Genomic DNA, 576,716 nt, shown 5'->3' with positions numbered 1-576,716 from the left:
TATTCATACCTGGTGACTTCGTTGAAGTAGGAAGAAGTCTCCCCACTTTGATATTGTCTGTGTTGATTGCTTCCGCTGCCCCTCCTTCCATTTTTTGCCTATGTTGCTAGCACCACCCTCTCTCCTCCTTCTGTTGTGTCCTGTGTTGCTTTCCCCACCCGCCTACATCTTCCATTGTTGCCCATGTTGCTTGCCACCCCCTCCTTCTGGTGTTGTCCAATTCAACCTGCTCCCCTCCTTCCAATGTTGCCCGTTTTGCTTGCCCCACATTGTTGTCCATGTTGCTTTCCCCCCACCCGTCTGCCCTCCCTCTGTGGTCCATGTTGCTTCCTCCATTCATCATAACATAAAACAAGCATTGGAAATGCAATAGGGCTCGCATTAGGAAAGTTTGAGCTATTGGTGTTATAAATGAATTATTTTTATTTATGTGTTGTTTTTTTAAAATAGCTAAATTAATAGCTTTGTCATTTACAATGCCAATAGTTATAACTTTCGCAAATGTGACACCTATAGCATTTGCAATGCAACATGTTTTGTATTTACATGACTTAGATGTATTGATATTACAAATAACAATGGCTTTTAATTTTTTTAAATAATTAATACTTAAATATTTATTTAATTTGTAATGGCAATAGCTGAAACTTTTGTAAATAACATTTGTGAAGATTATGTTCAGTGTTTTTTATTGTGACGAAAATCCAGGAACAGAAGTGTAATATTAACATCTTTTTGTGATTTGTAATAAAGCGTGAAAGCTTGAAAAATTGAAAGAACATATTTGAACCAGTGATGCTGTGGTTGCGCTGAGTGGTGTGCACATCGGTGTAGCTGTTTGGTGGGTGCATTGGTGGAGCTTAGTTGGAGCATCGGTGGAGCTGTGTGGTGGGTGCCACAGCGGAGCTGTGTGGTGGGTGCTACGGCGGAGCTGTGTGGTGGGTGCATCGGTGAAGCTTAGTGGATGCATTGGTGGAGCTGTGTGGTGGGTGCATTGGCGGAGCTGTGTGGTGGGTGCCTCGGCGGAGCTGTGTGGGGGTGCCTCGGCGGAGCTGTGTGGTGGGTGCCTTGGCGGAGCTGTGTGGTGGGTGCCTCGGCGGAGCTGTGTGGTGGGTGCCTCGGCGGAGCTGTGTGGTGGGTGCCTCGGCGGAGCTGTGTGGTGGGTGCATCGACGGAGCTGTGTGGTGGGTGCATCGGTGGAGCTGTGTGGTGGGTGCATCGGTGAAGCTGCATCGCTGGAGCTGTGTGATGGGTGCATCGCTGGAGCTGTGTAGGTGGAGCTGTGTGGTGGGTGTAGGAGAGTGGGGTCTGCAATCCTATGGTCACCCCCGATTTTTGCTTTTTGCTTCACTGGTTTACGACTTTCCCTGGCTGTGGGCCTGCTAATCAGACCCGCAGCCTAGCTGTTCTCTCTCTAAATTGACACGTGTTCCTTAGGTGCATTTACCAATTGGTACTGGGCCACCTTATTAATCCCTGTTTCCAGGGCATAGGTGTACCCAGGGCCTACCAGGGGCTGCAGCATGTATTATGCCACCCCTGGCTGGCCACCCAAATCTGACACAACTGGCTGCATGACAGATGGGGCAAGGTGGTGTAATCACCCTTTGCTTTAGATATAGTATTCCTATATCTAACCCTAAAATGGACACATGTATTCCTATCAGTCACTCCTATGGCAGGCCTAAACAATCCTGAAGGCAGAGTGCTTGGAATTATGTGAGATGGTGCTCTGCCATGAGCTGAGCCCGTTTGCAGCTTGCGGAACCAAGTCCTAATAGCTGTTCCATGATAACGCGTACCATATACTCTTAAGTACATTATAATCCTCGCGCTTATTTGCTATCTTTGGTATCGCTTTATCAAAACATGTCGAGTAAGGTGTCATACGAATTGGAATACTAACCCCTCGCCAATTCTGGCGACGTGGTTAGCATTCCACCCTTCTAAAGGGACACAACATGTATGTAACTGTGAACCCCGGTTAAAGTTAACTCGAGCCTCAGCATCACAAAATGGATGCTGCCACCACAGACACAAGTCTGACCTCCTGCTGCTGGGAGTCCTTCCAGCGAGGAGAGCTTGGACAAAGGGTTTCCTGTCAGGGGAGGTGCTAGCACCATCCCAGACAGGTTTTTGTGTATCCCAGGTAGGCAGGGCTGAGAGGAAGGTGACTGCAAGTGGCACCCCAGTGCTCACTGTGCATATGCCGACTCAAACCAGTTCCAGGGGCACACCAGCCCCTGATCTGGGGAAAGTCCGGACAAGGGAGAGGGGTGTAACCACCCCCCTCCTGGTCCCACCCATGGGCAGGACCTAGTCGCGTGCCAGCCCCTTTTTTTAGAATAAAGGTAGGAGCGGGCCCCCTTCCCAAATTAGATAATTCTGAATTTTGAACTACTTTCCACGAAAGGAACTCTTGACTTTTTCTGAAGACTCTCCCTTGTGGCTAAGGAGTAGCCACCCTGCACCCGCAGGCACCATCTAAGCATCGCAGTTAGCTGCACGTCCATCCTCCGGATCAAGACTGCCCAGCTCAAGGAGACCCGGATTCCCTGGCATCTCTGACCTCTACCTGCATCATCAGCCCAGCTGAGATTCGTGGGTGTGACGAGACCTGAGGGACCGGCCATCTTCTGAAACTGCACAACGCTTAACCAGCACGACCGCCGAGGGATCCTCGAGTAAGTGCACTGGGGTTTGAGAAGCCCTAACCCTGAGCAGCTCCAGCACCGAAGTCCAGCCCCCCAGCATCCACGAGATCTGCGTGGGGTCCTTCTGCTCTTTGCTGCTCACCGCGTTGTCCGGCCACTTGCCTGCTGGCTAGTGGCCCTCTTGACGACGTACCACGATGATTTCATCGCTGGTCTGGTTGCTCCAGACTGGCCCTTGCTCCCCTCCAAAAGAGGAGCACCCCGGATCTTCCTGGTCCACTCCAGACGCCATCTTGACTCCACCGAATGGGCTTGCCTTTGCCAAGGCTTGTTGCTCCAATCCTGGTTCCAACATCGCCATCAGCAGAGACCTTCGTGGGACAGCTCGCACCTCCAGCCTGGTCACCGACAACGCCTCCTAGCCCGTGTGACTGCAGAGTCCAGCGTCGCCCACTCACCTGGTCGAGGTGACTTCATCCGGTGCCATCCTGGTGCCCACACAATCACTGGCTAGTGATTAAGAACTGAGTCCCCTCTGCTTTCAGGTCATCTCCATCACCGATCCAGGCTTGGATCACTCCGAAGATCTTCACTGGTCGCCTGCCAGCAACTTCTTCTTTCAGGCTCCATAGACTACAACGAGATTTCCCGACGTCTTTTGAACCCTATGCAGCCGCAGCCCCTGGGCTAGGTAACCCGAGCAATTCGGTGCTCCAATGCAGGTTCACTATCCAAGTGTCCAGATCCTTTTTCGTTTTAAGTCTAGCTAGTCGGATTCGTCCGAAAACAGTGACTTTAGAAATACTAGCCTCCATAGACTTTGTCCCGCATCCCGCGTGAGAGTGCACACTCTGCACCCGATCTCCCTAGGCCTCCTGCTCCTATCCTTAGGGTTCAGTAGTGTAGTCCTAGCGATCCTGAAGCCTCTGGATCTTGTTACTTACCTGCTAGTATTTTGCATTCCACTTTTAGTGTATATGGTTTTTCGTGCCCCTCGGGCATTTGTGTAGATTGTGCAACTTGAAGTATTTTCTTAAGAGTTTTCTATTGTGCTTAGCTCTCTGACTCATAATGAGTTCAGGGTAGACTTGTTATGAATAAATATACTTTATATTTCATAACAACTTGTGTGGTGTCCTTTCACTTGGTGTTCAAGGGGTATATGTGACGGTAAAACAGCTGGCTTAACAGGCCCTCTAGAGTTTAGCCTAAAGACTGCTTTTGTCCACGCTACTAGGATAGCTGGTCTATAAGGCTGACTTCCAACCAATCATCAATAAGGGTCGTTTGGTATGATACACAGTGATCACTAGAATAGTGAGCACTATATATCTTGCCAACTTCTCACATTGGTGGCAGCGGTGGGATTTGAGCTTGCTGTTGTTTTACCTTGCACGTATCCTAAGAATATCATTTGAAAGATCACATAAGTACCCAGGTACATATAACTTAGCTTAGAATACTCTGAGTTCTACTGAACCAGCTGTTGTAGTTTAACAGGGCTTAACAACTCTTAGCAAGGGATCAGTAGGCAAACAAATAGTGTAGGTAAGTGCACCACTTATACCTCACTAGAAAGCATGTCTGACCAAGGAGAATCTTCACAGACTCCCCTAGTGGTCATTGACCCTCCACTGGTCATGTCAAGATATGCAGCTCTTAGCTTCCAGGAGCTGAGACAACTGTGTACCTCCAGGAAGCTAAAACAGGGTTCTAACCCTACCATCCCATTTCTGATAGGCCTCTTAGAGACTTATGATGCAAGAAGGGCTTCTAACACTGGCCCTCCTAATCCAGATGGGAGCATGCCCCCCTTAGAGGGAACCCTTGGGGACCCTGACCTCAACCTCAATGGAACAGGAAGCGAAGGAGAGGAAGAGGACCAGGAGTTGTCAGGGGATGAGGCAGACAAAGGTCAGGTAGTAGTCAGTAGGCTCACCAGGACCAACTTAAGTATGCATGAAAATGGACTTGGGGGACCCCCAGGCCCACTCTCAGGCAGGCTTAACATTGGGAGTAGACGAGTTAGGTCTCATTCCAGAGGCTCTAACAGATCTATTCGTACCAATGGCTCTCAAGCATCTTCTCACAGAGGGATGACATCCCCTCAGAGAAGAGAGCATGAAGCTAAGATGAGGGAAGTCAATCTGAGGATTGAAAGGGAAGAACTTGCCCTTGCCAAGGAGAGACTTGCCTTTGCTAGAGAGCAGAAATTGAGTGGGGCAGACCCCACTGGTGGCAGCATTATCCCTAGAGATAAGGACAGAAGTTTTGATACTAGACACCTGAGTAAAATAGTGCCCCCCTTTAAACAAGGGGATGACATCCACAAATGGGGGACTGCTCTGGACAGGGCCTGCACTCTCCAGTGCAACCCCCAGAGTCAGTGGGCAGCTATCTTGTGGCTCTCCTTTGAAGGCAAAGGTAGAGATAAGCTCCTCACTACTAGAGCTGAGGATGCTAACAATTACCAAGTCCTGAAGAATACACTGATTGATGGGTTTGGCCTAACAACTGAGCAGTACAGGTTGCTGTTCAGAGACACCCAGAAAATTCAGTCTCAGGATTGGGCCGACTTTGTTGATTGTGCCACTAAGGCTTTTGAAGGCTGGTTACTGGGAAGTAAAGTTACTGAGTATACAGGATTGTACAACCTAATTATGGGAGAACAAATCTTAAGTAATTGTCAAAATCAGTTGTTGCATCAGCACCTTATTGACTCAGATCTGACCTCTCCCCAAGAATTGGGAAAGAAGGCAGACAGATGGGTCAGGACAAGGGTCAAGCAGCAGAACCAGAACCAGGGTGGTGGCCAGAAGAAAGCAGACCAGAAGGGTAACGAGAGTAAACAAAATGACCAGAAGTCTTCAACAGGGCCCCAACAATCCAAGGAGGGTGGGTCCCAGAACTCCCAGAAAAAGAAGAACAATGGTCTGAAGAAACCATGGTGCCAGTACTGTAAAAGTAATACTCACTGGTTTAGTGATTGCACCAAGAAAGGCCCAGCTCCTACCACTACAGCCCCTAAGGCACCTGCAACCCCTAGTTCAGTTAGTAGTGGTAGTGTTCCCCCTAAGACTTTAGTGGGTTTGACACTGGTATCTGAGGCAGGCTCTGACCTAGTCAGAGTACCTACCCAGGCTGTTCTTGTTTGTACTGGGGACATGGATTTGACCCCTACAATAAGTCCCAGTACCCTGGGCAAGTACAGGCAGACGCCTTTAATCAATGGAAAATTGGCTCAGGCCTACAGGGACACTTGTGCCAGTGTCACTATGGTGACACCAAACTTTGTGGACCCTGATTAGGTAATACTAGGTTTAGACTACCTAGTGACCAACGCTAGCAATGTCACTACCACCCATAGTATGGCACTTGTTAATTTCTCCTGGGGAGGGGTAAATGGCCTCAAAAGGGTTGTTGTTAGTTCAGACCTCCCAGTGGACTGTCTTTTGGGCAATGATTTGGAATCCTCCCAATGGTCAGATGTGGAGTATAGGACTCATGTGGAGATGTTAGGTTTGTCAGCACATGTCCTTGCTGTGACTAGGTCACAGGCCAGGAAATGCCCAGCTGAACTAGTGCTGGATCCTGGAACAATGGACCAGACACTCACCAAGAGAAAGAACAGTAGGGTTAAGGCAGTGCCTTCCCCCTTGCCTCAAGGAGAGGATAAGCTCTCACAGGAGACTGACCCAAAGACCCCAGAAGGAACTGTCCTAGAAGAACTTGAGCCTGAACAGGTTGAGTTTCTTGGGACAGGGGGACCTTCCAGGGCAGACTTGAGACAGGCTCAGTTAGACTGTTCATCTCTGGAAACCCTCAGACAGCAAGCTGCTGCTGAGGCTGCAGGGAATGCCACAGGTGCCCATAAAGTGTATTGGGAAGATGGACTCCTTTTACTCTGAGGCAAGAGACCCCAAGCCTGGTGCTACCAGGAGGCTGGTCATCCAATTGTCTCTGAGAGGTTTCCTTCTCACCTTGGCCCATGAAATTCCCTTGCAGGTCACTTAGGCCAGAACAAGACTTGGGACAGGCTTACCCCACACTTTCACTGGCCTCATATGTCTGAAGACACTAAAGAGTTTTGTCGCTCATGTGTCACCTGTCAAGCCAGTGGCAAATCAGGTGGCACTACAAAGTCCCCCCTTATACCACTACCTGTGGTGGGGGTACCCTTTGAAAGAGTGGGGATTGACATTGTTGGACCAATGGACCCCCCAACAGCATCTGGGCACAGGTTTATACTGGTGGTAGTGGATCATGCCACCAGGTATCCAGAAGCTATTCCCCTTAGGACCACCTATGTCTTGTGAAGGAAGGATGGGAGTTACCTCTCAAAAAGCCTAAACAGGACATAGTGGACTATGTACTTGGTCTCCGCTCCAGGATGGCAGAGTACATGGAGAAGGCATCTAAAAACCTTGAGGCCAGCCAAGAACTCCAAAAAGCTTGGCATGACCAAAAGGCTGTCCTGACTGTGTATCATCCAGGACAGAAGGTGTGGGTGTTGGAGCCAGTGGCCCCAGCAGCTCTCCAAGACAAGTGGTCTGGACCCCATACCATTATTGAGCAAAAGGGAGAGGTCACCTACCTGGTGGACCTTGGAACTCCCAGGAGCCCTCACAGAGTACTTCATGTGAACAGGCTCAAGGCATTTGTCAACAGGGAAGACATGGGCTTGCTCATGGCTACAGATGAGGGACAGGAGGAAGAGAGTGACCCTCTCCCAGACCTGCTCACTCAGAACCCTGATGATGGGTCAGTAGATGGTGTAGTCTTTTCTGACAGCCTCTCTGAGCATCAGCAAGAGGATTATAAACAAGTTCTTTAATCCTTCAGACAAATGTTCTCTCTGGCACCCAGTCAGATAAACTGGTGCACCCATGAGGTGGACACTGGTGACAGTCGGCCTATAAAGAGTAAAATCTACAGGCAACCTGACCACGTCAGGGACTGTATCAAACGAGAAGTACAGAAAATGTTGGAATTGGGAGTCATTGAACCCTCAGAGAGCCCTTGGGCTAGTCCTGTAGTTCTAGTGCCTAAATCTCACACCCAAGATGGTAAGAGAGAGATGAGGTTTTGCGTAGACTACAGGGGTCTCAATGCTGTCACTAAGACAGATGCCCATCCAATACCAAGAGCAGATGAACTCATTGACAAATTGGCTTCTGCCAAGTTCTTGAGTACATTTGACCTGACAGCTGGCTATTGGCAAATCAGGTTAGCTGAGGATGCCAAGGCCAAGACAGCATTTTCTACCCGAGGAGGTCATTACCCGTTTGTGGTGATGCCCTTTGGTTTGAAGAATGCACCTGCCACTTTTCAAAGGTTGGTGAACCAAGTTCTCTCTTAGCTGGATGACTTCTGTGCAGCATATCTAGATGATATTGCTGTCTTTAGCTCCACCTGGGAGGATCACCTGATCCACCTGAGGAAAGTTTTGGAGGCCCTGCAGAAGGCAGGCCTCACTATCAAGGCTACCAAGTGCCAGATAGGGCAGAGTCAAGTTGTATACTTGGGCCACCTTGTAGGTGGAGGCCAAGTGCAACCTTTGGAAAGCAAGATACAGGCCATAAAGGACTGAGCTCCTCCAACCACCCAGACACAGGTCAGAGCTTTCTTGGGCCTGTCTGGTTACTATAGAAAATTTGTCAGAAATTATGGAACCATTGTGACTCCACTTAATGACCTGACAAGTAAGAAAATGCCAAAGAAAGTTCAGTGGACAGTTAGCTGTCAGAAGGCATTCGATGACCTAAAGCAGGCCATGTGCACTGCACCTATTCTCAAGAGTCCAGACTACTCCAAGCCATTCATTGTCCAGATGCTTCTGAATTGGGTGTGGGAGCTGTTCTTTCTCAACTGAATATTGATGGTCATGACCAGCCCATTGCTTTTATAAGTAGAAGGCTGACCCCTTGAGAGAAACGTTGGTCAGCTATAGAGAGGGAGGCCTTAGCTGTGGTTTGGGCCCTGAAGAAGCTGAGGTCATACTTGTTTGGCACTCACTTCAAGATTCAGACCGACCATAAGCCCCTCTTATGGCTAAATCAGATGAAGGGTGAAAACCCCAAACTTCTTAGGTGGTCCATTTTCCTACAGGGGATGGACTTTACAGTGGAGCACCGCCCAGGGACTGACCATGGTAATGCAGATGGTCTCTCCCGGTACTTCCACTTAGAACAAGAAGACTCACCTGGTCAAGCTTAGTTTAATGTCCCTAAGTTTGGGGGGGGGGGGGTTATGTAGGAGAGTGGTGTCTGCAATCCTATGGTCACCCCCGATTTTTGCTTTTTGCTTCACTGGTTTACGACTTTCCCTGGCTGTGGGCCTGCTAATCAGACCCACAGCCTAGCTGTTCTCTCTCTAAATTGACACGTGTACCTTAGGTGCATTTACCAATTGGTACTGGGCCACCTTATCAGTCCCTGTATCCAGGGCATAGGTGTACCCAGGGCCTACCAGGGGCTGCAGCATGTATTATGCCACCCCTGGCTGGCCACCCAAATCTGACACAACTGGCTGCACGACAGCTGGGGCAAGGTGGTGTGATCACCCTTTGCTTTAGATATAGTATTCCTATATCTAACCCTAAAATGGACACATGTATTCCTATCAGTCACTCCTATGGCAGGCCTTAACAATTCTGAAGGCAGAGTGCTTGGAATTATGTGAGATGGTGCTCTGGCATGAGCTGAGCCGTTTGCAGCTTGCGGAACCAAGTCCTAATAGCTGTTCCATGATAACGCGTACCATATACACTTAAGTGCATTATAATCCTCGCGGTTATTTGCTATCTTTGGTATCGCTTTATCAAAACATGTCGAGTAAGGTGTCATACGAATTGGAATACTAACCCCTCGCCAATTCTGGTGACGGGGTTAGCATTCCACCCTTCTAGAGGGACACGACATGTATGTAACTGTGAACCCCGGTTAAAGTTAACTCGAGCCTCAGCATCACAAAATGGATGCTGCCACCACAGACACAAGTCTGACCTCCTGCTGCTGGGAGTCCTTCCAGCGAGGAGAGCTTGGACAAAAGGTTTCCTGTCAGGGGAGGTGCTAGCACCATCCCAGACAGGGTTTTGTGTATCCCAGGTAGGCAGGGCTGAGAGGAAGGTGACTGCAAGTGGCACCCCGGTGCTCGCTGTGCATATGCCGGCTCAAACCAGTTCCAGGGGCACACCAGCCCCTGAGCTGGGGAAAGTCCGGACAAGGGAGAGGGGTGTAACCTTCCCCCTCCTGGTCCCACCCATGGGCAGGACCTAGTCGCGTGCCAGCCCCTTTTTTTAGAATAAAGGTAGGAGCGGGCCCCCTACCCAAATTAGATAATTCTGAATCTTGAACTACTTTCCACGAAAGGAACTCTTGACTTTTTCTGAAGACTCTTCCTTGTGGCTAAGGAGTAGCCACCCTGCACCCGCAAGCACCATCTAAGCATCGCAGTTAGCTGCACGTCCATCCTCCGGATCAAGACTGCCCAGCTCGAGGAGACCCGGATTTCCTGGCATCTCTGACCTCTACCTGCATCATCAGCCCAGCTGAGATTCTTGGGTGTGACGAGACCTGAGGGACCGGCCATCTTCTGAAACTGCACGACGCTTAACCAGCACGACCGCCGAGGGATCCTCGAGTGAGTGCACTGGGGTTTGAGAAGCCCTCACCCTGAGCAGCTCCAGCACCGAAGTCCAGCCCCCCAGCATCCACGAGATCTGCGTGGGGCCCTTCTGCTCGGTGGAGCTGTGTGGTGGGTGCATCGGTGGAGCTGTGTGGTGGGTGCATCGGTGGAGCTTTGTGGTGGGTGCATCGGTGGAGCTGTGTGGAGGGGGCATCTGTGGAGCTGTGTGGTGGGGGCATGTGTGGTGGGTGCATCGGTGGAGGTGTGTGGTGGGAGCATCGGGTGCATCGGTGGAGCTGGGTGGTGGGTGCATCGGTGGAGCTGTGTGGTGGGTGCATCGGTGGAGCTGTGTGGTGGGTGCATCGGTGGAGATGTGTGGTGGGTGCATTGGTGGAGCTGTGTGGTGGCTGCATCGGTGGAGCTGTGTGGTGGCTGCACCGGTGGAGCTGTGTGGTGGCTGCATCGGTGGAGCTGTGTGGTGGCTGCATCAGTGGAGCTGTGTGGTGGTTGCATCAGTGGAGCTGTGTGGTGGGTGCATCGGTGGAGCTGTGTGGTGGGTGCATTGGTGGAGCTGTGTAGGTGGAGTTGGGTGGTGGGTGCATTGGTGGAGCTGTGTCGGTGGAGCTGTGTGGTGGGTTCATCTGTGGAGCTGTGTGGTAGGTGCATCGGTGGAGCTGTGTCGGTGGAGCTGTCTGGTGGGTGCATCAGTGGAGCTGTGTGGTGGGTGCCTCGGTGGAGCTGTGTGGTGGGTGCCTCGGTGGAGCTGTGTAGGTGAAGCTGTGTGGTGGGTGCATCGGTGGAGCTGTGTCGGTGGAGCTGTGTGGTGGGTGCATCGGTGGAGTTGGGTGGTGGGTGCATCAGTGGAGCTGTGTCGGAGGAGCTGTGTGGTGGCTGCATCGGTGGAGCTGTGTGGTGGCTGCATCGGTGGAGCTGTGTGGTGGCTGCATCGGTGGAGCTGTGTGGTGGGTGCATCGGTGGAGCTGTGTCGGTGGAGCTGTGTGGTGGCTGCATCGCTGGAGCTGTGTGATGGGTGCATCGCTGGAGCTGTGTAGGTGGAGCTGTGTGGTGGTTGCATCGGTGGAGCTGTGTGGTGGTTGCATCGGTGGAGCCGTGTAGGTGGAGCTGTGTGGTGGGTGCATCGGTGGAGCTGTGTGGTGGGTGCATCGGTGGAGCTGTGTAGGTGGAGCTGTGGGGTGGGTGCATCGGTGGAGCTGTGCGGTGGGTGCATCGGTGGAGCTGTATGGTGGGTGCATCGGTGGAGCTGTGTGGTGGGTGCATCGGTGGAGCTGTGTGGTGGGTGCATCGGTGGAGCTTTGTAGTGGGTGCATCGGTGGAGCTGTGTGGAGGGGGCATCTGTGGAGCTGTGTGGTGGGGGCATGTGTGGTGGTAGCATCGGTGGAGGTGTGTGGTGGGTGCATCGGTGGAGCTGTCTGGTGGGTGGATCGGTGGAGCTGTGTGGTGGGTGCATCGGTGGAGCTGTGTGGTGGGTGCATCTGTGGAGCTGTGTGGTGGGTGCATCGGTGGAGCTGTGTGGTGGGTGCATCGGTGGAGCTGTGTGGTGGGTGCATCGGTGGAGCTGTGTGGTGGGGGCATCTGTGGAGCTGTGTGGTGGGGGCATCTGTGGAGCTGTGTGATGGGTGCATCACTGGAGCTGTGTAGGTGGAGCTGTGTGGTGGGTGCATCGGTGGAGCTGTGTGGTGGGTGCATCGGTGGAGCTGTGTCGGCGGAGCTGTGTGGTGGGTGCCTCGGCGGAGCTGTGTGGTGGGTGCCTCGGCGGAGCTGTGTGGTGGGTGACTCAGCGGAGCTTGTTGGTGGGTGCCTCGGCGGAGCTGTGTGGTGGGTGCCTCGGCGGAGCTGTGTGGTGGGTGCCTCGGCGGAGCTGTGTGGTGGGTGCCTCGGCGGAGCTGTGTGGTGGGTGCCTCGGCAGAGCTGTGTGGTGGGTGCATCGGTGGAGCTGTGTGGTGGATGCCTCGGCGGAGCTGTGTGGTGGGTGCATCGGTGGAGCTGTGTGGTGGGTGCATCGGTGGAGCTGTGTAGGTGGAGCTGTGTGGTGGGTGCATCGGTGGAGCTGTGTGGTGGGTGCATCGGTGGAGCTGTGTGGTGGGGGCATTGGTGGAGCTGTGTGGTGGGGGCATCTGTGGAGCTGTGTGGTGGGGGCATCTGTGGAGGTGTGTGGTTGGTGCATCGGTGGAGGTGTGTGGTGGGTGCATCGGTGGAGGTGTGTGGTGGGTGCATCGGTGGAGCTGTGTGGTGGGTGCATCGGTGGAGCTGTGTGGTGGGTGCATCGGTGGAGCTGTGTCAGTGGAGCTGTGTGGTGGGTGCATCGGTGGAGCTGGGTGGGGTGTGCCTCGGTGGAGCTGGGTGGGGGGTGCCTCGGTGGAGCTGTGTGGTGGGTGCATCGGTGGAGCAGTGTGGTGGGTGCATCGGTGGAGCTGTGTGGTGGGTACATCGATGGAGGTGGGTGCATCAGTGGAGCTGTGTGGTGGGTGCATCGGTGGAGCCGTGCGGTGGGTGCCTCTGTGGAGCCGTGTGGTGGGTGCCTCTGTGGAGCTGTGTGGTGGGTGCCTCTGTGGAGCTGTGTGGTGGGTGCCTTTGTGGAGCTGTGTGGTGGATGCATCGGTGGAGCTGTGTAGGTGGAGCTGTGTGGTGGGTGGCACTTTTTATAAATCATTAGTAAAAGATCAATGAAATTCAAGTAAACCCCATATATAGCAGAAGAGGAGAAAGCTCTAGTAACGGGATTCAGGATGAATGTATTCCTTTGAAGCAAATCGCCAGAATGTGAAAGGTGTAAAATAGCAATCAGCATAAAATGAAAATGCCAGCAAAAGACTTTATAAAATTCTGTGTGGCCCTGATAAAATAATTAGAGCGTTTAATTATATCATAACCAACAACGGTTATTGTTTCAGGAGCAGCGTGGGAGATGGTTAGGCTGCAATATAAACAATCCCTCGGCATTGCTGTGGTGGGAAGGGGGGGGGGGCGAGGAGAGGCAAGAAGGGAAGAATAGCGGCCGGGAGTAGCAGCCTTTGATGTGCCGGCCGGCCGGCCTTGCAGTGAATAATTAGGGGAGGAGAAATGCCGGCTGGGGGAAGCTTAAGATGCCTAAAGAGGCTGGTGGCTTTGATGTGCACGCGCTTCGGGCACTGCAACAAATCGCCGAGTTAGGTAAACTCTGTTTAAGCTGCAATATAGCTCGCCAGCTATGAGCAAGCGCATCAGCAGGCGAGCCTAAAAACCAATGTGATGTGGACACCACTTGCCACGTAGGTGCACTTTCTTCCCCCACCCGCCTTCTATGTTGCCTCCTCCCTCCCTCCATGTTGCTTCCTGCTCCACTCTCCTTCATGCCCAATTTTAAAAAAAAAGAGTGCAATATCTCGACAAGCACTGGCCATGTCACAGCACTTTTCTTTTAATGTTTTTACTTTCAGTGTTTTTGTCCAGCAGCTGTGCTATTGCACAACAGGCTAAAACGTTGACAAAGCCAGTACCTCACAAAAAACATACTTACTACCTTTAGATAGCAGCTTATTTACTTTATATGACTTTTAAGTTTTTAGTGCCTGTTACATATGTTTGGAAAATAATTAGAAATGCAGAGGCTTACCAAGGACCTATTGGCTTTGCAATTGCTTGTTATGTATTGTTGGTCCCACGTGCTGTGACGTGATCAGTGTGGGACCCAGCCTCGCGACCTTCATGCGGAAGCAGGCGCGTGGGCTTTACACCTCTCTCCTTGGCTCACCTCTGATCACCTTTGCTTCTTTCTATAACAGCATTCCTTTCCCCATCGATGGTTAGTTGCTCCACACTTGACTGTTTAAAGATAATTCTAACCTGTTCATAATGTATTGATCAATATCATAGATTGTAAGAAAAGTCAGCCAATGTACTGTGATTGTCTTAATTAGTTATGCATTGCTCTGTCTATAACTCGCACTCACTGTTTATTTATACATGGATAATGTCAATATTTATGTTCATTCTCTCGTGGAGAAGTGTGGCTCACCGGTTAGAGGAGGCAGATCCAGAAGCAGAGGTCAGACCCGGGACCAGGGTTCAATTCCCGACGCAGCAGGGTTTGGAGCCCAAATGTCCACGGACCTGATAATTCTCGCTTCGGTGCCTACTTGAATCAGGGGTTCACGCTCTGCAACTCTGGGCAATAGCTTGCTCAATCTCCACTACGGCCCCGCGGCGGGATGCCTGGCCTTCACCTTGGGGGTGCCCAGCTGGGCTATCCCACAGGGAAAAACCAGGACGGGTTCCCAAAGCAAGCGCCGAGATACCCTTTGTGGTGATACGTGTGCGCTATATAAGAAACTACATTACCATTACATTACCATTTAGATCCTTATGGTTCAGCTATTTTGGGATCCCAGTAAACTTGACTTACCTTATTTATGACTGGGATAATTGATGTCATTGTACCTTTATCATGAATGCTCGGAAATATGTTTCTTTATGTCTACTCTTGAAATGAGCTACAGAGTTCCGATTTCATACAGAAAATAATGTCTTTGCATAAACAAAATACAAATGAATCGTTAGCGTCCACCCACGCCTCTCTTCTGGTATGGTATATACGTCTTTATTTATATAGCGCTCCAAACCTCAGGCTACCAAGCGCTCTGTGCAGGAGCAATAACAGAAGGATCTGAATCTCTAGAAAAAAATCTATGTTTACATGAGGTAAGCAGGGGCGGCTCCTTCGCTAAGGGAAAGGAGCGCCGCCCCACTGCTCGCCAAGCAGTTAAAAATATAACGCAGCGTTATTAGCATTTTGTTTTTCCTTCTGGGTGTCTCAGTTCGTTTAGTGTGGGCGGGGCTGGGCTCCGTGACACCAGAGTACTGCAGGGGGAAGAGTGGTGGCACTCTCCAAGTGCACATGATGGTATGGCTGGTCCTCTTGGGCTGGCCGAAGAGTCATGCGCGCTTTGCATGTATTGTACAGCCTGGGTGGAGAACATGCCTAGCCTTCCAGTCCCCATCTGAACGCCGAACCATGGCACTGCAATGCAGGAGAGAGGGGAGCGGAGTTGGCCTAATGGATAGGGCAGTCGACCTCGAATCTGGGGAATTGGGTTTGAGTCCCGGCAATGATACTGTACATACCGTGATTCTGGGCAAATCACTTCATCTCCCTGTGCTTAATAAAAATTAATGTGTCCTCATGTAACACAACTGGTACTATGTAAAGTGCTCTGATACCCGATACCGGGCCAAGTGCGTGCTATATAATTTTTTGTCTTTTTCACATTGGAGGGGGCAGCAAGGAGCAGGAAAGCGTCCCGGACAGTTGTTGATGTGGCGTGAAGAGCAGGCATGGCATTGTGGATGGTCATCACTGTCCCGCAAAGATCCTATAGTCACCGTGAACGGTAGGGCCGTAGCTGAGCAGTGAAGCTCCGTGCGACCAGTTGATGCTGTAGCAGGAAGAGTGGGGTTGACGGAACTTCACGTCGGTGGGCAATGCGGGCAACAAGGTTTTGGCACCAACAGGCCCAAGTATGATCATGAAGAGCCCAAAAACTTCAATTCAGCCCACTGAGGCCACCCTAAGGGTCCAGGGCCTGAGCGACACCACTTGGGGTCAGGGGTTTACTCCAGCTGGATCTGGTGTTGGTTCTGGTGGTTTGGAGAATGTTATGTCAATTGGCTCTGAACAGGAGGCCGTCAGGCTAGCCCTTGGTGTCACTGGGAGTCCTGGATTCAGGGGCAGGTCTAATCCCTCTGACTGAAGGAAAGAGAACAGTAGAACATCAATCCAGCAAGGAATAGTCCAGGAAGGCAGTATTTCAGCAGGGCAGTAGTTCAGCAGATTGTATTGAATAATTATATAAAACAATTTATATAGCGCAAGCTGTCACCCTACGGGTATCCTGGCGCTGTGACTTAAAATAGATTTATATACAGATCAACAAGAGAGAGAGGACTAGATAAGCTAGCCTGTATCCCCAGTTTATATATATCAATCAATAAAGGCTAGCTAGTTTAAGGGAGGTATTTTGGAGACTCAGGTACGTCAGCAGTGACAATATGTGGAAAAAACACTGTTTTCCTTTGAAAGCCCTCACCCACCGACCTAGTCGGTGGCATGCTTCATCATCGGGCCCACCACAGTGGCACCGAATGTGCCCCGGGTGTGCTACAACGCCAGGTGACTGCGGAGCTGGTATTTTGCTGAGTGTGCAGTGAAGGGATGTGAAGGTGAGTAATTAAAATGCTATCCAGGAGGTCCCAGCACCCGAGGGTTTAGCAATATTTAATAAACTGGGCCTCTGTTAGCAGGTTAAAAAGGCAATAGGACGTTTTAAGGGAGAGTTACAATGACCTCCAGCGTCCAGTGTGGTCTACATGTTTCAGCCAGTGCCTTTTGTTGTAAGCTGGCTTTCCTCAGGACCAAAGAGAAGAGTGAAAAGTGCAAAATTATAATAAACTATATTTTAAGTGAGTGTTTGTTATTTTCTCTATGTGTCGCGCACGCTAAGGCGCTGTAACTGTTAGAGGGGGATTCCCTCAAGCTTTTTCTGTTATTTCTATGTAAAAAGCCTCATGGGTCGCCTGGCAGAGAAAGAGACCGAGTAGTTCGGCCTGGTTCCTCCTGGGGCCTATTCGTCCATCCGCGGCGCCCGAAATGCCGGGCGCCGCGGATGGACGAATAGGTCCCAGGAGGAACCAGGCCGAACTACTCGGTCTCTTTCTCTGCCAGGCGACCCATGAGGCTTTTTACATAGAAATAACAGAAAAAGCTTGAGGGAATCCCCCTCTAACAGTTACAGCGCCTTAGCGTGCGCGACACATAGAGAAAATAACAAACACTCACTTAAAATATAGTTTATTATCACTTTTCACTCTTCTCTTTGGTCCTGAGGAAAGCCAGCTTACAACAAAAGGCACTGGCTGAAACATGTAGACCACACTGGACGCTGGAGGTCATTGTAACTCTCCCTTAAAACGTCCTATTGCCTTTTTAACCTGCTAACAGAGGCCCAGTTTATTAAATATTGCTAAACCCTCGGGTGCTGGGACCTCCTGGATAGCATTTTAATTACTCACCTTCACATCCCTTCACTGCACACTCAGCAAAATACCAGCTCCGCAGTCACCTGGCGTTGTAGCACACCCGGGGCACATTCGGTGCCACTGTGGTGGGCCCGATGATGAAGCATGCCACCGACTAGGTCGGTGGGTGAGGGCTTTCAAAGGAAAACAGTGTTTTTTCCACATATTGTCACTGCTGACGTACCTGAGTCTCCAAAATACCTCCCTTAAACTAGCTAGCCTTTATTGATTGATATACTTAAAATAGATTGGCAGTTCTTTCTGCAACACAGCAGTCCTTCCTGGTGGAGTTTTCACAGAAATGTACTGAAGAGCTGGTGTCTGAGGTTTAATATTTATACCAGGTGCCTCCTTTGAAATGAGAAAAGCTTCTAGAGGTTTCCCTTTGAAGCGCACAGGTTCCCTGCCTCCCATGCCCTGGCTCCAGACTAACTACAGAGGGTATGCAGCATATTCAAGTGTAAGTAGGGCTGTGCGCAGCTCTAACCTCTCATCCTGCCAGTGATTGCCCATCCAGGTACACCTAAGCCCTATATTGTGTGTTGTTGTCAACAAGGAATGCATAAAGCTCAACTGACAACTACACCCTGTCATGTGGCTGAGTGACAGGCTGCAGGCACTAAATGGCTACGGTAAGAAAATGCCTACTTACTAAAAGTGACGTTTTCGAGATTGTAATTTAAAATCCGACTTTACCATAAGAGAGAATTTTTCATTACAATTCTAAAGACACTAAACATGAACTGGTACCTGTTCCCATTTGGACGTTACAGGATATTCAATGTAATAAGGTAATCTTGTTGGATTCATCAGATCCTGAGCACAAGACCACCATTTTAATTACAGATTTAAAATTGACATCATTTTACATTGTGACTTTGAACCTGCCTTGCTCATACACAATGGCATACTTGGAAATAGTTCTGCAGACAGCACCTTTCTCCATAGGCACATTATCAAGTTGTCTAGCACACTCCGTCCAAGGTTAGGAACATTGAGCACAAAACTTTTGTTTTTAGTTGTTCGGCTGGAGAAAGCTTCTAGTCGCAAAGACAAACATATCAGCGTTGCACTTCGGACACAGTGCAATTGCAACAATGGTGTTATTATATAAACCACCTCGGAGCTTTAGGCACTAGAGGAGCAACTTCCATGTATTATCCTGGATGCTGTGACTGAGACGCAGCCCTGCCGATTCCAGTCCTGCTGATGGGGGTTTTGGCTATCCTAAGTGATCTGGCAGATGGTACTCTCACTGTGCTTTGATAGAATAGGTAGAATTAGGGGAGGAGTATTCATGTATTTCATACATTCATATATGTATTATCGTATAATCATATGATCACAGAATAGTGTAATTATGGTTGAATTGCTCATCTTCTTCACCATTCTTGGAATGCTGGTAACAATGCTTTGTTTCGTCCTGCTATTAATTGCAGCTCATGTTTTTTACACAAGGATACATTTGCTTTAATACATGTTTGAAAAGCTAATTTGTACATTTCTTGTGTTTCCCTTAGGCATGCCTAAGTAACCAATAAAAGAGTAGATCTGTTTCCACCATTTACTTGGGGAATCAGAGTGGTTATGTTCTGAGGTTGCAGATACCATCTGATACCCTGTCATGGTTGGGGGTGTGGATGGTATCAAAAACAAGCGAGGGTCCCTGAATACAATAATGCTAGGAAGAGGAAGTAGGGAATAAATACCAACAAGAACAGAAAAACTTCTCCTAGAAAACAATTAATCTATAGATACTATACCCATTAATTTCTATATATAAACATTGTCCCACGCAAGAATATTTATTTGAAAAACATACAACTTTTTTATTTTTTATCCATAAACAATTACTTTTTCATAAAAATGTACCGTACAATTCAGTAAATTAGACATATATCACAGCCCCCAAACAACCTCAAGCAACCAAGCATTCTCACAGGCAACCACACAACCATATACAGTTACACAGCACTACACGGGTATAACATATCACAATACAGAAGTACAAAGAAAAAAGACAAAAATGTACAAGCAAAAAGAGCCGGCGCGCGTTTCGGAAAGGACAACTATCCACACCTCCTTGGTCAGGGCGCAAGGAAAAATATATACAATTTCTTCAGAAGCATTGAATTCTTCAATTTTCAAATAGTCAATCCAAAATGCAGTTGAAAACCAAACAACCGTGGCTATCTCTTGAAAATGGTTAATGCAAATATGTGTTATCTCCGGAGGTCCAAAAGGAGGCAATGCTTCTGGGCCACGCCCACAGTTCGTCAGGCGGTAGCCTACCACACTTCCCGGAGTTAAAACACCCTCACAAAATATAACCCAAGGACGCGATGAACATTCGGAAAATTGCTAAGGTTCGTGTCAAAGAGAACTAAAGGTAAGTATAATTTGATGTCAAACGGTCCGCAGTTTTAAAGTCGGTAAATCCCGGGGGGCCAGAATTAGCGCACTCCCTCTGATGCAACGGGGACTGAGATCAAGCACCCACGTCGTCAGGCGATAGACTGTCTTACAACAATTCGCCAATGAAGTGGGGGTGTGGATGGGGCACTGTAAGCTGGACAGAAATCAGGGTAACATACTCTAATGATATGGATGGGCTCAGGCCACTGATTCTGATGCTTATGTTGTCCAGACTCACGGTCCTACTTAATTTGTAACTCCAATATTATCCTACTAGAGAGGTAGGCCTTGCAATAGTGAAACATTAATTTAAGATTTTTTTGTTACTAGGGCATTTAAAACTTAAAAGTACACGTCAACTTTTTAAATGCACTGCACCCTGCCCTTTGGGATGTCCAGGGCCTACTCTGGGGGGTGGCTTATGTATATTAAAAAGGGCCTGGCAAAAGGTTTACCTGGTAAACGGTTGAAATGGCAGTTTAACACTGCACACACAGGCTGCAACGATAGACCTGAGACATGTTTAAAGAGCGACTTAAGTGGGTGGCACAATCAGGGTTGCAGGCCCTCAAGTAGCATTTAATTTACAGGACTTGGGCATTTAATTTACAGTAAAACCCGGGTGTCTAACACGAAACTAAATGTGTTTCAAAAGACCATATACTGTATGCGGTATACATGAGTGAGACGAAAGAACAGAATGATCTATATATAAGGTTTGACAATCTAACGCATGTAACCACCAGCAAGCGTAGGTGAGACCCAAGATCCAGAGATGGATTACCATCAAAATCTTGTTGGTGATCTGATTTTTCTCATCTGGTCATCCACAGGGCCGGGCTGGTGTGTCTCTAGATCAGTGAGACTACTTCCAGGACCGCCTGGTTGGACTGGGGTCAAGCCCACAAATGCTTGTTTGACCATGCGTGGGATCACCAAATGGAACAAAAATGCAGTGCAACGAGTGAAAGTGTAAAAAAAGGGGTGAAGTTAAAAAGGAATAGAGGACTCACAGGACGGAAACTTTAATTACTATGGGCCTCTTTCTATTTAAAAACCAGAACAGCGCAAAACAACAGTATAAACAAATGACTGTTTTAGGGGCCAACATGTTTCTGCCAAACGGGGAGAACTCCCATGGCTTTCATCAGGGCCTCTGTTCTTAAGGACTTTTGCTACTGCAAGTGCAAAACACACTACCAAAAATAAAGAGCACAAAAAACAGTGACAGCTTTAAAGGATATATCTTCTTATTCCTCCATGTCAGCTGGTGTATATATCACCTACAAGTAATAAAGGTGGTATAAATGCATAGGATATAAAACCAAATAAGTCAGTGTAAAAAGGAGTATAGTAGTTCCTTACTCACCCTTCTTGACAGGGGAAATTACCTCACCTCACCTGGACCAAACTCAGAGCAAGGGAGGCCACGCTCTAGGGATAAGAAAAGGCAGTCTAAATCAAGATAAAGTGGAAAAAGGAAAGACTTATCTACTTGTTCAGACTCCCTACCATTACCTTACCCCAAGCTTAAATATTCTAACAGCCAATGTCTAGCCGAGCTCACCCACAGGTGCTTAAACTGCCTAATCTTAGTGAATAAAGGTCTTTTCTTGATCTGGACTAGGGCTCTCTGGTTGTTATCGCCCTGTATCACACTGAATGAACTCACCTCTCCGTCGTTGCCCCGTCCCGAAGTCTGAGGTTGGGGGAGGCAACGAGAGGGAGGGATGAGGCTTCATTAATAGGCACATTACTTTCCATGTGCTCCTATCATAGTGCACTAGTAGGGACCCTATCGGTGTATTCCTATTAGCGCGCACAACAAAGGACCCGCCTATGTCAGGAGGAGCGCGCCAAAAAAGTAGACCGATTAATGGTCTCATTATGGTAAATACTCACAGGCTGCTTCGTTGTACAGACGCGGCCGCCGCCCGGAGACTTGTTTACATTCCGCGGTGTGTCAGTGCTCGTTGTCGCGTATTCGCGCGAGACCTGTCCCGAACTACAAATTTGGGAGTTGTAGTTCAGGCCCAGAACGCCCGCGACTGCAGGACAGAGAACTACAAATAGTTGGAAATTGTAGTTCTGAACGAAGTGCAAGCGAGGACATGAAAGTATAGTCCTACAGCTATTTCGAAAGAAGAGCGAAGATAACAATGCCCCGAGTTAGATTAATACGAGTCAGAGAAAACACCATATTACATAGTGTTAACTATCAAGGTATCAGTCTGTTTATATATTTAACATTTATCAACACCCAATTAAAATACAAAACGAACAATGTTTCAAGTTAACATCAAATTAAACCATAAAGAAATATAGTTAGAGTATCCAGGGTTTCAGATGAATAGATTGAAAATCACGTCAGAATGATCACTCATAGTTCGAACTTGTGCCACTTATTGTAAAGGTGTAGGTATTAAACAGATGTCTCTTATACTGCGATGTAGTATAGTTTTAGTGTTTGTTAGGTAAGTGTACCAGGGATAATTTGAGATATTGGTAAAGAGGAAAACAAACCTGCAGGATGTTCTTGTTATTAGTCCTTACTGATAGAAAAGCCCCCAGTTCCATAGCTTGAATGAGAACACTATGGTATTATATTCATACATCTACCAGTATGACTTATTGGGTGCAGTTATGGGAGACAGTGGATGTGATATATAGACATTAGTCATAGTGTGGTCCATGGAATTTCATCATTTAAACCCTGGGAATCAGTAGATAATTGGAATATCCATTTTTGTTCTTTTCTGAACAGATATCTGGCTATATCTCCTATGTGTGATGGTATAAACGGCTTCTCCAGGACAGTCCAGGAGAAGTCGGTTTCTCTGTGGTTTAAGTCAATAAAGTGTTTGGTCAGTTTGGAAACGCTCTTTTTACAGCGGAAAGCACTTTTGTGCTCCAGCATTCTCGTACGCACCTTCCTCATGGTCATGCCCACATATCGTTCTTGACAAGGGCACGTGAGTAGGTAAATGAGATGTGAACTATTACAATTAGTAAAATTTTTGAGAATCCAGGGGTGATCTGTGCCTATCTCAATTTGATTAATTTTCAAGGTTTGGGGGCACATCGAGCAGTTACCACATGGATGATGGCCGGTAACTGCTACGGTATTCCAAAGTGTCCCTACTGACCTTAAGGGAGGATCTCTAGGGCGGGTGTGTATCAACCGGTCCCTCAGATTTGTAGACCTTTTGAAAGCAAATAAGGGAAATTCCACTTTCTCATTCCCAAAATTGAGGATTTTCCAATTGTTTCTTATAATGCGTTGGAATTGATTTGACTTAGTATTGTAAGTAGTCACAAGGGTTAAACGGTCCAGGGGTGGTTTCTCAACTGGGACCTCTAGTAATGCGTCGCGATGATTATTGGCCGCTCTTTTCCAAGAGCGTGTAATCAATTTTTTGGGGTAATGTCGTGCTTGAAGTTGTCTTGACAAACCTTCGGCATGCTTTTGGAAAGTAGTGGGTGTTGAGCAATTCCGCCGAACTCGCAGAAATTGCCCATAGGGCAAATTATCCCTAAGGGATTTGGGATATTGGCTCTCATATAAGAGCAACGAGTTTCTGGCTAGAGGCTTTTTGTAGAGCTCAGTTTCAAGGCCGCTAGGACTCACAAAAATAGATAGATCAAGGAAGGAGATCCTTTCTTTGCTTATTTCAACTGTAAATCTCAAAATTTATTGTTCTCCCAGCTTTTTTCTTTTTGAGTTCCCCGCCTCTGGTCCTTGAACTGCAATCTTTGGTCAATCACTATGGCTGAACTCCAAGGGCTAACATTTGACGACACAGTCTTCCATTCTATTTTAGATAACATGCCCAGTATACAGTATACTTGAGTCTTTACCAGGTCCATCGTCAGTTCCACCAGACGATTGGCCCAAAGTATTAACATTGAAAAAATCCTATTCACGTACAGCTGTGCATGGAATCATCATGGCAGAATATTTAAGAGCAAGTTGTGCTCCACCAGGTCTCATTGTCAGGAACGCCCCGAGACTTTTCCTGACAGACAAAGCTTTCCTCAAGGACTGGTCTCTAATAGCTTGGCGCTGCACCAGAGACTGGTTAATTCTTATCATCAGCACCGCCAAGAGAGTAGCCGACGCTATTCTAATAGAAATCCAGGTCCTTGAAGGACAGATAAAAACAACAATAGCCCCGGCTCTTTTCAAAAAGCAATCGGAGGAATGTAACAAAAACAATAAAGAATTTAACGATTCTATTCTACAGACAAAGGTAGAGAAGTTCAAGAAAGACTTAGAAAAATTCAAAATGGAAGTAGTATATCCCTATACTAGTGATTCCTACAAAGCACCTGAATTCAAGAGAAATGGTAGATTCTATGGTTCAAACTATTCAGGATCCAGCAATGATTCCGGCAGTGATTCTGACACCGCTGGCCCCTCTTCCCATTCAGGTAGGGGACAAGGCCGTCCTACACGTTTTCAATATCACAGAGGACAACAACATCAACAACCATGGTGGCCACCCAATCCATGGGGTCCTCCAGGTCCTTTTCCATATCCCATGCAACCCCCGGTTGTACCGTTTCCAGGCTATCAGAATTTTAATAGCCCCCCTTTTTTAGGGTTTGGCTAGCGCCGAACGGGAGGCAAAAGAAGAAACAACACACAACCACAAGTACAATGGGAGGATCAATCAGGACCTCACACAGGGACACGGAGCCAGACGAGAGGGACCTCTCGTCCTTGACTCACTGTGACCAACCAAGCTTAGTGATTAATCTTAGCTCCAAAACACTTTCCACCTTAGAAGAAGTGGTCTTGAACAAAGGCCTAGGATATGTCATCACTGACAAAGGGGACCCTTTCAAACTCCAAATTGAGTTGGCCAACTTTTTTCGTAAACTACGTTTACATTACTTCTTCAGGGACAAGGATACTACTGATAGAGAGACAAAAGAGAGTAACACTGGACTTAGGCCTAAGTCGAGTTTTTTACCTCCTATCCACTCTATACCCCCTCAAGTGGCTACCTTTGAAAAGGCTGTGAAAGAAGACATACAGAAACTGTGGCAAATACCAACTAACAGTTTCAAAAATTTGTCAAATCTAGAAGAACGAGCATTGCAATCTCTAGCACAAGACCCCCTTATCATTATAAAACCTGCGGACAAGGGGGGATCTATAGTAGTACAAGATACTTCCACTTATCGTGCAGAGTGTTTACGCCAATTGAACAATACAAACTCATATGTTCCTTTAAGTGTTGATCCCACTGAGAGACTCACTAATGAAATCAAGATCCTAGTTGAGGAGGCTCTTAATGAGGGTTGGATCACGGCACATGAGGCCCAGTTTTTACAAACCAATAGTCCAACGATGCCCTACTTCTATACTTTGCCGAAAGTGCACAAGGCTCAAAGACCACCTCCAGGTAGACCGATAATATCAGGTCAGGGGTCTCTTTTAGAGCCCCTTTCTGCCTTTGTGGACTTCTTTTTAAGGCCCTTGGTGCAGACCATGCCAACTTATTTGAAAGACACAAAGGACATCTTACGAGCAATTCCCGACATCACATTTAACGTACAAACTGACTTCTTGATTACGCTAGATGTAGAGTCTCTCTACACTTCCATCCCTCAAGATGAGACTCTTGAAACAATTAGACGTATTCTCGATGAGGCAAATCTTGATTCTATAACACCAGTTCCCTTCATCATGGCACTAGCCAGGATTGCCATGAAGGAGAACTTCTTCAAGTACGAAAATATCATATACTTACAGGTGTCGGGTACCAGCATGGGGAGTATTTTTGCTCTCAGCTTGGCGAACCTGTACGTCCACGCATTTGAGCAGGAATGCGTCTTGACCCCGAACAATCCTTTCAGGTCAAATATCCACTGGTGGAAACGATACATAGATGATATCCTCGTCATTTGGCGAGGTGAAGAACAATCCATCACATCGTTCCACCAGTGGCTCAATATCCAAAACCGTTTTTTGAGATTTACAGTTGAAATAAGCAAAGAAAGGATCTCCTTACTTGATCTATCTATTTTTGTGAGTCCTAGCGGCCTTGAAACTGAGCTCTACAAAAAGCCTCTAGCCAGAAACTCGTTGCTCTTATATGAGAGCCAACATCCCAAATCCCTTAGGGATAATTTGCCCTATGGGCAATTTCTGCGAGTTCGGCGGAATTGCTCAACACCCACTACTTTCCAAAAGCATGCCGAAGGTTTGTCAAGACAACTTCAAGCACGACATTACCCCAAAAAATTGATTACACGCTCTTGGAAAAGAGCGGCCAATAATCATCGCGACGCATTACTAGAGGTCCCAGTTGAGAAACCACCCCTGGACCGTTTAACCCTTGTGACTACTTACAATACTAAGTCAAATCAATTCCAACGCATTATAAGAAACAATTGGAAAATCCTCAATTTTGGGAATGAGAAAGTGGAATTTCCCTTATTTGCTTTCAAAAGGTCTACAAATCTGAGGGACCGGTTGATACACACCCGCCCTAGAGATCCTCCCTTAAGGTCAGTAGGGACACTTTGGAATACCGTAGCAGTTACCGGCCATCATCCATGTGGTAACTGCTCGATGTGCCCCCAAACCTTGAAAATTAATCAAATTGAGATAGGCACAGATCGCCCCTGGATTCTCAAAAATTTTACTAATTGTAATAGTTCACATCTCATTTACCTACTCACGTGCCCTTGTCAAGAACGATATGTGGGCATGACCACGAGGAAGGTGCGTACGAGAATGCTGGAGCACAAAAGTGCTTTCCGCTGTAAAAAGTGCATTTCCAAACTGACCAAACACTTTATTGACTTAAACCACAGAGAAACCGACTTCTCCTGGACTGTCCTGGAGAAGCCGTTTATACCATCACACATAGGAGATATAGCCAGATATCTGTTCAGAAAAGAACAAAAATGGATATTCCAATTATCTACTGATTCCCAGGGTTTAAATTATGAAATTCCATGGACCACACTATGACTAATGTCTATATATCACATCCACTGTCTCCCATAACTGCACCCAATAAGTCATACTGGTAGATGTATGAATATAATACCATAGTGTTCTCATTCAAGCTATGGAACTGGGGGCTTTTCTATCAGTAAGGACTAATAACAAGAACATCCTGCAGGTTTGTTTTCCTCTTTACCAATATCTCAAATTATCCCTGGTACACTTACCTAACAAACACTAAAACTATACTACATCGCAGTATAAGAGACATCTGTTTAATACCTACACCTTTACAATAAGTGGCACAAGTTCGAACTATGAGTGATCATTCTGACGTGATTTTCAATCTATTCATCTGAAACCCTGGATACTCTAACTATATTTCTTTATGGTTTAATTTGATAAGTTAACTTGAAACATTGTTCGTTTTGTATTTGAATTGGGTGTTGATAAATGTTAAATATATAAACAGACTGATACCTTGATAGTTAACACTATGCAATATGGTGTTTTCTCTGACTCGTATTAATCTAACTCGGGGCATTGTTATCTTCGCTCTTCTTTTGAAATAGCATCTGAAAGAGACACGTTAGTGATAGATTCCTTACCTTAGAATATCCCCAGGCGTCAGACTGGATCCGGAAACTTTTGCGTAGCAATACCCCTGCGCGCTGGTAGGCGTCGTCTGCGGCTCCGCGTCCGTCGTCGGCGTCGTGAGCGCCGGGATGACGTCGTCGGAGTACTTAGACGGCGCCCATGCGCGCTCGCTGACGTCAGTTCTTCTTTTTTTCGCGCCAGCTAGCGCAGATCCGGAAGAAGCTCTACCCCCAGTCACTTTTTGACTGAATAGTTTTTTTGATCCTTTTGATCTTCTCTTAGTCGACTGTCTCGACTATCGGTGCCAGGGATGCCCGGGTTCAAGCCTTGTTCGAAGTGCGGCCGACTCATGTCGGTCACGGACCCCCATCGCCGGTGCCTGAAGTGCTTAGGCCTCGACCACGACGATCGAACCTGCGTCGACTGCCGGGCTCTGACGTCGAAGGCTAGGCGGGAGCGGTCCCGCAAGCGTCTCGAGCTGAGGCACTCGGCCCCCCGCCGCTCCAGGTCCCGGTCCCGGTCCCACGGGAGGTCGAGGGACAGGTCGCGAGGTCGGAGTCATCGACGTTCCGGAAGTGGACACCGATCGTCTGGTTCCAAGTCCTCAGGTAAGAGGCATGAGAGGTCGGAACGACACCATCGGTCCTCCGACCCGCCCCGACGCTCGCTCGATGCGGCCGGGGACTCGGGCGACACCGCCCACGCGGCTCCGCGGGAGTCGCAAGCGTCGCCACCTGCCCCACACCTTCGGGTCCCTGGGCACGGCGCGTCGCAGGAGGAGGTCGAGAGGTACCTCATGGCCATGAGGGCCCTCCCTCCTCAGTCGGTTCCCGTGGCGCCTTCGGGCCGATCGGCTCCGTCTGGAGGTCCTTCCGGGTCGGGCGCTTCGGCCCCGACGACGTCGGGTACTTCGGGCCCGGCGCCGCTGGCGACTTCGGTCCCGGCGCCGCGCGACCTCGCTGGATCCGGGACCTCGCCGGTCAACCTTACGACCTCGCCGGCGCCGTCCCTTCAGGTGTTGTCCCCGGCAGCCGATGTGGTTGCCGACCCCAATGTTTCCTACGGTCCTCCTCAGGAGTCAGAAGGGCGCCGCTGGGCGCCGATTCCGTCGGCCTTTGGAGACTTCTATCTCCACGAGGAGGCCCTGGCTGTTAATCCTGGTCTCCAGGAGCCAGGTGACGAGGAGCAATGGGAGGGGTCCGAGGACCCTCTGGCACGTGATTGCCAGTCGCATCAGGACTGGACATATGAGCTTGGGGAGGCCAGTGGTATTGACACCTCGCCAGACACTGGATTTACGTCGCCCCCGACTGTGGCTTCGGAGGCGGGTTCTGCTTACAGCGTAGTGTTGACGAAGGCAGCTAAGGCCTTAAACCTTCAGCTCCCCGTCGCGGCCGTGAGGACTAATCTCCTCACTGCGGTCCTCAAACAGCAGTCCGGCTCCGCGGAGCCCCTCCTGCCGTTCAATGAGGCCTTGTGTGACGTTCTGCTGGGCACTTGGTCCAAGCCCGCCACAGGCCCCCCTGTGGACAGGAACGTGGCCAGCCGCTACCGCCCGGCACCGGGCGACCCATGCTTTTTGTCCACCCATCCCACCCCCGAGAGCCTGGTCATCCAGGCCTCTAAATCCCAAACCGCATTCCCGTCGGCCCCGCCCGACAGGGAATCCAAGAGATATGAGCAGTTCGGGAAGAAGGTCTTCTCGTCTGTGAGCCTAGGGCTACGGTCTGTGAACACCAACTGTCTCTTGGGCCGCTACACCCACACTCTGTGGGACACGGTTGCGGAGGTGCTGCCACAATGCCCTGAGGAGGTCAGGGCTAAACTCGGCCAAACCCTTGCGGACGGCCGAGATGCGGCACGTTTTTCTATCCGGTGTGGGCTGGATACCACGGACTCACTGGGCAGGGCGATGGCAACGACGGTGGCGGTTCGACGCCACGCCTGGTTGAGGTCCGCCAACTTCTCGGCCGATGTCCAGGCCACCCTCCTGGACATGCCGTTTGATGGCCGTCGCCTCTTCGGCGACAAGGCAGACCATGCGCTGGAACGTTTCAAGGACTCCAGGGCCACGGCCAAGTCCTTGGGCCTTACGGCCCCACGCCAGCAATCGGGTGCCTTTCGCTCCTTTCGTGGCCACGGAAGGGGCGCCCCACCACGGACCGTCAGCCACGCGCCGCAGAATGTTCAGCAACGCGGTGGCGGACGTGGGAACCGCCGTGGCGGTGGTCGGGGCCAGCGGCGAGGCCAGTCCACACCTCCCTCAGCAGCCCCCGCCTCAAAACCTTCCTAGTCCGAGTTTTCAGGCCCATGTGACGCCTGTGGGAGGCAGGGTTCGCCATCACCTCTCCCACTGGCATACAGTCTCTTCGGACAGGTGGGTGCTGCAAATTGTCCGAAGGGGTTTCTCCCTCCCCTTCGAGTCTTCCCCTCCATCCATGCCACCTCAATACCACCGTGTGTCGGGGGATCACTTGCAACTTCTGCAAGAGGAGGTTTCGGCCCTCTTGGCCAAGAGGGCCATCGAGCGCGTTCCTGGGCCAGAAGTAGGACGTGGTTGTTACTCCCACTACTTTCTGGTACCCAAGAAGGGCAAAGGGGGCCTACGCCCTATCTTGGATCTGCGGAACGTCAACGGCTTCCTCCGGACGGAGAAGTTCAAGATGCTCACTTTGGCTCAGGTCCTGGCTGCCCTGGACCCGGGAGACTGGATGGTAGCGTTGGACTTGCAGGACGCCTATTTCCACATCCCCGTCCTGCCGGCCCACCGGCGTTACCTACGGTTCATGGTAGGCCAAGAGCACTTTCAGTTTACCGTGCTCCCCTTCGGCCTTGCCAGCGCCCCGCGGGTGTTCACGAAGGTGATGGCGGTGGTCGCAGCCCATCTGCGCAGGCAGGGGATATCAGTCTTCCCCTACCTCGACGACTGGTTGTTGAAGGCGGGCTCGCCCCAGTCAGTCGTCAGCCACCTCCAGACTACGGCCGACCTCCTGCACTTGCTGGGGTTCTCCATCAATGTGCCGAAGTCACACCTGTGTCCCTCTCAAAAGCTCCTCTTCATCGGAGCGGTTCTCGACTCGGCGCAGTTTCGGGTTTACCCACCCGAACAGAGGGTTTGGGATATTCAGGCTCTGATTCCTGTATTCAGGCCGTTATCCCGGGTCTCGGTCAGGTTGACGCTGCGGCTTCTGGGGCTGATGGCCTCCTGCATCCTTCTGGTGCGTCACGCCAGGTGGCGGATGCGGGCTCTGCAGTGGGACCTGAAGTTTCAGTGGGCCCAGCATCAGGGCAACCTGTCCGATCATGTCCTGATCTCGGAGGGCACTGCGAAGCAACTGCAGTGGTGGCTCACGGACCGCGACTGGGTCAGTGGCAGACCCCTCTCCCTACCCCAGCCGGAGCACGTAGTTGTGACGGACGCGTCCCTCCAGGGCTGGGGAGGCCACATGGGAGAGGCGGAGATCAGAGGCCTCTGGTCTCCGGCGGAGTCCCGGCTCCACATCAACTTTCTGGAGCTGCGGGCGATCCGTCTTGCACTGAAGGCATTCCTCCCCTCTGTCAAGGGGAGCGTAGTGCAAGTGTTCACCGACAACACCACCGCCATGTGGTACTGCAACAAACAGGGCGGTGTGGGGTCGTGGACCCTCTGCCAGGAGGCTCTGCGCCTCTGGAAAGTGGCTGGAAAATCAGGGCGTGACCCTGGTGGTTCAACACCTGGCAGGCTCTCTGAATGCCAGGGCGGACGAACTCAGCCGCCGGTGCATGATGGATCACGAATGGCGTCTGAACTCGGACGTGGCGCAAGGTCTCTTTCAACAGTGGGGAGAGCCTTGGTTAGATCTATTCGCCACAGAAGAGAACGCGCAATGTCAGCAGTTCTGCGCGTTGGAGTTTCCAAGGCGGCACTCGCTCGGAGACGCTTTTCGTCGCGAGTGGAGCTGCGGTCTGTTGTACGCCTTTCCGCCTATACCACTTCTGCCCAGAGTGCTGAAGAAGATCAGGCGCGACCGGGCCCAGGTCGTCCTTGTGGCTCCGGACTGGGCACGAAGATACTGGTATCCCGAGCTACTCAGCATGTCAGTCGATCCCCCGATTCGTCTGCCTCTTCGGGAGGACCTTCTGTCGCAGCAGCAGGGGACGGTCCTGCACCCGAACCTGTCCAGTCTCCACCTACAAGCTTGGAGATTGAGCGGCGGCAGTTGAGGCCATTTGACTTGCCTCCCGAAGTCTGTGATATCATTCTGGCAGCCAGGCGTCCCTCCACAAAGTCGGTATACGCCTGCCGGTGGAACAGATTTGTGGCATGGTGCACAGCAAAGGCTGTGGATCCTCTCTCTGCACCCCTTTCGGAAGTGCTGCTCTTTCTTCTTTCCCTTGCCCAGCAGGGCTCTGCTCTGGGCACTCTTAAAGGGTACCTTTCTGCTCTATCAGCCTTCTTAAGGCTACCTGATCAGCCTTCTTTATTCAAGTCCCCTATTGTAAGTAGATTTCTGAAGGGCATCACGCACATGTTCCCTCCTGTTCCCTTCGTGATGCCCCAGTGGGACTTGAATCTGGTTCTCACCTATCTGATGTGTGCTCCCTTTGAGCCACTTCATAACTGCCCTCTTCGTCTCCTTACTCTTAAGACGGCATTCCTGGTTGCCATCACCTCTGCCAGGAGGGTGAGTGAGCTCCAGGCTCTTTCTTCTTCTCCACCTTTCCTGTCTGTTCATCCTGATAAGGTGGTGTTACGTACACGGCCTTCCTTTCTGCCCAAGGTTGTCACGGCCTTCCACATCGGGCAGACCATCACTTTGCCCACCTTCTTTCCGCCTCCGCATCCCTCGAAAGAGGAGGAGAGGCTCCACCGTCTGGATCCAAAACGTGCGCTCTCCTACTACCTAGATCGCACACGCCAATTCCGGGTGGATGACCAACTCTTCGTTGGTTACGTGGGCGCGAAGAAGGGAAAGGCTGTGCACAAGAGGACCATCTCTAGGTGGATCATCCTGTGTATCCAAGCATGTTACTCCATGGCGAGGAAGGAGCCCCCAGCTGGATTGCGGGCTCACTCCACTCGGGCCACGGCGACGACAACCGCCCTGGGCCGCGGTGTCCCCCTGCAGGACATTTGCCAGGCAGCTACGTGGGCCTCGCTGCACACGTTCGCAAGACACTACTGCCTGGACGGTCAAGTCCGGAGGGATGGCTTCTTTGGCCGTTCCGTCCTCCAGGACTTTCTGGTGTGATATTGGTTCGCAGACCCACCACCGGGGTTGGTATTGCTGGGGTATCTATTCTAAGGTAAGGAATCTATCACTAACGTGTCTCTTTCAGATGCACAAGTTACTACTTGTGTAACGATATATCTGTAAGAGACATTAGTTAGTGATAGATTCCTTACCGACCCACCCATCCTCCCCGTTCTGCGAACCGATATCTAGGGTTAAGGTCATCCCCTTTCAGGGCCCTAGTTTCATGGCACCAGTGTTAGTTCTATCATGGCTCTGCGTATCTGGCGCGGAAAAGCTGTGTTATCAGAACTGACGTCAGCGCGCATGGGCGCCGTCTAAGTACTCCGACGACGTCATCCCGGCGCTCACGACGCCGACGACGGACGCGGAGCCGCAGACGACGCCTACCAGCGCGCAGGGGTATTGCTACGCAAAAGTTTCCGGATCCAGTCTGACGCCTGGGGATATTCTAAGGTAAGGAATCTATCACTAACTAATGTCTCTTACAGATATATCGTTACACAAGTAGTAACTTGTGCTATAGGACTATACTTTCATGTCCTCGCTTGCACTTCGTTCAGAACTACAATTCCCAACTATTTGTAGTTCTCTGTCCTGCAGTCGCGGGCGTTCTGGGCCTGAACTACAACTCCCAAATTTGTAGTTCGGGACAGGTCTCGCGCGAATACGCGACAACGAGCACTGACACACCGCGGAATGTAAACAAGTCTCCGGGCGGCGGCCGCGTCTGTACAACGAAGCAGCCTGTGAGTATTTACCATAATGAGACCATTAATCGGTCTACTTTTTTGGCGTGCTCCTCCTGACATAGGCGGGGCATTTGTTGTGCACGCTAATAGGAATACACCGATAGGGTCCCTACTAGTGCACTATGATAGGAGCACATGGAAAGTAATGTGCCTATTAATGAAGCCTCATCCCTCCCTCTCGTTGCCTCCCCCAACCTCAGACTTCGGCACGTGGCAACGACGGAGAGGTGAGTTCATTCAGTGTGATACAGGGCGATAACAACCAGAGAGCCCTAGTCCAGATCAAGAAAAGACCTTTATTCACTAAGATTAGGCAGTTTAAGCACCTGTGGGTGAGCTCGGCTAGACATTGGCTGTTAGAATATTTAAGCTTGGGGTAAGGTAATGGTAGGGAGTCTGAACAAGTAGATAAGTCTTTCCTTTTTCCACTTTATCTTGATTTAGACTGCCTTTTCTTATCCCTAGAGCGTGGCCTCCCTTGCTCTGAGTTTGGTCCAGGTGAGGTGAGGTAATTTCCCCTGTCAAGAAGGGTGAGTAAGGAACTACTATACTCCTTTTTACACTGACTTATTTGGTTTTATATCCTATGCATTTATACCACCTTTATTACTTGTAGGTGATATATACACCAGCTGACATGGAGGAATAAGAAGATATATCCTTTAAAGCTGTCACTGTTTTTTGTGCTCTTTATTTTTGGTAGTGTGTTTTGCACTTGCAGTAGCAAAAGTCCTTAAGAACAGAGGCCCTGATGAAAGCCATGGGAGTTCTCCCCGTTTGGCAGAAACATGTTGGCCCCTAAAACAGTCATTTGTTTATACTGTTGTTTTGCGCTGTTCTGGTTTTTAAATAGAAAGAGGCCCATAGTAATTAAAGTTTCCGTCCTGTGAGTCCTCTATTCCTTTTTAACTTCACCCCTTTTTTTACACTTTCACTCGTTGCACTGCATTTTTGTTCCATTTGGTGATCCCACGCATGGTCAAACAAGCATTTGTGGGCTTGACCCCAGTCCAACCAGGCGGTCCTGGAAGTAGTCTCACTGATCTAGAGACACACCAGCCCGGCCCTGTGGATGACCAGATGAGAAAAATCAGATCACCAACAAGATTTTGATGGTAATCCATCTCTGGATCTTGGGTCTCACCTACGCTTGCTGGTGGTTACATGCGTTAGATTGTCAAACCTTTTATATAGATCATTCTGTTCTTTAGTCTCACTCATGTATACCGCATACAGTATATGGTCTTTTGAAACACATTTAGTTTCGTGTTAGACACCCGGGTTTTTGTGTATTTAAAGTTTGTATATTAGGGGATTTAAACCTGGGTAGGTCTTTAAACTTCCCTTAGACCCTCCAAATCCCGTTTATATTGTCTCTGATTTAATTTACAGTGCCACTTTAGTCAGGACTTACAAGTAAATTAATTATGCCTATTGGGTATAAGCAAAATCCGCCATGTTTAACAAGAGAGCACAAGCACTTTAGCAGTGGTAAAGCGCACAGAGTCTTAAGGCCAGTAAAATCAAAGTCAGCAAAACAGGAGGGTTGAAGGGAAAACGTTAGGGGGGCCCCCACGCCAAGGATGTTAGGTTTAACATGTGTCCCTCTCTTGTTATGTTCCTTAACCTAAGCCTAAGTAGCAAAGCAACCTTTTACCTACATTTGTCCTACCTTGCTTTGCATAACGGTTCTAGCACAGTTATGTGCTGAATGTCAATTGGTTTCCTTGAAACTAGCCTCATTTACTATGCATAAGATTTTTTTAGCATCATATCTTAATCCCCTGCACATGATGTACATAACAGGATTAACATACTCTGTACAATAGCCATCGTTATCTTCATCCTAGTGCACCAGGGTTACTTTGCATAATTACAATTATTGATGTAGGTTCATCTACATAATCGTACTCACAACATATTGATTTTGGTAGAACCCCCGAGGCTACCATTTTGCTATAAAAGAACCGCACCTTCACTAGGTAACTTGAGGAGACATCAACATACAGCGGTCTGACATCCCCTGCGGGGTGTCCAACTCGTGACCAGGACAGGGTCCTTCATGTTCTCCCATCAGGTAATGGGGTTGGCTCTTTCCTAGGGGATTCTTGGCTTCACATCCACATACATGCTAGGTACATTAAGGTACACTTAGATGAGGTACACAAAGTAGGAGTATGCTAAGATTACTGGTTTTATATATGCCTGTATGTATTCATTGCTTACCACCATGGTAGAAATATATCTACTGTTAACACTTTTGGTGCTTGTAATCTTTTACATTTGCTTCTGTCTATTGATTGTTCCAGCAAACATGGTTTATACTAGAATGATGCTGGTTCAATAAATACTTATTGAAAACGTCCCCAATGTTTATTCTTTGTATGAATCACTGACATAATATCGATAGACACAATATCGACATACACATATAATGACACAAAAATATTGGAAGCAATAATATCGACTTCCTACACATAACTAAAAACTTACAAAAATATCGGATATAAAATATCGACCTACAAAAACCCCGATCTCACTATTATCGACAACATACATATCAAAATATTTAAATATTGAGTACTAAATAATGTACACATTAAGTTAAAAATATCGAGAGTAACATTATCGACAACAATAATATCGTTAATTTAGAAATATCGAAAATAATTATTATTATACAATTACACTTTTAATCATTTAAAACTACAATTAACACAAAAATATACAACTCTCGTAACAAACTATCAAATAAAATTACATTTCACAATTTAAATATATTAAATTCTATAGCAATTTGACTAAAAATATTTAAATAAATTATATAAAATTATCTAACCATAAAATTAATTAGCATTTCCCTTATATGTAAAATAAATACACTAACATATTTTCAAAAAAACTAAGTAACCAATAAAAAAACTACAAATACAAATTGACCAATAGCAAACTAATTACTAACTCCAAACCACTATATAAACAATTAAGCACTAAACACAAACCACCTGGAAAAAAAACGACAGAAGAAAATACTGTGAAATAATTCGATGACACCTACAAGAACATCAAGATTCAACCTACAATTCAGAGGATAAAAAGTAAGTAACTTAAAAAAACTAAATTAACCTAACTGCTAAAATGTTAAATAAAAATACATGATCCAATAACTAAAACATATCTATTTGTTATTTTCTCCTACTACTACAGAATACACTACAGACAAAGAACATAGAACAGAACTCAGAAAACCAAAATACAACTAACAAAGTAAGTATGTCCAAAGCTTTTTATAACAACATAAAATAAATTTAAACTGAAACGAATAGGAAAAAATGTAACAGCAACCTAAAACATTATTTCCAAACAGTTAACAAAAATACATGCATTATTTTAACAGATAAACAAAATACAGAAAATAAAGGGAACAACTAAACATTGGATACATTCGACTACACCTACAAGAACATCAAAACCCAACCTACAAATCAGTGATTACAAAGTAAGTAAATAAAATGAAGTAAATGAAACGAAGTGCTAAATTATTAAAAATAACAAACATGATCAATTTACTAATGCAAATCTACTTTTTATTTTCTAGCACCAGAACAGAATATTCTACTAACAAACAACATAAAACAGAACTCTGAAAACCAAGATACAACTAACATAGTAAGTATGTCCAAATACTTTTATTAAAACATACATTAAGTGTAAGCTAAAACTTATAGCAAAAACTGTAACTGCAACTTAATAAATGTATCAGAACAATTAATGCAAATAAATGCTTTTATTTTTCAGGTAAAGAATACACAGAAAATGCAGACCACAACTAAACAATAAACAACATCAAAATCAAAGACTGAATTTCCAAAAAGGTAAGCATGCACAATAGAAATGTTAATAATTTTAAGTTAATATTCATATATCTTTATTTTAAATAACTGTAAAATATATTTCTTATAGATTAACAAACAACAAAATGACAGAAGGAGCTGAATTTGTTACTAGCCAGAAAGGAAAACTTTTACTCAGCTACATGGGTTACACTTATACCCAAGAGAAACAATTCGGGAGGAAAGTTAATTGGAAATGTTGCAACTCCAACAAATGTTATGGAAGGGCAACAACTAGTGTAGCAACAGTCCTTTATACCAGGGAACACAACCACCCACCAAACATAACCGAAATAGAAGTTAGAACAGCATTAGAAAACATTAAAGAAGCAAGTACAGGTTCCCAAAAACTAACGAGCGTAACCTTAAAAGAACATTTATAAGCAATATATTCCGAGCAGTTGCAATCCGCGTTAGGAAAAGCAATAAAGAAGAAAAAGTCTTTCAGTATCAATCTTCTTCTTTTAATGTTCTCAAAATGATATTTCTTCAGATCTTTAGCCTTTAGCCAACACGTGTTTCGTCTACAGCAGTTTATGCTGATAGACTTCGTCAGGGCTAGAACATACAATGAAATGTAATTACTAATCCACGTATAATTCATATCACACACTTAAAACCAAGTGATTAACATTTACAAATCACCTCAACTTTTCTCTCACGTTGAGTGTTTACAAAAATTATTTAGGATTTTTATCGGGTCTCATTGAAAGGTATCGATGAACTTGACAAATCATTTTGTGACACACGAAGCTAATATCTGGGAAGTTGGTAACTTTTAGTAATTTCATTCTTATTCTGTTTTCTCTCTTTTTCCCTTTTTTGAATTTCAGTAATTGTCCGGTTTATTCACGAAAATCCGTTATAATAATGAAAAAATTTTAAGAAGTATACCTACAATTTTAGTAAATAACGTGAATTGTTTTATAAACACTTTTTAGTGATATAAAATTAAAAGTTTCCCGTAAAATTTGTAAATACAAGATAGCGCGTTAAATAAGCGCCATCTTGGATCAGGAATACAACTGATTAACGTTTGGTCCTTTCTCTATCTTTGAGACCATGCATAAATGGACATTCAAAGATGGCGCTGGTGCTAAACGCCGCGCCCGGAATACTCGTGAGATACAGATTCAACTGCACACAGGTAAGACCACGAGGAGTGTGCTGTATTTACGTTCAGTTTTTGCACCATCAGTTTGTGCAATATCCTTAGCGCTATGATGAATGTTTGGCGTTATAAAGTTAAATATGCGAGGGTTTAGTATTACACGCGCTACTAAATTTCGAGTTACCCTACAAATATGAGGTTTTATATTTTAAATTCTGATGAACTGCTATGAATTACGACTTTAATAATCATATGGTTAGTCTATGACGGACTCACATGATTTGAATTCAGTATAAATCTCGATAAAAATAAAAATAGAAACTTACCCACTTGCAGAATATTCTATAAAATATGAGATACCCTGAATAGGCTAAATTAAGGTTTGCATTATTATGTTTCCCTCTATTTAGTTGTGGGATTTGACCAACCCAGACGTGGGTTTGCGATTCAAGAACATTAATTTCTTTCTGCTACTTCATTGGACTGGATAGTCCTTTTAAGATTTTAGTGAGTATTTTATATTTTGGCTTTTTTTCGTTTAGACTATTAGATACCCTATATTACAATATAGTGCTATTGGTAATTTTTATTTCTCTGCTACAGCGAGTGACATTGAAATTGTCTATGGGAGAAATCTAATCATAAATACAGATCTAGCTCTAACAAACAGACAGGTGAGCAGTCAGATTAATCATCCCATGATTCACCGCAAACTACGCCAATTGAGGCCTAGAGTTTTGACATTAAAATTCCTTTTACTAGTCTGGCTCTACTGCGATCTGCCTTTGTACGTTGTTTCACGGGTGTTCTTTTATAATGAGTACTCTACAACAGTATACTTTTACGTTATAAGTAGAAAGAGGGTCTTTTGGATCTTACTTTGCACTTCTCTTTACGGTTTTTATTCTTTCTTTGCACTTTAGGTGAACTTTTGTTTTCACTTCTGGTTGCACGGTTTTGGTGGTATATACAAATGTAGATAGTGGTATTATACTTGAAATTGACTCTTGCCATTTTTTGTAAACACTCAACGTGAGAGAAAAGTTGAGGTGATTTGTAAATGTTAATCACTTGGTTTTAAGTGTGTGATATGAATTATACGTGGATTAGTAATTACATTTCATTGTATGTTCTAGCCCTGACGAAGTCTATCAGCATAAACTGCTGTAGACGAAACACGTGTTGGCTAAAGGCTAAAGATCTGAAGAAATATCATTTTGAGAACATTAAAAGAAGAAGATTGATACTGAAAGACTTTTTCTTCTTTATTGGTTTTCCTAACGCGGATTGCAACTGCTCGGGATATATTGCTTATAAATGTTTCATATGTAGTTTACTACATTGTTTATGACGCTGGATAGACGTCACTATTGTCCCTAGTAGCAACATTGAGATTTGTTTTTACTTAAATATTAGACATTTGTGCGCAATTTGAAGAACCTTCTATCTTGTCCTTTTTCAAAAAAATCTTAAAAGAACAGATACCCCAAATACCTAAAACAGCCACTACCCAAATGCCAAATATAGTTTCCCTCAAAAGAACAATATCACATACCAAAAGAACAACTACCACTACCACTCTACCTCCTAGAACATATAGCGATATAAATTTAAATCCTGACCAAACTATAACTTTAAACAAAAGACCTTTTGTCATTTACAACGAAAACAATGAAAAAAGACTAATAATGTTTGGCACAGCTATTAACCTCTTAAAACTCCAACAAAGCTAATATTGGATGATGGATGGGACTTTTAACATCTGTCCCAAACCTTTTTACCAATTATACAGGATACATGGCCTATATCAAAACTGCAATATACCTCTACTTTATGCTCTGCTACCAAATAAAACTAATTCAACATATATGGAATTATTAAACACTATCAAACAGAAAACTAAGGACTATTCCCCAGAAAAAAGAATACTTGATTTTGAACAAGCAATGCTTTCAAGTATTTTAAAAATTTATTTATTTTATTTATTTATTTAGCGACTTGTAAAGCGCCTGGTGACCCGAGGGCATCCCCGCGCTATGAGAGATTTGTATCCTGCTGAGAGGGAGAGGGGCAGAGGGCTTACTTGGGAAATAGAAGGGTTTTAAGCTTTTTTCTGAAGATCAGATAGCTGGGCTCCAGTCTGAGGGAGCGAGGGAGGGAGTTCCATCCAGTGGACGCTTTTACAGAAAAGCGTCGGCCTCCTGTACGTGTCTTCTTAAATTTGGGGATGTTGGCGAGATGCTCGTTCTCGGACCGTAGAGCTCTAGGTGCTTTGTAGGGAGTAACCAGGCCGCTGAGAATCGCTGGTCCCGAGCCGTTGATTAGTTTATAGGCCGTGCACATGGCTTTAAATTCCACCCTTTGGCGAACTGGGAGCCAGTGCAGGGCTTTAATAGCAGGCTTGGCAGACACTCTAGAGGGGGTGTTCATGAGTAGACGGGCTGCTGCATTCTGGGTTCGTTGCAGTCTCGCCAGGGTGGTCTCCCCCCCATACCTGTATACAAGGCTGCTACTATCACTTTGATCAGTGTCTATGGAGACATTTACAAAAGACAAACTTAAGCATAGAATATGCAACCAATTAATCTTTTGCATGTCAAATAAAAAAACTAACAGCACTGGCTTACGTTCCAGAAACAGATGTGGCCGAACACTACAACATTTTAATTGATAGCACATTTTACAAACAAAATGAAGCTAAATTAAGTGCACTCTTAGACTACTTTGAGGACACATGGGTAGGTAGGCTCCATAGATCTGGCCACAGAAGAAATCCAAAATTCTTTATAACCTGGTGGAACGTTTACCGAAGCACCTTAAATGGGGAATCTAAAACAAACAACACTGTTGAAGGCTGGCACAATGCCTTCCTCCAATCAACAGGCAGAACTAAACCAACTTTAGAAAAATGTATTAAATGCCTCCAAAAAGAGCAAAGTTATCAAGAATTCAGAATGGAACAATCCATTACTGAACTAACCCCAAAAACATCTAAACAAACAAAACAAATGCACAAATACCTAGAACAACAAGTAAAGCTGTACCCTAGCACAAAAGGCATTGAATACCTCAACATATTAGCCAAAACACTACTCTAAATTACTGTAACCAAAAAAACAGTCCTAAATAAAATACAAACAATACAATGTCAATCACAAGCATATATTGTATCAGGAAAATTAATTAATGTGTGCAATATGTATTATAATTTTTTTAATATATATATACACACATTAATAATATTTGAAAGAAATAAAACATAGCAATAATCATAATAACATTACCCACCCACAATAAATACAATGTAAAACACTTACCAAACATTCCCAAAGGTTGTAGAATCCTTTTAGACCAAAACAATCCAGTTTAGAAAAATTGTACCCAAAAAAAAATGAAAAAATACAACTGTTCCAAAACAGAATAGTCCATTCCGCGAAGGTATTTCGGAAAACCATAAAAATCCAGAAAAATGATAAAAAATAGAATAAACGCTCCAGGAAAACCTAAAAAATGTAAAGAAGTGTTAAAAATCCATTCGTTAATAAAACTAACAAACACTTCTTTAAAAAAAAAAACGACTCCTTCCGACATAAAGAACTCCTGCAAGAAAAATACATAAAACATACATTCCCACCCACACAAAACAACACACAAACTCCTACTAACAGTAATAGTAACATTAGATTTCACTTAATAAACTTTAAACATCGAAACACTCTACAAACAAGCCTATACAATGCTAAAAATTACGTACATCTACCATACGTAAATACAACATATCAAAACGCCTAATACAACTAACTTACTTCTAACCACACTAAATAGTACTGTTAGAGCCTAGAAACTAAAATTCTTTATAAATGATGGCTCAATCCACTATCACACTTACTAATCAATACCAGGCCCATAAACATAGTGAATGAGGTGAATGGATACTATATGTTGTATAACTTTTAGCAATAAACTATCTACAATAAACAAGACCAGCTTGTCATTTTTAAAAGTTTATTAAAACATATTTAAGAAAACTTAGGTTCGGAACTTTATTAAGCAAGCATTAGAAAAAGTCATATAAGTTTTATTCAGCATTTTATAAAGAGAGCTTATTTCAAGAAAACATTATTAATTAGCAGAAATAAGTGAAAAGGAAGAGCATTTCCAAAACCTAACTATCTCTCAGTCGCTACCCTCATCGCCTGAAAACAAAGTCTTAAAGTTACATTTCTTACGTGTAATCATCGGACAGCAGAACACGTCCTTCTGGAATCAAGAGCGTAAGCCAAAAGTTTGCAGCTAAAGCCTATTCTTATACCCTAATTTAAGCTGAGCTAACTATTTTTCACATTCCAACAGCTGAATTCTGGCTCTCCATTGGCTGAATCACCTCACGCCACAGTAAACTGTGACATCGTCCACCACGAGACCAGGCTTTACACAAAGTCATTGTTCATGCACAGAATCCTGGCAACAGTTCCATAGTCCGCTACAATTTGTAGCAAAAATGTTCAAGCAGTATGAAATCTTGTCACGTCTCTTCCTTTTAGCCTTGAGCCAGACCGTTCTGAGCTTTGTGGCACATCCAAACCCACTCCACAGAGTTGACTTTAGCAGTTCATTTTCTAGTGTTTTCAAAATAGAAGTTTATCAACCACTTCAAAATATGGGTTTCTCATGTGGCTTTCAACAACAGCAGGAGGCCTTTTCTGCGCCACTTCTGATTGCATCACTGTGCCACTTTCAGCTTGCAATAGTATTAGAACAGAGCCACCCAATAATCCCACCGGGACTGGGTAATGTAATCGTATAAGCTAAATGTCCAGGTAGGAATCATTTACAGTATCAATTTAACATTAAACAGTGCCATAGCTATGATCACTGAATTGAGTGACCGTAGGGTTTCAGTAACAGCCAACATTGATTAGTATCAAAAATATATATTTATTCTTTTTTAGTTTTCAGATATAAACTTTTTTATATATTGCAACTTGATCCAAAAATCAGAAGTCCGGCAACATTAAACCACCAAAAACATATCTCACAAATCATATGGTGGCATATGAACACCTTTACCACATAGTGTGGACACAATGAGGGACCACATGCACGTTATTAAATATGCAGCCTAATTCACAAATTATTATTTTACGTGAATTATACAATGTAATTGTGTAAAAGGTGTTAGGCGTCGACGTTTCGGTCCATGTAGGCCAGAAAGATCCGGAGGACCATCTTCAGGACAAAAAGGTTGCACAGGGGTATCTAATACAAACATAACAACATCAAAAATAAATAATCAGAGAAACCCTAGGGTACACGGAGATTATTTTTCAGCTCAAAATAAAGAACAAAGTGAAAGTGCTCTACTGACAATACATTAAACTCAGTGTGGCATACACCATTGAACAGCCACCAAGTGTACATATAACTCATACAAAGGTGCCTAAGAAAAACCAAAAAACAAGACCAATTGACCAGTGCCTAAAAAGACCTTTTTATCAGGGCACACCCAGGTCTCTTATACGTGTTTCGTCTGTTTTTCAGAATTGTGGGCGGCTGCCAGATGTAAGTGACAGCTCATGCATGCGCATTTCTATAGCGTTTATTTCTATAGCGTTCTGTTCACCAACATAGCGCCCCTGACCTAGTTATTCATTGGTTTACAGAACGACCTGTGAGGCGTTTCTGGTTGTTGAAAACACTATACAGTACACAGGTATATGTTGTATATACTCATGGTGGTTGATGCTTTGTACCTCTCGGGCTTGATAAAAAGGTCTTTTTAGGCACTGGTCAATTGGTCTCCGTGTACCCTAGGGTTTCTCTGATTATTTATTTTTGATGTTGTTATGTTTGTATTAGATACCCCTGTGCAACCTTTTTGTCCTGAAGATGGTCCTCTGGATCTTTCTGGCCTACATGGACCGAAACGTCGACGCCTAACACCTTTTACACAATTACATTGTATAATTCACGTAAAATAATAATTTGTGAATTAGGCTGCATATTTAATAACGTGCATGTGGTCCCTCATTGTGTCCACACTATGTGGTAAAGGTGTTCATATGCCACCATATGATTTGTGAGATATGTTTTTGGTGGTTTAATGTTGCCGGACTTCTGATTTTTGGATCAAGTTGCAATATATAAAAAAGTTTATATCTGAAAACTAAAAAAGAATAAATATATATTTTTGATACTAATCAATGTTGGCTGTTACTGAAACCCTACGGTCACTCAATTCAGTGATCATAGCTATGGCACTGTTTAATGTTAAATTGATACTGTAAATGATTCCTACCTGGACATTTAGCTTATACGACTTTCAGCTTGCATCACTTTTTCCGAAAACTATTATTTAAACAAACACAAAAGAATAATTAATTCAGGTAAAACAAACCCTTCTGTACCACCCAGTCCCTTATTAGTTATTAATTAACCCACTAATAAAAACATTTAGCAAAAGCAAACATTTAAAGCAACACATATAATAACTACCATTCTTCATGTAATCCAGCTTTATGTTTCTGAAAGAGTAAAAAGATGATTAAATAATACACAGACAGACAAACACAACATAGGACATACATGTAAGCACATATAAAAGCACATGCCATGAATGATCAGCTGCATATTAATAGTGACAAAGACAATAGGACAGACATAACAAACAGGACAATATTAATAATGTGTTACAAAAACAGACTTGCAATTGCAACAAGAGCACATTTAATTAGTTTCCCGCGTGTTCATGTGTGGTGCAAACTTAATCTAGGTTGGTTTAATCAAACAAATCATGCAAACACTCATTAATATTTTTATTCAAATTATGAGGGTATGACATCACAAGCTAGAATAAAATATTTTCTAAAGCTCGCTCTATCAACTCCCTCATCTGGTGATTTCAAAATCACCAAACAACACCCAAAAAATTTTAATTAAAATTTTTATCTATTGAACATGTTTCAGGCTTACTCTGGATTAGTATTTAAGCTCTAATTTCATCTATCTCATAATTAGTATTAAGCCTTACATATTACTAATTCTGTATCCTTTACCCTTTCTTTATTCAGCTAAGTTGAATCTTTTCTACCTTTGAATCCCCAACCCCCAATGAATTTAGGGAACTAAGTTTTAAATTGCATAACTACATTTTGAATTGCACCAACAAAACAAATATCAATCTAAGTATTATAAAATAAAACAAAAAACAAAAAGTAAATTTTTGAAAATTTTTGAAAAATTAGTACATAGTATATATACCCCCTCTTTTTTTTTTTTTTTTTTTTTCAAACTAAAACATGTTTTCTTCGACCTAGTGTCTTACATAGAAGTGTTTCCAGCTAACACAATTTCTTCGGCCTAGTGTCACCCTAACACAATTTCTTCAGCCTTATGCCAAAAATAAACCTCAACTTAAAGAAAACTAACACAATTTCTTCAGCCTTATGCCAAAAATAAACCTTAACTTAAAGAAAACTAAACTTAGTCATTGTCACCATTTTGACTGCTACTGCACTCCCCAACTATTGGAGTGATAGTTATTTAGGCCCATTCTGGAGACTTATATTTTACATTTGGTCTCAATGGTCTTTTGCTTTTCCTGGCAATCATTTCAATTTTCTCTTCAACTTGCTCTTTTTTGTCTGAATCACTCTTCTGACTTGACGCTTCATATTTGAACTTTAAATCTTTAGGCCAGACATCACCTTTTCTCAAGAATTTCTTCTTAGGCTTGCTTTCTTTACATTCAGCTTTCCAAGCCCTTTTTCCGAATTTTCTTATCTCAGACTCTTCACTCCCATCTGTAACATTTTCTGAGACTTTAAATCTGTACCAAGGAACTTCTTTACTCTGCAGCTTCACTCCGATAGGAACATCATCCTTACAGCTGGTACTTGGTAATTCTTCCTCTTCTTCAGGGATCACCTTTAGCTTCCTAGTTTCAGGATTCTTGTTCCCGCATTCAGAGCTACTCTTCTGCTTTTCAATACTCTCCTGGACTAGATTATCTCCTTGCTCAGAATTTTCTGCTTCTGAATCTTCTTCTTTTTCTTGAGATTCTTTTTCTAGCAGATTTTCATCATTTTCTGAATCTAGAATCACAATCTCTAGATCTTCTTCATTCAATGTTTCATTCACATTGACATCATCATCCAGATGTCGACCATCTTGTCGATCTTCAATATCTGGATCTTTGACATCATCATCCAGATGTCGACCACCTTGTCGATCTTCAAGATCTGGATTTTCTTCAGGAATTTCTTTTTCAAAGTCTGAATCAGTTGTAGTGTCTTCACTGTCTTCATCAGTGTTATCAGGTTCAGGTACACAAATGATATTACTGATATGCATCCATCCAGTATCTGTTGTCACCTGACTTGCTTTCTGCCACCTGGGTACTAGACAGTTTCTCCTCCTTTGAGCCTTTGTTCTGACTAAGTCTCTTGGCAATAGATCATGAGCCTGCTCATTTTCCACATCTGTTCCCAACTGATGGAATACAGAAACTGTATCATTCTTTCTTGTTGGAAAAGCTTCCACCCATTTTGTAAATGAATAAATGATGACTAGGACATATCTCAGTTTGTTTTGTTGAGGCATTTCAAAGAAATCTATTTGAATTTTTGCAAATGAACCACCCTCCCGGCCTATGGTTCCCAAATTCTCAAATGTCTTTTGATCTGGAATGTTTTCTTGGCATGTCAGACATATTTCCCTGAACAGTTGAATCATTGTGTCTCTTGCTAAATGACTTGGACTATGGTACATCTGTGCCATGTCAGCAATCATGCAATTGGGCATAATAGGTCCGCCATCTTTGTAAACCCTTTCATCTTCCTCTCGCTGCCTCCAACCTTCTTTGAGCCATGTGTTTTTCTCCTCAACATGTGCCTCATCTTGTAATTGTTTTAATTCTTGCCATGTCTGAATTGCAAATATTAGTATGAGGATGCTTGAAACGTGTTCATTGAATTTTTCCCCTTTGATTGCAACCCTCTCCTGAGCACAAAATTTAACAATGGTACCTGCGTTCTCATTGCCTTTTGAGACATAAAATTTTTCCTCTCCATTTGCAGCACATTTTATCACTGCTATTTTATCAAAAAGCTCAGATTCTTTGTTGAAGTCTGGCATGCCCTGAACAGGAACTTCACTCAAACTCTTTTTAAATTGCTCAATGACTTTTATTTCTGTCAGGACAATTGGGTCTTTTATATCTGCTTTTGTCAGTCTCCGCAATAGTTTCGCAAACACTGAGAAAGCACTAATCCATTGGCAACAGTATCCAACCATGCCTAGGAACATTCTTACCTGTGGGCATTCCATTACCTGAATCATTTTATTTCTCTCAATAGTTACCTGACTGGGAATCCTCTCTTGGAACCTGAAAGCAAAAATTATTTGACTCTCTGGGTGCATTGGGACCCAATACCACTCAGTATCATGTGGTATCTGACAAAGGATCTCTACTTGTTTGGGCACAATAGGACAACAAGGAATAACTATCTCATTAACATTTCTCAGGGCCTGTACTATTTTGTACATTTCATTTGGCTTTCTAATTCCCATATCTGGTGAATTACAAAGACTGTTCTCAATCTCTTTTAGGACACCCTGCTTAATGAATGTTTCAATAACAGGAATTGTTTCTGGCTTCATCTTGTACTGTGGAACAATAGGAAATGAGTTTCCCTGCTTGTTTGCAATTTTAACTGGATCAAGTCTGTTTTCCTGAACTCCACTGAATCCTGTATCTGTATTGTATTTCTGCTCATTAACATAATTTAGAAATGGCGGCGAAGTTATCCCATTCTGCTGAATCACCACCTGTCGCTGAATTTGTAGCTGTTCATTCAGCAACTGTTGCTGCTGATTTATCTCATCCTGCATCTGTGGATTTTTACACTCTCCTACAAAAGCTAAAGTCACTTTTTCCTTCTCTTTTTTCTTTGTCCATTTTGTTTTCCATTTATTCAGACTACCCCTTTTTCTCAAAGCCCAAATTAAATCTTTTATATGGGCAGAGGCAAACCTACCTGTATTGTTCAATCCTTCAATGTCCTCATCATCCTGTAATCTTTTTAATCTGTCTGTACTGATTGTATTATCCAGTAATTTATACTCACCATGCTGTGTCAGGTCAACGTCAGTGTTTTCACTAGGTAAAGCTAGAGTCATCACCCTCTCTTGCTGAGTTGGAATCATTATTAACTTATTTTCAGGTACATTAGAATAATGCTGAATTGGGACCGTTAAAGCTGTGGGACTAGTTTCATCTTTTCCAAGTACTTGGGGAACACGTTCAATTGTCACAGGAACTGTCACTGCTTCCATGTCTGACGTTAACTGCTCCAATAAATCATTTGTAGAACTTACATGATCTGGAATATTAATTTCAGAGGTACTAGGCATCTCATCATACCTACCTGTTGTGACACCTTGAGAAAAGGTCTGGACTGGGACTCCATTAATCTGGACTGGGACTCTTGGCTTTACATTAATCTGCTCTGGGCAATTTCTTGAATTTCTATCCTGATCTGTATTCACAACATCATTTTTACAATGATCAATTAATTCTTCTCTGTCACGTTCATTATTTACATTTGCTAATTCAGGAAATGGATTTTCATTAAAAATTATTTCTTTTGGGGTAGCACTGTATTTTTATTATGCTTACTAGTTACTTCATTACTCACCTGTGTATTCATTAATTTGCTCTCACATGTAGCAACAACCTTTTTAACCTTCTAAAATACATTTTTCATTTTCTGATGGCAGAAAAACGTTTTCTTCTTCTTTGAATAATTTTGATCCATGTTTTAATATACTTACCTTTATTAAAATTAATTAAAATAATTACAATAAGTAATTACGTTCACTTAATTAGCCTAATAGCGTTTGCTGATCAATTAATTAATTAATTTATCAAGGTCAGGTGAAATAAAATTTTATGCCCTGCTCAATTTAATATAACTCCTAATTTACCTGCATCGCTAATTTTAATAAACCTGAAAAGGAAAACATAAATTTGCAAAAACAATAGCAACGCAAAATATTTATTTATTTACAACAATAAAAACCATATAATCATATGTGTTTTAAATGTACTTATGTATTTCACTTACACACCTTCTGGAACATAAACCTGTAAAAAAAATAATCCTAAACACTTTTTCTAATGATGCTGTTTAATACTATAATTTTATTTGTATTTTTATCTAATTTATATTAATTAAATAATTAATATCCTTATTTTAATCACCTTTGCTACTAATATCCTAATCAGGGTCTTTATTATTGTATTATTTACTAATTATCATCAATGATAAATATCAAATTAATTTTTAAATTTAAAAGAATTAAAGCTTTAAGCATTAACAGCGTGGGAAAATCACTTCTGGGAAATGTAAACAATGTGTTTGTGTATCTTGACCAATCACCATGTGGCTACACAGCACTCAGCCAATGAGAGTGCCTATTGTCTCTTCCAATCTAATCACGGCCTTTCTATGACACTGTAGTGTCATCAACCACTCAGGACAAAGCTAGCCCTTCACCCTCCAATCAGGACACAACATGTGACTACACACGTCACTACCAATTCCTTCATGACACTGCACTGCAGTGGCTCGCCTCACAAAGCCCCTCAAAACCTCCTCCGCCGTCCCTTTTATAAACCCAAAGCGTGTCACCACACACGCTCGCTCCACCAACTAAATCTTGTCAATTTTTAATCACTCGCGCTCACGCAGCGCGATTACAGCACCTCGCCAGAGCCTAATTGATTAGCTTCAAACACGAAGCCTCGCCCAATGGGAGCGCGGCCCTGGTTGTGAAGCGACGCGCCAGCATCCAATGAGAGCGCGGCACCGGCGTCCAATGGGAGCGCGACTTTCTAGTGACACGGCGCACCAGCGTTCAGCTTTTGATATGCCTTTAATCAATGTCAGCGCAACAGCTGACGCGCTGCTAACTTCATCAAAAGGACAAGAATATTGACTAAATTAAATAGTACTAAAGCCTCTCCTAATGAGAGAGCGGCTCCTCCTAGCCTTGCACAACACACGGAGCTTCGCCCTATCAGAGCGCGGCTCCGTGTGTGACGCGACGGCGTTTTTAACCAATGGCAGCGCGGCGGCTGACGTAGGCAGCCGCTGCAGCTGTCAGCTCTCCTGCTCACTCGCTCCTAGCGGCCCCCACCTCTTTCACGATACGGCAAACAAATCCCCCAGCAGCAAACGAGCAATTTATAAGTTAGGCTCAAGAAAAGGCTTGTAGTTAGGCGGGTTGCCAAATAAAGGAGCGGCTCACAGGAATGGGGTCAAACAATAGCGCAATGAATTTAATAAGGTATTTACAATACTAATACCATTTCAAACATTTAGATCGCGCTTCAACCAATGAAAGCGCTTGCTCTGTCAGTCCAGGGATATTAAACCAATCAGAGTGCGGCAGGCTCTGACGTATGCAGCAGGCTGCAGCTGCAAAGTCTCCTCACACGCTTTCACTCCTCCAAACAGCCCCTCCCTTACAATTTTCGATCGAGACAGTTTTTTAAGCATTTAAATAACGCAAAATGCTTTTAGAAAGTTTTAAATAACGCACAATACCTAAAATAGCATATTCTTCACCATAAAGGCTTAGAAACACTTTAAATCATTTTTTATAAAACGCAATTAATAACAACATAAAAACAAACCATTTATCTGCTTCTCTAACAAAGAGATAGTTTTACACATTCATACAAGTATTCTCAGAGTGGAATAGACGACGCTATTCTCACAGAATAGTTTCTATTGCTAATAGAGTAATTCTTACCCTACCCTTCAGTTTTACAAGCCTTTCACACACTTTCAAACAAAGAAAACCCTGTTCATACACACACGAATTCTTGGCAGGACTTGAACCAACCACAGAAAACGTCAGGCGTTGATAAGAATAGACGACGCTTATTTCCTTCCTCAGGACTCTAACCTTGGAAGAGAAATCAACGCTTATTTTTCCTCCTAGGACTCTAACCTTGGAAGAGAAAACAACCCTTACCCTTCACACAAGCTTGGATATATCTACTACTCTCTTCACAGAAAGTTTTAAAACAGGCTCACCAGGTCCCTCTGCTTAATGCTACAATTTCATAGGCAATCCTCACTATACATTCAACCATTCAATCTAAGGTCCCTAAACTTGTGTTGTACGCCCACAACACGTGATATATGCTATACCACAATTTTGAAACAGAACAAATGCACTGTGTAACTCTTCTAGCTACACTACCTTGCCGGCAATTAACCAGGAATCTTTCACACTGCTGGAAAAATTCCTTAAGACTACATATAACAACCTAACAAAATCAAAAACTTAACATATGTTAAACATCAATCCTATGTCTATACCAACATATATGTAACATGCATGTCAAAAACAACATATAAACCGTCTGATGCTACCAAATTGATGGAGCCTAGAAACTAAAATTCTTTATAAATGATAGCTCAATCCACTATCACACTTACTAATCAATACCAGGCCCATAAACATAGTGAATGAGGTGAATGGATACTATATGTTGTATAACTTTTAGCAATAAACTATCTACAATAAACAAGACCAGCTTGTCATTTTTAAAAGTTTATTAAAACATATTTAAGAAAACTTAGGTTTGGAACTTTATTAAGCAAGCATTAGAAAAAGTCATATAAGTTTTATTCAGCATTTTATAAAGAGAGCTTATTTCAAGAAAACATTATTAATTAGCAGAAATAAGTGAAAAGGAAGAGCATTTCCAAAACCTAACTATCTCTCAGTCGCTACCCTCATCGCCTGAAAACAAAGTCTTAAAGTTACATTTCTTACGTGTAATCATCGGACAGCAGAACACGTCCTTCTGGAATCAAGAGCGTAAGCCAAAAGTTTGCAGCTAAAGCCTATTCTTATACCCTAATTTAAGCTGAGCTAACTATTTTTCACATTCCAACAGCTGAATTCTGGCTCTCCATTGGCTGAATCACCTCACGCCACAGTAAACTGTGACATCGTCCACCACGAGACCAGGCTTTACACAAAGTCATTGTTCATGCACAGAATCCTGGCAACAGTTCCATAGTCCGCTACAATTTGTAGCAAAAATGTTCAAGCAGTATGAAATCTTGTCACGTCTCTTCCTTTTAGCCTGGAGCCAGACCGTTCTGAGCTTTGTGGCACATCCAAACCCACTCCACAGAGTTGACTTTAGCAGTTCATTTTCTAGTGTTTTCAAAATAGAAGTTTATCAACCACTTCAAAATATGGGTTTCTCATGTGGCTTTCAACAACAGCAGGAGGCCTTTTCTGCGCCACTTCTGATTGCATCACTGTGCCACTTTCAGCTTGCATCACTTTTTCCGAAAACTATTATTTAAACAAACACAAAAGAATAATTAATTCAGGTAAAACAAACCCTTCTGTACCACCCAGTCCCTTATTAATTATTAATTAACCCACTAATAAAAACATTTAGCAAAAGCAAACATTTAAAGCAACCATTATAATAACTACCATTCTTCATGTAATCCAGCTTTATGTTTCTGAAAGAGTAAAAAGATGATTAAATAATACACAGACAGACAAACACAACATAGGACATACATGTAAGCACATATAAAAGCACATGCCATGAATGATCAGCTGCATATTAATAGTGACAAAGACAATAGGACAGACATAACAAACAGGACAATATTAATAATGTGTTACAAAAACAGACTTGCAATTGCAACAAGAGCACATTTAATTAGTTTCCCGCATGTTCATGTGTGGTGCAAACTTAATCTAGGTTGGTTTAATCAAACAAATCATGCAAACACTCATTAATATATTAATTCAAATTATGAGGGTATGACATCACAAGCTAGAATAAAATATTTTCTAAAGCTCGCTCTATCAGTACCAAACTACTATCAAAAATAATTTAAAACACACTTAAAACATATAAAACAAACCTTACCTTCAGCAACGTGAAGTATCTCCCAACCGCGAGCTAGTCTTCATCCAAATGACACAAAACGACCCAAAGCGGTTACAAAATACAAGACCCAAAACTAAATAAAAAGATTAATATAAAAATATATTATTTAATGTTTAAAATATTCCTTTACAGAGTAAAAAATGAATACTATGTATGATTTTTTTTATTTTTTACTTGTATGAAAATACTTAATATCTACATATTTTGTGAAATTATAAAAATAAATATTATAAAATACATAATATTTATTATTATAATTATTAAAAACAGGAAAAATTGTAAAAAATTATTTCAAAATGTTTTTGGAAATTTATATAAATAAAGCTGTGTTAAAATAGGTTTTTTATTTAAATATATTGTTACTAAAATTAATATGAATATTTTCTTTAATATTAATATAAAAATATGTACAACCAACATATATGACAATATAAAAATTATATATAATTTGTGAAAATATTTACCTTTTTTAAATTTCAAACCATACTTACAAGTACATAAAATATGTTTTTTCAATAAAATGTACTATTTCAATAAGAATGTGAAATTAAAAATTAACTATAAAATGTTATAACAAATATATGACTAAATATATTTGTATTAAGCATAAATATAATAGTAATGTGTTTTGTTTATTTTTTGTCATGTTAATAAAAAAATAAAAAAATCCAACTATACACAATTAGTATGAAATATATTTATTCTCAAAAATTATGTACTATTCCCACTCCAGTCTACATTGATTTGGGGTAGGTGCGGGACACTAAGTACATATAATTTACTATTCGCACTCCAGTCTACATTAAATTGGGGTAGGTGCTGGACACTACTTAAATCTAATTTACTATTCCCACTCCAGTCTACATTAATTTGAGGTAGGTGCTGGACACTAATTAAATATAATTTACTATTCCCACTCCAGCCCACATTAACTTTGGGTAGGTGCTGGTCACTAATTAAATATAATTTAAAATACCCACTCCAATCTACATTAAATTGGAGTAGGTGCTGGACACTAATTACATATAATTTACTATTCCCACTCCAGTCTACATTAATTTGGGGTAGGTGTTTGACACTAATTACATATAATTTACTATTCCCACTCCAGTCTACATTAATTTGGGGTAGATACTGGACACTAATTAAATATAATTTACTATTCCCACTCCAGTCTACATTAATTTAGGTTAGGTGCTGGATACTAATTACATATAATTTACTATTCCCACTCCAATCAACATTAATTTGAGGTAGGTGCTGGACACTAATTAAATATAATTTACTATTCCCACTCCAGTCTACATTAATTTGAGGTAGGTGCTGGACACTAAATACATATAATTTACTTTTCCCACTCCAGTCCACATTAATTTGGGGTAGGTGCTGGACACTAATGAAATATAATTTACTATTCCCACTCCAATCTACATTAAATTGGAGTAGGTGCTGGACACTAATTACATATAATTTACTATTCCCACTCCAGTCTACATTAATTTGGGGTAGATGCTGGACACTAATTAAATATAATTTACTATTCCCACTCCAGTCTACATTAATTTGGGGTAGGTGTTGGACAATAATTAAATATAATTTACTATTCCCACTTCAATCTACATTAAATTGAAGTTGGTGCTGGACACTAATTACATATAATTTACTATCCCCACTCCAGTCTACATTAATTTGGGGTAGATGCTGGGCACTAATTAAATATAATTTACCAGTCTACATTAATTTGTGGTAGGTGCTGAACACCAATTAAATATAAATTACTATCCCAGGTGGGGCGTGGCTAGCCGAGCAGCGATATGGCCGCTCTTTGAGTGAGCTCCGCCGGCTACTCCGATTGATCCTTGAATAATCCTGTTCCTGGGAGCTGCGGACCCCCAGACCTCCCGAGTTCTGCTGCCTATGCCCAGGGGATCCTCCGATCCGAGTTTGGAGCGTGGGGACGGTTCCCCTTCAAAGCGGAGACGGACTTCTTTTTTGCCGGCTGGCGGGCTGGTCCTGCCCGCGCCGGAAGTGCCGCTTGCTGGGAGCCGCGAGCCACTGTGGGCCGCGGCTGTGGGGGCCCCAGCTGCTTGGGCGGTACTTGCCGAGGACACCCCGCTGGTACACCCCCGCTACTGCCGACGGAGAGCTACCGTGGCGGAAGGCTGCGGGGAGACAGCGGAGACCGGCGCGGATTGACAGAACAGCCGCGCCGTGGTGCAGAGATCCTGTGGCCGCCGGAGGAGGCGCTGGCCGGTGTCGAGCCTGGTGGGGATCGGAGCGGTTGAGCCTGCGCCAGCTGTGTCACGGCGGAGACCGGAGAGGAGGTGAGAAGGCGCTAAGGAGGGTCGAGGTGCCCTGTCGATTCTGCCGTCCCACAGCAGCGCCGAGGCCTCCCGCTGTCATTCAGCTCGGCGGGGCGCACCATTACACACACGAAGAAGCGCCTTGCAGCCCAGAACCCCCTGAACCCCTGTGCTGCGATTTTCTAGTGCTGAGAGCAGATCCCTATTTGCACTGTGGGAGCCCGCCATTTTGACTCCGGGGAAGGCCCTAGTTACACGTTGAAGTTTGCTGAGCTCTCTAAGCACCTAAAGAGGGCACTAACGCGGCGGGCGCACACGGGCACCACCTGGACAGTCGCGCTCATACGAGACATTTGCTAGCGGTGGCGCAGAGAGGTGCTGCCCCATTGTGTAGCCGGTGAATATCCCTAGCCTGCTAAGATGGGGAAAAATGACGCCAAACAACCTAAGCTGACTTTTGACAGTAGGAAGCCGCCAAAGAACGCGATGATGGAGTCGGATGTTGGTGCTTCGTCATCGCAGGGTGCTGCCCCGGACATAGACTTTGGGGCCCTCATCATGGAGGTGAGGACTAGCCTGAAGAGCATAGATGCAAAACTTGATAACATGGCGGCGCAACTCGAAACCGTGAAGACTAAGGTGGATACACACGAGAAGAGACTTGACTGTCTCGAAAATAGGCAGACTGAATGTTGCGAATTCCAGCAACAGGCTAAGCGGCACATCACGACGCTGGAGCGGGAACTCGACAATCTGCGCGCCAAGTCGGACGATTTGGAAGCGCGCTCCAGAAGATCCAACATCCGCATTACGGGCATTCCAGAGACTACAAACACAGGGAAGATGGAATCGTTTGTGTCAAACCTCCTACATGAACTGTTCGACCCAGATTTGTCCCCTGTGTTCACGGTGGAGAGGGCATACAGGTCCCTAGGGAAAAAACCCCCGGTGGGAGCCCCACCTCGTCCGATCCTGGCCAAACTACTTAACTACCAAGATAGAGACGTCATTCTACGCTTGGCGAGGGAGAAGGGTAAGATCACGCATCAGGGTAATCAAATCTCCTTCTATCCAGATTTCACACCCCTGGTGCAGGCGGCCCGGAAGGAATTCTTACCAGCGAAGAAAGTTCTACTACAAGCCGGCGTGCCCTACTCCCTCCTATACCCGGCGAAGCTGAAGGTCCACCACGAAAACACCTCTCATTTCTTTACTGACGCCAAATCAGCCCTCAAGTTCGCTAAACACATTTGTGCTGGGGCCAGAAGGAAATCGCCAAGACTTGAGGAGGCTTCGGAACACCTGAGTGACAATGACTGAGGTCTCTACCATGCTCACCCTGCAAGGCTGCAAATTTACCCTGTGTGTCGAAGTTGGGAGCCGGATTGATCTCTCACACAGGTTTGCTCCTCCCGAACTGATTGCGTGGGGGTAAGTTACTGGGACACTATTGTGCACCGGCTTGTGCTGCCGCCTCCGCGCTCCCACTGGGACACTTGTTGGCTGCAGGCTCTGAGGACCACGGGATGGGGGACTCTGTCAGTACCCAGGAACACTAAAGTTTGATTGTAGCCACCCCGCGTATACGGGGGTGTTTGCCGAGCGCACCACGCCTCATGGGGTGCCTCCCTTTGTTGTTGATGTTGGGGTATTTTCACGCATTGCGTACATGTTACTGGGATATGTCACGACCTGATTGGGGGGTTGCTGAGGGAGGGGGGTGGAGGGGGGGTTTACATATGTTGCGAGTTTTGGTTCGTATTGGGTGCAATGTACTACTACACATGCCTATATTTCTATGGGCTGGGTCTGCAATTATAGCGTCGAGGTGTCAGGATGACTTCCGGGGGCGGGGATACGGGATGGGGGTCGGGTGCTGTCAAATGCTTTAATGGGAGGTATCAAACTCTGGACTTGGAACATTAGAGGCCTTGGGGACTTCAAAAAAGCCCGTTTGTTGCATGGCGTGTTGTCAAGACACAATGTAGATATTTGCTTCTTACAAGAAACACATCTGAATGCCACACCCTCGGCTAGATTGAAGAATTCAAGATGGGCGCACGTTTATTCTTCCATTTACTCAAATTACGCGAGGGGCGTGGCTATACTCATTCGCAGAGGGTTGGATTGGCGGGAGTACTCCCATGTGAGGGATGCGGAGGGAAGGTATGTCCTGCTCCATGGTTCTTTACAGGGGCGACCCATTGTCCTAGCTGCAATCTATGGCCCAAATGTGGATGATCCTGACTTTTTTAGGAATGTTTGGGCGAAAATTGTGATGCTGGATTGCCAGACGGTTGTGTTGGGGGGGGACTTCAACATAGTGTTAAATGATGACATGGATCGCAGGGGTGTGAGCAGACCGCAGCACACTAGAGCGCGTCAAGCGATCTCTGAAATCATGAGTGAGGGTCTACTTTCAGATGTGTGGCGAGTTAGAAATCCGGGGGCAAAAGTAGGGACCTGCTACACCCACCATAAGGCGGCTTGGTCGCGCTTAGACTTCTGGTTGGTATCTCCCGAGGTTGCGACATGGGTATCGAATGTTGATATCATGGCTAGATCACTATCAGACCATGCTCCATGTATGTTGATATTGCATCCCCCTGAAACTACACATAGAGCGTTCCAATGGCGCCTCCCCCCACACGCGCTCACTGACCCTGTGTTTGTAGAGGAGATAAGAGAAGACATCACTAACTATTTTGGTGAGAATGCTGGATCTGCCACATCTGAAGCCATTGTGTGGGATGCATTTAAAGCTGTCATCAGGGGTCAATGTATTGCACGAAAAGCGGGGGTCCTACGCACCATAAGAGACGCGCTGGCTAAGCTTGAGGGGGAACTACGGGACCTAGATGTTGCTTTTAGCTCCGACCCATCTGCGGCGACTGCTGGAGCTCTGAAAGCTAAACTGTTAGCATTTAATGAGGAGGCGGAGCGAGAGGTGCGGTTTCTAGGGAAGCAGGCGGAGGCGCGCAGGTATGGGGAGGGAGATAGGCCTAGCAGGACTCTTGCCAGACTGATTGCTCCTCGCACACAATCGACCTATGTACAAACTATTTATGACAACACCGGCAATCTAGTGATAGGCCAAGAGGCGGTGTTGGGCGCTTTCGCAGACTTCTATGCTACCTTGTACACCTCAAGACAACCCACTACACCGGCGTCACTGCGAGACTTCCTTGACTCCATAGCACTCGTGTGGTTCAACAACAACCACAGACAATACATGGACCTCACCGTCACAGTACAAGATATCGCCCAGGTGATTAAAAGCATGCCGGCAAATAAAGCGCCTGGCCCAGATGGCCTGACCACCTCCTTTTATAAAACCTACGTTGCTGAACTAGCGCCGAGACTACACTCTGTTTTTGTCGAGGCTCTCGAGTTGAATTCCCTCCCTGACTCCATGCGAGAGGCTCTCATTGTCACGCTCCTCAAGCCAGATAAAGATGAACAGCAGCTGGACTCCTACAGGCCCCTGTCCCTTATCAACGTAGATGCCAAGATATACGCAAAAGTAATTGCCGATAGATTACAACCGATGTTGCCGATGATAGCGCTCCCAGATCAATCAGGATTCATTCCTGGCCGAGCAACGTCACATAATCTCAGAACGATCTTTTCGGTCCTTCACTACCTACACCCGTCAGTACAGGCAGCGGTGGTGTTTCTGGATGCCACCAAAGCCTTTGACTCCTTAGAATGGCCCTACCTCTTCGGTGTACTGAGGCGGATGGGATTCAGCCAGAACTTCATGACCCTGATCAAGCTCCTCTACACGAACCCCAGAGCCCGAGTGAGCGTTAACGGTCTCGTCTCCAAACCATTCGATATCTCAAGGGGTACTAGGCAGGGCTGCCCTCTGTCCCCGCTCCTCTTTGCGATTGCGATGGAGCCTCTTGCAGCTCGAATTCGGCAACACCACACTGCTAGGGGCATAGGATTTAGTGCCAGAAGCTTGCTGATATCGCTGTACGCGGACGATGTCACCCTGTACGTCCTGAACCCTAAAGACAACCTGAGCCCACTACTTCGGGAATTTGTGCGATTTGAGGGATTGGCGGGAATATCCATTAATTGGTCGAAGTCAGTGGCCTTCCCCCTGACGGAGAGCACTGATCGACCTGCCCCTGACTACCCCCTCAGGTGGGAGACGGAAGCTGTCAAGTATTTGGGCATCTGGATCAGCCGAGATGTGCAGGAGTTGTGGTCGCTGAATTTTGGTAGGGCGGTGGACTGGTTGGAAGGAAAGGTCGAAGTCTGGAATAGGCTACCTCTATCCCTGGTCGCTAGAATTGCACTGGCCAAAATGGTGGTCCTTCCCAAATTCTTATACTTGTTCGTCAATGTACCACTACCTATGACAACACACTTCCACACCCGGGTCCGCTCACTGCTGCTAAAACTGGTGTGGGCTGGCGGTCAAGCCAGAGTCTCCTGGGACCTACTCACACTTCCGCTCCGACAGGGAGGCCTGGGGGCCCCGGACTTAAAGCTCTATTCACTCTGTGCGCAAGCTCAGTTCCTGCACTTCTGGGCATACCCCACCCCCTACCAGCCACATGTGGCGGTGGAGCTGGCAGTGATCGCCCCCTTGCCATTACGAGTGGCACTATATGGTAAGGTTACGTGCCCGTCGCGTGAGGTAGACACAGTGGAAATGATCCGCTGGGCATGGCGAGAACTACAGAAACGAGCTGGTCTCTCCCTGCTCTATGCGCCGGCGGTCCCTTTGAGGGGCAACCCGTTGTTGCCTTGTTTGACAGCAAGGGGGGACGTCCTCACTATCCGTGGGAATCGACTTCTCACCTTTGCTGACATATATCCAGATGGCTCATTTTTCGAGATGCCTGCTGATGGGGATGACCGGCCCTGCACATTTACTGACAAATTACTATATCATTCCCTTAGGGAATCTTGCAAGAAGATAGGACCGCGCTTTCCGGAAGAACCTTGCACGCTAGCTGCCCTCCAAAACTTGCTCTCACGGCCTTCCCCTAAGAAGCTGGTGTCCAGATTATATAACTGCATGCAGGAACAAGCCCCGGTGACAGTGGCCACGGCTAGGGCCGCCTGGGCTGAGGACCTGGGGGACCAGCTGCCAGAGGACGCATGGGAGTATTGCTGCGCGCAACTCACAGCTCTATCCCCAAGTTATCGATTGCGGCTCATCCACTTCAAATTCCTACACAGATACTACCGCACTCCGGCACTACTACGCCGAATGGGTATCCGTGAGGATGCCTCTTGCTGGAAATGTGGAGGTGAAGATGCAACCTTTATTCATGTGGCTTGGAGCTGCCCCAAGCTGAGGGCATACTGGTCAGAGATCTTCAATGCCATCAATCGAATCACACACAGGAGTGACTCACCGACCCCACTGCTGGGTCTGCTCGGGTACGTTAAGAACACTGAGCCCTGCGACAGGAAACTGCATGCATTACTCCTTTTATATGCCAAACGACAGATCGCTCTGCACTGGGGCAGGCCGGCCCTCCCCAAACTCGAAAGCTGGATCAGGGACGTGACTTACGGCCACACACAACTGACGCACTACTGGGAGACCATGCCCACCGCTTCCAGACCCACTGACATATGGGGCCCGTTTGTACAATGGACTACAGAACGCGCGAGCTCTGACTCCCCGGGTGCCTCACGTGCGACGAGTATTTCAGACGACATGGGCTAAGGATGCGTGCTACGTAGGTTATTGGTTGTGACCCCGCAGTCCCGCGCTCACACTGACAGAAAATGCCCAGACGCAAGTTCTGCGTATGCTGCTTCCACTGACCCGGAGGGTGTCCCCTGCCCCCCCCCCCCGACCTGCCGGTCCTGCTGTGGTCAATTCACTACACCTCCCCGCCTCCCCCCCACCCCGCATGCCCTTCGCTAACTCGTGCACAGCCGAGATACCTTTCCGCACCCGCCCTGACCATGGCTGGCCCCTTATCTAAACAACCTGTGGCAGGCCCACGCGACCCTTTTGTGTACTGGAGTGTTGTATGGATGCTGTTTTCACGTACTTGCACCTAGGTTTGAAGTTCCTGGTTTAGCTTGTTGGGGGGTCCTGTTGGGAGAAAAATGGTGCTGGCAGACACATCCTTTTTATAGGCTGCTGCAGCGGGTGGTCGAATGCTGCTTACTCAAGGGCGGCCTCATTGTTTTCTCGCTATTTTCAATTGTCAGCAGCACTGTGAGAAAAGTAAGTCCATTTACTTGCTGAAGATGCACTGCAAACACTGAGGATTTTATTGAATCTTAAGTTTACCTCTAAATGTTACACCCGGCCGGTTGATGGCCTCTGAGCTATTTCTATGTATGCTTTGTATAATCCTGCCTGATAGCGGCCTGCCTCCGGGTTGTTGGCGTGACGCAGTGTGCATCTCCTTTTGCATTTGTTCATAATAAATGTCTTACAAAAAAAAAAAAAAAAAAAATATATATATAAATTACTATCCCCACACCATTGTACAATAATGTGGAGTTAATGCTGTACAAAAATGATAGATTACTAATAAAACAAAATCCTAATTATAAAATATTAAAAAAATATAATAAAATAAAATTATCCTTGTTTTTATAAACATTTTTTATTTGTAAATTTAAATTATTCACTTTTTTTAAAAATAAATGTAACATTTTTTCCTATAATATTAACTTTTTAATTACAAACACAAACCTTAACCACTATAAACACTACAACTCAATCCTAAATTTAACATTTTAATTTCGAAATTAAAATTTTTTAAATATTTTTATTGTATTTATACATTTCAAAATATTAAAAATATTCCTATATTATGTATTTTTTACAAACACAACCCTTATACACTATAAACACTACAACTAAATCCTAAATTTTAAAAATGTATATCAAATTTAGAAATTCAATTTTAATTTTTTTTATTTGAAATTTAAAATTGTTCCTATAGTATGTACTTTCTACCAACAAACACAAGCCTTATACACTTTATACATGACAACTCAATCTAAAATTGAAGAAAAAAATTATCAAATAAAAATTTTTGAAAATTATTTTTTTTACATTTTATCCTAAATATTTTACTTTTACCGAAAAACCCTAACATTATCCATTATAAACACTACAACTCAGTCATATTTCATTTACATTTTTAATTTTTTTTATTACATTTTTTAAAAATGTTATAAAATTTAAAAATGTCAAATATAATTACCCTTATCCCCTATAAACCCAACATCCCGCTCCTAAACTTATATAAAAATATCTAGTAAATTAAAACATAAAAAATATTGATTTTTTAGAAAAATGTATATATTATTTATTTATTTTTTAAATCAAATTTTTATTATACATTTTTAAAACACTCCCCACCCCTATCTCCTATAAACCCAACATCCCGCTCCTAAACTTATATATAATTTTTTAAAAATAACATTTTTATTATACTTTTTTAAAACACTCCCCACCCTTATCCCCGATAAACCCAACATCCCGCTCCTAAACTTATATATGTTTTTTAAAAAACATAAAATTATTACAATTTAACACATTAAAAGTACTAATTTAAAATACAAACTAAATTTTAGAACATAAATATACACATATTACTACAAACTACACAATCTCGATATTTTTACACAACGATATTTTATCATTCGATATTTTTACTTTCAATATTAAAACACACAAACTACTAACGATATTTTTGTAATCGATAATAAATAGTTCGATATATATTACCATTGATATTAAAACATCGAAATTGTCATATCGATATTTTAATTTTGTATCTCTCTGGGAGTAAGTGAGCATGATTTACTGAGCGAAAAGTACTGTACTGTTTCCGCAATCGCTGAAGGTTCAAGGTTGTCATGTTCAATGCTTGCCAGAAACTATTCGCTCCTTGGTAGGGTTGGCTTATAGTGGCACTGTAAAATAGCTGGTCTATAGGCCGACATATCCTTTGGGGATGTCTGGAATCAGTCTAGACACCAATCCCTTAGTTTATGTTGTCCATCACATGCGCAGATCCTAAGTATTTTTAGGAACTCTACGACACTCCCTGCTGAAAGTGGGGAGAACTACCCAACCCCCTGGGTGTTCTCATCACTAAGGCAGAAAAACCTAGATAGACTGTCAGCATTTGTGTGCTCTGTTCCAGGGTGGTGTTCTACTATAAATTCCATTCTCTGTAGGGAGATAGATCACCTCAACAGTTTGGGATTCTCAGCCCACATTTTCATGAGCCATCTGAGGGTCCTGTGGACTGCTTAACCTGGAAGTGAGTGCTAAAAGGTATGGTCTAAGCTTCTTCAGTGCCAGGCTACACCAAATGTTCCCCATTCAACAGCACTTCACCTCTGTTCCCAGGAAGGTAGCATCCTGCTAATGAAGGCTACAAGGTGATCCAGGTCTTCTTTGTTCAGGTGTGAGAACAAGGCCTCTATGCCATGCTCTGAGGCGTCTGTCTGCACACTGAATTCTCTATAGAAGCCCAGGCCCTTGAGCATGGGTGTTGTGCACATGATCTTCTTCAGGGTGTCAAAAGTGTTCTGGCACGCCTCCAACCAAATCACCTGTCTGGGCTACTTCTCAGAAGTCAGCACTGTCAAGGAAGCAACAATGGTGCCATCCCTTTGATGAATCTCCTGTAGTATCCAGGGAGGCCTAGTAAGGCTCTCACCTCAGTCTGGATCTTGTGGGTTCCCATGCTAGAACTGTCCGGATTTTCACCTGGTGGCCCTGCACCATGCCTCCTCCCACTTGGTGTCCCACGTAGAGCAAAGAACCCTGCCCTATCTGGCACTCTCTGGCCTTGATAGTCAGGCCTGCCCTCTACAGAGCCTGAAGCACTTCTCTGAGGTGGTACAAATGGTCCTCCTAGCTGGAGCTGAAGACGGCAAAGTCCTCTAGGTAGGAGCACTAAGGTTCTCCAACCTAGCCCTGACCTGGTTGACCAACCTCTGGGACGGGGCAGGAGTTTTCTTCAACCTGTAGGGCATTATCCGGAACTGGAAGTGCCCCTCTGGGGTAGAGAACGCGGACCTCTCTTTGGCCCCTCGGTTAAGGAAATCTGCCAGTACCCAGACGTTAAATCAAACACGCTGAGGAACTTGGCAGCTCCCAACCCCCTCTATGAGCTCATCAGCTCAGGGGATGGGGTATGTGTTAGTCTTGGTGACGGTATTGAGCCCCCAGTAATCCACACAGAAGCTAAATTCTGGGGTGGTACTTTGAAGGGCAGCCTTGGGGAACAACACCACTGGATTGGACCAAGGACTGTTTGAGGGCTCAATGACCCCTAACTCCAGCATTTTGGAGACCTCCCCTTTACGCTGGCTCTCACCTTATCAAATGGCCTGTAGATCTTACTCTTCACAGGCATACTGTCCCCTTTATCAATATCATGGATGCACCATGTAGTGAGTCTTGGGGCAAGGGAGAAAAGAGAGGCAAACTGTCCCAACAACTGGCGGCAGTCCCTCTGTTGCTTTAGGGTCAGGAAAGAAGAGAGGCTGACACCCTCCACTGACCTATCCTGCTCCTTGAAAGAAAGAATGTTGGGGAGGGTTTCACTCTCCTCTTTCTCTACTCCATTGTCCATGGCCAGGAGCATGGTTACCTCGGACCTCTTAAAGTGGAGTTTGAGGCAATAGACATACACATCCCCTAAAGAGCTCCTTGGAGTTTTTCGGTACACCAGGTAGGTGACCTCAGTCTTGCACTCTTTCACCTCATAGGGCCCAGACTTTTTGCCAGGCTGAAACTAGACCAGATTGCCCTTCTGTTCATACCATTTCATAGCCTCCTGACTGGCTTCTAGATTCTACTTAGCCTTCTCCCGTTAGCGCTTCTTCTGGGTATGGAGTGCCAGGATGTAGCTGACCATATCCTTGGGGATTTCTTGGGAGCTTGCTTCCACCCCTCCTTCACGAAGCTGAAACCTTCTAACAGGGTACCTGCACAGAAGTTCAAAGGTACTGAATCCAACCCCTTACTGTGGTACTTCCCTGTATGTAAATAACAGGCATGAAAGGAGAACGTCCCACTTTTGCTTCTAGGGTTTTGATAGGCTCATGATCATGCCCTTTATGGTTTTTTGAACCTCTCAACAAGCCATTAGATTGGGAATGGTAGTGCGTGGAAAACTGTTACCCCACACTCTTTGCACTTGGAATGCATGTATGCAGACATGAAGTTGGTATCACGGTCAGATACTATCTCCTTGGGGAACCCCACATGGATAAATATCCTCATCAGTGTCCTAGTAACCGCAGGAGCAGTCACTGTCCTCAGAGGTATAGCCTCCGGGTACAGAGTGGCATCAGCCACCAAGACCAGGATCAACCTGTTGCTCAGGGCTGTCTTGGGAGACAGAGGACCAACAATGTCAATGCCCACCTTCGAAGGGAGTGCCAGGAACAGGAAATGGCTAAAAGGGAGCTTTGCGTTTCCCTCCTGACCTGCCACTGGCCTGGTCGATGAGACATGAGCTGCAGAACGCATCTGAGACAATCCTCATCTGGGGCCAATAAATGTGGGTGACAAGCCTTTCAAAGGTCTCGTCTTGCCCTACAAGGAAACATCATGAACCAGCTCCCATAGGAAGGCCCTGCAGCACTGGGGGACCACCAACACACATGTTGCATTAGGCTCCAGAAACTAAGGCTCTCTATACAGGAGACCATTTTCCCAGTAGATCAGGTGCTCGCCAGAGGTATTGCGGGCTGCCTGTGCCTTGGCCTGCCACTGTAGACCCTCCAGAGTAGGGCACTTCATCTGCACTTTACTGAACATCTCCATGGGGAGAACTTTTCCTTCTGCCAGTTGGTTAGTTCAGGTAGGTTTCCCAGGATGGCAGTGTTCTCCTCTGTAGGTTCCAGAGTGTTGCCCTCAGGCTCATCCTCCTCCCTGACCAAGGAAGTTTCAGGAACGGGTTTCCCGTGCCCCTCCTCTGTTTGGCAGGCACCTGGACCATTCTTCCAGGCTCCAAAATCTGACTTTACCACAGGATTTTTCATTACAATACCAAAGAAACCAAACTCAACCTTATACCTGTTCCATTTGGAAGTTACAGCTTATTAAATGTAATAAAGTAACTCCAATGTTATCCTATTGGAGAGGTAGGTCTGAAGTAGTGAAAAATTAATTTAAAGGTTTTTCACTGCCAAGACATGTCAAACTTAAACGTACATGTCCAACTTTTTAAATACGCTGCACCTGGCCATCTGGGATGTCCAAGGCCTACCCTGGTTGGTGACATATGTATTAAAAAAAAGTTGGAGCCTGGCAAAAGATTTACTTTGACTGTGCCCAGGGGTGATCCCTTTTTCACGTCCTGTGCCAAGGGACTTACAAATCAAAAGTTCATAAAAATATATATAGTATATAGAAGTGCCACACGTAAGCGGCCACCATGAGCCAGTTGGCTGTTACTCACCAACTAGCTCACTGTATCATCATCAGCCGCTTTCCTATATTGACAGTAGAAACCAACACCATGTCAAAAGCTAATGGTGCTCACTGTGCCTACCTTTTCTATAAACAAAAAATATTAACCTCCTGATGGCCTTCATTCAGGAAGAAACGACAACGCTGTCTTCCTCAGAGAAAACACACGTAAAAACTAGTCATGTATGGCTTCTCTAATGCACCTTCATTCTATGCCTATGCTCAAGAATACAAACAAAATTGTATGTTTAGACCATTTTGTTTTGAATGGCCGACATGTTTCATTGCAACACAAAAACGAACCTGCAAATTCATCATGGCATGAGAACCAATATTCACCCAATTGTGTATTAAAAGTAGAAGAAGTGGACAGAAAACATCCATCCACTAGTGCATACATTAATCTTAAACAAATCATACACAGGTTTTGAAGTTCACTAAAGCCCCAGATCATAGCTTCATGCATGATGTATTAAATGCGTGTTTGGAAGATGCAGCATTTGGATGCGTTTGAGGTACCAGGATGAAGATGGAGCTAATTCTACATGGCACTTGAGCTCATCTGTCCAGGCAGTTAATATCACTGGAACTTCCTGAACTCTTCCAGCAAGATCTTCCTATCCATCTGAAGGGTCAATTTGTGGGAGCTCTAGTCTGAGGGGTGTCCTTGTGCACACAGGTATCTATCGACACAAGGGTATCCTTGGACACACCGGATAACACCATTGTCAAATATGTTAGGTTGTACCTGGCATGACTCTGAAGAGTGTTATTATAATATCCCCTAAACCTAGAGCCATTCAGAGTGGAGTCAGGGCCCAGTTGAAATTAGACTATTGTGACACTGTTTGTGGTATTTCAAACTGACCTGACTTTCCAAAATACAGACATCCCAAAATGCTGCTTTGGCCTCTCTCTGGATACTCCACTGTCCAGCACAAACATTCCCAACTCTCTCCATCATGGTGGACGCAGAGTACGTGATACTCCACCCATGATGGCCACAGAGTATATGATACTCCACCCAGGGTGGACACAGCGTATGCGATACTCACCTGCCCAGCCAATCATTTCTATTGCTCACTGTGGTTGACACAGAGGGGTCTATTAGGATGGCGGATGGATGGCCACCGCCGGGCCGGAAGAGGCCATCCGTCTGCGATCGAAACCCTGAAATCCGCTGGTCACATTAGCATGGCAGTGATGACCGCAGCAGTGAGAAATTCTCCCCGCCACTTTTCCGCCGGTAGCAGTCTGGGCAGCGGGCAGAGCTGGAGTGCTAAAATTGTCCCGGTACAGGGCCAGGCTCCGCCGGCATGATTATGATGCCGGCGGTGGCCAGCCTTTCCGCTGCAGTGGAACTGCCATGGAAAGGCATGCAGAGAATGTCTCCGGGGCCCATTGCGGGCCCCCAATGTGTTGGGGGGGGGGTGTGGGTGCACTGGAGGGTGGGGTATCCATGGTATCCAGTCTAACTTGGATTGGTGGTATGGGTAATAGGATATAGGCGCCGATAGGTAATTTCACTAAGTATTTGTAAGGTAAAGTTCTGAGTGGTGACGGTGCTGAAGGGTTTGAGAGAACCACCTGCCTCCCAAAGTTTTGTGGCCTAAGAAACAAGACAACATAATCAGCATACCCCAGCACATGTGAATTCAAAATGACAGTTTCAGATGTTATTCACATATAACACAACAAATCAATCAGTTGATTCTTTCTTCTTTTAATTTCTCTTCAGGTTCTTAGTGAGTGAACTGTTCCCAAGCCAACATGTGTTTCGTCGCCTCAGTAAGGTTGTACATGCGACATGTTCACGGCTGAACTGATTCACTATATTGCAGTTTCGAATGTGGCCATAATTCACATTATATGTGAATAAGATCCGAAACTGTCATTTTGAATTCAAGTATGTTGGGGTATGCGGATTACCCATGGTATGCCCCTACTTGTCCCTGTACCATGTGGCAGCCACTGTGCAGTGCCTGCCACACAGTGCAGGGATATGCAGAACATGCTCCTTTTGACATCCCGGCAGTGCTGCTGGCAGCAGCAACAGCCGCAATGTTAAAGCCCACAATCGTACTGCCACTGTCGGATTTCGACTGCGAAGCATAGTAATTGGATCAGCGGTTAGGCCGCGGTCCGGGCTGACAGTCTTTTTCCGCTACCATGGCGGTCGGGGTGATTTCCCGACCGCCATCCTAATAGTCCCCAGAATATGTGATACTCCACCCATGGTGGATACAGAGTATGTGATATTCCACCCATGGTAGACACATAGTATGTGATATTCCACCCATGGTGGATACAGAGTATGTGATATTCCACCCATGGTAGACACATAGTATGTGATATTCCACCCATGGTGGACACAGAGTATGTGAAATTCCACCCATGGTAGACACAGATTATGTGATATTCCATCCATGGTGGACAGAGTATGTGATATTCCACCCATGGTGGACACAGTGTACGTGATATTCCACCCATGGTGGACACAAAGTATGTGATACTCCACCAATGGTGGACACAAAGTACGTGATACTTCACTGCCCAACATATCCAGCAATGCTTCCCACTTGCTCTCAGTGCCAGATCCTGCGTGCTCCTGCTTGTGCATCTAATGTTCCATGACCAACAGCGAGCACAGTCTGTGGTACCACTGTGTAATTGAGGGGGGGGTTCCTTTTTCTTCCATTGTAAAGCAAGAGATAGTTGTGCAGCTCCCAAACATTGCAAAGCTGAGAAACATCCCCTCTACCCATACACTGACGTTCTGGAGGTTTTAGGTCTAAAATCAATACTGCGGCGTCAGCGTTTTCAGGTAGGGGACACCTGAGCCTGGACAGTCCCACTATATATATGGAGAGCAGTACCCTGAGTCCCCCCCGACATTCCCTATTGACATTTGAGTCAAGCGTATTAGGATGTAGAAAATCACTGACAAAATATCTAAGGTCAGAATATCGACCTACAGAAATATCGCAGCAAAAATATCGAAATCAAGAAAATCGACATCCTACCTACATTATGGCAAGCACAAAAATATCCGGAAAAAATATTGATGTAAAAAATATTGTTTTTAAAAATATCGTTTTTTTAATAAAAAAATAATGTAAAATAAAGTAAATAATACATATAATTAAAATAAGCATAGTTAAAAATATGTTAGTGTTTAAAAATTATAAGTAATATATATATATATATATATAATTTAAAAATACATGAAACTAATACATATAATATATATAATATATATACTTACTTATTAATGTTTTAATAATTCTTTTAATAACAAATTGTTTTAAAAATCTTATAATTATAAATGCATGTATACACATAAAACCATAATATAAATACAAATTAAATAAATATATGTAACAAATTAAAAAGATTAAAATTCTTTTTAATCTTTTTAAAATTCATTATATGTTACATTAGCTAAAATAATACAAAAAATATTAGATAGCGGAGGGAATAAAAGTACTATCCCAACTCCACACTGTGCAACAGTAGTGAAAATGTTGTATAGCGTAGGGCAGTGGTTCCCAAACTTTTGACTCCTGAGGACCCCCATTGAGTCACCACTGGAAGCCGGGGACCCCCAAGCAATTTGTATGAGTTAAATTTCAAAATAAAAACAGTAATTCGAAAAAAATACACATGTGTGCATACAAAACAAATACTCAAAGTACTAAGGATTTTGGGGCCAAATGTACGACCATTTAATTTAGCGCCTCGCAATTGGCGATTCGCTAAATGAAGTGTACAACAGTGTGTTTAACACTGTTTGGGATTCCCACTGTGGTCGCAAATTGCGAGGTTCATTAATATTAATGAGCCTCTCGCAATTTTCAAGCCATTGGGAATGCCAGCCCTCCCAGGGATGGCGGCCTGCTGGGCTCTGCAGGCCACCATGCCTTGGACTGCTTTTAAATAAAGCAGTTTTAAAAAAAAAATGCAGCCTGTTTACCATGCATTAAAAAAAAAAAAAAAAGAAAATGAAAGTTTTCGTTTCATTTTCTAAGGGCAGGCAGAGGTCCCTGGGACCACTTCCCGCCCTTAAAAAATTATTTTGCATGCATTTGCAAAGGGGAAGGGGTCCCCTGGGGACCCCTTCGAGAATGCATTACCATCTACTTGAAGTAGGTGGTAATTGCGACTGGTTTGCGACCGCAAAACATTTGTACATGGTTTTGAGACTCCCTATTTGGAAGGGAAACAAATTACGACTCGCGAAATAGGCTATGTACATGGCTCAATAGGTTTTTGCATGCATAAGCGGGTTCGCGAACCCGTTCGCGCATATAAAAACAGATCGTACATCTGGCGCTTAGTATTTTATATTGAAGTAATAGCCCCTCTGTCACATGTATTCTATTTGTTTTATAGCATCTCTCATACCATTGTAGGATGTCAGAGCACTTTACATCACACACATATAGAGACATTGAATCAATTATGTAAATCAGTGTGTATATAAAATGTTTAAAGAGTGCCCGGTCTGGAAAAGCACAAACTCAGGATTCAGAACATAACACAGTGGCTAGCACTGACTTTAACATTAAAAATGTATTTCCACCCAAATAAATCTTTTTAGCAGCATCAGGATAATGAATACCTGGGAAAAAATATAAGTTACTAACTGGTACCATGCAGGTTGCAAGCAGCTCTTTGATGACAGTTTATGGGCCCCTCTGCTAGATTATGATTGTCACTTGTGAAGTGCACAGTAACAAAAGAATCTCTGTGACAAAAGCAGTAACCACGAACCTAGGCACATAAAATACTGCTTTTTAAGATGCATGATACATGTTCTTTGCAGTAGGCACATTAACCCTCTGTGCTACATTAGTTCAATCAAAGCTGCAACTGAACAAAACTCTCCTCAGCTCCAGCAGGTACATTAATCACTGATATTCTCTTGACACTTTTATTGTTGCTGGAAAGCTGCTAATTATACAAGAAATGTTTCTGTGCTTTTAAAACTGTTGCCTACGGACTCCCTGGGAATGGGACCACAGTTTGGGAAACACTGGCGTAGGGATTAAAATTACTATTCCCACTCCTGGAAGTGCAACAGTAGGGACAGTTTTGGATAGCGTAAGGGTTAAAATGACTATTCCCACTCCAGAGAGTGCAAATGTAGGGAAAGTGTGGGATAGCGTAGGGGTTAAATTAACATACTTATCAATTAAATAATTTTTGTAAAATAAATAACATATTAATAATTAATTAACAGAAAACTATTTATAAATATCAATAAAATGTTATCATTTACTTAAACAACATTAAATTACTTCCCACACTATTCCCCCATTAACACACAACACGCTACACATAATAAAAACACAAATAATGTAATTATCAATTAATCAATTAATCAAAAATATTTAGCAATAAAAAATTCATTAACAATAAATCAATATTCAATAACAATACAAATTAATAATATATTAATGTGATCATTAATATACATATAAATTACCCAGTTAATACAAATTAATTACCAAATAATACGTAATTAACAATACATTAATAATCAATAACAATAAATATAAACATATTAATTAATTATTTAATTTAATTACTTCCCACTCTATTCCCCTATAAACCCACAACCCACTACACATAAAAAAACACATCATTAACTCGTGAAGCTGTTGTTTGTTTGTTGTGGGGGCAAGTTCCAGCGCTTCAAACACCCTGGTGGGAATATCGTCCCAGGGTGTAGCACTTGTTATTAACGCTGCCCCTGGCTAGTGGCCATCACCCAGATCGAGCCGCGCTGACCCTGGTGGGACTCCAAGTCCCAGGGTGCCCAGCGATTCCTTCCAGTGAGCACAGGTGCGGGGGAGGAGCCATCACGTGCTTAAAAGCGCTGCAGCTTTTTCCACGGCGCGGGACCCGTGAAGGTGGTGTTCATTTTTTGTGGGGCAAGTTCCTGCGCTTCAAACACCCTGGTGGGAACATCGTCCCAGGGTGTAGCACCTGTTATCAACGCTGCCCGTGGCTAGTGGCCATTACCTGGATCCAGCCGCGCTGACCCTGGTGGGACTCCAAGTCCCAGGGTGCCCAGCGATTCCTTCTAGTGGCCACAAGTGCGGGGGAGGAGCCATCACCCTCTCAAAAGCGCTGTACCCTTTTCCGCGGCGCGGGATGCACGCGGGCCGGACCAAGGGCAGGCCCGTCCTTGCCCGTCACAGACAGGAAGAGAGAGGGCAGGGCCACCCCCCTTGAATTTTTTTCAACATCAGCTTTGCCTTAAGAGCAGAGCCCTCGAGGACGCCATTGAACCTTATTCTAAGTCCTTCTCACGGCAAGCAGACTGGTCACCTTTTGGTGTTCTCCCCACTGCTATTAACTGTAAATGCTGCATGCTTATGTTTGATTGACATTATTCACGTGATCCTTACGGCGAAACGCCCAACGGGTTCCCTCGCTTATGAGTACAACAAATTCCTCTTGTACCCCTTTTTGAGTCTATCCCCATAAGTCCTGTGTGTCTGCTTATTGCCATTTGGTTCGCTGGTTTCTATAAAGGGTTGTATTAAAACGGAGTGCTCTTGCACATCCTAATATGGGGAAACACACTTGTATCACCAAAAAACCCCGGGCCCAAGCTAGTTCTTCTCCCCCCCGACATCAATTGATAAGATACTCCAAAGGGCCGTTGGTACTGTTTCATCAGAAATTGAACGCACTGAAAGGCGATTGTCAATTACTCCTGACCTTTTTTTGACAACAGTGGATTTCCCAGTCCCAATACTCCTTCTGTAGCGTTGTCATTAATTGGAGATGTTCCCCCGCCCTCCCCACCCCAAGTGATTGCCATGACTGCTACAACAAGAACGGGAGAGCAGGGTGTAGGCACCCATAAGAATGGGAAACGCAAGCAAATAGGTGGAAGGGCAAACATTAGTGAGAAGGCAAGAAGAGGGAATGATTCTTCCTAATCGAAACCCAAACATAGAACCCATACCAGCCTTTAATATAGACCCTAAGTACCCAGTCTGGGCCCAGTCGCTACTGGCAGATTTACTGACACGACTCAGTGACATGATCAAGCAAGCGGTTGCCCCCCTAGTCGATCAATTAAATTCCCTAACATCTATGGTGAGCTCGAGGCAAATGCAAGCCAGTTCCAGCGTAACACAATTTCCATCGAGGGAGGGAGACTAAATTTCTGACCTTGATCCTAAATCGAGGGATCCTTCAGGCAAACGGGTGATTCCCAGCACCCAAGCTTCTAATACCCAGCAGCTTACTAGCCGAGATCACAGCTCTACCCCCCAGCACCCTGCCGCACAGCGAGAGCAAGGGCATACTACAAATACAACACTGAGGACAGCCCGCAGTGTGGATGAGAGTATCCCCTTAATGGTTACTATGCAGAACAGCCACCAATCCATCAGCAATGCAGCAGGGCCAAGTATAAATAGAGAAGAGCCGAGGAGGAAGGCAGACGCTGTCCTGCCAATTATAAACCTTCCTCCAGAATCATCACCCTATGTAATTATTCTGACAGGGGTCCCACCTCTGAATTATACCCAGAGGGAGACACAGTTAGAACTTAGGAATAAGTGGCCACCCTGCCTATAATACTCTCAAGAGCCTTCTTCCGAAATGTAACGAAACTTATGATTCACTTGGCCTGGGGAGGTAGACAGCCGCGTGTGCAATGGAGCACTCTCACACTATCGTGCGAGCTGGGAGGGCTCGGTGCGCCGGACCTAGAGAGATACTATAGGGTGGCCCAGGCCACACACCTACACACGTGGATTCATGGAGACAGAAACATCCCGCACGTACGCATGGAGCGGCTCTTCGCGGAACCTCTTCCGCTCCCGGCCACGGTTTGCACTCCTGTAGACCGCCGGGTAGGCGTACTGGACTCGATAACGGCTACAAAGCATGCCTGGAACGCATTATTGATAGCTAGGGAGGAAGTGCTGTTATACTCCCCCGCGATGGCGGTGGAATGGCTACAGTGGCTGGCCCCCATCGGGGACAAGAATGTCATCCGAGCGCTGTACGGACTGGGGATTGAGACTGCGGGTGAATTGTTTGCGGATGGTAAGGTCAAAACGTGGGACCAGGTGGCCCAAACGGTTGAGCACCCGACACTGTTGCAGCGGTTCCAGTTCCACAGGCTTCGGGGTGCCTTGAGGGACGTCCTGGGCCCGGATATGACAGAGCCACCGGACATCCCGGAACTCGCCTACGTCATAGCTACTGCTTCCCCACGGCACTTGATGACACATTTGTACAAGAGCATTATCTCCTACAGGGTGCAGGAACCTTCCAAGGCCCGATTGGCATGGCAGAGGGATCTGGAGGTGGAGATAGATGACTCAATGTGGACATACTGCTGTGCCAACACCAGAAAAGTGTCTCTGAATGGACGGCACAGGTTGATACACTTTAAATTCTTACAGAGAGTATATTACACTCCCGAACGCTTACACTGATACGGCCTCCGACAGTCTCCGGAGTGTGAGCGCTGTCACGCGCCTGTGGGGGACTTCCTGCACATGGCGTGGAGCTGCCGCAAGATTCATGAGTTCTGGGTGGCGTTCATTTCGGAATTAAGTGATATACTGGATCATGAACTTCCGATCGATCCGGCTTTGGTGCTGTTGGGCTACTCGAAACCTCTGCCGGTGGCGTATAGGCGGTTGACGGATATGGGACTACTGTTGGCGAGACGTACGGTGGCGCAGTGTTGGATGAGAGGGCCGACCCCGACCAAAAAACGATGGGCCAGGGACATGGTATACTGTTGCACACAAGCTGAACACTACAGCGAGCTCCTCCCTCCCACTAGTAGGCCGAAAACTTCTGGGGCTTATATAACACCTTCAGATATGCTAGGGAGGACGCAGTGGACACGCAGGGGGATGAGAGGGAGGATATACAATAGCTGACACTTGCACAATACACTCCTGAGGTCTCAGTTCCGGACGAGACGACAGCGACTGGGGAGCCATGGAGATGGCTGGGTGGAGTATTGAAACCTGGCTGTCCCGGGGCGAAGGACGGGTGGTAAGGTACAAGAGATGGGGCGAGGGGTGAGGCCGGGACACACTCGGGCAACTCCGGTGGAGTTACATTTGAGGAGAGAGAGATGGGCACCGAAACGAGCTTCGACTTGGCATAGTCCGTAATGGGTGGATCAGCGAATGGGTTGGACAGTGGGAGGGAGGGGGGGTTCGGGAGGTTTTCTGGGTGTTTTCTTTCCTGTTTGAATGAGGGAAGGAGAGGGGAGCCTCCTGCAGGGAGGTGGGGGGGAGGATACATAACACAAAATACACCTACATTTCTGACTTTACAGCAATCGACCTACATGTCCCATCTTCTGTGAAAGTTGGGGACATTAACGGGTACACCGTCACAGCACCAGCGATAACTCATTGCTTGCTTGCTTGTTGTACAGTGATATTACGCCGCCGTACCCCAGGGTTGACGGCATCAGGCTGTGTACTTCGGATTACCTGGTTCTCGACTATATTCATCATTGTCGCATCGCCGGCCCGAGAGGGTTGTAGGCGGGAAGCTGTGTATGATTTGGACTATGTTAATAAAGGTGTTTAAAAAAAAAAAAAAAAAAAGAACTTAGGAATAAGTGCTTATTTTGGTTAGCAACACATAGGCAGCTCCCCTGTGAGAGGGCTGGGGAAATTCTATTGTTGTAGAGAGTAGATTGGGTGGGACCTAGGAAAAAACCCAATCTAGGTGATTGTGTGGTTGTCAGTTAAAAAAAAAAACAGATTGTACGCATGCTATTAAATTACAAAACCACCCCATGAGAGAGCCCCACACAGAGGTGAGAGCACTTCCACTTGAATATTTCTATTCTCAATGTTTCAACCCCGGTAGGGCAAGTATTCCCTTCGGGCATGCAAGGCAATTGGAGGAGAAACAGAATCTTGGCCACAGACATCCTCTTAGCAGACCTTTGTTTTTCAATATGCCTGTAAACAATCGATATGGGGCCCTGGAAGATGTGGATTGACCACTAAGTATAAGGGGCGTGGGTTATCCCAAGAGTATCCTGAAACCCCAGAGAGGGCATGTGCAGCTAGATCAGGGAGCTCAAAGAGGTCACCCTTAGAGGAGATAGGCATTGAAATGGGGGCCTGTGTTCAGCCCACCCTGGGGAGCAGGGCCCAGGTGAGACCATCCTACCCACCGGGGCCTATACCCATTAATCTTTCTACCCCTTCTAATAATACCGTAAAGGGGCTAAACCATCTAAGCACAATCAATTCATCCACCAAACTCTTGGGAGGAGTCTCATGCTCAGGCCGTGAGTTGAAGAGCCTCTCCTGGAACGTAGCTGGCATCAAGGGTAAACTTTCTTGCCCTGAATGGGGACTTTTTGTGGACCAGTTCGATGTTTGTTTGTTCCAGTAGACTTGGGCAAGAGACAACTGCGCAAGGGTGGGTTTCGTAACATTTAATATCCCAGCTATCATTAGAGAGAGGGGTAGACCGTCCGGGGGACTATCTATTTGGGTTGCCTCCCATGTGGGCTGCTCACCTACTCCCCTGACTACCTCCTCTAATGACATTCAATGTGTAATGCCCAGTTTTCCCTCTAAACTGAAGTTTGCTATTATTAATGTCTACTCCCGGCCTGTAAGCCTGAGCCAGGAATCAAAAACACTAGATGACCTAAACTCTTATCCCCACGGTGCCGCCCAATTCGAAGCTGATAGTTGGGGGCGATCTAAATTGCCATTTTGAACCCCTTTCTGGCATTTATGATATGATCATCAATGTGGAGGAATCGCAGTGGGCTATTCCAGACCCACAAGTTCATCCGGTTAAGACATGGTCCCTTTTGGTACTCCAAATAAATGCCATTTTTTTAAATCACTCGCTGAGAGCTTGCAATGGCTGCACACTTTCTGACAGGCTGGGTAAATTGACATTTAATAGAATCAGCCAAACTTCCCTTTTAGATTATATTTTAGTGGAGTGCAGACCATGGCACAGGGTTCTCGCTTTTGCTGTCTTACCATGATATGACACTGATCATAACGCCCTGGCACTGACGTTCAAGGCTCCGGATTCAGGTATTCTTCCCGCCAGTAATCCCCCCTGGAGAATAGGCCATTCCTCACCAACAACAGGAGAAGAATCAAGTGGGGGGTAATAAAACAAAAACCCGAAAAGCTGGGAGCTCTCTATGAATTAGTAATACCAGCTTTGCAAGAACTTAGCAGCATTCCCGCTGATTAGGATAACCCAGCCCATATCAAACAGGTGGAAGCACTCCATAAGAGTCTGACAATTAAACTAGCCGATATTTTTTACCCGGTAGTACGCCCTAAAAAAGCAAAACCGGTAACCCACGCGAAGTTTAATGATAACTGCTGTAAGGCTAAACGGGCGTGGATAGCGGCTATTAAAGCAAAAAACAAGCCTTTAACTAAAACTAGGAGGGTTCTATACAAAGAAGCTGTTTGTCAAGCAAAGCAGTCCTGGGAAGAGAATAAAGGGGAGGACATCAAAACCGCCCTACTGAACCGGGATATGAAAGAATTTTGGGCCATAGTCAGAATAGGTAGTAGGGAGGGCAACCCAGCAATTGAACCGAATATTCCAGCAGAAATGTGGGCTGATCATTTTCGGGCATTGTACACAGTAGAAATTGATACTGATCCACATTCCAGTAACCATAGCGCTCCTCAAGGGGACTTGGGTGCAGACATCGGTCGGGAAGTGGACTCACTTGCTACTGTGCCTAGGCACACTGACGAGGTGGCTGTTGGGATAACCCTCCTTGAGGTCACTAAGGCAATTTAGAAACTTCCAGCAGGCAAAGCACCTGGTTTAGACAGGCTACAGGGGATTTGTTCCGGGAAGAACAATCCATCTGGGGTCCATATTTGTGTGCACTATTTAGAGCCATTATGAATGGCATGCCGATCCCTGCTACTTGGGCTGGGGCAGAAATTGTCTCAGTCTTCAAAAAGGGCTCTCCCCTACTTCCTGCAAACTACAGACCGATCAGTTTGATCGATGTCACCCAAAAACTGTTTGCACAAGTACTCTTAGATCGAATTCAGGGCTGGATGCAAGAGAATTATGTCATAAGCCCCTACCAAGCCGGATTCAGGAAGAACAATTCTACCGTGGACCAAATATATAGACTCCAACTTATTGTTTGGAAAACGGTATCAATGGAGGGTGGCAGCCTCTATTTGATTTTTGTGGACCTGAAAACGGCTTTTGATTTGGTGCCCAGAATCAAACTATGGGGGGTACTAAGAGTACTGGAGATTCCCACTTACTTGCTTAGCATGCTTATTGAGCTGCATGACGCTACCTACGCTCAAGTAAGATGTGGAAAAGGGGGAGAATTAACCAACAGACTCCTAGTTGGCAGAGGAGTGAGGCAGGGTTGTAATGTAATGTAATGGGGTTTTTGTAAAGCGCAGGCTGCACTCCAAGGAGCATCTTTGCTCTGTAAGAAGAGATTCAAGATACGCCTGGTAAGTAAGGGGGGGAAGGGGGAGTATCTAGACTAGGTTTTTACATTGTTCTTCGGAAAGAGTGAAGATCCAAGTTTTGAGGGCCTTTCTAAAAATCGCTTCTGTGGGGATTTGACGGAGATGAAGGGGGAGAGAGTTCCAGGCTTTGCAGCCTAGTACCGCCAGGGATTTTCCTCCTTTAGTCTTGAGTCTGAATTTGGGAATGGTGAGAAGATTGGACCCTTGAGATCTGAGGCATCGTGTGGGGCTGTAGTGTTTGAACATTTTTAGTATGTAGTGGAGTCCCTTTCCATTGAAAGCCCTGAAAGTGATCAGTAGGATTTTAAAGAGCAACCTTTTGTAGATGGGCAGCCAGTGTAGGATGTTCATTGCTGCTGTGGCCGAGGTTCTCTTTTTCCATCCTAACACTAATCTGGCTGCAGAATGCTGTACCATCTGGTTGTGTGCTTGCACCAACCCTGTTTAGCCACTTTGTCAACGCACTCATTGCCCAACTTACTGAGGTTGAGGACAACGATGCCCCCAAGTTAGCAAACTCAAAGGTACCACCATTGATGTTTGCTGATGACACTCTCTTGCTGTCCAAGTCGCCGATGGGCATCCAGAGGATACTGGACAGGTTTGTAATTTTTTGTAACAATAGCGGCTTGGAGATTAACACTATGAAAACCAAGTTCATGGTAGTCAATCCACCCAAGGAAACACGCTCAAATCCCCAACTAAATGGCATTGCACTGGATAGGGATTCTGTTTTTGACTATTTTGGTGTTACCCTTACTGAAAACATGGATTGTGGGCCCCAATTAGCCAAAGCCAAGCTAAAATTAGCCCAGACTTCCGGGGGGATAGCTAAAGTGTTAAGAGAATCGATTATTAAACCTATTGGCCCTGCCATTGAGATTTATAGGGCGCAAGCAAGGGGAGCCACGCTGTATGGGGCTGAACTCTGGGGCCACTGTTCTTCTGCCCCCTTAAGCAAAGTTGAGAACAGTTTCCTTTGATAAAGTTTGGGCCTCCCGCTTAGCACCCCATTAGCCCCCTTGCGGTTAGACTTAGTTATAGGCCCGATTGAAGATGAGGTTGCCCTACGACCCCTAACCTTTTGGCGTAGGCTGTGGGTGACCCCAGAATTGGTAGAGTACCAAGTAGAAACCAAAGAGCTATTAGACTACTCAGGGGTATTAAACAAATTCCTTGGTTTGCGCATATAGGGGATGAATGTGTAAGGATAGGCAAACCAACCCTCTGGAGTAATCCTGCAGAAACTAGCTCCATAGTCTCCTGAGCTGAACTGGTGAGAACCTACCGAACCCAAAATTTGAAGGCCATTCACGTTAATCCGAATTTAGGTGATCTAACTATACAATTCCTTACTGTAAAAGAGGAGTATAAACTAGAACCCTTCCTGGATGACGACCTACCATTCTCAGCAAGGAAACTATATATCCAGTTCAGATACAGTACCCTACCCCTCCGGGCCTTCACTTCCAAATGGGCTGGATCCACCCAACGTGGGTGTCCAGCATGTAATTACCAGGAGGCGTCTGAGCTGCATGTTTTATTCTTTTGTCCCGGATACAAAGCAGCAAGACGGTGCTGGCTTATTCAACTGTGTCGGAATTTGGGGTTTGTGCAATGTAAGGCGGCATTTAGAGTTCTGAAGAACGACACCTCCAAGGCTATTGTTTTTTCTGTCTCTCGATTTCTAAATGCAATGTGGTGGAGGAGATGGGCATTTTTAGAAAACGAAAAACAAATAAAAATCAACAGGCAGATAACAGTATCAACACAAGCGTCCAGTGCGTAGACTATGTTACTGCGTAATAACGGGAAACCGTTTTTAATACTTTTTATCTGGAATGTAGTTTTTAACTGATTCTTGTAGTTTTAATTATTTATTGTATTAATTGTTGTCATGTTGAATGCATTGGTTGAATTACACTAAATGAACTGATTTGCCAGCTGGTATTTTTGCCCATGTACTGTTCTTTTTGTCTTGTATGTCACTATAGCAATGTTACTGCTATCAATGGAAATTTCAAGTTGTTGTGTGCAGTCAATTTGCCTCTGATGGAATAAGTGGCTTTTTTTTACTGTTTGGTATGTTTTACATTTATAATGCTATGTTTTTTATGTCTGTATACTTTTATGGTCTTTGCGACCGAAATAAAGGTTTTTGAACTGAACTGAACTGATAAAAATTAATTAACAATTAATAATTAATTAATAACAAAGTAATGAACAAGAACAATAAAAAAAAGAAAAAAAAGTATTATAATTAATATATTTATAAATTAACCAATTAACAAAAATGTATTACCAATTAATAATTAATTCGCAATAAATGAATAATCAATAAAAACATATTAAGGAATTAATTATAATTAAAGTACTTCCGACCCTATTCCCCTATAAACCCACAACCCACTCTGATACTAAAACGCAAAATCTACTTGAAAAAAATTATACACATAAAATACATACTAAAATACATAACACTCATTTTTTTCCGATATTATTGACAACAATATTTTTGCTACAATATTACTTACTTCGATATTAAAAACAAACAATATAACTTACCTTAAGGTCGATATTCTGGTCAACGATATTCTTGACTTCGAAATTCTGTCCCTACGATATTGAAAACTCGATATTAAGGTAGGTCGATAATTTAGAATAAATATTTTGACTTGTGCATCAATGCAGTACCATCCATACATGACGTAATCTATTTCTTTTTTCTACTTATTGAGCATTTATGTATGTCACAGCGGAGAATCTCCCGTTGTTTTGACGTAATTTCTTTATTACATGCCTGTTCCCAGGGCATCACATGAGCCCATTTTGGTTCTTGAGTTGCTACCAGTAAGGATTTATGCAATCAGGAAATCCCCCCTTACTGACCCGCTATTTTGGGGAACATATTTTCGTAAACTGGGATCGTTCTCTAATTCATGACTTTTTATTTCGGGCTTTAGGTACCAATGCCGCATTTGGGCATATCCTAACCTCTCTTTTTTTCCCTAAACCAAATTCCTCTTTAAATTGCAGAAAATATTTGATTTTCCCGTGAATAAACATATCAGATGTCATGCAGCATCCCGCTGCCTTCCATTGGCGAAACTCCCTCACTGATTGCTGGAGTGAAGGATGAATCAAAATGAACTGGACAGGACGGGGCAGTTGTGAACTCATTTTGCTTCACCGCTCTACCTCTAGCTTTAACGCTGTAGCTACTGGTGGACTCAACTCCACGTACAGTGGTCTGTCCCTGCCAAATAATGTCCCTTAGCGGCTTGCCTGTGACTGCATGCTTCATGAGCACCCATGGGGTTCTCAGTTTTGACTGAGTGTCTGTGTCCCTCTTGAGGTGTAAGCCGGGAGGTCTTGTTGCTCTGTTGTGCCTGTGTTTTTAAACTCACTCGCTAAAATTGCTTAAACTGTGTTTTTAAACTCACGCGTTAAAATTGCTTTAAACTGCTTGATTAAATAAGCTTTTTATTGTTCACACCTTCCCTCTCCTCTTCGCTGTCCAGGGCCACTCTCAGCCGAGTATTGACGCTCTGGAGTTGGTCCCGGGTATAGATTTACGGCGACCATATTGAGTGTGTAAGCGACTCCTCGCGCTCTAGTTGCACATAAAAGGGGGTTTTCTCGACCCTGCGCTCGTTTTGACTGAGTGTCTGTGTCCCTCTTGAGGCGGAAGCCGGGACGTCTTGTTGCTCTGTTGTGCCTGTGTTTTTAAACTCACTCGCTAAAATTGCTTAAACTGTGTTTTTAAACTCACTCGTTAAAATTGCTTTAAACTGCTTGATTAAATAAGCTTTTTATTGTTCACACCTTCCCCCTCCTCTTCGCTGCCCAGGGCCACTCTCAGCCGAGTATTGACGCTGTGGAGTTGGTCCCAGGTATAGATTTACGGCGACCATATTGAGTGTGTAAGCGACTCCTTGCGCTCTAGTTGCACATAAAAGGGGCTTTTCTCGACCCTGCGCTCGTTTTGACTGAGTGTCTGTGTCCCTCTTGAGGCGGAAGCCGGGAAGTCTTGTTGCTCTGTTGTGCCTGTGTTTTTAAACTCACTCGCTAAAATTGCTTAAACTGTGTTTTTAAACTCACTCGTTAAAATTGCTTTAAACTGCTTGATTAAATAAGCTTTTTATTGTTCACACCTTCCCCCTCCTCTTCGCTGCCCAGGGCCACTCTCAGCCGAGTATTGACGCTGTGGAGTTGGTCCCAGGTATAGATTTACGGCGACCATATTGAGTGTGTAAGCGACTCCTTGCGCTCTAGTTGCACATAAAAGGGGCTTTTCTCGACCCTGCGCTCGTTTTGACTGAGTGTCTGTGTCCCTCTTGAGGCGGAAGCCGGGAGGTCTTGTTGCTCTGTTGTGCCTGTGTTTTTAAACTCACTCGCTAAAATTGCTTAAACTGTGTTTTTAAACTCACGCGTTAAAATTGCTTTAAACTGCTTGATTAAATAAGCTTTTTATTGTTCACACCTTCCCCCTCCTCTTCGCTGCCCAGGGCCACTCTCAGCCGCGTATTGACGCTCTGGAGTTGGTCCCGGGTATAGATTTACGGCGACCATATTGAGTGTGTAAGCGACTCCTCGCGCTCTAGTTGCACATAAAAGGGGCTTTTCTCGACCCTGCGCTCGTTTTGACTGAGTGTCTGTGTCCCTCTTGAGGCGGAAGCCGGGACGTCTTGTTGCTCTGTTGTGCCTGTGTTTTTAAACTCACTCGCTAAAATTGCTTAAACTGTGTTTTTAAACTCACTCGTTAAAATTGCTTTAAACTGCTTGATTAAATAAGCTTTTTATTTTTCACACCTTCCCCCTCCTCTTCGCTGCCCAGGGCCACTCTCAGCCGAGTATTGACGATGTGGAGTTGGTCCCGGGTATAGATTTACGGCGGCCATATTGAGTGTGTAAGCGACTCCTCGCGCTCAAGTTGCACATAAAAGGGGTTTTTCTCAACCCTGCGCTCGTTTTGACTGCGTGTCTGTGTCCCTCTTGAGACGGAAGCCGGGAGGTCTTGTTGCTCTGTTGTGCCTGTGTTTTTAAACTCACTCGCTAAAATTGCTTAAACTGTGTTTTTAAACTCACTCGTTAAAATTGCTTTAAACTGCTTGATTAAATAAGCTTTTTATTGTTCACACCTTCCCCCTCCTCTTCGCTGCCCAGGGCCACTCTCAGCCGAGTATTGACGATGTAGAGTTGGTCCCGGGTATAGATTTACGGTGGCCATATTGAGTGTGTAAGCGACTCCTCGCGCTCTAGTTGCACATAAAAGGGGCTTTTCTCAACCCTGCGCTCGTTTTGACTGCATGTCTGTGTCCCTCTTGAGGCGGAAGCCGGGAGGTCTTGTTGCTCTGTTGTGCCTGTGTTTTTAAACTCACTCGCTAAAATTGCTTAAACTGTGTTTTTAAACTCACTCATTAAAATTGCTTTAAACTGCTTGATTAAATAAGCTTTTTATTGTTCACACCTTCCCCCTCCTCTTCGCTGCCCAGGGCCACTCTCAGCCGCGTATTGACGCTGTGGAGTTGGTCCCGGGTATAGATTTATGGCGGCCATATTGAGTGTGTAAGCGACTCCTCGCGCTCTAGTTGCACATAAAAAAGGATGGATATGTCTCCGCGCAGCGGACGCGATCAGCGGACGTGCCGGACCTGTGCCGGAGTGGTGCCAGAGTCGTGCCCGTCAGCGCTAAGGAGGCGCCAGGGGCCATAAACGCTGACCCGGTGGTCTCTCCGCTTGCTGTAAGCCCTCTGTACTCCCTACGCACTTTGAAAGCTCTTAGGCCATCCTGGCATTCATGTCACCACAGGTTCTCGCCTGAGAGAATTCGGGACGGTCCTGATTGCCTGTGTTTCAGGGACACGATAAGCACTCCCCCTCCTACACCCCTTCATGCCCCCACGGTGCCTAAGGAGCAGAATCCGCCCCTCATCTCTAGGGAAATGGCTTTCTAATCAATGCCCGTTCCCTTGTCAAAAACAATATTGCTTTCCGAGACTTCGTCTCGGCGAGGAAGCCATCATGGGCATTTATCACCGAAACTTGGGGTTCCGAATCTTCTGGACCTGACCTGGTCGATGCCATCCCTTAGGGGTATGCTTTAGTGAGACTGGACAGAGAGGGACGTAAAAGGGGGGGGGATTGGCATTCTACATAAAACCTCAGTCAACTGCCGCATTGAGAGTCTTCCATCCCCTCAGAATTCCTTCCAGGCCTTGCACTTCACTCTCAGCCCCTCTCCTACGGTATCCTTTGCAGGCATCCTCATTTACAGACCCCCCGGACCTAGGTCCGCCTTCACCGCCATGCTCCTTGAAATACTGGAACCCTATATTGCTAAACCATTTGGAAAACTCCTTCTCGGCTGATACGACATTCCTGGTAGACTCGCTGGCCTCCTGCGGGCTCCTACAAATAGTGGGAAGCCCTACCCATTCTGCCGGCCACACTTTGGATGGAGTCTTCACCAATGACACCAGGTTGAAAGCTGACCTTCCCCTTCCCCTCTCCTGGTCTGATCATATGGCAGTCCCTTTAGTCTTAACTTTACGTCCACCCCTTATATCCTCTATGGATAAGAACAACTGGGCACTGAAAAGAAACTTTAGAGGCTTGAATAATGAGACCCTAGGCCCCCTATCTCTAACTTCAAGCCCTCCCTCAACTCTGATACTCATGCTGCTACCTCTGAGTTTGCCACTACTATCTCGGTGGCTGTCAACATCTTAGCCCTGGCAAAGCCCCACTACTGCGCCAGGAAACGACCGTCGGCCCCCTGGTACTCAGACTCCCTCAAACTGCTTAGGCAGGGGTATCGAAGGCAAGAAAGGGTCTGGAGGACCCATCTTGATCCTGACAAAAGGACTAAACAAAAAGACCTTATCAAAGAATATAAGACCTCAGTCTTGGCCGAAAAACTGGCATACTTTACTAGTCTTACTACCTCCCTCTCCTCTCCCAGTGAACTATTCAAAATTGTAGATTCTTTATCCTCTGCCCTAAACCCCGATCTCATTTCTCCATCTCAAGAGCTCTGCGATCAGATTTCCACATTTTTTTCATTCCAAAATCGTGCACATCCATTCCTCCCTAGAAGCTCTTAATCGTACCTCTGCCCCATCCCCCTGGCAGAGTCCACCCTCTGGCCCTTGCGGGAACCTATCCAATTTTCCCTCCCTTACCGTCGATGCCCTCAACAACCTCCTTGATAGACTTAAATCTGGATCCCCCTGGACCCCTGTCCTCTAAAAACTCTGAAGAACTGTAGAGAGGTCTTGCTCCCCCCGCTTCTTGAAATAATGAATCTCCAATGGTACCTTCCCCACACCCTGGAAAAGGGCCTCCTGAAAAAGCCCACCTTGGACCCTAGGATACTAAAAAACTTCTGTCCTATTTCCCTTCTTCCTGCACCCGCTAAGCTGCTCGAGGCCCATCTTAATCATCATCTGAGTGCCTTCCTTGATAACTCCTGCCTGCTAGATCCTTCTCAGCATGGTTTCCGGAAGGCACACAGCACAGAATCAGCGCTTACAGTGGCAGTCAATAACATCCGCGCCAAGGTCGACAGTGGTCAGACGACTATTCTGATCCTGCTCGACCTTACAGCCGCCTTTGACACCCTGTCTCCCACAATTCTGACCACCCGTCTCAGTGAGATGGGAGTGGATGGACCCGCCCTGAGCCTTTTAACATCTTTTCTTAGTCAGCGTGAACAAAGGGTTAAACTGGGCAACTTCCTCTCCTCAGTCAAGCATTTGCAATGTGGGGTCCCTCAGGGCTCATCTTTGAGCCCTACCCTCTTCAATATATGTGTGGCCCCACTTGCTAGGCTTGTAAAATCTTTTGGTTTGGAAGTCCTGTAGTACGCTGACGACACTCAGATTATGGTCTCCCTCTCGCAATCTGTGGAGAACACGGCTTCAAATTTCAGGAACTGTATGGAAGCAGTGGCAGGTTGGATGACCTCTAACTTACTCAAATTAAATGGGGAAAAGACTGAGGTCCTCCTTTTTGGAGGCAAACAAGAGGTCTGGTCGGCCGACTGGTGGCCTAGTGCCCTTGGAACATGCCCCAAGCCTTCTCTAGCTGTTCGTAATCTGGGTGTTATCCTTAACCCCACACTCTCCTTTGACAAGCAAGTCAATTGGACTGTCTCCACTTGCTGTGGTGTCTTAAGGATTTTGAGGAAACTTACACACTTTCTCTCCCCGGAAGCACGTAAACAAGTCTTGGTGGCACTTATTTCTTCTCGTCTGGACTATTGTAATGCCCTATACCTGGACATTAGCAAAAGACTGGTCCACCGCTTGCAAGTCGTCCAGAATACAGCAGCAAGGTTTGTTGTTGATGCACCGAGACGGTCCTCTGGATCCCTTATCAGAAAGAACCTTCATTGGCGTCCTGTGCAGGCCAGGATTAACTTTAAGGTGTTGGTTCTCGCCTTCCGTGCTCTCCACGGATCTGGTGCAGAGGACATCAGGTCTTTTGTGTCTCTGTACACCCCGGGCAGGGCCCTACGTTCCGCCAGTAAAAATCTTTTGTCTGTCCCTCGAATCGCCAGGGCCAGATGGGGAGGGAAGGCTTTTTCCTCCCTGGCCCCAAAACTCTGGAACCTGCTCCTTGCAGAGCTCAAGGGCCTGGCGTCCCTAGACCTATTCCGCAAAGGTCTAAAAACCTGGGTCTTTGCAGAGGCCTACCTGTAACCTTTCGTTTGTGTTCACTTATTCACTCAGCTGTTTTGCCATCTTTTGCGCCTTTATGCCTTCTGGTAAAGTTGTGAAATACAAATTCTTATTCATTCATTCATTCATTCATTCATGGGATATCTGTCATGACAGTATATAGGTTACACTAACCTTATCATCCGGGTACAGCGGGAGCGATGAATAATGCTCGATTTCTCCTGCCCTTGTATGCAATCACCTGCGAGTATAGAACCTCAGCAGGCTACACCATAACCGGGGAAGGGGAAAAAAGGGACAAACGAAACAATAAAGATGCAGCAGCTTGGGAAATCGAAGAAGTCTTGGCGCGGAGTATGTAGACCTCACTCCTATTGTAGCCCGTACTTCCTGTACATGAGACACAATACAACACTCATAAATTCCCAAACAGCTTCTGGGTTACTATCAATGTGATTATGTGAAGTTACACTTACATTTCAAACTGCTGCTAACATGCCACTGAAAAAGACTCAAAAATAGAAAAAAGGAAGAAAAGAAAACAAACTCATATCTTCATATCACTAAACTCCAGAGATAAATACACTCTTTAGCACAGAGATCGATATATCCAGGAGTCAGATAATATAGTACTTATCCGTGACTACGTAGTTTTCCGATCCTTATGTCTGCGTATTTCTTTATTTCAAAAGAAAGTATCTTTGTTCTCCACTGGTAATCGAAGATCACTCTGGTTAGTCTCCTCATAGAAATCCGAGCCTTTCAAGCGGCTCCTAACTGTAGTAGACGAATAACAAAGTTAATATCTTCCCAAGTGCGGACACACGGAGACTGAAGCCTTGTTTCCTTTTCAGGCAAAAAGTGTATTGATGCCACCATAGCGCTGCGGAGCGCTTTCACTCTGCCGAGATGGGTATTCAAGGAAGCCTCGTCGGATCTTGTTGGCTCGTGATTCGCTCTCAGAGCGCAAATGAATTAATACAAAATAACACCTCTAAGAGCACTGGCAGTAATCGCGGCTGCGAAGGAAAGCGGGGTTGAAACTAGCGCAGAAATGCGCTCCAGGAACACCCTTCAATTATCCCAGATGACGCCGCGCCTGGAGAATATCGAGTCGAGTTTGAGCGCTAGATAACCCTGCTTCCAGCGCGGCAAAAGCGCTACGGGGGATGGCTTCTGATGAAAGGTCAGCAGGCTGGAGACAGCGTCTCCGACTTCAGTTCAAAGCCGGGAGCTGCAAGCAGGAATACTACGATCTGGCAACAGGAACTTCCGACATCAGGTGACAAGCACCTGACAATATTCAGGGAGGAGTTTATGTAGGAAAAGGAAGAAGGAAATACTACTCCTTAGCATTATGGGGGATGCAGCCTGCTGCATACACTCTCATTCACACTATATGTGCATACCTCGCCCTGGGTGAGATGTAACAATATCTTAGTAGCCTGCCTGTGACTCCACGCTTCATGAGCACCCATGGGATATCTTAGTGGCCTGCCTGTGACTGCACCCTTCTTAAGCACCCACGTGATGTCTTAGTGGCCTGCCTGTGACTCCACGCTTCATGAGCACCCATGAGATATCTTAGTGGGCTGCCTGTGACTGCACGCTTCATGAGCACCCACTGGATGTCCCTTAGTGGCCTGCCTTTGACTCCACGCTTCATGAGCACCCATGAGATATCTTAGTGGGCTGCCTGTGACTGCACGCTTCATGAGCACCCACTGGATGTCCCTTAGTGGCCTGCCTTTGACTGCACGCTCCATGAGCACCCACGGGATATCTTAGTAGCCTGACTGTGAGTGCACGCTTCATGAGCACCCATGGGATATCTTAGTGGCCTGCCTGTGACTGCACGCCGTAAGAGCACCCATGGGATATCTTAGTGGCCTGCCTGTGACTGCACGCTTCATGAGCACCCATGGGATATCTTAGTAGCCTGCCTGTGACTGCACGCTTCATGAGCACCCATGTGATGTCTTAGTGGCCTGCCTGTGACTGCACCCTTCATAAGCACCCACGTGATGTCTTAGTTGCCTGCCTGTGACCGCACGCTTCATGAGCACCCATGGGATGTCTTAGTGGCCTGACTGTGACTGCACGCTTCATGAGCACCCACGGGATATCTTAGTGGCCTGCCTGTGACTGCACGCCGTAAGAGCACCCATGGAATATCTTAGTAGCCTGACTGTGAGTGCACGCTTCATGAGCACCCACGGGATATCTTAGTGGCCTGCCTGTGACTGCACGCTTCACGAGCACCCATGGGATATCTTAGTGGCCTGCCTGTGACTGCACCCTTCTTAAGCACCCACGTGATGTCTTAGTGGCCTGCCTGTGACTCCACGCTTCATGAGCACCCATGAGATATCTTAGTGGGCTGCCTGTGACTGCACGCTTCATGAGCACCCACTGGATGTCCCTTAGTGGCCTGCCTTTGACTCCACGCTTCATGAGCACCCATGAGATATCTTAGTGGGCTGCCTGTGACTGCACGCTTCATGAGCACCCACTGGATGTCCCTTAGTGGCCTGCCTTTGACTGCACGCTCCATGAGCACCCACGGGATATCTTAGTAGCCTGACTGTGAGTGCACGCTTCATGAGCACCCATGGGATATCTTAGTGGCCTGCCTGTGACTGCACGCCGTAAGAGCACCCATGGGATATCTTAGTGGCCTGCCTGTGACTGCACGCTTCATGAGCACCCATGGGATATCTTAGTAGCCTGCCTGTGACTGCACGCTTCATGAGCACCCATGTGATGTCTTAGTGGCCTGCCTGTGACTGCACCCTTCATAAGCACCCACGTGATGTCTTAGTTGCCTGCCTGTGACCGCACGCTTCATGAGCACCCATGGGATGTCTTAGTGGCCTGACTGTGACTGCACGCTTCATGAGCACCCACGGGATATCTTAGTGGCCTGCCTGTGACTGCACGCCGTAAGAGCACCCATGGGATATCTTAGTAGCCTGACTGTGAGTGCACGCTTCATGAGCACCCACGGGATATCTTAGTGGCCTGCCTGTGACTGCACGCTTCACGAGCACCCATGGGATATCTTAGTGGCCTGCCTGTGACTGCACCCTTCTTAAGCACCCACGTGATGTCTTAGTGGCCTGCCTGTGACTCCACGCTTCATGAGCACCCATGAGATATCTTAGTGGGCTGCCTGTGACTGCACGCTTCATGAGCACCCACTGGATGTCCCTTAGTGGCCTGCCTTTGACTCCACGCTTCATGAGCACCCATGAGATATCTTAGTGGGCTGCCTGTGACTGCACGCTTCATGAGCACCCACTGGATGTCCCTTAGTGGCCTGCCTTTGACTGCACGCTCCATGAGCACCCACGGGATATCTTAGTAGCCTGACTGTGAGTGCACGCTTCATGAGCACCCATGGGATATCTTAGTGGCCTGCCTGTGACTGCACGCCGTAAGAGCACCCATGGGATATCTTAGTGGCCTGCCTGTGACTGCACGCTTCATGAGCACCCATGGGATATCTTAGTAGCCTGCCTGTGACTGCACGCTTCATGAGCACCCATGTGATGTCTTAGTGGCCTGCCTGTGACTGCACCCTTCATAAGCACCCACGTGATGTCTTAGTTGCCTGCCTGTGACCGCACGCTTCATGAGCACCCATGGGATGTCTTAGTGGCCTGACTGTGACTGCACGCTTCATGAGCACCCACGGGATATCTTAGTGGCCTGCCTGTGACTGCACGCCGTAAGAGCACCCATGGGATATCTTAGTAGCCTGACTGTGAGTGCACGCTTCATGAGCACCCACGGGATATCTTAGTGGCCTGCCTGTGACTGCACGCTTCACGAGCACCCATGGGATATCTTAGTGGCCTGCCTGTGACTGCACCCTTCTTAAGCACCCACGTGATGTCTTAGTGGCCTGCCTGTGACTCCACGCTTCATGAGCACCCATGAGATATCTTAGTGGGCTGCCTGTGACTGCACGCTTCATGAGCACCCACTGGATGTCCCTTAGTGGCCTGCCTTTGACTCCACGCTTCATGAGCACCCATGAGATATCTTAGTGGGCTGCCTGTGACTGCACGCTTCATGAGCACCCACTGGATGTCCCTTAGTGGCCTGCCTTTGACTGCACGCTCCATGAGCACCCACGGGATATCTTAGTAGCCTGACTGTGAGTGCACGCTTCATGAGCACCCATGGGATATCTTAGTGGCCTGCCTGTGACTGCACGCCGTAAGAGCACCCATGGGATATCTTAGTGGCCTGCCTGTGACTGCACCCTTCTTAAGCACCCACGTGATGTCTTAGTGGCCTGCCTGTGACTCCACGCTTCATGAGCACCCATGAGATATCTTAGTGGGCTGCCTGTGACTGCACGCTTCATGAGCACCCACTGGATGTCCCTTAGTGGCCTGCCTTTGACTCCACGCTTCATGAGCACCCATGAGATATCTTAGTGGGCTGCCTGTGACTGCACGCTTCATGAGCACCCACTGGATGTCCCTTAGTGGCCTGCCTTTGACTGCACGCTCCATGAGCACCCACGGGATATCTTAGTAGCCTGACTGTGAGTGCACGCTTCATGAGCACCCATGGGATATCTTAGTGGCCTGCCTGTGACTGCACGCCGTAAGAGCACCCATGGGATATCTTAGTGGCCTGCCTGTGACTGCACGCTTCATGAGCACCCATGGGATATCTTAGTGGCCTGCCTGTGACTGCACCCTTCTTAAGCACCCACGTGATGTCTTAGTGGCCTGCCTGTGACTCCACGCTTCATGAGCACCCATGAGATATCTTAGTGGGCTGCCTGTGACTGCACGCTTCATGAGCACCCACTGGATGTCCCTTAGTGGCCTGCCTTTGACTCCACGCTTCATGAGCACCCATGAGATATCTTAGTGGGCTGCCTGTGACTGCACGCTTCATGAGCACCCACTGGATGTCCCTTAGTGGCCTGCCTTTGACTGCACGCTCCATGAGCACCCACGGGATATCTTAGTAGCCTGACTGTGAGTGCACGCTTCATGAGCACCCATGGGATATCTTAGTGGCCTGCCTGTGACTGCACGCCGTAAGAGCACCCATGGGATATCTTAGTGGCCTGCCTGTGACTGCACGCTTCATGAGCACCCATGGGATATCTTAGTAGCCTGCCTGTGACTGCACGCTTCATGAGCACCCATGTGATGTCTTAGTGGCCTGCCTGTGACTGCACCCTTCATAAGCACCCACGTGATGTCTTAGTTGCCTGCCTGTGACCGCACGCTTCATGAGCACCCATGGGATGTCTTAGTGGCCTGACTGTGACTGCACGCTTCATGAGCACCCATGGGATATCTTAGTGGCCTGCCTGTGACTGCACGCCGTAAGAGCACCCATGGGATATCTTAGTAGCCTGACTGTGAGTGCACGCTTCATGAGCACCCACGGGATATCTTAGTGGCCTGCCTGTGACTGCACGCTTCACGAGCACCCATGGGATATCTTAGTGGCCTGCCTGTGACTGCACGCCGTAAGAGCACCCATGGGATATCTTAGTGGCCTGCCTGTGACTGCACGCTTCATGAGCACCCATGGGATATCTTAGTAGCCTGCCTGTGACTGCACGCTTCATGAGCACCCACGTGATGTCTTAGTGGCCTGCCTGTGACTGCACCCTTCATAAGCACCCACGTGATGTCTTAGTTGCCTGCCTGTGACCGCACGCTTCATGAGCACCCATGGGATGTCTTAGTGGCCTGCCTGTGACTGCACGCTTCATGAGCACCCATGGGATATCTTAGTGGCCTGCCTGTGACTGCACGCTTCATGAGCACCCATGGGATGTCTTAGTGGCCTGCCTGTGACTCCACGCTTCATGAGCACCCATGGTATGTCTTAGTGGTTTGCCTGTGAATGCACGCTTCAAGAGCACCCAAGAGATGTCTTAGTGGCCTGCCTGTGACTGCACACTTCATGAGCACCCACAAGATGTCTTAGTGGCCTTCCTCTGACTGCATGCTCCATGAGCACCCAAGGGATATCTTAGTGGCCTGCCTGTGACTGCACACTTCATGAGCACCCACATGATGTCTTAGTGGCCTGCCAGTGACTGCACGCTTCATGAGTACCCATGGGATGTCTTAATAGCCTGCCTGTGACCGCACGCTTTATGAGCACCCATGGGATGTCTTAGTGGCCTGCCTGTGACTGCACGCTTCATGAGCACCCATGGGATATCTTAGTAGCCTGCCTGTGACTGCACGCTTCAAGAGCACCCAAGAGATGTCTTAGTGGCCTACCTGTGACTGCACGCTTCATGAGCACCCACATGATGTCTTAGTGGTGTGCCTGTGACTGCAAGCTCCATGAGCACCCATGGGATATCTTAGTAGCCTGCCTGTGACTGCACACTTCAAGAGCACCCACGTGATGTCTTAGTGGCCTGCCTGTAACTGCACGCTTCATGAGCACCCATGGGATATCTTGGTGGCCTCCCTGTGACTGCACGCTTCATGAGCACCCACGTGATGTCTTAGTGGCCTGCCTGTGACTGCACGCTCCATGAGCACCCATGGGATATCTTAGTAGCCTGACTGTGAGTGCACGCTTCATGAGCACCCATGGGATATCTTAGTGGCCTCCTTGTGACTGCACGCTTCATGAGCACCCACATGATATCTTAGTGGCCTGCCTGTGACTGCACGCTTCATGAGCACAGATGGGATGTTCCTTAATGATCTGCCTGTGACTGCTCGCTTCATGAGCACCCATGGGATGTCTTAGTGGCCTGCCTGTGACTGCACGCTTCATGAGCACCCATGGGATATCTTAGTAGCCTGCCTGTGACTGCATGCTTCAAAAGTCCCCAAGAGATGTCTTAGTGGCCTGCCTGTGACTGCACGCTTCATGAGCACCCATGGGATGTCTTAGTGGCCTGCCTGTGACTCCACGCTTCATGAGCACCCATGGGATGTCTTAGTGGCCTGCCTGTTACTGCACACTTCATGAGCACCCATGGGATATCTTAGTAGCCTGCCTGTGAATGGACGCTTCATGAGCACCCAAGAGATGTGTTAGTGGCCTGCCTGTGACTGCACCCTTCATAAGCACCCACGTGATGTCTTAGTGGCCTGCCTGTGACCGCACGCTTCATGAGCACCCATGGGATGTCTTAGTGGCCTGCCAGTGACTGCACGCTTCATGAGTACCCATGGGATGTCTTAATAGCCTGCCTGTGACCGCACGCTTTATGAGCACCCATGGGATGTCTTAGTGGCCTGCCTGTGACTGCACGCTTCATGAGCACCCATGGGATATCTTAGTAGCCTGCCTGTGACTGCACGCTTCAAGAGCACCCAAGAGATGTCTTAGTGGCCTACCTGTGACTGCACGCTTCATGAGCACCCACATGATGTCTTAGTGGTGTGCCTGTGACTGCAAGCTCCATGAGCACCCATGGGATATCTTAGTAGCCTGCCTGTGACTGCACACTTCAAGAGCACCCACGTGATGTCTTAGTGGCCTGCCTGTAACTGCACGCTTCATGAGCACCCATGGGATATCTTGGTGGCCTCCCTGTGACTGCACGCTTCATGAGCACCCACGTGATGTCTTAGTGGCCTGCCTGTGACTGCACGCTCCATGAGCACCCATGGGATATCTTAGTAGCCTGACTGTGAGTGCACGCTTCATGAGCACCCATGGGATATCTTAGTGGCCTCCTTGTGACTGCACGCTTCATGAGCACCCACATGATATCTTAGTGGCCTGCCTGTGACTGCACGCTTCATGAGCACAGATGGGATGTTCCTTAATGATCTGCCTGTGACTGCTCGCTTCATGAGCACCCATGGGATGTCTTAGTGGCCTGCCTGTGACTGCACGCTTCATGAGCACCCATGGGATATCTTAGTAGCCTGCCTGTGACTGCATGCTTCAAAAGTCCCCAAGAGATGTCTTAGTGGCCTGCCTGTGACTGCACGCTTCATGAGCACCCATGGGATGTCTTAGTGGCCTGCCTGTGACTCCACGCTTCATGAGCACCCATGGGATGTCTTAGTGGCCTGCCTGTTACTGCACACTTCATGAGCACCCATGGGATATCTTAGTAGCCTGCCTGTGAATGGACGCTTCATGAGCACCCAAGAGATGTGTTAGTGGCCTGCCTGTGACTGCACCCTTCATAAGCACCCACGTGATGTCTTAGTGGCCTGCCTGTGACCGCACGCTTCATGAGCACCCATGGGATGTCTTAGTGGCCTGCCTGTGACTGAACGCTTCATGAGCACCCATGAGATATCTTAGTGGCCTGCCTGTGACTGCACGCTTCATGAGCACCCATGGGATATCTTAGTGGCTTCCCTGTGACTGTACGCTTTATGAGCACCCTTGGGATGTCTTAGTGGCCTGCCTGTGACTGCACACTTCATGAGCACCCACATGATGTCTTAGTGACCTGCCTGTGACTGCACGCTCCATGAGCACCCATGGGATATCTTAGTGGCCTTCCTGTGACTGCAAACTTCATGAGCACCCATGGGATATCTTAGTGGCCTGCCTGTGACTGCACGCTTCATGAGCACCAATGGGATATCTTAGTGGCCTGCCTGTGACTGCACGCTCCATGAGCACCCACATGATGTCTTAGTGGCCTCCCTGTGACTGCATGCTCCATGAGCACCCAAGGGATATCTTAGTGGCCTGCCTGTGACTGCACACTTAATGAGCACCCACATGATGTCTTAGTGGCCTGCCTGTGACTGCACGCTCCATGAGCACCCATGGGATATCTTAGTAGCCTGACTGTGAGTGCACGCTTCATGAGCACCCATGGGATATCTTATTGGCCTGCCTGTGAATGCACGCTTCATGAGCACCCATGGGATGTCTTAGTGGCCTGCCTGTGACTGCACGCTCCATGAGCACCCATGGGATATCTTAGTAGCCTGACTATGAGTGCACGCTTCATGAGCACAGATGGGATGTTCCTTAATGATCTGCCTGTGACTGCACGCTTCATGAGCACCCATGGGATGTCTTAGTGGCCTGCCTGTGACTGCACGCTTCATGAACACCCATGGGATATCTTAGTAGCCTGCCTGTGACTGCACGCTTCATGAGCCCCCAAGAGATGTCTTAGTGGCCTGCCTGTGACTGCACGCTTCATGAGCACCCATGGGATGTCTTAGTGGCCTGCCTGTGACTGCATGCTCCATGAGCACCCATGGGATATCTTAGTAGCCTGCCTGTGACTGCACGCTTCAAGAGCCCCCAAGAGATGTCTTAGTGGCCTGCCTGTGACTGCACGCTTCATGAGCACCCACGTGATGTCTTAGTGACCTGCCTGTGACTGCAAGCTTCATGAGCACCCATAGGATGTCTTAGTGGCCTGCCTGTAACTGCACGCTTCATGAGCACCCAAGGGATGTCTTAGTGGCCTGCCTGTGACTGCACGTTCCATGAGCACCCATGGGATATCTTAGTAGCCTGCCTGTGACTGCACGCTTCAAGAGCACCCAAGAGATGTCTTAGTGACCTGCCTGTAACTGCACGCCCCATGAGCACCCATGGGATGTCTTAGTGGCCTGCCTGTGACTGCACACTTCATGAGCACCCACATGATGTCTTAGTGGCCTGCCTGTGATTGCACGCTTCATGAGCACCCATGGGATGTCTTAATAGCCTGCCTGTGACCGCATGCTTTATGAGCACCCATGGGATGTCTTAGTGGCATCCCTGTGACTGCACGTTCCATGAGCACCCATAGGATATCTTAGTGGCCTGCCTATGACTGCACGCTCCATGAGCACCCATGGGATATCTTAGTGGCCTGCCTGTGACTGCACGCTTCATGAGCCCCCAAGAGATGTCTTAGTGGCCTGCCTGTGACTGCACGCTTCATGAGCACCCATGGGATGTCTTAGTGGCCTGCCTGTGACTGCATGCTCCATGAGCACCCATGGGATATCTTAGTAGCCTGCCTGTGACTGCACGCTTCAAGAGCCCCCAAGAGATGTCTTAGTGGCCTGCCTGTGACTGCACGCTTCATGAGTACCCATGGGATGTCTTAATAGCCTGCCTGTGACTGCACGCTTCATGAGCACCCATGGGATGTCTTAGTGGCCTGCCTGTGACTCCACGCTTCATGAGCACCCATGGTATGTCTTAGTGGCCTGCCTGTGAATGCACGCTTCAAGAGCACCCAAGAGATGTCTTAGTGGCCTGCCTGTGACTGCACAATTCATGAGCACCCACAAGATGTCTTAGTGGCCTGCCTCTGACTGCATGCTCCATGAGCACCCAAGGGATATCTTAGTGGCCTGCCTGTGACTGCACACTTCATGAGCACCCACATGATGTCTTAGTGGCCTGCCAGTGACTGCACGCTTCATGAGTACCCATGGGATGTCTTAATAGCCTGCCTGTGACCGCACGCTTTATGAGCACCCATGGGATGTCTTAGTGGCCTGCCTGTGACTGCACGCTTCATGAGCACCCATGGGATATCTTAGTAGCCTGCCTGTGACTGCACGCTTCAAGAGCACCCAAGAGATGTCTTAGTGGCCTACCTGTGACTGCACGCTTCATGAGCACCCACATGATGTCTTAGTGGTGTGCCTGTGACTGCAAGCTCCATGAGCACCCATGGGATATCTTAGTAGCCTGCCTTGACTGCACGCTTCAAGAGCACCCACGTGATGTCTTAGTGGCCTGCCTGTGACTGCACGCTCCATGAGCACCCATGGGATACCTTAGTAGCCTGACTGTGAGTGCACGCTTCATGAGCACCCATGGGATATCTTAGTGGCCTCCCTGTGACTGCACGCTTCATGAGCACCCACGTGATGTCTTAGTGGCCTGGCTGTGACTGCACGCTCCATGAGCACCCATGGGATATCTTAGTAGCCTGACTGTGAGTGCACGCTTCATGGGCACCCATGGGATATCTTAGTGGCCTCCCTGTGACTGCACGCTTCATGAGCACCCACATGATATCTTAGTGGCCTGCCTGTGACTGCACGCTTCATGAGCACAGATGGGATGTTCCTTAATGATCTGCCTGTGACTGCACGCTTCATGAGCACCCATGGGATGTCTTAGTGGCCTGCCTGTGACTGCACGCTTCATGAGCACCCATGGGATATCTTAGTAGCCTGCCTGTGACTGCATGCTTCAAGAGGCCCCAAGAGATGTCTTAGTGGCCTGCCTGTGACTGCACGCTTCATGAGCACCCATGGGATGTCTTAGTGGCCTGCCTGTGACTCCACGCTTCATGAGCACCCATGGGATGTCTTAGTGGCCTGCCTGTTACTGCACGCTTCATGAGCACCCATGGGATATCTTAGTAGCCTGCCTGTGAATGGACGCTTCATGAGCACCCAAGAGATGTGTTAGTGGCCTGCCTGTGACTGCACCCTTCATAATCACCCACGTGATGTCTTAGTGGCCTGCCTGTGACCGCACGCTTCATGAGCACCCATGGGATGTCTTAGTGGCCTGACTGTGAGTGCACGCTTCATGAGCACCCATGGGATATCTTAGTGGCCTCCCTGTGACTGCACGCTTCATGAGCACCCACGTGATGTCTTAGTGGCCTGCCTGTGACTGCACACTTCATGAGCACCCACATGATGTCTTAGTGGCCTGCCAGTGACTGCACGCTTCATGAGTACCCATGGGATGTCTTAATAGCCTGCCTGTGACCGCACGCTTTATGAGCACCCATGGGATGTCTTAGTGGCCTGCCTGTGACTGCACGCTTCATGAGCACCCATGGGATATCTTAGTAGCCTGCCTGTGACTGCACGCTTCAAGAGCACCCAAGAGATGTCTTAGTGGCCTACCTGTGACTGCACGCTTCATGAGCACCCACATGATGTCTTAGTGGTGTGCCTGTGACTGCAAGCTCAATGAGCACCCATGGGATATCTTAGTAGCCTGCCTTGACTGCACGCTTCAAGAGCACCCACGTGATGTCTTAGTGGCCTGCCTGTGACTGCACGCTCCATGAGCACCCATGGGATACCTTAGTAGCCTGACTGTGAGTGCACGCTTCATGAGCACCCATGGGATATCTTAGTGGCCTCCCTGTGACTGCACGCTTCATGAGCACCCACGTGATGTCTTAGTGGCCTGGCTGTGACTGCACGCTCCATGAGCACCCATGGGATATCTTAGTAGCCTGACTGTGAGTGCACGCTTCATGAGCACCCATGGGATATCTTAGTGGCCTCCCTGTGACTGCACGCTTCATGAGCACCCACATGATATCTTAGTGGCCTGCCTGTGACTGCACGCTTCATGAGCACAGATGGGATGTTCCTTAATGATCTGCCTGTGACTGCACGCTTCATGAGCACCCATGGGATGTCTTAGTGGCCTGCCTGTGACTGCACGCTTCATGAGCACCCATGGGATATCTTAGTAGCCTGCCTGTGACTGCATGCTTCAAGAGGCCCCAAGAGATGTCTTAGTGGCCTGCCTGTGACTGCACGCTTCATGAGCACCCATGGGATGTCTTAGTGGCCTGCCTGTGACTCCACGCTTCATGAGCACCCATGGGATGTCTTAGTGGCCTGCCTGTTACTGCACGCTTCATGAGCACCCATGGGATATCTTAGTAGCCTGCCTGTGAATGGACGCTTCATGAGCACCCAAGAGATGTGTTAGTGGCCTGCCTGTGACTGCACCCTTCATAAGCACCCACGTGATGTCTTAGTGGCCTGCCTGTGACCGCACGCTTCATGAGCACCCATGGGATGTCTTAGTGGCCTGACTGTGAGTGCACGCTTCATGAGCACCCATGGGATATCTTAGTGGCCTCCCTGTGACTGCACGCTTCATGAGCACCCACGTGATGTCTTAGTGGCCTGCCTGTGACTGCACGCTCCATGAGCACCCATGGGATATCTTAGTAGCCTGACTGTGAGTGCACGCTTCATGAGCACCCATGGGATATCTTAGTGGCCTCCCTGTGACTGCACGCTTCATGAGCACCCACATGATATCTTAGTGGCCTGCCTGTGACTGCACGCTTCATGAGCACAGATGGGATGTTCCTTAATGATCTGCCTGTGACTGCACGCTTCATGAGCACCCATGGGATGTCTTAGTGGCCTGCCTGTGACTGCACGCTTCATGAGCACCCATGGGATATCTTAGTAGCCTGCCTGTGACTGCATGCTTCAAGAGGCCCCAAGAGATGTCTTAGTGGCCTGCCTGTGACTGCACGCTTCATGAGCACCCATGGGATGTCTTAGTGGCCTGCCTGTTACTGCACGCTTCATGAGCACCCATGGGATATCTTAGTAGCCTGCCCCTGAATGGACGCTTCATGAGCACCCAAGAGATGTGTTAGTGGCCTGCCTGTGACTGCACCCTTCATAAGCACCCACGTGATGTCTTAGTGGCCTGCCTGTGACCGCACGCTTCATGAGCACCCATGGGATGTCTTAGTGGCCTGCCTGTGACTGCACGCTTCATGAGCACCCATGGGATATCTTAGTGGCCTGCCTGTGACTGCACGCTTCATGAGCACCCATGGGATATCTTAGTGGCTTCCCTGTGACTGTACGCTTTATGAGCACCCTTGGGATGTCTTAGTGGCCTGCCTGTGACTGCACACTTCATGAGCACCCACATGATGTCTTAGTGACCTGCTTGTGACTGCACACTCCATGAGCACCCATGGGATATCTTAGTGGCCTTCCTGTGACTGCAAACTTCATGAGCACCCATGGGATATCTTAGTGGCCTGCCTGTGACTGCACGCTCCATGAGCACCCACATGATGTCTTAGTGGCCTCCCTGTGACTGCATGCTCCATGAGCACCCAAGGGATATCTTAGTGGCCTGCCTGTGACTTCACGCTTTATGAGCACTCAAGGGATGTCTTAGTGGCCTCCCTGTGACTGCACGTTCCATGGGCACCCATGGGATGTCTTAGCGGCCTGCCTGTGACTGCACGTTCCATGAGCACCCATGGGATATCTTAGTGGCCTGCCTGTGACTGCACGCTTCATGAGCACCCATGGGATGTCTTAATAGCCTGCCTGTGATTGCATGCTTAATGATTTATGAGCATCCATGGGATGTCTTATTGGCTTGCCTGTGACTGCACGCTTCATGAGCACCCATGGTATGTCTTAGTGGCTTGCCTGTGTCTTCACGCTTCACCCATGGGGTGTTCCTTAGTGATCTGCCTGTGACTGCATGCTTCATGAGCGCCCATGGGTTGTCTTAGTGGCCTCCCTCTGCCTGCACGATTCATGAGCACCAATCGGATGTCTTAATGGCCTGCCTGTGATTGCACCCTTCATGAGCACACATTAGATATTACTTAGTGGTCTGCCTGTGACTGAACGCTTCATGAGCGCTCATGGGATGTCTTAGTGGCCTGCCTGTTACTGCACACTTCATGAGCACCCATGGGATGTCTTAGTGGCCTGCCTGTGACTGCACGCTTCATGAGCACCCACTGGATGTCCCTTAGTGACCTGCCTTTGACTCCATGCTTTATGAGCACCCATGAAATATCTTAGTGGCCTGCCTGTGACTGCATTATTCATGACTCATGAGCACCATGGGATGTTCCTTAATGATCTGCCTGTGACTGCATGCTTCATGAGCATCCATTGGATGTGTTAGTGGCCTGCCTGTGACTGCACACTTCATGAGCACCCATGGGATGTCTTAGTGGCTTGCCTGTGACTGCACGCTTCATGAGCACTCACGTGATGTCTTAGTGACCTGCCTGTGACTGCACGCTTCATGAGCACCCATAGGATGTCTTAGTGGCCTGCCTGTGACTGCACGCTTCATGAGCACCCACTGGATGTCCCTTAGTGGCCTGCCTTTGACTGCATGCTTCATGAGCACCCATGGGATATCTTAGTGGCCTGCCTGTGACTGCACGCTTCATGAGCACCCACGTGATGTCTTAGTGACCTGCCTGTAACTGCACCCCCCATGAGCACCCAAGGGATGTCTTAGTGGCCTGCCTGTGACTGCACATTCCATGAGCACCCATGGGATATCTTAGTAGCCTGCCTGTGACTGCACGCTTCAAGAGCACCCAAGAGATGTCTTAGTGACCTGCCTGTAACTGCACGCCCCATGAGCACCCATGGGATGTCTTAGTGGCCTGCCTGTGACTGCACACTTCATGAGCACCCACATGATGTCTTAGTGGCCTGCCTGTGATTGCATGCTTCATGAGCACCCATGGGATGTCTTAATAGCCTGCCTGTGACCGCATGCTTTATGAGCACCCATGGGATGTCTTAGTGGCATCCCTGTGACTGCACGTTCCATGAGCACCCATAGGATATCTTAGTGGCCTGCCTATGACTGCACGCTCCATGAGCACCCATGGGATATCTTAGTGGCCTGCCTGTGACTGCACGCTTCATGAGCCCCCAAGAGATGTCTTAGTGGCCTGCCTGTGACTGCACGCTTCATGAGCACCCATGGGATGTCTTAGTGGCCTGCCTGTGACTGCATGCTCCATGAGCACCCATGGGATATCTTAGTAGCCTGCCTGTGACTGCACGCTTCAAGAGCCCCCAAGAGATGTCTTAGTGGCCTGCCTGTGACTGCACGCTTCATGAGCACCCATGGGATGTCTTAATAGCCTGCCTGTGACTGCACGCTTCATGAGCACCCATGGGATGTCTTAGTGGCCTGCCTGTGACTCCACGCTTCATGAGCACCCATGGTATGTCTTAGTGGCCTGCCTGTGAATGCACGCTTCAAGAGCACCCAAGAGATGTCTTAGTGGCCTGCCTGTGACTGCACACTTCATGAGCACCCACAAGATGTCTTAGTGGCCTGCCTCTGACTGCATGCTCCATGAGCACCCAAGGGATATCTTAGTGGCCTGCCTGTGACTGCACACTTCATGAGCACCCACATGATGTCTTAGTGGCCTGCCAGTGACTGCACGCTTCATGAGTACCCATGGGATGTCTTAATAGCCTGCCTGTGACCGCACGCTTTATGAGCACCCATGGGATGTCTTAGTGGCCTGCCTGTGACTGCACGCTTCATGAGCACCCATGGGATATCTTAGTAGCCTGCCTGTGACTGCACGCTTCAAGAGCACCCAAGAGATGTCTTAGTGGCCTACCTGTGACTGCACGCTTCATGAGCACCCACATGATGTCTTAGTGGTGTGCCTGTGACTGCAAGCTCCATGAGCACCCATGGGATATCTTAGTAGCCTGCCTTGACTGCACGCTTCAAGAGCACCCACGTGATGTCTTAGTGGCCTGCCTGTGACTGCACGCTCCATGAGCACCCATGGGATATCTTAGTAGCCTGACTGTGAGTGCACGCTCCATGATCACCCATGGGATATCTTAGTGGCCTCCCTGTGACTGCACGCTTCATGAGCACCCACGTGATGTCTTAGTGGCCTGCCTCTGACTGCACGCTCCATGAGCACTCATGGGATATCTTAGTATCCTGACTGTGAGTGCACGCTTCATGAGCACCCATGGGATATCTTAGTGGCCTCCCTGTGACTGCACGCTTCATGAGCACCCACATGATATCTTAGTGGCCTGCCTGTGACTGCACGCTTCATGAGCACAGATGGGATGTTCCTTAATGATCTGCCTGTGACTGCACGCTTCATGAGCACCCATGGGATGTCTTAGTGGCCTGCCTGTGACTGCACGCTTCATGAGCACCCATGGGATATCTTAGTAGCCTGCCTGTGACTGCATGCTTCAAGAGGCCCCAAGAGATGTCTTAGTGGCCTGCCTGTGACTGCACGCTTCATGAGCACCCATGGGATGTCTTAGTGGCCTGCCTGTGACTCTACGCTTCATGAGCACCCATGGGATGTCTTAGTGGCCTGCCTGTTACTGCACGCTTCATGAGCACCCATGGGATATCTTAGTAGCCTGCCCCTGAATGGACGCTTCATGAGCACCCACGTGATGTCTTAGTGACCTGCCTGTGACTGCACGCTCCATGAGCACCCATGGGATATCTTAGTGGCCTTCCTGTGACTGCACGCTTCATGAGCACCAATGGGATATCTTAGTGGCCTGCCTGTGACTGCACGCTTCATGAGCACCAATGGGATATCTTAGTGGCCTGCCTGTGACTGCACGCTCCATGAGCACCCACATGATGTCTTAGGGGCCTCCCTGTGACTGCATGCTCCATGAGCACCCAAGGGATATCTTAGTGGCCTGCCTGTGATTTCACGCTTTATGAGCACTCAAGGGATGTCTTAGTGGCCTCCCTGTGACTGCACGTTCCATGGGCACCCATGGGATGTCTTAGCGGCCTGCCTGTGACTGCACGTTCCATGAGCACCGATGGGATATCTTAGTGGCCTGCCTGTGACTGCACGCTTCATGAGCACCCATGGGATGTCTTAATAGCCTGCCTGTGATTGCATGCTTAATGATTTATGAGCATCCATGGGATGTCTTATTGGCTTGCCTGTAACTGCACGCTTCATGAGCACCCATGGTATGTCTTAGTGGCTTGCCTGTGTCTTCCCGCTTCACCCATGGGGTGTTCCTTAGTGATCTGCCTGTGACTGCATGCTTCATGAGCGCCCATGGGTTGTCTTAGTGGCCTCCCTCTGCCTGCACGATTCATGAGCACCATTCGGATGTCTTAATGGCCTGCCTGTGATTGCACCCTTCATGAGCACACATTAGATATTACTTAGTGGTCTGCCTGTGACTGAACGCTTCATGAGCGCTCATGGGATGTCTTAGTGGCCTGCCTGTTACTGCACACTTCATGAGCACCCATGGGATGTCTTAGTGGCCTGCCTGTGACTGCACGCTTCATGAGCACTCACTGGATGTCCCTTAGTGGCCTGCCTTTGACTCCATGCTTCATGAGCACCCATGAAATATCTTAGTGGCCTGCCTGTGACTGCATTATTCATGACTCATGAGCACCATGGGATGTTCCTTAATGATCTGCCTGTGACTGCATGCTTCATGAGCATCCATTGGATGTGTTAGTGGCCTGCCTGTGACTGCACACTTCATGAGCACCCATGGAATGTCTTAGTGGCTTGCCTGTGACTGCACGCTTCATGAGCACTCACGTGATGTCTTAGTGACCTGCCTGTGACTGCACGCTTCATGAGCACCCATAGGATGTCTTAGTGGCCTGCCTCTGACTGCACGCTTCATGAGCACCGACTGGATGTCCCTTAGTGGCCTGCCTTTGACTGCATTCTTCATGAGCACCCATGGGATATCTTAGTGGCCTGCCTGTGACTGCACGCTTCATGAGCACCCACGTGATGTCTTAGTGACCTGCCTGTAACTGCACCCCCCATGAGCACCCAAGGGATGTCTTAGTGGCCTGCCTGTGACTGCACGTTCCATGAGCACCCATGGGATATCTTAGTAGCCTGCCTGTGACTGCACGCTTCAAGAGCACCCAAGAGATGTCTTAGTGACCTGCCTGTAACTGCACGCCCCATGAGCACCCATGGGATGTCTTAGTGGCCTGCCTGTGACTGCACACTTCATGAGCACCCACATGATGTCTTAGTGGCCTGCCTGTGACTGCACGCTTCATGAGCACCCATGGGATGTCTTAATAGCCTGCCTGTGACCGCATGCTTTATGAGCACCCATGGGATGTCTTAGTGGCATCCCTGTGACTGCACGTTCCATGAGCACCCATAGGATATCTTAGTGGCCTGCCTATGACTGCACGCTCCATGAGCACCCATGGGATATCTTAGTGGCCTGCCTGTGACTGCACGCTCCATGAGCCCCCATGGGATATCTTAGTGGCCTGCCTGTGATTGCACGCTTCAAGAGAACCCAAGAGATGTCGTAGTGGCCTCCCTGTGACTGCACGCTTCATGAGCACACATGGGATGTCTTAGTGGCCTGCCTGTGACTGCACGCTTCATGAACACCCACATGATGTCTTAGTGGTGTGCCTGTGACTGCACGCTCCATGAGCACCCATGGGATATCTTAGTAGCCTGCTTGTGACTGCACGCTTCATGACCACCCACGTGATGTCTTAGTGGCCTGCCTGTGACTGCACGGTCCATGAGCACCTATGGGATATCTTAGTAGCCTGCCTGTGACTGCACGCTTCATGAGCACCCACATGATGTCTTAGTGGCCTGCCTGTGACTGCACGCTCCATGAGCACCCATGGGATATCTTAGTAGCCTGACTGTGAGTGCACGCTTCATGAGCACCCATGGGATATCTTAGTGGCCTGCCTGTGACGGCACGCTTCATGAGCACAGATGGGATGTTCCTTAATGATCCGCCTGTGACTGCACACTTCATGAGCACCCATGGGATGTCTTAGTGGCCTGCCTGTGACTGCACGTTCCATGAGCACCCATGGGATATCTTAGTAGCCTGCCTGTGACTGCACGCTTCAAGAGGCCCCAAGAGATGTCTTAGTGGCCTGCCTGTGACTGCACGCTTCATGAGCACCCATGGGATGTCTTCGTGGCCTGCCTGTGACTCCACGCTTCATGAGCACCCATGCGATGTCTTAGTGGCCTGCCTGTGACTGCACGCTTCATGAGCACCCATGGGATGTCTTAATAGCCTGTCTGTGATTGCACTCTGCATGAGCACCCACTGGATGTCCCCTAGTGGACTGCCTGTGACTGCACGCTTCATGAGCACCCATGGTATGTCTTAGTGGCTTGCCTGTGTCTTCACGCTTCACCCATGGGGTGTTCCTTAGTGATCTGCCTGTGACTGCATGCTTCATGAGCGCCCATGGGTTGTCTTAGTGGCCTCCCTCTGACTGCACGATTCATGAGCACCCATTGGATGTCTTAGTGGCTTGCCTGTGACTGCACACTTTATGAGCACCAATCGGATGTTTTAATGGCCTGCCTGTGATTGCACCCTTCATGAGCACCCACTAGATATTCCTTAGTGGTCTGCCTGTGACTGAACCCTTCATGAGCGCTCATGGGATGTCTTAGTGGTCTCCCTGTGACTGCACGCTTCATGAGCACCCATGGGAAGTCCCTTAGTGAACTGCCTGTGACTGCACGTTTCATGAGCATGAGCACCCATGGGATGTCTTATTGGCTTGCCTGTGACTGCATGCTTCATAAGCTCCCATGGGATGTCTTAGTGGCCTGCCTGTGACTTCACGCTTCGTGGGCGACCATGGGTTTTCTTAGTGGCCTGCCTGTGACTGCACGCTCCATGAGCACCCATGGGATGTCTTAGTGGCTTGCCTGTGACTGCACGCTTCATGAGCACCCATGAGATGTCTTAGTTGCCTGCCTGTGACTGCACGCTTTATGAGCACCCACTGGATGTCCCCTAGTGGCCTGCCTGTGACTTCACGCTTCATGAGCACCCATGGGATGTCTTAGTGGCCTGCCTGTGACTTCACGCTTGGATGGGTTAAAGTTAACTTCTACAGAACATAACACTGCACAGGATAATCCATGTGTTTCTTCAACTATTTTACCTAGAGTTAACATGCTCTTACCCCCTGGGCTTTTGAGTTGTTTAATTGCTAGTTGGAATGTTGCGGGTTTGAGGTCCAAAGAGAATTGTTTGGGGTGGAAGGAATTTGTTGATCTTTTCGATGTGATTTGCCCCCAGGAAACATGGTGTAAAAATTTTAACGGCTATAACGGTTTTATTTCTTACCAACTGCCCGCGATGGCATCAATGTCTGGTAGAGCCAAGGGCGGGCTTTTGGTTTTGATTTCCGTCAAAATGCTTATTGTTGTTAAAAAATATGTAATGGTGGGGGCTCACTCTCAAATTTTATGATTGTCACAAGATGAGTGTAGAAATATCCTCTTAAATAATTTTTATAACAACATTTTTGATAGCACCAGACACTCAGTAATTACTGCCTTGGAGAGTTCTCTGGATGACATTATAAGCGGCTCAAGTGTTATTTTTGAATTTATTTTGGTAGGGGATTTTAACATTGCATTTTGTCCCCTCTATAGACACGGTATATGTGGGGTTACTAACCGAGTCGGGGATGCAGACACCCGCTTCCCCCATAACATGTACGGTGAATCTCTGAACAATATGCTGGCAGTACTTGATATGGAAATTTTGGAGAATAGGAAGAACGATTTAGGTGAATGCATCCCCACCTTTGTAGGTAGAGGGGCAAATACTGTTATTGATTTTATATGTATGTCTTCAAGCCTTGTCCCCTGTAGTCTGGCACCCAGGGTTGTGGATAATCTGCTTATCGATCACAACTGCTTAATTATCGAGTCCACACTCTGGAAAGAGAAATCTGTACATGATTTAGGAGCCATTGTTAACATCGAACCCCATAGAGCTAATGGCACTAGGCTAAGATGGAAGGGGGAGAAGGCTGAAATGACGTCTGATTTTATTATTAGTAATTGGTTTCCAGAAATTAGTGTGATTTTGGAGCAATCTAATGCCACTGTAGAACTGATAGGGCATTTTAATAAAATGTATTCCATCATTGACAATAGGTTCACAAGAAAGGCTGGTGCTAAACCCAATGCACCTAGAGGGTGGTTTGACCACGCCTGCACTTCTGCATTAAAAGAGCTCAAAGATGCATTGGTGGTTAAGCCAAGAGATAGGAATATTGTGTCCCAGCTAAGAAATAGTTATAAGTTAATCCTAAAGAGAAGGAAGATTGAACTTCATTTGGAAGCGTCGGATAACTTGTCTATGGCCGCTGAGTTAAAGAACTGCACTTTATTTTGGGCTACTGTTAATTCCCCGTTTCTCAAAGATGACAAGGTTCCTGAATTAATTTCAATGATTGGTATGGAATCTTGGATTGACCATTTTTCTAAAATCTTCGACTCTAAGAGGATACCGGGTATTTGTCCGGACCAGTGGGCTATTGTCCCACTGGACATCACCATCACAGAGGTACTGGACAGTATCAGAACTAGTAAAGGGGGAAAGGCTCAGGGCCCCGATGGAGTCCCCATCAATGTATATAAGACAGCCCCGGAGGTTTGGGGCCCAGTGCTGGTTAAAATTTTGAATGCAGCCGTAAGCCATGGGGTACCAGCCACCTGGGAGGAATCAATTATCCCCATATTTAAGAAAGGTGACAGAGGAGACGTAAAACATTATCGTCCAATTTCTTTGTTGGACTCCTCGGTGAAAATTATGAGCCGGGTACTTCTGGTGAGACTGGAAGAATGGGCTGAAACCAACGGGATCCTAGCTAACTGTCAGTTTGGATTCAGGAAGGGGCGTGGAACGATTGAGCAGTGCTTGAATCTCGAACTTTTGATTGGAAAATACACGCAGGCAAAGAAGGGTACTATCTATCTTTGTTTCGCAGATTTCAGTAGTGCTTTTGATATGGTGGACCACGCTACGCTCTGGGCTAAACTGATAGAATTGGGGGCACCGGAGGGTATTATCTTCTTTTTGGCCCGCCTCTATGCCAAATTACGTACCAGCGTTAGATATGGAAAAAACGGGGAGTGCTCCACCAAATTTAATATTGGAAGGGGTATAAGGCAGGGGTGTGTTTTGGCCACCTTGCTTTTTACCCTCTTCATAAACGAGGTGGACTCGGTATTACAGACAGTGGCAGCAGACGTCCCGAGAGTTAATGATTTTAATGTTCCTGTATTACTCTATGCGGACGTACTGCTGGCAAGGACCCCCATTGGCCTTCAACGCCTGATGAATAGGTTTTCACAATTTATTAAGGACAGAAAACTTGTGATTAATAAAAGTAGAACCTATGTTATGGAGTGTGGACCAGGCCTAAATAAGCCCCAATCTTATCATATTGAGGGTCAAAAGGTTCAAAAAGTGGATAATTTTTGCTACCTGGGGATTACCTTCTCCAAAAATTGTAGCTGGGCCAGCGAACATAAGAATGTTAAGACCAAGATGCTGAGGAGTGCAGCTGGGGTATTCACTTTTGCTACCAAAATTGGAAGTAAACGGATTAAAGACATGCTTAAGATCTTCCAGACCAGATGTCTTTCCGTTGCTCTTTATGGTGCTGGTGTTTGGGGTCAGGCCCCAGCAAGGAGTCTTCAGGTAGAGGAGAATGCCTTTTTAAAACGATTATTGTGTCTGCCTAAATCTGTCTCTAATGATTTAGTACACAGAGAACTCGGCATCCAATATCTAAGTGATCTGATTCTTTTGAGACCTCTCTTGTTGTGGTGCTCTATATGGTTAAAAGAGGAGACATCATTAACCTGGGCTATTATCAATGATTGCCTCAATATGGATTACCATCTAAAGATCCCTTGGATTAAATTTGTTATCGAAAATTTCCAGGAATTTTATGGTCTTGACATTTTTAATGACCGATATGCCACAGCGGTCTTTTCTAAACCTGAAATGAAGAACATCTTTCTGAGTTGTAAAGCAGAGAGGAGGTTCACGGAGGAGGGGAAGTTGTCCACCTGTGTTTTCTACCATAGTATGAATGCAGTAGAGGGCTATCAGCAGTACCTGACACTAGTGACTAGAGCATCCCATCAATATGTATTGACTAGGTTAAGGATGGGGATTGCGCATAATTTAGTTGCCTTCCCCTCCAAGCCCGTGCTTATGTGATAACACTTCTGCACAAAGCACTATGCACTTTCTTCTGTTGTGTCAATTATATGGGAATTATCGTAAAACTTTTTTAAAACCCATCCTCGTCAAGTTTGGTGTTAGGACAATCCAGGACTCGGTGAAATTGCTTTTTAACCTGCACCCTCCTGACGTTTGTTTCTTTATTTCTACCTTAATGATTAAAGCTATTAGCATTAGGAAAAGCATGAGTTTTAAAATATTTATTCTGCCCCTGCTTGTACATCATGTTTTGTTTTTTATTAATGATTGTTAACCAATTATGTAAACTGTATTGTAATTGTGACCCGTTTTTAATTGTTATGTATGCTTTTATGGACATTCTTTTATGCTCCGAATAAAGCCTCATGAATTGAATTGAATTGACTTCACGCTTCATGAGCACCCATGGGATGTCTTAGTGGCCTGCCTGTGACTGCACGCTTCATGAGCACCCATGGGATGTCTTAGTGGCCTGCCTTTGACTCCATGCTTCATGAGCACCCATGAAATATCTTAGTGGCCTGCCTGTGACTGCATTATTCATGATTCCTGAGCACCATGGGCTGTTCCTTAATGATCTGCCTGTGACTGCATGCTTCATGAGCATACATTGGATGTGTTAGTGGCCTGCCTGTGACTGCACGCTTCATGAGCACCCATGGGACGTCTTAGTGGCTTGCCTGTGACTGCACGCTTCACGAGCACCCACGTGATGTCTTAGTGACCTGCCTGTGACTGCACGCTTCATGAGCACCCATAGGATGTCTTAGTGGCCTGCCTGTAACTGCACGCTTCATGAGCACCCACTGGATGTCCCTTAGTGGCCTGCCTTTGACTGCATGCTTCATGAGCACCCATGGGATATCTTCGTGGCCTGCCTGTGCCTGCACGCTTCATGAGCACCCATGGGATGTCTTAGTGACCTGCCTGTGACTGCACGCTTCATGAGCACCCATGGGATGCCTTAGTGACCTGCCTGTGACTGCATGCTCCATGAGCACCCATGGGATATCTTAGTAGCCTGCCTGTGACTGCATGCTCCATGAGCACCCATGGGATATCTTAGTGGCCTGCCTGTGCCTGCACGCTTCATGAGCACCCATGGGATGTCTTAGTGACCTGCCTGTGACTGCACGCTTCATGAGCACCCATGGGATATCTTAGTGACCTGCCTGTGACTGCACGCTTCATGAGCACCCATGGGATGTCTTAGTGGCCTCCCTGTGACTGCACGCTTCATGAGCACCCACTGGAAGTCCCTTAGTGTCCTGCCTTTGACTGCACGCTTCATGAGCACCCATGGGATGTCTTAGTGGCATGCCTATGACTGTACGCTGCATGAGCACCCATTGGCTGTCATAGTGGCCTGCCGGTGATTGAATACTGCATGAGCACCCATGGAAAGTCTTAGTGGCCTACCTGTGACTGCACGCTTCATGTGCACCTATGGGATGTCAGATTCTGCTCAGGGAGCCTTGAGAGGAACTGCTTCATAATGTTTTCATAAATTGGGAAGTGTCATACCCCTCTGCAGTTCAAGTTGTTGTAATAATCGTACATCAATTCTTGGTCTACTATTTCTTTGCTCCAAGAACGTGTTATTCACAGGGAAGGGCAGTGCTTGGAAAAAGTCAAGAAGTCTGTGTAAAATAAATTTTTACCACATTAATTCCTCCCATCCAGGAGATATACAGTGGTGTAAACCAGAATATGGGAGTTTAGACAACACTGGCCACTCCTGGAGGGTGGAGAGGTCCTTTCACCTTTAGGAAAGGGGCGGGGATACATCCTTGCATACTAAATATACAATAATCATAGGTATTCCACTTAGTGTCACAGCAAAAATTCCTTTTGTTTAAATAACCCCCACACACTCTAGTAGTGTCATGCTTCACTCTCTGGTTCTATTTAACCACATAAGGGTCATAGGACTATTGAATCCTTAATACCTTAAGTCGTTATTTAGTTTTACTGTCCCGACCCACTCCACAAATAAATGGATACCTTGGAGCGGTTGAACGATTTTTTATCTGTACTTATGCCCTCTAGTTCCTTACTCATTAGTCCTCACTAGGATATGGTTGAGGAGGAGGAGGATAACGCCCCTAGTGTCGGAAAAGAAAGAGTCCGTGTCCATGCCAATATCTCTGGTATCAGATCTCAGGAGCATAATCAATGATTACTACTGTAGCTTCCCTGAAGCTAATACCTTTTCCTTGGACTCTTCAAGTAAGCCTCAACCTGTCACGCAGGCTCTGATTGTTCAACCTCCACCGCCGGTGCAAAATATGCGCACTCCAAAGGTCATTACCATGAGGGATGACAGAGGACAGCGAGGTTGAAGACCAACCTGAAGAAGGAGAATGGATCCAAGACGATCCGGTGAGCAACAGATGGACCCAATACATTATTCCGTCTTCTCCATTGCCGTCACCCTCTCCAGCAACATCTCCACCAGAGGACATCCTGGGATTCCACAAACTCATGGATAAAGCTTCTAAGAGGTTTGATCTTCCTCTTCCAGTTAAGAAAACGGAGTGTTTCCTTTATGATTTTAAAGAATCCTCTAGAAAATCGATAAGGACAATCCCCATGGTAAATTATATATGGGAGGAAGAACCCAGCCTCCATCTCAGCCTCGGTTCCAAGAACAGAGAAGAAGTAACGGGCTCCGGAATCTTCTCCGGCATGCCTTATTGGTTATCCTCGACCAGAATCTGTGGTAATGCAAGCAGCACAAAGTCGATAAAAAAATTAATCGGCTACATGTTCAGCTCCTCCCAACAAAGAAGGGAGAAAACTTGATGGAGCAGGCAAAGGCTTTGCAGTCATGGCAGCAGCATCTATCAAAGCATCAAAAGCGCTCGCCATAGTTAGCCGTTTCAACAGGCAAATGTGGTCGAATATAGCACCTCTATTATCACATCTGCTGAAGGACAAGAAGGGAGAGGCTACATTAATTCTACAGGACGGGGCAAGAGCAGCCTCAGAATCCATAAACATAGCCATGGATATAGCAGCAATGGCTTTCAGACAAATGGCAGGAGCCGTAGTGCTTCACCGGCAGGGATGGCTTAAAGCTACCTTTTTCAGGCCGCAAGGGCAGGCCAAGATAGTTGATATGCCCTTCGACTGAGAAAATGTATTTGGCAGTCACGTGGACGATGCCCTGCAGGGTATTAAAAAAGATACAGATACCGCAAGGGCATTGGATTCACTACAACAAAACAGATTTCAATCCTTTCATGGCAGACAATGAAGAGGACACTATCAGCAGAGATCGTCCTATCAGTCCAATAGATACCAGCCGTACCATTAGCAAGGGTGACAGTTTTCCAACTCTCAGCAATTTCCATCCTCAAATAGTTACTACCAACAACAGTCCAGACGAAAGCCATTGGCAAGAGGGAAATTTCAGGATGCCAATTAAAGACAGTGACAATTCCAAGGCGTCAACCACCTCGTCATTCCACAACCTCCATCAGACCCATTACCTCTCTTCCTATTACCACCAATGGCTGTCTATAACATCGAACAGATGGGTGCTAGATATAATTCGTCAGAGTCACACCCTAGAGTTCCTATACAAACCACCAGACCGTCCTCCCATTCACAGAAAACAACAACATCTCTCGGCCCTCAAGGCGGAAATTCTGTCTTTTCTTGTAAAAGCAGCGATAGAGGAGGTCCCTCTTCAACAGTGAGGGAAAGGATTCTACTCGCATTTTTTCCCCATACGGAAAAAGCAAACAAACAAATGGAGGCAGGTAATGGATCTCAGAGGCTTAAACAAGTTCATCAGGAAACTATCTTTCCGTATGCTATCTCTTCAAGAAATGCTGATGATGCTGAGCAGAGGGGAATATATGACATCTCTTTAGATCTATTAGATGCATACTTCCATATTCCAATCCAAGTCAGACACAAACGTATCTCAGAATTGTGGGGGCAGGGCGCCGCTACCAATTCAGAGTGTTACCCTTCGGTCTCCGATCCGCGCCACGAGTGTTCACGAAATGTATGGTGCCTGTCTCAGCTTTTCTGAGGCAGCAAGGTCATCAGATATATCCACATCTGGACGATTGGTTGATAAAGGGCGCATCGTACCAAGACACTCGAGAATCCTTAGAATGTTGCATGAATCTCTCCCACTTTTTTGGGGTTACGAATAAACATGGAAAATCTTCTCTAATTCCGTACCAGTCTCTTCAATTTCTAGGAGCCTTATTGCAAACAAGCGAAGCAAACGCGTATCCTTCAGAGGAACGCATCTGAAAGAAATTGAAGCTGACTTCACAAATAAAGAAAAGAAAGTCCACTTCAGTAAGGATATTCAAATCCTTGCTAGGGATGATGTCATCCTGCATCCCCTTAGTTCCAAATTGTTGGCTACACATGCGGCCTCTGCAGGATCTTCTCGACCTTCAATGGGTGCAACATCAAGGCTCCTTCAAGGATCGGATTCACCTCTATCCTCAAATAAAGAGAGTACTGTCATGGTGGGGAATAAGACAGAACTTACCGGAAGGTCTAATCTTCGAGCCTCAATCTCTCAGTTATATAATGACAACAGACGCCTCCTTCCAAGGAAGGGGAGCGCACATCCAAGACCTGGGAATTCAAGGACATTGGAGAAAACAAGAGGCCCAATTGCACATCAACTTATTGGAGCTAAAAGCGGTGTTCTTGGGCCTCCAAGCCTTTCTCCCCAGGATTCACGATTTACTAGTACTATTCAGGACAGACAGCACAACAATGATGTTTTATCTAATAAAACAAGGTAGAACAAGATCAAGGCCCCTATCAGCGCAAGCTCAAGAAATTTGGAAATGGCTTCTGGTACACAATATCTCTCTGCATGTTCAGCTTGTTGCTGGAATTCACAACATAAGAGCAGATTCGCTCAGCAGATCAGCAAGTGTTTGTCACGAATGGGAACTGAATCAGGATCAACTCATTTGAGTGTTTCGCTTATGGGGCACTCCAACTCTGGAACTGTTTGCCAATCGAAACAACAAAAAGTGCAAGCAGATGCCGTCAGCCAGGATCTGGGGGGGGGGGGGAGAATGCTCTTCAGCTTCGTTGGACAGGGATGTACACATATGCATTTCCCCATTTCCACTGATCCCAAAAGTGCTAAATAAAATGAGATCGGAACCGTGTGGCATGGCCGAGACAATTCTGATTCTCGGAGCTCCTTCACCTATCGGTGACTCCCAGAGCGCAGTTTCCTCTAATTCAAGATTTGATTTCCATGAACAGGGGACAAGTTCTTCAGCCCCAGTTGGCCTCGCTGAACTTGTCGGCATGGAACCTCATGAGCACGAATTTCAGTCCTTAAGCATTACCAAAGAATGCAGAGACATCCTTTCCCACTCTCATGCAATTTCCACAAATAAAACGTATTCACCCTTTGAACTCTTCTTCAGAGCAAGTTCTTCCTTATCTATTACATTTAGCCAAGGCAGGCCTTTCCCACGCATCTGTCAAAGTGCATCTTGCTGCCATTTCAAGATATCGCAGGACATCAAATCAACCATCACTTTGGTCGTAGAGAGTGATAAAGGAATTCTTGAAAGGATTGTTCTGAGTTTTCCCTCCAATTAAACATCCATCAGTACTGTGTCAGCTTAACACAGACGTGGCACAACGCATGAAACCACCTTTCTAACCAATTCACAAAGCTGAGCTGCAGTTTTTTTCTTGGAAGGTAACTTTACTCCTGGCTCTGACATCAGCCAGAAGTGTCAGTGATATTCAGGCTTTTTCCATCACAGAGCCTTTTCTTCAGTTCAAAACAGACAAGGTGATCTTACGAACGAACCTTAAATTTATTCCGAAAGTCCCTTCAGATTTTCACCTCAACGAGCCTACTGTTCTGACCGCATATTTTAAAGACCCATCTTCTGCGGCAGAAAAATCTTTGCATACATTGGATGTCAAGAAGTGTTTAAAATGTTATATTGACAAAACAAAGTCCTTTAGAAAGACAAGTCAGTTGTTAATAGCATTTGCTGGCCCCAGGAAAGGTTTGGCTTTGACAAGGACTAGTATATCCAGATGGATAATCTCAGCCATTACTATGTGCCACAATAAAGCCGGAAGTCCTCTGTACTCGACAGTTCGAGCCCACTCAACCAGAAAAATGGCGACTTCAGCCGCATTGTTTGCCGGAGTATCACTCCCGGATATTTGCAGAGCGGCAACGTGGAAGAATGTCAACACGTTTACCAAGCACTACTGTCTGGACACAGCTTGGAAAGCAGATTCAGCGGTGGGACAAGCCGTGCTACGTCACCTGTTTCATTAGGGTATTTTCCTTACAATTTCTCAAAATTGCTGTTTTTTCTTGTCAATGTCTTTTCTGCAGTAGTACTTTGGATAGTTCTCACTATATGTCTTTGATTTTTATATAATATGTTACATAATGACACATGTTGAAACATACAATCTTTTCTATCTTCTAGAGGATATTTTAGCTTTGCAATAAGGAAGCAGAGCCTGAGGAAAAAAGAGTGCTATCCTGGAAACTCTTCCTTGTAAGAGTACGGCTCTTTATTCTGATACAAGCATGTGAATCTATGAAAGATTCAATACTGGAGAAAAAACAAGTTGCTTACCTGTACACTGTGGTTCTTCAGTATTGATATCTTTCATAGATTCATATGTGACCCGCCCGCCTCCCCGTTTCTCAGGTAGACCATTTTTTTTATCTCTGATGACTTCCGTGGCTCACACTACGGGCTGGAAATCTGAGGTATGATGGCTCTGCTGGGGTTTGTGATCTCAGGGCTGGCGTATCATTGGCTGACATTTGGTCCACATAATGATGGTACTGGGATACCAAAGTCTATGGTTTTCTATGGTATCTATGCAGTTTTTTCTTTTACTGCTATTTATTTCCTTTACCGTGAGACTCCCACCATGACGACGGGGAAGATACAAGCATGTGAATCTATGAAAGATTCTATACTGGAGAATTTCTGATTTCTACTGGTTTATATTCCTCCACTGCCTCAAATTCAGCCAGTTGGTGCATCAGTGTGGGGAGGGATCGTTCTGGAGAGTAAAGTATTAGAAAGACATCCTCTGCATGTAAGACAGTCTTATGGTCACCTGATCCTAATCTATTCCCTTCAATATCTCGGGAGCTTCAAATCATGCATGCAAATAGTTCTATGATCAATGCAAACAGTAATGGTGACATGGGAAGTCCCTGTCTGGTGCCTCTTTGTAGGTGTATTGATCATGATAGCTTTCCATTGAGAGAGATTCTCATTCGCTGTGATTTATAATTTGCTAAGCTCATCTTCACATACCTAGGATGCCACCCCATATGTATTAGCACATATGGCACGGAGGTGCAATCCACCTGGTCGAAAGCCTTCTCTGCATCAAGAGACAGGAGAACTGATGGTATCTTCCTTTTGCCTATCTTGTGAGCTAAGTGGATCGCTCTGCTGATGTTGTCGTGACTTTCTTCCACCTGCAAAGTCACTTTGATCAGGATCGATTAAATCAGTCAAAATCTGAACTGATCACGACACCAATATTTCAGAGTATAACTTTGTGTCTATTTTAAGAAAGGCAATAGTTGTATATGAGATGCAGTATCTTTTATCTCTGCCTGGCTTGGGAATTACCGTAAAGACTTCCTCTTGCCTGGAAGGATGAAACTTCACCTGTTTTCACACAATAGTTCAAGAGAGTGGTTCATTTTGAGGCCAGTCTATTTGTAAGTAACTCAACTGACTCAAGAGCCTTGTAAGTTTAAGCACAGCTATTTCTTTCCTAACTTGTTCTTCTTTAAAACAAAGCTTATAGATTGCCCCTCTGAGTGGGTGTAGTTTTAGGTAGGTGTGTGTATTTAATATAGACTTGTTAATGAGTGATTGCATATTCTCCCTTGTTGGGCAGAGTTAATGTATGGAATTCTTCCAATTTATCTTTTACCCTTCCCAAAAATGTCCATTCACAGATTTAATTTCCTTAATGTATTCTCTCACCCACTTTAGTATGGAGTAATCTAGCCAGTGGGATCTTACCTTGTCTCCTGTTGTATACATCCTTCTTTTCAAGTGCATGAGTGTCGATTCCGCTCTAATCAGTATAAGGTCCTCAAAGTTGGCATCAGAATGCCACCAGTTTATGACTAAGTGGTAATGAAGGGTGAGTCCTGTACACCACTTCTACCTCCCACAGTTCATCCTTCATTTGTTGGTTTCCAGTGAACTTATTCTCTTTAAGTGGTCTGCAAACAATTCACACCCCTCACTAATCACCTCCTTGAAAGCATCCCATATCATTGCACTTGACATGTCATAATTTTCATTTACTATTAAACATTCTTCTTTGTGTTTTTCAAATTCTCCTCTAAAGAGGCTAAATCTTAGAATCCATGAATCCATTTTCTATGGTGAGGTTTATTACCTATCTGTGTGTAGAGTTCTGCGTATATTGGTGTGGGATCTAATACTGATATCCTACCAATACCAGCTGCAATTGTCTCTGAATAAAGTGTATTGCTTAAAAACACATAATCGATATATGAATGGGATTTTGCATGTGTGAATACATTGTATATTCAGTATCAATCAGATGCAGTTCTCTTCATATGTCTCTCATCCCTAGATATTTGAGTTATCTGTCATTATGTTTGGAGAAAGTGCGCCCTTGTCTTGCCCCTTTATATGATCTCTCTAGCTGTGGGACCCAAACTGCTTTAACATCTCCAGCGAGAATCATTTTCCCGGATGCGAAACCCACTGTTATTTCTAAAAATTTATTCAGGAAGGATTTAAAAAAAAAAAAAAATCTTTTTATTCAAAGGTTGCTCAGTATACAACAATACATATCAGATATGAAATATATGGCGCAGGTCAATTGTGGGTGTTACAGACTACACCCATCTGCGGCGGTGATTGCCATGAAAAATGTAGTGAACATACATTGCCTTGGGTGCTCTATCCTATCCCAAAACAGGTGCCCCATACTTTATCGTACATACACGGACAACCCCGGCTCTGATAGACCTCACGATTGGCTAGTTGACACCAATCTAAATATTTCCCTTTGTCGGGGAATAACCGGGAGTCTATTTGCTCCCCATGCTTTAGCATTGTTTTGCTTAGAGGAAGGCATTTTATGTCATGTTTGGTATGTAAATAGTAGCTATTATTATTGGCCCATTATGTAATGAACTTTTGAGTAGTCTGTCTTGAGTAGTTGTCTATCTTTTTATCGTGATACATAAGTGGGAGGTCTGTTTTCATAAAGATTGCCATCCTATTATGTTTGGTCCCTGCTGCAGCATAATATGCAGTAGGGTATAATCAGTGGCTTATCCTTTGTTGAGCCTATCCTTTTAAATGTGTTCTTTAAGACATATAATGTCTGGTTGTGGGGATTTCAGATATCTCCAAATCAGGCTCCTTTAAACTGGCAAGTTAAGCCCCTTAACATTAAGTGAGATTCATTTCACTGTTTATCCTTCTGGAAATCCTGTCATTTTTTTTTGCGAAATAGTCTCCCAACTCGTCTTCATTTCCATAGCTTTGGTCTACCTTACAAAAGCATATAGGCGGGGTTGTCTGCTGTGTAGGAGATCAACCATAATGTGCCCCATTTCGGTGCCCCCCCAACACCCACTTTGAACCTACAAACTTCAAACAAGTTAACAGCTGTAATTTCTACACACCTAGTTATGTAAACCAACCTGGGGCACACCCCTCTTCCAGACTCCCAGGATACAGCCCACAGGAAGCATCCTATTGGGCGTTGATCATTCCCCGTGTTGCCTGATGTTTAATTTTTTCTCTCTGTGATCCCTTTCATACTCTGGAGCGTCCTGGGTCTTTGTCCACTCACTTTAGACTCTCTATTTTTATTCTCCCCTTACAGAACCCTAAGATTATCTCGAGGGATTATCACTATCTTGTTTAAATAATCAGCTGAGGGGGGAGGAGTCGAGCCAGCGACCAAGAAGGCCGCTTGAGCATCGGCTCCGCCGGCCGCCACATCCTGACCGACTATCCGGCACATTATCCTGAGCCCTGTCCCAACCATCGGGTGGGGGACCAGCACCTGAGTCGCTAGGTGAAATTCTGGCTCATTTGGTGGCCGCGGCGACCGAATATCGTCGTCGAGAAAATTGGGGCCTGTGGTCTCGGAGACCGGGGACTCGGGTGTGGAACCCTCCGGGACAGAGTGCAGCAACATCGGCCGCAAAGACCGGAAGTGCCCGGTCGGATCCTCTTTTGTCGCATTTGGGTCGCGGCTGCGACGACGTGCGCCTCTCAAACTGACTTGGAATTCGACTGAGGAGTGGTGGGTTTCCCCTGCCTTTGTGATCGAGATGGCATCGAGAGACTCTGAGAAGCCTCAGCAGAAGACCTCGAAATCCATTCGGCAGGTCCAGTCGAATCGCATCGATAAGTATGCTATCTCCATGGGGTCCCCAGTTGAAGCAAAACGACCTCCAGCTGGAGGTACCGAAGGGGATTCGGTCAGCGACAACCCCACCTTGAAAGACCTAATGGGTCTTACTGGGGTCCAATCTTCCTTGGGCAAGATGGACACAAAACTGTACACTGTCACAATTGAGGTGGGCCTTCTCAGGGCTGACCTCACCAAAACTACTGAGAAGGTCAAGAACCTGGAGGTTAAAATGACAAGCCTCCTCGAGGATGTATCTGAGCTCCAGAAGGAAGTGCACGACCTCAAGGCGGCCCGACACCAAGTTGATCGTAAGCTCGATGAGTATGAAGGTCGGGCACGCCGCAACAATGTCCGCATTTTGGGTGTTCTGGAGAAATCAGAAAGGGCGACCCCAGGCCTCTTTGTCGAGGATCTCATCCTGAACCATCTCAAGCCGAAGGGCCTCAGTAATGTATTTACTGTGGAGAGAGCACACAGGATCCCCGGAGGCCGCCCGAAGGTTGGGGCACCTCCGCCTCCCATCATTGCCCGGTTCCTAAACTTTCGCGACCGGGACACCATTTTGCAATCGGCGAGGTCCACTGGGCCGTTGGCCTATGAGAATGCTTCGCTGTTGTTTTTTCCGGACTTCACTCAGATAGTTCAGAGACAGCGACAAGGCTTTATGTCCGTAAAGCGGCGGTTGAGAGACAGGGATGTGAAGTACTTTATGCTGTATCCCGCACGATTGAGGATCGAACATGATGGAAAGACTTGGTTCTTCGATAACCCTGAGGTGGCCGCGGACTGATTGGACCGAGTGGAAGGATCGGACTCTGGGGCTCAGGCCCGAACGGACAGCGAAGAATAGAGTACTGCTTGGTACTGTAAGCCGCACTCATCCTATCACTGGCGCAGGGGGTCTGGTTGGGGCTGTTCGTTCCCCCCCCTCTGGACTATTTTTTTGCTGGAGACTCATTTTTATGTGATCATTCCGTTTGGGGGGGACTACGGTTGGTTTGGGGTGGTGGGGTCGGGCGGCCTGTTGTAAGGTCCTCCTCAGTTTTTCTACTTTTAGATACTTGTTACTGGGGGCGACAGGCACACTGCGAGTTGGAGATGTGCATTTGCTACATGCAGGGGTGCAGGGTGGGGGGCTGGGGGTTTGGCTGTTGGGGATTTTTATGTGTTGATTTGTTTGTTGTAAGTGACCAGGGATTGCTAAGGGTGCCTTCGGATCTCCTGTTCTTTCTTGGAAGGATGCATGGCTTCCGCTAGACAGGGCCTGGGGTTCTCCATCCTCAGCTGGAATGTGAATGGATTGGGTGATAAGATAAAGCGCACTATGGTGAGTCAGTTCATTTAGACAGCACATGCCAGATGTTGTTTTGCTACAGGAAACGCATCTAATGGGGAAACGATGTATGGCGCTGCACACGGGAGGGTATAAGCTTGTTTCTCATGCTGGTTTTACTTCTGGTTTGAGGGGAGTGGGCATCTTAGTGAAGAACTCCTTTCCCTTCACGATCCGATCGACCTGGTCTGACAATCGTGGTCGCTATATAGGCATATCGGGTCTCTGGGAGGGTAGGACGATTACGTGTGTGTCTATTTATGTCCCCCCGGTGTTGCAAGCTGATACGTTTTGTGACTTAGGTCGGATGTTTCTCACACTGCCCGTTGGCATTATGGTGCTGGGCGGGGACTTTAATGCAGTCATGGATGGTGAACTAGATAGGCTCCCCTCCCATGTGTTGTTGCCCTCTCGTAGGTGGCTCTCCGACTTTATTTCTACGTCAGGGTTGTTAGATGCTTGGCGTCTCAGACACCCGAGTGCCACAGAGTATACACATGCCTCTGCGGCACACCATTCCCTCTCTAGAATTGATCATGTGCTTTTGCCAGTGGCCCAGGCGACCTTAGTTAGCGAAGTGGCCCACCTGGCGAGGGGGGTTTCTGACCACTCGCCGATCTGGCTTCGGCTGTGTTTGGGGTAGGGCGATATTGGTAGAATAGCTCCCATAAGTACGTGGCGTCTGAAAGACCCTGTGGTGAAAAAGGAACTTATGCTGGTCACAGATAGTTTTTTCCGCGAAAACGAAGGTTCGGTCACATCGAGGTGTTCCCTCTGGGAAGCGTACAAGACTGTAATAAGAGGGGAGGCCCTCTCCTTTGTATCCGGGCAGAAGAAGAAGAGGAGGGAGGAATTAGATAGAGTGGAGGCAGAGCTTGTGGCCTTGGAAATCGCAGCTTCCTCCAGGAGTGACCCTGGGGCGAGCCATCGCCTCGGGCTGCTCCGGGATGAATACAAGTCAATGACGCGTGACGGTGCGAAGGCGCAGCACGCCTCAACACAGAGCAAGATCTATGAGCATGGTGATAAGGCGGGGAAGTTGATCGCCTGGTTGGAAAAGAGTGACTGGGGGTCTCGTTTGGTGCCGGAACTGAACGAGGGTTCCGCGGTCACGTCGGATCCTTAGTCGATAGTTCAGGAATTTGCGCGATATTATGAGGAGGCATACACCGCGGCTGGAACGTTGACTGAGGTCGACAACGTAGACATGATTCATGACATATCGATGCCTGCCTTGTCGGACGATCAAAGGAAATTACTAGACTCCGCCCTCACCAACGATGAGGTGGCAACGGCTATAAGGGGGGTCCACTCTGGTAAGGCTTCAGGCCCCAATGGCCTTCCCATTGAGTTATTCAAGCCACATGCAGACCGATTGGCCCCATATCTGAAGGATATGCTGACTGCCGAAGAGGGTGTGGGCTGCCTGGAATGTTCCTGCATATATTGTGGGAGTGCGAGAGGTTTCGTGACTTCTGGACCAAGATACATACAAAGATGAGTGAAGTATGGGGAGTGAGGGTCGAGCTGGAGGCCAGGAGATGCTTGTTGAATGTGTGGGAGCCTACGGACCTGCCGAGCCATGGTAAAGTCTGGGTGGCTCTCGCGTGTGTGATTACTAAACGTAATATAGCGCAGCTCTGGGGTGCCTCTCGGGCACCTCGGATAAGGCAATGGATGGAAGATCTTGACTGGTGTGTGTTTCGTGAGAAGTCAGTGTATGTTTCCAGGGGGCGACCCCGCAAGTGGGTCAAGATATGGGGAACCTGGAATGCCTATCGTGGTGATATCTGTGAGCCCCCGGAACTGGAACCTACAGACTTGGACCGGGAGGACACCTAGGCCCGTTTCCTTCTTCTTAATCTCTCGCTGTTATTGTTGGGAGCTGCATTCATAAATATGTAACAGTGGTCACCCGATACACACTGGTCAATGTTTGTGTATTGTGTTGTTTGATTTCTCTTGTTAATCAAAAGAATTAAAAAAAAAATAATCAGCTGATACCTTCTGCATTTCCCCTAGTTCCTAATTTTTAACGTTCACATCATCACAAGTCTTCTTAGTAGTAGGGCTATCAAGAGTCAATCTTGAAGGAGTACATTCATGATGTGATTTTTCCATGTCTTTCCTGTGGTCTGGGTGTCTGCCATCCATGCATTGAAGTTTCTGGCTCTGTGGTGTCAGCTGTCTTCTGCTATTGAGTTGTATCGTCCTGGTCTATTTCCATGCACATGGGTGTGGTCAAAGATATCTTATTTGATCAGTTTTCAGGTTCTCTTAACCTCGCATAGCCACCTTCCTTCCTACCTGATTCTGATAGACTTGTTTGTGTCATAATATGTGTGATAGAGTCCCTCGCGTCAGCAGGAGCGTGCATAGTCTGGTAGACTGCTCTAGCCTTCACATTCCCCAACCCTACCCAGACGGGATATAACCTACTGAGTGTTACCCTCTCACTCAACATTTCAAACAGCAGCAAACCTACAGTGCTATGCAATAACACATTCAAAACGTTGCAGGCGAAGTAGCTCAGATACTACAGACAACATTTTGAATTTCTTCTGAGAGCATGCTATTGGCTTTTTAATGCCCATTGACTTACAGGCTGCAGAATATGAGTAATTTGAGCTCAATGCTCTTAAAGGTCTCCAGAAGTTATTTCAGACTAGTTTCAATTTTCTATTCATCACATTTTTTGTTATTCTCAGTCAGTAACTATAAGTGGGACGAACTTGCCCAGACATGGGTCCTGTAGCTAAGCATGGGCGAATTTTGCGAATCTCGCGTTCGCGAATTTTGCGGATTTGCGAACTCGCAATCCGCAAAATCCGCGAATTCTCGCGAATTTGCGGATTTTTTTTTTTGTGTTTGCGCGGGTTTCTGCCAGTTCGCGAGGGTTTTTTACAATGTCGCAAATTGCGAACTTACCTGTCGGGTCGCAAGTTTCACGAACTTGTTGTTTCTACGTGTCCAGCCTGTTTGGGACACTCTTCTTCATCACTGCCACTCTCTGTCACCACTGCCACTCTCTGACTACTCATGCCACCCTCTGGCCCACCCATGCCACCCTCTGTTTCATCACAGCACCCTCTGGTTGTCCAGTCAGTGTACATTATTGTGGCAACGCAAGCACACCTTCCCTGCCTCAAGTGACCTGAATTAATTTGGGGCTGATTAATGTGTCACAGAATATTTTTTTAGCTGGCACCTGCTTCCTTAGTGCTTCCTGATTAGTGATCTTTTGCACTTGCTAAGTGCTTTCATTGTTGCAAAATTAGTTACAACACCTGCCCTGCCCCAACTGACAATAATGCATTAGGGGCTGATTAATGGATTTGAACTTCCAGCCTGGCTCCTGCTTGTCTCCCTTAGCTGTAATTCAGGACCTTTGTGGCATATGTGTAACTATTCTGAGGTTCAGAGCAGGGTCACATAATAGTTTCAACTGGCAACTGAACTCTGGAGGGGCCCCTCAGGAAGCACTACAGGAAATGGCTACTAATGATGAGCCTGAACTTTTGAACCTGGTAAGTAGTTACTTTCAGTTTTGCTAAGATCGTATTTCTGCAATTTTGCACTTATTCGCGGGGCGCGAACTCACGCGAACAGTGCGAACAGTGCGAGCAAAATCCGCTGCTCGCGGATTTGCGGATTTTGCGGGAGATTCGCGAATCTCGCGGATTGCGAATTTACCGAAAATCCGCAAAATCCGCGAGCGAAACGGATTTTCCGCCCATGCTTACCTGTCGCTCACTGTGCCATCTGATTCAAGCTGGACCTCACTAATGTAAAGGAAACATGTCTGGGTTTGCTCTGTTTACGTGCAGAAGGGGCATGGTCTGGCAGTCTGAGTCAGACGGTATACAACGTTTAGCACGCATTTTTTACCACTCACTACCATTACAACGCAGGCATTACCACGCATACCATTACAACGCATTGCGCTGGGGGGCGCTCTAGGATAGGGAATAAGTTTAATTTTATATCCAACACCTTCCCTAATGTCCACGGGGACTGGAGTTGGAATATAAAATTATACTTACCACTATCCAGCACCTCAAAGCGCTATGCGTTGTAACGGTATTCGTTGTAAATACCGCGTTGTAAAGGTATGCGCGGTAATAGTATGCGTGCTAACGTCATACATCCGAGTCAGACTGTTCCTTTTGCAGGCAGGCTGGAGATTGATATGATACGTTTTTAGTTTTATAAAAACATATGGATGAGTTTTCGGAAGATGGAGGCAGCTGAAGTCAAACCAATAGTACCCTAAGAAGCGGGAATGCTGAGTCTGGTATTAAACACATTCTCTCCACCCTGTTCAACAGGCACCACCAGTTTACTTATGTCAAATTAATTTTCCGCATCATGCTCTTCTATTTGCAGCACCTCCTCTTTTGCAGTGAATGCAGCATATTGTGGGGTGTGTACAAACTTTCTGTACACTGCATTACTTGCTCTGAACTCAACGTGTTTTTATCCTTTTAAATATGGGGTCTGTCTGTAAATAGCTTCACACACAGCTACAAAAATCTCACATACATGTAATTGCAAGATTAAAACACTTAGATATCTAACCACATTTTACAGTTAAAAATTAGGGATGTATTAAGAGACACAGAAGGTGGGGTAGCCTGAGTAAATAGACGTGAAAAATACGTGCTGGACTTCGGTTCAAATCTCTCTTCTTAATTATTTTTAACTCTTTGAAAATATGCTGTGCCTCAAATGACTGAAAACCAATACCTCCACTCAGTTATTTAACCAGCGGTTTTCATATCGGAATTAGCACCTGGTTGATTGTGTACTTTATACTTCTCTGCAGAAAACAATTTAAATTCAACAGCTTCTATTCCAACAAAATGGCGTTCGGGGGTGCTTCACTTTTGTCTTCTACAAAGAATGTTAGCACTCTAGCTGTTCATTAGCGCTCTGTTGTGAAGCTGTAGAAGAACACTGAGGAGTCCACTTGCAGACTGCTGAGGTTGTTGGAAATACATATTACAGTTAGCATGGCGCATTTACTCAGCATTTCAGACAATTATCTCACTTAGAAAACAATAATTGTGAATTTACAGAAATAATGCTCTGATTTTATCTTCCAGAGCAGCTTCCATGAAATCTAGTAGAAAACCATAAGAGAAAACCTTTTTCCCTCAAACACGGTTCATCAAATCTCAGCAGAGGATCAGCATTTTTTCACAAGGTTATAATATGATACACCCAAAGCAATGATTTATTTTGTGATTAAAATCAGTTATTACCCTTTAAAGTTCTTCTTTTTTTTAACCTCGAAAGTAGGTATTATCTACACAGCATTTCAATGGGACTAAATTGACGGAGCCTTATCTGAAATCCAACAGGTATGCTGCTTGTACCCTTACATCTAAGCAGTCCCATGAAAAACAGACCATCCAACAAACACCTTTGTGAATTTCACCCCAACTTTTATGGGTCTGACACAATAGCAATATTATCCCTGGGGGAGGAGTTTGGAGTAGGGTCCTCGTCTTCACCTAAGAACTCTGACTCCACCATAGTCAATAACTTACAGGGAATGCCCTCCTTGCATACTATTGCTTCATTAATAGATGTGTTCTCCAAGGGGCAATAAGACGCTCCCAAAAGTTGGACATCTCTCCACAAATGTTCACTGGCTTCAAAATACTTTTTATTGTAATTTAAATATAATGAAATGATAAAACGTTTACAAATATATATTTATTGTCTATAAAAATGTATTCCCAAATACCTTACAAACTGTGACATTCAAATATGATTAACGTTGTAAATCTGTCAAAACAGTGAGGGCACCGTTATGAAATCTGTCATAAACTTCACCGTTCTCACAGACCAGCAACACTTTAAATGTATGAAACATGCAATTAAATGTTTCTGGGGACTCACATATTTCAGGAACTTGTAGCAGCAGCTGGAAGAAACATTTTTATCTACATACTGATCCCTCTATACAGGGAATTGGATGATTCTACAGCTGTGCTCTCCACCAGCAAGTCCCCCCAGAGCAGGCACATTCTGAGACTGCTGAGGATTCTAGCAGAAGCATGAAATGCAGACTCCTGTCTTTAAGAAGCACCCTGATTTATTGACTTACCAATAATACTCTCTGCGGTCAGCTCTCTGCCCCAGGTGCCCCTCTTGACTCTTAGTGGTGATGTTACAATTTGTATCTGAGTAATGTTTCAGCACAACACATATCCAACCCTTCTTATTAAGGTCTTCGATTAACTGTAGGTACATAACCTGTTCCAACATTAGAGTCTACTACAAATTAAGCATTTCTAAATCGTTTTAGTAAAACAATCCACCATTCTATGATCTGTGTACTGATTGATCCAACAGACCACAAACCTCACACACGTCGGTTAAAGTCCATAAGTTGGACACAATTTTGAGTGGATTTCTCAGTTTGCTGGTAATGTGTGAAGAACCCTGTACAACCCATGAGTGTGTCAAGCACTTGCAAAAAGATCCCTCCAGTCTTTTGATGGCATTCGTCATAATCCCCAGTACCAGACAGTTGACCGACACCTACAGACTAATGCTGTCTGTTACTAAACTCCAAGATCGCCGACTAAAAGAGCCTTCTTGGAGTCAAAATATCCGCCATCCACAACAATGGGCCTAGTTTATAAAAAATCTGATGGTGGTTTTTTTCCCTGGAGTTTTATATAGCGCAAAATAGACCCAAAGATATCAGAGTTCTTTACATGAGCACCAGTTGCATTACAGACAGACACATTCATTTTTTAGACACAGGAAGAGTGATTTGCCCAGAATCACAGGATTTTGAGTGTCCCTGCCAAGACTTAAACCCTGTTCTCCAACTTAAAGGTCAGCTGCTCTAGCCGTTAGGCCGCATCCTCTCATAAACTAGATGTGTGATTCACTCAGAGACTGGAAGAAGAAGTGGAAATGTTCTAGGTAGGAAAGTGGTACACAAAACCAGGGTACATAATAAAAGCCATTAACCACAAGTAGCTCCAAGTGACACAAATGTAGCTTGCAGCGTCTCAGTAAAAAACAAGGATGTCCCACATTGGAAAGGACCCTGATATGGCATAGAACCGAGCACAAACAAAGAGCAGAGGCACTGATGTCAAGTTGTCCTGCCAGTGGGTCACAAAAGAGTACACTGCCTCCTCAATGAGAACATTTCTCAGTGGAAAGAGGGTGGAACGAACTGGGATGAGCTGGGTGTCCACGAAGCAGAGGCCTCCGTGCATGCCCAAGTGAGCTGAGGTCCACTACGCTTGGTGTAAGCAAAGGAACACACTGTAATCATGCATGCAGTATCCCATCCTGTTCCACTGAATGGTGATGACATGAGAGATTCAATCAAAACAATGAAGAATTTCACGGAGGCTTGCCAACGCAGCCTTTGACCACAAGGCAGTCATCTTGATTTAGTTGCCAACTAAGGGAGGGAGTAGCACACAGTCCACTCCCTCAGTGCAAATCGTTACCGTGGTTGTTCACCGCAGGACATATTACAAGAAGTCACTGCACGCCAGGGATTCAGGCTCCACCATCAAGTAAACTCATCACCTATCAAAATACTGAGGCGGAGCCAGGTCTTACTCATCACAGAAGAATGTCAGCAAGATTAAGGTGCCTCATAACCTGTGCCCAAGGCGGTGCCATGCAGGACTCCAGATAATAGTAAACACACAACCCATCACAAGACTGTAACAACATGTTCAACAAAGGCAATGGACACAAGAAGCAAACATGACACACAACTTGACAAAAAGGGTGACGGAACAACAGAGCAGGAAAGAAAGGAGAAGAGATATGAAAACAAAACATGACACACAGGCACGGGGTGGTAACAGGAGCAAGCCTGCACGGCTTATTGTTGAAGATTTTGCACATCTGCCCGAGGTCCTTATTGTGAGTAAAAGGAGATTCAAGTTATGTAGCAATGAAAGGCTCTCACTCTGAGATCCTGGAAACTCAAGAGAGCTGACGAAGGACTCAGATAGACACTTTACAGATACAATCAATATCTCAACAATTGTTGCTTGGTTATCTGTAGATTGATAATTATTGGACAATTTAGGTCTCAAACAACAGGGAATATCAAGTGCCTTACCAAGTAGTGTGGGGAGAACTCGCTGAAGAAGTCAAACCTCACTGTCTGGCTCCTTTCCCTGATTCCCTCACCCCCAATAATCGTATTCCCTGAATCACAACAAAGTGCCTTTGATCGCTTTGGACCCTTCTAACGGTTTGTGGGTATCAGCGACATGTACCTTCTGTGACACTTCCCACTTCCAAACTCCTCTATTTGGACAACTTACTTTTTATTGATACCAGTTCATTAACACTGGACATGTTTGAAGCCCAGTGGTTTACTAAAAACCCATATTGCTTCTTACGACCTGCTCTCAGCTGCGGTTTTAATGTAAAGTTAGTATTGCATTGTTACTCAGAGGTATACAGTAAATTGGGACTTTCTATTTAACAAAAGCAGAGTCTGTGTTATTTATTCAAACTTTATTTTAGAAATCTTTATTTGCACAAATACACAGTTTGATACAAACACACACTGGCACAGCCACCAAACAACCGCATTACTCACAGGGACATATACACTATATCATAGGGCTACAATGGGCTATTGATTCTGTATGCTTCCAAAGCTGTGTCTTGAGAAGAAGGTTGTACCGGTTCCCTAATGTTCTTCAGGACTTTGATCAAAACTTTACATCCCTGTTCAACTCGCAACAAATCAGATACATCAGGTTCCTTGCACAGCTGAGTGTGCAAGTAGCTTCATTAATTGAAAGGTCAAATAAAGGCACAGAGAAATAAATCCGATGAGATGTGTGTAAGAATGATAAGACACCCATCAATGCTCTGACTGACAAGCTTTGCCAATATATTGTATGGGTTTGTTTTGCACAGCTGTTAAGAACATATCAATCTTTGCGTAGGTTAGAGCGGCAACCAAGAGGACATGTGGACACACTTACTATTCCTTATCTCAAAAAATTTGTCTAACCATCTTCCTGATACACTTGTGTTGGAAGCACACGGAATCTCCCGATTCAAAGACAGGAATATGCACCCACAACACTGATCACTGTAAACCTGAAAGTGTTCATCGTCATCTTCTCTACGGGCTCCCGCCACACGAGCAGCTGCTGGGGGGGTAATCTTGGTCTAAGAGGTTTGGACAAGGTGTGTATGTCTCCCACATGACCTAGATGCTTCTCCTTAGTGGGAGTGAGTGACCCACATCCTCCACGCTTCTCCTTGCTGTGCACACCTAGCCTGAATTCCGCCATGGAGAGTGCTCATCCTGAACTGAGCGTAGTCACTTCAGCTAACAGAGTGAGTTGCCCTCAAAGTATTTTAATGCGGAGGAGATGAAGAAAATGTCATTTGATGATGAAGTCAGACCCATCACAATTTACTGTCATGACCAGGCAAGGTATGTGTCATTGGTGGTCTTTATCTGTGAAAGGTTCTTTGAAGTGATTTGCCATTAAAAACCATTGAGGCAATGACCGATCAATACATCATTTTGCCTGTAGATTTATTTCCGTTATGTATCAATAGGACTCCTATGAAAAATTGCAGGGCCCAATGAACTGACAGAAGAGGGAATTTCTTGCCTTCCTGGTAATCCGATTGTTTTGGGAGGATGAATTTTTCAACATTGACAGCACTGACTTAAGAGCATTGTTAATTAGTCATTTGAGACATGCACTGTCGTTCCCCCATAGCATAGTGTGTGATAACCTTTATATGAAGGAACTGATCATATTTTAGACTCCTGACACATCTGTGCTTGTTATACATTGGTGCTATCCCCGATGGCCAGTCATGTTCCCCCATTTATCCTCAAAGGGCAACTAGTCCCTGCTTACACATTGTGAGATACAGTGGGCATGTTTTTTTTAATTTACCGCTCTAACACGGTAGACCAATATCCTCGAACAATCAATTAAAAGTAAAAAAAAAAAAAACGCAAAGTGCACACCAGCGCAAAAGCTAAAAGAGAGTAGACCGCTACCGATTTGCAGCTGTCTGCCCCCACCCAAAAAAAACCAGAGCAATAATAAAAAGTAAAACAAAAGGAAAAGGGTGGGGAGCATTAGCAGACATCGGGCACCATGGTCAAAAATGTAAGTGAGTGGCCCAACAGCACTTTACAACTTCCGGACCCTCATTAATAAATAAATAAATTAATTAAATAATTAAGAAATTAACACAGGGAGCATTGAGGGTAAGTAAAAAGAGCATGTGGGGAGCAGAGGAAAAAGAGGTTGAAAAAGCACGTATACCATGCACTCCAATTGAGTGCTGAAAACAAAAGGAAAAAAAGCGAGTCCCCTCAAGTTAAGGATACACGTTCTTCATTCAGAACACTGTGAGAATGATATGCTCCTGGCTGGGAGAAAAGCATGACTAGGAAGGATATTAATCGAATCAAGAGCAGGCATGTAAAATAGACTACAAAGCCATCCAATCCTGACCAAGTGGGTGGCCCAGTTCTCCTAAGTCTATATTGGAAACAATGGATCTTTCAAAAGACAGCTAAAGCTGTCGGCAGTGGAGACCTAAACACTAAAGTGTCCATGTGGAAGTCATTGATTTTAAGACTCTCACATAAATTACTCCCTAGGCAATTTGGAGTATCTTCAAACAGAGTGAATTGTGGGCAATGAAAGCCTCTGTAGTACGTATTCTGTGAGCTTACTAGAACTCTTTCTCCTCGTTATTCTCTTGGTAGTCTGGAGGACCTTGGCTAATTCAACATTGCTTAACTCTGTTGATTGTCTGGCCCTTGTTGCGTACACAGGGCAGCTTTGTAAGCAGGAGCAGTGTGCTTAGAAATCCGCTGGGCTGCAGTTTTTTATTCACTACTGCAGGGTACAACAGCTGGAAGGGGCCACCACAACTGCTGAAGCGCTCGCGCCACATCATCCTCTAGCAGGCTACTCACAAGTCAACGTCTGTCGACAAGCACTTGTTACAATGTTTGAGGTCGCATAATGTCATGCATTCAATAAAGTGGTCGCAATTTGCTCACCAAATTTTACTGAATACATTTGCATTTTGCAAATCCGCCGGTTTTTAAAATAGACCAACTGTAGTGGGTCACTATTCGGCCTACCTCATGAATATTAATGAGGTAGGCTGCAAATTGTGACACAAGTTCCAGAGACCTTTTTTTTTAATTAAAAGAACTAAGTAGTGGTCCCTGAACGTCCGTGATGGTCTTCTAAATCTGGCATTGTTGGTCACAGTACCTCAAACGGCCAACAATGGGATTTACAAGCTGGCACTCTGATCGCATGAAACACATCCCCAGATAACATATATGCACTTTCCTCAATTCCTTACGCCGGTATACAACAGCAAGTGGTTAGCCCTCGCTCTGTTTTAAGATGAGTAGGGGCCACTGAGACACAAACACTTTCAGGTTTACAGTACGAAGAACACTAAGGACACATTGGTTACAGTGTACACCACATGACAATAATTGCACGGCGCCCCCTTCAGGGAGGACATGAGTGTACAGTGGGCTGTACAGCAGTTCATTGCCTGGGATCCCTGTGTTCACAGCTCACTTTGGAATGTGGAAAGAAGGGACAGAACCGGAGACAGAAACATCCATTAAAACATTTTGCAATAACCAAAACAGTAGCTTTTTTAAAATGAGCCTCATTTTTATGGCTAGACCCCTTTCTTAATGTTCAATATAGCACAAACAAGCATGCATATCTCACATCTAGTGATTATGCAGGTGACTCATCCACACCTCTCAGTTTAATAGGAAGCCATCTGCCCAAAAACATTTGCACTCTTTGCCAAGATGACACTGGCTGCATTACCATGAGAAGACAGCAGGGGCAACATTTATGATACCGGCTGCAGTACCATGAGAAGACATCGGGGGCAACATTCAACAAATGTCACTGGCTGCAGTACCATGAGAAGACAGCGAGAGACATTTAACTGATGGCATTAGCTGCAGTACCATGAGAAGACAGCAGGGGCAGTATTTACCTAATGGCATTAGCTTCAGTACCATGAGAAGACAGCAGGGGCAGTATTTAAGTAATGGCATTGGCTGCAGTACCATGAGAAGACAGCAGGGGAAACATTCAACTAATGTCACCGGCTGCCGTACCATGAGAAGACAGCAGTGGCGACATTCAGCTAATGGCACCAGCTACAGTACCATGAGAAGACAGCAGGGGCAACATTCAACTAATGCCACCGGCTGCAGTACCATGAGAGGTCAGAGGGGGGCGACATTGAACTAATGGCACCGATTGCAGTACCATGAGAAGACTGTGGGGGTGACAGTCAAATAATGTCGAATGCTGCATTACCATGAGAAGACAGCAGGGGACACATTCAACTGATGGCACTGGCTGCAGTCCCATGAGAAGGCATCGGGCGACATTTAACTAATGTCACCGGCTACAGTATCAAGTGGAGATAGCAGGGGCGATATTTAACTAATATCACTGGCAGCAGTGCCACGAGAAAGCAGTGGGGGCGACGTTCCACAAAAAGCTCCAGCTGCAGTACCACGAGAAGGCAGTGGGGGCGACATTCAACTAATGGCACCGGCTGCAGTACCACAAGAAGGCAATGGGGGCGTCATTCAACTAATGGCATTAGCTGCAGTGCCACGAGAAGACAGCAGTGGAAACATTCAGCTAATGGCATTGGCTGCAGTACCATGACAAAACAGAGGGTGACATTTAACCACGGGAAGGCTGAGGGGGACCAGGGGCACAACAGCTGCAGTAGTTTAGCCAGGCACAGTAGATGAGCTCCAAAGAGCCAGGATCTGAGAGGTAGCATTGGATGGCATCTGGCACATGGCACTGGTGACAGTATGCAGCAAGGCCATAGGCCAGTGAGCATGGCCTGGATCATCTGTTTGGGTGAAAAAAATTATTCACGTTTCACACAATATCTCCTAATGGTGATGAACCGTGGAATTATAATGGACTTTTCCATACATTTAAAAATGTTCCTGGTATCAACATCTCTCTGAATATTATGCTGTTGTAAGAGCTGATGAGATACCTATAAGTTGTAACGTTCATGCCAGTTTGACCCGAAGTGATGCTGTGGTGCTTCTGATTTCTTTCAATGCCCAAGCAAGATGCATAAACTGTGGAAAATCTAGCGCAAAGAGTGATACAGATTTTAGGTACTGACTGCTTTTCTGTGTAATGAATTTTGACCTGGCTTTTCAGAAAGTTTGGTGCATTAAGAAGTGAATTGCTGATTTTAGTCCTTGGGGGAATTGCAGTCTTCTACTAAATACCATAATGTCAGTGCTTGCTGAACTTTGTCTTCTGGCATTAAGTTCTGGGTGCATCCATTTTCTGCACGAATAGCGACATCATTCTAACATGGTACTGTATGGGCCTTATTTTTCTATAAAACATATTCTTCTGGCTTTAAGTCCTGGGTGCAATTGTTTTCTGGCACAATTTGTTAATTATTTGGACCCATATTGTATGAGCATTATTTTACTGGGAAACAAATACTTTTGACTTTAAAGTATATGTGTTTCATTATATTGTGAATACATCAGTTGTTTAGCACAATAGTGGCATTATTCAGACACAGTGTTCTTATTCAGGCATTAATTTCACATGAAACATTATTATGGGATTAAATTCACTGTGCATTAATTTCTGGCACTACAAGGGTATTATTCTGGCACAGTATTCCAGGGGCAGAAGCTTATTGGGAAAAATTTTCTGGCATTTATTTTTAAGTGCTTTCATTTTCTGGTAAAAATAGGTTCAAAATTCCATCACAGTATTCTACAGGCATAATTTGCATAGGGATAGAACTAGCTCTTGCCCTGTAAGCATCTGTTCATAGCATGCATGGTTGTAAATACACATGCTCTGCATACTCCTGCCATCTAGTATTTGTCTCAGATGTTTACAGGTTGTGTTTCTTCAAACAAATCGTTCTAGTCATGGTGTGTGCTGTGATTACTTCTCTTGTGGAAAATGCACATGGACAAAGGCCTCATGTTAGATTGTTTTGACATAACAGATGAGGATGTATATGGTGGTGCTCCATGTGTATTGTGTAGTGTCAACCAGATAACAGAAGAGATCTGCATCAAATGTGGGCTTCCGGGGAGGAGGGTGGGCACATGTGAATCTACAGCACTGCAAGCTGTGAGCAGATGCTTAAAGGGTAAGTAACATTTTTCTACTATAGAACGTGTGGCTGTAGATAGACATGCTCTGCATAGACTACAAAACAATACACTTCATATACAGTGGATAGTGTGTGGATGATGCAGCTGTCTGAAACAAAGTTCATAAGACTGCTGGGTAAACCATAGCCTGCTAGCAGAATACGATGTACATAGAATAATGTTTGGTGAAACCAGGAGGGGTTGACCAGGTGGCTACTTTGCATATGTTAGCTAGCAGGATGTTACCCAAGAAAACCAAGGTTGGCCCTTTATTTCTGGTAATGTGGCCCTTGAGGGGAATAGGTAGTGCTGTTGTGATTTTGTGAATAGCAGGTTTGGATGCACCTGACTATCTATCTAACCATAGCAGCCTTAGAGATGGGATCGCCTTTGTGAAATTTTGCGAAGGTTTCAAAGAGCATGCCAGACTTGCCAAGGAGCTTGATCCTGCCAATATAATACATTAGAGCCCATTTAACATTTAAAGTGTGACGGCTCTTTCAGCTATGGATCTGGCTGTGGAAATAAGATTGAAAGTTCTTTGGTCTGATTGTTTGTTCTGAGAAAAATCTCTTGCACAGTAAGCTCTTTTGGCTCACTGAGGAATATGAGAGACGTTATGGCTACTAAGAAAGCCACTTCCCACAAAAGGAACTATAAAGGGGCCAAGTGTTTTGGCTCTAGGAGCAGACCCATAAGTCTAGTGAAGACTACACTGAGTGCCACACAGGCTAAAAGGTATTCTGGGAAGTATGATCCTCTTGAGAACCTCCATGAATGCTCTGACTACTGGTATCTTAAACCAGAATAAATGTTCCTTGTTTCGCACATGGGCTGCAATGACAGCTAAGGGTACCCATACGGAAGTGTGGGTGAGCCCTAATTTCTGAGATTGCAAGGAGTAGTCCTAGACATTCAGTTTTAGATAGGACAGGTTCTTATAAATGCAATAGTGGGCAAACCGTTTCCACTTTGGGGCATAGCAGGCCTGTGTCATAGGACTGTGTGCTTCGCATAGCAATCATGCATACCCGTGGAAGAGCAAGATAGCCAAACTGTGGGACCTCAGGTGCCTGATCACTAGGTTGATCTGTCTGGGGTCTGTGTGCCTAATCTAGCCTTGGCGCTGCGAGAGAGGGCCTGGCCTGATTGGGAGCTCATGTGGGCTGATTAACATCTCGAGGAGCATCAAGAAAGAAGAGAAAAAGTGTAGGCAATGAAACCTGAGCAATTCATCCATAGTGCATTGCCCATGGACTGTGGGTGTGGGAACCTAGAAGCTAAGTATGGGCATTTTATATTTGCGAGGGTAGCTAACCGGTCCATCAATGGGGTGCCCCAATACTGGAAGTACCTGTGCAGGATTTGGAGGTGGAGACTTGATGAGCCCTACTGAGCAGGTCTGCAAAGCTGCTGTCCAACCCCGGGAAGATCTTGTGCTTCCCTGCTTGTTGATTTTTATTTATTTATTAGTAATGGGCACGTTTAGAGCCTAACTTAGAGTACAATGGCATCAATCCTAGGAGGCGCATCGCGATCTTTACTGCAAGTTGATGATTGGGCTGAAAAAGAGGCCACAGCTGCTGAAATGCCAAGACTCTCTCTTGATTGAGATAGGCATGTGACTTTGTTTAGGACATACCCTAGGAGTGGCTGAATCTGTAAGGGTTGAAGGTGGGACTTGGTGGCATTTATGGTGACTCCAAGGCTGTGTAGCAGGGAGATTGTAGCCTGAGTTTGGGCTAGGCATTGCTGCTTTCACTCTTGATTAGTCAATCTTCGAGGTAGGGGAAGACGTTAGTGCTACCCCTTCATAAATGTGCAGCCACCACTGTTAGATAATAAACAACAAAGATGCCAATACTGAGTTTTACTCCAAACCATAACATATTCATCAAGCTAATAAACAAAAAATAATTAGCCATGTGTTGGATTTAATCCATCGATATTCATTTCTTTTTTATGAAAATTCCAAAAGAACACACATAACACACAATGAATTTATATATGTGCCAACACCTAGAGATTATTTAGGGGACAGACGTACACCACAAACAATGAACAAACACTTATTGTTTACACATTTGACTCCCTACCTGACAGCCCGCGGTTACTCTGTTGTATTGACACAGCTAAACAGTGTCCCACCATTTTAACCAGGAGACTTGCCCGAATCCAGCCCCGGCTGCAGGTAATGCCTCGCCTTTGGGCTTTTGTGCTTCTAGATTGACAAATAGGCACTAATCATGTGTACTAATCCTGGGTTCATTTGGTTCACAGACGTCCACCCTTTCCTCCTCTACAAACCAGTTGAATCGACAGCTGTGTACATTCAGGTAGGGAGTCCGTGGAGCTGGTACTCGCGATATTGTTGCCTTCATTGTACTATGAACTATGTCAATTCTAAAGGAACTTGTTTTTCCTCTTTCAGATTCTCTGTTTGGTCCTGATGAGAATCGGACAAAGGGTCCGATTCGAAACGCGTCAACCTTGTTTGTTTGGTTTATGTCGTTAATTGGTTCACACATTATTGTACTTGAGTAGTGATGCATATTAAGTCTGCAAGTTTTTTAAAGAATCCCTTGTGGTTTATTCAAAAACTTTTTGATTCACACGTAGACATTTCCCTTACACTATCTGTTGTGTGTTTTGTCTGGTTTCGCAAGCTTGAAGGTGTGTGAGTTTGATTTGAAGACGAGTTGAATCAGGTATGTGAGGATTTTTTTGTGCGAATGTGTAAACAATAAGTGTCTGTTCATTTTTTGTGGTGTACGTCTGTCCCCTAAATAATCTCTAGGTGTTGGCACATATATAAATTCATTGTGCATTATGTGTGTTCTTTTGGAATTTTCATAAAAAAGAAATAAATATCGATGGATTAAATCCAACACATGGCTAATAATTTATTGTTTATTAGCTTGATGAATATGTTATGGTTTGGAGTAAAACTCAGTATTGGCATCTTTGTTGTTTATTATCTAAATTAGACTCTGCTTTACTGAAGGTGAGTCAAAGCCCTTGTTTGGTTCTTGAGCCACTTATGTTAGGCATATCATGACGACCCTTATAAAAGCTGTGGTGACCCAGAAAAGAAATTCTAGCCAGTAGCTTTGGCGATTCCCTCTTAAAACGCACTGATCTGATGTGACTTCCTTCCAGGATGAGAGGAAATATTTTATTCTCTCTGCGACAGGTGATGTATGATTGGGGGAAAGTCAATGTGGGAGGTGGGGACCACCTCCAACTGCTCTTGCTGTTACCTCTGTAAGCACTTTTAGAGTACACCCTTTGTGCATGCTGTTTGGAAGACTGCTCCTGTCTTTTGTTAAACCGCAGTTATTTGGGGAAGTGGGCTCTCTCTTTTCCTGGCTGTTGTTTCCTAAAGGAGCCTTTAGTGTCCGAAGTTTGTAGAGCACCCCTAGATTTCACAATCCTAGTGTCCTTGATTTTCTTTAGCATCTCATCTCTCAGGTGCCCAAAGAAGTATTTCCCATCAAATGGGAGGTGGATGAGATGCTGCTGGACCTTCAATTGAAACCGGAAAATGAGGAGCCAGGTGTGGCGTCTGAGGAGAACGCTAGTGTTAATACCTCAAGAAGCTCAATGCGCGGCATCGAGAGGACAACATATGTAGGTGTCATAGATGATTTTGATAGATGTACACTCTTTCCTTCCCCTCTTCCTATACACCAAAGGAAGGTGCTTTATGAGATCCTACATCTCCTTCCACATGAACCTGCTGTATCGGGAAAGGACCCCAACAGAGTTGGTTGTACACCAGTTGGTAACTTCCTCTATGGCCACGCTCTTGTTCGCTGCATCTGTCTTTTTGCTTTCTGTGTCAGGCTGTGATGAATCACCTGTACCCTAAGCGGAGGACCTTTTTTTGCAAGTGATCTGAATCACTAGGTAACTGGGGACGTGACCCTTAATGTACACAGGGTCGCTAGGTGAAGGTTTGTTCTTGTTCTCCACTCTAGGGGTTGCTACCCTTGCCTTTACGGGCTCCTTCAAGGTCCCAGTGGAGGAATAAAGCATGTCCTCGAGTGTGGTAGATACTGCACCACTCACTCTGACTTGGAGAGGGTCTCTACAAGAAAGTCCTCTTCCTCATGGAGGTCATGTATGTTGACTTTATGGATGGCCGCAGCCCTTGGGGGAGGAGGGGAGGGAGTCAATAGTGTAGTCATCTCAGGGGGTCTTCTGTGGGTCCTGGATCTAGTAGCTGTTCAAAAGCATCAGTAGGATCAAAGGAACTGTCTAGACCAGAAAAGGTGCATAGGGAACTCTCAGGTGATTCTAGCAGAAATCAAAGGGGGCGGTGTGCATGAGCATGGCATTGGAGGGAATGGGAAAGATAGCGGAGGTGGTGGTGGAGATGCAGGTAGATCATAAGGGAGAGGGATTATGCCCCTGCCTCTTTGTTATTTCAGTGCTGGTTCTAGGGGAGCTTCAGAAATGAGTTCTTCCTCTAAGGCGAAACTGCTTTTGTGCCATAGAATCTCTCCTGGCTTCGGCAGTGGTAATTACAACAAGATATTCCCAGTGATGGGATGGATGCTTCTGCCTGGTGTTGAACCACTGTTGAAGCATTTGTAGGATGGGCAACTCCAATTCTTTGGACTCGACTGTCAACAGTGCTTTCAACTTCAACAGGTTGTTCCAGCATTCAAAGGATTTTCAGTGTTAAAGAGGGCTTTCCTGCTGGCTTTGAGTGAAACTGCTTGCAACCCTTAGGCTGTGTAGAAATGGACTGCAGGTGAGTGCTGATGCAATTGTGCAGACTCTACTTCAGTTCCACAGTCTTTTCTCATTGCGACCGGATACAAAAAGGTGGCAGAGGCTTTGGGGATGGTAGTCTCTTGTGCCTCGAGCTCGATGCCCAACACCCATGGGAGACATGCTCTACCTTAACATAACACAGTTCTACCACCTCTTCCTCCTTGTGTTCAGATGCGCTTAACACTGGCTCCAGACTGGGTGTGGCTAGAGCTGGAGGGATTACGGCTCGGCCAACTTCTCTTACGTTTGCAATGAAGGGGTCTTGTTTACCAAAGATATCGAGGATCTCAGAGAGTGACAGGTGGTGCATTTTACTGTGACCCAAAGTGTCTCCTATCAGTACTTTAACCCTTTCGATGCTGATGACGAGCTCAGCTCGTCATCACCCACGGGTGTCGTGTGCTGATGACGAGCTGAGCTCGTCATGAATATATGGCATCCAGAATTTTTCAGCACAGGACGGGAAAACTGCCAGCAGCCATGTGGTAAAGGTTTTCTTGAAGCACAAGGCAAGACAAGATTCACAAGAGGCATCGTAATGGTCCAGAGAAAAGCACACGTTGATGAGGTCATGATGGACCGACCACAGGGACTTCGAGTTGTACAAGGTCAGTATTGGAAGGACGTCCATTCCATCGTCCCCTTGTGATCCACATTTTTCAGTTTCAAAGCTTGATAGGGGACATACTGTCCTCCAAGGGCATGGAGTCCAGACATGTGCTGCTCATTAGTCCTTGGATGGTGTCTGCTGAAGAACCCTATTGAAGTCATAATCAATCAATCTATCAGCGAATTGCAAGCACGCTACTCACCCGTGAGGGCCTCTAGGTGCTGGGGGGGCGGGGTCATCCGCAGATCTGTTTAGCCGAAGAGCCAGGTCTTGAGGGTCTTCCTGAAAGTGTTCAGGGAGGGGGCGCGTCTGATGTCTGCCGGTAGCTCGTTCTAGGTCTTGGCTGCAATGTGAGAGAAGGATCTTCTGCCTGCTCTGGCTCTGTGGATGCACAGGGTTTCTGCCAGTGCGAGGATCGGAGGTTTCTTTTGGGTACGTGGAAATTGATTCTGTTGTTGGGGTATTTGGGTCCTTTGTTATGTAGGCATTTGTAGGCGTGAGTGAGGATTTTAAAAGTGACTCTTTTCTCCACGGGAAGCCAGTGGAGACTTCTTAGGTGTTGACTGATCTGTTTGTGTCAGGGGATGCCAAGGACGAGTCTGGCGGCGGTGTTCTGTATTTTCTGGAGTTTGAGGAGTAGGGACTTGTTTTTGCCGGCATAGAGTGCGTTTCCATAGTCTAGTCTGCTGGCGATGCGTGCGTGGGTGACTGTCTTCCTTGACTCAGGGGGGTTCCACTTGAAGGTCTTGGGGAGGATGCAGAGGGTGTTGAAGCAGCTAGAGGTGACAGCGTTGACCTGTCGGTTTATGGTGAGTGATGAGTCGAGTACGATGCTGAGGTTCTTAGCGTGGTCTGAGAGGTGGGTGGACTTCCGAGGGCGGTCTGCCACCAGGTGCTGTCCCATGCAGAAGGGGTGGTACCAAGGACGAGGACTTCTGTCTTCTCAGAGTTGAGCTTCAGGCAGCTGTTGGTCATCCAGACTGCAACGTCTTGCATTCCTTTCTGGAAGTTGAGTTTGGCATTGGGGGGGTCTTTGGTGAGGGAGAGGATGAGCTGGGTGTCGTCCGCGTAGGATACAATGTTGAGGCTGTCTTCCTGGACGATGGCTGCCAGGGGGGCCATGTAGATGTTGAAGAGGGTGGGGCTCAGGGATGAACCCTGCGGGACTCAGAAGGTGACTTTTGTGGGGTCGGAGAAGAAGGGTGGGAGTCTGATCTTTTGGCATCTTCCAGTGAGGAATGATCAGATCCAGTCCAGGGCTGTTCCTTGTATGCCTGCGTCGTGTAGTCTGGCGACTAGTGTGCGGTGGGGGACGGTGTCGAAGGCCGCTGATAGGTCGAGTAGGATGAGGGCTGCGGATTGGCCAGGGGCGGTTCCTCCGTTAGGGCATTGAGGCGTTGCCCCGCCCATATTTTGGCCTCCTATCCCCCAATGTTATATATGAATAAACTACTAAAAAAGCATTTAAAAGAACATTATCTGTGGGCCAGTTGCAGCATGTATTATATCGAGCCCTTGAGGCGGGTCCTTAATCTAGTGCCGGCCTGAGGGGGTGGAGCTAACAATATTGACACTGCCACTCACAGACAGCACCTAAGCCTAAATGCGCATGTTGGGTAGGCCGGTTGCCTTCCTCTGGCCAGCCCGACTTGCGCACTATGCCTAGCCTCTCAGTGTCTTCAATGCTGCATTAGTGAGCCAGGGCAGTGACCCAAAGTCACAGCCCCAGTCTCAATAATGAGCGGTGAGGTTTCTCGCCCCAGCCAATCATGGCGCTGCTGCAACGGCATACACAGCGTCAGTGTTGACCGAGAGAGACGAAGTGTGGTCAATAGGGGCCTCTGGAGCAATGTGCTTGTGACGTTAGGCAGCACGGGGTTAAGAGGAGATTCTCTCTCTCTCTTCTCGGACCTTTTCCAGCAGTTGTAGCATGAAGAGAGAGGTCGCGGGCGTTGGTTGATAATGCTATCGTCATGGCACACATTTGAAAAGTGCTGAGTTCAGTTTTCTGCAAAAGGTTAGTTAAATTAAATTAGTGTGTTGGTGACCCATGTGGCAGAGAATGCTATATGTTTTTTCAGCTTCAGCACACGTTATCGTCTATATTGATCGAATTCCCATGACTACTGCTAACCACGGAAATGAATAATCTTCTGGCAGCATATGCGCAAAGAAGTATGTTTAACACTCACCGTGCGAAATACAGTTTTTGTCTTTGCAATTGTCATTAGAAAGACAAAAACAGTGTTTTGCGCCAACAGGAGTTAAACATAATTTTTTACACCAATATAGTTTTGCAACACCAGGCCCTTGCCTGTCTTGCTGCATCCGATGTTTGCTGCCATCATTCGCTGGAAATGGAGACCATTGTTCTCTTCTCTCCAATCTCCTTTGAGGATTACCAAAATAAAATGGAACTGGTCATACCCAGGCCAGGACTTTGTTTTCCACCCTCGGTGACGGTGTAAGACAGACGGTGTCTGATCTCTGTGAAATGCTTTGGTGTGGTCATTTGTGTGTGTTTACTTGTATGTATACACAATTCCTGGCATACAACAATTGGCCGGAGCAATGCACTGTTGGCGCTAATTTATTGAGGACGCTGATATGGTCCCATTGTCAAAGACTTCAGGTTGCACTGCAGGCAGCTAATCAGCTAAATCATATTTCTTCAGTACACGCAGCCTGCATGGGAATTAACCTTGCTCCATTCGAGGCCACTTTTAATACTATATATTAACCCTTGTGTTTTCTTGAAGATCTAATCTGTCCCTCCTAAATTTGGATGATTGATTCTGGCAAGCTTTGAGTGTTTTAGTTCTTTGCCACAGGGCAGAAGGTTTCCGAAAAACACCTCATTCCCCATGTTACCTGTTCCATAGACCCATGACAAAAAAAACACAGGATTGCTACTTCTCTCGTTTAAATGTCATTCCTTGTATTCTGCAGCGGGTATGCAAAATATTCTTTTTTGCTCTGTAAAAATGTTTATTTCTGATCCTGTCATAAGGCAAGGGCGATGCTATCACCTTAGTTCAAGTAACATGAAAGTAAAACTGACTGATTCGAATTTGTATCCTGGGTTAGCAGGGGGTGCTGTTACCATGGGAGCCGATGGCTCGCTCACTGAACAAGTGTTTTCAGTTAACAAATGCCATGTTCTCTGAGTCCAAGTCCAAGCAAAGCAGCATCCTGCTGTCATGATTGTATAGTGAGGCCATTTATACCACAAAAGGGGTTACGTTATTTGTAATGATAAATGCACTGTTTAGTGTAGAAATATTTGCCAGACACTATCAGTATATTGAATACACTTCAAACGGTGCAAGTTAATCAGTCTCTTAGCCAGAACTACTTCGTGGTTAAAGTGCTATAAAATGTCACTTCACTTTTTTAAGAGTTGCTGGTCACAAAAACTGTTTTCAAGTGCAATACCTCCACCTAACTGTCTGAACAATTCAAAAATTGTAGCGCCTACAGAGCTCATGACAGAAAGCAATATACTGAGCGCGTGCACTGCATACAACAGGGCTCTAGTCACAGAAGCAATGCCTTCAGTTGTTTTAAAGAAACTGCTGCACCCTTTCTGGTCCCGTTTCGCACCATTATTAGTGCAGCTCGAGGTGGATAAGATTTGAGTGCAGATTTTTTGAGATGCTTGAGTTTAGGGCATTTCTTTGGTGACTGCTGGGTTCTGGTGTGTGCAGTTTTTGTCTGATAGAGAGGTGCATGTGTGACTACAGGGATAGCGATGTGTCTTTGTAAATTGTGAGCTGGATTGTGCTCCTCCCTGGTGACCGCTGCCTATTGGATTGTGTAGAGTGAAAATTGGGGAAGTGGTCTGAATTTTAGATGGGAACATTCACATTCGAAGCAACTTATTTGTTATTTGACAATTATAAACATACAGAAGGCAAATTCTATTGTTTCAAATGTGAATGTCACCATCTAATATCCAAGACCAGATTTTCATTTTTCAGGCCTGTGTAGCATTGTGCATGTTTGCTTTCTCTCTACACACTCCACAGGACTACATTCCAACTCCACATCTATGACGATGGTCATAACTAATTGTTAATCATTCTTTGCAGGGGCACATCTGCTCCTAATGGCAGGTTTTGCGCTATGGTGGTGATCTGACAGTCTACATGTTTATTTATAGCTGTCAAGTCTTCAGATTGCCTACCTGTGACATTTCTATAGTTTCTGTGTACTTATGTTTTTGATGTGTTGAAATATTTCAACATTAATCGATTGCAATTGCTTTATAAACCTTCTCCCTTCCTCAAATTTACAATTTGCCACAGTTTTTTTCAAAATCTTCTCGGGTGTAGAACCCCCTCAGATACCCTTTCTGTTCCCCGGGCGTGCGTGCTTTGCACGCTTGCGACACAACACACGTACCCAACTTTTTCGCTGCACCATTTTCAGGTGTCACTAGCCGCCACTGGGAGTGGCCTTGGTCCAGGAGAGTGCGGATGTCGTCTGTGGAGGCGAGTAGGGCTGTCTCTGTGCTGTGGTTGCTTCTGAATCCAGATTGGGACGGGTCGAGGACGGCATTCTCTCCAATGAATCGTGTCAGTTTCCTGTTGACTGTTTCTCTGCAACTTTGGATGTGAAGGGGTGGACCGAGATGGGCCGATAGTTCTTGAGGTCGGTGGGGTCAGCTGTGGGCTTCTTGAGCAGAGGTCTGACTTCTGCGCACTTCCAGTCGTCTGGGAAGGTACCTGTTTTGAAGGTGGTGTTGATGGTGCGTTGTAGTTCGGGTGCAATGGCGGCCGTGGCTCTGTGGTAGATGTGAGGGGGGCAGGGGTCGGTGGGGGTCCCCGAGTGGATGTTTTTCATGGTTGAGGCGGTGTCTTCGACTACAATCGTGTCCAGTTGGAGATGGTGGGCTGTCTGGTGTTTCTGGGGCCATCTGTGGCGACTGGTGGATGGTTGATGAAGTTGTGGTAGAGGTTTTTGACCTTGAGGTGGAAATAGGTTCTAAGCTTATTGCAGAGGTCTTGGGGATGGGGTGATGTCTGTTGCTTCGCTGCGTGGGTTGGTGAATTCTTGAATAACACTGAAAAGTTCCTTGAAGTTGATGGAGTTGGTCAGGATTTTGTTGTGGATGAAGTTCCTCTTGGTGGCTCTGATCTAGATGTGGGAGTCCGTCATGGCGTCCTTGTAGGTGGTGCGGTTTTCGGTTGTCTTGGTCATAGTCATTGAACGCAAACTAATTCTTCCGAATTATTAGTGTAGCACTCTAACCACCTGGGCCCAAAGAACAAGTGAAACATGATGAAATTCAAAGCCCTATCACTGTAAGTCCTAACCCAATGGCAGAAAAAAAATCTAACATGAAATAGATGTCCATGGGGAGGAGCCAAGATGGCGGTGGAGACGGACGTGTAGTCTCCCAGCTCCCTGAGCCTTTGTTTCCCGCACAGATATCCTGTCTTTCATCCTGCTATCGCGCACCAGCGAGATACTGGAGAAAGTGTGCTGATGCTGTTGGTGTTCCTCCGGTGTCCCTGCCTGCCTGCTAGCCCGAGATTTCGTCGAGCTGGTCTGCCGACGTCTACCCTAGCCCTGGAACCGGGACCTGCGTTGCAGTGCACCGCCTGAGACTGCTGAAATAGCGGGTGCCGATCGTACTGGAGCGGAGCGGACATCCTGCACTGAGCTACGGGTTGTGAGGACATTTGAACCGGGCAATTGAGTGGATGGTTAATACTGGCCGGCTGGGAGTCTATTTTACTGATCCCTATCTGCGGGACGCTGAAGGTGAGCCGCGCTTTGTTTCCTCCGCATCGGCGGTGTTCCGGCTGCCGGGGCTCAACTTTAGGTCACCTCTGCCTTGGACCGAACGGGGGGAGTCTCTCGCTGTGTGCCGCCCACGATTGCGGACCCAGACTGTCCCGGTGGAATTGACCCCAGCAGCATAGCGCTAATTTCGCCTGAGAGCCTCTGCAAACCCCCTGACGGCATGGCCATGGCGGCTGGCTCCTTTGCGGTGATGGCGGATTGCGCCTCGGCTCCTGTCCGGCGAGCCCAGCACGGTCCTGAGTGGGGTGTGGACCTGTCTGACGCGCCTCGAAACGCGGATGTAATGGAAGATCAGGTGGCATTAACCTGCGCTTCTGTTCTCGACGCTCTTGCTCAACTGAGAGACGAGTGGCGTGAGAACTCACGACTGCTGGGTGAGAAGCTGGACGGATTTGCAACCGGATCGGGACATATCTTGCCAGTCCCCTTTCCTCGCCGCGTTGATCAGCCTCAGCAGATCCCTGACTGTGATACATTGTTGCCACGAGAGTGTGTGCCGGAGCAGCTTACTGGCGGTGATACTGTATGTGGACTGCGACCTGACTACCCCAGCGCTGCTACAATGTCTTTCTCCCTGATGCAATTTACGACCTCGCCCACGGCATTCATGGAGCCGCTGGTGCAACAACTGGTTACCCTGGCTGCCTGCGCTTATCCCGTAATGATGTCGATAAATTGTACTTTGCACCATACTTCCGCTCCGAAAACGCAGCTCCTTTGGATTGTTGGCACTGTTTGGGACTGGCGATGTCCATCTTGTCTTTGGGCATCTCGTCTTTGCCGAGTGTGGCCATTTTGTCTCTTTGTTCTAGCTGGGGCGGGCCCTCTGCGGGAGCCATGTTCTGGGACACGTTTGCGAACTGGCCAGGGCTAGGAGATTTTTTCTAAGGAAGTGTACTTGATTGGCGGGTGGGGACTCGAGATGGGGCGCTTCTTTATTGTGTTCTGCTGTTCTGTTTGATGACTCTCCCCAATCTCTCCTGTGCTTAATGATTATTGTGGGTTTTTTTTTTTTGCTACACGTGGGGTTGGGTGTGTCTTATGGCTGGGGAGTCCGGGAGACTCGGGATTAGTCCCTCCTCTGATGGCAAAATACGTGTGCGGAATGGCCAGAGCTAGATGATTTCCCTTGGTAGACTGTGCATTCTTGGCCGGAGGGGACTCGGACTGAAGCGCTTCCTTAAAGTGTACCGATGCGGAACGTGGTGCCTTCCCCACATTATGTTGTGCTCGCTACTCACTGTTTTTTGTTAACACACATGGGGTGGAGTGACGAACTGTGTTTGATTGGCGGGTGGTGACTCGGGTTGGGACACTTTTTCAACGCGTGCTGACGTGCTATGGGATGTCTCTCCCTATTTCACTCCGTACTTGCTGCTATTTAACCTTGCTATTGCGGATGGGACAGGAGATATTTTATGGCTGGGGAGTTCGGGAGACTTGGTATTTGGTGGGCTCCTCCCCACTTTTCCTTTTTTATGGGAGTTATAGACTAGATTATTCTTTTCTTACTCTCTATATTTCAGATGTTATAACTTTTCCTTTTTCTCTTCTTTCTTCCTTGTTCTATATTTCGGGTTTATTGGGCGACAGACACGCTGGGGGGGGGGAGGCCGTAGCCTCTGCATGCGTGTAGGGTGGGGGGTTGGGGGATGGGATTTAGTTTTCTGGTTTCAGTTTCTATGGTGCCTTTTTTTTTTCTTCTCTGTTATTGTTTCTCCCTCTTTTGTTATCGCTCTCTTCTTCTTTCTTCTATCTTGGGTCCGTGACTGGGATTGCTAGGGGGTGGGTGGCGGCGGACACTGGGTGGGCCGTTTGGCTTGACACTCCTGTAGTACAAACTTTTGGGCCGCCATGTCGCCTGGGTGGACTTGACCTCCGTGATTGTTGGTTTACGTGATAAATTTGACGCTAAATGTCGTGATGTGCCTGCACGGACTCTGCTTTCTTAATCTATTGTTTATAAAAAATGACAAACTTTAATAGCTGCAACAAAAAATTTTAAAATTAACCTTCATTGCTCCTGAGACAAGGTATCACGACGATTTCCAGTGTAACTTTCAAATGCTTGCTATTTGTGAAAATGTGTTACTGTATCACCGTATTGCATGCACTAGTGCTTCAGGAGTAATCGTGGCCGGCCGGATGGTTGTGGGCCCGTATTTGTTCTTTTACTACTGCACAATAAAGGTTTACAAAAATTAAAAAAAAAAAAAAAAAATAGATGTCCATGCAAATTGTTCACTAAGACAGGAGCCAGAGCACATCCCGTGACTCAAAAGACTTATTTGAAGAAAAACAGACTGAAAATGGCCAAGTTCAATGCCACATGGCTGGAGTATGCAGATCATGTGTATATACAACCACACATGCTACGAGCACAGGTTTTTCTAGCAGTAAGTTCTGGATGCATTAACTTTCTGGCATTGTAGGGGCATAATTCTTGCGGAACAGTTAGGGAGCCTTATTTCTTTGGTGATGTCTGGGAAATATATATTCTTCTGCCATACTATACTCTTCGGGTACAGTATCCTGGGTGCATTTTACTGTTGACAGGTTTATTATTAGTATTATTTATACAATAACGAGTCAGCAGAAGAAAAAAATCCAAACACTAGCCTGGGGCTGCAAGTGTAATAAGACAGGCCTTCCCACCCAGGGTCTTTGCACTAGGAGGAATAATCTTTATTTTGTCTTCTTGTCCATCTCTTTACTGGGGAGGTGGGGTATCTTTCATTGGAATCTGACTGTAAACACACACTCAGTATAACTTGGCAGTATGCCTGCATATCATGGCTGATCCTGTATTTATTCCTGATTCTAAGCGTAATCAAATAGCTTGGAAAAAAAACATTGCTGGTTCAAAATGATACATTTTGAAACTTTTTGATACTGTAGAGTGCTCTGTCACCCAAAAGGGCCTGGGTCTCGCACTGCAACACCTTATAATAAATAAAAGTGAATATGAGATTTGTTATTCTTTAGACAATATTATTAGGGGAATAATTCATCTAAAAATATTACCAAGTAGTTTGATCTTCTGACAGTTTTATAAATTAGAACGTTTATTCTGACAGTATAGCACCGAGGGGCAGTATTTCTACTGGCAAAGTTAAACGTGTATTTCTTGTGGAACAACATTAGTATTGGGAATTACTGCTGTTACACGATTTATGTTGATTTTTTTCATTTTTAATCGCCACAATGTCTGCTGAGACACAATGCTTTGGGTGGCTATAAGGTTTTGAGGGGCACAATAATGTATACCTAATTGTTTTTGTTACTCTTCACAGTTGTTGTTCTGATGGGCACGGTTTCTGCTGTGGGCCATTCTTGCACATTTCTGAGCAGCACAGCCTTTCTAAAGAACACAATCCTGTTGCACAATCTTTCTGATTAACAAAACTTCTTCTCTGGCACATGCATTTTCCATCTGTGCTATCATTGCCTTTACTGGCCAAACAATATTTAAGATGTGCAAATGATTCTGTGTTGACACAAACATGTCTGCAATAGGCACATTAATCATTCTCCTGGGAATATACAAGTCTGGGACAAAGAGCTAATGGGAAGTGAACATTTTGTTGTGTTTCCAAGATGGTATACTAGTGTTCTAACACAGGAAGCGGAGATGGGAAGTATGTGGAAAGTTGCAAATGCTACTTACTAGTATGCATCTGTTCTTGGCATGTAGGGCTGCTGACATTCATATCTGTGCATAGTGCCTAGTGTTGGGTCCGGATGATTGCACATTGTTGTCCTGGAAGAGTCTTCGAAGTATCACGAGATAGGTGGCTCCTCCCCTGGACTACAGTGCGCATGGGCATCGCCTCCGTCCCCAGTTTGTTTTTAGCCATTGGCAGAGATGGAGTGACATATGTGAGTGATGCCCTATGCTAAGAGTATGAAAATATGTGTAAAGAAAATACTGCAGCTGCTACAGGCGCCGGGGAGGAGGGCGGGCGATATGAATGTCAGCAGCCCTACATGCCAAGAACAGATGCATACTGGTAAGTAGCATTTGCAGTTCGAGGCATGTGGGCTGCTGAATTCATATCTGTGCATAGAATACATAGCAGTCCCTCCATTAGCGGCGGCCGCCCGTGCCAGCTGCAGCCGTTTCAAAAAGCGTTTTGAGAACAGCCTGGCCAACAGCTGCCCGCTGTTTAGAGTGCACATCTACACAGTAATGCTTAGTGAAAGTATGTGTGGTAGACCATGTGGCTGCTCTACAAATATCTTCTAAGGGAATGTTACCTAGGAAAGCCATAGAGGCCCCCATCTTTCTGGTGGAGTGGGCTCTTGGTGGAATTGTGAGAGTGCGTTTAGCTTTAGCGTAACAGATCTGAATGCATTTCACTATCCACCTAGCGATCCCAGCTTTGGAGATAGCATTTCCCTTGTGGTGTGAGGCAAAAGCAACAAAGAGTTGCTTGGTCTTACGAAAATCTTTAGTCCTGTCGACGTAGTACATCAAGGCTCTTTTAACATCAAGGGTGTGGAGCATCCGCTCCGCCAGTGACTCTGGGTTTTGAAAAAACACTGGCAACTCAATTGTTTGGTTCATGTGGAATTGAGATACAACCTTGGGTAAGAATTTAGGTTTAGTGCGGAGCACCACCCTGTTAGCGTGTACTTGGAAGAAAGGTTACAGGTGGAACAGGTAGCAAATAATGTTCTGAATGGAAGCGTCCAGTGGGTCAATATTGTGGTTTACACAGTACATGACAAAACGCTTCCACTTGGCTGCGTAACAAGCTCGAGTAGTGGGCTTCCTTGCCTCCCGAATGATGTCCATACAATCGGGGGGAAGATTGAGGTAGCCAAACTCTAGGACTTCAGGAGCCAGATCGCCAGGTTGAGCTGTTGCGGATCTGGGTGCTGAATGTCGCCATGGCTCTGCGTAAGAAGGCTGGGGGTGAGATGAAGCCTCTGATGCGGTACCACGGAGAGTTCCAGACACGTGGTGTACCATGGTTGGCGAGCCCACGTTGGAGCAACCAGGATGAGAGTCATCGAGTGCTGCCTGAGTTTGCGTGCCACCAGCGGTATCAGAGGTGCTGGGGGAAAAGCGTACGCAAATCTGCCTGACCAGTTCATCCACATCGCATTGCCCTGTGATTGCGGGTGTGGGAACCTGGCGGCGAAGCTTTGGCATTTTGCGTTCTCCTTTGTGGCGAACAGGTCTATCTCTGGATGACCCCACCTTTGGAAGTACGGTTGGAGTACTGATGGGTGTATCTCCCACTCGTGCATTTGGTGGCTGTGCCTGCTGAGCAGGTCCGCCATCTGGTTGTCTTTGCCCGGGAGATGCTCCGCCATGAGGAAGATGTTCCTCTGAATGGCCCACTTCCACATGCTCTGAGCCAGATGAGACAGCTGCGGAGAGTGTGTGCCTCCCTGCTTCTGGATGTAGTACATGGCCGTCATGTTGTCCGTCCGGATCAACACAACCTTGTTGGTCAGATGTACTTTGAATGCCTTTAAAGCCATGAAGATTGCCATCAGTTCCAGAACGTTGATGTGCATCTTCCTCTGCTGTAGTGTCCATAGTCCCTGCACCGTGTAATGGAGTACATGCGCTCCCCATCCCTGGAGAGAAGCGTCCGTTGTCAGGATAATCTGTGGCACAGGCTCCTGGAACGGTCGGCCCTTGCAAAGGTTTTGTGGATTCCACCAATGCAGAGAGTTGTACGCCCGACCGCTCACCAACACTAGGTCTGTCAGTTGCCCATGAGCCTGAGTCCACTGACGTGCCAAGCACTCCTGAAGCGGACGCATATGTAGTCTCGCGTGCGGGACGATGGAGATGCAGGAGGCAATCATGCCTATCAACTGCATGAACACCTTCGCTGGAAGCGAGTGTTGAGGTCTGAATCATTGGATCAGAGTCTGGATGCTGGCGATTCTCACTGAATTTGGCTGCGCAGTGGCTGCCAGCGTGTCTATCGTCGCGCCCAGATACTGCCGTACATGGGCGGGCTGGAGATGAGATTTTGGATAGTTCAGCGAGAATCCCAGATCGTGCAGGAGATGAATAGTGCGTGACACGTGGTCTGCGCACTGCTGTTCTGTCCTTGCCTGAATGAGCCAGTCGTCCAGATAAGGATAGACGTGGACGTTTTGGCGTCGCAGATGCGCCGCCACAGTCGCCAGGCACTTTGTAAAGACTCTTGGCACTGTGGTGACCCCGAACGGCAGAACCCTGAACTGGTAGTGCTGGTCTAGGATTGTGAATCTGAGATACTTCCTGTGTGAAGGATGCAGGGGTATATGAAAGTATGCATCCTTTAGGTCCAGTGTGGCCAGGAAGTCCCCCTGCTGAAGCAGAGGGAGAACCTGCTGTAACGTGAGCATATGGAAGTGCTCCGAGAGAATATACCAGTTGAGGGGCCTGAGGTCCAGGATGGGCCTGAGGGATCCGTCCTTTTTGGGGATCAGAAAGTACAGGGAGTAAACCCCTGTTCCCCTTTCTTGCAGTGGAACGAGCTCGATTGCCCCTTTTTGCAGCATGACTGTGACCTCCTGCTGCAACAAGTGCAAGTGATCGCCGGACATAGGACGGCTTCTTGGAGGAATGTTTGGTGGAGTGGAAGTAAGTTCCAGACAGTAACCGTACTGGATAAGAGATCTCACCCACCTGTCCGTGGTGATGGATTTCCACGCGGGCAGGAACTGCTGGAGTCTCCCCCCGACCGGTGTTGAGTGGTCGGGGGGCAGTGACAAGACGTCACTGCTTGTTGGCGGCGGTGGACCTGGAGCTATTGTTTCCACGTCCCCTGCCCTTGACATTGTTGCCTCTGTAGCCACCCCTACCCTTGTTGGTGTATGAGGTCTGGGTATTGCCTTTATAGTACTGGGTGGATTGCGATGCTTGACCCCTGGAGGTGCCTCTGGAATTGGAGCGGCGAAAGGAACCACCCCGAAACTGCTGAGATTGGAGGGCCCCCATAGATTTAGCAGTGTCTGTGTCTTTTTTCATTTTTTCCAGTGTCGCATCCACCTCGGGGCCAAACAGGTGGTAGGGATTAACTGTTTGGTTGAGTATGGTCGTTTGTATATCTGGTTTAAAGCCTGATATTCGAAGCCATGCATGTCTTCTCAGCAACACACTAGTGTTGATTGCCCTGGAGGCAGTGTCAGCCACATCTAGCGCACATTTGATGGAAGCGTTAGTGATCAGCTTGCCCTCCTGAATTAACATCTCCCCAGCCTCCTTATACTGGTCAGGTAAGTGCTGCAACAGTGTCTCTAGAGTGTCATAATGAGCCCTATCGTAGCGTGCAAGTAGGGCCTGCGTTTTTGAAATACGCCAGATGTTAGCTGCCTGCGCAGCAATCCTTTTCCCTGAGGCTTCGAATATTTTCGACTCTTTGTCTGGGGGAGGAGCGTCACCAGTTGTCTGTGAATTCGCCCTCTTCCGAGCGTTGGATACAACCAAAGAGTCCAGTGGCAGGTGTCCCTTGATATATGTTGGATCCGAGGGCGCTGCCTTATACTTTTTATCAATTCGAGGATTGATGACACGCGCCCGAGTGGGCTCCTTGAAGACCTCCGGCGCGTGCTTTAGCACTCCTTTGAGCATTGGCAATGTCTTGACCGACTTCTCGGCCACCGAGAAAGTGTCAAACAAAAAGTCCACATCCACAGGATCTGAGTGGAGCTCGACATCATGGTTTGCTGCGGCCCTCTCAATCAAGGCGTTGAAGGCTGCAGAGTCCTCCGTTGGTGAGGTCTTTGCCGCAAAGAGCTGCGGTTCCTGACCCGATTGCGGGTCGTCTGGGTCGGCTCCGGCCGACCAAGGTTCATGTTCCTCCTCCGGATCCGAGTACGCCGGATAGTTGTACTCGACCTCCTCCTCATCGTCACCCTCCCCCGCGTTAGAACGCGTTGGAGAACGTTCCACATGTTTGGGAGACGAAGGCTCCATAGGGGCCGAAGCGCCCGTCGAGTCCCTCTTGTTCTTAAGAGGAATCCGAAAATGTTCTAGCACTGGCTCCGTGGTGATTTTCCGTTTGAGGAGGGACAATTTCCCAGTATTGGCGTCGATGATGACCTCTCGGCGCTCTTCCTCCGCGAGTGGCTGGAGCCGAAGCTTCGACACCACCAGCGCTGCTTTGGACGTCGACGTCTCCTTCGAGGGCACGTCCGCCCCCTGCTTCGGAGCGAAGGCCTTCGGCGTCGTCTTTGGCGGCAGGGTGTAGCGAATAGGCGTTTGCGCCTTCGCCGGCTTTGATGCGGGCTTCGGCTTCACTCCCTCTGGTTCGGGAACCTCAGCGTTTCGAATCCGTTGGAGGGATTCAACGACCTTCTTCGTTAAGGCCGGAGAGGGCTTGACTGTCTTGAGCGATTTCCCTGAGTCGGGAGTCGAGTCTGCCAGGGGCAGCGTCTTCGGAGTCGACACCTTGCCATCCTTGGCCCCGACGGTCGGAGCCGGCACAGCCGGAGCCTTGGAATCGCTTTGGCGCTTCTTTGGAGCCTTCTTTGGGTCGTCGACCTCGAACATCTTCGGCGCTGACGCAGCCGCGTCGCCCACCTTCGTCTTCGGCGTCGACCCCGAGGCCTTGGGGTCGGCCATTTTGGCGTGGCCTTTCAAGTCGGCCATTTTGACTTTTTTAGGTGTTGACGCCTCTAGAGCCTTCTGCCCCACCAGTGGAGCTTTCACTTTCGGTTTCGAAACCGATGGTGTAGATCCCGATGGCTTCACTTTCGTTTTCTTCAACGGGAGTGGCGCCTCAGAAATGTCCGCGGCCGGGCCGAGAGGCGGGGCAGTTGGACTATTATCAAGGTCTTGGGTAAGGCCCGAAGGCGATCCCTCGACCTGGGCCGTATGTTGGGGAGTATCCCCTGAGGCAGTCTGGGGGTGCTCTTCCTCCGAGCTATCCCCCACGGTGGCAATGGCCCCATCGTCGTCCCCTACCTCGTCGCCGGCTTCATCAAACTCCTCATCTTCTGCGTCGTAGTCCTCTCCCTCCGACGCAGGGCTAGAGTCCGAAACTTGAAAGACATTCTCGTTGTCTTCAAATGCTTCAAAGATGTTGTCCGGCGGGGGCGCAGGGGGCGCCGACAACTGTGCCTGGAGTTGAGCGGCCCGACGATGCTTCAGGGTCTTCTTGCACCGGAACTTTGAGCAGGCCATACACCTGGCCTCGTCATGGTCCGGTGATAAGCACTTGTTGCACACAGGGTGCACGTCGAGGTGCGAATACTTGGAAGTGCACACCGGGCACCTCTTGAATGGAGTCCGTTCCATGTTCAGGAACTTGGAGCGTCGAGTAGGCCCGTCCGCGCCGAGAGCACGCGGAGGGGCAGAGAGTGTTTTCGGAGCTGAGAATAAGATAACCCGAACGAAACAATACCGACGCCCAGCCTAAAGACCTTCTGGTCTCAAGTAGAAACGTAAAACTACTATCGGTTCCGACAGAGGGAACCGAAACACATCCGAACCCAATGGCGGAAAAAAACAATCTGGGGACGGAGGCGATGCCCATGCCCACTGTAGTCCAGGGGAGGAGCCACCTATCTCGTGATACTTCGAAGACTCTTCCAGGACAACAATGTGCAATCATCAGGACCCAACACTAGGCGGCGATCTATGCACAGATATGAATTCAGCAGCCCACATGCCTCGAACTACAGAAAAATGGGTTAACATTGAAAAAGGAAAAGTGTAAACTATTTCAAGAGAAAACTGAATACTTAGGACATACAACATCAGATAAGGAGTAGTACCCAAAAATCTGTTATTGAAGCAATTCACATTGCGCCCACTCAGGATTCAAAAGACAAATTACTATCTTTTACAGGATTGTGTCACTATTATAGAACATTTGGTAGTAACTTTCCTAAAAACATTAAGCCAATGAGGTGGTTGCGAGGGAAGGATACCCTGAAATGACTATCACAGATAATGGGGCTCAGTTGACATCTAAGGTGAAGAAAGATTATCAGAAAACATATATATACTGCAGTATATAACCCCAATCTAATGGACAAGTGGCGAGATTTAGCAGGGTGATCAAGGAAAACATTGTAGCTTGAATCCAGTGGCATCACGAGCATGGGACCCGTGGCGGGGCATAGCCTTAACACTTAGGGTAACAAAAGCAAAAAGAACAGATGATGTAGGAAGGGTATGCCCAGACTTGAGTCCTGTGCTCCCTGTGCCACTGAATTCAAGCTAGCCTGGCAGATGAGGGGTGATAACCTGCAACCTCTCCCAGGATACTTGTTTCCAATCAAAAAGCAGGACCTGCCCTGGTAGTTTGGGCTGTACTGTTTCCCATAAGGAACAGGGTCAAGACTGATTTGCATTTGGTTGGGCCCAAACTGAGGTGGCGTGGTGTGCAAAAAAACAATGGATTAAACCCATTATCTTTGACTGGGGGGGGGGGGGGGGGAGGGGGGGGGGGTTCTCTCGTTGGTCTCGTTTGCCGACAAGACCTCCGGTCCTCTGGAGACCTTTTTTTAAGTCTGGGAGACAGCTCGATCCAGCCGGCTTCTCCCCCAGCTGCCTGCAGAGTTTACCTTGTGGCCACGTTCCGTGCCACATGCCGAACGCTGATTTATATCTTGTTCTCCTGTCATTATTACTGCTCGACTGCCTTGTTGATTAGCTTGATAAGGTTGACTATACTCCCTAGAAGCTGTCACAGGGATCCCCGACGTGGACTCCGACCCAAACCACCCTCTCTGGCGGATTAAATGCTGCTGGGACTGTATACCACTGGGACTTTATATCCTGGCACTCTGCCCAAAAGGGGGGGACAGAGCACAGTTCTAATTTATGTGACCATCGTCCTGATGATGACCTCGAGTTATAGAGGTTGAAACGCCGTCGGCCCTGCAACGCCATTTGCGGCTTTCTATTGGTCATTTACAATTAATAATTGTTTGTAATTGTAAATATCTGTCCTGACCTTCACTTACCTTCACTTGCGCCGCTTCACGTTGTTCATAATCACGTGTCACTGGGCCGTTCACTTACTTATACACTGCCAGTACACATCTTGTTGTTTGGTCACTGCAATTTAGTTGCATTTATGTGCTTCTATATGTAAATAATAACTTTAGTGTTATCCTTTGGTCTCCCTTGCCCTTTTTTCCCCGTGGTTTGTGATTTTTTCCCTTGTTGAACCGCTCTCCAACGTGATATTCCTGTTGAGACATTGTTTTTGTTACTGGATAAGGATATCAGGATACTTTTCTTAGAATTCTATAGTTAAATTGATTTAAAGTATTGTGATAATGCTCAGATGTAATATGTATTGTGTTTTTCCTTATGCATTGATTTTTATGTGTGCTGAGTAAGTGAGGAGCTTATGTGATGGGATATCCCTGATCCTGAATCAAACAAACCCTAATGTGAGATTGGAGGCAACGTAATTAATGTAAAAGTGCTGACGACGAACCTTACGTTATTAATATCCACATTTTTAAACAAGTGCCTACGGAACAATTGCATAACTAAAAGTCCTGCGTGTCAACATCCCCCACAAGCGTTACAGAACTTGAAGCATCTGAACATGGCTGGTCATGAATCACCAAAGATGGGACTTTATATGGCACTAATTGAACTGCGTTGTAGGCAACTGTTGTCATATATATTGATGACAGTACTTGCATGTGTAACTAGGGATTTGAAAAGTTAAGCATTTCTGTTGTTTTGTATTTCTATCTGTCTCTTTGTAGACGCGTCTTAAAATAATGCATTTAGTTGTTTTAATCTACTCAAGGAAACCTTGTGTTCACGCACAGTATTCAGGGCGTACTTTGTTCTATTTTGCATTATATTGTTCATGTAACACTTCCCTGGTTCTCCATAAATAGGTTTCCATAAATATTACAGGGGAGGCACCTATAGTCAGTCATTCTTTATCTTTTCTGAGTGACTAGGGATATGCGTCTACCAACACACAAGTTTCTGGCGGATTAAATGCTGTTGGGACTGTACACCACTGGGACTTTATATCCTGCCACTGTGTGCTACAGGAACTTTATACTACTGGGAATTTATACTCTTGGCACTGTGTGCTACTGTGACTTTATACTACTGGGACTTTATACTACTGGGACTTTATACTTCTGGGACTTAATACTTCTGACAGGCAGTGCTACTGGGACTTTATACTTCTGGGACTTAATCCTTCTGACACAGTGTGCTACTGGGACTATATACTACTGGTACTTTATACTTCTGGGACTTTATACTACTGTGGCTTTATACTTGTGACACATTGTGCTACTGGGACTTTATACTTCTGGCACGGTGTGCTATTGGGACTTAATACTTCTGGTACGGTGTGCTACTGGGACTTTATACTACTGGGACTTTATACTACTGGCACTTTATACTTCTGGGACTTAATACTTCTGGGACTTTATACTACTGGGGCTTTATACTTGTGGCACTGTGTGCTACTGAAACTTTATACTACTGGGACTTTATACTTCAGGTACTTAATACTTCTGACACAGTGTGCTACTGGGACTTTGTACTACTGGGACTTTTTACTTCTGGGACTTTATACTACTGGGGCTTTATACGTGTGGCACTGTGTGCTACTGGAACTTTATACTTCTGGGACTTAATACTTCTGGCACGGTGTGCTACTGTGCCTTTATACTTTTGGGACTCAAAACTTCCGACACAGTGTGCTACTGGGACTTTATACTACTGGGACTTTATACTTCTGGGACTTTACACCACTGGGGCTTTATACTTCTGGCACTGTGTGCTACTGCAACTTTATACTACTGGGACTTTATACTTCAGGGACTTAATACTTCTGACACAGTGTGCTACTGGGACTTTGTACTACTGGGACGTTATACTTCTGGGACTTTATACTACTGGGGCTTTATACGTGTGGCACTGTGTGCTACTGGAACTTTATACTTCTGGGACTTAATACTTCTGGCACAGTGTGCTACTGTGCCTTTATACGTCTGGGACTTAAAACTTCCGACACAGTGTGCTACTGGGACTTTATACAACTGGGACTTTATACCACTGGGGCTTTATACTTGTGGCACTGTGTGCTACTGGAACTTTATACTACTGGGACTTTATACTTCAGGGACTTAATACTTCTGACACAGTGTGCTACTGGGACTTTGTACTACTGGGACGTTATACTTCTGGGACTTTATACTACTGGGGCTTTATACGTGTGGCACTGTGTGCTACTTAAACTTTATACTTCTGGGACTTAATACTTCTGGCACGGTGTGCTACTGGGACTTTATACTTCTGGGACTTAAAACTTCTGACAGTGTGCTATGAGGACTTTATACTACTGGGACTTTATACTAATGGGACTTTATGCTACTGGGACGTTATACTTCAGAGACTTTATACTACTGGGGCTTTATACTTGTGGCACTGTGTGCTACTGGGACTTTATACTTCTGGGACTTAATACTTTTGGCACAGTGTGCTACTGTGCCTTTATACTTCTGTGCCTTAATACTTCTGACACAGTGTGCTACTGGGACTTTGTACTACTGGGACTTTTTACTTCTGGGACTTTATACTACTGGGGCTTTATACTTGTGGCACTGTGTGCTACTGGAACTTTATACTACTGGAACTTAATACTTCTGACACAGTGTGCTACTGGGACTTTTTAATACTGGGATTTTATACTTCTGACACAGTGTGCTACTTGGACTTTATACTACTGGGACTTTATACTTCTGGGACTTTATACTTGTGGTACTGTAAGCTACTGGGACTTTATACTTCTGGGACTTAATACTTCTGACACAGTGTGCTACTGGGACTTTTTAATACTGGGATTTTATACTTCTGACACAGTGTGCTACTTGGACTTTATACTACTGGGACTTTATACTTCTGGGACTTTATACTTGTGGTACTGTAAGCTACTGGGACTTTATACTTCTGGGACTTAATACTTCTGACACAGTGTGCTACTGGGACTTTTTACTACTGGGATTTTATACTTCTGACACGGTGTGCTACTTGGACTTTATACTACTGGGACTTTATACTTCCGGGACTTTACACTTCTGGGACTTAATACTTCTGACACAGTGTGCTACTGGGACTTTATACTTCTGGGACTTTATACTACTGGGGCTTTATACTTGTGGCACTGTGTGCGACTGGGACTTTATACTACTGGGACTTTATACTTCTGGGATTTAATACTTCTGACACTGTGTGCTACTTGGACTTTATACTACTGGGATTTTATACTCTTGGCACTGTGTGCTACTGGGACTTTATACTTCTGGGACTTAATACTTCTGGCACGGTGTGCTACTGGGACTTTATACTTCTGGGAATGTATACTCTTGGCATGTATGGGTCTAGGACTGTATACTACTGAGACTTTATGCTACTGGGACTGAGACATCTAACTACCGGGACGTTATACTCCTGCAACCGTGTGCTACCAAGGCTTTATACCACTGGGGCTTTATACTGCTGAGTCTGTGTGCTACTCAGCTTGAATGCTACTAAGACTGTGTTGAGCTGGGACTATCTTCTACTGGAACTCTGTGGTACTGAGGGTGTCTGCCACTGGGACTGCGTGTTGAAGAAGCAGTGTGCTACTGGCACTGTCTGCTAACTGGACTGTAATCTGCTGCATGCTTCTGTTCTGAGTGTTTATACTACAGGGTCTGTATATGACTTTGCACCATTGGGATTGTACCCTACTAGAAGTGTGCGCTGCTTGTACTGTATACTCCTGGGACTCTATACTACTTGGGCTGTATGCTCTTTGATGCTTTGTGCTACTGGGGATGTCCGTTACTGGTGTTATATGCTTCTGGTGATGTGTGCTACTGGGGATGTCCGTTACTGGTGTTATATGCTTCTGGTGATGTGTGCTACTGGGGATGTCCGTTATTGGTGTTATATGCTTCTGGTGCTGTGTGCTGCTGGGGATGTCCGTTACTGGTGTTATATGCTTCTGGTGCTGTATGCTACTGGGGATGTCCGTTACCAGTGATATGCTTCTGGTGCTGTGTGCTGCTAGGGATGTCCGTTACTGGGGTTATATGCTTCTGGTGCTGTTTGCTGCTGTGGGTGTCCATTACTGGTGTTATATGCTTCTGGTGCTGTGTGCTACAGGGGGTGTCAGTTACTGGTGTTATATGCTTCTGGTGCTGTATGCTTCTGGTGCTGTATGCTGCTGGCACTGTGCTGCTAGCACTGTCTGCTAACTAGAATTGTATGCTACGGGGATGCCAGTATATGCCACTGGTACTGTATGCTACGGGGATGTCAGTATATGCCACATGGTACTGTACGCTACGGGGACGTCATTATATGCCACTGGTACTGTATGCTACGGGGATGCCAGTATATGCCACTGGTACTGTATGCTATGGGGATGTCAGTATATGCCACTGGTACTGTATGCTACGGGGATGCCAATATATGCCACTGGTACTGTATGCTACGGGGTTGTCAGAATATGCCACTGGTACTGTATGCTACAGGGATGCCAGTATATGCCACTGATACTGTATGCTATGGAGATGTCAGTATATGCCACTGGTACTGTATGCTACGGGGATGGCAGTATATGCCACTGGTACTGTATGCTACGGGGATGGCAGTATATGCCACTGGTACTGTATGCTACGGGGATGCCAGTATATGCCACTGGTTCTGTATGCTACGGGGATACCAGTATATGCCACTGGTACTGTATTCTACGGGGATGTCAGTATATGCCACTGGTACTGTATGCTACGGGGATGTCAGTATATGCCACTGGTACTGTATTCCACGGTGATATCATTATATGCCACTGGTACTGTGTGCTACGGGGATGTCAGTATATGCCACTGGTACTGTATGCTACGGGGATGTTCGTATATGCCACTGGTACTGTATGCTACGGGGATGCCAGTATATGCCACTGGTACTGTGTGCTATGGGGATGTCAGTATATGCCACTGGTACTGTATGCTACGGGGATGCCAGTATATGCCACTGGTACTGTATGCTACAGGGTTGCCAGTATATGCCACTGGTACTGTATGCTACCGGGATGCCAGTATATGCCACTGATACTGTATGCTACGGAGATGTCATATATGCCACTGGTACTGTATGCTACGGGGATGTCAGTATATGCCACTGGTACTGTATGCCACAGGGATGTCAGTATATGCCACTGGTACTGTATGCTACGGTGATGTCAGTATATGCCACTGGTACTGTATGCTACGGTGATGTCAGTATATGCCACTGGTACTGTATGCTACGGGGATGTCAGTATATGCCACTGGTACTGTATGCTACGGGATGTCAGTATATGCCACTGGTACTGTATGCTACGGTGATGTCTGTATATGCCACTGGTACTGTATGCTACGGTGATGTCAGTATATGCCACTGGTACTGTATGCTACGGGGATGTCAGTATATGCCACTGGTACTGTATGCTACGGGGATGTCAGTATATGCCACTGGTACTGTATGCTACGGTGATGTCAGTATATGCCACTGGTACTGTATGCTACGGGGATGTCAGCATATGCCACTGGTACTGTATGCTACGGTGATGCCAGTATATGCCACTGGTACTGTATGCTACGGGGATACGAGCATATGCCACTGGTACTGTATGCTACGGGATGTCAGTATATGCCACTGGTACTGTATGCTACGGGGATGCCAGTATATGCCACTGGTTCTGTATGCTACGGGGATACCAGTATATGCCACTGGTACTGTATGCTACGGGGATACCAGTATATGCCACTGGTACTGTATTCTACGGGAATGTCAGTATATGCCACTGGTACTGTATGCTACGGGGATGTCAGTATATGCCACTGGTACTGTATGCTACGGTGATGTCAGTATATGCCACTGGTACTGTATGCTACGGGGATGTCAGTATATGCCACTGGTACTGTATGCTACGGAGATGTCATATATGCCACTGGTACTGTATGCCACGGTGATATCATTATATGCCACTGGTACTGTATGCTACGGGATGTCAGTATATGCCACTGGTACTGTATGCTACGGTGATGTCAGTATATGCCACTGGTACTGTATGCTACGGGGATGTCAGTATATGCCACTGGTACTGTATGCTACGGGGATGCCAGTATATGCCACTGGTACTGTATGCTACGGGGATGCCAGTATATGCCACTAGTTCTGTATGCTACGGGGATACCAGTATATGCCACTGGTACTGTATGCTACGGGGATAACAGTATATGCCACTGGTACTGTATTCTACGGGGATGTCAGTATATGCCACTGGTACTGTATGCTACGGGGATGCCAGTATATGCCACTGGTACTGTATGCTACGGGGATACGAGCATATGCCACTGGTACTGTATGCTACGGGATGTCAGTATATGCCACTGGTACTGTATGCTATGGGGATGCCAGTATATTCCACTTGTTCTGTATGCTACGGGGATACCAGTATATGCCACTGGTACTGTATGCTACGGGGATACCAGTATATGCCACTGGTACTGTATTCTACGGGGATGTCAGTATATGCCACTGGTACTGTATGCTACGGGGATGCCAGTATATGCCACTGGTTCTGTATGCTACGGGGATACCAGTATATGCCACTGGTACTGTATGCTACGGGGATACCAGTATATGCCACTGGTACTGTATGCTACGGGGATACCAGTATAAGCCACTGGTACTGTATGCTACGGGGATACCAGTATATGTCACTGGTACTGTATGCTACGGGGATACCAGTATATGCCACTGGTACTGTATGCTACGGGATGTCAGTATATGCCACTGGTACTGTATGCTACGGGGATACCAGTATATGCCACTGGTACTGTATACTACGGGGATGTCAGTATATGCCACTGATACTGTATGCTACGGAGATGTCATATATGCCACTGGTACTGTATGCTACGGGGATGTCAGTATATGCCACTGGTACTGTATGCTACGGTGATGTCAGTATATGCCACTGGTACTGTATGCTACGGTGATGTCAGTATATGCCACTGGTACTGTATGCCACAGGGATGTCAGTATATGCCACTGGTACTGTATGCTACGGGGATACCAGTATATGCCACTGGTACTGTATTCTACGGGGATGTCAGTATATGCCACTGGTACTGTATGCTACGGGGATGCCAGTATATGCCACTGGTTCTGTATGCTACGGGGATGCCAGTATGTGCCACTGGTACTGTATGCTACGGGGATACCAGTATATGCCACTGGTACTGTATGCTACGGGGATGTCAGTATATGCCACTGGTACTGTATGCTACGGGGATACCGGTATATGCCACTGGTACTGTATGCTAAGGGGATACCAGTATATGCCACTGGTACTGTATGCTACGGGATGTCAGTATATGCCACTGGTACTGTATGCTACGGGGATACCAGTATATGCCACTGGTACTGTATGCTAAGGGGATACCAGTATATGCCACTGGTACTGTATGCTACGGGATATCATTATATGCCACTGGTACTGTATGCTATGGGGATACCAGTATATGCCACTGGTACTGTATGCTAAGGGGATACCAGTATATGCCACTGGTACTGTATGCTACGGTGATGTCTGTATATGCCACTGGTACTGTATGCTACGGGGATGCCCCTATATGCCACTGGTACTGTACGCTACGGGGATGCCAGTATATGCCACTGGTACTGTATGCTACGGGGATGCCAGTATATGCCACTGGTTCTGTATGCTACGGGCATACCAGTATATGCCACTGGTACTGTATGCTACGGGGATACCAGTATATGCCACTGGTCCTGTATGCTACGGGTTGTCAGTATATGCCACTGGTACTGTATGCCACAGGGATGCCAGTATATGCCACTGGTACTGTATGCTACGGGATGTCAGTATATGCCACTGGTACTGTATGCCACAGGGATGCCAGTATATGCCACTGGTACTGTATGCTACGGGATGTCAGTATATGCCACTGGTACTGTATGCTACGGGGATGCCAGTATATGCCACTGGTACTGTATGCCACAGGGATGCCAGTATATGCCACTGGTACTGTATGCTACGGGGATGTCAGTATATGCCACTGGTACTGTATGCTATGGGGATGTCAGTATATGCCACTGGTACTGTATGCTACGGGGATGCCAGTATATGCCACTGGTACTGTATGCTACGGGGATACTGGTATACGCCACTGGTACTGTATGCTACGGGGATACCAGTATATGACACTGGTACTGTATGCTACAGGGATGTCAGTATATGCCACTGGTACTGTATGCTACGGGGATTTCAGTATATGCCACTGGTACTGTCTGCTACGGGGATACCAGTATATGCCACTGGTACTGTATGCTATGGGGATGTCAGTATATGCCACTGGTACTGTATGCTATGGGGATGTCAGTATATGCCACTGGTACTGTATGCTATGGGGATGTCAGTATATGCCACTGGTACTGTGTGCTACGGGGATGTCAGTATATGCCACTGGTACTGTATGCTAAGGGGATGTCAGTATATGCCACTGGTACTGTATGCTATGGGGATGTCAGTATATGCCACTGGTACTGTATGCTTTGGGATGTCAGTATATGCCACTGGTACTGTATGCTAGGGGATGTCAGCATATGCCACTGGTACTGTATGCTACGGGGATGTCAGTATATGCCACTGGTACTGTATGCTACGGTGATGTCAGTATATGCCACTGGTACTGTATGCTACAGGGATGTCAGTATATGCCACTGGTACTGTATGCTATGGGGATGTCAGTATATGCCACTGGTACTGTATGCTATGGGGATGTCAGTATATGCCACTGGTACTGTGTGCTACGGGGATGTCAGTATATGCCACTGGTACTGTATGCTAAGGGGATGTCAGTATATGCCACTAGTACTGTATGCTACGGGATGTCAGTATATGCCACTGGTACTGTATGCTAGGGGATGTCAGCATATGCCACTGGTACTGTATGCTAAGGGGATGTCAGTATATGCCACTGGTACTGTATGCTATGGGGATGTCAGTATATGCCACTGGTACTGTATGCTACGGGATGTCAGTATATGCCACTGGTACTGTATGCTAGGGGATGTCAGCATATGCCACTGGTACTGTATGCTACGGGGATGTCAGTATATGCCACTGGTACTGTATGCTATGGGGATGTCAGTATATGCCACTGGTACTGTATGCTATGGGGATGTCAGTATATGCCACTGGTACTGTATGCTATGGGGATGTCAGTATATGCCACTGGTACTGTATGCTAGGGGATGTCAGCATATGCCACTGGTACTGTATGCTAAGGGGATGTCAGTATATGCCACTGGTACTGTATGCTATGGGGATGTCAGTATATGCCACTGGTACTGTATGCTACGGGATGTCAGTATATGCCACTGGTACTGTATGCTAGGGGATGTCAGCATATGCCACTGGTACTGTATGCTACGGGGATGTCAGTATATGCCACTGGTACTGTATGCTATGGGGATGTCAGTATATGCCACTGGTACTGTATGCTATGGGGATGTCAGTATATGCCACTGGTACTGTATGCTATGGGGATGTCAGTATATGCCACTGGTACTGTGTGCTACGGGGATGTCAGTATATGCCACTGGTACTGTATGCTATGGGGATGTCAGTATATGCCACTGGTACTGTATGCTACGGGATGTCAGTATATGCCACTGGTACTGTATGCTACGGGGATGTCAGTATATGCCACTGGTACTGTATGCTACGGGATGTCAGTATATGCCACTGGTACTGTATGCTACGGTGATGTCAGTATATGCCACTGGTACTGTATGCTACGGGGATGTCAGTATATGCCACTGGTACTGTATGCTACGGGGATGTCAGTATATGCCACTGGTACTGTATGCCACAGGGATGTCATTATATGCCACTGGTACCGTGTGTTACTGGGACTGTCTCTTACTGGGACTGTGTGCTACTGGTACTGTATCCTATTGGGATGTCTGTTACTGGCGCTATGTTACTAAGACAGTGTGCTAGTAAGGCTGTCTACTTCTGGGACTGTATGCTAATTGGATTGGGTGCTAAAGCAACCGTGTGGTACTGGGTCTAACAATGTGCAGCTGGCAGTGTGTGCTGCTGGGACTTTCTCATATGAGGAGTATTTCCTATATGCACTCTGTGCTTCTGTACTGATCATGTAGTCTACTGAGTTTGTATGCTACTGGGACTGGATACAACTAAGACTTTGCACTACTAAGACTTTATGCTGCTAGGAATGTTCGCAACTGGAAGTGTGCAATGCTTTTACTGAAGTATCCCTCAATTCTATAGTCCTGGGACTGTGAGCTGCTGTGAATGTGTGCTACTGGTACTGTCTGCTACTGGGAATGTGTCTTTCTGGGGACTGTACTACTGCGGCGGTGTGCTACTGGACGATTGTGCCCCTGGGAGTGTCTGCTACTGGGACTGTCTGCTACTGGGAATGTGTACTACTGGACGAGTGTGCTCCTGGGAGTGTTTATGTTTATGTTTAGGATATGTGTTAAGCGCATGTATACCAAAAGGTCTATTGGCGCTAAAGGAGGGGGAGAAACTTCTGCTAAGCTACTAGCAGTAGGCTAGAGTGAACAGCCATGTTTTCAGTTTTTTCATGAATTTGGTATATTCAGAAGTAAGTCTGATGTCCATTGGCAGGGAATTCCATAGAGTGGGGCCAAGGACAGAGAAACGGGAGCCACCTGTTCTCGAGCTCTTGAATCTTGGAATCATCAGCATAGACATCGAGGCCGATCTGAGATTCCGTTTGGGGAGATACCTAGAGATCTTAGCAGAGATTAATTTAGCGCCCTTCTCACAGAGGGCGTTAAAGATCATGCAACCAGTCTTAAACATGGACCTCTGAGTGACCGAAAGCCAATGTAATTGCTGCAGGAGTGGTTTAATGTGGCAGCGTCTTGGTTGCTGAAGGGCCGGCCTGGCTGCCTGGTTTTGTATTAACTGCAGCCTATGGGTCTGATATGCAGGGAGCCCTAGATAGATGGCATTAGCATAATCTAGCCTGGACATGATCAAGGCAAGCATCACAGCCGTACTTGCGTTCCTGGTAAAGAACTTCCTAATTTTCTTAAAAGTCCTCGGGTATTAAATGCAAGAGGAGGTAACCAGGTTGATCTATTCATGCATATATAGCTTGGCATCAATTTTAATTCCTATACTTTTTTAACTGGATTATTATGGGTAGGTGGACGGCCCAGTGCAGCTGGCCAGTGTGCTGGCGTCCACTGTTCGAGTCTATTATTAGAAATGACTATCTTAGTTTTATCCGAGTTTAATTTGAGATAGTTATGGCTCATCCAGTCTTTAATGAAGAGCATTGTATGTTGGAAGAAATCCTTAGACTCCTCCGTGTCGTCAATTGGAAAGATCAGCAGCATGCCATCAGCGTAGTTGTATACCTTCCCTCCCCTGGATTGCAGAGCATGAATCAAGGGGCTGATGTAAGTGTTAAATAGGTGGGGGGAAAGAGATGAACCTTGTGGGACACCACATGTGTTCTTGACCCAGGCCGAGTCAAAAGGGGCCAGCCTAACAGATTGTGTGCGTTCCTCTAAAAATGATAGCATCCATTCCAGTGCCTTATCCCTCAGGCATGCCGCTTCCATTCTATCCGCTTATATGATGTGATCCACGGTATCAAATGCCGCGGATAGGTCTAATGAGACCAGGGTTTGTGTGCACCCCCTATCAGCATCCTCTTTCAGATCGTCCACCAGACTCACAATGACTGCTTTGGTGGAGTGTGATGGTCTGAAACCTGCCTGATGGGGATCCATGAATTTAGTTTCTTCAATGAAGGCACAGAGAAGTTTTGCGACATGTGCCTCCAGAAGCTTTGCTGGGTAGGGGAGGAGCGATATTGGTCTATAATTGAACAATTCACTGGGATCTACTCCTGCTTTCTTTTGCAGTGGGACAAGCACTGCCTCTTTGAAGGTGTGAGGGACCACCCCTGCTCCAGAGAGGTGTTGAGGAGAGTGAGATAGGTATAAGGAAATTGTGAGATGTCTTTTTGTATCCTGGCGGGGCACGGGTCATTGAGGGATCCACATTGAATCTTGTTTCCAAGCTCCACTAGCCGATCCAATGTGGCACTTTGGAAGTGAGACAGAGTTATGGGATTCTTGAATAACTCAGGTGATTTCCAATACTGAGAGTTGGAGGGGATAGAATTTTGGATGTTCTTAATTTTATCAACAAAAAAAGGGGTCAAGTTGTCACACAGGACCTGTGAGGCAGTGATGGTCAGAGTGACACGGTCTGCACTGGAGAGCTCTCTAACTTTTTAAAAATTTCCTTAGATTTGTTTTCGGAGCTAAGTACCCTGTTAGTGTAACATCCTTTTTTGCTTCCACAATGGCTGCTTTGTACTCTGTAAGTGCTTTATCATAGCTTTCCTTTTCTGTTGGGGAGTAGCTCCTCCTCCATTTCCTTTCTGCCAGGCGGGTTTTGAGTTTTACTGGTTTTAACTCTGCTGTGAACCAGTAAGAGGTTGCCGCCGGACGCCCTCACTTTCCATTTTAATGGGGCATGCTTATCACATGCATGCAATTGCCAGTTGGATAAGGCTCTTTACAAATTGTTAACATTGTCTGTTGTTGGAGGGATTGTGGAGTTCAATGTATTGAAGAACTCTGATAGGCGAACATTTCCAATTCCTGGTCGGTAGTTTTGTGTTGCCCAGCATATGTGGTAAAGGTAACCATTTACAGCAAAGTGTATCAGGTGGTGATCTGACCATACACACGACTTGACAGTTAAGTTACTTACCAAAAGGTTAGAGGTCCATAATTGGCCTAGGCATGCCCTTTAATGTGGGTGGGTACTGTTATATGTCCTTGAAAATTCATATTATTTGGTAAATCTGTGAGCATATGGAGCCCCGGCTCCCCCTTTCCTGTGACGACCAACAGTTCAGATCTCCCATTACAACAGTGTTTACGTAGTCTATAGTAAGAGGGGTGAGGTAATTAGCTAATTCAGTAACAAAATCTCCTACTGCAGTCAGGGACTATAGATCAATATAAACACTAATGTTGATTTAGGCAATGTGAGTTTGAGTGTGAGGCTGTCCACTGAGGTAAATTTGAAGGGTGCTATGGAAGTGGTAGAGAATCCGTTTTTGATGATTGCTGCTACTCCTCCTCCTCTTTTCCCAGGGGTTCTATTGGCCTGCATTAGGTAATAATTATTAGGAAGGGCCACAAGAATGTCAGGCATAGATTCCAGGGTCAGCCAAGTTTCAGTAACTAATAACAGATCTTGAACTTCGGTTTCTAAAAGATTACAAATTTCCAACTGATGCATGACCAGGGAACGTGTATTAAGGTAAATTATGTTTAGCTCATTCAAATCAGGGATCTTCACTCTGGTGGTGATATGTTCATTCTGGTTATGGGGCAGTGTTTCCAGTGCTGGGGTGGGCCGTAGAGACCTGAGGTTGGTATTAAGAAGTCCACTTGTGCAGGACATCCTGTTCAACTATCAGGTTTGCCCTAGCGGCCAAAGCGCATAATTCCCCCGAGGAATATCTAATCAATTGGGCATAATGCCAGGCCCCTGTCCCCGGTCTGCTGCTGACAGGTGCAGACGGGCTTGCCTTTGGCGCGCCAGCGGCACGCCTGCTGCACTCGTCCACTGCGTGCTCGTTTCTCCATGAGAATATATAGTGTCCGTAACGTGAGCACCAGCCCGTGGAGCAAGACCTGGCCCCTCCTCCCGGAACAGGAAGTGAGCAGGCCAGGCAAAGTCAGTCAAGATGTCTGCCCCCCTCCACAACAATCGAGCCCTCAGCTTGTGGTGGACCAAGGGGGCAGCACTCCAAAGTCCCCCCCACAACAGGAAACAGATGAGTGTTAAAAAGAGCAGCTGTGAAGTTGAATGTAATTTTAAAATAGATTTAAAACGCTCATAAAATGTGAGTTAAAAAAAGGAAAGGTCCAACAGGATTAGATGCATTAGCAGGGAAGTAAAGCTGCCTACTGTATTCTCGTGCTTGAGAGCATTCAGGAATCTCCCACTCCGCTGCGTGCTCGTTTCTCCATGAGAATAGTTTCTCCATGAGAATATATAGGGCTTGTAATGAGAGCACCAGCCTGTGGAGCAAGACCTGGCCCCTCCTCCCGAAACCCGAAGTAAGCAGGCCAGGCAAAGTCAGTCAAGATGTCTGCCCCCCTCCGCAACAATCGAGTACTCAGCTCGTGGCGGACTGAGGGGGCAGCACTCCAAAGTCCCCCCACAACAGTAAACAGGTGAGTGTTAACACCTTAGCTGCGTGTAAACATTTCTCCCCAGTGCTGCGCTGTCCATTAGAACTAGTGCTGAATGGACGTTCAATGGTCGTGCGCAGCACTGGGGAGGTAGCGCTGCTGACGACCATTGGCCGTCAGCAGCACTTAAGGGGTTATAAAGAGCAGCAGTGAAGTTGAATGTAATTTTAAAATAGATTAAAAACGCTCATAAGATGTAAGTTAAAATAAGGAAAGGTCCGACGGGATTAGATGCGATAGCAGGGAAGTAAAGCTGCTTACTGTACTCTCGTGCTTGAGAGCATTCAGGAAGCTCCCTCTCCGCTGTCTGCTACTGGGACTACATGTGTGGAATTTGTGCTTCTGGGGTCTGTCCTACTGCAACGGTGTGCTACTGGACGAGTGTGCCCCTGGGACTGTCTGCTTCTAGGACTGTAAGCTACTGGGACTGTCTGCTACTGGGAATGTGTGCTACTGGACGAGTGTGCCCCTGGGAGTGTATGCTACTGGGACTGCATGCTACTTGGAATGTGTGCTTCTCATCCAGGGGATCCTCACCAAAGTCATAAGCACTAGAATATTCCCACCCATGCGCGGGACCCTGGAAACACATTCATATATGTGCCCCACATATATGTTTCTCCATATATATATATATATGCACACATATATATATATATATACACACACACACATATATATATATATATATATATATATATATATATATATATATATATATAAAACGTTTATTCCTGCTACTCACTTGAGTTGGATCATTTGTGAGCTTCGTTTCGACTGTTTGCTGAGGCGTTCTGAGGTCTGCACCCTGCTGTTGCCTGTCATCCATTGACGGGTTGGGATTGCTTTTTCATATATATATATATATATATATATATATATATATATATATATATATATATATCAATCAATCAATCATCGCATTTATATAGCGCACTACTTACCCAGAGGGTCTCAAGGCGCTGGGGGAGGGGGATCTGCTACCGCTCGAACAACCAGGTCTTGAGTTGCTCCTGAAGGCGAGGTGGTCCTGGGTCAGGCGGAGGTGGGTGGGGAGGGAGTTCCATGTCTTGGCGGCGAGGTAGGAGAAGGACCGTCCCCCTGTGGTGGCTCTACGGATGCGGGGGACGGGGGCGAGGGCGTGGCTGGTCGATCGAAGCTGGCGTATATATATATATATATATATATATATATATATATATATATATATATATATATATATATATATATATATATAACAATACAATAAAAAACCAAATCCAGCCATATACACACTAGAGATGAATAATGCTGTAAGGACTCCCCATTATATCCTGAAAGCATACATTAGAAACAGGGAAAAATCATTAGCAAAACATGTTTTGAAACAGTTGTAATGCTGAGCAGTCAGAAGAAACTCTCGCATATGACTGAAAGCATATACAGCTCCCAGGCTGCATTGCAGAAACATAGCCTTAAAAACCTAGAGATAAACTGGCACCATGCCTTTAAGGCAGTCCTGACCCCCAATGACTTCCATGACTTCCCCCGAGGCTTCCCATCATGCTTTGGGGTGACAGTTAGGTCAGTTGTTCTTTACGGCTCCTTCAGGAAGGATCCTGGTAACACAGCTCCTCTTTTTTTCTGATTTTAGTCAGAAATAATCTCCACTTTTTAGGAATTTCTTTACTTACTTCTTTCATCTCTTGAAGTAAGGTTCTATCTTTTTTGACAGTTTTTTGGCATTTTATCCACACATAATGCCTTCTCTTTTTGATCCCTGCCCTTCTTGTGGGAAAAAGAAGGCCAGGTCAGACTCTCATGAGGTCTGTCTTCTTTGTTTGCCTAAGGAGCATGACCCTAAGGCTTGTCCTCATTGCCAGACCCTGTCCAAAAGAACTTTAAAGGACAGAGAAAGGATTCGTCTTTATGGGCAGGCAGAAAAGATTTCCAGAGGCAGGTAACCGGCTAATAAGGGCTCTAAGAGGGCGAGATCAACTTCCAGAAGCAAGGTTTCTCACCCTTCTACTTCAGCGTCGGGGTCGGCGTTGAAAAATCTACCACGGTGGGTCATTTGTCCAATAAAAGGCCATCGACGGCAGGCTCGCTGTTGAGAAGACATCGACATTCAGGTACGTCGTCGACGTCGAAGACTCGTGATCCTCCGCCGTAGTCAACCCGGCAAAGATCGGCGTCGAGGAGCAGAAGCCCTTCGCCATCGTCAACTCGGCGGCGATTGGCATTGAGCAGTGTCAGCCCTCTGCCGTCATCAACTCGGTGACGATCGGCGTCGAGGAGTAGAAGTCCCCCACCGTCGTAAGCTCGACATTCGGCGTCGAGGGCAGGTACCCATCCATTGTCATCAGTCCATAGACGATCGACGTCGAGGGTCAGGAGTCCTCCGCCATCGTCAACTCGGCGACGATCGGCGTCGAGGATTGGGACCCCTCGGCCGTCGCCTCAACGATGATCGGGTCGAGGATTAGCAGCCCTCCGCCGTCGTCTTGACGCCGATCGGCGTCGAGGAAGAAGAGCCTTCCGCCGTCGTCAACACGGCGGCGATCGCGTCGAGGAGCAGAGGTCCTTCATCTTCATCTGCAAGACGACCTTCGGCGTCGAGGAGCATAACCCCTCCTCCGTCGTCCGTTCATCGAAGTTCGACGTCGAGAATAAGGGATTTTCAGACGTCGTCTGCGAGACACTCAACGTCGAGGAACAGGGAAACGTCATCGAGACCGGGACCAACAACAGACCGGGGATCTATGTCGAGAAGGAGGTCCAGGTCGGTGTCGAGAGGCACACGCCCAAAGTCAAGACCCACTTCAGTGAGGTCTGGAGGAGGATTGGTGGTTCTGGTAACGGAATCAGCGTCACGCCATTCTTCCTCTCATTCATCTAGGCATCCTTCAACAAGACCTGCCTCGCCAGAAAGGCGTTCAAGCAGAACGAGTCATAGGTCTCCTTCACAGCACAGGGAAGCTTCCCTGCTGGGCACTTGTCTCCAAGATGGCTCCTTCCCCTGCATCACTGGAGCAAGGATACAGGAGCAACACAGCGGATGCAAGAGTATGCCAGTCCTCTTCATAGGTCACCTCTACAGAGACTGGTACAGGAAGTGGACAGATCGCATTCGCCCAGGCGTGAGGAGCGAAGGGGCAGATCACGGGAGCGCAGACATAGTTCCCATCGCAAAAGATGATGATCATCTACGTGGTCTTCTTCTTCATCTCGATCCTTGAAGAGGGACTATTCTCCCATCCTCTCGGACAGTCCTCTGTCTAGAGATCAACACCTAACATGATGTGCTTCAGAGAGGGGCTCAGAAGCTGAACATCGAGATGTCAACACCTCAGGTGGTAACAACGGTTATCTTTGAAACTCTGCATCAGAGAGCAGCCTCTCGTCCGTTACTTCCCCTGGTTCCCTGACTTCTGGAGCCAGTAATGGACATTTTCCTGACTCCAGCTGTGATTAAAGCCGCTCCGACTAGGATTCAGAAGAAGTACAAGCCTGCCTCCACAGACCCTGTGTTCTTAAAGACGGATCCGCCTGCGGATTCTGTTATGATCACGGCAGCGAGGAAGACTCATGCTGTGGCTGCATCTTCATCGGTCCCACCAGAGCGTCATACACTTTTAAGTGGAAGAGGTTCTACCTATGGTGCGTTGAAAATCATTTTGACCCTACGAAGGGGCAGGAAGAAGTCATTCTTCCTTACCGTCTGTATTTAGCTGAAGCGGGTTTGAAATATGCCTCAATCAGGGTTCATTTGTCAGCCATTACAGCATACAGAAAATCACCCAACCAACCTTCCTTTTTCCAAATGCAGGTGGTTAAGGATTTCTTACAGGGGTCGAAGAAGGTGTATCCCCCGGTTCGAACCCCTTCTCCTCCCTGGGAGTTGAATCTGGTGCTGTCTAGATTAATGGGTCCTCCTTTTGAGCCCAATCATAAAGCCACATTGCAGCACCTGACATGGAAGACCGCTTTTCTGGTAGCGATAACATCAGCGCGCAGAGTAAGTGAGATCCAAGCGCTGTGTGCAAAAGAACCATATACTGTGTTTCACCACAACAGGGTGGTGTTAAGAGCTCACCCTGCTTTTTTACCATAGGTTATATCTGATTTCCATATTAATCATTCAATCGCCCTATCGTCCTTTTTTCAAAATCAAGCGACTCCTATGTAGAGGTCACTACGTTCCTTGGACCTCAAAAGAGTGCTTAAATTCTATTTGGAGGGTACCAAGAGCATAAGGAAATCGGATCAATTGTTTCTAAATTATGGTGCCATGAGAACAGGTTTCCCAGACTCCAAAAGATCCATTTCAAGATGGATAGTGTCCTGTATAAAATTGGCTTACCAGTTGGAGCATAAACTCCTGTTGTTGTCTCACTAGGGGAAAAGCGGCCACAGTAGCTTTCTTGCATGATGTTCCAATGTCAGAAATTTGCAAGGCAGCAACCTGGAGATCAGTTCACACTTTCACAAGGCATTATTGTCTAGAATCCTATTCCAGGGCGGATACCCAAGTGGGCCAGGCCTCCTTGAGGAATCTATTTGGATAGTAATATGTCTATCCAGGCTTAGTTTTCTAAGCTGATTGGTTAATTTACCGTTATGTTTCCTTTGCCCGCAGGGGGATGAGGTGAGGCTCTCTATTCTATTCTAGTGCTTATGACTATTGATGAGGATCCCCTGGACGAGAAGGATTCGTTACTAACCTGTAATCCTAGTTCTCTTCCAGGGGTATCCTCATCAAAGTAATAAGCAACCCTCCTGCCTCCCCGGGCAAAGGATCATTGTGATTTTAATGAGGTAATGTCAACTCTTTGTGTTATTGCTTTTTGAGTCACCGCAAATAACAACTGACCTAACTGTCACCCCTGAGGCATGATGGGAAGCTGGGGGTCATGACTGCCTTACAGACACAGTGCCAGTTTATCTCTAGGTTGCTATGAGTTAGCTTTTCAGCCTTTTTATGTTATGTTTCTGCAATGCAGCCTTGGAGCTGTATATGCTTTCAGTCTTATGTGAGAGTTTCTTCTGACGACTGCTAAGCATTAAAACAGTTTTAAAACATGTTTTGCTGTTGTTTTCTCCCTGTTTCTAATGTATGCTTTTATGATATCATGGGGAGTCCTTACAGCATTATTCAGCTCTAGTGTGTATAAGGCTGCATTTGCTTTTTTATTATGTATATATATATATATATATGTATCTATATATATATATATATATATATATATATATATATATATATGTATCTCTATATATGGAGATACATATATGGAGATACATATATGATTGTGTTTCTGGGGTCCCGCACATGGGCGGGAATATTCAAGTGCTTATGACTTTGATGAGGATACCCCTGGAAGAGAACTAGGATTACAGGTAAGTAACTAATCCTTCTGGGGTCTGTACTACTGCAACGTTGTGCTACTGGACGAGTGTGCCCCTGGGACTGTCTGCTACTGGGACTGTCTGCTACTGGGAATGTGTGCTACTGGACGAGTGTGCCCTTGGGAGTGTCTGCTACTGGGACTGCATGCTACTTGGAATGTGTGCTTCTGGGGTCTGTACTACTGCGACGGTGTGCTACTGGACAAGTGTGCCCCTGGGACTGTCTGCTACTGGGACTGTCTACTACTGGAAATGTGTGCTACTGGGGGGTCTGTACAACTGTGATGGTGTGCTACTGGACGAGTGTGCCCCTGGGACTGTCTGCTACTGGGAATGTGTGCTACTGGACGAGTGTGCCCCTGGAAGCGTCTGCTACTGGGACTGTATGCTACTTGGAATATGTGCTTCTGGGGTCTGTACTACTGCGACGGTGTGCTACTGGACGAGTGTGCCCCTGGGTCAGTCTGCTACTGGGACAGTCTGCTACTGGGACAGTCTGCTACTGGGAATGTGTGCTACTGGACGAGTGTGCCCCTGGGAGTGTCTGCTACTGGGACTGTCTGCTACTGGGAATGTGTGCTACTGGGGGGTCTGTACTACTGCGATGGTGTGCTACTGGACGAGTGTGCCCCTGGGACTGTCTTCTACTGGGACTGTCTGCTACTGGGAATGTCTGCTACTGGTGGTCTGTACTACTGCGACGGTGTGCTACTGGACAAATGTGCCCCTGGGACTGTCTGCTACTGGGAATGTGTGCTTCTGGGGTCTGTACTACAGCAACTGTGTGCTACTGGACGAGTGTGCCCCTGGGACTGTCTGCTATTGGGTTTGTGTGCTTCTGGGGTCTGTACTACTGGACGAGTGTGCCCCTGGGACGGTCTGCTACTGGGACTATCTTTTACTAGGTCTATATGCTATTTCGGCTGTGTGCTACTGGACGAGTGTGCCCCTGGGACTGTCTGCTATTGGGAATGTGTGCTTCTGGGGTCTGTACTACTGCGACAGTGTGCTACTGAACGAGTGTGCCCCTGGGACTGTCTGCTACTGGGTATGTGTGTTTCTGGGGTCTGTACTACTGCGACAGTGTGCTACTGGACGAGTGTGCCCCTGGGACTGTCTGCTACTGGGACTGATTTTTACTAGGTCTATATGCTATTTTGGCTATGTGCAACTGGACGAGTGTGCCCCTGGGACTGTATGCTAGTGGGACTGTCTGCTACTGGGAATGTGTGCTTTAGAGATGGTATGCTAATAGGATTGCATGCTATTGGAAGTTGTGTACTACTTAGACTGTGCTACTGGGAGTGAACACCGCTGATGTTGTCTGCTACTAGACTGCATGGCAGCAGGTCTGCAAGCCACTAGGACTACATTCCTACTGGGACTGTATGCTAATGGAACTGTCTGCTGCTGGTACAGTATGGGCCTGGGATGGTTTGATTCTCGTATTGTGTGCTACAGGGATTTGAGGGAAGATTGAAGCCAAGACTATGTGAAGAAGAATAACAGTCTGTTGCACCAAACTTGGTTAGGCAGTGTAATTGTAACTAGCTCTTTTTCATTCATGTAGCTGAGCACTAATAAATAGGCTGATTCATAGTTGATATGCACTACATTTTACACAATTTGCTTCTTAATACAATCTATTTCTATAAGAAAAGACATTAGTTGCTTCTGAATATTTTTGCCTTTTAAGATTACTAAGAAGCAGGACGTTTTAAGTTGATATTTGGCCCTGCTAAGAAATTTTACTATTTAAGAAAGTACTAAATTCTGTAACTTGACCATCTCTCTACACCTATACAATCCCATGCTTTTAATTCCAGTTGTACAACACGTGCATGGTCTTGCCTCAATTGCTCACATCTTGGTTTGGGGGATATTGCTATATTTTATAATCCCTGGCCACACAAGTTTTTGCTTTTGTCATCATATTCTACACATGTATCAACGGCAGGCAAATTACACTGTATCTAGCCGGAGACCAAAAGTCATTGGTGAGGCAACAACATGAGCTTCGTTTGAATGTAGATGAAATCAAGGTAAGAGTTTGGCATAGGGCAGAATATATTAAGCACCATTGACTACCCTACTGATATGTACCCTTGATCTATACAACTAAAAGTTATGCCAGTCTATTGTTTGCGCATAACTGCCCAGGCTAAAGCTGTCACCATGTTTGAAATCTAAATAAATCTACGAGGGGTCTTTTAATATATCTCTCCATCTTCTCAGTTACCATTTCTAAATAAATAAGTGTGGCCATACCATCCAACTAGGGATGTCAGCATACTTCATTTGCTTCCTACACTTCATGCAAAATGCAGTTCATCATCTGTCAGACCACATTTGTACAACTTTGTCAAAGCAATGTTTGCTACTTGTGGCATGGGGGTTGAAGTCAAAGTGCTCTGCATTGCCGACTATGCCTCTCATGGCACAGGTCTACCCTTCCTTAACAAGAAGCATCATATTAGAACTTTTAAAGACTAGATCAGCCTTCTCAATGCCGGCAGTCAATGTGTGGAACTTGCTTCTCCTAAACACCCAGCTACACTTAAGGTTTAAGGTAATCACACTGCTCCCTAGGTAGTTCTGCATTTCTTGTTTGTTATGTCTAAGTTTCAGGGACATTCGCTTGGAGGCCATTTTTGTGGCATCAGATGGCTTTACAATCTAAAATATTTCTAATGAGCTTCCCTCTTCATGACCGACTTAATTTCAAATGGTTCAAAGTGTTGAGGTCATTCACAAAGAGATTATTCCTCAAGTTTCAAGATGTTCAGTGTTAATTCATTTTATTTGCCTTGCCCTGACCTCCGCGTGCTCTCATGGGCAGGGAAGGGGTTCTAATCCTCAGTGGTTACTTGGCATTAGCTACACTGTGAAGTCCACGTCATAACGAGCACTGTGCATCATAGTGAAGCTGATTCAGGTCATCTGAACACTTCTGCTAGCCAACCTTCTCCACTGATATTGAAGTCTTTTTAAATAAATCTACATGTGAAGGTATGAAATACCATAGCAAAGCCTCAGTTTAACACCTCTTTACCAGCTGGTGCCCAACTACTGTGCCAAGCATCAATCGACAGCAAGTTTCATTTCAGCAGCAAAGAGATGCACAGCATCATTCTGTGACAAGAATCCACCAAGGAAGGCTTTGTGGTTGTGGACGAATTGATCTATCAATGGAGACGGGAATGAAAATAAATATATAAATAAAGACAATTGTTGGGACGGAACAATACTAATAATGGTTATAGCTCGAGATCCCAGGGCATGGGTATGTGTGAGTCTGGTCAGTGAATCTCTGCTAAGGAAGAAGAAAGAGTTTGTATAATCCTCATCATCCTCACTTACCAAGGGTTGCATTAAAAATACCATTAAAGATACATCTTTTCAAGGATCCATCACACAGCAATATCCTTCCATAATGCTGTAGACTTGAATCTAAGAGTATGTTGCGGGATTTCATAAGTTGTATTTTTTTTTTTACTTCACTTTGGAATGTCGAAGCTGGCTGACAGTATCAAGTTGAACAGTTGGTATTTTTTCATATTTTAGGCAGTGATCCAGGGTGGTATCGGTCTTGGCGGATGTGTATCTAAAATTCAACAGGATTACCCAGGGACAACTGGATGCTGAGGAAGTAGTTTGTATTCTTACTTTTCCGATTTCAAGAACAAAACTGCATTATATGTTAGGTTACCGGCATTTGTCCCAGTCTGCCATTGCTACGTCCTTATAGGGCATTTGGTAGTCTGGGGATGATGGATGATTTATGTTGACTTTGACGTTCCAACCGACCGACACCGATTTTTGGCTTTGGTTCACTGAGGATTCTTCAACCCTTGCGTAATCATGGGACTGAGAGACTGCTTGGAATTGTGTTGGAGATAAGGTTGAGGATCAATTGGCAGTGTAGGGCAAACAGGTCATTATAGTCACCACCCGGTTTATTCTGTATGTCCAAGTCAACTCCTTTGGACACGGTGCCTTTTTCTGCATTCATGCTGGACGGGGCTTGACAGAAGCACAATTGCCACTGTTCCGAAACCCTCTTAAAACAAAAGGCTGGAGAACACAAGGTGATGCAATACAATATCCCAACCATGTATGGCTCCCAGGCAGCCATGACAGATATACATTAGCAGCGATCCGGTCAGGAGAGGCGGCAATGCTGAGTGTGTCCTCTCAAGACTGGCGTCCATCTGTCTGCCTGGTTCTGATATGGCATTAGTGAGTGGGGTGGCTCTGTAGCTGTGAGTTCCCGCTCAACAGCTGCCCCCCAGATTTCATGTCAGGATGATGGGGTTGGAGGGAATCAATCCCTAGGATCCTTACACTTCACACAATGCGCCATTTCTTCCAAATACCTTTCTACCTGGATGGTAGTGCTGAGAAAGCCAAACTTGCTCTGCAGTACGTCGGTGGCTTCTTTCAGCACAGTCTCTGCATCGGTGCTGTCATCTGATGGCAAAAAGTAAGAAATAGTTTAGAAGAAAAGGCAACTGTGGGGCAGACTCCTTCCAAAAGAGATCAAACATAGGTGGACTGGATAGGAGACATCTTGCCATGCAAACTGTGGTGGAGGTGGTCAGTGGCATTAGTTAATCTAAGCTTTGTTGTTAAAAGAAGGGGGAAATGTCAAACTTGGAGTCACGCCTAATCAATTATTTCTCTTGTGTAATGGAGAAAGTAACATGTATTGGAGCGGAGGTCAACATCATTAAGTCAGAAATACCAACGCCCATGCAATCCCATGAGTCAGTGCTAGCAACAAAAAAATCCTGTGGAATGAAACTTACCGATGGCAATGTGAACTGATACTACATTCTGACTGAGAGTAAGCGCCCACAACCGAAGACCATGTGTGGCTCTCACTCCCTTCACAGACAACAGGACTTCCTTCACAGCATTGAAAGAGATTTCCCTGGGCACACCTAGACAGTCAGCGGGACAGACAAAAAAAGCAAAAGCTTTAGTTGACAGGAGACACAGGTAAAAGCACAGTCTTGGGGTGGGTCCTCAGCAACTCTGTTTGTGGGTTGCTAGGTAGAACTGCTCAGACATGTTTGCTACAAAGAGGAAACTCCAGGGAACACCCTACTATCCTGGCACTGACATACAAATTTGTCAGGGTATCTGCAATCTAGCAGATTGTTTACTGCCATGCTAAGAATACTCAAAATATTCGATTTATGCTATAGTCATTCAAATAAATAGAGTTTAAGATCTCTTATACTGCACCTAGGATGTGGCTTTAGGAGAAGGATCAAGAACTAAATCAGGCTCTGCTCCCTTCACCACAAAAGCTACGTCTTACCATGAGCTTTCTCTGATCCTGTAGTGAATGTCTTTTCGGGGGATAATTTATTACATTATTACAATGTTTTAGACACTAGTTCATTTTCACTTGACTGAGCCGATGTTGCCCTTCCACTGGGGACAACTGCAACTACAAATATGAGGTGATCTATGTATTACTCTCATTTATAGTGCTTACTACTCCTGACAAAGTGTTGAAGCACTTTGTGGATGTGTAGCATGCCTCTTCATGCAGCCTATAGTTAGTTTGTAGTGTTGCAGTTAGTGGTATATTATGGACGATTATTAACGTTGGAATACTGATTCGTTGCATGCAAGTCTAAAGGAAAGTTAATGTATTGTTCTTTTCGATGAAGAAGCTTTAGTTATGTATTGATCTGTATTCCTAATTGTGTCACCTTGATTAAAGGGAACAAAGGGAACGTGTATTTTTCAACCGCTTGGTTGTCCTACTGACCTGCGTATTTGCATAGCAGTAGAGTTGTTTGAGAATATGGTTATGGTTCAAGATTATACTGACTGAGGTAGCGAGTCGATGGGAAGAGCTCAGTAGTATTTAGTTTTGAAGAACAGTTAGTATAGGACAGAAGGTGACATGGAGTGACAAGGTCAGCTTGAACAGATCAAAGGGACAGATCCTAATTTCTTTTTATTGCACCATTTTCTATTGGGTTTTCAACACACACAAAGAGAGGTTAGCATTTTTAGAGGAAGTAAAAGCATTTCCAATTATTCTGTCAGTCGTGCGCAACAGTACAGATATAAAAGCAGAAAAAACAGAGGACAAAACACACAACAAGGCATAAATGGCAAACATCGGCTGACCGCTAAGGAGGGAACCAAAATAAAAGGAGGGGGGGGAGAGGAGAGAGAGAAAGGTTGCCGCATTAACCTACTAGAGTACATATAGGATAACCCTTGTACAAAGATAAGTTTAGACGGATAGATAGTAAAACATCAGACAATATTCTGAAAACTGCAGCACAATTCGATAGTGTCTTAAGTTGTTGTTGGAAGATGCCATCGGTGAGAGGATACTATGGTGGTCTGACTAACTCCAAATAGTGGTCAAGGTTGTTCCACAAATATTTGTTGGCCGAGATCCAGGGATATTGGGTAGACTTCATTGACTGATATAATGCAATCACTCCCACTAGGCATTACAGGAAGCATTGCTCAGAGATTTCCACGATGATAAAATAAGTCTTATGGCCAAAAAATACATTAGGTCAAAGAGTAGGTATTCCTCCTTCAGAAGGCCCATTGTATGTGGGGGACTAAAGTGGCCACAGATGGAGAACAATAAGTTCCTGGGGAGGTTGGTGTGGATGATGTCATCAATGATGTGTATGTTTTTCCAGAACGTGGGTAGTGAGGGGCAATCATATAACATATGCTATACGTTGGCGTTCTCAGTATTACAACTCCAACAGTCACTATTTTCAACAAGGCCCAAGAAAGCAAATCAGCGTGGGGTCCAAAATGTTCTGTATAGAATGTGCAATTTGCTTTTGGGTGAGACTGGGTGTGATTTTTTTCTGAAATGGCAAGATCCTCATTTTGAGAGGGTCAGATCAAAGCATGCTTCATTTTGAATGACCTCAAAGACCCTACTACCCCAATAACCTCAAATAAAGCAAGGGATTTAGGAACCATATGGGACACAGATCTATTTTTCACTCAACAAATTAACAATGCAATATGACTTGCTAGCCTATCAACCTTCATGAATGGACTTCAGTTTATGCAGATGCAGTTGACAAGGACCACACTGATGGCTAGCCTACAGTAATACACTCTGTTCTGATCTCAAATATGTCACTGCATAGACTGCAAAATCATGTGCTCCAGAGGGTCACATTCAAAGGACTATGTAAGCATGTGGACTAGCTACTTACAGACGTTAGCCTCCTCACTATAACCTAGATATGTGCCTTTTACCTGCCAATCTACTCCATATTAAACACTGACTTTCAAATAACAGAAACAAAGAGTTATCTGGGTGTCTAAAGCCCCAACCTATATAAGTCCTTGACAACTGGGAGCCTAGGAACAGAACCAAGGCATGTCTGTTCAGAAAGATCCAGATTACAGAGCTCTTTAGGCTGGCAAGTTGACATTGTAGTGTTTTCTAACGTCCTGAGTTAAATAAATAGATGAATTTCTAAAAGGCTGTAAACTCTCTCCTCCCCTGTTCGGTTATGTGACCTCTGTACTTCTTGATATTACCTCTTTACATCTCCTTCTTTGCACCAATGCTCCAAAGGAGTCCAGTGGTAGTTCAAGCACTCAACAAGTGTACAGTAATAAAAAAAGTAAGTCGTTGTGTTGACTTATGATATATTTTCCTTTAGTCTTGGAATGTGCCTTCCACTGTACATTCTGTATAGAATGTGCAGACATCAGTGATGTGCTCAGTGCAGAGGATGCTGCCTGGCTGCTCAGTCTTTAATAAATGAGCATCTAGTGGTATCACTACAAAAGTCAAAGGTTAGAGGTCAAACCACACATAAGAAATGCGTTACTTACCTGTAACAGCAGTTATCCAGTATTGGTGTCTTTCATAGATTCACATGCCTGAATCATTCCCCGTCGTCGAGACGGGAGCCTCCGGTAAATAAAAAAGCAATGTCCATAGACATGCATAGAGAGAAAGGGTCCAAGGGTCTCCCCTTAGTAGCCTTTCCTTGTCCTTATGTAAAAAGGACCAAACTGCCATAGTCAGCCAATCAGCTCCGACCTCCCTCTAGAACCTTCCTGGGAGGAGCCTCAGTCCCTCAGATTTTCGTACGCACCCAGCTAGGTTTGGCGTAGTATAGTTCCGAGAGGGAAGTGAGTCCTTCCAGGGGAGGCGGGAGGGTTGCATGTGAATCTATGAAAGACACCAATACTGGATAACTGCTGTTACAGGTAAGTAACGCATTTCTTATCCAGTATTAGGGGTGTCTTTCATAGATTCACATGCCTGAATCAGAGTAGCTAGCAATCATAGTAGCACATTTGTAAAACAGAGATGCTCTGCCGTCATAGTAGATAATGCATATAGTATCATACAATAAAGAGACAGCTTAGACATAATATCATCAGAGCAATAATGTGCATACCTGGAAGGCGGGATGTAGGAAGGCTCACCTTACTGAAAGAGATGGCGAAGCACCGCCTGGCCCACTGCCGCATCCTTCTGAAGTTCGATATCCAGGCAGTAGTGTCTGGAGAAAGTATGCGGTGACTTCCAGGTCGCCGCCCTGCAGATGTCCAGGATCGGCACTCCAGCAAACAGTGCTGCCGACGTAGACATCGCTCTGGTTGAGTGAGCCAGAACCCGGTCATTCAAAGGCCGGCCGGCCTTTTCGTGGCAGAACGAAATTGCCGAGGAGATCCATCTGGAGATGCTTTGCTTCGTGAGGGGTAGGCCCCTTCGTGGTCTGCTGTATGCCACGAACAGCTGTGAGGATTTTCTGATATCCTTAGTCTTGTCCAGGTAGAACTTCAGGCACCTCATAAGGTCCAAAGAATGCAGCGACCTTTCCGCTGCTGTGGAAGGGTTGGCAAAGAATGACCTAAGGACCAATGGTTCGTTGAGATGGAAGTCCGAAGGTACTTTTGGAATGAACTTAGGGTTTGGTCGAAGTATCACCCTATCTTGTCTGAATTGCAGATATGGTTCCTGAATGGACAAGGCTTGCAGCTCGCTAACCCGTCTGGCCGAAGTTAGAGCGAGCAAGAGCGCCGTTTTCCATGAGAGGTGTTGAAGAGATGCCCTGTGAATGGGCTCAAACGGGTGACGCATGAGCTGGTTGAGTACCAGGTTAAGCTGCCATGTGGGAGGTACTTTCCGAGGCCTCGGGAAGGATCTGTATAGCCCTTTGAGGAATTGCTTGACCAGTCGACTAGACCATAGAGAAGGTCCTGTGATCGTTCTGGTGAACCTCGAGATTGCTGCCAGGTGAACTTTGATGGACGCATGCGCCAGTCCCGACTGGGCCAAATGCAGGAGGTATGGTAATATCTGTTCAGGTGTGATGGCGAGGGGCCGTAGGCCCTGGTCTGAACACCATATGCAGAACCTCTTCCATTTGAGACAGTAGGTCTTGTTCGTACTGTCCGCCCTTGCTTTGGCTAGTACATCCCTGCAGTCCTGTGGGATATTCAGGCCACCGAACTCTCTGTGCTCAGGAGCCAGGCTGATAATTTGAGCGATTGGAGGTTCGGGTGCTGCACTTGCCCGTTGGACATCGTCAGAAGGGCCGGGTGTTGGTTCAGGCGAATCGGTGATCTGATGGAGAGTCGAAGCAGATCCGAGAACCAGTGTTGCCTCGGCCAGGACGGGGCGATCAGGGTGCATGGTTCCGCCTTCATCTTCCTGAGAAGCCGTGGAATCATCGGGAATGGAGGAAAGGCGTATGCAAAGACGCTGTACCATCCGATGGAAAACGCATTTCCTAGTGATCCTGGTTGGGGATGCCAACTTGCGTAGCTCGGGCATTTGGCGTTCCTCTTGGTGGCAAAGAGGTCGATGTTTGGTACTCCCCAAAGAGAAAAGATGTGAGTGAGGGCGCTGTCCGATAGTTCCCACTCGTGGGAGAGGGACTTTTGCCTGCTCAGGGCGTCCGCGATGGTATTGTCCTTTCCTGGGACGTATTCCGCTTTGAGTTGGATTTCGTGTAGCACCAGCCAGTTCCAGATCGTCTGTGATTCGCGTGAGAGCGAGAGCGAACGTGTTCCCCCTTGTTTGTTTAGATAGTGCATCGTCGTGGTGTTGTCTGTCCTGACGAGCACTGGGGATTTCTGGATGCGGGGTAAGAAGGCTTGAAGAGCCAGATACACTGCTCTTAGCTCCAAGAGGTTTATATGGAGCGATTGCTCTTGAGAGTCCCATTTGCCGCTGATCTGTAGGTCCTGGAGCACCGCGCCCCATCCCTCTAGGGAGGCGTCCGTTGTTATCACCAGCGGTGATGCTGGGAGGAGAAACGGTAAGCCCACTGTTAGATTTTGGCGACGTGTCCACCATTGTAGAGCTTTGGAAATTTTCGGTGTGATCCGAAGGATGTCCTCGAAGGAGCCAGTGCTTTGGGTCCATTGGCTCGCGAGTGCCTCCTGCAAGGGCCGCATTCTGAGCCTGCAGTGCGGGATGAGGAGTATGCAGGAAGACATCATCCCCAGGAGGGAGGTGTAAGTCCGAACTTTCAGGTGCGTTGTCTTCGCCACAGCCGTGGCCAGAGATAAGATTTTGTCTGTCCTCTCTTTTGAGGGGAAGGCTTTCGTGCACACTGTGTCCAACATGGCCCCTAGGAAGGTAATCTTTGTTGCGGGGACCATGCATGATTTTTTGAGATTGAGCGTCAATCCCAGATTTTGAAAGAGATTGGTGCAGGCGTTGGAGGACGTGATTGCGTTCCCAGGTGAGGGTGCTTTCACCAGCCAGTCGTCTAGGTAGGGGAAGACCTGGTGGCCCAGTTGACGCAGGAAGGCTGCCACTGGCGCAAGGCATTTCGTGAAAATGCGCGGTGCGGACTTGAGGCCGAACGGCAGGACTTTGAACTGATAGTGACGGCCCGCCACCTCGAATCTTAGGAATTTCCGGTGATTTTTGAGGATGGGGATGTGGTAGTATGCATCCTGGAGATCCAGTGACACCATGAAATCTCCTTTCTCTAGAATGCCCAGGATTTCTTGAATCGTCACCATCCTGAACGATTGGCTCCGCAGGAAGGTGTTGAGTCCCCGGAGATCCAGGATGGGTCTCCACTTGTTTTCTTTTTGTTGTACAAGAAAGAAGTGGGAGTAAAATCCTTTCCCCTTTGAGGATGCCGGAACCCTTTCGATTGCTCCTTTTTGTAGCATTGTCGAAAGTTCCTTCAGAAGCAGGCGTGGATGTTTGTGTGTCCGTCTGCGTGGAGGGGTATTGGGAGGGATGGAGGTGAATTCGAGAGAGTGTCCGAATCGAATAATTTGAAGAACCCACCGGTCCGTGGTGATGTACTGCCAATTGTGGAGGAAATGGGTCAGCTTTCCTCCAATTTGAAAGGATGGATATGGTGTTTGGACTGGCTGGAGTAGTCGGTCACTGGCGGCCGCCAGCGCCCCTCTTGGTATTTTTACCTCTGTAGGTTGATCTTCCGAATGAAGATTGTCGGCCTTGCTGCTGTTTGTTTTGGTACTGGCCTTTGCGATTGTATGAGAACGAGGACGAGGACCTGTTTTGATATGAGCCTCGATAGGAGGACTGACCTCTGGGCCTGTTGCCCCGAAAGGACTGGTTTCTAGACTGCAGAGAGCCCAGTGCCCTTGCCGTGTCTGTGTCCTTCTTAATGGCCTGTAGAGCCTCGTCGACCTTTTCTCCAAACAGGTGCTGGCCGTCGAAGGGCATGTCCAGAACCTTTGCTTGGACTTCTTGGCGGAATGAAGTCGCTCTTAGCCATCCCTGGCGTCTCAGTACAGCAGCTCCCGCAAGTTGACGGAAGCCTGTCATGGCTGCGTCGATAGCACAGTCTATGAGTTCCGCTGCAGAAGATTGACCTTCCGCGAGGAGCGCTTTCACCTCACCCTGGACGTCATCAGGCAGTTCCTTCATGTAAGGGGCAATGTCCTCCCACAGCTGGCGATTGTAACGCCCCAGCAAGGCAATGGAGTTGGCCACCTTGATGGACATGGCCGATGTGGATGTGAAACGTTTACCAATCGTGTCAAGTTTTCTGCCCTCTTTGTCCGGGGGAGCGGACAGTGGTGAGGAAGGGTTGCGGGAGTGTTTCTGGGCCGCCTGCGTCACTACCGAGTCCGGTTTGGGGTGACCGTTAAGGCAAGCCGCCGCAGTGAGTGGTGCTCTGTATTTCTTATCTAGGCGTGGGACCACCGCCGGCACAGAAGCAGGAGTTAGCATTAACTTCTTTCCTTGTTCCCACAAGAATTCTATGATCGGAACAGCTTTTGCAGATTTCTGAGTCTGTTCCTTAAAGTCGTGCAGGAAACAGTCAGTTTCCGTGGATTCCACCACCATGTGGAATCTCTCCGCCGCTCTCTCCACCAGCTTGTGGAAGCCAGCAATGTCCACCGGGGGGGAGTCCGCTTGGCGTGGTTGTGGTGAAGCTGGGGATGATGCTATATATTCATCCTCTTCATCCTGGTCCGAGTGGTCCGAGTGAACCTCCTGGACCTCTCCCTCCTCCAGTTCTTCCTCTTCCTCCTCATCGTCCGAAGAAACCACCACTTGAGGCTGGACCTCGTGGTGGGTTTGATGGTGAAGGTGAGTGCGCTCCGGTGCGGACACCTGTACTTGAGCTGGAGGTGTCTGATCCCCCTTGTCCCCTGGTGCGGGACTCTTAGGCGCTTGACCGCCTCTGTTAGCCTCCGGAAAGCGTTGCTTGTAGTCTTGCACAAGAAGTCGTAAGTCATCAACCAGGGTCGCTGGTAAACATATCATGGGGGTGACTTCAGTGCGGACACTGGCGTGGACGGAGTGTTCTTGATAGGTGAATTCCTCCTGTTCCTCATCAGTGCTTTGGCATTTTATGTGAAGTTCTGAGACTGAAGTAGCGGGATCCAGATGGTCATCCTCTTCGGATTCCTCGCTTTGGAAAATTTCTTGAGGTGGTTGCTTGTCCACCTTGCTTGGAGACGTCGTTTCCGGGGTAATTAGTGGTTTGCTTGGTTTGCCAGACTGTATGGTAGAGCTGGCCGTCGTCGAGGGGATCGTCGACGGTGGTAGCATCATGGACGGTGCCTCCACCAGTTTCGATTTTTTCCATGGTTCAGTCGACGACGAGTCGTCCGTCGACGGTGTCGTCGTCGAGTCCGTCGACAGGGCCTTTGGTGCCGTCGTCGACGAGGTCTTCGTCGACGGGGTCTTCGTCGACGGGGTCGTCGACAGGGTCTTCGTCGACGGGGTCGTCGACGGGGTCTTCATCGACGAGGTCTTCGTCGACGGGGTCGTCGACGACGAGTCTCTCGTCGACGGGGTCGTCGACGAGGTCTTCGTCGACGGTGGGGTGGACGAAGGGATCTTGGTCGTCGACGACTGCGAAGTCGTCGTCTTCATCGACGGTGCCTTCGTAGACGATGGCCTCGTCGACGAGACTCTCGTCGACACTCTCGTCGTCGCCGGTTTTGACGACGATGGGCTCGTCGCTGGTGACGGCGTCGTCGACGGTGTAGTCTTCGTTGTCGACATGGTCTTTGTCGTCGTCGACGATGTCAGGGGAATAATTGAAGAAACAGGTCTACCTGAAGATGAGGAGGACGTAGTCATCGTCGTCGATGCTGAGGGCGACGATGCTGATGTAGTAGACACTGTGGTTTTGACTGAAGTAGTCCTCTGGCTTTGTCTGGAGGACGGAGCAGGCATTTTAAAGGTTTTATCCTCCTTAGCAGACACTGAAGATGACGCAGATCTCGCCTCTGAAGACTTTTTGTGGGTCTTCGTAGGAGGAGTGTCTGAGGGGCCCGGGGAAGCTTCCCTTGGCCTCTTGTTTGAGACAGCAGAGGTCCTGGAAACGCTGCTCACAGAGGAGTCCAGATTGTCTCTGTTTTTAAGCCTGTCCAACCAAATCAGAAGGCGACCTTCCCTGTCTCTCACAGTCTTTTTCGGAAAAGACCGACAGAGTGCGCATTTCTCCGAATTATGGTCCGGGTAAAGGCAATACAAGCACAGGTCGTGCCGATCATCCACATGTATTCTTTTCTTGCTGCAGGAAGAGCAGGCCCTGAACAGGGCTTTCTTCCCCGAGTCAGACATGGAAAAAGCAGTAGAAACACCCACTTACTTCAGGGATAGTGTGTTGAAGAAGTCCTTGAAGAGTTTTGAGGCTTCAGAGAACACTTTCAAAGAAAGTTTGGTGAAATTAGAGTAATCCTGAGGAGAGCTCAGGCAGGAGACTCCCTAGCACAACGTGCGGTAGAAAATCTGAGGGACTGAGGCTCCTCCCAGGAAGGTTCTAGAGGGAGGTCGGAGCTGATTGGCTGACTATGGCAGTTTGGTCCTTTTTACATAAGGACAAGGAAAGGCTACTAAGGGGAGACCCTTGGACCCTTTCTCTCTATGCATGTCTATGGACATTGCTTTTTTATTTACCGGAGGCTCCCGTCTCGACGACGGGGAATGATTCAGGCATGTGAATCTATGAAAGACACCCCTAATACTGGATAAGGCCCAGCTCTTGGTGCAAGGGAGACTATCAGGAGAGTCTAACCCAGGAAGAGGTAAGAACAATGAAGGCCAAGCACTGGGATGACCAACCACATGAGCTGGCCCAGCCGTGATGAAAGAAGGATTAGTTACTTACCTGTAAGAACATAAGTTACTTACCTGTAAACTGTGGTTCTCCAGTATTGGTGTCTTTCATAGATTCACATGCTTGAATATTCCCCGTTGTCGAAGTGGGAGTCCCACGGTACATAAAATAGCAGTAATATATGCATATATAAGTAAAATTACCATAATTATATAAATATATATGAATGAATGAATGAATAAAAACTTATATAGCACAACTTAGCCCGGAGGCATCAAGGTGCCTATCAAAAAAGAATCATATAAGGCAGATCCCAAAAACTAAGGGTAAGCTTTGGCAAAAGGCCATGTCTTCAGGGCCTTTCTAAAGGCTTGCATCGATGGCAGGGACTTGATTTCACAGGGCAGAGTGTTCCACCATCTAGGAGCAAGACTAGAGAAAGCCCTACCTCCCCACTTAGCTCTTCGGACTCGGGAGACTGATAACAAAAGCTTTTTGGAAGAACGAAGGTTTCTAGAGGGGGCATACGGAAGCAGCAGATCTTTTATTCCTCCCGTCTCCTTTCTGGTCAAGGCCCCATAAATCAGATAGAAAACCTTAAAGGAGATCCTGGCTTCAATCGGAAGCCAGTGCAAGGATTTACTAGCGGCAGTGGCTGACGAACGCCTGGGCATGTCCAGCACAAACTTAGCCGCGGCGTTCTGCACAGTTTGTAGTCGCTGTAGGAGGCCCTTGTTTTTTCCTGCATATAAGGCATAACAGTAATCGAGCCGAGAAGCTATTAGTGCGACCACAATTTGCTTGCGGGCTTGCTGGGACAGATAGTGTTTGATCTTCTGCAGGATCTTGATAATGCCCCAACAAGTGGAGATTGTCCTATTCACTTGTTGACCCATCGCAAGGGCCGGGTCAATCATAACACCAAGTTTTCGAGCCAGGAGCGTGGGTACAGGGCAAGCTCCCAGAGATGTGGGCCACCATTCCGCGGACCAGATGTCATTCTTCCCACCGAACACTAGGATCTCGGTCTTCTCGCCATTCAGCCTCAATGAATTGTCAATCATCCATTGGGCAACTGCCTCCATACAGTGTCTACAATTGGAGGCAGTGGAGCTGACAGACTGGGCGAGAGACAGCAAGATCTGAGTGTCATCAGCGTAGGAGACTAACTCCATCCCAAACGATCTAATAAGCCTGGCAAGTGGGGTCACATAGATGTTAAACAGGGTCGGACTTAATGCCGACCCCTGTGGGACCCCACACTGCACAGGCTTGGATGGAGATAGGAACTCCGCCATCTTAACTCTCTGTTCCCTCTGGTCAAGGAAGGAGGCCAACAAACTGAGTGCTGGCCCCTCCACCCCTGTCTCCCTCAGCCGAGATATTAACACCGAGGGAGACAGGGTATCAAAAGCAGCCGTGCGATCTAACAGGATAAGGAGGGAAGTCAGGCCCTTATCTACTGTAGTGCGGATGTTATCAAGCACGGATCACTGAAATAATATCGAGGGACAAAATATCGACTTGCAAAAATATTGTGGGCAAAATATCGACAGTCAAAATATCGAGTTTGTATCTACAAACAGGTAAGTACAAAAATATCGAGTACAAAATATCGTTTACAATAATATAGATGTAAAAAATATCGACTTTATTAAAAACGGTGTTAAATTAAATTAATATTAAAATTTAATTACTAAAATATACTTAAAAATACTAACATTAACTTATAATAATTAAATAATAAATGAAAATAATTAAAAAAAATGTTTACAATCTTATTTGTTAAAACATATATATATATAGTAACATACTATAATTAAATAAGATACTATTATATTACCGTACGATACCAGAAGTTTAAAAAATACTATTCCCACTCCAAAGAGTGCAAGCGTAGGGAAAGCGTTGGATAGCGTAGGGGTTAAAATTACTATTCCCACTCCAGTGGGTGCAACAGTAGGGAAAACTGACCCTGAACCCTAAAAATACCCCTTTACCCAAAAACCCAAAACTGACCCTGAACCCTAAAAATACCCTTTTACCCAAAAACTGAAAACAGACCCTGAACCCTAAAAAAAACCCTTTACCCAAAAACTGAAAACTGACCCTGAACCCTAAAAATACCCCTTTACCCAAAAACTGAAAACTGACCCTGAACCCTAAAAATACCCCTTTACCCAAAAACTGAAAACTGACCCCGAACCCTAAAAATACCCCTTTACCCAAAAACTGAAAACTGACCCTGAACCCTAAAAATACCCCTTTACCCAAAAACTGAAAACTGACCCTGAACCCTAAAAATACTCCTTTACCCAAAAACTGAAAACTGACCCTGAACCCTAAAAATACCCCTTTACCCAAAAACTGAAAACTGACCCTGAACCCTAAAAATACTCCTTTACCCAAAATTAATTAATATTATTTAATTACCAATTAATTATTAATTATTAATTAACAATAACAATAAAGTAAATATATTAGCACATTAGCTGTAATTAATTTAATTTAATAATTAATATTATTTTTTCCCAATTAATTAATTAACAATAACTAAAAATTATATATATAAATAAATTACTCTAATGTAATTAACTAATTAATATTATTTAATTACCAATTAATTACTAATTAAAAATATGTACAAAATTATATTAATTAATTAACTAATTAATATTAATTAATTAATTATTATTAAATTACTCCCCACCCTTATCCCCTATTAACCCAACATCCCGCTCCTAAACATTAACTACAATTTATATTACTATTAATAATTTTTTTTTATTTATTTAACCTTTTTTCTACATATTATTGAAATTTTTTAATTTGACTATTTATATATATTTTGTCGATATTTTTGTACTCGATATTTTTTATCATTATTTTAATCGATATTTTGACCAACGATATTTTTGTTATCGATATTTTATTATTATTGATATTTTTAACTCGATATTTTGTCCTTTCGATATTTTTGAGTCGATATTTTGTCTGTGCACCATCAAGCACTATAGTAAGGGCCGATTCTGTACTATGGCCCCTCCGAAATCCATGCTGCGAGTGATCCAAAAGACCAGAGGTTTCCAGAAAAGATGCAAGATGCTGGTTAAGATGAGTTTCCAGCATCTTTGTAGGAGCTGGGAGCAGCGAAATGGGGCAAAAGTTTTTAAGAACCTCCGGGTCTAGGGTAGGCCTTTTCAAAAGGGGTTTGACCACTGCTGTCTTCCACTAAGAGGGAAAAATGCCACCCCGCATTGCCCTATATAAAATACAGTAAAGTATCCAGAAAAAACTCAAAAGTACCATAGAACAGAATAGGCCCATAGAAAGCCTAAGGGAGAAACTCAACTTAGTAACATATCGGTGTCATTATGTTTTGGTCCACATTCCAGCCAATCAGGCAGTAGCTCCCTCTAGAACCTTCTCCTCAGAAGCCCAAGTCCTCAGATTTTCGTAGCACAAAGTAACCAAAAGTGCCTGAGGAGAAGAGAGCCTCTGAGGGGAGGACGGGAGGGTCGCATGTGAATCTATGATTATGTTCTTCTCCAGTATTAGGGGTGTCTTCACATGCTTGAATAAGAGTAGAAAGCAGTAAATCATCATATAAGTCATAAAGGTAACATTAATTTCAAGCATATAAGAACATATCATAAATATGTAATCTATCAATATTAAAGAGAAAAAACCTTTATGACTGGAGGCGGGTAGCAACAGAGGCTCACCTTTAAAGGAAAAGATTCCGCAGCACCACTTGTCCTACTGCTGCATCTGCGGCGTCTGTTGACTGCAGACAGTAGTGCTTCGTAAAAGTATGGCTGCTCGACCACGTAGCAGCTCTGCAAATGTGTCGCAGAGGTACCCCCGCAAAGAGGGCAGTAGAAGCTGACACAGTTCTAGTTGAATGAGCATGTACTGGAGCTGGAAGAGGCTTGCCAGCCAGTTGATGACAAAAAGTAACGGCAGAAGAAATCCACCTAGTAATAGTTTGTTTGGTAACAGGTTGTCCTTTGCAGATCGGGCCATAGGCCACGAATAGTTGATCAGATTTCCTGAAGGATGCAGTGCGCTGAATGTAAAACTTGAGACAACGCTTCAAATCCAGGGAATGTAATGAACGTTCCGCAGGAGTTTGTGGATCAGGAAAGAAAGTCTTTAAAATGACTGGTTCATTGAGATGGAAATCACTGGGGACTTTCGGAATAAATTTAGGATTAGTACGTAGCGTAACAGCCTCTTTTGAAAACTGGAGAAAAGGAGGCTGAATTGTGAATGCCTGAATGTCACTGACACGCCGAGATGACGTCAAGGCGAGCAATAGGGCAACTTTCCACGTGAGGAATTTTAAGCTTGCTGAATGGATGGGTTCGAAAAGAGGTAGGAGGAGCTGAGACAAAACCAGCTTTAGGCGCCAAGCAGGCGGAGGACGACAAATGGGTGGAAACATACGGAAGAGGCCTTTGAAAAACTGTGGATGATTCTAGATGAATACAGCGAGGTACAACCATCATGACGGAAGCGGGAGAGAGCTGCCAAAAATACCTTCAGAGTGGAGTGGGAAAGTCCTGACTTTGCAAGGGATAGGAAGAAAGGCAGGATCTGTTCTGGTTTGGCGGTCATCGGATCCAAGGCCTTGGTGTGGCACCAGACACAGAAACGCTTCCACTTCAACTGATAGGTTTTAATGGTGGAAGGAGCACGGGCGTGCGCTAACACCTCTCTGCAGTCAGCGTCGATGGTCAGACGCGCAAATTCATAGTGTTCAGGTTCCAGGCATGGAGCTGGAGGTATGCTGGATCCGGATGGCAAATTTGCCCCTGCTGCATCGTGAGGAGGTGAGGCAGAGGATGAAGCGATATTGGCTCGTTCTGGGAGAACAAGAGCAGGTCCGAGAACCATGGGCGCCGCGGCCACTTGGGTGTGATCAGGATGATATGGCAGGGTTGAAGCCTCATCCTGTGCAACAAGCGCGGAATCAGAGGAAGCAGAGGGAAAGCGTAGCTGAATTCGTTCAACCAGCTGATCGAAAATGCATTTCCGCTCGACTCTCTGTGGGGATGAAGACTTGCAAAGCATTGGCATTTTCTGTTGGTGACAGCCGCAAAGAGATCCATCTGCGGCTGGCCCCACTGGCGAAAAATGAACTTGTGAGTTGGTTGGTTGAGTTCCCACTCGTGGTTGTCTGAGAGAGACCTGCTGAGCGAATCCCCCAGAACATTGGAAATACCCAGCACATGGATGGCTGTAAGATGAATTTGATGACGAATCGCCCATTTGCATATCTCCTGTGCTTGTTGGGAAAGCAGAAGGGACCTTGTGCCGCCCTTCTTGTTCAGGTAATGCATGCTGGTGGTGTTGTCTGTCCTCACCAGCAGAAATTGGCCTTGAACAATCCGTTGAAAAGACTTCAGGGCAAGGAAGATCGCCAGAAGCTCTAGGCGGTTTATATGCCAAGTGCGTTGGATTGCAGTCCACTTCCCTTGTACTGACAGTCCTTCGAGATGCGCTCCCCAGCCCTCCAGGGACGCATCGGTTGTAAGCGTCGGAGTTGGAGCAGCGTCTTGAAAAGACCGACCTTTGGAAATGTTCGGAGGGTGAGCCCACCACTCCAGAGCCTCCTGAATGCGGGGCGTTAGAAGGATCCTGCCGTTGAATGATCCTGAAATCTGTTTCCACTGCTTGTCTAACTCCTCTTGGATGACCCTCATATGTAGCCTGCGGTGGGGAATCAACTGTATGGTGGAGGAAGCCATGCCTAGGAATGATTTCAACATCCGGACTGAAACGTGCAGTTTTGACTGCAGGGATCGTACCATCTTGAGCATGCGGTCTTGTCTTTCCTGGGAAACAAAAACCCTTGCCAGCTAAGAATCTAGTGAGGCTCCTAGAAAATCTTGCCGCTGAGACGGGCGAAAGTGTGACTTCCGGCAATTGATGGAAAGGCCCAAGTCCCGAAAAAGGGAGATGCAAGACTGAGTATGCTGGATTGCCAGTTGGAGGTTCGGAGCCTTTATGAGACAGTCGTCCAGGTATGGATAAAACTGGAGGCCTTGTAGGCACAGAAAAGCAGCTACCGGGGCCATGATCTTGGTAAAGACCCTCGGTGCTGAACGGAGGCCGAACGGCAGGACTCTGCATTGGAAGTGTAGGTGTCGGACTGTAAAACGAATATATTTTCTGTGCCTGGGGTGGATCGGCACATGAAAATATTCGTCCTGGAGGTCGATCATGGAGAAGAACTCTCCGGGATTGAGGTAATGTACAATCTGGAGCAGGGTCAACATTTGAAAAGTTTTGGACGTGATGAATTTGTTTAGAGCTCGTAGATCCAAAATTGGGCGCCATTCCCCCGATTTTTTCTTGACTAGAAAAAAGCGGGAGTAAAACCCTTTGCCCTGCTGGCCTTGTGGTACTACCTCGATAGCACCTTTCCTGATCATTAATTTGACTTGAGTCAAAAGGTCTTTGAAATGGGGAGGAGGCGGGCCAGTAGGAGGGCGATTTAGAGGAAATTTTGTGAATTCCAAGGTATGTGCTTTTGAAATCAGATCTAGGACCCACTGATCGGAAGTAATGTTGGACCAATTCAAGATGTAATTTGAGATTCGACCTCCAATTCTTACAGTCGGTGGCAAATTGACACTGGGACTGTCACTGTTTCTTTGCATTTGAACCACCTCTGTAGGTAGTTTTTCTTTGGTATGGTCTGGAGGAGGTCTGACGACTCTGGGATTGGTAAGTTTGTCTTTGCCGGTTGTCATTATAGGAGCAATAATTGGTTTGATCCACGAAAAGTGGAAAAGTTGCCACCTCTACCACGTGCTCCTCGAAAAGGCCGTTTTTTATATTGGAGAGACCCCAACGCCTTGGCCGTATCCGTGTCTTTTTTGATTGATTCGAGGACCTCGTCTACTTTTTTTCCGAAAAGCGATTCACCATCATAAGGTAGATCGAGGACTTTAGCTTGGACTTCAGGGCGAAATGCTGTTGATTTTAACCAGCCTTGACGCCTTAAAACAGCAGGTCCCGCCAACTGTCTAAACCCCGTAGAGGAGATATCAATGGCGCAGTCAATGATCTCTGAGGAGATTTTTTCACCCTCCTGAATGATGGCTTGTGCTTCTGCGCGAATAGCATCCGGAAGTTGTGGAAGCAATGCTGCAATCTCGGACCACATTTGGCGGACACACCGCCCAAGAATAGCCAAGGAATTAGCTGCCCTTACAGTGGTGGCTGCCATGGTAGTAAACTTTTTCCCTATGGAATCCAGCTTTCGGCCTTCCTGATCTGGAGGAGAAGTAAGGGGTGTGAAAGGATTGCGAGACTTCTTTTGAGCCGCCTGAGTAATGACGGAGTCCGCCTTTGGTTGAGACAACAAACATGTTGGAGAATCTGCTGGTGCTTTATATTTTTTATTGAGTCTTGGCAGGACAGCTGGGATCGAATTCGGTCGCTCCATTAATTTGAGACCTTCATCCCAAATGTGGTCAATTATTGGGATAGTGTGAGCTTGCCTTTGTGGTAGGTCTTTAAAATCATAGAGAAAACAGTCAGTCTGTTGGACGTCCAAAGTGAAATGAAACCTCTTAGCAGCGGGGACCATCAAGTTGTGGAAGCTGCCAATGTCCACAGGAGGCGAAGCTAATGGCGACGTTGGTGGGGTTGAAGGTGTGTGAGCCCTGTAATCATCCCACTCTTGAAGGGCATTGTTGTCATCATCATTTGGATCCGTATTTTGAGGGTCAGGATCGTCATTGTCCGTATCAGGCTGGGCACGCACCGGTGACCGTGACAGAACTGGTGCAGAGGCTTGTGGTTGCGGAGGAGGTTGCGGGACTGGAGAAACAGGCTGAGATGGAGGAAACCTGCGGTTATAATCGTCCAGCATGTGTTGCAGATTCCTTACCAAAGACAGTGGTATCTGTGTCGTTTGGTCTGACATAGATGTTTCCGACCTATCTACTGGAAAAAGTTCTGTCCCATCTTCGACGTACTCTTCCTCCTCCTCATCAGAATCCTGGCACTTGATGTGCAGCTCGGATGGACTAGTTGCTTGTCCAAAGACATTATCGTGCTCTGAATCATCATTGGAGTCCTCCTCCGCAGACTGAAATAATTTGTCAGGAAGAGTAGAACCACTCTTAATAGGACTCAATTGAATTAGAAGTATTCGTTTGAGCGTAGAAGCAGTGACCACTGTGAAGGTGGTAGCTGTGGCCAAAGAATGGTGCAGCGTTGACGAGCCCGACGTGGCGATGGAAGAGTCAACAGCCGGTTGAGGCGTCTGCACTGCGCCCACAGGCAAGGACTCCGTTGACGGATGTGACTTAGGCTTCGTCGACGAAGATTTTTTCGCAGTCGACGAAGGAAAGGACTTGCTCGTCGACGAAGATGGTACCGTCGAAGGTAAGGTAGACGTCGACGAAGTAGCCGTCGACGAGGCAGGTCCTGTCGACGGGCAACGACCCGTCGACGATGCTGTAGTCTTGGTCGACGACGAGGAGTGCGTCGACGAAAGGCGCGTCGACTGATGTTTCTTCGTCGACGAGGTGGATTTAGCAGCCGTCGACGAGATCTTTCAGACAGAGGTAATGGGCCTCACCTCATGTGAAGTCGTCGACGAGGTGGACGTCGTCGACGTAGTTCTCGAAGATATAGAGCAACTCGTCGTCGACGTGGAGACAGCATCCACGGATTTCGTCGTCGTCGATGACGTCGACGGACGCGTCGACGAGCCCGTCGAAGAGCCAGTGCCCGTTTTAGAGGAAGAAGGCATGGCTTTGGACAATGACGCCAGAGAACCAGGTCTCGTAGGCGCAATTGGAGGTAAATCCTGTGGGGAGACAACCATAGAGATATCAACAAGTCTCTTTTTCTTTAGAAAAGGAGAAGGCATCTCAGACTCCGACCCACGTTTTTGAGAGGTCTTTGACTGAAAAGAAGAGACACTCTCATCCTCTGAGACCACAGTGTCCGTTGTCTTCAACTTCTGAAGCCACAGAAGGAGACAGGCCTCTCTGTCCCTTAAAGTTTTAGGTGGAAAAGTACGACAGTAGTTACAGGTCTTCACTTCATGGTCTGGGTAGATACAGTAAATACATTTACTGTGTGGATCTTCATGAAAGAGACGCAGTTTTCCACAGGATGGACAAGATCTGAACAAAGATTTCCTTGAAGAAGACATTTTGAGAAGAAAAAACAGCTAAGTAAGTTGAAAACTGAGCAGAGCTCAGGGAGACTCCCTTCACACGACGTGCGGTAGAAAATCTGAGTACTTGGGCTTCTGAGGAGATGGTTCTTGAGGGAGCTACAGCCTGATTGGCTGGAATGTGGACCAAAACATAATGACACTGATATGTTACTAAGTCGAGTTTCTCCCTTAGGCTTTCTATGGGCCTATTCTGTTCTATGGTACTTTTGAGTTTTTCTGGATACGTTACTGTATTTTATATATGTATATATATTTATATAATTATGGTAATTTTACGTATATATATGCATATATTACTGCTATTTTATGTACCGTGGGACTCCCACTTCGACGACGGAGAATATTCAAGCATGTGAATCTATGAAAGACACCCCTAATACTGGAGAATCCTAGTTCTCACCCAGGGGTATACTCATCAAAGTTATAATCAATGAATAATAATCCCCGCCCAGGTGCCGGATCCCAGAGCATATAGAAAATACATATATATACGTATATATGCATATGTGAAAACATATATCTATGCAGCCTAAGATATTTCCATAATAGCCAAAGTGCTGAAATTACATAGGTTTGTATAGTAGCATCTATACTCTCCCAACCCCTAAGGAAGAAAGATAGCAGTAAACATTTGTCATACAACAATGCTTTATTGCCATAGAAAACCTGTAATTGCAGGTATTTGCCAGAAGGATGCAGTAGAGTATAAAGCAAACAAAGAAAACTGACACCTTGCCTTTAAGTAGGGGTACTGTGCCTTTAAGAACTGCAGGAGACCCCTTGCTCCCATGGTGCACCACAGGTGGGAGTTAGGTCAGTTCTTTTTGGAGGTGCCTAAACACCTGAGTACGTCCGCACTCATCATACAATAACTTTGCAGTAATGCTTGTCCAGGGAGGTGGGCGGGTCGCTTATGACTTTGATGAGTATACCCCTGGATGAGAACTAGGATTACAGGTAAGTAACTAATCCTCCTCATCCAGGGGATACTCATCAATAGTCATAATCTATGAATAGATTAGCAAGCCCATACCCAAAGTTTCGCGGACGAGCAACCAAGTACACAGAAAAAACATGAATCAATATCACATTTATAATGCAGTTATGCAAACAGATTCCTCAAAGAGGCCTGTCCCACTTGGGCATCGGCCTGTGCATCTGAATCTAGGCAGTAATGGCGGGTAAAGGTATGTACTGAATGCCATGTAGCCGCCTTACAAATCTCAGATATTGGAATGTTGCGAAGGAGAGCTATAGTAGAAGCTTTTCCTCTAGTGGAATGTGCACGTGGTCTACCTTGTAAAGCTTTGTTAGCTAATTGGTAAGACAGAGCTATACAGGAGACGATCCATCTAGAGATAGACCTTTTTGAAGCTGACAGACCGGTAGTAGTTGTACCATAATGAACAAAGAGCCGGTCAGACTTCCTAAGTTGAAGAGTTATAGCCAGGTAAAATTTCAAAACCCTCAGGAGATCTAGGGAGTGTAAAGACCTCTCCGGGGGAGTGGTTGGTTGAGGGAAGAAATTAGGCAGTGTGATGGCCTGATTGATATTGAAATCCGAGACCACCTTGGGCAGGAAGCCTGGATGTGTTCTCAGTACAACTCTATTGGCATGAAAGACTTTGTAAGGCTCCTTGCAACACAGGACCTGGATCTCACTCACCCTGCGGGCTGAGGTGATGGCTACCAAGAAAGCAGCCTTCCAGGTCAAATGCTGCAAAGAGGCCTTATGAATAGGCTCGAAAGGAGCATCCATCAACTTGGTAAGCACGATGTTGAGCTCCCAGGGAGGAGAGGGGGACCTTACTGGCAGAAATACTTTCTTAAGCCCCTCTAAGAAATCATTGACCACAGGCAGGAGGAAGAATGAGGTTTGGGAAGGAGACTTCCTATACGCTGTGACTGCCGCTAAGTGAACCCTGATGGAGGGGTACTTCCGGCCTGACCTTGCCAAGTGTAATAAGTATGGGAGAATCACTTACTCCTGACCTTAAATCGGATCAAGAGCATTGTCCACACACCAAATGTAAAATCTCTTCCACTTGAAAGCATAAGACTTTCTGGTGGAGGGCCTCTTTGCTTCTCGAAGAAATTCCATACAGTTAGCCGAAAGGTCTAGGTGGCCACACTGGATGACCTTAGGGGCCATGCCGTCAATCGAAGGGAAGGGAGATTGGGATGTTGGTCAGTAAGTCTGGGCGGCAGGGCAGCCTCCGGTGAGGAACCTCTGACAACTGGAGGAGATCCGGGTACCACCACTGGCGTGGCCACTCCGGCGCTGTTGCCTTTCCGTATTGCCAGGTACAGGGGTGCAGTTTCGGGGAGACTCTCAACACTACAGCGTGACGCCGCCAGGCTTTTCTTTGCTGTCTTAACCAGGGGGGGCGCACCTTCCTGGACTGCGTCTCTGGCACCCACGCATACTTCCACAGACATTTGGCGTGCAGCCTAAAGGGCACTGCTGCCCTTGTGACCCAGAGTGTGCCTTTGAACATCCTCGGCGACTCTGCTGCCCAGTGGCCCCTGAGCGTTTGCCCTTCTAATTGACTCGTTTTGGTTTTGGTGGTCCCCCAATTCCTTTCCCTCCTTGCTCTGCTCTGCTCCTTTATTCATGGACTTCTTGACTTTTTTTTTCTTTTGTCCTGGCCGCCATTTTGCTGCTGCTCTCAGCCGCTTCTTTCTCTTGACCCTGGCCCACTATCTTGTCCGTTCCCTCTGCCTTTACCCTTCTCCCTCGTTTCCCCCTTGACGATCCTCAAATGTTTCTGATTTGCCTTTTTTCCATACCCCTTTTTCCCTCCCACCCTCCCTACTCCCACCAAATCTACTATTTGTATATATATATATGTATATAGAGATAACTCTTATCACTAGTATATACTGTAAACCATTGTACTCTCTACCATTCCTATGTGACGCTTAGAGTTTATCCATTTGTATCGCTTCCTAGAGTAACTCTCTTCCTTGTATGACTTCACAACTTGTACATTTGCAATTTTTTCTGCTTGTATCTTTTATGTAATGCACGTATTGAAACTGGTTCTTATGTAAAGCGCTCTGACACCTTCGGGTAAAGTTTGCGCTATATAAATCACATTAAAAAAAAATCATCCTGGTGTTGGTCCTGTAGAATTTCTGTATCACCGCCGAGATCAGAGGGAGTGGAGGAAAACCGTACAGCAATGTCTGAGACCAGCTGATCAAAAGTGCATTCCCCTGTGATCCCTGCTGGGGGAATCTGGACGCGAAGACGGGGCATTTTGCGTTTGCCGCGTCTGTGACAAGTTGGCCTGATATCAACCATGGGCGGATTTTGCGGATCCACGATCGGCGGATTTTGCGGATTTGCGGATCGTAGATCCGCAAAATCGGCGGATTTGCGGATTTGCCCTGCTGAATCATTCCAGGTTACTAGTTTCAGCGGCCATGTGTGTGTTACTATGCAATCGCCCCGAGGGGCGCAGGGTTCCCTTGGGTGAGCTGTCCATCATAGTGGGTCAATGGTGGGAAGACGGTGCACACTGCGAGTGTGTGTGTGGGGGGCTTCCAAGCCCAAAGTCAGGCGCCCCGAAGGGCGCAGGGGTCCCCTGAGTGAGCTGTCCATCATAGTGGGTGAATGGCGGGAAGACGGTGCAAACCGCAAGTGTGTGGGCGGGGCCAAACGGGCAGGGCTTCCATGCGAGTTCACACATGCTTCTTGTGTGTATAAAAGGTCAGAGAAAGATCAGTTCAGCAGATGAAGAGAAAGAAGCTCCTGGTCACAGGAACAGCACGGGTATTGCGCTCGTGAAAGTCAAGGATGCAAAAGCCTCTATCCAGCATCACAGCTGATTTTCCACAGTAGATTTGGGAAGAAGGCACACCTGCCTCGACGACGCTCACGATTGTTTTTGGGCTGATGAATGAGTCACTCACAGGAAGGGCATGTTGTAAATATTTTACGATGGTGCCGGCAAGCTGCCAGCGCCATCCTAAAATACTTACTAAATTAGCTTCAACAGGAAGCTCTAATAGATAAAATAAAGCAGGTGCGAGCACCTGCTTTATTTTATCTATTAGAGCTTCCTGTTGAAGCTAACTTAGTAACTATTTTAGGATGGCGCTGGCAGCTTGCCGGCGCCATCGTAAAATAGTTACAAGTTGACAGGCCAGCCAGGCTTCAACTTTTGCCCCCGGAATCCGCCGCTCGCGGATTTGCGAATTCGCAGTAAATTCGCGGGAGTTCGCGGATCGCGAATTTACCGAAAATTCGCAAAATCCGCGAGAGGAACGGATTTTGCGCACACCCTTACCTGATATGCAGTGCTCACTATTCTAGTGATCACTATGTATCAGTCCAAACAACCCTTATTGATGATTGGTTGTAAGTCAACCTTATAGACCAGCTATCCTAGTAGCATGGACAAGAGCAGTCTTTAGGCTAAACTCTAGAGGGCGTGTTAAGCCAGCTGTTATACCATCACATATACCCCTCGAACACCAAGTGAAAGGACACCACACAAGTTGTTATGAAAATAAAAGGATATTTATTTATAACACAACAACCCTGGACTCTTTATGAGGACAGGGTGCTGAGCACAATACAAAACTCTTAAAGAAATACTGAAAGTCGCACAATTTACACAAATGCCCGAGGGGCACGAAAAACCGTATACTATGGAAGTGGAATGCGAAATTACTAGCAGGTAAGTACTACTCTCAGAGGCTTTAGAACCGCTGGGCCTACAATGCTGAACCCTTAGATTAGAAGCAGGAGGTCTAGGGACGTCATGTGCAGAGTGGGAACTCTCACGCGTAATGCGGGACAAAGTCTATGGATACTAGTAAATGCAAAGTTAGTGTTCTCGGGTGAACCCGACTAGGTAGGTCAAAAGCGAAAGTGGATCTAGACACTTAGAGAGTGGATCTACGCTGGAGCACCGGGGTACTCGGTTTACCTAGCCCAGGGGCTGCGGCTGCATAGGGTTCAAGTGTCGTCGGGAATCCTCGTTGACGAACCAGGAGCCTGAAATGGAAGTTGCTGGCAGGCGACCAGTGAAGATGTTCCGGGCTGATCCAAGGACTGGATCAGTGAAGAAGAGTACCTGTAAGCAGAGGGGACCGAGTTCTGAACCACTAGCCAGTGGTTAGGTTGGCACCAGGATGGCACCGGACAAGGTCAATCAGCCAGGCGAAGAGGTGACACTGGATTCTGCTGCTGCACGGACCAGGGCGCTGATGTCGACCAGGCTGGAGGTCTGCGAGCTGTCCCACGTCGGATGTCTGCTGCTGGCGATGCTGGATCCGGTGAAGGAGGCAACAAGCCTTGGCTACGGCAAGCCCACGTGGCGACACAAAATGGCGTCTGGAGTGGACCAGGAGGGTCCGAGGAAGGTCCCCTTCAAGAGGAGACGAGGGCTAGTCTAGAGGAGCTAGACCAGCGGTGAAACAAACGTAGGACGTCGTCTGGAGGGCACTAGCCAACGGGCAAGTGACCGGACAACGTGGCAAGCGACACAGAAGCAAAAGGGCCCCACGCAGATCTGGTGGATGCTGGGGGGCTGGTCTTCGGTGCTCGTGCTGCTTGGGGTTGGGGCTTCTCTTACCCCAGTGCACCCACTCGAGGGTCCCTCGGTAGTCGTTCTGGTTCAGTGTCGTGCTTGTTCCGTTGATAGCCGGGTCCTCTGGCCTCTTCGCACCTACGGTTTTCAGCTGTGCTGTAGAGGCAGGTTGAGGTCAGAGAGGGCAGGGAGTACGGGTCTCGTCGTGCTGGTCAGTCTGGTTCCGGAGGAAGGACGTTTCAGCAAACCGCAAGATACTTAGTTGGTGCCTGCTGCTGCAGGGTGACTACTCCTTAGTCACAAGGGAGAAATCTTGAGAAGAAGTCTTGAGTTCCTTTCGTAGAAAGTAGTTTCAGGATTCAAAGATGATCTAATTTGGAAGGGTCCGCGACTAGGTACTGCCCATGGGTGGGACCAGGAAGGGAGGTGGTTACACCCCTCTCCCCTGTCCGGACTTTCCCCAGCTCAGGGGCTGGTGTGCCCCTGGAACTGGTTCAAGCCGGCATATGCACAGTGAGCACCGGGGTGCCACTTGCAGTCACCTTCCTATTCAGCCCTGCCTACCTAGGATACACAAAACCCTGTCTGGGATGGTGCTAGCACCGCCCCTGACAGGAAACCATTTGTCCAAGCTCTCCTCGCTGGAAGGACTCCCAGCAGCAGGAGGTCAGACTTGTGTCTGTGGTGGCAGCATCCATTTTGTGATGCTGAGGCTCGAGTTAACTTTAACCGGGGTTCACAGTTACACACATGTTGTGTCCCTTTAGAAGGGTGGAATGCTAACCCCGTAGCCAGAATTGGCGAGGGGTTAGTATTCCAATTCGTATGACACCTTACTCGACATGTTTTGATAAAGCGATACCAGAGTTGGCAAATAACCGCGAGGATTATAATGCACTTAAGAGTATATGGTATGCGTTATCATGGAACAGCTATTAGGACTTGGTTCCGCAAGCTGCAAACGGGCTAAGCTCATGCCAGAGCAACATCTCACATGATTCCAAGCACTCTGCCTTCAGGGTTATTAAGGCCTGCCATAGGAGTGACTGATAGGAATACATGTGTCCATTTTAGGGTTAGATATAGGTATACTATATCTAAAGCAAAGGGTGATTACACCACCTTGCCCCAGCTGTCGTGCAGCCAGTTGTGTCAGATTTAGATGGCCAGCCAGGGGTGGCACAATACATGCTGCAGCCCCTGGTAGGCCCTGGGTACACCTATGCCTTGAGTGACAGGGTCTGATAAGGTGGCCCAGTACCAATTGGTATATGCACCTAAGGTACACGTGTCAATTTAGTGAGAGAACAGCTAGGCTGTGGGTCTGATTAGCAGGCCCACAGCCAGGGAAGTCGTAAACCAGTGAAGCAAAAAGCAAAAATCTGGGGTGATCATAGGATTGCAGACCCTACTCTCCTACATGACCCCCCCCCCCCAAACTTTGGGACAGTAAACTAACCTTGACCAGGTGAGTCTTCTTGCTCTAAGTGGAAATACCTGGAAAGCCCATCTGCATTGCCATGATCAGTGCCAGGTCTATGCTCCACTGTAAAATCCATCCCCTGTAGGGAAAAGGACCACCTAAGCAGTTTGGGGTTTTCAACCTTCATCTGATTTAGCCACAAGAGGGGCTTATGGTCGGTCTGAATCTTGAAATCGAGTGCCAAACAAGTATGGCCTCAGTTTCTTCAGGGCCCAAACCACAGCAAAGGCCTCCCTCTCAATAGCTGACCAATTTTTCTCTCTGGGGGTCAGCCTTCTGCTTATAAAAGCAATGGGCTGGTCATGACCATCAAAATTCAGCTGAGATAGAACAGCTCCCACACCCAACTCAGAAGCATCTGTTTGGACAATGAATGGTTTGGAGTAGTCTGGACTCTTTAGGATAGGTGCTGTGCACATGGCCTGCTTTAGGTCATTGAATGCTTTTTGACAGCCTGCTGTCCACTGAACTTTCTTTGGCATCTTTTTACTTGTCAGGTCATTAAGTGGAGTCACAATTGATCTATAATTTCTGACAAATTTCCTGAAATAACCAGTCAGGCCCAAGAAAGCTCGAACCTGAGTCTGGGTGGTTGGAGGAGCCCAGTCCTTGATAGACTGTATCTTGCTCTCCAGTGGCTGAACTTGGCCTCCACCTACAAGGTGGCCCAGGTATACAACCTGTGTCTGCCCTATCTGGCACTGTGTGGCCTTGATAGTGAGACCTGCTGCTTGCAGTGCCTCTAACACTTTCCTCAGCTGGACCAGGTGATCCTCCCAGGTGGAACTAAAGACAGCTATATCATCAAGATATGCTGCACAGAAGTCATCCAGCCCAGTGAGAACTTGATTCACCAGCCTTTGGAAGGTGGCAAGTGCATTTTTCAAACCAAAGGGCATTACCACAAACTGATAATGCCCACCAGGGGTAGAAAATGCTGTCTTGGGCTTGGCTTCCTCAGCTAACCTGATTTGCCAATACCCAGCTGTCAGGTCAAATGTGCTTAAGTAGTTGGCAGAAGCCAATCTATCTATAAGTTCATCTGCCCTTGGTATTGGGTGGGCATCAGTCTTAGTGACTGCATTGAGGCCTCTGGACTAGCCCAAGGGCTATCTGAGGGCTCAATGACTCCCAGCTCCAACATTTTCTGCACTTCTGATTTAATGCAGTCTCTGACATGATCAGGCTGTCTGTAGATTTTACTCTTAACTGGCAGACTGTCACCAGTGTCAACCTCATGGGTACACCAATTGGTTTGACAGGGTGTCAGAGAGAACATATGTCTAAAGGATTGAAGAACTTGTTTGCAATCCTTTTGCTGATGCTCAGAGAGGCTGCCAACAAAAGACAACACCATCTACTGACCCATCATCAGGGTTCTGAGTGAGCAGGTCTGGGAGAGGGTCACTCTCCTCCTCCTGTCCCTCCTCTGTGGCCATGAGCAAGCTCATGTCCTTCCTGTCGACATATGCCTTGAGCCTATTCACATGGACCACCCTGAGGGGCCTCCTGGGAGTTCCAAGGTCCACCAGGTAGGTGACCTCTCCCTTTTGCTTAATGATTGTGTGGGGCCCAGACCATTTGTCTTTGAGTGCTGCTGGGGCCACTGGCTCCAACACCCACACCTTCTGTCCAGGCTTGTACACAGTCATGACAGCCTTTTGGTCATGCCAAGCTTTTTGGAGTTCTTGGTTTGTCTCAAGGTTTTTAGAAGCCTTTTCCATATACTTAGCCATCCTGGAGCGGAGACCAAGTGTAGGAAGGTAGATCCTGACTATGGTTGCCCCCAACTTTTTGCCCTGTGTTTTAGCTGGTTTTTGACATCGTTGGCCTGGGACCCTGCCAATCAGGACCCCAGGCCTACTGCTCTCTCTGTAAAACGGATTCCATGTACTTTAGGTACATATCCAATTATACTGGGCCACCTTATCAGACCCTGTAACTCAGGGCATAGGTGTACCCAGGGCCTACCAGGGGCTGCAGCATGTATTATGCCACCCCTGGCTGGCCATCTAAATCTGACACAACTGGCTGCACGACAGCTGGGGCAAGGTGGTGTAATCACCCCTTGCTGCAGATATAGTATACCTATATCTAAACCTAAAATGGACACTCGTATTCCTATCAGTCACTCCTATGGCAGGCCTTGACAATCCTGAAGGCAGAGTGCTTGGAATCGTGTGAGATGGTGCTCTGGCATGAGCTGAGCCTGTTTGCAGCTTGCGGAACCAAGTCCTAACAGCTGTTCCATGATAACGCATACCATATACTCTTAAGTGCATAATAATCCTCGTGGCAAAACGTGTCGAGTAAGGTGTCATACGAGTTGGAATACTAACCCCTCGCCAGTTCTGGTGATGGGGTTAGCATTCCACCCTTCTAGAGGGACACGACATGTATGTAACTGTGAACCCCGGTTAAAGTTAACTCGAGCCTCAGCATCACAAAATGGATGCTGCCACCACAGACACAATTCTGACCTCCTGCTGCTGGGAGTCCTTCCAGCGAGGAGAGCTTGGACAAAGGGTTTCCTGTCAGGGGCGGTGCTAGCAACATCCCAGACAGGGTTTTGTGTATCCTGGGTAGGCAGGGCTGAATAGGAAGGTGACTGCAAGTGGCACCCTGGTGCTCACTATGCATCTGCCGGCTAGAACCAGATCCCGGGGCACACCAGCCCCTGAGCTGGGGAAAGTCCGGCATGGGAGAGAGGTGTAACCACCCCCTTCCTGGTCCCACCCATGGGCAGGACCTAGTCCCGTACCAGCCCCTTTTTTTAGTATAAAGGTGGGAGCGGGGACCCTTCCAGATTAGATAATTCCGAATCTTGATGACTTTCCATGAAAGAACTCTTGAACCTTTCAGAAGACTCTCCCTTGTGGCTAAGGAGTAGCCACCCTGCACAGCAGGCACCATCCAAGCGCATCGCGGTTTGCTGTAAGTCTCTCCTCCGGATCAAGACTGCCCAGCTCGACGAGAACCGGCTTCCCTGGCACCTCTGACCTCTACCTACGTCGTCAGCTCAGCTGAGATTCGTGGGTGTGACGAGACCTCGAGGGACCGGCCATTTTCAAGACTGCACGACGCTTATCCAGCACGACCGCCGAGGGATCCTCGAGTGAGTGCTTTGGGGTTTGAGAAGCCCTAACCCTGAGCAGCTCCAGCACCGAAGTCCAGCCCCCCAGCATCCACGAGATCTGCGTGGGGCCCTTCTGCTCTTTGCTGCTCACCGCGTTGTCCGGCTACTTGCCTGCTGGCTTGTGGTCCTCCTGACGACGCACCACGACGACAACACCGCTGGTCTGGTTGCTCCAGACTGGCCCTTGCTCCCCTCCAACAGAGGAGCACCCCGGACCCTCCTGGTCCACTCCAGACGCCATTTTAAGTCCACCGCGTGGGCTTGCATTTGCCAAGACTTGTTGCCTCAATCCTGGGTCCAGTGATGTCGACAGCAGACACCTTTGTGGGACAGCTCGCACCTCCATCCTGGTCGCCGACAACGCCTCCTGGTCCGAGAGACTGCAGAGCCCAGCGTCGCCCACTCACCTGGTCGAGGTGACTCCATCCGGTGCCATCCTGCTGCCCATCTAAACACTGGCTAGTGATTCAGAACTTGGTCCCCTCTGCTTACAGGTATCCTCCATCACAGATCCAGGCTTGGATCCCATCGAACTTCATCACTGGTCGCCTGCCAGCAACTTCTTCTTTCAGGCCCCATAGACTGCAACGAGGATTCCCGACGTCTTTCCAGACCTATGCAGCCGCAGACCCTGGGCTAGGTAACCTGAGCATTTCTGTGCTCCAGCATAGCTTAACTATCCAAAGGTCCAGATCCTTTTTCGTTTCAGCTCTACCTAGTCGGATTCGTCCGATAACACTAACTTTACGAAATCTAGCATCCATAGGCTTTGTCCCGCATCCCGCGTGAGAGTGCACACTCTGCACCCGATCTCCCTAGGCCTCCTGCTAGTAATCTGAAGGTTCAGTAGTCCAGTCCTAGCGATCCCAAAGCCTATTAGAGTAGTACTTACATGCTAGTAATTTTGCATTCCACTTTTAGAGTATATGGTTTTTCGTGCCCCTCGGGCATTTGTGTAAATTGTGTGACTTTCAGTATTTTCATAAGAGCTTTGTATTGTGCTTAGCGCCCTGTCCTCATAAAGAGTCCAGAGCTGTTGTGTTCTAAATAAATATACTTTTATTTTCATAACAACTTGTGTGGTGTCCTTTCACTTGGTGTTCAAGGGGTATATGCGATGGTATAACAGCTGGCTTAACACGCCCTCTAGAGTCCAGCCTAAAGACTGCTCTTGTCCATGCTACTAGGATAGCTGGTCTACGGTTGACTTACAACCAATCATCAATAAGGGTTGTTTGGACTGATACATAGTGATCACTAGAATAGTGAGCACTGCATATCAGGCCAACTTCTCACATTGGTGAGCAGCGGTTGGGATTTGAGCTTGCTGTTGTTTTACCACACGTATCCTAAGAATATAATTTGAAAGATCACATAAGTACCAAGGTACATATAACTTAGCTTAGAATACTCTGAGTTCTACTGAACCAGCTGTTGTAGTTCAACAGGGCCTAGCACACCCTGACTACAAAGGCAAAGTAAGGATTTACTCACCTTTCGTAAGGGACTAAAAACCTGGTTGTTCTCTCAAGCCTACCATTAGCCATTGTTAGCTTAGTGTTATGTTGGACGGATTCTTCACACTTCCTATAGCGCCATGAAGCCCACGGGCGTACGAGCGCTTTATAAATTGATTTTAACATAACATAACTACAACTCTTAGCAAGGGATCAGTAGGCAAACAAATAGTGTAGGTAGGTGCATCACTTACACCACACTAGAAGCATGTCGGACAAAGGAGGGAACTCAGAAGCCCCCCTTGTGTCAGTAGACCCTCCACAGGTCACTTCACGATATGCAGCTCTTAGCTTCCAGGAGATGAGACAAGTGTGTACCTCCAGGAAGCTAAAACAGGGTTCTAACCCTACAATTCCCTTTCTGATTGGTCTCTTAGAGACTTATGATGCCAGAAGGACTGCTAACACAGACCCTTCTAATCCAGATGGGAACATGCCCCCCTTAGAGGGAACCCTTGGGGACCCTGACCTCAACCTCAATGGAACAGGAAGTGATCAGGAGGAAGAGGAACAGGAGTTGTCAGGGGATGAGGCAGACAAGGGACAGGTAGAAGTCAGTAGACTCACCAGGTCCAACTTAAGCAGGCATGAAAATGGACTAGGGGGACCCCCAGGCCCACTCTCAGGCAGGCTTAACATTGGGAGTGGACGAGTTAGGTCTCTATCCAGAGGCTTTAACAGATCCATTCGAACCAATGGCTCTCAGACCTCTTCTCACAGAGGGATGACATCCCCTCAGAGAAGAGAGCATGAAGCTAAGATGAGGGAAGTCAATCTGAGGATTGAAAGGGAAGAACTTGCCCTGGCCAAAGAGAGACGTGCCCTTGCTAGAGAGCAAACATTGTGTGGGCTAGATCCCACTGGTGGCAGCATTTTACCTAGAGAAAAGGACAGGAGTTTAGACACTAGACACCTGAGTAAGATAGCGCCCCCCTTTAAACAAGGGGATGACATCCACAAATGGATCACTGCTTTGGAGAGGACCTGCACTGTACAGTGTGTCCCCCAGAGTCAGTGGGCGGCTATCTTGGTAGTGGTATAAGGGGGGCCTTTGTTGTGCCACCTGACTTACCACTGGCTTGGCAAGTGACACAGGAGCGACAAAACTCCTTTGTATCTTCATTCATGTGAGGCCAGTGAAAGTGTGAGACAAGTCTGTCCCAAGTCTTATTCTGGCCTAAGTGTCCTGCAAGGGGAATCTCATGGGCCAAGGTAAGAAGGAAACCTCTCTGAGACAAGGGGATAACCAGCCTCCTGGTTGCACCAGGCTTGGGGTCTCTTGCCTCAGAATACAGGAGTCCATCATCCCAGTATACCCTCTGGGCACCTGTGGCGTTCCCTGCAGCCTCAGCAGCAGCCTGCTGTCTGAGTGGTTCAAGCGAAGGGCAGTCTAACTGTGCCTTCCCCAGGTCTTCCCTGGAGGGTCCCCCTGAACCCAGAAACTCAACCTGATCAGGTTCAAGTTCTTTAGGCTCAGTTTCCCTCAGCTCTTTGAGGTCAGCCTCCTCTGAGACTTGATCCACAACCTGGGGCAAGGGGGAAGGCAATGCCTTAACCCTACTGCTCTTCTTCTTGGAAGGTGTCTGGTCCATTGCTCCAGGATCCAGCACCTGTTTAGTGGGGCATCTTCTGGCCTGTGACCTAGTCACAGCAAGCACATGTGCTGGCAAGCCTAACATTTCCATGTGAGTCCTCTGCTCCACTTCTGACCATAGTGATGTTTCCAAATCATTGCCCAACAAACATTCAACTGGGAGGTCTGAACTAACTACAACCTTCTTTTGGCCACTTACCCCTCCCCAGGAGAAATCAACAATTGCCATACTATGGTGGGTAGTGACATTGCTGGCATTGGTCACTAGGTAGTCTGTACCTAGTATGATCTGTCCAGGGTCCACAAATTTAGGTGTCACCATTGTGACACTGGCACAAGTGTCCCTGTAGGCCTGAGCCATTTTTCCATTTATAAAAGGTGTCTGTCTGTATTTGCCCAAAGTATTGGGACTTGCATCAGGGGATATATCCACATCCCCTGTACAGACAAGGACAGCCTGAGTGAGTGTGCCAACTAGGTTGTCATACCCCTCAGATCCCAAGGTTAACCCAACTAATCCCTTGGGAGGTGCACTACCACTGCTGACTGTACTAGGGGGTAAAGGTGCCTTAGGGGCTGCAGTGGTAGGAGTTTGCCCTCCTTTCTTGGTGCACTCACTAAACCAGTGAGTTTTACTTTTACAGTATTGGCACCACCTTTTAGACTGGCCTTCTTGAGTCTTCTTTTTCTCCTGTGAAGCCTGACCCCCACCCTCTTTGGTTTGTTGGGGGCCTGTCGAAGACTTCTGGTCATTTTGCTCATTCTTATTACTACCCTTTTGGTCTGCTTTCTTCTGACCACCCTGGTTCTGAGCCTGGTTCTGCTCGACCCTTGTTCTGACCCATCTGTCTGCCTTCTTTCCCAATTTTTGGGGAGAGGTCAGATCCGAGTCAACAAGGTGCTGATGCAACAACCGGTTCTGACAATTATTTAAAATCTGTTCCCTCATGATCAGATTGTATAATCCTGTGTAATCAGTAACCTTACTGCCCAGCAACCAGCCTTCCAAAGCCTTAGTGGCACAATCCACAAAGTCAGACCAATCCTGAGACTGAATTTTCTTGGTATCCCTGAACAGCAACCTGTACTGCTCAGTGGTTAAGCCAAACCCATCAATCAGTGTATTTTTCAGGACTTGGTAATTGTTAGCATCCTCAGCTCTAGTAGTGAGGAGCTTATCTCTACCTTTGCCTTCAAAGGAGAGCCACAAGATAGCTGCCCACTGACTCTGGGGGACGCACTGGACAGTGCAGGCCCTCTCCAAAGCAGTCATCCATTTGTGGATATCATCCCCTTGTTTGAAGGGGGGCACTATCTTACTCAGGTGTCTAGTGTCTAAACTCCTGTCCTTTTCTCTAGGTAAAATGCTGCCACCAGTGGGGTCTGCCCTACTCAATTTCTGCTCTCTAGCAAAGGCAAGTCTCTCTTTGGCCAGGGCAAGTTCTTCCCTTTCAATCCTCAGATTGACTTCCCTCATCTTTGCCTCATGCTCTCTCCTCTGAGGGGATGTCATCCCTCTGTGAGAAGAGGTCTGAGAGCCATTGGTTCGAATGGATCTGTTAGAGCCTCTGGATAGAGACCTAACTCGTCCACTCCCAATGTTAAGCCTGCCTGAGAGTGGCCCTGGGGGTCCCCCAAGTCCATTCTCATGCCTGCTTAAGTTGGTCCTGGTGAGTCTACTGACTTCTACCTGACCCTTGTCTGCCTCATCCCCTGACAACTCCTGATCCTCCTCCTCTCCTTCACTAACTGTTCCATTGAGGTGGAGGTCAGGGTCCCCAAGGGTTCCCTCTAAGGGGGGCATGCTCCCATCTGGATTAGAAGGGTCTGTGTTAGAAGCCCTCCTGGCATCATAAGTCTCTAAGAGACCAATCAGGAATGGGATGGTAGGGTTAGAACCCTGTTTTAGCTTCCTGGAGGTACACACTTGTCTCATCTCCTGGAAAGTAAGAGATGCATATCTTGATATGACCTGTGGAGGGTCAACTGACACAAGGGGGGCCTCTGAGTTCCCTCCTTTTTCTGACATGCTTCTAGTGTGGTGTAAGTGATGCACCTACCTACACTATTTGTTTGCCTACTGGTCCCTTACTAAGAGTTGTAGTCAGGGTGTGCTAAGCCCTGTTGAACTACAACAGCTGGTTCAGTAGAACTCAGAGTATTCTAAGCTAAGTTATATGTACCTTTGTACTTATGTGATCTTTCAAATGATATTCTTAGGATACGTGTGGTAAAACAACAGCAAGCTCAAATCCCAACCGCTGCTCACCAATGTGAGAAGTTGGCCTGATATGCAGTGCTCACTATTCTAGTGATCACTATGTATCAGTCCAAACAACCCTTATTGATGATTGGTTGTAAGTCAACCTTATAGACCAGCTATCCTAGTAGCATGGACAAGAGCAGTCTTTAGGCTAAACTCTAGAGGGCGTGTTAAGCCAGCTGTTATACCATCACATATACCCCTTGAACACCAAGTGAAAGGACACCACACAAGTTGTTATGAAAATAAAATGATATTTAGTTATAACACAACAACCCTGGACTCTTTATGAGGACAGGGTGCTAAGCACAATACAAAACTCTTAAAGAAATACTGAAAGTCGCACAATTTACACAAATGCCCGAGGGGCACGAAAAACCATATACTATGGAAGTGGAATGCGAAATTACTAGCAGGTAAGTACTACTCTTAGAGGCTTTAGAACCGCTGGGCCTACAATGCTGAACCCTTAGATTAGAAGCAGGAGGCCTAGGGACGTCGTGTGCAGAGTGGGAACTCTCACGCGTAATGCGGGACAAAGTCTATGGATACTAGTAAATGCAAAGTTAGTGTTCTCGGGCGAACCCGACAAGGTAGGTCAAAAACGAAAGTGGATCTAGACACTTAGAGAGTGGATCTACGCTGGAGCACCGGGGTACTCGGTTTACCTAGCCCAGGGGCTGCGGCTGCATAGGGTTCAAGTGTCGTCGGGAGTCCTCGTTGACGAACCAGGAGCCTGGAGTGGAAGTTGCTGGCAGGCGACCAGTGAAGATGTTCCGGGCTGATCCAAGGACTGGATCAGTGAAGAAGAGTACCTGTAAGCAGAGGGGACCGAGTTCTGAACCACTAGCCAGTGGTTAGGTTGGCACCAGGATGGCACCGGACGAGGTCACTCAGCCAGGCGAAGAGGTGACACTGGATTCTGCTGCTGCACGGACCAAGGCGCTGATGTCGACCAGGCTGGAGGTCTGCGAGCTGTCCCACGTTGGATGTCTGCTGCTGGCGATGCTGGATCCGGTGAAGGAGGCAACAAGCCTTGGCTACGGCAAGCCCACGTGGCGACACAAAATGGCGTCTGGAGTGGACCAGGAGGGTCCGAGGAAGGTCCCCTTCAAGAGGAGACGAGGGCTAGTCTAGAGGAGCTAGACCAGCGGTGAAACAAACGTAGGACGTCGTCTGGAGGGTCACTAGCCAACGGGCAAGTGACCGGACAACGTGGCAAGCGACACAGAGGCAAAAGGGCCCCACGCAGATCTGGTGGATGCTGGGGGGCTGGTCTTCGGTGCTCGTGCTGCTTGGGGTTGGGGCTTCTCTTACCCCAGTGCACCCACTCGAGGGTCCCTCAGTGGTCGTGCTGGTTCAGTGTCGTGCTGGTTCCGTTGATAGCCGGGTCCTCTGGTCTCGTCGCACCTACGGTTCTCAGCTGTGCTGTAGAGGCAGGTTGAGGTCAGAGAGGGCAAGGAGTCCGGGTCTCGTCGTGCTGGTAAGTCTGGTTCCGGAGGAAGGACGTTTCAGCAAACTGCAAGATACTTAGTTGGTGCCTGCTGCTGCAGGGTGACTACTCCTTAGTCACAAGGGAGAAATCTTGAGAAGAAGTCTTGAGTTCCTTTCGTAGAAAGTAGTTTCAGGATTCAAAGATGATCTAATTTGGAAGGGTCCCCGCTCCTACCTTTATTCTAAAGAAAGGGGCTGGTACGCGACTAGGTCCTGCCCATGGGTGGGACCAGGAAGGGGGGTGGTTACACCCCTCTCCCCTGTCCGGACTTTCCCCAGCTCAGGGGCTGGTGTGCCCCTGGAACTGGTTCAAGACGGCATATGCACAGTGAGCACCGGGGTGCCACTTGCAGTCACCTTCCTATTCAGCCCTGCCTACCTAGGATACACAAAACCCTGTCTGGGATGGTGCTAGCACCGCCCCTGACAGGAAACCCTTTGTCCAAGCTCTCCTCGCTGGAAGGAATACTGAAAGTCGCACAATTTACACAAATGCCCGAGGGGCACGAAAAACCATATAGCATGCCAGCAGCAGGAGGTCAGACTTGTGTCTGTGGTGGCAGCATCCATTTTGTGATGCTGAGGCTCGAGTTAACTTTAACCGGGGTTCACAGTTACACACATGTCGTGTCCCTCTAGAAGGGTGGAATACTAACCCCGTCGCCAGAATTGGCGAGGGGTTAGTTTTCCAATTCGTATGACACCTTACTCGACATGTTTTGATAAAGCGATACCAGAGTTGGCAAATAACCGCGAGGATTATAATGCACTTAAGAGTATATGGTATGTGTTATCATGGAACAGCTATTAGGACTTGGTTCCGCAAGCTGCAAACGGGCTCAGCTCATGCCAGAGCACCATCTCACATGATTCCAAGCACTCTGCCTTCAGGATTATTAAGGCCTGCCATAGGAGTGACTGATAGGAATACATGTGTCCATTTAGGGTTAGATATAGGTATACTATATCTAAAGCAAAGGGTGATTACACCACCTTGCCCCAGCAGTCGTGCAGCCAGTTGTGTGAGATTTAGATGGCCAGCCAGGGGTGGCACAATACATGCTGTAGGCCCTGGGTACACCTATGCCCTGAGTGACAGGGTCTGATAAGGTGGCCCAGTACCAATTGGTATATGCACCTATGGTACACGTGTCAATTTAGTGAGAGAACAGCTAGGCTGTGGGTCTGATTAGCAGGCCCACAGCCAGGGAAGTCGTAAACCAGTGAAGCAAAAAGCAAAAATCTGGGGTGATCATAGGATTGCAGACCCTACTCTCCTACAGTGTCTGCAAACAGATCTATGTCTGGCATTCCCCATTGCCGAAACACCTCCTGAGTGATGTCTTCGTTGAGCACCCAGTCTTGCGCTTCTACGAAGTCCCTGCTTAGGCAATCTGCCTGAACATTTAGGATCCCTGGAAAGTGAACTGCCACAATGGAGAGACTTCTCGCCAGAAGCCACCGCCAAATTGATTGAGATTCCAGAGACAGAACTCGTGACCTGGTGCCTCCTTGCTTTTCAGATGGAACATCGTTGTTGTATTGTCTGTCTGAACTTGAATGTGGCTGGATTGCAGAGACGGGTACAGGGACTTGAGCGCCAGATAGACCGCCCGTAGCTCCAAGAAGTTGATATGGTAGCTTCTTTCTGTCTCAGACCAGAGACCTTGTACCTGAAGCTGGTCCAAATGAGAACCCCAGCCGTGCATTGAGGCATTCGTGACCTCTGTCTGCGTTGGAGGTGACTGATGAAACAGAACTCCTTGAAGCATGTGAGAGCGTTTCATCCACCATCTGATGGAGTCTCTGGCAACTTGATGGAGAGAGACGCGATGTTCCCAGTGGCCTGACCTCTGAGACCATTGGTCCTCCAGCGCTTGCTGCAGAGGCCGCATGTGAAGGTGTGCATTGGGCACAATGTAGATGCACGAGGCCAACGATCCCAGTAGTGACGACACTTGTCTGGCTGTCAGACTTTAGGTGTCGAGAAGGGTGCGGCACTTCAAAAGCATTGATGACAACCTCTTCTCCGAAGGACACACGCTTGCCTCTGCGGAGTCCATGGAGCCACCAAGATAGTGTATTCGTTGGGTGGGGTTGAGGACCGACTTTTTGTAGTTGACTTGCAAACCCAAAGAATGCATCAGGTTGAGACAGTATGAGAGATGGCTCTGAAGCAGAACAGGTGTGGAGCTTTTCAGGAGCCAGTCATCTAGGTAGGGATAGACGAAGATCTTCCGCCTGCGGAGGAAGGCAGCCACCACCGCCATGCACTTGGAAAATGTCCACGGGCGGATGTGAGGCCGAATGGAAGCACTCGATATTGGTAGTGATGATGGGCTATCTGGAACCTGAGAAATTTACGATGCTTTACTGAGACAGGTATATGGAAGTAGCTGTCCTGCAGGTCGATGGCACACATCCAATCTCCTTGGTGAAGGTCCGGAAAGATCTGATGCAGGGCTAGCATACAAAATTTCTCCTTCCTGATAAACCTGTTCAGTAGGCGCAGGTCGAGGATAGGTCTGTGCTCTTTGGCTACTCCTCGTTTTTGGACTAGAAAGTAGCAGGAGTATACTCCCTGATTTCTTCGAATGGGGGGACCTCCTCTATGGCTTTCTTTCCGAGAAGGGTAGACACTTCGTCCTTCAACAGCTGACTTTGAATTTGAGAAGGGCGCTTGGATTGTGGGGGCTCTTGCGGAGGAGGAGACTTGAACCTCAGCAAGTAACCATGTTGCACAATATTTAGCACCCATTTGCCTCTTGTTATGGCTATTCACTCTTCCAGGTGACAAGCTACACTCGCTCCGACCCGAGTGGCGAACGGTTGAGGAGGAAGCAACGACTCAAGGCTTGGGAGGCTGCTTAGAGGTGAACTGCTGCTTGTTATTGCCGCTTCCTCTTTCAGGGCTCCTTTGTTAGAACTGGGAACTTTGTTGGTTCTAGGAGGACAATAGAGGGGTTTGAACCCTCTGTTGAAAGGAACGTTTATTGCCCTGACGGAAACGATTTTTGAATTCCTTGCGCTTTTCCAGACCAACAGCCTTGACGGTGTCCATCTCAGCATTCATTTTGTTCATCTCGTCGTCAGGTTGAGCCCCAAACAGAGATGAGCCATTAAAAGGGAGGTTCAAAATTTTCTTCTGGGTATCAGGCTTGAGGCCTGTGAGGCGCAGCCAGGCCAAGCGTCGTGAACAGACTCCATGGGAGTATCCATGAGCAGCGAGATCTGAAGCGTCCGCTGCACCACTTATCACCTGATTGGCTACGAGCCCCGCTTCCTGTAGAATTTCAGTGAAATCCTGCCGGTCTTCTTTGGGAAGCTTCTCGATGAAACGTGTGAGGGAGTCACAAAGAGATCTGTCGTATCTACCGAGAAGGGCAGAGGTACTTGCAACCTTCATTGATGACGCTGAAGTATTGCACATCTTCCTCCCATATGAGTGGCGAACGGTTGAGGAGGAAGCAACGACTCAAGGCTTGGGAGGCTGCTTAGAGGTGAACTGCTGCTTGTTATTGCCGCTTCCTCTTCCAGGGCGCCTTTGTTGGAACTGGGAACTTTGTTGGTTCTGGGAGGACAATAGAGGGGTTTGAACCCTCTGTTGAAAGGAACGTTTATCGCCTTGACGGAAACGTTTTTTTTAATTCCTTGCGTTTTTCCAGGCCAACAGCCATGACAGTGTCCATCTCAGCATTCATTTTGTTCATCTTGTCGTCAGCGTGAACCCCAAACAGAGATGAGCCGTTAAAAGGGAGGTTCAAAATTTTCTTCTGGGCATCAGGCTTGAGGCCTGTGAGGCGCAGCCAGGCCAAGCGTCGTGAACAGACTCCATAGAAGTATCCATGAGCAGCGAGATCTGAAGCGTCCGCTGCACCACTTATCACCTGATTGGCTAGTAGCCCCGCTTCCTGTAGAATTTCAGTGAAATCCTGCTGGTCTTCTTTGGGAAGCTTCTCGATGAAACGTGTGAGGGAGTCACAAAGAGATCTGTCGTATCTCCCGAGAAGGGCAGGAGGCACTTGCAACCTTCATTGATGACGCTGAAGTATTGCACATCTTCCTCCCATATGAGTCCAGCTGTTTCCTATCCTTCTCAGGAGGAACAGAGGATGATGTAGAAGCGGAGTGGGACTTCATGGCTGCAGCAACAATGACCAAGTCTGCTGTTGGGTCAGCCCTGAGATACAAGGGGTCTTCTGCTCGAGCCTTGTATTTTTTGGCGATTCTGGATGGCACAGAACCCACTGTCGCAGGGGTGAGGAAGGTGGCCATAGCCGGTTCCAAAAATCCTGGCACCAGTGGTAGCAGCGGTCTAGGAGCTGTCCGGTGATGCAAGGTGTCAAAGTTGACAGATGTGGGCACCAAAGGGGTATGCAAGATTATGTTGAGTTTCTTTGCACCCCTACCCAGCACATCTGTGAAGGTCGAAATGTCATCTATGGGCGACACCCGTGATGGAGGCGTTGAGGAGAAGGTCGGAGAGTAGTCCCGGACCATAGATCTTGTAGAGGAAGACCATGTAGGTGATCCTGTGCGTCTCCTCTTATGGGGTCTTTCGTGAGGACGGCTGTGATGGCCCCTGGACCTAGACCGGCGTGTAGAAGGAGATCTTGGTCTGGAAGGCGATCTTGGCCTGGAAGTAGGTCTTGGCCTGGGAGGCGATCTTGGTCTCCTAGGGGGAGATTTCGAAGGTCCCGCCGGAGCGCTTTTCCGAGGGGTGGGTCCGGATGGTGAATACGCGCTGGAGTAATCCGAGCCCGGACTACTGCGGCTACCTGACACCGCACCTTGAGGACAGCGAAGCGAAAGACTGCGGGCCCTCCCCTCTGCAAGTTTTGGGGATGCCTCTGGTGAAATCCCCACAATGTGCAGTCCTGGAGACGATGACCGGTCTCCAGATGATGATCTGGACCCGGGAGCTGAATGCCGCAGGGACTCCGCAATTCCTATGACCTCTCCTCTAGACGTTGAGTGCTTCGACGGCGATGAGGTCTGAGTCACCATCGGAGTCGAATGAGGTCTCGATGGTCTAGACATCGATCGCCTACGCCGATAAGGTGACCTCGACGTCGACCCTCGGCGTCGAGTTGGAAACCTTGACGTCAATCTGCCATGGCGTCGAGTCGACGGCGATCTACTATGATGACGAGTCGACGGCGATCTGCCATGACGCCGAGTCGACGGCGATCGCTCATGACGTCCTGCCGACGGCGACCCTCTATGCCGTTGTGTCGACGTCGATCTTTTCGACGTCGCGCGATAGGACCTCGACGATCCTCTCGACGATGGCACGCCCACCGGAGGCGAGATGTTAGCCGTCACTAATCTCAACGCTGACCCCCTCGAAGGTGGCGGAGAGTGTCTCGACGTCGACGGAAGCCTCAACGTCGACGGAGACTTAGGTCTCTCAGCACCCACAGTCTTCAAGCCCGAAGTGTGGTGCCTCGACGCCGACTTACTTGTATGCGGCAGAGACTCTCGACGTCGAGATGGTGTTCCTGAAGAGTGTCTGGGCCTCTTCCACGGCGACGATGATTTTCGTGTTCCCTTTCTCATTCTAGGGTCAGGAGAGGTGGAACGGCACCGCTTTTGGCGTTGCTAGCTGGGAGATGGTGTCCTGGGGCCTCCATCCTGATGACTCTTGTCCTTTTCCAGCAGAGCATGGAGTTTAATGCATTCCTTGTTGCGCAGGGTCCACCTGGAGAACTTCTGACAATGGTAGCACTGGTCAGGATTGTGTGATGATGGAAGACACACAATGCAGACCGAGTGTGGATCTGCCAGTGCCATCTTCTTGTCACAGGAAGGGCATTTCCTGAATAAAGCTGGAATTCTGACTGGAAATGTATGGAAGGCCACAAAACCAGCTGCAGAAGCCTTTATAAACCAGAAAATGTCGAATGTTCTGAAACATTGTTTTAAAATATCAGTGTTAGTCACAAAACTGAAGAGCTCAAGCTCCAAGATCCTCTCAGAAGGAGCCGGAAAAAAGAACTGACCTAACTGCCACCTGTGGTGCATCAGGGAAACAAGGGGTCTCCTGCAGGTCTTAAAGGCACGGTACCCCTACTCTAATGCCTTAAAGGCAAGGTGTCAGTTTTCTTTGTTTGCTTTATACTCTACTGCAGCCTTCTGGCAAATGCCTGCAATTACAGGTTTTCAATGGCAGTAAAGCATTGTTGTATGACAAATATTTACTGCTCGCTTTCTTCCTTAGGGGTTGGGAGAGTATAGATGCTACTATATATACAAATCTATGTATTTCAGCACTTTGTCCATTATAGAAATATCTTAGGCTGCATAGATATATGTTTTCACATATGCATATATAAGTATATATATGTATTTTCTATATGCTCCAGGATCCCGCACATGGGCGGGGATTATTCATAGATTATGACTATTGATGAGTATCCCCTGGATGAGAACGAAATACAAGGGCGCCTAAACGTTTGGAGGATCTAAACATAAAATATCATCATGAGGGTATTACAAAGAGATCCATCAAACATAGAGTGAAGTGATTTCTTCACGCCTGTGGTGCTGGCACTGAGAACTGCGGGCCTGTCTAAGCATCAACAGCTCATCTTTGAGACCAAGACCACAAGCCACCTCTACACTTTGGCAGACATTAGAGCATCAGGTAACCTCGCTCAAGGATTGCCCTTAACATGTGAGCTCTAACAGTCAAAGGAGGTTGGTCAAAGAGGCCTGAGCCCAGTCTGGTTCTTCAGGGTTTTTGATTTATACCTGCCCTGCCTCACACCTCCCAGGCATGGTCTAAGTAAATCTGAGCAACTTGTGACTTTCCATGCTGGAGGCTTACTGCCTCTAGCTATTGCCTTGTTCTCTCAGGGCATCTCTCTTCTTGGATCTTTCATGATGCATTCTGGAGAACACAGTGATGGAGGCACAGAGGTGGGAGGCTGAGATGAAATGAAGAAACATATTGTGCACAGTATGTGGGGAAAGAATAAGAGACTGGAGTGGGGAAGAACTCGTTTCTGACTTCTGCCCCCCGCCCACCAGAGAGGTACCTCCAATATCTCAACTGTCTCACACACCCAGGTTACTTGTGCCTTTTATTCATAACACTGAATGTATCAATTCAATATTGCAGCATAATTGCAACATATTTGCACAGAACTGGCTGGCAGTCCATCCATGAATGATCAACCAAGTTTAACAGCTCAAGTGCTGACAAAGAGCATGCTACAAGTGGTGATATTTTTAGCTCAGCTGTTCTTTCCTTGTTCTCCATTGGATGAGCTATGGCTTTACATTAAGATGTCATATAGGTGGGTTTGACCAATCTTGAATAGTAGTTGTCCAGTGTTGGTGGTTTTACCTTCATCACCTTCCCTTGTAGGGATAACCCTGGAACATCTGAACACAGCAGGAAGGTATTCAGGAAACTGATCATGACACTTCTTACCTTCCATGAGGACTCGGAAGACATCTCGCAGTATGGTAAGTGTGGTTCCCAACACAAAGAGTGAGAAGAGGAAAGTACAGATTGGGTCTGCAATTTTACATTGAGGCTGTAAAACAAGAACAAAGATGTCTATGTTATGTGAGCCTAAAACAGGGAAGTATAAAAGACTGATAGTAATGAAGTACATCCACTTCACATATTTCTGAGTGCATTCTGCCCTTTTCACTGATACCTTGGAAAGAGTTTATTGCCAAACATTACAGGTTACTGTACATATATTTCCAACCAGAAAATTATGCGGGTTAAAACTGTCTGTGATGTCTGGTAGATATTAACATCTCAAATTTTTATGCATTGTCATATTTTCCAACAATACTCCCTTTAGACTACCCCCTAAAAGCCACTGCTTCTTTGTGTGCCACAAAGGCATCGGGTAAAATATTTTTCTTCTAACTCTAGTGGGCTTCAGCATCAATGAGGTGGAGAGTGCATTAGTCTGCATCACTTCCTCAAATGGAGGACACCACTGTGCCATCCTGCCTAATCCACATGACCCAATCCCCCTTCTTTTGCATATCAGGCAAAATCTGGTCTCCCTTTTACCCATTTTCCTTCTCTCCCAGCCCCATTCACTCTCTGGATGATGATCTCTACTTAGTCCTTCAACCAGTCAGCCCCTCTACATGCTGGCCTCCTTTTCAGAGCTGCCACCACGTCATGCCTTACACGTGCACCCTCCTTAGCTGATCCAATATATGGCACTTTGTAGCGGTAGGCAGCATTAGGAGCAGCAGGAAGACATGGATGCCAATTCACAAAAATGCCAGGGAGTAACATCATGCAACCTGTGACCTTGATGACATCACCAAGTTGGCTATGTGTCCAACTCTAAAATCCTGAACAGTCTCATATTTATTGATGAGGGGCCATGATCAAGGCAAGAAGTGGAAACTATCAATAATAAACATGGCTCTTGGCCCATGTTTACTTTATACTTCTGCTGCTGCCTTTGTAACCCCTGAGAGCAGAGGTAGCAGCAGCAGGACTATGAGTGCCAAGGGACCAGTCAAGGGCGGCAACATTTCCCTCTAGTAACTCCTAATAGACGTTGATGCAGGTGGACCTTTCTGAAGCTCATGTTGTCCTGTGCTTGTGGGTGGTGTGCGGCTCCTATCATGTAGCCTCTTTGACATCAGTGGCAGTTCTCAGGAGCCAGAAACACCCATATTATTATGGACACATCTTGGCAGGAGAGTTCCTGTCCTTACAACTCCTTTCTTGTGGAAGTGAACATTCGGAAAAGTCTCACTACCAAGTTGGCTTATTATTGTTTATTAATGAGTAAACTTCACGAGCTGAGATGCAGAAAGAACACTGATTCACCATTACAGGCTCTTCTGCCTCAACTCATTTGGTCTCTTGTTCATATATTTAAAGTGTTTTATACCTGGACTTTATTTTGGTTTCTACATTTTATGTACATTTCTGATTTTCTTGTCATTTCACTCCAGCGCTTCTTGTTCCCACCTTGAATTATATACAGAAGGTACTATAGGGTGACATTTTGAAAGGAAATTCTACAGGTTTGATATGAGTGAAAAATAGCAAATGGAAATTCACATTCACATTACCTAAAACAAGATATAGCACTGTGATTTACTTTGCTATCCAGTTCCACAGATATTTTCATCACTTACAGCAATTTTGGAGTAGAATTCTCAAAGTAATAGGTAGAGGCGGGGTGGTCAACATAAGTAGAGACAGATCAGATGTTGGGATTTAGGAAAACCCTTGACTAAAATGAAATCTTTGAGGCTGATTTACACAGCTTTTTCTGTGAGTGCTTGTGTCTTCCACCATTCTAAGCTGTGAATTTGAACTGAATAGCTGGTCTCGTTTACCACTGTCTTCTAGCAGTAATTGTTTGTTATTCTTGAACTACTAGAAGTAAAGGCATACTTACACTTGGAAAAAGTTTAGTGATTCACTAAGATCAGAAGAAGCTTTGTGCTTCAGGCCTAGATAATCAAGAGAAATTGACACCTTAGACAAGACTAACACACACTACTCCCAGAAAAGGTTTAGTGAATCAGGCCACTTATATCTAAATATATCTTGAAATCTGGCAGAGATCTGGGGACTCTGGAATTCGGTTGATCATCCTTGATGCAGGCTCTGGCCAGAAATGTTTTTATTGGTGGGTGGTAGAATATTTATGTAAGATGACTGAATCGTTCATACATATGGGTTTTTCCCATGCATTTGCCCTAAAACTGCACCTTAAAGTAGATTATGATGGCTGCGATTAGGACTCCAAAGCTCTGTAGTAAGTCTCCGATCACGTGGATAAAAGCAGCCCTCACACTGGTGTTGCCGGGAGGGTTTAGGTGCAAGGAAAATCCACCATTGGCACTGGTGGGACTGTCTTCAATCGTCTCGTACTCTGGGCCATGGCTGTGCCCATGAAACGCAGTGGACTGGTGAAGAATGTAGGCCATTCTGCAAAGGAAAAAACAGATAGCTTTATTTGGGTGTATCACCACAATTACCAATCTACAATTTTAATCTACCACCATTAAAAAAAAGGAATTACAATTTGAAAAAAAGAAATAAAACATCTGAAATAATTGTGTAGGTTCTTATCAGGCTGAATTTATGGTAATTTGAAAAAAATATCTGACATAATGCTAATCCAAAATTATGAAGATCGAACTAGTGATATAAAATCTTTACTCGAGTTCCATGGTAAGCATAGGACCAAATGGGATGTATGTCGTTACAACGCATACTTTTACTCCGCATACCATTACAACGCGGTTTTTACAACGCATACCATTACAACGCATAGCGCTTTGAGGTGCTGGATAGTGGTAAGTATAATTTACTATTCTAACTCCAGTCCCCGTGGACCCTAGGGAAGGTGTTGGATAGTAAATTAAACTTACCTCTTATCCTAGAGCGCCCCCCAGCGCAATGCGTTGTAATGTCATGCGGTGTAATGCCTGCGTTGTAATGGTAGTGCGGAGTAAAAGTTGCGTTGTAACGGGTGTATACCGACCAAATGTGATGGATAAAGGATAAAACAAGACATTGATGATAGCATAAACTTCAAAGGATAGCTCCTTAATTTGCTCATAGTGCAGTCCAGTGTCTCATTTGCGCTCTGCGATTCTATGGCGCCTTTGAGGCATACTTTGACCTAATCAGTGTTACGTCAATAATACTTTCCCCAATAAATCTCCATACTTGACTGTATTTCCTCCTAATACGTACTATTCTTTCCCAGAAATAAATATCCACCATTGAAGCCCCATTGAAGAGAGTGGCTGCTTGCAACTCCTTCTCCTTTTCCAAGACTGCCGGAACTTGGAGTCCCCCTATCATTGGTAAAAAATGCCCCAAAATATTAAAAATGTTTGACCCACTAATAACCTTATCACAACGACTCATGTGGCATATAAGACTCCTTCCTCTCATGCTGAAGAGCCCACAAATTAAATTCACTGAGGCTCTGGTTCTTTCCTGAAGGGTAATTTAAACATAATCTTCCATAGGATCTCTAACACAGAAACTCCAAAGTTCCAGTGAACACAAAACAAGAGGGCTGGTGCGTCGGTCAATATCAATCCTGCATTAACAGAGCTCCAGGCTTCTATTTAGCTAAGTTTGGAACAACATCCCTTTTTAGGTCGAGCCTGAGCCAGAGTGCATGCGCTGCTCTGCGAGGCTTCTTCTAAGCACTCACTCTGAACAACTCTGTGTGGGTCTGACTCCTCCCACACATAGGATAGGCTTTTGCGTGTGTCTTTCATTAATGAAAGCATGCAAATGGCTAAAGGCGGGTGCATATCTCACCTTCTTTTTTAATGTTCACTCCCACGGCGTTTTGCTCTCAGGAACGAGCAGCGGAGTGCAGGGTGGCAGCTGCATTCCTCGTGGGTCAGGTTACATACAACGCACCCGCCGTGCTTTTGCTTTTGCTTCTTTCTCTCAGATCTTCACTACGGAGCTACAGGGCTCAAATTGCTGGCACACATTATTTACCAACACGGCTGTATGTACAAGCCAATAATGGACCTATAAGATGCACCAGATTGTCACCTGCTCATTTTGATGAGATTCACTTTATTGTAAACATTTTGCTGGTGTCCTGTAATCTCTTGTCAACTTCTCAAAATGTTGTTAAAAAAGAAGAAGGGGGGTGCTTTTTGATCACTGACATTTCAGCGCCTCATCAGGGGCAGTAAGCGCTATGAAAATCTACACTAAACCTGTGTTTTGGCGTTCAAAAGTCTTTATCCTGAATCAGAATGCGCTCACGTGTATTTATTTGTTTTTGCAGTTTTTATATAGCGCTAACTCTACCCAACGGTATTACAGGGACCAGCGTTCCAGTAGATAACCTCATCAGAGATTCTTCTGGAACAATGTGACCCATGGAATGTCTTCTTGCCTGACAGAGGAATTATTATGAGAATAAAGCACATGGTGGGTGGTTTAGGCCAGCAGGCAGCCTCGGAGTGGGATATCTGTTGCGCTTCCACTTCTTGTATCTGATCCCCTGAAGAGCTATATTGGTGATGCTCCTGTGTGGCTGTTGAAGCAGGTATGTGCATGTTGTTGAAGCACAACCTGACATGATTTTAACTTTTTAACAATATGTATTGCCATTATCCATTTCCATATGAGGAACATTAAACCACTATAATGCAATATGTTTCTACTTTGCATCAGCTTTTGCTGTCAGTTTTTTGCTAGTACCAATTCATCAACAACGCAGCACCACTTCAGCATCACTGCAGCACAACCTTACCAACAGCGCACCATCAGCACAGCACCAAATCAGCATCACTCAGCAACACCTGAGCGCCAGCTTAGCACCACCACCTAAGCATTACTCAGCACAGCCTCAGGGTCACTCAGCATCACCTGAGCACCACCTCAGAATCAGCACAGCACCATCCCAGCACCACTTCTTCATCAGTACACCCACCACCAGTGCTCACCACCACCTCAGCATCACCACAGCACCCCTACAACATCAGCACAGCACCATCTCAGCATCAGAACAGCACCACCACAAGCACAGCCCCACCTCAGCATCAATTCAGCACTAATGCAGTGAAATTTCAGCTTCAGCACTACCGCCGCATCAGCACAGTGTCACCTCAGAACAGCACCGACTCAGCACCACTTGAGCACCAGTGCAGCACCACCACCTCAGCTTGACTTAGCACAACAGCATCACTCAGCATCACCTCAGTATCGCCCAGCATCACCTCTGCACCAGCACACCATCACTTCAGTAGTACTACCTCACCATAATTCAGCACCACCTGAGTATCATTATGCATCACCCGAGCATCACCTCTGCATCAGCACACCACCTATCCCAGCACCACCTCAGTCTTCCCTCAGAATCTGCCATCTGTTGATTCTCTCCTAAAATCTGTCTGCTGCTCATGTTGTAAATACAGTACTATTTCCCAGCCTCCAACCTCCTGTTGTTTATATCCCCCCCAATAACAAAAACATAAAACTATAACAAACGAGCACTAGAACAGGCAGGAAGAAGTTGCTAGAATTGCAAGGACAAAAAACTAGAATACATTTTTTAAGTTAATTTTTTTTAATTGGGTCGTTCAGTTGTACATAATGTCTTGGTTATATATATATATATATATATATATATATATATATATATATATATATATATATATATATATATATATATATATATATATATATATATATATATAAGGTAATAAAAAAGCTTATAACACTTGTTTATTATAGCGTTTCAACATGTTGCATAATGACCACAATCCTCTACGACATAGCTTAAAGACATTGGCAAAGCCATTATCTCTGGCTAAACACTTATAAGGTCCCAAAGGCGAGATCTATTGGCTATGCCAATGCTTGTTCCAATCAGGAATGGCCCAACCCAGTCCGAGGACGCTGATCGGTTGTTGAAGCGTCAGAGCCCTGCCTCCCTACTACATCAGGATGCTTTTCTTCCTGTGCGAATGCTCGAGGGTGGTTGCAGGATACTGGCTGCGGGTTCCTGGACCCCACCGAGTCAGACGGGTAAACCGCCAAACGAAGCAAGGCGTTAGTGAGAAGCATTCGGGGACCTCTCTCGTCTCTTCCTACCTTGTCATGCCAATATCGGGGGCACGAGGGAGCTGCAGTGCCCCTTTCCCACTGGCTGCTTGCACAGTGAAAAACAACAACAAAAAGAATGAAGAAAATGAGTTTTCTGCTAGTTTCTGCTAGTTTTCTGAGGATTCCCCATCCTCATTCCTGTGTTCCTGATGCCCAGGTCTCTGAGAGACTGAGTTCCTCCTTGCTGTACTGTGGCCACCAGGTTTCTCACCAGGGGTAAGTGAACATGTTCTGTTTCTATTTCTGCAGGGTTTGGTAGCACTATCTGGTAGAGGGTCGCTGTTTGGGCCACAGCTGTAGGAACTCTTATAGGTGGCTGTTAATTTCACTGTTATTATTTCGCATTACAGTGGATAAGCAAGGGGGGAGGCAAGATTAAAGACCAGGTGTCTAACTATGCGGCACAGTTACAACATTGGTTTACAGACGCAGACAACTGGGAGACACGCCTGCTTTCTTGTAGGTCGGACATCCAGACGCTGCAGGTCGCCATAATGCAGGGTAGAGGGGCGGACGCGTCTCTTCCTTATGTTGTGCGTCACACGGCCGGCATATGCAGCCGTTTGTTGAGAGGGTCTTACGGAGTGAATCCTTTCACAGGGAGCTCCCGATATGGATACTGGCCCCCTTCATCGACATGGAAAAGTACATGTCCTTTCACTGCTGGAGGGATGGTGGTTGCGAGGTTCTGGCTAACCTTTACCCCAACAAGTCCTTCCTAACTTATGAGCAAGCAGAGGAGGCCTTTGGCCTTGGGAGGGGACAATACTTACACTTCGGGGGACGCCAAGACATGGTGAAGGTTACCTGGCCCCAGTACCCGGAGGCTCCACCACTAACTCACACCTTAGACATCCTCGTTTCCTGCGGCAAGGGGCGTAAATTGATTTCTCTCCTATATAAGGCCATGAAACAGGATTCTACCCCCCCCCCCGCTGCCACCGTCCCGGGCGGCCTGGGAGGTGGATCTTGGCACTGCACTGGAACAGGGGCAGTGGAAGCGCATTGGCTCACTCACGTGCAAGGTCTCGTGCAACGCATACTTTAAACTGAAACACTTTAATTTTTTACACCGCATCTACCTAACCCCAGTTTCCCTGAGGCGTATCTCTGGGGATAGAGGAGACGGATGCCCTAGATGTAACGCAGAGAAAGCGGGCTTCCTACACTTAGCCTGGGACTGGCCTTCGGTCAGGCGTTTCTGGGTGGGGGTGGTGGAGCGCATAGTCACGGCTACAGGTCTTTGGATGGCGATCGACCCCCTGCATCGTCTGCTTGCGTTAGTCCCCAAACTCAAGAAAAAGAAACTTTTGTATAAACTCTTACAATTAATGCTGGTGCTAGCGAGACACAGGGTACCGATTACTTGGATGGGGCAGGGGGCTCCGGAGGGGCCCATTTGGCTCAGAGATGTATGGGAGTGATCCCTGGCTGAGGAAACTCACATGCAACTCACTCAGAGGGATGAGAAGCTGCAGGACGACTTACTGGCCTGGCGAGTCATGTGTGCATCGGGGCTAGCAGAACATGAGCTTTCCTCCCATGACGCGTCTGACAGTGGGGGCAGTGGGTTGAATACGCAGTTGGGTCTGGGTCTGACGGGGAGCGAGGGGGTGGCCCCTAGAGATCTTCGCCACCTGCAGAAGTGCTGTGCTTGGTTCCTTCCTCACAATGTTTTAATGGTCTACTATTGTGTTCCTTCCCCATGAGTCCGTTCCCCCCTGATGCTACCTGTAGTCCTAAGTGCCGATAATGAGGTAGTCGATCTGTTTACATACACTGATATGATGCCAGTTGGGTGTTCTTGTTTATGTTATGTAAACTGAAAAATAATGCAAAGCCATTCTAGCCATTCTAAGGTCTCTGGTACTACAACTACAACCAACCTTGATTAATCTGTTCAGGCCCAACGGGTCAAAAAGCGAGTAAGACACGCTACAGCTCAAGCAAACCGCAATGCTACGGCCCGTAAAAAAGACACCATCCCTAGCAATAGTGAGGAGCACAAAGAAGGTGTAAGCATTGTTGAGGCCCAGGTACACTGGGATGGGACTCTTGAGAATATTACTATGAGCCACATCCAGAGTCCTAGTAGTCCAGTAACTGGGGTAACCTCTCTCAGCCAGATTTCTTAAGTTGTACCAGTCGGAGTCGAGCTGGAATCGTGACCTCCTTGGGAGAGGAGATCGCAGATTGCCAGTCCTCATCATCCAATTCAAGGCCGTCACGGGTCTACACATCCTGGAGATGTAGCAGGAGATCAGGCCTATTATTAATTAATTTCTTGTAAACAAGGGAGGTGGTGCTGTCGGGTACATGGCCATCCAACAGCCTATCCTCAAGTGTGGACGGTTCCGGAATCACCTGACCCAAAGGGAAGACCGACATTAAGGCATGGTGGACCTGGACGTAGCGAAAGTACTCTGTCACCCAATTCAAACTCCGTCTTTAACATCTCAAATGATTTCACCTGGCCCTTAACCCAGAGGTTGCCCACCTTACTAATACCAATAGGGTCCCATCTATCGAACCCCTTGGTTTTCCACAACTTCCCAAGCCTGTCCGAACCGAAGAGCGGGGTCGGTAAAGTCAAGCGATCTTTCCACCCCAGGGAAGTATTAGCGTCCTGCCACGTACGCACCGCCGTCTTTGTAGGCCCCAACAGAGTCTTAACCACCGATTTTGAGTAGAGCGCCCTATAATAATTACCCCCGGGTAACAGCCATCTATCCATAGCGAAAGCAGCCTGCAAAGCAGGACCATACATACCATGGTTGATGGCACCCAATTGAGCAGCCCAGTAATAGCGTTTGATGTCAGGGAGAGCGATTCCCCGTCATACCAGGGGAGCGTCAATTTGGCAAGAGCAATGCGAGGTCTACCGTCCCCTATCAACTTCCTCTGAAGGTTTTCGACCGCACGAAAATAGCTAGCGGGGACAATATCAAGACTGTTCTGGAGAGCATACAAAAAACGAGGCAGAGACATCATTTTGAATAGGGCCGCACGACCGAGCGGCGAAAGCGGAAGTTTACGCCAACCCGCAATGTCCTGTTTCAATCTAGCCAGAGGTGGGAGAAGGTTCTGTTCATAACGGGCCATCGGATCCAACGAGATAAAGATACCGAGGTACTTCAATCCCGTCAGAGTCACCTGAATAGGGCTGGTACGTCGGAGAAGAGGGACATCACCAGAGAGAACGTATTAGTAGGATTTCGACCAATTGATAATCAAACCAGAGTTCCTACCAAAAAGGCCAAGACATCGCACAGAACCATCAATAACTTCCGGTGTGAGGTCAAATACAGTAAGATATCATCCGCGTAGAGCGAGATGAGATCCTCGAATTCAGAAGACCATTGAATACCCTTCATTGAGGGTTCCCATCGGATCCACGCAGCAAGGGGTTCTAGGGCTAGGGCAAACAATAACCGAGACAAGGGACAGCCCTGACGAGTGCCTCTTCCAAGACTAAACTGAGTAGAAACACGACCATTCACGACAATTTGCGCAAGGGGGTCCTCGTAGAGAAGCCGCACCCAGCCAATAAAACCAGGTCCAAACCCGAACTTAGCCAACACGATCCAGAAGTATCACCATTACATGGTATCAAAAGCCATTGTGGCATCTAACGACGCCAAGACGGCCGGCTCCCGCAACGTCGCAGCTCTTGCGAGAACGCCGTGCAGACGCCTGAGATTCAGGGCAGTATTTCTATGCGGAATGAAACCGTATTGATCCGGATGTATCAATTCAGCGATAACCGTGATCAAGCGGTTAGCCAGCAGTTTTGCAAGAATCTTAGGTTCGGCGTTCAAAAGGGAAATCGGCCTGTACGATGTGCACCTGTCCCCCGGTTTCCCTTCCTTATGGATCACAACTATGGTCACGAGACGCTGATCGCTGGGTAGAGAACCTCACTCACGAGACTCCAAAAACATATCTCTTACATAGGGCGCTATCTTATCAGACCGCAATTTGTAAAGTTCAATAGGCAGGCCGTTAGGACCCATAGCCTTTCCCGAACGCAAGGAGCGAATCGCGAGAGCCACCTCGTCTGCAGTTATCGGAGCATCCATTTGTTCCCTATCCAAATCAGAAAGACGGGGTAGAGCAATATCACGCAACAATAGATGTGAATCTTCCTCCGGCCTATCCGACACAGAGGCATACACTGACTGAAAGTGATCTGCAAAACACTGAACAATCTCCTCAGTGTTAGTAACTCGACGACCGCTTGCCATCTCGATCTCGGGCACCACATTACTAGCCCTATCCTTCTTATCCAGCCACGCTATCAATTTGCCAGCTTTATCTCCTACGTCATAAAGCCGTCCCTGCTTTTCTCTACTCATTGCCTTAGCCGCGTCAGTAACTAACGCCCTATATTACAACTGCTTGAGTCGCAAAACATTGGTCCTAGCACGCGTAACTTCCCGCTCCAGGCCAAGCCCAAGGTCCGCTATCTCTGCTTCAATTTTAACCACTTCCTCGTCTCTCCGTTTCTTAACACCTGCGATTAACGACAGGGCCTGGCCCCTAAGAACAGTCTTGAAAGCCTCCCAAAGGGACACCGCCGATGAACCGAACCCACATTCTCAAGAAAATAGTGGTCAAGAGATTTCACCAAATCCGCACGACTTTTAGGGTTCCGGAGGTACCATGGGTTGATCGGGGCTACCCGACCCTCCGTCCTAGGACTGGACCCCATACAAAGCCATAGTGGAGAATTGTCAGATATCCCCCGAGCAAGATGCTTAACTTCAGTAACAGAAAGCACCTGTGCAGCCGGGACCTAAACATAATCAATTCTAGAAAGACTACCGTGCGCGCCCGAGTGAAAGGTGTACTGCCACTGAACGGGATGCAACAACCTCCAACAATCCACCAAGCCCAGAGTATCAATGAAATCATAAAGCCAGTTCTGCGCCCCCTAAGATCTCTAGGTGGGTGCCGATCAGCCATACCAGAACCCACAGCGTTAAAATCGCCACCCAATAGCAATGACCCCTCGGGGAGGGCGAGGACAACCCGTCCCAAGTCCGCGAAAGCAGTTGACTGTAAACCAGGGGGGACATAAACAGAAACCAAGGAAAGAGTTCGACCCTCCCACCTACCCTTTAGAGCGACATAGCGCCCCCTGTCATCTAGGACCGTTAAATCGATCTCCAATGGGAGAGAAGCCTTAATCAGAATACCGATTCAGAAAAGGGGGTGGTGATGGACAGAGTATCTGAATTAAACAGAACACTCATACCCAGTCAACAGATCAGGGCTTGATCCATCACCGTTTTTTAGCTCACTGCACCATCCCAGCTCAGAACCTGGCTATATGCAAATTAGTCTGTCCCTGGCCCAGTGCATCATGGGAACAGGGCAGACCAAACTACCAAGCCAATTCTTATACTGGGAAGGAAACAAGCTTCCGGGGACCGGTTTCTGGAATTACAGCCGTCTTCGGCCCGGCTTGCTTGAATCCTGATGGTGCAATGAGCAAGGGACTCACATCTGAGTATATCCTTCCACGCTTATGGTGGACAAAACGATTCAGAGAGTCCCTTGCTCACTGCACCATCAGGGTTCAAGCAAGCCGGGCCGACGACGGCTGAAATGCCAGAAACCGGTCCCCGGAAGCTTGTCTCCTTTCTGGTGAAGAATTGGCTTGGTAGTTTGGTCTGCCCTGTTCCCATGATGCACTGGGCCAGGGACAGACTAATTTGCATATAGCCAGGTTCTGAGCTGGGATGGTGCAGTGAGCTAAATAACGGTGATGGATCAAGCCCTTATCTTTGGACTGGGTAAGAGTGGTCTGCTTAATTCAGACACTCTGTTCATCACCACCCCCTTTCTAAATCGTTTTTGGCCACTATAGGTGTGGCAGGGTATACTCAGACATGAGTCCCTTGCTCACTGCACCATCAGGGTTCAAGCAAGCCGGGCCGACGACGGCTGAAATGCCAGAAACCGGTCCCCGGAAGCTTGTCTCCTTTCTGGTGAAGAATTGGCTTGGTAGTTTGGTCTGCCCTGTTCCCATGATGCACTGGGCCAGGGACAGACTAATTTGCATATAGCCAGGTTCTGAGCTGGGATGGTGCAGTGAGCTAAATAACGGTGATGGATCAAGCCCTTATCTTTGGACTGGGTAAGAGTGGTCTGCTTAATTCAGACACTCTGTTCATCACCACCCCCTTTTATAAATCGTTTTTGGCCACTATAGGTGTGGCAGGGTATACTCAGACATGAGTCCCCTGCTCACTGCACCATCAGGGTTCAAGCAAGCCGGGCCGACGACGGCTGAAATGCCAGAAACCGGTCCCCGGAAGCTTGTCTCCTTTCTGGTGAAGAATTGGCTTGGTAGTTTGGTCTGCCCTGTTCCCATGATGCACTGGGCCAAGGACAGACTAATTTGCATATAGCCAGGTTCTGAGCTGGGATGGTGCAGTGAGCTAAATAACGGTGATGGATCAAGCCCTTATCTTTGGACTGGGTAAGAGTGGTCTGCTTAATTCAGACACTCTGTTCATCACCACTCCCTTTTCTAAATCGTTTTTGGCCACTATAGGTGTGGCAGGGTATACTCAGACATGAGTCCCTTGCTCACTGCACCATCAGGGTTCAAGCAAGCCGGGCCGACGACGGCTGAAATGCCAGAAACCGGTCCCCGGAAGCTTGTCTCCTTTCTGGTGAAGAATTGGCTTGGTAGTTTGGTCTGCCCTGTTCCCATGATGCACTGGGCCAGGGACAGACTCATTTGCATAAAGCCAGGTTCTGAGCTGGGATGGTGCAGTGAGCTAAATAACGGTGATGGATCAAGCCCTTATCTTTGGACTGGGTAAGAGTGGTCTGCTTAATTCAGACACTCTGTTCATCACCACCCCCTTTTCTTAATCAGAATACCAACCCCCCTTGAGCCTGAGGAAAACCCAGCATGGGCGACCACACGATACCCCTTCCTATTCATGGCATGACAAGTATTACCTATCAAATGAGTCTCCTGAAGAAGGTCTACATCAGGGGAAAGACGTTTCAACAATTCCAGTACTACCCCGCGTTTAATCCTATCCCCCAACCCATTCACATTCCAACTGATCAGTTTCAGCCCCCTACCTCCCATCCGAAAGTGAAAGTTCCAACCTCAACGAGAATCCAGCACTTCGATCAGAAAGTCTGACAATACATTGCCTTGCAGGAAAACAAACACACACCCCAACAAAAAAAACCCACTCCCCCCACCAACATCCCGTTACAAACCCCCCCACCCGGCCCCCCTGCGTAAGACTAGAAAGCCACCCCAACTTGCAGTGTGCCTGTCGCCCCCACATCAACTAAGCTACAAAAAGTAAGTCATAGGAGGAAAGGGACCCACCAATAGCCCTGCAACCCCCCGGATGTCACAACCATTCACATTGCAGGATTAGCGAATCACATTTCGAGGCCAACTGGTGACACCAGAAACCAGGCGAAGGTGTCTATTCCTGCTCCATAGGTCCGCCTTCTGCCCCTCCGGATTGTTCCTCTGGCGCAGGATGGTTCGGTAGAGTGTCAAGCCAGTTGGCCTCCGCATCAGGCCGATCAAAAAAATAAGTGCGCTCAGCGTGTTCGATCCTCAACTTGGCCGGAAAAAGCATAGCGTACTTAAGGCCCATATCACGCAGTCTCCTCTTTACCCCCAGGAAACCAAGACTCTGCCTTTGAACAGATTGAATAAAGTCTGGGTAAAAGTTGATAGTAGTGTTCTCGAACTTCATAGGCCCACTCATCCGCGAAGCCTGCAGGATAGCGTCTCTGTCACGAAAATTGAAAATCCTTGCGATCATAGGCCGCGGTGGGGCCCCCACCTTTGGCTTACCACCAGGAACTCTATGGGCCCGCTCGACCATGAAAAATTTGCTTAGTCCCTTGGGTGCAAGATGGTTAACAACCAAGTTTTCAACGAAGAGGTCAGCTGCAGAATCTTCCGCCTTCTCCGGGACACCAATAATGTGAACGTTATTCCGCTGCGCCCTCCCTTCAAAATCCTCCAGGCGACGGACGAAGAGATCATTGGAGGCCCTCAAATTGCGGACCTCCATCTGCAGGTCAGCAACATCGCTCCTCAAACTGGAGGTCTTAATGTCCAACGACTTGACTTTCTCGTTAGTTTTTGTCAGGTCTGTACGGATCCGATTAACATCGATCGCCAAGTGTCAAGTTTATGGGCGAGGGTCTCCATTTGTTGCCCAAGGGAGGACTTGATCCCATCTATGGCGGCCATAACATCTTGTAGGGTCGGTTCGGTTGCCGAAGTCGGAACATCTCTAGTGTCCTCCAGCGATCAGCCGGGTCCTCTAGGAGATCCCCTAGTTTGGGCATAACGGTCCATATTGTTAGTCTGGGTATAGCCACCCCGCCTGGTCGTCTTGAGCTTCTGCTTTTAACCCTCTGGTTTCCCCGCCATTGCGGAGTACAGACCGACGTGAGGCAGATAGACTAGGTAGGAAGATGGTGGTTCCAGGACCTCAGGGCCGCGGCCCAGCCTCACTCAGGAGGGCACACGCCAGGTATCCTATCAAGATTCTCAAAGCGGTGAGGAGGTACACTCGGATGCGGCGTAGAATAGCCGACCTCGGCACAAATGGCCCGCTTGCGGTCGAATCTCCCTTGGGGAAAGACCAAATCAAAAGTGAAAGTCAACCAGACCGGTCGACCCCACCACCTCAGGCCGATTGTTCAACTACAGCTCGGGCACTGTACCATCTCCACAGCCGGGCATCTCGGAGGTGTAGGCCGCAATCTTCAGAGCACCACAACTACGGTCTCCGGGGTCCGATTCGGAATCTGAAAGCAGATCTCGCCTACCCGTGGTTCATCTTCACGGATATGTCAATGAAGGACAGGATAAACGACAGGATAGATGTGGGAGGCTACGAGGGTCTCGGGAGCCCTGTGCTCACGCGGCCATCTTGGTCACGCTCGGAGCTCCTCCCCCTCTGAATCGAACTATCCCCTCTTCATGAAGGTCAAGGGCCCAGTCACATCCTCTGAAGATGCCCAGTTTGAGAAGCTATAATCCCCGAAATCTTCCATAGTGTCCACGCCCAGTCAGTATCTCAACTGGGTTCCGTAGATATTGAGAAGGAAGACGCAGGAAGCAGTGAGAGGCAAGAGGACCCAGGTTCAACAAGCGATGAGACATCTCGGGGGAATCCTCCACCAATCATACTATGGGATGCAAAGACTATGCTACACCTTATTCTGCAGGAGATAAGGGACATGAAAGCCTCCCAAACTACAGAAATTGCAACTCTACATGTACGTCTTTCAAAGATCAAGGACACGGTTGCTCAGATCCCGGAGCGGTTAAAAGAGGCGGAAATAAGGATCTCTCAGCTAGATGATCAGGTATTAATCCTGCAGGAAAAGGCTGCCACCTTTCAAAAACAGAAGTATTCAATTGAGAATAAACTGGAGGAGTTGGAAAATCATTCTTGGCGCTTTAATCTAAGCATTGTTGGAACTCCGGAAAAGCTGGATGGACAACACACACTTCAGTGGGTAAACACTTTTATTAAAACGCATGTTCTCCCTGAATATTCTGGTGACCTTACACTCACTCACAAGAACTCATTGGGTACCAGCACATCAGCCCCCAAATCAGATATTCCCTCGCACAGTTCTCATGAATTTTGGAGATTACTGGGTGAAAGAGCAAGTTCTTTCAAATGCAATCAAGCAGAGACAGTTCACTACTCCAGAGATCCCGCTGTTTGGACATGTCAGCTGCTGCAACTAAGAGCAGGAAGGAATTTGTAAAGAGGCTTCACCTTTTCAAGGCCCAGGGAGCCCAGGCAATGACTGCCCAGCAAACTAAACTGAAAGTGCTGGTAAAGGGGTGATTCCATGTGTCCTGTGACGTCTCCTGAGCAGGAATTACTGCAGCAAATCACAAAGAAGCTTTGTTAAATTCTGGGCGACTAGATTCTGGTTGTGTTTTGGTCACCTAGGGGCCAGTGACTGTGCCTATAGAATATGTTCCTGTTGCATGAGATATCAAGTGCGGGGATGGGTGTCCTGGGCTGGGGGCTCGGGTTAGGGTTTCTTGCTATGCACTGTTGGCTGAATGAGGCCTAGTTTCTCATTGTGCTCATCATTGTTCATCCAAATATTTAGAAATCAGACTTGGTTGCATGGGTCAATTGGGGCAAAAAGTGTGATTTAAAAAATAAATGTTTCTCTATTATATCCGGCATTGAGCACTGGCGGGCGCTGGTGTGGGCTCCTTGGGATTTCTGGGTGGGGGTCTGATTCAGCACTTCTTGTTATGTTTTGAATATGGTTTTTTTCTCCCTTTTTAACATTCTGACGGGGTAGGGGGGCGCAGGGGTAGGCCCCTCGATCAGGGCACAAGGTCAAGGGACCAGATCTTAGGGGTCAGGAAGCAGGTCAGGTGTAAGTGTGAAGGCGCACCACTCACCGCGGCTTAGGAAAGGGGGTGAGGGAGTTAGGATTGGGGGGGGGGGCACGAGGTAAATGGAGGGTTGGGGTGAAACGCTTGTTAAAATGGATCCAAGCATGCAGCTGTCTAGTTCAAGCATTAAGGGTGGTAGAGTAGAATGTTAGCCCTATTCGAAGGGTGGGCCAATCACCAAATGGTCCTCCTCATTATTTTATTGCAAGACAAAGAGAATGCTAAAGGGTGGGATTGAATTTTCATCTACTTGAAAGGCTATTATAGGGGTGGAGTAACTCTGGCGCGCAGGTGGGATGGGGGCTAGTAAAATGATATTTCTCATTAAAGGCTATTTAAGAATAAACTATCAGTATGAATAACTCCCTGAAGGTAGTTTCCTTTAATGCAAAAAGTCTCAATAATACTAAGACATTGCGGGCAATAGAAAGCTAGATTCTAGCCAAAAATACAGCAGTGATTTTGGTTCAGGAGACTTATATTCCAGTTGGGAAGCTGTCAGCATTCTCGATGTTTAAAAATTGGGCAGGGTATAGAGGGTTTTTGTCTTCCCAAGCTGCCCACCATGGGACGGCTATTTGTTTGGCAAAAGGGCTGGAGGCTGAAGTGTTGAACAGTGCCAGAGATAAAGAAGGCCGTTGATGCTGGGTGAGCTGCTCGGTATGGTCAAGTCTTATATCATTCACCTGCTTTTATGTCCCAGTTGAAGATAATATTAGGCCATATGAGGGCCTATTTCAACCACTATTTCAAAATCCTGGTAAATTGATAAACAGGGGGATTTTTATTTGCTGCAGGACCCAAATTGGACTCCTCGGTTCAGGCAAAAAAACAGACAAAACCAAAACCCTTGAAAGTCATCAGGAACTTCGAGGAAATACTTGCTGGAGGACAGTCTGCCTACAAAAATCACATATACATATTTTCAGGGAAATTCCGCAGCTCTTCACGTATACATTTTTTTAAATCCCTGTAGCCCTGAATTATAAATCCTAAAGTACTATACCTAATGGGTTGTCAGATCACGTAATGATTACTCTTGAAGCAGTAGTGGACAAGCCCCTGGTGTTCCCCAGATGATGGGTGCTCCATAAACAATATCTGCAGGAGGAAGAATGGGCCCAAATTCTCAGAGGAGATAAGGGAATTTTTGATGATTAATGATAAGACTGCACCACCGGGCATTGTATGGGATGCCATGAAGTCATTCATTAGAGGAAGAGTAATAAGTACGGATGCAGAAATTGGTTTAAAAGCTAAAAAACGAAAACAAATTTTAGAACAAACGGTACAGCAGAGCTACAATAGGTTTTTAAAGTATTCATCCAGGGTTAATAAAAAAGAGTTCGACATTGCTAGACAGGCAATGAGCAAAGCATATTATGCAAAGTGGGCTGCGCTGAGTAGGGCCCATTCTCAAAAAGTTTTTGAGGAAAGCACCTTTATTGAAAAATTCCTAGCCTGACAGGGACATGACCAAGCTGCCAAGAACAGGATAAACGCTTTGAATTGTCACACCTCAGGAATTACGAGTAGGGAACCAGAGAAGGTGGGAGAAATTATGTTAGAGCATTAAAGACAGATATAAGCACAAACACAGACAATTGACTTGTTCTCCCTGGGAATATTCTTAGCAGGCTGCAATATTCCAACATTAACTACAGAAGAGGGGGCTGACATTTCTCGACCCTTCTCTAAAGAGGAGTTGATAGGGGTTATCAAGAATCTTCAGAACAGCAAAGCCTGTGGCCCGGATGGATTTCCGGGGGAATTTTTAAAACCTTTTTCAGATGTTCTGGCTGATTATCTTTTATTGCTTGCAAATGTAATGCTACAAGGGGGCGTCATACCCCCTTCTTTTTTTTAACGGAATGTTTTAAGCTTCTTGAAGAAAGGCCAGGATGCCGAGGATGTAATCTCCTATTGCCCTATCTCATTACTAAATACAGATTATAAGATCATTGCAAAGCTGCTTGCCAAGAGATTTAACTCAATAACTCTCGGATTGATCCATACAGATCAGAACGGTTTTATAGCAGGCCGGCAATTGGGGACAAATTATCACTAGCTGAAGCTATGAACTATTTTGCTGTTAATGATATACAAGTTTTGGTGTTTCTGCAAGATGCTGAAAAAGCTTTTGACCTTGTGGTCTGGGAAACTGTATTTACTCTTCTGACCAGGTTTGGTATTCCATCCTGGATCACGGGACTTAATTATCAAATGTACTGTAACGCCGGAGCAGGTATTATCAACTTGGTAGAAGTGAGGCAAATAAAGGTGTTGTGAGGCACAAGGCAGGGGTGCCCGATATCCCCTATTTAATTTGCCTTCTTCATTGAGCCACTAGCCAGAGCGATTGGAGGAGATAATAGTATCCATGCTCCTCTACCACAGATGGATAGGATTCAATTATATGCCGATGATATCATGTTAATTTTGAATAGTAGGAAGAATACCCAAGAAAAGGTTTTTGAGCTCTTTGATCAATATGTGGAGCTGGGAGGGTATAGAATTAACAAGAAGAAGACAGAAATAATAATGTGTGGCTGTAAATCCGATGTTTCACACTCGCATATGGTTGCATGTGTTAATTTATATCCAAAGCGATACCTAGGTATAATGTTCTCATCTAAGATTGAGGATCTGTACGCCCTTAATTTTGCTCCTCTCCTTTTAAAAGTTCAAAATCTAATTTCAAGATGGAATTCTCTCCCGCTGTTCATTCTTGGGAGGGTCTCCCTGATTAAAATGTCTGTCCTTCCACTATTCAATTTCTTCTTCTTTTAAATCCGTGGAGTCCATGTTTTCATCATTTATCTGGCCCAAAAAATCTGCTAGAATTGCACTAATCATTTTATATGAGCCGCAGAAGGATGGGGGGTTGGCACTCCCCAATCTTAAAGATTACTACTTTGCCTATTTTGTACAATACATGTCTAGGTTTAATTCAAAGCTTCACACAGGGCTTTTTTTGAATAATTTGATGCAGTTCAGAGTTTCATAGTGTGAATGTGCTAAAGTCTGTTAACCTACTCAGAAGAATTCACTATAAGAGCGTGAAGTGGTTCTTTTGGAAGCGTGGGGATTTTTGTAGGATATTCCATTCCCTGATTAATGCAACAACACCCCTGGTTGCAGAAGATATTGAACCTGGGGTGAAGCTTGCACCGAAAATTGTCCAAAAGTGGGGAATTGCAGGATATAGGAAATTCTCGGCTTCCCTGTTGACTTCCTCCTTTGCTTCTTAAAATCATAAAGGAAGCAGTCTGACTGCTTCACTGTGATAGGCAGATGAAATCCGGCAGCAGCTCTATTCATTAGGATGTTAAAAACTCCTTTATCCTGCAGAGGAGAGTCAGATGGTTGATATGGGGGTGGGGACGGCGTGGGTATAATATAATCATCCCACTCAATTGTAGCTGGTGGAGGGTCCTGAATTTCGCCCTCTTCTGCATCATCCTCAGAAGAGGATGGATTATCCCAAAAAGGTGCTAGTGTGACGGGACGAGGTGTCATTCTAGAAGTGGAAAGCTGAGGTAATGTTGGCGTGGAAGGTGCCACAGGTGATGCTGATGGTGTGCCAGTATACTCCTAATAAGGTTATGGGAACCTTTTCCTAAAATCTGTTAATATAGCTTGCATTTTCTGGATCAAGAAGGATGGCAGCTCTGTAGAATCTTGTCTAGGAGAGTCCAGATAACATCTATACGGTTGGTATTGCGTTGAAGGAACAGGGTAATAATGTTGGTAAAATTGATGCTCATCATAATAGTCTTTGTGCGCATCCTGACATTTTATGTGTAATTCTGAGGGACTATGGACTGTCCCAAAAATACCATTGTCATCCGTTTCCCCCATGTCCAGCAAGTGACATGGGGTAAAAGGTGAGACTTTGCTTGGTGACGTGATCTCAGGTCGTAGAGATGCCCTGTCCATCTTGGAAACATATTCTGGTGGGATATATGACGGTACAACGCGTACCGTTACCACGCTACTTTTACCACGCAAGTCGTTACAACGACTTGCGTGGAGGGGCGCTGGATAGTAAATTATTTAATTTACTATTCCAACTCCAGTCCCCGTGGACTCTAGGGAAAGGAGTTGGATAGTAAATTAAAGTATTTACTATCCTGGAGCGCCCCCCAGCGCATTTCGTTGTAACGACCTGCGTGGTAAAAGTAGCGTGCTAACGGTACCGCGTTGTAAAAAATGCGTGGTAACCGTTGCACACCATTCTGGTGGCTTCGAAAATACAGTCATTAGCAAGATCTCTTTAGAAGTCTTTGTCCAAGGGCGTGACGCTGTCGGGTGCGTCACTGATGGGGATTATCGTTGGTAAAGATTTCATCATCGACAGTGGTGGTGTGGATGGTATCAACGTGGACGATATCTTTGTTTGTGGTATAATTATTGTTGATGAAATGGCAGCACAGATGGCTACTGTAGATGACGTTGACGTCTCAATGACGAGAGGGTTGGAGTGGTTGTTGTTCACAGTGTCTACGGTGATACCGATGCAAGAGGGATTTTTGAGAGAATCTATGCCTCAATAAGCCTGATAGTGAGGCAGACGCATGGTTTTCTTCCTTAGAAGTTGTGAAATGCGACGACAAGGCTGGCTCTGAGGAGATTTTTTTATGTTTCTCCTTTTTCAGAGCGTCTTTAGTCTGATGGGAAGTTTTTTGATGTTTGTTGACCTCCTCAGACTTATTCTCAGGTAACATGGCCCTCTTGTGAGACTTGGAAGAGTTTTTCACTCTCTTCATCAGAAGATGTTTTCTTCGTCTTTTTAACCCACATAAATAGCCTTCCCCTCTGTGTCCCTCAGTGTCTTAGAGGAGAAAGTGCGACAGATTTTGCACGGATTTACCTCAAGTTGTGGCTAAGGCAGTAGATGCAATCTTTGTGTGGGTCATCTATTTAGACATATTATCTTTCATGTTGGAAAAAGCTGTTTAGAAGATGAAAAAAGTGAGCAGAGCTCAGGGAGACTCTTTTTACACACGACATGAGTTGAAAATCCGAGGAACTCAGCCTTTCTTGGGAGTACTCTAGATGGTACTCATGCTGATTGGTGATAGTTCAACTTTGGTCCTTTTTTTAATAAAAGGATACAGATAGGCTATGAAACTGAAGGCCCGCAGTCATAGTATCCCATGATAGCTTTATCTTACTGCTTGATTATGGTACCGTGGGGCTCCCACTTTGACGATGCGGAATGATTTAAGCATGTAAATGAAATAAGTTACATACCTGTAAGGATAAGTTACTTACCTGTAATCCTAGTTCTCTTCCAGGGATATACTCATCAAAGTCATAAGCACTGAATACTCCCGCCCACGTGCGGGGACCCCGAAGCAATAACAAAAATATATGCATATACACAAATATATATATGCATATATATATATATATATATATATATATATATATATATATATATATATATATATATATATATATATATATATCTCAACAAACAGTTCTCTTCGTGAGCGGGAGCCCATGACCCAGCATGAGTGCCTCAGGCAGAACACGGCCACGAAGCATCCCGCAGAATTGCAACCAGCATAAGGAAAACTTTGCCGAGTCACCGGTAGAGTTGAAGAGAGCATTTATTGTGCCTGTGGGCGGCAACACTTAATTAATCATCTCTGACGCGTTTCAGCTGCATAGCTTTAATCATAGAGGAATCACTAGCATCTTAGTCCCATAATGCATCATCTCGGTAAGTACCATTCCAGGCAAAACCCTCTAGTCTCTCAAAGTGCAAATATTAATAAATTTATGTTTTTGTGTGTCGCCACAATACCTTAGCAAATGTCTCACTTCAACCTCACAAGAAGCAATAAAATATCTGTCTTGGTTCTCTTGCTTCTCTTCTTTCAAACAAGTGTTTATTTGGTGAATCCTGGAAAGGGAGCGGGTCAGTCTCCCGTCATTGATACCAACAAACAGTTCTCTTCGTGAGCGGGAGCCCATGACCCAGCAGGACAGCCTCAGGCAGAACACAGGCACGAAGCATTCCGCAGAATTGCAACCAGCATAAGGAAAACATGGCCGAGGCACCGGTAGAGTTGAAGAGAGCATTTATTGTGCCTATGGGCGGCAACACTTAATTAATCATCTCTGACGCGTTTCAACTGCATAGCTTTAATCATAGAGGAATCACTAGCATCTCAGTCTCATAATGCATCACCTCGGTAAGTACCGGATACAACTAGCTGAGTAGCGCTTAAGGTGCTGGCGCCCATTGTACAAAAACACGAGAGGTTTAGATGTGCTTCAAAAGTCCATGTCAGTTCAATAATGGAGTAGCGGTCTGTATATTGGCATCTTAAATAAACGCAAGCATTTTTCCGGCGTCGGGTCTCTCCAGTATAACTAGGTGGGAAAATAATTTTTTTACATTGGGTGCCGGCGCCTTGAGCGCTACTCAGCTAGTTGTATCCGGTACTTCATCTTTGGACCCAGTTATACTCTGACTCCCTATAGGAATACACATCTGTATACCTGACACAGGAATCAAATAGTCTGTCTCCAAGCTCCGGTGGTCCATCCTGATGATATGTAGGAATTGTACATCATCCTACACACACTGACAATACTGTTTGTGGTTTTCCTTGATAAAGGCACGGTAGCGGCGAAACGCGCTATGAAGAAGATCCATCTCCTAACCACTGTTCAGTTATCTCTGTCTTTATAATCATGTTACCATTTTTATCGATTTTCTATCATGTCCATATGTTGAATTTGTGTAGTATGTTTATTTGTTTTTCATGTTGTCTGTTTTGAGAATGTATATGTATGTTTTATCACATTGATGAATTGTATTTATGTCTAGATTTGTTCCCACTTTTTAAAAAATAAAATTAGATTAATAAACATGGAGAAAAAAAATTAAAGTCATACTTGTAGTTGAAAATGAGTTAATTGTATTATGTATTATGTTTGAGTCTCTTACTAGGTTTTGACAACATGACTGCCTAGGGCTTTCCTCACACATATATTATTGCCCTGCCCTAGGAATCCTATATTATTGCAGGGGGTCCTCGCTATTTAGATTAATGATTTGGTGTAATGCCAACATTTTGAACCTTTCTCTGAGAACAAACTTGTTTAATAGTCTGAGATCTAGTATAGGCCTGAACTCCTTGTTTGGACCTTTCTTTGGGACCAAAAAGTAACGGGAATAGATACCCTGTCGATGTTGGTGCCAGGGAACCTCTTCAATGGCATGTTTTTGTAGAAGGATGGAGACCTCCTCTTTTAGCATACTTATGCGATGTACTGTATTTTACCAAGGAGGTACAGAAGGTGGAGTTGACTTGAATGTGAGTGAGTACCCATTCCTCACAATATTGAGCACCCATTTGTCCTGGGTTATTTTGGTCCTCTCGTCCCAGTGAAAACCTATACTTCCCCCCACCGGAGTGGGCAACGAAGTTGGGGGAAGCAAGCACTCACTGTTTTGCCCGTTGTTTAGCTGCAGAGGTTGTCTGTCTTGAACCTCCTCTTCCTCTGCCAGGTCGACGCTGGTGGTACTGAGATCTTCCTTGATGTTGCTGCAATGACCAGCAAGGGGATTGAACCCTCTGCTGGTATTGGCGCCGATCATATGGTCGGTAGTGACGCCTGAAATCTTTTCTTTTCTCTAATCCCACCGCCTTCAAGGTGTCTAATTCGGTTTTCATTCGAGACATCTCATCGTCAGCATGAGCGCCAAAGAGTGATGTTCCGTTGACGGGAAGGTTGAGAATCCTGTGCTTGGCCTCTGGCTTCAACCCTGTAAGCCTTAACCAAGAAGATTGACGGGCGCAGACTCCATGAGAATAACCATGAGCAGCAGGATCAGAGGCATCTACTGTTGTGCTTAAGACTTGATTAGCCACAAAACTCCCTTTATGTAGGATTTCGTGAAAATCCTGCCTGTCGTCCTTCGGTAGCTTTTCTGCAAAACGTGATAGAGAGTCCCAAAGAGAGTGGTCATATCGGCCCAACAACGCTGAAGCGCTGGCCACCTGCATGTAGGCTGCAGATGTGTTGCACATTCTTTTGCCAATTGAATCCATGGCTTTACTGTCCTTATCCTAGGGTACAATAGAAGATGATGACCCAGTGTGAGTCTTCCTAGCTGCTGACTCAATGACAGAGTCAGGGGTGGATCAGATATAAGAAATAACGGGTCCTGCTCAGGTGCCCTATACTTTTTTGTAATCCATGACGGTGCTGCTCTCACCGAAGCCGGAGTTAGAAATGTATGGAGAGCCGGTTCTAGCAATTCAGGTACCAAAAGGGAGTAGAAGTCTTGAGGAGGACATGTGATGTAGAGTCTTGAAGATCACAGATGTCGAAGGTGCAGAAGAAGGCATTTCAATGTCTAGCTTTTCTGCCCCTCTGCACAAGAACTCATTAAAAGTCATGATCTCATCAACTGGTGATACCCTAGTCGGTGGAGTAAATGAGAGAGTCGCGAGTAGTCCGCTTTCGAGGGCCTGGAGTCAGAGGACCATGAAGGTGACCTGCATCTTCGTTCTCTAGGAGAGCGGTATCAAGATCTTGTAGACCGGCTCCTAGGAGACCTTGATCTGTGTCTCCTAGAGATTGATGATCCCTGAGGTGCGGCACATCTCTTTTGTCTGTCAGGAGAATGAAAAGACTGACTCCTAGGGGACTTTGACCTGTGTCTCCTCAAGACTGATGACTTCTGAGATGTGGCACCTCTCTCTTGTTTGTAAGGAGAGTGAGCAGCAGAATGAGAAGGAGAACGAGAATGTCCTGTCAAGTTGACTTTCCTTTTCTTCCAGTCCTCTATGTTTCCCAACCATCTCGGGGAAATGTTAGAAGGAAGTTCTGGTTCTGAAGAGGCTTTTGGACTGATCTGTACAAATCAGGGCTTCAGGGGAAGATGAAACACTCCTGGAAGTCAGCACCTGGATTTCCCTCGACGTCGACAGACGTCTTGTCATTGATACTGGAGACCGATTTGACCTCAGTCTCTTGGCAGGTGGGGACCTTTAGAAGAACATAGGTCTAGACGTCGATCTTTTCGTCATCGACCTCCTCGGCGTCAACCTCCTGGACGTCAAACTGGACGGCGATCTCCTCTTCGGTGACCTACTCAATTAAGGAAATCTTCTCCTTGACACCGTGCTCGATCTTCTCATCTTCGACCTTCAAATCGGTCTCTCGACAGCGATTGACTCGACAGCGATTGTCTCGACGACGCCCTTCTTGAAGGCATTGATTTGTTTTCACCCGCCGTCGGCGATGACGCCCTCGAACGACTGTGCCTTACCGGCGTCGTTTTTGAAGTCGATGTCTGAGTTGCTATTTACATCGGAGGTGTTCTCGACGTCGGCACAGATATCCTCAACGCGATCTTTCTTGTCGACAATGAGATTTCGACATCAAGTGTTTGACTCCTGTCGTCGTAGGCAAGCGGATATGGACTGTCTACGAGGGTGTCAACTTAGGCCTGGGTTTAGGCATCAGCAAAAAGAACAATTGATGAACAGAATGCAGAACAATGTCATACATTCACCCCAGTACAGAGATCTCGGCCTAAATCCATTGTTTTTTTGCTCACCATGCCATTCCAGTTTGGACCCAGCCATAGACAAATCAGTCTTGACCCTATGCCCAAAGGAAACAGTCCAGCCCGAACTGCCAGGCCAGGTCCTCCCTAGACTGTAAACAAGCATCCTAGGACCGGTTCCGAGCTTTCAGCCCTCATCAGCCAGGATAGCTTGACTCCAGTGGCATGGAGAGCCTGGCACTCACATGTGAGCATACCTGTCCCACTCATGGTGACAAATGTAAAAAGAACAATTGATGGACACAATGCAGAACAATGCCATACATTCACCCCAGTACAGAGAACTGGGCCTAAATCCATCGTTTTTTTGCTCACCATGCCATTCCAGTTTGGACCCAGCCAAATGCAAATTAGTCTTGACCCTGCGCCCAATGGGAACAGTCCAGCTCGAACTGCCAGGCCAGGTTCCACCCTGGACTGGAAACAAGCATCCTAGGACCGGTTTCGGGCTTTCAGCCCTCATCAGCCAGGATAGCTTGACTCCAGTGGCATGGAGAGCACGGGACTTCATACTTGAAGTTGTTCGTTTTCACGGTGAAGGGGAACTCGATATCGACTGTGACGCTGAAGGTGAGCACAAGGGTATCTTTGACGATGATCTGTCCATCAACGGCAAATTTGACTGGTGTCTTCTTTTTTCACCCTTTTCGTTATGCTCGAACCTTTTCTGAGAGGAGGGCTCTTTAGAGGGATGTCCTTCACGGCCACTTGTTGACTCTTTTCCTCTCTCCTGCATGGCATGAAACTTGGTTTTCTCCCTTTCCAGAAGGGTTGTTTTGGAAAACTGCTGACAATAGTAGCACTCATCAAGTCTGTGAGAAGATGGTAGGCACACAATACAGACAGAGTGCAGATCTGACTTTGCCATCTTTTTACCACAGGAAGGGCACTTATTAAATAAGGCCGGCATTCTGACAGGGAAAATCTTTTAAAAGTCATAAAAAATTATGAGATTAGTACAATAAGTATTAAAGACGTCAAGTGAAGTCAAGAAAACGTACTGGAAATGACCAATTAGTGACACAAAAACACTAACTGATGAGCTCAATACTCCAGGATCCTCACAGAAGGAGCCTCAAAAAAGAACTGGCCTAACTGTCACCTGTGGGGCATGATGAGAGCATGGAGGTCCTGCAGGTCTTAAAGGCAAGGCGCCAGTTTTTTTTCTTGAGTTTTCTATATGCAGCCTCTCTAGGCTAATCTGCCTCTATGACCTTGCCTTTTTCCTTTGAAAATAATGGCTATGTTCGAAAACAAGTTAAAGGCATTTTCTCTGTGCCATGAAAATGTTATTTTATATGTTTTTTAAGTATTTCAAATGAAAATATGTCAATGTAATATTGGCATATTTGAGCCTAGTATTGTGGTTTAGGCGGCATATTTATATATATGCATATTATATATATTTATATATATATAAATATAGGTGTATATGCATATATTTTTGTTATTGTTCCGGGGTCCCCGCACGAGGGCGGGACTATTCAGTGCTTATGATTATTGATGAGTATCCCCTGGAAGAGAACTGCAGTTATCCAGTATTGGTATCTTTCATAGATTCACATGCTTGAATCATTCCCCGTCATCGAAGTGGGAGTTCCAGGGTAATACAAAGAAAGTAGTAATTAAAAAACTTCCATAGGATATCATAGAGGCAACCATACATTAAATAGCCTATCTACTGCCTTTTAAAAAAGAGGACCAAACTTAAATTCAACCAATCAGTAACCAGCACCCGCTAGAACCTTCCCAAGAGAGGCTGAATCCAGATTTTCCATCACAAGTGTGGATAGTAATATTGGAGTGCAAGGGGAGCCTCTGCGGGGAGGAGGGTGGGTTGTATGGAAATCTATGAAAGATACCAATACTGGATAACTGCAGTTAGAGTAAAGTAACTTATTTCTTATCCAGTATTGGGGTATCTTTCATTGATGCACATGCTTGAATCAAAATAGCAAGCAGTAATGTAAAACAAATAGGCACCCTTAGTGGATGGTGGCTAGTGCTAATAATATTTCAAAATGTATTCACAAAAGGAGTGTCTTGTGAAAGTATTGGTGGAAAAGTAATGCACATAAAGACACAGGCATGTGAAATAAACATTTCTATTATCAGCTTAGATAAGTATACCAACCTCTATAACAAAAAAAGATACATTTTCAAATGCAGATTAATATTGACAACAGAAAATACATCCTCTACTTAAAGAGGCTCACCTTACTGAAATAAATGACGCAGTGCTGCCTGTCCCATGGCTGTATCAGCCCGCTGTGTCGACTCCAGGCAGTGGTGCTGCATGAATGTATGGGTTGTCTTCCATGTCAAAGCTGTGCAGATTTTTTCCAGTGGCACCCCAGCAAACATATCAGCCGATGTAGAGACTGCTCTTGTGCAGTGAGTTTTCACTGACCTTGACAAAGGTTTGCCTGCTTTATCACGGCAAAACTGAATTGTGGCTGCAATCCATCTTGCGATGGTAGCTTTAGAAACTGCAGTACCCTTATGACCTTGTACATAGGCTACAAACAGTTGATCGGTCTTCCGGATAGTCTTTGTCTTTTGCAGGTGGAATTTAAGACACCTTTTGATGTCTAGAGGGTGTAATGTTTGTTCCGCAGGTGTAGAAGGATCAAGGAAGAAAGTCCTGAGAATGACAGGTTTGTTTAAGTGGAACTGCGAAGGAACCTTAGGAATAAATTCGGGATTCGTCCTTAGGATAACCATTTATCTGTAAAATGAAGGAAATTATGTTTTATGGTACAAGCTTGTATTCTGCTAACCCTTCTAGGGCGAGCAAGAGAGCTACTTTCCATGTCAGGTACTTGATGTCTGCTCTATGGATGGGCTCAAAGGGTTGCTTCATCAATTGCGATAGGACCATATTTAAGTACCACTCAGCGGTTGAGGCCTGAACAGGTGGATAAGTACGAAATAGGCCTTTCATGAATTGTTGTACAACTCTGGTAGAGCAGAGAGACAGGCATTTTTTAGGGTGTCTATATAGAGAGATACCAGCCCAGATTTAGCCAAATACAGTAAGTACAGTAGTATTTGTTCTGGAGCACAGAGATACGGATGTACTTTGCTCTGCAGACACTAAAGGCAGAAACACTTGCATTTCAGTCTGTGTGTCTTGTTAGTGCTTTTCGCACAAGATCTGGCGATAATATCTTTACACTCTTGCTCAATAGTCAAACCCTTAAATTCAAAGAATTCTGGAGCCACGCATGCATTCGTAGAGATGCTGGCTCCCAATGACACATCTGACCATGGTTCCTGGTCAACAAGGTTGGTGTCGGTAGCAGACGATGGGCTGGGCTTCAAACAAGAGGAGAAGCTCTGTGAACCAGCACTGCCTGTGCCATCTGGGGGCTATCCCAAAGGGCTATCAGAAGATGGTGGCAGTGTTCCATTTTCATTTTCATCTGGACCTTAGGAATCAGTGGAACAGGAGAAAAGGCGTAAGCATATATTCCTGACCAACGCATTGAAAGGGCATTCCGCGAGAGTTTGGGTGAGGGAATCTGTTTGCGAAGAACTGGCTTTTGCGATTGGTGTGTGTCGTAAACAGGTCCAGTACTGGTTTCCCCCAATGTGAGAAAATCCTGTCCAGTTGATCTTGTTCGAGTTCCCACTCGTGCCAGTTGTCTTTGGTCCTGCTGGGGGTGTCTGCCAGAGAATTCCGAAGCCCTGGAACATGTTCTGCTTTTAGGGATATTCCGCGAAGTACGAGCCAGTTCCAGGGCTGCTGGGCTCCTATGAGAGAGTAAGAGATTTGGTTCCTCTTTGTTTGTTGACATAAAACATGCTTGTGGTGTTGTCCGTATGGACCAATGCTGATGAACCTTTTATCCGAGTGAGTAAAGCTTGTAGGGAGAGAAAAATGTCCTTCAGCTCTAGCCTGTTGATATGCATCTGACGCTGGGAAGAGGACCATTTTTCCTGAATCTGAAGTTCTTGAAGATGACCTCCCCAACCCTCCAAGGAAGCATCGGTGGTGACTATGAATTTCGGCATCAGAGGCAGAAAGGAGAGGCCCTGAGAAAGATGTGACTCCAAAGTCCACCATTCGTAAGCCTCCCTCATGCGTGGAGTGATAGTTATCAGGTCGTCGAAGTATCCTGTAGTTTGAATCCTTTGACATTGAAGTTTCTCCTGCAAAGGCCTCTTGTGAAGACGAGCTAGTGGCACTAAGTCGATAGCTGAGGAGAGCATTCCCTGTAGAGATTTCAATGTTCTTACTGAAGTGTACTTTCTTTTTGATAGTCTCAGAGCCAAGGTTTTCAACTGCTCCTGCCTTTCCTGGGAGAGGAAGGCTTTGTTCTGAACGGTGTCCAGGTCGACCCCTAGGAACGTCATTGTCTAACTTGGAAAAATTGATGATTTTCGTGGGTTTATAGAAAGGTATAATTTGTGGAACAGATCCATGCAATCTCTTGTAGCTGTAGCCGCCAGCCGATCCGATGGACTTTCAGGAGGCAATCATCCGAATATGGAAATATATGGTGACCCTGGTTCTGAAAGGCGGCTGGCACTGGGGCCAAAAACTTGGTGAAAATCGGCAAAGCAGATTTGAGGCCAAAATGTAGGAGGAACTCTGTGTTTGGGATGTATAGGAACATGGAAATAAGTGTCCTGGCACCATACTGATATCACCCAACACTGCAGGAACGAAGATATACCCAATCCGCTAACCCTGTCCTGGCAGTCACTCCTGATGATATACAACGAGATGGCTACCATGTACTCCGGGAGAAGGTAGGGAAAAAGAGGGAAACCCCAATGGGACGTCACTCGAGCACAGCACTTCCCTCTAGCTGCTACTGGTAGGGAAAAGGCCTATGTACCCTGAGAGAAAACAAAAGGCAGAAACACAGATTAGCACCAAATGCTATAACTCATTAGCATACATGATTGGGCACTACTTGGCTCAATCAAAAGCAGGCTCTTACCCTTACTGAGAGCAAAGGTCGTTCCACTATAAAGGATATCGCTGACTCTGAAGCATGTTTCTTCTGGGAGATAAGCAGAATCACAGATTCCTAGTTCCACTGAAATTCTCCCAATATGTTTCACCTTCATATATCAAAGATGGGGGGAAAAAATCTGGCAAAGACATAAAAAAAAAACCATAAGGAAAAGCAGAAGCCCAAATAAAGACAAACATAAGTTTGTAAATGTTATTCCGAACTAGTTGTAAAAAGGACCCAAAGGAGTTCCAAAACGACCTTGATAGGTCGCACAATATCCACGAAGTGTAGAGAAACAGGCAAGCAGTCGGGTACACGCTCCAGTAACTCCAAATACTGTCAATATCCAAGGTACTGAGGAGCCGCGGTATCGGAGTCAATCGAGAAGGGGAAAGTGCAGAATTTCTAGGCGGAACCATCCGCAATCCGGCGGGCGGCGATCCCACGGTGAGGAGCTGAGACAAGACCTCAATGGCAGGACAACATTGGCAAAGTTCTTCCGGGTAACAGGACCGGAAGCGAAACCAAGCGAGGAATCACCGCAGACGACCAGTCGTTATACTCCTGCCTGCGCGCCAAGATTATGCGCACACCAGTAGCCCAATCATGCACACACGGAGAAACGAGGAAACAGGTAGGAAAAGTAAAAGCGCCCTTCAATTCCTAACAATAAGCATCCTCTAAATCCAGCGATGTCATGTAGTCCCCACTGTTGAGGTGCTGAAGAATGTCTAAGAGTGTAACCATTCTGAAGGTCTGATTTTTGAGGAATTTGTTTAGCCATTTGAGGTCCAAAATAGGTCTTGACTCTCCCAATTTTTTGCATGTCAGGAAGAAAAAAGAGTAAAAACCTTTTCTTGTTTGTGTTACTGGAACCGTCTCTATTGCCTCTTTCAGTAGCATAATCTTCGCTTCCTGGGTAGGTGAAGATGAGGGGGGTGCGATCCCCTGGTTGGAGTGTTTGGTGGGCGCTGGATAAATTCTAGAGTGTAGCTATAGGTCCAAGACCCTTCTGTCCGTTGTAATATAGCGCCATTGATGGATACGAGTGGAAACGTTCGCACCCGTTGGGGCGGGAGTGGGGAGGGGGGCAAGAGGGTGGGGGTTAAAGTAGTAGATAGTACCCTGATGTGGTCACTGCTTGCAACCTGAATCGCATGCTTGCGATGTTGGTTTCCTGCATGAGCCTTGCCTGGAGAAACCAGCTGTTGTTGGCTGTCGATAGGAATCGATTGCGGTTGGTAACCCTGACGATATTGTGGTTGAAAAGATTGATAGTTTTGGTTGCGCTGGAAAGTACCTCTATAGCCTGAAAGTCCACGTCCTTGTGTTCCCCGAAAGGGCACTTTACGATTCTGTAGGGTACCTTATGCTTTGACTGTGTCTGTATCTGTTTTGACGGCTATTAGAGCTTCATCTATATGTTTTCCAAATAAACTGTCTCCATTTTACGCTATGTCCAGTATCTTTGATTGTACTTCTGGATGAAAAGACGTTCCCCAAAGCCATCGCTAGCGTCTTAAAACAGCTGCGCCAGCTAGTTGTCGTAAACCTGTTGTGGCTATGTCCATATATATTAAATAACATGAGCAACCCATACAACCTTGTGATCTGGCTATGTCCATGGCACAGTGTATATTTTCGTCTGCTGTGTGCTCTCCCTCAGCCAGGATCTTACGAAATTCCTGTTTATTTTCCTCTGGTATAAAATCTAGCATGGCCCGATATCGGACCACTTTGCCGATCGTAGCGGCCCAGAATGGCTAGTGTATTAGCAGCCCCGACAGGGATTTCGCGGACATGGACGAGAATCTCTTCCCAATGGAATCCAAGTGGTGCCCTTCCTTATCCGGTGGAGACTTGATGGGAGTGGAAGGTTTTTTTTTAACTCATCTGAGCCGCTTGGGAAATCACAGAGTCTGGTTTGGGTTGATCCGTAAGGCATGCGAGAAATCCTCAGACACCCTGTGATTTATGTCTAATCTTGGCAGTAACGGCACTAGCAGTGGCCAGTGATTTCATTATTTTAAGGCCTTCCTGCCATATATGGTCTATAATGGGTATAATTCTTACAAACTTCCTTGATTGTTCTTTTAAGTCGTAAAGGAAACAATCTGATTGCTGGACTATTGTGGGCAGATGAAATGTGGATGAAGCCCTGTCCATCAGGTTAAGAAAACCTCCAATGTCCTCTGGAGGTGAGTCAGAAGGACGGCAAGGAGGAGGGGATGGTGTAGGCATGATATAGTTATAGCATTAATCAGAGGGTGGAGAAAGCTCATGAATTTCTCCCTATTCAGGCTCTTCTTCGAAGAGGATGGATCTTCTCTAGGAGGAACAGGGATGATGGGACATGGCGCCATCCTAGGAGTAGCCGGAGGAGGCAGTATTGGTGTAAGCGGTGCCACAGGTAGTGGTGGTGAAGGCGGCGACACAGCAATGTGTTCCTCTCGGGTGGGAACCCTTTTCTGTAGTCTGTGAGTATGGCCTGTAGATCTTGTATTAAAGAAGAAGGCAATTGAGAGGGTTCTTGCCTTGGTGGATCAACATAATATCTAAGATGTTGATATTGTGTAGGAGGAGCTGGATAGAGTTTGGTAGTACTACTCCTCATCATAATAGTCCTCATCCTCTTCCTGATACTTGACATGGAGTTCAGAAGGACTATCAACAGTCCCAAAGAGACCATCATCCTGCGTTTCTTCTGTGTCTAGAAGGTGGCTTGGTAGTAAAGGTGAAAACTTGCCTGGCGATTGGAAATCAGGCAGCAGCGATGTTTTGGACAGTCTGGATGGTGTGGACTGTATTTGTAGTGACTTTGTAGCCGTGAGGGACGTTGACTGATCTGTCTACGACCCTGATTTTCTTGTCGACTGCAAAATCATCGTTGATCTAGCCATCAAAGACGTCGATCGTGTGCTCATCGACAGTGGAGCCTTCATCGACAGTGCAGCCTTCGTCGACGGTGGAGCTGTCATCGACGGTAAGCGTGTCGACGTCACTGCAGGCGTCAACTGTGGCAACCTTGTCGTTGAGGTTTTTGTAGGAGGTAAAGAGAGTGTCAACGGTATTGGGGAGTTGATAGCCGCCGTCAATATTGTAGGTGCTGTTGACGGCCTTCATGACAAGATGGTCGTCGTCATCATTGTTGAAAAAGTTGTCGTCGACGGTGAAACTGATGCCAAAAATGATCTGTGGCTGGATTTATGCCTGGAAGGCCCTAAAGAGTCTAGTCTAGCTTTTGAAGTCCCAAAATGATGTGGCAAGACTGGCTCCGAGGAGACTTTAGGTTCTTTCTCCTTTTACGAGCTTCTTTGGTCAGATAAGATGTTTTAATGTGTTTTTGACCTCCTCAGATTGACCCTCAGTTGACATGGGCCTCTTACTGGATTTAGAGGAAGTGTCACTCTCCTCATCAGAAGACGCTCCCTGTGTCTTCTTCAGCCACAACAAAAGTCTGTCTTCTCTATCTCTAAGAGTCTTAGATGAAAAGGTGCGGCAGACTTTATATTGTTTTGCATCATGATGAGGATAGAGGCAATAGATGCAATCCTTGTGGGCATCATCTATATGAAGTCTCTTCTTCCCACAGGATTTAGAAGGGTGAAATAGTCCTTCCTTGTCAGACATTGTTCAGAAAGAAAAAGAGACTTATCTGAGAGACATTTTGAAGAACTGAGCGGAGCTCAGGGAGACTCCCTTCACATAAGACGTGAGGCGAAAATCTGAGAGATTCAGCCTCTCTTGGGAAAGTTCTAGAGGGTGCTGGTTACTGATTGATTGTATGTAGGTTTGGTCCTTTTTTTTAAAAAAGGACGTAAACGACGGGGTATGATTCAAGCATGTGAATGAAAACAAGTTACTTACCTGTAACTACAGTTATCCAGTATTGGTATCTTTCATAGATTCACATGCCTGAATCATTCCCCGTCGTCGAGGCGGGAGTCCCACGGTAATAATATATACAATAGCAGTGCCTTAGAAAACTATTTGTAGTAGGCTGAAAAGACTATAGGCCCAACTAGGCCCAAAACCTAGCAGCCTATCTACCTCATTATGTAAAAAGGACTGAAAATTAGTCCCAACCAATCAGCTAACAGCACCCTCTAGAACCTTCCCAACAGAGGCAGTTCTCCTCAGATTTTCCCAGCACAAGTGAGAAGTATGTATCCCTAATAAAGAACTGCCCTGCCGGGGAGGAAGGTGGGTGCATGTGAATCTATGAAAGATACCAATACTGGGTAACTGTAGTTACAGGTAAGTAACTTGTTTTCTTATCCAGTATTGAGGTATCTTTCATAGATTCACATGCCTGAATCAGAATAGCAAGCAGTAAAGTCATAACTGTCATTAGCGGAAGGTGGGAGAGAAACCGTAATTGTACATATCCTCCACACAACCGGAAGGTTATAGAGCACTAAAATGTAAGTATACACACATGCAGAAGAACCTTCTTATAATATCATTTATAATAAAGATAACATTTGATAAACAGAGCATTATAGTAAACCATACATCTTTACATAACATCCATATAATGTAAGAGACTATGAACAGTCTAACCTTAATGAAGAAGATGCTGCAGCACTGCCTCTCCAACTGCTGTATCATCATGTAATGCCGACTGCAAACAGTAGTGTCTTGTAAAAGTATGGACACTCTTCCATGTAGCAGCTCTGCAAATGTTCTCCCGCAAAAAAAGCTGTCGACGCCGACATCATTCTAGTGGAATGTGCTCTGACTTTTCTGACTAAAGGTCTATTAGCCTTTTCATGACAGAATTGTATCACTGAGGATAACCATCTAGCTATGGTTGCTTTAGTTACAGCTTGTCCTAGCGTGACCTGTCCGTAAGCAACCAATAGCTGGTTAGATTTTCTTATGTCCTTAGTTTGTTGAAGGTAAAACTTTAGACATCGCTTGACATCAAGAGAGTGGAGGGCCTTCTCAGCCGGTGTGACAGGATCCGGGAAAAAGGTCTTCAACTTTAACGGCTGGTTTAAATGAAAATGAGACGGTACCTTTGTTATGAATTTCGGATTGGTTCTCAATGTGACATAATCCTTTGAGAAATGTAAGAAAGGTTCTGAAATGGTGAACGCCTGAATTTCACTAACCCTCCGGGCTGAAGTGAGAGCTAGTAAAACAGCCACTTTCCAGGTTAAGAATTTCAGTTCAGCTTTATGGATAGGCTCGAATGGTCTCCTCATTAATTGGGACAAGACAATATTGAGGTCCCATTCGGGAGGCGGAAGTCGAATTGGAGGAAATGTTCGAAACAATCCTTTCAGAATTTGTTTTATCAGTGAAGATGAATATAGTGAAGGCTAGTGCGCACTTCTTCTGAATCGGGATATGGCGGCAAGATGTACCTTAACAGAAGAGAATACCAGACCCGCCTTGGCTAGAGAAAGTAAGTAAGGTAGAATATCATCAGGTGGAGCTTGAAGAGGATGAATATTATTTGCTTTGAATCAGCAACAAATGCGTTTCCATTTGAAATGGTACGTTCAGATAGTACTCTGAGCACGGGCTTGAGACAGAATTGCTCTACAGTCTTCAGAGATTTGGAGATCTTTAAACTCTAAGAAGTCAGGAGCCATGCGTGCAAGTGCAGTGATTGAGGATCCGGGTGCAGAATCTGACCTCCTTCCCGTACTGTCTCGGCCAGCGAGGAGCAATGAGGAGAAGAGTGCAATGTTCCCTCTTCATCTTCTTCAGAAGGGGCAAAAGCGTACGCATAGATTCCTGACCATCTCATGGACAGGGCATTCCCTCTTGACCCCCGTTGTGGAAATCTGCTGGCGTGTAAAAGGCATTTGCTGTTTTGTCTTGTCACAAACAGATCCAGAGTTGGTGTGCCCCAACTTTGAAAGAGTCTGTTCACCTGTTCCTGTTCTAGCTCCCATTTGTGGCAGCCTGTGAGGGATCTGCTGAGGTTGTCGGCTAAGGAGTTGTGAACCCCCTTCACATGCTCCGCTCTGAGTGTTATGCCGTGCTGTATAATCCACTCCCACATCTCTTGAGCTTCCTGCGATAGGGAAAGAGATCTTGTTCCTCCTTGCTTGTTTATGTAAAACATGCTGGTGGTATTGTCCGTACGCACCAATACTGATGAATTTGCAAATCTTGGAAGGAACGCTTGTAGAGAAAGGAAAATGGCTCTTAATTCGAGACTGTTGATGTGCTTCTGCCGATACTGATGAGGCCATCGGCCTTGAATCTGGAGGTCCTGAAGATGACCTCCCCATCCCTCCATTGATGCATCTGTAGTCAGAACGAATTTCGGGATAGCCTGAAGAAATGTGAGGCCCGGAGATAGATTACTTTCTTTCGACCACCACTGGAGAGCTTGTCTCATTTTGGGTGTCACCTTTATGCGATTGTCGAAAGATCCTCCTAGTTGTTGCCATTGTTGTTGTACTCCCTCCTACAGCAGCCTCATCCTGAGTCTTGCAAAGGGAACTAGGTTGATTGCTGAAGAGCACATCCCTAGGAGAGACGCATACAACCGGACAGAAAGTGACTTTTTTGCTGAGATCTGCTTTGCCAGTCTTTGAAGTCTGTCCTGACGCTCCTGAGACAGGAATGCTTTGCACTTTCGAGTGTCCAGAGAGGCTCCCAGAAAGGATAATACCTGTAGGGGCTGTAATTGTGACTTTTTCGCATTTACAGTGAGGCCCAGACTTGAGAATAGACACAGGGCGCTTTTGACCGCTTGTCTTGTGATCTGTTTCGATGGTCCGGGAAGACCTGTATTCCCTGGGACCTTAACGCTGCAGGGACTGGGGCCAAGCATTTTGTAAATATTCTTGGTGCCGACTTTAGCCCAAATGGAAGCACCTTGAATTGAAAGTGGACGCCAGCCACTGTGAATCTGAGGTATTTGCGATGTTTGGGGTGGATAGGGATATGGAAGTAGGCGTCTTCCAAGTCCAGAGAAGCCATAAAATCACCTTCGTTGAGACAATTGAGCACATCTGCCAATGTCACCATGCGAAAACTCTGTTTCTTCAAGAATTTGTTGAGCATGGGCAGATCCAAAATCGGACGCCACTCTCCCGATTTCTTTTTTATCAGGAAGAAGCGAGAGTAAAATCCTCTTCCCTTCTGCGAGATTGGAACCTTCTCTATCGCATTCTTGCGAAACATGTTTAAGGCCTCCTTGAACAGTAAGTGAAGACGAGGGGGAGGGGGACCCTTGGGCAGAGTTGTAGGCGGTTTCTTTAGGAATTCCAGAGTGTGCCCTTTTCCCACTAATTTTAGGACCCACCGGTCTGATGTGATGTTCCGCCAATGAAGGTAAAATGCAGAGATCTTCGCGCCCACAGGGAGGAAAGGATGTTAGACTGGCGTCCGGCAAAACTCATTGACGCTTGTTTGAGTCTCGTCATTGATTGTTTGCTCTTCGTCTTCCTCCTTGACGAGAGAAATTATTGGAGGTAGACTGACGATATGATGATTGGTAATATGGTTACTTGTACTGTGATTGGTATTGCCGGTTCTGTTGGTTATGGTAACTTCCTCTAGAAGAAAAGCCACGACCTCTTGCTCCTCTAAAAGAACTTCTCTTGTACTGTAGAGTACCAAGCGATTTTGCGGTATCCGTATCAGTTTTGATGGCAATCAAGGCGTCATCTATGTGCTTACTGAAGAGTGAGTCCCCGTCGTAAGTCATATCGAGGATTTTTGTTTGAACCTCAGGTCTGAAGGATGTTGCTCTAAGCCAACCGTCGCATCTGAGCCCCGCAGCGCCCTCTAACTGACGGAAATTAGTATTTGCAATGTCCAGGGCACAATCTATTATTTCAGAAGCTGCTCTTTCTCCTTCAAGCAGTATCTTACGTGCCTCTTGTTGACGGTCCTCCGGTATCAACTCCAGGTATTCAGACAGCTCCGACCACATCTGTCGGTCATAACGGGCAGGAATCGCAAGAGAATTTGCTGCCTTGATAGAGGATGCAGCGTTGATGGAAAACTTCTTGCCTATTAAGTCTAATCTTCTGCTTTCTTTATCCGGCGGCATTGAGATTGGAATGGACGGATTCTTGGACCTCTGTTGAGCGGCTTGAGATATCACAGAGTCGGGACGAGGGTGACCCACCAAACAAGATGGAGTTTCTGGTGGAGCCCTGTACTTTTTCTCTATACGAGGAAGGACTGCAAGGATAGAAGGATTAGTTACTTACCTGTAATCCTAGTTCTCTTCCAGGGGTATCCTCATCAAAGTCATAAGCATTAGAATATTCCCGCCCATGCGCGGGACCCCGGAAACAATATATTATATGTGCCCCACATATACATATACATATATATATAAATATATATCTGCGCAAACTCCAAAGACAGCCACTGCTGGTTCTAGCAAACATCAGAACCCTTCAGGCAAAGAGGAGACGGACCACGAACTGGATACACAGATGAATTTATTTATCCATGGGTTGAAAAGTAGCGAGGGCAAGACGCGTTTCGGGCTTACAAAGCCCTTGTTCACATGCAACGATTCAACGTTATTTTTTCTTTTTTATAATGCAGTGCAATCCCGCCTACCCGCCCTTTCTCTCTCAGGTCACATGATCATAGACATAAACAAAAGTTTTATACATAACGTAATGTCAAACTCAAAACTATAATGCTTATTTTGTTATTAATGGTTCAAATTATTTTCTAGTGCATAACAAATGTAATAATGTTTGAATATTGCTGGATAAATCCAAAAAGCAAATATCAGCCTATATGCAATTGCACGATGCGCAACCTTCTATAGAAACCAGAACTGATTTGGGATAAATCCCTGTGCAAATCATAGCAGACGGTCATGTAAGTACTGACATATATGCAAAAGTTCATAATAATAATAGTATTGATGATAGTATTATGGGATAAATCCATGTGCAAATTCTAGCAAAAGACCTGTGCAAAATAGCAGAAAGTACAAAATTATGCAATTTGTATAAAACCATTAAGTTGATCGCAATTATTTCATTTATGCGAGGTACATTCAACAAATTGTACCGATTATCGCGACCTTTAATAGAATGGGGGACGGGGTGGTGGAAAAAGTGCAAATATTAACAGTGTTGTTGAATCGCAATCTGCAATTCATGGAGATTAATAAAGTGCATAAGTGCCAATAGAGGGAAATTTAGTTGTAAGGAAAAGGGAAACAAAGTGCTGAGAGTTTATGATGATAAAATTCTGTGTAAATGGTACATATATGTTACTCTAGACACAAAGGAAAACTAAATTTGTTGCCTTTTTGTTAGTCTGATTAAATTCATATATAAAAACTATTAATACCACTATAAATAGATCATCATTTAAAAGTCATAGAAAAGGACACCACATATTATAAATAAGTTTTAAAATAGTTCTCACATCTAAGGTACAAAAATTATATATATACCTAAAAACCCAGTGAAAAAATATATATATATAAAAAAATATATATATATATTTGATAGGAAGAAGCGGAGCAAAAAATTGGAAAAGTGGCTGACAAGGAACTTGACCAGCCACTTTAATTGCCATGTATGGACAGAAATATTTACAAGGAGAATTCATGAAAAACAGAATACCACCCCAGATCACAGCGAACCTGACATATCTGGGAGGGAGAAAGAAGAGGGTACTAACTGGAAGTCTGGATACTAAGAGATATTTATGGTTTACAGCTTTTTAGAGTACGTTATTACAGAAAATGGCGTAGATCCTCCGTGTTGTTGAGGCCATTCGGCCATTTGCTATCAAATTCGAGGATCAAACTAGACTCTAATCTCCTTAACTTCAGCTCCCTGTTGCCTCCTCTTCTAGGTTTTGGGACAGAAGCTATCACATAATATGAGAGACAGTTGCGATCTTTGTTATGCGTACTCTCAAAATGGCGAGCCACCGGGTATGCCTGGTCGCTATGAAGAATAGCCCTGATGTGTTGCAAAATTCTGACGTGCACTTGCTGTTTTGTGCTGCCGATATAGTTAAGGCCGCAAGTGCACGACAGGACGTACACGGCAAATTCAGTTTTGCACGTGTGGCTACCCTTAATCGGAATATCAGCAGTAGAAAATGGTGTTTTATAATGGGTTTTATTGATACCGAACTTGCACGCTCTGCACGAGGTGCACTTTCTGAAACCTGCTGGTACTAGCCAATTGGGCTTTTGTTGCAATTCAGGGCTACTTTGGTCAAGAATAGCGCCCATATTTTGTGCTCGTCTGAATGTGACTAAGGGTTTGTCAGGTAGCATGCATCCCAAAACAGTGTCAGTTCGAATAGTAGACCAGTGTTTATTTATGATTTGTCTGATTTTATTTTCCTGGCTACTAAAATCTGTAATAAATCTAGGACACTCTATATCTTCTGTTTCACTTTCGTTGGTGAGCATACTATTTTTATTGACCAGTAAATTAGCTCTGGATAGTTTGTCAGCTTTTGCTAGAGCCTGGTTAAAAATTAGATCAGAATACCCACGGGCTTTCATCCTGACTCTCAATTCGTCAGAGCATCGTTGGAAGTCCACAGCAGTACTGCATATTCTTTTTAATCTCAGGATTTCTCCGTACGGTATGCTGTGGATAGTGTGCTTTGGATGTAGGCTTGAAGCAAATATATATATATATAAAATTAAGCAATTGCAGCCAAATAAAACAGTAGAGCTGGAATATGCTGTGAAGAATTTCCACCATACATGTGTATTAGCATTAGAAAACATGAGAAACAACACCAATGCTTGTTTAGAAACTGTTTTAATGCTTAGAAAGCAGTAGAAATTCTTATAACACACTGTAAGCATATACAGCTCCCAGGCTGCATTGCAAATACCCAGTCTAAAAGGACTGAAAAGCTAACTGTAGCTGCATGTACCAAAACTGACGCTGTGCCTTTAAGGCACCTCTGCCCCTAGCTTCCCATCATGCCTCAGGGGTTACAGTTAGGTCAGTTGTTCTTTTCGGAGACTGAAAACCAAACCATGGTAATAACAGGTTAAAACATCTCCTATTTAATAAACAAAGTCCTTTGCCCGGGGAGGCGGGAGGGTTGCTTATGACTTTGATGAGGATGCCCCTGGAAGAGAACTAGGATTACAGGTAAGTAACTAATCCTTCTCTTCCAGGGGATCCTCATCAATAGTCATAAGCATTAGAATAGAGTAGGGAGCCTCACCTCATCCCTGCGGGCAAAGGAATCAACAGATAACATTCATAGTTGTAGGCCCAAAAGTAGGCCTTATTCTACCCAAATAGGTTTCTCAAGGAGGCTTGCCCTACTTGAGAATCCGCTCTGGAATCAGACTCTAGGCAATAATGCCTTGTAAAGGTATGGACTGATTTCCATGTCGCAGCCTTGCAAATTTCTGACATGGGAATGTCATGTAAAAATGCTATTGTGGCTGCCTTCCCTCTAGTGGAATGAGCTTTGGGTGATTGTAACAAAGGTTTGCCAGCCAGCTGGTATGCTAGTTTGATACATGAGACAATCCATCTGGAGATGGACCTTTTGGCTGCTGCAAACCCGGTCCTCATTGAACCATAATTGACAAAGAGTTGGTCTGTCTTTCTGGTGCCCTTCGTTCTTTCTAGGTAAAACTTTAGCACCCGTTTAAGATCTAACGAGTGCAACGACCTCTCAGCTGGGGTCGATGGGTTAGGAAAGAACGAAGGAAGGGTAATCGTTTGGTTTATATGAAAATCCGATACCACTTTTGGAAGGAAAGACGGGTGAGCCCTCATTACCACTCTATTGTGGTGAAACACAGTGTAAGGTTCCTTGGTGCAGAGTGCTTGAATCTCGCTAACCCTGCGCGCAGAGGTTATTGCCACCAAGAAGGCCGCCTTCCAAGTGAGATGCTGCAAGGAGGCCTTGTGTATAGGCTCAAACGGTGTAGACATCAGCCTGGCGAGAACCAGGTTCAACTCCCAGGGAGGAGAAGGATTTCTCACAGGGGGATAGACCTTCTTCAATCCCTGAAGGAAATCCTTAACCACTGGGACCTGAAAAAACGATGTTTGTGTAGGTGATTTTCTGTACGCTACTATGGCAGATAGGTGAACCCTAATAGAAGCGTATTTCAACCCTGATGTCGCTAAGTAGAGGAGGTATGGGAGGACTACCTCTTCTTGTCCTTTGGTGGGATCAAAGCCATGGTCCTTACACCAAATGAAAAATCTTTTCCACTTGAACGCATAAGACGCCCTTGTGGAAGGTCTCTTTGCCTCTCTTAAAATAGTCATACATTCTGGAGGCAGATTTAGGTGTCCGTATTGCAAGACCTCAGGAGCCATGCAGTCAGGTTCAGCGACGGGAGGTTGGGATGCAGGATCCTCCCGTTCATTTTGCTCAACAGGTCTGGCCTGGACGGCAGACGTCTGTGTGGACACAGCGACAGATGTAATAGGTCTGGATACCACCATTGTCGCGGCCAATCCGGAGCAACTAGGATCATGTCCATGCTCGATCTGATGAGCTTGGCCACCACCTTCGGAATCAGTGCCAGAGGAGGAAACGCATAGGCGAACATTCCTGTCCACTCCAGCAGGAGAGCGTTCCCTTGTGTCCCTGGCCGGTGGAACCTGGACGCGAAGGCGTGGCATTTGGCGTTTTCGTCGTCCGCGAATAAATCTATGTCTGGACGACCCCAGCAACGGAAGAGTTCTTCGACTACTTCGTCGTTTAGCACCCAGTCTGGCTGATCTTCGAAGTGCCTGCTGAGTGCGTCCGCTTTTGTGTTTAGCTCGCCTGGAAGGTGTACTGCCACCACCGACAGTCCCCGAGCCAGAAGCCAGTGCCAGATTGTCTGGGCCTCCTGAGACAGAGGGCGAGACCGAGTTCCTCCCTGCTTGTTCAGATAGAACATAGTTGTAGTGTTGTCCGTCTGAACCAGGATTTTGTCCGTTGTGATTGCTGGAAGGAACGCTTTGAGCGCCAGATGAACTGCTCGAAGTTCCAGCATGTTGATGTGGTATGTCTGAAGGTTGGTCGACCAGCGACCCTGAATCTGAAGATGACCCATGTGAGCACCCCAACCTTCCAGATATGCGTCCGTTACCACAGACAGCGAAGGAAGAGGTTGCTGAAAAGGGACTCCCTGCAAGACATTCCGAGGGCGAGTCCACCACTGTATTGAGGTCAGTGCTGCTTGAGATAGGATGATTCGATCCTCCCAATCTCCAGTCGCTTGGTCCCACTGATCTTCCACAGACTCTTGTAGAGGTCGCATCCTCAACCTGGCGTTTGGAATTAGGAAGATGCAGGACGCCATGGAGCCCAGTAGAGACGCTACTTCTCGCACCTTTGGACGAGGAAACTGAAGTAACTTTCTGCATTTCTGCCCCATGGAAGATAGTCTCTCCTGCGAAGGAAACGCTCTTCCTAAATTTGTGTCTAGAACTGCTCCCAGATAGTGGATAGTTTGCGTGGGATGCAGGACTGACTTTTCTGTGTTCACGTGGAGCCCAAGCCTGTGTAGTTGTTGAAGACACAGATGACAGTCTTTGGTGGCTTGACGAGGGGACGGACTCTTCAGGAGCCAGTTGTCTAGATATGGGTACACAAAAAGACCTTTTTTGTGTAGACATGCCGCTACCACTGCCATGCACTTGGTGAACACCCTTGGTGCGGATTTTAGTCCGAACGGAAGTACTTTGTACTGGTAATGCTTGTTCCCTACCAGAAACCTCAAGTACTTCCGATGACCTGGTGTTATAGGAATGTGGAAGTACGCGTCCTGTAAATCCACCGAACACATCCAATCTCCAATTTGTAGATGAGGACATATCTGATGAAGTGCCAGCATGCAAAACTTCTCTTTGACCACCACCTTGTTGAGGGTCCGAAGATCCAAAATCGATCTGAACTTGTCCTCTTGGTCTCTTTTGGGGACTAGAAAATACCTTGAGTACACTCCTCTCCCCCTTTGGGGTGGGGGTACCTCTTCGATTGCGTTTTTCTTTAGGAGGACGCTCACCTCCCTTCTGAGGAGGTTTAGATGGTACGAGCGAGTCTTTTTTGGAGGAATCGGTTGTGGTCTCTTCCGGAAACGTAGCGCATATCCATTGCGCAGTATATTCAGCACCCACCGATCTTTTGTGATGCTGACCCACTCTGCCAGGTGTTGCGAAGCACTTCCTCCCACTGGAGTGGGTAACGGCGCCAGAGGAAGCCACTGCTCAGGCTTTGCCTCCTCTAGGCGTGGTAGAGGACTGATGATGTCCGCCTCTGCCTCTGCCCGATTTTCCTCCTCTATATTGTGTCTTCCCTTGTGGCTTGTTCTGAGACCATTGAGGGGTTTGAACCCTCTGTTGGCCTCCCCGGTTCTTGTTGGTCTTGAAGCGTCTCTTGAACGGCTCTTTCTTCTTCTCCAGACCAACTGCCTTCACCGTGTCCAATTCGGTTTTCATGCGGGTCATTTCCTGATCGGCATGTTCCCCAAAGAGTGAAGATCCTGAGAAGGGCAGATTGAGGATGCGTTGCTGGGCATCTGATTTGAGACCAGTTAAACGCAACCAAGAAGATCTCCTCGCACATACCCCATGTGAGTAGGCATGGCCTGCTAGAAGGGCGTTATCTGCAGATGAACTAATCATTTGGTTTGCCACCAAACAGCCCTCCGTCACTGTTTCCTCAAAGTCCTTCTGGTCCTCCTTGGGCAATTTCTCTTTGGATCGTTCCATGGAGTCCCACAGAGCTCTATCGTACCTGCCGAGAAGTGCTGATGCACTAGAGACTTTCAGGGATGAAGCTGCTGTGCTGCACACTCTGCGTCCCCAAGAATCTTGGGTCTTGCTGTCCTTGTCAGGAGGAACTGAAGAAGAAGGAGCGACTGTGTGATTCTTCTTAGCTGAGGCTACGATAACTGAGTCCGCCGCAGGCTCTCCTTTAACAAAGATTGGATCTGAGTCGGCCGGCCTATACTTTTTCTGGATACGTGCCGGTACCGCCCTGATCGCTGCTGGCGTGAGGAAAACCTCCTTGATTGGGTCCATTATCCCTTGAACCAATGGGAGCAAAGGCCGTGAATATGATTTGTGACGAAGGGTCTCAAAAATCACAGTAGTGGAAACTTCTGGGACAGCCATTTCTATTTGAAGTTTGTGAGCCCCCCTTTGTAAAACGTCCAGATATGTGTTGACGTCGTCAAGCGGGGAAGCTCTGGAGCGAGGGCTGTCTGCCAGCGTTGGGGAGTAATCCCCTTTAGAAGATCTCGAAGAAGATGAGGAGGAGGATGATGGCATTCTCCTTCTCCTGTGGTGAGATTTTTCCTTCCTCACTGGCGATCTTCTCGGTCGATCTTCCCTTGGAGGAGAGCGTGATTCTCTCCGATGCTCCCTTCGTGGAGATCTCGACCTCTCAGTTCGTACCTCCCTTCTCGGTGTTCTAGACCTGGGATGCTCCCTCCGTGATCGGGAGACCCTGGGGGTATGCGACCTTTCCGCTCTCCTCTCCAGAGAGCGTGATCGGTGCTTGCTAGGACTCTGTCTGTCTGCCTCTTCTATCAGTCTCTGAAGAGGTGACCTGTGGAGTGGGCTTACATATCTTTGCAGCCTCTCCGTCGCTCCAGAATCCTTCCAATTGCTCAACGGAGCATACCATCTTGGCGAGAGTGTTGTCTTTCGTTGGGGCAACGGACTTCTACTCCTGAAAGAGGACCTCGATGAGCTAGAGGTACTTGAGGAGGAATGGTGAGAAGCCGATTGAGTCACCAAAATAGTTGAAGGCACTGAAGAGGATTTTCGTCTCACCGGTGTTGGAAGACGCCTTAAAAGTCTTTCCCTTGACGTTGAACGCCTCTGCGGCGTCGACGGAGTGATAACCTTCGACGACGAACGCCTCGGTGATGACCTGTGTTCTCTCGACGTCGACCTGTGATGTTGAGCCGATGACGTAGTCTTCTCCCTCGACATCGAACGGCGTCGCCCTGCCTTCGACGGAGGTCTCGACGTCTGGTGTTGCCCTGCCGTCGACGGAGGTCTCGACGTCGAACGGCGTTGCCCTGCCGTCGACGGAGGTCTCGACGTCGAACGGCGTTGCCCTGCCGTCGACGGAGGTCTCGACGTCGGCCGACGTTGGTCTGTCGGCGACGGAGATGGCAATCGACGGTGTCCTGTCGTCGACGATGCCCTTGATGTCGACCTGGCATGTGGTGACGGCGGAGGATTGGACATCCTCGACGTCGAGCGCCGACACGCCTTCGACGATGATCCCTTCCTCGACGACGATCGTCCGAGGGGGCTCTTGCTCCTCGACGCCGAGCGCCTCCGTGGAGACGTCGGCGGAGGTGTCACACTCTTCGAAGCCTGTCGACGTTGGGACGACGGCGAGTGTATTCTGTCTCTCGACGCCGACCGTCGCCTGGTTGACGGCAGCGGAGTTGACTTACGTCTTGACGCCGATCTTCTCGTCGACGGAGATCTCGTGGCTTCTCTCGATGCCGATCGTCACCTAGTTGACGACGGCGGAGCTTTCTTCGACGTCGGTGAACCTCTTTTCGACGACGATTTCCTCATCGACGCCGGTCCCGACGTCGACGGAGCTTTTTCTTTCGAACTGTCCATCAGATGTCGTTTTTTCAGCGCCGAGCCCGGCGCTGAGGTTGATCGACGCTCTGACTTGCCTTTGGAGGGAGTTCTGGGTCTCTTTGAACTCTTCCTCTCTGTAGATCTTCCCCTCATGGATCTCTGGGCCAGACCATAGAGCCTGTTCCTCCCTCTGTCTTTTAAAGTCCTGTCAGACAGATTTTGACAATGAGAGCAGTCTTTTGGATCATGATCTTCTGGCAAGCATAAAATACAGACCTCATGAGAGTCTGTTTTTGCCTTCTTGTGGCCACAAGAAGGGCAATCATCAAATAATGAGGGCATCCTGACAGGAAAACCTCACAAAAATTCGACTGCTAGGCAGTTATTTACTTGACCCTGATGGTAAAAGTCAAAGTAAATCAAAAAATTGTTCTTTTGAAGATTTTCTGACTGAAAAAGGCAGAAAAAATGTGGAGCTGTGTATCCAGGGTCCTTCCTGAAGGAGCCGGAAAGAACAACTGACCTAACTGTAACCCCTGAGGCATGATGGGAAGCTAGGGGCAGAGGTGCCTTAAAGGCACAGCGTCAGTTTTGGTACATGCAGCTACAGTTAGCTTTTCAGTCTTTTTAGACTGGGTATTTGCAATGCAGCCTGGGAGCTGTATATGCTTACAGTGTGTTATAAGAATTTCTACTGCTTTCTAAGCATTAAAACAGTTTCTAAACAAGCATTGGTGTTGTTTCTCATGTTTCTAATGCTAATACACATGTATGGTGGAAATTCTTCACAGCATATTCCAGCTCTACTGTTTTATTTGGCTGCAATTGCTTAATTTTATATATATATATATATATATTTATATATATATGTATATGTATATGTGGGGCACATATAATATATTGTTTCCGGGGTCCCGCGCATGGGCGGGAATATTCTAATGCTTATGACTATTGATGAGGATCCCCTGGAAGAGAAGCGGGTGTCTTCATAATCTTTAGACCTTCTTGCCAAATAAAGTTTATAATGGGTATGGCCCTTGTGACCCTTCTATACCCTTCTTTAAAATCATGTAGGAAACAGTCCGACTGCTCAATGGTAACTGGCAGTTCAAACCTTGTAGCAGCCCTTTGCATGATGTTATGAAAGCCTCCAATGTCCTCCGGCGGAGAATCAGAGGGCTATGGCAAAGGAGGTAGGCATGGGTATTACGTATTCATCCCATGGGTCTGTAGGCGTGTTGTTTTGAGGCAGCTCACCTTCCTCTCTCCCATCTTCATCCGAAGAGGAGGTATCCCCTTGTGGTGCGGGTTCTTCAGTGTGTCTTGGTGACACTGGAGGCTGCAGTGGAGGAGGTGCAGGTACGTCTGCTGGTACCGGAGGTACTTCTTGCGTGGACGGTGTCGGTGGGAACCTCTGCCGATAGTCTGCTAACATGGCTTGCAAATCCTGTATTAAAGAAGGAGGTAGATGACTAGTCTCCTCCGATCGTGGAGGTCTATATGGTTGCCTATAGAAAGGTGTAGCCAATTCCTCTTGGTAGTAATGCTCTTGCATATCCTCTTCGTCCTCCTCATCCTGGCATTTTATGTGTAATTCGGATGGATGGCGAGCAATCCCAAAGGGACCTTCATTATCTCCGTCATCCTCCTCAGAGTCCTCTTCTTCCACATAAGACTCTAAGATCTGCGATGGCAGCAGTGGGGAAATATTAGAGTAGTCCTGCCTAGGATAGGTTTTGAGCTGAAAGTGTGTATAGGCCACAGGTGAGACATGAGACACCTGAGATGGAACAGGCCAGGGTCTTGTTGGCAGAGTTTGGTAATAGCTGAACTCCTTGAAGATTTAGGCGTCTTAACAAGCTGCGCTGAAGGCGGCTGGCTTATTGGCAGAAGCGCCGTCGACGAGCTCGTCGTCGATGGGGTATTCGATGGGGTCGTCGTCGACGGTGGTACTGTGGATGGGCTCTTCGTCGACGGGGCCGTCGACGACGGGGCTGTCGTTGACGGGGTCTTCGTCGACGGGGCTGTAGTCGACGGGGTCGTCGACGGGGCCGTCGTTGACGGACTCTTCGTCGACGGGCTCTTCGTCGACGGGTTCTCATTCGACGTGGCCGTTGACGTGGCTGTCGTCGACACCGTCGTCGTCGACGGGCTCTTCGTCGACGATGATTTCGCCGTCGACTGGACTTTTATCGTCGATGTCTTCGTCGACGAAGGTATCGTCGTCAATGGAATGGCCGACGATGATTTTTCGTCCATAGTCCCCGAAGATTTCTTAGAGGAAATCTTAGCTGAAACAATAGGTGAGGTAATGGCAGATGTAGATACCGTCACTGCAGAGCTTGAAATTGCAGAAGTCACAGAGACTGTGTGAGAAGACACCAGAGAGACAATCTTAGTCTGGGCTCTACTCACAGTTTTTGATGAAGATCCTGGAGAAGCTGGGGATTCCATAGGAGGAGAGGACAACCTCCTTGAGGGTTCAGACACTCCATGCGAGGATTTGTGATGTTTTTTCCTCTCAGGAGAAGAACTGTCTCTTGATCTGGCTCTTTTGCTGGATGTTGAAGCCTTATCCTCATCATCTGTGGAAGATGATTTGAGCCAAAGTAGAACCCTTGCCTCCTTGTCCCTGATGGTTTTGGCAGGGAAGGTGTGGCAAATCCTACAATCCTTCACAACATGAGAGGGATGTAGGCAGTAGATGCAGTCTTTGTGCTGATCATCTACATGGACCCTCTTCTTATCACAGGTCCTGCAGGCCTTGAAAATATCTTTCTTCTCAGACATTTTGAAGAAAAAGGTTGAGAAAACTGAGTAGGCACTCAGGGAGACTCCCTTCCACACGACGTGCGGTGAAAATCTGAGGAGAACTGCCTCTGTTGGGAAGGTTCTAGAGGGTGCTGTCAGCTGATTGGTTGGGACTACTTTTCAGTCCTTTTTACATAATGAGGTAGATAGGCTGCTAAGTTTTGGGCCTAGTTGGGCCTATAGTCTTTTCAGCCTACTACAAATAATTTTCTAAGGCACTGCTATTGTGTATATTATTACCGTGGGACTCCCGCCTCGACGACGGGGAATGATTCAGGCATGTGAATCTATGAAAGATACCCCAATACTGGATAACTATGAAAGCTATCCCAATACTGGATAACTATGAAAGATACCCCAGTACCGGAAAAGGAAAGGTTATTAGATGGCCAGCCCGCGGATGTCCTCAACACCCATCAAGGATATAGAAGGGGAATTCTGAAAAACACAATTATCTCCTCCATACCTGGAATTACTAGCCATAATGAATTCACAAAAGGATCATACCTTCTGACTCCATGGACAGCTGAATAAATGGCCTGCTGACAATACTCAAAATGTAATGAACCAGCCAACCACTCAGCAGCAAGGAACAAGTTACTCAGACCACACAGACACTGGACACCAAGAAACAAAAGTCATCCATGCCATGAAAATAATATCAGGTTCAACAGGCTAGATTTAAAAGAGAGTAGTGAAATCCACACTAATAACTCCCAAGGTACAATAACCCCCCTTTCGCTTCCTCTTTCTAAGCGATAAGCACCATATTCCCCAGAGGTCCCTAACAGCCCACAGTGGGGCTTCATTAAAAAACCAAAACAAAGATTTGAGAATGGTTACTCCAGAGTTTGACCTCAGTGAAAGTGAAATGACATGTGAAAGAGCTCAACAGATGAGCGAATGGTAGTGGACCTAATAAGTAAAATGTCAAGGGCCTGAACTAAAAATGTCTCTGTCCTAGTAAAAGACAAAAGATACATCATCCCTGAAAATGTCCCCACAACAAACTTCATTAGTCGTGGGAAGCAATAGAAAGAAGGTATTTTTTTGCCTTTGAGGAGTGATTCAAACAAATGAATGAAAAAGTATAGGTGGACTATGTGGCAACTGGCTCTTTAAAGCATTATACCAGATACTCTAGGTCAATATGTGGCACTTTGAAAGAAAACCTCCAGCATGACATTCTGGGGCATATGTACAAGTCCCTAAACCACTGGAGCGTCACTTTTTCCGACGTTCTCGTGGCGATAGGGCCTCGCCTTGTTTACAAGGGAGCGTTAAGCCACTTAACGTGGCTTATTGCTGCCTTGTAAATAAGGCCCCCTTTCATGCAATACTTAGCGTGAGAGGGGGGCAGTGGGTGTTGCCGTGGGCGTTCCACCGCAACACCCTTTGATTTTGACGCTGCCCCACATTTACAAGGGTGGCGTAAATAGGAGGCGGCGCCAAAAATAGGACTAGGGAAAACCTGGTCTAAACTTGGTGAAATGAGGAGAAATGCTTTATTTCTCCCAGTTTTTGCTTTGTCCATGTGTGCTGCCTTGTGCATCACACATATAAAAAGAAAAAAACGCCTTGAATTGTTCATGTTCAGTGACAAAACAGTATTTGAAGATTTTTTATGTGCAGGAAGGGACACCTTCCTGAACATAAACAATCTTCCCCCTGCACGCAGAGACCCTTGGTTATTGAACACACTTGCTATTCTGGTGCATCACTGTATGCAAAACATCAAAGCGTTAAAATCAGTTAATAACATAATAACATATTTTGCTGCATATAAACAAGAGGTGGATCCCTAGGCTGAGAACACGAGCAATAGACTGACCTTTAAAGAAAGATTATAGTAAGAGGGGGATGCAGTAGGTAAATAGTATTGTATTGCAATTGCGTTTCTACAGTTCTTACTACCCCTGACGAGGCGTTGAAACGCTTTTTCAGTGAGTAGCACGCTACTTTGGAACAAATAGCAAACTCCTGGGGTCAATGGACTTTTGATAGAAAACATAATACAAATGATACATGCCAGATCATAAAACTATGAACACTAGAGGAAAATAAGTATTATTTTAGTCTTTAAGATCAAGTCAGAAAAGAGGCTTTTTCGTCAACTGATCAATTCAAAGAAAGGAATAACAAAAAAATACGGCCGAAGCCACGGAGAGAAGGTAAGGCAAATACATTTATTTTTCTAGTTTAAGAAGTAAAAAAGTCACAGAGGGGAATTTGTACAAAGAAGTAGCGACGTGAGGCGTTAGCCGTCATGGCGTAACGCCTCACTCCGCCACTTCAGAAATACAAGGCTGCACCATATTTACAAGAATATATGTGCGTCCTTGAGTTTCCCCCTGCACCGGCGCTATGCTTAACAGCCTAGTGCCAATGCAGGCACCCTTGTGCAAGGGTCTCCCACCTTGTGGATCGAACAGTAGCTGATTCTGGGTCTTCAAAGGCATGTAACCTTCGTATATTCAGAGAAGGTGTTCAAACTGGATACAAGTGGGTACGCCCAGTAGATGTTCCCATGCTATATCCAGCAGTGTTCAGAGTATAAAAGGACTAGGTATACAGACTGTTCAAGGTGGTGCGGACATTCGCAGGGAATCTAGTATTCGCAAAGATAATTTCTTGCTCTTCCCTCTAATGTCAAGCTCCGGTACGGGCATAAATTGAAGAAGAAGAGGCCACCGGTCCATAGTAAAACTCGGTGTTCGTGGTAATAACCACTGAGCACCTGCAGTCGGGTGCTCCAATTTCGTGTATCGTCTCGTGGCGGCGTCCCGGATTGTTCGATCCACAAGGTGGGTCTGAATAGATTCCAATCCCAAAATTGAATCAATTCGCCCTGACGAAGTTCCACAAGGCTAATGGAACGAAACGCGTTGGCTGTGCCTGTATTTGAAAAAAACTGTTAAATAAAGAAGAAGATAAACAATACACTATCCTTCCTTTGGACTCTAATTGTGTGCACCTTCCACTTTATGTTTTTAGGGCAAGAGAGATATCAGCCTGGGACAGCGGGTCAGGAGATAGGATTGGCTGGGACAATGGACAGTGTGTCATGGGGTGAGCTTGTTGGAAAAAAGGCCACTCTGGGACAATGGGAAGAGGAGAGCCACGATTAGAAGACACATAAAGAGAGCAGGTGGGGACAGATGAGGTCAGCTTGAGGCAAAAGAGAGGGGGGTCAAAGATCAGTCTCGGACAATGAACAGGAGAGAGATCCACGTGGGATATACACTTAGAGGCGTGGATGCTGGGATCAAGAAGAGAGGAAAGGAATGTTAGATTGGGAATAGTTTAAGTGCTGCAGGTCCATGTGTAGTGGCGGTTGAGGGTTGGGAATCAGTACTCCGAACGGGTCAGACAGGAGACCCAATGCAGAAACTGTATATATGTATATTTTGGGTAGAGCAGGTTAGTGGGTACGAGCACCAGAATATCAGCGGATTGACTTTAAGTCCGGAATCAAGACGAGAGTGCGTTTTCCTTGTGCTGGGCCCAGCTACCTGTTCCTGGGATAGCCGCAGATGCTGCAGTCCTGACTGAGATGCACGGCAGTGTTGTGGTGTGTTCTAGACATGGGAAAATGGTGGCCTTCTATTGCAAAGGGGTGCTACAAGTCTTATCTAACAAAAAAAGAATAGTTTCCTTTGACATTGAGATTTTTGAGGGCTAAAAGAAGGTTCGTTTTAAGATGGAAAATCGACTGTTGAAAAAAGAACCTGGATAAAGCATCTCTGCAGAACAATACAGAGTCGCCATGCACCCCGAGTCCAAGGGACAACACAGATTCCAGGCTGGATGCCCACAGATGTGGGTGGTATGTTGAGATCACTAGCTCCGCAAATTGTTCTCAGCAATCAACCAAGATTTTTAGGGAATGGGGTGTCTATCAGACTGGTCGCCTGGTTATCTTTAGTATTACTGCGAAATCTGTGTCTCGATGTTAGAGAGTAAAGAATGTGCACACATAACCGTGCGTGCGATAAACATTCCAGCACACGCTGAACGGCCTTTCTCCTCCAACAGGGCGCCTAACCTCTCCACAGAGGCCCTGATGGAGCTTCGTTAGCTTGGAACGTCAACAGAGAGCGGCTGTGAGGGACAGATCGACTTATCAGAATTCTAGCTGGGAGGAATTAAGCGGCAATACCAGAGGGCGTACCACCAGCAACTCATTCCACAGGATTTAAGCATAGCTGTTTCAAGAAATGGCAACAACTGCAGGACAAGACCTGCTCTTCCCAGCCTTGACCCCAGTTACAAGAGTTGGCGGGAAAGGGGTGGATTGAGAGGCGATTATGTTATGTTCTCATGTAGGGATTAAAGTTTGTGGCGTGTGTGAAGCTGTAAGACATCATAGGTAAGGAGCCAGATGTGATTTTCATTTTTCAAAATATGTCTGCCCTATACTGGATAACCGATTTTAACACGGACTCGCATCTGAAGCTTGAATTATTGCAATACAAAGCAACTGGTGCCAAAAAAAGACTAATAAAAATACCTGAAGTTTCGTAGCTTTGTAGACTTTAAAAACAAGCATTGGTCACGCGGCCATGATAGTGAAGGTTCGTATTTGTAGACTTTAAAAACAAGCATTGGCCACGTGGCCGTGAAAGAGATGGGGGAGAGAGAGCGAGTGAGAGGGGGGGGAGAGAGAGCGAGATAGAGAAAGAGAGAGCGGGAGAGACAGAGAGAAAGAGAGAGAGAGAAAGCGAGAGGAGAGAGAGAGTGAGAGAGAAAGAGAGCGAGAGAGAGAGAGAGCCAGGGAGTGCTGCGTGCGTGCAGCTCATTTTCAAGCACTGCACTCGTGCTTGTGGCGCGCCCCTGCTCGCTCTCGCAAGGTGGATGTCGCCACAGGCACGAGTGTGTGCTTGAAAATGAGCAGAGCAACGGATAAAGGTCCTCCTACACAGCGCATGCGCACTACGTAGGCAATACCTAAAAAGAAGACTGAATGTGATCGAGCTAAGACAATTTGAGTTATGCAGGTGAAGGAAATGGGAGGATGAAGGTAGGAAAGAGAGGTGTGGGTGGAAAGAAAACATTAGAGTACAGTTGTGTGAAGGGTAGGGAGAGTTCAGAAAATAAGTAGTAGAATTGTAACAGGCAAACTTTGTGAGAGTAAAGTGTAAGAGTGAGAGAGATTGGAAAGCAGGAGAACACAGACCTGAGAATGTGTGACTTTTATGACAACTTCTCTTTGAGAATTGCAAATTCATGTTGTGAGAGGGTGTAGGTTTGCTTGGCAGGCAGGGCTTCTAAGTTTGCACTTTGCTTATGTGTGAGGTTTCCATGCTTAAGATGTGTTTAATGTGCTTATGTGTGACATTCTCATATATTCTGTGTGACATGTTGAGTGACGCTTATTCACTGACATTTACACCTCTCGAATTTTTCTTGTAAGCTCTTGGCATTTAGAAAGCACTTGATAAGGAGATATATCCCAGAGGTCAGAATACAAGATCTCCCCATACCAACAAATGTTCCCTAAAGCAGCCTCTTTAATGTTTTTTACTATGGGGATTCAAAGCTGAGTCCTTTCTTCCTGTCCCAAAAGGGAACACCAAGAGGCTTCAGAGCAGGTCTAGTGTGGAGTCATCAGCTCTTTAAATCTGATACAGACAGGCATGGATGCCCTGGCAAACCCCCTGTAAGCACTTCACCCTGTCCCTTCACCCTGTCCCTTCACCCTGTCTCTTCATCCTGCCACTTCACCCTGTCACTTCGCTCTGCTACTTCGCCCAGTCACTTCATCCTGCCACTTCACCCTGTCACTTCGCCCTATCACTTCACCCAGTCACTTCGTCCTGACACTCCGCCCTGTCCCTTCGACCTGTCTCTTTTTCCAGTCACTCCACCTTGTCAACCCCTCTGTAAGCTCTTCACCCTGTTACTTCACCCTGTCACTTCACCCTGTCCCTTCACCCTGTCTCTTCATCCTGTTTCTTCACCCTATTACTTCGCCCTGTCACTTCACCCTGCCACTGTGCCCTACCCCTGCCACTTCACCCTGTCACTTCACCCAGTATCCCTGGGACTCAGCATTTCAAACTTAGTACAGCCCGGGGGCCTTATTTAGAACTTGGCAGAAGGAATACTTGTCACAAACGTGACAGATACTCCTTCCACCTTATTACAAGTGCCAGAGCATATAATACACTTGTAATATGGTGGAAGGTTTATCAATCATATTTGTGATGGAGGTTCCCATCAGCCAAACTCTAAATCAACCCTAAAGTTCCTAACCAGAATAAAACTGCCATTTGAACCCTGCTAAATGTGAAATCTTCATCAACTATGAGTCCATACCTCTATTATCAGAGAACACAATTTTCCCAATTTCTTGCATGAATAGCTCATCCATTACAGGTGCTTGCTTTGAATTCTGGGACTTGTGGTCCTAGATTTATAATGAGTTAAACATGATACAAAATCCAGCATGTAACTTAAAACCCACGACTGAGTGAGCTACTCGCGCATGGAAACAGGAAACTTGAGAGTTCAGCCCTATAATGAGAAATCTGAAAGTGCAAGCTGCAAATTGAAAAATATTATTGGCTCAAAAGGCAGGACTGAGTGAACATGTCTTGCATGACAAGGATCTGTTTGGTATTCATACCATCACATCATTGTGCCCTCCCCTGTTCCACCTCTTCAAACTTCCCTTTGCCCTAAGCTCCTCTGACATTGTCCAGTCAGCCTTCACATTACTTCGCACAACACTTGTACATGGGCAGATCTGAATAAAGATGCCATGTACTTAAAATCAGAACAGTGAAAGTAGAATGTGCAGTCTCATCACACCTTAAGAACAAGTTACTTACATTTAGTAACGATATATCTGTAAGAAACATAGGTTAGTTATATATTCCTTACCTCAGAATATCCTCCAGGCATCCGACTGGATCCGGAAAGTTTTGTGTTAGCAGTACCCTTGCGCGTTGGTAGGTGGCGTCGGTCGACTCTGCATCCGTCGTTGTCGTTGTGGTTGCCGGGATGACGTTGCCGAAGTTACTTAGACGCCGTCTTTGTGCGCTGACATGAGTTCTGTACAATACTTTAAGCGCCAGGAACGCAGAGCCATGCAAGACACTGACCCCTAGTGCACAAAACTAGGGCCCTGAAAAGATGTCCTTAACCCTAGAAATCAGTTCACAGAACGGGGAGGATGGGCGGGGCGGTAAGGAATATATAACTAACCTATGTTTCTTACAGATATATCGTTACTGAAGGAAGGTAACTTGTTCATCTGAAAGAAACAGTTAGTTATAGATTCATTACCTTAGAAAAGATACCCCAGCAATACCAACCCCGGAGGTGGGTCTGCGAACCAAGATCACACCAGAAAGTCCTGGAGAACAGAACTGCCGAAGAAGCCATCTCTCCAGACTTGGCTGTCCAGGAAGTAGATTCTCGTAAACGTGTGCAGCGATGCCTACGTAGCTGCCTGACAGATGTCATTCAGGGGGACTCCCGGTCCCAAAGCAGTAGTAGCTGCCGTCGCTCTGGTAGAATGGGCACGCAGTTCCACTGGAGGCTCCTTCTTAGCCAAACAGTAACAGGCTTTGATGCACAGAACGACCCAGCTGGAGAAGGTTCGTTTGTGCAAGGCTTGACCTTTCCTAGCGCCCATGTAACAAACAAAGAGCTGGTCGCCACCCGGAATTGTTTGGTGCGATCCAAATAGAAGGAGAGAGCACATGATGGATCCAGACGAGGGATGCAGAGGTGGAAAGAAGGTGGGCAAAGTATGGTTTGGACATTATGAAAAGAAGTGATCACCTTTGGAAGAAAGGAAGGTCGAGTTCTGAAGACGACCTTGTCCGGATGAACAGCCAGAAAGGGAGGCTTGGAAGACAGAGCTTGTAGCTCACTCACCCTGTGCGCAAAGGTATTGGACACCAGAAAAGCAGTTTTGAGAGTTAAAAGTCTGAGAGGACAGTTATATAGTAGCTGGAAGGGAGTGCACATAAGATAGGTGAGCACCAAGTTTAAATCCCACTGAGGCATTATGAAGGGAACAGGAAGAAACAGATGAATAATGCCCTTAAGAAATCTATTTACAACAGGGGACTTGAAAAGAGAAGGCTGATAAGGAAGCCTGGAAAAGGCTGAAATGGCAGAGAGGTAGCCCTTAAGAGTGCCCAGCTCAAAGCCCTGGTGGGCCAAAGACAGGAGGAATAAGAGAACTTCAGAAAGAGGGGCAGAAAGGGGATCCACAACCTTTGCTGTGCACAATGCCACTAACGTATTCCATCTGCAGGCGTATACCGTCTTAGTGGAGGGACGCCTGGCTGCCAAGATTACATCACAGATTTTGGGAGGCAAGTCAAATGACTTTAACTGGCACCGCTCAATCTCCACGCAAGGAGGTGGAGGCTGCACACGTTTGGGTGGAGGGACGTCCATTGCTGCTGTGACAGAAGGTCCTCCCGAAAAGGCAGTCAGATCGGGAGATCGATGGCCATGTTGAGCAGCTCAGGATGCTGACTCTTCGTGCTCAGTCCGGAGCCACAAGAATTAATTGGGCCTGTCGCACTTGATCTTCTTCAGCACTCTGGGTAGAAGTGGGATAGGTGGAAAGGCGTATAGAAGACCGAACTCCACTTGTGACGAAAACCATCGCCTAGCGAGTGCCGCCTTGAAAATTCCAACGCGTAGAATTGCTGACATTGCACATTCTCTTTGGTGGCGAATAGATATAACGAAGGCTCTCTCCACTGTTGAAAGATACCTTGCTCCACCTTTATTTTATTTTATTTCATTTTTTATTTTGAAAAGTTTTATATAGCGCTACAAGACCCGGGGGTATCAGAGCGCTTTACATGAGTTTCAGCGAGTTACAGGTTACATAGTTACATCACTTAAATCAAAGAGTCACATGGGGAGGAGGAGGGGAAGGGAGGGAAATAAACAACAGGAAAAACGAGGAAAACAATGTCAGAGGTCTGGCTGGATAGGTGACGGCCGAGGGGTGAAACCAGGGCCAGACTCCTCTTTAGCTGCAAATGACAGCTCCATAAGGCATCAGCCAAGGTTGCTCGTGTATCGAGGTGAGTACAAACAGTTTTGACGCCCATGGGATGCCGTCAAAGGTCCAACAGAAGTTTAGAGGAACGTTATTTATGAGATATATATAGTGCTGGCTAAACCTGTAGGTATCAGAGCACTTTACATTAGGCTACACAATGTTACAGAGAAAGAAAACACATACACATCAAAAATTAAGCAACAAATTGGGAGAGGAAATAAAGGTGAGACAAATGGAGAGGAGGGGGAAGTGTGAAGGGGGAGGATGAAGGAAAAGACGGCAGGAGAGACGAAAGGAAGTCTGCCCAAAGACCGACTGGGTAGGTGACGTCCGAGGATGGAATCCACAGCCCATCGCCCCAATAGCTAAACAGGTAGCTCCATCGGGCATCAGTCAGATTGCTAAGTCGCAATTGACGAGGGAAAGATACCAGAAGAAAGTCCAGTGGATAGACAGGGTGGGAACTATGAGCAAGGACGGGTGAGGGCAAAGGTCAATAGCTGTAAAGAGGAGAAGAATAGAGAGGCGGGGGTAGAGGGTATGGTGAGGAGGAGAAGGGAGAAAAGTCCAGTAGAGAGACGCAGGAGAGTTTGCCCAAAGACCGGCTGGGTAGGTGCAATGGCAGGGTTTTTGGCTCTATTTAGCAGTGATATAGACTTTAATCTTGCTCACATCTAGGATAGGTATTCTTAGCTTCTGTTGGCCCTTTTAAGCCCTTTTTCCAGACCTAGAAGAGGATAGCTGCTTAATATGATGATAGATCCCTTATTCTTGACTCTAATCTGTCTATTGCCTATTGGCTTTGACATTCTTGCTTATAGTAGAGGTTGGATCCTGTGGTCCTGACTTTATATTACACATTGGTATGGTTTATGTAGGTATTCTGACAGAGCTAAGGGGTATTTCATCCTTTTCAGGCCTACAGGCCTAGAACTAGAGGGACTCCATCTTGATGGAGCTGAGAGGCTTTTTAGAGTAAAGGTAAAGTTTATAGTTAAAGCTGTTGTTCGCTTGGAGAGAACCGGCTCAGGCTGGCCCTTATCGAAGGAATGTATTTTTCTCCACTCCGAAGACACAACTTCAGGCTGGCCAGCTGGGAACGTGTCCTTGGTACGGGGAGGTACAAGAATTTGGTGGGCGGCAGGTTACTGGCCGTAACTTTCCATGAAAGGACAAGCTTCCATATTAGCGAGCTACAGGAGAGGAGGAGTGTTCAGTCCAGCTTGTGTGCAGCGCAGCTTGGAGGTCAGCTCAGCTTGGAGTCAGAGCAGAGTACTATCTTTGCAGAGGAGAGAACAGGATGTCTGCTGGAGCTGCAGAATAGAGTGCAGTTCTGGAATGGAGAAAGAAGGCAGATGATTGCTGAAGATGAGGAGAGAGAGCAGTGCTGAAGATGAGGAGAGAGAGCAGTGCAGAGAGCATCAAAGAAGGCTGTCAGCTGGAGCAATTGAACCAGAGGCGTGATGATGTGGTGAAGGAGGGAGAGACAGAGAGAGCCCTAATCCCACCAGAGGCAGAGAGAAATCTTCCTTCTAATAGGTGAGGTAGTCTGAACTAATCACACTTACATCTTAATCTTATCTTTATTCCCTAGGCTTTTGTATTGCTAATCCTTTTCCTTGCAGCGGTGTGTTCTATCTATAGTCTTTGTCAGTTACATGTGGATGTGTCTATTATAATACAGATCTGTGTATGTATCTATATTGTTGTGATTAAAAAGATAACCCCAGTTCTTAGTGAACTGACATGTGCCTTGTATTCTTGTTCAATCGTGGTAACTGACCTTTTAGCGTTTGGCATTGTTTGCATGAACGGATGTGAAATCCCGATCAGGTAAGTAGTGATCAAGCCAATAGGAAGCGAGGGGACCTTTGATGCCAGAAGCAGAAGGCACATATTAGTAATTGGCTAACTCCTAATATTGTAGTAGCAAGCCCTTAGTGAATAGTGAGAGAGACTTCCCAACATATAGAGAGAAAACCATAGGTGTCCATAGGAAAGTGGTCGTCATTGGTAAGTGGCGTTAATGAGAGCGTTGGGGGGGATTACCAACGTGGAGGTCTGCCAGATTGCGGACCGTGTGTAAATGAGAGCGTTGGGGGGGATTACCAGCGTGGAGGTCTGCCAGATTGTAGACCGTTTGGAAAATGAGAGCACTGGGGCTGCAGACCCATGTGTGTAGACACGCCAGATTGTGTGTCATATCTGCCCCAGGGTAGATTAGTCTGGGTCTGAGTGGCCGCGAGACTATAAGGTATGAGTGTGGTGTAGGGCATGGATATCCTTAGTAATCAGTGAGTATTCTTAGTATCCCTATAGATTTAGTGGTGTTTCTGATAATATGAGCTTGTATATTGCGAGTTCCCCATCCTCAGGTAGGTACCCAGGTGCCTGGATAGATGGTCCTGAGGAGGGATGTGGTTACGTTTTGGCTGGGTTAGAGGGGCCCCTAGGGGCGGATTCCATCTAAGCAGAAAATTCGGTCATTACAGTAGGTGATGGTCAAGAAGGGAAATCCATAGCCCATCTCTCCTTTTGCTCACGAGGTAGCTCCACCGGGCATCAGTCAAAATGTCTAGGTCTGCCAATGGAACCTTCTCAGAGTCAAGTGTCATGGAGGGTGAACATAAGCGGGGTCGGGAGAGGGGTGATCCACAACAGGACGATGACCAATGATTTTAGAACAGGAGAGAGACTTGACCCCATGGAACGTCCCACCAGCTTAGTTTTGCAATGCCCCGGTACCTCAGGAGTCCCTCGCTGCGGTAGTCAGGACTGGCCCCAGTCGCCATCTTGGGGACAGGCACTGCAGCAAACTCCACCTCTGCCAGAGATGCAAGCATTGTGAAAGGCAGAGGGGAGGGGGCAAGAAATCACGGTAGCGTTTCCAGCAGGAAACGTAGACCAAGGTCCAGCAGGTCGTTCGGCCAGGAATCCGAAGGTGTAACAGATAAGAGCGTCGGGTGCTCCTCGCGGCAGCGATGGCACAGGCCCAGGATTCTATGGCACGGGGCATCTACCAGCTCCCCGCTTTATCAAGGTCGACACACGGATCCAGCGTCAGGGTGGGCTGCTGACAGACAGTAGCGGGCTCTCACCTGTGAACTTCAGGACATGTGGCACGGTCAATGTGTTCTCGGTTACAGCCATATTAGGGCTATTTTCACTTCACAGGTTAAATGACCCAGGATTTGCACATCGGTAGTGATGGGTGAGCGGGGCTGGAGCAGACTCGGGTAAGTATAGGGCGAGTGTAGGATGTAAGGCACGGGGCACTATAGGGCGATGCAACAGTCATGATGCTCAGGGTTTTTCAGGATCTTCACTACGTTAGAAGCTGAGTGGTATATAGATTGTGTGTACTCCTAAATCGCTAGCACAGACAGTGAGATTTGCACTGCTGTGAACGCCTCTGCAAACTGAGCGCATACCACACAGTGCTAAAATGGCGGCTCCTCTCTCTGAAAAGGGGTCCTCCAGTGGTATCTATGTTGGGCCTACCTTCTGGAGGTTCGCTGGGCTCAGTTCAGTTTGACGCAGCTCTTGATCAATGTCTCTCAGCAGCGGGCCGCGCCACCACAGTTTCAGCAATCAGGACTGCAGTAGGCCGAGTGTGGGCCACACCTGTCCCCCAATTAGGCCGATATCAACGCAGGCTTCAGGACGGGCCCAACAGGCAGAGTAGTTTCGGTGAAAGCACCAACCCCATCGCCCAACACAGTAGGGGATCCCGCTCTCTCTCGGGCAGTCACACTGTGTGCCTCCGCTGGATGTAGCAACAGTTCTCGCAGCGCCGCTCCCCTCTGAGTGAAGATCCCATTCATGATCCATCATGCACCTGCGGCTAAGTTCGTCCGCCCTGGCGTTTAGTGAACCTGCCAGGTGTTGAACCACCAGGAATATGCCCTGATGTTCCAGCCATGTACAGAGACGGAGGGCCTCTTGACATAGGATCCAGGACCCCACCCCGCCTTGTTTGTTGCAGTACCACATGGCGGTAGTGTTGTCCGTGAACAGCTGCACTACTCTTCCCCGGACAGAGGGAAGGAATGCCTTTAGTGCAAGACGGATCGCCCGGAGCTCCAGAAAGTTGCTGTGAAGCTGGGACTCCGCCGGAGACCAGAGAACCTCTGATCTCCGTCTCTCCCATGTGGCTGCCCCATCCCAGAAGAGATGTGTCTGTCACCACTGTGTGTTCTGGTTGGGGAAGGGAGAGAGATCTGCGGTTGACCCAATCCTGGTTTGTGAGCCACCCCTGCAATTGTCGTGCTGTGCCCTCCGAGATCTGGACGCAATCGGACAGATTCCCCTTAATGCTGCACCCACTGGAACTTCAGGTCCGACTGCAGAGCCCGCATATACCACCTGGCGTGATCGACCAGCAGGATGCAGGAGGCCATGAGGCCCATTAGCCTCAGAGTCATCCTGACCGAAACCCGGGACTCGCTGTTCGGGAGGATAAACCAGAAACTGCGTTGTGTCCAGAATCACTCCGATGAAGTGGAGCTTCTGAGAGATAGTTAGGTGAGACTTCGGCACGTTGATGGAGAACCCCAGTGAATGCAGGAGGTTGGCCGTAGTTTGGAGGTGGGAGACAACTCTGGGGCAATCCCACCTTCAACAACCAGTCATCGAGATAGAGGAAGACTGGAACCCCTGATCTGAGCAGATGAGCAGTGACCACCTCCATCACTTTCGTGAACACCCGTCGGCCGAAGGGAAGTAGAAGAGCGATGGTGCTTCTTCGACTTCTTCTTATGCTTCGACTTACCTGACCCCGAATGCGAAGATTTCGACGAGGAGTGATGATGGCTTGGCGATTGGTAGAGTGACCACCCACGCGACCGGGACCTCGAACAACGCGGAGCACGACTTGGCGTCGTGGTTGCGCTCCAGGCAGTAGAGGAACATGGATTGCTGATCAGTTGAGAACAGGAACTGCAGGCCTTGAAACCGGGCATCCCTCATGCACCAGGAGTTGATGTAATTCTCGAAAAGAAGTCGACATGTGCATTCAAAGACTGAGGTCAAATGTCAGACGCTGTTTTCCAAGGGCGCCTGTTTACTTTTCTTTCTCTGTCTTCAAAGTGAGAGGGTTTGTTTTGCTAATGTTACGGTGTTGCTTGCCTGTACCCCAACTCCCTCCAGCTACGCTGCTTGACTAGTGCCCTCATCTCCACCCTCATCGCTGCTAGCCCCCTCCGTCCATCATTGTTTGCCCCATCTCGCACTCCCTCATCGCTTCTTGTTATTGCTTATTTATTATTTGTTATTCTCCTCACACACTGGCTTCACTTTCAATTATCTATAAATTGTTAAACTGCAATAGTAGCGAAAGCGCAACCTCGTCCTTAGAGTTCCCTGGATTGCTTTTCATGCCCTTGGTCCTCTGCTGCACTGGCTGTATTGAGTGATTTTGTGCTAGAGTAGAAGATACAGTGTGGGCTGTGCACATGCCTTTTTCTTATGATCAAGGTTTTTTCTTTCCACAAGCCTTATCAAAAACTGCGCCACTAGGCCATTGTTTGTCTGCAGATGGTTGTGTGAGGAGACTTGGGATTCTGCGGACAAGAAAGTGGTTGTAGGAAGGATGGATACCTGACTATGGTTGCCCCCAACTTTTTGCCTGGTGTTTTGCTGGTTTTCCGACTTAGTTGACCTGGGACCCTGCTATTCAGGGCCCCAGGTCTACTGCTCTCTCTGTAAAATGGATTCCATGTACCTTAGGTGCATTTACCAATTGGTACTGGGCCACCTTATCAGACCCTGTAACTCAGGGCATAGGTGTACCCAGGGCCTACCAGGGGCTGCAGCACGTATTATGCCACCCCTGGCTGGCCATCTAAATCTGACACAACTGGCTGCACGACAGCTGGGGCAAGGTGGTGTAATCACCCTTTGCTTTAGATATAGTATACCTATATCTAACCCTAAAATGGACACATAGATTCCTATCAGTCACTCCTATGGCATGCCTTAACAATCCTGAAGGCAGAGTGCTTGGAATCATGTGAGATGGTGCTCTGGCATGAGCTGAGCCCGTTTGCAGCTTGCGGAACCAAGTCCTAATAGCTGTTCCATGATAACGCATACCATATACTCTTAAGTGCATTATAATCCTCGCGGTTATAGGCCAACTCTGGTATCGCTTTATCAAAACATGTTGAGTAAAGTGTCATACGAATTGGAATACTAACCCCTCGCCAATTCTGGCGACGGGGTTAGCATTCCACCCTTCTAGAGGGACACGACATGTATGTAACTGTGAACCCCGGTTAAAGTTAACTCGAGCCTCAGCATCACAAAATGGATGCTGCCACCACAGACACAAGTCTGACCTCCTGCTGCTGGGAGTCCTTCCAGCGAGGAGAGCCTGGACAAAGGGTTTCCTGTCAGGGGCGGTGCTAGCACCATCCCAGACAGGGTTTTGTGTATCCTTGGTAGGCAGGGCTGAATAGGAAGGTGACTGCAAGTGGCACCCCGTTGCTCACTATGCATCTGCCGGCTAGAACCAGTTCCAGGGGCACACCAGCCCCTGAGCTGGGGAAAGTCCAGCATGGGAGAGGGGTGTAACCACCCCCCTTCCTGGTCCCACCCATGGGCAGGACCTAGTCGTGTACCAGCCCCTTTCTTAGTATAAAGGTGGGAGCGGGGACCCTTCCAAATTAGATCATCTTTGAATCCTGAAACTACTTTCTACGAAAGGAACTCAAGACTTCTTCTCAAGATTTCTCCCTTGTGACTAAGGAGTAGTCACCCTGCATCTGCGGGCACCACCTAAGTAACCTGCGGTTTGCTGCACGTCCTTCCTCCGGAACCAGACCGACCAGCACGACGAGCCCCGGCTTCCCTGGCACCTCTGGCCTCTACCTACATCATCAGCCCAGCTGAGATTCGTGGGTGTGACGAGACCTCGAGCGACCGGCCATCTTCAGAACTGCACTAAGCTTATCCAGCATGACCGCCCAGGGATCCTCGAGTGAGTGCTTTGGGGTTTGAGAAGCCCTAACCCTGAGCAGCTCCAGCACCGAAGTCCAGCCCCCCCGAGCATCCACGAGATCTGCGTGGGGCCCTTCTGCTCTTTGCTGCTCACCGCGTTGTCCGGCCACTTGCCTGCTGGCTTGTGGCCCTCTTGACGACGAACGACGACATCTTCCTCGCTGGTCTGGTTGCTCCAGACTGGCCCTTGCTCCCCTCCAACAGAGGAGCACTCCGGACCCTCCTGGTCCACTCCAGACGCCATTTTGAGTCCACCGCGTGGGCTTGCATTTGCCAAGAGTTGTTGCCCCAATCCTGGGTCCAGCAACGTCGACAGCAGATACCTTCATGGGACAGCTCGCACCTCCATCCTGGTCGCCGACAACGCCTCCTGGTCCGAGAGACTGCAGAGCCCAGCGTCCCCCACTCACCTGGTTGAGGTGACTCCATCCGGTGCCATCCTGGTGCCCATCTAATCACTGGCTAGTGATTCAGAACTTGGTCCCCTCTGCTTACAGGTATCCTCCATCATCGATCCAGGCTTGGAACACATCGAACTTCATCACTGGTCGTCTGCCAGCAACTTCTTCTTTCAGGCTCCATAGACTGCAACGAGGATTCCCGACGTCTTTTCAGCCCTATGCAGCCACAGCCCCTGGGCTGGGTAACCTGAGCATTTCGGTGCTCCAGCATAGCTTAACTATCTAAGTGTCCAGATCCTTTTTCGTTTCAGCTCTATCTAGTCGGATTCGTCCGATAACACTAACTTTACGAAATCTAGCATCCATAGACTTTGTCCCACATCCCGCGTGAGAGTGCACACTCTGCACCCGATCTCCCTAGGCCTCCTGCTCGTAATCTGAAGGTTCAGTAGTCCAGTCCTAGCGATCCTAAAGCCTTTGAGACTAGTTACTTACCTGCTAGTATTTCGCATTCCACTTTTGTAGTATATGGTTTTCCGTGCCCCTCGGGCATTTGTGTAAATTGTGCGACTTTCAGAAATTCTTTAAGAGCTTTGTATTGTGCTTAGCACCCTGTCCTCATAAAGAGTCCAGGGTTGTTGTGTTCTAAATAAATATCCTTTTATTTTCATAACAACTTGTGTGGTGTCCTTTCACTTGGTGTTCAAGGGGTATATGTGATGGTATAATATCTGGCTTAACACGCCCTCTAGAGTTTAGCCTAAAGACTTGTCTTGTCCACGCTACTAGGATAGCTGGTCTATAAGGTTGACTTACAACCAATCATCAACAAGGGTTGTTTGGACTGATACATAGTGATCACTAGAATAGTGAGCACTGCATATCAGGCCAACTTCTCACATTGGTGGCAGCAGTGGGATTTGAGCTTGCTGTTGTTTTACCATACGTATCCTAAGAATATCATTTGAAAGATCACATAAGTACAAAGGTACATATAACTTAGCTTAGAATACTCTGAGTTCTACTGAACCAGCTGTTGTAGTTCAACAGGGCTTAGCACACCCTGACTACAACTCTTAGCAAGGGATCAGTAGGCAAACAAATAGTGTAGGTAGGTGCATCACTCACACCACACTAGAAGCATGTCGGACAAAGGAGGGAACTCAGAGTCCCCCCTTGTGTCAGTTGACCCTCCACAGGTCACTTCAAGATATGCTGCTCTTAGCTTCCAGGAGATGAGACAAGTGTGTACCTCCAGGAAGCTGAAACAGGGTTCTAACCCTACAATCCCATTTCTGATTGCTCTCTTAGAGACTTATGATGCCAGAAGGACTGCTAACACAGACCCTTCTAATCCAGATGGGAACATGCCCCCCTTAGAGGGAACCCTTGGGGACCCTGACCTCCATCTCAATGGAACAGTTAGTGAAGGAGAGGAGGAGCATCAGGAAGTGTCAGGGGATGAGGCAGACAAGGGTCAGGTAGAAGTCAGTAGACTCACCAGGACCAACTTAAGCAGGCATGAGAATGGATTTGGGGGACCCCCAGGGCCACTCTCAGGCAGGCTTAACATTGGGAATGGACGAGATAGGTCTCTATCCAGAGGCTCTAACAGATCCATTCGAACCAATGGCTCTCAGACCTCTTCTCACAGAGGGATGGCATCCCCTCAGAGAAGAGAGCATGAAGCTAAGATGAGGGAAGTCAATCTGATGATTGAAAGGTTAGTGGGGCAGTGATAGCCACAGCCCCAGTCCAAGATGTCCTCCCTGAACAGGTCAGGAGGGCTGTGCCAGTCACACCCCTATCCCAGAAAGATGCCTTTCCTGAACAGGTTGGCAAGGCTGTGATGGTCACAGCCCATACCCAAACTGAGTCCCTTCCTGAAAAGGTTGGTGGAGTTGTGATGGCCACAGCTCAAATTCAGACAGATAATAGTGTTGTGAAGCCTGAAACTATGGATCACTGCACTCAGACAGAGAGCATTGAGGAGGAAGAGAAATCTCCCTCCCACCAGACTCTAGGAAAGGATCAGCCTCCTCAGGGAACTGATCTGACCCCTTGTGAAGAAACTGCCCCAGAGGTAGTCAGGCCTAGCCTGGCAGAGCCTCTGATGTCAGTGGACCCTTCCAAGGTGGGACCCAGTCTGGAGCAGGTAACCTGCCCCTCTCTACCCTGCCTCAGTCAGCCTAGGGCTGTAGAGGTCAGGGAGGCCAGTGGTGGACCCCAAAGGGCCCCCTGTCTAAAAGAACTTCCCAATCAGCAGATTAAGGGCACTGAAGCTAATAATCCTAGCCCAATGAAAATAAAACACACTCCTGAGGGATCCCCCTTAAAATTAGCTAGGGACCTCTGACAGATGGACACTGTTGGGCACAGCCAAACCTGGGGCCTAAAAACCCCAAACCTGACCTGTCTGCCCTTGGTATTGGGTGGGCATCAGTCTTAGTGACTGCGTTGAGACCCCTGTAGTCTACGCAGAACCTCATCTCTTTCTTACCGCCCGGGGTGTGAGGTTTCGGCACTAGAACTACGGGACTAGCCCAAGGGCTATCCGAGGGTTCAATGACTCCCAGCTCCAACATTTTCTGCACTTCACTTCTGATGCAGTCTCTAACGTGATCGGGCTGCCTGTAGATTTTACTCTTGACGGGCAAGCTGTCACCAGTGTCGACCTCATGGGTGCACCAATTAGTCTGACTGGGTGTTAGAGAGAACATATGCCGGAAGGATTGAAGAACCTGTTTACAATCCTCCTGTTGATGCTCGGAGAGGCTGCCGCAAAAGACAACACCATCTATCGATCCATCGTCAGGATTCTGAGTGAGCAGGTCGGGGAGAGGGTCACTCTCCTCCTCCTGTCCCTCATCTATGGCCATGAGCAAACTCATGTCCTTCCTGTCGACATATGCTTTGAGCCTGTTAACATGGAGCACCCTGTGGGGGCTCCGGGGAGTTTCAAGGTCTACCAGGTAGGTGACCTCTCCGTTTTTCTCCAGGATGGTGTAGGGCCCGGACCATTTGTCCTTGAGTGCTGCTGGGGCCACTGGCTCCAACACCCACACCTTCTGTCCGGGCTGGTAAACAGTCAAGACAGCCTTTTGGTCATGCCAAGCTTTCTGGAGTTCTTGGCTGGCCTTGAGGTTTTCGGATGCCTTCTCCATGTATTCAGCCATCCGCGAGCGGAGACCAAGCACATAGTCCAATATTCTGGTTGCAGGCTTTTTGAGAGGTCTCTCCCATCCTTCCTTCACCAAACATAGGGGTCCTCTTACAGGATGCCCGTACAAAAGCTCAAAAGGGCTGTAGCCAACCCCCTTCAGTGGGACTTCTCTGTAAGCGAATAAAAGGCAGGGAATCAGGACGTCCCATCTACGCCGAAGCTTTTCAGGTAGTCCATGAATCATCCCTTTTAGGGTCCTGTTGAATCGCTCAACAAGCCCATTGCATTGTGGGTGATAGGGTGTAGTGAACTTGTGGTTGACACCACATTCCTTCCACATAGCAGTTAAGTAGCTCGACATGAAGTTTGCACCTCTGTCGGAGACGACCTCCTTAGGGAAGCCCACTCTGGAGAATACTCCAACTAGGGCTCTCGCCACCACAGGGGCTGTAGTGGTCCTAAGGGGAATAGCTTCAGGATACCTGGTGGCGTGATCCACTACCACCAGTATAAACTTGTGCCCTGATGCTGTTGGTGGTTCCATGGGACCGACGATGTCAATCCCCACCCGTTCAAAGGGCACCCCCACCACAGGCATTGGTATAAGGGGGGCCTTTGTAGCGCCACCTGACTTACCACTGGCTTGGCAGGTGACACAGGAGCGACAAAACTCCTTGGTATCTTCGTTCATATGAGGCCAGTGAAAGTGCGAGACAAGCCTGTCCCACGTCTTCGTCTGGCCTAAGTGTCCTGCTAAGGGAATCTCGTGGGCCAAGGTAAGGAGGAAACCACGCTGAGACAAGGGGATAACCAGCCTCCTGGTCATGCCAGGCTTGGGGTCTCTTGCCTCAGTGTACAGGAGTCCATCTTCCCAGTATACCTTGTGGGTACCTGTGGCGTTCCCAGCAGCCTCAGCAGCAGCCTGCTGTCTGAGGGGTTCAAGGGAAGGGCAGTCTAACTGGTCCTTTCCCAGGTCCTCTCGTGTGGGTCCCCCTGAGCCCAGAAACTCAACTTGATCAAGTTCGAGTTCTTTAGGTTCAGTTTCCCGCAATTCCTGGAGGTCAGCCTCCTCTGAGACCTGATCCTCGACCTGGGGCAAGGGGGAAGGCCAGGCCTTAACCCGACTGCTCTTCTTCTTGGGAGGTGTCTGGTCCGTTGTTCCAGGATCCAGCACCTGTTCAGTGGGGCATCGTCTGACCTGTGACCTAGTCACAGCAAGCACATGTGCTGGCAAGCCTAACATTTCCATGTGAGTCCGGTGCTCCACCTCTGTCCATTGCGATGACTCCAAATCATTGCCCAACAAACAATCCACTGGGAGGTCTGAACTAACAACAACCTTTAAGAGCTTTGTACTGTGCTTAGCACCCTGTCCTCATAAAGAGTCCAGGGTTGTTGTATTCTAAATAAATATCCTTTTATTTTCATAACAACTTGTGTGGTGTCCTTTCACTTGGTGTTCAAGGGGTATATGTGATGGTATAACAGCTGGCTTAACACGCCCTCTAGAGTTTAGCCTAAAGACTGCTCTTGTCCACGCTACTAGGATAGCTGGTCTATAAGGTTGACTTACAACCAATCATCCATAAGGGTTGTTTGGACTGATACATAGTGATCACTAGAATAGTGAGCACTGCATATCAGGCCAACTTCTCACAGTGGTCAACTGAGTATAGTTGAAGTCTCTCGCTCCACCAATGTTCGTTACCCTGCCTTCGAACACGCCTGCTCTCTCCCTTTAAATTTGTTGCGATCTTTTTAAAAACTTTTGTCGTTTTAATTTTTACCACAATGCTGTTACATTCAGCAAATACCTAAAGCGCCCATTTTTAGTAAATGCGCAGATGATGGTCAATTTGGTGTGCGGTGCCTATTTTCAACAGGGAGCCATTGCTCTAACCCTGGCTGCTCGCCCATCCCATTTCCAAAAGGAGGTGAGATAGTGTACAAGCGAAAATGTAAGCAGAGAAGTGCAACCTTCAGGAAAAAGAGCAGAAATCTAGCTTCCCTGGTATCTTGCTGTAGTGGCAGATTATTTTTAAATATGAGAAAGCTGAAGAAAAGCCATATGATGCATTAAATAGTGTCTCCCAACTAATTCTAGACTGCTGGCATTTTTAGCGGCTTCCAGGGATTTCTTAGGAACACAAGTAGGGTTGCAAGCTTCTCAATACTAAAAATGTGTAAGTGGCTCACTTTTTAGGTGTTGGATAGAGACATGTGTTGTGTTCAATCTGTGGACGCTTCCCTCCCAATCTTAGAATGGCTAAAAGACACTGACATTACCAATGCCAATAGCTCTCGGATTGCTGGGACCAATTGGCTTTGCCAATGCTTATTCTCTTTCGAAATCTTAAAGAAATGTTAAACTGTTGCTTTAACTTTGCTTAGCTGATCAACCCCTTCCCAAACCCCGCCTTTGTCTCCCCAAATTAAACTATTTGGGGTTTGGCACAGATATTTCTCTTTCTTGAACAGAGTCACTGGCTGCAGTCTGATATTCCGTTTCTGCCATGGGCTCCACCGAGTGGACTCAAGCAGGTCTGCTGTCAAGCACCTCAAAGCCAGAAAGATAGCAGGTGCTATATCTGTGTCCATGACTCGCTTTGCTCTTTGACTGCTGCTTGTTGCAGCATGGAAGGAGAGCTGGCTGTGAAGGCCAACTCCCTCATGGATAATACACAGAATGAACTCTTGTAGGAAACAAGATGGCAGAGCACTGACTGTTCGGCTACAGATTCACCAGAAAACACACTCATGACAGAAATGCATGACTCATCATCGGGTCTGCAGTGATGCGAGCATAGGGTCCAAATGTGTTCATATAACCCACAAGGTGTCACGCTTAGCAGCCCTGCATAAGACCTGGGACATAGGATTGACTGTTAAAGCCATGAGCAGCTCCATGAACAATAAGCATGCAAGGCATGTTTTTGCAGCTCCTCTTTCACACTGAGCACCTTTTTAGATCTTGGCCTGCAAAAGACTGCGCACATGCGCAGTCGAGCTGGTGAGATTTAATGACTTACAAGTATTTTTCACTAGCGAGGTTCAGCCCGCCCCTCTTTTCCATTGGCTGGCATCACCGTTCATGCTAAACGGTGGTCAGCCATTGGAGAAGAGGTCCCAGTGACGTTCTTCTTTCTCTTTAAGCCCCATCCTTTTCAGACTGGCTTACTTGACTTACTGCTGTGGTAAAAGCTTTCTTATCTTCTATATGGGCCCATCTGTTTCGCCCCATAAAGAAGATAAGGAACCTTTTACTCCAGCAGTAAGTCGGGCCACAAAGCTCCCTCCTCGCGAGAACTCTGTTTTCCCCTTCCCGCGCTTGCTGACGTCCAGGTTCTGCTGTGTGATTGTAAAAAGGTTTGACTTGCTGCTGACCCCGGGGGTCAGGACTCTGTGCGCTAATCCCCCACTTTCCCGTGGGGCCAACATAGGGTGCCCCTTAGTCGTCCCGCTAGGGGGTTTGGGCAGGAGGCAGCATGGCATCCTACTTGAAGGGCCTCGCCATGACTGACTACAGGCTTGTCTGCCTGCTACGGAGCCTTTCTATCCCTCTGGGGCAGTCGTGCCCTGAGGGGACAGAACTACCTGCGCCGAGCACGGGAGGGGGCGAGTATGAACTGAACGGTTTATTGACGGTGCCCGCTCTACACTTAAACCCAATTTGTTGAAATGACTGTTGTTTCATAGAAGGGCCTCTGCCCTGTGACTGTACGAGGCTGCACCCCTCTGTCCTGAGCCGTTAGAACTCGTAGGTGTCGCCTGCTCTCTTGTGCGTTTCATCCTCTCCCACTGTAGGTGTAATGTCCCACCCCTCGGGGCCATGTGCATGCCCCCTACAACCGGGTGTACTGTTGCACCCAAGAGCGCCCGCTCACGCATTGGAGTTCACGCTCATAAAAACTCGACGCCCTCTCCGGCCCTGGGCTCCCTTTCTTCCAGGGTGCCATGCTGCAGTGTGTGGCCCTGTGTCCGCATGGTCACTCTGCAGACGTGCTGCGCGGGTCCAGGGGGCTGTACTGCCCACGGCCTCCTCCCTACTCTTCACTCTTGTGGGTGTCACACGCAGTTCGCTTTTCGGAGGAAGCTGTGAATGCCGTGTACATGTAGATTATTGTTTAAGTAACCGGGGTCGGTACAGCGAAGCACTGACGGGTTTGAGGGGTGTGCCATCTCTCATAGTGCCCTTCAGTCTGTGGCACGGAGTCCCGCTCCCAGGCGCCCGCTCTCGGCCCCCTCATGATGTGGTAAGGGGGCCTGGTCCTTCTGACGTCTGCTGGCAGCCCGGCCACTGTCCATGGTGTTTAAAGCTGCCACAGCCTGGGATTATGCACATACAGTTGCCGGTACAGCCTCAATCAGCCAGCACCACAGAGCGAGCTCGTGCTGCGCCTATAACAACGCCCCACCCCCCCACCGTGGCGCCCCCAGTGTGCACAAATAACCCCCTTTACACACCATCCACTTAGCTGCCCATAAGTAGGGGAAGAAAACACAATGCCTGAGTTGTGGATCCAGAGCGCAGGGTGGACGGGCAGGTCACTCTCAGCACAATGTGCCTGCTTAGAGTGAGGTCCAGTCTAACCTTCCTGCGATGCATTGCCTGTGAGGAGCGAGCACTATTTAGCACCTGTACTGAAGAGTTGTGCACTGTACTCTACTTTGGGATGAGCAACGATACGCTTGCACGTTTTACATACAGTGCCTCGATCAAAGGGGCATACGTGCACTGTCATATGCGCATACAATTCTGTCCACACACTACCCAGTCACACACATCTACAAATATTATTTACGGAAAGCAAACATACACGAGCTCACAATCAAGTACACATATGCACACAACTGCGCACATGCATTCACACAAAAACTGACATATGCACCGTTAATTATAAACACATACAATGACAAGCAGCAGTTACATACCAAACACATCACATACCAAACACAATCAAACAACATGCATCCCCTAGTCACTGCCTAAGTAAGCACCACCATGGTCGCCACCTGCATTACATCTATTGTTTAGTGAAATGCACACTAATATGATTTTGATTATTGCTATGCAACTGTGCCTTGCTTTAATTTATTGCACATTGGCACTCCCAACCTCCCCTCACCCTTTCTGTTCGCCGCGTGCAGCCGGTGTGAGGGAGATGAGGCTGCCGGAAGTGCGCGGCGCCCCTGGCCTCTACTTCCTGGCCGAGCCGGCGCGCGGGGCTGGGCCAGCGAACAGATGGGAAATGGTCCAGCAGCCGGGAACGAAATACCAGCACATACATTCAACAAGAGGTTTCATTACACGACGTGCCTCACGTGCTGCATTCTATACAGCCCATTGAGTGACCTGCAAAATGAAAGTGTCGCATGAAGATATACATTTCCCTCATGTTTCACACGCATGCACTCGAGTCTCATGTTTGTGACTAACAAACAAACGATAAAACGCTCTGGAATTTTCCATTGCTAACTTCGTTCAAACGTATCAACACCTCATCATGTTATTATAAACGGGATTTCTCACAGCATACCTCGTAGTATGAGAGGAGACTTCCAGCTAGCCTTGTGTTTAGAGCCAATATCACGAACATGCTGGAACTTGTGGTGCCCACATGTGCCCCTGCGGAGAATAAACACTGTCCGAGTAGTCCTCCGCCGGCTTGGGGAAAGCCTTTGCAAGTTGGAATCAGCTGGACGGTGATGTAAGGTGAGTTAGAGTCTGAGATGGACTCGACAGTAAACTTGAGTCTTAAGCTGACAGTCTCTAATGCCCTATACAGGCCAGCCGGCCACCTCCCACAATTCCAGGCAGCAGGGAGGAAAGAGGGCTAAATGGGGTGTAGGATGAAAACAGGGAAAGTGGAGAGATGGTTCTATCCAGCAGTTGTTTCGGTGGTATGATTGACGGATGCATAAATTCACAACTGAATGGCTGGGCGAGGCTGCGGGGTGCTGGCCCTTCCGGTTCATGCCTTCAGTGTTGCCAAAGTTTGTTTTCAGGCCGGGTTGCAGATTGGCAGGCAACACAACTGGATATGAGATGGAGTCACTAAAAGGTGTATATTGTAGTTTTACCAGTTAATGACTTTGATATGTGCTTTGTTATTTGCCACTGGTTGTATTTGTCTGTCAGGCACCTTTTATGATTGCACCTGTTATGGCAGTACAAATGAGATGGCCAACTGGTGTGGACTTGGAACATCTGGGGCAAATGAACAATAGTTACTTACCTGTAATCTGTGGTTCTCCAGTATTGGTGTCTTTCATAGATTCACATGCCTGAAAAATTCCGTGTCGTCGGAGTGGGAGTCCCACGGTACATAAAAAAGCGATAATTTTCATATGAGAAACCAATGCCTTGGTAATAACCAACCAGGAAGTAAAGTAGCCCTAAGCTACAGTGTAAACACTTCCGCACTCATGACTATCCTAGTCATTTTGTATAGACCAAACTGCAGCCAATCAAGCGTCAGCACCCACTAAAATGTTCTCCTCAGAGGCTCAGGCTCTCAGATTTTATCGCACAGGAGTGAAACCAACGTTATCGCCTGAGGAGCCTCTGAGGGGAGGTGGGCGGGTGCATGTGAATCTATGAAAGACACCAATACTTGAGAACCACAGATTACAGGTAAGTAACTATCGTTCTTCTCATGTATTGGGGTGTCTTTCATAAATTCACATGCCTGAATCAGAGTAGATAGCACTACACACCATCCTGCTCATAGACGCTTCTTGTATCATAGTGCATACACATGCTTTGCAAACAATAATGACATGTAAAATAAGCGTCTAAAAGACCATAGAGGAGGAGGGAGAACAGAGGCTCACCTTATTTAAAAAGATTGCGAAGCACTGCTCGTCCCACTGAAGTATCTGCATCGCTGGCAGCATCTAAGCAGTAGTGCTTGGTGAAGGTATGCTTGCTGGACCAGGTTGCTGCTCTGCAGATGTGATGGAGAGGCACTCCAGCAAAAAGGGCTGTCGAGGAGGAGAACGCTCTAAAAGAATGCGCCCTTAGCAATGATTGCAATCGCCTTTCTGCTTGCTGATGACATAGACTGATAGCTGAGAACACCCAGCGGGCTATGGTCTGTTTAGATACAGCGTATCCTTTATGTATCCTTCCGTATGCTACATATAATTGGTCAGTCTTACGCAATGTAGCAGTTAGTTGAAGATAGAATTTAAGACATCTTCTGATGTCAAGGGAATGGCAAGGCTTTCTCCGCTACCGTTTGCGGATTAGGAAAGAATGTTTTTAGAATTACTGGTTCGTTAAGATGGAAGTCAGATGGAACTTTAGGCTTGTAGCTTGGATTGGTACGAAGCACCACTGAGTTTGAAGTGAATTGCAAAAACGGAGACTTGATGGTAAATGCTTGAATGTCACTGACTCTACGTGCCGATGTCAGTGCTAGAAGAAGAGAAACCTTCCAGGTAAAGAATTTGAGTTTCACCTTATGAATAGGCTCAAAGGGGTGGCGCATGAGCTGAGTGAGTACAACATTCAAAAGCCAGGATGGAGGCGGACGCCGAATAGGAGGAAACATTTGAAAGAGTCCTTTAAAAAATTGCTGAATCACTCTAGTTGAATAGAGAGAGTTAGAGCCATCTTGACGGAACCTCGATATGGCTGCCAAGAATACTTTCAACGTGGACTGTGATAACCCCGATCTAGCCAAATGAAGAAAGAACGGTAAGATTTGTTCTGGCTTGGCCTGAATTGGATGTAAATTGGCAGAATGACACCAAGCACAGAATCTCTTCCATTTGAGTTTGTATGTCTTAATCATTGCAGGTGCTCTAGCATTGGCTAAGACCTCTTGGCAATCCGCAGGAATATCTAAGTGTGCGAACTCAAGGTGTTGAGGAGCCAAGCTGCTAATTTCAAGGAGGCTGGGTCCGGGTGACAAACTTGACCACTAAGAGGTTCGGTATTGGGGGAAACTGAATGGATTTGCACTCCGAGAGGTGGAGAAGCTCGGTGAGCCAGTATTGGCAAGGCCATCTAGGAGCAATGATGATGATGCGACACAGTTGTTTCTTCATTTTGCGGATGACTCAGGGAACCCACGGAATCGGAGGAAAGGCGTATGCACATATCTGAGACCAATTCATCGAATGCGCAACCCCGCATGATTGTTTTTGGGGAAGCCAGCTTGCAAAGTGTGGGCATATGCGGTTCTGAATTGTCTCAAACAGGTCCAGATCGGGGTGCCCCCACTCCCGAAGGACTCGGTCCAGCGTTGGTTGATGGATCTCCCATTCGTGATTGGATATTGTCGCCCTGCTGAGAGAATCCGCTAGTACATTGCAAATTCCGGGAACATGGACCGCTGAAAAAGTGATCTTGTGACCCAGAGCCCAATCCTAAATCTCCTGGGCTTGTTGGGAGAGAAGGGCTGACTTTGTCCCACCTTGTTTGTTTAAGTAATGCATACTTGTTGTATTGTCCGTCCGAATTAGTACTGAGGACTCCTGTATGACTGTTTGAAAAGATTTCAAGGCCAAGATTATGGCCCGTAGCTCCAGGAGGTTTATATGACACTTCCTTTGTTTTACATTCCACTTTCCGTTGACAGTCATCCCCTGAAGGTGCGCTCCCCATCCCTTGAGTGAAGCATCCATGGTGATGGTAAACTTTGGCACCTCTGCCAGAAATGCGCATCCCTCCTGTAAATTTTTCATCTGAGTCCACCAGTGAAAAACTTCCTTCATACGATGTGTTATGTGAATAATGTCGTCGAACGACCCCAAAACCTGCAACCATTGGAGGTTGAGCTCTTCTTGTAGAGGTCTCATTCTGAGATGACAGTTGGGTATTAGAGGGATGCAGGATGAGATCATCCCCAGGAAAGATTTGACCCTTCGAACTGAAATGAACTCTTTTTCTTGTAGTTGGCGAGCCATCTTGCAGATCTTGTGTTGCCTTTCTCTTGAGACAAAAGCCTGAGCGAGATGGGTATCCAGTGTGGCTCCCAAGAAAGACTTTCTTTGAGATGGAATGAGATGAGATTTGTCGAAGTTGACAGAGATACCCAGAGACTGGAAAAGAGATAGACATCTCTGAACATGTGCACTTGCCATTGCAAAAGAACTGGCCTTGATAAGGCAAACGTCCAGGTAAGGGAAGATTTGAATGCCCTCTAGGCGGAGATGTGCTGCTACTGGGGCTATCATCTTTGTGAAAACACGGGGCGCTGAGCGAAGGCCAAAGGGGAGAACTTTAAACTGAAAGCCAGCCACTCTGAATCGTAGAAATTTCCTGTGCTTGGGGAGGATTGGCACATGAAAGTAAGCGTCTTGAAGGTTAAGGGTGGCAATGTGATCCCCCATTGAAAGAAGATGGAGTATTTCTTGAAGTGTTAACATTCGGAAGGTCAACTTCTTTAAGTATTTGTTGAGGGCACGAAGGTCAAGGATGGGACGCCATTCCCCCGATTTTTTCCTTATGAGGAAGAATCTGGAGTAAAAGCCCGTTCCCTTTTGCAAGTAAGGAACTTTTTCGATCGCTCCCTGCCGAATCATTGGAATTTTCAAGAATTTTAAACTGTGCCCTCTGGCCACTATATTTGTAGTGTAGTTCCTATATTCCCAATAGGCTCTGCGCATTGGAATAATATATACTATAGTTTAGACGTAGGACTGAGGTCGACTAGGTCTCTATCGAATATGAACAAACGTTACTTACATGTAAACTGTGGTTCTCCAGTATTGGTGTCTTTCATAGATTCACATGCTTGAATAATTCCCGTTGTCGAAGTGGGAGTCCCACGGTACATAAAATAGTAGTAAGAAACATATATACATAAAAAAAAAAAAAGAAAAAAAATATATATATATATATATATATATATACACAAGAATAAATATCAAATAATATGCATATTTTTTTAACCTTTTTTTAAAACTTTTATTTTCCATTTACATGAAACAAATGAAAACAGAAGAAAACATACGAGATTGCAATATGAAAACAAATAAGAGCATGTGCTAAAAAATCCGAAAAACAAGTAATTTAAGATATAAACATATTTCCTGATGACGAGAGGGCAATGCGGAACCTAAACACTGACATTAACAAATATACTGTACATAAAGAAAAGTCCATTTTATGGCAAACATGCAAATCATAAATACTAACAGAAAGACAAAAAGCCAAAGAAATGCAAAGTCATCATATCCCCGCTATGTCATTCCGGAGACTGAGAAAAAACTATCCCACACCGGTGGGGGTAATGCCAGACTGTAACTGAGAAGCCAGAGCTAAGTGGAGCTGGGAAATATAATCTCTATACGGGCCCCAAATGTCAGTTGGCCTGGAAGAGGTGGGAAGTAAAGTACTGAATTCCTCACAATTCACATTGCAAAACGCTAAGCTATTCAACCAGGAGCGAAGAGTAGGCGCTTGCCTGCTGCCCCACAGCAATGCAATCTCCCTTTTGGCCAATAGATAGCCAAGAGCCGCTAATTTACGAACCTTCTTGGGGAAGTTCGCAACGTAGCCTAACAGTGCAATTTCAGGTGTGGGAAGGAGCGTCATGGACAATATGTCACCCAGGGTGGCGTGAACATCTAGCCAATACTGGTGTATTTTGGGGCAAGTCCAGGAAATAATATGCATATTTCAAAGTAAAATTTTTGAAGTACCATAGAACAGCATTGGCCCATAGAAAGCATTGAGGGAGAGCTCACTTTAGTAACATATCCATGCCATTATAATGGTCCGCATTCCAGCCAATCAGGCTGTAGCACCCTCTAGAACTTTCTCCTCAGAAGCTCAAGCCCTCAGATTTTCGTAGCACAAGAGTGACCAAAGAGTGCATGAGAGGAAGAGAGCCTCTGAGGGGAGGAACTTTGGGTCGCATGTGAATCTATGAAAGATACCAATACTGGAGAACCACAGTTTACAGGTAAGTAACTTTTGTTATTCTCCAGTATAAGGGGTGTCTTTCATAGATTCACATGCTTGAATAAGAATAGAAAGCAGTAAGCCATAATAATATTAATCATAAAAGGCAATAATGAAAAGTGCGATCATATCAATACATATTGGTAACATTGCATTATTTGCACAAGAAAACCTTTTATGACAGGAGGCGGGAAGCAAGAGAGGCTCACCTTTATTTGAAGAGATTTTGTAGCACCGCTTGACCCACAGCAGTGTTCGCAGTGTTAGCTGACTCCAGACAGTAGTGCCTCGTCAACGTGTGCCTGCTGGACCACGTTGCCGCCCTGCAGATCTGATGTAGAGGCACTCCAGCATACAAGGCAGAAGAGAATGCTACTGCTTTCGTCGAGTGTGCTCGCACCGGAGCAGAAAGAGGCTTGCCAGCCCGTTTATGGCAGAAGGAAATGGCAGAAGAGATCCAGCGAGTGATGGTCTTCTTGGTGACCGGATGTCCTTTGCGCATCCGCCCATAGGCCACAAAAAGTTGGTCTGACTTTTGAAATACAGCAGTGCGCTGGATATAGAACTTAAGGGTTCGCTTCAGGTCTAGCGAATGAAGTGTGCGCTCAGCAGGAGACTGAGGGTTAGGAAAGAAAGTCTTGAGTATTACAGGTTCATTAAGGGGGAAGTCTGATGGAACCTTTGGTATAAACATAGGGTTTGTACGTAGTACGACAGCGTCCTTTGAAAACTGTAGAAAAGGTGGCTGAATGGTAAAAGCTTGTATGTCACTCACTCGCCGGGAGGACGTAAGTGCGATTAGGAGGGAAACCTTCCAAGTAAGGAATTTCAAATCCGCTGAGTGGATTGATTCAAATGGAGGCTTGAGAAGCTGAGCCAAGACGAGATTCAGGCGCCATGAATGTGGAGGACGCCATGAATGTGGAGGACGCCGCATAGGTGGAAACATCCGGAACAGACCTTTAAAGAACTGTCGAATGATCCGAGAGGAGTATAGAGATGTGGAACCATCATGTCGAAAACGGGAAAGCGCAGCCAGGAAGACCTTCAGAGTGGAATGAGAAAGGCCTGACTTAGCCAAAAGGAGGAAGAAAGGTAAGATTTACTCAGGGGTGGCAAGCATAGGGTCAATGTTTTCCGAGTGGCACCAACTACAAAAGCGTTTCCATTTTAATTGATACGTTTTGATGGTAGAAGAAGTCCGTGCATGAGCGAGGACCTCCCTATAGTCAGGTGCAATAGTTATATGTGCAAACTCAAGGTGCTCAGGTTCCAAGCGGTAAGCTGTAGAGATGCCGTGTCTGGATGGCAGATGTGTCCATTGTTCATAGTGAGAAGGTGAGGCAGGGGGCGAAGAGGGATCAGTTCGCATTGAGAGAGAAGAAGGAGGTCAGAGAACAATGGTTGGCACGGCCACCTGGGTGCAATTAGCAGGCTCTGACATGGTTGTGCTCTCATTTTGTGCAGTAGGCGAGGCAGCAGAGGGATCGGTGGAAAAGCGTTTGCAAATTTACTCGACCAGTTGATCGAAAATGCATTCCCGCTTGATCCTTTGTGGGGATGCCAACTTGCGTAGAGAAGGCATTTACGATTGAGTGGAGTCGCAAATAGATCCAGCTCCGGCTGGCCCCACAGGAAAAAACATACTCCAGAGTTGGTTGGTGGAGTTCCCACTCGTGGTTGCCTGCGGCAGATCTGCTGAGAGAGTCCGCAAGGGCGTTGGAGATGCCCGGTACGTGAACTGCAGTCAATTGGACCCGATGCTTTATTGCCCATTCCCAGATCTGTTGTGCTTGTTTGAAGAGCAGTAGTGATTTCGTACCTCCCTGTTTGTTGAGGTAGTGCATACTGGTGGTGTTGTCCGTACGCACTAACAGTGACTCTCCTTCCACGAGTAGACGGAAGGACTTTAGAGCGAGAAAAATGGCCAAGAGCTCTAGGCGATTGATGTGCCACCTGCGTTGGATTCCAGTCCATTTGCCATTGATGGACAGTCCTTGGAGGTGTATGCCATGAAAACCCACATTAACCAAGTATCCGTGGTGTGCTACGGGATACTGCAAAAATTGCGCAAAATCTTTAAAAGGCTACCTCTTGAAACCAGAAAGCCTTTGGTCCAAGGCTTAATCATAAGTCATTTGGACTATGGAAACGCTCTGCTTGCCACCAATAATGAATGTTTACTTTCTAAATTACAAACGATACAGAACATCGCTGCTAGACTGGTGTTAGGATTACCTCCTAGGTCTGCCTCTATTCCCAACCTCAAAAAACTGCACTGGTTGCCAATCCGTGAGAAAAGCCAGTTTAAAATATTAAGTCTAACTCATAAACTCCTTCACAGTACTGGGCCTACTTATCTTGCGTAAAAATTGGTCTGGTATCACCCTTCCAGATCATTAAGATCCAGTGCAAAATCCCTTTTAGTTCAGCCGCGAGCCCGTACATCGCGAAATGGATGTCGATCCTTTTCCTACATAGCTCCTTTACTTTGGAATAAACTCCCCTTCCATCTTCCGTCCATTTCTAACCACCTGGTGTTTCGGAAAAACCTAAAAACCTGGCTCTTCCCTAAATAGCCGATGCTACCTCAGTCCAAAGCTTCGTCAAGGTTGCTGTGTTTCACTGCAAAGCGCCCTGAGACCTTCTGATGTATTGTGCGCTATATAAAAGCATCTGACTTATGACTTGGTTTTGAAAAAGTCATTGCTTTTTAGAGGAACTACCACCCCTGTATGTGGATTTTCTCCTATACTGTTTTGAATCAGTTTGTCTTGCTTGATTCTGGTTGGAGTAACATTGTCTGTTGTCACCATAGGAGCGGTATTGAGTGGAAGAGCCAGGAAAAGTAAATGATGGGCCCCGGCCACGTGCTCCACGAAAGGGCCACTTCTGATATTGGAGAGATCCTAAGGCACTAGCAGTGTCCGTATCCTTTTTGATGGACTCCAAGGCATCGTCCACATGCTTGCCGAAAAGGGATTCCCCATTGAAGGGCATGTCAAGTATCTTTGCTTGCACCTCAGGTCGAAAAGACGTGGCTTTAAGCCAGCCCTGCCTTCTTAAGACTGCGGCGCCAGCCAGTTGTCTAAATCCTGTAGAGGAAATATCAATTGCACAATCGATAATTTCTGACGAAATTTGTTCACCCTCTTGTAGGATTTTTAGTGCTTCCGCCCTGGAGGATTCCGGAATTAGGTAAATGAAGGCTGAGATCACCAACCACATTTGTCGGTCGTATCGACCGAGGATGGCTAGTGAATTTGCCGCCCTTACTGTAGTTGCAGCCATGGTGGAGAACTTCTAGCCGATGGTATCTAGGCGTGAACCTTCCTGGTCAGGAGGGGTTGTTAAAGGAGAAGCCGGATTACGCGATCTGTTTTGGGCAGCCTGCGTAATCACAGAGTCTGGATTTGGCTGGGAAACAAGGCAGGCAGGTGAATTTTCAGGCGCCTTGGACTTTTTGTTTATTTGTGGGAGTACGGCCGGAACTGAATTAGACAGTTGCATGAGTTTGAGTCTTTCCTGCCAGATGAAGTCTATAATAGGAATGGCATGTACTTGTTTTAGAGGTTGGTCTTTAAAATCATAGAGGAAACAATCCTCTTGTCTGGTGATCAAAGGCAAGTGAAAGCGCTTCGCCGCTCGTACCATTAAAATGTGAAATCCTCCTATATCCACTGGAGGAGATGTCAGAGGGGAATCGGGAGGAGGGGACGGAGTATGAGCTTGGCAATTGTCCCAATCTGTTAGAAGAGTGTCAACATCCTGGTCCATATTATTATCATCATCATCGGCGTCTTGAGGAACTGGTGACTGAGCCAGTGCAACCGGACCTGACGCCGGTATTGGAGGTGGCGGTGGAGAGGCCAGTGAAGAGGGTGGAAAACGACGATTATAGTCTTCCAGCATATGTTGAAGGTTTGAAACCAACAACATTGGTAATTGAGCCAGAGGAACCCATTAATCATCATCATTATTGTCATCTGCAATGGAGATATGCGACTCCCGATCGTCATCATCATAGTCCTGGCATTTTATATGCAACTCTGATGGGCTACTCGTTTTTGGCCACTATAGGTGTGGCAGGGTATACTCAGACATGAGTCCCCTGCTCACTGCACCATCAGGGTTCAAGCAAGCCGGGCCGACGACGGCTGAAATGCCAGAAACCGGTCCCCGGTAGCTTGTCTCCTTTCTGGTAAAGAATTGGCTTGGTAGTTTAGTCTGCCCTGTTCCCATGATGCACTGGGCCAGGGACAGACTGATTTGCATATAGCCAGGTTCTGAGCTGGGATGGGGCAGTGAGATAAATAACGGTGATGGATCAAGCCCTGATCTTTGGACTGGGTAAGAGTGGTCTGCTCAATTCAGACACTCTGTTCATCACCACCCCCTTTTGTAAATCGATGCAAATAGTTCAGCAGGCGGACCTGTGGGATGTTGTAAAGGGCTCAAAACCAGTGGTGAGGGACGTTTTTTCCTTGAGTCACCAGTCGTAGCTGTCGCCACTGTGAAGGTGGTTGCAGTCGCTAAAGAAAATTGCGCCGTCGACGGTCCCATCGACGAGCTGGTCATCGAAGTCGCCACCGAGGCCATCATCGACAAAGCCACCGTCGACGAGTCTGCCGTCGACGAGGTACTCGCCGACGACGAGACCACCGTCGACGACACTGGACGCGTCGACAAAGCCTTCGTCGACGAGTGATGCCTTGGGGGAGCCGTTGACGAGCCGGATTCCTTGGCCGTCGACGAGATTTTAATCGTCGACAAGATAGGCCGGACCTCCAGGATCATCGTCGACGAGGTAGATGATGTCATCGTCGACAGAGTGCTGGTCGTCGTCGATGTAGGGATGACGTTGACGGATCTCGTTGTCATCGACGGGCCCGTCGACGGGCTGGCACCTGTTTTAGAGGACGAGGGCACAGCAGGGGTCTGCGACGCCAATGAACTAGCTCCCACAGGCATAGAGGCTGGCAGACCCCGTGGGGAGACTGGATTCTGAGTGACCACAAGCTTCTTCTTTTTTAGAAAAGGAGAAGGAATCTCAGTTTCAGACCCATGTTTCAGCGAGGTCTCGGAATGGTGGGAAGACACACTCTCTATGTCAGACACCGGGTTGTATGAGGTCTTCAACTTCTGTAACCACAGAAGGAGACGAGCCTCTCTATCTTTTAAAGTCTTAGAAGAAAAAGTTCTGCAAATCTTGCAACTCCTCAGCTCATGGTCCGATATAAGCAATAAATGTATTTTTTATGAAGGTCCTCAGAGAAAAGGCGAAGTTTTCCAAAGGCAGAACACGGTCTGAACAAATACTTTTTTGAAGAAGACATATTCTTGAAGTTCTGTAGGTTTGAAGAAGAAGAAGCTGAGCAGAGCTCAGGGAGACTCCCTTCACAGGAAGTGCGGTAGAACATCTGAGGGCTTGAGATTCTGAGGAGAAGAGGATGCTACACCCTGATTGGCTGGAATGTGGACCATTATAATGACATGGATATGTTACTAAAGTGAGCTCTCTCTCAATGCTTTCCATGGGCCAATGCTTTTCTATGGTACTTCAAAAATGTTACTTTTAAATATACATATTATTTGATATTTGTACTTATATATATATATATATTTGTTTTAATGTATATATATTTCTTACTACTATTTTATGTACTGTGGAACTCACACTTCGACGACGGGGAATTATTCAAGCATGTGAATCTATGAAAGACACCCCTAATACTGGAGAAATTAAACTTAATTGTGAGTGCCAGGTAGCTTAGAGGCCACTAGAAACTTTCTAGAATAAACAAGAAGGGATTTGTTTCTGACAAACGCATAAACATGACAACTTTGTTTCCCAGTAAACGTAAAACCTTTGTGAACCAAAGGTCAGAAATCCTGGCTTGTCAGTAACTAGTATTCGCAACACTCACTGGAGTTGGAATCCGTATTTTATGTAGATGGAAAGAAAAATATATTTTTATCTAGTGTCCCCTCACTCACCGGGATTTCCCCACTGTGACATGCTTCATCATTGGGGCCATCCCAGTCCTCTACGGACTGAGGCGTGCTACGACTTGCGAACTACGTAGGAGCACTTTTCAAGTGATGGACTATGTGTGGTGCAAGTGGTGTTTGTGAAGTGGAGTGGTATGATCTAAGTGAGTTAAAAATACCTTCCTAGTGAGCTATATATGATTTATTCTTGCTCCTGGGTGGTATATTAAATACGGGGTAGAGAACTAGGGATCCTAATGTTAATGAGTTAGGTATGCCTATTCACTTCTGCCAACATGTTTCGAGCTTCTCCAAGCTCTTCTTCAGGACTACGCAGGGACCATCCCTTTGTTCGTCACTCCTAAAATGTGCCAAAGTGAGGTAATTTATCAAAAATAAATTAATGCTGCAATAATAAGGCAAGCATTAGTACATACGTTGGATTAATGGTCACGTAGTAAATTTGATGGGACCTAACTGAGCCCCATGGAATGCAGAGAGTTGCTCGTATCCTGCCCAATTGGTTTTCAGGAACTAGTGGCTCTGTCACCTACGTCGCAACCTCCGGACCGCATAAACTTAATTGTGAGTGCCAGCTAGCTCAGAGGTCACTAGAAACTTTCTCGAATAAACAAGAAGGGATTCGTTTCTGACAACCGCATAAACATGACAACTTTGTTTCCCAAGAATAAGAAATCAATCTCTAAGGTCGCAGAAACAATAGATAGCTATTTTACTCCGTCAATCGTGCATGCTTCGTTTCAACAGAGGTGCTGAGAAAATAGAGAAACAGGCGTTTTCAATGAAACGGTATTTATTGAACAGTCTTCTTTCTCAAGCATAAGAAATGGACTGCTACAATCGTAATACTGGTTATAAAGTACAATGCGTACACTATGAAGAGTATTATGAAATAATACTGTAAAAGCATGATATGGTTTCTAAGCCATAAAATACATAAAACAGATAAAATACATACAGTGATGAATAATGACTAAAAGCACTCAACTGGGGGGCGTGGCCAAGATGGCGGTGTAGGTGGTCGCACTTGCCGCAATCTCCTCTGCACCCAGACCCCTAAACCATCGGATTGTCGCGGATCTCCCCCCACGCGGCTCTCTAACGGTGGCGGGAGGTGTGGGGAGCTCAGGCGTCTCCCTCTGCAGCGGAACGAGCCTTGGGGACCCCACTGGCGAGCACTGAAAGCCGGGCCGGGACTAGAGACGGCCTTCGGGTCCGGCCGGAAGTGGTGTCAGGCCCGCCCTGCGGTGTTGCCTGAGCACAGGAGGCCGCCCTGCGACACCGGGTCCTGCCCGGACCTGTGCGGAAAGCCCTGCCGGGGCTCGCTGCTGCCTGCTCGAAGACTGGCTGATTTTCCCCGGTAGTGGTGACGAGGACGAGTGGAGGTACAGCCGGGGCTAAGTACAGCGTGAGGCCGCGTCGCGGCAGTGAAGAAGATCCGGGGGGCGCTGGGAGTGCCCTCGGGCTTGATCGGCCCTGCGGGAGGTGCGGCGGCGGCCCTTTCTTTCCGGCGGCCCAACAGCGACGAGTGCCCAGATCTGAGGCGGGAGGGGCCGCTTCAGACCACTTGTGTCCCCGACGGCCGTCGGGGCAGTCAACCTACGCGAGGCCCCGGCTTCCCCTGCGGTAGGCCTGGAGTGACCTGGTGGTGTGCTGCCTGGGCGGTGAGCCGGCGCTACTTCCCCAGTCCCTGGGGGCGGCTCTTTGCCAGGTTGTGACGGGGTCGGGCTTGGAGGCCCCACAGCAAAGACTGACTAGGTGCCGGCCTGTACGCTGGAGGGAGACTGCATTTAAGGCCGGAGGGAGTGGAGGTCTGTTGCAAGTTTGCGGGCAGATCTGCGGGAGTGTTCGAAGCGCCGTCCCTCTGCCCCTGCAATACCGGAGAGGTGAGGAGAATATCTGGCTGGGCGGCGGGGGATTTCGCGGCCTGCTGGCGAGGAGCGCAACACAACGCCACGGCTGCAGCCTACGGGGCCGGTGGTGCTGGTGAAGATCGAGCCTCGGTGGCAGAAGTGGCAGTGGACCCACCCAATAATCCCTCATTATCGCTTGGGGGGGACTGGACGCACGCTGGCCGGTCTGGCAGGTGGCTGCTTAGGCCCATTGGTGGAACAGTAGCGCGGTGGGACGGTAGTGGGCCTACCTTGCCCTGGAGACACATTTTGCTTTGGAGTGTGAGACCTCACCCCCACCGGCCGGGTGGTGATAGAGGACATCGGTGTGGCCCTCAGGGAGATCAAGGATCCCGGTGGTGGATTGAATTGTCGGCAGAGTGGTGCGGTGCCCCGGGTAGGCCGCCTTTTCGCCATTGCCTACGGTCGTGCTGGGCTCAGCACGTGGGAACGGACCCCCAGGAAGTAGCCGGAGTGGGTCAAGGCGGACATTAGGTGCAGACGTAAGGACGCTGGGGATTCAGGAGAACGTGGCTGGTCAGTTGGCGGTTTACCTGGTGTCGCAGCGATCATTGGTATCCCTAGTGGGGCCTGCAGACCCCGGCATATCGCCCAGGATGGCTGGCAATAAGGGGAGCAAGAAGGGTGATCGCACTCTACCGGACATGCTGAACAGAGGCGCAGCGCGACAAGACCGAGGACAGCACTCCCCAGGACAATCGAGCAGCTCTCAAGGGGCAAGTGGGGGGGAACCGCCAGTCACCAGGTCCTTTCTAGAATCCCTCTTTAGCTCCCTCCGAGAGGACTTTCAGACACTTAAGCAAGAAGTTGCTGGAGAGGTACGAGAAATACGAAGGGAGGTTGACGGCCTGAGGGAGAGAGTGTCCTCCGTGGAAGAGGCCGGACATGCCAGAGACGAGGAGCTTACACACCTTCAGCAAGAAGTGATACAGCTTCGTGACCAACAAATCGATCTTCAATCGCATGTGGAGGATCTTGAGAATCGTTCCCGGAGGAACAACATTCGGGTCCGGGGTGTGCCTCTCGGAGAACAAGGGGAAGACGCTGCGGCCTACTTGCGGGATCTGTTCAGAGACATCTTGGATGAACCAACCGACCTTCTTGTCAGGATCGACAGGGCGCATAGAGTGGGCCCGCGGCGCAGATCCCCAACGCCCCCTCCCGACCTCTTAGCCTACTTACCGGACTATACCCTGAAAGAAAGGATCCTCAGGGTGGCTCGATCCAAGCCCTCTATGGAGTTCAGGGGTCATCGTGTGGCCCTCTTTCAAGATCTTTCGGTGGTCACCCCACAGAAACGCAAGTCCTTTAAAACCGCGACCGACTTCCTACGGGAGCATGACACTCAGTACTCTTGGGGACACCCGTTACGCCTCATTTTCCGTTGAAATGGTACATTGCATCAGCTCCGCTCTCTTCAAGACATCTGTGCGGTTCTGGGCCTCACCGCGACTGATGAAGACGCTCCCACCCCACGCCGTAGGCGTGTCACCAGAGACGGCTGGCAATCGGTCCCTGGCCGCCGGAATTCAGCTTCCTTGGCGAGACCTGACTCGCCTACTATTCGGGCGGAAATGGATAGTGCAGTGAGAGAAGTGGCCAGAGACACAGCGACTGGTGAAGTGGCGCTGACCGCTTGAGGAGTGCTCCGGGGGGAGATCTACATCGCTTTCTTGGAATTGCAGGTTTGGGGGCCGGGGGGAGGGGAGGGGAGCGGTGGGTGCGTAGTGGCTGGACGTCCACTTTGGTGACTTTCCATAGGCTTGCCCGTTTGGGCCGGACTTGGACATTGGTTCCTTTGGTACAGGTTGCGGGGAGAGGGGGGGGGGGTTAGTTGGGGTTGGGGGTCGTTGGGGTGGGATCCGTGAGTTGGGTGTGGGGGCAGGGGTCGTCCAGTGCACTGGGCAGGCATTTGTTGCTTTAGCTGTCCTTTTTTGTTTTGCTTTGGCCGGTGGGAGGCGGGACGCGCATGCGGAGCTCTGGGGACGGGTTGGACGTTGCGCTGCACAGTGTGAAGGCGCTTTAGAGTCAGCCGTATGCAGTAGTTGCCCTGGCGAGAATCAGAACTGGGGTGGGTACATACATCTTCTGTGACCTTCGCACAGAGTGACGGCGCTTCCATGCACACTATCCACTATGCCTCCTTACACCTTTAAAGTTGTGACCTTGAATGTCCGGGGTCTGAACAACCCGGTCAAGCGACGGGCCGTGCTCTCCCTGTTGGAGAATGCCCACGCGGACATATGCCTCCTCCAAGAAACGCACTTACTGCCACATGACACGCATAGACTGCGCTCACACAAGTTCCCGATACAGTTCTTCTCCTCTTGCGCTACCAAGACTGCAGGGGTGGCGATTTTGGTGGCTCGTCACTTCAGGGGGGAACACCTCCACAAGCTCACCGAGCAGAAGGGCAGGTTGTTGGCAAATAGGTTCAGAGTGGGGGTATTAACGTTCACGATCGGCTCCCTCTATAGCCCTAACGATGGGCAAGAACGTTTTCTGCAGTCCGCGGTGGAAGATATCACTGCTTCGCCAGACAGACATGTTATTCTCGGTGGGGACTTTAATATGGTTTTCGACTCCGCAGTGGATAGATCGGCGCAGCGCTCCCCGCAAGTCGGGGAATTCTCGGCCTGCTGTAAAGCACGGCTTGCGGAAGTAGATCTCCTGGAGTCATATGCACCCCACGGATAGGGACTACTCGTATTATTCCCATGCACATAAGACCTATGCGAGGCTTGATCATCTCTTAGTTACTTCACCGGTGCGGGTGTTGGTTTCATCAGTGGACATGGGGGTACTATCCTTATCGGACCACGCTCCGGTTGAGGCTTCGTTATGCCTGCCCCCTGCCGCTCAACCCTCAAGGACTTGGCGACTTCGGAACGCTTTACTACATAGGAAGGTGGTGGTTTATCGTATTGAACAGGTGCTCCGTGAATATCTGGCTCACAATGATAACGCCGACACCTCTCGGGCCACACAGTGGGCAGCGTTGAAGGCTGTCCTCAGGGGAGAATTTTTGTCGATCTCCGCGGCCGACAATAGAGAGCGAAAGATCAAGAGGGATGAGCTTACGGATAGGGTTCGGGAACTCGAGCTGATTTATCGTAGGGCGGGGGCACCGAGGATCTGGCGGCAGCTCAAAGAGGCAAGGAAGCTTCTGGCTGCCTTGGATATGGATTGGGCAGAATACGTAGCTCTCCGGCTGCGTCACACCTTTTATACAGGGGGAGACCGTAGTGGTAAGCTGTTGGCCAATAGACTTCGGGTGGCACTGCAGAGTCAGACGGTAAAGGAGATCTCCGACCCCACCTGAAGTCTGGAGACGGATGATGCTTGTATCTCGGCTGTGTTCCCAGGATTCTACGAGAACCTCTATGCTGGTGATCCGCCGGATATGCCGGCCACGACCTCTTATTTGGATTCGGTCACATTACCGTCCTTGGAACCACTGCAGGCGGCCCACCTGAATAGGGATATTGGAATTGAGGATGTGGTGTCCGCCATAGCCAAACTCAAACATGGCAAAGCGCCGGGTCCGGACGGCTATTCCGCCCTTTTTTACAAGACGTTTTGCACATCGTTAGCCCCTATCCTTACTCGCCTTTTTAACTCTTTCGCGGACCCTGGAGCCATCCCGGCGGACCTTTTGAGGGCTTCTATCACGGTCATCCCTAAGCCAGGGAAGGACCCGAAATGTTGCGGGTCCTACAGACCGATATCCCTCTTAAATGTAGATTTAAAACTCTATACCAGGATCCTGGCTGGTCGCCTGGCGCCCCACCTGCCCGGGCTAATAGATCCGGATCAAGCGGGCTTTGTCCCAGGGAGGCAGATGGTCGACAACACGAAGCGGGTGGTCCACCTGCTGGAGAAGGCTTCCCGGATTCCTGGAGAGAGAATGATGCTAGCGGTGGATGCGGAGAAGGCGTTTGACCGAGTACACTGGACCTTTCTGGAACAGGTACTGGTGAAGGCAGGTATTGGAGAGAAGTTCCGCTCCATGGTCCTCAACTGCTATAGAGAGCCAACAGCTGTGGTCCGTGTGAACGGATACACTTCTGCGCCCTTCAATATTGAGAGAGGCACTAGACAAGTTTGTCCACTCTCGCCCTTGCTTTTCGCTTTATACATGGAGTCGTTGGCGCAGCGGGTGAGGGTTAACCCGGCTGTGGAAGGGATACGGATGGGTGGTTTTGCCCATGCGATTAGCCTCTACGCTGATGATATCATCTTCACGTTGGCTACGCCCCGGACAGCCTTGCCGGCCTGTCTGGAGGAGCTGGACGCATTCGGTGCCGTCTCGGGTTTTAAAATGAATGTGGGGAAGTCCGTGGCTTTGGATATCTCCTTAGAACCGGCCAACAAGGTGTACCTGCAGAATAGGTTCCCCCTGCTTTGGTCCTCAGAGGCAATATCATATCTGGGGATTAAGATAGCGCCCACGTTGCCAGCTATGGTTTCGGCTAACTACTCGGCTTTGGGAGCGAAGGTCAGAGAGGAACTAGGCCGCTGGAACCGCGGCATGCTCTCCTGGTTGGGGAGGATTGCTGCCGTTAAGATGACGATTTTGCCGCAGGTTCTCTATCTCTTTAGGGCTTTGCCGCTTCAACCTCCGGCCGGGTGGATCCCGCAGCTGCAGTCAGATGTGGCACGCTTCATCTGGCAGGAGAAGAAGCCCAGGTTACGCAGGGCCCTCTCCCTTTTGTCTCCTGAAGCGGGAGGTTTGGGCATTCACGACTTCCGTAAATATTTCCAAGCAACGCAACTGCGGTACTTTGTAGAATGGTGTAGATGGGAGTCGGATAAGCATTGGCTTTTCCAAGACCAAGCGGTGACGGGTCGGCCTCTGCAGGAGATTCCATTCTTACACCGGTCCCATCGGCCTAAGAATCTCTACGCCTCCTTTATCACCAGGGTACCTTTGAGGGTCTGGGACGCTACTTGCCTTAAGTATGACCTTACCTCGTTTCCGTCGCCACTCTCGCCGCTGGTGGATAACCCGGCTTTTACTCCCGGAATGGAGAAGGGAGCGTTCACGCACTGGCGGCAGGCAGGGTGTAGAGCCCTTTGTCATCTGTACGGGCCCGAGGGGGTCATCCCATTCACACAGTTCCTTCAGGAATTCTCTCTTCCCGAGACCGAGAGGCACCGCTATATGCAGGCCCGACATTGGGCGCTGCAGCCACAGGTGAGAGAAACGGCGGACAGACTCCTCTCACCGTGCGAGAGGTGGCTGTTGTCACGTACATCAGACTCGAAACTAATCACAAATCTATATAGGTTTTTACAATTACCCTCAACACATTTTCATAATCCTGGGAGGGAGAGATGGGAGCGGGAACTCGGGAGAACATTGAGTCCAAAGGAGTGGGACCATATCTCATATAGGGCGCGCCACTCGGCATATCATATGGGCCTCACGGATACATTCACCAAAGTCTCCACATATTGGTACTACACGCCTGAACGGATACACAAGTTCGATCACAGTAAGGCTGACACATGCTGGCGTGGGTGTGGGCAACGGGGTACGCTTACACACATCTTATGGGACTGCCCTCTTTTGGCTACTTACTGGAAGGAAGAGCTGGACGAAATAGACTCTCACTTTGGTATTGTGCTCCCGCGCTTCCCTGATTATACCTTATTAGGACTCCCAAATGACCTGATGTATCCCCTCAAATCCAGAAGAGGTAGGCAGATTGCTATCGCCCTGGGCTCCGCGGTCCAGAATATTCTGATCCACTGGCGCACTGTTACACCGCCCACCATCACGGGCTGGCTCCATAGACTGTGGCATGTGCTGGGTATGGAAAAACTGTCTCTTGTAGTGGCTGGGGACATAGCACAATTTAATGAACTCTGGCAACCATTTCACTCTTTACTGCTCACGGAGTTCAGAGAACTCACCTGTCCCAGATACCTCCGCCTTCTGCGGCTTACGAACCCGCTGGCACCGGACCGGTGAACTGGTATGAGGTCCCCTCTTCTTGTGACCTACGGCTTTGATGTACATATTGGAAGATGACAATGCACTGGACGACGGGGGGGGGGGGGTGGGGGGTAGTTGGGGTGGGGTTAGTGGGAGTTGGGGCGGAGGGGGTGTTTGTATTGAAATATTGTGTCGCACCAGGCCTATGCACTCTCTCTATTGCTATGCTGGACTGCCATATGAGGCCTATGCCTGATAACTTCTGCCATCATTGGAGCGCTCTGGCTAGTATGGGTTATACTATACTGATGTGTATTTGCCTTGATGTGTCATGATGAATAAAATACTTTAAACCTAAAAGCACTCAACTGGTGCTTCTATAATACGTCTACCCCGGTGTACCTAACCTAGGTCTAGTACGAGGGAAGAAGTAAGTGAGGTGTAGCCTAAGTTTAGTATTCTTTGCCAAGAATCTATTCCAAAAATTCTCTAAGGGTCTAATCAGCTCCGACCCTTGGTTTAGAGCGGAAGAGGTGTGGCACCGCGGCTAGGGTGACTGACTCCAGAATCTGGGGATCACGGTTCGATCCCCAGCAACGGCAGCAGATTAGCCCAGCACCATGTGACTCTGGGCAATAGCTTGCTTAATTTTCCCGACGGCCCCCAGCGCCTAGAGACCCTTACGGGTGATTGTGCGCTTTACAAATGTGGATTATTATTATTATTAGAATGAAGGAGGTCTTGTATCTCTCTCTAAGGACACGATTTCCCAGCAACCCGCAATGGTTTGACGTAAGGTTGGAAATAATAACTTCATTAAAGGCTCAGTTCTTTCAAAACTCCTTGAGTTCTTGGATAAATCAATATTCAAGCAGGGGGAAGTCCCTGACTGCTGAAGGCGAGTTTTTCCAAGAAATCGTTGTGGATTCTCGGAACTAGTGGAAGTAGCCATGCCATATTTGGACTGCATAGGCTAAGTCTAACTATGGTTATGATTTCTATGCCTATATAAGGATAGGGTGAATCATACCTATATATGGGCATGAATCGGGAAAATGACACTAGGATCCAACACCCACTCCACTTTAATATGTTTAACATTACTAAATTACTAGCTGCCCGTCCCGACGTTGTCCGGGTATAAAAAAGATTTACCTGAAGAACGGCAAACCTTACTGAACACTACCCCACCGCTTTCCAATGCAGCAGGCGTCTTAGAATGCACACGCCCACACACAAGAACGCTGAAGGGCACGCACACCTCAAGACGTGCACGAACGCTAGTCTCATCACAGTGAGATTAGCGTTCATGCACGTCGTGAGGTGTGCGTGCTGTTCAGCGTTGTTGTATGCGGGCATGTGCTTTCTGAGAGGTGTGGGCGTGTGCATTCTGAGACGCCTACGTTTATCCCCTGTTGAGATCGGTAACGCTTATGCCCACAAAGGTTGCTTCGCAACATATGTTATTAACGCCGCCTGAATGGCAATGTGTGTGAATGCAGCGCACCTTGTGTCTTCTATACAGACGTGTGAGAAGTGATTATAACTCGTGAATGGAAAGGTGCGCTACTGAATGACGCGGCCATTTTTTTGTTATAAAATTTGTGGCACACCCCTCTGAGAACGCTGTTGTGGTAGGCCCCTCTCACAAAGTATAAAGTGTGTACTTTGACACGGTTACTACTACGCCCCTGACACGCCCACGCCCCTCTGACAACGGTTACGGACACAAAGTAAAATGTGTGTAGTTTGACACTCCCACGAACACGCCCCCGACACGCCCACGCCAACGCCAACGCCCACGCCCACAAGGGACTACTTTACCCCTAAGGTTCTTTGACGATTCTAATGTATATGGTTGCCACCTGTATAGCCTATGTCCATCTGCTGCAACTCCCCTTTACAATGCTGTATTGGGTGATGTGATTGGTGCTGTACTTCTTGAGTTTACCCGCCTCAAAGGTTTCAGCTCTCTCTTTATAATAGTAGTATAGATAAGCATCTAAACATATCTAAAGCATGTGTTCACAATCCCAACCAAAATACATGAAAAAATGCATTTGAAATGGCTGTATATGAAAAAAAAATGAGTATGTCTATAGTCTATAGTACGCATTTAGAGGAAATGATGTCATTCTAAGCATACAATATTATATCGGTAATGCAAACGGAATGAATCATAAAATTACATTTATGAAAATGGCTCTTAAATACAGAAGAAAAGGTCAAGACGATTCCATAGCAGAATATATAAACTGTTTTGGTTTTGAGGACAAGGCCAAATATTGTCTCTAAGAAGTGTTTCAAAAAGAAATTTCTTGTTCTCTAAGAATAGTTCTACTTTAAGCAGATTACTTTGTGCCAAAAGTTCAATGTTTTGGAAGAGAGAACAAAAAATTAAATCGTTGAGGTAAATAGAGTTCCAAAGTTAGAAGTCTTGTTTTGAAAAAATGAAGGCCGAATATCAGAGTTCAGAGAACGCTGTGTGCTAATTTCAAAAGTTATTCTCGGTGTCAGGAGAAAACATTAAATCGTCTAGGCTGGCAAAGAAACCGTCCACCATAGTAGGCGAAAGTGGAACTACTTCATCAAGTAGATCAAATGTGCACAGATGAGAAGCATTGCCGACAGCGCCAGGTGCCGCATTAGCAATGTTCATATCAGATGGTACCCGTGTGCCTGTTGATCCTCGTATCTCACCCTCAGTTAGACTTACTAGTGAGATCTCAATGAATGCCATCATCAGGATTGGTAGCCATTGGGGACGACACGATGCATGAGTTGTTACCGGACCTAGCAAGGCGTCGACATCCGATGGCAGTACTGATGGAAGTGTGTAATGGCAGAGTTTTTGGCTTTATTTAGCAGTGATATAGATCATTAATCTTGCTCGCATCTAGTATAGGTATTCTTAGCCTGTGTTGGCCCTTTTAAGCCCTTTTTCCAGACCTAGAAGAGGATAGCTGCTTAATATGCCTTTATTCTTGACTTTAACCTGTCTATTGCCTATTGGCTTTGACATATTAGACACCTTGGTATGGTTTATGTAGGTATTCTGACAGAGCTAAGGAGCATTTCACCCCTTTCAGGCCTACAGGCCTAGAGCTAGAGGGACTCCATCTTGATGAAGCTGAGAGGCTTTTCAGGGCAAAGGCAAAGTTTATAGTTAAGGCTGTTGTTCGCCCTAAGCGGACCGGAGAGAACCGGCCAGAGCTGAATCTAATCAGGAATTGTTCCCGGGCTCAGGTCTCTAGACGAAACAAGCAGACTGGTCACTGTGGGAGCGTCTAGCGCAAGGAGCCTGGTGCATGGGATTGGTGGGAGGAAGCTGCTGGCTGGAACTTTCCATGAGGAAACAGCATTCTATATCAGTGAAGTGCAGAGGCGGAGTCAGTCGGTCAAGCAGAGAGGGAGTCGAGTAGAGTTGCAGTCGAGTGAAGGTGGCGAAGCCAGAGGGTCGTGTTAAGGTGGAGGAGTGGAAAGCAGTGGAGTGGAGTTGGCAGAGAGAGAGGGTTCAAGCTGGAGAAGAGCTGAGTTGAATAGTGAGCTGGAACTGAAGGAAGCAGTCAGAAGCAGTTGCTTATCAGGAGGAGGTGTGAATAGCTGGAGTCTGAAGTAATGCCTTTTAGAAGAGACGGAGGAGAGATCGTGGACTAACCTATGGGAGCAGATGGAGTTAATTGGACATTGGCGCAGAGACAGAGTGAATAAGCTAGTGGAATGAACGGTGAGCAGAGCGGCAGGAACCATTAAGATTGAAGCTGGAAGGTGGAGACAGTTCGCGTGGGGGAGAGGAGTCCAGAGACAGAGTGATCAGCGCAGAGGTGTACCCAAGAGTGCAGGAGAGAGAGAGGGAGTCTGAGATGAGCCAAGGCACAGACGAGAGAGGAACCCAGATGACAGCTAGAACAAGACTACACACTAATAAGGTGAAGGCGTTCCTGTTATATTAATTTACTTTACACTTGCATCTTAATCTTATCTTTATTCCCTAGGCTTTTGCATTGCTAATCTTTTCTCTTGCAGCGGTGTGTTCTACCTATAGTCTTTGTCAGATCTGTGTAGATGTTTATATTGTTGTAATAAAATAACCCCCCCCAGTTTGTAACAAACTGGCGTGTATCTCTTGTATTCTTGTTCAATCCAGGTAAACAACGCTCCTAGGTGTTTAGTGTTTGCATGAATGGATGAGTAATCCCAATCAGGTAAGTGGTGATCACATAAATAGGGAGTGAGTGGACCTATGATGCCAAGAATAGGAGACATATAATATTAATTGGCTAACTCCTAATATTGTAGTAGCAGACCCTTAGTGAAGAGACTTCCCAATATATATATATATAAAGGTGTTCATAGGAATGTGGTCGTCGTTGATATGCGGCGTTAGTGAGAACGCTGGGTGGGAGACCAGCGCTTATACCCACAAGATTGTGGCTTGAATAAGTGAGAGCGTCAGGGGGGACACTGGCGTGTAGATCGACAGGATTGTTGATCGTTTGGAAAAGGGAGCATTGGGTTCTGCAGGCCCATGTGTAGTCGCACCGGATTGTGCGCAATATCTGCCCTAGGGTAGACCGGTCTGGGTCTGAGTGGCCGCGAGACCAACTGATGTGAATATAAGTGTGGTGTAGGGTATGGATATCCCTAGTAATCAGTGAGTATTCTTAGTATCCCTATAGATTTAGTGGTGTTTTTAATAATATGAGCTTGTATATTGCGAGTTCCCCATCCTCAGGTAGGTACCAGGTGCCTGGATAGTTGGTCCTGAGGAGGGATGTGATTACGTTCTGGCTGGGTTGGAGGGGCCCCTAGGGGCTGATCCCATCTACTCAGAAAATCCAGCCATAACATCTGGCGTCACGAACTGTTTACCTATCCTGTGTGTCCTGGCCATGTGCTTAGAGAGGTTCCCATGTGTTGTGAGTGAGTGCCATGAACGCCATAACATCTGGCGTCACGAACTGTTTACCTATCCTGTGTGTCCTGGCCATGTGCTTAGAGAGGTTCCCATGTGTTGTGAGTGAGTGCCATGAACGCCATAACATCTGGCGTAGTGGAACGGTTTACCTATCCTGTGTGATCTGGCCATGTGCTTAGAGAGTTTCCCATGTGTTCTGAGGGAGTGCCCTGAACACCGGTTCCATCTGGCGTAATGTTGCAGTTTATGTAGCTTGTGAGACCTATGGGCTTGAACAGTTGCAGCGTGAGGAGATTGCATTATATCATGGCATTTGGCTTATTCAGGGTGGAAGGAATGGTTTTCATCTTGGTGTTTAAACTGTCGGGGTTGAAGGATGGCATTACATGAGGGAGCCGGTTACATCTTTGTGATGGTCCAATTGTATAAATGTGTGTAAAAAATGCTTTTAAATTGCCTATTAAATTGCTTGCTGCATCTGCTTATGCTGTGCAATGTGAATTGTGTTCATTGTAATATGATTTGTGGAGTTCTTTGAATATAGCTCCTTGTAAATATGACTTGTGAATACCGCCATGTTAATGTGTCTTATGAGGTGCATGTTCTCATTTTGACTTGCTGTGTTGCTTGTGAATGGTGCTTTGGATATATTACTTGTGAAAAGCGTGTCATTTTTTGAGTTTGTTTACTGTCTTGTAAATATGACTTGTGAATAGCGCCATGTTAATGTGGCTTGTGAGGTGCAGGTTCTTATGTTGATTTGCTGTGTTCCTTGTGCATTGCGCCTTGGATTTATTGTTTGTGAAACGCTTGTCTTGTAAATATGGCTTGTGAATAGCGCCATTTTAATGTGGCTTGTGAGGTGCATGTTCTTATGTTGATTTGCTGTGTTCCTTGTGCATTGCGCCTTGGAAATATTGTTTGTGAAAAGTTTGTCTTGTAAATATGGCTTGTGAATAGCGCCATGTGGTCATGGCTTGGACAGGGCATGTTATCATTACGTTAGGCAGGAGAGAGCTGGATCTCTCTCGGGTGCTTGGGGATAACGTTTTTGAAAATATGTGTACGTGTTATCTGTAATCGTGAAGAAATGTGCTCATGACTTTCCCATGTATCCATGGACATTGGGGAATGATTGTGTTTGAGCTGCCAAAGGGTTAATATCTTGAGTTGAGATGGCAGTCTTTATTTTTCACATGCTGTCAATATGCATGGTTATCTGACCTGACTATAAAAGTCAGTGGATTATTTGATGGTTTGATTTTGACTTTTTTTTGGTTCCTTGGTCTGCCTATGTGCTTTGTCAACTTCTTGACGGAAAGGTAACATCTTGTGCTTTGCAAAGGGTTCTGTTCATTGCACATTCTTTTTGAAATGCGTCTACGAATTTGTGTGGGTTTGCCTTGGAACTGTAAGTTATAAATCACCCAGTCGGATTGATAAAGGGTTTGCACGGAGAGAGAAAATGAGTGAAATGTTAAGGAGGTGGCCCGTTAGAATGCATGCTACGGGCTGTTTTCATTAATTATTTCTTTGAGGGTTTTTCATCTAGATAGGAATGTGCTTGTTGCAATGATCACAGGTTGAGAATAATCAATCTTGCCCGACAGTGCATGGTAACATGTGCTTTTAATTAGTGAAAGGCAACCGTGTGCCTTTGAAAAAATATTAAATGTAACATTATTATTTTCCCATATGTAATACACAACCTTTTTTATAAATGTGTCAGCAAAACCAGCCTTATTAAGTTCACTAACTCAGTTAGAAAATAATAGGCTGTTTCTTAGTGTATGAATGTGGCCCTTTTATTAGGTTGGATTAGATAGTTTGCGCTATAAATTACATTGTAATGCACAATTATATGATGCCCCTTGTTGAATTAAACACAATGTTGAAATGTATCTGCATTTTATGTTGTTTTAAAATTATTTCTTTCAACAGCTGACAATGGTCCATGTTAATTCGTTTTTTTTTTCAAATTTAGAATGTATGATCTTGTGTGCAAAACTTAGTTGCCACTTTCTAAATAAGTGCCCATATTTTAAATATCTTGCCTTTAGCTGAATTAGTTAGACAAAAGTCTTTTTAGAAACTGGAGCTTTTAATTAGCAGTACACTGTAACAGAATTGTTTTTTTAAAATGCTAGCTTTCGTTGGTTAGCACAATCAGGCCTGGGAACAGGCAAGGAATTTGTTTGCCGACCTTGGCAGACCAGCTGGTTTGTGCAGACGAGTTTTTTTTTCCTTCATTCTGCAGGTTCCGATCACGTCCCTGTTTGTTATGATTGGCTACAATCCAATTTTCTTCCGCGAACGGCTTGTTTATTTAAGGGCGGGGTGACCTGGCTCTTCCTGGCTATTGACGCAGGCGGCTTCATTGCCTGCTGATAAGGGACTCTTGCAGACTCTTGCCCTTGGAGTTAGTTAGTCGCAGTGGGCCTGGGCGGGCTTCTCTGACCAGGGAAATGGGAGGCTTGCAGTGCCCTGCTCCTGCTGTGAGCTCATCATCTGGCAGTGATTCAAGTGGCTTCACACTGTAGCCTGGCTCCTGCTCTGAAGGGAGGGGCTGGCTTAGAGAGGATTAGGGTATGTTAGGCCCCACTTACTAAACTTAAAAGTTAAATTTTGAATGTTTCTAATTAATTAGGATATTTTCTTTTCAATAATGAAAGGCACCCGGGGTGCTTTTTAAATGGAAAATTTTATTTTGCAAGATTAATGATACTTGTTTTCTTGTTCCTAGGATTGCTGGGTTGTGGTTGTGGTTGTGCGTGGCCCCTCCCCCTTCCACTTCCTTTGTTGTTTTAGTTTTTTACTTTCATGTTTTTATTTTAGTTTATTATTTTTGGATGATGGAACCAGACCAGACCAGACCGGAAGGGTGATGGATGGCCGCATCGGAGGAAGTATCCGGATATCGAAGATGCAGGGTGGTGGCCTACACTGAATCAACAAAATTGACTTTTTTGTTCCCAAATGGACTTGGTCACATAATTCCTTGGCCTGCATTTTTTTTTTTTGTTGACATCACTACGAGCAGGCCCCACTTTAAAAAAAAAAAAAACACAAACATATTTTATTTGTGACAGAATCATACATGGATTTGATTGCATAATCCCTTGGACAAGCAGGCCCCACTTTTAAAGAAAAAAAATGTCACCTATTATAGTTTTTCTGTTTTCTTCAAAACAGTTTTTGCCAATGAAGGACTTTTTTTTTTGAATGGTGGTGCACACATGTGTTCCACAGTATGATGTAAAATGGATGTTTTAAGCTTGGTGTTATACCAGCTATCTTGTAGAAATGGGGTTGTTTTTTTACTGTTCTTACATTTTCACCTTGATTGATCAAAGGGTGGTTACCTTAAACTTTGGATTGTTCTGGGTGGTGTGTCTTTTAGTATGATTATGTATTGATGTTTGCCCAAACCTTGACACAGTTTGTCATGTCTACTTCTCAGATTTCACTTTAAATTGACAAATGTCAGTAGGTAGGCCTCATTTAGGCCCATTGTTATTTTCATCCCGCAAACAAGCCCCTACACCAATAGTTTCATGAGTCATCATTAGCTTAAGTTGCCTATAGTAGGTAGGGCTCATTTAGGCCCTTTGTTGTTTTCTCATTAGGAGTTGAAACACATTTAGTTCTTAAGTTGACAATAGTAGGTAGGCCTCATTTAGGCTTAAGTTGTCCGAAGTAGGCCCCATTTAGGCCCCTTGCTGTTTTCATTCAACACATAAGTCCCTATATCACTAGATTTCACCAGTTATCACTAGAAGTTGAGGCACATTTAGTTTGAGGATGCTTCGGTTAGTTTCTGTTGTTATTAGATCCAATCTCAGATATGTTTCAGCATTCAAGTCGAGGTTGCTTTGATTTGTTTTCAGTTGGTTGTTAGGTTTGTATTCCCTACAATTGAGTTTCAGGTGGAATTTCCTTGAGTTGTCATTGTTTTTAGGGAGTTTTTTAGGTTTTGATTTGTTGATAGATTGTGTTGATGTTTGTTTATCTGGATGTTATTGTTTATAAGATGTTCGCAAGATAAGGATCTAAGGGTGGATGGCAGAGTTTTTGGGCTCTATTTAGCAGTGATATAGATCATTAATCTTGCTCACATCTAGGATAGGTATTCTTAGCCTATGTTGGATAGATTATGTTGATGTTTGTTTAGATGGTTGTTGTTGTTTATTGATGCTCGCAAGATAAGGATCTAAGGGTGGAGTGTAATGGCAGAGTTTTTGGCTTTATTTAGCAGTGATATAGATCATTAATCTTGCTCGCATCTAGTATAGGTATTCTTAGCCTGTGTTGGCCCTTTTAAGCCCTTTTTCCAGACCTAGAAGAGGATAGCTGCTTAATATGCCTTTATTCTTTTTTTTTTTTTTTTGAAAACCTTTATTTATAAAGAAACACAATACACAGCGTCTGCCTACAACCCCACGGGGCCGGCCGCTATGACATACGGTAAAAGGATAAGAAAGAATCCAATTAGGCAGAACTTCGTTAAAGCAGTCTCTGAACAAAAAGTATCGCGTGGAACCTGGAACCACAACAGAAGGATAGGAAAGGTTTAATTTTATGATTTTGTCGAATTCAATTTGAAAAACTACGAAAGGAGTCGAAGCTAATCTCTGACCAGGATAGCTATTATCTGTCAAGGAACACGGAACCCCGACCCCAAAAGAGAAAAGAAGAGGGAAATAGATAAATAGAAGAAGAGAAGAGAAAGAAAGAGGGCCATAGAAACAAAGAAAAACATAAAACACATCCCATCCCCCCACCCTGCATACCAGCGGAAGGCCACGGCCCACCCCCCCCCCCCCAATAGGCATGCCTGTCGCCCCTAGAGAACCCCCAAGTGGGAAAGAGAGTAGAGAGAGTGAGAAAAGACCATCCCAGTCTCTAACCCTCGGAAAAGTCGGGAGGAGGTAAGTTCAGCATACTCCCGGTCTCCACCAGCCCCGTAAACATCCCCCACCCCAGGTACCACCAGCAATACAGAGGAAGCAAGCAAGTCTGTAGGTAGGGAAAGTCATTTCAAAATGCGCAAATAAATCGGACTAAGAGCAGTCCCACTCCGGTCTCCGCCCGTCAATGTGTACATCTCAGTAAAGAAATCGCCCGGCCCGGACCCGGTCCTGGGCGGCCCCACGTAACCGCTCCCCATGAGGAGCCGAAAGCGTCAGAGAGAAGAGGATAGCCAGTTCCAGTGAGAACAAAGAGGCAAAATGGCCGTTCTCAATGATGAAGAAATGCCCAGGGACAAAATGGCCGTTGCTAATCCAGATCAGGGTCAACACATATCAGGAACCACATTTTCAATATAGTAAATCGTTTCCTTGCAAATCACCACCCAAACCCCGCAAGTCAAGAAGCAGTACCATAAAGAGACTGCCTAACCCTGGCCCGATCTCGGATAGATCTCCGAGCACACCCCTCGATGACCGCCAGCCCCCTCCGTAACAAAGAGACAAAATGGGCGCCAAGAGGGAGGGGGAGACCCACAGAACCAAAGAAAACGGTACCAAATATCCAGAAGTTCGTCGGTGTCAGCAAAAAGGGCCTTTGAGTCATCCTGGCGATACTTGTAAAACAGCTGGGAGAGCGGAGTCTTCAATGGAGGAGCCGTCGAGAGGGTGAGGAGTCGCGCAGCCGGCAGTCTCGTCGCTGATAGCGGCAGTGAAGACAAAGTAGCAGTTCCCGGAGGGGGAAACAAAGTATCACAGGCAGAGTAGGTAGGCGGCCATCCAAATGCGTCCAAATCGTCCCGGGTCTCATCACCGTCGATGGGAGTTGGTAACACAGTAGCGAACTCAGGAGCCAGCAAGGTAGTTTGCAATTGCTGCTGGGAACCGTCCCTCTGCGTCTGTCCTGAATCGAAGATTATATCTTCCAGTTTTTGGCGGAGCCTGTGGGAGCCGCGAGACAGCGCCGATCGCAGATCAGCGAGGGCAGTCAGGATAACGCCATAGGAAGGGGCAAGCTGCGGTCCCCCAGCATCCGGAGCACATGAGGGGATAGTCGATGCGATTCCCAGCCCAACCATGGCGCCGCAGTCCCAGGGCGAGGGTGGGCGATCCTCTCCTCCCCACAATTCAGCAAATATGTCCGCCATGCCATTAATCCGGTTGCAGGAACATGGGGGATGCATCAGAAAAACAGCAGCTGCCCCCTCCCCGGTCACCATCAGCTGCAGCCAAGCGCCACCAGAAGGACAAATAGTCAGGGCGAGAGGGCAAATCACCGATTCCGGGCAAGCCCCGTAGCGAAGTTGGAGCAGCCTTCACCCAGCGCTGAACAAAGGGTCGTACTTTCGGTGCGTTGTACCCTCCAGGCGTGAGATAGGTGTAGCAGACAACGATCCAAGGCAATCCGTGCGCAGCGGTCTGCGAGACAGTAGTGAGCAGCTCCTCTCAGGCTCCGGGCATCATGTAGGCAGGCCAGCCATCACCGCTCCAGCGAGGCCTGGCATCCAGCGGCGGTATACATCGGGGTCCAAGGCATCGGAGCGATTAGCAGGCTATCTCCGCACTCCGGACGAGCAGAGACTCCGGAGGGACATCGGCGAAGTCAGCAAATATTCCCCGGTCGGATAGCCGGGAAAATAGAGCAGGATTCAGACAGGATAGCAATGCGGGGCTCACGGGCCGGTGGAGCCGGGAGCCTACACGTCCGCTCCGGTCGCCATCTTGGCTCCTCCCCCAATATGCCTTTATTCTTGACTTTAACCTGTCTATTGCCTATTGGCTTTGACATATTAGACACCTTGGTATGGTTTATGTAGGTATTCTGACAGAGCTAAGGAGCATTTCACCCCTTTCAGGCCTACAGGCCTAGAGCTAGAGGGACTCCATCTTGATGAAGCTGAGAGGCTTTTCAGGGCAAAGGCAAAGTTTATAGTTAAGGCTGTTGTTCGCCCTAAGCGGACCGGAGAGAACCGGCCAGAGCTGAATCTAATCAGGAATTGTTCCCGGGCTCAGGTCTCTAGACGAAACAAGCAGACTGGTCACTGTGGGAGCGTCTAGCGCAAGGAGCCTGGTGCATGGGATTGGTGGGAGGAAGCTGCTGGCTGGAACTTTCCATGAGGAAACAGCATTCTATATCAGTGAAGTGCAGAGGCGGAGTCAGTCGGTCAAGCAGAGAGGGAGTCGAGTAGAGTTGCAGTCGAGTGAAGGTGGCGAAGCCAGAGGGTCGTGTTAAGGTGGAGGAGTGGAAAGCAGTGGAGTGGAGTTGGCAGAGAGAGAGGGTTCAAGCTGGAGAAGAGCTGAGTTGAATAGTGAGCTGGAACTGAAGGAAGCAGTCAGAAGCAGTTGCTTATCAGGAGGTGTGAATAGCTGGAGTCTGAAGTAATGCCTTTTAGAAGAGACGGAGGAGAGATCGTGGACTAACCTATGGGAGCAGATGGAGTTAATTGGACATTGGCGCAGAGACAGAGTGAATAAGCTAGTGGAATGAACGGTGATCAGAGCGGCAGGAACCATTAAGATTGAAGCTGGAAGGTGGAGACAGTTCGCGTGGGGGAGAGGAGTCCAGAGACAGAGTGATCAGCGCAGAGGTGTACCCAAGAGTGCAGGAGAGAGAGAGGGAGTCTGAGATGAGCCAAGGCACAGACGAGAGAGGAACCCAGATGACAGCTAGAACAAGACTACACACTAATAAGGTGAAGGCGTTCCTGTTATATTAATTTACTTTACACTTGCATCTTAATCTTATCTTTATTCCCTAGGCTTTTGCATTGCTAATCTTTTCTCTTGCAGCGGTGTGTTCTACCTATAGTCTTTGCCAGATCTGTGTAGATGTTTATATTGTTGTAATAAAATAACCCCCCCCCAGTTTGTAACAAACTGGCGTGTATCTCTTGTATTCTTGTTCAATCCAGGTAAACAACGCTCCTAGGTGTTTAGTGTTTGCATGAATGGATGAGTAATCCCAATCAGGTAAGTGGTGATCACATAAATAGGGAGTGAGTGGACCTATGATGCCAAGAATAGAAGACATATAATATTAATTGGCTAACTCCTAATATTGTAGTAGCAGACCCTTAGTGAAGAGACTTCCCAATATATATATATATAAAGGTGTTCATAGGAATGTGGTCGTCGTTGATATGCGGCGTTAGTGAGAACGCTGGGTGGGAGACCAGCGCTTATACCCACAAGATTGTGGCTTGAATAAGTGAGAGCGTCAGGGGGGACACTGGCGTGTAGATCGACAGGATTGTTGATCGTTTGGAAAAGGGAGCATTGGGTTCTGCAGGCCCATGTGTAGTCGCACCGGATTGTGCGCAATATCTGCCCTAGGGTAGACCGGTCTGGGTCTGAGTGGCCGCGAGACCAACTGATGTGAATATAAGTGTGGTGTAGGGTATGGATATCCCTAGTAATCAGTGAGTATTCTTAGTATCCCTATAGATTTAGTGGTGTTTTTAATAATATGAGCTTGTATATTGCGAGTTCCCCATCCTCAGGTAGGTACCAGGTGCCTGGATAGTTGGTCCTGAGGAGGGATGTGATTACGTTCTGGCTGGGTTGGAGGGGCCCCTAGGGGCTGATCCCATCTACTCAGAAAATCCAGCCATAACAAAGTGTAAGACAGATGTCCAACACGCATTCTTCTCCGCAACGCAGGCATCGTAGAACAGGTAAGATGCAATCTTGCCAGATTGGTCTGAATGAAAGGAACCAAGTGGTATTCAGATCTCTTAAACGAGCCAAGCCAAGAATCTGTGTAATCCTTTCACGATACTGCATGGCTAGGAGGCTTGTTCCATGGTAGTCTGGGTATCGCTGGTGACTGGACTTGCTATATTGGAGCAGAAGGAATAAAAATAAAATTCCTGCTACGAGTCCCGAAATGAGAGGCAGGCCGCCGAACACAGAGTGCACGAAATTTGGAAAAATGCAGAGGACTGCTTCAAAAGGTGGTAACAGTCCCGAAAAAATCATCTTAAATATATGTGCGATGCCGCTGGTATCAGACATGTTTAAGATTTGACCTAACATTTCTGCGAAATGCACTGGGCAGTTTGTTGATAATAATGCACATATCTCTGCAGAAGTCCTTGCAACTTGCAGATCATACATTTCTCTAGACGAGGTCAGTGGCACAGTTTTTTGCAAAAGAATGGCTTTCATTCTGCTTAAAGTATCAATTCGTATAGAAGAGATATTCAGTGAAGGCCATAACGCCGTCTCCCTGTCTATCTTGCTTTTTGGATACAATACTTGCATACAACAAGTGACCCTGGCTGACACACTAACTAGATACGCTCTTCCTGGCAACATGCCACAACAGCTGTGATCATTGAGCATAACGTAACTGCCATGTGAAAGCTGCCTGAAAACTGGTTCTATCATGGTTGCTGGTGAACCGTGCAGGTGGCAAGAAAGGCCATTTGAGGAACCTTCACAGGCTGTGGTAAATTAGTCAAACAATACAAAAAGGACTGTCAATGGTCTGTACAACTAATGGGGGCAAAGAAAAGAAAAATGTGACGGACTCTGTGTCTACCTGTAAGGTGTGTACAACAAAAAGGAAATGAATCCCATCAGCCCACCCATATGGCAGAGCTTCATCATCTGGGATAGAACCAAAGATGGTCCGGTTAAGGAGCCACAAACCTGTTGGAATTATGTGCTTCTCCACCCAAGGAACCACCAGTGATGGATCGTACCAAAAATCAAAACAGTTTGAGATGATGTGGGATATTAAATTGCAGTGAGAAAAGAATCAAAAAGTGAGATGTAAAATTGGCTACCATGATTTAATTATTATTATTATTATTATTATTAGCCGGGTTTTATAGAGCGCAAACAACCCAAAGGCCTCGTAGCGCTAAGTACCGTCATACTAAAAGAAAAGAAAGGATCAGATGAACAGGTGGGTTTTCAAATCCTTCCGGAATTTTAGGAGACTAGGTTCACTGCGAAGGGAGGTGGGCAGAGAATTCCATTCTTTTGCAGCGTTCCAGGAGAAGGAACGCCCGCCCCATCTGGTCCGTCTGATTTTATTGACAGTAGCCAGGAAGGCAGTGCTGGATCTTAAGGACCTGTGAGGAAGATAGGGTTTTGCCAGGGAGCAGATCATAGTAGGGGCATTCTTCCACATGGCTTTGTGCATAAAGCAGAGAGACTTAAACAGCACTCTGGCCCTGACCGGGAGCCAGTGAAGTTTCCTAAGGGCAATGCTAGCTGAGTCTCGTTTATTAAGGTCTAACAGAAGACGGGCTGCAGCGTTTTGGGCTACCTGTAGCTTTTTGATTGTAAAAGCAGGGGCACCTAAGTATAGGGAATTCCCGTAGTCTAGACGGGACAGAATGATGGCTTGAACCATTATTCTGCGGGCTTCGAAGGGGAGAAGGGGCAGCACCTTTCTCAGCATACGCATTAGCCCAAAGCATGTAGCAGAGAGAGTAGTAGCTTGCTGCATGAAGCTAAGGTTGGAATCGAGCCAAATGCCTAAGCTCTTTATATGGCATTTCGATTGAGGCATAGGGCCCATGCATGGTGGCCAGTCTAGCAAAGGAATGGGAATGGTTGAGTTACCCAACACCATAAGCTCAGTTTTCTCGCCATTTAATTTTAAATGCGAGGTTGCCATCCACTGAGCCACTGCTACCAGGCAGTTACTTAGATTGGGTGAGGACGAGACTGCCTGATTCATAGACACGACTAATTGCGTGTCATCGGCGTAGGTTATTATGTCCAGACCAAATGAGTGGACTATATCAGCCAACGGCTGCATATAAATATTAAAAAGAGTAGGGCTCAACGAAGAGCCCTGAGGTACACCTCGATCCAAAGGCCAAACTTTGGAGTGGGTAGTACCCTCAACTACCCTAAAAGAACGGTTCTCCAGAAATGACTGGAGCCAAAGCATGGCCTTCCCCGAGATTCCCATCTGGTTGAGGCGATGGAGAAGAATGCTGGTGTTAACGGTATCGAAGGCGGCACTGAGGAAAAGTTTATTAGGGAAAATCATAGCATCAAGATTAAAATGATTGTGAGACCGTTTGAAATAATAGCTGTCTGTTAAGGATGGTATTTGGTCAACATGTTTCACCCATTGTAGGAAAGTTTAAGCCTACCCGGCTTTCGTCAGGACCTCTTGAACACTACTGCAATAAAGCTTGACCTAAGCTTAGTGAAAAAAGCAAAAATTAACACAAATTAATGATACAAAACATCCTACCATACAATGGATTTTCCAGACGGGGGAAGTCTGTTTCATAAAGTATTTAGGATTCTTTCCTAAACAGGGGGATACACAACAACAAATAGGTAGAACACAGACACACATTTTTACTGTTTTTGCGTCATATATTTCTTAATGCCAATAGGTCATTCTCCAAAACGATAGAGATATGTTTTTTTATTTATTTTTACTCACCCAAAAATGCTTGGGAGAAAGCCTCACCTCTTCCTGGCCAGTGCCATATATATATATATATATTAAATAATATATGAAGTATTTACTTTCCCTACTGTTGCACTCACTGGAGTGGGAATAGTAATTTTTACCCCTTCGCTATCCAACGCTTTCCCTACTGTTGCACTCACTGGAGTGGGAATAGTAATTTTTACCCCTACGCTATCCAACGCTTTCCCTACTGTTGCACTCTTTGGAGTGGGAATAGTAATTTTTACCCCTACACTATACAACGCTTTCCCTAATGTTGCACTCTTTGGAGTGGAAATAGTCATTTTTACCCCTACGCTATCCAACGTTTTCCCTACTGTTGCACTCATTGGAGTGGGAATAGTAATTTTTACCTCTACGCTAAGCTTTCCCTACTGTTGCACTTATTGGGTGGGAATAGTAATTTTTACCCCTACGCTATCCAACGCTTTCCCTACTGTTGCACTCACTGGAGTGGGAATAGTAATTTTTACCCCTACGCTATCCGACGGGAAAAATATTGTGTTTTTTTAATTAATATCATGTGAATATATATATTTATGTTTAAACAATAAAATAAAAATTTTTGTTTCACTTAAATTAATTATATTATAATTTTAAAATTATTTAAGGATTTGTAAGTATGTTTTAGTTAATTATTTTTAATATTTAATTTATTTTAAATTACTTTTAAGACATTGACAAAAATTCAAATAACTATATTATTTTTAAACGATATTTTTGATTCAATATTTTTGTACTTACCTGTTTCTAGGTAGGATTTCGATATTTTGGTAGTCGATATTTTAAAATTAATATTTTTAATGTCTATATTTTTGTAGTCGATATTATGTCAGTGATCCGTATTTTCCATCTATCATCCTTCCCAAACTTAAAACAAGAATGAGACAGAGCAGGAGAAAAAGTACACCTAACACAATTCAAAATTTAACCCATGGTGAAACCAGATATGTTTTCTCAAGTTGATGAAAGAGTTCTGTTATTTTTTCTTTGAAAGTTTTATTTGTTGGCGTATTTTCAGGTTCACGGGGATCCTCAGAAAATGTATCAAAGTTGATGAAATAGCCAGAGGCAGTTCTGTCAATTGTTGGAATAGCATCAGGATTGTTTGTAATCGTTGGAGCTGCTTCTTTCTTTGTTATATTTGTATAGTCAGAAGCTACATCATTGTAGACAGGTGTTTCTTGGCGAACTGTTATTTGGGTATCAGAGGCACAAGTTCCAAGGCTTTATTGCATAGTCCTTCTTTTCTTACTGAAGGTTTATCGAAGGTGATAAGTCTTTCAGTTTGAACCTCTTGGATTGTAGCAAGGTTTGGTCGTCACCACATCTTGGGAGTCCACTGGGCCTACTACTTATTATTGGCCGCATGATGCGGTTTTACCAGTCCGATGGACATGACTCGGTTCTCCTTTTTACCAGCAAGGGGCAGTAGTACTACTGATCTTGTTCCATGGATTGCTAAGACAGGTACTGCTTTTTTGTAAGAAGGCCCAAATTCCTTCTTCACCGCGATCTTTTCCCTGACTAGATCCCCAATCTTTGGAATCCAGACAGGTCTTGCTGGGACAGGTGGTTTTTCTTCAGTGGTCGTTGGCTTCTCTATCGTGTTACTCAGACTTCTTGTTTCATTTAAGTCCTGTAAAACAGCCAAACGATCTTTGACATCAAAAGCTTTTTGTTCTACCACTGAAGTTTGACAATCAAGGTCTTTGATTATCATTCTAGTACCAAACAGTAATTCATATGGAGTGATTCCACCCAGAGAATTTCTTGGCAGATTGTTAAGACTACGTTGGACACTTATTAGATGTTTGACCCACCCATCACCCGAACCTAATACCCTAGCTGTTATAGATTGCTTTATGTCACGTTTTTTTCTTTCCACTACCGCATTATCCTCAGGATGGAATGGAATAGAATACCGCAATGCAACGCCCAAGCTAGCCATGGCCTCTTTGTAAGCTAGAGAGCTAAAGGCAGGACCCTGGTCAGAATGTAGCGAGCCGATTGCGTATGTGCCGATAAAGACTTGCAAATCTTTTATAACAGTTCGGGCGCCAGCCGAGCGCTGGGGCCACATCCAAATGAATCTTGTGTAGGAATCCACTGCGACCATGATATATTTATAGTTGCCGTCCCTTTGTAAGAGACCACAGTGGTCCACGTAAACACACGCTAATGGTTTATTTGAGATCAGAAGGGGCGTCTGTGCAGGTCGTTTCACGGTTGGGACGTTCGTTTTCTGGCAGATTTCACATTCTAGAACATAGTTTCTAATTTGTTTCCTCAGGCGCGGCCACCAATATCTCTCTTTTAGTAAAGATACTGTGGCGGAAACACCTGCATGTGCAGCGGCGAGCCCTTCATGTGCTGCTAAGATCAGTCCTAACCTATGTTCCATGTTTGGGATTGCCCTATCCCCCACTCCAGGGATTCGAGCAAAAAGAACTTTATTTGCATCAGTTATATATGAGCACTTTACTGGAAAGCCTTTTGGGAGTGTTTTACCACAGTCTTTTACCGAAGTGGTGACAGCTTGCATTATTTCGCTGTCTATTTTCGTTTTTTGAACGAGTGATTGCAGCTACAGAAGCCGTTTGTACAGCTGCCTTTGCGGCTTCATCAGCCAATGAATTCCCTTCAACGTGAACGTCATCATGCTGATGACTCAGTGTATGAATCACGTGAGTCTTTTGTAGAACTTTCTGCAAAAGAACTACTTGTTCCCAAAGCATTTTATGCTTGATTGTGCCACCTTTTGCGTCTTTGTAACCGTTTTGAACCCAGTTCTGCAGATATTCATTGTAAGACTGGATTACTGGACAGTAATACGAATCGCACATTATGAGTGTGGGGAATTCGCAAACAGTATTTTCATGCGCCATCTTGAATGCTTGGAGTTCAGCTCGCTGAGCTGTACAGTCTCCGCGTGATTGAGTTTTAGTGACCATTGGTCTAAATTTACCTTTGCGCCAGCGACCTTTAACAATCTCGCACGCAGTATGATCCGTCTGTATATATTATACAGCGATAATGTTCAAGAGGCAGAATCTCGGTCGGCAGAGGACTTTCGTGTTCGTATTGGAGAAATTCTTGTGTTTTTAAGTAGGGGTCAAAGACCTATTCAACGTCTGTTGCAGCAAGAGAGTTAACCCATTGTATCCATCTTGGATGTAAAGCTTTTGCATTTGGAATGCTCACTTTTGTCACTGCCTCTAAGGCAGATACAGGTGTAACGATCATTATGCGTTTACCCTGAGCCAGAGCTCTCTCTTTTGCTACTGCAGTTTAAACCGCTGTCAGAATTTTCTCAGTAGAAATGAATTTCATTTCTGCTTGTGTGTACAAGTGTGATTTGTATGCTATTGGTACCTTTTCACCTTCATTAAAGGTTAGGTATGTGAATCCGCATTTCCCTGGGATGATTCGGATCACAAGATTGCGCACGTTGTCGCGTGTTTGCAACTGTGTTTTGGTTAATATGTCTGTTTTCACTGAACGCAAAATTTATGTGTGTATTTGAGTCCAATTAGTTGGATTGAAATCAGGTTTGATTAATTCGTAGAGAGGTTTGACCCATTCAGCGTAATTCAGAACGTAAGTTCTTCCAAAATTTAGGAAACCTAGAATTGACTGTAAGTTTTTCAGCGTCTTTGGAGGTTGGAGCAGTGCACATTTCTCTCAAAAGTTGGCTGCCAGGCTTTTGCCTTCACTTGATAACTCGTAGCCTAAGAATAGGACGTTGAGGTGGGCAATTCGAGATTTCTTAAAATTGAATTTGTACCCTTCAGAAGCGAACCCAAGTATTATGGTGTTCACTCTTTTCAAGTGCACGTTCAAGTCGTCATCTGTAAGATAGATGTCAAAGACATAAGATAATGCCTCATCATCGTACATTTGTAGTAACTCTGTCACTCTTGCTGAAAATAACCCTGGGCTATTCTTGAATCCCTGGGGGAGACGGCCAAATTGTCGCTGTGTCCCCATAATCGAGAAAGCCGTCAAGTACTTGCTTTCTGGTGCAAAGTTTTGACAGAAAAAAACATTTAAAATATCTAGTATGGTTTTATATTTTTTCCGCACGATGTTATTCATCAGTGCTGCACTGTATGTGCTTTGTACTGCAAAAGTTTTGCAACAAGAGTTTAAGTGTCTGTAGTTCAAAACTAGACGATATGTATTGTCAGGCTTGGAGACAGGAAACAAAGAATTGTTCATAGATGAGGTGCATGTTTCAATCACCCCTTGGTATTCAAATTGATTTAAAATCTCTCTGACCTGTTTTTAGCTTCCTGTTTTACAGGATATTGCCTTGGCATTGTTGGTTGGTTTTTTAATTGGTTTTTATGGTGAGGAGAATCCTCATCCCATCCTAAATGATTTTTATATAATGCTGGAGCCTGAGCTACTGCCCATTTTCTGGCATATGTGTATTTTTTTATGAATTGGAATGTGATTTGAGAAGGCTGGCATAATTATCTCTTCGCCATGTGGGCACTCCCTGACAAATTCAGGTGGCCAGTCTTGTTCAGCTAGAAGAATGTCATAACCCTTTTAAAGCTTCTCCCAAATGAGTGCTTTTATTTTCCTAGGTATGCCCCCTCCATCCGGAGTGTTACTTCAAATAACTTGTGAGGTACAGTGACCCTGGTGTCGGCCGTTTCCACTTGAATGCATTCATTCAAACCCACTGTCTCCAGATGATCCTTCAAGATCTTGCGAGCTATGGTCACTTCTGCTGCGCTGTCTAGCATTGTCTGGGCCCACTCCCAGTTCTTGAGTTGTGTCCTCAAGATCCTCGGGATGTCTGATCTTTACCCTTGCTACCTTCTTCTTGGTAAATTGAGTTTTCTTATTTTTTGGATCGTGCTGTTCGTCTTTGGACTTCACGCATTCTTCTTTTTGTTCTGTTCGTCCTCTCCTCTCGGATTTCTGCGAGGAAGTCTAAAAGGTACAAGAGGAACGTGTATCAGTATCTTGATATCTATCAAGTTTTCTCAAATTATCCCAATTTCTAAGGTTAAACCGTTTTTCAGAGGTTTCCGGTTGAGGAGACCTACCTCCCCTTTGGGGAGATCTTCCTCTGGACTGAGAGTGCTTCTCTTTAGGAAGTGTCTGTTTAGTATTTTCCCACTTCTTTTTAGGAGTGGTGAGATTATTTTTAATTAAAACTTTTTCAGGATTTTCTGTCAGTACGGGTTTTACTGGTTTCCCCCCTAAACTATCTCTTCCTAGTTCTTCATACTATTTTTCAATAATTCTGGCAAGCTCATATGGTTGCTCTGCTATGTCTGTTTCTTTTAACTTTTGGCGGATTGCCACTGATGCTGCTTCACCTCTAATGTTTTTTTTTTAAGTCAAACTTTTTATTTGCAGACATACAGATGATGCAATCAGCATTGGCACAGTTCCATAAACAGTAGGATGTAAGCATCAAGATTATCACTCGTAATACAATGGCCACCACACCTTGTACGTCTACAGCTCTCATTGAATCCCATCCCACGGAACACAGTAAAAGTCAATCATATGTAGTCCTTCAGTACAAAAACAAGATCCCTGTTCCGGCCATTCTGATATCTGCAATATTTTCGTTTTTTTTTTTCCCTTTTGTTTTGTTTCTTCCAACAGTTCCCATTTCCAACTATCAACGCCCCCTCCCCTCCCCCCACCCCACGAGGAACTCAGTGAAGTGGCTTAAACTGCCACTCCTATAGTAACTTAACTGTGCAGTCATATAGCAGTGTTTCCATGTGTCCTTCCCTTACCTCCCCCCTTATCCCCCCCCCGGGGGCCCCCCTCAGTGTGCTAACAGTAGCCGGTTAATTGTGCATCATGCTCCTTCCTGTCCCCTTCCAGTATCTCACATAGTCACCCCTGCTCCTCCCTCTTCAACAGTGCTGGGCGGTCTCAGTGTGTTCCCCCCCCCCCAGGCCCCCGTCCAGTCCGTGGTAGTGCCTCCACTTTGCCCATACTCTTTTAAACTTCTTGGGGCAACCTCTCGCCTTGTACGTCACCCTTTCCGCAGCCATGTATATGTCTAGGCCCCTCCTCCATTCCTCTATCTCAGGTATGTTCTCCGCCCCCCAATGACGTGCGATATCACGCTTTGCCACAACCAGCGCCAACGTCAGGAAAACCAGGTGTGGTCTGGGTAGATCCACATCATTGGTCATGCCCAGGATGGCCAATTTCGGGTCCTGCTCTAACGGTACCTCAAGCACTTCCCGTAATTCAGTGAAGATAAGGGACCAATAGGCCTGTATCCTGTCACATGTCCACAGAGTATGATAGAAGTCTCCGCCCCCTTGCCCGCATCTCAGACACCGGTCATCCGTGGTCTTTCCCATTTTATAGAGCCTAGCCCTGTCAAAGTAAACCCTGTGTAGTATTTTGTATTGGATGAGGCGGAGGCGGGATTTGATTGCCACCTCCCTTGGATGCATTAGTATTAATTCCCAATCTATGTCTTCTACGGGTCAACCTCACCCTCCCAAGCAGACCGAAGCCTCGCCAGGTCCCCCAGCATGTTGTTTGTGAGGGTCTTATAGGTCAATGAGACCGCCTTATTCGGTATCTTTTCCTGCAGCAATCTGCCCTCCAGGGGGGCAAAGTCCTTTATCCCCTCCAGTTGCAGGTTCTGCGCCCTCCATGCGTGGCGTAGTTGGATATATTTAAAGTGTTGCGATTTATGCAGCCCAAACTCCCTTTCCAGCACCGCGAAGGGTTTCAAGACTCCTTTTGCGATGACGTCACCTATTGTCGAAATGCCTATGTCGTCCCATCGCTGGAATCCAGTGAGGCCATAAAGTTCGGTCATCCACTTGCAGTGCCAGAGTGGGGTCTGGCGGGTTGGCTTTTTATCCCATCCCGTGCGCTTCATGGCTAATTTCCAGGCCCGGAGGGTAATAGTCGTGGCCGGGAGCAAGGACGAGGTGTTCGCTGCCCCGTATAGGTATTGCCACAGAGTGGAGGAGGACATTTTTGCCCGTTCGAGTGCATACGTGGGGTGGTCCGCCGGTGCATGCAGCCACTCGTTTATGGGTGACACATGCTCCGCCCAGTAATAGGCCTCCAATTTAGGCAGGGAGATACCGCCACTGTATTGGTGGCGTTGTAGGGTGGAGAGTGCGATCCTGGGCTGTTTCCCCAACCAAATGAAGGCCCGGAGATCCGCGTGCATTTTACGTATTAGGGCGTCCGGTATCAGGTAGTACTCATTTTGTAGAGCGTACAGATATTTAGGTAGCGCAATCATTTTATAAATCGCCGCCCTGCCAAGAAGCGTCAGGGGGAGCTGACGCCACCTGTCCATGTCCGCCTTGGTGTTCGTCATGATCCTTTCTATGTTCGCCTGTCTGGACCGTTGCCTGTCCCTCGTAAGGTACACCCCCAGGTATTTGAATCCTTCTAGGGACACCACCAATTTCTCAGGGAGGGCTCTCCCTACCGCTGTTCCTTTAGGGTCGTATAACACTGATTTATGCCAGTTGATGGCATATCCCGAGTGGCGGCCGTATGACTCCAGCTCTTGGAATATTTCGGGAACGGTTACCTCCGGGGTAGTGATGTACAGGAGGACATCGTCCGCATATAACGACAGCTTCTCCTGTGATTCATCCGCTTCCGATATCCTAAACCCCGAGATCCTAGGGTGCTGCCTAATCATGGCCGCCAGAACCTCAATGACCAATGTAAATAATAGCGGCGAGAGGGGACACCCTTGACGGGTCCCCCTTCTGATCGGAAACTCCCGAGAGAGCCTCCCATTCACTCTGACCTTAGCACGTGTGTTGTCATATAGCAGGGTGACCCACTTACGGAAGTTGGGGCCAAGGCCGGCTTTCTGTAGTGTGGCATCCAGGAACGGCCAGTGAACTGAATCAAAGGCCTTTTCGGCGTCCAACGAAAGAAACCAGTGTGGTCTCTCCCTGTCCCCCACCTCTTGTATCCAGTTATGTGCCCGCCGTAGGTTGAGTTTCGTGGCCCTGTCCGGCAGGAATCCCGTCTGGTCCAAATGTACCAGGTCAGGGAGCACACCCCTCAGCCGCACTGCCAGAATAGAGGCCAAGAGCTTCGCCTCCATGTTCAAGAGGGATATGGGTCGGTACGAGGCACACTCTTCCCGCGGCTTTCCCTCCTTGTAAATAGGGACTATGGTCGCCAATGTGAGGTCTGCCGGCAAGTGTCCCTCGTGGAACGCCGTGATGAAGAGTTTCTGTAGGCGGGGGGCCACCATGTCACTGGTGCCCTTAAAGAACTCCGGTGGGAAGCCATTCGGACCCGGTACCTTTTCAGGTTTTAACCGTGCGATGGCTGTTCGAACTTCTTCCAGAGAAATGCCGGCCTCTAAGGCCGGTAAGGCCTCTGATTCCACGACTGGGAGCTCGACTTCAGTCAAGTACCTCAACGCGTCTGCCTGGTCTCCCAAAGGTTGGGCCTCGTAAAAACTCCTATAGTGGTCTGCGAACACGTTCGCGATATGGGGGTCCGAGCATATTAGCCCTCCCTTCTGGTCTATGATGCTATCCACCCAGCGTTCCGCCCTCTCCTTACGGCCAAGCCAGGCCAGAAGCCTGCCCGACTTATCCCCCACATCATACAGCCTATGTAGGGTCGCCAGGCTTTGAGTTTTGGCCTCGTCCGTGACCAATTCCTTATATAGTTTTTGATTTCTAGCAATTTACGCAGGGCCATTGGGTCTTTAGTACGCAAGTGCTCCTCTTCTAGCTCCACTATAGTCTTCTCCACCCCTCCTACCTCTTCCTGTACTCTCTTCCTCTCATCCCTAAGTCGACCGGCTATCCTGTCTCTCATTACCGGCTTCAGCGCCTCCCAGATGGTCACAGCCGAGTCCACCGACCCTTCATTTTCAGCCAGGTAGACCCGGAGGTCCGCCCTGACACCCTTGAGGATTGTCTTATTGGTCATGTCCCAGGCAGACAGTCGCCACGTCCTCTCCCTCCCATCTGTAGACGCGCCTACCGACACCAACAGCGGCGAGTGGTCTGAAAGGCTCTCGCCTGATAGTTAGCTGTCCCGTCCATCGTCACCTCCTGTCTATGCATGAAGACATAGTCCAGCCTGGAGAACACCTTGTGCGCAGCCGAATAAAAAGAATAAGCCCTGGTGTCCGGGTGCCTCAGCCGCCACACGTCTGTTAAGCCCAGCGTGGAAACCATTTGGGCGAGGGGCGTTTGGGTTCCCGACGATCGTGGTTCTCCCGACCTGTCTAGACCTCTATCAAGTACGTCGTTAAAGTCGCCCCCCACAATCTGAGTCGTGTCCGCTGTTTCCAAAAGTATGTTCGCCAGTTTCTTCATTGCGGTTGCCTGCAGTTTGGGTGGTGCATACACCGAGACCAGAGTGTAAGTACGTCTGTGCCAGATCCCTTGTACCCCCACACATGTCCTCATCGGGTCCTCCCAGGTGCGTGTGATCTGAAAGGGCGCAGTGTTCTTAACCAGTATGGCCACCCCCCTGGAGTCCGCTGTGTACCACGCATGTCCCAGAACCTTGTACCGTCCCCTAGCTATAAAAGTGCATGTCGTGCCTCGTAGGTGTGTCTCCTGTAGCAGAATGACATCAGGGCCTATACGCTTAAGGAAGTTATTCACTAATCCCCTCTTAATTTTATTTCCCAGGCCGTTGACATTCCATGTCATTACCTGTAGTTTAGTGTTATCCATCACTGCGGCCATCCATGCTTCCCTGACCCATATCCCCGGGGCAGGGGGTGCGGGCGGACATCTCTCATCAGAAACCACATTGTGTACCTATCGCCATGACTGCATTCCCTCAATGAAGTACCCCCCCCCCCCCTTCCCCACTCGAACCAGAAAAACCAGGAGAACAATCCCCACCACCACCCTCCCCACCCCACCACTGCTACCCGGCCAACCCGCCCGTGCAACCATTGACGGTGCGGACCACCAGCTAGCAAGGTCTGTCGCCCCCCCTTGAAACAAACCCCACTAAATTATAACCAACTTTCTAGTCTCTGAAAATATGGAATAGTCAATGCCTACCCCAAATAACTACAAAAGAATACTTGCGTGTCCCAATTCAAAGTACTGCCTTAAAGGATCACAGTCCCAAACTGTTCATGAATGCGAATCTTGTGTGTCTGGATCTGTCGCCTCTGTGTTCCCAGTTTCCCCCCGTTCAAGCTCCCTTATAGCCTCTGCCAACGGGTGTTGTGACTCCTCCGTCTGCCTTTCAATGTCCGAGGGGGTCGCATCTTCCTCTAAGTCCGATCCGGTCTCAGACCTCGGGGGTATGCTCCCGGGTCCTGGTCCCCCCGCAGATTCCTCGCTGTGATTACTGACGGTGTCTGCTTCCCCTCGGTCTCCTCTCGTCGATCCCTGCTGTAAGGGGTATGGAGTGAGTTGCGTCTTCCGTTTTGCCCGCTGTCGCCTCGACCTCGCCGTTCTGGATGGACTCCTCCTGAAGCTGGCTGCCGCCATTTCCTCCCTGATCCTGCGGCCTTCCTCTTCTGCCTCGTGCAGCATCGGTCTCTCCTCCAGCCAGTGCCATGCTTCCTCTGGGCGGTTAAAGAAGAGAGTCTTGCCTTTGAAGATGACCTTTAACTTTGCCGGGAAAAGCAGCATATAGGATATGTGCAGGTCTCTCAATTTTACCTTCACCGTGTCAAACGAGCGGCGCTGCTTTTGTACCTCCTGGCTATAGTCCAGGAAGATCATGATTAAAGTGTTCTCGAACCTGATCTCCCCCATCTTACGCGCCTCCCGTAGGATGAGGTCTCTATCAGCGTAGTTAAGAAATCTGGCGATAATCGGGCGCGGCCTCGCCCCTTCGGGTGGTTTCGCCAAGAGGGCCCTGTGCGCCCTTTCAATGACGAAGCAGTTTGAAAAGGAGGCCTGTGGAAACGTGGACAGTAACCATGTGCGCAGGAAGGCCGCTGTATCCGCCTTCTCAATCCCTTCTCTCAGGCCCACAAAGCGGAGGTTATTTCTTCGCGCCCTGTTTTCAGCGTCGTCCACGCGCCACAGTAGGTGCCTGTGAGAGGCCTGTAGCTCCGCCATGTCTCTCTGGAGTGTCGTGATGGAGTCCTCTGCCTCCGAGATCTTAGTTTCGGCCGTCCCCACCCGGTCTTTCAGGTTCCGGAAGTCTTGTCGGAGCAAGAGGACCTCAGACCCCACCTCGCCGATCTTAGTCTCTAGGGCCGCCCTTGAATTTTGTATATCTGACCTCGAGGCCTGTATGGCTTCCAGGAGCATGGCCGTGTCCGACGGCTTCTCCTTACCCCCAGTGGCCAGGTCTTTCTGCGTTTTGGGAGTGGTGAACGTCTCCATAGTTTCCTGCCTGGCCGACCTTGGCGCTGGGTCTTTCCTCACCATTGTCTTTTCAGGGCCCCTCCGCCGGCGTAGAGCAGGGAGTGTCTCCTTGGGCCTAGCTCCTTCTTCCAGTGCCACTTCGGATCGTCCCGCCGCCCCTTCCCTATGGGCAGCTAAGGCCAGGAACCGGCAGAGATATCCCTTATGGTGGAGCCTACTCAGTGAGTGGGGGAGGAGGATAATGGTGCTCCAGGTTCGGGTGTTCCCCAAGTCTCTACCGCCGTCTTATAGGCTCCAGTGCGGAGACCCCTTCGGTTGGCAGGCCTTCACCGTCCCCTCTCACCGTTACAGACTTGGGTAGGGGTGTCCCCAGGCCCTCCCGTTGTTTCCAGAGGCCACAGTGTAGTCCCTGAGCGCAGATCCTGGGCCTCCCCCTTCGTCGCGGCGGGCCGCTAACACAGTGATCTCCCCTTCTCCTTATCGCAGCCCCCGATCCACCTGAGTTGAGGGGTGGGGGGTACACGGAGGATGTCGGCCGTAAGCCTCTGCTTCCTACCTCACCGGGGCCCGTGTCTTGCCACCTTACTCCTCACCTCGAATGGGGATGCCCTGTAGGCTGCAGCCTCTCTGCGGTAGCACTATCGAGGCCTCCCCCTCCAGTCAGGCCCCCACCGACCGCGCTGCACAGCGGTAGTTTTCCTCCGTGCCTCCCGGTCCTCCCCGGGTCCAGGGGGGTCACCCTAGGTCGGTGTCCAGGGCCGGTGTCCTAGGTCGGTGTCCAGGGTCTCAGGCCTTCCCCCGTGCCCCTGTTGGCCGTGCCCTCTGATTTCACCCCTCCTCTCCCCGACCCCCAGGCCTCAGTCGTTGGGGGGGGGGGGGGTGCAGGATATCCGCGGGGGGGGGCCTCGTACCTTCCGCTTCACCAAGGGGGCTGCGTCGCTCGGCCCCGCACCTCACTGCAGCCTCTGGCAACCGGCGGTCGGGTGCGTCGGCCTGATCTTTCCGTCTCCGGGCTCTCTCCGCCCGGCGGGCACTCCCGGCGTCCTCCCTCCTCCTCGCGGCGGATCAGCACAGAGGTGGGGGGCCGTCCGCTCCCCTGAGCAAGCGCCGGAGCTTGTTCACGATGTGTCCCCACCTCCGCCGCTAGCCAGGACGCTTCCCTCAGGCCACCGCTATGTTTCGGAGGCGTCTTCTTCCACCGGGGCTCAGGGCGCCGCCATCTTGTCAGTCCCCCAGGCCGGGACCGGGCAGGAAACTTTTCGTCGACGTCTGCCGCTTCTACTGCTTGGAGGCCCAGCCGAGCCTCACCGATCCTACAGGGCACCTTCAGACACTGTTTTGTGCAGTGGATTTCTCGTTTAGGGTCCAATTAATGCATTTATGACGGATTATGGGCAGTCTTCAGCAGGAGCTGCGCGCAGGCACGTCCTACCCGTCCATGCAGCTAGCCACGCCCCCGCTTCACCTCTAATGTTGGCTAGTAGTATAGCCGAGACCTGTTTGAAATCTTTCAGTATTTTCATACCAAGATTTAAAGCAGGTTCTGGACCGTATTCATTTTGAATCTGTCTTAGAACGTCTGGTATTACCGCAATAGATGTAACACTATGTATTTTTGTGTAGATTGAAGCAAAGACTGTACCCCAAGTGTTGCAGTCCTCTACATGTGGTGCGATCCCCATTGGTAAAGAGATTGTCAGAATTCTGTGTTTCTCATGAGGTGTACTATCAGGGAATACTGCCTCTATTTGAGTAATTTTTTGTGCTAACCAAAAGGTAATGTGTTCCCTCTTTGCGGGCAATTTTCCAATGACTGATTGTATAGTCTGTGGTGTGATTTTATTTGTGTTCCCCTGATGAGGGGTGTGCTGTGGAATCCTTACAGCTGGTTGGACTGTTAAAGTCCGCATGACATATTGAACCAATTGTCTGTGTATTTTAATTAACTGTTTCAGCTGAGCTAACAGTTCTGGACCTGTCATTCTTTCAATGTCAGGATGTGGTGTATAGCTAGCTAGTATCGGCCATGTTGCTCCTGGTCTACCTAGTGGACCGAGCCTGGTAATGTGATTTTGATGTTGTAGGGCGCCTTTAAACCAGAGCTGATGCTCTTGGTAAGTTAGTGATTCAGAAAAGGGGGTGGTGATGAACAGAGTGTCTGAATTGAGCAGACCACTCTTACCCAGTCCAAAGATCAGGGCTTGATCCATCACCGTTATTTATCTCACTGCCCCATCCCAGCTCAGAACCTGGCTATATGCAAATCAGTCTGTCCCTGGCCCAGTGCATCATGGGAACAGGGCAGACTAAACTACCAAGCCAATTCTTCACCAGAAAGGAGACAAGCTACCGGGGACCGGTTTCTGGCATTTCAGCCGTCTTCGGCCCGGCTTGCTTGAATCCTGATGGAGCAGTGAGAAAGGGACTCATGTCTGAGTATACCCTGCCACACCTATAGTGGCCAAAAACGATTCAGAAAAGGGGGTGGTGATGAACAGAGTGTCTGAATTGAGCAGACCACTCTTACCCAGTCCAAAGATCAGGGCTTGATCCATCACCGTTATTTATCTCACTGCCCCATCCCAGCTCAGAACCTGGCTATATGCAAATCAGTCTGTCCCTGGCCCAGTGCATCATGGGAACAGGGCAGACTAAACTACCAAGCCAATTCTTCACCAGAAAGGAGACAAGCTACCGGGGACCGGTTTCTGGCATTTCAGCCGTCTTCGGCCCGGCTTGCTTGAATCCTGATGGAGCAGTGAGAAAGGGACTCATGTCTGAGTATACCCTGCCACACCTATAGTGGCCAAAAACGATTCAGAAAAGGGGGTGGTGATGAACAGAGTGTCTGAATTGAGCAGACCACTCTTACCCAGTCCAAAGATCAGGGCTTGATCCATCACCGTTATTTATCTCACTGCCCCATGGTAAGTTAGTGGAATTTCAACGTCCTCGTAAGGAACGTATTCCACTGGAGGTTCCTCTTCTTTGTAGTAGTGGAACTCGTGTGTTGTTGGATTTGCTTGTGGAAAAGTAATCCATGAATAGAATACCTCTTTTTGCCGATATTCATGTGCGTCTATGACAAATATAGCTCTACCACATCTGGGTGATAGGCCATTTTCTATAAGTTTTATAGTTATAGTTTTTCTTACATTTGCCGGGATGATTATAGCATCATCGTTTTGTTGGAGACTTGTGTCGTCTAAAACTGCTTGAGCTGCAGCTGCAGCTCTATTCCTCTCGTCGTACCTTTGCGTCATTTTGCTGACCGAAAGTTTGCAGAACAAGTTTCAAGGAAACAAAGATTAGGTGCACAATATTTTGTCACACTATATCCTTCAATGTTGAACAAAACCAAGAACTAATACATAGGATTTTTGGTCCTACTCAGTTCTGGCGGATATTAACCTTTTACCCACTCCAGACGTCTATTGGAGTTTTTTACGGGAAAAAGGGGTCTGTGTGAAAAGCACGACTGAGTTACTCTAGTATCTAACGTTAAATTACCGCCTTACCAAACGTTGGGTGCCATGTAGTATATTGGAATAATATATACTATAGTTTAGACGTAGGACTGAGGTCGACTAGGTCCCTATCGAATATATTAAACTTAATTGTGAGTGCCAGCTAGCTCAGAGGTCACTAGAAACTTTCTCGAATAAACAAGAAGGGATTCGTTTCTGACAACCGCATAAACATGACAACTTTGTTTCCTAAGAATAAGAAATCAATCTCTAGAGTCGCGGAAACAATAGATAGCTATTTTACTCAGTCAATCGTGCATGCTTGGTTTCACCAGAGGTGCTGAGAAAATAGAGAGACGGGTTTTCAATAAAAGGGTATTTATTGAACAGTCTTCTTTCTCAAGCATAAGAAATGAACTCCTACAATCGTAATACTGGTTATAAAGTACAATTCGTACAGTATGAAGAGTATTATAAAATAATACTGTAAAAGCATGATATGGTTTCTAAGCCATAAAATACATAAAACAGATAAAATACTGTCTTGGCAGGGTTTTTGGCTCTATTTAGCAGTGGTATAGACTTTAATCTTGCTCACATCTAGGATATGTATTCCTAGCTTATGTTGGCCCTTTTAAGCCCTTTTTTCCAGACCTAGAAGAGGATAGCTGCTTAATATGATGATAGATCCCTTATTCTTGACTCTAATCTGTCTATTGCCTATTGGCTTTGACATTCTTGCTTATAGTAGAGGTTGGATCCTGTGGTCCTGACTTTATATTACACATTGGTATGGTTTATGTAGGTACTCTGACAGAGCTAAGGGGTATTTCATCCTTCTCAGGCGTACAGGCCCAGAACTAGAGGGACTCCATCTTGATGGAGCTGAGAGGCTTCAAGGGTAAAGGTAAAGTTTATAGTTAAAGCTGTTGTTCGCTTGGAGAGAACCGGCTCAGGCTGGCCCTTATCGAAGGAATGTATTTTTCTCCACTCCGAAGACACAACTTCAGGCTGGCCAGCTGGGAACGTGTCCTTGGTACGGGGAGGTACAAGAATTTGGTGGGCGGCAGGTTACTGGCCGTAACTTTCCATGAAAGGACAAGCTTCCATATTAGCGAGCTGCAGGAGAGGAGGAGTGTTCAGTCCAGCTTGTGTGCAGCTCAGCTTGGAGGTCAGCTCAGCTTGGAGTCAGAGCAGAGTGGTTCTTGCAGAGGAGAGAACAGGATGTCTGCTGGAGCTGCAGATTAGAGTGCAGTTCTGGAATGGAGAAAGAAGGCAGATGATTGCTGAAGATGAGGAGAGAGAGCAGTGCAGAGAGCATCAAAGAAGGCTGTCAGCTGGAGCAATTGAACCAGAGGCGTGGTGATGTGGTGACGGAGGGAGACACAGAGAGAGCCCTGATCCCACCAGAGTCAGAGAGAAATCTTCCTTCTAATAGGTGAGGTAGTCTGAACTAATCCCCTTCACACTTACATCTTAATCTTGTCTTTATTCCCTAGGCTTTTGTATTGCTAATCCTTTTCCTTGCAGCGGTGTGTTCTATCTATAGTCTTTGTCAGTTACATGTGGATGTGTCCATTATAATACAGATCTCTGTATGTGTCTTTATCATTGTTACAATAAAGTGACCCCATTTAATTAGTGAACTAGTGTGCATGAGTTTGTTTATGATAAAGCTAGCCTGTCTTCAGAAGGGAGTAGGAGCGCTTAAATCAAGGAATAACTCAATCACATAGTGTGTATATTTTTGTCCCTATAAAGTGAGGGTAATCTAGTTTCCTAGTCAGGTATTACTGTTTGAACAGATGCTACCCCTGATCAGGTAAGTAATAGTGAATAATTAGGGAGATAGAAGACCTGCAACTAAGGGATAAAAGTTTATACCAATTTCTATTATTGTAGTAGCAAGCCCTTAGTGAATAGTGAGAGAGACTTCCCAACATATAGAGAGAAAACCATAGGTGTCCATAGGAAAGTGGTCGTCATTGGTAAGTGGCATTAGTGAGACCACCGGAAGGAGACGGTGTGGAGGCCTGCCGGATTGCGGGCCGTGTGTAAGTGAGAGCACCGGAAGGAGACGGTGTGGAGGTCTGCCAGATTGCGGACAGTGTGTAAATGAGAGCACTGGGGCTGCAGACCCATGTGTGTAGACACGCCGGATTGTGTGTCATATCTGCCTCAGGGTAGATTAGTCTGGGTCTGAGTGGCCGCGAGACTAGCTGATATGAATAGGATATGGTAGAAACCCTATGCATGTTTATTGCTATTTCCCCATCCTTAGGTACGAAATGTACATATATGTATCCATACCCATTGTAAATACGTTCTAAGGAGGGAGGTGATTACGTTTTGGCTGGGTTAGAGGGGCCCCTAGGGGCGGATCCCATCTAAGCAGAAAATCCGGTCATTACATCTGGCGTAGTCGACTGTTTACGAATACTGTGTGTCCTGGCCATGTGCTTGGAGAGGTTCCCATGTGTTGTGAGGGAGTGCCCTGATCGCCAGTTCCATCTGGCGTAGTCGACTGTTTACGAATACTGTGTGTCCTGGCCATGTGCTTGGAGAGTTTCCCATGTGTTGTGAGGGAGTGCCCTGATCGCCAGTTCCATCTGGTGTAGTAGTCCGTTTACGAATCCTGTGTAATCTGGCCATGTGCTTGGAGAGGTTCCCATGTGTTGTGAGGGAGTGCCCTGAGCGCCAGTTCCATCTGGTGTAGTCTTGCAGTTTATGTAGCCTGTGTGACCTATGGGCTTGAACAGTTGCAGTGTGAGGAGATTGCAGTACATCATGGCATTTGACTTACGCAGGGTGGAAGAAATGGTTTTCATTTTGGTGTTTGAACTGTCAGGGTTGAAGGATGACATTACATGAGGGAGCCAGTAACATCTTTGTGATGATCCACTTGTAGAAATATGTGTAAAAAATGCTTTTAAATTGCCCAATATATTGCTTGCTGCATCTGCTTATGCTGTGCAATGTGAAATGTGTTCAATGTAATATGATTTGTGGAGTTCTTTGTAAATAGCCCCTTGTAAATATGGCTTGTGAATAGCGCCATGTAATTGTGGCTTGTGAGGAGTATGTTCTCATTTTGACTTGCTGTGTTCCTTGTGAATTGCGCCTTGGTTGTATTACTTGTGAAGAGCTTGTCTTGTAAATATGGCTTGTGAATAGCGCCATGTGGTTATGGCTTAGATTGAGCATGTTATTGTTGCGTTAGGTAGGAGAGAGCTGGATCTCTTTCAAATGCTTGGGGGATTTGTTTTGTAGATGTGCGTACGTGTTATGTGGAAACGTGGAGAGATAATTTCTTGAAATTTCCCATGTACTGCAGTCATTGGGAAGGATTTTGTTTGAGCTGCCAAAGGGTTAATATCTTGAATTGAGATGGCAGTATTTATTTTAACATGCTGTTTAACATGCATGGTTATTTGGGCTGACTATAAAAGTCAGTGAGGGTTTTGATGGTTGATGATTTGATTTGACTTTTATTGGTTTCTGAGTCTGCCTATGTGCTTTGTTAGCTTCTTGATGGAAAGGTAACATCTTGTGCTGAGCGTAGGGCTCTGTTCAGTTAACATTCTTTTTGAATTGCGTCTACGAATTTGTGTGGGTTTGCCTTGGAGCTGATGTTTCGTGTGTCTGACTCTTGGAGGTCGGTAAGTTATAAATCAACCAGTCGGATTGAGATAAGGGTTTGCACGGAGAAAGCAGTGTTCTTTTAAATGTGCTACTTAATATGCATCCACAGACGTGTGGAGAATTATTTTTGAATGCATGATTTAAAATGAGTGAATGATTAAAAAGATGGCCCAGTTAGAGTGCACGCTACGGGCTGTTTTCATTAAATATTTCTTTGAGGGTTTTCCAACTAGACCGGTGTTTTAGAATGATCACAGATTGTGAGTAGGTATTCTTGCCCAACAGTGCACAGTAACATGTGCTTTTAATTAGTGACAGGCAACCGTGTGCTTTTAAAACAAATGTGTTCTCATTATTATTTTTCCCTGATGCAAGCTGAACCTTTTTTCAAATGTAGTTGTTTTAATATGCAGATGTAAGTTAACCCACTCAGTTGGAAAATAAATGGCTGCTTGATAATATATGAATTTGGCCCTTTTACTAGGTTGAATTGAAAGGCTTGCACGATAAATTATGCTGCAATGCAAAATTACATGTTGCCCCTGGTTGGAAAAAATAAATGATGAAATGTGTTTGCATTTTATGTTGTTTTAACATTATTTCCCTTTCAACAGCTGCAAGTATATTGTGATTTCGTTTTTTTATTTTTTGGATGGTAGTGTGTATAGTTAGGGTGGAGCAGAATATATTTCTCTATTTTGATTAAAAATGATAACTATGACACACTACCATCTTAATACATTGCTATGTGTCCCTTACATTAGTTTAATTTGCATTTAGTTACAAGGCTCGCCTATGTACTTTGACAAGCTGTTGATAGAAAGGTAATACCTTGCACGGTAAAAGCAGTGTTCATTAAACATGCTGCCTGATATATATATGTGCAGAGAAATATTAAACCCAACAGTCCATGATAATTCGTTTTTTCAAATGCAAAATGCATAGTCTTGTGTGCAGAAGCAAATTGCCCCTTTCTGTGTGTTGATCTGCATGCTAAATAAATGCCCATGTTTCAAATGTCTTGCCCTCTAGTTGAATTAATTAGACAAAAGTGTTTTTTAGAAAGTGGAGCTTTTAAGTAGCAGTACACTGTACCAGAATTATTTTAAATTGCTTGCATATGACTGTGTTACAGATTACTTTGCTTTTTACCACATTTGAATTTGCTTTCGTTAGTTAGAGAATCAGGCCTGGGAACAGCTTACAAAGAATGTGTTGTTCGACCTTGGCAGACCAGCTGGTTTGTAAAGGGGGGCTTTTTCCCTCTAGAGGCTCCGAACACTGCCTGTCTTGTTATGATTGGCCAACATCCAATTTTGTTCCGCGGACGGAATGTTTATGTAAGGGGGGTCAACTCGCTCCTCCTGGCTGTCGGCGCAGACAGCTTCATTGCCTGCTGATAAGGGATCCTTGCACATGCAGAGTAGTTGGCAGACTCTTGGCCCTTGGAGTTAGTTAGATACAGTAGGCCTGGGTAGGCTTCCCTGATTAGAGACTAGAGATGCTTGGATCGAGTGCTTGGCAGTGCCTTCCCCTTGCAGTGAGATCAGCACTTGGCAGTGATTCAAATTACTTCACACTGTAGCCTGGCTCCTGCATATTCTGAAGGGAGGGGCTGTCTCACAGAGGATTAGGGTATTACTAGGCCCTTCTGGCTGTGTATGTAAAAATTAGATTTTGCCCAAACAAATTTAAAAGTATATGATTTTAATTATTTCTTGACTTTAGAAGAATGTTTTTAATTAATTAAGTTGTTTTTTTTTCGACAATGAAAAGCACTTGGGATGCTTTTTAAATGGAAAATTTTATCCTGCAAGATTAATGATACTTGTTTTCTTGTCCTAGGTTGCTGGGTTGTGGTGTTCGGTGTGTGCGTCGGCCCACCCCCCTCCCACTCCCTTTATTATTTTAGTTTTTTATTTTCATGTTTTTATGTTAGTTTATTATTTTTGGAAGATGGAACCAGACCAGACCAGACCAGACCGGATTGGTGGTGGATCAACGGTGGAGGACGTGCTTCCTTGCTACCGGATGAAGATGCAGGGTGGTGACCTACACTGATATTCCCAAAAAAAAATTGACTGCCTTAAATCTTAATATTAGGACATTGGACTTACAACTTGCAATTGGCTGAGCTCGTCATGAGCATGGAAGGGGTTAATTATATTCTACAATTGGCTGCCTCAGCGGTCAGGTTTAAACCCCAGATCATATTTTTGGATATATTTTTGACAAAGCCAATAGTATTCTACATGAACCCATTTTTATTGGATTTTGATAATGTTTCCCGCAACAGAATTTTGTTATGCAATTACTTGGCCTGCATTATTCCCATGTTTTTCTTTGCAATCACTACGAACAGGCCCCACTTTTAAACAAAAAGAAATGTTTTCATGGTTTTGATGTTTATGTAGTACTATCTTTGCTTTTTAGGATGCAGTCACCTATTATAGTTTTCCTGTTTTCTGCAAAACAGTATGGAGGAACGGAAAAAAAAAATGGTGGCGCACACATGTGTTCCACAGTGTGATGAAAACTAGGTGCTAACTGTTTTGTGCTTTTATGTATGCACCACGTTTAGATAAATTTTATATGCATAGTGCTACACCAGCTATTTTGTAGGAATGGGGTTGTCTTTATTTTCCTGTTATTACACTTTCTCTTTGATTGATCAAAGGGTGGTTACCCTAGACTTTAAGTTGTCCTGGGAGGTGTGTCTTTTAGTATGATTATGTCCTACATCTATTATTAATGTTTGCCCAGACCTTGAAAACAATTTGTCATGTTTATTTCTCAGATTTCACCAAATGTTTCCTTAAGTTGACCAATGTCAGTAGGCCTCATTTAGGCCCATTGTTATTCTTATTCCACAAACAAGGCCCTACACCAATAGATTTCATGAGTTATCATTAGCTTAAGTTGACCATAGTAGGTAGGCCTCATTTAGGCCCTTTGTTGTTTTTTCATTAGAAGTTGAAGCACATTTAGTTCTTAAGTTGTCCGAAGTAGGTAGGCCCCATTTAGGCCCCTTGCTGTTTTCATTCAACACATGAATCCCTACATCACTAGATTTCACCAGTTATCACTAGAAGTTGAGGCACATTTAGTTTGAGGATGCTTTGGATAGTTTCTGTTGTTATCAGATCAAATCTTAGATATGGTTCAGCATTCAAGTCAAGGGTGCTTCGATTTGTTTTCAGTAAGTTGTTAGATTTGTATTCCCTACATTAACTTTCAGGTGGAATTTCTTTAAGTTGTCATTCATTTTAGAGAGTTTTTTGGTTTTTGATTTGTTGATAGATTATGTTGATGTTTGTTTATATGGGTGTTGTTGTTGTTAGATGTTCGCAAATTAAAGTCTAAGGGTGGAATGTCTTGGCAGGGTTTTTGGCTCTATTTAGCAGTGGTATAGACTTTAATCTTGCTCACATCTAGGATATGTATTCCTAGCTTATGTTGGCCCTTTTAAGCCCTTTTTTCCAGACCTAGAAGAGGATAGCTGCTTAATATGATGATAGATCCCTTATTCTTGACTCTAATCTGTCTATTGCCTATTGGCTTTGACATTCTTGCTTATAGTAGAGGTTGGATCCTGTGGTCCTGACTTTATATTACACATTGGTATGGTTTATGTAGGTACTCTGACAGAGCTAAGGGGTATTTCATCCTTCTCAGGCGTACAGGCCCAGAACTAGAGGGACTCCATCTTGATGGAGCTGAGAGGCTTCAAGGGTAAAGGTAAAGTTTATAGTTAAAGCTGTTGTTCGCTTGGAGAGAACCGGCTCAGGCTGGCCCTTATCGAAGGAATATATTTTTCTCCACTGCGAAGACACAACTTCAGGCTGGCCAGCTGGGAACGTGTCCTTGGTACGGGGAGGTACAAGAATTTGGTGGGCGGCAGGTTACTGGCCGTAACTTTCCATGAAAGGACAAGCTTCCATATTAGCGAGCTGCAGGAGAGGAGGAGTGTTCAGTCCAGCTTGTGTGCAGCTCAGCTTGGAGGTCAGCTCAGCTTGGAGTCAGAGCAGAGTGGTTCTTGCAGAGGAGAGAACAGGATGTCTGCTGGAGCTGCAGAATAGAGTGCAGTTCTGGAATGGAGAAAGAAGGCAGATGATTGCTGAAGATGAGGAGAGAGAGCAGTGCAGAGAGCATCAAAGAAGGCTGTCAGCTGGAGCAATTGAACCAGAGGCGTGGTGATGTGGTGACGGAGGGAGAGACAGAGAGAGCCCTGATCACACCAGAGTCAGAGAGAAATCTTCCTTCTAAAAGGTGAGGTAGTCTGAACTAATCCCCTTCACACTTACATCTTAATCTTGTCCTTATTCCCTTGGCTTTTGTATTGCTAATCCTTTTCCTTGCAGCGGTGTGTTCTATCTATAGTCTTTGTCAGTTACATGTGGATGTGTCCATTATAATACAGATCTGTGTATGTGTCTTTATCATTGTTACAATAAAGTGACCCCATTTAATTAGTGAACTAGTGTGCATGAGTTTGTTTATGATAAAGCTAGCCTGTCTTCAGAAGGGAGTAGGAGCGCTTAAATCAAGGAATAACTCAATCACATAGTGTGTATATTTTTGTCCCTATACAGTGAGGGTAATCTAGTTTCCTAGTCAGGTATTACTGTTTGAACAGATGCTACCCCTGATCAGGTAAGTAATAGTGAATAATTAGGGAGATAGAAGACCTGCAACTAAGGGATAAAGGTTTATACCAATTTCTATTATTGTAGTAGCAAGCCCTTAGTGAATAGTGAGAGATACTTCCCAACATATAGAGAGAAAACCATAGGTGTCCATAGGAAAGTGGTCGTCATTGGTAAGTGGCGTTAGTGAGAGCACCGGAAGGAGACGGTGTGGAGGCCTGCCGGATTGCGGGCCGTGTGTAAGTGAGAGCACCGGAAGGAGACGGTGTGGAGGTCTGCCAGATTGCGGACCGTGTGTAAATGAGAGCACTGGGGCTGCAGACCCATGTGTGTAGACACGCCGGATTGTGTGTCATATCTGCCTCAGGGTAGATTAGTCTGGGTCTGAGTGGCCGCGAGACTAGCTGATATGAATAGGATATGGTAGAAAACCTATGCATGTTTAATGCTATTTCCCCATCCTTAGGTACGAAATGTACATATATGTATCCATACCCATTGTAAATACGTTCTAAGGAGGGAGGTGATTACGTTTTGGCTGGGTTAGAGGGGCCCCTAGGGGCGGATCCCATCTAAGCAGAAAATCCGGTCATTACAAATACATACAGTGATAAATAATGACTAAAATAACTCAACTGGTGCTTCTAAAATACGCCTACCCCGGTGTACCTAACCTAGGTCTAGTATGAGGGAAGAAGTAAGTGAGGTGTAGCTTAAGTTTAGTATTCTTTGCCAAGAATCTACTCCAAGAATTCTCTAAGGGTCTAATCAGCTCCGTACCTTGGTTTAGAATGAAGGAGGTCTTGTATCTCTGTCTCAGGACTCGATTTCCCAGCAACCCACAAGGGTAGCCTGGAAACACTGGAGCTGGATTTCTCGGCAGGAGAAAAGACAGCGTCTCTCTCAGTGCGTCAGTTGGAGGGTCGACTTCCTTCGGCACTTGCTGCAGCAGGGCGTCGGGCAAGTAGATAGTCGAAGTAGAAGTCTGTTATCCACGGCGAACAAAGCGCGGAGATACCCCTTACAGGGTCGAGTCCAGCGCGATACAAGAAATTAAATAAACTGCTCCAAACCACTGTGTGTTTGTCTGGGCACATGTGGGCATATTTATACCTTGAAGGTGCCAAGTTTGACGTAAGGTTGGACATAATAACGTTATCAAAGGCTCAGTTCTTTGAAAACTTCTTGAGTTCTTGGATAAATCAATATTCAAGCAGGGGGAAGCCCCTGACTGCTGGAGGTGGGCTTTTCCAAGAAATCGTTGTGGAGTCTCGGAACTAGTGGAAGTAGCCATGCCGTATTTGAACTGCATAGACTAAGTCTAAATATGGTTATGATTTCTATGCTATATAATGATAGGGTGAATTATACCTATATATGGGCATGAATTGGGAAAATTACACTAGGGTCCTGAATTCATACACAACATATTCAGGACCCACTTGTCTGTAGTAATTGCGAACCAATTTGAGTAGTATTGGTATATTTTTCCTCCAACTTTTGACTGGGGGGAGGGCAGGGATGGTGGCAGGCAGCGTGTCTCACTGTTTTTTTTTTAATCTCTTCCACGGTAGGAGGACGTTCTTCTGGACTGCGTGCAGGAGTTACCCCTTTGTCCGTAAGACTGCTGTTTATAGGGTTGATACCGTTGGTTGGATTGAGAGGTTTGATATGACCTCTGCTGATTGTAGTTTCCTCTCTTTGAAAAAGATCCGCGTCCTTTAGCTCCTCGAAAGGGCGACTTGCAAAACTGCAGGCTACCCAGATCGGGCTGTTTCAGTGTCTTTCTTTATGGCCTGTAGAGCCTCGTCAACATGCTCGCCAAAGAGAAACTCGCCATCAAAGGGCATGTCAATTATTTTGGTCTGTACCTCTTGGCGAAACGATGTGGACCTAAGCCATCCTTGTCTTCTTAACAACGCAGCACCTGCTAGCAGTCTGAAGCCTGTAGACGCCACGCCTACTGCTGCATCGATTATCTCTGCTTAAGCAAGCTCGCCCTCTCGCAAAACCTGCTTCGCCTCAGTTCTTGCAGGTTCTGGTAACATCTCAACATAGGGGGAGATGTTGGACCACATCTACCTGTCGTATCTCCCTAATATTGCTAGGGAGTTCGCAGCTCTTACAGTGATTGCAGCCATCATGGAGACCTTCTTTCCGATGGAATCTAAGCGCCTGCCATCTCTATCAGGTGGAGCTGAAATAGGTGAAAAAGGGTTCCTGGCTGTCCTATTAGGCATGCAGGAGATTTGTCAGGTGCCTTGTACTTTTTGTCTAATCGGGATAATACAGCCAGAAGGGAATTGGGTGTTGCAATCATTTTTAAACCTTTCTTTCATATGAAGTCAATGATGGGAATCGTTCTGACTTGTCTTCGCGGTTGATCTTTAAAATCATAAAGAAAGCACTCGTCTTTCTTTGTTTCCACTGAGATCGAGAATCTCTTAGTAGCCCTCTCCATCAGTACATGAAAACCTCCAATGTCTACTGGAGGCGAATCAGCCGCAGCAGGAGCCGAAGGTGATGGCGTCTGAATCTGATAGTCATCCCACTCCGACAGACTAGATTTATCATCCACTTCTCCCTCTTCTCTATCCTCATCAGTGGTGTTTGCTTCTTGAGAGTGATGAGAAGGTGCTGGAGACTGTGGTCTTGGAGATCTTAAAGTGGATATAGAGGCCTGAGGCATGGAAGTGGATGGAAGGGATGCCGCCGACTCCGAAGGAGGAAAACGACAATAGTAATCCTGTACCATATACTGTAAATTATCAAGAAGCGCCAGAGGCATCTGTGCTGATGGCACCGTGGCTGGAGCTTGATCTACAGATTCATAGAATTGTTCTTCGTCTGGATCCTCCTCTTGATATTTAATGAGCAATTGCGATGGACTAGTAGCAGTGCGGAACCTGTCATCAATGTCAGATTTCTCCTCATCGTCATCTGAATCCAGCAATTGGTCAGGCAATGTAAGTGGTGATAGAGCTTGTATCGAGGAGCCATGTCTCTGAAGCAAAGAAGGTGACGTAATTGGTTGGCCAAAGGAGGTCTTAAATGGTGTAGAAGGCCATACTTGCAATTCAGTACATTTTAATAAAAGTGGCGTCGACAGTTTTTTCGTAGACGGTGCTGTCGTCGAAGGCGACGGCGTCGACAAGACAGTCACTTTAAGCGATGGTGTAATCTTCGTCGACGGTATTTTTGACGAGGAGGAATCCTTCATCGACGATGTGTCGTTGACGGGACATTTTTCATCGACAATGAATTTGTCGACGACGAGGTAGCCTTCGTCGACGGTGGGGTCGTCGACGTCAAGCCCATATTAGTCGACAGAGCACTTGTCGACGAGGTAGTCTTCGTCGACGGTGGGATCGTCGACATCAAGCTGGTTTTCGACGACGAAGCACTCGTCTGCGGAATCTTTCCTTTTCCATTCGGCGACGGAGCGTCGACGATGGAAGGCACTATCCTCGTCGACGAAATAGGCCTTACCGTGACCGAGACCCGCGTCAACGGTGAAGAGGCCGACGACATAATCATCTTGGACTTAGGAGATGAGAAGGTTACCGTCGACGTTGAGGTGGCGTCGACGATGGTAATCGACGATGATGGAACCGACGACGACTCCGTCGACGGAGTAGACTTTTTCTTCTGAGGTAAAACCTTCTAAGGAAGCTGTATAGATGTCAAAGACTTTCCAGTCTTTATAGGGGGCGAAACAGATCCAGAAGTTGGAGAAGCCTTTTTTCCAGAAGACAGGCCAGAGCCCTTGGAGGGCTGACCTTTTCTCAACACCTTAGCCCCAGTGGAAGATGAATCTTCCTCAGCTTTCCTCTTCCTTGAAGTTATAGATGACCCTGAAGCCACACTTCCCACCTCAGAACGAGTGTTGTCTTGGTCTTTTATCTTCTGCAGCCATAGAAGAAGGCGTCACTTCTGTCCCTGAGGGTCTTTTGAGGGAAGTGCCTGCAGATTTTACAGTCTTTTACCTCATGATAAGGATAAAGGCAGTAAATCCACTTTTTGTGGGAATCTTCTTTAAAAAGCCGGAGCTTCTCACAAGAATAACAAGGCCTGAAGAGAGACTTCTTAGTAGATGACATCCTGGATGAAGAAATTCAGTCAGAAAGTGAAGTACTGAGCAGAGCTCAGGGAGACTCCCTTCACACAATGTGCAGTAGAAAATCTGAGAGCCTGAGCCTCAGAGGAGAACATTCTAGTGGGTGCTGACGCCTGATTGGCTGCAGTTTGGTCTGTACAAAATGACTAGGATAGTCATGAGTGTGGAAGTTTTTACACTGTAGCTTAGGGCTACTTTACTTCCTGGTTGTTTATTACCAAGGGTTTTGGTTTCTTATATGCCAATTATTGCTTTTTTATGTACCGTGGGACTCCCACTCCGACGACGGGGAATGATTCAGGCATGTGAATCTATGAAAGACACCCCAATGCTGCAGAACCCAAAATACATTTAGCGTATGTTTGAGGAGGTTTACTACACACTCTACTACACACTCTCTACTTCTCTACTACTCTCTACTACACTCTCTACTACACACTCTACTACTCTCAACTACTCCCTCTCTACTACTCTCTACAACTCACTCTCAACTACTCTCTACTACTCATTCTACTACACACTCTACTACTCACTACTATATCCTCTACAACTCACTACTACACTCTCTACTACACACTCTACTACTCACTCTCTACTACTCTCTACTACACACTCTACTACTCTCTACTACTCACTCTCTACTACTCACGAAAACGAGTTACTTACCTGTAACTTTGGTTCCCCAGTATTGGTAACTTTCATAGATTCCCATGCTTTGTATCATTCCCCGTCATCGGAATGGGAGCCTCTGTAAATAAAAAATATCATAACATTGTAGGAGAGTAGGGTCTGCAATCCTATGGTCACCCCAGATGTTTGCTTTTTGCTTCACTGGTTTACGACTTTCCCTGGCTGGGGGCCTGCTAATCCGACCCACAGCCTAGCTGTTCTCTCTCTAAATTGACATCCATGTACTTTAGGTGCATTTACCAATTGGTATTGGGTCACTCTTGTAAGTCCTTGTACAGTGTACCATAGGTACCCAGGGCATAAGTGCACCCAAGGCCTACCAGGGGCTGCAGCATGTATTGTGCCACCCCTGGCTGGCCATCTAAACAGACACAACTGGCTGGTAACACAGCTGGGGCAAGGTGGTGTAATCACCCTTTGCTTTAGATATAGTATACCTATATCTAACCCTAAAATGGACACATATCCTCCTATAAGTCACTCCTATGGCAGGCCTTAATAATCCTGGAGGCAGAGTGCTTGGAATTATGTGAGATGGTGCTCTAGCATGGGCTGAGCCTGTCTGCAGCTTTCGGAACCAAGTCCTTTAGCTGTTTCCATGATAACGCTATACCATATACTCTTAAGTGCATTATAATCTTCGCGGTTATTGCTAACTTTGGCATAGCATTATCAAAACATGTCGAGTAAGGAGTCATATGAATTTGAATACTACCCCCTCGCCAGTTCTGGCGACGGGGGTAGCATTCCACCCTTTTAGAGGGACACGACATGTATGTAACTGAGAACCCCGGTTAAAGTTAACTCGAGCCTCAGCATCACAAAATGGATGCTGCCACCACAGACACGAGTCTGACCTCCTGCTGCTGGGAGTCCTTCCAGCGAGGGAGGCCTGGACAAAGGGTTTCCTGCCTTGGGAGGTGCTAGCACCACCCCAGACAGGATTTTGTGTATTGAGGTAGGACAGGCTGAAAGGAATGAGACATGCCTGGGGCACACAAGGTGTCCCTGTGCTTACCCCGGTTCAAGCCAGTTGCTGGGGCACTCCAGCCCCAGCTCTGGCGCGAAACCGGATAAAGGATAGGGGGTGTAACCACCCCCCTTCCTGGTCCCACCCATAGGAGGGACCTAGTCACAGTACAGCCCCCTTTAGGAGAATAAAGGTAGGAGCTGGTAGCATTCCAGATTAGATTATCCTGATTTGAAACTCTACAAAGAAGAAACCCTGGACTTCGACGTTCTGCTCCACAGAAGACTGAAGAAAATCTCCCTTGTGGCCAAGGAGTGACCACCCTGCACAAGCAGGCACCATCAAGCGTCCTAGCGGTTCACTTTGTCGTCCTTCCCGGTGGAACCAGACTTCAGAGCCCGACGAGACCCAGACTTCCAGACCTCTCCGACCTCTACCTACATCTGCAGCACAGCTGAGATCCGTGGGTGCGACAAGACACGTGGGCCCAGCCATCTTGGAGAAACTGCACTTCGCTTCCAGCACGACTTCAGAAGCATCCTCGAGAAAGTGCTTTGGGGATTGAGAAGCCCCAGCCCCGAGCAGCTCCTGCACAGAAGATCAGCCCTCCAGCATCCACGAGATCTGCGTGGGGCCCTTTTGCTTGATTGCTGCTCGACGCGTTGTCTGGTCACTTGCCGGCTGGCTAGTGGCATCCTAGACGACGATCCACGAAATCTACACCGCTGATCTGGTTGCTCCAGACTGGCCCTTGCTTCATTCCAAAAGAGAAGCACCCCGGACCCTCCTGGTCCACACCAGACGCCATCTCCACTCACCGCGTGGGTTGCCTTTGCCAAGGCCTGTTGACTCCGAATCCGGATCCGACACCGCCGACAGCGAGAGCGTGCATGGGACAGCTCGTGCCTCCATCCTGGTCATCGAAGACACCTCCTGGTCCACGTGGCTGCAGAGTCAAGCGTCCACTCTTCACCTGATCGCGACAACAGCATCTGGTTCCTTCCTGGTTCCACTCCAGTCACTGGCTAATGACTTTGAACATTGTCCCCTCTGCTTTCAGGTCTCCATCTTCCTCGATCCACCCTTGGATCGCTCCGGACATCTTCCTTCTGGTCGCCTGCAGCATCTTTCTTAAAGGCTCCATAGACTTTGACGCGAAAACCAGACACACTTTCACACCTATGCACCCGCAGCCCGTGTGTGAGGTAACGAGAGCATTTTGGTGCTCAAGGGTAGATTGACTCTCCTAGTGTCCAGATATCCAGTCGTTTTAGTCTTAACCAGTCGGAACTGTCTTTTACTTACCTTTTCGTAATTTGTAGTGTCCATTGACTTTGTTACGCATCTCGCGTGTGAGTTCACACTCTCCACACGCGTCCCGTTGGCCTCCTGCCGCTTACCTAAGGTTAGGGTAGTGTAGCCCCAGTGATCCTACAGCCTCTGGACAGCTCCATTCCTTCTATCGATTTCCTTATACCATTTACTTAGTATATGGTTTGTCGTGCCCCTAGGGCACCATTGTAATTTGTGCAACTTAACGTATTTTTCTTAAGAGTCTTGTCATGTGCTTAGCCCTCTGATCTCATAAAGAGTTCAGAGGTATTTTGTTAGTAATAAATATCTTGTTTATTTTCATAACAACCTGTGTGGTGTCCTTTAATTTGGTATTCAAGGGGTTATATGTGGTAAAACAGCTGGCTTCACATGCCAAAAGAGTTTAGCCTAAGACTGCTTTGTCCATGCTACCATTAGGATAGCTGGTCTATAAGGTTGACTTACAACCAATCACCATAAGGGTTGTTTGGACTGATACAAGGTGATCACCAGAACTAGTGAGCATCATATATCAGGCCAACTTCTCACAACCATAGGTACAAAAGAGAAAATTAGGCCTAGGCCTCATCTCATTTTGTAGCCTATCCACCTCTTTTTGTAAAAGAGACCAAACTATCTGCAACAACCAATCAGAAGAGCCTCACCCCATAGAACCCTCCTGAGAGAGCCTCAGAGCCTCAGATTTTCGTAGCCGTTGTGTAACAGCAATTATCTCAGTAACAAGCATTGGAAATGCAATAAGTCTTGCATTAGAAAAGTTGGAGCAATAGGTCTTGTAAATGTAATAATTTTTTAAGTTATGTTCAAATGTATTAATTTTGTTATTGTAAATGCCAATATTTATAGAATTTGCAAATGTGACACCTATTGCATTATTAAAGCTTGATGTTTAGTATTCCCCTGTCTTACATGTATTGATATGACAAATCTTAATGGCTTATACATTTTATATGTAATTATTAATTACATAATAATTTTTGTAATGTATAATGGCACTACATTTAAAAAAAAATTGTGAGAAGATTATGTTTTGCATATGTTATATTTTTAAAAATCAAGATTAAAAGTGTAACATTATTTTTTTGGTACTTTTGTAATAAAGCTTTAAACATTGATACATTGCATTTTTGCTGAGAACTGGGTAAAGTGAGGGTGTGAGGGTGGTAGAGTGAGGGAGGTAGAGTGAGGGTGGTAGAGTGGTATAGTGAGGGCGGTAGATAGAGTGAGGGCAATAGATAGATAGAGTGAGGGTGATAGATAGATAGTGTAATTATGTGGTGTGCAGTTATGAGGCACTGAGTGGTATTAGGAGTGTATGTTGCGTTGAGCGCAGTGTAAATATGTAGATATAAATATGTGGCACAGAGTGGTATTTGGAGTGTATGTTGCATTGAGTGTAGGGTAATTATGTGGCATGTAATTATGTGACACCGACTGGTATTTGGAGTGTATGTTGCATTGAGTGCAGTGTAATTATGTGGTGTGTAACTATGTGGTAGTGAGTGGTATTTTGAGTGTATATTGCGTTGAGCGCAGTGTAAATACGTAGCATAAAATGTTGTTGCACTGAGTGGGTGTTGTAGTGTATGTTGCATTGAGTGCAGTGTAATTATGTGGCGTGTAATTATGTGGCACTGAGTGCTATTTGGAGGGTATTTTGCGTTGAGCGCAGTGTAATTATGTAGCATTTAATTATGTGGCACTGAGTGGTATTATGAGGAGTGTATATTGTATTCAGTAGAGTGTAATTGTGGGGCGTCTAACTAAGTGGCACTGAGTGTTATTGTTTGGAGTGTATGTTGCATCGTAATTATGTAGCATATAATTATGTGGTATTGTGTGGAGTGTGTGTTGCATTTAGTAGAGTGTAATTATGTGGTGTGTAATTATGTGGCACTGAGTGGTATTCGGAGTGTATGTTGCGTTGAGCGCAGTGTAATTATGCAGCATTAAATTATGTGGCACTGAGTGTGTGAGGGTGCAGTGTGTGTGAGGGTGTAGTATGTGTGAGGGTGCAGGGTGTGTGAGGGTGCAGGGTGTGTGAGGGTGCAGAGTGTGGGCGCAGTGTGTGAGAGCGCAGTGTGTGTGGCCTAAAGTAGTGTGAGGGTGCAGTGTCTGTGGGCTAAAGTAGTGAGAGGGCGCAGTGTGTGTGTGGCCTAAAGTAGTGTGAGGGTGCAGTGTGTGTGGACTAAAGTAGTGAGAGGGCGCAGTGTGTGTGTGGCCTAAAGTAGTGTGAGGGTGCAGTGTGTGTGGCCTAAAGTAGTGTGTGGGCTCAGTGTGTGTGTCATAAAGTAGTGTGAGTACGAGTGAGGACGAGTTCCAAGCCTGGTAGAGGAATGTTGGCTCGGTCATATTCCACAGCAGACGCCCCAGCCAGGCTGGTGGTATGACACCAGCAGATGCAATATTTAGCAATCAGACAGTGTCAGAGTGGAAACGGACAGTCTGGCTGCAAGCAGAAGGCGGCAGAGGCATGGAGTGGGAAATCAACACTGGAGGAGACAGAAGCCCGTGAGGAAAGCACACATAAGATGGAGGAGTAGAAATCCGGAGGAAGAAAGCTTGAGAAAGTTGAAGGATGGAAGGATAGGGAGAAAGATGCAGATAAGGTCAGTGAGGAAGGAAACGATGGGGAGAACGGAATGGACCTAGAGCAAGAAATATGGAGTTAAAAGCAGAGAGGAGGCTAAGAGCTCGTGGTTAACTGGGAAAATCTAAGCGGCCGAAAGGAGATAAAGGAGGTGCGAGTGCACGCCGAGGTGAAGGACTGTGCGAGAAGGGAGGGGGAAATGCCAGCAGCAGAGGAGCCTGCAAAAGCATCAATTACAACCAGTCCCTAAGCCAGTTACAATAAAATAGCTTTTATACACGCTGTGTCTTCTTTAGCAAACAGCCTGCAATTAAAATATACACGCATTAAAAGGCAAACATACGCATAGGAGGTACATAACAAGATAGTGCATAAAAATGTAGGAAATATAAGTAAGCGGGTGCGGAAACACGAATTATAAGCAGTTAACCCAAAAAATGTGGGCACATTCAACAGCTACAGTGAAGCCGACTGTAACTGTCACGCTTCACGAGGAGAATAACGGTTTTGTAGAAATTAACAGTATAATAAGCAGACGCCGAGAGTTGAACATGGTTCAACAGATGTGTTCATTACGCCACATCATAGATAAAAACTCTAAAAAAATTGTTTTAAACACACATCAAATATTGTTCTTCACGGTGTCTGCATTTTAAGAATCTCTCTAGATTTTGAAGATATGTATGCTTAGAAGTGTCTCAGTGAGCTCTGCACCAGTCACGACAGTCGCAAGTTGCACTATATGTACAAAAAACACGTCAACCAGCAGTCAAAATATAGAAGACGCTATATAATGAAACTTTAAGTTACCAGCATTTGTAGATAGCTATTTTTAAGTATTTCAGAGTCGGAATTGAAGCATTTTAGGCGCTTTACTCACCCATTCGACGGGACCTTCACCCCCCTTACCACAGTGCTCTGTTAACACCACTGAGTCTAGTGCTCTTAAGTAACCAGAAGTGCACCCGCAGCGCTTTGTAAAGCTCCTTTATGATGAGTAAATAACGGACGCACTTTCCGTTCAGTTGTGCGAATCGCACAGACGGGAGCCACAGTGGTTTGATATCTCTGTGTTTGGTTAATGAAAAATTACTTTGTCCTGTTGCCACCTGGATGACTAACTGCTCTTAAAGGGCTCCGCCGCCCACAAGCATTGGCAAAGCCAACAGCGCTTAGTTTAATGTGCTAATAATACACACCAATAGAAGCACGCACACATTTTATGTATATGTATAAACACATTGAAGCCATGCAGAGGCAGAGGAGAGACGGAGAATGAAGGGTAGAAAGAGAAGGGAGGGGAGAGACAGCGAGAGAGAATGGAGGAGAGAGAGAGACAGAAAGAAGGGTTTAAGACTGGAGGGAGAGAGATTTGAGGAGAGAGTGAAAGAGAATGTAGGGGAAGTGAAAGAACGAGAATAGAGTGCAGAGGGAGGATATCAAGGGTACAACAAGCATCTAGGTTTCTGCAGCTTAGGGGGCGGAGCGGGGAGAGCGGCGATGAGGGAGAGACGTGAAGCAGCAGGGGCCTTTGAAGTGAAGCTAAGCTTCACTTCAAAGGTGTGGGAGGTGTGAGGAGTTGTAAAAAAATGCGGCTGAGGCAGAGCACACGCTGGGGGAAGCTAGTGGGGTGGAGCGGGAAGAGCTGCTGGGGAACAGATGGCTGGCATTTGATGCTGTGCACACGCATTTTAGGTCAATGCACTTGCGCATTGACCTAAAAGCGCACAGGCACAGCACCAAATTGCCAGTTGGGTAAAGTCTGTTTAGGTGCCTATAGTCTCGCTCTGCTCAATGCGCATGCGCATTGAGAGGCAAGACCTAAAAAGGCCGAGCTTTCCCAGGGGGGGGAGGGTGGGGGCATGGGAATCTATGAAAGTTACCAATACTGGGGAACCAAAGTTACAGGTAAGTAACTTGTTTTCTTGCCCCAGTATTGGAACTTTCATAGATTCCCATGCTTTATATCAGAGTAGCAAGCAGTAAGCCACAAAAAAGCACATTTTGTTCCATGAATGCTGCTATAGGTCCAAATATAAAACCCCCAAAGTAAACCAAATGACAAATGTAACCATAGTAGGGGATACAACAAGAGATACAAAATGTGCGAATCACAGGAAGGAGGGACTGTAGGTAAAGCTCACTGTAATAATCCAAGGAGAAGTAGATCTTTAAAGTAGATTTATTAACAGCACAGCATCTGGTCCAGGTACATGGATGTCCAGGTTACAACTGACAATAGCAGCAGAATGCTGCATGAGGAAAACTCTGTTGAGAATGTGGAACACCTTAGAAAACATAACATGGCTCATGCACTTAAAGATACATGGTGATAAAGCATATTGAATTGAACTATACAGAATGTAACACATCTCCCTTATTAAAAGAAAGAAAAGGAATATGTTTAAACATAGTCATGTAACGAAATAGGCTTCCTTCTGATACGCACATCATCCTTGACTCTAAAAGCCACAGAATCAGGAGAGGGACCAGGAAGGGAACAGCTGTCAGAATTATCACGTTGGTCTTGTTGGAAAACAGAATGTGTGGGGCATTTGGCAACTTTACTTAAGTTCCAAACTTTGCCATCTTGAGTGATTACTGAATTATCAAAAACTCTTTTAATTTGAATGGGTCTACTATACTTGCTGGAACCTTTGTTGACCATAAAAGGTTTCAGAATCCTAACCCAATCCCCAATACAGAAATTAGACTTAACAGCCTTCCATTTTTTATTATACCACAGAGCTGACTTACTCTTGTTTACAATCAACCCTATTTGCCACACTCTGGATATCTACCTCATCTTCTCCCAACTCTTTACATTTCTCCTTAAACCACCAAGGACATATGTTGGACGCAGGATTCCTGCCTTTGAGCAGTTTAAAAGGACTAACTTCTGTCGTGGTATGAGGAGTTATACGATAGGTCCACAGTTTTTCCCTAATAACATTCAACCAATTACTCCTTTCTTTAATAGCATCAACAACAAAACTCTTCAAAACTCGGTTGAAGCGTTCAACCTGCCCATTCTCATGTGGTTCATAAAGCGATGTACGTAAGTGCTTGATGTTACAACTTTGCAAAAAGGATTGCATCTCCGATGACACCAACTGTACCCCATTGTCAGACACTAATACAGATGGGCAACCTTCTCTTGCAAAAACTTCCTTAAAAAAAGTGATAACTACCTCAGAAGTGACTCTGGCTACAAATTTCACTTCAGGCCATTTAGAATGCTAGTCAATCATGACCAGCGCATAACGTGAGGTTTCAGGTAATATCTGAAACGGACCTGAGATGTCAAAAGCTATCTTACTCCAAGGAAATTCAGGCCATTTGACGGGTTTAAGTGGAGGAACATGCAACTTTAACATTTTGTCCTTAGTACAACATTCACTACATTCCCTGACCGTGCGATCAATGTACCTGTCCATCCCTGGCCACCAAAAATGTAACCTTATTAGACGCTTCATGGCCGAAATACCAGGATGTGTTTTATGCGCCAGTTTGAGAATGATCTCCTGAATACCTACAGGTGGAATGCACTTTCCAGATTTAAAAATCAAGTCACCTTCACAAAACAGCTCTTCAGAAACATTATAGAACGGGAGCAAATCATCTCTGATTTTTGTCTTATTGGGCCAGCCCTTAAAAATATAATCCTTAAGAATGCAAAATTTCTCATCCTCCTCTTGACACTTTAACCACAACTGTTCAGTGATGTCCTGATATTGGGGAGTGACAACATCAGACAAATTTAAAACAAAATCCACCTCACTGACCTTATTGAGTTTGTCTTCGAGGTCTTTACAAGGAAGGCGTGAAAGACAGTCAGCCGTGACATTTTTTTTTCCCGGAATGTACTCCACAGTAAAATGGTATTCTTGTAACTTGGATGCCAAACGCGCAATCCTAGCAGTAGAGTTCCAACCTCCACCCACCGATAAGATGTGTACTAAAGGCTTGTGGTCGGTTCTCAATACAAACTCACTGCCCCAAATGTAAATTCTGTAGTGCTCAATTGCCCACACACAGGAAAGTAGTTCCCGTTCAATCACGGCATATCTACGTTCTGTCTCATTTAATGTTCTAGATGAGAAAGCCACATTCCATTCTATGGCACCATCAGTTTGAGATAATACACAACCAAGACCATACAAGCTAGCATCAGTGGTAATAATACATTTTTTTCCAATTCTAAAGGGTTTAAGAGTAGGTGAATTGACAATATCACATTTAATATCAGCAAAAGCTTTTTCTTGTTCAGCTTCCCAAACAAACTCATTACTCTGTCTCAATAACCTCCTCAAAGGTTCCATTTTTGTGGCAAAATTAACCACAAACTTACTGTAGTATTCACACATGCCCGAGAATGATAGTAATTGTTCCTTATTACTCGGGGCAGGTGCATTAAGAATAGCTTCAACGTTTGACTTTTTGGGAACTAAACCCTCTCCAGATAATGTATGTCCCAAGTATTCTACGGATTTTCTGAAAAGTTTGCATTTGTGTGCCTTTAGTGTAAGACCATATTTTTCTAACCTGCAGCATACTTCATTCAAATGTGTAGAATGTTCAACTTCATCTTTGGAAAAGATTAATATATCATCTTGAAAGCACTTCACGAATCGGTCAAGATCCCTGAAGATTTGAAACATGACACGTTGAAAGACAGAAGCTGCCGACGCTAAGCCAAAAGGCATTCTTCTGTATTGAAATAGGCCCATGGGAGTGATAAATGCAGTGTACTTTTTAGAGTCCTCAGTAAGTTCAATTTGATGGTACGCAGATCTCAGGTCTAAAGTGGAAAAAATCTGCGCACCATCAAACAGAGACACAAGTTCATTGATATTAGGTAAAGGATGGCAATCAATGATAATGTTGGAATTGAGTGCTCTTAAATCAATGCAAACTCTCAATTTTTGGTCGGGTTTGCGCATCAAAACTTTGGGCGAAACCCATTCGGATGATTCAATGGGCTCTATGATATTGTCCTTTAGTAAATCATTCAACATTTCTTTCAGTTCTTCTCTCACATTTAGGGGAACCCCCCTTAGCTTTTGCTTGACAGGTACAGCACCTTCCTTTAACACGATCTTATGTGAAAAACCTTCTAATTTGCCTAGACGTTCACAAAAGACATTATTAAATTTATTGCTCCAACAGGAAACAACATCTTCCTTTGCATCATTGGAACAAATAGAGTTAATCATATCCTGTTCGCTGCATAGGGAAATAGGATCTTTTGCTCTAGGATTTAAAGTGATCCCAAGCTCCCATTGGTCATGCCATCCTAGTACATTAACTCCTTTAATAGCAATATATAACTTAATGAAAGCAGATCTTCCTCTAAAATTCAATGGAACATTCAAAAATCCCTCAATGTCAATCTTATTTCCATTAAAACCTTCCGCAAAAATATCTGAAGGTTGTAGAGACCTAATATCACATACAGACTGTAGTTTTTCATCAAAATAAGCTTTGGTAATAATAGTCCATGGAGACCCAGAGTCTACCATAAGCTCAATATCAGTAGAAAAGACTTGAAATAAACATTTTGGAGATTTTTTGCACGTAAATAGTATAAAACCAGTTTGAATAATGGAGACAACATACCCACGATCCAAGTCTTGTATATTCTCACTACCAAGATTGAGTGCAGATACCTTAGTGGCAGTATTATTACTAGGAACCATTTGTTGCCCTGAACGAGATTGGGAATTAAAACGTCTTTCCCTACAGACATTACTAAAATGTCCTACTTTATTACAAATATTGCAAGTTTTTCCCAAAGCAGGGCAACCTTGGAAAGAGGCAATATGTAACTTGCTGCCACATCTGTAACAAGAAGGAGAAGTATTGTAATTAGGGCTATCAGTTCTCCTAACATTTTTATTCCTAAATTGAGTGGATGTCGAATTTTTAGAATCAAACTTAGGTTTAACAATACATACTTCTTCATCAGTATTATTTTTACTAGGATGAGAACCTTGTTTATCAACAATGTCCATCCATTTTTCAGACATTTCAGTAGATTTTGCAATGGCTATAGTTTCTTCTAAATTAGGATCACCTATACACCACAATTTGTCCTGTACTTTTTTGTTCTTAACATGTACTATGATTTGGTCACGAATCATTTCGTCACACATGGCCCCAAAATTACAATGAATGCTTAAAGCGCTCAATGAAGTTAGAAAATCATCAAATGATTCTTCTTGCTTTTGCGCCCTAGTATAAAATTTAAAGCGATTTAAGGCAATATTGGCCGTAGGTTTAAATCTTTTTTCTAAACGAGTAAGAGCTTCTGTGTAAACATTCATAGTATCACCACTACCAGAAGCAACAGGAACATGAGGTAAAGTTCTAAATATTTCTTGACCTTCAGATCCTAAACAATGTAATAAAATACTCTTCTTCCTCTCAGAACCCATACGCTCTCCATCAATAGCACGCATATAGTTAAAGAATTCCTCCTTCCACCTTGACCATGGAATTGGAGGATCACCTTTGACCTGTAAGAATTTAGCTGGAGGATCAAACTGCATGTTTGCAAAACGTAAATATGTAATAAATAAAAAGAATAAATGAAAAAGTTAATAATAAAGCAAATGTAAATAAAAGAAAATCCAATTACAGTACTTGAAATGGAGAGTGACTGAAAATGTACATGAGTAGTAACCGGAAATGGTTGAAAAATAGTTGGTTGGCCGATGTACAGATCCTCAGGATGTAGGAAATAGTTAATTTATCCAAGCGCTGAAAAAGTTTTACTAAAATGAGGAATATTGTTGAGAAATGAAGCGCTGTGAAAAATAATGCCAAACGAAGATTCAGGACGGCTTCGCGTGTGATGGTTGCTTAGTAACTGGAAACAAAAATATTCAAAATGGAGTCACGTTGCGTGAGTGGTAGCGCAATGACGTTTTGATGGTTGCGCGATGACGCAATACGTTGCGTGATGACGTTCGATGGCTTCTTCACTGTTTATTTCATTCCGGCAGAGATGTGGCAGTGTCTGTCTACGCAAAGTAAATGCCGTAGCAGTGTCTGTCCAGGTAGTGCGCGGAACCAAGCAGTGACGTGTTTGAAGAACACGAGGCAGAAACCACACGTAGGACGATTCGTCACAGCAATGACAGGCAACGTAGAACACAACAAGAGGTTGCTAGGAGACAGCGTTAATGCCAACTCGCGAGCAAATTCATCAACGAAGGTAGGGTAAATCCAAAAGATGCAAATGGATAAAGTACAGGAAAGTAATAGTTTCCGAATTTTCCAGAAAACGGAATAAAGGTAGAGGTAAATCCAAAATGGTAGATGAGATGGAGAGTGTTCAGGGTTTTCAAAAGTAAACGAAATGCAAATAGTTACCAAAGTATCAGAAATTGAAGAAAATGGGTTCAAACTCCGCTCCTGTGCTGAAGATGGCTGGAGTAGGTTATCCTTGTCGCCAAATTTTGTAATATTCCAAGGAGAAGTAGATCTTTAAAGTAGATTTATTAACAGCACAGCATCTGGTCCAGGTACATGGATGTCCAGGTTACAACTGACAATAGCAGCAGAATGCTGCATGAGGAAAACTCTGTTGAGAATGTGGACCACCTTAGAAAACATAACATGGCTCATGCACTTAAAGATACATGGTGATAAAGCATATTGAATTGAACTATACAGAATGTAACACTCACCTCTTATTGAAACAGATTACTCAGGACTGCCTGTCCAACAGCTGCATCATCCTTCATGGACGAATCCAGGTAGTAGTGCCTTGTGAAGGTATGGGTACTACTCCACGTAGCTGCCCGACAAAAGTCCTTGATAGGGACTCCTGAAAACAGAGCCACTGAGGATGCCACAGATCTCGTGGAATGAGTTCGAACTCGTCTTTGAAGCTGTCTGCCCGCCTGCTGATGGCAAAATTGGATAGCATTGGAAATCCAACGGGAAATACTGTGCTTAGACAATGGATACCCCTTCCGCGGAGCGCCATAAGATACAAACAGTTGTGAAGATTTCCTGAAAGGTTTAGTCCGTTCCAGATAGAATTTAAGACACCTCTGAACGTCCAACGAAAGTAAACACCTTTCCGCTGGTGTGGTTGGTCGTGGAAAAAAGTACTTTAGAATCACCGGCTCATTCAGATGGAATTCAGAGGGAACTTTTGGGATGAACTTTGGATTTGTTCTCAGTATTAAAACGTCTTTCTTGAACTGCAGAAAAGGTTCTTAAATTGTAAAAGCCTGGAGCTCACTTATCCTCCTAGCTGATGTTAGAGCCAACAAAAGAGCAAGCTTCCATGACAGAAATTTAAGGTCTGCCTTTTGTATGGGTTCAAATGGGGCTTTCATCAGATTAGTCAATAATAAATTTAGTTGCCAGACCGGCGCAGGAGGCTGGACTGGAGGAAAAACTCTGAACAGGTCTTTCAGAAATTCCTTGATAATCCTTGCAGACTAAAACGAAGGACCTGAAGATGTGCGCCTGAACCTTGAGGTGGCGCACGATGCACCTTGACTGAGGAATGAGCCAACCCTGATTTAGCCAGGGAAAGAACATAAGGCAAAATCTGATGTGGGTGCGCAGTGTAAGGATGCAGATTTTGAGAATGACACCAGAGACAAAACATTCTCCACTTAGCACGATACGTTTTGTTTGTACTTGGGGCTCTGGACTGAGACAGGATATCTTAACATTCCTCTGAGAGATCTAGATCTTTAAATTCTCTGTACTCAGGAGCCACGCAGTCAACTGGAGCGATTTGGGATCCGGATGAAGTACCTGGCCCTGAGATATTGTCAACAGAGACGGAATCGGCTGTAGGTGTATTGGCTGATCCAGAGACAGTAGGAGGAGTTCCGTGTACCAGAACTGTCGGGCCACGCTGGTGCAATCAAGATCTCTGTGCACGGTTCTGCTTTGATCTTCCTGATTACTTTCGGAATTAGGGGAATTGGAGGAAAGGCGTAGAGAAATGCGCAGTACTAAGCAATCGAAAGCGCATTCCCCAAGGATCCCTGATGGTGATCCCTGCTTGCGTAAAGTTGGCATTTGGCGTTCTCCGGGGTCGCAAACAGGTCTATGGTCGGGATCCCCCAGACCGTGAAGACTTCGTTGAGGATGGATTGGTCCAATTCCCATTCGTGAGTGAGTGACTTCTGGCGGCTGAGAGCGTCCGCTTTTATATTGAGCGTGCCCGCGAGGTGTTCTGCTGACAGCGTAATGTTGTGAAGAATAGCCCAGTCCCAAATTCTCTGAGCTTCCTTTGAAAGAGCTTGAGATCTGGTTCCTCCTTGTTTGTTGATATAATGCATGGCCATCGTGTTGTCTGTGCGGACCAGCACTGTATGATCTTGAACTCTCGGCAGAAAAGCTTGAAGAGCCAAGCGAATAGCCATCAGTTCCAAAAGATTGATGTGGAACTTCCGCTGTCTTGGGTTCCTATGACCACTCACATGTAAATTCTGCAGAACTGCTCCCCAGCCTTCTAGTGAGCTTCTGTCGTCAAAACCATTGGATATGGAGGGAGCGTGAAGGTTAAACCTTTTGAGATGTTCTCTCGTACCAGCCACCAGCTGCATGCGTCTCTCATTGCTGGGGTTACCATTATCCTGTCCTCGAAGGTGCCCTCCGCCTGGTACCATTGCTTGTCCAGCTGTTCCTGCAGCGGCCGAATGTGAAGTCTGCAGTGCAGAATTAATGGTATGCAGGATGAGATTGATCCTAGCAGGGACTTGTAGAGTCGTACCGACAGTGTCTTCTTTTTCTGCAATAGACGAGCTGATTGCATGAGCTTGTGTTGACGCTCCTCCGTTGGGAAAGCTTTGCAGCGTCTGGTGTCCAGAATAGAGCCTAGAAACCTTACAGACCTGGCTGGTTGAAGGACTGATTTCTCTATGTTGAGCTGAAGACCCAAGCTGTTGAAAAGTTGGATGCAATGTGAAACCACCTTGGAAGCTGCTTGAAAAGATGGTGCCTTTATAAGCCAATCGTCTAGGTAGGGAAAGACTTCTAGAGTTTGCTTCCTGAGGAATGCAGCCACGGGTGCCAGAACCTTGGTAAATATCTGTGGTGCCGACTTCAGGCCAAAAGGAAGCACCTTGAATTGAAAGTGGCTCTTGCCCACTGTAAAGCGAAGGTATTGCCTGTGAGCCGGATGGATCGGGACGTGGAAGTATGTGTCCTGTTAGTCCAGTGTCGCCATGTAGTCTCCTGGATTCAGAAGACGTAGAATATCTTGAAGAGTGACCATCCTGAATGAGAGCTTTATGAGATAGGTGTTGAGCTCTCTTGGATCTAAAATTGGACGCCATTTGTCTTTTGTCTTGCGTACCAGAAAAAACCTGGAATAAAAGCCTCTCCCTCTCTGAGAGTGAGAGACCGGCTCTATTGCCCCCTTGATGTAGAGTTGGTGGGCTTCGAGACGTAGCAGTCGAGGATGTTTTACGCTGCTGGCACCAGGAGCTACGATTGGAGGAAGATGTTGGAACTCCAAGGTGTGGCCACTCCGAATGATATTCAAGACCCACTGGTCTGATGTTATATTTCTCCAGCTTTTCAGACAATAAGAAATCCTGCCCCCCTCCGATAGTATTGGAGGGGTAGGAACAGTAGACAGAGCCAGGAGGCCGCTATTGTCGCTTTGAGTTGTCCCTACCCTGGCGACCCTGCCGGGGTTTCCCTTGTTGGCGAGAGAAAGAGGCAGATTGTCCTTGCCTCTGCGAATATTGTGGCCTGTAGGATTGTGAGGACTGAGAGTAAGAGGAGTAACGTTGCTGGTATCCTCCTCTGCTGTTGTTATAACCTCTCCCCCTCGCTCCTCGGAAAGGCGTTTTACGATATTGGAGGTTACCCAAGGACTTGGGTGTTTCAGTGTCCTTCTTTATCTCCTGCAAGGCATCCTCATGGTGCTTTCCGAAAAGCATATCACCATCAAAGGGCATGTCCAATATTTTGTTCTGTACTTCCGGGTGGAATCAAGTAGCCCGAAGCCATCCTTGCCTTCTGAGGACCGCCGAAGCTGCCAGAGCTCTGAACGCAGTTGTAGCTATGTCCATCGAGCAGTCAATCACTTCTGCAGGGGTTCGTTCTCCTTCCTCTAAGATCTTCCGTGCCTCAACTTTAACAGCCTCTGGTAGATGATCCAAGAATGGAGTCATATCACACCACAATTGGCGGTCATAACGGCCTAAAATTGCAAGTGCATTGGGGGCACGAACTAGAAGACTGGACATAGAGAAGAATCTCTTCCCTACATTATCCAAGCGGCTCCCTTCCTTGTCTGGTGGAGAAGCAAGAGGGGCTGCCGGGTTTTTAGACTTCCTTTGAGCTGCTTGCGAGATCACTGAGTCCGGTTTTGGCTGACCAACCAAACATGCTGGACTTCCATCCGGAGCTTTATACTTTTTTACCAGTCGAGGCAAGACAGGAATTACGGTAGCAGGGGACTGCATCGCTTTCAGTCCCTCAGTCCAAACATGGTCGACTATAGGGATCGAGCGGACAGATCTTTGATATGGTTCCTTGAGATCATAAAGGAAGCAGTCGGTATGCACCGTAGGCACTGGAAGGCCAAAGCGCCTAGAAGCTCTCTACATAAGTTTATGGAACCCACCTATATCGACAGGTGGCAAATCCACTGGATCTGGAGAAGGAGAGGAAGGATCTTGGATGAGATAATCGTCCTATTCTTTGTCAGGATGAGAGACTCCTGGATCGTCTCTGCCTGCATCTGGAAAATCATCATCATCATCAGTATCTTGAATGGTCTGAACCTGTACAGGTGGCTGCCGAACTTCCTCCTGCTCTTGAGATTGCGGCTGCACCACTGCCGTAGAGGATGGTGGTAAAGATTGAGGAGGCACCTGAATGGACTCCGGAGCCTGTGAAGGAAACCTCTTCCTATAGTCCGTTAGCATCATTTGCAGGTCCGATATGAGTGATAAAGGCATGGCAACCATACCCTGCGGAACTTGTTGTGGAATCTGCTGTCTAGGTGGAGATTGACGCAGTTCCCCCTCATAATAACCATCAGAATCAGAGTCCTGACATTTCACATGGAGTTGTGACAGACTGTAAGCCACTCTATAAGGATCTTCATTATCCTCTTCATCCTCCTCCTCTGAATTATCTTCATCCAACTGTGGGGGGAGGGGGGGGGCGCTAGAGGGTGCACTGCAGGATGGCTGACTCCTGAGGCAGCTCCGCCGGACGGGAGACTGTTGCTGCAGATACCGCAGTGCTGCTAGAGATATAATGCACTGGCTTTGCGATATGAGGCTTCGGAATACATACTCCATGGCCAGCGGATGTTTCTAAAGCCCAAAATTGCCTAAAATCGGAATTACGGGCCTGAAAAGTGCGAACTGCGGCCAGAGTTTCAAAATGGCGGCGCCCGCGAAATTAAACAGGAACAGCAACGAGCCTCCAAGGACTCTGAACTATGCCCTCGCGGGCTCACTCGGGACTCACGGAGGATCGGAGGGGCTGCGGAAGTGAACAACTGGCTTCAAACAGAGTATGCTGGGGTCTGTGAGTGATATATGCATTGCGTTCCAGGGAGCACCGATAATGCACAAAATGCCGGCTTTGGTGGAACGCAAACTGTCTGAGCGCGCGTTCTGCCTGTAGCAGACTCTACACTCATGTATTTACGCTATCTGATCGGTGTGCTACCATTATTGCGGCCCTGCGCCGACATCTGATCTCCCGGTGTGTTGTCTGGGGCTGTGGGGAGCATCTGCATGCAGAGCTACGATACGATGACTACTGCCTTGCACACATGATCGGCGGAGACAGGAGCCTTGCAGAGTACAAGTATACACAGCGCCTCAGACTCCGGAATGAAAGTAGATATCAAGGTAGTGGCGGCGTCTAAATGCGAACACAGTGAGCTGCACGGAGGACTACTAAATACGCATCTGCTGAAGGTGAGGAGGTGATCTGCGGGCAATATGAAACAGGCCTAGACCAACACATGTGGAGGGGCTGCCTAACGAGCACAAAGCAGGGAAGGGAATCCCCGCCGCCAATTGAATAATACCTGCGTTTGACTGCGGGCTCGTGCACTGCAACATGCTGATGTGCGCCGGGTGGCTGTAGGGCCGGTGAAAGGGGGTAAATAGATGAAAGCTGCCTGTGAAGTGCTTTGTGATCGTACTGCTGGATACTGCAGACAACAATACTGGTGTGGATGTGTAGACGCGAGCTGCTAATTGTCTGGATTACTGCTGAGGGACGTCCTGCTGAGGAGGGCTGCCTAGTGTCCCATTGACCCTGACATTAATGCCAGCATAACTACGACTCAGTTCCTGTAACCCTGCTGCCACCGGATGAACACGGCGACTAGTAGGGGGCACGCTGTCCACACTGCCCCACGTGCAAGCTGCGGTACACCAGGCGCGGCAGGCAAGATGGGCAAACCGGAGAAGCAGCAAACAAAACTACAATTCGAAGCGAAAAAGCAGACCAAGGGAACTGCTAATGTGTCAGAGGCGGAAGGGGACAACGACACCGACTAAGGTGCTGACATGAAAGGTGTGCTATGTGCCATACAGAACAGCCTGCAAGAAATGAACCGGAAACTAGATACTCCAACGCAAAGAGTTGACCATATGGCCGCAAAAATGGACAAACATGGAGAACGGCTAGTAGAAGCGGAAACGAGAATATCGGCGGTCGAAGACGTCTCCAGTACCAACACTAAGAACTGCGCCACCATCGAGAAAGTGTTGGAAGCGCTACGTAACAAGATGGAGGATTTGGAAGCGAGGTCCCGCCGCAATAATGTTCGCATAGCAGGTCTTCCGGAATCAACGAACACGGGTAAAATGGAGCATTACGTGGAAGATCTCCTTAAATAACTTTTTGGGGCAGAGGCGTTCTCGTCGGTGTTCCTGGTGGAGCGTGCTCATCGCTCAATTGCGCCACGCCCAAAGCCGGGGGCTCCACCGCGCATCATCATAGCTCGTCTGCTGAATTACAGAGACAGAGATACGGTCCTCAGGCGGGCACGTGAAAAGGGGGACATCACTCACCAAGGAAACAAACTAGAATTCTACCTGGATCACACCATGGCTGTCTAATTTGCCCGCAAAGAATAACAATCGGCGAAAAAGAAGCTGCGGGATTTGGGAATAGAATATTCCATGCTCTACCCGGCAAAACTCAAGGTAACTCATACAGGACATCCCACAGTTCTTCCCACGCCGCAGGCGGCTCATGAATATATCAAAAGGCCAGGCAGGCGGAGGCGAACGTCAGGACGGGAGGAGCAGCAAGGCGACGGGGACTGAGCGGCCCTGGTCAGGTAATGAAGTATCATTGTTAAACCAGAAGGGTCTGAGACTCTGACACTTTCTTATGTAAAGACCCCATAGCAGATATTATACTACCTTAAAAACTGTACGTTGTACACAGGGGTAATAATTGGGCAATCTGCACTAAGGCCGATTCTCACAAAGTTCCAGCACCCACACGACAGCTGAAACGTGGACTATTTGTACAGATGGCTGGTGTAATACTTCGAAAATTCAACAGGCCATAATGCATTGCCCTGCGGCCACTTAACTATAGCCATTACCGCGCTGAGGGCGTAGCCACTATATGAACTGTCTTAGATTAATGGGCAGACAAGATGTGACTCTATACTGAAATCGCTTCACCATAAACTGTGGAGGGCGGGATGACTCCCTGATAAAAATGCCAGTTAAGACTACACTACTGACAGTTCAGAGGTCTTGCGATCTGTTGATCAGTGACAAAAGAACTGAAGGCACTTACATTTGCAGCACTATGTACACGTTTGTTGATTGTGACAGAGCGCCCGTCCACATCCACAATGTGGGTGGAGATGTGCGCACCTAGTGGACCCCCTAGGAGGGTGTTCCCCAACATAAAGTTGTTCTACAGTTTGGTTGAATCAGGAATATGGCTTTGGCAGGGTTGGGTTGCTGAAGTGGGAGGTGGGTGGGTGGGGATCTTTGGGAATGTTATTTATAGATCACTGTCCCTGAGACGCATTGCAAACTCCAGTTCACATAGGAATTGCGACGTAGCTGATTTCCTTGTTCTAGATACTCTGACAACTCACATGAGGTTTAAGGGTATACACCTGTTACAACGCAACTTTTACAACTACCTACTATTACAACGCAACTTTTACAACGCATACCATTACAACGCATTGCGCTAGGGGGCGCTCTAGGATAGGGAATAAGTATAATTTACTATCCAACACCTTCCCTAGTGTCCACGGGGACTGGAGTTAGAATAGTAAATTATACTTACCACTATCCAGCACCTCAAAGCGCTATGCGTTGTAATGGTATGCGTTGTAATGGCCGCGTTGTAATAGTAGGTAGTTGTAAAGGTATGCGTTGTAACATGGTACATCCGGTTTAAGCCATGGGGCTTCAAGAGGATGCGATATAAACATGTAACTTTCTGAGGGGGTGAAAGCAGCTAAGCTGAACCTAATCACCTGGAACGTGAGGGGCCTGAATAACCTCAAGAAAATCCGCCAAATTTTCGCATACTTTACAGACTCCAGGTAGACATTGCATTTCTTCAAGAGACGCACATTGCACCTACCGCGCCAGCCACACTAGGTAAAATATGGGCTGAGGCAGTTTACACCTCAAACATTACTCCTCGTACGCGCGTGGTGTCAGTATTCTTATACGAAAGGTGTTAACTTTAAGATCTCAAAGGTGCTAAAGGACACGGAGGGCAGATATGTTATAGTGATTGGCTTTCTTCGGAATCAAAATATAGCACTAATAAACACTTATGGTCCAAACACGGACAACCCGGGGTTTTACACTAAACTATGGCACGCTATCTCTGAAATCCATGTAGGGAACTTAATATGGGAAAGCGACTTTGATATTGCACTAAGAGATGGACTAGACCGCTCTCCAAATACTGCGGAACCACACAAAAGGGCATTAGCTGAGCTGCAGGATGCAATAACTGATCTACGTCTAATCGACCTTTGGAGGGCACGTTATCCAGGTCAATTAGAAGCCACACACATAACCGCAGTGCACAACAGCTGTTCGAGAATTGACTATTGGCTGGGATCAGGCGAGATATCACTATGGACTTCCTCCATTAAGCACTTACCACGCACACTATCGGACCATAGCCCGGTGTTGCTCTCTTTGCAACTGCCACACTACACCCCCCCATTCACCTGGAGGTTCAATGCCACAGCACTTCTGGACTCTGCATACACTGACACCATTCACACAGCAATAGTAGAATATTTCGAACTTAATGCTCCCACTACGGAGGATCAGAGGCTACTTTGGGACGCATTCAAGGCGACAATAAGGGGTAAATGCATTAGTACCACAGCGGGAATCCTTAAAGACATCAGACAGCAATTGAATATTAGGGAAACTAAATTAAGTCAACTGGAGCGAAGGTATGCACAAACTAGGGACTCCAATATATTAGGGGATGTAAAAACGACCCTGTTAGAATACCAGGAGTATGCCGCTGATGAACTAAACTATGTTTCGAAGCGTGGGATAGCGAGGGCATACGGAGAAGGTGGCAGACCTGGGAGGGCCCTAGCTCAAAAGATATGCTCAGGGCATGCCCCACAACACATTCACACGATAAAGGATTCGGTAGGCACGATTAGATATGACATGAAGGGCATACTGCACGAATTCCAAATAACATATGGCCAATTGTACGAATCCCACCTAAGTGTGTCGACAGCCGATATACTGGAATATATGGCGGACGTGGAAATAGCATGGTTATCAGATGCACATAGAGCATACTTGTCCCGCCCTGTCATGATTGAGGAAGTCACTGACACCATTAAAGCCCTCCCTAATGGCAAAGCACCAGGCCCAGACGGCTTTACGGGCGAATTTTATAAGGCATTCGCAGACATATTAGCACCACACTTTGTAAGAGTGTACGGAGAGGCCCATGAAAGGCAGATACTCCCAGCGTCTCTGAGAGAAGCGATGCTTGTTGCTCTGCTAAAGCTGGGTAAGGATCAAGAATACTGCGATTCGTACAGGCCATTATCACTTATTAACGTCGACACCAAGATCATCGCGAGCCTCCTCGCGGCACGGCTCAAGCCACTGATGCCGTTGCTGATAAGGCCGGATCAATCTGGCTTCATACCGGACAGATCCACAACGCACAATACACAAACGCTTTTCGCATTATCTCATTACCTAAAGCCTGAGACCAGAGCAGCGGCGGTTTTATTAGATGCTGCCAAGGCCTTTGACACGATTGAATGGGCATATCTGCACGCAGCTCTTCAGCGTATGGGCTTTCCAATAATGTTTATGCAATGGATAAAAATGCTATACACTGACCTCGCGGCCCGCATAAAAGTGAATGGATATGTCTCAGACCCGATCAAGATAGATAGAGGAACCAGGCAGGGATGTCCCCTGTCCCCAATGCTATTTGCGCTGGTGCTAGAGCCACTCGCATGGAAAATTAGGCAACATCATCATTATTCTGCCCTCCAATTCCCCACACGACCCCTACACATATCCCTCTATGCGGACGACATGGTACTGTATGTAAAAGACCCAGACCAAAATCTTAACCCCCTGCTACGTGAGTACATAAAATTCGGACAACACTCAGGCCTGCAGATTAACTGGTCAAAATCACAAATAATAGCGCTGACAGACAGCAACACCCCATTTGCACTGCATTACCCGCTAGAATGGCGAGAAGAACCCACGCGCTATTTGGGCATCTGGTACCACAGAGACCCTGAACTGGTCATCCGAACAAATTATGGGAGGGTCATATCAGATTTAGAGGAGAAAATAAATCGCTGAAACAAGTTACCACTCTCAGCGGACAGAGCTGCCAAAGTAAAAATGGTACTGCTACCCAAATTTCTTTATCTATTTAATAATATTTCTATTAAGCCGCCGACGAAAGTGTTCCGCAATATAAATAAATTGGTACTCCGTCTCATTTGGGTGGGTAACCAGGCTAGACTGGAATTGCAAACGCTAACGTTGCCCTACGCGCAGGGAGGGTTTAAGGTACCAGATTTTTTCCTGTACTATCTATGTGCACAAGCATAATTTGCACATTACTGGTATCATGAAGAGCCGTTCATGTCACATGTGGCAGTTGAAACAGGTGATGCTCAGCCTATTCCCCTATCGGCCATACTACCACACAAAAGACCGCTGTTACACTCTCGCGACATAAACACTATCGACGCAACGAACACAGCCTGGTATCTAATGGGCAAGAAAGCGGGAAAGCTGCCATTGTATGCACCAGCTCTACCATTGACACATCACCCGGAGCTTTCGGTCACACAAGAGGAAGTGGGCATGGGACTACTGAAACAAGCCGGGATAGATACAATGGGCGATCTATATGAGGAGGGCCAATTTAAATCGCTGGAGAAGTTGAGCTATATAAGTAACCCAACACTGCTATTTATTTCACATACTACAGGCTGCAAAGGGCGCTGAAAGAGCTGTACACAACATACCCAGCAGAACCACAACAAATGACCTCATTGCAATTCATAATAACGGCACCTACTGCAGCGCACATGGTATCTAGACTATACACTAGACTACAGGAGGATATAGCAGGGAACACTGAGAAAATGAGACAAAAATTGAACTATGTCATGATTGAACAGATAACCACAGATGAATGGTCCACAGCCTGTATGCTGACTAACATGCTAACTCCGAATGGTAATCTACGAATAATCCATTACAAATATCTGCACCAAATGTATTACACACCACAAAGACTCTATAAATACGGTCTGTGTGCAGACTCCAGATGCAAAAGGTGTAAAATGGAAGGGGCGGATTTTATCCATCTGGCCTGGCACTGCGCAAAAATTGCCAACTACTGGGTTCAGGTAACTGAGGCCTTGAGTGTTATGTTGGAGACACCCATTGAATGTACTATACGAGGATGCTTGCTGGGCCTGGTCCCTCAAATCAGAGCGAGGAAACGAAAGTTCTGTGTGATAGCACTGTTGATGGCAAAACGTAGAGTCTCGCTCCACTGGAATAGCTCGAGATGTCCAACGCTGCAACACTGGTTGGAAGATCTAACCTACTGCAAGGACACACTGGCGACCTATGAAGAAGTACTCCCAGCTAGCTCAAGGTCCAAAGACTATTGGTTTTATTTAATTGAGTATCTACAAACGAGACCCCTGGTAGACCCTGAGTAAATGGTTGACAAAGGTTGAACCCCGCTGTACAAGGTCACATTGTAGTCATATGAGGGACGGGAGGGAGAATGCTGTGGTGCAGTGATCAAATGTTTGTGGGGTTTTTTTGTTGTGTTTTTTTTAGGTTAACTACAAACAAAATTAGTTCCACCAAAATACTTCATCACTTATGTTCTACACGAGTGTGATATACCTGCTAGAGACAACTTAAAATTGCCGCCGGACCCCCGGGTTGCTGGCCACAAGGCTGTGTTAATCTGTTAAAGATTTCCCCGTTCTAATTTAAACTGCTGAACATGCCGCCGGCCCCAGGGTTGTAGGCGTAAGGCTGTGTAGCTTGTGTAAGATCAAATAAAGCTAGTTGAACTACAAAATTAGTTTTTTTTCAATCTTCAACTAACAGTATGGCCGGAGGAAGGGGAGTCACCCTCCGCGGAGACGTCATATCCAGAGTGATATGGCGTTTTTTCACAATAATTCTAATCTTTTCCACTTTTGAAGGAGGGACCGTCGACGAGAGCATTGTAGATGGCGGAACCATCGTCAACGGAATCATCGTCGACGGAACCATCGTCGACGGAAGCATCGTCGGCGAGGACGTCGTCGACGGAGAATCATTCCTCGTCGACGGAGGAGCCAGCGTCGACGGCACCATCAACGAGCTCGACGTCAGGATCAGAGCAGTCGTCGTCATAGCCATAGTTGTCGTCGACGTAGTCTTCGTCGTCGTCGACACCACCGTCGGTGTCATCCTCGTTGACACTGAGGATACCAAACTCGTCGACGAAGAAGATAGTCCAATCATCGACATCGAAGGTTTCGAAGACGTCGACGAAGCCATCGTCGACGATCCCGCCGACGAGGCCAAACTGGAAGAATGAAGAGTTTTCACCGCCGCCGTCGACGTACCTGTGGATGTCACCGTCGACGGGCGGGATTTCTTCACAGACTTGGACTCCTGAGGCAGAGAGGCAGGTTTTTTGAAACCTTTTGACTTCTCTGAAGATGGTGAGGGAACAGAAGGCACTTTGGAACCTTTCTGTGAAGAAATCACCTCAGCACTCACACCCACTTTCTCCTTTACACCTCGGTGAGGAGATTTTAGGGGATCCGAACCACCAGACCTGTCAGAGATCCTTTGGGTGGATTTTGAAGGAGGCTCAGCAGAGGTAGAAGGGGAAGACCTACCCCTTTTAACAGATCTTCTTGATGAGGCTGCTGACGAAGACTCCTCACTGTCGCTAGAAGAGATGTCCTTCCTGGATTTCATCTTTTGAAGCTAGGTTAAAAGCCTCCCTTCTCTGTCTCTCAAGGTCTTTGATGAAAAAGTCCTGCATATCTTACATTCTGTAGCTTTGTGGTCAGGGTACAAGCAATACATGCAATCTGTATGCTTGTCATCTACAAACAAACGCTTTTTAGAGCAAGTAGCACAAACCTTGAACAAAGCCTTCTTCTCCTTGTCAGTCATTTTCCAAGAAGAAAGGGTTGAATTAAAGTTGTCTGAAGAAAACTGAGCAAAGCCCAGTGGAGACTCCCTTAGCACAACGTGCGGTAGAAAATCTGAGGCTCTCTCAGGAGGGTTTTATGTGGTGAGGCTCTTCTGATTGGTTGTTGCAGATAGTTTGGTCTCTTTTACAAAAAGAGGTGGATAGGCTACAAAATGAGATGAGGCCTAGGCCTAATTTTCTCTTTTGTACCTATGGTTATGATATTTTTTATTTACCGTGGCTCCCATTCCGACGACGGGGAATGATACAAAGCATGGGAATCTATGAAAGTTCCAATACTGGGGAAATCTCTACTACTCACTCTACTACACACTCTACCACACACTCTACTATACGCACTCTACTACTCACTCTCTAATACTACTGTCTGCTACTCACACTCTACTCCTCTCTACTCATTCTCTACTACTCTCTAGTACTCTCTATTCACTCTCTACTACACACTCTAAATACTCTCTACTACTCACTCTACTCACAACTCACTCTATTACTCTCTCCACTCTCTACTACTCTACTACACTCTAGTACTCTCTAACTACTACTCTCTAACCTCTACTCAATTTTACTACTCATTCTCTACTACTAGCTCTACTAAATCTACTATCTACTACTCACTCTACTATCTACTACTCACTCCACTACCCTCTATTACTATCTAGTACTCTTCATTAATCTCTACTACTCACTCTACTACTCGCTATCTCCTACACACTATCTCCTACTCACTCTATACTACTCACTCTCTATTACTGCCTACAACTCACTACTACTCTACTCTCTATAAGTCTACTACTGACTCTCTACTAAATACTACTCCCTACTACTACTCTCTACTGCTCACTCTCTACTACTCACTCTACTAATCACACTACTAACTCTCTAGTACTCACTCTCTATTACTCTCTAGTACTCTTTACTCACTATGTACTACTCACTCTCTACTACTCAATCTGCAAAAACAGCCTAACCTTACTCCAAACCTTTACTCTTTGCCTAAAGGCACTAGTGCACAAAATGCAGTAGGTCTCATCTTTTATTACACATAAAGCAATTCTGTTTGTAATCAGGTGGCTTTTTAGCTTTAGCTTTATTATTGTTTTTCACACTTTCATGAACATAACATGCATATATATGCGTAGATATATGTATGTGTGTATATATATATATGTACATATACATAAATATATAAACATATAAACATCTGCATATCTATATCAATACCAATATTAATGCATACTTACATATACATAGATGCACACATATGCATGTTGTGTACATGGGACTTTAAAAAACACTAATAAAAGCAAAACTAAAAATCCACCTAATTACAAACAGAATTGCTTAAGCTTAACTAAAGCCGAGACCGTTGCATTGCAAATTCTTGTTCTATATTAAGCAGAGGAGTTGGCCAAACAGGGAGAGGAGTTGGCCTAATGGCTAGGGTGGTCAACCTCGAATCTAGGGAACCGGGTTCGAGTTCTGGCAAGGACGAGCAACATCCTGTGATTCAGGGTAAATCACTTAATCTCCCCGTGCCTAACAAAAATGAATGTTCCCTGTTGTAATGCAACTGGTGCTTGTGGAAAGCACTCTAATACTGATACCTTCGGGTCATGTTCACGCTACATAAATCGCCACAAAAAATAAATAACACCTGATGTGCTGTTTGCCAAATAGGGCATTCTCTTATTAGGAGCTCCCCAGGATATTAGAACAGCTCCCTGGAATATTCAAGCAATTGGCAACATGTTTATAATAATCTGGCACTGATGGCTGCACCCTTATCTATACATTATCCCAGATATTTTATTTCCTGGCTCACACTTTTTGTGGCGTAAGAACTGGCAAAGGAATAAAAATGGGCATGCAGTTTCATGCACTGCTTCTCATGTGGGACAATTGTTTATTTTTTGTGCAAAAACGGGATTTATATCATATATTCATGCAACGCATTGCAGCAATCCACCATGGAAAGGAAAAGGACAAGAATGTGCTGTATTTAACATTATAAGGCACATTCCTACTCTCTGCCTGCACTGGCGACAAACTCCTGCCTGGCTCCAATGCAGGCACCCTTGCACAATGGTGCAAGGGTGCCTGCGCTGTAGGCAGGATTGTTTGTGCGCAGGAAGAGAACCCTTCCTGCACAAAAACAATTCTCTAAGGCTTTTTTCCTCTTTCTATGTGTGCTGCAGAATGCATATTTCCCCTTGTTATACCTACCCTGGGGCGGCTTAAAATTTGACGCATTCCCAGGTCTACCACTAATGGTAAATCTGGGAATCCACCAAAATTCATGGGTGGATGCGTGGGAACACCAACGCTCCGCCCATGGAACGCCTATCTGGGGCAGAGTAAAGCCAGGCAGTGACTTGCATTACTCTACATTTACCAAACCATACAAGGCCACACAAGGTGGCCTTGCATGGCTTGCTAAATGTCATTCTAGGTTTAGTTTTGCCCTTTAGCCCCCTTGCTTGGTTCAAAGGTGATGCTAAACCATGATAAAGATGCCTCCAAGTATTTCAGCTATATAAACATGTTTGCTTATGTTAAGAAATAGACAATACCGTCGAAGTCGAAGGCCTTTTGGCCTTTTAATGAAGTTTAGTTTCGGTTCCGAAGTTGGAGTAGAGGAATAACATCCAAACCCAATGGCGGAAAAAAACAATCTGAGGATGGAGAGGATGCCCATGCGCACTGTAGTCCAGGGGAGGACTCACCTATCTCGTGATACTTCGAAGACTCTTTCAAGACAACAAGGTGCAATCATCCGGATCCAAAACTAGGCGGCGATCTATGCACAGATATGAATTCAGCAGCCCACATGCCTCGAACATAATGTTTGAGGGGGCTGCAGCAGATCTGCAAGACTGGCATATGCAATAAATTCAGTTTAATAATGGTCTCTATAATGTACAGATTACTAGTTAATTTTTTTGAACAACTATGCTGTAAAAATCACAGTGTGTCCCCATTTTCCACAAGATTTCTACCAGCAGGATCCACCAGGCTTCTCAAGCTCTTTGCAAAATGGAGATGATGTTTATTAGTAAGTACCTCCACTGCAAACTGAATCACCTGCAGGCATTCCCAGTTTTGATGGATAAGGAAACCAAGGTACGATCAGTTGGTGACATTCCTAGTATCACATAATATGATAATGATAATTAAGTAACTGGGATTAGACCTCAGGTCACTTAAGTAATGGTGTATGTCAGTAAGAGTTTCATCACCAGAGGCTTGTTGGTAGCAAAACCAGATGGATTATTGTTCTATAACAAGTAGGGGTGGGCATAACTCGCATAACTTGCTGTCGCGTAATTAGGAGAAATTCAGGGACGACCTGACTTGGCAGTTAGGGCTGGCCTATGCCTATTTCTGTAGGGTCAAGACCGCTTTGCAAAAAGCTGGATCTAAACTGAGCTGACTGACTTGGTGTGCAAAATAACGATGGACTGGGACGCTGACCTAGTAATTACCAGTGACTGAGTTTAATTCAAACATTCGATCCATCCCTTTTTTAAAAACGTTAGTGTGTGGCCTTAAGTGGGATGGGTATGCCAGACATGGGACCCGTGCACAATGTGTCACTGGAACCAAACTATACTTAGCTGAGAACCTCTAATCAGCACAAAGCCAATCCTGGGCTTGTTGAGTTCCAGTTCAGAGCGGACCAGGATTAACAGTTCGGGCTGAACTATTGGAGCAGGACCAAGCCTGATTTGCACACTACTGGGTCCAAACTGAGGTGAAATGGTGTGCAAAATTAATGTTAATAGGGATATTGATGCGCTCATTGACAAAAATCAACTATCGTACTTATTAATAGAACCCTCCGTCCCGAACTTCACATCTACCTGGACACGTAAGTATGTAGTCAGGCACGCCCTGCACCTAAGCCTGGGATTCCTGATTGATGAACCACAGGTGGGAGGGTGCCTGGCTGGCAGGCAATCACGCGGGAAGGAGACTCTTGATCAATCCCACAGATATGCTCAGCAACATCATAATGGTCAGGGGTGACTGCCCCCAGTAAAGCACACGTGTCCCAAGAGGGTACGCGCGCTTTGAAAAACACCATAAAGTCAGATGCCACAAGACCTAGCACACATAGTGATCACCACACTCCCCACGCCAGACATCTGGACACATTCACCAATGGCCACACTGTGTTCACACAAGGTCGAGACCCACCTGTAGTAATGTTTGGCCACTAAATTATGACTCTAAGTTAGCAACCAACATTCCTCACCATATATGGGATTCCAGATACATTTATGGTGTGATGTAAACATTTACGAAAGACAGTGCTCAGACCTTGTGCCTGTAACTGTTCTCCCAGCCGAACTGTTTAATTAAACAAAACTGTTTTGCCAAACACCTCCTGTCTTGTGTTTTTATTAAGGAATTCGAACCTGAGCAACATAACGATGGAGTGGGATGCGGCCTAAGTAATTACCAGCAGCAGAGATTAATTCAAGAATTCCAACCATCACTTTTTTGTATACTTGTTCCTTACTGCTGAGCTATGGACCCCGGGCAAATAAGTAATATCTCCTACTAATGTGTTAGTGCAACTAAAGGTGCATGCCACTCACCTACTATTCCTAGTACTTTAGATTTTTGGTGATAATCTCTGCAACAGCTAAAACCTTGTTGCAAAGCATGGCCTCTCTTCACTTCAAATAAACAGTGACCAGTATCACTCATATGATGTGATATTTTCTAGAGAAGATATAATGCAAGTAGGACAACATACTACTTCTGTATTGTTTAACCACTACCTAATTTATGTCATGGTCGCTATCTCCGCTGTACTGGAATGGAGAACAATGGGTGCCCAAGGCGTTCAGTCAATGTCTCCGATTTTGTGAACTCCCTCCTGGAATGACCTTGGTGAGACCTCTGGTCCTGCTGGCTTTAAACAGCAGGACTCAGACTGCTGCACATAAGGCTATTTCCTTGTACTCTTCCCACACCTTGGAAACTGTTCCCTAATCGTATGCATCCATAACAATGCCAACATGGCTACAATTCCAGGAGAAAACAGGTGTACCTGCCATTAACAATATTGCTGTCGCGGAAACAACAGTTACAAGGGCCTCTGATCCTGTTAATTGTCTATGCTACCTCATCTGGGAAACCTTTGAAAAGCTCAAACAATTCAGTCAAACTGACAAACTTTTTCACCCCTCCTAGCAAGACAGGTGAACTTTTCCAGGAGATGGCATCCGGTGACTGGAGAGACTACAGGGGAGTGCCGCCTCCAACCCAGGTGTAAATCTACCATGAAGGTTACTGGAATACACTACTTCACAAGACTACAGCCAGTGTCCGGTCACCGACGTCTAGTCTTCGATAGGACAGCATCATTAAAGATGGCATGCTATGTGTGATCCCCTTGCAAACATCACTTTCCACTGTGCATCTTGAAGAGGATTACCATTCTGGTGCCTAAGCGAACCATTTAGTACAAACAGAACAAGTTCTAGAGAAGTCATCAGGCAGCATGTTGCAGTACACAAATACAAAAATTAATACATCCACAAAATTAAGATGTGAACTTTTTATCAATATTTCGTACGTCAATTGGCCTTTTAATCCATTAAACACCTGTCTCCGGTTTCACTCCACATTCAGCAAAAACTAATAGAATGTGACTGCCTTCAGTGCATGCTCAACCAGCTGACCAAAAGGTAGCTGTGTGACCTCCACTCTAGCTCCAAACATATCCTGCAACACAAGCAAGACCTGTGTGGTCCACCAACTTCAGGCCACTGACCCCCATCCAGCCCATTAGGAGTTTAACGAAAGTCTTTATAGGACCTAGGGCTATTTTTCTGCAGCCTCTTGACCTATGTCAATCAGTCCTCTTTCACTACCATCATCCATCGGCCCCCATCCTTCAGTCTGACATTGTGGCTCCAACTAGCACCAAAAAGTAAGTGTCTGTTGCAAGCTGAGGATACTACAACTGATAGGTGCTGACGTAAGTATGCTGTATTCCGTCTCAGCTGCATCAAGTACTGACATGAGGATGGTGTCTTCAGCTTTTTCCAAATTAAGGTATTATGAATAACGTTAGCGTGAGTAACACAGGTGATGAGGAAGGAGTCATAAGACATGTGCATAGAAATATCATGATGAAGATCGCTTCTCAAATCTGAAAGTCGACGGGAAAATATGACTGAGATAGCACAAATAGGACCGAAAGTACTTCAACACCTGTTCGCAAGGTCTTCCTCTTACCACAGCCTTCCGAAGATGAGAGAAACAGCTACGTAATCTGATGCACAGCAAGTGAATCCAGAAAAAGGTTCAAGCTGAAAAACGAAATGGTTACTTACCAATAGGAGTAGTTTTTCAGCTTGAAGAAATTTCTAGATTCATATGCGACCCACCTCCCCTACAAAGAATTCAATCAGGTGGGGAAGCAAGTTATAGTAGTTATCTAAAGCACCATCTAAAGGACTAGACTAAAAACAAGAGGAAAAATTGAATCCGAAGATGGCTACCAAGCACAACGACCTCCAGGGCGCCGTCTGACGTCACACAGGGGACGTACCTGACACCAAATGGTGGTCGACAACGCCCAAAACAAGGGGAAAAAAAGACTATTCCAGACCCAACCACTTGATGGCGGAATAATGCTACCCTTACAAAGTGTGAAGCACTCTGATACTCATCTGAGTCATGTTTGCGATATACAAAACATCATAAATAAATAAATAAATAGCAGTACTCATTACATATGATCAACGCTGACACCTGATAAGGATATTAGATGGCCATAACCTCTTAGGGTGTGATCAAACTTGAGTAAGTGATCTAGGGATAGTGACACCTCGTCAAGGGTAATAAGCACTATAACAATATAATTTACACTTACAATTAAAGAGCGCAGAAGAGGTGTCCACTGAGTACTAGATGGGATTAAGTACCCCCTGCCGAACATCATGAAGATACTGCAAGTCACTGAGGAGTTCCATGAACCATACTGAGCATCGAGGCAGAGTTCCTTTATAATGTCATGGAACACCAAGGTGACTTGTAATATCCTTATTATATACAGCAATGAGTATTTTATTCCTTACAATACATGTTCACACTATATCCCTTCCCACAAACCACTTAAAACTCTTGGTGTGGTGCTCCCTTATATGAAAGAGAGAGGATGTTCATAAACATAAAAACGATATTTAAATCTCTAGTGAAAGATTAAACACACCAAATAGCAGTAAGATATTTTGGTCCAAAAAGATATGTCATATTTAAGAAAATGCTGTCATTAAGAATGCATACAAACATGCAGAGAGATTATATATATATATATATATATATATATATATATATATATATATATATATATATATATATATATATATATATATATATATATATATATATATATATATATATATATATATATAATAAATATATATTTTCTGCTCATAACTATTCCTCCAGAAAAACAGATACAGATTCGAAGGAAAAGCAAGTTAATCTTATTGTTGTTTAAACTGCAGCTGAAATGATGCTCTGTTAGCTGCCCTTTCCCTTGGCTGTTGGCTCTGGCAGCAGGCATTATGACATTAGAACTCAACTGTAGCAAGTTATTAGCTATGTCATTTCCTTGTTACAGGTGAATGGAGAGGCCATCTTTTGTACAGGGATTACAGGCTCCCAGAATGTTATACAGACATAAAGGCACTGACAAGGAACTCACATAAAATTGACTCCGACGGCGCACCCGGAGGTGATAAGCATGACGTGTCCGTCGATCTCGAAGTCGTTGTTGATGATTCTTACGGTGGCAAGGTAGACCAGCACGCCCGTCACGATCCAGATGGAAATCACTGATGCCAGCGCGCCAAGAATCTCTAGAATAGCCCCAACAGAGAAATAAACTTGTTTCAGAATAGACCTGCTCAGTGACAAGCCAGTGGTTATTACTTCACTTGCCTAGCTGTGTGGGCAAATCACTGTCTTTAACAGTGTGTGCATGTCCTAGGGAGTTAGGATGGGAAAAGATGCACTGAATAAGAAGGTTTGGGAGGTTGAAAAAAAGGGACACCTCCTTTTCACACCTGATTCATCTCCAATTACAATTCTTCTCACTCTGTGTCACTGTTACCAACCACTACCCATGAAGAGCACTCAATTCGCACCACATCCTACATCCCACGCTCCTTCGCTGAGACAACAGCATGGTTACAAGAGCACATATATATCATACACCTATCCTGCACTCCACACATGCACACACACAATGGTATGGAGGAATGGACAGTGCTTGTACCACCACCAGAATAGGCAGCTTACTCAGAACTACCCACAAATCTATATTTTGTGAAACTGCCTGGCTGGAGCATCAGTCCCGTGTTTAGAAGGTCAGTGAGTGATGGCCAAGGCAGTGCCTGGCAGACATGGTCCTTATCAGAACAAGGTTTTGCCATTCAAATGTAAGAGCTATTATTCAGCCTTTAATGGATAGTGCCATCAGACAATTTAGAGCCTAGAGCTATACATTTGCCTATGTCTGGTTTAGATTTGGGTAGTAATGTCAATTCTACCACTCTACAATGGATGTGCTCTACCACTGTGGTAGTAAGTCTGCTGACAGTCATTTCCTTGGTAAATTTACACGCCCCACTAAGCATCTGCAGATGTTTGCACATCTTGAAGCTTTAAACCATGCCTTACGTTCCCTAAAGAGATGTTGAGATACCGTTCTACCATGTCCCTTGCTAGCAGTCCTGTTTCAGTCATGCGTATATGGAACACGCTTAGAGATCCGCTGGTGGACTGGGTGCTCTCTGTATCACTCTATCCTAGGCAACAAATGCACCAGAACAGAATTAATGGACCCAAGTAATTACATTAGGCGTCCCCAAAGTAAAGTAAGAGTACACCCACCTGGTCAACTTTGTATCCAAAGGCATGATCCATGTTATAACTAGTTGGTAACTTAGTTGTACCTCCTTTGCTAGACTGTAATTCAGACGATAACTAGATAATTGTATGTACCTGATCGATGCCAGCCGAAGTTCATAGTCTTTGTAGGAGGCCGAGTCGAGATCCACAGCGAAAATAAGCTGACACACATGCTGCCCAGATCTGTCAACAGATGAGCGGCGTCGGTCATGATGGCCAAGCTGTGCGCCAGATAGCCACCTGTAGAACAGGCAGAATTCACTTTAATAAGAGCACTTAGGCAATAGACTTAGAACAAGGTACCAAAACAACTGAAGCCTCTCAAAACCCCTAATTGTATTTATTTAATCGTAGACTTTTGCATTGAGCTACCCACTAGTTTTCGGAGCACTTCGCAGCGCTTAGTTATAATCAGTGCTCAATTCGAGCCGGTTGTTGCTGGTCAGGCCCACCGTCACTAATTTTTTGGGGACTGTGAAAAACTGGGTAGTTGGCTGGGCGGTGAAACCCTACTGAGGCAACGACCACAATCCTTGTCAGGATGAATAACAAAAAGTAACTAGATTAACCTGTAATTAACCCTTTGGTAGCTTGACACAAAAGCAGTCAGGTTTAACTTAGAGGCAATGTTTAAAGTATTTATGCAGCACACAAATAGCAATAAAGTGAAAATACAACACAAGAAAAATACCACACTATTTTACAAAAATTTAGTAAAATGTAATAAATTATTTGACACAGCAAAATCAAACAAAAACTTTCAATCATTAGAACTGGAGATATGCAACTTTAACATTTTAAAGATTTAAAGGAATTATAGCACCTAAATGCACAAATTGTCACACAACATCTGGTCGTGCGTAATCTGGTGGTTACAACTTCAGGCCAACCACAATAGAGTGCAGGCCGGATACAGGCACCAGGTTAGTCCCACTGAAAAAGTTACCTTCTAAAGTCCAACACAAAGAGTTCCGTTCGCAGTGGAGGAGGCTGCAAGGATAAAGGAGAGCACTGCGGATGGTCGTCGCTGTAGAAAGAAGAGCAGGCCAGGCATCCTATCCACCTCCTACCCCTTTACCCCTCCCCCTTAACCTTCTAAGCTCCATTTATTTTGTCTTCTACTCTCTTGAAATGTTTTTCTAGTAACTGATCTAACATGTAACTGATGTAATTTTGTAATTTCTGTGGAAACGTATGTAAAGCGCTCTGATACCCCCTGGTCCAGCCAGCGCTATATAAAACTCTCAAAACAAAATAAATAAATAATTGTGGACATTCGTCGCTGCAGTGTGAAGATCCTGTCAGGCGCCGAGGACGGTTGTTGCTGGAGATACGCGTTTGCGGTCACCGCAGACTCCTAATGCTATTGCATGAAGTGCAGCTCTTGTATTGTGGGTTGTCTCTGGTGGCCACTATAATGCCAAGGGTTGGGTTCAGAGGCGCATCATGTTGGAGGTTGGTGCATGCGGCAAGATCATGGCACAAATATGCCCATTTGCCGTCCCAAAGAGCCCAAAACTTCATGATGTCCCCTTTTCATCACCGAGGGGTTCAACTAATGCCACACCAATGGTCCCAGACACGAGTGGCACCTCTTGGGGGTCAGTAACTCCCTCCAGCAGAGGCTAGCAGGGCTTAGGCAAGTCTAATTGAAGGTCCAGCTGAAAGTCCAGGCAGCAGGTCAGCTGGGCAGATGCAGGGAATCCTCTGGAGCTTGTTAAGTCCCTTTAGCTCTAACAGGAGGTCTGTCAGCTGACCCTTGGAGGTACTTCAGCCTAAGATGTAAGATGTAGTATTGACAGGTCCAGGCGTGTCCTGAAGAGTGAGGATCTTCTTTTTATGCCTGGTGACTATTTTGAAGTGGGAGAAGCTGCTGGAGTTTCCCTTTACCAAGGTGTCTGGAAATTCCTGACTCCCTGCCCTCGTCCCAGTCTGTCTGGGGGCACACTAGGTTAGTGAGAAGTCCTTTGTAGGTGTGCCGAGACAGCCCTATTGAATTGCAGGTGTCGCAGGTGTCAGCTCTGCCCTCTCATCCTTCCAGAGATGGCCCATCCTACCAACACTCAGACTCCCTACTGTCTGGCTGTCTAAGAGGAATACAAAAAAAAACTGCCAACTAAACCTAGGCATGTGACCCAGGAACAAGCTGCAGGCACCAAATGGTTAGGACAAGAAAATGCCACCTTTCTAAAAGTGGATTTTTTTAAACGTAGTTTTATATAGCGCAAACTTGACCCGGTATCGGGTATCAGAGCGCTTTACATAGCACCAGATCCGTTACATGAGGACACACATTAATTTTTTAGGCACAGGGAGATTAAGTGATTTGCCCAGAATCACAGGATGTTCACAGCATCATTGCCAAGACTCGAACCCGGTTCCCCCAGATTCGAGGTCGACTGCCTTAGCCATTAGGCCATACTCCTCTGCCCAATTGTGACTTAAAATATGAATTTACAATTGAAGAGTTTTTCAAATTACAATTCCTGGGACACCAAACATGACTTTCCTACCTGCTCCCAATAAAAAGTTATCACTTATTAAAGATAATAAGGTAACCTAATGTTATCCTATAGGAGAGCTATGCTTTGCAGTAGTGAAAAACAAATGTATGAGTTTTTCACTACCAGAACAAGTAAAGCTTAAAGTACATGTCCAACCTTTTAAATATAATGCACCCTGCCCTGTGGACTTTTAAGGGGCTTTCAGCCTGATTCATCAAGCCATAATCGGCTCGCAAAGGGCCAGATTCTGAGAATCTGGCCCTTTGCAAGCGCTATTTTTGCATTTGGGATTCATCATGGCAAATGCAAAAATCGGTAATAGCGATTTCGCTATTTTGCGAGGAATTACATTTAAGGAATCTCTATTTGAGATTCCTTAAATGCAATTCATCATCCATTTAAAAATTGCGAATTCGCAATTTCGGCCTGCTATTTACCGCGAGGTCAAACCTCGTGGTAAATAGCGAAAACTTAGAAAAATGCTTTTAAAAGCATTTTTCTAAGTTGCATGTTGCACACACACATGTCCTTTGGACATGTGTGTGCGCAACACCTGTTTCAATTTGCATTTAAGGGGTGCTACAGGGTGTCCTTTAGACACCCCTGGCACCCTTTAAATCGCTATCTTATTTGCGATTAGCTAATAGCTAATCGCAAATAAGGAATACTACCCATTCATTCCTATGGGCCTTTTGGCCCATAGGAATGAATGGGGAGTTATTCCTTATTTGCGATTAGCAATTTGCTAATCGCAAATAAGGATTGTGTAGGAATCGCAATTCTTTTTGCGATTCCTACATGAATCCTGTTTTGCGAGTCTGTAATAGCGATTCCTCATGAATCGCTATTATAGACTCGCAAAACGGGTCTATGATGAATCAGGCTGTATGCTAGGAGTGACATATGCATCAAAAAGGAAAGTTAGGGCTTGGCAAAATATTTATTTTATCAGGTCGAAATGTCAGATTAAACTGCAAATACAGGCTGCAATAGCAGGCCTGGGACATGTTTCAAAGGCTGCCTAAGTGGGTGCACAAGTATTGCTGCAGGCCTTCTAGTAGCATTTCATTTACAGGAAATGAATGAAATGAAATGAAAATAGAATGTCTAAAGCGCAACAATTACCCAAAGGTATCTCGGCGCTGACCCGTAATGCAAAATCAGAACTAATATAAAAGATACTGGGATTATTTGCTAAAAGGCCAGGTTTTTAGATTTCTCCTGAATTCCAATAGGTTTGCCTTGAGTTTAAGTTCTGAGGGTAGTGAGTTCCACAACCTGGATGTACATGATACAAATCCCCTCCCACCCCAGGTAGCTTCCTTAAATCTGGGGGTTACAAGATTTCCAGTAGTTAAAGAGTGCCACGAGCATGCTGGGGTACAATGTTAAAAATGATGTATCAGATAGGGCCAACACCCTGTTGTGCCCTGAAGGCAATACAAAGTGCTTTAAACTGAATCTAGTTGCCTATAGGGGGCCAATGGAGTTGAGCCAAAGCTTGAGAAGCAAATTTGCGTTTTGGGATGCCTGGCAGTAACTGAGCTGCTGCATTTTGTAGCGTCTGTACCTTCTGCAGAAAGCGCTTTTGAATATTCCCAGGCACTGGTTACCTGTATCACCACTGTATTAGGGACTTACAAATAAATTAAATGTGGCAATTTGGTGTAAGCCAATTTTACCATGTTTAAAGGAGAAAGCACTGGCATATAGCACTGGTTAGTGGTGGTAAAGTTCGTAGAGTTGAATTGCCAACAAAAACGAATTTGACAAAACAGGAGCAGTGAAAGAAATGGTTTGGGGGAAGACCACTGAATGGCTCACAAGTCTAACAGGGACCAGCACTTATTTTTCCTCATCAGATATTTCCCAAGAGCAAGACAGAGCAGAAAGAGGTAGAAATCAAAAGACTGAAAAACCACCAGAAAGGGAGAATGCAAGATCCTGCAAGAGTGAGATAAAGAGGTAGGGGGTCTCTTGTAGTTGATTAAATAGACATGAGGTGCATTCCAGACTATACAGCCTGGGTATTCGGTGTCTCAACAAGGTATAGAGCCGGCCATGGGCTTCTAAGAAAGGGTTTTGGGCACAGGCACTGATTGCAAATTACGCACTGGTGATAGTTAATCTGAACTCCACATTGTCTATGGTGTTAGAAATTATTTCTACCAGCATTTTATGTTTTAAATATTGTCATGCAAAAATATCATAGGCAAAATATTGCTTCCCACAATATTGAGAAGATAAATACATAGAGTTACGAAGAATAGGACACTTTACTCCGCACGCATTTACAACGCATGCCATTACCTGGTGGTTTTCCCACTGCAAAATCTTTTACAACACAGGGATTTATAACGCAATCCATTACAGCACATTGCCAATTACAACACAATTTACTATTCTAACTCCACCGGGACGTTGTATTTGGGAATGTGTTGTAACGGTTTGTAGTGTAAAGCCCTGCATTGTAAATGTTTTTGCGGAGTAAAAAATGCGGGTAATGACATGCGTTGTAACGCATGCGTTGTAAAGGATGTTTCCCAGTTAAGAACATATTTCCAATTCTTAACTTCACATCTATGTACCCTGATGATATTCATTAATGTATATATTTATTGTCAAGGCATGTGTATATCAACATGGCACATAGATGTGGAGTTAAGAATTGTAAATCTATTCATTCCTGACACTGTTTTTTATAAGTTCCTGCATGCACAAGAGCGACAGCAAGTCTTACTACTTACACCTAACATATAAATATGCTTTGGACAGAGTATATTTCCTGCAGACAGGCTGGAAAGCCTCCTGAAAACATATCAAATTAATGAAAACAATTTAGCTGAGACTACAAAAGAAGTTTACAAATTATACTCTGGAACGGAGGATGTATCGCCCCCAGGCCTCCCAGAGCATTTCTATTGATGAAAAGCTTCCAGAGCAAACTTTTATTCTGGTGTGAGGGACATTCCTTGGACCTTTACAGCTAAAATACAGCATATAGGCTAGCACTAATGGCGACTTGAAGGTGGTGAATTTATTGGATCCTTAGTGGGAGTAACTAGGCCAGTCTTGGGAAGATCTATGGAAGGCCAGAGATTAGCACCACAAATCAAAGATTTGACCATTTTGGATTCTTTCTTGTTTTTTTAGACTTTGCCTGAAAGCATAGTCCTGAAACAGGAACTTGATTACAGCTGAAAACTGTGGGCTTGGAAAGCCTGCATCTAATTTTTTGTGTGATTTAAGTGTTGTTCATTGCCAGTGGCAGATCGATTTTACTTTTTAAATTCCACTGCCTGTCATATTCCTAGCAGAGTGCTGACCTGAGCCAAGAACTTCTCTGTTGCTACCACTCGCTATGGGATGTCACCTAGTGGCCGAAAGAACTGGGATGCAAACCAACACCCACCCACTACGTTAGAAATCTGGGGATTACCCTGCATAACAAGCTGAACATGTCAACACAGTGAGCTCCACTTGCTTCCACATCCTACGAATACTATGAAAAATCTTCAAGTGGCTTCCACAGAACACCAGACGAACCATCACGCAAGCACTCATCACAAGCCGACTTGAATACGGCAACACACCGTATGCCGGAATTTCCAAGCAACTCCTGAACAGACTTCAGACGATCCACAATGCCTCTGCAAAGTTCTTATGGTCTTATGTAGCTGGTGATGCTCCAAAGAAATATGATAAAGTAGTCACAATTGCACATTCTAACTGAAGACCTGGTGGGGTAGTCTGAGGATCCCTCCTGTAATTGTAACTGGAAGACTAGAGTCTGCAGAAGGTCTCTTGAAAGTTTGGAGACGACTCCAGAAACTAAAGCTCGAGAGCTTTTGTGAAATGGGGATGCAGAAAACGTTTATCTCTGGACAATATGGACAAGGTGCAAAACCTAGCCGAAAATAAATGTGACATTGGTGGCTTCAGCTTTGCTGGTTTTTCCAGCTGGAGCGTGTTGTAGCAAAGACCAAGGCATTGTACTGCAGAAGATTTCTGACCTCCAGAAAGGCATCTAAATCCAAAGGTAAACTTTTTACTAGGCTGTAGTCTATCAGAGTCAGTTGCAAAAGGTGCCTAAGTCCTGGATGATTGACAGCATAAATTAACATTCAAATGTTGGTTTCCTATTAGTTTAAATAGTCTTACGTTTGTTATAACTTTTAGTCTTTGCATCTGGTTTTACTCATCGTTTTTTTATCTGTTTTAGTTTGAACATGTTCATTACTTAATTTCCTACCCGTAATTGTGACTAGTTTTTGGCTTGCTGTTGGACATGTTCTGATTGCATTGCTTTTCTGGAGGTCCTGCTAGATACCAAGGGTGAATCCTGGTTGATTTGAGCCTTTTGGGAGTTCATTCATAGCCTATATTAGGACTGTTGATTCTATTCCTCATACCTCTCCAAAACTTAATTTTATTAACTGTAATAAAACGCAGAAACAACATGCTGATTCAGTAAACCTTTTTGTCAAATAATATTCTAAATATCAGTATAATAATTACTGCGGTTTATGTACATAATGAAAACCCAAAGATTTTGTAATACTCTAGAAGAATGTTGCGCTATCCATAATGACTGCGGACGCAGTGTTTAAAGAAGGCTACCTATGGGGCATTAGCAAACCGGCTACTGTAATGTTAGCACTATTTTGCAACAGGCAGGAATTGTTAAAGAAAATGGAGAAGCCTCGTCATTTTCATGGCACTGTGCCATCACATGCTAAAACATAAGATGAATAGGACACATTGGCCTCAATTATGAGGTATATGGTACTTGTGGCTTGCAAACTGTGCAAGCGTAATAACTGGTTCTGTGCGGTAACACCTCACCGGCACCGTGAATATATGAATTAGACCCCTTGGAATGGGGAACAACTCTGTATAAAGGGTGTTATCATACATAATTATGTATGGTATACCTTATTTCGAGGGCTTTAATACTCTGTTTGCTATTTGGCAAATAGCAGCAGTAGCCTTCTTGGTGGGTTGGGAATGTGAGGAAGCTAAGACAGTTAGGGGAGAAAGGAGAAAAGCGACCTGGTGGGGGGGGAGGGGCATATTGCAAGCTCCCCCTATGACGTGGATAGAGGTCAGGTAGGATGGGGCGGTAGTGCTGCTGCACCAGATGCCTCAAGCAGTCATACCAACCAGATTTTACAACCAGTAAAATGGAGTTTGGTGTTCCCACACCTGGGAAAACCCGATTCATAGTTAGGGTTGTAAAGGACTAAGTTATCCTTGCAAGATGTTACAAAGTGACATTTTCTCTGTTTTTTAGGACTCCCCTACTGGGAATCGTGAATGCTAACAGGGGGAATTATCCAGTGAACAGTGTATGCGCTCTGACCCCCAAAACATGTTGAAATTGGCTTAAACCCTGATTGGTGCATTTAAGTTTCCTGTAAGTCCATAGAATATGCTGCAGAAAGACACCCATGGCATTTAAAATGTAATGCCACTTGTAAACTGCAACACCAATTGTACCATTCAGTACAGAGGCAGTGAAAATTGGACTGAGGCATGTCCTGTGTAGCATGAAAGCAGCAGCTTGAACCGTGCTGCTTAGACCTGTCAATATCACCTTTTTGGCAGGTAGCAAAACATGATTTCAAATATTAATTAAATCACCGCTAAGAACACCTTGCTGCCCACAAGCTAGGTTGCAAAATATTTAACAGTGAAAGGTGTGACAATAGAAATGTCATGTTCCCCCAACGACTAGGCCAAAAATGGCACTGTAACTGGTCAGGATGTCACAGGAAAAGTCATAGTATAGATTATATTGCTTGAATCTATAACTTTTCACCTGTACTAGCTACAGACTTCATTCAAATATGTATTTGTATATTCAATAAAACCAAAGCTATAGGCAACGTTAGATTTTTTATTAAATACACTGGAAGTGTAACTTTTTGAAAGATATCTTTACCGTACCAGAAGCTGCTGGAGGCTAGCTTGTATTGCTTTCTATCAACTGTTCAGACTGTACATGGCCTTAATTATGTTCAAATATGTTCCCAGAGCAGAGCCAATGGCCTAGGAGTAGGAAGGTGTTTCTTCACCTGGCAGGAAGTCCAGTTGAGGTGCTTAATTAATTTTAAAGGGGCCTGCTCTATCACAAGCAAATGTTAGGTAACACCTGGAAAGCCCCATCGTGTGTCATCAGAGTTAGGCTAGCACCAAAACCCAGAGGGAGGAAAGCTACACCCAGAACCGGTTTTGAGTGATCATAGAGGAAGCGACTGCTCATTACCCTGGCTACACCCCTGGGTGAGCACACAGGCTCTGCAAAGGGGGAGTGGCGTTTCCCCATCTTGGATTTTGAGAGTGATGGGTACTCTGGGATTATTTGAAGAGCAAACAGGAACTGCTGAAAATCGGGGTAGAGTTGACCCTGGGAACTTTTACCACATTGGTTAGTGACTGCCCGTAGTCACCCTCCTCCATAATAGAACCATACTCAGAATGCTTACTGGAGTTGCAGAAGACAAGAAGAAGATTGGGCCTGCTGTCTGACCTGAGAGGAGACCTAAAGTACTAGACCTACCCATTCCTGTACCCCAAAAAAAAAGTTGACTTCAAGGGTGAGTTGGCTAACCTCCTATGTATCTTCATGGACGCAATATGCAAAAGGCCTTGTTCCTGGAAATGCCCAGCTAAGCAGTGGCACCTGGACCTGGACTGGACTTTGCTATTGGCCTCTACCTGCATGAAACCCTGAGAGTATCTACCCTCCCCTGAGGTCCTGCTGGCCTCACGCACGTGCTCCTGTGGTTGTTTTTTTTTTTTTGAAAGACCTTTATTGAAAGCAAAGCCATTGTCATCACCAATTCTCTTACAGTTTCACATTGCACTGGTTTACACAACATAGGGACCTTGTGGTCAATAACAAAGGATTATTGTACACAGCCATAGCGCCGGCATCCCGGAGGCCCGGCGGCGTGATGTAGTGACGCTAGTCCAGTGTGACCAAGAGAGATAGCCCTCCGTAAGCAGCAAGGTGAACAGTGTGACAACTGGCCATACCAGAATGCAATCGCGGCAGCAAGGTCTTATTTCGAAATAAGGTCAAAGGAACTACCCCAACCACTATCCCAACTCCCCCCCCTCCCCTGTGTGTGATTGTGGACCTACTACCAGCATCTAATCATGAGCAAATCATAGTGTGTCTACCGTGTGTCCCGTGAAATCCTCCCGTCAGTGTAGTAGTCCCCCCCAGTACCACCCCCACTCGCCTCCATGGATCATAAATTTCAACGCAACACCCTCCCACCCCTCCACTCACTCCATCCCTCTTCCCTCGGGGAGAGAATCTCTTATGCCCAAACTACTATTCCAACACCTGGTCTTGGAGATCAACTACCTCGGAGGAGTCCGAGCCACTATCCTCCCTCTTTTGCAGATGTTCCTTGTAAAGGTCCCAGAAATTTTTCGGCCTGCTCCTGGGCGGTAGCAATTCGCTGTACAGTTCTGTTTGAGTGCAGCAGTATTGTAGATCTCTCAGCCATCTAGTCTTGGCGGGGAGGGGCCCACGCATCCAACAGGCTGCAACCACTCTCCTGGCCAGCAGCAATGCCATATCGACCAGCCGGCGCAGGGAAGGGGCCACAGGCTTAGAGTAACCAAGGAGCGCAAGTGCCGGAGTACGCGGCAGCGACTCCCCCAAAATCTGGTCAAGTTCAGTAAACACCTCCCCCCAAAAGCTTGTACTCCGGGGCAGAGCCACGCCATATGAAAGAAATCAGCTACCATTGTTCGGCAGCGCTCACACTCCGCCGAGGGGCGGAGGCCATAGCGATGTAATCGTTCGGGGGTGTAGTACACCCGCTGAAGGAATTTGAAATGCACCAGCCTGTGCCTGCCATTCAGGGAGATCTTGCGCGTGCTTGAACAGCAATATCGCCACATGACGTCATCTATGGGGGTTTGCAGATCGTCCTGCCAGGCTGCTCTAGCTTTAGAGGGCTGTAAGCGTTGATGCGCCACCCCCAACCTGTTGACTTGTGAAACTAATTTGGCTGGCGATTTGGATTTAATGACATGAGTCAGTTCAGGGACCTCCTCAGGCTCCGCCATGGAAGAGCCCAGAACCTCCCGGAACGCCGAACGGAGCCTGTGAAATTGGAATTTCTGCAGCAAGGAGGGACCAGACTCTGTGAGAGCGAGCTGATCCCAGGTCTTCAGTGTACCCTCAAAGAACAAATCCTCCATTTTCACTATGCCGAGAGCACGCAAGGCCTCTACCACACCCTTCTCGCCCAAGGGGTCCAGCCAGAGAGCCCATTCTACTGGCATCAGTGGGGAGTATAACAGATCACAGCCGCAGGCTCGCGCTAAGGCGTGCCATGCGTGGTTGGTCGCTTTAAGGGAGTCCATCCGTCCGACTGAACGATCCCCCGGGAGGCAGATCGTGGCAGGCAGGGGGAGCGGGTCTGCACACAGCCTTTCCAGAATGAGATGAGGCGTGCGTGCGTCACCGTGAACCCAGGAGTGCAAATGAGCAGCTTGCGCAACTCGATAGTAGCGCTCCAAGTCCGGAGCCCCCAAACCCCCCATCTCGCAGGGGAGAGTCAGAGTCGCCCATCGTACTCGTGGTTGCTTGCCGCCCCAGGCCAATCGGATCAAGACTTGTGTGAGCTGTCTAAAAAACGTCTTCGAAAGAACCACTGGAATGTTAAGAAAAAGGAACAAAAACCGGGGTAGCACTATCATTTTCATGATGGCGATCCTGCCCAAGAGGGACAGCGGGAGTCTAATCCAGATGTCGACATCCTCGACCAGTTTATTGAATGCTACGCCATAGTTGTCCCGAACCAGGACCTCGGGATCAGTGTGTAGGTAGATGCCCAAGTACCTGACAGAGTCCGTGGACCACTGCAGTGGGTACTCCATGTCAAAAGGTTGTGTCACCGGGGTGAGAGGGAAAGCGATGGATTTGTCCCATTTCACCCGCAGACCCGAGAGAGATCCAAAGCGGACCACCTCCCTAAGAACCGCGGATAGGTTCGACTCCGGGTTCCGGACGTACAGCAAAGTGTCATCAGCGTACGTCGAGATCCCTATTTTGTAGGTGGGAAAGCTTATACCCTCCAGGCTGTGGTACTCCCGTATAGCACAAGCAAGGGGTTCTGCAACCAGCGCGTAGAGCAACGGCGACAGAGGGCAGCCCTGTCGGGTTCCCCTGCCAATGTAGATCGGCTCCGATACCCTATCCCCCAACCGCAGTCTGGCCGATGGGCGATGGTACAGCGCCCTGATTCTCTGCAGAAACGGTTCGCCCAAGCCCAACTTCCGTAGCACTCTGATCATGAAAGGCCACTCGACCGAGTCAAACGCCTTCTCCATGTCTAGGAATATCGCCAGCATGAAGTTAACACAACGGACTGCTGGGTGTGCGGTTTGATACCACACACCATGGATAAAGGCATTCCCTACCTGGTCTTGCCTTTTAGCTATAATGGATCATGTCGGGCCTTTCAGACTGTATTTGTCTATGCCCTCGAGACCTATCTCCCGCGTCCTCCACGTTCCACCAAGTATAACTCCGCTAATAAAGCTTTGTTGAAGGGAATAACTGACATGATTAAAGACGTCAATAACACCCCATTTATTCCTAAAGATGAGCTACGAGTTTATTTGAGTTGGAATGCTACGGAGTATAGCATTAGTTTGGGTGAAAACAAGCGTAAGAGCTCCACTCCAGTTTGGGTCGTACCTCACCGGGGTCAAGTCTGTTTGCAAGGTAATGGGAGGAATCCAAGAGCTCGGCTAGGGAAGAGTGACTGTGTTGAAACTTACGTATATCCATCAAACTCTTCCCCTGCCTTCCTAACTGCTAAGGGTACCTACTTCATCTGTCGAGACAGGGCATATACATGGTTGCCTGCTGACTTTTCAGGTTCATGTTATATTGCTCGACTGTTGCCTCCGACATATACAGCTGCCCCAAATTATCACAAAACCAGAGTGGTAAGAGGTGTCTTTAGCAAGGAAGATACCGCTGGTCAGGAAGCCGGAGACTTCTTCAAAGGTTTCCTTCCGTTCTGGGGGCCTATGGTCAATAGTAGAAACCTACGTCACCTAACACGGGTAGTTGAATCTACTATTACGGAAACTGCTGGTGCCCTTAGTAACTTAACAGCTGAGCTCCAGGCGGATCGTCTCATGACATTACAGAACCGTATGGTTCTTGATGTAATACTTGCAGATCGAGGTGGGGTATGCAGAATGATCCAATCGAGCTGCTGTGTTTATATCCCCAATAATGCTCCGACAGTATACGAAGCGATCTCTAAGCTACACAAGATTTCCGACTCTATTCATGTAGACAAGGGAAATTGGTCGTTAATGGAATGGCTTTGGACTCTATTATCAGCGTGGGGATGGAAGGTTCTGATGGTCATTGGTATTGTCTTAGTGTTCCTATTCTCGTGCTGTCTTGTTATCCAGTGTGGTCCTGCCTTGTGTAGCCTCTGTGCTGCAACCTGTTTAAGGAAACCGCCTGTGTTGGGAGACAAGGTACGAGAAAGAATAATGCTACAGCAACATATCACTGACCTGATGAACATCGAGATAGACCCTGACATAGAGTGAGTAATTGCCTATGTAAGGGCAAAAGGAGGGACTGAGGTTCCGTGACGATTCGAACCCGTGTTTTCGACATCGCCGTAAACCTATAATTTCGGTACCAGTGAACCGTAAATGATCCATATAGTATATCCTGGTGTTTTCGCTATGCTATGAGCAAGAGCACTCTTGTTACGAGCACATTTCCGGTACACCGATGGCATCCATTTTAGAATACGGCATCCATCTTGTATTCTTGCCCTCACATAGTCAATGAACAAACAGTGAACTCTGATCAATTCATTTCACTAAAGGACACGTAGGCTTTAGCCGGTGATTCACCTTGTTAATGACACGTACACCTTAGTTTAGAAACGCTGTGGCCGCATGACTCGGCAGAAGCAGCCCCCTCTCCCTGAGGCTAGTCCTGCTATACTGGTTCTCGTACTCGTTGGCCTGATCATGATTAGGCGGCCGAAGTCGGTAGCCTTGCCCATTTACGACCCACAAACATCTCTTATCCTGTCTTTCTATCTTCTACACCTGGCTCTGCTCCTTTATTTTTGGGCCTTTATTAGGGGGAGGTAACGAAATTTACGATGAGGCGGTCCGGCTCTTGAATGAAAAGATGACATGGGATTATGATTGAACAGTGGGAACCCCTCATTCGTAATGTTTGACATCAGAAATTCGTTGACTGTTCCTGTTTGACGCCAAATATTTGTTGTTTAGGATACAAAAGTTTAAGAAATGTACGAGTATGTGAAGAATGTTGCCTATAGCCAAAAAACGTGTATTTAAGGAACAACTCACTTAGCGCAAATCGAACAGGCTCCTAGAATCTGCCCGTGTGTAGTTTCTGTGACTTCTGTATCCCTGCAGTAATAAACCTTTGGTCTTTGACGCCACCATCGAGAAGCCCGTGTTTCTGTTTTATTTGTGCACCGAGACAGGTAGAACTCAGGGGTCTTCGGGTGTTACCCCTGACACCTCTGGACCTTAATTAGTCCAGAACTCCAACTAGTGGCTGCTGATGATGAGGAAACTTGCAAAACAGCTACAATCTCCCTACTACATCATTTATCGGATTTACATCACAAGGTGTCACCTTCCAAACTACAATATTGTTGCCAAGAAGTGACCTACCTAGGTCATCTCTTGTCAAAGGAGGGAAGAAGGTTGACCCCGGAGAGAATAAAAGCAATTACGCAGATGAATGTTCCTAGCACACAGAAAGAAGTGCGTGCGTTTTTAGGTATTACTTCATACTGCAGGCAATGGATCCCAAATTTTTCTCTCTTGGCAAAACCATTGGTGGCCCTGACTGGAAAAGGTGTTCCGAGTCCGGTGCCATGGTCTGACGAATGTCAGCAGAGTTTCTCTGAGTTACGAAATGCACTGTGTTCAGCTCCTGTGTTGGGTACACCTGACTACAGTAAGCCATTTACACTCTATGTTCACGAGAGAGAAAGTTAATACTTTACTGAGGCACTGAAGTCGTCACCAAGGAGAAACCCGTCTACGTCTCGCCGTACTAAGGTCTGCACCTCGGGTCCAAGACAGGGCGACAGTCAAGGCAGCGGACCTCTGCAGCCGTCTGAACGGGAACCCTCGTGGAAGAGAACGTCGGGCCACTTTTGCGATATACCGGGATCGATGAAGTGGGGCGCCTCCCTCTGGAATCTTCACACGAAGCTTCTCGAAATCTTCAGGCTTTTGGACCGGTACCGAATGACGTCGCCCCACGTGGGGCACCAATTGGAGTTCTGGACTAATTAAGGTCCAGAGGTGTCAGGGATAACACCCGAAGACCCCTGAGTTCTACCTGTCTCGGTGCACAAATAAAACAGAAATACGGGCTTCTCGAGGTTTATGACCCGAAATGCATTGGGTGATGATAAATGCAAGTTAACTGTTAAAATGGCGACATAAGGATTACATTATGTTCGCAAAGAAACGAATATGAAATAATCAGATGTACCAATGAATGAAGAATTGGTTAAAAAAACACAAATAAAGAAAAATTTGTGAAGAAGCATAACTGTTTCATGTATAACTGAGCGCGTAAACTTGAGGATCGTTGATTCTATCCCCACCACTATCCTGTTGAAATAAGGCACGGCCAGACTACGTGTGACGTTCACGCGCCACCACTATCTTGTGGAACTTTATGATAAACTTTGAACATTGAGTGCATAGGGATTACACTGGTTCCCCTCTTCCAAGGAACCCACATTACGTGCTCATCAGGTGGGTTTCCTGGAGCAGGACCACATTCGGATGGATGAGTTTAGAAATTTCGTGACCAGGCCCCTTTTAACTCTGTCTCAAAGCCTGTTAACATTCCACGTCAGGTTGGAGAGAGGTTCAGTTTCAGGTCCCATTAAATTGGTCTTGGGCGTCCCGACGCAATGCGTGCAGTTGCAGTATGGTTTGTGGTTTCGCTCGGTGTTTCCCTCTTGGGGTGTGTTGTGCATGGATTCCGCAACTGAATCTAAGTTCAAACTTGAACAATAACTTCATGCTTATTCTAAACCCATCCCAGCCCCCCCACCTCCCACCTCCTCCATTTCACACCCTTCCCCAGAGTTCACCTCTCAGTGTCTGTGAGCAAGGGAAGGAGAGGTCTGTACCCCTTCAACAATTTACGCTATAGGTTTGAACTCCTACAGTTCTAGAACTTCTAAAAGGTAAAGGAAAGAGGAAAAGGAAGAAGAAACACTGTGATGAGAGAAGTAAGGAAAAGAGGCAGAAAGAAAAGGAAGAAAATGTCTCAGACCTCTAGTGGTCTGTCACCTTCCCCTGTGTTCGGAGTCTCTGCTGCTGCACGATGTCACAGGATTGGTGTGGGGGTTGGGGGTGGTTGCTGTTCATGGCTCTCACGGTTTAATTTTATGGCACAATCCTGGTACCAATTTTTGTTAATTAGATTCAAGTAGCTCTGCTCATAGCAGAGGTCTCTCTCCCTCAGTGGCTTGCTCCATTGCTACTATTTCTTTTACGTGGGGGTGTTGTATGGGCTCCTCTTCGCCACCAGTGGAGCTTTCCCTGGTATCAGTTTCTGTCAATGGATCTCTTCTGCTGGCGGTGTGGGTGGTTACTTGGGTTTTTTCTCTTTGTGTTTCCTTTTCTGATAAGGTTCTTTTCCTTAACCTTCCCGACTCTCTTGAGATATATGGCAATGCCCCTTATATACATGTTCTCCGATGCTCCTGGGATCTTATAGTTTTCTGTTGTCCAGTTGATCTAAGTCCTGCTCCATTTTGCTTCTCAATAAGCTGTCGCGATTCTCCAGAATCCATAGGTTGGGACGTTCTTCTATCCAGTTCCATGCTTCTTCTGGGGTCTGAAAGAAGTGGGTTTTGCCCATAAAGATTACCTTTATCTTTGCGTGAAATAAGAACATATATTGAATTTTGTGTGTTCTGAGATTTGCCTTATTGGAGTCAAAGGCCCACCTTTGTTTTCGGGACTCGCTGCTGTAAACCGGGAAAAACAAGATCTGCGCATTCTCGTGCCTGAAATCCCCTAGTCTCCTGGCTTCCTTGAGTATCAAGCATCTATCAAGAAAGTTCCGAAATCTTGCTATGAAGGGGCTCGGTTGGGCATCTGGGGACGGTTTTGGCATTACTGCTCTGTGGGCTCGTTCAATCACGAAATAGGAGGAAAATGTGTCTGCTGGAAATATATTTTGTATCCAGGTGTATAAAAATTCTGGTGTGTTCGCGCCTTCCACCCCTTCTCAGAAACCCACGAAGCATAAGTTATTTCTTCGCGCTTTGTTTTCCGCATCTTCAATGTGCCACTGGATCTCTTTATTTGTTGTTTGCAATTCCGCCATTCCTTCGTGGAGATCTTGTATTGTATCTTCCAATCCGCTATCCTTCTTTCTGAGTCTGTGACTCTGTCCGAGAGATTACAGAGATCAATTCTCAGTAGTGTCACATCTGTACCCACCCCTCCCATTTTCTCTTCTAGTACCACTCTAGAGGCTTGAATGGCTTGGAGTAAGGTTTCTTTGTCTGTACGACTCTGTGGTGGGTCCTCTGGGGGTGGGGTAATCACTTTGGTGTAACAATCCATCTTCCCTCGGCTGGGGGGCTTCGGATCCTTGTCTTTATCCTTACCCATTATGGAGGAAGATGTGGTTTAGGTCTTGCACGGATCGGACTGGAGTTATATTGTCACTTTTGATTATGTTTCAGTCGTATGTGGCGACTTCAATAGAGAGCTATGTGTCCCGAGGGACCAGGGATATGTGCCTCTGGTGCCTTTCCTTGTTTGTCTCTGGTGAAGGTATGATTTCTTTAATCCTATTTATTTGCCGGGTTGTTGGCACTGTTCCTGGAGGGGGAAAGGGTGTTGTTATACGTTTTATAATTTAAGCAAGCTGTCTCTCCCTTCGCATTCTGCCTTCCGTGCCTTCTCTATATGCTCTGCCCCCGGGGGGCATCGGGCTGCGCCCCGTATTGTCTGCGACAAGCCGGAGGGGGGTAGCGCTGTATGCCTCTACATCACTGCTAGGGCCAATTTGGGCTTCACCCGCATTTCCTTGGGGCCACTCTCTCTAAGTGGGGTCACATCTGATGTATCGCGGCTTCCCAGGAGGGTGTGGGGATATCCCACTCTGCGACCGCAGCCTCCTCAATTAGGCCCTATCTCTATCCGGCCATAATGCGGTCAGGACCGTCACCCCTCTAGAGTCTATAATTCACGCCCTCAGTCGGCCCCTGCCGTGAGTTTACCACCAGAGCTGGAGCTTCTTTGGGCCTCTTGGACGTCTGCTCTGCTCTGGTGCAGGCACAGCCCTCCTGCTGTCTTTCGTTTCCAGGGCCGGGCCGCAGCTCCTTTTGTTAAGGCTGCTAATTGGGTTGCTGTCTTTCTGGTTTGCTTCTGGGGCCTTGAGGGATTGCCACAGTGGGGTACCGGCCCCGGCCGTCCTTTGCTCAGCTCCCTCCCGTCTAGGCCGACGGCAGGCCACAAACAGCGTCGCCCAGCGCCGTCCACAGTCGGCGACACCACTCGCGGTCCGCCTCAATGATTCCGCAGGAACGGGTTAATGTTCCAGACAGACTCGCCCTCTCAGGTCCTGGGTGAGGGTGCGCCCCCCCTTGTCTCCCGTTGCAGTCCGTGCCTGTGTCAGGTTCAGCTTTCCAGCACGGTCTTGGGCATCTTCAGTGTGGCACTGCCTCCGTTGGGCTCCGGGCAATATTTCAGGTCTTCCCAGTCTCACCTTCATTTCTGGATATAGGTCTTCCGTCAGGGTCCCCACCGCAGGTATGGGGGTCTCCACCACGGTTTCAAGTCACAGGTTTTTGGTCCTTGTGCCAGGACTGCCGGATTAATATCGGATTAGAGCTTTCGACCAGAGCTCAGTGAAAGCACGTCTTACTCAGCCATGTTGATGGCCACACCACCCTCTTCATATACTCTTGAATTTCGTTTACATATGTATTTATTGATACTCAGATTTCACCTTGCCTCCCACAACTTACTTTCAAATTGACTTACATAAAATATTAAAAAGCTACTAATATTATAGGTATCATTATTAAAGGTTTGATCTAATGTTGAGATATATGAATCAAAAGCAGATATTTAACAGGTTAAGTGCAGAAGTACTTTTCAGATGTATATTTCCACTGTAGATAAGAGTTACATTTTGTGTATGTTTTGATAACTTGGCATGTTACATATATAACTTAAAATAAAGCATTGTAACCTTAAAAAGAAGCATGCTGAAAGTTGTGGTAAAGGACTAGCAAACATTCTGTTCCAGAGGCCTTTCCCTCATGGTCACTCTTTGAAGCCCTCAGGCCTTGGGAGCATATAGCAGGAACCTGAACAAGTCTGCTCAAAGAGTTGTAGTAAGGGACTAAGAAGCATTGTGTTCCAAGGGCCTTCCTTTCATGACCACTGTTATGAGTTCTCAGGCTTTGGGAGCTTGCAGAGGGACGCCGTACAATTACATGCAAATAATTTAGGGGATTAAGTGCTCTCATGCAGCTTACAGTGGCATGTGGGAGGCTATGGAAGTCCACTTTGTATAATGTACATAAGGATATTACGTCACTACCTAACAAGAGCATGTAGAAAAGACAACTAAATTTAGTTTATAAACAAAAGAGCTACTTGGTTGCCTTGGAGCAGTGACTTATCTTTGACTGTTTACTTAAAACGCAGTTTACATGGGCCTGTCAAAGTGCAGTAGAGCAGTACTGTATAGATTCAAATGTGGCACCCTCTGGCCCGTGCTACAAACGTGCATGGGGTAGTAGCAGAACTGTAGTCATCACAACACCCTTTACCTACAACCTCTCCAACCATGAAGACGAAGCAGACCGCGCAGGCGAAGAAGAGCTTGTTGCGTGCCTGTAGCTTGCTGTGGTGGCCCTCAGTGGTGGGCGAGGAAAGGCCATGGCAGTGCTGGGCCACGTGCCTCTCGAGCTCGATGGACGTGGCGACGCCGCCGTTCTCGAAGGGAATGCTGGGAAACACGTCCTTGGATCCGGTGAGCAGACTGAGCAAAAAAGAAAACAAGGTATCAGCATGACGGTTCAAAGAGACATCTAAAAACACTGGTAAGAACAACCACTAACAAAGACAGGATCTCGGTTTAATTTGCTTTGTTTATATTCCGTTATTTTATATAGTACTACTGTGCTCCAGAGAGTGACAGAGCTCTTTACAACAAAGGGTCATAGGGTAAGAATTCCCACAGGAACATCTGCGATTGGAAGAGAAATGACGCCACAACTACATTAATAAGACAAGTGACAGCTATATACATGTGTACTGGGCATCAGACCAACCCTAGACCATTTAAAAGGCACATACATCTGTAGGTGGAAGTGACCAAACATATATAGTAAGGTAAGCATGTCAGAGATTTGTAATAAGCAGCAGTTGTGGGAAGAAGGGTGGCATCAAGGTGTAGTTAGTGCACAATTTTGTGATGGGGAGACTCCCATCTCATCGGACACACCAAATTTCACAGTTAAGAGACAAGGGGCCAGATGTAGGACAGCAAATACCGGACGGTAACAGCCGATTTCGGCCGTTTCCGACCGATATTAGGCTTTTCAGATGTAGGGGGCCTACCGAATCGTTAATTTTACTGATTCAGTAATTTTTAGTGATTCGGTAAATATATCGATTCGGTAAATATACCGATTCGGTAAAATACCAAATCGGTATATTTACCGAATTGGTAAATCCATATGTAGCTGACACTACTAAGAGTGCCACAGGCCCTTAAGAGTCTGTATTTTACCACACAATCCTATTGTGTGGTAAAATACCGAATTCAGGTGTGCATGCACATCTGTGCATGCACACCTGTGCAATGTGACACACAGACATGCCCTTAGGGCATGTATGTGTGCCACATGTCACACAAGCCTGTACTTGGGGTGCTAGAGGGTGTCAAAGTGACACCCCCTGCACCCTTGCAGGATTCGGTATTTACCGATTCGGTAAATACCGAATCGGTATTTCCCATTGATTCCTATGGGCTTCAAGGCCCATAGGAATCAATGGGCAATACCCATAAAAATTCGGAATTACCTAAATCTGCCCCCTTCCCATTTACAGACTCTTAAATACAGATTCGGTAAAATTCGGTATTTAAGAGTCTGTAAATGGGAATTACCTACATCTAGCCCGTAGGGGGCCTTATAGTTACAGAATCGATATATTTACCGATTCGGTAAATTTACCGATTCTGTAAAATACAGAATTGGTAAATTTACTGAATCGGTAAATACAGATGTAGGTGGCACTTTAAACAGTGCCACAGGCCCTTACCGATTCGTTATTTACCACCAAATACTATTTGGTGGTAAATAACGAATACCTGTGTACATGCACATCTGTGCATGTACACCTGTGCCATGTGGCACACAGACATGCCCTATGAGCATGTATGTGTGTCACATGGCACACAAGCCTGAATCAGGGGTGCAACAGGGTGTCAAAGTGACACCCTGTCCCCCTTGCAAAATCGGTAATTTTACCGAATCGATATTTACCGATTCGGTTATTGACATTGATTCCTATGGGGCTCAAGGCCCATAGGAGTCAATGACAATTACCGAATCGGTAAATACCGATTTGGTAATTACCGAATCATACAGATTCGATAAAAATTACAGATTTTTTACCTACATCTGATTTACCGAATCTAGAACACCGAATCGGTAAAATTCGGTATTCTAGAGTCGGAAAATCAGATTTACCTACATAGGGCCCTAGATTCCATTTAAATGCTGGTGCATAGTGCATAAAGCTTCTTATAGTGCTGCCTCATAATATCTTTGGGAGAAGCTCGCATCCACTCAAAGATATAGTCTTCCAACATCCGGGGATACAGGCTTGTTGCCGCCTTTTCCTTTTGAGTGAACTATGATGGAAGGCTGGAACTTCTCAGCTCTTGCCCCTAAACTATGGCACACACTTCCACAAAAGTTCCATTAAATTCTCATTCAACTGCAGGGCAAAGAGATGCTCAGCACTTAAACTATCTAGGTGCCCATCTTGTTTACCACCTTATTTTGACCGGACCTCTCTGCTCTCCTCTGGATCTGAGCCCTAACTTCTCCACCACACACACACACTACCTCATCCTCCTACCACAACTCCTAACCCCGGGCTGGGGCTAATGTTTCTTTCCCCTACAGTACCTATGCAGCACTATGACACCATGCATATCCTACAACTACTCTTTATTAAAGTTAAATATTAAAAAAAGCAAATACTTCTGGATTTTATTTCTCCTCTGGATCTCGTACACAGCTGGTCTAATTAAAGGTGATTCATAAATCTCCTGGGATGGCAGATATGCCCATTGCCCTGAAGAAGTGTATCTCTGTGTTAGCCACATGTAAGAAGGGACCCCCTCAAGAAGATAAATTGTGGCCCAGGAACAGAGGGGAGCAAACAACAATTCTAATGTAAAAGCGTTCCTGCAGTGGCCTTCTAATTCAATTACACAATTAAGTTAATGAATATCCAAACCAGGTGACAAAAGAAAGATACTATACTGAAATTATTCAAAAAATATAAAAATTTATTTTTTCTCTTTTTATCTTTTAGTTCATATAAATTTTGTTATTAATCAGAAATCACAAGACAAACATATTTCAATTCATATCAAAAAATTCCAAACAGGTATAATTGAGTCATAAATATCTGCAACAAAAAATATATATAAAACATACAATATACAAAATAATTTAGTAATAGCCCTTGGTAACAACCATATCTCTCAACACACTCACGTGCTAACAATCATACCACACTCAAACTACAGATTAGGATGGTGAAAAGGAACTGAATTAATATTTAGCAAGATGACAATGCTAAGAACATGGGCCAAGATGTAATTTAAGGCTCCCGCAGCAGGTCTACGCGCGTTTCGGCAGCTTTAAGCCGCCTTCATCAGGACCTTTTTCATCATGACTGTGCAGATACCAAGGGATCAGTTGCATCAAGCAGCAAAAGTGTCACCAAAAACGTCTTCAGTGCATATCAGGGGGCAAAGCGTCCTATGCCGCCAATAAATAACTTTTTTTTAACGTTTAAGGGACTTATTAAATATTTGTGAAGAGCACAATTTCGCCGCTTATTCACAGAAGATTGTGGTCAAGGGGAGGCTTAGGGCTTCACCGGTCAGCTGTCATGTTTTACACCATAATTTCAATGTACGAGGGGAGTCCTTTATATATGTTAAAATTGCTCCACAGTCAGTCCCCTCGTAGAAACCACAATTGGGGCCGTATCTCCGTACCGCATAAAGCCTCCTCCGCCAGGCCTGGCGGAGCAATTTTAACATATATAAAGGACTCCCCTCGTACATTGAAATTATGGTGTAAAACATGACAGCTGACCGTTGAAGCCCTAAGCCTCCCCTTGACCACAATCTTCTGTGAATAAGCGGCGAAATTGTGCTCTTCACAAATATTTAATAAGTCCCTTAAACGTTAAAAAAAAGTTATTTATTGGCGGCATAGGACGCTTTGCCCCCTGATATGCACTGAAGACGTTTTTGGTGACACTTTTGCTGCTTGATGCAACTGATCCCTTGGTATCTGCACAGTCATGATGAAAAAGGTCCTGATGAAGGCGGCTTAAAGCTGCCGAAACGCGCGTAGACCTGCTGCGGGAGCCTTAAATTACATCTTGGCCCATGTTCTTAGCATTGTCATCTTGCTAAATATTAATTCAGTTCCTTTTCACCATCCTAATCTGTAGTTTGAGTGTGGTATGATTGTTAGCACGTGAGTGTGTTGAGAGATATGGTTGTTACCAAGGGCTATTACTAAATTATTTTGTATATTGTATGTTTTATATATATTTTTTGTTGCAGATATTTATGACTCAATTATACCTGTTTGGAATTTTTTGATATGAATTGAAATATGTTTGTCTTGTGATTTCTGATTAATAACAAAATTTATATGAACTAAAAGATAAAAAGAGAAAAAATAAATATTTATATTTTTTGAATAATTTCAGTATAGTATCTTTCTTTTGTCACCTGGTTTGGATATTCATTAACTTAATTGTGTAATTGAATTAGAAGGCCACTGCAGGAACGCTTTTACATTAGAATCTCTGTGTTAGCCAAACAGCGGTAATGAGTGAGTGCTGCCTGTCGCAACAGCCAATCAAATGCATATTTGAGTTGTGTCTTCCTGTGTTCTTTCGTATGACAGTGAGGGCAGGTCTTATGAAGAGTGCCGTTGATCATGTTCACCCATTCATTTGGTCTTTCTGTGCTGAGTTGGTTGCGGGTGCAAAGTTCAGTCTAAAGTGCACCGTTGTGTATAGAGATGCAAGTGTGTCTAGAAATGCAAGCTGCTGTGAGGGCGGTGTTGCCTAACTATACAACATATATGTACTGTGCAGGATGTGCGAGCACAATTCTGTCAAAAAGTGCACTGTTGCATGTTGTGTATGTGGAGTGTGGGTGGAGATGAGAGCTGTGGTGAGCACGGTGATGCTCCACTATACAACATATATGTGCTGTGCCCTTTTAGGTTGGCTCATCTGGCAGTTGAAGAATGACCAAGTGCCGACAAACCAGTCCAACACAACCATGCAAACGGTGTAGACAACTGTGAGTCATATCTTTCTGGGTATTCACAAACATCTGCAACTTCTTTTAAACAATTGTTACAGTTTCTACACGTACTACTAAATGAGGTAAGCGTGAGAATGCAGTAAGTTGTTTGGAAGCATGCAAGGCACCTCTTGTAGTTAGGAAGTGTGCAGGACACCGTTAGTAGTTGGGAAGTGTGCAGTAGTTGGGAAATGAGCAGGACACCTCTAGTAGTTGGGAAGTATGCAGTAGTTAGGATCAGGTTGGAAAACACAATAAAGTCCCTAAAAGCTAGTACATCGATATTGGTGAGTTCTGGGCAAGACAAGGGGTCTGTTATCTACTAACAGTGTTACATTACAATGCTATATATTTAGAAGGATCAACCAAACAACAAGTAATAATGACTGCAAACAATTACCAATGACTTAAAAAATATAAAATATAACAATGTATTACATCACTTGGTTATAAAAACATTTCATACAATAAAAACATATCATATGCAACAATTCAAAAACCATTTTTACAGTTCAACGTTCAAGAAATCAGAAGTCGACGCTGCGTTTCGGTGATTGTCTACGATATTCACCTTTTTCAGGACAGTTTTCTACAAAAGACAATTTCCGATGTTATTATTCATACATGTTGTTGGCGACCACCTTCTTCTTTATCTAAATTCCCTTTCCTTTGTTAAAAACATATATTTAAAAGCATTTATAAATGCCCTGTGCCATACTACACGGCACTTATTTATTTATTTTGGAATTTTATAAAGCGCTTAGTTACACTCTCCGGCGTGTCCCTGCGCTGAGAGTGAACCTGTGGGAGAGTGGGAAATTAAGGCAGTGCTAGGCGAAAAAGGTGGGTTTTGAGGGCTCTGCGGAATTTAGCCTCAGAGGGTTCCAGGCGTAGTTCAGTAGGGAGCAAGTTCCAATTCTTGGCTGCGATGAGTCTGAACGATCTTCCCCCCATACGAGCTTTGCGGATTTTGGGGACAGCAGCCAGACCAGTGCCAGAGGATCTAAGCATCCGCTCTGGTCTATAAAGGGTGATGAGACAGTTGAGGGGGGGGGGGCCTCCCTCCAAAGATGCGATGACATATGCATAGAGCTTTAAAATTAATCCTTTCACGGATCGGCAGCCAGTGAAGGGACTTTAGGGCAGCTTTAGAGGACGTTCTCCTGGGGAGCCTTAGCACCAGCCAGGCTGTGGCATTTTGCAATATTTGGAGACGGTTGAGACTTCTGGCCGTAATGCCCAGATATAGAAGATTGGCATAATCGAGTAACTTTGTTATCATAAAGTAACATAAAATATCGCGTGTTCTCCTATATCTTATATATAGAGAGGAGAACCGTCTCATATTTAGAGTTATTACAGGGGTTGAGCTTTAGAAGATTTAACTGTATGCTTCTAACAATCTCTTACAGACGCAGTTGTTGGGAAGTGAGCAGGACACCTCTAGTAGTTGGGAAGTGTGCAAAACACCTCCTGTAGTTGGGAAGTGCGCAGTAGTTGGGAAGTGAGCAGGACACCTCTAGTAGTTGGGAAGTGTGCAGGACACCTCTTGTAGTTGGGAAGTGCGCAGTAGTTGGGAAGTGAGCAGGACACCTCTAGTAGTTGGGAAGTGCGCAGTAGTTGGGAAGTAAGCAGGACACCTCTAGTAGTTGGGAAGTGTGCAAAACACCTCTTGTAGTTGGGAAGTGCGTAGTAGTTGGGAAGCGAGCAGGACACCTCTAGTAGTTGGGAAGTGTGCGGGACACCTCTTGTAGTTGGGAAGTGCGCATTAGTTGGGAAGTGAGCAGGACACCTCTAGTAGTTGGGAAGTGCTCAGTGGTTGGGAAGTGAGAGGGACACCTCTCACCTCTAGTAGTTGGGAAGTGCACAGTAGTTGGAAAGTGTGCAAGACACCTCAAGTAGTTGGGAAGTGTGCAGTAGTTGGTAAGTGTGCAGGACACCTCAAGTAGTTGGGAAGTGCGCAGTAGTTGGGAAGTGAGCAGGACACCTCTAGTAGTTGGGAAGTGTGCAGGACACCTCTTGTAGTTGGGAAGAGTGCAGGACACCTCTTGTAGTTGGGAAGTGCGCAGTAGTTGGGAAGTGAGCATGACACCTCTAGTAGTTGGGAGGTGCACAGTAGTTGGGAAGTGAGCAGGACACCTCTAGTAGTTGGGAAGTGTGCAAGACACCTCAAGTAGTTGGGAAGTGCGCAGTAGTTGGGAAGTGTGCAGGACACCTCTAGTAGTTGGGAAGTGCGCAGTAGTTGGGAAGTGTGCAGGACACCTCTAGTAGTTGGGAAGTGCGCAGTAGTTGGGAAGTGAGCATGACACCTCTAGTAGTTGGGAAGTGTGCAAAACACCTCTTGTAGTTGGGAAGTGCGTAGTAGTTGGGAAGCAAGCAGGACACCTCTAGTAGTTGGGAAGTGTGCGGGACACCTCTTGTAGTTGGGAAGTGCGCAGTAGTTGGGAAGTGAGCAGGACACCTCTAGTAGTTGGGAAGTGCGCAGTAGTTGGGAAGTGAGCGGGACACCTCTAGTAGTTGGGAAGTGCACAGTAGTTGGAAAGTGTGCAGGACACCTCTTGTAGTTGGGAAGTGCGCAGTAGTTGGGAAGTGAGCAGGACACCTCTAGTAGTTGGGAAGTGTGCAGGACACCTCTTGTAGTTGGGAAGAGTGCAGGACATCTCTTGTAGTTGGGAAGTGCGCAGTAGTTGGGAAGTGAGCATGACACCTCTAGTAGTTGGGAAGTGTGCAAAACACCTCTTGTAGTTGGGAAGTGGGTAGTAGTTGGGAAGCGAGCAGGACACCTATTAGTAGTTGGGAAGTGTGTGGAACACCTCTTGTAGTTGGGAAGTGCGCAGTAGTTGGGAAGTGAGCAGGACACCTCTAGTAGTTGGGAAGTGCGCAGTAGTTGGGAAGTGAGCGGGACACCTCTAGTAGTTGGGAAGTGCACAGTAGTTGGAAAGTGTGGAAGACACCTCAAGTAGTTGGGAAGTGTGCAGTAGTTGGTAAGTGTGCAGGACACCTCTTGTAGTTGGGAAGTGCGCAGTAGTTGGGAAAGTGAGCAGGACACCTCTAGTAGTTGGGAAGTGTGCAGGACACCTCTTGTAGTTGGGAAGAGTGCAGGACACCTCTTGTAGTTGGGAAGTGCGCAGTAGTTGGGAAGTGAGCATGACCCCTCTAATAGTTGGGAAGTGCACAGTAGTTGGGAAGTGAGCAGGACACCTCTAGTAGTTGGGAAGTGTGCAAGACACCTCAAGTAGTTGGGAAGTGCGCAGTAGTTGGGAAGTGTGCAGGACATCTCTAGTAGTTGGGAAGTGCGCAGTAGTTGGGAAGTGTGCAGGGCACGCCTAGTTTTTAAAGGTGTGTGAGGAAGGGATCTTTTCATGAACAAAACCTTTAGGTGTGAAGAAAAAGTGAAATGTCCTCAATCTTCAGGATAAAGAGAAAAAGGCATAACCCTGGAAAGTTAAGAAATGGTACCACCTTGTTGTAAACGTATCTAGGGCTCTAATGTAATTTTCCCGATTCATGCCCTTATATAAGTATATAGGCACAGCCAATGCATTCCAAATACGGCATGGCTACTTCCACTAAGCTCCTAGAGTACAATGAGTTCTTGAAGACAACCAGCCTTCAGCAGTACGGGACTTCCCCCTGCTTCAGTATTGATTTGTCCCAGAACTCCTGGAGCATGTAAAGAACTTCGAGTTCTTAGTGACGTTATTATGTCCACCCTTACGTCAAACTCGGCACCCACATCTCCCCTAGCAAACACACTGTGGTTTGGAGCAGATCGACTAACTACTTGCCCGTCGCCCTGCTGTAGCGAGTGCTGAAGGAAGCCGACCCTCCAGCTGACGCACTGAGAGAGATGCTGTCTTTTCTCCAGACGAGAAATCCAGCTCCAGTGTTTCCCTGCTACCCTTGCGGGTTACTGGGAGATCGAGTCCTGAGAGAGAGATACAAGACCTCCTTCATTCTATAACCAAGGTACGGAGCTGATTAGACCCTTAGAGAATTCTTGGATAGATTCTTGGCAGAAACTATTTAACTCAAGCTACACCTCACTTACTTCTTCCCTTGTACTAGACTTAGGTTAGGTACACCGGGGTAGGCATATTTTAGATGCACCAGTTGAGTACTTTTAGTCATTATTTATCATTGTATGTATTTGATCTATTTTAAGTATCTTATGGCTTAGAAACCATATAAATGCTTTTACTGTATTATTTCATAATACTTCTTTTACTGTACGCACTTTACTTCATAGCAAGTATTACGATTGTTGCAATTAACTTCTCTTGCATGAGAAAGAAGACTGCTCAATAAATAACCTTTTTATTGAAAACGCCTGTCTCTCTATTTCTCTGCAAAAACCCTGGTGAAACGAAGCATGCACAATTGACTGAGTGAAATAGCCATCTATTGTTTCCGCGACTCTGAAGATATTTTTCTTATTCTTGGGGAACAAAGTTGTCATGTTATATGGTTGTCTAAAACGAATCCCTTCTTGTTTATTCGAGAAAGTTTCTAGTGACCTCTGAGCTAGCTGGCATTCACAATTAAGTCTAACATACTCAATAGAGACCTAGTCGACTTCAGTCCTAGTTCTAAACTATCGTTTATGTTATTCCAATGCGCAGAGCCTATTGGGAATATAGGAACTACACTACAACCCTACCTCGTCAGTGTCAATCTTTACTGGGCGTAGGAGCGCTGATTTTGCGTTGTGCTCCAGCCCTTTTAACGAGCCCTTGCACCATCAAATACTTGGGGTGAAACGTTCTTCTTTCAGTCTTTGTTTCCACCCTGTCTGGCGGAGTGGCGGGAGGAATCTGGTATGAAATAAAAGGGTGAGCTGGGTTTTGTCCCTTGTGGAGCCACCTAGCTGCTATCCCTGCCAAGAGCAGGGGACCAGGGACAGGAAGTCATCCATGCCTCACCAGTAGGGCGACCCGTATATCTTGCCAAGGGTCCAGGCCTCCATGGAAGGAATCATTCTTGTACCACTGGGACAGTGCTCGGTTGGAATCGCAGGAAATGCCTGAGAAAACTGGGTTTGAATGTATGCAGATGGAGAACATTTTCATTCATAGCATTTTCATTCATGGCATTCATACCATTTTGTTTAATGTAAGCTGCGCCCCGCTCCTGGCCCCCAGCCTGTATGTGTTCTTCTCTGCCTCATGTGTCTCAAGCCTCAGTCACCTGCCCCTTATCGCCAGTCTCCCCTATGCCCCAAGTTCAAGTTCAAGTTCGGGCATTTGCATAGCGCACTGCTCACCCAGAGGGTCTCAAGGCACTTGGGGAAGGGGTTCATTATTTGTCGAATAGCCAGGTTTTAAGATCTTTTCTGAAGGAGATGTGGTTTTGAGTAAGGGGGAGGTGAGTGGGGAGGGAGTTCCAGGTCTTGGCGGCAAGGAAGGAGAAGGATCTGCCACCCATGGTGGATTTTCAGATGCGCGGGACCGCGGCAAGGGCTTGATTGGACGATCTTAGTTGGCGGGTGGGTTTGTAGAAGGACAGGCAAGTGTTGAGGCAATTGGGTCCTAGATTGTAGAGGGCCTTGTGTGCGTGGGTGAGAAGGCGGAATGTAATTCTTTTGTTGACGGGAAGCCAGTGGAGGTCTTTTAGGTGTCCGGTGATGTGATCTTGGCGAGGGATGTCTAATATGAGTCTTGCTGATGCGTTTTGGATGCGTTGGAGTTTTTCTGTAATTTTGCTGTGATTCCGGCGTATAGTGTGTTACCGTAATCCAGTCGACTCGTGACCAGTGCGTGGGTGACAGTCTTTCTTGTCTCTAGGGGGATCCAACGGAAGATCTTTTTGAGAGTGCGAAGTACGTTGAAGCAAGAGGATGAGACTGCGTTGACTTGTCTGGACATCGTGCCCAGAGCGGAAGGCCACCAAGAGTTGTCCCAAGCAGAGGGGGAAGATCCTAGGATGAGCACCTCCGTTTTTTCTGAGTTGAGTTTTAGGCGGCTATGTTTCATCCATTTGGCTACTTCTTTCATGCCTTCGTGAAGATTGGTTTTGGCGATGTTAGGGTCTTTCGTGAGGGAAAGGATTAACTGGGTGTCGTTGGCGTAAGAGATGATGTTAAGGTTGTGTTGACACGCGATGGAGGCAAGTGGACTCATGTAAACGTTGAAGAGGGTGGGACTGAGTGAAGATCCTTGTGGTACGCCACAGATGACTTCGGCGGCCTCAGAGTTGAATGGGAGAAGACGGACTCTTTGAGTTCTCCCAGCGAGGAATGAGGTGATCCAGTCCAAGGCTTTTCCTTGTATTCCAATGTTGCTGAGGCGTTGTAAAAGGGTACTGTGGCAGACTGTGTCGAAAGCGGCGGAGAGGTCGAGTAGAATGAGGGCCACTGTTTCACTGTTGTCTAGTAGTGTTCGGATGTCGTCAGTAGCTGCAATGAGGGCAGTTTCGGTGCTGTGTTTGGCTCGAAACCCGGATTGAGATGGATCAAGGGAGTTGTTGGATTCAAGTAAGGCGGCGAGCTGGCTGTTGACGGCTTTCTCAATGACTTTGGCTGGGAATGGGAGGAGGGATATGGGTCGGTAGTTTTCAAGTTCAGAGGGGTCTGCTGTGGGTTTCTTCAGGAGGGCGCTGAGTTCGGCGTGTTTCCAGCTTTCTGGAAAGGTGGCAGAGCTGAACGAGCAGTTGATGACATCACGGAGATGGGGTGCGATGATGGAGTCCGCTTTGTTGAAGATGTGGTGGGGGCAGGGGTCAGTTGGCGAGCCAGAGTGGATTGAGTTCATTAGGCGGATGGTGTCTTCAGTGGTGATTGTGTTCCAGGCGCTAAGGTTGTTAGTTGGCGGAGTTGGATCTGAGGGGGGTGGGGAGGGTTGAACGCTGGGAGTGTTCTCGAAGCTGTTGTGGATGTCGGCAATTTTGTTGTAGAAGAAGGAGGATAACGCATCGCAGAGGTCTTGGGATGGAGTGATGTCGTTGGATGCTGCGGTGGGGTTGGTGAATTTTTTGACGATGTTGAAAAGTTCCTTGCTGTTGTGAGTGTTGTTGTCGAGACGATCCTTGAATGCTGATTTCTTGGCGGATCGAATCAGTTGGTGGTGTTTGTGGGTGGCTGCCTTGAGGGTGGACATGTTGTCTGTGGTCGGGTTTTTTCTCCATGTTTTCTCCAGAGTGCGGCATAGCTTCTTGGATTTTTTAAGGTCATCATTGAACCAGGGAGCCTTTTTGCTGGCTGATTTGATCTGGTGCTTTTTCAGGGGTGCTAATTCGTCAGCACTGTGGGTGATCCATTGCTTGAGATTGGTGGCCGCTTGGTTTGGGTCCAATGAGAGGGTGGGAGGGTTTTGGTTGAGTGATGTAAGGAGTTGGTCGGAAGTGATTTTGTTCCAGTTACTCCGAGGAATAGGTTGTGGGCGGTTGTGGGTCAGGGTGGTTTTGTAGCTGAAGTGAACACAGCTGTGGTCCGTCCAGTGGAGGGCTGTGGTGCGATCGAAGGAGATGTGCTTGCTGGAGGTGAAGATAGGGTCGAGCGTGTGTCCGGCTACATGGGTGGGGGTGTCAACAAGTTGTTTGAGTCCGAGATTGGCCAGGTTGTCCAGAAGGGTGGTGGTGTTGCTGTCGTGTTTGTTTTCAAGGTGGTAGTTGAAGTCTCCTAAAAGAATGTAGTTCTCGGAGGCGAGGGCATGTGGGCTGACGAAGTCTGTGATGTCATCGCTGAATTGAGTGTGGGTTCCTGGAGGCCTGTAGATGAGGGTGCCTCTAAGTGTGGTCCTAGGGTCGGTGTGGATCTGAAAGTGGAGATGTTCGGCGGTTGCAAGATTATCATCGGAGCTGGTCGTGATTTTGATGGTGTTCTTATGGATGATGGCGATGCCTCCTCCTGTTTGGTTGGAGCGGTCTTTACGGGTAATCTTGTAAGCTTCCGGTATGGCTATGGCGATGTCGGGTGCTGATGATGTGTTCATCCATGTTTCTGTAAGGAAGGCGATGTCCGGTGACGCAGTGTCGAGTAGGTCCCAGAGTTCCGTTGCGTGTCTGTGGACCGAGCGGGTATTGAGCAGGATGCACTTCAGGCGGTTAGAGTCGGGGCTGTGTGTGGAGGAAGTGGGTTTGGTGAGGGTCCTGGAACAGTTGAACTTGCAGGAGAGGCAGGTGAATGGACCGTGGGTACGTCCTGGGGAGGCTTCGCAGCATTGTGGAGCGCGTCCGGGGTTGAGGGCTAGGAGAGTTGCGGTATCATATGTGACTCTAGTGGGCTGGGTACGGCGGGGACCAGGGGGACAGGCGCTGAGCGCGGTCCAGGCGCGGACGGGCATAGACGGGCTTACCTTTGGCGCACCTTCGGCGCGGCCGCAGCGCGTGGACGCTGCACGTTGGGACATCTGTCTTAAATGGATAGTCGAAGGGGCGGAGCGTGGGAGGGGCAGCTGGGAGGCGGGAGCGAGGTCGAAGGAGGGCTCGGGTCAACAAACAAAATGGCAGCAACAACAACAACAAACGCTGCAAGGCAGGGCGAGAAGGGGCACAGGCAGTGGGAGCAAAGGGGCGCTATGAGGGCCAGATATAGTTAAGGGTACTGCCGCAGTGGAAGCGGATTCAAGCGCGGAGTGAAAGCGCTATGCTGACGGTCAAAGCAACATAAGGTAATGTACAGCCAAATGCACGCAGACAAAGCGCTATGGAAATTTAAACACAGTCTATGGAAATTTAAACACAATAAAGCACAGAGAAAATGCCCAGAGGTGCACGCAGTCAAAGCGCTATGAAAATTTAAACACAGTCTATGGAAATTTAAACACAATAAAGCACAGAGAAAATGCCCAGAGGTGCACGCAGTCAACGAGCTATGAAAATTTGAACACAGTCTATGGAAATTTAAACACAATAAAGCACAGAGAAAATGCCCAGAGGTGCACGCAGTCAAAGCGCTATGAAAATGTAAACACAGTCTATGGAAATTTAAACACAATAATGCACAGAGATAATGCCTAGAGGTGCACGCAGTCAAAGCGCTATGAAAATGCTAAACACAATAAAGCACAGAGAAAATGCCCAGAGGTGCACGCAGTCAAAGCGCTATGAAAATGCTAAACACAATAATGCACAGAGATAATGCCCAGAGGTGCGCGCAAGCGGTTCGAATTGCGAGCAGAGATAAGCGCTACGATACCAGAAGTATCAGGTGAGGAGGATGCGAGGGGAGCGACCACTCGTGTGGAAGGCAAGATGGTCCATGTCCCCACTATCCTCAAACACTTCACTATGTACCTCACATAGCCTAGTGGTACCATCCACCGCCAAAAACCGAGTGATTTCTATACTTTGACATGTATTTCAGTGTTATTACAGCCATTTGATAGATAGCTTGTGCAATTATTAAAATTCTACATGTCTTTTTGGTTCAATAATTTGCACAAAGATTGTCTCTAACTAAGGTATGATATTGCACCATAGAACGAGATTTCACATCTTTATTCCGCACTTCTCCCATTGGGGCTTTTCAATGCGCTTCAACGGTTCAGATATCACCATGCGTTGCTCTGATAGTAGACACATCACCAGGTGGCATCTTGTGTCTTAGGAGATAGTCGCCGTTATTTGACTGCAGAAACCTCATGTTGTTCAGAACGGGTTTTGACTGGCTGGATATTTTGTTTACGCTCTCTAGGTACATACAGGAGGCAGGGGAGACTTTGGGCAGCCTCAATTCCCCCTGGGCTGTTCAGACGGGTGGGCGAGTTAGAAGAAGAGGGTTTAGGCAGCAGAGTATCATGATAGGTTTCCCTGAGCGTCTTGGGGTGCCATTTCTCTCTAGCCTGCCCACCCTCCAAGGCATTTGTGATTGGAGGTGACATAGTGTTGTGTACACTAAAAAGTGAATTCAGTTAAGGTAACTTTGAGGTGAAGATTTGGGCATGAACTTCGAATAAATGTGAATGTTTTTGCCTCTTGCGTGCCAGTTTAGCATATAATAGATTTATCCAAGTTTTTTCATGGTAGGGGTGCCAGTCAGAAAGCAGGATCATGTATACCGTTCCTTAATACCAGTGCTTTTTTATAAACAAGCCTTGCACTGATATGTTATAGGACTAACTGTCAGTGTCGTTTTTATATTAAACTATAATTCATTTTAGAAGGGATCTCGGAACCTTAAATATGGTTACTTAAACTTTGATTCTATCTATTAGTCCATTTTATTCCAAAAGTATGTTTTGTAAAAATACACATATATAAAAGATATTTTTCAGATAACACATTTGTAAATCATCTTGTAGTAACATGATCGACAGATAGACTGCATATTATCACATACGTTTTAGGAGAATTCTTTGTTTCGTCTGTAGTTATTGCAGAAGGTCCGTCCCTCAGCTGTGGAGCTGATTCTCACAAGGTACAGCCAACACGTTTCGCTAATATGATACCACTTCTTCAGGGCTATATGATATTCTGCACCTTATTCAATTTCCTTGTTTACATCATGCCTTTCTAGGAAACTTCGTTAGAAACTCAAACACCACATCTAAGCTTGTGTCCAGGTGGATACATGCCTCCTTGTTTAATTTTCAAATAGAAATACTCACAATTACCATTTATCCATTCTTAGTATTTCTTCTCACTCTTGATTCCAACACTTATGTCTTATTCTCAACAAGCATTTACAATGCAACGGTCTTGCCTTTGCAAAAGTTAGAGCTATTGGCATTGTAAATGACAACATTTTTATTTGTGTTGGTTTTGAAAACAGAGAAATAAATGGCATTGTCATTTACAATGCCAATAGCTTAATCTCTCGCAAATGCCACACACAAAGACACAGACCCACACACACACACAGCCCCCCCACACACACAGAGCCACACACACACATAGCCACACACACACACAGACCCCCCCCCACACACACACAGAGCCCCACACAGAGCCCCACCCCCATCCCACACACACAGCCACACACACACACACAGTGTGTCCTAGTTGTAGGACACCCCCGCGCCGCACGGCCACCAGCTGCTGCGTGTGCCCCCTGGCCTTGCCTGCCTCGTTGCCTGCCTCGCTGCCGCCGCGTGACCACGCCCCCTCCTCCGAGCGGCGTGGTCCGTGCTCGCCTGTTGGTTTGGTTTTGTTGTTTTTTTTATTGTTTTGTCCTTCCTTAGTGCCTGTTCTGTTTTAGTGTAACTTTGTCATTGTGGTTGCGTTTTCCTTCCTGTTTGCCCTGTAGTGTTGTTGCCACCCTTCGTACACCCTCCCCGCTTCCCGCCACCGCCGCTTACCCCGCCCCTTTTTCCCTTCTGTACCCTCCCCGCTCCCGCCTCCCAGCTGCTCCGCCCCCGCGCACTTCGCCATATATGGCGACCGTGCGAACGCGCAGCGGTCACGCGCAGCGGGCGCGCCGATTGTGCGCCGAAGGCGCGCCAAAGGTAAGCCCGTCTACGCCCGTCCGCGCCTGGACCGCGCCCAGTGCCAGGACCCCTGGCCCACGAGGACCCCGACCGACCCGCCTGACGTACACCGCCGCCACCCTCAGCGCACTCAACGCCGGTCGACCCCCAGGATGCTACCGAGCCACACCACGACGCACCCACGGACCCTTCAGCTGCCACGCCTGCAAGTTCACCTGCATCCGGACCTGCCTCGCACCAGCACCCGCCAAGTCGAACACCAGCAGCACCCACCTCAAGTGCATCCTGCTCAACACCCGCTCCGTCCACAGACACGCCATCGAACTCTGGAACCTCCTAGACGCCACAGCCCCTGACGTCGCCTTCCTCACGGAGACCTGGATGAACTCCTCTTCAGCTCCCGACATCGCCATCGCCATCCCAGAGGGCTACAAGATCACCCGGAGGGATCGCACCGCCAACCAGATGGGAGGAGGCATCGCCATCATCCACAGGAACACCATCCGTCTCACGACCAGCACCGACAACACCCTGACCACCGCCGAACACCTGCATTTCCAGATCCACACCGACCCGAAGACCACCCTCAGAGGCACCCTGATCTACTGACCCCCGGGACCACGCACTCAATTCAGCGAGGACATCGCCGACTTCGTCAGCCCGCATGCCCTCCCCTCCGCTGACTACATCCTCCTGGGGGACCTCAACTTCCACCTGGAGAACAACAACGACCGCAACACCAGCACCCTGCTCGACAACCTCGCCAATCTTGGACTCAAGCAGCTGGTGTCCACCCCCACCCACCTCGCCGGACACACACTCGACGTAGTCTTCTCATCCAGCACAGACATCGACTTCAGCCACGCCACAGAGCTTCAATGGACGGACCACAGCTGCGTTCACTTCACCTTCAGAAGAACGACGACCCACCACCACCAGCAACAGGCTGCCCGCAGAAGCTGGAACAAGATCACAGCCGACCAGCTCGCCACCTCCCTGAGCCAACACCCTCCTGCCAGCTCAGCGAACCCCAGCCAGGCCGCCGACAACCTCACAAAGTGGATCAGCAACTGCGCGGACGAGCTTGCCCCGCTGAGGACCCCGCCCAGCAGACCCGGCAGCAAGAAAGCCCCATGGTTCACCGACGAACTCAAGAGCTCCAAGAAGAACTGCCGAGCCCTCGAGAAAGTCTGGAGAAGGGAACCTACACCGGACAACAGGACCACCTTCAAGCTTGACACCCGGAAGCACCACCAGCTGAACCATGCCGCCAAGAAAACTGCATTCAAGGACCGTCTGGACAACAACGCACACAACTGCAAGGAACTCTTCAACATCGTGAAAGAGCTCTCCAACCCCAGCGCAGGAAATAACGACATCACCCCATCGCAAGACCTCTGCAACTCCCTCGCCTCATACTTCCACAACAAGATCGCGGACATACACAACAGCTTCAACAACCAACCAACGCACACCACGACCGAACAACCACCCCCCACCACCACCCTCCACGCCTGGACTCCGATCAGCAAAGAAGACACCATCCGCACAATGAACTCCATCCACTCCGGATCGCCGACCGACCCCTGCCCTCACCACGTCTTCAACAAGGCCGACACTGTCATCGCACCCCACCTGCGAGACATCATCAACACATCCTTCGACACCGCCACCTTCCCTGAGAGCTGGAAGCACGCCGAACTCAGCGCTCTACTCAAGAAACCCACAGCGGACCCCACCGAACTCAAGAATTACCGCCCATCTCGCTCCTCCCGTTTCCAGCCAAAGTCATCGAGAAGACCGTCAACAAGCAGCTGGCCGCCTTCCTGAGACGAATGGATCCCTCGACCCCTCACAGTCTAGCTTCCGAGCCAACCACAGCACCGAGACCGCCCTCATCGCCGCCACCGATGACATCCGAGCCCTGATGGACAACGGAGAAACTGCGGCCCTCATCCTCCTAGACCTCTCCGCGGCATTCGACACTGTCTGCCACCGCACCCTAGTACAGCGCCTCAGAAACGTCGGAATCCAGGAGAAGGCTCTGGAATGGATCATCTCCTTCCTCGACGGAAGAACACAGAGAGTCCGCCTACCACCGTACAAGTCAGAGGCCACCGAAGTCATCTGCGGCGTCCCTCAAGGATCCTCGCTGAGCCCCACCCTCTTCAACGTCTACATGAGCCCCCTCGCGGCCATCGCACGCCAACACAACCTCAGCATAATCTCCTACGCCGACGACACCCAGCTGATCCTCTCCCTGACCAACGACCCCGCCGCCGCCAGAGCCAACCTGCACGAAGGGATGAAAGAGGTAGCCGAGTGGATGACGACCAGCCGCCTGAAACTGAACTCAGACAAGACGGAGGTCCTCATCCTGGGCTCTTCACCCTCCGCCTGGGACGACTCCTGGTGGCCCCCCGCCCTGGGCACCGCACCCAAACCGACAGACCATGCACGCAACCTGGGCTTCATCCTGGACTCCTCCCTCTCCATGTCCAGGCAAGTCAACAACGTCTCCTCGGCGTGCTTCAACATCCTACGCATGCTACGGAAGATCTTCTGGTGGATCCCCACCGAGACCAGGAAGACCGTCACCCAGGCCCTCGTCACTAGCCAACTGGACTACGGCAACGCCCTCTACGCCGGTACCACCGCCAAGCTCCAGAAGAGACTCCAGCGGATCCAGAACGCCTCTGCCAGACTCATCCTCGACATCCCACGAACCAGCCACATCTCCGGACATCTGAGAGACCTACACTGGCTCCCCGTCAACAAAAGAATCACCTTCCGCCTCCTCACCCACGCACACAAAGCCCTACACGACCAAGGCCCGAGCTACCTCAACAACCGAATCAACTTCTACGCTCCCAAACGCCACCTCCGATCAGCCAACCACGCCCTCGCCGCCGTCCCCCGCATCCGAAGAGCGACTACAGGAGGAAGGTCCTTCTCCTACCTAGCCGCCAAGACCTGGAACTCCCTCCCGACCGACCTGCGCCTGACCCAAGACCACCTCTCCTTCAGGAAGAAGCTGAAGACCTGGCTGTTCGAGCAGTAGCGGCACCCCCCTACCCCCAGCGCCTTGAGACCTTACGGGTATGTAGTGCGCTCTATAAATGTCTTTGATTGATTGATTGATTGATTGAGACCCACACACCCACACACACTGTGTCTCTTGCTGGCTACGGTGTACAACTGTTACCACGCATTTTTTACCACGCACTACACTTACAACGCAGGCATTACAACGCATACCATTACAACGCATTGCGCTGGGGGCGCTCTAGGATAGGGAATAAGTTTAATTTTATATCCAACACCTTCCCTAGTATCCACGGGGACTGGAGTTGGAATATAAAATTATACTTACCACTATCCAGCACCTCAAAGCGCTATGCGTTGTAATGGTATGCGTTGTAAATACCGCGTTGTAACGGTATGCGTGGTAATGGTATGCGTGGTAACGTCATACATCCGCTGGCTACATAACCTTCAAGACCAAGCAGCGCCCCTCCCCGTCCCGAGACCGGCCTACCCAGCATTGCAGATAGCATCGCCCACCTCGGTCTCCAGGCCCAGTACTATAGTTGTCTACTGTCCCTCTCAGTCCTAAGCAACCTGCGACTTGTCGTTTGGCATTTGTTATTATTACTCTGGGGTTTAAAGATTAGCCAAATGCCTGGGGCAGATGAGCAGTCTCTTTTGTGGTTACAGGCAGCACAGGGCCTGCTGGCTATATAAATGTAAAAGCACCAACCACGTTGATACCCACTCTGGGGGTGGGGGCTTGGGGCACGCACAGGGCCGTACTGGCTACCGGGCAGTTTGGAATGCTGCTGAGCTGGGGGCTGATTTCGTTGATGGGGACCTGCGTGTACTAAACGAAATTCGTTTAGCTTTAATTATTTTGAAGCACATGCAGGTCTCCATTAACTAAATCGGCCTCCACCACAGTGAAATCAGCCCCCAGCTCGGCAGCATTCCAAACTGCACGGTAGTCAGTCCGGCCCTGGCCACGCAGCTGGGATATGTGTGTATAGGATTAAACTGGGTACCAATTACACGACTATGGGAGAAGCACTCCCATAGTGCTTTAAGAACAGGAAGGGGCGGAGCCTTGACACAAGGACAGGAGGATCCTGGTGACGAGCATGGCAGCTGTGGCCCCGTGCAGTGCACCACGGGGCCCGCTGTTTGTAGCAGCTGAAGGACTGACAGGCATCACAGATTACACAATGAACAGCCTACAGCATTTTACACAATGAACAGCCTGCAGCATTTTACACAGTGCACGCCTGAACCATAACACACACATGCAGGCATGGTACACACTACACAAACCCGCTGCTTAATAAGAACCGGCTCAGGCACACACAAAATGCAATAATCAACACGAGCACCAAACATACCTCGCCAAATAACAACGACATGTCCAGAGCGTACAACCGTTCACATAGCAGACTGGCTGCCCCCACAATAACCCCCTCGCTCCTCGACTCTAGACTCATGCCAGACTACAGGCGAGGGGGGCGAGAAGGGGGCAGGCAGGTGGTAACATACCAGTTTTCGGACTTCAGGTCTCTGCCCATCACCCTGTATCAATTCATAGAAGAAAACGTGTAGGTACACGCATTGTGTAACACCCCAAAACCGGCAAGTGTCAAACTACATAAGTGTTCCGTCCTCCGCCCCCGAACCCTACTTGGTCGATGCAGCCTGCCCAGCACCTGGGGTTATAACCAGGTCCGTGGCAAGCACTGTGCCCTGTACCTACCCAGAGGTGGCCAGTGTTAGGAACAGTGAACGTGCAGGAGTGGTACGCTCTGGAGGGCACAGTTACCACCAGCTAAGGACTGGCCAGAGATTTGGGGTCTCAAGATGGCACATGCCGTGGTCACCATGATTTGCACATAGGGGATTGGGGTTTTTTCAGTGCACACTGCCCGGGGGTCGGTTTTGGAGGGTGCACTGCTGCAGTATACTCAGGGCCCGATGCAGGTAAAAGTCATTTACCGATTTTTAAATACCGATTTTTACCGAATCGGTATTCAAAAATCGGTAAATGAGATGTAGGAAAAAAAAATCGGAAAAATACTGAATCGGTAAAAATCGGTATCGGGTTTCGTTAGTTACCGAATCGGTATTTACCGAATCGGTAAATACCGAATCGGTAATGGCAATACAACCCTATGGGCCAAAAGGCCCATAGGAATGCATTGGAAATAACGATTCGGTAAATACCGATTCGGTAAATACCGATTCGGTAACTACAGAATCGGCAAGCAAGTAAAAGTGAAACTAATGAAAACAGCCAATCAGGTGGTACCACCCTCCCCCACCCTACCAGGGAGTGACTACCCAGGCAGCTGCAACTCATTAGAAGTTTCTGGAGAGGCAGACAGAGCTGATCAGTGAGACAGAGCAGCAGGGAGAGTGTTTGGTGATTTTGAAGACTGTGGAAATGGCAAGCAGCACAGAGAGCCAGAAGGCTAAAAGGAAACGCAAACTGAAGTTTAGCAGCATGGAGCTGCAAGTACTGGTGGAGGAGGTGGTGAGGGTCCACAGACAGCTCTTTGGGAGGCAGTCCCTCACAGTTCCAGAGTCTGCCAAAAGGAAACTGTGGACTGCCATAGGTGAGAAGGTGAATGCTGTTGGTGTGACCCCCAGGAGCCTAGAGGACTTAAAGAAAAGGTTCTATGACATCCGGAGCCTCACCAAGAAAAAATTGGCAGAGCTCCACAAGCAGGCTGGTGTGACCGGTGGAGGCAGGAACCCCGCCCCCCCCCTGACTGACCTGGAGGAACTGGTGGCCACAACCATCGAGACGGACAGTGTCGTGGGAGTAGGGGATGTGGACAGCTCAGCCAGAGCTACTACAAAAGGTAAGAGGCATGCGCAGCATGACACACCCAAGCAGACACCTCCCCTTTAGCCTCAGTGTACAGCCAAACCCCAGTCCAGTACTGCTAGCACCATACATGAGCAATGCATTATGGGAAATGTAGTCAGCTAATGTAGGACCATTTGTCAGTGCACATTAATCAGCAAGGCACTGAAAAAAAGTCAGAGTAATGAAAGTGATATGTGCAATGCTTTTATTGTAGTGACTGTAAGACATTTGCACTCAGTTTACATACGCTTCTTTATACCTAGGGGCAACATCAGGCAGTGGAGCATCAGCTGCACAAGGGACAGCATCAGCGGCGGCGGAGAGTGTGGTGGCAGGGCCAAGCACAATAGATGCCTCGCAGGAGGAGGAAGACAGCAGTGCCATGGTCCATGAGGACGACCCTGTACATGCCCTCTTCTTTCCCCACTCCCCAAAACTATCACCATCCCCCCCATTGGTGTTCTCACCTGAGAACTCCCCGTCACGGTCCCAACCAGCACCTGCGACATCACCAGCCAGGAGGAGTACTGTGGCCCCAATGGCAGTCATGGCGGGAGCTGAGGGTCAGGCACCAGCACCCACACCAGCCACTCCTGTAGCACAGCAGTCCACCCAGCAGGCCAGCACCAATCGCCACCGCCAACGCACTCCCAGCAGTGCAGGTCCAACAGGAGAGGGCACAGTGTTCCATGGCCTTGAGGGGAGCATGGTGCGCATCCAGCGCATGCAGGCTAAATCCATTCTGGCATGCCACCGCCAATTGCGGGCACACAATCTGCAAATGGGAGAAATGGGCAAGGGCATATGTGAGTTGGTGGCAAGCAACAGGGAGGTAGCTAAAACCAACAGCGACATTGCTACTGGAATGGCACGCATGACCACCGCCATCACCCAGCTTTGTGCCAAAATGGAAACAACTGAGCACACAAGGCGCAGGGATGCGCGTGTGCACAACAGGGCAATGAACCGGCTGGCCACGGCGACTTCCCAGCTATGCCGCAGAGGGGTGAACATGCAAGAGAGCCTGACTCAAAACAAAGCGGAGGTGACCAGGGGCATGGCCAGGATCACCAGTGCCATGGAGGCCATGATCATCTCAAATACTGTAGTCAATCCTGCCCTGGACGTGGCTGAGGCTGAGGCCAGCAGCAGCCGCAGCAGCCCGGCTAGCGCTGTTTTAGAGCCGCGCAGGAGCACCAGGCGCTCAGCAGAGGCTGCAGGCCATGCTGAAGGGGGTGAGCAGCATCCCAGTGGCACTGTGAAGCGCAGCAGAAAATGACTTTGACAGTGTGGGTGATGCAACCCGGGGCATTTCCAGGCCCCACCTTTAAATTAATGATTTTATTTGTTGCACATTAGTGCTTGAACGTTGTGGCAACATTAAATTATTTTTTTCACATCCATAACCTGTCTGTTCATCTGTACTCACTCAGAAATCGTTTTCAGTTATCTCCTCACATCTGTATCTGCCATCACTTGGTGTAGACACTCCAGCAGGTTGTGTTTGTGGCACAGCAATGTCGTCGTCATGTTCCTCGTAGTCTGACAACTCCACCTCAGTGCCCTTCTTCACACAAGGTTGTGCAACATTGCACAGGCAGCAATTATCTTACAGCAGGTGATGGGGGTATACTGCCTTGCACCTCCACTCTTGTGCAAGCATCTGAACCTGCTTTTCCAGATGCCAAAGGTCCGTTCTACTACATTCCTTGTGCTTTTGTGGGCCCAGTTATACCTCCTTTGGCTGGGTGTTGAGGGGTTGAGGTAGGGGGTGAGTATGAATGAGCGGAGGGCATATGCACTGTCGCCTAGAAGGAAAAGGGGTAACATTACTCACATGCATACATGTACTTCACAGTGCTATTTTTGTTATAGGGGTCTGACAATGTGTCTCACCTAGGAGGTATACTTCGCCAAATTCTCCTGCCGTCAGCCGTGCATAGATGCCGTTGTTTTGAAATATGTAGGAGTCGTGGGTACTCCCTGGGAATTTTGCCACCAGGTCAGTGATGGCGCACTTTGCATTGCAAATCACCTGCACATTGATGGTGTGCGTAGACTTCCTATTGCGGTATATGTATTCTGTGTCAGCAGGGTGGCAAATCGGAATGTGCGTGCCATCAATGCAGCCAATGATGTGGGGGAATCGTGCCATCTGGTAAAAGTCTGCTTTTGTTTGTACCAGTTCCGCATGGGTTGCAGGGAAAGAAATGTATTGGTCCATCCTCTGTATCATGGCGTCAAGGAATTTGTGGAAAAACCTTGACAGGCTGCTCTGAGTCACCCCTCCTACCGCAGCAACTACACTTTGATAGCTGCCAGACGCAAGCAGGTGTAGGCTGCATAGCACCTGCACGTGCAGTGGGATAGAGTGTGCCCTTGGGGTGGTGTGCTCCAACAGTGGTTGAAGGTCCCTGATGAGCTCCAAAATGGTGTCTGAGTCCAGCCTGTAACTCTGTAGGATCTCTGCCTCTGTGAGCATGAACAGGGTGATCCTCTGTCTGTAGACCTGCTCCTCTCTCTGCCATTCACTCTCTCCTTCCTGCTGTAGCCGTATCCGTCTTGCAATGACATAAAATGCCGCCATCCTGCAAGTTTTTTTTTTTTTTTTTGCGTAAGACCTTTATTACCACAAAGCATTTGACACAGCATGAGCCTACAACCCTGGGGCCGGCTCGCTACGTTTATGGCAGTAACCATCATCAGACATGGACATTACACAGATACAGCTCTGTTATGTGAGGCGAAGTTCGTCCGCACGCCCCACTCATGGTTACTTAGCTGGCATATGAACTGAGTCTTACATTTTCACATTTTATAACGAAGAACAGCAGAACAACATTCCCCCAACTTAGACCGTACAGTGCAATCTTAACTGTTACTCTTCAGCTGTTATGATAGTTCTGTTCCCTTCAAGGTCCCGCCGTCGCCTGGCTCATTCTCGTGTGATTACCTGCACATGTTTACCATCGAGTCAATCCAGGGGTAGGTTCTCTACATCATCCTGTATCGAAGCGAGGTATTCCTCTAAATAACCCCAGATATTTTTTGGCCTGGATTTCGCCGGCAACTGCTCCTCGTAAGTTTGTAGTCTGTCACAGCATGTGGACATGTCATGTAACCATGTTTTCATCTTCGGTACTTTTCTACTGTGCCAACATTGCGCCACTTGTCTCCTTGCCAACAGTAAGGCTATGGCACAGAACTTGCGTTTCACCGCCCTGAATTGTGGCACTAAACCCAGCAGGCAAACTTTGGGCGTACATTGCACCTCTTCCTCCAAAATTACAGACAAGGTGGCTGTTACCTCCTCCCAGTAACTTGCTATCTTGGCACAGTTCCATGCTAGGTGTGCAAAGCCTGCTCCCTCCCCATTACACCTTTTGCACCTGTCTTCCTCCTGCAACCCAAATCTAAGCAATTTTGTCGGCGTGTAATAAATTTGGTGCAGGAATTTAAAATGAATAATTCTTAAATTGCCGTTGGGTGTCAGTATTTGTGTCAGGGCACAAGTGCTAGTCCATTCGTCGTCTGTTAATGGCGTGTCCAATAGTGCATCCCACCGGCCCCTGGCCTTCATCGTGTGTCCCGCTAATTCTGATTGTGCAGATGAATAAAGTCTGGACACTAGGTGGGATAAATCGTTAGTTGTGATCAATAATTGTAGCGGAGCAAGGCATTCCGGTTCCGATGGGAACGTCGGGTAGTGCTCTCTCAAAGCCCTGGTGAGTCTGTAATATGTAAAGTGAAACATGGGAGTTTGGTTTTGGATGTAGCTCAACTGGTCTATGCCTATGAATGTGCCTCCTAGAAACACATCCCCCATCGTGTCAATACCAGCTCTGCTCAGTAGGGACATCCCGACACTCTCCCTTGTGACTGACAGTTCTTGATGATGATGTAAGGGCATGGCCGGTGCATATAGCGGGGATTTATGAGCTAACTGCCCTAACCTATGCCAAGCTTTGACCGTTGTATCCACCGTATTAATATCCCTAGCATGTAGCGGGGGTCGCGTATGTGAAATGATTGCCGAGAGGGGAACAGGATGCGCGTCACTCTCCTCTATAGCTGCATGCGTGAGGTATGGGACCGCATGGTACCAGTACGCCGCGAATTGCGCCTGCGCGCAGAGGTAGTATAGGAGGAAATCCGGCACACTGAAACCACCCTGTGCGAACGGGAGTGTAAGAGTCTGTAAGTCCACACGGGCCTGTTTGCCAGCCCATATCAGTGTCCTCACCAGTGAGTTAATGCGACGGAATATAGCCTGTGGCGATGTGATTGGGATATTGTTAAACAGGTATAGTAATTTGGGCAGTATGTTCATTTTAACAATAGCTATCCTGTCGGCTAACGACAGGGGTAAATGTATCCAGCGCTGGATGCTGTCCTCCAGCTTCGAGAGTACCAAACCGTAGTTCGCTCTTAGCACCTCCTCTGGATCTCTATGGTACATAACCCCCAAATACCTGATCGGGTCTTGCTGCCACTCCAGCGGGAAATCCACAGCAAAGGGGGAGGTGGTGTCAGTGAGGGGTATTATAGAGGATTTGGCCCAATTTATAGCCAGCCCTGAGTGTCCTCCGAATCTGATGTACTCCCTGAGTAGTGAGTTTAGGTGAGTCTCGGGGTCACGGACATAGAGTAACATGTCGTCCGCATATAACGATATGTGAAGCGGCCTTGCTATAAAGTTTAACGCCGAGTCCCTGTAGTTCTGCCTTACCAGACAGGCCAGAGGCTCCAGCGCTAGTGCGAACAATAGAGGCGAGAGCGGGCAGCCCTGCCTCGTCCCTCGCTCAATAGCAAAGTGTTCCGAAACGTAGCCATTGATTCTAACCCTGGCGCGCGGTTTCGTATAAAGCAAGGTGACCCACTGCACAAACCGTTTGGGAAACCCCATTCTATTCAGGACGATGATCATATAACGCCACTCAATGGAGTCAAACGCTTTTGCCGCGTCGAGCATGACCGCCACCGCTTTGACCGAGGGTTGTAGGTAGTGTGAGATCGCAAACAGGGATCTAGTATTATGCGTGGTTGATCTGGAGGGCACGAAGCCGGATTGGTCCGGTAGGACCAGACTGGTCATCAGAGGAGACAGCCGCTTCGCTATAAGTTTTGCAAGGATTTTTGAGTCCACGTTTATTAGCGACAGTGGCCTGTACGAGTCGCATTCCTCTGGATCTTTAGATGGTTTGAGGAGTGCGATGATCATGGCTTCGCGCAACGTGGGGGGGAGCAATGCCCTTTCAAATGAGGCGCCGTACATGTCCACCAAGTGCGGTGCGACAATGTCTGCATATTGTTTATAAAATTCCGAGGTGTACCCATCAGGGCCAGGCGCCTTACCATTCGGCAACGAACCTATCACCTCAGTCACCTCTTCCGCCGTGATTGGTCTGGCCAGATATTCCCTATGCGCATCTGACAGCCAGCCAATCGCCACATCGTGTAAATAGTCATATGTGTCGGCCGCCGGAGCAGTGGGTTTCGACTGATAGAGTGACCCAAAGGAATCCACAAAGCATTTCAATATGTCCGCAGCATGTGTTTGTGGCACACCCTCCTTAGACTTCACCCTGAGAATTGCTGTCGGGCCACGGCCCTCACAGATTTTCCGAGCCAACACAGCCCCCGGTCTACCCCCCTCTCCAAAGGCTCTAGCCACATGCGTGCGATTCAGGTACTTCATTTCTGCGTCAAGAAAGTCCGCGTGTTCAGTGTGTACTTCGCGCAATTTAGACAGAAGGGAGACATCTTGAGTGGTTTCGTACATGGACTCTAGGTCTCTCATCTGCCGTTCGCATCTGTGTATTTGGCCTCTGATATCTTTAAGAACCCCTATGGTGGTGCTAATGCAGACCCCCCTGATCGTGGCTTTGAATGCCTCCCATAAGAGACACGGGTCTTCCGTCGTTGGAGCATTGCTTTCAAAATAGTCTTTTATCGCTTTTTTAATGGTGTCTGCGTACACCGTATCAGTGAGGGCACGTGAATTAAAGCGCCATTGAAAAGGAGGGGGCGTGTAACGTGGGATCTCCAACTGCAGTAGGACGGGGTTGTGATCTGAAAGTGTGCGGGGCAACACCTGAAGGTGACGAGCCCACAGTGCCAAGTCCTTAGTGCCTAACCAGTAGTCCAGCCTGGACCAGCTGTTGTGTGAAGCGGTTATGTGCGTTGCCCCAGGTGTGTCAGTATGTTTCAGCCTCCAAAGGTCCGCCAACCCCAAGTCTTTCATCATGTGACCTACCATTAGGCGCGATTGCTTGTGCTGTTCTAGAGAATTAGTTGAGCGGTCCAATCCGTCCCGCAGGGTTATGTTCCAGTCACCTCCACATAATATGTGTGTGCCATTATGTTTCTGCAGGTGGTCCCAGATTTCTCGAAAGAACTCCGGGGCGTCCGTGTTTGGACCATATACGTTCAGCAATGTCACTCGCTGACCTCTCAGTGTGCCCGAAACCAACACAAATCGTCCAGACGGGTCCTGTGTAACATGTTGAGGCTCAAATCCCACCCCCCGCTTTATCAAGATGACCACCCCTCTAGAGTAGGAAGAATATGAGGCCCTGTATACTGCCTCCGCCCACCGCGATCCCAAGTGAGCGTGTGTGTGTGGCGCCAGGTGTGATTCCTGCAGGAACGCTATGTCCACATTCCATCTCGCCAGGCTAGCGAATACCTGCCTGATCTTACGAGGTTGTGAGAACCCTCTAATGTTCCAGGTGAGTATGTTCAAGATTCTCCTACCCGCATCCCTCGAACCCATCCAAATTTGTCAATACAAAGCATGAAAAAGTCATCCATTTCAACAGTGCAGGAAGTGTCAGTTGCTCCCCAGCAGGAAGCCCAGCCGGTGTATCGGCAGTCAGAGCCAACGGAGAACAAAAAAGAAGAGGCTCATCGCACTCTTTCGGTCTATGCATACATTCAAGGAACCCCCCACCCCTTATCCCTCCCACTCCAGCAACCCCAACCTGCCGAAGCCTTACCCCATCAGTGCACCATACCCTCGAACACAGAACCATAACTATAGTGCCCAAATCGAACTCTTAGTGGGTTATACCCTCACGGAGGTCCGCCAGGAGCACAACTCTCCACCCGGTAGATGGGTGCGGGCGATGCTAGACAAACTGTGTGAAACGCAATTTAAGTGATCATCCATCTCCACCCCCACCGCCCCCCAACAACACATCAACAGCGTTTCAAAAGATCATAACATGCCCGGTGCAGCACCATTCCCCCGCATCTTCAGTATACAAGCATCAAAGAGCAGATCCCCTCCCCCCCACACTGTTGTCTGCCTCCAAAGCATGTCCAACATGTTAGGGGTGTCAATTTGGTTGAGGCATGTGGAATCGGGTGTATAGTAGGCAGCTAATATCTTACATGGTTCAGCAGCGCGCCTAGATTGAGCTCGCTCAACAGAACAAACTATCAATAGGTATCATATCTGGCCGCCACTATTAGCTAGCAGTGCAGGAGGGAAGGTATGACAGTACGGGGCGGACACAATACATAAGCAAGGTGAATCCTGCAGAGCAGAAAGCAGTAACATCGACCCAGCATGTCACCTCCAATCAAACAGGGAGCTGCTGCCGCACCAACCTCACGGTTCTAATTCCAGGAAATCAATGCCATGTTGGTACCACCAGCGCAGCACCTGCGGCCATGCTATAACGCATGCTAGCAATCCATCCAACCATGCCCTGTAGTCGGTGCGCCCCATACGGCAAGCAGGCAGATCGCAGTCATAGTAGATTGCTGGCGTGTGAAAGCTGGTGCATAGTCTGTATCGTTCCTCCCACCAGTAATTGCAGTCTAGATTGCATCGGGGCCACACAGCCACCCCATTACAACGCTTACAAGAGAAGCAACAGCAGTCAAATGTGGAGGACGTGAAACGGGCCGCTCGGTGCGTGCCAGGGAAGTTGGCACCATAATGACCCGTTATCATAAACCAGACTAGTGCGGGGTGTGAGGGCACGAGCGTGTGGGGCAGCCTCACGCCATAGTCAAAAACAACACTAAACTGATAAGCTGCAGTCTCGGTCGCTCCATCTCATGCCCACCACCCAGGCACTCAGTCTGCATAGTTGTTCCCCCACTACCTTGTACGCATGAAGTCGGCGCCATGTTTGCCAACCAGCGCCGGCACCAGCGGCCCAATACTAACCGTCACAAGCCATCAGCACCATCCAACTCACCACTGGCCGGCCCGGAAACATTCCAGTGGCTTCAGTCCGAGTCCGGGCGCTGTTCATTTTGTGATCTTTCTTTCATCTCTCGCTGCACCTTTTTAACAAAATCCTGTGCCGCCTTCGGTGTCGCTAATACAATCGCTTTCTCCTGCCACACCACTCGGAGTCTTGCTGGATACAGCATGGAGTACACAATGTTCAACTCTCGCAGTTTGGCCTTCACTGTAGTGTATTCTTTCCGGGCCTGTTGGACCGCAACTGTGTGGTCGGGGTAGAACTCCAGGGAGTTACCTTGGTGTTGGATTTTCCCTTTTTCTCTCGCAAGTCGAAGGATCGTGTCTCTGTCGCGGTAATTTAGAATCCGCGCCACAATTGGTCTCGGGGTGGCGTCCGGCGGTGGTTTCGGGGCCAGCGATCTGTGGGCTCGCTCCACGATGAAAAGTGGCGATAAGGCCTCCGCACCAAACAGATCTTTGCACAGGTTTTCAACGTAGACCTCCATGCGCCCCGTGGTGGTAGTCTCCGGCAGGCCTGTAATACGTATGTTATTGCGCCTCGAGCGCGCTTCCAAGTCCTCCTCCTTCGCTCTGATCACCTCCAGGAGACGTTCCATACCTGTGCACTTGGAGGTGGAGGCTCGTGCTTCGTCCTCAACCGCAGATATTCTGGTTTCGGCCTCATCCAGACGCTCGCCGTGTTTCTCCTGCCTCGCCGCCATGCTGTCCATCCTGCAAGTCAGATTGTCCAGTTTGCCATTGATATCCTGCAAGTTGGACTGAATCGCCAGAAGGATCTTCTCTATGTTGTTGTTGGTCGCAGGACCGGCAGTGTCGCTATCATCCACCACATCTTCTGTCGGTTTCGTCGGTTTTCTGTTCTCAAAGGAGATTTTCGGCTGTTGCTTGTCTGGCTTGCCCATGGTGCCGACTGGAGATGTTGTCTTCTTGTGTGCGGGCCCAGATGCCCTCGTGATTCTGGTCGTGGTCGCCGTGGCGTATCGGACAGAGCGCACTGAAGCCGCACTCTGTGCCACCTCTAGGATGAGAAGGGGGCCCTCCTTCTAGCCACCTATCCACGTGTGTATTAGGGAGATCGTCTGCAGTTCTTATATGTGGTTGCGCAGGGTTGTGAGGTCGGAGATCCTGTAGTACGCCTTAGTAAGTGCGGCGATATGCTGCAGTGCGCTGAAGAGCCGGATGCGGCCCAGGCCTCACTGCCCCAGAGGTTATGGCGCGTGTTCTTACTTCTTCGCGCTGCTCGACCGCCACAGCCCAAACCAACCCACAGTCACTCCCATAGATACTGCCAGGTTGACAGCGTTACAGGACCCCAACAGTGCAGTGGCCACTTTATCAGTACCGCAATCTTGGGACGGTTGGTCGTCCATCGGTGAGAAGTCGATCTTCCCCCACTCCGATAGTCGCCGCCGCCATCTTGTCAGGCAGCCCGCCCGACGTAGTTACAGCAGCACCTGGCCCTCCATGGTCGTAAGAGGCGAGATGCAGACAGTACAAGGGATAAGGAGCAGGTCCCTACCCTCGAGGTGGTGCCGCTTGTGCAGGAAGGTGGTATTGTGCTGGCGGCCCCCTACGTATCTCTCGTATGTCCTCCGGCGGCGGCCATCTTGTCAGGCAGGCAATGCGCTCGAACACTGTTTGATGGGAAAACTCCGCAAAAGTCGATTTTCGGTGCGCGCTGTGCACTTCAAACGTTGCCGCTCATCTTCCCACACCTGTTGACGTGCTCGGAGAGCGGGTACCGGGGGTGTCGACGGCACAAGATCACACAACTGCCTCTCGCCCGGCGGAGCTGCAGCTCAGGCAGCCATTACGCTGTGCGCCCCCTAGCGCCTCATCCTGCAAGTTGCATTGCATTTTGGGTCTGATTTTATAGGTTGCAGTTGGTTACCACCTGATTCCAATAGATGGTAATTACCGACTCTTAAATACCGATTTTGAGGCTAAATCGGTATTTCTGTGCTTCCCTACATCTCTATCACAGTTTTTGCCTCATCTTATTATCCGATTCGGTAACTCTACCGAATCTGTGACTATTCCGAATCGGTATATTTACAGATTCGGTAACTCTACCGAATCGTTAAATGGTCCGATTCGGTATATTTACCGATTCGGTATGTTAGCGAATCGGTAATTTACCGATGCTGTGTTTTTTCCGATTCGGTATTTTACCAATTCGGTATCTTTACCGAATCGGTGAAATTACCGATTCGGCCGGAATTCGGGCTCCTACATCCCGATGGCTCGATACCGCTCGGTAACGGCCGAAAATCGGTATTTTCGGCCGTTACCGATCAGTATTGGGCCACCTACATCGGGCCCTCAGTCCTCTGGTGGGCCCAGTGGGGGCTGCTAGCCAGCGTTGGTCACTCCCGTTGCCTCGAGTGTGTGTAAGGACAGTGCATTGGTGCCACATACCGTAAATGCCTGGGTGGGCACAGAGGGAGTGGAGGGCTCCTCTTCCTGTGCATCACACAGAGCAGTTTGGTTTTAGCTGGTGTCAGACCGTGCCCTCCACGGCGGGCACAAAAGGGAGTGGTGATTACCTGGTTGGGGTCTTTCCCCTGTGCTCCTGCAGTGCCTCGATCAAAGGCTCAGCGTGCCAGGCTCCACGGGCGCCCCGGAGGGGACTCTTATCCCATGTCCACGGTTCTCCATCTCCTTTGAGCTACTGGCGGCGTCAGCTCCCCAAGGCTCCGGCTACCCTCCATTTGTCGAGTGCCCCCTTCTTCGCCTCCGCGGGGTCCTGGAGCCTCCCCGTCTCCCATTTGCCAGCTTGGGGGCGTCGGCGGCTCTGCACCTGCCGCAGCTTCTCTGGCGGCGGCCGCTGCTCTGCCGAGGAGCGGTAGGTGGTAGCCGAGCCACATCACATGCTACCGCCTCTCCTCAGAGCCCTCCTCTCCACAGAGCAAGAAAAGGGCGCGCTAAGCTGCTCCGCCGTCTCCTAGCGAGCGGCTCTCCTCACCCCCGGGGATGCCTCAGCCCATCTCCGGCCGGCAGTGCGCCTCTTAGCGCGGGGGCCAGGGCCGCACTCTGCCCAGACTCCTATCAATAATGGAGGACTGCGGCCGGGGGCTGCCACAGCGAGGGGGATGCGACTCGTGTGCAGTGCGGAGCCCTGTCCATCCACGAGCGGCGGGGCAGCGCGGCAGGCTCTTACGATAGCCCCGTAGGTGCAGCGCCTGCTGCTGCCAGAAGTGCACACTTTGTTTGATCACTGGTAAAACATTTCAAATAATTGACCTGAGTGGTACAGGCAGTGTTACTGGTTCAAATCCCATCAGAAGCCGGCCCAGTTTTCAGTTTTAATGGTTCGTTGAAATGTGATTATATGCTAAACTTTGTCATTTAAAAGGCCAGAAAAGGTTCATTTTGCGATGCCTGAGACACACATTAAACGTAAAGAGCCCCAAAATACACGCTGGTAATACATTCCGAGGTCATTGTAGCGAACCAAAGATATTAAAATCAGATTCCAGAGTGAGATTAGGCGGGCGGTTTTGATCACATTTTAGGATGTCCGCTGAGGTCAAATCCAATCCTCCGTAGTTCATGGTAACCCTTGGGATACCATAACATGCGCTCGCCATGACCCAGCCTTTTGTCTCTAAGCCCTGTCCTTTTCAGACTTGGCGCCCGGACTTCCTGCTGACTTAAAAGGTTCCATATCTTCTTTATGGGGCTATCTGGACCCATAAAGAAGATAAGAAACCTTTTACTTCAGCAGTAAGTCAAGGAACCCAATCTGAAATGGACGGGGCTTAGAGAGAAAGGGGAACGTCACTAGGACCTCTTCTCCAATGGCTGGCTACCGTTTAGGAGGCCAGCCAATGGAGAAAAGGGGCGGGGCTTAACACTCGCTAGTGAAGTCTCCTAAAAACATAAAATCTTGCGAGCTCGACTGCGCATGTGCGCAGTACGCCACGCAAGACCTAATAACTAGGAATAGCACTGCTCATTTGATGTGACAATCCAATTATGTTCTGTGTATCGTCACGTACATCTCCTCAGTGAAACCAGCTAAAGGTAAGCTGTATTACAACTGTATGGATTTTAGCATTATATGCTGGATTTTTGGCAGACGTTCTGGTCCGTCGAAATGGGAATTGTGCGACCCTTTTGCTCGCTCATAGCTGTTTTTGCATTAAACGCATATTAGACTTTGGGCTTCTCCTAAAGTGTGTTTTATTTCACAGCCAGCTTGAGAGGTTAAAGAAGAGTTGGCTAGGTGCATCGATGGGCGAGCCAGCCCTAGGTGGGGATAGGTTGGTCATTGAGGTGAGATGCGATCACAGAGGTAGATAAGGGGAGAAAGGAGACGGAATACACGTAAGTTAGAAGACAAAAGAGTTTGATTGACAATAAGTGAATGGGGAATTATTATGAGTTAAAAGGGTTTATGGGCATTGGCCGCAGAGGGGAGATATTCAGGGGTGGCGGGAAGTTAGTTTGTTTATGTATTAGGGAAGGAATGTGCCATCGGCTGTAAGACACAATATCCAGTTGTTTTATAATGTAGTGCAGGCCTTTTTTATTAGGGTGGGACTTTTCCCAATGCGCAATGATTGCGTCTTCTGGGGCACTAGTTCAGAGATACTATTGTACTGGCAAGTTCGATCGGTCTATGTACCTGTTTGCATATTAGGATGAGGTATTAGAAAGTGTAATTTATGTATGACATTCTTTTAATGGATACTAGTTTGAAAAGGATCTGAACTCTCGCAATAGATATACATCTGACAAGTGGAAACCATTGCGTTCAAGTACATATAGGGGAAAGCGAGAAGGGGGAGGAGGTAGCTGAGCTCCGCTTGCTTTTGTTTTCCTCCTTTCACGCTATGATTTTTAAAGGGATTATTTAATGAATGATATCAAAATGCATCTCAAAACCCCATTTGACATCACAAAACACAGTAAAATTTTAAAATGCCTAGTTTAGCTGGTTCTTAGGAATGCAGGTTAAAGAAAACTGTTTTGTTTATCTACACTGAATGGCTCCTTTAATACACTAGGGGCCGTATTATGGTATGCAGTGCTTTTTCCTGGTTAACGCTAGGCGCACCTTTCAAAAGGTGCAGCCAGCGCTAACCAGGAAAATCTGCTACTTTATAGTGAATGCGCTGCCCCAGGGCAGCCATGAACTCGCGCTAAACTGGGGGCAGTGCATTCAGGTGAAAAGCAAAGCGGCTGCTTTGAAGCCGATCCGTTTTTAGGTCGAGTTATTTATAACTCGAAACCTATTGGGGCTAAACTAAGAGCTAAACTAAGCTCTAAAAAAAAAGCAGATTTCCAGAGTTGCATGTGTCCCGTGCATGCGCTTCTATACGCCTGCCTGCCTCGCATCACCACATCAAAGCCAGCCATCTGTTGCTTCCCCAGCGTGGTGCCACCAGCAGCTTCACTTCAAAGGGATCCGCTGCGCCCCCTGCTGCATCAAAGGCTTTCATTTTGCGGCCGCGTTTATTTACTTTCATTTCGCGGTCACGTTTTTTCTGCCTCTATTAGACTCGTTTTTTCGTAATCTTCTCTTTGCTTCTTTCCGCTCACCCTGTTATCTTCTTCCTCTCACATTCTCTTCTTTTCGTTAATGCGCCTCCGCCAGTCCCTCTATCCTCAGTCTACACCCCCTTGTGCTAATATTTTCTTTCCTTCGATCCTTTCTCATTCTTCCTCTTGCTCCTTTTTGTACCATCGTCCATCTCTGTGTTCTCCTGCGCATATGCCCCTCCGAGCCTACCGCTGAACCCACTCTGCTTTCTCCCTTACATCTCCCAAGCTCTGTCTCTCTCGCCTCCATTTCCATTGTTGCCCAAAGCCCGAGGCTGTCTGACATCTTTACTGTGTAAAGATCAGCTGTGTGCAGCTAAATTCAAGGGTAAAATTATGAGAGTGCCAACAAGGTTATATCCATAAATACGAGTTCTTGCTCTGTTGGTTCGAACAAGTAGTTGCATTGTACATCGATCTTCTATTGAATAGCCTTTCTTCTCCACCGTAGGGGAACAGTGCCTGGCTGGAACAACGACAGGAACTCACTTGTGTCTTCCAGGCGTATCTATTTGTGTCATTTGGAAATTAGATCGCAGAAAGAACCCCTCCTTTACTTGATTTATCTACAGCTGTTAGAAGCTTGCAGTTGGCAATTCAAGTAATCGCCCAGATCTCAGCTCTTGCTGGGTCTTTGTTGAAGATTCTAATTCAGACTGACATTTTTGGAGGGACTGCTTCTCTCTGGATCTTGCGGAAACGCCCCTTGTGTATCCTCGATCACCGCTGGCATGTCACCCTTCTGTTTAAGTTGAATGGCTTGGATAAAATAATGCATAGAAGTGAGCTATAAAGAAATAAATCTGTCTATTTTACTAAGAACATTTTCTCTCTCCCCAAAATGACTGCGCTGATTTTTTTGTCTCTAGAAATGAAATCGGAGATCTTCCAAGACAATCTATGAGAAGGTGAAAGATCAGCCCGATCTTCCACCTTCTCATAGAAAATGTAATCTTATTACAGAATTTTTTGAGGAAAGAATTTCCTCTATTACCACCACTTGTTTATATGTACTGTTTAAAGCCTAAACAGGCAATTAAACAAGCAGGGCGGGGCGGGGTCTGTGTTATATATGCAGTACATGCGCTCACTCTGTGTGTGTTGCTTTCTTTGTGTGTACATCATTGTCTCTGTGTGCTTCACTGTCTCTGTGTGCGTATCACTCTTTTGTGTATGCATTTCTCTCTGTGTCTGCTTCTTTGCATCTGTGTATATGCGTCTCTGTATGTGCATCTTTGTATGTGCGTCTCTATATGTATGTCTCTGTATGTGCATGTCTCTTAGTGTATCTCTGTCAGTGCGGCTATTTGGTGTGTGTCTGTCGGTGTGCCTCTCAGTGCGTCTCTGTAGTGCGTCTGTCACCCTCACCCTCACACCCCCTCACACTCACCCCCCCTCACCCTCTCACCCACCCTCACCCACCCTCCCTCTCACATTCCCCACACCCTCACACCCCCTCACCCTCACACCCCCTCACCCACCCCTTCACCCTCACACACCCTCTCACTCACCCTCTCACCCACCCGCACCCTCACAAACCCTCTCACCCTCACATACCCTCTCACACACCCTCACCCTTACCCACCCCTTCCCCCTCACACACCCTCTCACCCTCACACACCCTCTCCCCCACCCTCACACTCACACCCCCTCACTCTCACACACCCCCTCATCCTCACCCCCCTCACACCCCCCTGACCCTCTCACCCACCCTCTCACCCTCCCCCACACCCTCCCCCTCACACCCCCTCACCCACCCCTTCACCCTCACACCCTCTCACTCACCCACACCCTCACACACCCTCTCACCCTCACACACCCTCTCACACACCCTCACCCACTCTACTACTCTACCGCCCTCACTCTACCACTCAACCGCCCTCACTCTACCACTCTACTGCCCTCATTCTACCACTCTGACTCTACTGCCCTCCCTCTACCACTCTACTGCCCTCACTCTACTGCCCTCACTCTTCCACCCTCACTCTTCCACCCTCACTCTACCGCCCTCGCTCTACCGCCCTCACTCTACCGCCCTCACTCTACTGCCCTCACTCTACCACCCTCACTCTACCACTCGACCGCCCTCACTCTACCACTCTACCGCCATCACTCTCTATGCCCTCCCTCTACCACTCTACTGCCCTCACTCTACCGCCCTCACTCTACTGCCCTCACTCTACCAATCTACCACCCTCAGTCTACCGCCCTCACTCTACCACTCTCCTGCCCTCTCTACCACTCTACCGCCCTCACGCCCTCACTCTACCGCCCTCACTCTACCACTCTACCGCCCTCACTCTACCACTCTAGCGCCCTCACTCTACCACTATACCGCCGTCACTCTACCGCCCTCACTCTACCGCTCTCACTCTACCGCCCTCACTCTACCACTCTACCGCCCTCACTCTAACGCCCTCACTCTACCACTCTATTACTCTACCGCCCTCACTCTACCGCCCTCACTCTACCACTCTACCACCCTCACTCCACCACTCTACCGCCCTCACTATACCACTCTACTGCCCTCTCTACCACTCTACCATCCTCACGCCCTCACTCTACCGTCCTCACGCCCTCACTCTACCGCCCTCACGCCCTCACTCTACCACTCTCACTCTACCGCCCTCACTCTACCACTCTACCGCCCTCACTCACTCTACCGCCCTCACTCACTCTACCGCCCTCACTCACTTTACCACCCTCACTCACTATACCACCCTCACCCACTCTACCGCACTCACTCACTTTACCGCACTCACTCTATCTATCGCCCTCACTCACTCTATCTATCTATCGACCTCCCTCTATCTATCGACCTCCCTCTATCTATCGACCTCCCTCTATCTATCTATCACCCTCCCTCTATCGCCCTCCCTCTCTTCCACCCACCTCCTTCTCTCACTGTTCTCGTCTCTTCTCCTGTGCTGATCTGCTGCTCTCTTCCAACCCGTCTCCTTCTTAACTCCCTGTTTTCTTCTCCTGCGCTAAACTGCTGTTCTCTTCCACTCGCCTCTTTCTCTAACTCCCTGTTCTCTTCTCCTGTGCTGATCTGCTGCTCTCTTCCACCCGCCTCCTTCTTTAACTCCATGTACTCTTCTGCTGTGCTGTCATGCTGCTCTCTTCCACCCACCTCCTTCTCTAACTCCCTGTTCACTTCTCTTCTCCAGAGCTGATCTGCTGCTCTCTTCAACCCACCTCCTTCTCTAACTCCCTGTTCACTTCTCTTCTCCCGTGCTGTTCTGCTGCTCTCTTCAACCCCACCTCCTTCTTTAACTCCCTGTTCTCTTCTCCTGTGCTAATCTGCTGCTCTCTTCCACCCACCTCCTTCTTTAACTCCCTGTTCTCTTCACCTGTGCTGATCTGCTGCTCTCTTCCACCCCGCCTCCTTATTTAACTCTGCTTTTTTCTGCTGTGCTGATCTGCTGCTCTCTTCCACCCACCTCCTTCTTTAACTCCCTGTTATCATCTTTTCTCCCTTTGCTGATCTGCTGCTCTCTTCCACCCCACCTCCTTCTTTAACTCCCTGTTCTCTTCTGCTAATCTGCTGCTCCCTTCCACATCGCCTCCTTCTGTAACTCCCTGCTCTCTTCTCCTGTGCTAATCTGCTGCTCTCATGCACCCCACCTCCTTCTTTAACTCCCTGTTCTTTTCTCCTGTGCTGATCTGCTCCTCCCTTCCACCCACCTCCTTCTCTAACTCCCTGTTCTCTTCTCTTCCATGCTGATCTGCTGCTCTCGCCCACCCCAACTCCTTCTTTAACTCCCTGTTTGCTTCTCTTCTCCTGTGATGATCTGCTGTTCTCTTTCTCCCCGCCTCCTTCTCTAAATCCCTGTTCTCTTCTCCTGTGCTAATATGTTGTTCTCTTCCACCCGCTTCCTTCCTTAACTCCCTGTTCTCTTCCCATGTGCTGATATGCTGCTCTCTTCCACCCCACCACCTCCTTTAAATCCATGTTTTCTTCACCTGTGCTGATCTGCTGCTCTCTTCCACCCTGCCTCCTTCTTTAACTCTGCTTTTTTCTCCTGTGCTGATCTGCTGTTCCCTTCCACCACCTCCTTTTCTAACTCCCTGTTCTCTTCTCACTTGCTGATCTGCTGTTCTCTTCCTCCCGCCTCATTCTCTAACTCCCTGTTCTCTTCCCCTGTGATGATCTTTCTGCTATCTTCCATCCGCCTTCTTCTCTAACTCCCTGTTCTCTTCTCCTGTGCTGATCTGCTGTTCTCTTTCACCCGCCTCCTTCTCTAACTCCCTTTTCTCTTCTCCTGTGCTGATCTGCTGTTCTCTTTCACCCACCTCCTTCTCTAACTCCCTGTTCTCTTCTCACATGCTGATCTGCTGTTCTCTTCCTCCCGCTTCAGTCTCTAAGTTCCTGTTCTCTTCTCCTGTGATGATCTTTCTGCTATCTTCCAACCACCTCCTTCTCTAACTCCCTGTTCTCTTCTCCTGTGCTGATCTGCTGTTCTCTTTCACCCGCCTCCTTCTCCAACTTCCTTTTCTCTTCTCCTGTGCTGATCTGCTGTTCTCTTTCACCCTGCCTCCTTCTCTAACTCCCTGTTCTCTTCTCCTGTGCTGATCTGCTCTCTTCCACCCCACCTCCTTCTTTAACTCCATGTTCTCTTCATCTGTGCTGATCTGCTGCTCTCTTCCTCTCCGCCTCCTTCTTTAACTCTGTCCTTTTCTCCTGTGCTGATCTGCTGTTCTTTTCCACCGCCTCCTTCTTTAACTCCCTGTTCTCTTCTCCTGTGCTGATCTGCTGTTCTCTTCCACCCCACTTTCTTCTCTACCTCCCTGTTCTCTTCTCCTGTGCTGTTCTGCTGCTCTCTTCTACCCCACCTCCTTCTTTAACTCCCTGTTCTCTTCTACTGTGCTGAACTGCTGCTCTCATCCACCCACCTCCTTCTCTAACTCCCTGTTCCCTTCTTTACTCCCTCTGCTGATCTGCTGCTCTCTTCCACCCCGCCTCCTTCTTTAACTCCCTGTTCTCTTCTGCTGATCTACTGCTCTCTTCCACCTCGCCTCCTTCTCTAACTCCCTGTTCTCTTCTCCTGAGCTAATCTGCGGTTCTCTTCCACCCCACCTCCTTCTTTAACTCCCTGTTCTCTTCTTCTGTGCTGATCTGCTCCTCTCTTCCACCCACCTACTTCTCTAACTCCCTGTTCTCTTCTCTTCTCCCATGCTGATCTGCTACTCTCTTCCACTCTGCCTCCTTCTCTAACTCCCTGTCCTGTTCTCTTCTCCTGTGCTGATCTGCTGCTCTCTTCCACCCCAACTCCTTCTCTAACTCCCTGTTCTCTTCTCCTGTGCTAATCTGATGCTGCTCTCTTCCACCCCACCTCCTTCTTTAACTCTCTGTTCTCTTCTGCTGTGCTGATCTGCTCCTCTCTTCCACCCACCTCCTTCTTTAACTCCCTGTTCTCTTCTCTTCTCCCGTGCTGATCTGTTGCTCTCTTCCACTCTGCCTCTTTCTCTAGCTCCCTGTTCTCTTCTCTTCTCCTGTGCTGATCTGCTGCTCTTTTCCACCCCACCTCCTTCTTTGGCTCCGTTTTCTTCTCCTGTGCTAATGTGCTGTTCTCTTCCACCCGCCTCTTTCTCTAACTCCATGCTCTCTTCTCCTGTGCCGATCTGCTGTTCTCTTCCACCGCCTCCTTTTTAACTCCCTGTTCTCTTCTGTGCTGATCTGCTGCTCTCTTCCACATACATCCGCACATCACATCCGCACATCACCCCACATACAACCACACACACACACTCAACCACACACACAAAACCACGCACACAACCACACACACACACACACAACCCACCACACAACCACAAACACAACCACACACACAACCACACACACAACCACAACAAACACAACCACAACACACACAACCACACACACAACCACAACCACACACACAGCCACACATACAACCACACACACACAACCATACACATACAACCACACACACACACAGCCACACATACAACCACACACAACCATACACAGACAACCACACCCAACCACACACCCAACCACACACTCAACCACACCCAACCACACACCCAACCACACACCCAACCACACACCCAACCACACACCCAATCACACGCCCAACCACACACCCAACCACACGCCCAACCACACGCCCAACCACACACCCAACCACACACACAACCACAGACACAACCACAGACACAACCACACACACACACATAACCACACACATCTATCTATCGCCCTCACTCTATCGCCCTCACTCTATCTATCGACCTCACTCTATCTATCTCTCTATCGCCCTCACTCTATCTATCGCCCTCACTCTATCTATCGCCCTCACTCTATCTATCTATCGCCCTCACTCTATCTATCTATTGCCCTCACTCTATCTATCACCCTCACTCTATCTATCTTTGGCCCTCCCTCTATCTTTCTTTCGCCCTCCCTCTAGCTTTCTATCGCACCACCCCAGCATCACTCTGGGGCACCACACCATCACTATGCGCTACCACAGCATCACTGAACGTCACGGCATCACTCGTCACCACCACAAAATCACTCAACGCCACCACAGTATCAATCTGTGCAACCATTCAACAACAACTGGTTCAAGTATGTCCTCTAAATGTTTCAAACTTTATTACAAATGGCACAAAAAGATGTTAATATTTCACTTCTGTTCTTGGATTTTCTTCACAATAAAATACACTGAACATAATCTTCACAAAAGTTATTTACAAAAGTTTAAGCTATTGCCATTATAAATTCCAATAACTTTTATTTAAGTATTAATTATTTAAAAAAATTAAAAGCCATTGTTATTTGTATTATCAATACATCTAAGTCACGTAAATTCAAAACATGTTGCATTACAAATGCTATAGGTGTCACTTTTGCAAAAGATAAAAGTATTCGCATTGTAAATGACAAAGCTATTAATTTCGCTATTTTCAAAACCAACATAAATAAAACATGTGTCATCTACAAGACCAATAGCTCAAACTTTCCTAATGCGAGACCTATTGCATTGCAAATGCTCGTTCAAGGTGCACGTAGCAACTACCTGCACTTTTAAAGGGGATTAGAGATCCCCATACAGGAGTGTCCTGTGAATGAATGCACCCGCCAGCAAGGGGATGTCTAGGGGGTCCATGAGACCCCCATTCTTCCCTAAAGAGGGCTGCCATCAGGGCACGCAAGGACGGTGTGGCGTACTGGCACACTGTTAGCGCGCCTCTTGACAGCTTCTTTATCTCTGCGTCCGCGTCTGTAATACTGCGGAGGCAAAGATATTCCCTCAAACAGTGGAGCATGGCAGATCCAAACCATCCTGGGGCCCTACTACAGATAGGGGGCATTTTGTCTGTTTGCGCCAAAGGGGCACCTTTAAACAGGTGCACTAGGTGCAAACAGGGAACGCGTGCCCTATTAAAGTGAATTCACTGCTCTTAGGGCATCCGTGAATTTGTGCTGCCCTGGGGGCAGCGCATTTTAAGTGAAATACGGACCAGTGCTTTGAAGGCGCTCTGTGTTTCAGTGTGCAGGCGGCAACCCGCCTGCACTTTAAAGAGGATTATAGATCCCCTTGCAGGCGGGTGCAGTGAGTGACTGAACCCACCTGCAAGGGAATGTCTGGGTGTTCCATGGGACCCCGTTTCAGCCCTCCAGAGGGCTGCCATCAGGGGGCGCACTGACAGGGTGCCACCTTTTTGTGGCACACTTTCAGCACACCTGACAGATTCTTTGCCTTTGTGCCTGCATCCATAATACGAGGCAGGAACAGAGGTTAAGAGATTCACTCATTTAGATGGGGTCACAAAGATCCGCCCTCTTGAGATAGCGCTAGATGTGTGCTAGCGCTATCTGTATTACAGATGGAGCCGCAAAGCGTCTGCAGCCCCTTCTGTAATACTAAAGTGCTGCATGGCCACAAAGCAGGTGCACATGCTTGTGCACCCCCGGGCATTTTCTGTAATACTGCCCCTGTTCTCAGGTGCTTCAGGAAGTCCTCAGAACTCCACATCATCGGCAGGGACTGGGGCATCGAGCCCCTGTCCTTACAAAAGGGTTTCTATGCCATTGATGATTCTAGAGATGATTCATGCAGTGTACCTATGAAAAAATCGCCAAAAATTGATGAGTTAATAAACCAAGGATGGCTCAAAAAATCAAGGATGACTACTAATTCTATCTGCAAGAAAAAAAGACAAAGGGTCTGAGTCTTCTATCTCACCTGCCGTGCTCTCCTCACAGTCTGAGTCTCTTCTCTCCCCTGCTGTGCTCTCCTACCAGCCCGAGGAGTCTCTTCCCTCCCCTGCTGTGCTCTCCTCACAGTCTGAGTCTCTTCTCTCCCCTGCTGTGCTCTCCTCACAGTCTGAGTCTTTTCTCTCCTCCTGCTGTGCTCTCCTCACTGACTGAGTCTCTTCTCTTCCCTGCTGTGCTCTCCTCACAGTCTGAGTCTCTTCTCTCCTCCTGCTGTGCTCTCCTCACAGTCTGAGTCTCTTCTCTCCCCTACTGTGCTCTCCTCACAGTCTGAGTATCTTCTCTCCCCTGCTGCGCTCTCCTCACGGTCTGAGTCTCTTCTCTCCCCTGCTGTGCTCTCCTCACAGTCTGAGTCTCTTCTCTCCCCTACTGTGCTCTCCTCACAGTCTGAGTCTCTTCTCTCCCCTGCTGTTCTCTCCTCACAGTCTGAGTATCTTCTCTCCCTCTGCTGCGCTTTGCTCATGGTCTGAGTCTCTTCTCTCCGCTGCTGTGCTCTCCTCACAGTCTGAGTCTCTTCTCTCTCCTGCTGCGCTCTCCTCATGGTCTGAGTCTCCCCTCTCCCCTGCTGTGCTCTCCTCACAGTCTGAGTCTCTTCTCTCCCCTGCTGTTCTCTCCTCACAGTCTGAGTATCTTCTCTCCCCTGCTGCGCTCTCCTCACGGTCTGAGTCTCTTCTCCCCTCCTGCTGTGCTCTCCTCACAGTCTGAGTCTCTTCTCTGCCCTGCTGTGCTCTCCTCACACAGTCTGAGTATCTCCTCTCCCCTGCTGTTCTCTCCTCACAGTCTGAGTATCTTCTCTCCTCCTGTTGTGCTCTCCTCACAGCCCGAGTCTCTTCTCTCCCCCTGCTGTGCTCTCCTCACTGTCTGAGTCTCTTCTCTCCTCCTGCGGTGCTCTCCTCACAGCCAGAGTCTCTTCTCTCCCCCTGCTGTGCTCTCCTCAGGGTCTGACTCTCTTCTCTCCCCTGCTGTGCGCTCCTCACTGTCTGAGTCTCATCTCTCCTCCTGCTGTGCTCTCCTCAGGGTCTGAGTCTCTTCTCTCCCCTGCTGTGCTCTCCTCACTGTCTGAGTCTCATCTCTTCTCCTGCTGTGCTTTCCTCAGGGTCTGAGTCTCTTCTCTCCCCCTGCTGTGCTCTCCTCACTGTCTGAGTCTCTTATTTCCTCCTGCTGTGCTCTCCTCACAGCCCGAGTCTCTTCTCTCCCCCTGCTGTGCTCTCCTCACTGTCTGAGTCTCTTATTTTCTCCTGCTGTGCTCTCCTCACAGCCCGAGTCTCTTCTCTCCTCCTGCTGTGTTCTCCTCACAGCCCAAGTCTTTTCTCTCCCCTGCTATGCTCTCCTCACAGTCTGAGTCTCTTCTCTTCCTCTGCTGTGCTCTCCTCACTGACTTGAGTATCTTCTCTCTTCCTGCTGTGCTCCCCACAGGGTCTGATTCTCTTATCTCCTCCTGCTGTGCTCTCCTCACAGTCTGAGTCTGTTTTCTCCCCCTGATGTGCTCTCCTCACTGTCTGGGTCTTCTATCTCCCTTGCTGTGCTCTCCTCACAGTCTGAGTCTCTTCTCTCCCCTGCTGCACTCTCCTCACAGTCTGAGTCTGTTCTCTCCCTCTGCTGTGCTCTCCTCCGGATCTGAGTCTGTTCTCTTCTCCTGCTGTGCTCTTCTCACAGTCGGAGTATGTTCTCTCCCCCTGCTGTGCTCTCCTCACTGTCTGAGTCTCTTCTCTACCCTGCTGTGCTGTCCTCACAATCTGAGTCTCTTCTCTCCTCTTGCTGTGCTCTCCTCACTGTGTGAGTCTCTTCTCTCCCCTGCTGTGCTCTCCTCACAGTCTGAGTCTCTTTTCTTTCTCTGCTGTGCTCTCCTCACTGACTGAGTCTCTTCTCTCCCTCTGCTGTGCTCTCCTCACTGACTGAGTCTCTTCTCTCCCTCTGCTGTGCTCTCCTCACTGTCTGAGGCTCTTCTCTCCTCCTGCTGTGCTCTCCTCATGGTCTGAGTCTCTTCCTGCTGTGCTCTCCTCACAGTCTGAGTCTCTCCTCTTCCTCTGCTGTGCTCTCCTCACTGTCTGAGTCTCTTCTCTCCTCCTGCTGTGCTCTTCTCACAGTCTGAGTCTCTCCTCTTCCTCTGCTGTGCTCTCCTCACAGTCTGAGTCTCTCCTCTTCCTCTGCTGTGCTCTCCTCACTGTCTGAGTCTCTTCTCTCCTCCTGCTGTGCTCTCCTCACAGTCTGAGTCTCTTCTCTCCTCCTGCTGTGCTCTCCTCACAGTCTGAGTCTCTCCTCTACCTCTGCTGTGCTCTCCTCACTGTCTGAGTCTCTTCTCTCCCCTGTTGTTCTCTCCTCACACAGTCTGAGTATCTTGTCTCCCTCTGCTGTGCTCTCCTCACAGTCTGAGCCTCTTCTCATCCTCTGCTGTGCTCTCCTCACTGTCTGAGTCTCTTTTCTCCCCTGCTGCGCTCTCCTCACGGTCTGAGTCTCTTCTCTCCCTCTGCTGTTCTCTCCTCACAGTTTGAGTCTATTCTCTCCCCCTGCTGTGTTCTACTCAGGGTCCGAGTCTGTTCTTTCCCCCTGCTGTGCTCTCCTCACTGTCTAAGTTTCTTCTCTACCCTGCTGTGCTGTCCTCGCAGTCGGAGTCTCTTCACTCCTTCTTCTGCGCTCGTCTCACAGTCTGAGTCTCTTCTCTCCCTCTGCTGTGCTCTCTTCAGGGTCTGAGTCTCATCTCTCCTCCTGCTGTGCTCTCCTCAGAGTCTGAGTATCTTCTCTCCCCTGCTGTGCTCTCCTCACAGTCTGAGTCTCTTCTCTCCCCTGCTGCGCTCTCCTCACAGTCTGAGCCTGTTCTCTCCCTCTGCTGTGCTCTCCTCACACAGTCTGAGTCTCTTCTTCCCTCAGCTGTGCTCTCCTCAGGGTCTGAGTCTCATCTCTCCCCCTGCTGTGCCCTCCTCAGAGTCTGAGTATCTTCTCTTCCCTGCTGTGCTCTACTCACTGCCTGAGTTTATGTTCTCCCCCTGCTGTGCTCTCCTCATGGTCTGACTCTGTTCTCTCTTCTTGCCATGTTCTCCTCACAGTCTGAGTCTCTTCTTGGATATTGGATATTGGATAAGTATTTATAGAGCGCTGACGTTCGCTCCCAAGGGAGCATCTTGGCGCTGCAAAAACCTAGGACCAGATCACCGGGGGGGAGGTTTGGGGGACTAGATCACTGCTTTGGTCCAGTCATCGGAGAGATTGAAGATCCACGTTTTGAGGAGCTTCCTGAAAGACTTCTCCTGCGTCTGAAGTCTGAGATGCCTTGGCATGCTGTTCCAGGCTTTGATGGCAAGGAAACTAAGCGTTTTTCCGCCCTTAGTGTTCAGGTTGAATTTGGGGGGAGTAATGAGGTTTTCTTGCGAGGATCTGAGAGTGCGACCCGGGGAATAGTGAGGGAAGCGTCTCAACAGGTAGACTGGGCCGGTTTTGTTGAAGGCTCGGAAGGCTACAATGAGAATTTTGAAGAGTATTCTCTTGTGTAAGGGGAGCCAATGCAAGAATCTAAGGGCAGTAGAAATAGAAGATTTTCGTGGCAGTTTGAGGACGAGCCGAGCAGCAGTGTGCAGGACACTCTGTAGTTTCAGTCGGGTTGATTTTTTGGTCCCTGCCAGGAGGCCATTACAGTAGTCTACTCGGGAAAGTATGAGGGCTACCGCAATGGTCTTTCTGGAGTCGAGCGGGAGGAAGTCAAAGAACTTACGCATGGACTTAATGATTCCAAAGCATTTGCCTGCTACTGTCGTGACATGGGTATCAAAAGAGAGATCGGAGTCGAAAATTACTCCGAGGTTTCTGGCCGATGAAACTGTCTGCGGTGGGGCGACAGAGTTGTCGGGCCACCACAGGGCTGGACTAAAAGAAGCATTCTTGCCGATAGGCAAGATTTCGGTTTTGTTGGAGTTGCAGCGGAGGTGGTTCGCGTCCATCCATTGAAAGACCGCTGTAAGGCAGTGTTTGAGATTAAGTTCAGCCAAGTTTGAATTGTCGTCAAGAGGGATAACAAGCTGCGTATCGTCAGCATAAGACGTGACAGTTATGCCGAACGATTCTATGAGAGTGAGCAGGGGGATGAGATAAATATTAAAAAGAAGGGGACTAAGAATGGAGCCCTGGGGAACTCCACAGAAGATCTTTTTCTCTTTCGATTGGAAAGGTCCCAGTGAAACAGTTTGGAACCTGTCACTGAGGAAGGAACTGATCCAGGCAAGGGCCGAGTTGGTTATGCCGATGTCCATAAGCCTGTTAAGCAGAATGGAGTGGGAAATAGTATCGAAGGCCGCCGTGAGGTCAAGAAGGATCAAAATGGCCTTCTTCCTTTGATCTTGGAGACCTTTGATGGTATCGGTCAGCTCGATCAGGGCGGTCTCGGTAGAATGTTTAGACCGGAAACCAGATTGCTGGGGGTGAAGTAGGTTGTGGGCATCAAGAAAGGACTTGAGCTGCTTATGGACTAATTGTTCTGTTATTTTGCCCAGCGCAGGTAACAGGGTGATGGGACGAAGGTTGGTTAGGTCAGAGGGGGGTTTGTTTACCTTTTTCATAAGAGGTTTCACCACACCCTTTTTCCAAGAAAGAGGAACAGAGCCAGTTTTGAGGGAGAGGTTGACTATTTCATTGATGATGGGGTTAATTTCATCAATGATGGTGTGGAGGATCTTAGGGGGGCACGGGTCAGAAGGTGAGCCAGATTTGCATGAGAGAATCGCTTCTCTGGTCTGGGTCAGGGTCACCGGGGTAAAGTGAGTGAGACTGTTAGCGGTAGGACGAGATTGGTCTCGCTCCATGATTGAGTACACCGGAGGGGGGGGGGGGAAGGTTTGGTGGATAGAGCTTATTTTTTCCTCAAAGTAGTCAGAGATCTTACTACATAGTTCTAGGGAGGGGGGGATTTCTGGTTGGAGTGCTTTTGGTTTGGTGAAGGATTTTACTATGGAAAAGAGGGTTTGTTGCTTTTGCTTGGCCTCTTGGATGGCGTTCACGTAGTAAGTTCTTTTAGCAGATTTGATAGTTGAGAGATAGTTTTTTCTCTGTAGGATGTAGTTGTTACGGTCGTCGTTGTCATAGGATCTACGCCTCTTCTCTATCTCTGCTGTGCTCTCCTCAGGGTCTGAGTCTCATCTCTCCGCCTACTGTGCTCTCATCACAATCTGAGTCTCTTCTCTCCCTCTGCTCTGCTTTCCTCACAGTCTGAGTTAGCCTCTCTGCTGGTCTCTCCTCACAGTCTGAGTCTATTCTCTGCCTACGCTCTCCTCTCCTCACGGTCTGAGTCTCTTCTCTCCCCTGCTGTGCTCTCCTCAGGGGCTGAGTCTCTTCTCTCCTACTGCTGTGTTCTCCGCACAGTCTGAGTCTCTTCCCTCCCTCTGCTGCGCTCTCCTCATAGCCTGAGTTTCTTCTCTCCCTCTGCTCTCCTCTCTTTGCTCTCCCCTCCTCACAGTCTGAATCTCTTCTCTGTGCATGCTGTACCCGCCTGGTGCTCTGCTCTAAACTCAACAGTGCTCTACTCCTCCTCCTTCCTCGCTCTGCTCTTGCTCATTTCACAGCTCGCTGCTTCTGAAAGGGCTTCATTTGTTAAACAGAAGGTAATCTTGGAGGGGTACAAAGTGCAACATGTCAGAAATCTCCCTTCCACCTGGCTGACCTCTCTCGCCTCCCTGTTTGCTACCTTCCCTACATGATCTCCCCTGCCTTCCTGCCTGCTGGTATCGTCCTTGCATCCTCTGACGGTAACCACTCCACTTCCCTCTAAAATCTTGCACTCTCCTCGTACTGTTTTCTCACTGCGAAGTCCACTCTAGTCCGCCAGTCCACACTGTGTCTCCGGAACCATTGCACCGCCCCTTACCTCTGCCCCTCCTCTCCCACTGATACATGACCCCTGACCCGCTTCTATCACTTCATTACCTTTCTCTGTACAGTATGCAGAGCTGCCAAGGTTTTAGATTGCCATGTGTGACATTTTCAAAATTTCAGTGTAATTATGAGTGACATTTCAATGACTATGAGTGACACTTTCGCGCAAGCAAAATCAAGCAATGAAGACGAGCCTTCTCTGGTGCTGCCCCTAAAATATGGAACTCTCTTCCTCCGGATGTACGCAGACTCTCCTCAACAACGGCTTTCAAACTGGAAGCCAAAAGATTCTTAATGAGCAAATTCTTACCATAAGTGGTGGAGGCACTCATAAGGTGTCTGTCTCTTGGTTTCTAGCTCCATGGCAAACTAACTGTCACGGATCGTCTCTTCTGCATAATATTATACCTTATATGTGTACCATTGTTTACTGTTTATCATTTTTTTGTTTCTTTTTTTCTCACAATTGCTGTGTATATTTCATTGTGTTCCCTCTTCCAACTTATTGTAAAGCCCTCTGATATAAAACTTTATAAATAAATAAATATAAATATAAAAAAATTAACCATGTTGAGCAACAAGAAATACAAAGAAAATCTTAAAACTGCTGCAAAGCACCAGAAATGGAAGGGCACTAGGATGTGAGAGAGGTCCCAGCGCAGAACCTGAGCCAGCCTCACTGGCACTGAACTCAACTTTGTGCAGACTGCACACAGTGACTGCAATGCAGAGCTCAGCTCAGGCGCTGTAACTTTGAGACCAAAGCTGCCATGTTTTCATTTCCATAGTTTCCGTACACTGACGAGTGACGTTCAACTGTATAATGTGGGACCCTTTGTGTGATACTTTTTCACGAGTAAAACCAAGCAAAGAGTGCATGGAAAGAGATAAATATCAGAAATTATACACGTTTGAGCAGTGAAAAGCACTAAAAATATCCTTACTGATGCAAAAGCACTGAAATGAATGGCCGTATAGTGCAACTTCTGTAGTTTACTGTGTGCAATCCAATTTTAAAACATTAACATGCATATTCACAGTGGTTTCAATCACACACTGGGACATCATAGCACTGTAATACCAAAGACACTATTCCCCTTGTGCCAGGACTCAATTCAATTATTTCTCATTACACACAGTACATCTGCAGTGATTGCATTAACCAATTGAGATTTTATAATGTAAACGAGTGCCTTTCCCCTATCCTTTCCTTGCTTCTGCTCTGTTGTGAGACCTATGCTGCATTGGCTGCTTGAGCTGTCAGAGATAGAGTGCATTTATTGCCTTATGACCTACGCAAATTGTATTAGATATTTATTTGAAAACTGGCTTTAGTGCAGGGCATCAGATTTTACAGATGAAAGGAGTTGGGAATTGACACACACCATTCATCTCAAATCATTTCATGCGATTCAGTCTCTCTTTGTGGATGGAACAAGTTAACCTTAACCCATGACATGTTTGTGCGTTTCAAATGTCTGAAATACAAATTAAGAAAACTATGCCTCTGCCTCACTTTGAAGTAAACTAATTGGAATTGAGGCCTACTATTGTTAAACCACATGCCTGCAGCGGTCAGAGTGAACTTCAGTGCGTGAGTCACCCAGGCTGCCAGCTCCCGAGTGCCTGGGGGGGTGTGTCTGCCAGGCAGAGCGCTTCACTGGTGACGGTCTCAGCGGTCCTTGTGCAGCTCTGCTTGCATGGCGCTGAGGGAACTCTCAGAGGGACAGGCTAAGAGCTGCTGTGAGTCCACCGGCATGAGAGTCTGCAGGCTGCAGGCATGAAGTTGTCAGAGTTGTCACTCTGTGCTCCCTCTGATCTCTGGCGCTGGGCTGCAGTATACCGGCTCCAGTCTTGACTTGAACCCGGGCTCAAGCAAGTCAGACTGCCTGCAACGCCAGTCCCTGGTGCAGAGCTAAGTCCAGTCAGGGCAATGCTGTCTTTTAGAGAGAGTACTCGGCAGCGGAACCCCGGTGTGACTGGACAAGCATACCCAGCCCCCCTCCCACGAGCCTCCAACACATAAGCAGGTGATGTTCATGATTTGGCAGGGGTGTATAGTGTGCCTCCTCCGCGACAACATGTGGAGCAGGTGAATGATGTTCTAACCCGGCAAGTGTAGGTGGGCCATACATGACTCCAAAATGAGAACTAAAACCTTTCTCCTACCTCATAGTCTTGTCAGTGGCGAAACGAAACTTGAGAGGGCGGGCTTGTGTTACGCCCCTGAGTCTTTTCCAACACAAGCCTGAGTGCGGCTGCAGCTCCAGATCGCAAGTGGAGAAAAGGTGCCACTCTGCACGAGGCAGGTGCTTGGAAAAATAAAGCTGCCGCCCGCCTCCTGAATAGTCTGCCTTCCAGTCTAGCAGGCCAATCGCCTTGAGTGCCGTGATCACGGGGAAGAGCGCTTAGGTAAACAATCATTTGCAATGCAAATAGCTCAAACTCTTGTAAATGCGAGACCTATTTCACTTCAAAGAAGCGGCCGCCATTGTCCTGGGCTGCTTGGAAAGTGAAAGCGCTCATGACACACTGAATGTTGAAGGAAAGCATATCGTGCCTGCAGTAGGAGAAATTAATTAAAGAAAATAGTGCTTACAGACTAAATAAGGCATACCATGTAAAATCAGAAGTAAAAGGGCCAGTCCTCATGGATGGTTACAAATGAAGACAAGGCAGTACTAAGGAGGGACTAACAAGCCTATTAACTCCATCCATGCTCATGACGGGCTCAGGTCGTCATGAGGCACGGTGCTCAGCTGCTCATGACGAGCTCAGCTCGTCATGAGCGTGGAACACTCACACGCGGGGATAATTTCCCTGCTGTGCTGAGCGTTCCACGGGAACGCGTGTGGTCATGACGAGCTCAGCTCGTCATGAGCACTGTGCCTCATGATGAGCTGAGCTTGTCATGAGCACGGGGGAGCTGTGTGCGCTCCCCATCCCCCAGCACAGCGGGGGAATTACCCCCGCTGCGAAGAGGTTAACAAATCAGAAGCCAGTACTTACAAAGGATAATGGCACAAGCCAATGAAAAATATGGACGGAGAGTGGGGGAACTTCAAGTCCATACACGAATAAAGCATGCCTCGCAGAGCAGCGCATGCGCTCCTCAGGCTTGACCTAAAAATGGAGTACAGTTATCTGGAATATGACCCTATCTAGAAGCTGAGGTATGTAAACATGCTTTTAAATGCATGTGGTGTGCATGCTTGTGGGTCAGAGTGTGCTTATGTAAGAGAGAGTGTGTGCACAAGTGAATGTGTGTGTATATGTGTGTGTGAGAGTAAAAGTAAAGGTCAAATGGTGAGTGATGTCACTTCTGCTATCCTTGGCATTTTGGTGAATTGCATTCCATGAAGGAACGGTAACTCTGGGTCGGGTTCCTTCTGTAATTGCTCATGTTTGGCTAGACTTACACTGGGAGATTTTGGCTGCTCTCACATTCGGAAATCTGGTGAAAGTTAAGAGACCTGCACCTTTTCTGCAGATCTCCTAAACAGATGGGGCCGTGTTCTAACCGACTTTTTTTCCCCTTTCTTGAGTGAAGGTGATTGGAGGTGACTTTAGTCTGCTATCATTCTAATAGGAGGACTAGAGCCTTAGATAGGGCCTATTTACAAGGCGTTTGATACAATTTCATACCCTTCCCTTTAGTTTAGAGCTTATAAATCTATGTTAAGGGATAGATTCCTTAGTATGAGTAGTAATCCGTCCTTTTATAAGAGTGCTAGTATATTTCCGATGGAGTTATGCTTATTTCGGGCCTTGTAGGCCTCAAACGGGAGAGACTCCATCTTTCTTTCTGCCCCGGCAGCTTGAGATGCTTCTAGGTCAAATGTAATGTTTTAGTTACGAGGTGTTGTTCGCTTGGAGAGAACCGGCTCAGGCTGGCCCTTATCGAAAGACTGTATTTTTCTCCGTGTCGAAGACATAACATCAGGCTGGTCGGCTGAGAACGTGTCCTTGGTACGGGGAGGTACAAGAATTTGGTGGGCGGCAGGTTACTGGTCGTAACTTTCCATGAAGGGACAAGCTTCCATATTAGCGAAAGCATGAGGCAGTGAGTTAGTCAGTCTGTAGGCGGCAGCTAGTCGTTAGCATCAATGCAATTATTTATTCCAAGGCAGACAGTCGCCATTTTGAAGTCCGAGAAAGACCGAGAAGCTGATACTCTCTTAGAAAGATTGAAGTTATTTTAGTTGGAGCAGCTGGCGAGCTTTGACATTAAGATCAGAGCATACAGAGTGAAGTAGTTAGTTGAGAGAACGAATACCAGAGTGGTGGAAACTGAGTTATAAGATCGAAGCTGGGAAGTGAAGACAGTCCGTGATTGAGAGGAGAGAGGAGTAGTGCAGAACAGCCAGAGAGAAAGCAGCTGATAAGAGGAAGGTTCCAGTGACTTGGAGGGAAGCGGAGGAGACAGAGCATAGCGGTGCAGACGTGTATCCGTGACTGCAGAGGTGTGATCCTAAGACGAGCCAAGGCACAGACGAGAAGGGAACCCAGATGACTGCTGAGTCCAGACTTCATATTAACCCCTTAAGTGCTGCTGACGGCCAATGGTCGTCAGCAGCGCTACCTCCCCAGTGCTGCGCACGACCATTGGATGTCCATTCAGCACTGGTTCCAATGGACAGCGCAGCAGTGGGGAGGGATGTTTACACGCAGCTAAGGTGTTAATAAGGTGACGTCGACCCTTTCTTATTAGTGTGCACACACATTCTAACCTTTACTTTTCCTTTTCAGGCTATATGTTATAGTATAGTATTATATTGTTGATATTATTGATCAATGAAAAACCATCTGGAAAATTCTTCCCCAGTTACCGGAAACGGCGAAGAAAACCATAGTCCAGTCCCTCATTCTATCCAGGCTGGACTATGGGAACGCTCTTTACTTAGGAGCCCCCACCTCAGTCATCCGTCAACTGCAGATAGCTCAAAATTCTGCAGCAAGGCTACTTACCGGAACCAGCCGTCGTAACACCGCAGCCCCTGCATTGAGGGCCTTGCACTGGCTCCCAATAAAGGAGCGAATCCATTTCAAGACTCTTTGTCTGGTCCACAAAACTCTCCATGGGAACGGCCCCCCCATTCTGAAGGACATGATCAGACCATACATCCCAACCAGGCACCTTCGGTCTAACCACCAAAATCTCCTCATAACGCCCAGGACCAATAAAGTCCGGTCTGGGGACAGCCTTTTTTCCCGAAATGCAGCAAAACTATGGAACGCCCTACCACTATCACTTCGTCTAGAACCCAGCCTTCTGGTGTTCCGAAAACAACTAAAAACATCATTGTTTCCTAGGCCATAAATCAGTTTTCTCTTTAAGAACCTTCCAATTCCAATTCCAATACCCCAGTTCTTAGTGAACCAGTGTGTATATTTTGTTATCCTATAGTAAAGTTAGCCTTTCTTCTGGTCAGATGCTGTTATGTGAACGGATGCAACTCCCGTCCAGGTAAATGGTAACTGAATAATGAGGGAGAGAGGAGCTCTTGAAATAGGGAATAAGTTGTATACCGTGTAATTCGGCCATTCTTGTGTGATCCATAATATTGTAGTATTGTACCTCTAGTGGACAGTGAGAGATTCCCCAACATGAAGAGCTAAAAATATTCATAGGAAAGTGATCGTCGTTGTAAGGCGGCGTTAATGAGAGCACCGGGGGGGAAACCGGTGTGTAATGAGATCGCCTCTAGAGAAAGCGGCGTTAATGAGAGCATTGACTGAGGTCGATGTGTATACCCACAGGATTATGGCTTGTGTAATAGTGAGAGCACTGGGAGGACATAGTGTTTATACCCACAGGATTGTGGCTTGAGAGAGCACTGGTTGTAGCCAGTGTGTAATGGTAAGTAATCAGGACTGCCCCAGGGTAGATTAGTCTAGACCCATGTGGTCGCAAGACTATATTGTATGAGTGTGGTATTTTAGAAGATCTAAGCTTGTATATTGCTAATTCCCCATCCTTGGGTAGGAAAAATAGATACCTGTTGTAAATAGGTCCTAAGGAGGGAGGTGGTTAGGTTTCGGCTGGGTTAGTGGTGTCTTGGTGAGTTGATTCTATCTGGTCCGAAAATCCGGTTGTTACATCTGGCGTCACAAACTGTTTACGAAGCCTGTGTGCGTTGTATTGTTTTTATCTTGTTGGTTTGCACTCGGCACGTACGGAGTTTATTTTGTATATTATTTGTTCATAGTTGTATATATCTTTTTGGTTTGTCAAAATGTTTTTGAGAAGGTCGAAATCTACTTTTAAGTTGCCTGTTGAAATTCCCGGCTGGGAATCAACGCCTTACGAGGCTTTGGCCTGTGAGTGGGCCGATTCTACTGGTTTGAGTGAAAATTGGAATTCTTGTTTGGAGCTGGCGGAGCCGGCTAATGTTATTGCTTGTTTGCAAAAAGCGCCAGTAGTGAAGGGTGAGGAGCTTCCTATTTTGGGACGCAGAGGTTGGATTATTTTAACTGCATACAGGATTTTACATGAGAAATTTTTAAAATTGCAGAGACAATATGTGGATATGGAAGAAAACTTTGTTGAAGTGCAGAATGCTCATACTCTTTTGCGATGTCAAAATAAATTGCTTGCCGACAAACTTGAGACTTATCAAACAATAGCCGAAAGGGCTGCTGTTCGGATTGCAAAATACAAATATAAGAATCGTCGTGGTCTTGTTTGTAAATGGAAGGTGCATCTGGACGTGGCGAAAGCCGGACTGGACTGGAATCCTGATGAATGGGATGGTAATATCTGGGACTCGAATGATTCTGGTTCCTCGGCTGAGGAGTCTGACAAGCGTGAGTCTTCTCGCTCCGGACGTGACTGTAAATCTAATTCTTGTGACAAATATGATGATTCCGGCGACCGTGGTCGCTCTTTCCATTCTGATGTCATTTCTCGTTCTGATTGTCCCTCTAAATCTGTTAATCGGGCTTCTTCTGATGCTCGTCCTGAGGTTTCTGCGCATCCGGTTTTTCGATGAAAATTGCAGCAAGCTCCTGGTAATCCAAATGGTATTCCTTTGGATAGTTTAGAAGATTTTACGCAACAGGAAGTTAGTGACATTTTGCAACGATTTAGGCAACGGCCCGGTGAGGCCTTGCTTACATGGATGGTACGCCTCTATGAGTTAGGCGCTGCAGGTATCATGTTGGATGCAGGAGATGCCTTGAAATTTTGTTCCTTGAGTTCTGATTCCACTGTACAAGATCATTTCCGGAATTATAATGGTGTCGGTCAAATTAGTCTGCTTCAGTTAGCGACTGATGGCTGTAATCACAAATACCCTACTGAATCTGATTGGCCTGTGAATGACAAGCCATGGTACACTTTGCGCGATGCGGCGCAACGGCTGAAAGAGGAGGTGATGAAAACTGCGATTTTTCTGAGTACATCTGACAGGTTGTTGGATGGTTTGTTAACATCTTCTGTGCGTAATCGCATTATCCGTTCTTCCCCTGTTGCTTATAAGCAGGTTATGATGACTTTGTTGATCAATCAGACTGGCAATGCATTGTCTATGGTGCTTGAATCTGTGCGTCAACTTGGTGAGCTGGGCGAATGGCTTAAACCTGAGAGGCAGTCCAGACCTGAGGGTCGTACTGCTGGAAATTATAAGTTCACTAGACGTGATATGTATCTTGCTTTACTGGCTGATGGTGTGAAGAGTGAGGACATTGATGGTGAACCTAATAATCGCTTGTGGGATATGTTTCGCAAGCGTGGTTTGGATCGGAAGGAGGGTGCCCGACGTGTGCGAAAGAATGATTGTGATCGTGAATATTCTGATGACAGTGGAGACGATAGACGTCGTGATGATTCTGATCGTCGTGATGGACGACCGCATGAACGTGATGTGTCGCCTCGGCGTGAAAAAGAGAGAGGGGGAGAGGGGGAAAGAGAAAGGGGGAGAGATGACCGTGTTAACAGCTGATATAGGGATGAAAGGGATCAGTCCCCCGAGATGAGGAGAAGGGAGGATCGACACAGATTTTCCGATCGAAATTCACAGTACCATGCAGATGATAAGAATCCATTTCGTAATGGGGATGGATATGAACATGACATTTTATCGTCCAAGAAATATGAGAGCATTTACCCTGACTTGTCTTGGTTATCAGAACGTAATAAAAATGACTAGGAAATAGGTCAAGCTCCAGTACGCAGGTGGGCTCACAGAGATAATAGACCCTATGTAGATATTGAAATTTTTTGGAAACATCGTAATATCCAAAGGGCCCGGGCATTGGTAGATACAGGAGCGGAGGCCACTCTTATTCATGGAAAAGCAAAGAAATTTAAAGGTCAATTTTTCACAATTACTGGTTTAGGTGGAAAGGAAACTCCCGCAGTGCAAACTACACTTGAAATGAAAATAGGTAGAATTCCTCGAAAACAATATTCTGTTTTAGTTGTGCCACTTTTGGAATACATAATCGGAATTGACATTTTGAAAGGAATGACATTGCATTTAGATGACAGCTGTTATCAATTTGGAAGTAAAAGTTATATATCATCCAGACCTGTACAAGTTGGTCGTTTAAGGATGCCCCCTATAAAAATTCCCCAGGCTACACAGGTTATTTCCCAAAAGCAATATCGTATCCCAGGTGGCCATGAAGAAATTAGTGCTACAATTCAAGACTTGGTGGATGCAGGAGTTATAACTCCGGTTACTTCTGCTTGGAATAATCCCGTTTGGCCCGTACGTCAGAGTGATAATTCTTGGCGTATGACTGTTGATTACCGCAAATTAAATAAACATACACCCCCTTTGACTGTTGCAGTACCAGACATAATTACTTTAATTGAGAGAATTCAAAAGCATCCAGGAACATGGTATGCGTCTATTGATATTGCCAATGCTTTCTTTTCAATCCCAATTGCCCCGGAGTGTCAGGAACAATTCAGTTTTATATGGAATGGACGTCAAACGACGTTTAGAAGTCTTCCCCAAGGCTATGTACATAGTCCTACGATTTGTCACCGGCTGGTGGCGGAACATTTATCTGAGGTACCCGTAAATCCAGAAATTCAGATGTGTTATTATATTGATGATATTTTGATTCAAGGTGAGACAGAAGATCAAGTTCAAACCCAGTTAGATCAAGTTATTGAGCATTTACGCGAAAAAGGTTGGGAAATTAATTCCGACAAATTGCAAGGTCCATCACAAAGTGTAAAATTTTTAGGCATTAATTGGCATAAAGGCCATAGTGAGGTGATTCCACAGGTAAAATAGAAAATTCTTGATTTTGCAGTTCCAAGAAAACGAAAAGAAGCTCAAAGCTTTATTGGCTTATTTGGGTTTTGGCGTCAACATATCCCACATTTGAGTCAGATATTGCCCCCTTTATTCAAAGTTACTCGTAAAAAGAATGTGTTTGAATGGAGTAAACTGCAGCAGGATGCGTTTGATTTGGCAAAAGAAGCGATTCAGTATGCTTTGGATTTGTGGCCCGTGCGTGACGGTGATGTGGATTTGAATGTGTCCGTGCAAGGGCTTTATGCAAATTGGAGCTTGTGGCAAAAACAAGGCAGAAATAAAGTACCATTAGGTTTTTGGACTAAAAAGTTACCTGATGCTGGTGAGTGTTATACACCTTTTGAGAAACAATTACTTGCATGTTATTGGGCTCTGGTGGATACCGAGCAATTGACGTTGGGGCATGATGTAATTTTGAGACCTGAGATTCCTATAATGCTGTGGGTTTTGAGTTCGCCGACAACTCATCGAATTGGACATGCTCAAGAGGCGAGTGTGATTAAGTGGAAATGGTACATACAAGACAGGGCACGTGTGGGACCGAAAGGTGTGGCATCATTACAAGAGCAAGTGTCGCAGGCGCCATCGCTTGAGACTGGGAGTGATTGCTCCGTACCTGTAGTACAGGAATCCCCTGTTAAGTGGGGTAAGCCATTTGATGATCTGTCCGCGGAGGATAGAAACCATGTGTGGTTTACGGATGGTTCAGCGAGGTACATAGGAGAGAAAAGGTATTGGAAGGCAGTGTCCTATAATCCCATCACACAAAAATTGCTGAGTACAACTGGTGAAGGAACGAGTAGTCAATTTGCTGAATTATATGCTGTTTACCAAGTTTTAAAACAAGAGTTACCTGGTACATGTCATCTTTTTACTGATTCCTGGTCCACTGCTAATGGACTGGCAGTTTGGTTACCAACGTGGCATTCTCATAATTGGGAATTGCATTCTAAAGAACTTTGGGGTAAAGAATTATGGCAAGAAATTTGGGAAATGCTCCCACAAAGTACTGTTACAATCTTTCATGTGGATGCTCATACACCAATAGACTCCCTTGACAAATTCTTTCATAATATTGCAGATGAGAAATCTAAAATTGCTGAGGCAGTGGTGGACATGCAAGATTCTGATTTGGCGGGGTTGGCGAAATGGGCCCACCAGAAAGCAGGACATTTTGGAGAGAGAGCCACTAGCAGGTGGGCTGCCGATCGAGGAATTTATATTCCTTTAAATTTGATTAAAGATACTATATTGCATTTTCCTATCTGTCAACATTCTAGACAGCGAAAAGTACCCCAAATTGTTAAAGGACATTTACACGAGGAAAATTACCCGCTCAAATTTGGCTGATTGATTATATTGGTCCACTCCCTATGAGTAAAAATTGCCAATATATTTGCACCATTGTTGATACGTACAGTGGCCTTTTAGTGGCCTTTCCCTGTAATCGAGCTACCCAAGTGAATACCATTAAAACATCGGAATTGATTATGCTCTATTATGGTGTTCCATTTCAAATTCAATCTGGTAATGCATCCCATTTCAAGGGAAGATTGGTGCAGGAATTTTGTGTGGAAAATAACATTGAATGGGTGTTTCATATACCATATTATCCACAGGCATCAGGCCTTATTGAGAGAATGAATGGTTTGCTAAAAGAGCAACTGCGTAAATTAACTGACAGTAAATATAAAAATTGGAGAGATTATTTGTTTCAGGCACTATTGTTTTTGAATAATCGTCCCTTGTTGAATGCTGAATCTCCATTAATGCGTTTATTTCCTCCAGCTATTGATGCGAAGCCAAACACCATTGGCAATACTGTAATGTATTGGGAAATTTCCCCTGGAGCATTAGCTCCATGCAGAGCAACCCCAGGTTCCGCAGGCTTGGACCTGCATGCCATAAATGATATTACCATAAAAAGCAAAGATCGAGTTATCATTGAAACCGGTGTTGGTGTCTGTATACCAACCGGAAATTTTGGACTGATTGCCCCTAGATCGGGCCTGGCCTTAAAAGGCATTCAAGTACTCGGAGGAGTCATTGACAGTGATTATCAGGGAGAGATTAAGGTGCTCCTGCTGAATAGCAGTGAGGTTGATTTACCGATTCATAAAACTGACCGAATTGCTCAGTTGCTAATCATGCCTGTTTTCAGTGGTGAGATTCAGAAAGGCACTGCCCCAACTTTGCTAACTGTACGAGGACAAAAAGGTTTTGGCTCCACAGATAATCCAGGAGCGAGAGTGTGGGTGCAATTGCCTAAAAATCCCCCTGAACAAGCTGAAGTTATTGCAACCGGTCATGATAATACAATTCTTGTCATGAGACCAGGGAAAGATAGCTGGGAAGCTGTCCCCGCTGACAAATGTTATTTATGAGAATGAATAATGCCTGTATTTGACTTTCTTTCAGATCACTCTCTGGACTGCTGTTGCAGGATGTGCCGGCGTTGGACTCCTTTTGGCCTGCTACGTCGGGAAAGGAGGGAACCCACAGACTTTGGTTGATCCGATAACCCGAGTACCGCGTTCCTTTGCTGCGTGGGATTCATCATCTAACTTTTGGACTACCCTGGCCCGAAGGGTCACTAACTCTCCACATTTCTGTTTAACACCGATGCGTTCGGTGACTGATATACTAGCGACCTGTTTGGTTGCTGTCCCTGCTTCGCTGGAGACTTTAGCCCATATCTTTAATATATCAAGTGCCCGTCCTAATGTTATTCTTGGAGACTTTGCCACGCACGAATACTGTCCTTTATGTACTGTGATTTCAGATCCAACACCCCCGATTCATTCCCAAATAATTACGTATAATATCACACAAGGTGATTTATGCTTTTTCCTTACCTGCGATCCCAATGCAATTACTGAATGTGTGCGTTTAAAATTGAAAGGTGCCACTTCTTTTTCAGCTCATGAACGAACTGTGTGTTACCGAAGATCCCCGAAATCATGTATTTCTGTTACAAATAATATGACATGCAAGAGTTTAGTAGTTACCCCCAGTCATTATCGTACAATGCTTTTACCTTCTGGATGGCTTTTCTCTTGTGGTAATACGTCTTGGCCCTACATTCCCGCAAACATTTCTGGAGGACCCTGTGCCATCACTAGACTGAGCTTATTGATGTTTTCTTCACATCCTAATATGCATTCCCGTGTTGTTTGTGATGCTATAATGTTACATGACGATTGTGACTCTACACTACATTTATTTTCCGAATCTGAATATCTTAGCTTAGCTTTTTCAATCATAGGTGTCCCTGCCTTAGCAGTCTATAACGCAAAGTCCATTGGGAAGATGGCCTGTTGGATGGTTAAATCTATCAATCATACTTCTACAATTTTATCTGACATGTTACTAGACGCCCAGGGTGAACTCAGAGCTATTTTGCAAAACTGGGCTGCCATTGACTATCTTTTGCTCAAACATGGACATGACTGTTCTGACTTTGAGGGCCTTTGCTGTTTCAATCTATCAGATCATACCAGATCCATTCAGGCTCATATTGACAAACTTCATGACTTGACCAAAGAAGTTAGAAAACATATTGACCAGGGCTGGTTTGACTGGCTCTTCAATTGGTTGCCTGACTTACATTCTTTACGACAGATATTAGGGGGTATCATGATTACTATTTGCATTTTAGTAGCTATTTGCTGTTTTATTCAGTGTATTCCTTCTTTACTCCAGACCTGTAGATGTGGTACAAGAAATAGATCAGTTAGTTTTGTTTCATATTATTCCTCTACGGATGTTAGTTCCATTTAGCGAATGATTAGTAGCCTAAAGTCAAGGGTGAAGTGTTCTAACCGACTTTTTTACCCCTTTCTTGAGTGAAGGTGATTGGAGGTGACTTTAGTTTGCTATCATTCTAATAGGAGGACTAGAGCCTTAGATATGGCCTATTTACAAGGCGTTTGATACAATTTCATACCCTTCCCTTTAGTTTAGAGCTTATAAATCTATGTTAAGGGATAGATTCCTTAGTATGAGTAGTAATCCGTCCTTTTATAAGAGTGCTAATATATTTCCGATGGAGTTATGCTTATTTCGGGCCTTGTAGGCCTCAAACGGGAGAGACTCCATCTTTCTTTCTGCCCCAGCAGCTTGAGGTGCTTCTAGGTCAAATGTAATGTTTTAGTTACGAGGTGTTGTTCGCTTGGAGAGAACCGGCTCAGGCTGGCCCTTATCGAAAGACTGTATTTTTCTCCGTGCCGAAGACATAACATCAGGCCGGCGGGCTGAGAACGTGTCCTTGGTACGGGGAGGTACAAGAATTTGGTGGGCGGCAGGGTACTGGTCGTAACTTTCCATGAAGGGACAAGCTTCCATATTAGCGAAAGCATGAGGCAGTGAGTTAGTCAGTCTGTAGGCGGCAGCTAGTCGTTAGCATCAATGCAATTAATTATTCCAAGGCAGACAGTCGCCATTTTGAAGTCCGAGAAAGACCGAGAAGCTGATACTCTCTTAGAAAGATTGAAGTTATTTTAGTTGGAGCAGCTGGCGAGCTTTGACATTAAGATCAGAGCATACAGAGTGAAGTAGTTAGTTGAGAGAACGAATACCAGAGTGGTGGAAACTGAGTTATAAGATCGAAGCTGGGAAGTGAAGACAGTCCGTGATTGAGAGGAGAGAGGAGTAGTGCAGAACAGCCAGAGAGAAAGCAGCTGATAAGAGGAAGGTTCCAGTGACTTGGAGGGAAGCGGAGGAGACAGAGCATAGCGGTGCAGACGTGTATCCGTGACTGCAGAGGTGTGACCCTAAGACGAGCCAAGGCACAGACGAGAAGGGAACCCAGATGACTGCTGAGTTCAGACTTCATATTAATAAGGTGACGTCGACCCTTTCTTATTAGCGTGCACACACATTCTAACCTTTCCTTTTCCGGCTATATGTTATAGTATAGTATTATATTGTTGATATTATTTGATCAATAAAGATACCCCAGTTCTTAGTGAACCAGTGTGTATATTTTGTTATCCTATAGTAAAGTTAGCCTTTCTTCTAGTCAGATACTGTTATGTGAACAGATGCAACTCCCGTCCAGGTAAATGGTAACTGAATAATGAGGGAGAGAGGAGCTCTTGAAATAGGGAATAAGTTGTACACCGTGTAATTTGGCCATTCTTGTGTGATCCATAATATTGTTGTATTGTACCTCTAGTGGATAGTGAGAGATTCCCCAACATGAAGAGCTAAAGATATTCATAGGAAAGTGATTGTCGTTGTAAGGTGGCGTTAATGAGAGCACCGGGGGGGAAACCGGTGTGTAATGAGATGGCCTCTAGAGAAAGCGGCGTTAATGAGAGCATTGACTGAGGTCGATGTGTATACCCACAGGATTGTGGCTTGTGCAATAGTGAGAGCACTGGGAGGACACAGTGTTTATACCCACAGGATTGTGGCTTGAGAGAGCACTGGTTGTAGCCAGTGTGTAATGGTAAGTAATCAGGACTGCCCCAGGGTAGATTAGTCTGGACCCATGTGGTCGCAAGACTATTTTGTATGAGTGTGGTATTTTAGAAGATCTAAGCTTGTATATTGCTAATTCCCCATCCTTGGGTAGGAAACATAGATACCTGTTGTAAATAGGTCCTAAGGAGGGAGGTGGTTACGTTTCGGCTGGGTTAGTGGTGTCTTGTTGAGCTGATTCTATCTGGTCCGAAAATCCGGTCGTTACAGGCCGGTAACTGCTGCTACCAGCCTTGTTGGGATTATGGGGATAACCATAATGAGGGCCTTGTGCGGTTCTTTATCTCACATCAACCAGTCTCACCCCAGCTCATTAGCCTGGACGTCAGGCACCACTGAAGCTGGGCCTGGAATGTCAAGGAGCAGAGAGCGGTGTGCAGTGAGTAGTAGGGAGTGAGTAGTGGGCAGTGAATTGTGGGCAGTGAATTGTGGGCAATGAGTAGTGGGCAGTGAGTAGTGGGCAGTGAGTGTGGGTAGTGAGTAGTGAGCAGTGAGTTGTGTGCACTGAGTAGTGGGCAGCAAGTGGTGTGCAGTGAGTAGTGGGTAGTGAGTGTGGGCATTGAGGTGTGGGCATTGAGTAGTGGGCAGTGAGTAGTGGGCAGGGTTTGTGGGCAGTGAATAGTGGCAGTGAGTGTGGGCATGGAGTAGTGAGCAGAGATTGTGGGCAGTGAGGTGTGGGCAGTGAGTGTGAGCAGTGAGCAGTGGGCAAAGCAGAAAGGATGGAAAGCAGGGGATTTAGGGCAGTGCCCATATTGAATGATATACCTTTCTTATTCATACAGCAAGGGAACTCCTCATACATGTCTAGTGAGAGTATGGTTCTAGTTCACGAAGGGACAGTGTGAGCCAATGCTCGAAATGCCATCTTGTCATTAGCTACGTCACAAAAGAACACCTCAATTTTTCCAACTGAGAAGTAAAGTAATAGTTCCTGGTTTCTACGCTTCACTATGCCATCGTCATTGCTTGAGCAGAGACAGTTCAAGAAATGGAGGCGAATCACCAGTAACCAGGGCAGGACTGGACGCCAATGCCAGCCCTCAGTGCAGGAGGCTGAGACTTGAAAAGTGCCATGGTGGCACGGCTGTTCCTGGCAGCCCCCTGGCCTGTAGTCTACCTGGGAAAGGGCCCCGCGGAACGGCCAGCGCAGCCCTGAACCCAATACACAATGCCCCCTGTCCTGAGTGAAAAGTCTGCAAGAGTGCACAACCAGTCAAAACGTTTCGAGATGAGCCCATTCCACTGGATACTTTTCCTATATTTTACTATACACTCAAAATTCCAAAAATGATAGCATTAGAAAGGGCGCTGTGTGCAACCAGACACCAGAATAATGACTCTGTGTGGCCAGGCATTTTGTCTCCCTCTGACATTTTTAATATCATGGCATACAAGCAAGTGTTTATTAGAGAGAGATTTATGAGTCTATTAAAACGGAGGTGTTGTAAAATAAATAGCCCATAAAAAGGGCACTGCAGTGCTGGGGAAGCGACAACAGACCAGTGACCGAGTGATTTTTTTTATCCTGACACTCCGGACTTCTCTATGTTGTGCGTTACACGGGCAGTGTGAAGTTAAAGGGTTTCGGTATCGGAGACAGAACAACACGCCTCTAGCTTGCCTGAAGTGCGGACTGAGCTGGAAGGGGGCTACAGTAACAAGCGCTGGTCATATGCCGCACCCGGCACACAACAAAAAAATCACGCTAGTGGTACGCGCTGCACGCGCTGTACTAATTAACCACATCGCTGCTGTGGTTATTTTTCCCCTGTGCTGGAAATTACTCTTAGGCTTTATTCATTACGAGCTCAGCTCGTCATCAGCACAGCTCAACTGTGCCTCATGACGAGCTGAGCTCGTCATGAGCAGCAGCTGTTTTCGGGAGTGGTGCGTGCAGGCATCTGCAGTCTTCACTTTCCAAGCACTGCACTCGTACTTGTGGCACGCCGCTGCTCACTCCCGCAATGTGGATGCCGCCACAAGCACGAGTGTGTGCTTGAAAATAAGATGAGCGGCGCCTAAAGGCCCTCCTATGCAGCGCATGCTTCATAGGCGAGACCTAAAAACAGCAACACGCAAGGCACCTCCCCCGGATCCACAAGGGGCACTCTCATGACGACGATGAGCTGGAGAACACACCTCGGATGTGGTGTTGATTATTGATGCGCCAGGCTGCACTCGAGTTCCACATGTATTTATTTAATTTTCTGACAGTCACATGAACTGTTTCCATAGCACAGCAAGCTTGCTGCTGCAGCTCCTTAGTACAGCACGCCTGGGGGTGTTGAGGGGTCCCTTAATTATAAGTGACTAATGCATTTATTGATGTGATGCGGACACCAGCACTGAAATGCGCAAGTCTAACCCCCGATGTGTGGTACTTGGCAGGAGCCAGTTTTACCTATCACCGGCCCGGGTTTTTAATTTAGTCTGGAAAAAGGGTTTTGAAGGGTCCGGAAGTATGGAACACGTCCCTTTCCTCTCCAGACAGGCATAGTTGAGACCTCTAACCTGTATTTTGATGGGGAGTTTGGTTGGTCAATTTTCTTTGTGCTGTTCAACACCTTGTATGGGTAGTAACCGCTATATAAATGTGCATGCATACACTGGTGACGGTGCTCAGTGCTCTAAATCAGTGAAAAGGCAAAGAGAAGGGCCACAAACTTCATTTAAGGGTAAGCAGTAACACTTTTGTATGTTTATATAACTTTATAAAGGACTAGTCCTGGTCCCTAAAATTCGTAGGGCCAGATGGGGGGGAAGAACCCTCTCATACCTGGCAGCCAAACTCTGAAACACAATGCCGATCGCTATCAGGCTACAACATGACAGAGGTATGTTTAGGAGGATGATCAAAACCCGGTTGTTTCCTATTAGATCCGTCTAATCTATGCCTGCCACATACCAATCACCAATCCCTTTGCAGTTCAGCACCAAGATGCCTCGGCAATAGCTGCGCTTTATAAATGCTTTAATTCATTCATTCATTCATTCATTCAGTTGTGTGTGTGAAAGAGAGGGGAGAGAGAGAGAGAAACAGAGAGACAGAGGGAAAGGGAGAGAGAGAGATACCTGATTGCACATAGAGTGATTCAGTCACACCCTTCCCATTATACTCAATACCATAAAAGAATATTAAGAGAAACTGTACCACAAGAAAAACACACTCCTGGGAAAAGCCCATAGATCTAAATTTAATATGCTAATGTATGCAGTGTAAGCACATAACAGTGGATACATTTGAGAAATGAAAGGCTTTCTATACTGAAAGTTCCGGTTCCCTCACTACAGTTCTGTGTTTATTTCTAGCTCAAAAAAAGGTTGGATGGAAAGGGAGCCTTCACTATAGTTCTGCTATGATAGAAAAAAGGAAGGACTATAATGGCTGTCTTGCCACTGACCTTTGTTTCGCATAGAAGCAAAAACAGCTCCATGTTGAAGGCAATTGACAACCTTTGGTTTCTAGGCAGGCCTTGCAACACAAGTGACTAGCGACCTGTTGGAAAGGACAGATGGAGACATTGAGAAGGACGCACATGGAAAAGAGGAAACGTGGGGGACTCAGCGGAAGCTGACACAAGAGGGGAATGTAGGAATGAGCAAAGATTAGAAAGGTACACTAACAGCCAACTATGTAAGGCGAAACAGAAAGACTCCTGTGGGCTGAGCCAAGACGTAATTGACAAATTCCGAAGGCAATGGTTATAAAGAGGCTTGGCCAAAAGAAATAAAAAATGGGTAGGGTGCCTAGGGTGATAAAGAGTCCCACATTTGCCACAGCAGTCCCAGTTCTTCATCATCATCTGCCACAGCAGATTTCAGATATTTAGCACATGACCTTGTAAGAAATTGGGTTACTGGTTGAGCGGGGTGAAACCCTCCTCAAGCAGCATCCACAATTCTCAAGGTGAAGCCCAAGCAGACTCTACATTAGCCTGTGTTCAACTCACAGGTAGCTTGGCACAGAGGTGTCAGGCTTAATTCAGAGGCAATGTATAAAGTATTTGAGCAACACTTCAAACAGTAACACAGTGAAAACACACCACAAAAAGGAGCCCACCACACATTTAGAAAAATAGAGCAGGTTTTTATTAAATAAAACAAGACCAAAAGGACAAAAATCCAATCAGTAGAATTGCAAATATGCAATTTTACACATTTTAGTAAAAATAACGCCAAAAAGCATAAAGCGCAGACTGCGGATATCTGGTGACGCCGGACCTGGACAAAGTTACAAGTTCAGGCTGACCGCGATTGAGAACAGGCCGCCTATAGGGACCCAGTTAGGACTGCTGAACAAAGTACCTTAAATCTAGGTTTGCGAAGTGATACAAGGATCCATGTCGAAGATGCGTTGTACAGCTGAAGTGTGGCGGCGTTTCAGAGGTGCTGCGAGACGATGTCCTGTGTCATAGTAGAGAATCTTGTCAACATGGCTTGTGATACGAAGTCCGGCATCGAGGATGCATCGCACAGTCGGGGCGCTGAATAGGTTTCAAGGAGCTGCGAGGCTGCAATGCGCAGTCCTGCACCATTACTGAGGATCCCGTTAATGAGGGCTTGCAATTCAAAGTCCGGCGTTGAGGATGCGCCATGCAGTTGGGGCAATGTTTCCGATCTGAGGAGCTGTGAGGCTACAATGCGGAGTCTGGCACTGTCGCCGAGGCTGCAGTCAACAGCGGATGTGTCGTGCAGCTGCAGTTCTGAAGAGGCTGCGGAGGTGATGCAGGTCCTTGCGGTGGGTCCTGTCTACACTGCAGCAGCGATACATTGGTTCTTCTCAGGTTTGAGCCAATCAGCATATGAGTTGCTTAGGTTCCGTTGGATCCACAGGGGCTTGCAAAGCACCTGAGGCCCACTTCCAAGGGTACCTGACTGGGGTGCTACCACTTGGCAGGGTAGACTCACAGATGGTAGAATCCAAGGGCTGGGTTCAAAGTTGTTGGAGCCTCCTGTTTATGATGCTCTAGTCAGATCTGTTGACTTGGTGTGAGTGTTTGATTGGTTCAGATGCTCCGTCCATCACCACCCCCTTTTGTACCGCTTTGTTCGCCATAAGTTGGCAGGGTATGATCAGATGAGAGTCCCTTGCTCACTTTGCCACTGGATTCAAGCAAGCCTGGCTGAAGACAGCTTTAATGCCAGAAACCGGTCCTAGGAAGCTTGAATCTGGTACAGGGAAGGCATGGCTTGGCAGTACGGGCTGGACTGTTCCCATGAGGCACAGGGGCAAACTGATTTGCATATGGCCATGTCTGAACTGGGGTGGCAGAGTGGGCTAAAGAACGGTGATGGATTAAACCCAGATCTGTTGACTGGGTGTGAGTGTTGGATTGGTTCAGATGCTCCGTCCATCACCACCCCCTTTTGTACCGCTTTGTTCGCCATAAGTTGGCAGGGTATGTTCAGACGTGAGTCCCTTGCTCACTTTGCCACTGGATTCAAGCAAGCCAGGCTGAAGACAGCTGTAATGCCAGAAACCGGTCCTAGAAAGCTTGAACCCGGTCCAGGGAAGGCATGGCTAGGCAGTTCGGGCTAGACTGTTCCCATGAGGCACAGGGTCAGACTGATTTGCATATGGTCATGTCTGAACTGGGGTGGCAGAGTGGGCTAAAGAACAGTGATGGATTAAACCCAGATCTGTTGACTGGGTGTGAGTGTTTGATTGGTTCAAATGCTCCGTCCATCACCACCACCTTTTGTACCGCTTTGTTCGCCATAAGTTGGCAGGGTTATGCTCAGACGTGAGACCCTTGCTCACTTTGCCACTGGATTCAAGCAAGCCTGGCTGAAGACGGCTGTAATGCCAGAAACCGGTCCTAGGAAGCTTGAATCCAGTCCAGGGAAGGCATGGCTTGGCAGTTCGGGCTGGACTGTTCCCATGAGGCACAGGGTCAGACTGATTTGCATATGGCCATGTCTGAACTGGGGTGGCAGAGTGGGCTAAAGAACGGTGATGGATTAAACCCAGATCTGTTGACTGGGTGTGAGTGTTGGATTGGTTCAGATGCTCCGTCCATCACCACCCCCTTTTGTACCGCTTTGTTCGCCATAAGTTGGCAGGGTATGTTCAGACGTGAGTCCCTTGCTCACTTTGCCACTGGATTCAAGCAAGCCGGGCTGAAGACGGCTGGAATGCCAGAAACCGGTCCTACGAAGTTTGAATTCGGTCCAGGGAAGGCATGGCTTGGCAGTTCGGGCTGGACTGTCCCCTTGAGGCACAGGATCAGACTAATTTGCATATGGCCATGTCTGAACTGGGGTGGCAGAGTGGGCTAAAGATCGGTGATGGATTAAACCCAGATCTGTTGACTGGGTGTGAGTGTTTGATTGGTTCAGATGCTCCGTCCATCACCACCCCCTTTTGTACCGCTTTGTTCGCCATAAGTTGGCAGGGTATGCTCAGACGTGAGTCCCTTGTTCACTTTGCCACTGGATTCAAGCAAGCCAGGCTGAAGACGGCTGTAATGCCAGAAACCGGTCCTAGAAAGCTTGAACCCGGTCCAGGGAAGGCATGGCTTGGCAGTTCGGGCTGGACTGTTCCCATGAGGCACATGGTCAGACTGATTTGCATATGGCCATGTCTGAACTGGGGTGGCAGAGTGGGCTAAAGAACAGTGATGGATTAAACCCAGATCTGTTGACTGGGTGTGAGTGTTTGATTGGTTCAAATGCTCTGTCCATCACAACCACCTTTTGTACCGCTTTGTTCGCCATAAGTTGGCAGGGTTATGCTCAGACGTGAGACCCTTGCTCACTTTGCCACTGGATTCAAGCAAGCCTGGCTGAAGACGGCTGTAATGCCAGAAACCGGTCCTTGGAAGCTTGAATCTGGTACAGGGAAGGCATGGCTTGGCAGTACGGGCTGGACTGTTCCCATGAGGCACAGGGTCAGACTGATTTGCATATGGCAATGTCTGAACTGGGGTGGCAGAGTGGGCTAAAGAACGGTGATGGATTAAACCCAGATCTGTTGACTGGGTGTGAGTGTTTCGATCCCTTAAGAAAATACTGGAATCATCTGCAGGACATTTTAATAAGCATGCCTATTTACATATGACTTACTTGCCTGGGTTAACGGCCAAGCTGCCTATGGAGGCAAGATAGAAACTGACCGGCGCTGGACCATTTAAGTAAAGGTCTGGGATACAGGCTTGTGTCCCACTTAAAACTGCTTCTTGTTTACTCTTGGTATATATTGAATTGATTGCACATTAAATATCTGTCCAGCTGGACAGATTTCTATAATATAGTACTGATTAGGTCTATATTTATTGTCTTTCAACTATTTTTTGTCTAGGGACCGCTGTCTTTAGAAAAAAGTACAATTACCCAAAGGTCCCTTACCAATTACGAATTGGGTCTCTTTGTGCTTTTACAATATAGGGGGAAATCATGAGCCAACGCCAGTAGGAAGGCCCTGTTATACTGGGGGAATACTAGCACACGGGCTGCCCTAGTTGAATGAATGAAAAGAAATGTATAAAGGGCATTTCTACCCGGAGGCATCATAGCGCTTAGGATGGACAAACAGTAGGAGTGGCAAGTTATTGGGTAATAGTGAAGAGATGAGTTTTAAGGAGACTAAGGAAGGTTTGTAGATTGGATTCCTTCCGAAGAGTAGGGGGGCAGAGAATTCCAGAAAGTGGAGGCATTTCAAGAAAAGGAACGTCCACCCCACCTGGATCTCTGTACTTTCCTTGTGGTGGCGAGGAAGGGTAGCGCTAGAGCGGAGAATCCTCAAAGGTTGGAAGGGAGTGACCAGAGGATGGATAATATCAGGTCCAGTTTTCCATATGGCTCTGTGGGCCACACACATGGCTTTAAATTGGATTCAGGACTGAACTGGCAGCCAATGAAGTTCTCTCAGTGCGGATCTTGCTGATTGGAGTAGGCGAGCCGCACAGTTCTGGATCATCTGCTGTTTTTGAATGGTGGCCTGAGGGGCGCCCAAGTACAGGGCGTTCCCATAATCTAGCCGGGACAGGATAAGGGCTTGCACCAAGATCTTCTACACCTGAAAGGGGAGTATAAGAAGAATTGTCCTTAACATTCTCATTAGAAAGAAGCAGGTAGCTGAGAGCAGAGTGGCCTGATGATTAAAACAGAGGGAACTGTCAAGCCATATGCCTAGGCTCTTGATCTGGTGCTTTGGTGCAGGCATAATGCCAAGACAGGTCGGCCAGGCGAAGGCTGGGGAAGGTGAGAGAGACTTGCCTAAAAGTATTAGTTCTGTCTTGTCCCCATTTAGCTTAAGAAGAGATAGTGCCATTGTTGGAACTGGGGTCACCAGTCCCCTAGGGTAGCATGGCACGAGCGGGTAGGCATCCGAAAGCTTATGTGTTAAGCAACCATGCAGCACACGCAACCACTGAGTCAGAAATATGGGCACGCAATTAGGGACACCACTCCAGTGAGCTTATGTAAAAAACTCAAGTTAACTTTATTAAGATAGATAATCAAGTAGATGGAGCAGGATCAGGGTAGAAGAAATTCATTATAGCATTAGCTTTTCAGTTTACCTTTACAAATACATATGTTTCATTTCTCTGTGATAAATGCTAGATGAATGAATCCTGAATATGCAATAAATATTAAATATTAGATAAATAAATATTTGAAGAACACAGGCCTGACTACCGCCTTGCTTTGAGTCAGCACCTGAAAGAAATACATTAAAGAGACAACCAAATAGCATTGCGTCTCACTGGTTCTGTGGGCATTTTACCCACTCCTCACCAAACAAGGGTGAGCGTTTCACATCTATAAATATGCAGATAACTAACGGTAGGTTTTAAATCCATATAGCACTAAATAGGAGTAAAACATTTCAGCAATCAGGAATATGCATTTCATGCAATAAGGATGGCATCCCCTTAAGTAAACACCTCCTTAGGTAGACATCCCATTAGTTCTAACTACACATGGCATTAGGCAGGAATGTAGAACACTCCCTAACAGATCAAGCCACATCACATTAGGTAAATATAAACAGTTCCTTATTTAGGGCTTAACTTGCCATTAGGCCTTATTACATCAGAACATCCAGCCAAGGTGGAACATTCCATGGTCAATGAGCAAACATCTCACCACCCTCCCTGACCAACAGGCCAGTAACACTCAAGCAGGAAGAACCATCCCCTAAGCGTAGGTAAAACACTTCACTGAGGGTAAAATATTTCCATAAATGTGAAACATTTAATTAGCCAGCCTCAAGTATTTCCGTCGGCCTCTAGAAGCCCTACATCAGGCTGAAAGTGAACATTTCATTAAAGCATTTCCGGTAAATATTTCATTAACCAGGGCCTTAAAGCATTTCTACATAAGCAATTCACTGTACATTCAATAACGCAGTCTCAATGAGCATGTGAATGAAGCAATGAACTCCCTGGCACAGGGCTAAACCATCGCGGCCCAATTCATTAGGTTCTCAGGCCCAAGCAGGCAAATCTTCCCAACTGGGGCTAATAATCCCCTTATGCAGGGTGAAACATATAAATGAGGGCAGGCCTATTCTCAGGCCTGACAGCCACTGGGTACAAATCGGTGGGCCCGGGTAGTCTAGGGCTCTAACAGGGCCTTGTCACCACTTGAGGCTCTTTGGGGGCCAACGGGACCCAACAACAGTTCCTCCCGGGGAGGGGCAAACACGGGGCCTTCTCCGGCCTTCCACCCACCTCCCCGGGGATTACCTTGTGCTCTTTGTGCTTTGGGGACGAGTAGGCCCTGTGGCAGGCCCCTCGCTCGATTACCGGCCTTCCAGGGGCCGGTGCTGGCAGGTGGGGGCACACAGGCTCCTTCTGAGCCGGCGCCGGCAGGTAGGACAAATCGGAGGGGGCTCTTTGGCTCCACGGCCCCCCTCCGCGATGAGTGCTGGGCCCGGCCGGGCTTTCCCCGGGACTCGGGCCGGGAACTGGGAGGCTCGGCGGACAAATCCGGCAATTAGGAAGACGGGGGCGCGGCTAGAGACGCGGCGCCCCTGTCACGTGATGCAGGCAAGGGCTTCGGGGCCTGTCAGGCCTAGCGCGGCCTGAGAGAAATTCCGGCGGCCCTCTTCTCACACTGGGGGCCGCCGCAACAGGACACAAAACAGGGCAGGAGGCCCCCAGGCAATCGGAGCGGCCTCCCCAAGACTCCGGGGGCCGCTGCAGCCACTGCACGCGATCGGATCCGCTCCACAGGCCAGTTGACAGGGCGTGCTCGTCAGCCCTTCACAGCGCTCCAAAGGGGGCCCAGCAGGGGAGCAATTACCAGCGCTTTTCGCACAACCACAGGTGAGCGCTGGAGAGGAAATTGCGCGCTTGCTGACACAGCGCTTCACGAAGCTCCACAGTCTCGGGCACCACAGCGCTTCAGGGGTGGGGGAGGGCGCCAAACAGTACAGGTCACAGCAGCTCGTGGCACCAGTGCCTGGGCAGTTATAGCGCTTGTAAGGCAACTTCTTTAATAGCGCTTCCAGTCCTCCACGCCAGGGTACAAAGCAGAGCAGCACCCAGTGATTTTAGCGCTTTCCCAGTTTACTTCGAAGCGCTTTCCCAGCACTGTTCACAGCAGGCATTCACCACAGCGCTTCTCAAGGACATACAAGATAGCGCTTCTCCAGATGAGGGAAACAATACAGCGCTTAATATAGGCAGTCAATAGCGCTTAAACCAATAGACTATAGCGCTGTCAGGGGCACAGCAGATGACAGCCTTAGCGCTTCAGCAGTAGCTGACTTTAAATAATGGCAGTTCACAGGTTAAGCCACACAGCAGTGGCAGGTTAGCGCAGGAACCCCAGGTGGCGTCAGGAGGGGCACAGGGAGCGACACAGCGCCAATACCTGGGAAGTTCCTCAACAGTCCTGTGGGGATTTAGTTCTCTTCTTGGCGTGATGTTTCTTGCGCCCTTAGTTTATTTGCTTGGTTTCTTGTTCCTTGATTTCTTCTTGGCGCAGCTGTTTCTTGCGCCCTTGTTAATAGCAGTTGGTTTCTTGTTTCCTTTGGTTCCATATTCCTTGAAGGGGGTTAAGTGGGTGGCTGGTGTTAGATCTCCTCAGCCAATCCCCTCAAGTGGCCCCTGGGGGTTCCCTTCCGCTGGGCTAGGTCAGGGGGGATTTACAGGTGTCCTCAATACTTGTAAGGCAGCACTCCAAGCCCTGTCACTTCCAGTATCATAGTCCCTGACTAGGCCCCTCTGCCTAAACTCCTGCGTAGGTTCCTCCCCCAGGTCCTCCCCTCAACTTCTCTCCTCAGGAAAGTTCCCTCCCTTTCCTTTTATAGTGCCAGTTGACAGTTGGTAGTGGCGTTGGTGTCACCTCACCTCTCCCAGAAGGTTCCAGAGGCTTCCAGGAGGTTCCACCATTCTACCTGTGGACAGGCTGGCAGGCTAAGATGGATACATTGCCTGAGGGTTCCAGCCAGCCCCTGGCTACTAGAATGCGCCCACTAAATCACGCTGCTGCAGCAGTGGTCTGTGGCGGCCATGTTAGGGGTAGGAAGTACCTGTACTTTAACACTAGTTTTAAACTACACAGGGCATTCTCCACCACCCAAAGCCTATACAGTGTTGTTTCAATAGGGGCTTTCTAAATTAACAGGGGAGTAAAAGCGAAAAATTTCTGGGGAAAGGGCCAAGTCTCACAGCCATCCATTCGGCTACTGCCACTAGCCAAGTGCCCATAGCGCATGATGACCCCTTGGGGTGGTTTAGTGCCACCATCAGTTGGGTGTCATCTGTGTAGGTAATGATTTTTATGCTGAATGGAAGCCCTATCTTAGCCAGAGGTGCCATATAGGCGTTAAAAAGTGTGGGGCTCGAAGGAGGAGCTACGACAGCAAGCAAGATGCCGCATAGCTTCCCGGCTCCGCCGACCTCCGTCTTTCACTCGAAGATCCTGTCGTATATCCTGATTTCTCGCCCCATATCCGGGTGCATGAACTACTCTGCAGACTGATGGAGCAATCCCGAGATTTTTCCGACATGGTGGAGTGGAGTAATGTCGAGGCTTGATACACAACAGCTTCAGCACCCAACCAACACACACCACGACCAAACCACCACCCCCCCCACCACCCTCCGTGCCTGGACTCCGATCAGCACCGAAGACACCGTCCGCACGATGAACTCCGTCCACTCCGGATCTCCGACCGACCCCTGCCCTCACCACGTCTTCAACAAGGCCGACGTCGTCATCGCACCCCACCTGCGGGACATTATCAACACCTCCTTCGACACCGCCACCTTCCCTGAGAGCTGGAAGCACGCCGAACTCAGTGCTCTACTCAAGAAACCCACAGCGGACCCCACCGAACTCAAGAATTACCGCCCCATCTCGCTCCTCACGTTTCCAGCCAAAGTCATCGAGAAGACCGTCAACAAGCAGCTGGCCGCCTTCCTTGAGACGAATGGATCCCTCGACCCCTCACAGTCTGGCTTCCGAGCCAACCACAGCACCGAGACCGCCCTCATCGCTGCCACCGACGACATCCGAGCCCTGATGGACAACGGAGACACAGCGGCCCTCATCCTCCTAGACCTCTCCGCGGCATTCGACACTGTCTGCCACCGCACCCTAGTACAGCGCCTCAGCAACGTCGGAATCCAGGAGAAGGCACTGGAATGGATCATCTCCTTCCTCGACGGAAGAACACAGAGAGTCCGCCTACCACCGTACAAGTCATAGGCCACCGAAGTCATCTGCGGCGTCCCTCAAGGATCCTCGCTGAGCCCCACCCTCTTCAACGTCTACATGAGCCCCCTCGCGGCCATCGCACGCCAACACAACCTCAACATAATCTCCTACGCCGACGACACCCAGCTGATCCTCTCCCTGACCAACGACCCCGCCGCCGCCAGAGCCAATCTGCACGAAGGGATGAAAGATGTAGCCGAGTGGATGACGACCAGCCGCCTGAAACTGAACTCAGACAAGACGGAGGTCCTCATCCTGGGCTCTTCGCCCTCCGCCTGGGACGACTCCTGGTGGCCTCCCGCCCTGGGCACCGCACCCAAACCGACAGACCACGCACGCAACCTGGGCTTCATCCTGGACTCCTCCCTCTCCATGACCAGGCAAGTCAACGCCGTGCTTCAACATCCTACGCATGCTACGGAAGATCTTCTGGTGGATCCCCACCGAGACCAGGAAGACTGTCACCCAGGCCCTCGTCACCAGTCGACTGGACTACGGCAACGCCCTCTACGCCGGTACCACCGCCAAGCTCCAGAAGAGACTCCAGCGGATCCAGAACGCCTCAGCCAGACTCATCCTCGACATCCCACGAACCAGCCACATCTCCGGACATCTGAGAGACCTGCATTGGCTCCCCGTCAACAAAAGAATCACCTTCCGCCTCCTCACCCACGCACACAAAGCCCTACACGACCAAGGCCCGAGCTACCTCAACAACCGAATCAACTTCTATGCTCCCAAACGCCACCTCCGATCAGCCAACCACGCCCTCGCCGCCGTCCCCCGCATCCGAAGAACGACAACAGGAGGAAGGTCCTTCTCCTACCTGGCCGCCAAGACCTGGAACTCCCTCCCGACCAACCTGCGCCTGACCCAAGACCACCTCTCGTTCAGGAAGAAGCTGAAGACCTGGCTGTTCGAGCAGTAACGGCACCCCCCTCCCCCCAGCGCCTTGAGACCCTACGGGTAAGTAGTGCGCTCTATAAATGTCTTTGATTGATTGATTGATTGATTTGAGGCCTAACCCAGTCTGGAAGCCGGGGTCTCAAGTGTTGGCCTAGCCGGGTCCTAGTTGAACAACAGCGGACCGGAGAGAGCGGCAGGGTCCGGTCCGTGGAACTTCCGACATCTTTATGATTGCTTTGCTGCCGATCTGCTGCCTGGAACTGTACCGGAGGTGAGGAGACGAGTGATGCCCGAGGTGGAGTGATGAGGGTCCGGGACCCGGGGGCCTGGCGTTCGTAGCGCCGGTGCCGTTGGGTCAGAGACTTGGTGCGCACTAACGCTTATTGACGATCGGTCCCTCACAGTTCATTCCTGCTCCGCCTAATCTTACCCCGGGGAAAGCGCCTCTCCGTGGAGATCACTATGCCAGATGCTATGCGGAACCCGGCTGAGCGGGTTAAGTGCAGCCCGTCATTGCGGTCAGTGATGGCAGCCCTCGAGGCACTTCAGGCGACTATGGAGACCCAGGCCTGTAATCTGATGTAGGCAGCGGATGGAATTAGAGGGTCGGGACCGGCCTCTGACTTGCTGCCCGAGACCCGGTGGCCAGCTCATTTCCCTATAGCTACCCCAGCGGTGCAATTGGACCCGGTGCTTGGAGCTATACCTGCCCCTACAGAAGTGGAACGGTTCGAACATGTGGAGATTGGCGATGCACCTACAAGGTCGGAATCTTTGGAACTGCAATTGGCGGAACATTTCACTGCTGTTCCCGATTTGGAGACTTTTGATCGTAACTGTGAACTGTGTTGGACTGTGTCGCACCCCCTTCCCAGATGGTCCATCAAGATGGAGGACGGGATAGTGCCTGGTGTTGGAGTCGGGGAGGGGCATCGTTGGACCCGAGCGTCTACTTTGGGACTTGCCATCCTTTATTCGTCTGATAGACCATGTTTCGGCGACTTCTGTGTGCACTTTGACAACTTTATGGTGGGGCTCTACTTATCGGAGGGGATCAGCAAATTTGATCGACAGGGCCAAGGCTGAGACTGTTGTTTGAGATTTCACACTATTGTTTTATCGGTAACGGGATTGCTTTATTTGGTTAACGGAGTCCGGGGCGGGATTTATAGTTTCCTCTGGTGTACTGTTTTATTGTGGTCTGCTTGATCGTGTCAGCATTGTGGGGGACTCTTCGTTAAGGCTGGGGGGAGAGTCCGGGAATGCGTATGACATAGCCCTCCTCCATTTCTCCTTTTTGGGCAGGGTTTTAGTCCCTTCTTTCTTTCCTTTTTTTCCCCTTCGTTCTTTCTATATTTCAGGTTCATTTATGGGGCGACAGGCACGCTGATAGGGGGGTAGGCCGTAGTCATCTGCAGGGGTGCAGGGTGGGGGGTTGGGGGAGGGCAATTTTGTTTTTACCATTTGTTTCTATGGCTTTTTTCTTCTTATCTTTCTTCGCTTTTTCTTTTGTTTCTTTCTTTTTCGGGTTTGCGTAGTGGGTCTATTCTTTTGTCAACTGTCGACTTTTTATCTGTGCCTATACTTTCATGGTACTTCAGTACCATTGGGCGGGCGCTTTACTGGTGCGAACAGTAATTGTATGCTTGTTTATCCTGAATTGTATGCCTTAGCGCCACTGTCTCGAATGAGATCGAACTAATTGTGGACCTCCTACTGTTTTGCCCACCCTTTATGCGCCTTTGTGATATTGTATGGCACCTGATCCTTCTATCTTATATTATAAAATGGAGCCTTTAGTATCCTGGTACTCGTATAGTATGATCTGCTGCCAGTTTTAATTGAAGTTATGCTGTATTCGCCTCCCGGGAGGCCGAGTCTCGTTCTAATTGCTTTGTTGCGATGACATTGATTAGCGGCCAGCCCTGGTGGTTGTAGGCCCATACTTGTAACTGGTTGAAGTATTAATAAGAGTTTTCCAAAAAAAAAAAAGTGTGGGGCTCAGGGAGGAGCCCTGAGGAACCCCACAGCTAAGAGGACATCGGATTGAGGTGGCTGTACCCTCAGAAACCTGGAAGAATCAGTCCCTCAAAAAGGACCGCAGCCAGGTGAGTGCCAGGTCCATCGCACCAAGATTTCCGAATTGCTCAAGTAGGATGTTATGATCTACTGTGTCGAAAGCGGCACTGAGATCCAGCAAAATAATTGCTGCTGAGCCGCCCTGATCTAAGAGTCCTCTTGCTTCTTCTGTTACTGCCAAGAGGGCCGTCTCTGTCCCAAGCTTGGGAAAGAACCCTGTCTGGGAGTTGTGGAGTAAATTATTAGACTCTAAGTAGTGGACCTGCGTAGAATGTATGTGTCTCTCCACCAGCTTGCTCAGCCAGGGAAGGAGAGAGATGGGGCGATAATTGGCCATATTAGAGAGGTCTGAGTTGGGTTTTTCGGCAAGGCTTAGACCTGGGCACATTTCCATGCCGGTGGTACCTTTCCCGAAGTAATAGATGCGTTGAGGATTTAAAAAATGACTGGGCAAATAGTATCAATCACTGAAGTGAGATGTCGAGGAGGAGCAGGGTCCGTAGGCGAGCCTGATGTTACCTTGGAGATAAGTGTGTTCAACAAACCCTTATCTAGCAGAGGGAACTCCTCTACAGGGCACTGTGGGTCGGGATGAAGACTCTCAGTGCAAGAGGTTGCAGACTCAATCTGGCGAGGGAGGCAGGATTGGGATATCAGCTGGATTTTTTGATAAAAGTATTCCGCCAGACTGTTGCAGCGGGCTTGTGCATCTCTGGGTTGGGGGATTTTTGCAGTATAGTAATGAGAGATTTAGCAATGCGGAATATCTCCTTTGGGAATTGGCGGTTGCACTAATCTTATCTTCATAAAATGAGGATTGTGCAATTTGAATTTCGACCTTGTAGTTCTTAATTGCCTCTCTATAAATAATTTTCCTCTCGACTGCTAAGTTATAACGCCAACTTCTTTCAAGTTTCCTACAATTTTGCTTGAGTTCTCTTAGTTTGGGGGAAACCATGGTGCCGATTTTTGTTTAGGTTTCTTATGAAGAAGTTTCTTTGGAAGTAGTGAATCTAGTGACTTCTGTATCCAAAGGTTAAAATTGCTATTAGCCTTTTCAAGGTCTAAATCAATGGTGGGGGTGGTTAATATTGTAGACCATTGACTTACAGAGAGATTTGACCATTTCCTTTCCAGCAGAGGAACCACACTTTGTGTGTAAGAAAGGACTGTAGTATCCCAAACCATGGGAACTAGTAGTTGATCAGTCCACGGAAGAGAAATGGGGGTGCCTACCGACAAATGCTGAATATTACTAAGCACAGAGTCAAGGAGATGACCCTTACTGTGCGTGGGGTCAAAGCCCTTCTGCACCATTTGGAGAGCCGAAAGGCTAGTTAGTAAGTCTGAGGCTAGAAGATGGTTCCAGGGATCATCCAAATGGATGTTAAGATCCCTTAATACTGTAAGGTTGGCTGGGATCAGTGCTGCTTCGGCAACAAAGGTCGGAAGTGTACTAAGGAAATGTACTATGGGTCCTGGAGGCCAGTAAAATAGCAGACCAGAAAAGGTGCTAGTAGGTGAGAATTCCAGCGAAAAAGACATGCTTTCACAATCAGGTAACTCCTCAGTAGAGGACCGGCAACAGAAGTTATCTTTAAAAATAATGGCCAAACCACCACCTCTTACAGTCTTGCAATTCACTCTATGTATTAGATACCCTAAATGCAAGATCTGAGAGATGGCTGGGTAAGCTTCCTCCTGTAACCAAGTCTCAGTCAGGAATAAAGCGTCAGGTTTGAGGTCTTCTATAAGGAGTGTTAATTCAACTGAATGTTTAGGGAGGGAAGAATTTTAATGGAGGATCAGACCCCTGAGTTCCCATACCATGAAGTTGGACTTTAAAATTGCAGTGGGGGCAACTTAAGACATTGTTGGTAGGGGACATCGAGTGTAGACATTTAATGTCTGGGATGGTTCTTAGGTTCAACAAAGTCTGCGCGCTATAAATAGGAATATTTTTCTTAAAACTACCAGGGGACCTGGCCCCTGGTCCCGGCCAGGTGCAGACGGGCTTTGGCCCTTCCGCTGCGTGCATCCGCTGCGCGCGTCCGCTGCACGTGCGCATAAGGAGAAAGTTAAGTAGTGTTGGGGGCGCAAAAGCCTAGAGCACTGACCCCAACAGGAAGAGAATATTGCTCCCAGGAAGCGCTCCGAACAATTGGTACTTGCCGCGTCGGACCAGGGCTAGGGAGAGTAGTGAGGTAAGTTTAATGTGCAAAATGCAATTTTTAAAAGCAATAGTGAAAACCCACAAGCTTTCTCACTGTTCACATAAGCACACTCGCCGCTAGCAGCATCCCCTGCCACTGGGTGTATGCCGAGTCCACTGCGCGTGCGCATAAGGAGAAAGTTAAGTAGTGTTGGGGCGCAAGAGCCTAGAGCGCTGACCCCAACAGGAAATGAATATTGCTCCCAGGAAGCCCTCCGAACAATCAGCACTTGCAGCATCGGACCGGGACTAGGGAGAGTAGTGAGGTAAGTTTAATGTGCAAAATACAATTTTTAAAGCAATAGTTAAAACCCACAAGCGTTCTCACTGTTCACATAAGCACACGCGCCGCTAGCAGCCTCCCCTGCCAATGGGTGTATGCCGCGTCCGCCCCGACCGCGTAGTTCCAGGAACCTTAGGCTCACTATATAGGAGGTCTTTCTCACAATAGATAAAGTGGTCTCCGGAGGCATCATCTGCTGCCTGGGCCTCAGCTTGCTGCCTCAAGCCCTCTAGAGTGTGGCACTCTTTCAGCTCTTTGTAGAATTCTTCCCTGGTGAGTCTACCCTAAACTTGCCAACTAGCAGGCTGAGGCGGGTCACCCAGGGTGGCAATGTCCTCCCCAGTAGGCTCAGGAGCATTTTCCTCAAGTGCCCTATCAGCCTGGACCATAGGAACATCAGGGACTGATTTCCAATTACCCTTGCCCTTACTCTACTTGACAGCTGCCTGGGCCATTGTTCCCGGCTCCAGGTGCCTTGGACTCCCTTCCTCGGCAGCCATGGACCTTGTGGTCACACAGACCCATTCGGGCAATCCCAACATCTCCAAGGGCGACCTCAGCTCTACTTCCTTAGATATACTATGCCCCTGGTAATTGTCTCACTAATACTCTACAGGTATGGCAGGGCTCACAGCTACTTTTAGATAATCTGAGACCCCCACACTCAAAGGGAACAAGAGCCACCAGGAGATGACTCTCACAGTTGTCTGTGACTATGACTTGGAGGAATGTGTTAGGGAGGCCCTGCTCCGAGGACAGCAGCTGGCATCTTATAGTAGTCATGCTGGCTCATACATCCCTCAGACCCCCCACCCGTTGCCCATTGATGGTGACCCATTGCCTGCACCTGGAAGTATTTTCAGGCATACAGGTGTAGTGTAGTTCCTATATTCCCAATAGGCTCTGCGAATTGGAATAATATATCCTATAGATTTGACGTAGGACTGAGGTCGACTAGGTCTCTATCGAATATACGAAACTTAATTGTGTGTGTGTGTCAGCTAACTCAGAGGTCACTATAAACTTTCTCGAATACACAAGAAGGGATTAGTTTCTGACAACCACATAAACATGACAACTTTGTTTCCCAAGAATAAGAAATATATCTCTAGAGTCGCAGAAACAATAGATAAGTATTTCACTCAGTCAATCGTGCATACTTCGTTTCTACGGAGTTTGCAGAGAAGTAGAGAGACAGGCGTTTTCAATAAAAAGGGTTTATTGAACAGTCTTCTTTCTCATGCAAGAGAAGTGAACTGCTACAATCGTTATGCAGCCTGCAAAGTATAATGCGTACAACGAGAACAATATTATAAAATAATACTGTAAGAGCATTGTATGGTTTCTAAGCCATATAAAAATACATACATAAATACATAGACTAAAATACTCGACTGGTGCTTCTAAAATACGCCTTCCCCAGTGTACTTAACCGAAGTCTAGTTCGCGGAAAGTAGTAAGTATTGTGTAGCATAGGTTTAGTTTTCTTTGCCAAGAATATATCTAAGATTTCTCTAGGTTCTAATCAGCTCCATACCTTAGTTAGAATAAAGGAGGTCTGGTATCTCTGTCTCGGGACTCGATTTCCCAACACTCCGCAAGGAGTGCTTGGAAACACTGGAGCTGGATTCTTGGTAGGAGAAGGGACAGCTTCTAGATCAGTGCGTCATCTGGAGAGTCGGCTTCCTTCGGCTCTTGCTGTAGTGAGCTGCGTCGGGTAAGTAGATAGTCTAACTGCTCCGAACCACTGTGTCTTGCTAGAGCAAGTGAAGGTATATTTATACCTTGAAGGTGTCTAGGAATGCCATAGTTTGACGTAAAGTCGGGCATAATAACGTCAGGAAAGAACCCCTAGGGAATGAATAGTTGTTCTTTGCAAAGTACATGGGTTCTTGGACAAATCAATATTCAAGCAAGGGGAAGTTCCCTAACTGCTTAAGCCGATTTTCCAAGAAATCGTTGTGACGTTTGGTACGTGTGGAAGTAGCCATGCCTGTTTTTGGTCTGCATGGGCTATGTCTAAATAAGGGCTTGATTTCTATGCCTATATAAGGGCAATGTGAATTGTACCTATATAAGGGCATGAATCGGGAATGCCACACAACACAGGCTTTTGGCACCATCGCCTTATCCCCAGCGACACTAGGGTCACCTCTGTCTACTCCCCAAAGCTAACTGGGACCACCTCCTTCCCAAGTGATACACTGCCAAACCAGGTGTCTGTCGAGCGGTAGGAGGCTGTGCCCTCTTGGGATATTTGGTGTCTACCTTGGAGTGCCCATACTTGAAACACTCTGTGCACTAAGGACAATCCTTCCTTCCTGTCTGTGTGTTAAAGAATCCCTTATTCTTTGATTAAGATTGCGACTTGTTACCACTGTTCCCTTGGGAATTATTTGGGGGGCCTTTTGAGAACTCCTTACTTTTAAGCTTTTCTCCACCCTCTTTCTTCTGGTGGGACCCTTGATCACCCTTTTGGGAATCCTCCTTACATGCCGACCAGGACACTGGTGCTGACCCAGAGGTCCAGCTCCTGAGCAAGCATTCTGAGGTCAGTCAGCTTGCTGTCCACCAGGTGCTGGTGCAGCTCTGTAAATCAAATATTGAGCATGTGCTCCCTGAGGATCAAATTGTATAGCCCATTGTAATCATAACCTTGCTGCTCCTCACTCAGCCATTCAGTGCCTTGCTAGAATAGTCCAAGAAATCCACCTAGGACTGATTGCAGAATTTGCAGCTGTCCCTGAATATCTGCAGATGCTTTTCAGAGGTCGGCCCCAATTTAGCTAGAAAAATGGCTTTCATGAGGGTGTACCTGGTTTGGTCCACTACTTCTTGGGTGAGAAGAGCATCAAGCTACTGGAGGCATATGCTTCCACAGAACTCCCCAGTGCTCCTGTGGCATTTAGTGTACTGGTAGGGTCACCTCATAGGCTAAAAACCATTTATCAAAGCCATCTCCCACCAGATAACTGGGTACCAGGTCTTTGGGGATACAAACTTTCTTGTCTTTTCGGACACAGAGGTTATGCTGCCACCAATGCTGGTAGACTCTGCGTGTCTACGTTTAAGGTCCAGCTCTCTGAGGCTCCTCTTATGAGCCAATATTTTCTCCTCCAAGGCCAGTTTTTCCATTTCAAGTTTGGCCATTTGTAGCCTGAACTCACTCACTGCCTTCCTGTCCACCAGCTCCTCTGGGGACAAACACTGCTTCCTGCTCTGGCAGGAAGTTCTAATTCAGGGGACGAGTCCTCCCCCTCCCCAGAGGGCTGCATTTCAAGGCTGATGTCCTGATTGTCAACTGGTGGACCACTGTCGAGGCCGTCAGCACTTTCTGCCGCTCCAACATTTTGGTGCCCTTCTTCATTTGTAATCCCCGTTTCTTGCAGAACTGTTTAAGTTCAGTCACAATGTAACTTTCCAAGTGGCACAGCTCAAACTCCACTACTGCAGGTATGGTTTGAGACAGTCGAGTAGTAAGAATCAGGGTAGATGTGTAAAAATAAAAAAAAGCCAATTAAGGATAATTTAAACGCCTCAAAACGGTCTCAAATTATTTATGTAGGGTGGTAGTGTAACACAATATTACTGTATTTCACTGCTCAAACACAAGTCCAAATTGTCACCACTGAACACCACCAGTGTAAGAAATTGGGTTACCGGTTGAGGGGGTGAAACATTTCTTAAGCAGCAACCACAATTCTTCTCAGAGTGAAGTCACAAGCAAACCCTAAATTAACCTGTGCTCAACCCTCTGGGAGCTTGGCACAGAGCAGTCAGGCTTAACTCAGAGGCAATATTTAAAGTCTTCGGTGTATGTAGGGGTGAGTGGTTCCAATCCCTTACTAGCTTTATTTGATTGAGCAGGATATGTTGAGAGTACTTGTCCATGACAGCGGAGACCCCTATCCCCCTGGAAACAAGAGAAATCTGGAAAGAGGTCAGGACAAGTAGAGACTTTTGATTCACAGGGAAAAAATTCCAGTACACGGTATGCACTGTGGAAATCTTTATGTGTTCCGACTTGATTTCAAGGTTCAGAGTCAGGTCAAGAGAAGAGCATAAACAGCCAACACGTCTTTCACCCCCTTTACATGGCCATCCGCGCTTGGCATAGTCAATTTTTTTCAGGACTGGAGAGGTCCTGATAATTCCGCTCGTTAGTTTGGAATCTCTATTTATAGGGGCCTATTGCCCCGTGTCGGTGGATCATATCAGTCGGCAACACTTCAAACAGTAACAAAGTGAAAACACATCACAAATGGATCCAACAATAGATCTAGAAAAATAGAGTCATTTTTTATAAATAAAACAAGATCAAAACAACAAAATTTAATCAGTAGAAGTGGACATACGCAATTTTAAAGATTTTAATAAAAATAGCTCCAAAAGGGCATAAGTCGCAAACTGTGGATATCTGGTCGCACTGGGACAAAGTCACAAGTTCAGGCCGATTGTGATGGAGCTTGGACCGGCTATAGGGACCCTGTTAGGCCTGCTGACAAAGCACCTTAAATCCTGGTTTGCGGAGCGTTACGAGGATCCGCTTCGAGCATGTGTTGTACAGCTGAAACAGAGCATCAGTTCCGAGGTATGGCAAGGTTGCGATGCGAGGTCTTGCGTTGTGCCAAGGATCCTGTTGGTGAGGACTTGCGATCTGAAGTCTGGCAGGATACTTCATGTAGTTGGATGATGCTTCGGTTCCGAGGAACTGTGAGGTGGAGTCCAGCATTGTCACCAAGGCTGCCACGGACATGGGATGTGAGGGCCTACACCGAGGATGTTTTTTGTGCAGCAGTGGTTTCAATGAGTCTGCAGAGGCAATGCAGGTCTTTTCTACGTGTCCAATCCACGTAACAATCCCCATGCTTTGTTTACCCTTGGGGTTGCGCCGCACAGCGGAGGAAATGCGTTGGTTCCGCTGGATCAACAGAGGTTGGCTAGGCACCTTCGGCCCTCTTCCAAGGGGCCAGGACTGGTGTGGCACCAATTGGCAGCGCAGATTCCCAGTTGGTAGAGTCCAGGTGCTGGGTTCAAGGATGTTGCTGCCTTCTGTCTATGAGGCTCTAGCCAGAAGGCCAGCCAATTAGCCCTTGGTGTCAGTCTGGGGTCCTGGGTTCAACAGATGCCAGTTCAGTCCTTCTCACCCAGGCAAGAGGGCAGCAGACAACACAGCAAGGCAGAAGTCCAGCAAGGCAGCGGTTCAGAAGGGTAGCAGTCCAGTAGAGTGGCAGTCCTTCAGCAGCACAGCAGACCTTCTTCCTAGCAGAGTATCCATAGGTCCAGAATTGTACTGAAGAGGTGGTGTTTGAGGTCAAATATTTATACCCTGCACCCTTCCTCTGGAAGATGGGAGAAGCTTCTAGAAATTCCCTTAAAGTCCCAAGGCATCCTGCCTTCCCTGGCCTGGCTTCAGACTAACTACAGAGGGGTATATTGTCCTTTATGTGGAGGCAGGAAACAGCCTATTCAAGTGTAGGTAGGGTTGTGCCCAGCTCCTCCTTCCCATCCTGCCAGTAATGGCCCATCTAAGGAAACCTAAGCTCTCTATTGAGTGTGGCTGTCTAAGAGGAATTCACAAAGCCCAACTGTCAGCTACACCGAGTCATGTGACACAGGGACAGGCTAGAGGCACTAAATGGCTATGGCAGGAAAATGCCAACTTCCTAAAAATTGCATTTTCACAATTGTAATTTAAAATCCGACTTTACCAGAAGCGATGATTTTTTATAACAATTTCAAAGACACCAAACATGAACTGGTTACCTGCTCCCATAAGGAAATTACAGCTTATTAAATGTAATAAGGCAACTCAAACCTTATCTTACAGGAGAGGTAGGCCTTGCAGTAGTGAAAAGCGAAGCTAAGAATTGTTCACCACCAGGACATGTAAAACTTAAACTTACATGTCCTACTTTTTAAATCCACTGCACAATGCATCATGGGCTGTCCAGGCCTACCATAGGAGTGACTTATATGTATTACCAAGCATTGGCATAGCCAATAGGTCTTGCCTTTGGGACCTTATAAGTGTTTAGTTGTCCAGCACAATATCCTTGGTGCAACAACATCAAGTGTTGCATGGGTAAACACGTATAAGGTCCCAAAGGCAAGACCCATTGGCTATGCCAATGCTTGTTTTGAGTGAGTGGCTCGTGCAGGTATACACTGTGAGGTAGAGATGCTGCGAGTGCTTTTACAGGAGCTCCTGTGACATTGCGCCTCTTCAAAATGTATCTTGAGTCTGGTGTAATACTTCTAGCCCCTATTCCTGTCTTCTCGCACCCAATGCATCCTTAAATGTCCCATGTGCAGCCGGGGTTGACACTCCTATTACCCCTGCCCTCCAGTGACACTTTACCTGTTACGGGTGGTGGTGGTGGTGGACGTGGTGGTGGTGGTGGGCATGGTGGACTTAGTGGTGGAGGACGTGGTGGTGGACATGGTGGTGGTAGGCGTGGTGGTGGATGTGGTGGTTGATGGTGGTGGAAGTGGTGGTGGTGGATATGGTGGTGGACGTGGTGGTGGTGGACATGGTGGTGGTGACATGGTGATGGTGTACGTGGTGGTGGTGGTGGATGTGGTGGTGGGGGTCGACGTGGTGGTGGTGTTGGTGGATGTGGTGGTGGACATGGTGGTGGTGGATGTGGTGTTGGAAGTGGTAGTGGACGTGGTGGTGGTGGGCATGGTTGTGGTGGACATGGTGGTGGACGTTGTGGTGGTGGACATGGTAGTGGTGGATGTGGTGGTGGTGGATGTGGTGGACGTGGTGGTGGCGGACGTGGTGGTGGCGGACATGGTGGTGGTGGTGGACACAATGGTGGATATGGTGGTGGTGAAGGACGTGGTGGTGGTGGACGTAGTGGTGTTGGATGTGGTGCTGGACATGGTGGTGGTGGATGTGGTGGTGGCGGATGCGGTGGTGATGGACATGGTGGTGGTGGATGTGGTGGTGGTGGACATGGTGGATGTGGTGGTGGATACGGTGGTGGTGGACGTGATGGTGGGGGTGCACGTGGTGGTGGTGGATATGGTGGTGGTGGACGTGGTGGTGGACGTGGTGGTGGTGCTTGGACGAGGTGTTGATGGAGGTGGTGGTGAACGTGGTGGTGGACATGGTGGTGGTGGACGTGGTAGACATGTTGGTGGTGGTGGACGTGGTGGTGGTGGATGTGGTGGTGGTGGACATGGTTGTTGTGATGGATGTGGTGGTGGACATGGTGGTGGTGGTGGACGTGGTGGTGGACAGGGTGGTGGTGGACGTGGTGGTGGACATGGTGGTGGACGTATTGGTGGACATGGTGGTGGACATGGTGGTGGAAGTGGCGGTGGTGGGCGTGGTGATGGTGGTGGACGTGGTGATGGACGTGTTCATGGTGGATGTGGTGGTGGACGTGGTGGTGGACAGGGTGGTGGTGGACGTGGTGGTGGACATGGTGGTGGACGTGTTGGTGGACATGGTGGTGGTGGTGGTGGACATGGTGGTGGAAGTGGCGGTGGTGGGCGTGGTGATGGTGGTGGACGTGGTGATGGACGTGTTCATGGTGGATGTGGTGGTGGACGTGGTGATGGACGTGTTGGTGGTGGACGTGTTGGTGGTGATGGATGTGGTAGTGGTGGTGGACATGGTGGTGGTGGATGTGGTGGTCGTGGTGGACGTGGTGGTGGTGAACATGGTGGTGGTGGATGATGTGGTGGTGGACGTGGTGGGTGTGGTCGACGACTATTGGGTAGGAGGGTGCTGGCAGAATGCGGAAGGAGAGCAGGATCTCGAAGGGGGCACATGGGAGATCAGAAAGAGGCGAATATTAGAAACAAGCCATGGCATCGCTCTGGTTGATGTTTGGGAGGTGTGTTCTGTGCAGAAAGGCAATATGGTGCTCTAGTGAATGAATAATAAAAACAAGCATGGTACACGAAAGTGAAAGTGAAAGCAATTGCGTTTGGAGCTGAAAGTGCACGCTGTGCTTAATGGCCATGACGAGGGAGGAAAGCCGAGCTCACTCCTGCGGACCTAGAGAAGGCAGGGCATGCACCTGCTTTTGGCCAATTGCATGCTGTCTTTCTTAGAAAGACACAAACAAAGGCCAATAGTGGGTGAAGAAAACAAAAGCACATGCATGAGCATGTGTTCCAAAGTTTAAATCCCTTACTAAATGTCTCGCAGTGGAGCGCATGTGCGCTGGCACAGGCGAGATCTAAAAAGGAGGTTTTGTGCCTAGCAAAAAGTTTAATTTGCCAGGTCGAAATGGAAGTTTAAAATTGCACATTGGCTGCAATGGCAGGCCTGAGACATGTTTAAAAACTTCTTAAATATGTGGCACAATAAGTGCTGCAGGCCCACTTGTAGGATTTAATCTGCAGGCCCTGGGTACATGTAGTACCACTTTACTAGGGACTTACAAGTAAATTAAATATGCCAATTGGATATAAGCCAATGTTACCATGTTTTAAGGAGTGAGCACATGCACTTTAGCACTGGTTAGCAGTGGTAAGTGTGCAGAGTCCTAAGGCCATCAAAAACAAGATCAGCAAAAATGGAGGAGGAAGGCAAAAAGTTTGGGTGGGGAGACCACCCTAGGTTTCACAGGGCTAACATCCAATTTCAGAAAGGGTCGTAAGAACAAAGAGTGAATCACAGTTTTATATATTTCAAAATAGGAGTACCTATCAGTCCTTATGAGAGAGCAATTTAGTGAATAATAATTGTTAAGTTGTAAAAGTTGCCTTTAATTCCCTGAGCGCCTCAGCTGTCTGTATTTACTATGTTAGTGAGCATTGTCAAAAGTGTTGTAAAGCAAAATGATGCCCCCCCACACCCCCCACCCCCGGAATGTGAGGAGGGTCTCCTTTGCAACCCATATCCCACAGATATTCACTGGCCTGAAATGGGTCACCTGAAGGGTTGGAGGCCCCCTGCCCCTCAGGAGCAGCAAGGGCCTGTGTTATGCCCTTGGGGCCATATTACAAAAAGTCCCCCAGGGGCGCAACAGAAAGTATTACAGAAGCGGCAGCTGGCGCTTGTGCAGCCCCATCTGTAATACTGATAGCGCTGGCCTGATAGTCTCTCACCATACCCCTTTGGCTTCGCGCTGGGACACTCATGAGTATCCATGCGCACTATAAATATATGTAAATTAACATATGTAGCGCCAGCGCTATCTCAAGTGGGTATTCCCTCATTTGCATTGGGGTGTGGCTGCATATAAATGACGGAATCTCTTTGACTCTGTGCCACTACCGTAATATGGACGCGGACACAAAATCGAAGAAGCTGTCAGGAGGCGCACTGAAAGCGCACCACAAAAAGGTGGTGCACTATTAGTACACCCTCTGAAGGGGGGGAAAGGGGTCTCATGAACCCCCAGGCATCCCGTTGCACACTGCACCCACCTGCAAAGACATCTCTGATTGCTCCTCAAAGTACAGGCGGATTACTGCGTGTATAGTAAAAAAATAGGACATCTTTGGAACAGCCATACTGTATTTCACTTGAATGAGCTGGCCCCTGGGCTGCACAAGTATGCACTTTCCTTGTTTGTGCATGGCACACCAATTTAAAGGTGCGCCATGGTGCAAACAAAAAAAATGCGCTCTATGTGTAACATGGGTTCAGGTTATCAATTAAGTCCTTCTGTACACCTTGTATACAGCAAAATTGAGGTCCTACTTCTATGTTTTTGGAATGTCCATAGACCCTTGGAGTGATCGCAAAGCCCACTTTAAGAATATTAAAGACAATGGGTATGTTTGACAGCTGGACTGTCAAATCCCATGCTTAATAACGGCCATCTCTACAGCCTCAATCCATAATCTAAGGGATGAACAGAGATGTAAAAGCAATGCAATTAGCAATGTAATTAGTACAGCTGTTTCAATCGGCCATTTCCAAAGAAATTACCAAAAAGTATTCAGAGACAGAAGAAAGTGCTTAACTATATCCTGCATTCTGTATCATGTAAACACCAGTACTTAAGCGCTACACCTCCTTCTATATCCAATGAAAGCACAACACGAATAAAACAAAGGTCTCAGAATATTGATGAATAAAGACTAAGCCAAGTTAACTGTTTTCACATTAATAAAGCAAAGTTTCAGGTACAACTAACAACTGAGGGAATCATCATGAAATTCACGTATGAATCTGTGATAACATTAAGGAGCATCCATTCTGTCTTCTAAGCACTTTTCAGGATGGCTTCCCAATGATATACAGTACTGTCACTCCGCAGAGCAGAAAGAAGCACTGCTCACACCATTTCTTGGGTATAGGACTGGCCTATAGGGCAACCTCTGGCAATGTGGAGAAGTGTGGCTCACTGGTTAGATGAGGCAGACCTGGAAGCAGAGATCAGCCCGGGACCAGGGTTCAATTCCTGGTTCGGTGGGGTCTTGAGTCCTAATATGTCCATGGACTCAACAATTCTCGCTCCGGTGCCTACTCGATTAATGGGTTCACACTCTGCGACTCTGGGCAATAGCTTGCTTAATCTCCACAACGGCCCCTCGTGGCGGGATGCCTGGCTTTCACCTTGTGGATACCCTGCCGGGGTTATCTCAAAGGGGAATACCAGGACGGGTTCCCTAAGCAAGCGCTTAGAAACCAGTGGTGATATGCGCTATATAAATTCATGTACATTTACATTTACAGTGCCTGAGCCTGAGGGGCTGGTCTCACAGGTGTGTGGGGGCCGTTTTATGGGGCTGTTTGTGGGCCTGTTTATGTTAACTTTAGGATAACGATGTCTCAAACCGGCGGCCATGTTAAGTTGTACTTGTAGAAACAGTAACGTGTGCCCCACAGCTACTTACCCCCCAACATTCACCTCATCTGCACTTCTTCGGTCGAGAGAGGAGAACCTCACTGCACCTGTCATCACAGCACACATCCTTCAGGACCCTGACGTGGGCTCTGTTTCTCTCTTCACCGTTGCCGTGTTCGAGCCTGGCCTGGTTCCGTTGTAGGCCTCACGCCTATCGTAGGCCTCGCGGCTCTCATTCGTTATATGGCGTCAAGCCTCTCTCATTGGCTGGTCTCGAGCCCGTCATTGTAGCCTCTCATGTGTACGGCCTCGCGCCTGTCATTGTTGAGCCTCGCGCCTCTCATTGGATGGTCTCGCGCCTCTCATTGTACCATCCTCGCACCTCTCGATGTACGGCCTCGCGCCTCTCGTTGTACGGCCTCATACGTTGAGATGAAGCAGCGGTTGCTCCAGGCTGAGAACGCTGGAATGTTCTGGATTGAACCGGCGAGTGAGTCAGTAGAAGCAGGTGGTTGAGCGGATGTTATGGAGCCTACAGCCCGGCTCCTGTTCTTTGAAATAAACGTATTTGTACATTAATGGCTGGTCCAATCTTGTTTAATACTTCTAAGCCGCACCACAGTGAACGCTTTCTCTTCACTGAAGGCTGCAGCTGAGACTGGATACGGCTGTTCGTGTCTCTCTGTGCCCCTCACCATCCCCTGCATCCTAAGAGTGCCACCAGAGGCCAACACTCTTGCTGTCAGTCCCACTGTCCCACCCGCTGCCCTCTTTTTTGGGGTATAAACTATATGTCATCGTCTCTTGAACAGGAACCGAAGGTCCACCCGTAGTCCTGTGACAACAGGGTCCAACTCTCCTCATTGCCACACAGACAAACACTTCTTCAAACACTCAACCTACCGAGTTGTCTTGTTAGGATTTCAATGCCCTGCAGCAGTTGCATTAACCCTGGACCTTTCTCGTGAACAGTATTACCAGCGGATGCACTTAGCATGCACGCTTAGCTATAGACAACTTTAAATCCTTTTGAGATCGATAAAAAGAGTACCACTCAGTTGGGTGACGATAACACTTGTTATTACTGTGCTAATAAACCTTTATGACTGTGATAATCGTTTGGGTGATGCAGCCCATTCACATCACATCCACTGCGTTGTGGGTCATTACATCGACTACCCAACAGTATGGCGCTTTATGTAGTCAGAGATAAGCATCAGTAAAGAGTTAAGGGAATGGCTAATTATTCAACAAAATAGGGCAAAGGCTAATTAAATAAATGCTATGGCATAACAAAGACAAATTTATTGACTTTGTCAGTGCTTGTTTCTAAATGTATCCTCTCTCTCCCTTGACTGAAAAATCCCCTCTTTCTACCTTTTCTGTTGTCACCTGGGTAGATCATCGCACACATACTATGGTATTATATCTACTTGTGTAGGCATGGTGGTTGCATACCTGTTATTTTTACACGAGCATTGAGTAGCTGAAAATCCTGCTTTCTTTTCTTTAATGTGTCTATTATCTGATGTAAAAATCTAGCAGGTCTGAGGCAACAGAGGGGGTGAAAAGTCCAAGAATGTAAATGTGTAAGGTAGATGTTGGACAAGGGTGTACCCAGAAAAATAATTTACACCCCACTTTGACCTATGCCACAAATAACTGAGCAAGCAGGGGAGGCAGGCGACCTGGCAGTTGTTCAGAAGATTGCTACCCTTGATGGAATTTTGATTTTTTTTTTATTTCCCTGCTTTTTGCCATCCTTCTTCCAATCTTTTCTTCTTCCTTTCTGTAATTTTCCATCCATCGATCCATCCTTTTTTTCTCCATCTTTCTTTGTCTTTTTCCTTACTTCCTATTTCAACCAATATCATTCCTTCTTGCCATTCCACTGTCCATCCTGCTTTTCTTCCTTCCTTCTCCTGCTTTCCTTCCTTCCTCCTCCATCCATCTTACCTTCCTTCCACCCATCACTCCCTTTTTATCCATCCTTCTCTCCATTCATACTTCTCTCTATCATCCATCCTTTTTTCCATCAATCATTCATTGCCTTCATCCATCCATCTCTGCATCCCTTCATCCGCCTCTCTATCCTTCTCTGCTCTCACCCATCTCCACCTCCATCCTTCTATCCTCCTCTATATTCATCCATCCACCCTTCTCACATCCTTCCAAGTCTCCCTCCCTTCTTTCAACTGAAAGAGGTCATACTTATGAGCTTCTTACAGACCAGCGCCTCTAATCAAAGTCAAATGAGCCATAAACAACACTTTTCCATGCTTTCTATGACACAGAATTGTCCAGTGACACCGGCACCCGCTGAAACCGAAAATGACGCCCCTGATGTTGGACATCTGTGCTGGAAGCACTGCTCTACAGATATCAAGGTGCCCTGCGCCCTTCTGTGCAAGCGAAAGTTGTATTTAGGAGTTTGACCAGTTGTGTCCACACCCTTGGTTGCACAGACCGCTCATACAAAGGTTCATTAGCTAAGCTTTACCTGAAACTGGGAAATAGTGCAATCGGTTATTTGCCAAAGCCACAAAGAAAAGTGATTTGTAAAAATGTAGGTATTGCTATTGCCTTGGTTTTAGGAAGCTGCTTGCAACTGGACCGCAACTTATACAAGATCTTCTGCTTTCGTGAAAATGTCTGCTGTTCGTTCACCCTGGACCTTTGCTATAGCAAATATTTCAATGAAAAGTAATGAAATGTGAGCTTTTACCTTTCTCTGTGTTACTCGAGGGGTGTGGGCACCTGTGTGTGGTGGTACATGCAGTGCAAGTTACTCAGGATGCTGGTGTCCGAAAGTTGTGCCGCCATCTTCAGTGCATGTGGATAAGATACTTTCGCCGTAGCTGGTTTTATTTTTAGTAGAATGCTCAGCTCCCTTTAGACTCTAGATTTTCTCCTCTGATGTGATGAGAAGCAGACTTTTCTTATCCGGTTTGCTGTGATGTCACATTAAAACACATAGGGCCCGATTCACAGAACTAACTCGAGACAAAATCCTAAACTTACTACCATTTTGGTATTCACAGAAGGCACTTACTCATATTGGTATTCACAGAAGGCACATTATTTCTTTTTGTAAGACCTTTATTCACAACAAAAGATGATTACACAGCCAGGAGCCTACAACCCGGGGGCCGGCTGCGGTAGTTTAGATGACACATTGCAAGAGTAATGTTACACAGCTTTGTGGCCGACAACTAACTGTCAGGCGGCGTATTGCATATAAGTTAGGTCTTGTTTTTTAGATTTTGTTGGTGTACCATAATACACAAAGATGAACAGTTCATAACCCAAACAGTGAGACCATCACATACCAGTAGTTAATTCCGGAAAATTCTGAATATATTATATTACATCTATACAGAACACATCACCTGTTACCCATTCACAGTGTTTCTATCCCTTTCACTCAGAAGCGAAGTCCAACATCATTAGTCCGTAGCAGCCTCCAGTGTGCGCACATATTCTGTGACGTATAACCAGAAGTCCCTTGGCCTAGAACGTAACGGCAGTTCCTCCTCATATGTTAAGAGTTTGTCCCTACAGCTGGACATGTCTTGCAGCCACCTGATTGTGGTTGGCACCTTAGTACTGTGCCAGCATTGTGAAATTTGTCTTTTGGCTAGTAATAGTGCAACCGCACAAAACTTTCGCTTAGTCAATTTAAGTTGTGGTACAATGCCCAGCAAGCAAATACGGATCGTGCAGTCTATCTTAACCCCTATCATGGCGGAAATTTTAGCAATGACTTCTCCCCAGTAATCACTGATCTTGGGGCACCACCAGGACAAATGTGCAAAATCAGCGCCCTCTGCACCACATCTTTTACACCTATCGTCATCTTGCATGCCGTATTTGCACATGCGTGCCGGAGTGTAGTACGCCTGGTGAAGGAATTTATAATGTTTGATTTTAAGATTGCCATTAGGGGTAAGAATTTGTGTTAGTGCGCATGTTTTTTGCCATTCCTTTTCTGTTAAAGGATCCTCCAAAACCGAGTCCCACCTGGATTTAGCCCTCTCTGTGGAGTGTGGTATTTCCGCCTGTCCAGTGGTGTATATCCGTGAGACTAGGTGTGATAAATCATGGGTTGTAATGATTAACTGTAGTGTGTCCAGACTTCCTGGCTCGTTAGGTAAGGTGGGATATAGTTCCATCATGGCCCGCTTTAGCCTGTAATGTGTGAAACAAAACATCTGTGATTTGTTTTGAATGTATGTCAGATCTGCATTATCCATAAATTTGCCATCACTGAACAGATCACCCATCCGTTCAATGCCCACCTGTTGCAATAATGACATACCCACTTTTTCGCACGTGACTGACAGGGCAGAGTGATCATGTAAAGGCATATCCGGTGCGTAGAGAGGGGTTTTATGTGCCAGTTGTCCAAGGTCGCGCCACACCCTAATTGTGGTGTCTATTGTGTTGATGTCTTGATCCTGTAGGGGTTGCCGTTTGTGTGATAGAATAGCTGATAGAGGGACAGGTTTCACGTCACCTTCCTTCGCTGTGTGAGTGAGGTATGGCACCAAGTGATACCAATAGGCGGCGTATTGAGCCTGTGCGCACAAGTAGTGCAGTTTAAAATCTGGCACCCGAGTCCTCCTCTGGCACAGGGGAGTGTCAATGTTTGGAGGTCTATGCGCGCTTGCTTGTCCGCCCATATGAGCTGTAGTACTAGCGACTTTATGCGACGGAATACTTCTCCGGGAGGGGTGATTGGGATGTTGTTAAAGAGGTACAAGAGTTTAGGCAGTATATTCATTTTTACGATCGCGATACGATCCGCCAATGATAACGGTAGTTGTATCCAGCGTTTTACTTTATCTTCCAGTTTGGAGATCGTAGAACCGTAATTCGTGCGGATCACTACCTCGGGGTCTCTATGGTACAGTATCCCTAAGTACCGTATCGGGACGGTTTGCCACTCTAATGGATACTCTGTGTCCAGGGGAGTTGTCGTGTCCGTGAGGGGAATAATGTAGGACTTTGACCAATTTATTGTTAAGCCTGAGTGACCACCGAATTTAATATATTCTCTCAGTAGCTGATTCAAATGTTCAGCTGGGTCACGAACGTAGAGCACCATATCATCTGCGTACAGAGATATTTGTAGCGGCCTGGAAGGGAATTGTAGGGCAGATGATTTGTAATTCTGGCGGATTATGCAGGCTAAGGGTTCTAGTGCTAGGGTGAACAGAAGGGGTGATAGTGGGTATCCCTGTCTAGTACTGCGTTCTATCGCAAAACTGTCGGATAAATACCCATTCACTCGGACCCTAGCACACGGATTAGTGTAAATTAAGGAAACCCATTGAAAAAATCTTTTGGGGAATCCCATGCGGTGTAGAACTGCAATCAGGTAGCACCATTCAATAGAATCAAACGCCTTGGCGGCATCTAGTAGTACTGCCACCGCCTTCGTGTTGGGCTGGAGGTAGTGTGATAGGGCAAACAGTGTCCTGGTGTTATGGGACGTGGAACGAGTAGGAACAAACCCCGCCTGGTCAAGTAGTACTAAATTGGTCATCAATCGGGTTAGCCGCACCGCCATAATTTTCGCTAGTATTTTGGAATCCACATTGATCAGCGAAAGTGGCCTGTAGGAATCGCATTGGGCTGGGTCTTTAGAGGGTTTTAAGAGGGCAATTATTACTGCCTCCCTAAGTGTCGGGGGAAGTTCTCCTTGATCAAATGCGGCTCCGTACATTCCAGCCAAATAAGGGGCCAGTATATCTGCGTATTGTTTGTAGAATTCGTTTGTATACCCATCCGGGCCTGGTGCTTTTCCATTTGGCAGTGATTTAATCACATCTGTGACTTCTTCTACTGTAATGGGTGCCGCTAAATATTCCCTCTGATTATCCGAGAGCCACGCTATTGCCACTTCCCTGAAATAGCTGTTAATATCGTCTACCGACGCGATTGGTTGTGATTTGTATAATGTTCCATAAGATTCCATGAAGCAATGTAGGATGTCACCGGCTTGTGTCTGTATTGCGCCATCGCCAGATTTAATACCCAGAATCGCTGTATGACTTCTGCCGTCGCAAATTTTGGACGCCAGTACTCTACCCGGCCTGCCACTCTCCCCATAGGATCTAGCAGAGTGTTTTTTGTCTAGATATTTTATTTCGTCATGGACCAACGTTTGATGTTCCGTGTTAACTTTCTTAGTTCTCCCAGCATAGTGATATCACGTTTATCCTCATAAGCCCTCTCCAAATTCCTCATTCGTGTTTCGCAGTGTTTAGTTTGTTGACGTATGTCACGCAGTATGCCTACGGTAGTGCTCATGCACACTCCACGTATCGTGGCCTTAAAGGCTTCCCATAATAGACATGGATCATCCACCATGGGTTAGTTTATCTGAAAGTATTCTTTGATCGCGGTGTGAATGGTGTCAGCATAGATTATATCTGTTAGGGCCCGTGAGTTGAATCTCCATTGAAAGGGAGGTGGAGTGTAAGTTGGTATGGTGAGTTTGAGCAGTACGGGGTTGTGGTCTGATAGTGTTCTGGGGAGGACGCTTACGGCCTGTGTCCAAAGTATTATGTTATCCGTGCCTAACCAGTAGTCCAGGCGCGACCAACTGTTATGACAAGCGGAGATATGTGTAGCGCCCGGTAAATTAGGGTGTTTGTGTCTCCATATGTCCGTTAATGACAAATCCATCAGCAGGTGTAGGAGTTTAGCTCTAGCGTGTTTGTGCGGTTCAAGGGATTGTGTGGAACGTCTTTATCGTCCGCCAATGTCACATTCCAGTCGCCCCCGCATAGGATGTGTGTATCTGTTAACTGCTGTAAGTGACTCCACAGTTCCTGAAAAAGTTTGGGTGCATCTACATTTGGGCAATACACATTAAGAAATGTTAGTCTTTGACCACGCAGGGTGCCTGATACAATAACATATCTGCCATTCGGGTCCTGCGTCACTTTCTGTGTTGTGAAATTCATTCCTTTACGTATCAATGTCATCACCCCCCTGCAGTAAGAGGAATATGTGGCAGAGTATATAGATTCAGCCCATCGTTTGCCTATGGATTGATGGGTCTTAGGAGCAATGTGTGTTTCCTGCAGGAACGCAATATCTATATTACATCTGTTTAGGTAGGCAAACACCCGTCAAATTTTCTTGGGCTGCGTTAGACCTCTTTCATTCCATGTGAGGAGATTTATGTGTGCACTACCTGTGCTATTTACCCTCTGTGTCATCTGCGAGGTAGGGGTATCCAAACTTGCAGAGCTTTACAATCATTCCTAGGGTCGGCTTGCACGTCCATATATATAACTGTATGCAACCAGGTGATCATCTGTTCCGTAACACACAGCGGAGTGACATACTCTAAAAGATCCGGTCTCAGAACAGTAACAAAACCCCCAACCCTCCCTCCCGCACCCACTCCAGCAACCCAATCATGCCGAAGCCATTCACCCTCCCCAATTAGTCCCGACAACAGTTCGGCTCTTACCACAATTAACATTAGAACAAAACTTGTGTGGGGAATACCCTCATGGAGGTCCGCTGGGGGCACAACACACCACCCAACTTAACGTTGGTTAATTCAAACGTGTCATGAGTGTATGCCCCAGATCCGCCCCCGCCCTGCCCTTGTATGATCATGACCTTTAAATAGTTATCACAGCGTATCATTACACCACGAAATCGCCTGTGAGCAATAGCGAATGTAAGCTGTATAGAAAAGCAACCGCAGAGTACATGTTTTTGTGCTTGTATAGCGCACAGCTACCCGCAGTGGGTTAACGGCGCTTGTACGAATACCCCAAGGGAACCCTACATGAAGGACAACCTCTCGTGCGTCTCTAAGTGTAATTCACAGTACCCCAGTACATATATCATCCTGCATATTCTGTCACGCACACCTTAGAATAGCTGGCAGTATCAATGTTCTGACTAGGACATAAAGGTGTTCGTGCATTTAGCGGTTAAGACTTATCTACACGCGGTAGTTCCGCAGTAGCCCATATGATGGTCCGCCACGCCCACCACTGATTGTCATTAAGGTTTAGTGCACCAGCCACGGTGCCGGCAACCACATTAATACAGGTCATAAGGAAAAACTCTTGAGAGGCCGAATTCATGGCCCATCGCCTGAGGCCCGCAACCAGTCAATTTAGTGCTATAGCTACAACAATAGTGTTCATGAGGCACCGCAATCAGGTATAGCATGCATCTCCTGGCATTGTTTTTTAACCCCTTGAGTTGTTAGCACGTCTAATCTTATCGGTACATCTCAGAGGATACCGATCCCATTGGTGGACAGCTTGAGACAGCCCCAACTTCTCAGTACTATATGCAGCGATCCATCCTCAGCGGTGCCCATACTGCGGCCCTGATTCAGACTATGTATCTCACTGCCTAATGAACCAATATGTAAAAGGGTGTCAATGAACATAGGAATTGATAAGCAGTAGCAAACAGGATACATACTGGTACTGAGTCGATGAGGGCTAACATGGGGCGCCAGCCCATTCTGGCAGTGTCTCATCCAACAGGAGCATAGATAATCGCCTCTAGGGCGACAAAGCTTTTCATACTCACAAAGGATGTATTTATCACGTCATTGATGTATTCAGTCCGACTCCAGTTGTTGATCGTCTTGCGCATTGGACTTGTTCTGCTTAATTATTTTTTTCAAAAATTCCTGCGCAGCTGTAGGAGACGCTAGTATCACGGCCTTGCCTTCCCACATCACACGCAGCCTGGCAGGGTATAGCATTAAATAATTGACGTGTAGATCCCGGAGCTTGGATTTCACAGCAGTAAATTCCCTCCTAGCCTGATGTACAGCAACTGTGTGGTCCGGGTAGAATTCCAGGGTGTTACCTTGGTGGGTGATAGTTCCTTTCTCTCGTGCGAGCCTCAAGATGGTATCCCTGTCCCGTTAATTCAGGATCCCTGCCACAATAGGGCGCGGCGACGCTCCTGGTGGTAGACGGGGCGCTCTCTCTACTACAAAGATCTGCGATAACGCGACATCTCCAAAGATGTCCTTGAAAAATTTCTCTACATATTGCTCCATGCGCCCAGTGTTGGTTGACTCCGGTAGGCCCGTAATGCGCACATTGCTGCGTCTTGAGCGCGCTTCCAATTCCTCCTCCTTTGCTTTTATCACCTCCAGGACCCGCTCCATGTTCGTGCATTTGGTAGTGGTGGTATGTGACTCATCCTCAACTGCTGAGATTTGTGTCTCCGCCGTCTCCAACCTCTCTCTGTGCTTTTCCAGTTTGGCCGCCATGCCATCCATCCTGCATGTTAGATTGTCCAGCTTACCAATGATGTCTTGTAGGTTAGCCTGGATGGATAGTAGTATTTTTTCCATATTGTTACCGGGAGACGGTTCAGCCGGTGACCCACTTCCAGACATCGTTTCCGCGGTATTGGGTGTCTTTTTAGCTTCAAATGATATTTTCTGTTGTTGTTTTTCAGGCCTTACCATTGTCAAAGATGGCGGTGTCGACAGCGTTGCGTCCCGAGGTGTGGACCTTGTCCTTCTGGTGGATGCCGCCGTTTTGGTTCACTTTACGGTACGTGGGCACGGGAACAAAGGCCGACACCTGGATCACGTACTCTCGAGTGGATCCTCTCGTCCTGGCAGATGTCGTTAAACGGATGAGCTTGATCCGGGTCCAAGATAGTGAGTCCAATGGAACATCGGTTGCAATAAGCGCGGGCCCAGGAGCACGTGTGCACAGGATTTCCTTCAGCAGAGTATCACCCGCAGTACCGGCGGCACACCACGCGAGCCACAACCCAGCAGGGCGCGGTGCAAGGTCCGAAGCTCAGCAGCAGCACCGGGGGCAACGTGTAGGATCTACGTGATCTTTGCGGTAGTGTCCGTAATGCGTGGGTCTTTGCGTGTTCTGCCGGCAATCGCGTGTCAACGCGCCGCTCCAGCTCGCCAAGCGCCTAAGATCCTGACTGTTCCGTGAGTTGCGTTAATGGCGGTGCACGGGCCCCGTGTCTTGTCCATCAATCGAGCCATCGCTCCGGTCACTGGGCGCCGCCATCTTGTCCGCCGCGAGCCCCGATCATGTAGCCGCTCGTCAATGCAGCCAGAGTGGGCACAATCGCTAGTCAGATTCACACGTTATCTCGAAAGTTCTTATGAGCCCCCGTGATCGCTCGTGGCGCCGGCCGCTTCAATGTAGGTGGTGTACTCACTTCGCTGTCGGCGCCAGATATGTGAAGAGGAGCGCAGCGGCCGCCATCTTGGACGCCGCGAGACCTCGGATCTTCAAGTCATCGTGATCCTGGTGGGTTTATATGCCTGGGACAGCGTCTTGACAGCGATTTTGTGGGCTTTGGGGCGATCGTAGGGCAATAAGTTTTCGGCCGTCCGGCGGAGCTGCGGTCTCACCCAGCCATTCCGTTGTGCGCCCCCTAGCGCCTCCATTCACAGAAGGCACTTACTCATTTCGGTATTCACAGAAGTTAGGAGTCCTAATTTTAGGACTTGTTGGACTTGGCCCTTCTGGCAGGTTCACCACTAAACTTTTTGCTTGTTGAATGAGAATTGGTGGTAGTGATTTTTGGTTGCTGCGCACTTTCACTGTATCCCAGTGGAAAAGTGCGTGCGTACTCTGAGTGCGTGGAGTAAGGTTGGCCTGCCCTCCCATAGGAATGCATGGGGAATGTCTGTGTCCCTGGTAGTTTCTGATGCGTGAGGTGTGCAGGCTCGAGTTTGGTATGTGCGGACTCGTGTGATTGAATGCTGCGCAATGATGCGTGCAGCATGTTTGTGTCTAATATGGAAGTGCCACTTCTAGAAGTGTGCATGTCTGTGCAGTGAATGTGCTGGCGTGTGATTGGCTGGAGCTGGCTGGGGTGCCAGGCTCCATGAGTCATGATGGGTCTGCCCGGTGGTGAGTGTGGAGATTAGCATGCTGATGGCTTGGGGGGAGTGCACCTGGGTCCTGAATAGGGCTGGGCTTTCCCCACACAACGCTGGCTCCGCCCCCTGTGGTGCGAATGATGACCCTAGCCCTGCCAGTGAATAGAGTGAGGGGCTGAGCACATCAAGGGTGCTCCCAGACCAGCTGCGACTGGTTCTTCCCTCACCCTGAGCAAAGACAAAGGAATACTGTGTATAAAAAGGGGCTGCGTCCCCTTACAAACTGTTCTCTTCCAGGATCCTTTTGCTGAGGGAGGCTGCTGCTGGGCACCAGGAGGACCGCCACTGGTGATTGCCTTCCTACCTGGAGGGCCCAGTGAGCTGGCTCTGGTCCCAGCCTTGCCCCCCTGCCTACCTTCATGAACTTGGCCAGGACTTTGTTGCTGGACCTTGCTTATAGCGCTGGGGGAGCGCTTTATTTTTACTGGGACCTTATTTTGCCTGCTAAGCGCCTGGGAGCGCTTTACTTATCACGAGTGCCTGGAAGTGCTTCATTTGTTCCCCATAGTGCTTGGGAGCGCTACTTATCACAAGCGCCTGGAAGCTTTCATTTGCTCTAGTAGCGCCTGGGGGCACTTATGGTTCGTGAGCACGTGCATCCCCACAGCCAGTGCCCACCCGGCATTGCACCAGAGTTTGCCGCATTTTGCCTTGCCAGTATCGTCGCCGCCGCCGCCCGGCCGGAAGTCAGGCAGGCCGGGGGCGGGGCGTTCGGACATCCGGAAGCCCAGGCAGGAGCCTACCCCACCCGGGGACGTGAGGACGAGAGGAGTAGGGCAGCCGGTGCTTGCGGGGCTCCTGTGAGGAGGGGAGAGCCCCGCACCGAGGAGAGAGCCCTTCAGGGAAGTATCCGGCCGCAGCATCGGAGAGTCCCCAGGAGCGGGAGCTCTCCTTCCCCAGCCGCCGCCAGACCCGGTGAGTGTTGCAGAGGAGAGAGGGGGCGTCGGGACACATTGCGGTGTCTGCCCCTCCCAACCCCCCAGTAGTGCGATCTCGGGTGCATTGTTGTTGTGAAGCCCACGAGGGCTTCAGGGGCATTTCTGGTGGTTGGAGCTCACAAGGCTCCGGCAGCATCTTAGCATTTACAAGTCCCCAGAAGGGGGACTTGAACGGACAGGTGCCCCAGTTGTGGAAGAGCCCTGAGAGGCTCCAGGCAGGTGCCGCATTGCTCACGGGTCCCCCGAGAGGGACCCCACCGAGACACAGGCCCAGGGGAGGGTCGGGCGGCCCCAGCTGGCAGCGGGCCGCTCCCCCCCTACCCGAGGCACGATATTGTTCAGAGCCACGGAGGCTCGAGAGGGCATCTGTTTGTTTAAAACCAAGAGAGGCTATTGAGTGCCTCATTCATTTCTACGAGCCCAGAGAGGCTTATGGGCAGTCATTTGGTCAGAGCCTGCAAGGCCCCATCATTGTTCTACAGCTGCCCAGCACTTAGTGGGCAGCTGCCACGTTTAGGCCCCTGACATTGGGACACAGGGCGTCCTAGCCCCCACAAGGCCAGTTGGCCTGGGTACAGTCACAGGTGGTGACTTATGTGAGTGCTGCGCAATTGTTCTTACACCTCTGAATGTTGTTAGGCATCATGTGTTTTCCTTCCCTGCACCTCTGAATGTGTTTTGATGCGTCATGTGCTATGTGTTCTTGCATATACCCCTAAATGTGTGGTGATACTGAGGTGATTGTTTTTCTCCTAGTACAGGTGTTGCTAGTGAGGTCCTGGTTCCCTGCATGACCTTTTCCTAAGGTGGTTAGGGTTGCGTAGGTGGTACTTACCTGTTAACAGTGAGTACTGGTTGTGTGCTCTATTTTTCTATTTTGTGCTACAGTGATTTAAAGTCTATGTTCTAAGTGCTAGTTCTAAAAGTGACTATTCCTGACAGTGGTCCATGTGGCCCTGTCTTGTACATATCCCCTGTAAATTCTGCCCGTGCCTGTTGGCACATTGTAAAGTGTGTGTTCTTATCTAATGTGTTTTGGTATAATACAAAGGCTATTTCTATATATAACCTTGTGTGGAGTTTCCTTTGTGGTGGGCCTTGGGTGTTGTTGCTGGGTGCGCGCGCAAACACTTAACCTACATAGTCTCCAAGTTTAGCCTTGCTGCTCGCGTCACGTTGCCTAGAGGGTGAACAGGGGTTATCTTGGCGTGTAACTCCCTTGTCCTGACTTGGAAATGGTGGTCTCTGACTGACTTTGGCGCAAGCCCTGGCCAGCCAGGGATCCCATTTCTAACAGGACTCCTAAATGCCTTCTGTGAATACCGAAAGTCTTAAAGTTAGGATTTTTCACAGTTTAGGAGTAGTAAAGTTAGCACTCCAGCATTCCACTACCTCATCCGGCATTCTAACATTCCACACACACATCACATACATGCTGGCCAAGCAGCGGGGAACAGGTAGCTAAAGGAAAGGATGCGAAGCAACAATACAGGTTACAACAGCTTTCTAATCTCTATCCTAACCGCATCACTCAGCACAACCCGTTTTAGCCAGAGGGAGAACTGGCCTGTAGATATTTTGAAATGTTTGTAGCACAAAACATGCAATCCAATTACACCACAAGGCACAAAGTCAATTCGTTTTTTTATATTTTATTTGACAGATGGAGGAGGGTGGCCTTTTCATCTGGGAAATATTGAAACTTTAAAGCCTGTTATTAGAGCTGTTCTTTCTAAAATAACAATTTTCTCTGGCTATGGTCCGCAGCAGTGAGAACAAAGGCAGGGGCTGCGTGAGCGGTGCGTTCTCTCCTCTGCCGCAGAAAACAAGATGAAAGCATCAGCGCAGAACACAGCATCGGTTGTAGTTCATGAGACACAGGAAGCTATTACAGGTAATCAGGAGGCAAAGAAGCAGACGGCTCTCAAACACAGCTTTTAACTCTGTCGTTGCCGGGCTTGTAATGCTTTCCTAATGAGGAGTGTTTACGTATGCAAGGCGCAGTCCAACATAAGCTCCTCGTCAGAGCCCTTTGTTAGGGCCTCATTCTTACTACAGAAGAATGACTCTACAATAACGTTATCATGGAATAAATCCATTTATGAACTTGGCGATTCTACCCATTGATAAATTACCACGCAAATACGAGATTTGAGGTTTTAAGCAAGGAATAACGCGCAGACTGAGGTTACCGCACACAATTTGCACAGATTTTCCTTCATTTCTACTGCTTTACCCTATGCACGTTTCAGCGGGCACGTTTACCATCGTCTAGGTGACAATACCATCTGTCCTAACAAGGAAATAAAACAAGCATTTATATTGCAATAGGTCTCGCAATGATATTGTTTTGAGTTATTGGCATTGAAAATGTTATTGTTTTTTTCCCTTTGTGAAGCATTAATCAAGTAATGTCATTGTAAATGTATTTTACCCCCTGTTGATCCCCGCATACACAGATACATAGAAACCGCACTATAAACGGGCACACATGCATCCTCACGCTGAGAAACACACGCACCCTGTGAGACAGACATACTAATACATAAAGGTGCACCGAAGCACGTGATCACACACTTAGGCAATATAGTAATTAGTAATATATGACACAGGGTGTACCAGGCAACTGTAACTGCATTTTAAGAGACCTTTGCTCTCCTATAAAATCTGCAGAGATTAGCACTGCATCTGTGGTTTAATAATTGTTATATGAAAATTGAAACTTAAAGTCCCACAATCCATTGTGCTGTAAAATGTCAGACCTGTCTGTGAGAGACCCTGAAGACATGGGGTCAGAAGGCAGGTTTGAAAAATGTATTTTCTTTCATTTCAGTACTTCGTGCACTGTTACGTTGCACGCCCGCCTGCACCACGAGGCTCAGTCGTATCCGTATTGGGTATGGGTGCACCTTGGGGGACGTATGCAACTGAGTGATACAAATTAGAGACTTCTGGGAAAGAGGAGTGACTCGGAATACTGAGCACCAATGATGAACCCACCGTGAATTTTAGAAAACGATTATCATTGGATGGAATCATGATTATATATACCAAATGAGGTCAAAGCGCAGAAAAGAGGCACGTGTGCAAATGAGGGGCAAGTGTGCAAATGAGAGACGCTACAAATGAGGGGACACGCATCCAACTGAGAGGAATGTTTGCAAACGATAAGTGATCGCGCAAGTGAAATGCATGTTTACAAATGAAGCACGTTTGTGCGAACGAAGTACCATGTCCTAAACTAGAGACAAACATCTGATGCAAGATGTGTACCTAAACGAGGGAGTGGCGTAGCTCAAAAGAGGCTCCTATGGAGGGTTTCACTTGATTTCATAAATAGCCAAAAATGTCCACTTTCCTGGCTGGTCCAATACCCCTAAACTATCACAAGTACCATAGTTGCAAAACTGAAAAGTTGAGAGCTACAGTGAGGGCTGTGAGTGCAAACGAGAGACACTTGAGCACCAAGCGTGAAAAGAAGAGTAAATTGGGAAAATTAAGAACATGCCAGCTAACTCTGCTGTGCACAGGTGAAAAACATTCAGGGGCGTAGATTGGGGGGGGGGGGTTTACACCCCGCTAATAAATGTATTCTGTAGTAAATAGATGGATACAAGTGCTTTAAGTCGGGTATGGCGATGTGTTTGCCATATTTCACTTGGGTTTTTTACTTGCATGTGAAAACCCAAACACACACCCTAGTTTCTGTTTAAGAAGTGACAAAATGGTTATTTTAGCAAATATACCTAATTTCCAATGGCAGGCCACCATTTAGCATAAATGGTGATGCCAGCCAATGAAAATGAGGGGATTTCAGCACTGGACTGGCAGAGCCTCCTAGCCAAGTACCCATCTAGCTTGATATGCATATTTCTTTTAAAAAGATCAAAGGATAAAATAGTGGCATTTAAAATGTCTGTAAAGATATACAAATAAAAAAAATCATTGACATTGTCTGAAGGAAGCGTGTGCAATTTTCCAAACAAAAGGACTAACTTAAAATTGAAAAAGTGCAAGTTTTGCTACGTTTAAGTGGGTTATTCGGGCACATATGGAAAAAGAGAAATGTGCCAAAAATATGTTTGGTGGATTCTAATATATATTGATTTTGAAGTGATGCACTGTTAGTTTGCAAGGTTGTTTGAATACAACACATTTGTGTAGGATTTTCCTGAAAAGATAGCACCTATGCGAAAGCATCTAAATAAATGTACTGAATTTGAGTGGGATGAAGAGCAACACATTGCTTTCAGTAAGATTAATGGCATTATTCAAAATTTGGCGGATCCACCAAAAAAGTAGTGAATGTTTTGCCTGTAAAAAGTACATTGATGTCAATAACACTCTAAATATGGCAGACAGGAAATCCACCCGTTTTGGCTAAAGTCCACTCTGATAAACTTTAAATATGGCCCTAAGTCTAATATTGTAATTGTTTTTACCTTAAAACCATGTTTTCTTGACAGTGTGATAGTATTACATTTGGTACCAGCATTTATTGCCCGGGAGCTGTCATTTATCAACAATCAGGTGATACTGAGAGGACTGTGCCATTTTCTTCACACACATTAAATGCCACATTTGAGGTTCCGTGACGATCGTAAGTGGTGTTTTTGACTCGCACGAATATGGTCGAGTCTGGTATCTATGAACCGCAAATGACGAGTTTAGTGGGTGTACGCGTTTTCGCTGTGCTAGCCTAAACCGTTTGTTTGTTTCGTGGGTTTCTTCATCCGAGCCCACGGGTTCCATCTTAGATACGGCATCCATTTTGTTTCTTGCCCTCAAGTAGCCAGCGAACGGACACTGTCCGCTGCGCGACCCTGGGATTCCCAAGCTCCTGCGGAAGACACGTTTCCTTTGGAGGTGTCTTTATGATGAGGGGGATGGCCCTGTAAGGCAGATGGCCCCGCTCAAGGCTCATCTTGCCGTGCCACTCTATTGTCTTAGCTGTGCATTCATTAAGCACGTCCCCTTTGATGCCTGCAGCTCGTGTTTCCCGATACCACCCCTTTTACACCCTTTCTGATCTCCCCACTGTTTCTGTCTTCCTCTGCACCTGTTCCTGTCTCTTCCTCGATTCGTTTACTACTGATTAGAATGTACTAATGGTGGGAAGATGGGATTTTACAGTTGGGAACTACCAAACGTTTCTGTACTTATGTTCCGGGACCTGAATACATGAAAGCGACCCTTTTGCCTTTTACGATGGGAACCAAGTTGTAAACCTTTGTGCACCATGTTATCCTATGCATGAAAACTGTATAAAAAGGAGCGATCCACAGGTACAAATTGAATCAGACTCCACGAACCTACACATGCTGTACTTCTTGTGACTTCTGTGTTCCCTGCAGTAATAAACCTTGAATCTTTGACGCCGAAGGAAGTGTCCCGTGTCTCTGTCATTTGTACGCCGGAACAGGTTACCCACGAAGGTTTTAGGTGTTATCCCTGGCACCGCTGGGTCTTAGCAGAACCCAGTCCTTCAGTTGGCACCCAACGTTGGGCTGCATCTGTGGTACCGGTCCAAAGCCCGAGGATCGTGAGGAACTTCGTGTGAAATCTCTGAGGGAAGGTGCACCCTGCTTCATCGATCCTGTTGTCGAAACAAGTGGCCCGACGACTTTTCCCGCGAAGATCCCCGCCTCCTGACGGCTGCGACGGACTGCTGCCCTGACTGTAGACCTGTTTTGGCACCTGGCGTAGACCTTGGTACAGCGAGACGAAAGACGGGCCTTCCTGGTGACGCCATCGATCTTTGAGTTAAGTATTTGTGGGTCGCTCCCAGAGTCCTTTGTTGTGGGTGCTTAGTTGTTGCATGGTTCCATTGCATTTGTGGTTCTTGGTACTTTGTTCTTTGTTGTGATATTTGACGTCTGCAGTCGCCAAAAACCGAGGGTTTTGCTCCTTGTAGGGATATTGTGATCCTATAACCCTTGACGTTTGTGAAACTCGGTTAGTGTGCATGATGCCTAGCCGTAGTACTTTGTTCAGTTGTTTTAGAAGTTGTGGTGCGGATTCCCGATTGGAGGACTCGCGTCCGATACCTCCGATTGGAACTCCAACTTATGAGCTGTACAGTAAGCATGGATTAGGTCCGATTACGTTCAATGAGTGTTGGGTTCGATACACTAAGAAAGACGGTGTCCTTAGTTGGCCACCTCATGGTAGTTTCGATACTCCAATTTTAGATAACCTTGAAGCTAAGTTGTTTCAAAGAAAAGCAAGGCCGGCCATGTTTGATTCCTTTCGGTTGTGGCGTAAAGAAGCCAAGCAGAAAGAAATCAAACAGATTAAACGTAATAAGAGAGAAGGTATTGTTACTACGGTAAGAAGCGCAGAGCAGTTCCAGCGAGATAAGGAGGAAAAGGAAAAGGAAGTTTTCGATAGATTGCAGCGCATGTCTATAGATAAGTGCTATCCCGCTTTACCAGCAGATACGGATAAGAAGGAGGAGGTTACAGAGGACCCTTTAATGTCTTATCTCATGAAGTCACCACCTCCGTATGTACAGGGTACCACAGCTCCTGTGGTTCCCCCTGTCCCTGTTCCCCAACCTGTCCCTGTTCCTGTACTACCAACTGTTCCTGCTCCTCTACCTGCTTCTGTCCCTACTGCTCCTCCGCTTGTACTTCCTCATACTCCTGCTCCCGCTGCCTCTACTGTTCTGGTTTCTCCTGCTGTTCCCTCTGTTTGTGATACTTCTCTTGTTACCCCATTGGGTTACTCTACTACCCCGTCTACTGGACGTCGTGTCCCTTCTGTTGCTGCTAACTTCTTCAATTCTCTTGGACCGATTCTTGAGTCCGCTGGTTCCGATGGCCCCCAAAGGCGAAGTCAACTTCCCGGTAGTAGGGAACGTGACTGTCTATATAGTATGGCGATGGCCTGGATGAAATATTCCCTTAGGAATCCTCCACGTGTGGTGATTGACACGTTCTCTCAGTTCAATATACCGACACAGAGGTTTGTGTTTGAGGAAATGTGCAAGGTTTTGCGTGACCAAATATCAGTTGATGCATCTGAAGAAACAATGTCTGCTCTAACTAATCTTCAGCTTCAGTTTGCGAGCGGAATGGTAGTGGGTAGCAATGTTCGACGTGCTGTCGAGCAGTTATTGTCTTTTCGTCCCTCTATAATGCCTCGAGCATTGTTTGTAGAAGATATTGAAGGAGCGCTAGATGCGCCTGGTCAGTATCCCATGCGCGAAGTTCCACCAGTGTGGATGCCAGGTAACCCTGGCGCTGCTCCGCCGATCCTGCCACACTTTCAGAGAGTATGGATACATCTTCCGTGGAAACGATCGGAAGTTTTGCAGGTAAAGCAATCTTTGCCTGACCCTCGCAAAAATCCTGCAGGGTACTATAAAGAATTGTCTCAGTTAGTGGATGCTACGATAATGAATCTTGCCGACATCGATATGTTGTTTGGTAACGTAGTTCCGCAACCAGTTTGGGCGAAAATTCGTCAAGAAAATCATGCAGCAGAGTTGGGTGGTGACTGGCCTGCTCTTGTGGCAGCAGACACCCGTCAAATTGGTGGGGCTAAGCCTGAACAGCTCATTACCGATCTTCCCCAGAGAATAATAACTCTTATGAAGACACTTATGCCAGCTATGAAGGTGAATTGGGACAAGTTGTCCGCTTGCAAACAAAAGAAGGACGAGAGTGTCTCTGATTTCTTTACGAGATTTGAGGAGGCATTCATCGATCATAGTGGTCAGGATATGGGTACTGAGGGAGGTCAGAGGTTGTTTGTGGACAAATTTGTGTCTAATTTGTTACCGGACTTAAGCAATAAATTAAGAAATTCTGAGAGTGCGTGGGCTGTTTCCACTACTGCTCAAATATTGGCTACGGCCCAATATTATGAGAATAGGGAGAAAGAAGAAAATGATCGTGCTGATAAAAAGACGAAAGAGCTCAAAACGAAAGTGCTGTTGCAGCAAGCGTATCCTCCACGTTCGAATCAGAACGATTCGCAACAGCGGAATAGATCGCAGTCTCAGTCGAATAGGTCACAATCCCGAAATGACTCCTCTTCTGACAGATCTTCCTTGGGGTACAATCAGTGTGCCTATTGTAGGAACGAGGGTCATCTGAAATTCGATTGTCCAGTCTTACGTGATCGAAACAGTGGTAATTCATCTAGAGGAGGTCGTAGCGGTCCCCAACAAGCATCACGTGGTAGAGGTCGTGGTGTTCAAACTGATCGTTCCAATAATTCTTCCGATTCTAACAATTGTTTTGATCAGCGTGGATCATCACAAAGCAGATCTGCTCAGTATAATGTAGACGATTATTACATCGATCACGACATCGACGATGGTAATTACTAGGACAGCCATAGACAAAGAGAGGGAGTAGTATCAGTTCCGGTCGATCAGAGAGGGCCTTACGTCGCAGTTGCCACCTCGGGCGTCGTTGAGCCTTTTCTGTTGGACACTGGTGCAGCGAAAAGTTCCATCATTCATTCGAAACTCCCTGGCGCACCTTTGTCTGGCTTAACAAATGTTTCCGTTGGATTCTCTGGCGCCCCTGTTAGCAATCCGGTTTCGTGCCCTTTGCCACTTACAATTGGGCCTCGTGAGCTGAAAGCTCCCTTGATTTTGACTACTGGTTGTGGTGAGAATCTTTTAGGCCTGGATTTGCTGAAACGTCTGTATGCGACTTTGTATTGCTCTCCTGCGGGGGTAAAGCTTACATTGGGTGAGAAAGTTATCTCTCCTATGTACTTGTCCCTCGACAAGCTTCCACCGGAATTGAGTTCCCTTCCTGCATCTTTGTGGGCGACAGGTCCCAATGACGTGGGCCTGCTTGATATCTCCCCTTATGTTGTTCACTTGAAATCTAATGTGCGCTTGCCACGTATTCCCCAGTATCGTATCTCCCTTGACGGTGAACGTGCGTTGCTGGCAATCATCTACGATTTGATTGAGAAAGATGTCATTGAGGAGACTCGGGGAAACGTGTGCAATAGTCCTGTGCTACCCATTCTGAAGCGCACTGATCCATCTAAGCCTCCTGTTTATCGTTTTGTTATCGATTTACAGGAGGTGAATAAAATTGTGATTCCTCAGTTCCCTGTGGTGCCTGACATTACGGCTCTATTGACTCTGATTCCAGCTATTGCATCTTGGTTCTCAGTGATCGATCTGAAAAATGCGTTTTTCAGCATCCCGATTGCTGAGGAGAGTAGAGACCTTTTCGGTTTCTCTCTTGGTGGCCGCAGCTTTAGGTTTAAACGCGCTCCTCAGGGCTACTGTGAGAGTCCATCGATATACAGTCAAGCCTTGAAGAGCCAACTTGATGCGTTTGTGTTGCCGGCCGGTGCGGCCTTGATCCAATACGTCGACGACCTATTGGTGGCTGCAGACACTCAGGACATTTGCAAAATTGCTACGGTGTCGTTGTTGCAACATCTCTGTGACTTACATCACAAGGTGTCACCTTCTAAACTGCAATATTGTTGCCAAGAAGTAACCTATCTAGGTCACTTATTGTCAAAGGAGGGAAGAAGGTTGACCCCAGAGAGAATTGCAGCGATTGCTCGAATGACTGCGCCAACGACTCAGAGAGATGTGCGTGCCTTTTTAGGTATCACGTCATACTGCAGGCAATGGATTCCAAATTTTTCATTGCTAGCGAAACCATTGGTGGCTCTTACGTGCAAGGATGTTCCAACTCCTTTGCCATGGACGGAAGAATGTCAGAAAAGTTTTTCTGAACTGCGTGACGCGTTGTGTTCGGCTCCTGTGTTAGGTACCCCTGACTACAGTAAGCCGTTTACACTATACGTTCACGAGAGGGAAGGTTGTGCGTTGAGTGTCCTAACGCAACAATTCGGCGGTAAGCAGCGTCCATGTGCATATTTTTCCTCGACCTTGGACCCAGTAGCTAGAGCATCGCAGAGTTGTTTGAGAGCAACAGCGGCAGCTGCGGTGTCCATCCGACAATCTGCAGGATTGGTCATGGATAATATGCTTACGGTGATGGTTCCGCGTGCAGTTGACACTCTTTTGAATCGTACGAAAATTCAACACCTGACGAGTGCAAGGTTGTCTGGCTATGAGTTGACACTTTTGGCAAGTCACATTCAAATAAAACGTTGCAACGTCCTGAACCCGGCGACTTTGTTGCCAATCAGTATGGAATCAGACGAAGTAGCACCTCATGACTGCTACTTACGAACGGAGGAAGAAACAAAAGGTCGTGTGGACCTGAAAAATACACCATTGGAAGATCCCGATGGGACTTTGTATGTGGATGGGTCGTGTTTTAAGTTGCCGAATGGCGATGTAACGACTGCGTATGCTGTGGTGACATTGAGTACTGTTGTGGAAACTGCGAGATTGAATCAGAATTCTGCTCAGGCGGCAGAGCTGATTGCTTTGACTAGAGCGTGTGTGTTGTCGAAAGGGAAACGGGTGAATGTGTTTACCGACAGCCAATATGCTTTTGGCGTCGCACATAGTTTTGGACGATTGTGGCGAGAGAGAGGTTTTATGACGTCGCATGGCACTAAGATTCAGCATGGACAGCTTGTGAATGATCTCTTGGATGCACTTACTTTGCCTGAACAGGTGGCGATTGTTAAATGTAGTGCGCACCGAAAGGTGACAGATGATGTTGGTCGTGGAAATGCGTTTGCGGATGAGACTGCTAAGGAGACTGCCCGGAACCTTAGCACGAGAATGTATGTGACGAGTTCGGTTAGGTGGCCTACAGAGACTGGTATGTGTGAGGACACCATCGAGAGTGTGAAAGTGATTCAGAACGAGGCCACCGAGACTGAAAAGATGAAGTGGAAAGAGAGTACGGGAAAGTTGGATGCGAATGGCTGCTGGATCGATTTGTCGGAACATAAGAGATGGATGTTGCCGGATGCGTATGTGCTAGCTGTTGTGACAATGGCACACGGTTTAGCACATATCAGTGCGAAAGGTATCTGCAAGTTGTTGTCCCCTGTATGGAAGAATGACGGTATTACTAAGTGTGCTGAGAGATTGGTCAAGAATTGCATGATATGTATGATGTACAACCCTGCTAAAGGAACCCCTACACCTCCTGGCCATTTTGCTCCCCCTTCATGTCCCTTTGAGGTAATTCAGCTAGACTTCATCCATATGGAGCGATGCAATAACCTGAAATACGTTTTAGTTGTGGTTTGCGCATTCTCCCGATGGATCGAAGCCTACCCTCTCAAAGATAACACTGCTCTGTCCACTGCAAAAATCCTACTGAAGGAATACTTCCCTCGGTATGGAATGCCACGGATTGTATGGTCTGATAACGGAAGTGAGTTTGTGGGGAGTGTGATGAAGAGTGTGTGTAAGGGCCTTGGAATTACTCAAAAAAACCATAGCGCCTATCATCCCCAGTCAGCATGTTTGGTTGAAGGGTATAATGGCACCCTTAAATTGAAGTTAGCGAAGATTCAGGCTACAACTGGTCTTTCGTGGCCTGACGCTTTGCCTCTAGCTCTTCTGTCAACTAGGGCGACTGTACACTCCCGAGTAGGGCTCAGTCCCTACGAAATAGTGTTCGGCCGTCCCGAAAATGTTTGGGGGGTCCCTAGACCGAGTGTGTATTCTGATCTTGAGTACTCAATGTTGATCGATTATCTGCATGATCTGACTGCTAAACTGAGGTTAATTCACCAACAGGTCTTTGAAGCACTGCCGATGCAGACGGAGGGTCCAGGCCACCAGCTCCAGCCTGGAGACTGGGTGGTAACACGCAACTTTGGACGAAAACGTAACCTTGAACCCCGCTTTACTGGACCCTACCAAGTGCTCCTTGCCACGAGGACTGCTGTTCGATTGGAAGGACGGAAAAACTGGGTGCACGCCACTCATACTAAAAAGGTACCTATACCTTTACCGGCGGACTCGTGGGTGAGGAAGGGCATTGCTTCATCCGAAACGGAAACTGTGCAGACCTTCGTCCCTTTTAGCGACGCTCAGCCTGTTGGAGAGCCCTCAGTGCAGCAGAACGACATTGTTGAACACTTGCCATCGAAAAGCTCAAGATCTGAACAATTGACTGATCAGCAGAACTCTGTCCCACCATCGGATCAGTTGTTTGACGAACAGACACGTCCTGGGAAAAGCCGCTACTTTCTGCGATCCAATGCCAAAGACTAATAAAAGCTCTTGCTTTCCCCTTTGACATCTACGTTACCCCATTGACACCATTCAGTCTGAACACACTAGTATAATTGTGGGTTTTTGTAATATTGTGAGTTTGTTTCCACATGTGTTTTGTTTCCACAGCTAGGAGATTTTATATATATTTGTAAATAAAAAATACCTTACATCCGGGTGGACCGTAGGGCCGCGCGGGTACTTCCTTCTGGTTAGTAGGTCTTGACACTAGGTCGAAGGCCGTCGGTTCCTGGGAACTCCTGGGGATTGACTACTGCTACACAGAACGAAGTGCGTCAAAAACGTTGCGGACGGTTTTAGAGGATGGTATTCTCTAAGCTGGTGGATTTGGAAAAAGCTCAGGCTCAAAGATTCAAGTTGCAGCAAATTACTCGTACAAAATGCTTCATGTTTCAGGTGTTCCTTCTGTTCTTAACTGTGTCTTCGCTATTGGTGGGTGGGGTGTATTACATGATACAGTCGTTCTTGCCTTCTGCCTCACCTACCCCTACTTCTGAACCTAAACCTACATCCACTGTTTCTCCTCATTCCTTCCACATCCTACCTCAACACGAGCAGGTCAGACGTGCGGAATTTATGAATAATTCCTTTGTTCAGCTCCTTCATCAGCATCAGTTGGTGGTTAACACTACCAATTGTTGGGTGTGTGGGTTAATGCCACATACCACCGATAAGGGAATTCCATACTTGGTTCTTCCTTATAGTTCCCAGGGTTCAGCTCGAGCATTCCAAACAATGTTTCGAAGTGCACTAGATTCCTACCCCAATCGAGAGCCACGTCCTCCGCACTTTGGTCCCGGTCCGTATCACAAGCCTTTGGCCATAGCGATTGCTGATTTAGATAGGGATATCTATGAGCCGTCGCTCATCCCAGAGGAAGAGGTGCAAGCCTATAGGGATCTGAGTGAGGCTGAGTATAGTGCGCTCGTGGGTGAAAGACAGCTTAAAAGCTCGTCTCCAATATGGATCGTACCCCACCTTGGTAATTTTTGTCTAAAAGGTCGTGGCCGAAGCCCGAGAGCTCATCTTGGAGAGAGTGCTTGTTCCGAGACGTATGTCTTACCAATGCTCTCTTCCCCTGTGTTTCTGACTGCCAAGGGTACGTACTTTGTCTGTTATGATCATGCATATACATGGTTGCCCCTTGACTTTGCAGGCACATGTTATATTGCAAACTTGTTGCCACCGACTTTTACAGTCGCCTCCGATTACCACAAGACTCGAATTGTGAGGGGCGTGATTAGCGAAGAGGACACTGCCGGTCAAGAGGCAGGAGACTTTTTCAAAGGTTTCTTTCCGTTTTGGGGACCTATGGTCAATAGTAGGAACCTGAGACAGTTGACCCGAGTGGTGGAATCGACAGCTAATATCACTGCCAGTGCCCTTGGTAATATCACAGCAGAGCTTCAGGCGGATAGGCTTATGACGTTACAAAACCGTATGGTTTTAGACGTTGTCTTAGCAGATCGAGGTGGAGTATGTAAGGTGATCCATTCGAGCTGCTGTATTTTCATTCCAGATAACGCTCCGACTGTCTATCAAGCTATCTCAAAGTTGCATAAGATCTCTGAGTCCATACACGTGGACGTAGGGGATTGGACGCTACTTGGGTGGTTTTGGGGCCTAATGTCGACTTGGGGTTGGAAAATTCTGATGATCATCGGGGCTGTTGTAGCATTCCTGTTCACGTGTTGCCTTTGTGTGCAGTGTGGTCCTGCCTTATGTGGCCTCTGTGCTACAACGTGTATAAGACAGCCGCCTGTTACCAAAGGAACTCTGATGGATAGAATTATGTTACAGCAACATCTAGATGGTCTGATGAATATCGAGTATGATTCTGACTAGTGCTTGCCTACATGAGGGCAAAAGGAGCGTCTGAGGTTCCGTGACGATCGTAAGTGGTGTTTTTGACTCGCACGAATATGGTCGAGTCTGGTATCTATGAACCACAAATGACGAGTTTAGTGGGTGTACGCGTTTTCGCTGTGCTAGCCTAAACCGTTCGTTTGTTTAGTGGGTTTCTTCATCCGAGCCCACGGGTTCCATCTTAGATACGGCATCCATTTTGTTACTTGCCCTCAAGTAGCCAGCGAACGGACACTGTCCGCTTCGCGACCCTCGGATTCCCAAGCTCCTGCGGAAGACACGTTTCCTTTGGAGGTGTCTTTATGATGAGGGGGATGGCCCTGTAAGGCAGATGGCCCCGCTCAAGGCTCATCTTGCCGTGCCACTCTATTGTCTTAGCTGTGCATTCATTAAGCACGTCCCCTTTGATGCCTGCAGCTCGTGTTTCCCGATACCACCCCTTTTACACCCTTTCCGATCTCCCCACTGTTTCTGTCTTCCTCTGCACCTGTTCCTGTCTCTTCCTCGATTCGTTTACTACTGATTGGAATGTACTAATGGTGGGAAGATGGGCTTTTACAGTTGGGAACTACCAAACGTTTCTGTACTTATGTTCCGGGACCTGAATACATGAAAGCGACCCTTTTGGCTTTTACGATGGGAACCAAGTTGGAAACCTTTGTGCACCATGTTATCCTATGCATGAAAACTGTATAAAAAGGAGCGATCCACAGGTACAAATTGAATCAGACTCCACGAACCTACACATGCTGTACTTCTTGTGACTTCTGTGTTTCCTGCAGTAATAAACCTCGAATCTTAGACGCCGAAGGAAGTGTCCCGTGTCTCTGTCATTTGTACGCCGGAACATGTTACCCACGAAGGTTTTAGGTGTTATCCCTGGCACCGCTGGGTCTTAGCAGCACCCAGTCCTTCACATTGAGGAAATATGCTGTGAATGAGAGGGAGTTACTTGGTTGTGTGTGGCTGACAGAACTTTATTATAACTAGATGGGTGGAACCAGAGGTTCAGCTTAGAATGGACCATTCACCTCTTGCAGGGATACCTTCTCCTGAGTGAGCGCTGAAATTGAGACCACCCTTGTAAGAAACATCATTAAATATCTATCTAGGCCAACCGTTTCTCACAACTGTCCCATAAAGAACCCCAGTACTTAAATCTAAACTGTCCACATGACCTAAGAAGGGTCCATAATGCACACCACATCATACGACCCAACCACATAACACCCTTGCAATACCATCTAATGCATTTACAAACAAAAACAACAACAGGTACAACAATTTAACATTGCAAAATAATGCACTAAGTGGAAAAACATATTGGGGAACGAAACGGTTAATAAGAAAAATAAAGATGGAAGTGACTATATACATAGTGTACTCACAACGTTTATAGAAAATTCATGTAAAAGGAAATGATAAAAACAGCTATATACATTATACCCCAAAGTGCACACCAACTTGATATACTTAAGATTAGGAAGTTCTAATTTCATAGTCACTCATCCACAGTGGTCTTTTCCTGTACCATTTGGTGTTGGCATCACTCAACACTACTCCTGCCAGACATCCAGAGATGACCTAATATGGACACCAACTCCACCTTCTCCATGATCTCAGCATCTTCCTCACACCAGTATCAACAATAACCACTTACTTCTATACAACCACAATGTGAAAGGAATCCAAAAATCCAAAGGCTCCTTGCTTGGCAAAGCCAGTTTTTCAAAAACGTGTCTCTCATCGTCCACAACCCATCCTTTATCCTACATCTCTTGCCATACCACTCTTTATAATTCCACTGGGCTTGCTGTAACTTCTGGGAGACAACATATCATGAATAACTCTCTACCTTTTTCCAAACCTGTGCAGAGAAGAGACAGTTTGGAACCACCAAACCAACCTTTCAAACACACAACTTCAATTATGCCATTTGGTGAGGTACATTGAGCTCAGACAATTTCCCTCACCACTCCTTTAAGTTGTATGCAAGGCTATACTGCCTCTGCACACAGGATGTAACCAATCTATTCATCCATTCTGCAAACCCATTGCATACAAAGCTGTTTGGTGTTGTACAATACCCAAATCTTTCAAAAATGCTGTCTTTTCTGTAGCAACAAACCTAACTATCATCTTTGATCTTTGATTACTTCAGGAGCAAATTTATCCTTCAAAAAATCCATCTGTACCCGAATGCTGATCAAAACGCATGCCTTGTGGTCATCGTTATAGATGTGTAACCACCTCATATGTATCAGATGCTGTAACAACTAACAATGTCCAGTCCTAATATATGCCGAGCTACCCATGGAAGCTCTACCAGTGACAACAGAACCATCCTCACAACTTTCAATGTGTCAGTCACCCTACACAGCACCCACTTTCTCATCACCCTTGCAACATGCTTGTCCATTCTTGTACACCAGTACTGTTGCCTCACTCTAGCTTTAGCGAGGTTCCCTCTCAAAAGTACCTCATGAGCTAAATTCAAGATGTTTGCTTTACCCCCATCGGTGGAATCCATCTACTGTCTCTCCTCATTACCTCTCTTGAATTCACAATTCATCTCTTGTTTTCCAAAATTCCTTCTCATACTTACATACTCTATTAAATTCAGTCAACCTTATACTACTTGCTCCTCTACACTAGTCAGTGTCAAATGCCCACTCACACCACTCCTATTCCTTCACTGCTTTCCCCCTCTCCCACAAAATGGTAGTTTGCTTCCCCATCACCTTCAAGAGACAACCTGGAGACACAGTCGGCTGCCTTGTTCTTGAACCCCAGCAAGCGCTCAACACTGCAATTGACCTCTCAATCTCTCTGTCCACCTGCTTATCCTGGGAGTAGCCTTCTCTGTTCCCTCACTAGAGAACACACATATAAATGGCCTGTCTTCTGTCCTCACCAAAAATGCTGTAATCCATAAAAAGAAGATCTATTTTGTACTGTATCACCGACATGCAGGCCAAGGCCTTGAATAATCATAGAATAGTTCCCCCCTGTGCCCTATAGTGAGCCTGAAGCAAACACTACCACTTTTTCTTTCTCAATTCCACCTCATGCTGTAAAGAGTTGGGGTCTATTCACTAACTGTACTTTGTTGTACATTCAGTAATGCTCACATACTATGTTATGCTATTTAGTAATCTACTGCAGGTGTCCTCAGTCATGCATATGTTTGCTGTACTGAAGGCTCTCCACCAGTGCGGAGATCACTGCACAAGTACGTCTAAGTTTCAGTAGTAATTGTGGGTGGTACAGGAAAGAGTGATAGAAATTGTGGAATACTTGCACCTAATGGGAGGCATCTAGTGAGGGCTAGGGAGGGATTAAGGAGGGAAATGAAACAATAAAACACCCAACCACACAAGTGCAAGACCATTGCAGGTTACAAACTACACTTTTAAAGTTTCTTCAGCCACAAAGGTCCTAAAACAGTAGTAAATGTCCTCGAGACCTGCATTGGAGTATGTCCAGCACCACAGATGGCAAATCACAAGTACTGCAACGCACTTCCGTAGAAGACAATGGCGGAAGGGACTTAAAACAACACCCATTAAACTTTTGTTAAAAAATGTAAAACAATTAAAATTATATACATAATGCGTATTACATTTTATTTGACATTAAAAGAAAATGGTATTGTAGGTAAGATTTTTTGTAATTACTTTTAAAAATATTGATAATTGCTAATGCGGTAGTCTCCTCTTCCTTTTTCACGTTACGAAAAGTGAAAAAGTTGTTACCTTTCCTTCCCCTGTCTGCGGGGAAAACCCTTATGTCCTCCTTGGTGTTATCCAAGGTGGATTATTGTAATGGGCTTCTGTTGAATGCCCAGGAGCAGGTTTTTAAAAAATTACAAATGGAGCAGAACGCTGCAGCACGAATTCTGACCAAACTCCCAAGTTCGCATCCATCTCTCCTATTGTTTACCAACTTCACTGGCTCCCAGTAAAAAAGAGAACCACATTTAAGGCTTTATGTATCATCTATAAAGCATTGAACAGCCTAGGACCTGACTTTTTTAGGGAATCACTGTTGGTGTATGTCCCTAATAGAGCTTTAAGATTTGCCTCATCCGCATCTCTACGCATTCAACGGGTGAGAACGGTTACATGGGGAGACAGACGCTTCCTGGTAGCCGCCTCGAAGCTCTGGAATACCTTGCCCCTCCATATAAAAAGCAGTTCCTCACTGGTGATTTTCAGAAAGCAAGTGAAGACATGGCTATTCATCCAATAATGCACAGGAGGTGCCTCTCTGTCTGCCCAGCGCCGAGACACCATTCGTGGTATTTGTTGCGCTTTATAAGTTTAAAAAATAAATAAATAAATACAATTAAATATATTGAATTAATTAATTATGTAATGCACATTTATGTTGATGCATTATACAATTTTATTTTATTACTTCCAGGTTTAAAATAAGTACTTACAATTATTTTACGTTAAATATTTATTTCTATATATATTTAAAGTTTAATAAACTTTTTGAATGTGCCCAATACTTTCCCATAGGGAGTCCTTGGCCACGGTGATAGAGGTCTCTGCCTTCGTGTGAAAAGTTTCCAGCAGTAACTACAACATTGATAAATCCCGGTGTTGATTGTGATATGTGATAGCATAAGGTTCCTATAGTTCCTTGCTCACATTTTCTGTTTTTCCCTTAGGTGTCCTTCTCTCACCCCATGTGAAGCACGCTTGCAGCTCCTGTAATGCCATTCATTGCGCTGTTCCAGGCTGGCCTTTGGCTTGGCTTTCAGTGAGGAATGGATGACTTTGTTTAAATATTGTGCCAAGCCTTGGCCAGAGAAGACATGAAAAGAGAAGCTCAGCCCCCCTATCTCAAACCGATGCCAGGACAGACTGACAACCATCTCAACAGCAGAAATCCAGTAGGGCTGACAACGTTCAACGCTTTCAGGCCGCTTAGGTGACATCTTAGGGATTTTGGGGCCCGTATTCCTAAAAACCTTGGATTTATGACCCATCTTCAGCTAAAACATGCCCATTGATCACACCTTGAAAGTTAAGCATTAGTAAAAGATAAAAAACAAAGGATAGGCAATTGCTTATTTAAAATCAGCAGCAGTGCCTTTAATATCCCTCCTTTCCTCAAGTTGCTCTTGGACTGCCATGAGCCACATACAGCACACAGATTGGCATAGAGGTGGACCAAGGGGGAAGCCATGTAGGAGACTGTGGTATACTTTCAAACATTCTATGACCAAAAGAGGTATAGGTAGTTCTTATAGATTGACTATTCAGGAACATTAATGAGGGGCTCAGACCTGACCACATAACGAGGGGCTCGTTTGAAAGGTGGGGCCCTGGGCCAGAGCCCACTTTGCCCATTCCTTGAACGGTGCTGGGGCCTCTGCCATTCTTGTGTAGGGGCTTATCGCTGTTCCTTTTTTTAGCATCTTCAATGGTCCAGTTTGTATTTTTCTGGACCCCTTTAGGCGCCACAGCTCCCCCCCACCTCCCATCACCTTATAAAATGCTGGCCCCTCTCCTCACCTCGTGTCCACAGGTTGCGGATTTAGTCCACTCATCACCACCCCTGGCAGATGTGCATCAATCAATCAAACATTTGTAAAGCGTGCAATTCACCCGTGAGGGTCTCAAGGCGCTGAGGAGGGGGGGAGCAGCTACTGATTGACCATCCAGGTCTTGAGGAGTCTCCTGAAGGTCAGCAGGTCCTGGGTCTGTCGTAGGTGGATGGGGAGGGTGTTCCATGTCTTGGCGGCAAGGTGGGAGAAGGATCTGCCGCCTGTGGTTGTTGGGTGGATGGGCGGGACGGTGGCGAGGACGAGGTCAGCGGAGCTGGCGGTTGGGGGTGGCGAAGGTGAGTCGGTTGTTGAAGTATGCTGGTCCGACGCTGTGGAGTGCTTTGTGAGCGTGGGTGAGGAGCTTGAAGGTGATCCTCTTGTTGACGGGGAGCAGTGAAGGTCCCGCAGGTGGGCGGTGATGTGGCTGGGCAGGGTATGTCGAGGCAGAGGCGTTCTGTATGCGTTGGAGTCTCTTCTGGAGTTTGGACATTGTTCCTGCGTAGAGGGCATTGCCGTAGTCCAGTCTGCTGGTGACGAGGGCCTGGGTGACCATTCTTCTGGTTCCAGTGGGGATCCATCTGTAGATCTTGCGAAGCATGCAGAGGGTGTTGAAGCAGGAGGAGGAGACAGCGTTGACTTGTTGCATAAAATCAGTGCCCAACTGTGTCAGGTAATGTTATAAATAAACATTTCATCGACTCCAACCACACAGTTGAAGAGTTAAAGTGGACAATAATAGAAATGCTAATACAAAAAAACGAAAATGCAGAACTAATTTTGTTAGAAAAGGAACAAAGATATGTGGACCGTCTAAAAACAAATCTCCAAGGCCTGAATGATGATGTAGTAAAGAAAAAAGTGTTCCCTGGGTGCCTTTATCTATGCTACTATTATGAAGAGAGAACTTGCACCTTTGAGCCAGGTAAACTCGAAAACTACACCACCAATCTGAACACCCAAGACATCTTAGAAAACCTCAGGGCAAGCAGAAGGACATAGGCTACATAAAAATAAAAATAAAACGTTGTTTAAAATATTTACAAATAAAAATAAAGTAGTCCCTTGCAAGTAGCGCCGGCCGGGACGTATGCGTGAGGGGAGGAGCGGAGTTCACCAGCAACAGGAGCATCTGCGGAGCGGTGAGAAGCGGAGGAGCAGTGGATGAGGTAAGTGGGGGGGAAGGGGGTGCGTTTACAAAGCCGGGGCGGGAGGCTCAAGGCGCGAGGCACACTCACACTCGACTGCGCAGTGCATCTGGAGGGATTACCTGAAGCTTTGTGACAAGAGCCCCCGCGGCGTGCTGAAGTGCGTGGGATTACACGCGCTGGTGGGAGGGCGTGAGAGGAATTCCTCCATCAAGGCTGGCGTGTGAAGTTGTTGTTTTGGTGACCCTCGTGCCGCGTTTTTGTGCCTGGTTTAAAGAAATCGACTATAGAACTCTTCACTGCTGAAGTTTTTCTCTTGTTTTGTTGGAAATATTTCATTTGTTATTTGAATTTTCCAAATAAATGTTTATTGCCTGCCTCAGAATATCTAAGTGGAGATATGTTTAGCTGACGTGTATGTGTTTTAATCTTGCTGCTCGTGCCAACATGCTTTGTTGTGGAAATGCACCAAGAAAAAATATAATATCTCTAACAAAACCAGAAAGGCGAAGCGAACCCTGGACAAACCTTCTTCTATGCAAAAAGCAGAGAGTGTTTTCATCTCGGTTCCTTCAAAAACTTAACAGATGTGTTTGCTTTCCTAAAACGGACGTTCGCTTCTTTCCAATTATTGTCCTTAACTGATTGTTTGTTGACAACTTGAGTAGCTGCCACTGAAGATGAATTACACATTGTTCTATAGCTGTCTCAAGAAAGGGGGTGAAAGGATGCGAGTTGATGAAAATAATGGGACCCATACCTTCTGCCTTGAGATTTTTGCGGAGGCTACGCTGCAAGTTGGCCTCTGGCTGATTCTCTTAACAAGTGCATGTGCCAAACTTTTTTCACACACTTGGAGCTTCGGCCAATAGGCTCCAGCTGCAGAATTCTTCATTTCCAAAAAGTGACAAACAATAAATGGCAGCCTAATATACTGTATAAACAAATTGTCCAATCCAGCTGAATATGCCGAGATTTGAATGTTCATTGTGTTATAATCTTCTCAGAAGTGCTTGGAAAACTATATTTCGGGAGGGCTTAAAAAAAAATTGAATATACACAAACTGGAATGACAACATAAGATTATGGGTGGAGATTTATGTACTTTTACATTTGTTTCCTATTTACAAACATTCTCAGAAGTACACCTGGAAATCTGCCTCTGACACCTGTTTTTTGGTGTTCTGCTGGGAATGCCATGTGCTATGTGCCAAATACTCCTGTCCCCACGCTACATAGTGTACAACTCCGCATCAGGAGGTGAAGCCTCCTGTGCAAAATTCACATTTTCCCTAAGAAGAAATGGCTTCCTGCGTACTTCAACTAAATATGGGTGTGATCCATTCCTTTTCCCATTCCGGAAGGGGAGTGAAAATCTGACCCTTTCCAAGATGGAAAGCGGTCGCAGAGGAGTTTTTTAATGGCCACAAATAGTTTGTTGTGAGTGTTTCCAAACTTCTAAGGCAAAACTCGCTACTTCTCACCCCTTGATATGCATTTACTACTGTGGATATCTCCAATCTTGTGGCATAGAAATCCTCTGTAGTTGATGCATTTATGCTCACCAGGAAATCCTTTGTTGATTCCTAGCAACACCATATCTATATCTATATCTATACTACTATTATAAAGAGAGAACTTGCACCTTTGAGCCAGGTAAACTCGAAAACTATACCACCAATCTGAACACCCAAGACATCTTAGAAAACCTCAGGGCAAGCAGAAGGACATAGGCTACATAAAAATTAAAAAAAAACGTTGTTTAAAATATTTACCAATAAAAAAAAAAGTAGTCCCTTGCAAGTAGCACTGGCCGGGACGTATGCGTGAGGGGAGTAGCATGAGCGCCGGGAGGAGGGTCTGCGTGAGGGGAAGAGCGGAGTTCACCAGCAACAGGAAGAGGGGAGAACATGAGCGCCGGGAGGATCTGCGGAGCGGTGAGAAGCGGAGGAGCAGTGGCAGCGCGGGGAGGAGCAGCGTATGAGGTAAGTCAAGTTGGGGGGGGTTTACAAAGCCGGGGCGGGAGGCTCAAGGCGCGAGGCACACTCGCACTCGACTTCGCAGTGCATCTGGAGGGATTACCTGAAGCTTTGTGACAAGGGCCTCTGCCGGCGCGCTGAAGTGCATGGGATTACACGCGCTGGTGGGAGGGCGTGAGAGAAATTCCTCCATCAAGGCTGGCGTGTGTAAATATGCCGAACGCTGGTCTCGCCCAGCACGACAGACTGAAGCCAGGACGTGCAGCTTCGGAACGGCGTCTGAAGGATTCGCCTCTCTGTTTAGTGCCAAGTACCTCACAGGGCACGGCTTTCACCTTCGACGCGCAGGTGCCGCCTGAGGCTGTAGTGCCACTGACGGGCCTCTCACCGTTCGAGGCGCCATTACCAACTAAGAGTGCAGGAGGGTCGCCGCGCACTTGACCTCACTGATGACTAAGAGCTGCCCTGGTCCAGTGAGGGCCTGACAGGGAAATAGGGGCAGAGTGGACACTGCGCATTCTCCAGTGACGCAGCGGACTGGGCAATGTCGCGGGGGGGTGCGTGCACAGAGGATTAAAATGCTGCCCCCAGCCCCTTTCTGCCCCAGGCAACGCTGGGGCGGGCTGCTAGTATTTATATATTAGGACAATTCCACTAATCTCATCACGGTTGACCACTCACTTTGTAAACCACATTTAATCTGTTTCTTTCTTTCACTTACCCCACACACGTAAGTAGAACCACAAAGGCAAATAGTTCAAAATGAGTCACTGGTTCCAAATGTACATTCTATTATTTATTAAAACATTTTTTTAGAAATGTAAAAATTATTCTTGAAGATTTAAAAGTTTTTGTGTAGAATTTTGTAACTTGAAAGATGATGGTTTAAATTCTTTAGCAACAATTCTATATTTCACAAGTTCTTTAGCATCAACATTTCATCCTTAATACAGTGCCTAGTGCCAATAAACAGTATTGCAAAAACTGTTTATACAAACAATATGTGGGTTGTCTTCAAATAGAGCCTCACGATCATAAAATGTTGCTCTTTTATATGCTTGTTGTATTATTCGATTAGGGTAACCTCTATTTTTCAATTTTACTTTAATTTTTTCTGCATGGCTTTTGAAGTCCTTTCTGTCAGTGCAATTTCTGCAAAGATCATGTGACCTTGTGAAATAGGATACGTAGGAGAGACCATGAGGGAAGTCCGAGTTTGTCTAAACGAACACAGGTCCGCTATACGGACAAATAAATGCAATGCCCCTTTAACAGAACACTAGCTTCAATGCAAACACAAAGTGGAAGATTTAGGCTGGTGCGTCTTAGAAAAAACTTTAGTGTCTAAAAGAGGGGGTAATGTTGAGCAAAAAAGAAAAACACGAGAACTATTTTTTAAGTGCAAATTCAAAACGTACACACATGGCCTTAACAGTCGCGAAGAATGGGAGAGACTATATAGATAAATGGGCATTGATTAGATAATAAATAAGTGGTTAACACATAGGATCACCTTTAAGAGAGGTATATTACAAATATAGATGTCAGAAGATCAACCAATAGACAATCATATAATCAACAGACAATCGTACGATAACACTACTCTGAGTGTATAAATAGAAACACATTGTGTAATATCTCATCAATATGTAAAGGATCACTCTCTGAGAGATAATAATGTGACGTTATAAAATCATACAGATAGGAAACTTCCATGTGGAAGGGATGTATACACTCCTGTTCAAATAATAAGAAATGAGAATAAATTGATATATGCATAAACGATTGTGAGCGATATTAAGCAAAGGGGAAGCCCTACTGGCAACAGTTTTAATAAACGATCCCCCAAGACTCTGCAAGATTGAACAAGGAGGAGTCATTAATGTGTATGCTTAGCATGGGGATGTTATTAACATTAATACGGAGGCTGACATCACTATATCTGCATAGATCTAAAACACGTCTGTCTCCCGTAATTTTACAAAAGAGAATCAATATAACAATATTAAAGGACAACAGTTCGGGAGCGTATTGACTCCATATTATCATTAATAAAGAATTGCTGCATCAGATGTTGCTGAATAGCGTGATTTATAGACTGGCGATACAAACCTGAATAGGGTGACACAATGCAAGACTTTTTATTTCTATTTTCATTTTAATTCAATGAAGATAAGGCCATACGGTAAATCAAACTAATATAGATTATGAGATATAATCCTGAGTAGAAATATAGCGTAATCTTAAAATCGGATTACATATATATGCGACAAGCACTACTTAAAGATGGCACCCATGAGAGACCAAATTAATAAAGATTAAAAAAGGATCTAAGGCGTGTGAGATGGTCACATGACCATGTCGAAAATCTTGAACCGGCATGCATTTTCCTTTCCACATTTGAAATCGTGAAGGAGAAATTGGGTCGCCTAAAGAAATAACTCGAGGTAAGAAGCAAGCAGAATATAGGTTAACGGTATATGTATTTGTAACTTTAAACCGATCACGAGGTTTAATTTTTAAAAAAACTCAAGGTTCGCAGCATAAAATCTAATAATTTATGTGAACATACACGGCTGGAGCAAGATGCAATCACATGGTAAACAGTGTGGTGCATCAAACGCGTAACGCTCCAGTCAGTACGTAATAGATTATGTGGCACAAGGGACCAGATATCTATATTGTGCTGTAATGTTTACCATGTTACGATGGTTGTCTAATTTAATTACCGGACATGCATCGACAATAATGAAATGTGTATATAGCTGCGACTATTGAAACCCTAGCTAGAAGCTTGAATTAGGAATCAGTAGTATTAAGAATAAAGATAGACAGTGACCGGGCACAATGTAAGGTATATTCGATCAATTAAGACAATAGAAACGATGACTTCTACCTAACAAGCACTCAGTGCCACAGCACTTGAGGAGCAAATAAGAAAAGTTTGAGGAAATGAATGCAAATAGTTTAATAACATAGAGAACTGAATGGATGTTTGGTGTTTTCCATACAGAACAGACTATATGGATAATTGAATAAATCCAGCCCAAGAGGGAGAGGTTTTAAATATACGCGACCTCAATAGGAAAGTGGATTAATAAAGGTGAGCATATCTAGGATGTGTGAGTTATAAATTAACAAATGAAGACGGGAGAAAGATTGCAATAGCATTCTTAATTTACTGTTTATCTAGATAAACAACGACTTTGCCTGTGAAATCAACTGTGAAACACAAGGCGCACGGAAACTAAATAGTGGAAACCACCATACAAAAAGGTGCTTCGATTAAAGATGGTGAGAGCTTTATTGAACATGCCCACACAAAAATAAACCAGAGAGTGGAGGCAAAAAATTGAAAGAGATAAATATTTGCCTTCCAGCTGCCCAATATATAAGTATATAAACAACGGCTGCAGCTATACGGAGAAGTGTGGCTCAATGGTTAGAGTGGCAGACCTTGATGCAGAGCTCTGGCCCGGGACCAGGGTTCGATTCCCACCTCGGTGGGTCTCGGGCTCAAAAATTCCTCGGACCTGATATTCTCGCCTCAGTGCCTATTCCAATCATGGGTCCCACGCTGCAACTCTGGGCAATAGCTTGCTTAATCTCCACAACGGCCCCAACAGCGCTAGGATGCCTGGCTTCACTCTGGGGGTGCCCAGGAGTGGACACTTCACAGGGAAAGCCAGGAAGGGTTCCACAGCGGTATGAGTAATAGCGCCACGAAACCGCTTGGTAGCAGTGCGCTCTACAAATACTTTACATTTACATTTACATTTATACCTACTTAAAGGCCCGAATATTGATCAAAAGGCGTTCTCCTACATAAAGAAAACAGGTATGAGAAATATAGGTGGCCAGAACGAAATTGAAATCTAAAAACCTAGACACAGGGGTGGAACCATAATCAGATGAATGTCTATACCCGCAGGTGTTGGAATTAACAAACCGGCAGAGAAACTTGTGAATAAACGTAACATCTTGGATGAGAAATTGGATCGTACTTCGAGGGTTAAATTTATACCCCCCCATAAATCTCGTATTGAGCTGAAGAATATTATCAAAGACTTCAATCTAATAGATATATGGAGAGCAAAAAATGGCAGTAAAAGAGACTTCTCCTCCTATAGCCGAAGATACAGGCACCATTCCAGAATTGACTTCTTTTTATTAGACCAGTCTCTCTTTTCAGCAGTAGATTCTATTATATATATCCCAGCTCTACTGTCCGACCATTCTGTTGTGGAGATAGTTGTTCACTTTAAGCAGAAGGAGCATCATAGAAGGTGGACCCTGGATAGATCTTTATTATTTAGGGATGAAGTTAAGTTAGACATAGTAAATCAGGCAGAGGAGTATTTTAGGCACAATTACGGTTCCGCAAGCGATCAGGTGGTATTGAAGGCATTTAAGTCCTTGTTATTAAGCACCCTGATGATCAGAAGGAACAAACTTAGGAGGAGGATGTAGGAAGAGCGTCTCTTAAAGCTTAAGTTAATAGAGCAGGAGCTCCAGAGAGCATCGGCGGATCAGCCGAATACTGTACCACGCCTACAAACTGAGCTAGATGCTCTACAGGCAGAGCATCAAGCAAGCCTGGATAAGACCTTAAAAGACAGGTCAAACGCAAGTAAGCTCCAAAAATTTTCCTACGGTGAAAAATGTGATCGCCTTCTGGCCTGGAAAGCCAGGGCAGATAGGATTAGAAATCACATCAATAGTTTATCTTTGTCTAGTACAGGAATTGTTACCCATGATGAAGATGTAATCAGGGAGGAGGCGAGACTATTTATGCAAGGCTTATATAAGGAAGACACCTGCTCCATTTCACAGAGAGCTGAAGATTGGCTGAATCAGCTAGAGCGCCCTCATATATCTGAAGCAGATAGAGCCCTCCTTAGCTCAAGTATAAGTGAGAGCGAAGTTAGAGTCCAGATTAAGAGAATGACCAGCGGAAAAGCAGCCGGTCCGGACGGACTTTCTGTACAGCTATACCTGATAGTTCTCAATAAATTGGTGTCTATTTTAACACTCTGTTTAATAAGATTTTCTTAGCAGGTGAGGCTACTCCAAAATCATGGTCTGAAGCCACGGTTACCCTAATTTTGAAGCCCAACAAAGATCCTTTAAAAATTTAATCCTATAGACTGATTTCATTGTTGAACTCGGACTACAAGATCTTTGCGGGGGTGTTGGCAGCTAGAATGGCAAGTCATTAAAACCATTGTACACCAAGATCAGAGGGGGTTCATTCCCGATAGGCAACTAAATGAATTAACGTTTCAACCTATCGCGGCAATTGATGTCGCAATGGATAAAATGCTTCCACTGACCCTTGTAGCTATAGATGCCGCTTAGGCTTTTGACCAAGTGAACTGGTCATACTTGTGGAAGGCCTTATCAGGGTTTGGATTTCCAACTAATTTTGTGACAGCAATCCGGTCTCTTTACTCCACCCCGCGAGCGAAAATTTTAGTTAATGGATTTCTCACAGACTGGGTAACAATTTCTCGCGGTACCAGGCAAGGGTGCCCTCTGTCACTTTATTGTGTAATTTATACATTGAACCTTTTGTTTGTCAGCTTAGGTCCGATCCCGTAATTAAGCCTTTTAAAATCTCAGATTTGGAATTAAAATGTGCTTTATATGCCGATGATTTACTTATGTTTACTTCCAATCCAGCTGAAGCCATCCCAAGAAAAACCGTAACTCCTGATGTATTTTTATTTTGGATTTTTATATTTACAGATTACTGTGTGTTTATAACTGTCCTGAAGAAGGTGGGGCTTATAGCTGAATCCACCGAAACGCGTCGACAAAACAAACCTTTTTGGTTTAAAAAATATTTAAACTTTTTTTATTGTTTGTATAAAATGTTTTTGCAATATTGTTTATTGGCACTAGGCACTGTATTGAGGATGTAATGTTGATGCCAAAGAACTTGTGAAATATAGAATTGTTGCTAAAGAATTTAAACCATCATCTTTCAATAACAAAATTCTACACAAAAACTTTTAAATCTTCAAGAATAATTTTTACATTTCAAATTTTAAAAATAAATAAATAATAGAATGTACATTTGGAACTAGTGACTCATTTTGAATTTTTTGCCTTTGTGGTTCTACTTACGTGTGTGGGGTAAGTGAAAGAAAGAAACAGACTAAATGTGGTTTACAAAGGGAGTGGTCAACTGTGATGAGATTAGTGGAATTGTTCTAATAGATAAATATAAAGTCACCCAGGGAACACTTTTTTCTTTACTGTATTATACCCAGTTCCTGTGGGTTCAAGGGTTACTCTCTCTCTTAAACCTGAATGATGATGTGCCATGGCACCAACTGTATTGATCATTACATGAATAACCTAGAAAACAAGAACTCGGCTCTTTAACATTTACAAGATTTTTTGTGTGCAAGAATAATCCCTCCATAATAGGACCTTATGGGGAGAGGCATATTCAATGTTAGTTTAGAACAGCGATTTTTACAATAAAATCCCCCCTTTTTTACCCTCCCCAGAAATAGAGCCTATATTTAGACACTAGCTACAACACTATTTTAGTCAATAAAGAGACTAATTGCCACCTTCACCAAGAACTTCAAGGCTATATCCTAAAAGCTAAGGGCTCCTTATCTTAATTGGTCATCAGAATTGCACCACATTATATTAATTTGGAGAGTCCCCCAATTGAAATCTTTAAAGTTATTACATATTTTCCAACAGATGTATTTCTTGATATCCGTCGAATGGAATAGTCTTTTCTCTATCCTTACTAATATTGAGGATAGTAAAGGGACTTGCTTAAACTGGCACAGCACTTCCGGGGGCAGCGCAGGCACCAGTATTAAATCCCGTACTGATGGTAAGGGGAGAGACGCGAGTACAAGCTTTTGCCCGCATTACTACAAGTAAGATCTTTTATAACAGAGCCTCTTTTACCGCAGTATGATGAGAGACTTTCTTATGTTCCCTGAAGAGGTATGAACCTTGAAAAACAAAGGTATGGAGCCGCTTAATACTTGCACAGAACTAATTAATGGCGTGGTGGGAGGGACTCTGTTAATGCTCACAGCCCCCCCTTTTTTTTATCCCAGCTCGGACAACTTATATTAATGCCACGTTTTGATTTTGAATAGTTCACGCTAAATTTGGTAAGGTGAATATGTGCTGATACGATCTAAGCTCACGAAAATATTAACACGCTATCATGTAAATAGCACGCATGAACCCATTTACTGTGTAGAGAAGGACACTGTTAGGACAATTAGGTCCTCTCTTTTCGACCGGAACAAAATATTTAAAACATTTGAATGCTGCAATTTGCCACTATAGTTTATACCATAAACAGGTGTTGAAACCATTAGATCGTAAACTAAGGAAAGCATTAACTAAATTCAGGATCACTAGAGAAATTGAATATATACGCTTTGTATACATATCAGTGAAGAATGCATGAGATAAGGAATATCTTCATAAATATGCCAATTTCTAAGGTAAAATTAATGACATCCCTGGCATACCCTAGCGGGAGATGTAAATTTGTGGTGGTGTCAGTGGGATAATCATCTTGCTGCATATGCTAAATCTTTAGAATAGTCCTGTGGCCAATCTTCAACGTCTACTTATAAAAAGTTTCCTTTACTTATAAATAGCGCAAATTGCAGAAATAAAAATATGAAACTAGTGAATTGAAGTTGCATTTTCACAATGGGGTGATTAGATATTTAAAAAATGGATAACTACATTTCTATATTTCTTTCTGTTTTCACCTTATTTCTTTTTGATTATAGGTACTAATGACCTCAGTTTTTATATAGAGTGGAAAACAAACCCATCTCTAAGTTGCTGCACAAATTGTGTAAGTAAACACACTTTGTAATTGGTCCTGAGGAAAGCCCCATAGACCCGGCTGGGCGCGGTGGGGCTGAAACATGTCGACCTGAGACTTACCGTGGTGTAGCGGATCTAGTAACATGACCCATAATTACACACCAATTATTTTAGCTTTCTAGAATCACCTTTTGTAATAAAAATATGCTTTTAAAGTTGATTTAAAGAATTTTAACTCACAACAATTTTTTGAGCACGAGATATTATCTCTAGACACTACTATGAACCCAGTGGTTACCTCCGGGTGGAGGTTTTTGCATACCAGAAAACAAAAAACCTATGATTATGCACTAACGCAACATACTATAGCGGAGAACCAAGATCTACTGCTACGCTACCTACGTGCGTTTATGAGGGTTTTTTATGAGGGTTAACTAACACCATAAGAAACCCTGGTGACGTAGCTACAAGTGGTCCATTCCACCCTCTCTATTTGATTTTGAATGTTATAAATAAACATAATATTCAGTCATTTGTTCATAAACGATCACTGACAACGTCAATAAATCTGGCTTTCTAATTGTGATTTGTTTTCTGCCTTGAGGAGAGACGTCCTTATATCTGGTGAAAGAAGGGTTTATGTTATCACACATTGTATTCTTTCTGTACACTGATGGACTGACATATTCTATGTCGAGCCATGTCATCCATAGAATGACTGTGGATAAGAAACATACTCTGCAATAACTTTCTCATTGGCAATTTACGATAAAAGCGTTAAGGTTCTGCGTGTGCCGACCTAAGCTGTGCACACAGTCAGAGAGGCAATACTCAACAAGGGCGGTATATTGTAGCAAGCATTGTAAACTCACTTCCAGGACCAAGTGTTGGTTCAGTAGAATCTTGTGTACCCATGTACAGGGCTTGTCCAGCCCAGGCCCATCTAAATACAAAGCAGTGTGTGCTTGGTCATATCTCACAATACAGGCCTAATATGGCACAGTACAAGGCCAATATCATGCGTTCAATGTATAATGCTGGCCCGGATTCACAGAGCACGCTGTCATGGTGCTGAGTGCCCAGGACTGCACGCGTACTGACTGGCGTTGTGTGGTTAGGAAGAGGCCACTGGAAACGCAGTGTGGTGACATGTGCTATTTGAGGTTGGAAGGAAGGTACCAACGCCCCCTTCACTCCCCTTCCACGTTAGTCTGGATAGGTTGGACTTCCCTGGCCCCTCACATTATAACCCCAATTTGTGAACCCTTAATAGTATGTTTTTGAGACATAATTTAATTTCCAATTAACTTTTATCAGAGCAGAAGAAATCTTAGAATAGAAACATATCCTAATTGTAAGCTAAATAAAGGTTATTCTCAGGTCTATATTATGGGTACTGGCAGGGAACTCTATACTTCTCTCGCCCTTGAATTCACGTCGGCAACAGGTATTCACTCAGGCTGCTTTCCAATCCTTCATTTTGTTGCCCACAATGCACCTCCAGAGACTGGCCATTTGCATATCAGACTCGATCCTGATCAAATAGGAATTGTCCAGCCTGAGTGCCGCTCCAGGTCCCCTCTAGACAGAAGTACAAGTAAACCCAGGCCTGGTTTGACCTCTATTAGCCTCACCCCTCTGGTGCAATGTGAGTCCAGTGGCACTGTCTGCCACACAGGAGTGTGAAAACATCAGCTTCTCCTGGTCCTTCTAGTCGGGCAGAGGTTCTTCGTGGTCAAAACAGGATCTGATTTGTTAGGAGCGGAGCTCCTCTTTTTATACACAGTTTATTTTGTCTTTTCAGGCCAGGGGGGCCTTTGCATAGTCCATCTCAGCTCTTGAGCACTTTGTTTTGCGAAGTCTGGCTTTTCCTTTCAGTGAGCAGGGCAGGCCCCGCAGACGCTCCGCAGGAGGTGGAGCCAGCATTGTGATGACAAGTACAGTCCAGGAGTACTCTGTTGACGGTCTTCCCCTCTCTCCTTACAAGGTGTAGGGCAGAGTCGTCAGCCGCTCCCCAGGGGCGGCGTTGGCATTGGGGAGGCAGAGCACAGGCCTATTCAGAGTCAAGGGGCACTCCCCCTACCCATCCTGGTGTAATCTTTCTATTCACCACCTGTCTTCCCCCAGCCCTGTCACTCACACAAACCAGACAGCAGATACACATAAGAGCAGAGGCGAGCTGAGATGGTCTGGCAAGCAAATGCTAACTTTCTAAAAGTAGCATTTGCAAACACAGGATATTAAAATAAACTTTACTAAAAGAAGTATGTTATTATTCTGAGTTCAGGCATACTAAACTTGACTTCCTACCATGTTCCCTGAGTCTACTGGGATTATAGAGTGTAATAATTCCAGCAGCCCATTCTGGGATACCAGAACAAGTAGCCTTGCTGTAATTCACTATTAGGACATGCCACACACATCAGGGCTTGTCCTACCTTATGCTTACAATGCACCCTGCCCGTGAGTCTACCTTAGGGGTGACTCATATGAAGTAAAGGGAAGGGTTAGAGGCTGGCAAGTGTGTACACTTGCCCAGCCAGCATGACAGTACCAGACTGCATGCAGGTTCTACAATGGCAGACCTTAGGCACATTTTACAAGGCGGCTTCTGTGGGTGGCGCAACCCGCGTTGCAGGCCCAAAGTGGAAGGGAGACTCACGCCAAGGTGCCAGGTCTAACACTGGCCATTTGCATATTAGACTCGGTCCTGATCCAATAGGAATTGTCCAGCCCGAGTGCCGCTCCAGGCCCCCTCTAGACAGAAGTACAAGTAAACCCAGGCCTGGGTTGACCTCTATTAGCCTCACCCCTCTGGTGCAACGTGAGTCCAGTGGCACTGTCTGCCACACAAGAGTGTGAAAACATCAGAAATGGCTGAGTCCATATAAAACAGCGCTGGGGCAATGTTTCAAAGCACTTGCATGAGGTAACACAGCAGTGATCTGATGTCCCACAGGGCCAGCCTATCGCTGCCTCCTAAAGGCTCCACATCCGACAGCACTGGATTACGATCACACTTTGCTGGACCAAGATCAAACGGTGTTGGGCTAAGCTCAGGAATTACCTGCCTAAGGTCACAGCGCATAGGCCATGGTCACACCATACTGAACCAGGAACTCATAGGTCCAGATTTACAATCATTTTGCACTGGGTTGCATCACAATAGTGGCTCAAACCTACGCAAAATGTTCCTTTTGGATGTACTTTCCAGTGCAAATCTTACTTTGCGCTGGAAAGTTGCCTTAAAGTAACACAAAGAAACCTAAGGCGCTGCTTTGCATTGCTTTGAGTCAAGGAGTCGTTCCATGGGTGGTACATAGGCATTCCCATGCAACCACCCATGTTTTTTTTTTACGCAAACGCAATAGTGGTCAGGGTTTTGCACCAAAAAATAATACCACTATAAAGTAGCCGTTAAGAAGTAGAAATGCTTATATTTTTCCTAACTTTTCCCACTTTGCATGTGTGTTGCACTGTACAGCACACATCTGAAGTAGGAAAAGTGTGTCCAAGCATTATATTTTGCACTAGAAAGGTACCCTTCCTGTACAAAGCCTATGCTAGACTCATGCAAACACTTTTGCACTAAGGTGCAAATGTGTGTGGGTGGTGCTTGGCAGCCAGACAGTGCACCAGTGCATGGGAGAGAGCAGCGATATGTTGCTGTCCTGCTCTCTCCCTATTGCACGCAGCACAGCACTTTGGGAGCTGTGCTGCATTGTGTGACAGTTCTGTAAATATGGGGAAAAGTGTTGGGCTAGTTTGCTCTTTCAAAAAGAACAAATGATGGACGGAATGCTGAACAATGTCAAACACTCACCCGCAGATTTCTATGGACCCGACACATGCATCCTAGGGACTGGTTTTGGGGTATCACCACATATCAGCCAGAATAGTGTGACTCTGGTGGCATGAGGAGAATTGGGCCACACCTGGCATACCCGCCCCACTCAGGGTGACAAGTGCAAAAAGAACAATTGATGGACAGAATGCTGATCAATGCCAAACACTCACCCCCAGTCAAAGATCTGGTCTGAAATCCATCCAGTACCCTGTGTGCGGCACTGGCCTTCACCACTGCTCGCTGGCATAGTTGAAGCCACTGCCCGCTGAGCGCTGCCATCCTGTAGGCTTCCATAGGAGCCCAGAAGAGTTTCCGTGATAATATGACCAGAACAACAATACAAATGCCAGTACTGATAACTTGTTCACTCATGAGATCACATTCATGTTATGATCTGCAACAATTTATTGCTTTTTCTTGTATTTCTTATTTTTGATGAACATTGAATATGACAGATTAATCACAAAGTTATACAGGAAAAATTATACCACAATCAATTTAAAGAGATCCGAAACGCATCAACAATTTTCCACCAAACAAGTGCCTTTTCTATTATTACACTGTAGCTCCGAAAAAACTTATTAGTAAAAGAATGGTGAACCTGCCTTGGAGCTCAGTTTAGATACCGTTTGGTGTTGGCCCTTTGAGTAAATAACTTGATTGTTCCAATTAGTTTTGTGGCCATTTTTATCTTTTCTTAAAAAAAAATACTCCCCTCCCCCCCCCCCCCCCTAAAAAATGGAGTCTAGGCGGTTAAAAAAAAACTGTATGTTTTTTTTTTTGTTTGTTTTTTTTTGTCCTCATCTTGCGATTACTGTATGATTGTGGAGTATCAGGTGTCTGCCTCTTTACTCTTTTCCGACACTGCCCCTTGTTCTCTCTTGATTGGGGAGTTTTGACCTCTTGTTGGTTTTGAGGAGTTTCCTTTACTCGTTACATATCAATGCATCTGGCTTGGATCGAGGGGAGCTATCCAGCTTGGCTACTCGGCAAGTACCGTACTTGTCCACCAGAAGATAAATCGCTTTAATCATAGGACTTAAGTTTGTTTTTATTTAGGGTTTAAGAAGGATTCAAAATTATCCCAAAACTTAAATCTTTTGCTTACATTTCCTAGCTTATCGAGTTTGTTAATTCTTATTGCCGAGTTCAGCCATTCTGCATGGGTTGGGCAAGAGGCTCCTATCCATTTAATACAAATTTCTCTCCTTGAAAAAAAAAAAACTGTATGTTGTATAATTATGATTGTGGTATCATTTTTTCCGTATAACTTTGTGATTAATCTGCCATATTTAATTTCTGTATATGTTTCTAATTTTGTCTGTATATCAATTTTTCTAAAAACATTCTAACTCATAAAATGATTTATTTGAAGAAAATATTGATCAAAAAATAAGAAATACAAGAAAATGCAATAAATTGTGGATCATAGCGTTAGTATGAACTCATGAGTAAATGAGTTGATAAAAAGTTATCAGTACTGCCATTTGTGTTGTTCTTATTAATATTAGGGCCTATCCTTACTGATTATGGGCCAAACCTTGTGTAGTTCAGGTGTCTGCCTCTTTACTCTTTTCCGACACTGCCCCTTGTTCTCTCTTGATTGGGGAGTTTTGACCTCTTGTTGGTTTTGAGGAGTTTCCTTTACTCGTTACATATCAATGCATCTGGCTTGGATCGAGGGGAGCTAGCCAGCTTGGCTACTCGGCAAGTACCGTACTTGTCCACCAGAAGATAAATCGCTTTAATCATAGGACTTAAGTTTGTTTTTATTTAGGGTTTAAGAAGGATTCAAAATTATCCCAAAACTTAAATCTTTTGCTTACATTTCCTAGCTTATCGAGTTTGTTAATTCTTATTGCCGAGTTCAGCCATTCTGCATGGGTTGGGCAAGAGGCTCCTATCCATTTAATACAAATTTCTCTCCTTGAAAAAAAAAAAAAAAAAAAAAACTGAATGTTGTATAATTATGATTGTGGTATCATTTTTTCTGTATAACTTTGTGATTAATCTGCCATATTTAATTTCTGTATATGTTTCTAATTTTGTCTGTATATCAATTTTTCTAAAAACATTCTAACTCATAAAATGATTTATTTGAAGAAAATATTGATCAAAAAATAAGAAATACAAGAAAATGCAATAAATTGTGGATCATAGCGTTAGTATGAACTCATGAGTAAATGAGTTGATAAAAAGTTATCAGTACTGGCATTTGTGTTGTTCTTATTAATATTAGGGCCTATCCTTACTGATTATGGGCCAAACCTTGTGTAGTTCTACTGACTTGATAATCTGACCAGCAGGGCAGCTCACCTCCTTCTCACTGCAGGAGGAGCCTGGGATGCCACAGCATGCAAGGGCGGTGACTCTGTGGTCACAATAACCACCTTCCACCTTCTAGCTCTGCAAAAACTGGTGGCCAGATGATGCATCACCAAAGAAATGCTGGAGAGCACAATGCAACCTTTTCACAAATTCCTAGGAGCTGCGATCTTGTGTTTTTTGGGCAAAGTCCACCTATCATTCAACCTTATTCACCAGTGGGACATGGATGGGAGGGGGAGCGCTGAGGGAGGTCTGGGATGGATGGCTGAGCACTGGACTCGAATGAATGAGGGGACAGCATCGGGGCAGTCAGCCTTTACAATGACAAGTGACACTACCTTTTAGATTTTCATGCACCAGTGCTGATGGACAGCCCTTTGAGCCTGTGCCTAAACCCAGCTGAACCACAGTAGCATTGGCTGCTCCACCGCTAAGGCGGAGGAGCATCTCCCCACTGCTTTTCAGCAGTGGAACAACAGAAAAATAAATGATAATAACACTATGTTATTAACATTTTATTTTTCCCTGCTGAAGACAGTTTTGGGGTGGACGGGCTGGCTGTCGCCTCAGCCAGCAGGGGGAGAAGTGGCAATGGGTTGGTCGGCCATCTTGGGCTGGCCAAACAGTCATGCACACTTAGCCTGTTTTCCACTGGGCTGTATTGCCCAGCCTGGTTGGAGAACATTAACAAGCTCCCACTCCCTGTCATAGTGCCGAACCACGGCGCTCAGACCAATCACGATGCTGCTGCCATGCTGGTGACAGCCGCTCTGTGATTGGCTAGGGGAGTCTCAGAGCCTGTGTGCTTCCGGTTCACAGAAGGAGAAGATGGAGGAGAGGAAGGAGGTGAGGTGGCAGCAGAATGGCCAGCTGCTAAGTGATCTTTTCTTTTGTTTTTAACCCCCGCCCTACCATTACTGCTTGGGAGCAACCGCCACTGTACAGTAGCCAATGGCAAAAGAACTGTGCAAAAGCCCCAATCTGTATGTGAATGTGTATGCCAGCTGTTGTGTGTTTATTTGCATGTTGAATGGTGTGTCTTTTGTGGTGGCAATACCTTTCACCAGTCAGCTAAAGCTGTTTCAACCTAAAGCAAAAAAAAATGTAACAGATATGAAAAGAAATCGTTAGCGCATGTTCTAATGGGGTGCTGCTTTTTTGTAATATGCATTATTGAATCCGGTGTTCTCTAAAAATATCGTCAGAGGGAAGGTTTTATTTCTAGTTGTGAGGCTTTTTGAGAGCCACATTTCCTCGAATTTTTAATGAGGGGCATGTGAATTCATAAGCATTTTCAGCTCTTCGTGGGAAGAACCTGGGTGCATTTTGCATTGCCTTAAGACAGTTGAGCTTAGTGTTAATTTTAAAGCTTGCTTTCCACAGATCATTTGCCTGGAACTTCCTTAAGTGAAGAAGAAAATCTGCAAAGCCTATGATTATCAATGTATAATGCATGGAAACCTGCAATCCTTGTATGAACAACCTGTCTCTAATTTCCTTATTACAGGCGACTTGTGACGCATCTAATCGTAGCTGCTCAACTGTAATCGCCTATTACAGTTGAGTTCTGATGTTACCGTGCCTGCGCCAGGATGAAAAGCAGATTGTGAGTATAATTAATTGTGTTTTACTCAACAAAAATGGGAACTGCATTTTCTTTCTATGTTTTTCTAAAACGAAAATTGTTCAGCAGGAACGAGATACTATGGCAACATGTTTATTTTTCTCCGGGCTACAGGGCGTTACAGGGAAGATAGAATGTCTGCATGTTTCAACAAAGCATTTTTCAATTTGATTTACATGAAACTGAGCCTAATATGTTTTGTCAAAAATTACTAACTGCTTTTTTGGTGTATTTCAGAATAGAGATTCAGTTTTTATTCTTTGTGTCTGTAATGAACATACATGAGTAAGACACCAGTGAGTTGAGCGGTTTGTGACAAAGGTGAGTGTGCGGCCTTGTATTATAAGGAATAAAATACCCTCTTCTGTACATAATAAGGATATTGCAAGTTACCTCCGAGTTCTATGACCTTACAAACGGAGCTTGTGCTTTGGCCTCATTCCTCTATATTTTCATGGAACTCCATGGTGATTTGCAATAGCCATATGCTGTACCCCAGGGGACGGGAGGAGGAGGACGCCATTTATCCCATACCAGTGCTTTTAATGGGAACAATGGAGGTGCGTGAGAAGAATGGAAAAAGTCAAGCAGGTTCAGGTAGGAATGTCATTAACTAACTGAAATGTTTCCTTAGAACGTTAGAGCTGCGTCCCACTGTTGAGAAATTCAAGGGAGAGAGAAACATGGTGTTCCATGCCAAAACACAGGTTTAGAGCTGAAACTTTAACACTTCTTTGGCTTCAAATGATGGTAGTTCTCTATTTTAAGATTTCTTCCGCTCTGATTCCGAATTAACTGCAGACTGCCTCTTGCTACCTCACGACTGATGAATGGCACCGCCACCACACAGGATTGGATGGGTCGGGTGGTGCAGGGTTCCCACTCTAGATCGCAGACGGGGATGCTGACGCTCCATGACCCGGAAGAGCTCTTGGTGGCTTCTTTCTCCAGACTTTATAAACGTTAAAATGTCAAATATTTCGTTTTTTTTAATGTTTTTATTCAGTACAAACTTTTGTTGTTTGGCTGATAGAATGCCTTACATTAAAAAAGCGTGCTGAATTGAAATACATACTGTAATAAATATTGATAGATTCATACCGACAAACATTATGGTGAAATATTACAGAAGCAATCTTAGCACCCCTGCAGTCAGTTTTAAAATACAATAACAGCACAAGCCGCAGACGACGTCATCAAAATGTGAACGAGCATTAAGCAGATGTGAAAAGAAAAATTCAAATTTCCTTCCTCAAATACAGTAAAGAAGCAATGAAACGGCAGCCCTGGCGAGTACCACGAATCAGGCGTTAGACTAACACATTTCAGTGTAGTGGTCCGCATCACCAGACCAAAATGCTAAGTCACGCATAATAGCGCCTTTGCTGTCAAGGAGAAGCCGCAGCGCTAGTAATCATTTGCATAATATGCCCAAAACTAAAGCTGGTATTGCAGCTCACCGTGCGCTGCTCCCAGCGTGATTGGTTGGCTCACAGTCTGTAATTCTAGCTGCTAGTGCTACAAAGTAACAATGTAATTATTCTAGTATTCACCCGACACCGCTTGCTTTTTAGGTCTCGCCTAGACGAAGCAAAAGCGAAGCTTTTGCGTCTAGGGCGAGACAACTTATGCAATCACTTTCAGGGGAATGTAGACAGCAGACTGTCACGAGCTTCTCCTGCCGGAGATTGTAGCTCGTGAGCGCGCACGTCGCCGTCCCTGATATTCCCATGCACAGAAAGGCTCCCGCATGCATGCGCACATACACACACTGCATACACACACACACACACGCACCCCCCCTTAAAGAAAGGCTCACGCACGCATGCGCACATACACACACTGCATACACACACACACACACGCACCCCCCCTTAAACAGACACACGCGCAGACAGACACACGCACGCACAGACACACTACAACAGACACACGCGCACATCCTACCCCCACTCACCCCTCCTCCTCCTCAACACACTCACCTGTTCTGGCGGTGCTCGGCGGCGGTTCTGCCTCTCGGGCGGCGGTTGCGCTTTGCGGGGCTCTCTCACCACATGAGAGCCCCGCCTTCCCCATGCGCCCAGCCGCTCTTCACCCAGTCCCCCATCTCGGGACCGGGAATCGATCAGGAGCCCTCGGGGCTCCTCGGACAGTGGCTTCTCTCTCGCGCTGCGATGGGGGCGGGACTTCCGGTTGGGGCCGCGCTGCGATTGGCCGGCTGCCCAACCGCTTCCGGGTCGTCGCAGGCAGCGCAGCGGCCCGGCGGGAACTTGAAGAAACTCCTGGGCTGCGGTGGTGAATTAAAGGCGCACGAGGGTCAGCCTGGAGTGCTGCACATTAAGTGTGTATAGCATACATGCCAACATTTCAGAAGAGCAAAGAGGGAGATTTTTTTAAAAAATATCGGGAGAATGGGGCCTTGAATCGGGTTACTGGCATTTATGGGCTTTGGAAGTGTGCTGCTGCAGGATCGGACATTTAAAACACAAATGCACGTTTTATTTTTTACCTTTCAGAAGCACATGGAGCGCAATGTTAGGCAGAGAGAGGGTGATGAAAGTGTTGTGTTGTGCACTGGCCTGGCAGGTTTTTGGCAGTGCATGCTCCCCCCCCCCCCCGCCCCACCCCCCTGTGTGACAGCCCGGGCTGAAACAGCTTTCTTTGCACACACACAGCCCCCCCCCCCTACTTCACAGGTCTTTAAAAAACCATTCCGTCGTTAATGACGCTTTGTTGGTTTCCCACCCCTTCGAGAGCCCCTGCATCGCCACTCTTTGCTGGAAGAATTGGCACTTTACACAATACCAAGCCCTGTCAGCTGAAGCCCCGAGGAATCGGGTTTTTGCTTGCAGGAATCAGGAGGCGGGAGACTAGCCTTCCGATCTGTAGTCTCAAGCCTGAATCGGGAGGGTTGGCATGTCTGGTATAGGTGTTCCAAGTTTGGTAAAGTAGTGAGCAGGTTTCTAAATTTGGCCTTTGTCAACTATAGTGACTCAGCTTCTGTCAGCAAACCACTTTGTCATGCCTTTAATACATCTACGAGGTGATGCTGCCCGGTGAGCAGCTGTTCGGCGACTACGTGGGCAGCCTGGGCGGGGGCAACAGCACGCACGTGGTGGTCTACGACGGCGACCATTTGGGCTCCTTCTACGCCCCGCGGGCCTGGTGGATGTTTCGGGCCTTCGGGTGTCGGTGCTCAACGGCGGCTTCTGGAACTGGGTGCGGGAGGGCCGCCCGTGACTGCGGAGGCCAGCCCTGTGACTGCGGAGGCCAGCAGGCCCGAGCCCGCCCAGTTCAAGGCCACGCTGGACGGTCGGCTGGTGAAGAGCTTCGAGGAGATGCTGGAGAACTTGCGGACCAAAAGCTTCCAGGTGGTGGACTCCAGGTACGAGGGCCGGTACCGTGGCACGGAGCAGGGGCCCGGGCAAGGTGAGAGTAGGACCAGTGGTCCGTCAGCAGGAAGCACTGCCAGGAAAGGGGGCAGTGACTTACTCACCTAGATTGCATACAAACATCTTCACTGTGATGATTGTCCATCCACACACGCCCAGGGCTGTACAATTAGCCATCCGTGTATAGTCCCCTTCTGACGTGCGGGTATACACGCACTAGCAGGCCGTGGCATGCATTGACATCCACATACACAGACTATTAAACACTGATATATATTCACTTCACTCTGGGGCACCACCACATCACTTGGGGGCGCCACCACATCACTCGGGGACACCACCACATCACTCGGGGACACCACCACATCACTCTGGGACATCGCCACATCACTCAGGGACACCGCCACATCACTCAGGGACACCACCACATCACTCAGGGACACCGCCACATCACTCCGGGATACCACCACATCACTCCGGGATACCACCACATCACTCCGGGATACCACCACATCACTCAGGGGCACCACCACATCACTCTGGGGCACCACCACATCACTCTGGAACACCACCACATCACTCTGGAACACCACCACATCACTCTGGGACACCACCACATCACTCAGGCACACCACCACATCACTCAGGGACATTACCACATCACTCAGGGACATTACCACATAACTCAGGGACATTACCACATAACTCAGGGACATTACCACATCACTCAGGGACACCACCACATCACTCAGGGGCACCACCACATCACTCAGGGACATTACCACACCACTCAGGGACATTACCACATAACTCAGGGACACAACCACATCACTCAGGGACACAACCACATCACTCAGGGACACAACCACATCACTCAGGGACACTACCACATCACTCAGGGACATTACCACATCACTCAGGGACATTACCACATCACTCAGGGGCATTACCACATAACTCATGGACACTACCACATCACTCAGGGGCACCACCACATCACGCTGGGACACCACCAACACATCACTCTGGGACACCACCAACACATCACTCTGGGGCACCACCAACACATCACTCTGGGGCACCACCAACACATCACTCTGGGACACCTCCAACACATCACTCTGGGACACCTCCAACACATCACTCTGGGACACCTCCAACACAACACTCTGGGACACCTCCAACACATCACTCTGGGACACCACCAACACATCACTCTGGGACACCACCAACACATCACTCTGGGACACCACCAACACATCACTCTGGGACACCACCAACACATCACTCTGGGACACCACCACATCACTCTGGGACACCACTCAGGTGCACCACCACTTCACTTGGGGGCACCACCACTGCACTCGGGGACACCACCACAGCACTCGGGGACACCACCACATCATTAGCCAGGCACACACCACCAGCTGTCAGTGCACTCGCAACCACTGCATCACTCAGCGCAACCACTGCATCACTCAGCACCACCACAGCATCACTGGTTCAAATATGTTCTCTCAATGTTTCAAGCTTTATTACAAATGTCACAAAAAGATGTTAATATTTCACTTCTGTTCTTGGATTTTCGTCACAATAAAATACACTAAACATAATGTTCACAAAAGTTATTTACAAAAGTTTAAGCTATTACCATTATAAATTAGAATCACTTTTAAGTATTAATTATTCAAAAGAAATAAAAGCCATTTTTTTTTGTAATATCAACACATGTAAGTCACGTAAATACAAAACATGTTGCATTACCAATGCTATAGGTGTCACATTTGTGAAAGTTATAACTATTGGCATTGTAAATGACAAAGCTATTAATTACGTTATTTTAAAAAAAAACACATAAATAAAAAATTTGTCATTTACCATACCAATAGCTCCAACTTTCCTAAGGCGAGACCTATTGCATTGCAAATGCTTGTTGATACATCAGTGATCATGACTGACGCGTGAGTAAATGGGTTTGGGTGACTAAGTCAGTTTGAGTTTTCTGATGCACACTAGGTGGGACTTCCCGCTGCTGTCCGCGGTGGCGCCTGGCGGGGAGCTGCAGTTCATGGGGTTTTGGCAGACTGTAGTGGAAATATTAGCGCTGCTTGCACTGTGTTGTGCCGCGGTATTATCAACCCTGCCGTGACCAGAGCCGACCTACCTTTTCACCGGTGGCTGAGTGAACTCCACGCCCTTTGCAGCCAGGCCTGCTGAGCTTCTGAATTATGCAGGCCGGCATTTGCCTCGGGAGTCGATGCAGCTCTGACGATGAGGCGGCCTGTTATTGCAGCTCAACAAGCAAAGTAAGTGAGTGCCTGCTTATTGACATTTAATTAGTTTTTTTTTTTGCGCTAGCCCCAGTGCGCGGTCACAGTGGACTGGTGGTGCCAGTCGGGTGCAATAAATGACAGTCAGTGCAGTCGCACATACGTCAGCAGAGAGGTAGCACGAGGTCTGTGACAGCCTGCTAGTGTGATCACTGATGCCGCTGACTGCGAGTGCGGGGCTGGGCAGGTGAACTCATTTTCACGCTGGGAATAAAGACACTGATGCACGCAAGGGAGGTCTGCACAATCCCACTGCCAAATAGCGTGGCTTTCCATAGCTGGGTGTTTTGTGCAGGCTTGTAGCATTCACCACACTGAAGCACAAACCAAAAAAAACACACAACTGCAAAAAAAGTAGTTCCTGAGCTACAGTTCAGAGCACTGAATACTCTGTTGCAAAGGAGCTTTGTGATATTTGTACAATTCTAAGTATATTCACTTAGGCATGAGTCTCATAAATGGAAGCCTTTAATAATTATTTCTTACTGCTGTTGCTCAGATGGGTGTAATTTCTATTCTCCAGTATTAGGGGTGTCTTTCATAGATTCACATGCCTGAATCATTCCCCGTCGTCGGAGTGGGAGTCCCACGGTACATAAAAAAGCAGTAATATGCCATTTGTACATAGCAAATAACAGTTATACCCAACCAGGAAGTAAAGTAGCCCCAGCTACTGTGGAAAAAACTTCCACATTAGTGACTATCCAAGTCATTATGTATAGACCAAACTGCAGCCAATCAGGCCACAGCTCCCACCAGAATGCTCTCCCCAGAGACCCAGGCTCTCAGATTTTTTACAGCACGTCGTGTGATAGGGAGTCTCTCTGAGCTCTGCTCAGTTTTTTCTCTACTTCTGAAAGATTTCACTTTCTAACATGTCTAAATCAAAGTCCCTGTTCAGGGCCTGTGAATCCTGCGGAAAAGCAAGGCTGTTTAAGGAGGATCCGCATACTCTCTGCATCTACTGCTTGTACCCTGATCAACAGGCTAAGGAGTGCAAGATTTGTCGCACCTTTCCTCCAAAGACCCTCAGGGACAGAGAGGGTCGCCTGCTGCTGTGGATACAGCGGATTAAAGATAAGGATAACCCACTCTCTGAGGTAGGAAGTTTGGCCTTAGGGTCTTCTATGGGATCTAGAAAGAGGATGGCTGAGAGTAAGGTGACTACTCCTAAGGCTAAGGTGGCAAGACAGGCCCAGCTCACTGAAGACGCTGGTGAGCCTTCTACCTCTAAAATGAAAAAATCCTCTGAGAAATCTGTGAGGCCAACAGAATCAAAAAAGACTGCCTCTTTATTGTCACCTCAGAGGCCTGTGACCAAGGCAGCGACTACTCTGCCGTTTTCCTGTCAGGCAGCCACTGCAGTGACTTCTACTATGACTTTTTCCTCACCAAAACCTTCTATGGTGATGTCCTCAGCGTCCTCTCCAACTTTTGTACATGTCCAGATTCGTCCCATCTCATCGACGAAAATAGTCACACTTCTCGTCGACGAGCCTCCGTCGACGAAGCTAATTCCAGCGTCGACAAAAAGCTTGCAGTCTTACCGTCGACGAAGAAGACCTTGCCGTCGACGACATCATCGTCGACGAAGCTGCCGTCGACGATCCCATCGTCGACGAAGAAGACCCCGTCGACGACCCCGTCGACTAAGTCATCGTCGACGGCCTCGTCGACGAAGAAAATAGTCCCGTCGACGGCCCCGTCGACGAAGAAGGTAGTCCCGTCAACGGTTCCCTCGTCGACGACGAAATCCATCTTGTCGACGAAGACTAAACAGCCACAGTCGTCGACGGAGCAATTATCGTCGACGAGTACATCGTCGACGACGAAGAAAAAGCCACAAGAAACAGAATTAACAATGGCACAAGAGAATCCAACAACACCAAAGCTGTCATCTTGCACAGATCTTCAAGTTTGGTCAGCAAAGAGCAATGTGATACCGCTGCCATCTCCAGCTACCACTGCATGTCTTTTGGAGAGAGCGATTGATTCGAACCCTACCGATTGACTGAAGGCTGAAAAATTCATTTAAACAACGAGCTAACTTCGCCTGCCGGCCTGAATTGGGTTCAGTGTCCGAGCACTCCCTGCTCTGCGCGTCTCAGATTCAGTCCTTCATTACTTCGCCATAAATGTGAGCTGCCTCCATACCTGAACGCTCTCCGAAGGCACACGCCCTCAGTCCTGTTCTGCATGTACTGCAGGGTTGACTGCGAACTACACTATACCTACACTACGGCAATCTTTGTGCCCCCGTGCAGAATCTTTCCCCCAGTCCCTGTCCTGAAGAGAACCTAGACCATCCAGGTTCGAAACGCGTCGACACTACCACCCTGTGGCAACAATAAAGGGTGCCGTTAGGATATAAATTACATCACAATTTTGGACCCTAGTGTTGCAACCCCATAGAAACATCACACCACAGGCTCTTGTAGACAGGCAGGCTTGGTTTTTCGATCTCAAACCCGCTTGTCTCTTGGTTTTTTAGTTCCTAGGACTGGTGCTTGTTCTTTGTTTATGTATTTTTTTCACTGTATATAATTGCAATTCAATTGGACCATTATATATTCTAATGTTTTTGTTGGTGTGTTCAATCAAATCTGCTTAATTCACTGTTGCAATTTTGTAAGTGTGTATGTTTGTAGATACTGTATATATGAACCTTTTGATCTGACAGTGGTTCTGTTTGTGCCTGTTTTTCGTAAATAGTGTGTGGAAATTATGTGAAAAAGAAAATAAATTTGTTTGGAATACAAATCCAGTGGTCACACGGTACATATTGGCTGTGTGATTGGGGACCTCCATTTGTGCCTACCTTCCTGACTACGAGGACCTGCGGACTCCCTTTGGAACGTCTCTGCCTCCACGCCTCGCGGAACCCGCTGCGCGGGTCCCGCTTCGCTGAGGGGCGTTTGCCGGACCTGTGAGCAGCTGTTGTAAGTACCGTTCTGGGCTGAGGGCTGCGAGGGCTGCGAGCAGGAGGGGCTGGACTCAGTTTCCCAAGAGTCTCAGCTTACCTCGCGCCCGTAACACATGGGCCGCTCTCCCTCATCGCCCCGCCCCCTACAATTACCCAACTGACTCCAAAGATATAAATAAGTGCACGGACACCGCTGCGCGGGAGCGCGCGGGAGCACGCCGGGAGAAGCCCGGGACAAGGGCGGGACCGTCTGTGGCCGCCCGGGGCCGCAGGAGGCCGGGCCGGGCCTACTCCATTGATCCCACTCTCCAACATAAGTAACTCATGCCCTCGCCACCATCAAGAGAAACCCCATCAAGGGATGGGGCCTCTGGCGCAGGGACTTTGGACAACTATTTTAAATCTGCGAAAGGAGATGTGGGAAAGGAAAGCTCACTAGAGAAACGCAGGGCGGAGCGTAGACGCTCCATTGAATCCATGAAAAACAGACCATTGAATGATATTATCCCCTACCCAAGCTCCCAACAGGAAGGCGCGACCCCTAGCAGTTCAAATAACCCGACACTCGAGGACTTCCCCCTCCTGCTAAGGGAAACGTCACCTACCCCAGGGAGAGCACTCGGAAATAATGCAGAGTCAGACCCCCAAGAGCCATCTCCCACCCCTGTGAATCTGGTAACCCAAACGCCCCCTATGCAGATAGCGAAGAAAACTAAGTCAAAACCTAATGCAGTGGTAGAGTTGCATAGGCCCCCGCCTAGCAAACGTGCACGCAAGGCAGCCGGGGGACGGGGGAAAACTAAAACACTACATCTTGACTTTGGCAAGAAACATACTAACAGCCTCCTACTGGGGAAGGCTATTGAGATATGGCTATTGAGATATGGCCCCAAGGAAGGAGTTGGGAAGAAAGTGGCACAAGGTTACATGTGCCACCTTGGACCCGATATTCCATTTTCAGTCGGAGTACCTCTCCTCGGACATTGATGAAAACGTGTCTAGGCTGAATATTACCCTCGTTGATGCGATTGATTCCATCGCCCCCCAGAAAAGCATCACCTCCACTAGGTCGCGACCCTCTGCTCCCTGGTTTTCCACCTCCCTCCGGGAGGAGAAAAGCAGATGCAAGGCTCTCGAACGCAAGTGGAGATTAAACTACGACCTCGAAGCCAAACTTCTATATAGAACTGCCCTAAAAAAATTCCTTAAACAGAAAAAAAGCGCGATGAAAGACCACTTTGCCTCTCAAATTAATAAAGCTAAAAACTCATCTAAAACGCTCTTTAGCATTGTTAAAGATTTTATTAACCCTCCGGCCAGGGCTCCTCAGAACACCGCGAGTCAGGCTCTCTGCGAGGGACTCTCAAACTACTTTCTCGAAAAGATTAACAAACTCTGTGTCTCTTTCCCCACAGAGCCTGTTACCTTGCCTTCTCCCACTAGTCCCCCAGAATCACCGTCCTTTCTTTCATTTAACAAACTTAACCAGGACGAGGCTATCAGACTACTTATTCACTGCAAATCCGGTGCCCCCTCTGATCCTGTCCCCGCAAAAATCATGGGAGAACTGGCGCCTTCACTCGCCTGCCCCTTCCTCTCCATCTGGAATGCTTCCCTTCACCATGGCTTCTTCCCTACCACCTGGAAGGAGGCCTTGGTGATCCCTATTCTAAAAAAAGCAGACGCTGATCCCACTGTTTTTGCTAATTATCGTCCCATCTCCCTTCTCCCTAAACCCGCCAAGGTCCTGGAAAAAGCCGTGCAGCTGCAACTCACGGAATACCTTGAAAACCATTCTCTGCTGCATGGATCACAATCCGGATTCAGAGCCGGATTCAGCACTGAGACGGCCCTGCTGGAAGTATCCGAAACAATTCGAGAATGCGTGGACAGGGGCGAGGAGGCCATGCTGGTTCTCCTCGACTTGTCCGCAGCTTTCGATACGGTCTCTCACCCCATCCTCCTTGACCGACTTAAGCAGATAGGCATTGGTGGCACTGCCTTCAGCTGGATCGAGTCCTTCCTCTCATCCAGAAGTCAAAGGGTACTGTTGCGTCCCTTCAAATCAGAGAAAAAACCTCTGTCATGTGGGGTGCCGCAAGGCTCCGCCCTCAGCCCCCTGTTCTTCAACGTCTATCTTGCCCCCTTGGCCGAGGTTGTGGAGTCCTACGGAGTCAGGGTGGTCTCTTACGCTGACGACACACAGTTGGTGTTCTCCTTCAGGGACCACTCAGACTCCGCATTCGTCAATTTTCGCCAATGCCTTAACAACATCAGTGTCTGGATGACCGCGAATCACCTCAGATTGAATGCAGACAAAACGGAGGTTCTGTTTTTTAATCAGAGAACCTCCATCCCCTCCTCTTGGTGGTGGCCCACGGCGCTTGATCCCGCCCCGTCCCCCGTTCACTCGGCTCGGAATCTAGGTTTCCAATTTGACGACACCCTGTCATGCAAAACCCAGGTCAATAAAGTCACCTCCGCCTGCTTTATGAAACTACGCATGATCAGAAAAATCCTTCCCTATCTCCCCCTGGATTCCCGCCGCACAGTCACCCAAGCCCTCATCACGTCCCACTTGGACTATGCCAATAGCCTCTATGCTGGTGCCCCCCAGTACCTGATAGGCCGGCTGCAGATTGTCCAGAATGCTGCAGCCAGACTGATCGGTAATATCCCGTACCGTCAATCTGTTTCTGCTTATCGGAGGGAACTCCATTGGCTTCCAGTGGCTAGCCGCATTCAGTTCAAGGTCCTCACCCTCACCTATCGAGCCGTCAACGACTGCGGACCTACTTATCTGAAAAAACGGGTTTCGATATCCCGCTCCACCAGATCCTTGCGATCTAATGACCTCCGCCTCCTGATCTCGCCCCGTTTTAGATTATCTAGAACTGGTGGCAGAGGGTTCAGCGTCATTGCTGCCAAATTGTGGAACTCCCTTCCAATTGAGCTGAGATTCTGTCCCTCTGAATCCATTTTCCGAGCCAAACTTAAAACCTGGCTCTTCTCCGGACTTTAGTCACTCCACTGCTCCTTCTGCTTGACTCCCCCTTTCCCGTGGTGACTCAGGATTTTAGCGCCGGGACACCCCTTCGGGGGTAGCTGCGCGCTCTATAAACTACATAAAATAAATAAATAAAATAATAATAGTGCCCACCATTCCACCCCCTAAGCCTCTAAGCCCTACTATAGTTGTTACCACCAAAGAACCAGAGGCCAACATATCAAACTTAATCCTCCCTCCTACTGCT

At 46.8% G+C, this 576,716-nt stretch overlaps 1 protein-coding gene and 1 long non-coding RNA gene across 2 annotated transcripts; both read right to left on the bottom strand.

The window, feature by feature from the left end:
* Positions 1-162,035: 162,035 nt before the first annotated feature.
* Positions 162,036-164,171, bottom strand: LOC147709637 (uncharacterized). Its single transcript, XR_015296563.1, has 4 exons — positions 164,019-164,171; positions 163,027-163,923; positions 162,566-162,916; positions 162,036-162,516 (listed from the first exon to the last, which is right to left on the bottom strand). It is a non-coding gene; the product is annotated as an uncharacterized LOC147709637 (long non-coding RNA).
* Positions 164,172-183,188: 19,017 nt separating this feature from the next.
* SLC30A3 (solute carrier family 30 member 3) lies at positions 183,189-442,976 on the bottom strand. Its single transcript, XM_086926061.1, has 8 exons — positions 442,951-442,976; positions 420,977-421,188; positions 401,677-401,823; positions 400,376-400,529; positions 230,202-230,421; positions 227,923-228,028; positions 184,497-184,631; positions 183,189-184,158 (listed from the first exon to the last, which is right to left on the bottom strand). Exons 1-8 carry the CDS (start codon positions 442,974-442,976, stop codon positions 184,013-184,015), a joined length of 1,146 nt encoding a protein of 381 aa, XP_086782187.1. The 3' UTR covers positions 183,189-184,012.
* Between the last annotated feature and the right edge of the window lie 133,740 nt (positions 442,977-576,716).

This window comes from Lissotriton vulgaris, chromosome 6 (genome assembly GCF_964263255.1).
Source record: "Lissotriton vulgaris chromosome 6, aLisVul1.2, whole genome shotgun sequence".
In the NCBI taxonomy this organism is placed as follows: Eukaryota; Metazoa; Chordata; class Amphibia; order Caudata; family Salamandridae; genus Lissotriton; species Lissotriton vulgaris.
This window is presented reverse-complemented; position numbering and strand designations above follow the sequence as displayed.

Bases quoted from the DNA above. Each gene is read 5' to 3' on its own strand.
- SLC30A3 (XM_086926061.1), bottom strand. From the start codon at position 442,976: ATGGTTGTGGCCACCAGTTCCTCCAG. The intron at 421,189-442,950 runs GTCAGTCAGGGG...TTTTTTGCTCAG, and splicing joins GTGGCCACCAGTTCCTCCAG to TCTGCTCACCGGATCCAAGG. The intron at 184,632-227,922 runs GTAAGAAGTGTC...CTGACTGTCTAG, and splicing joins CTTCCGAGTCCTCATGGAAG to GTGTGCCCAGGGAAATCTCT.